This window comes from Mastigoproctus giganteus, chromosome 8 (genome assembly GCF_048544385.1).
Source record: "Mastigoproctus giganteus isolate SK-2022 chromosome 8, ASM4854438v1, whole genome shotgun sequence".
Classification (NCBI taxonomy): domain Eukaryota; kingdom Metazoa; phylum Arthropoda; class Arachnida; order Uropygi; family Thelyphonidae; genus Mastigoproctus; species Mastigoproctus giganteus.
The window spans coordinates 138,467,148-139,043,863 of NC_143582.1; the positions used below are offsets into that span (position 1 = coordinate 138,467,148).

Sequence of the window (576,716 nt, forward strand, 5' to 3'; positions counted from 1 at the left end):
ATTACTTTAGAAAGAGTAGAAGTAATTGCAATGGGACGATAATTGGATGGGAGGGATTTGTCACTGTTTTTAGGAACTGGCTGGATATGAGCAAATTTCCAAGCAGAAGGAAAAACACCTTTGGAATAAGAAAGTGAAAAAAGGCGGCAAAGAATAGGAGTAAGTTCAGGAGCACAGGTTTTGAGAACAAGTGGAGAAATACCATCAGGACCTGGAGCTTTCTTAGCATCGAGATTCATCAAAATCCTTCTGATATCCTTTTGATGGAAGACCACTGGAGGCATTGAATGGAGCATGTTGGGAATGGTGGGAGGTGTTTTACCAAGATCATTAATACATGAGCTGGAAGAAAAATGGGATGCTAGCAGGTCAGCTTTATCCTTGGCTGAAGTGACAATAGAACCATCTGGTTTTGACAGAGGTGGGAGTAGAGATGGGCAAAAGTTGCGGCCAATAGCTTTGGCAAGAGACCAGAATGATCGGCTACCATTAGGGCAAGAAGCAAGTTTTCTACGCTTAGCCTGTTCAAAATCTAGTTTGGACTGATTAATAACTGCTTTACAATTGTTGCGAGCTTTGGTGTAGGCAGAAAATGAAACTGAAGAATTAGAAACAAGCCAATTACGATATGCAACATTCTTCTCTTGAACAGCCTTAGCACATTTATTGGAATACCAAGGTTTAGATAAAGGACGAGATTTTCAAGTGGAGTGTGGGATAAAGGATTCCATTCCTGCAAGAATAATTTCACTGACACGATCTGAACAAACATTGACATCAGAAGTTTTGAAACAGTAATCCGACCAAGGAAAAGAAGAAAAGAAGTCTTGCAGGTCATCCCATTTTGCATTCTTGTAATGCCAAACAACACGAGGTTGGGAATAGCCATGAGATAAAGGTTCCATTGGAGAGGAGATAATCACCAAGTTGTGATCTGAAGTGCCTCAAGGACCTCTCTTCAACCGTGTACTTAGAAGGGTTGTTTGTGAGAAAAAGATCAAGCGTACTGGCTGTATGATTAGGGTTGTCCTGTATTCTTGTAGGTAAATGAACAATCTTTGCTAAGTCATTAGTAATTGCAAAAGCCTCAGCATCTCGACCTGCTGGGTCGGTGAGACTAGAAAACGGAAGCCAGCTGGAGTTGTGAACAGTAAAATCACCAAGGAAAATTACCTCACTGTTAGGAAAGTTGGACTGGAGAAAGTCAAAGAGGTCCAAGTGATTAGTGGAGTTGGGAGAACGGTAGAGACAACAGATGAATTTGACACAATGAGGTAGAGAGATTTTAAGCCAGAGAAGAGTTTCCAAGTCTCTGACAGGGAATATCAGAACGGACATATGCACAAGTACCACCCTTTGAGGCGAAAGGAATCATACAGCGAATAATTTGGGCATCTGAGATGAGCAGTAGTTGAATCAACCAATAACTGAGTTTCTGTCAGAAAAAGTACATGGGGTTTGGCAGACTGCAAGTGGAAATGGACATCGTTGAGATTAGAATTGAGACCACGTATATCAGTGCCTGGAAATATGGGATAATTTATCTTTAAGATGAGTTTATTTTGCCTAAAGATGCAAACTGGGGGGGGGGAAATGGTGATCCCACCCTGAATTTACATTTTAAATAAAATTAGCAAATATTTTGTATGCCATATACTTGAAAAAAGTGACAAAATTTTAATTTGGTTTCTGTTTTCAAGGGGTAAAGAAAATTTGAACATTCACAAAACTATAGTGCTAATAAAATTATAGGGCAGAAAGCCTCAACTATGAAAAATCCATACTATGCATTGTTTAGTGACAAAATACCATTATCACATAGTGGAATTTTGGGAAAAACTGAAGGTCATACATTAGACATCATCATAACATCTCATGTGCACAACTTGCCTCTTATATCTTTGGTTTGTCTTAAACCTCAGCTATGTAGCAATGATGGTGTTTTTTTTCCCTCTTCATAGTTTATTACGCTTTACCAATTTATCCTACAGTGGTGGACAAAAGAAAATTGCATCACTTGTGAATTTTCCAAATAATATGTTTTGCCCCGCATTGTGGGTTGCACAAATGTTCGAAATTCATGTTACATGGAATATAGATCTCTGTGAATGAAATCCAATAAAAAGACTCCACCTGATATACCTAATTGCCATAAATATCTTCTGAAAGGGTAAAATTAATGGAAATATGAGAAATCATGCAAATGGCAATCATGACAACCAATTATATATTTTATTGCATTTACATGTACAAACTGAAATGACAAGTTAACGTAATAGTATTATGCACTGTAAATCAGCAAAATAAATCCTCAATATTTTGTTATTCCTCCTCAAGCTGTAATTACAGCCTTGCAATGATCTGGCATAGAGTTCATCAACTTCTGGATATATGGTTGCCCAATTTTGTGGTACTAGACCCTTATAATGCTCTCCTGCAGCTGAATCTTACTTGTTGGCTTCTTCTGACCAATTTTAGATGACATTATGTACCAGCAAATTTCAATAGGGTTCAAATCTGCACCGTTGCCGGGCCGGTCCAACACTGTAATGCCAGTATTTCTGAGGTAAGACTGCACCTTAAGGGAGAAAAACAAGGGAAATCATCAATGGTGAATGTTTTAAGCCTTGTGAGACAAGAAGACAAACTCATCATTAAATCTAAATAGCATAAAACTTACCAATTTTGCTGTGTGGCAAGGTGCTGAGTTTTGTTGAAAAGTGCAGTTTCAGACGGTGTGGTGATCCCTAATAACAGGTTTCAGGCACTCCTCCAAGATAGCAGTGTAGGTTTCTGCATTCACCGTTCCGTTAATAAACTTAATTCGCCCCATCACTTTGCTTGTTATGCATCCCCGAGACCATCTGACTGGCGTGGAACTTTACAGTTGGTGTTATGCAGTCGTGGTATGCCTCTGATTTTTGTCTTCTGACATATCACTTTCCATCCGAGCCATGCATGTTAAATTTCGATTTGTCAGAAAAGATGATGGTGTCCCATACTCCCATTGCTCTTTTGTCCATGAAACACGCGTTTTAGCCCAAGCAAGTCGCTTCTTCCTCATTTGTTGTGTCAACAAAGGCTTCTTCTTGGGCAACCGATAGGCATGCAGACCATATTCTGAAAGGTGTCTTTGGATACTTCATGCACTTGTTTCAACCCCAGAGACCACCTCAAAGTCCAGTTTTAGATCAGGAGCACTAGCATGGAGATTACGAAGGCATAGCCATTTCAAATATCGATCTTGGGAAGGCATAGTCACTCTCTTACACTGCCTGATCCAGGTCTTATTATTATTATCTTCACATCCGGCGAATAGGGGAAACCCTGGAGCCCGCCAAAAAAAAATAATAAAATACTTTGAATTATCTTCACATCACCTGTTTCATGCTTTAATTTCAGCACCCGGGTACTGTTGACAGCCTATTTTATCAGCGATAGCACACATAGAAAGCCCTTCCTAGGACTGAGCAACAGCTACACTTTCTTTTCTTTTCTTGGTGTCAACTGAACATATGGAGCTATGCTTACACCTCTGCAAAACAGGATATTAATGAGCATGTAAATCAAAAATTATCTTATACATTTCAGTACAAATCCAGCACAGGTTACTTTTTTTTAAGGTGATGCAGTTTTTTGTCAGCCACTGTATAAGGAGGAATTTTATTATTTAAACTCATGACAACTTGCACTTGAACAAAACCTTAAAATGTTTTCAAGTTTTGTTCATTCAAAATCCCTCTTTGACAAAGACTTAATTGTATAAAGGAAATTACAGTTATGTCATTAACTATCTTCTGATGAGTTTTAGAACACTTTTTTAACAGGTTCAGGGCATTTCATCAAATCTGCAAAATTCAAGTCTTCTGATTTGGTCGATCTAATACTAATAAATCTCTGAAGGGTGGTAATGCTTCACATGTCTCCTTTGATGAAACAACTTCCTCATCTGTCAAAAAGTGATAATTTATGCTGCTCAAAAAATGTATTACTGAGGAAAGTTAAATATACAAATTTTTATTTGTATCTGGGTAGATTTTATGATTGGTGATATGCTACTCCTGCATATCTCCAACCACACTGATATAATGATTAAAAACTGATGCAAAACAATGAATGTTCTACTAATTGCCTATTACATACATTTTTATCTGCAGTAATTTATGTAATGAATTTGTAGGCTTTTTTTTTACAGTTAAGTTTCAGTATATTAATGTCACTATGGTAGGTACAATGTTAAAGTGGCATGGATGAAATTTACCATTCTTTGCTATATTCATATTGCTTATCTAAGTGGAATCATGATTTAATTATACTTAATATAATAGTTTTGTTTCTTACAGTTGAATGTCTTTCTTGTAAATGTAAACCTCTGACCACCTTTGGAGTATAAATGGTTCAACAATCAAATCTGCTTAAAATGCTTAGAAGTGTCAGAAGAATGGTTTAACCTTATGATAGGTGAGGAATCATTTTGACTATTTTTATGTTCTAAAATAATAATATTAACTTTAAAGGAACTTTTTTCCTTGGTTTCTCTATGAGAATTATATGTATATGGAATATTTAAAATGAATCCCTATGCACTTGTTAGTGTTAATCTGATTAGTAAATAAATGAAGATAAGTTAGTCCTATTTCTAGCAGTTTTGAAAAATGAGGGTTTCGTTTCAAAGAATGAGTAACAGTATGTTATGATAAAGGGACAGCACACCTGGTACATCATATTTGACACCATAAAAAAAGCCTATTCTTCACAAACAACTTGGGTTGCTACCTAAAAGCAATATCATTCTACCATTCTACATTCATTATGAGCTTTGCAAGTACAATTGAGAGGTTCTAGACCACTCACCATGCAGTTCCAATGTTCACCAATTTCTTCCATTAATTTAGATTGGGTGCCTTGGTGAGACGAATTTTTAAAAATGTGTGGCAACTATGTGGAAAAGTGAAATGTACCACAGTTTCTTATATACAGTAAGCGTCGGTTATAGTGATCACGTTTTCATGAATCTTGATTCTAATAAACGGCAATTCGAATAAGCAAAAATCAATAAATATTATCCAGACGCTATAAAAATAAAGATGTTAAGCACAAATTTACATTTTATTACCAATTAAATAAGTAAAAATCGGAAGAATATTATCCACAGGTTAGCAAAATAACAATAAATTTATACTTACATACATAACTTAATTAATATACATATTAATTAAACATAACACTTTGTAATATCATAATTTTAAAAGTCACTTATTTTAGATTGCTTTAAATCATCACTACAAAGTCTATATTCATGATCAATTTAACCAGTTTCTTCCAATGCTCTCCTCAAAATGGCTATAGCTTTACAAGTTTGCTGGTGTGTAACTGGAATTCATTTGGGTTCATCTTCCTCCTTGGTGAAATTATCAGTGGCAGACTCGACAATTTCTTCATACGTTAAAGCTGTAGTAACTTGTGTATCACCTTCTGTGACCACCCAATCATTAAACTCCTGTTCAACGTGATCAGTATCTTGACTTAGTTGACCATCATGAATAATTAAACTACATTTTTTTGAAACAGTTGCTAATGCAGGTTTCAGAAACTTCATTCCGGACACTTGTCATATTAAGTGCATCTAGTATAGTTATCTGCTTTGCAATATCAGATGATGTTTCCAAACCTTCATCTATAGACTGGATGATGCATCACCTCATATCCGATCTATAAAAGGTCTTAAAAGGCTTTTATTATTCCCTGGTCGAGAGGTTAAATCAGTGATGTGGCATTTGAAGGTAGAAAAACTAATTCAAATGTTTATGAACATCAACTTTGGATGAGCTGGGCAGTTGTCCAAAACCAATGCAATTTTTTTGTTTTTCTTATCCAATTGCAAATCCCATTTAGGAAGATAATCTTCAAATAAAGAACTGTCATCCAAGTGTTGGCATTATTGGCATATTCAACAGGCAGCTGTTTTAAAACATCTAGGCAATTTACTGTTGCCTATAACTAACAGTTGCATGCTAAAAGAACTGTAATCCTGTCCTTGATCTTCTTTCCTGCAGATGCAGAGGAATTTTTAAAAATGATGCAATGGTCTGGGTTAGACCTGTTTCATACATATTAAAAATGTCTTCAGGATTATAAGTGCTTTGACATCTTGGCAAACACAGTTTGCCAAGATGTTCTCAACTAGGTGCAGCTGCAGAACTATCGGAATCCTGTTTTTCTCAGTGAAATTTTTTGTAAACATTATTATGCCTCTCCTTCCATCTTGTCAGCCATCTGTCTGTTGCCTTAAACTCTTCATGTAGTTTTTCTGCAAAATCATAAGCTTTTTGAAGAAGAATGCTATGATTGATTGGTGCATTAAATGAGCTGGTCTGTTTTAACCAAACAAACAGAGCTTCATCTACTGTCTGGCATTTCCCTTTGTGCTTTCTTTCACTGGTTTCACTAATCACATTAGTGTTTAATAATGATGACTGAGGCACTACTAATTTTACTGCCACTTCCCTTTGAGACATATTGCCTAAGTTTAATTTATTATACATTTCTATAATTTGTAACTTATATTTTACACTCAAATTCATTCTTTCTGTTCACTGACTTTTTTTTTTTTTTTTTTTTTCCGGGTAGTAAAATTTAAAATACAGTAAAAAAGATAAGCATACAACACACGCGAGTGAGACAAAGTTTAGGTATAGAAATGAAGAGTAGATTTCAGGGAAGGGGAAACACATTTCTCCAGCTATCGATATTATCACAGATGAAGCATATTGTTTTATGGTTGTGACCTCTAGAAATGTGCTTTAGAAAAAATATCACAGAGGCATTCAAAATTGATTCTTATAACCGAAAATGTGATTCTAATAAATGATGAAAGTGTGGTGCATTTTATTGATTTGAATCTATAAAGTGGCTGATTCTAATAACCAGTGATCACTATAACCGGCGCTTACTCTATATTACATATCTGTGTAAGAATAAAGTCCTTCTTCCATATTTTTTTGAAACACTGCCAAAGTTAACTCAAACTTGAACATCAGAGTACCACATAAAGTTGTTAGTAATCCATTGCTAAATAAGAAACTCAGACTTCAAGTTGTAATGACTTTTATGGGGGAGGGGCATTTACAGTATCTATATTCCCACACACAGCAGCTCTACTTATTAATGAATGTCTTCATCTAAGTAGGAGGTAGTTTATTAGATCTGTTGTGTGTTAAATTTTTTCATACTCCATAGAAAATGTAATTATTGGATTTCAGTGATATATGTAAATATTTATCACTGAAAAACCTCAAAGTATAAGGATGAGGAAATTTCAGATGCCATCAGTTCGTTAAATTTCACTTAAATGTGTATCAACACAGAATGACTATGGCAATTCAAAAAAAAATTATCCTAGCTTCACAGAATATGCATTCAGCAACTTTTATTTAATTTATACAGAAACACTTCTCGAAGTGTTTTTAAAAGTTTACTATGAGATTAATCCCCAATTCCAGCTAAATATACACATGAAGTTACTTATAACAAGTTACTCACTTCAGTACATATCATTACTAATTAATTTTCTGAAGCCTCAAAATATTGTTCAGTGAAACTGTTAACATTTGTGCAGTTTCTTACCATATATTTCTATTTTTTCATAGGTCTTAATGTTAACTCATTGGTTAAAACACAACAGGAATAAAACTAAACTAAGTGCATTATTTCAAAAACTTACAAAGTTTAAGCATTCCCCGCCCCCCCTTTCTTGCTTCTCTCTCATGAAATTTAGGCATCTTCTTTCCCATATATTTCTTTTACAGATTCTTGTCTTAAATGATGCACAAAGTTTTTTTTATCTTAAAATATTGACTAGTACTGTGACACAAGGCACTGGATGATAAAATGTCCCTCCCACAGCCACTACTTCTGTTTTCCTCTCATTCAGTTATGCTTAACCAATTACACATGTGCATTTATACTCTCACTCACTCTTATAACAATGAAAATAACATAACAAAATCCTGTCATCCCTTTATTTGGCATAGATTTTCATTCCACATAAAATTATCCTTGTGATAAATATCCATTACAAACACTGACAGTAGCAAAACATGCATGCATTTATTTACATTCTGATAAAGATGGGATTTTAGTGGCTACCAAGTACCTTGCGATGAAAGTGAAAGGCCACTATTAGTGACTCTAAGTGAATTTAATTTTACAGTCAAGATTTGTACTCTGTTAACAAATGAATGCTCTCTAATAAGGTAACGACATAGATACATACATACAGAAGAAAATGAATGATACTATGCTCAGTAATGTAAAAAAAAGATCTGTGGTCTTGATAAGGAAGAATGCGGGCAATTTCCTGATTATTTATTTTAAAAAAAAGAGAGGGAGCGAGACACGTACTAAAATCCAAAATTACATGTATATCTACAAACTTTTAAAAATTCAATGCTAATAAAAATTTCATATCAATTGAGAGCCCCTATGAACAATTGTATTTCATATAAAGTGGAACGATTTACAGGGATTGAAGCATAAAAACTTTTATTTATATGAAGTAAATTTGAACATAAAAAAATTTAAATTATTAAAATATATATAGCACATTGTATATTAAATATCTAGAACAGGATTAATTGACACAAAGGAAATGAAAATGTTTGATCATAAAATCCTCCCAAATAATTTTCAAACCATTGCAGGAAAAATGATCAAATGGATACCAACAACTAAATCCAACTCTGCATTTTTGTATGTTTCAAAACTTGCTTTAAGAGTGAAAGAAGGTCTTCCTCTCTGTGCGTTACCATTGGGTTTTTTCTTTTCTTTTTTTACATTAAAGGAAACTTTCTTACGAATCAATGCATTATGAGGATGTAATGTGTATGTAAACAATATTCACAGTGAAATGGTACACGGTACCACTTTTATAACATCATGCCAAGCAGACCAGGCTCAAACAGGAAGAAATGTATGTCATGTACAGTGATGCAGAAATGTGACAGCTAACTGGATTCCAACACTTCAATAAGTCTTTGGATGGATTTTCCACCAGTATTTCCTCCAACTCCCTGAAAATACAAATGAGAATGTTTAGACTTTGTCATGTAATAAATGAATCTGGCCTTCTATTGTTTAAGTCTTCTAGCTAATGCAGGATAACACACACACAGAGAGAGAGAGAGAGAGAGAGAGAGATTCTCAAATATAAAAATGAAACTATTAGTGGTGATGACCCAAACTTTTCAGTGTACAATATTATATTTTAGAATTTTTTATGATAAAAACTGCAGGCATTTGTATAAAACAAACAGGTACTCTGCCTGGAAAAACATCTCTCTATTACAGTAGAACCTCAGGTGGGTCAACAGCACAATTTAATGCAAAATTTTAATTTTACAATGTGAATTTGGGAATAGCCTGCAATTGTATAATAAAATCAGTATGGTTTTTGCCAAATAAATCTAAAAATACTATATTTTATTAGATAATACAGTAGCTCTGATCCTCTGCAGAGTGACCACCACCATCAGCATTTTGCTGAAATGTGAACCCATGCTGCAAGGCTGGTCAGTGGATAGCATGCTTGCCCAAGAAATAAACGTCACGGTTCAAATCCTGACTTTGATAGGTTGTTTCAATATGATTTTAGCAATTTAATTGACTTAAAAACTAAATATACAGAATTAGTATTGGATGCCTTACAAGTTGCAAATACAAAGGGTACTAGGAAAGTTTTGCAATACAGCTTTGTTTATTTAATTTTTTCAAAGCAATTTCCTCTACATTCAATACACCTCTCCATCCTCAGAAACCAATCTTTAAACCAGTTCTGCCAAGTTTCACTAGGGAGTAAAGCACACTCGTTGTCCCAAGCCCGTAGAAGGTCCTCATCACTGGAAAACCGCCTCCCTTTTAGCTTCATTTTCACATGCGGGAACAGTGCAAAGTCGCAGGGAGCAAGGTCTGGTCTGTAGGGAGGGTGCTCGAGAAGTTTCAGTCCTGTCGTGGTCAAATATTCGGTGCAGGCTTTGGCGCCGTGAGCTGCAGCATTATCGTGATGGAGGTATCAGGTGTCCATTCTTGACTTTGGCCGCAGGTTCTTCATAGATCCAATGACTTTAGGCAGGCATTGTTCAGTATACCACTTAGCTGTGACTGTCATCTGCGTGTCCAAAACGACACGTTCCACAATTCCACTCGATTTGAAAAATACAGCTATCATTTTCTTCTTTACGGATTGGGATTTTCTGACAATTACGGGTGTGTCGTCATCATCAAAGACCCAAACTTTGTTTTGAGCCTTGGTCGGCAGATCGTAATAGTACAGCCAAGTCTCGTCACCTGTCACGATGTTGTTCACATACCGAGATTGTCCCTTATCAAACTTTTTTAACATCTCCCGGCACCAAGTCACACGTCGTGTCATCTGCTCTTCAGTCAGTTGATGCGGCACCCAGAGAGAACAAAGTTTCTTCACGTGCAAATGATCTTGCAGAATCGAACGAATTGCTGGTGCATTTAGGCCCAAAGTATCCTCTATCTGTTGGTAGGTCACTCGCCTGTTTTCGTCAAGCATTTTCCTCACAGCAGTAACGTTTTCCTCCGTAACTGACGTTCGTGGCCTTCCCGGCCTCTCCGAATTCTCCAGAGTGAAATTTCCCCTTTGGAATTCTCTATATCACCTGAATATCGTTGTACGATGTGGATAATCATCATCTAGTGCAAGAGTCATTTCTACTAAGCACTGGTCTATGGTTAAACCACGCACGAAATTATACCGCAAAACTGTCCTTATCTCATTTCGTGACCACGATGCCATCGCAAGCACTTTACACTCTCACTACTAATGAATACTGAGCCCATCGACTTGGCGCAGCAGCTACTATGCACGTATGAACATGTCTCAACATGCAGCAACAAGCAGCTTCCTGTGATTCATTGTTGCGTCATATTGCAAAACTTTCCTAGTATCCTTTGTACATATAAGGTAAACAAAGATGTATAGTGCAGGAAATATGTAAACTATTAATAATTTCCAATATGTAGCATGAATCGAGCAACTGCCGGTGTTTTTTTTTCCCCAGATAATATCACACTGTCAGTATATCAACACTCCTTTTACACTTCATGCCTGTTTTACCGGTGACCAAGACCATTAGCCCCATATTGTCTTTTATCCATGCAAGATGAAAATCCCTTGCAGCAAATGTACAATGCATGGTGTGAACACAAACACCACACCCCGGGATCATCATTTTTGCATGTGCATACTACCCTAATCTATCAGCTATTTGTCCTTGTCCCCATCGTCAAAACATACTTCTTGCTGTTGGTTTAACAGAGCAGCAACATCCTAGTCCATTAGGACAAGAGTAATATGTACCAAAGTTCATGGGTTGGTTTACAGGTTATGCAGGGTGAAAAGTCACTGTGAATTATTTCCTTCAACTTTGGATCAGCTGATTACAGCCCTAACTGATCAGACATTTAAGAATTCCATGTCCAATGGGTTCAGACCTAAACCTCTCCAAATGAGCAACGCATGGCAAAACCAGTATGCTGTTCATGGAGGACAGACAACATTGAACACACAAAATTTACTGAAGCTCTTGGGATCCAAGTTGAGTAAAATTAATTTATCGGCACTCCCATTTCATTTGGTTGGTACATGTGCAGCAAAACAAAGAATTCACTCTTCTGTTCTGTACTGGGTGTACAGGACATGCGGTCCATTGGAATGGAGATTCTGCATTGAGGACAAACTTAAACAAGAGTTCTGCTAAGACCACATTATCCGTAAGTTTGATCATCTATTGCATATACTTTAAAAGAAACTTTTGACAGTTCGAAATTCTTATATAATGGTGAAATATTATTATAATCAATAAATAAAAATTTGTGATAATTTGAAGGTTCTTGGATGACAGTTGTTTATAAAATTTTTTGTTTTCTATTGACTGTTTGTGGCTGTTAGAAAGATCTTCCAATCTGTTGAATCATGATGCTGTGTAATACAGAACCAAATTAGTAATAGTTAATGATATAATGGCTTACTAAATATTTTATTAGCATATAATTATTTCACTCATGGGGCTGTTTCTTACCTGCAAGTATTTGGGGTTCCCATAGGAGAGGAGCCATTTTATCTAATGAAAATTGCAAAATTTCTAAGTATCTTTCCCAGCAAGAAAACCTGACATTATAAACAAGATCTCCCATGACTTAAATAATGTTGATTAAAGATTAAATTTCACTACTGAGAATGAGGAAAACCAAATTTTAAATTTCTAAAGTGACAAAACAATAAAATACTCATGAAAGTTTATTTATCATAAGCCACCACAAGAAGGGAATTACCTTCAGTTTTAATAGTACACGTCACAGGTGCCTTTGACCCATGGATGAATAAAGCAAAAAAACAGATCTCACAGAAAGTTTCAAAAGTGGTTGATCAATCTGCTTTAAAATTAGCTGAAAAAGAAATGCAATAACTGCAAACCACAGAGGTCCAAAGAGCAATCAGTGAACTGGCATACTATAAGTCAAAACATCAATTATCAGGCTTAAATTTGGCCTTTGAAAGTTCTAAAAAATACAGTCAAACTTAGTTATAATGAGCATCAAGGGACTAACATATCAGTGATGAGTATATCTACATCCTTTTTTTTTTTTTTTTTTTTAATTCTCAATAACTTGAGTTATTGAGAATAATATAGATTCAGAAAAAAATAATATATGTATAAACTACAATAGACTTAATATTAAACACAATTTTGTCTGTAATTTTAAAACCATACATAATTAAAAACAATTTTAATTAGTCTATTTATGAATCTTAAAATTGATATTTGTAACCTCTCACTTTCTAAATTTTTCCCCCATGGTTATGTTCTTTTCCAGTGCCGATATGTTAACATGTTTATTCTTCTCCAATGTTGAAGAGGACATAGAAAACTTTACACATTCCAACTTTTTTGTAAATCGAGAGACACTTTCTTTTGTTAGTAGACAGGTTTTCAAAGGAGGGGTTCATTTCTAACTGATTTTACTTTAAAATGACAGTAAAGCGATTGCATACAAACAATTATCGTTCCCGAAATAAATTTATGGCTCAGTGAATACAAGAAGAAAATCTGTAAATAGGGTAATGCACCCATAGAAATTACAAGTGGAATGCCAATGCACTATTGTATAGCCCTGGCCCTAAAAGCTATGTTGCCCCTTTCATTTTTGTCTAGTTCAAGAATTGGGATTTTGACTACCCGAGCAATTAAGAATGTTTGCATAGTGTATCCATGTAGTTTGCTTGTTATAACAGTGAGCAATTGTATGGGAATAGGCGTAAATTAAAATAATTATGGTTTTTTGCTCATTACAGCCATGATCTCATTATTTCCATGCTTGTTATAACCAAGTTCAACTGTATTTCCATATTTAGAAAATCAGGAAGGAGAGGAGGGGAAAAAAAAGACTGATTTCAAACAGATAACAAATGTTATATGTTTTCCACTGCAATAAGGAAGCTAAGAAAAAAAATCAAGAAAACCAGCTGATGTTGGCTCTGAATTAATAGTGCATTTTTTGTTAAGTGAACATTACCTAGAATCACTACATTTAGGAACCTGTTAGCTTAGTGCAGTGTTGTCAAATGATCAATTAAACTGAACTTCAAAGGAAATCATGCCCCAGACCACAGCAGCAAAGCAACTGGCACAAATTAGTGGGAGTGCTGTGGCTCAGTGGAGAACCGAAGGGAACAATTCTCCAACACATCATAGTATAAAAAAATGTGCGTGGACTTTTTGTAACAGGACATGATCTAGACAAGGTGAATGTTTTTAGTAGTAATAATAATGGAGGCATGTGACACAAGAAAGCAAGCATGAGCATCAGCCAAAAAAAAAAAAAAAAAACCCACCCCAATTCCACAAATTTGTTCCAGCAATTAACTACCCACTGACTAAATGCAAATTTCCGCACATCTATTCTACAACTGTCTATCCTCAATTTGCATTTATCAGGTTCGTAATCCGAGCAAGCGGAAGAATTCAGCTTGCTCACACCATTCAAGGCCTTATACACCTCAATTAAATCACCTCGCAGGTGCCTAGTCTCCAGGCACAACAATTTGCAGAACTTCAGCCTCTCTTGGTAAGAGGACCCCTTCATTCCCCTTCTCTGTACATGTTCAAGCAACTCTACATCCTTCCTAAAATGAGGCCTCCAGACCTGTAAGAAGTACTCAAGGTGTGGCCTGACTATTGCCTTATACAAAGGGATAATCACCTACTTTTCCCTACTACCAAAATTCCCATATATCATTGACAATACCCCATGACTTGCTAATCTGGCAACCTGTCTGCATTGCTCAGTAAACTTCATATCTGACTGCACAATTACTCCCAGATGTTTTTCATTTTTTACCACCCAAGTGTACCACAAAGAACATTACCTAGAATCACACAGATGATACGTTTCTCTGGAGTTACTTCCACCCATATGCAGTGTTAGATGCAGAAAGTGTGAAGAAATTTGCACCAACTCAATGTTCTGATGAGTGTCTATGAGAGTTTTAGGAGTAAACTAGATGCCCTTAAGGGGATTAAAATTGGGGACCCATCAAGCTCTCAGCTGCCCAACTCAAAGCCAGAGCTTTTGTGCATCAAACGTTGAGCTTGATGGGTCTCAGGGAAACAAGAAATATTCTGTGCAAAAAGGATAGATAAGGCAAAAGCCTTTATCTATCAGGGGCAAAAGCTGATGAAGTTGTAGAGCAGCAGATATTGCTGTACACGTTCGCACTAACGAGATTAAGAGTAGGACTTACTTAACAAGTACAGGTCAATGTTGAAAAAAAAGTCATGAGTTAGGCTTAAAATTGAAAGTGTCTGAAATTCAGTCTAGACACGGTAGGAGGGAGTATATGATGAGAGCTTTTGTCAGTCAATTCGGCCCTGGAGCGACTGTGCAAGACTCACTGGGTAAAATTTTTCTCGCCATGGTCGGTGCTTGTCAGCAAGAGAGACTGCTTCTACAGGGGGTGGGATACACTTAAATAGAAAGGGTGCAAGAAAGTTTTCTGATACTATCGAAGCAGTGTTGGGTGGGTCGGAAAACTGCTAGCTTGCGAGGATTTACAGACTAACAGATTAACAGTAGCCACAGGCAGAGGTGGAAGCTTGGGATTTCAAGAACTGCTGGGGAAGTTATCATGAAACAAGTACATACATGGGCTATGTTAGGGTAACTAAGAGTAAGAACAGGTGAATGTATACCTCCATGTACACCAATGCTAACAATATAGTAAATAAATTTGAAGTGCTGGTCAAAACATCAAAGGCAGATATCATTGGGATATCAGAGACATAAGGAGGACAGGATAGGAAGGGATATGCTGTTAGTTAAGAAACACAAAATCTAAGGCAGTGCATCCAGCTGACATAGACACTGCAAAAGCAAAAATGAGGGTAGGAGTGTGCTAGGCCACTCTGATGAGTATGATAAACAACTGTACAGAGAAATAGCGTGCCAGTAATCGAAATATCTTATAATGTGAGATTTTATATTGACTGGAACTTGTGGGTAGCAAGGCTTTTGTGGATTTATTGGATGACTGTTTTCTAAAACAGCATATTCGAGAGGCAACTCTTGATGTGATTATTCATGCATTAAGAATTTGCAGATAAGGGAACCACTAGGTGGTCACAGTGTACTGATGTAGGATTTACTTAAAGATGTAACTACCATCAAAGGTAAAGAGGAGGGTTTCTTCTTTCGTAACGGTGACTATGGTGGTCTCAGACAGATTTTAAATCCTATACAGTGGGACCAACTGATGATGCTACTGACAGCAAATTCTAAATGGGAAACATTGAAGGCATTAAATCTTGGAAGCCACTAGGCTTTTCATACCAACTAAGAAATATTGTTCAATGTTTATGCCAAAATGGATGTCAGATCAACTAATGAGACTTGTGGCAGAGAAGAAAAATGCAAGGGATGAATACAAATTATCAGGCGACACAGAAGCCAATGGTAGATATAAGCTTAATTTGGGAGTAATGAATTCCCAAAGGAGGTTAGGCAAGCAAAAAGCAGATTATGAGAAATCTTTGGCAAAAGACTTCTTTACTCATACAAACTAGAAGGAAGGGAATAAGATTGGTCCACTTGATATCGATGGTTCGACTGTTGATGAACATGCTCAGATAGCTGATAAACTGAATGACTATCTACATTCTGACATGAGGAATTCTGCAGAGAAGTCTATTGAACTCTAACAGGAAGCTAAATGATTTTGTAATCACTGAGAGCAAACTGTAGGAGAAAAAGTTAAATATAAGAAAGGCACATGGGGTGGATGGGATATATTCAGTTATGTTAAAGGAGGTGGCAAAGGAAGCAAGCAAACCATTAGTCATAATTATGAGAGTATCCTTGAATTTGGGAAGTCTCCATGGACTGGACATGTACAAATGTAACCCCAATTCACAAAGGGTGACACAAGTAATTACAGACCTGTTAATTTAACTTTTGTTCCAGGGAAAATAATGGAGCCACTGGTGAAGTCCTGCAAATTGCAGCGTCTGGAGACTAGGCACCTGCGAAGTGATCTAACTGATGTGTATGAGTAATGGTTTGAGCCTGCTCAAACTGGAATCCTATCAGCATTGATAGGATTCTTCCTATCTATGCTGATAGGATTCTTCCTCTTGCTCAGGTTACCTGAGGGGGCCATAAATTCAAATTTAGGAAAGACAGCTGTAGAATATATGTGTGGAAATTTGCCTTTAGCCAGTAGGTAGTTGGTTGCTGGAACAAATGTTTGAAGCGAATGGATGACAAAATGGGAAGTGTGTGTGTGTGTGTGTGTGTGTGTGTGTGTGTGTGTGTGTGTGTGTGTTTTTTTTGGCTGATGCTGTATAAGCTCGCTTTCTTGTCTCATATGCTAATACTGAAGAAGCATTGCAGGATCATTTAGACAGGACTGCAGCAATAATTCAGACACAGGTTGTCTGACCAATTTGATTGGGTACTATGATGTGGTCACAAAGGAACTGGATGCAAAAAGTAATTCTGATATAATATACCTGGAAATCAGGAAAGCTTTTGATACTGTTGCACAAGGAAGACTAGTGTACAAATTGGAGCAGTATGGCATTAAGTGCTATATGTTTTCTTAAGTTGCTACAATGGATAAAAGGATGATTGAGTCAGAGAATACAGAGTGGTAATCAATAGACACTGCTCTTCATGGACTAATGTTATTAGTGTAGCCCCCCCAGAATTTTTTGGTGTTGGGCACATTGTTGTTTGTATATTTATCAATGATATTGATGAAGGTATATTAGGCTTAATGTAGCAGTTTTCAGATGATACAAAGGTCAGCAGGGTTATATGCTACTGCAAGAGGATCTAGAAATATTGAGAAAGGTTTACTGCAACAGGATCTAGAAAAAAGTCCTGCATATGGATAGCAGTAACCCCAGAGTGGCTTGTGCAACATAAGCTTCAGGCTTCATTGTACCATATGGCTAATAATAATAATGTACCATGCCATACTAAATCTCTTTAAAAGTTACAGCTATCAGTTACAGGCTCTGCAAAAACGATAAGTGTTTACCTGTTATTTACATGATTGTTATTTTATATTGTACTTAATACGTAGTCATATAGTTATAGTTACGCTGGTTATTTTTTATTTTTAATTTAGATAAAGAGTTTTTGTGGATTTTACTTACGATAGGTAAAACCGTTATTTCGTTCCATTTCTGTAGCCATTGTTTTTGGATATAGTGGTAGGGAATTCAAATTTTTTAATTGAGGTAGCTAGGTAGCTCTAACGCATAATTATATAGTAATACGCTTCACTGTTTCTATTTAATAGTTTCTATTCAAATACTATTGATATTTAATTTATTGATTTTATTAATTTAAACTACCATGCCCCAAACTAGAGCAGCAAAGCAACGGGCACAAAGTGGCAGGAGTGCTGTGACTCGGGGGAGAACTGAGGGGGGCAATTCTCCAACGCATCACAGCCTAAAGAAATGTGCAACTTGTGAAATGTTTGCCGAACTCTCTGGAACGGAACACGATATTGCCATGGGGGATGTCTTTGTGTGTGCGCGATGCAAGGAGTGTATCGAAATCAGGCAACAACTCAGCGTTCTTATGGGCCTATATGAGAGCTTGAAGGACAGGGTGGATGCCCTCGAAGGAACTAAATTGAGGGGCCCATCAGGCTCTCAGCTGCCCACATCAACGCCAGAGCTTGCACTTGGTCATCGCGCAACACAGCGGCAACCCCTAAGGCAGAATGCGCTGGTCCCACAGGAACTAGTTGTTGTTGGTGACTCTATTGTCAGGGAAACGGGGAACATCCTTTGTAAAAAGGATAGGTGGAACAGGACCAGGGTATGTCTGCCAGGGGCAAAGGTTGATGACGTTGTAGAGCGGATATCATCTTTCAAGGGCACAAAAGGTGATATAGTTGTACACGTTGGCACTAATGATATTAAGAGTAGGAGACCGGCAGAATTACTCAACAAGTACAGGTCACTGTTGAAAAAAAGCCGTGAAATAGGGTTGAATTTGAAAGTGTCTGCAATTCTGCCCAGACACGATAGGAGGGAGTATATGATGAGAGCCTTGTCGATCAATTCGGCCCTGGAAAGATTGTGCAAGGCTCAAGGGGTAGAATTTTTTTCAGCCTGGACTGTACTTGTTAATAGGAGAGATTGCTTCTACAGGGATGGGATACACTTAAATAGAAAGGGTGCAAGAATATTTGCTGATGCTATCGAGGCAGTGTTAGGTGGGTCGGAAAACTGCTAGTTTGGGGGGATACAAAGACTAATAGTTTAACAGTAACCGCAGGCAGAGGTGAAGGCGATTCTTGCACAACTTCTATTAGAATAAGAAGCGACCTGGAGCGAGGGGTGTTGGGGGTTTCAGGGACGGATGGCAGTCATCATGGAATAGTTGGGTATATGGGATGTGTTAGGGTAACCAGGAATAGGCATAGGAGCATGTATGCTTGCATGTATACCAATGCTAGAAGTATAGTAAATAAATTTGATGAATTTGAAGTGTTGGTCAAGACATCAAAGGCGGATATTGTTGGGATAGCAGAGACGTGGTGTCACAAAGATATAAGGAATGCAGAACTGGAATTTGGGGAGTACAATGTGTACAGAAAGGATAGACAGGACAGAAAGGGAGGGGGTGTTATGCTGTTAATTAAGAAAAACATAAAATCAAAGGAAGTGCACCCAGTTAATATAGATGAACAGTGCTCTGTTGAGTCAGTTTGGTGCGAGATAAGCACTGCGAAAGGAAAAATAAGGGTTGGAGTGTGTTATAGGCCTAATGACTTGAATGAGTACAATGAACAATTGTACAGAGAAATAGAGTGGGCCAGTAAATCTGAATGTCTTATAATGGGGGATTTTAACTTCCCAGATATTGACTGGAACTTGTGGGTTGGTCACTCACACACCAGTCAGACTTTTGTGGATTTATTGGATGATTGTTTTCTGCAGCAGCATGTTCGAGAGGCAACCAGAGAAAGTAACACTCTTGATCTGGTTATCAGCAGTGATCATTCGTGTATTAAGAATTTGCAGATAAAGGAACCACTAGGTGGCAGTGATCACAGTGTGCTGAAGTGGGATTTACTCAAAGAGGTAACTACCGTCAGGGGTAAAGGAAAGGGTTTTTGCTTCCGTAAAGGGGAGTACAGTGGTCTCAGACAGTTTTTAAATTCTGTACAGTGGGATCAACTGACGATGTTACCAACAGTAAATTCTAAGTGGGAAGCATTCAAGGAATTAATCGTGGAAGCTACTAGACTTTATATACCGATTAAGAAATATCGTTCAAGGTTTAGGCCTAAATGGTTATCAAATGAACTAATGAGACTCGTGACAGAGAAGAAAAATGCATGGGATGCATATAAATTATCAGGTGACGCAGAAGCCTGTGGCAGATATAAGCTAGTCTGTAATCAGGTCACAAAGGAGGTTCGGCAGGCGAAGGCGGATTACGAGAAATCTTTGGCAAAGGATGCTAAGAAAAACAGCAAGGATTTCTTTACTTATATAAACTCTAAAAGGAAGGGGATGAATATGATTGGTCCACTTGACATCGATGGTTCGACTGTTGATGATCCTGCTCAGATAGCAAACAAACTGAATGAGTATTTTGCATCTACATTCACACATGAGGAATTATTAAGGTGTGAAAATGGCAGAAGGTTGTCAAATTGTAGCAGTGTGCTTAATGATTTTGTAATAACTGAGAGCAAAGTGGAGGAGAAATTGTTGAAGTTAAACATAAGAAAAGCACCTGGGGTGGATGGGATCTATCCAGTTATTTTAAAGGAGGCGGCAAAGCAACTAAGCAAACCCTTAGCCATAATTATGAGAGCATCCTTGGACTCAGGGGAGGTTCCCACGGACTGGAGATGTGCAAATGTGTCCCCAATTCACAAAGGTGGATCGAAGGGTGACACGAGTAATTACAGACCAGTTAGTTTAACTTCTGTTCCGGGTAAAATAATGGAGTCACTGGTTAAAGATGCATTGCAGGATCATCTAGACAAGACTGCAGCAATAATTCAAACACAGCATGGGTTTGTTAAGGGAAAGTCTTGTCTGACAAATTTGATTGGTTATTATGATGTGGTCACAAAGGAACTGGATGCGAAAAATAATTTTGATATCATATACTTGGATTTCAGGAAAGCTTTTGACACTGTTGCGCATGAAAGACTACTGTACAAATTGGAGCAGAATGGTATTAAGGGTAAGTTGCTACAATGGATAAAAGGATGGTTAAGTGGGAGAAGACAGAGGGTGGTAATCAATGGGTGCTGCTCTTCATGGACTAATGTTATTAGTGGAGTCCCACAGGGTTCGGTGTTGGGTCCACTGTTGTTTTGTGTATTTATCAATGATATTGATGAAGGTATATCAGGCTTAATGTCGAAGTTTGCAGATGACACAAAGGTTGGCAGGGTTGTTAATGACAGTAATGGCAGTGTGCTACTGCAACAGGATCTAGATAATTTGGGCAGATGGGCTAAGAAGTGGCAACTGAAGTTCAACCTTGACAAATGCAAAGTACTGCATATGGGTAGAAGTAACCCCAGAGAAACGTACCAACTGTGTGGTACTACACTTAAGGTGGTAGAAAATGAAAAAGACCTGGGAGTAATTGTGCAGTCAGATATGAAGTTTTCTGAGCAATGCAGACAGGCTGCTAGGGCAGGTCATGGGGTTTTGTCAATGATATATAGGAATTTTGCTAGCAGGGAAAAGGAGGTGATTGTCCCTCTGTATAAGGCAATGGTCAGGCCACGCCTTGAGTACTGCGTACAGGTCTGGAGGCCTCATTTTAGGAAGGATGTAGATTTGCTTGAGCGTGTACAGAGAAGAGCAACACGATTGGTGAGGGGAATGAAGGGATTCTCTTACCAAGAGAGGCTTAAGTTCTGCAAATTGCAGTGGCTGGAGACTAGGCACCTGCGCGGTGATCTGATTGAGGTCTATAAGGCCTTGAATGGGTTGAGCACGCTGAATTCTGATGGGATCCTTCCACTTGTTCAGATTACGAACCTACGGGGACATAAGTTCAAATTAAGAAAGGACAGATGTAGAATAGATGTGCGGAAATTTGCCTTTAGCCAGCGGGTGGTTAATTGCTGGAACAAACTTCCATCTGTCGTTGTGGAAGTTGATAGGTTAAATAAATTTAAGGAGGAACTGGACAGGCATTTGGAGGGAATGGCGTGATGATTTTTTTTTTTTTTTTTTTTTTGGCTGATGCTGCATAAGCTCCTACACTTGCTTTCTTGCATCATGTGCCACTACTACTACTACTACTACTACTACATTCAGGGTAGTGGAGAGTGAAAAAGACCTGGCAGAGGCTGCCAGGGCAGGTTATAGGATCTTATCAGTGATATACAGGAATTTTGGTAGCAGGTATTAGGAGGTGTTATCCCTTTGTATGGTCATGGCAATGGCCAGGACACACCTTGAATACTACGTAAAGGTCTGGAGGCCTCATTTTAAGAAGGATATAGAGTTGCTAGCACACATACAGAAAAGGGGAATGAAGGGGGGGTGCTCTTACCAAGAAAGGCTCAAGTTCTGCAAATTGCAGCATCTGGAAACTAGGCACCTGCAAGGTAATCTGATGGGGGTGTACAAGGCCTTGAATTACTTGAGCAAGCTCAATGCTGATAGTATTCTTCCTTTTGGTCAGATTACGAACCTGGGGGGACATGAACTCAAATTGAGGAAAGACAGTTCTAGAATAGATGTGCATAAATCTGCCTTTAGCCAGCAGCTAGTTGATTGCTGGAACAGACTTTTAGAGTGAATGGATGGGTGAAATAGGAAGTGTTAGTGCTTTTTTCTGGGTGATACTGTATAAGCTTGCTCTCTTCCATCTTATGTCTCTACTATTGCTAATGCTAACAATTTACTAAATTTAAGTTAGAAACAAATGATACTTTAGTGAGAAAATTGACTAACAGCCCATAGTTCTATATAAACATATGATAGTTCATATAAATTTAAGTTTGTAATCATTAACCCAAGGGGCTCACATCTGGTGAGTATGGGCTTAGCACACCCAGGGTCCTAAGCTATAATCATTCTTCTCTTTCTTGGTGATTCTCTTCTACTTTTCTCTCTCTCAGGGTAATTCGGGAATTTTTTTTTGGCTGGTGCAGCATAAGGCTTCCTTGCACCGTATAGCTAATAATATAATAATAATAATAAACACAAGATATTATTTCCCCCAAATCCAAACTGGACAGCAATGGCCAACAATCTTTGCAATCTAATTTTCAAAACTAGTTTTGTGATGCCATCTATTAAAACTGCATCTACAATTAAGTGGCAGCCGATTCTAGAAGATTTTGTGTCAATATTTATGTTTAGCTGCTTTGAATCGTATAGAAATTAAGTTGGAAATTGTATATTTACACATACAATCCTCAACAGGTTAAAAAAACATTGAAAAGAGATTCATCACTTTATTTACTGTATACAAAATATTACTTACTGTAAGGCTGACAAAGCTGAGGAACTTTCTGAGCACTTCAATCATGACATCAAACTTTCCATCAGGCATGTGGTCCCGAAGAAGATCAGCGTACACCTGCATTAAAAATTATCAATACATCAAAATTTAATAAGACTTTAAGAACATGGGATTATGATAACTAACAGGGTCATTATAATATTGTCTGAAAGGACAGAATTCGTGGGATACCTGGTTCCTGGGCAATGCGACGCTGTCACCACTTTCGCTAGTAGATGAACCCACTGCTTGGCAGGTATATAGATACACTACATCCACAAAGAATGGTAGAGTGCATCAGGAATAACATCTCATCATGGACAGCGTGTGGGCAGAAAAGGTTTTGGATGAACGTGACCATTGACACATTGTTTCCGCCGACCCAAGAGTGACAGTGGCACAAATCACCACCGACTTCAACGAGGGAGGTGCTAGAAACGTCTCCATCAAGACCATCAGGCGATCATTAACTGCAATAGGTTATGGGAACTCCATCCTGTGATCCATCCGAATCGAAAAAGCCCCATCCTGTGATCATGACCCTAGTCAAAAAGCCCCGTCCACTTCAGTGAAGTACAAAATTCTTCATCTCTTAATATTTTATAGGATTCTTAATTTTTTTATGTTTTAATATTAGTTTTTAAAATATGAAGAGTATGGATTCACTATGTATTTATTTCGTCTCAAATCATTTAAATTGTTTTTAAAATAAGGACTTATTGTATTCTCTTGCTCAAAGGTTGGGGCAGTGATTAGATGTATTTTGTGGTCTGCGGGTCTCTGATTCCAGGATGCATTGGATCGATGATCTTGTCCACGAGGGAGTGGAATACATGTAATCTTTTTTTTTAATGAAAACCCAAATTATGGAATTAGAACATATAGTACTTAGTACCGTGCTAAGTTGGAGGTTGAGAAGATGGAAGAAGATATTTGCTGACATTAGACTTGAACTTCCGTGACTGTAATTTTCAGGAAATACGTATGAAGGAAGGTTGTTCCAGAAAACGGCAGTTGAATGAATAAATTATGAAGATGAAAAGTTGGTTCTGTGAATTTGGACAGTAAATGGATGTTGGCCGGGGGCGGCATGTGTTCGGAAAGAGAGAGCGGGAATTATAGAAGAAAATTCAGAAGAACAGTCCCATGGAAGTATCTGTAGAAAAGGCATGCAGCAACAGTATGTCTAGGAGACAACAAGTGGAGAAACTCTGTTAGAGATGAGACATTAATTAATCTAGGAGCCTGAGAAGAGTTCTGGAGACACACCGCCCAAGATGTTGGAACAATATTCCATAGTAGGGCGGATTTGCAATTTGTACAGAGTGAACAGCTGTTTGGAAGAAAAGTAATACTGAGAGCGAAAGAGAAAACTAAGCTTTTTTTGGATATAGAGGAAGCAATATTTGTAATGTGCTTGTGTCAAGACAGATTAGAAATCAGGAATATCATCCTGCCTAGAAATCGGAGTGTCACCAAAGATGAGCAGAAGAGCAAAGCAAAACTGAGTTTTAGAAGGATCAACTAAATTGTCTTTGCCACACTGAAGAATTACCTAGAGATCAGCATTTAAGGAATTGGTAGCGGATATTCGAGAAGTTGAAGCTGATTGAGCAGGGCAAGGTTTCTCAAAATGGAAAGTGGAACGCAATGTGCTATCATCGACAAAACTATGGATAGAATTTCCAGTCAATGGAAGAAGGTCATTAATATACAAGAGGAAAAGAGTGGGGGGGAAACTAGCACTGGTGGAAAAGTTAGAAGACAGAGACCATCTACCATCACCCTCAGTAAGAAATCAGAGAGAAAACTGGATAAACAATTAAAAAACAGTTGGCAAACCATAAGATGGAAGCCTTTCAGATGTCAAGAGCAACTGCTTGTGTTTCACCAAACTTTTCCATTGAATTTGTCCATAAATGGGTAACATAAGCCAGAATATCACCAGTGGAACGACACTGACAGAATCCATACTGGCGATCGTTGTTTGTTTGTTATTTGGTTTTTAGGAGCATTAGCAACTAAGGCCATATTGCTCCGGGATATGCAGTGTTCATTCCCTGACCTTTCCGCATCCTCCGTATTTGGTGGTGACGGGCTCGAACCCCGGTCTAATCAAGAAGCGTGTGCTATGCACTGCTGCTCCTTCCCACCCGGCTACGGTGGCACCAACGCATTTGCTGATGACCTTACCATTGTTGTCTCCGGACACTCAAGACTTGCTCTGGAAGATACTGCTAACCTAGTACTAACTAACCTTACCAACTGGGCTAAGACTAACCAACTGCACATCAATCCTCACAAGACAAATATGAAGATTTTTAAAACTAAACTGGATCTTCGGTGTCCCCCTCAGGTCAAGATAGACGGAATACGGCTCTCCCTGGTGACACAGACCAGGGTCCTTGGCGTCGTTATTGATCACCGGCTATCCTTCTTACCACACTTGCAACATTTATATGTAAAAATCAGAAAATTCTCTGCCTCAATTATCAGAATCTCCAGAAGCGACTGGGGTCTCTCTAAGCGTACCTTACAATTATACTATAAAGCTGCTTTCTTACCTATCACCACCTATGCTGCAGGAGCGTGGTTTCACCGAGCGACCAATTGCAAAATCAAACAGAAGCTTAACTCCATCCAGAGAAGCATTATTCTTTCTACCCATCGTGCTTGTAGAACTGTGTCAACTGCAGCATTGCAAGTAATATCTGGAAACACCCCCCTGGATCTATTCCTTATCTATAGAGAACTTGCCTACTGCTTGAAGAAAAGAATCCCAACTGAAATACTGGATATTGAACTCAACCTGGACAGTATACCAAACAGGAAAGAGCTCGTTGCTATAACGAGCTAATCAATTTCTGGCAGACAAGATGGGACACGACGACAAAACGTGTTGTTACAAGAACATTTATACCGGATGTCACATTTGCAACCAGCAAAGCGGTCAACAAGTGGTTCTCAATCAGCATGGAAACCTCCTTTCTGGTCACTGGACCTCTCAACCAGAAACTCCACCAACTAGGTCTACTAAATACCGATCTCTGTTTCTGTGGGTCTGTCGAGAGTTGGGAACATCTACTCTTTGAATGTGTTATCTACGAGGACCATAGACAACAACTCCACTCAGCAATTTCGAGATTTTCTCCTGACCAAGTAGAACTCCTGGTACAATCCCAAAGGAACTTAGGTGCACAACAGCACTTTGCGGCAGAGGTATTCAAGCGTAGAAGGAGGATCATCCTAGCAGCTTCTGCAAATAAATAACTAATGGCTGCTTGTTCATTACTTCTTTCGTCTTGCATGGGAAGAAATTAGTTCTTTTTTTTCCCTCTCTCTCTCTTTTTCTCCTGATCTGCTAGCACTAGTAGCCCTAGCATTCTCCTGCTAGCCTTTTCCTATCCATCCCATGTGGATAATTAATAATAATAATAATAAAAATAAATCCCTCTTTCTCCCCCCCCATCATTCTGCTTGCTGACCCGACGATCTATTCTTTTCCGTGACCAGGTTGTGGGATTTAAGCTTTTTTTTTTTTTTTTTTTTTTTTTTCGTGTTCTGATCTGGGCTGGGGCTCCCCAGACCAGGAAAGCTCCTCTCTCGCACTATATGTTTATTTTATTTATTATTTATTTTTTTTTTATTTATTTATTTTTTTATTTTATTTTATTTATTTATTTTTTGTTTGTTTGCATTGTTGTTCTAGCAATCCATCCTGGATTGGGACTTCCCTGGGCAGGGATAGTCCTTCTCCTCTTTACTTCTTCCCTCTCTTCATCTTATACAAGTTTTTCTTTCCTCCCTGGGAACTTTTCCCCAGGGAGGCCTCCTTGCCCTCCTTCTGCTAGGGACGAGTGCCTGGAGGAAGTCGTCCAGGTGATCACTGCTTCCAGGTAGCCAAAAGGCCAAAACACAACATCACACTACAGAGCACACATGGATGAAAAACTCCCCCCCTCCTCTTTCTCGCCTTCCTTTTCATCTATCTTCATCCAACATGGGATAATTCTGTGGGGATTTGGATTGGATAAAAGAAAAAAAAAATATTTTTATTTATTTATTTATTTTTTTTTATTTTATTATTTTTTTTTACACTACATACACTGGCCTTACCTTGACAGTCTGTAAAATCTGAACAGAGCAACGAGGCGGAGATGAACTTCTGTTCTAGGAGCCACCCATACAAAAACACAAAATTAATATTAAAATGACCTTTCCGCATCCTCCGTATTTGGTGGTCACAGGCTCTGATCCCGGTCTAATCAAGACGTATGTGCTACGCACTGCAGCTCCTGCATTCTCCCTACCCAACTCTGTATGCAAGCCTGGCTATGGAGGTGCCCTATAATTCTGTAGTTATGTATAGTAGGGTCTCAAAGTACATGAAAATTCAAAGTATGCAACCTCACTTATACATGACTGACTACCCCCATTCATAATTGAATGTGGTGGGGGGGACTCAGTCATATATTATGATTGTTTGATGATGCTTTTCACATGCAATTGATTTGTATGATTTGTAGTTATAGCTTGTCCATTTCACAACAGTATCAAGTAATGCTTTAAACACTTGTCAATTTTTTTTTTTTTTTTTTTTTCTCCTTGCTTTTTTTTTTTTTTACAACATGATACACAATATTCTCTGGACCTTTTAAATTTCACTAACCTACAACAAAGAGTTTTAAGTTGAAATGAAATGAAAAATCAAAATTAATCCTAACATAGAAAGATCTTGTATAATATGCTCAGTCAATTATAATAACATTAATTCACAAATATAACAACTAGTTAAGATTAAACAGAAGCAACTGTAACTGACTTGACACTGAATGAGAAGAGAATAATTCGCATACTTCTTTCTTTCCACAGACAGATTTATTCACAAATATCTGCATAAATTAATCTTAATTAATTAATGCTAATCTTGTCACCTTTCCATTGAATTTAGTGGAAGCAGTACATACCTGGTTGCCTTCAATCACATATCCCAGTAAAAGAGCTATATAAGCTGCAACAATGCTATGTTCCATATGTTTGCCGGCCTTCTGAAGTGCTGAAACACAAATCGTTAAAATTAAATGCGGGAAAAAAAAAACATTAAAAATAAAATATAAATAATTAATCATTATTCTAATAAATCCCAGTTTATTATTTTATTTGGCATTAATTTTAGAATTCATACCCTCTGTACAATAATTTTTGATGGGAACTGTGTTTAGAGCCAAATTATGGTCTAGGCCAATAAATTTTTATTGAATACCAGGTTTTATTAGAAAGATGCATGCACATATAGATTTTTTTTTTAATATGGGGGGGGGGGGTTAAAATTATGATTGTCATTATAGTTATGATTTTACTGGCACATTAGCACCTCAGGCTATTATGTGCCAAGACATGTTACACAGGTTTAAAAATAGATATGTAAATAAATTCTATTCATACATACCACTAGCAACCTGTAAACTGTCCCAGCAGCCTGTCTACTCTCCCATGTTTGACTGCAAAATCACCATTCAGTCTTTTACGTTTCCCACTACCTTGAATTTGGTAGTGGGAAACTTCTACCTCCTCGCTGACCCCACTCTTCCCTCTGGTGGGGCATGGGCATGCCCCACTGATTCCACCCGAGGTCGTCTTCCCTATTGACCTCATTCTTCTGTCTTTATCCCGACAATCTTCATTCTCCCTACCCAAATCTGTATGCAAGCAAATGTCCCACACGCCAAAAATAACCGTATCTAAATTATGCTGTTCGCCCACCATTTTGGCATTTCCAATTCTAGCCCAATATCCCCATACAATTTTTTTTTTTTTTTTTTTTTTTTATAGGTCCTAGCCATTGAAATCTTAGGAAACTAGGTGGCAGGACCTGCCAGAGTGAAAATTTAAACTAGTGGTTACTGGTCTGCCTCCATGGGGCGAAGTGCGGGCAACGTTGGACCTCAGCTGGGATCCAGCGGCTAAATGGCTAGAGGAACAACGGTACATAACATAACACACTCACATGATCCACATACTTTTAAATCTCTGGCCTTCCCAGTGAACTGGTACACTCACAATGAAAGCAACGCGGAGATGGGGGGAACCTCTGGTGCCATTAGGCATTTAACACACTTTAATTTAACACTTTAACCTTGAATTTGGTACCAACCAAATGACATGTTTTTCTGGGATTGCTGTTACCCAAATGTATGCAATTGATAAATGCTATAGCTTGCATACATTTCCATGCTTAGATAACAGCACCCTGCTTGCATTTTTCAGTGACAAAACCTGAAGTACAATTTTTTTAAGCAGCCTATAAGCTCAATTTATCCAAGTCTTTGTAGTGGCATTAACTACGCTGCCCATCTTCGTATCATCAGAAAATTTAGACATTAAATTTGATATACCTAAATCAATACCTAACCTCGAGCGGGCCATTAATGATCCCTCTCATCCCTGCTACTCATTATTCCTTTATCCGAAGCAGTAACATGCCCCAAATACCATACTGCTCCAATTTGTACAGCAAGTCATTCATGTGGAACAGTATCAAAAGCTTTATTTAAATATAAATACAGGATGCTAAAATTATTTATAGCATTTAGTTCCTTTGTTCACAGCGCTGATTAGTTCGGTCAGACAGGATCTCCCATGCAGAATAATTCAACTCCTTCCTAAGTATAAACTAGGCTATGTAAAATGCCACTCCACTTTCTCTTCCAGACTGTTGTACAGATTCGTTGACTGGATGAATATAGTTTGAAAAGATGCAGTATTTTCTTCTATATTCAATAATGACAATGTTAATTATCTAGTGGCACCAGGGGTCTCCCACAACTCTGCATAGTATCTCTGTGATGCACACTATTCACTGCAGAGGCCAGACTGTATGTGTAAGTGTTGGGTTATGCTGTTATGATCATCTGGCCTCTTAGCTATGGGACGACTTGGAAACCAAGTCCCCCCATTACTACCTCGGGGGGTGGAAATGGGGGGACTTGGTAAAGCAAATGTAGTAGGTAAGCAGATGTATGAGTACCCTGGCAGCGTTGAATCCTGGGCATCACCTGAGCTTGCCAATAAGGGCCCCGATAGGGAATAAAAAGACAAAACAGAAACTGGAGGAGAGGTAAAAACGGGGGGTTGAAGGGGAGCATGGGAGTTACAGTTTGAATTTGGGATAAAAGGGGATAGGCAAAAAGTATGGGAAAGGGGAGGGAATAGGCTGCCCAATGTGGGAGGTTTTGCCATGTTCGTTGTTGTGGCAAGCAACCCAAGCCGGCCAGACTAGCCAAAACCAGCGTCAGCATTGCATCAGCACAGGCAAGAGGGGCACCTGTTTACATGTTTGCTTGTTATTTGGTTTTTAGGAGAATTAGCAGCTAAGGCCATATTGCCCCAGGGATATGCGGTGGTCATTCCCTGACCTTTCCGCATCCTCCATATTTGGTGGTCACGGGCTCGAACCCCGGTCTAATCAAGAAGTGTGTGCTACGCACTGCTGCTTCTGCCCACCTGGCTACGGAGGCACCCTGTTTACATGAGTATGCAACATACATTTCTAATTCCCGTGCACATTTACACACTTGCTAATCATACAAGCAAACAGGACATTTTAGGGTTTTTTTTTTTTTTTTTTTTCTGTGATGTTTATTCAGGATGCATATCAAACGATAACTTTACTAACATTTATCCATCTTCCACTCACATTCACCCCTTCTTTCATATAGACAGCACCCACACACTTTTTAGCCTTCAAAACAGCCCGAATTCGTCTAGGCATGGACTGAACAAGATGCTGAAAATGTCGTGCAGGAATGGAGTTTGTTTGTTATTTGGTTTTTAGGAGCATTAGCAACTAAGGCCATATTGCTCCGGGATATGTGGTGATCATTCCCTGACCTTTCCATATCCTCCGTATTTGGTGGTGACGGGCTTGAACCCCAGTCTAATCAAGAAACGTGTGCTACGCGCTGCTGCTCCTTCCCACCTGGCTACGGAGGTGCCACAGGAATGGAGTACCATGCAGATATGATTGTGTCACACAGTTCCTTGAGATTAAACAGTGTAGGCTCGCAGTGAACACCCTTTCAGCTCATCCCAAAGATGTTCAATAGGATTGAGATCCAAGGACTGAGCAAGGCCACTACAGCAAAGAAAAGTCATTGTCATGTTTCTGGAGCCATTCCATAGTGATTGAGGCTTTGTGCACCAGCACATTATCCTGCTGGAAGTAACCATCTGACTGAGGATAAACTGTCAACATGAACGGATGCACTTGGTCAGCAACGATGTTTAGGTACTATGTGGCATTCAGACGTAAATCTATGGGTATCAATGGACCCAACGTGTTCCAAGAAAACATTCCCCACACAATAACACTGCCCCCACCACCTTGCACGATAGTCGCCAGACATGACGGGTAGGTGCCTCCATAGCCAGGTGAGAAGGAGCAGCACACGCTTCTTGATTAGACTGGGGTTCGAGCCTGTCACCACCAAATACCGAGGATGCGGAAAGGTCAAGGGAATGATCACCGCATATTCTCGGAGCAATATGGCCTTAGTTGCTAATGTTTCTAAAAACCAAATAACAACAACAACATGATGGGTCCGCGGATTCATATTGTTTTTGCCAAATTCTGAGCCTTGCATCAACATGACACACCAGGAACTTCGACTCATGAGACCAAGCAACTGTTTTCCAATCCTCGATAGTCCAGTGCTGGTGTTGCTGTGCCCACAGGAGGCATGCTCTCTTGTTCTTCATTGATAACAAAGGCACGTGATGTGGCCGTCGGCTGTTGTAGCCCATTCGCGACAAAGTGAGACTAGTGTTCCGTTATGATATTTTGTTCTGCGCACCAAGGTTGTATTCTGATGTGATGTGCGACATTGTGGCCCATCTGTTTGCTTGCACAATTCTAGCCATCCTCCTCTGACCTCTCTCATCAACAAGCGATTTTCTTTCACAGGCGTGCCGTTGAGAGGACGTTTTCTGTTCATTGCACCATTATCGATACACCCTTGAAACTGTGGTGCATGAAAAGTTCAGGAGAACTGCTGTTTCAGAGATGCTTTGTCCAGCATATCTTGCTCCTACTACCATGCCACGTTTGAAGTCCGTTAGACCACTCCTTTTCCCCATTCTTGCTACGGTTTGTATGCTTAACTGATACTAGAAAGTTTGTTCTGCTGCATTTATATCCGCAACTGCAGTCATGTGACTTGCAATGCCGTGGGACAAACCATTTGTGTGACAGCAGGGGTGTACCTAATAAAGTGGCAGCACAGTGTATATGACCAGGCTTGCAGGATCCTCCCCCTTATATTTATTAGTGCACAGATCACACTTATTCTTATTTACACAAAGTATGTCACTCATTACACTGCTCAATGTATGAATGACACTTTGTGTGTGTGTGTGTGTGCAGGCCAAGTTAACACTTAACATTCACTCAGGGGTTCACCTAGGCAGCACAGGCAACCCGCATGTCCCGCAGCCAGCACTAGCCCCGATCGGTTGCAGCAAACACTCAATCACCAAGTCTTTTTTATGCATGCATGCCCCACAAGTAGTCTTCTACCCAGGAACCAAGCGAGAGTAGTGGGTAGCAGAAGAGGGCAGAAATTTATGCTCCCTGACATCCAGTAGCCAGCTCGGGCGAAGGGCACACACTTATTCTACAACCAAAGACATAATACATGGTGTGACAAACACTGCACATACAGAATCATTTGCTTCTCTTCCCCCCCCCCCCCACAGGCTTATCACTTCACACAAACATAAGACAGATCCCCAGAAATTAAGTTGGGTTGGTCAAGTCCAGGAAATAAACAAGCTTGCCCTGGGGACAACCAGGGGCACACAGCTTGTAAAATCTGGGAGATAAGGAGTCGCTGTTAGGATTACCTTAGTTTTGGCCTATTGGTTTTGCTGCTGTGGAGGTGGATTTGGTAAAGGAGCCACCCCATGTAGGTGGCCCCTAAGATTATTTTGCCTGGTTTCAAATATGACTTTTGTGTATTTTGTAAATTCTTCATAATAATCTTCTGTAATGAGATTTTTCTGATTACGCAGGAAAATCATCCAAGAAATCAGCAGACTTCTCTGGTTGTCATACATTGGGCACTCATATAACAAGTGGCTCCAATTCTCTGGGGCATCACATGTGCAGTTAGGATCTTGTTTTAGCCCTAGTTATGTAGTTTGGCTCTAAATGGAGCCATGTCCTGTGAGGAAGAACGCCAGGAGCCTATCACTCACTTGAGAGAGAGAGAGAGAGAGAGAGAGAGAGAGAGAAGACCAACCCTACTTTGGGGAGAAACTTCCTTGTCACCTCTCATTTGGCTGATTGGTCCCAGTTTGTTTGCCATATTTGCTGGAATTCTGTGTCAATTCTCTTCCTTTCCTTCTTTGGGTCATTGGTTAGGTCTAAGGTACGACAACAGAATTTCTGTCGCCGTACCTTTCTGTTTATAGCGGAGACCAAGGTGTATTGGTTCTAAATCGAGCAGTAAAGTGTCTGCCAAGATTTGCAAGGCTGGTGTTGTACTTATGCAGCAAGATCGGGTATCCAACAGTATTATACGTTGTATGGTTTCTTTTGTTTCTTACTGTTGCTGCACAATGAAGTCAGTGCATTCATTAACTTCATGATAATCTTAATATACTGTGTTATTACTGCATATCTTCCATGACTAGCTTTTCACTACTTTGGACTTAACGTGATTTGCACATGATCCTGTTGGGTAAGTATTTGACCATTCTTTACCTGAGGGTGAGGAGGAGATAATAATTAGTATGATTCACATTAGTAATAGTAGTATTTTTATCTTTCTTTTGATTCAATTCTATCAAAATAAAAACAGAGTTACTCATTAGACACCCTGTAGAAATAAAGAAATTTTCTTTCAGTCAAAGTGCAGTGAGCTTTTGGAACCTAATCTCACGGAATTGGAAAACTTACATAAATTTAAAGAATGACAGATGCCCCTGTCACATTTATGATATATATTGATTGCCCACTGATTTTGTCAGGCACAAAGCTGAGTAGAAAGGTAGAAATCGTGATTGCCAAGTTTCAATTTTAACAAAAGTAATTTTTAACAAGATAGTGGCAAAAGGCATCGCACAGGTGCCCCTTGAAAATTACATTCCTGCCGACCGATTTTGATAAAAATATGGAATTTTTTCTATCTTCCTAAATATCAACAAAACTTTCACTGCTATTTTCATAGAGAAATTGCATTCAAGAACTTGTCAGGGTACCTGCCATTTTCTTGGCAACTACGTATTTGGCATTTGCCAAATACGTAGTTATTTACACGTGTTTGTTTAAAGTTTCATGTTACTGGTTTTTCTTTTACCATTAGTTCAATCAATATCTACAGTAGTCTTATATGTAGCATGTTTTAAAATTTTTAGGGTTTTTTATTAAAACTTTAAAAAATTACATAAAATATGTACTCAATCCATTAGGAAAAGATGAAATATTGACACTGTTTAAAAAAATTTCAAAAAGATCTTAAAAGGTTTTTCCGAAAATTAAATTGAAATTTGGACACCTGCCACTATTTTTTCCTACATCCCCCCCCCCACTACATTTTGGGTGCTGCCATCACCACAGGTATAAATAAGAAAGCTAATAAAAAAGTTCCAAAAAGTGGAACTTCTTGTTTTATTTATTTACCTTTACAGGGGGAAAAAATTAAGGTAAATGAAGCATTTTTATAAGCTATCCCCCCCTTTCAAAGTGGCCCCCAGCCAATTATCTGCTGATGTTTTGTTTGTTTGTTTGTTATTTGGTTTTTAGGAGCATTAGCAACTAAGGCCATATTACTCCGGGAAATGCGGTGGTCATTCCCTGACCTTTCCGCAGCTCGAACCCCGGTCTAATCAAGAAGCGTGTGCTACGCACAGCTGCTCCTTCCCACCTGGCTACGGAGGCGCCATCTGCTGATGTCCCAGCATTCATACCACTTTTGAAGGCATCACTCCAAGTCTTAAACTGAATTGGCACACCACTATATTGGTGTTTGGTGCGAATATCATAGAACGTAATCAATAGTGCAGAAGAATACTAGGGTTTAATCATGATAAATAAGTAGTTTGAAGGTTTTAATCACTTGTTGGGCATATATCTTTTATATTTAGCTAAGGATAAAACTAATTTAACATTGTCATCGTTACGGCATAGCATAACGGTGATAGCATATATCTTGTACATGATGGCGCAAGGTATACAGTAAGTCTTGGTCCTTGAGATTGTCACAGACATTCTCTCAGATATGTCAGACAAGCTGTTCTTGCTACCTGGGAGTCTAAAACGCTGATGGAACTGATATTCGGGTGACACTCAAGTCAAGTGGACCCAATTTCGGCGAAGTCCGGACGGTCTATGACAGCCAAATCCTCTACTTGCACCTTCACGATGGTGGTACTGTTAGTAATCCTGGGTATAACCTTCATGCTCAAGTACATGGTGGGTGACCACCCAGGTGTGAACCAACGTAAGCAGGGGTCGAGGTGTGGCGCCCACACCACATGGAGGTACGCCGTCCCTCTATGTTACCAGGCAGTACTAGGTGGTAGATGACTCTCATCAACCGGTTAAATACCACCACTTTGCTTATTGGAGGCTTGAAGTGGTGGAACCCATGTTTAGTCTCTAGAGCTAAGTTCCGGCCAACCCTTCCCTATCTCTTCCACCATGCAGTATGATTGATGATTTTTGAGGTTATGATGAATGTCGTAGCGAGATCCAATATTCCTTACATTTCGAGGGTACAGCTCTAAAACGGTGTTCGCAGGCCAGCCGCTAGATAGTACACCGGACCAAACCTATTGGTAACTCTCTAGGAGGCTTCCGGATCAGATCAGCTAGTGTATAATCTTGCTACCTCTACTCTGCCAGATAGTGACTGGAGGGAGTCAGAGTAGTGTGTATGCGGGGGGCATTGTCGAGGCCACGTTATGTCAAGGATCTGGTTATATTCTTACCACATGTATGCCATATCCAAAAATTTCATTACTTCATACAGCATGTCCCAACCACTTTTTCTTACTATTGAATACACCATGAATTGTCAAAATAATAGAGCAAGCTTATCTGCAAAAAGATCTAAACCTCCCAAGGACTTCCTAATTCATTTCACAAATATACGTGGTCTCAATTCCAATCTCAACGATGTCCATTTCCACTTGCAATCTTCCAAACCTCGTGTGCTTTTTCTGACTGAATCTCAGTTATCAGTTGATTCAACTACTGCTCATCTCAGATGTCCAAATTATTTGCTGTATGATTCCTTTCGCCTCAAAGGTGGTACTTGTGCATATGTCCGTTCTGATATTCCCTGTCAGAGACTTGGCAATTTGGAATCTCCTCTCTTTGATCTTCTCTGGCTTAAAATCTCTCTACCTCATTGTGTAAAATTCATCTGTTGTCTCTACCGTTCTCCCAACTCCACTAATCACTTGGAGCTCTTTGACTTCCTCTCTTTGCAACTTGACTTTCTCCAGTCCAACTTTCCTAACAGTGAGGTAATTTTCCTTGGTGATTTTAACGTTCACAACTCCAGCTGGCTTCCATTTTCTAGTCTCACCGACCCAGCAGGTCGAGATGCTGAGGCTTTTACAATTGCTAATGACCTAGCACAGATTGTTCATTTACCTACAAGAATACCGGACAATCCTAATCATACAGGCAATACGTTTGATCTTTTTCTCACAAACAACCCTTCTAAGTACAAGGTTGAAGTGAGAGGTCCTTTAGGCACTTCAGATCACAACTTGGTGAGTGTCTCTTCTCCAATGGAACCTTTATCTCATGGCTATTCCCAACCTCGTATTGTTTGGCATTACAAGAATGCAAAATGGGATGACCTGCGAGACTTCTTTTCTTCTTTTCCTTGGTCTGATTACTGTTTCAAAACTTCTGATGTCAACGTTTGCTCAGATCGTGTCAGTGAAATTATTCTTACAGGAATGGAATCCTTTATCCCACACTCCACTTTAAAATCTCGTCCTTTATCTAAACCTTGGTTTTCCAATAAATGTGCTAAGGCTGTCCAAGAGAAGAATGTTGCATATCGTAATTGGCTTGTTTCTAATTCTTCAGTTTCATTTTCTGCCTACACCAAAGCTCGCAACAATTGTAAAGCAGTTATTAATCAGTCCAAACTAGAGTTTGAACAGGCTAAGAGTAGAAAACTTGCTTCTTGCCCTAATGGTAGCCGAGCATTCTGGTCTCTTGCCAAAGCTATTGGCCGCAACTTTTGCCCATCTCTGCTCCCACCTCTGTCCAAACCAGATGGTTCTGTTGTCACTTCAGCCAAGGATAAAGCTGACCTGCTAGCATCCCATTTTTCTTCAAGCTCATGTATTAATGATCTTGGTAAAACACCTCCCACCATTCCTAACACGCTCCATTCAATGCCTCCTGTGGTCTTCCGTCAAAAGGATATCAGGATTTTGATGAATCTTGATGCTAAGAAAGCTCCAGGTCCTGATGGTATTTCTCCACTTGTTCTCAAAACCTGTGCTCCTGAACTTACTCCTATTCTTTGCCGCCTTTTTTCACTTTCTTATTCCAAAGGTGTTTTTCCTTCTGCTTGGAAATTTGCTCATATCCAGCCAGTACCTAAAAAGGGTGACAAATCCCTCCCATCCAATTATCGTCCCATTGCAATTACTTCTACTCTTTCTAAAGTAATGGAGAAATCAATTAACCGCCAACTCTTAAACTACCTAGAAACCTTCAGTCTGATCAACGATCGCCAGTATGGATTCCGTCAGTGTCGATCCACTGGTGATGTTCTGGCTTATGTTACCCATTTATGGACTAATTCAATGGAAAGGTTCGGTGAAACACAAGTAGTTGCTCTTGACATCTCAAAGGCTTTTGATCGTGTTTGGCATAAAGGTCTTCTAAACAAGCTTCCATCTTATGGTTTGCCAACTGTTTTTAGTAATTGGTTATCCAGTTTTCTCTCTAATCGCTCACTGAGGGTGATGGTAGATGGCTCTCTGTCCTAACTTCTCCACCAATGCCGGGTGTCCCCCAAGGTTCAGTTCTTTCCCCCACTCTTTTCGTCTTGAATATCAATGACCTTCTTCCATTGACTGGAAATCCTATCCATAGTTTTGCCGATGATCGCACATTGCATTCAACTTTCCATTTTGAGAAACCTTGTCCTGCTCAATCAGCTTCAACTTCTCGAAAATCTGCTGCCAATTCCTTAAATGCCGATCTTCAGGTAATTCTCCAGTGGGGCAAAGACAACTTAGTTGATTTCAACCCTTCTAAAACTCAATCTTGTCTTATATCTCGCAAAAAGGATTGTTCTGCTCCTATGCTTATCTTTAGTGACGCTCCGATTTCTAGGCAAAATGATATATCTCTTTTGGGGATTACCCTGACTTCTAATCTCTCTTGGCACATAGCACATTACAAATATTGATTCCTCTGCATCTAAAAAACTTGGTTTTCTCTTTCGCTCTCGGCGTTACTTTTCTTCCAAACAGCTGCTCACTCTGTATAAATCGCAAATCCGCCCTGCCATGGAATATTGTTCCCACATTTGGGGTGGTGCCCCCAAAACCTCTCTCAGGCTTCTTGATTCCATTCAGAAGAGGGCAGTTAGGTTAATTAATGATTCATCTCTAACAGAGTCTCTCCACTCGCTTTCTCATAGACGCACTGTTTCTGCTGCATGCCTCTTCTACAGATACTTCCATGGGCACTGTTCTTCTGAATTGGCTTCTATAATTCCCGCTCTCTCTTTCAAAACAGTCCGAACACGTGCCGCCACCAGCCAACATCCATTTACTGTCCAACTTCAAACCCACAGAACCAACTTTTCATCTTCCTCATTTATTCATTCAACTGCCGTTTTCTGGAACAACCTTCCTTCATACGTATTTCCTGAAAATTACAATCTACAGAAGTTCAAGTCCAATATCAACAAATATCTTCTTTCATCTTCTCAACCCCCAACCCAAGCACGGTACTAAGTACTATAGGTTCTAATAACTCTCATGTTTGGGGTTCTGATAAAAAAAAAAAAAAAAGAACTAGAGAGCGTAATACATATCGCTGCATTAGCTTAGCACAGTATTGGAAATTAAATTTATCTTATTTCTTTTCATTGTTAGTCAATTAAATAGTATTTAAATTAAAATTATGTCCCAGACTAGATCAGCAAAGCAACAAGTATAAAGTAGCAGGAGTGCTGTGGCTTTTGGGAGAACTGAAGGTAAATTCTCTAACACATCACAGCCCAAAAAAATGTACAACTTGTTTGTGGAACTGTCTGGAACAGAACATGATCTAGCCAAGGAGGATGTCTTTGCGTGTTTGCTAGGTGTAGAGAGTGTCAAGAAATTACATGCCAACTCAGCATCCCCGTGGACTGGAGATATGTGTAAATGTGTACCCAATTCATAAAGGGGGATCAAAGGGTGACACAAGTAATTACAGACCTGTTAGTTTAACTTCTGTTCCAAGGAAAATAATGGAGTCACTGGTTAAAGATGTAATGCAGCATTATCTAGGCAGACTGCAGTTATAGTTCAGATACAGCATGGGTTTGTTAAGGGAAAGTCTTGTCTGACAAATTTGATTGGATACTATAATGTGGTCTCAAAGGAACTGGATGTAAAAAATAATTCTGATATCATATACTTGGATTTTAGGAAAGCTTTTGATATTGTTGCACATGGAAGTCTACAGTACAAATTGGGCATTAAGGGCAAGTTGCTACAATGGATAAAAGGATGGCTGAGTAGGAGAATTCAGGGTGGTAATCAGTGGATGCTGCTCTTCGTTGACTAATGTTATTAGTGGATTCCCCCCCCAGGGTTCGGTGTTTGGCCCATTGTTGTTTTCTGTATTTATCAATGATACTGATGAAGGTATATTAGAGATAATGTCTAAGTTTGCAGACGATATGAAGATTGGCAAGGTTTTTAATGACAGTAATGATAGTACACTACTGCAACAGGATCTAGAAAAGTAGAGCATGTGTGCTGGGAGGTAGCAACTGAAGTTTTACATTGACAAATATAAAATACTGCATATGGGTAACAATAACCCCAGAGTAATGTACCAACTAGGTGGTACTACACTTAGGGTAGCAGAGAATGAAAAGGACCTGGGGGTAATTGTGCAGCCAGATATGAAGTTTTCTAAGCAGTCCAGACAGACTGCAAGAGTAGCCCATGGTGTCTCATTAATGATATACAGGAATTTTGCTAGCAGGGATAAGGAGGTGATTGTCCCAATGTATAAGGTCAGGCCACATATTGAGTACTGTTATTGTTTGTTATTTGGTTTTTAGGAGCATTAGCAACCAAGACCATATTACTCTGGGATATGCGGTGGTCATTTCCTGACCTTTCCGCATCCTCCGTATTTGGTGGTGACGGGTTCGAACCACGGTCTAATCAAGAAGCGTGTGCTACGCACTGCTGCTCCTTCCCACCTGGCTATGGAGGTGCCCATATTGAGTACTGCATACAGGTCTGGAGGCCTCAGAGCTGTTGGAACAAGTATAGAGAAGAGAAACAAGATTAGTGAGTGGAACAAAGGGTTGCTGTTACCAAGAAAGGCTTGAGTTCTGCAAGGTGATCTGATTGAGGTGTATAAGGTCTTGAATGGTTTGAGCAAGCTCAATGCTGATGGGATTCTTCTGCTTGCTCAGATCACGAACCTGAGGGGGCAAAAACTCAAATTGAGGAAAGATGGTTGTAGAAAATGTGTGGAAATTTGCCTTTAACCAGCGGGTGGTTGATTGCTGGAACAACTTTCCATCTGTCGTAGAAGTTGACAATAAATAAATTCAAGGCTGAACTAGACAAACATTTGGAGTGAATGGATGGGTGAAACGGGAAGGGTTTTTTTTTTTTTTTTTTTTGTTTTTTCGGCTGATGCTAAATAAGCTTGCTTTCTTGCATCGTATGCCTCTACTAATACTTCACTGTCACTCTCCACTGGATATTTGGAATGTCATCAATCTTTATCCTTTCAGTTTCATTTTATCAGAGGAAAAACATAATCATGTGGAGGCAAGGTAAGGAGAATGCAGAGGAAAAACTACAGGAGAGGATCCCCCCCCCCCCAAAAAATCTTCAGTGCACAATGCAATGTGTGCAGGAGTATTGTTATGGTTAAGAAACTATTCACCAATTTCAAACAACTGATGGAATTTTCTTCTAACATTTTTCAAGTATGACAATAATAAATAGTAGTATAGTCTGGTGTTACTAAACATTTATAAATTTCAAGCTTACCTTTCATTAGCGTTTCTTCCAATGCTAAAGCTTCAGCTTGAATAGCCTGGGAAGTTGAAGAAGCAACTGGTACACAAGTCTGACTGTTACTACTTTTCTGTTCCAGTTGTTTCTGTTTTTGCTGTTCTTCATTTTTCTTTTCTTGTGAACTAAGTAATGCATCAGCCTGCTCTTCTGACTGTCTAGCAGCTTCTAATTTGCTGAGTAAGACCTACACAATAAAACTGTAAATCACTATCAAGCTACTTATAAGCTAGTCACAATTTAACCTAAACAAATAGAAGAAGGGGGGGAAAATCTGCAAAAGGTTCAAAGTTTTACAACACCAGGATGCTACTATACATCACATTATATGCAATATTTCTTTGTTGGGAGTTTTCTACCACATCAGCAGGCTATAGCACACCATGCTTAGTTTTACCCAAGAATTTCTCTGGTTCCCCCACCCATCTAGTGCTAAATTGTTTTAATCAGATCACTGCTTAGAGAACATGGTATACATTTATACATTGATGATCTTCATGCAGGAGAGCACTTTTGTGATGCGCAGCTTGAAGGATGATTTGTAGTACTGGTGGTGAGCAGCGTATTACATTTAGGACACTGAGAAGTAATTCGTTGCCTCTTAGTAGATAAGCACGAGTAGCATACATATGTCCAACTCTCAGACAAGTCAGTGTTAACTTCCTCCTGCCTGTTCATTCTGAAGCTAGATGACCATATTTTTAAAACTAGTTTAATGTGCTTCAGTTTATTTTCAGTTTGATCTTCCCAACTTAGTTGCCACTGGTGTAAGCAGTGGTGCCAAATTATCCATGGAATCTTGGTAAGGTATTGATTTAGTAGCAGTTGTCTAGGATTCCTACATGTCCATTCATTCAGCAAAAGTGTGTGTGTCTACTCTGTTCTGCAAGGACAGATAGTGAATGTAGGATTTCACAAAAGACTGTATGAGAGGCATCCAAGTGTTTTAAGTGCTCACAATGAACTTATAGAGTTAGTAAATATACTTTCCAGTGTATTATGGATTTCAAATGTTCTATGGTTTCTCTTTTTTGACCCATCTGTGTTTTTAAGCCAAAGGTCACATTTTGGTGGAGCTGAGCTCCAAGGTGGATGAAGCTTTGGAATGATTGCAATGTTTTTTTTAATGTGAGTTTCAAGTTTGGCAAGAGTTTGAGTTACATACTATATGGCAATTGACAGACAGATGGTTGCGATACAGTTTCCCATAGTGGCATAAATAATACTGGACACTTAAAGTGTTTGGGCAAAAAACAAACTTTGCATGCATATTGCAATAGGCTGTTGTCTCCTAATGGAGAGTGGTACTTTGCATGCTTCAGCGTATAAACTACGAATTGGTGAAGTATTCAAGGCTCTTAATGCAATATGTATAGCACTGTGGCGAATGAGGTTGAGCCGTCACAGAACACTGGCCTTGGAGTCATAGAGTGATGTTTGAGTAGCACTGAAGGATACTTAAGCTTGTTTTAGTGATTGGCTCTCAACTGTTTGACAAGTTCAAGGAAATTTAGCTTATGGTCAGAAATGACTCCTAAGAAATAAATGCTGGTTTGAACTGGTATTGGTTGTCTAATATTATTTCTGAGTTGTGGTGAAATCTATGTTGCTAAAGAAAATGAATACAGATTGTGCATAGCGTTGGGGGGAAGGCACCTCCAGCGGTTTCCCACACATCTGCGCCATATAATAAACTCTGTGGAGACAAACAGTATCACTGTGAAAGCCAGAAAATTTGTGTGTGTTGTAAATGATTTTTTTTTGTTATTTGGTTTTTAGGAGCATTAGCAACTAAGGCCATATTGCTCCAGGGATATGCGGTGGTCATTCCCTGACCTTTCCGCATCCCCTGTATTTGGTGGTTACGGGCTTGAACCCCGGTCTAATCAAGAAGCGTGTGCACGCACTGCTGCTCCTGCCCACCTGGCTACGGAGGTGCCTGTTGTAAATGAAATATTGTGCTGGATTCTGTTGGGTGTCTTAGCTTTTGGCCGCAGAGCCCCTGGTGGGACCCCATGTTGCCCGCACACACACACCATTAGGAGGTAGTCAGGCTGCCCATAATTCTCTGGCTAGTCTCCTCCAGTCGCCTGATTTTCCTGGAAAGAGACCAAGTAAAAAAAAAAAAAAAAAAAGATATAGAGTACAGGATGTACCAGAGAGGGTAAAGGAAAGGAGGTATAGACAGAGAAATGGAGGATGTAAAGGGCGGCATCCTTTGCAGGTTGGGTGGGAATTCTCCCACCTAAGAGGAAAGTGGAAGAAGAAAGTCCTCGAGAGGGTGGGAAGACAGTCACTTATCAATAGAGATACGGATGAAACAATTCAAGCGACCCGAGTGTCAAGTCCAGTAACTAGAAGTGGTCACAATCTAGGTGAAGATGTTCACAGTCGGGTTAAGACAGTCAAATTTGGACGAATCCGAGGTGGAGATGTTCAGTACATGAGAAAAGGGTGTCGATCAATGTGCATTAGGTCCAGGACGCTGAATCAGTGATCTTCTTCTGGTGAAGAGATCTTGGGCGAAGGCAAAGAAAGCGTGGTACTGGTCTTCCTCATTGATCAGAAAATGTTCATTTCCTCGAGGCAAGGCATGTATTTTTGTTATGAGCAACGTTCGCAGGTAGTCGTAGAGCACGCAAACATAGAATAGATGATCCCAGTCTTCGTTTTTACCAAAAAGACAGCGAGGGTCATCCACGATGTTCACGGTGGCAAGTTTGTGATTTATGGATCCATGGCCTGTAATTAGGAAAGTGGTGTATAAACCTGGGCTGTTTATACTGGAGCTGGTATAGACAGAGTAGATCCATGCTCCAGCATGGATCTACTCTAAAGCTCCATGCTGGAGCTTTAGAGTAGATCTGGGCTATTTGAGGTAAGAATTTTTTAGTGATGGAGCCTCTGGGGGTGGTATTCCATCTGTTTTGCCAGGTATTAGGAAGGTAGACTGCAAGGTTTGCTGAGTTTGTAGTGAAATCCAGGATATCGGTATGGGGTACCTTTGCGAGCCGGTAGTGCACGCTGTTGCGAATTATCTGCAGGTCCAGAGGGAGAACTCCTGCCAAGACTTGGAGCGCTGGGTTGCTTACTGCGCAGCAGGCACAGGTGATAGTGAGAAGAATATTATGCTGAATGGAGGTGAGCTTCCTTTGGTTACAAACAATGAGTGCACGATGATACCAGACACCTGCACAGTAGGTTATAATGGGAATAAATGCAGCCTTGTATACCATTTGCAGTGAGTGGCAATTTAGGCCCCAGTCAGACCTGCTGATCCTCACTACCATTGCGGTGTAGTTCCTGACTTTGCGATGGAGGTAGTCTAGATGCAGGTAAAAGTGAGCTTGGGGTCAAGAATTACCCCAAGGTACTTCGTCTCAGTTGCCAGTTTGAAACCATTGATTTGCACCCACACACTTACTTTGTTGATGGCTCCTATTATTATTAGCCATATGGTACAAGGAAACATGAGGCTTCCAAAAAAAAAATTTTTTTTTTCTGAGTTACTCTGAGAGAGAGAGTCAGAAGTAGAAAGGAATTACCAAGAAAAAGAAGAATGATGATATCCAGCTCAGGACCTTGGGTGTGCCAAGCCCATCTCACCAGGTGAGCCCCTGGGATTAAATTTTGATAGTAACAGGAAATGTCAAGATTATCAGCAGACAGTGCTGTGTGGAAGCTGCTCTGCTAGTGCATTTATTGCAACTATGAACAGGGTGGGGTTAAGTACTAATTCCTGCTGGACTCCATCTTCTTACAAAAACTGTTTGGATATTGCAGTTTTAACATGTACTTCGTTGTTTGCTGGTTCAGGAAGTTTTGTATGAAAATAGGTGGGTGTTCATGCGGTCCACGGTAATGCAATTCACAAAGGATCCCATACTTGCAAGTGGATCAGAAGCTTTACTGATGTCAAAATAAACCATTCCCTAGTGTTTTGATTGAAGTCTTTTAACTTTACCAATATGTCATGTGTTGATCTATTTCGTCACACTCTGGTTTGGTCTATATGGGTGATGTTATTATTTTCCAGATACCGCAAAGTCTATAGTTAACCATTTCCTGAAATAATTTATAGAGGCAGCTTAGTTAAGGCACTAGGTCTGTAATGAGTTGGAATAGCAGGATCTCTTCCAATACCATAAAAGGCAATATTGTAGTACACAGTGGCACTAATGATATTAAGAGTAGATGTGAGGACTTACTTAACAAGTACAGAGCAACTTAGGCAAAAAGTTGATGGGAGTACATGTTGAGAGCCTTGTCAATCAATTCAGTTTTGGAGAGAATGTGCAAGGCTCGTAGGGTAAAATATTTCTCGGTGTGGTCAGTGCTTGTCAACAAGAGAGACTTTTTAGAGTGATTTTTAAGATACACTTAAATAGAAAGAATGTATATTTGTTGATGCTATCGAGGCAGTAATAGGTGAGTCAGAAAACTGCTAGCTTGGGATATATACAGACTAACAGATTAACTAGAGCTGCAGGCAGAGACTTGCACTGCTTTTGTCGGAAAATTCAATCCTGGAAAGCAACATGTTGGGGATTTCAGGCCTTGGGTCATCGTAGACCAAAAAAATACATCAGCTGCATAAAGGTAACTAAGAGTAAGAATATATGTATGCATGCATGCACACTAATGCCAGGAGCATTGTAAATAAACTTGATGAATTTGAAATACTGATTAAGTCATCAAATGCAGATATTATAGGGATAGCAGACATGCTATCCCTATAATATCACTCAGACATAAGGGATGCTGAATTTGAATATGAAGAGTGCAATATATACAGGAAGGTCAGATAGGAGAGTTTACACTTTTTTTAGTTAAGAAGCATATTAAATCTAAGGCAGTGCATCCAGTCAACATGTGTGATCAGTGCAATGTGGAGTCCATTTTGGGTGATATAAGCACTGGGGAAAACAAAATTGAGAGTAGGAGTGTGACTGATGAGCAATGCTATACAGAGAAGCAGGGTTGGCCAGTAAATCAGAATGTCTTCTGATTTACTGGCCAATTCTGCTTCTAGCTTCTAATGGGGGATTTTAACTTTACAGATGTTGACTGGAATTTGTGGCTTGGTCACTCACACACTAACAAGACTTTTGTGGATTTTTTTCGTGGATGACTGTTTTGTACAGCAGTATGTTAGAGAGGCAACGAGAGGAAGCAACACTCTTGATCTGGTTATCAGAAGTGATTCTACATGCATTAAGAATCTGCAGGAGAAATACCCACTGGGTGGCGGCGATCACAGTGTACTAATGTGGATAATTAAAGACATAACTACTGTCAATGGTAAAGGAAAAGGCTTTTTCTTTCGAAAGGGTGGCTACAGTGGTCTCAAACATCTTTTAAATTCTATGCAGTGTGACCAACTGGTTATGTTACCAACAGCAAATTCTAAATGAAAAGCATTCAGGGGACTAAGCAATCACAGAAGCTACTACAACTAGTTATGTTACCAACAGCAAATTCTAAATAAGAAGCATTCAGGGGATTAAGCAATCATAGAAGCAACTAGACTTTTCATTCTAACGAAGAAATACTGTTCAAAGCTTAGACCTAAATGGATGTCAGATGAACTATTGAGACAAGTGGCAGAGAAGAAAAGTTCATGGGCTGCATATAAATTACACTGGCCAGCAAAAAAAAAAAAAAAAAATTTTTTTTTTTTTTTTCGTTCCTACAACAATTTTTGTTTCTACAATAATTCAATAATTATTGAATTATTGTAGATCTGAAGTTGCTGAATTCAAATATGGCAACCACATTGCTGTAACACACCAATTTTAAGGTAGAAGGGATTAAAGCCAAAAGCTTTCTAATAAAAAAGATTTTGTATATTTTAAGAAAATGTTACATACAGTACTAAATATTGAAGAATGGGTCTGTTAACCTTATTCTATCTTTTTTCCATTTCTCAATCATCTTTTAAATTCTATCTTGGTGAACTCTTTCACCGTGTTCGTCGGAAACTTTTTTTAGGAAAAAAAGTCTAAATGGAAATGTAGGAAATGAAGCTTTAACGGCAGGTCTTGGTTTTCGGTCATTAACCTAAGATATTTGAAAACTGAGGATGATAACTTTTTTTTAAGTGCATATCTGAGTTTTTGAACACATTTCCTAACAGAATCTGTCGAAATAATTTCATGGAGGAAATTGATGCCGACCACTATTATCAGGTAATTTAGAAGCCCATAGTAGAAACAAATTAATCTATAATAAAGTAACAAAGAAGAATTGGCAAGCTAAGGCAGATTATGAGAAGTCTCTGGCAAAGAATGCAAAGAAAAGCAGCAGAGCCATCTATGCTTATATTAACATTAGAAGGAAGGGATTGAATCACATGAGGAATTCTTTAGGGGAGGGATGCAGAAGTTCACCAAACTCCAATTGGGACATCTATGCTTATATTAACATTAGAAGAAAGGGACTGAACCACATGAGGAATTCTTTAGGGGAGGGGATGCCAAAGTTCACCAAACTCCAATTGGGACTGTGTGATAAATGAGAGGAAAGTGGGTAGAAGAGTAATTGTTGAAGCTGAACATAAAAAAGGCACCTGGAATGGATGGGATATATTCAATCACATTTAAGACGGGCAAGCAAAGGAGGTAAGTAAGCCTTTAGCCATAAAGGCTTACTTGCCAAAAAAAAAAAAAAGCCAAAAAGGTAACATGAGTAATTACAGACCTGTTAGCTTAACATCTGTTCCAGAGAAAATAATGGAATCACTGGTTAAAGAAGTAATGCAGGACCATTTGGACAGGCATGAAATTATACTGCAATCACAGCATGGATTTATCAAGTGGTGGTCTTGTCTAACCAATCTGATCGATTACTATGATGCAATGATGAAAGAACTGGATACAAAAAATAATTCTGACATCATAGTTGGATTTCAGGAAGGCTTTTAATACTGTTCAACATAAAAGACTGCTGTACAAACTGGAGAAATGTGGCATTCAGGCCAAGTTACTGCTATGGATAAAGGGATGATTAAGTGGAAGAAGACTGAGAGAGTAGTTATAAATGGGCACTGCTCTTTATGGACTAATGTTATTAGTGGAGTTCCCAATCATACCAGCAATGGGCCCATTGTTGTTTTCAGCATTTATCAATGATATTGATGAAGGTATATTATGCTTAACGTCAAAGTTTGCAGATGATACAAAGGTTGGCAGGGTAGTTAACAACAGTAATAAGGGTGAGCTACTGCAATAAGCTCTAAAAAATTTTGGATCAATGGACTGAGGAAAGGCAGTTGAAGTTTAACATTGACAAATGTAAGGTACTACATAGGGATTGCAGTAATCCCGGAGTAACTTATCAACTGTATGAGACTACACTCAGGGTGGTGGTAATTGTGCAGTCAGATTTAGAAGGATATTAGAAGATTATTGAGGCTTTAAAAAGTAATTGAATAGACAGAGTTAGAAATGGGGAAGTACTGAAGAGAGAAGGAGAAAATAGAAGTATGGTAAAGGCAATAAGGAAAAGAATGAAAATTGGCCTGGCATGCACCAAGTCAATTTGGAGTTTATTAACCCATTAGTCAACACTCAACCTATGCCTCAGTACCATAAAGCATGACATTTCATACAAAACATTTAATAGATTTGATACTAGAGAGCTATTTAGTGCTCGATATTTCCTATATTCTATTATATTATTATGAATCAACAGGGCTTACCTTTGTTTTTGATATAGGAAGCTTCTTTTCCAACTCTCCTTGTCCAACTCACTACTAATTCATGGGGAAGGCGATATCAATTTTGCAAGACATTGTCATAAAGTTAGATTTTGGAGGTCTAAACTGGCTAATAATTAAGAATTGATTTTTTCTTTTTGGTGCTGGGGCCGGAATTTTGAGTTAAATTTAGGGGTCTAATAATTGGATATGGGGTGGGGGTGGGGGTTATTCTCTACATTCCTTAAGTCGGACTAGAACTTTTCAGGGTGTCATGTTCACAGGAAGAGAGCTACTCACAATTAATCCGAAACTTTTGTCTTATGTTGTAGTGTTTGTTCTTCATGCATGCGTATAAGTGACCAATCGTCGGACAATAGGAATGGCCTACGGATATTGATTGAAGTTGCATGTAGTTTCATCTCTAAGGTTTCTGCAATAAGTAGTTTGTAGTAGTTGTGTTGAATATTTATAATTTTAGTTTCATTAAAGCCGAATGTATGTTGTTCATTTATAGCGTGGAACGAAAGTTCCGATGCATTTGAACGACCCGCCCGCACTGAAGCTTCGTGTTGTTTTGCTCAAAGCTGTGCCACTCCCATGGTGGATCCTACGTAGACAGCGTCACAATTTTTGCATGGTATACTGTATACTAGGTCATGCTGTGATTGGAATGTGGTATTTGAAGGTCGATTTCTGAAGAATGTGTATAATTTGTTCATGGGTTTTGCTATGATTTTCATGTCGGTTCACTTGCATATTTGGTTAAGTTTTTTGTACCAGTGCTCGATATATGGAATGGTGGTGAAATATATTTTGGTCTTGTCGGATTTTTTTTGCAATGTTTGTTGTGAGGTTGTTGTTATTTATTTTATCACGGGCTATTGTTTTGACTTTGTTTATATAGGTTAGTGGGTAACCCCTATTTGAGAATCTTCTAGTTAGTTCATTTATTTCAGTGGTTAGAGAAATCTGTCTGGGTGGAAGAATATTTAAAGGCATTTTGAAATTGGTTCAGCATGACCGATTTTTTGTATGGTTGGGGATGATAACTGTGGAAGTGCAGAAGCATCCCTTTATTAGTGGGTTTTCTATATATGCTGAAATTTAGTTTTTGTCCTAATCTGTGTATGGTAAAATTAAGGAAATTTATGGAGTGGGATTCTGCTTCAGTTTCTAATTCAAATTTTAGTCTCTGATGGATGTTATTAAAAACCTAGAATATTGTTTATGGTCAAGTGATCTGTGATGATTAGGATGTCATCCAGATATCTTCCGTAATATGTGATCTGTGGTATAAATGGATCAAGATGGATCTTTTCTAATTTGTCTAAGTATAGTTCGGCAATGAGTCCACTAATGTTTAGGCCCATTGGGAGGCCAAAAATCTGTCTGTATATTTTTTCTTGGAATAGAATGTAATTTGCATTTACTAATAGTTTTGTTAGTTCGAATATTCTGTCTTTGGGGAGTCTGGTGTTATTAATTTTTGTGTTATCATCATTTAAGTAGGCCCAGACTATGTCTAAGGCGTAGGGTACATTTACATTAGTGTATAGTGAAGTCACATCGAGTGAATATAACTTCATATCATCCTTGATATGGAGATCTTTGAGGTTCATGAATAACGCATCGTAGTTTTTTATGTTATATGTTAGGAGTTCTCGGAGTGGTTTTAGAATTGGGTAGATGAACATGGCTAAGGAGGCAAAAGCTGAATTCTTATATGACACGATGGGACGTATTGGGTATCCTGTTTTGTGTAATTTTACTTGGCCGAATAAGGTTGGGATATTGTATGTGCGGGCTTTAATTTGTTTGAGCTGAGCCATGGTGATGTGGTCATCTTTCCTATAGGTGGTGAGCAATTTGTTATATTTGTTAACTAAGCTGTTGAACTCTGATGGTGCAACCTCTTCATATGTCTAACTTTATGACAATTTCTTGCAAAATTGATATCACCTTCCCCATGAATTAGTAGCGAGTTGGACAAGGAGAGTTGGAAAAGAAGCTTCCTATATCAAAAACAAAGGTAAGCCCTGTTGATTCATAAAAACATTTAATAAACCTCTTCTCAAAAAAAATACTCTCAAACATATCCTAACTACTGCAATTTCCCAAGGATCAGTGCTGGGATCAGAACTGATCCTTGGGAACTTCAAACGTTAGACCAATCCAAAAAGTAATAACCCTTGCCTCTTGCTCTGAATCATCCCTGTGATCTATCTTAGAATCTTATCCTTGATCGCAAGGTTTTAGCAAAGCATCGACACAGTCCCTCATGAGGGACTGCGTCAAATATCTTACTAAAATCCAAATAAACAATGTAAAAATTATTGCCTACATCCAGCTCATGAGTAACTGTGTAAAAATAACTAACAGGTTAATTAAACATCATTTTCATTTGACAAAACAGTGTTGTATAGCTTTCAGAATTAAATTACATTTCTCTCTAAATGTTCCTGTATTTATCAATGCCTCCTGATTTCCCTTACCAATGAAGTCAGACTTATTGGTCGATAGTTACCCATTTCACTGGGATGCAATCTGAGTCTCCTAGAACTGCCTTTATTTATAATGATACCCTGCACTTCTCCAATCCAGAGAGATTTTTCTGGACTGGAGAGGTCCAGTGATGTCCTCATAATTAATTTTAATGGTTCAGTGCACCATTTTTTCATCTCCATCAAGGTTAGTGGGTATATGCCATTAACTGTAGGGGTCTTTATGCTCAAAAGTTTTTTCAATAGACAGCCATATGTAATTTCAGTATCATTAATTTTGCAATTTTCTCACACCATACAGATTCTATGTGGGCATGCATAAGTTCTGAATCTGAGACTTGTCACACCCAGGTTCCTTTTGATAAGAAGCATGATCCCCTCCCCAACCCCTTCTATCATGTCTGCATTTCCTAAATACATTATGTATACCATAGTGAAACTTCCCATCCCCTATTTCTGGGTGACACCATATTTCTTTTAGTCCTTTTATGCCAGCATTAGCTGCTCTCACCTGGAGCCTGATCAAAATCCACAAGAATGCTTTCAAAAGTATAATAAAAATATTTTAAACTTCACTGAGAATTATATTCCAAAACTGCACCATGCACTTAATCATGATGGGCAAGATATGAGAGCTGATCTTGCAAAAGTTCTCTAGATATGCAAAAATAATGAAAATTTGCATAATTAAATCTTATGGTCAGAAATTTAAGGTCACTGGACAACACTAATATCCACACTGAAAAGGAATTAAGGCAGATGTTATTGTTTTGGCTGGAATTTGCTCTGAGCAGATTACTGTACCACCCCCCCCCCCCAGAAATGTTACTTCAGAGAGAGGGCTCTTGGGACACTTGCAGGTGGGATGCTTGTTTGTTTGTTATTTGGAGCATTAGCAACTAAGGCCATATTGCTCGGGGGATAGGCGGTGGTCATTCCCTGACCTTTCTGCATCCTCCGTATTTGGTAGTCACGGGCTCAAACCCTGGTCTAATCAAGAAGCGTGTGCTATGCACTGCTGCTCCTGCCCACCTGGCTACGGAGATGCCACAGGTGGGATGCAGAAAACAGTATATGTATAAGGGAAAACAGAAAGAGTGGAAAGCACATACATCCTGTCATTACTTTTGCATCAGGGCTTCAGTCTGTGGTAATCATAGTTTCTTCTTTATCTTTCTTAAATTCTGATTTTTGAAGGCAAAACTACTGTGCTTGAACTCTTATTGTTAACCACACAATGAATTGCAGTGAAGAAAATGCTCTGTTGTATAATCCACCTGTAGACCCATTAGTAATAATTGCAACACTGCTTTACATTCCACCTCTATGACAAAAAGGACTAATTCTGGAATAATTCCAATGTTGTAATTTTATTAATTATGTAAGTTAATATCATACCTCAACAAGGGCTTCCAATGCAGATATTTCCACACCATCGTGAACTGAATCATAAGATCCAGTAATCTGAGTCTCTACAAGCTGTTCTCTGTTTTCTTTAGAACTTTCCATAAGAGTAATGAGTAACTCAGTAGACTGAAAAAACAAAATAATGAATATCATGATATTATAGACAGCTACAGAGATTTTACTTTCTGCATAAATTCAACTATTATCTAATAATATAAATTTCTTGTTAACATTGCAGAAAACAATTCTAAGTGAAAGAAAATTACTGATATTATGACCACAAATTATACAAACTAGCTGACCAGTTATTCATTACTACAGTAGATTTTGCTGACTTAATCTATTGTTGGTATGCCCAGAAGTTTCTTTTCTGATAGAGCATCCCACATCCAAATCTAAGACAATATTTATAGTGAAATTTATTAAGAAATAAAGAAGCAAGGAAGGTTACAAATCACTAGTAACATTTACTGGTATGCAATCAAAAACATAATATGGGAAAAATTTAAGCCGAAGCTTAATTTCCATGTTACGTTATTCAGTAGAGTGGGACCTCAATATTTAAGTGTGTGGGGACTGTGGAAAAGTAGAAGGAAGTTGAGTTCTAGACTTTCAAGATACAGTGGATCCCCCACTTTATATTAATTTGTTCCAGAGACACCATCATATCGTGGAAATATCATATGAACCTAATGTGAACCCAATAACACTGTTTTTTTGGTAATTCATTCCAAGTCCTCGGAAGTTGAAATTTTCACTATATAACTAAGCTATTTATCTCTCTAAAAGGTGATTTTTATAATGGAAATTGTATTAGTTTTATATAGAATACTGTATTTTCCAGTGTATACCACATACCTTTCATCTAAAAAAAAAAAACAAAAAACTCACACTAAAATAGTGGTGTGTCTTATACACTGGAATAAACAGTAGAACATGATACAAATTTAAAAGATAAAAAATGCTGATGGTGCCATGTTTTTACTTATTCCCCTTTCCCCCAAAATGTTGTTTAAAATGATAACTGATAATTATAAACATTATAAAACAAGAATGGTAATTTTTATTTAACTTACACTGGAAAAGCTGTTTCAATGGTGGTGTGGTGATAGAGTTTGAAGAGAATCTTTTACCATCAAGATATCAGGACAACCTTCAGTATCTGGTGTTCTTTCTGATCACTGCCTCTTGCTACTTATGGTATAAAAACTGTCCAAAGTGGTTTGCTTTTGGCGCTTTCTCTGAAGGTTCTTGAAATAAGTTAACACCTGATCTTCAAATTTGCAGGTCATCAATTCAGTGGTTTCAATATCTGGGTTTTTTTCTTACTGTCCTCTTCACAATGTCGCATGCAGCAAACATGTCCTTAATTTCTTGAGTTGTTGCTACATGGTCATCCTCCTCATCTCCACTGTCATGCTCGCCCATCTGCTCTCAAGAGCCAAGGACTCAGCAAGAGTGATAATTTCCTTCTCTAGAACATCTTCAGCTTCAAATCATGGATGACTGAAGGCCATAAGTTCTTCCATGCTGCATTGAGGCACTGAGCTGAAACTTCATTCCAAGAACTGATAATCATTTTTACACAGTCTTAAACCTGGATTTCCAGAATTATTTTAAGGTAAAATGGCTTTGTCTCCTGAAGTCTCTTCAAAGCACTTGGCAAGTATCTACTTCGTGTAAATTTTTTTAAAGTTGGCAATCACTTGCTGATTCATCGGCTGAAGCAGTGGTATTGGGTGGGAAAAATTTGACAGTAACAAAGTTAAATTGCTCCTCCAGAGATCAGGCAAGTTCGAGATTATGGCCTGGAGCATTATCCAAAATTAACAGTTCTTTAAAGGAAGTTTGTTCTTTTCTAAGTAACCTGCTTTTGATGACCTTTTGCTGTTTAAACACTCTTGGAATTTCTGAGTGGTAAACCAATATTGGCTTAAGTTTAAAATCACCAGAGGCATTTGACCCCAATAGCAGAGTAAGCCTATCCTTCATAGGCTTATGCCCGGGCAACGAGGCCTCTTCTTTTGTGATGTATGTTCACCTGGACATTCTTTTTCAAAAGAGGCCCATTTCATCTGTATTTAAGACTTGTTGAGGAAGGTAACCCTCCTTTTCAATGAGTTCTTGAAACTCCACCTTAAAGTTTTCAGTTGTTTCCTGATCAGCACTGCAAGCCTCTCCATGTCATATGACACTTTTAATATCAGACCTTTTTCTAAAATGGTTGAACTAACCTTTGTTGGCTTTAAAGTCCCCACATCACATATTACTAGTTGAAGGTATTTTAGAAGTCCTCAAAAATCTGCTTTGCACGTTCACATTCACAAATGTATTGTGAATCCAGAAACTGTATTATCTTCATTTGTTTTTCTTTTAACCACAGCAAAAGCCTTTCCATTTCTACAATGAGTTCTCTGCCTTTTTGGACTGTGTTAGATTCATCACTTACCTCAACTTTTTTAAGGTTTTCTTTTTGTTTCACTATGGTAGAAATGGTTAACTCTGAAAAACCGTATTCATGCACCAAGGAACTAATTTTAGCACCATCATAATGTTTTTTCACTATTTCTTGTTTAATTTTAATTGAAGTTTTCTTCTTACTGCATTCTTTAGGGGCCATATTATCAGTTTACAAAATGTTGTATATTCAAGAATTCAATACAGTAAATTTATGGAAAGTAAGCACAGCACAAAAAATCACTTCAACTGAAGGATACAGAAACAAAACATGTGCCCAACACGTTTACAAACGCTGCTATTGCCAGTCAGAGACAATCGTAAGCCATCATAAAGTGAAATAAGTAGGTGCCAGTAATCACTGGTTAGTAGAGTCAAATTTCAAAAAACCAATTCAAATCATTAAAATGCTACACTTTCACTGTTTATTGCTGTTTTGTTATAAGAATCAATTTTGAATGCATTTGTGATATTTTTCTAAAGACAGTTGTGGAAGTCACTACCATAAAACAATTGCAGTTTCTGGTTTATTGGGCTTTTCTGTTAGTTCAAGCTATTATAAATGGGTAGTAAACTCGATCTTATTGCATTTGCGATAATACCGATAACTGGAATTCTGTGGGTTCTACCTTATTATGGTGAAATGTGTTTCCCCTCCACCGAAATCATAAAAAAATATAAATAAATTTTCAGAATCTTCTCTTCATTCCTATTTTTTAAGCTTTGTTTAATAGAATTGAAATTAAATAGAATTAAAATTCAATTTGCAGAGTTAATCACAATGTTCCACGCTTACTACATATCACAGTGGACCCATCGTAAAGCAGGGGGTCCACTGTACTTTGCAAATATTTTATATTGTTCTATTAATATATTTTATATATTATTGATTGGTTTCTGCCTGATGTGCACATTATAAAAAGCCAGAGGTTATAAGATAGTATTACTTTGTGGTAAAATTAATTTAACATGCCAAAAATTAATCAGAAATGAAAGTTGCACGCACGCATTGGCAGCAGGAACATCAGTTTCCTGATTCCAAATTTTTCTGATAGTTCAAGGTACAGGAATAAAAGTTAATTGTGCAAGGAAATCTTAAAGCTTTTTAGCCATTTTAGCCACATACATGGGAATGGCAATCTACAAATTTTGTTTTTAGACACAAAAAAGAATTCCAAAGGTAGATGACATTTAGTTCATTTCAAAAAACTTCAAAAATGTACGTGTTCAGGACTAATGATATTCATTAATAGAATTCTTTCAAGCCTGAAAATTGTAGCTGCAAATAAGATTGTATGCTAAACTGACTGGTTAAAAAACAAACACAATGAAACAATAAAACCATGCAAGAAGTTTCCTGAATGATAGGCACTGTGTGATCCAAGCAGCTACTAGCAATAAAAACATATTAGCAAATTGCAAGGTTTTCTTGTATTGTGGTTATTTTATTTATATATATATTTTTTATGGGTAAAGGATGAAAAAAAGGAACAAGTAGTTCAGTGGCTGTGCAACAAAAACAATGCTTTTCCATGAATTTTATATTATACAGAATACATGAAAAATATACACTGAGTGATCGCTGAATTACGACCACCCTTATGTAAAGTGAATGCAACCCACTGACCACGTGAGTGTGCAGTTAGTTGACCTACATTGCATAGATAAGGCATCAGTGGTTCGGTAGGCAGGAAAGTTCCAAATGTGATGGGTAAAAGGAAGGATTTATCGGACTTTGATAAAGTACAGATTGTGGGAGCTCGACAAGTTGGTGCCTCGATTTCCCAAACGACTGAACTGGTGGGGTGTTTGAGAGCCACTGTTGTTAAAGTGTACCAGGACTGGCGTCAAAATGATAAAACGATGACCCAACAGAAAAACTGCAAAGGTCAGCGAAAGGTTGAAGTTAGAGGTGAGCACCGGGTCCAACGACTCATACAGGCGAACAGGCACAGCACTGTTCAAAAGTTGAACTACCCAATACAACATGGGCCAACCCAGAACAATATCTGCCATGACCATGTGTTGCATGCTTCCATGTATGGACTATACCAGCTTACTAGTAAAATAATAAGAGGAGTTTACCTCAATATAGTACGTAGAACACTTCCGTATGATACCCTCCAGAAATTAAAACGGAAAAAACGAAAAAAATCGACAACTTACCGGTACATTAAAGTAAAATATAAATAATTAAATCATCAATTTAACACAATTCAAAATCAATTTAAAACAATTAAAAATCAAATTAATGCAATTAAAAGAATCTAACGAAAATATTCAAAACGATTTCTGGACTATACCAGCAGACGACCCCTATGGCATACTCTCCTAACCAAGGTTCATTGGTGTAAAAGACTCTCCTGGTGCAAAGAGCATGCAAGTTGGACGTTAGAAGACTGGAAGAAGGTGTGCTGGTCGGATGAGTCACGTTATTTACTCCACACCATGGATGGTCATGTACAGATTTGGCAACAACAACATGAAGATCATCATGCATTATATCAAAAGTGCAGGCCAGTGGAGGTGGTTGTATAGTGTGGTGCATGTTTCACTGGCAGGAACTTGTACCCCTGGTGCATGTGGAACAAGGAATCACTGGTCTCTGTTATCGTCACCTGCTTGCTGACTGTGTACACCCCACAATGTTACACTTTTTCCTGAATGGCGATGGTGTCTTCCAAGATGACAATGCACCAAGCTATCGGCACTTGTTGTGCAGGAATGGTTTGAGGAACACAGTTCTGACTTCCACCATATCGATTGGCCTCCGAACTCCCCCCGATATCAATCCCATAGAGCACTTGTGAGACACTATGGAAAGGTATATCAGGCGTATGGATACTCCAATCACCTCCATACCTGTATTGCTGGCCGCATTACACACAGGTTGGTTGGCCATACCTCCCGAACGCTTCCGACATTTTGTTGAATCAATGCCAGATCAGATAGCTGCTGTACTGAGGGCAAAAGGAGGAGCTACGAAGTATTAGGTAAGTGGTCATAATTCAAGTGATCGCTCAGTGTATCTTTTTTAACTCTAGTTTCTCCCTTATCAATATTTGAATCCCAGCAATCTTCACTTAAAATATGCTGTTTTATTTGTTCCAATGAAGATAATTTCAAAGATAAGAAAATTAAAACCTTTATTAAGTGTATGATCCTCTTTCCGTTTTGAGGTAAATGTATTGTATATTGTTATATACTAAAATCATACACCAGAATGTTTTAACTATGGTTTTGCTAAGGTCCCAAAACTGGAAATTAGAAATCTGTATCAGTGATTTTTTCCTAATATTGTTTAACAAATAAAAGTGGTCAGAAGCAAGAGTGCAGTAGCATACACTTTTTTGAGTGAACTGTGGTCCACTCAAAAAGCATATTTTAGGTGAAGATTTCTGGGATTAAAATATTGGTAAGGGAGAAACTAGAGTTAAAAATATATATATATTCTGCGTGAGTTTTCATGTATCCTGCATGGCTGCTAAATACAGTTAACAATTGTAGTCATGATTTATTATATAGAGCTAGTGGTCAGGCAAATATAAACAAGAATTTTTTTTTTTATATATATATAGTTACAAAGGTCATTTAATAAAACATGTATTTTATGTTAAAAATTTCAGGATTGTTTTTAACCCACAACAACCACCAAAAAATTCATCTGATCAAAGATTCTGAAAAGGTGGCATCTCTAATATCTCACTGATGAATTCTTTACTTTAAACTGGAGCAGAAGGATTCTGGCAATTACACCAAGAATGATATCACGTTAATCCTGGAAGCTATTGAAATCACAATAGCTGCAGGCTGACAATCAGTGCACTAGATCACTCAGTTTTATACTAAGGCAAGGTTTCTGATATATGTATCCCTTGTTTAGTGCACTTTCATTTAGCATGATATCATTTTTACACAGTCAACTTTAAGATTAATTTACACATCACTGCAACTACTGTTGCACTAAGAAAATACAAATAAAGCTTTGTTAATTTTGAGATTAAGTTCTGCACTGCATTCTGTCACTCATTCGATAAAGAAAAAAAAATTATATACCCCTTCAATATGGAAAAAACAACAACAATGTAATATAAACAATAGTGTTTTTTTATGTATTTTAGATGATTCAGTGACATTGTGTGCACTCCTTGTGGTTTACGTAGGTTTGTGATCATGTCACAAGTAGCTGAATGAATTAAAACATTCATAGAAAAAAACTACTGATGTTTCTGAAACATATGATGAAATAAGTTTCAGAAACTAAAATGATGAAACTTATCGTCTCTACTCTTTGAATTTATTTATATTATATTTATTTATTTATTTATATTATTTATATTCATATTTTAAAGGAATTTATCCCTCATTATGTCTTCAAAAAAGACCATTTTCTTCAACTCCTTGTGCCGGTAAAAAAAAAATATTAATTTAGAAGTGAAATGTGTAGTGCTTCAATTGCTGTTGGACAAATCTAGTGTGCATACTATAAGGAAAAATAAATACAAAATAAAGAATTGGTCTTTGTCTCCCCCCAAGCTAGCAGTTTTCCGACCCACCTAGCTTGGGGGGAGACAAAGACCAATAGATTGACAGTAGCCACTGGCAGAGGTGAAAGAGATTCTTGCACTGCTTCTATTAGAATGAGTAGAAGCCTGAAAAACAAGATGCATGGTATTTCAGAGACTGCTGGGAGCCATTGCGGTACAAATAAACACATGGGTTGTGTTAGGGTAGCTAAGAATAGAAACAGGTGCAGGTATACTTGCGTGTACACCAATGCTAGGAGTTTAGTAAATAAATTTGATGAATTTGAGGTATTGCTCAAAACATCAAAGGCAGATATTGTTGGGATATCAGAGACGTGGTGTCACACAGATATAAGGGATGCAGAACTGCAATTTGGGGAGTACAACGTCTACAGAAAGGATAGACAGGATAGGAAGGGGGGAGGGGTTATGCTATTAGTTAAGAAACACATAAAAACCAAGGAAGTGAAGCCAGTCGACATCGCTGGACAGTGCAGTGTTGAGTCAGTTTGGTGTGACATAAGCATTGGGAGATCAAAATTGAGAGTAGGAGTGTGCTATAGGCCTAATGACTCTGATGAGTATAATAAGGAACTGTACAGGGAAATAGAGTGGGCCAGTAAATCAGAGAGTCTTATAATGGGAGATTTTAATTTCCCAGATATTGACTGGAATTTGGGGGCTGGTTACTCACACACTAGCAGGGCTTTTGTGGATTTATTGGATGATTGTTTTCTACATCAGCATGTTCAGGAAGCAACTAGAGGGAGTAATACTCTTGATTTGATTATCAGCAGTGATTCTTCATGCATTAAGAATCTGCAGATAAATGAACCACTAGGTGGCAGTGATCACAGTGTGCTGAAGTGGGATTTACTGAAAGAGGTAACTACCATTAGGGGTAAAGGGAAGGGTTATTGCTTCCGTAAAGGCGACTACGATGGACTGAGACAGTATTTAAATTCTATACAGTGGGACCAACTGATGATGTTACCAACAGCAAATTCAAAATGGGAAGCATTCAAAGAACATATCTTGGAAGCTACTAGGCTTTACATACCAACTAAGAAATATTGTTCAAGGTTTAGGCCAAAATGGATGTCAGATGAACTAATGAGGCATATGGCAGAGAAGAAAAATGCATGGGATACTTACAAATTAACACATGACACAGAAGCCTATGATAGATACAAGTTGATATGCAACCAAGTTACAAAGGAGGTTAGGCAGGCGAAGGCGGATTACGAGAAATCCTTGGCAAGGGATGCAAAGAAAAACAGCAAAGAGTTCTTTACTTATGTAAACTCTAGAAGGAAGGGGATGAATCAGATTGGTCCACTTGATATTGATGGGTCAACTGTTGATGATCCTGCTCAGGTAGCTAACAAACTAAATGAATATTTTGCATCGACATTCACACATGAGGAGTTATTCAGCAAGGGGAATGCCAGAGGTGTATTCAACTCTAGCAGTAAGCTAGAGAATCTTGAAATAACTGGGAGTAAAGTGGAGGAGAAACTGTTGAAGATAAACACAAGAAAGGCACCCGGGGTGGATGGGATCTATCCAGTTATATTAAAGGAGGCAGCAAAGGAAGTAAGCAAACCCTTAGCCATAATTATGAGAGCTTCCTTGGACTCAGGGGAGGTACCCATAGACTGGAAATGTGCAAATGTGACCCCAATTCACAAAGGAGGATCAAAGGCTGACACAAGTAACTATAGACCTGTGAGCTTAACTTCTGTTCCAGGAAAATTAATGGAGGCACTGGTTAAAGAAGCACTGCAGGATCATTTAGACAAGACTTCAGTTATAGCTCAGACACAGCATGGTTTTGTTAAGGGGAAGTCTTGCCTGACCAACTTGATTGGATACTGTGATGCAGTCACAAAAGAACTGGATGCAGGGAATAACTTTGATATTATATATTTGGATCTTAGAAAGGCTTTTGATACTGTTGCACATGGAAGACTGCTACACAAATTGGAGCAGTGTAACATTGGAGGCAAATTGCTGCTATGGATAAAGGGGTGGTTGAGTGGGAGAAGACAGAGAGTGGTAATCAATGGACACTGCTCATCATGGACTAATGTTATTAGTGGAGTCCCTCAGGGCTCAGTGTTGGGTCCATTATTGTTTTCTGTATTTATAAATGATATTGATGATGGTATATCAAGCTTAATGTCCAAGTTTGCAGATGATACAAAGGTTGGCAGGGTTGTCAAGGACACTACTGACACTACATTGCTGCAACAGGATCTGGAAAGGTTGAGCAGATGGGCTGAGAGGTGGCAAATGAAGTTTAACATTGACAAATGTAAAGTACTTCACATGGGAAACAGCAACCCCAGGGCAACGTATCAACTCTGTGGTACTACACTGACAGTGGTAGAGAATGAAAGGGACTTGGGGGTGATTGTGCAGGCAGATATGAAGTTCTCTGAGAAGTGCAGACGGGCTGCAAGAGTAGCTCATGGAGTATTGTCAATGATATACAGGAATTTTTCCAGCAGGGACAAGGAGGTGATTATTCCATTGTATAAGGCAATGGTCAGGCCACACCTAGAGTACTGTATACAGGTCTGGAGGCCTCATTTCAAGAAGGATGTAGAGCTGCTGGAACGAGTACAGAGAAGGGCAACAAGATTAGTGAATGGAACAAAGGGGTGCTCTTACGAGGAAAGGCTTAAGTTTTGCAAATTACAGTGTCTGGAGACTAGGCACCAGCGAGGTGATCTGATAGAGGTGTATAAAGCCTTGAATGGTTTAAGCATGCTCAATGCTGATGGGATTCTTCCTCTAGCTCAGAAAAATCACCTGAGAGGGCATAAATTCAAATTGAGGAAAGACAGATGTAGGATAGACGTGCGGAAATTTGCCTTTAGCCAGCGGGTGGTCGGTTGGTGGAACAGACTGCCATCCCGTGTGGTGGAGGTTGATAGCCTAAATAAGTTTAAGGCTCAGCTGGACAGGTATTTTGAACGAACAGAGGGGTGAAGTGGAAGTGGGTTTTTTTTTTTTTTTGGCTGATGCTGCATAAGCTTGCTTTCTTGCATCAAATGCCTCTACTAATGCTAATGCTAATGCTAAGAAGTGCAGCCTGAGTGTAACTGATTGTGCCACACTAATACCAGGATTTAAAATAAACATTGTTGAATTTGAATTGAAGTCTGCTTAAGTCAACAAATGCAGACTTTATAGGGATATTGGAGACTTGATGTGACTCAGCAATGAGGGATGCAGAATTTGAATTTGGAGAGTACAATGTTTACAGAAAGGATAGACAGGGTAGCAAAGAGGGGTAAAAAGTTGTGCTCTTGGTTAAATAGTACATAGAATCTAAGGTAGTGAACCTGTTGCCAGTGCTATGTTGAGCCAGTCTGGTGTGATCTAAATACAAGAAAAACAAAAAAACGAGTGAGAATGTGCTATAGGCTTAACAATTTTAATGAGTATAACAAATGACTATACAAATAGAGTGGGCTAGTAAATCAGAATGTCATATAATGGGTTTTCTAGATACTGACTGGAACTTGCAAGTTGGTGATTCATATAGCAGCAAATGTTTTTGAATTTATTGGATGACTGTTTTCCCATGGTACTTTAGAGAAACAGTGGTAGAGAGCAATACCCTTAATCTGATTACACTGACCAGCAAATGGGGGGGGGGGGGTGAATACACCATATATACAGCCACATAGAGGAATGCTGCCCTACTATGTTACCAGGCAGTATTAGGTGGTAGATGACTCTCATCAACCGGTGCAATACCACCACTTTGTTTATTGGAGGAACCCATGTTTAGTCTCTAGAGCTAAGTTCCGGTCAACCCTTCCCCATCTCTTCCATCATGCAGTATGACTGATGACTTTTGAGGTTATGATGAACATCGTGGCGAGATCCATTATTTCTTACATTTCGAGAGTACAGCTCTAAAACGGTGTTCGCAGGCCGGCCACTAATTAGTACACCGGACCGAAACTATCTAGGAGGCTTCCGGATCAGCTAGTGTATAATTTTGCTACCTCTACTCTGCCAGATAGTGACTGGAGGGAGTCCGAGTAGTGTATGTGCGGGGGACATTGTCGAGGCCATGTTATGGCCAAGGATCTGGGTGTATCCAAAAATTTCATTACTTCATACAGGTAACATCGTAACATCAGGGTATCTGTGTTTGGATAGAAGTTGAGTACAGATTAGTCCTATGCGGCGTGGGGATGCCCTGTGCAGTCCTTGTGGTGGAAATAACTTCACTTCTGGAGAGCTTGTTTGTAGCGACTCTGTACACCACTCCTCAGGGATCCATGTTTCCTGTTTCAGTGTCTCCCAGGCTTTGCACTTACTTTTTGTTATTAAATCGGTATACCTGTCTGAAACACTGTCAAAATTCGAAACCAATTTCTTGTGCGGTGAGCTTGAAAACTGGGAGTGGGGGGGGATTAGCCATACGTGTTTAAGTGGACTGACTGTGGTCCAAGCCCACATGACTGCTAAACATAGTTAACAATTGTATTCATTGTTAAAATGATTAACTAAATTCCTTTGACATAATGGTTATGCTGAAGTATAAACAGAGAACTCTTTTTTTTTTTTTTTTTTTTTTTAATAAACGTAAAAAAATCTAGTTGCTATAGAAGTTGGATGAAGACGCTGAACATCAAAGAAGATACTGCTTTCCATCAAATGTCTAATATGACCAAGAAAGAAATAGATGAATAAAGGAGTAAATAAAGGGCATAAATATGAACTGCTGGGGAAATTAGACTGGACCTTAGGAACATTTGGTTAGCATGTTGTTAACCAGTGAAATGAACTGCCTTCTTGGGTAGTTGGGACAGTCTGGTGAAGTGTAAGGGATAAATATCTTCTGGTAGTAGGAAGAGTATGATAAAAGGGATACAGGTGGTATAGATTTATTGATTTTTTTTTTTTTTTTTTTAAACTGATGCAGTAGAAGTCTAGCTTCCTTGCATCTTTCGGCTTTATGAATACATACTAATACTTTAGTCAAGGAGAATGAATATGCAGATGTGAGGAACAAAGAAAATTACTGCTACCTAGGGTCTGTTAGTCAATATTTTTATTTTAAGCACTAATTTATCTCCATTCCTTTTTCAATCTGGAGGTGTTTAAACAATGGTGATGGAATAATCAAAAAACATGAGAATAGATACACTTATCTTTGTAATTTAAAAATCTTTTACATTAACCTAATAATAATTTAAAAAATCTCTTTTGCAAATTATGTTAATGAGTGACTTAACTTACCAGTACTAATAAATCAAACCTGTCTTCTACTGCCACGGCTCTTGGTGTTTGAAGGATGCACAAAAGCACACAGTCAATCAGCCCATCATGAGAACACATCAATGAACTGGCATTTCCTAAATTGGATGTAATGAAAAATGCAGAACTTACTGTAATTGACAATGCTCATTCAAACAAGACAATTACCTGATATTCTCCAATATACTATTGTATATTGGAGAATATCAGATTCTAATATTTCAACATCAATAATGAAAATACATTTGTGAAATGATAAGGTTCAGTTTTAACAGGTTTCTAAACTTAAGTGTAGTTCAAAAATTTTTAATGATATTTTCCCAAGTCAATTAACCCTTTGCTAGCCATTAGAAATTATATGCATATATTGTACACTGAAAATATCAATAATGCTATCTTATTTAATGCTTATTTTCCTTTGGTTTTTACATAGGATAATATCAATTTCAACATGTTTATTTCTAAAACTGGATTAGTAATTCAAAAGTTACATTAAAATTCTTCCATCAAACTTTGGAACACTGTTGCCTAGTGTTTGGCATCATAGATGAGAATTTTATCAGTTTTTTTTGTTTTTTTTTTTTGTGTAATTATAAAAACTATACAAAACTTTAAGAGGTATTCCCTCATGGTATAAATAGTGCTTTATTGAGAGTATATGGAATCAAAATGTAGTATGTCATAATATTCTGTAAATTTAATTCTTTACGGTTAATACTAGTGCACAAAAAAAAAAAAAAAAAAAAAAAAGTTAGCATAATTCAAATCACATCTGATGAAATATTGACTAGGGGAGAACTGCAAATGTTTCTGCATTGAGTCAGGGCTTTATTACTGGTATGACCATAACGAAATGAAAAGTGACCGAGAAAAAGAGTTGGTGACCTGTAAAGAATTCAGTCGGGGCATTCATCAGGTATTCAGAGACACAACACAACACAACATAACACTGGTATCTATTTCCATGCATCTGATTGCAGGGAAAGGCACTGGTTCCATGGGCAGTTGTAAATTTTGAACTAATAAACAATTGTTACAGAAATAGGAAATGAGATAAAGTTGGAATGCATTACTACATTACATATTTGATCATGTGGCTTGTTGCTAGTCACAGGGAATGGTATGGTGAGTAACAAGCATTTGGTGCTAAGGTGTGGGCTTATGCCCAACTTACAGACAAATACTTTATCCACAGTTCAGCTTAAGTTTTTAATATTTTTTTAAAAATTGTATAACATTAACTAAGCCCATGGCAGCCCAAGCAGTATGCTGCATTGCAGTGTACCACTCATTTGGAGAGATTGGGTTTGATTCTCATTGGCAAATGGGGATTTCTAAAGTTCTCTTCATTTGAGACTGTAGTTAGCCAATCTGAAGTAGAGGGCTTAGGTTCCCCATGAGTTATTCCAAGTTTTTTAGCCCGTGAGCAAGCACGCACTTCAACTGATGCACTTCACTCATTTACGAATGCATGTATGAGGGCCATATTGCTTTATTAAGTAGCCGTATTTCAATAAAGCTACATAATATTTATTATGTAGCTTTATTATGAAGGCAAATCCATTCCACATTAAAAAATCTGAGATCACCAAGATGACTGTTTTGATGCTTATTGGCTCCTTATCAGCCCCTTTGGGTTACTTCTATTAGTGAACGTATGCCAAACTGCACAAACAATATATTTCATCTGAGTGAACAGCCAGTGTGGAGGGGAAAAAAAACTTTCACTTAAACAAAAAGCAACCATTATTTCTCAGAATGCAGCAATGCATGCTAGCTTTATTTGCTTAATTTAAATTCAACTTCTGAATTTAAATATTCCCCTGCCATCATATATTATACTGCATAGGGACATATGCTGGTCCAACGTATGCAGCCCGTTTCTGGGGGGAAATGGAAATTTAAGCATTACAAGCATGTTTAAAAAGTTGAAATAAAGAATACAAAAAATGATAGGTGGAAATGGACCAGCATATGCCTGCCATGAACAGAAAAGTTAATGATATTTTTAAACAGTTTCCATCTCTTAAGGGTAAAAAAAATGGTGATAAAAAAAAAAAGTTATGTGCAGGTACTAGTTATATGAAACACTGAAAATCTGTGGTCTTTATTCATAGTTATGAAGTAATAATTGGAGAAAAGTCATGAATTAGGACTCATCACAAAGGTGTTTGGAATTTTACCCAAAGCACAATAAACTGCCATGTCTACCTGTGTTCAGTACTTCTTTTTTGATAATCACTGATTTTCACAGAAAATCATGGTAGCCAAATTCCTGAGGGGGGGAATTTACACAAGGAAAACATCATATGATTCTTATTGTGAACAAAATGAGGAATAATTTCTCACTCTTACCCGGATAAAGAAATGCTAGCAATTTGAAGGATAAGCATTGCATCAATATAATATGGTTGGTCCTTGAGGTTGTCACAGACATTCTCTCAGATATGCCAGACAAGCTGTACTTGCTACCTAGTAGTCTAAAACGCTGATGGAATTGATATTCGGGTGACACTCAAGTCATGTGTATCCAATTTTGGTGTGAAGTCCAGACTGTCTGTGACAGACAAATCCTCTACTTGCACCTTCACGATGATGGTGAGACTTAGTAATCCTGGGTATAAGAACCATGCACAAGCACACTGTGGGTGACCACCCAGGCTGAACCAATGTAAGCAGGGGTCGAGGAGTGTACACAACACATGGAGGAATGCTGCCCCTCTGTATTACCAGGCAATACTAGATGGTAGATGACTCTCACAACCGGTGCAATACCATGACTTTACTCACTGGAGGCTTGGTGGTGGAACCCATATTTAGTCTCCAGAACTAAGTTCCGATCAACCCTTCCCCATCTCTTCCATCATGCAGTATGACTGATAACTTTGAGGTTATAATGGAATCATAACCTCCAAAGGTTATGATTCCATCATAAACTGGACATCGTGGCGAGAATCAATCTTCCTTACATTTCGAGGGTACAGCTCTAAAATGGTGTTTGGAGGCCAGCCGCTAGTTAGTAAACCAGACTGAACCTATTGGTAACTCTTTAGGAGGCTTCCGGGTCAGCTAGTGTATAATCTTGTTACCTCTACTCTGCCATACTCATGCGGGGGGACATTATTGATGCCACGTAATGTCAAGGATCTGGGAATATTCTTACTATGTGCACGCCATATCCAAAAATTTCATTACTTCATACAGTATGTCCACCCCCCCCCCCTTTTTCTTACTATTGAATACACCATGAATTGTCAAACTGATAGAGTAAGCTTATCTGCAAAAAGATCTAAACCTCCCAAACACTTCCTAGTTCATTTCACAAATATACGTGGTCTCAATTCTAATCTAAACAATGTCCATTTCCACTTGCAGTTTGTCAAACTCCATCTGCTTTTTCTGACAGAATCTCAGTTATCGGTTGATTCAACTACTACTCATCTCACTTGCCCCAAATTATTCGCTGTATGATTCCTTTCACCTCAAAGGTGACATTTCTGCACATGTCCATTCTGATATTCCCTGTCAAAGACTTGATAATTTAGAATCTCCTCTTTTCGATCTTCTCTGGCTTAAAATCTCTTTCCTTCATTCTGTCAAATTCATCTGCTGTCTACCGTTCTCCCAACTCCAATAATCGCTTGGAGCTCTTTGACTTCCTCTCTTTGCAACTTGACTTTCTCCAGTCCAACTTTCCTTGGTGATTTTAATGTTTACAGCTCCAGCTGGCTTCCATTTTCTAGTCACACTGACACAGCTGGTCAAGATACTGAGGCTTTTGCAATTACTAATGACCTTGCACAGATTGTTCATTTACCTACAAGAATACCGGACAATCCTAACCATACAGCCAACATGCTTGATCTTTTTCTCACAAGCAACCCTTCTAAGTACACGGTCGAAGTGAGTGGTCCTTTAGGCACCTCAGATCACAACTTGGTAATTGTCTCTTCTCCAAAGGAGCCTTTATCTCATGGCCAATCCCAACCTTGTGTTGTTTAGCATTACAAGAATGCAAAATGGAATGACCTGTAAGATTTATTTTCCTTGGTCGGATTACTGTTTCAAAACTTGTGATATCAACATTTGCTCAGATCGTGTCAGTGAAATTATTCTTTGTAGGAATGGAATCCTTTATTCCACAGTCCACTTTAAAATCTCATCCCTTATCTAAACCTTGGTTTTCCAATAAATGTGATAAGTCTGTTCAAGAGAAGAATGTTGCATATTGAATTGGCTTGTTTCCAATTTTTCAGTTTCATTTTCTGACTACACCAACGATTGTAAAGCAGTTATTAATCGGTCCAAACTAGATTTTGAACAGGTTAAGAGTAGAAAACTTGATTCTTGCCTTAATGGTAGCCGAGTATTCTGGTCTCTTGCCAAAGCTATTGGCCGCAACGTTTGCCCATCTCTGCTCCCACTTCTGTCAAAACCAGATGGTTCTGTTATCACTTCAGCCAAGGATAAAGCTGACCTGCTAGCATCCCATTTGTTTTCCAGCTCATGTATGAACTTGATAAAACACCTCCCACCATTCCCAACACACTCCATTCAATGTCTCCTGTGGTCTTCCATTAAAAGGATGTCAGAAGGATTTTGCCGCATCTTGATGCCAAGAAAGCTCCAGGTCCTGATGGCATTTCTCCACCTGTGCTCCTGAACATACTTCTGTTCTTTGCCACTTTTTTCACTTTCTTGTTCCATAGGTGTTTTTCCTTCTGCTTGGAAATTTGCTCGTATCCAGCCAGTTCCTAAAAAGGGTGACAAATCCCTTCCATCCAATTATCATCCCATTGAAATTACTTCTACTCTTTCTAAAGTAATGGAGAAATCAATTAACCGCCAACTCAAACTTTCTTCTGTCTGATCAACGACCACCAGTATGGATTCTCTGTCAGTGTCGATCCACTGGTGATATTCTGGCTTATGTTACTCATTTATGGACAAATTCAATGGAAACATTCGGTGAAACACAAGCAGTTGCTCTTGACATCTCAAAGGCTTTCAATCGTGTTTGGCATAAAAGTCTTCTAAACAAGCTTCTATCTTATGGTTTGCCAACTATTTTTTGTAATGGGTTATCCAGTTTTCTGTCTGATCGCTCACTGAGGATGATGGTAGATGGCTCTCTGTATTCTAACTTCTCCACTAATGAGGGAAATTCTTTCTTAGAAATTCAGTTCTTTCCCCCACTCTTTCCTTATGTATATTAATGACCTTCTTCCACTGACTGGAAATCCTATCCATAGATTGCCAATGATAGCACATTGCATTCCACTTTCCATTTTGAGAAAACTTAACCTGCTCAATCAGTTTCAACATCTCGAATATCTGCTACCAATTCCTTAAATAACGATCTCCAGGTAATTCTCCAGTGGGGCAAAGACAACTTAGTTGATTTCAATCCTTCTAAAACTCAGTGTTGTCTTATATCTCGCGAAATGGATTCTTCTGCTCCTATGCTTATCTTTGGTGACAATGCGATTTCTAGTCAAGTTGATATATGTCCTTAAATAACGATCTCCAGGTAATTCTCCAGTGGGGCAAAGACAACTTAGTTGATTTCAATCCTTCTAAAACTCAGTGTTGTCTTATATCTCGCGAAATGGATTCTTCTGCTCCTATGTTTATCTTTGGCGACGATCCGATTTCTAGTGAAGTTGATATATGTCTTTTGGGGATTACCCTGACTTCTAATCTCTCTTGGCACATTACAAATATTGCTTCCTCTGCAATTAAAACACTTGGTTTTCTCTTTTGCTCTCAGCATTACTTTTCTTCCAAACAGCTGTTCACTCTGTACAAATTGCAAATCCGCTCTACCAGAGAATATTGTTCCCATATCTGGTTAATTAATGACTCATGTCTAACAGAGTCTCTCCACTTGCTGTCTCATAGACGTACTGTTTCTGATGCATGTCTTTTCTACGGATATTTCCATGGGCACTATTCTTCTGAACTGGCAGCTATAATTCCCGCTCTCTCTTTCAAAACAATCCGAACACATGCCACCACCAGCCAACATCCATTTACTGTCCAACTCAGAGAACCAACTTTTCATCTTCCTCGTTTATTCATTCAACTGCTGTTTTCTGGAACAACCATCCTTCATACTTATTTTCTGAAAATTTCAGTCTACAGAAGTTCAAGTCTAATGTTAACAAATATCTTCTCTCATCTTCTCAACCTCCAACCAAAGCACGGTACTAAGTACTATAGGTTCTAATACCTCTCGTGTTTGGGGTTTTCATAAAAATAAATAAATAAAAAACTCACATTACTTATATCTTGATTACGCTGGTTGGTTGGATGAATTTGAAGTGTTGATCAAAGCATCAAAGGCAGATATTGTTGGGATGTCAGAGACATGGTGTCACACAGATATAAGCAGGGCAGAATTGGAATTTGGGGAGTACAATGTGTATAGAAAGGATACACAGGATGGGATGGAAGGAGGGGTTGTGGGGTTAGTTGAGACACAAAATCTAAGGAAATGCATCCAGTTGACATGTGTGGACAGTGCAATGTTGAGTCAGTTTATTGTGACATAAACCCTGGGAAAGAGAAAATGAGAGCAGGAGTGTGTTATGGGCCTAATGACTCTGATGAGTACAACAAACAACTGTACAGAAAAATAGAGTGGGCCAGTAAATTAGAATGTCTTGTAATGGGGGATTTTAACTTTCCAGATATTGACTGGAATTTGTGGGTTAGTCACTCTAAAGCCAGCAAGTCTTTTGTGGATTTATTGGCGGATTGTTTTCTTCAGCAATATGTTTGAGGGGTAACCAGAGGGGATAATACTCTTGATCTGATTATCAGCAGGGATGACTCATGCATAAATAATTGGCAAATAAATGAACCAATAGGTGACAGTGATAACAGTCTACTCATGTGGGATTTACTTACAGTTTATCAAACTTTAACACAGAAATAACTGATTTTGTAATAACCGAGAGCAAAGTGGAGGAGATATTGTTGAAGTTAAACATAAAAAAGGTACCTGGGACAAATGGAATCTATCCCGTTATAATGAAGGAGGCAGCAAGGGAAGTAAGCAAACCCTTAGCCACAATTATGAGAGCATCCTTAGATTCAGGGGAGATCCCCATGAACTGGATAAATGCAAACATATCCCCAATTCACAAAGGAGATTCAGAGGGAGATGCAAATAATTATAGACCTGTTAGTTTAACTTCTGTTCTGGGGAAAATAATGGAGTCAATGGTTAAAGAAGTGATACAGGATCATGTAGACAAGACTGCAGTAATAATTCAGACACAGCATGGGTTTGTTAAGGGGAAGTCTTCTCTGACCAATTGGATTGGATACTACAAAGTGATCACCAAGGAACTGGATGCAAAAAATAATTCTATCATATACTTGGATTTCAGGAAAGCTTTTGATACTGTTGCACATGGAAGGCTGCTGTACAAATTGGAGTGGTTTGGCATTAAGGGAAATCTGCTGGAATGGATAAAGGGGTGGCTGAGTGGGAGGCAGCAGAGAGTGGTAATAAATGGACACTGCTCTACGTGGACTAATGTTATTAGTGGAATCCCGCACGGTTCGGAGCTGGACCAAGTGTTGTTTTGCATATTTATTAATGATATCGATGAATTTATATTAGGCCTAATGTCCAAGTTTGCTGATGATACAAAGGTTGGCAGGGCTGTTAATGATAGTAAAGAAAGTATGCTATATGCTACTGCAACAGGATCTAGAAAGGTTAGGTAAATCGGCTGAGAAGTGGCAACTGAAGTTTAATGTTGACAAATGTAAAATACTGCATATGGGTAGCACTAACACAAGAAAAACATACCAACTGTGTGGTACTATACTCATGGATGTGAAGAATGAAAAAGACCTGGGGGGGGGGGTAATTGTGCAGTCGGATATGAAATTCTCTGAGGAGTGCAGATGGGCTGATGGAGCAGGTCATGGAGTTTTGTCAATGATATACAGGAATTTTGCTATCAAAGACAAGGAGGTGATTATACCTTTGTATAAGGCAATAGTCAGGTTACACCTTAATTACTACATACATGTCAGGAGGCCTCATTTTAGGAATGATGTAGAGTTGCTAGAACGAGTACAGAGAAGGGCAACAAGATTGGTGAGAGGAACAGAGGGGTTCTCTTACTACCAGGAGAGGCTTAAATTCTGTAAGTTGCAGTATCTGCGAGGTGATCTGACTGAGGTGTACAATGCCTTGAATGTTTGGAGCAGGCTGAATGCTAATGGGATATTTCCACTTGCTGAGTTTAAGAACCTGAGGGGGGGGGGTAGATTCAAACTGAGGAAAGACAGTTGTAGAATAGATGTGCAGAAGTTTGCCTTTAGTGGAGTGACCGGATGGGTGAAATGGGAAGGGTTTTTTCCCCGGCTGATGCTCTATAAGCTTTCTTTCTTTCATCATATGCCTCAACTAATGGTAATGCTAAGTACCTTCCATTGATTACAACTTTTTAGCTCTATAACTATAATGAACACAAAATTAAGCTTAATTTTTGAATATAGTGTATTTATTATCTGAACCCAAGACAAAGTCATTCTTATACACCATCTTTTCAATCTCTAGAAATTAAATTTTGTTTTTTAAAGAAATCAGCCCTGGAGCCTGTGAGATTTAAGATTTCCACAATTACTTTTAATCATAAAAAATAAATAAATTTAAAAAAAGTAAAGAAAATTATACATACCGTTTTCATGTGTAAGATTTAGGAACACTTTCAGAAGAGAAAGCAGGCAGGCAAACACAATTGATCCTGGACTATCACCATTTTTGGTAGCAACAGTTTCTGTAGCATCAAAAATTCTGGAACTGATTACTTGTTGCATGACTGTTTCTCTGCATAACTGAAGCATACTGTCAAAATAACATTATGAAATCTATAAATTAGCATTCATTAAAATAGAAAAGAATAGGACCTTCCAATCACAGGTTTGTCATTAATGAATCTAATTATCTGTGTAAATTTATTTCAGTCTTTGTCCACTGGGCCAGACTGATATCTTATTAGAATATTATTAGAATCAAACATGGATGCACAGGATTGTAATGTACATGGAAATTGTTCTGGAATAATGCATACATATATCCATACCATTTGTTTTGTGAATAATTCTTCTGTGTTACACTTGTTTCGCAATGAGTTGCACCTTTATTAGCCACATTGTTTCATTTTACACTACAATACACATAATTAATCTTTCTTATTTATGAACTATACATTCTGCACAAAGTTTTCTTCCTATTAAAATCTAATAATTAGATAAAAGCACCAAGTAACTCACAGTTATTTAAAACCATGCTTATCAACAGTTACACAACAAATTTAACACAATTACAAATCCATATTGAAATAATACATAAAATGATATCCCAACTTAAAGAGTCTGCACATGTCTGCTAATAATATTCATTAATTCAGTGGTGGCTTCCCCTATTTGTAGAAAAAATGGTGGCAGAGCACCAGACAGGTGTTCATTTTCTTTTTAATTTTTGAATTCTGCTTGAACAGTGGCAATGCTGCTTCTTTTTTTAATGGATTGCAATACTTATTGCATTTTTTTTTTTAACTTTGAAAAAAGTTAACTTTTAAAACTGTATTTTTATACCTTTTATTTTCAAAACACAGAACAAAAAAAAAAACTGCTTAAAATTTAAAAAAAAAAAAAAAAAAAAGTTTTAGACATAAACTAGAAGCAAAGAAACATAAAATAGTCTCTTCCATTTTTCAATTTAAAAGACCATTCAGTATGTGTAATTTCAAAAAAGCATGTGTATGTTTCTGCTTATTATGTATATAAATACAGCCACTTCCCAATTAATGTAAGGGTTGCATTCCGAAGTACGTAAGTTGGATTTTATGTGAGTGTGGAATTTCACTAAATGCTTATTTAGGGAAATTCCACACTCGCAACTACACGTGCTGAATTTGATATAAGCAAAAAAAAGAAATGTTCAACGAACATCTAAATAGAATTATTCAACTTTTTTATTTCATGCACAGGAAAAATTAAAGTGTACAAAATTACAAAAATTTCAAAAAGAGAGAGAGGAGACTGGCATAATGTCAGCAAGTTTTACCTTTCAAGCATCGTTGCCAGAATTAACTCTCCAGCTGATAAGCACACCACTGTGGAAGTTGAGAGCTGTGGAGATTTAGAAGGGGTTTTTTCCAACACATCACAAAATTTCTCTGCAGCTGCAGCACTGGTGATTCCACCAATACTTTAATGTTTTGAAAACCAGTGCGATGCTTGAACCTAGTAAACCACCCATTGCTTGCCACAAACTTGGCTTGGGGTTTGCCGTACTTATCGTTATCTTCATAAATACCCTTTGCTTGAATGGCCGTTAGATTCAAGGGCACTTGCTTCTGAATCTGATTTTCCATCCATATTATTAATAGCTTTTCCATCTTTGATATAGCACCTGAACGCTCTTTTGTAATCACTGTTGAGGTGGACTGGCCCTGGTGTGAAATACGTTGATCCTTTAACATGTTCTTTTATACATAATGAGACCTAATTCCGTGCAATAGATGACAAACTTTGTCCTGCTTCATACTTCTTAATTCATCAACTTCATTTCTAAATCAATTTTGTTTTGTTTCATTTCCTAGCACTGCCACCACTTTCACTTTTCGTTGGTCATTTTCCCTTCATCATTGTAATGAGTAAATAGGAATGAAGAGAAAATTTATTCATGTTTTTTATATTATTGAAGGTTTTAATGAAGGGGGAACACATTTCACCATAATGTAAAAACCCACAAAATTCCAGTTATCAGGATTATTGCTAATGCAGTAAAATCGCATTTACTACCTGTTTATAATTAGATGTACTAACAGAAAAGCCCAATAAACTGGAAAGTGAAAATTGTTTTTATTGTTTTATGGTAGTGACCTTCAGAAATGTGTTTTAGAAAAATATCACAAAGGTGTTCAAAACTGATTCTTATAACGGAACATATGATAAAGATGAAAGTGTAGTGCAATTTCCATTTTAAAAATGACCTTTTAGAGAGATAAACAGCTTAGTTATACAGTGAAAATTTCAACTTCAAAGGATGTGGAACGAATTACAAAAATATATAATGTGTTATTGGGTTCACATTACGATATTTTCAAGATACCTCCATTTATTCCTGCAGGATGCAAAATATGTTTCCACGATTTTTTAAGTTTGCACTGGCCGCAAAAATTTACGTAAAGTCGAATTTCCGTAAGTTGAGGAGTGCCTGTATTATATATATATATATAAAAAAAAAACACATTCAATAGTATTAGTTACTTCCATTTTTCAGGTTTATTTCAAATTTTGTATGTCCTTTACAGGCCAAAATTTGAAACTACATATGTTGCTTCCCACAGACTACTAGTGGCCATTTTGGTAGAATATTGGGTTTTTTGTTATTTCTTTACTCTATAAAAACAATAATAAATCTTAGCACCTAGGATAAGATAGTAGATGTTTATTGAACTAGTGGGAGAAAGAAAACAATCTGAAACTTTAAACCAACACAGCAGTAGGTTGTGCAGTACAGTGGTAAGGCATTCTGGCACAATTTATGTATGGATCACCATGAATCACTTCAGAAACTATTGCAGTAGAAGTTTTGTTTAGAAAGGTAGAAAAAAATTCCATATTTTTAATCATTGATTAACTCAATTTTTCTACTCAATCATTGATTGAGTAGAAAAATAAAAAATGAAACTTTTTTTTTTTTTTTTTTTTTTTTTTGTCCTTGAAGTTGTCGCAGACATTCTCTCAGATATGCCAGACAAGCTGTACTTGCAACGTGGGAGTCTAAAATGCTGATGGAACTGATATTTGGGTGACACTCAGGTCAGGTGGACCCAATTTCAGCGAAGTCCGGTCAGTCTATGACAGCCAAATCCTCTGCTTGCACCTTCATGATGGTGTGACTGTTGGTAATCCTGGGTATAATCCCCATGCGTAAGCATGCTGTGAGTGACCACCCAGGTGTGAACCAACGCAAGCAGAGGTTGGGTTGAGGTATGGTGCTCAAACTACATGGAGGAGTGATACCCTTCTGTGTTACCAGGCAATACTAGGTGGTAGATGACTCTCATCAACCCGTGCAATACCACCACTTTGCTTACTGGAGGCTTGAAGTGGTGGAACCCATGTTTAGTCTCCAGAGTCAAGTTCCGGTCAAACCGAAACCTTCCCCATCTCTTCCATCATGCAGTGTGACTAATGTCTTTTGAGGTTATGATAGACATCATGGAGAGATCCAAACTTCCTTACATTTTGAGGGTACAGCTCTAAAATGGTGTTCGCAGGCTGGCTGCTAGTTAGTACACCAGACGGAACCTATTGGTAACTCTCTAGGAGGTTTCCAGATCATCAAGTGATCATCGGGGTATATTCTTACCATGTGTACCCAATATCCAAAATTTTCACTACTTCATATATTACTTCCCACTTTTCTTACTATTGAATACACCATGAATTGTCAAACTAACAGAGTAAGCTTATCAGCGAAAAGATATAAACCTCCCAAACACTTCCTAGTCCATTTCACAAATATACGTGGTCTTAGTTCTAATCTTAACGATGTCCATTTCCACTTGCATTCTGCCAAACTCCATGTACTTTCTCTGACAGAATCTCAGTTATCGGTTGATTCAACCCCTGCTCATCCCAGTTGTCCAAATTATTTGCTGTATGATTCCTTTCGTCTCAACTTGTGCTTATGCCCGTTCCGATATTCCCTGTCAGAGACTTGGTGATTTGGAATCTCCTCTTTTTGACCTCTCTGGCTTAAAATCTCTCTCTACCTCATTCTGTCAAATTCATCTGTTGTCTCTACCATTCTCCCAACTCCACTAATTACTGACACTCTTTGACTTCCTCTCTTTGCAACTTGACTTTCTCCAGTCTAACTTTCCTGAGGCAATTTTCCCGGGTGATTTTAACGTTCATAACTCCAGCTGGCTTCCATCCTCTTGTCACACAGACCCAGCTGGTTGGTATGCTGAGGCTTTTGCAATTATTAATGACCTTGCACGGACTTTTCATTTACCTACCAGAACACTGGACAATCCTAACCAGACAGCCAACATGCTTGATCTTTTTCTCACAAACAACCCTTCTACGTACACAGTCGAAGTGAGTGGTCCTAGGCACCTCAGTCACAACTTGGTGATTGTCTCTTCTCCAATGGAGCCTTTATCTCATGGCTATTCCCAACCTTGTGTTGTTTAGTATTACAAGAATGCAAAATGGGATGACCTGCAATATTTATTTATTTTTTCTTTTCTTTGGTAGGATTACTGTTTCAAAACTGATGTCAACGTCTGCTCAGACCATGTCGGTGAAATTATTCTTGTAGGAATAGAATTCTTTATTCCACATTCTACTTTAAAATCTCGTCCTTTATCTAAACCTTAGTTTTCCAATAAATGTGCTAAGGCTGCTCAAGAGAAGAATGTTGCATATTGTAATCGTCTTGTTTCCAATTCTTCAGTTTCATTTTCTTCCTACACCAAAGCTCAGAACAATTGTAAAGCAGTTATTAATCAGTCCAAACTAGATTTTGAACAGGCTAAGTGTAGAAAACTTGCTTCTTGCCCTAATGGTAGCCGAGCATTCTGATGTCTTGCCAAAGCTATTGGCCGCACCTTTTGCCCATCTCTGCTCCCACCTCTGTCCAAACCAGATGGTTCTGTTGTCACTTCAGCCAAGGATAAAGCCGACCTGCTAGCATCCCATTTTTCTTTAAACTCGTGTATTAATGATCTTGGTAAAACACCTCCCACCATTCCCAATTTGCTCTATTGAATGCCTCCTGTGGTCTTCAGTCAAAAGGATGTCAGAAGGATTTTGACGAATCTTGATGCTAAGAAAGCTCCAGGCCCTGATGGTATTTCTCCACTTGTTTTCAAAACCTGTGCTCCTGAACTTATTCCCGTTCTTTGCCGCCTTTTTCGCTTTCTTATTCCAAAGGTGTTTTTCCTTCTGCTTGGTAATTTTCTGATATCCAGTCAGTTCCTAAAAAAAGGTGACAAATCCCTCCATGCAATTATCGTTCCCATTGCAATTACTTCTACTCTTTTTAAAGTAATGGAGAAATCAATTAACTGCCAACTCTTAGACTACCTAGAATCCTTCCATCTAATCAACATTCACCAGTATGGATTCTGTCAGTGTCGATCCACTGGTGATATTCTGGCTTTTGTTAACCATTTATGGACAAATTCAATGGAAAAATTCGGTGAAACACAAGCAGTTGCTCTTGACATCTCAAAGGCTTTTGATCGTGTTTGGCATAAAGGTCTTCTAAACATGCTTCCATCTTATGGGTTGCGAACTGTTTTTTGTAATTGGTTATCCAGTTTTATCCCTGACCGCTCACTGAGGGTGATGGTAAATGGCTCTCTCTTGAACTTCACCACTAATGCAGGTGTCCCCCAGAGTTCAGTTCTTTCTGCCACTCTTTTTCTCTTGTATATTAATGACCTTCTTCCATTGACTGGAAATCCTATCCATAGCTTTGTCAACAATGGCACATTGCATTCCAGTTTGAGAAACCTTGTCCTGCACAATAAACTTCAACTTCTCAAATATCCACTACCAATTCCTTAAATGCCGATCTCCCAGTAATTCTCCAGTGGGCAAATACAAATTAGTTGATTTCAGTCCTGTCTTATATCTCGCAAAAAGGATTCCTCAGCTCCTATGCTTATCTTTGGTGACACTCCGGTTTCTAGGCAAGATGATATATCTCTTTTGGGAATTACCCTGACTTCTAATCTCTCTCTCTTGGCACAAGCACATCACAAATATTGCTTCCTCTGCTTCTAAAAAAACTTGGTTTTCTCTTTCGCTCTCGGCATTACTTTTCTTACAAACAGCTGTTCATTCTGTGCAAATCGCAAATATGCCCTACCATGGTATATTCTTCCCACATCTTGGGCGGTGCTCCCAAAACCTCTCTCAGGCTTCTAGATTCCATTCAGAACAGGGCAGTTAGTTTAATTAATGACTCATCTCTAACAGAGTCTCTCTACTCACTGTCTCATAGATGTACTGTTTCTGCTGCATGCCTTTTCTACAGATACTTCCATGGGCACTGTTCTTCTAAATTGGCTTCTATAATTCCCACTCTCTCTTTCAAAACAGTCCGAAGTTCAAGTCTAATGTCAATAAATATCTTCTTTCCTCTTCTCAACCTCCAACCCAACCATGGTACTAAGTACTATAGTTTTTAATACCTCTCGTGTTTGGGGTTTCCATAAAAAAATATATATATATTGATATATATAAAACACTTAGAGTGTCAACAACAACTTGCTTGCAATATCAAGAGGGTTTCTGATCTAAGCAAATACCAACACTGAAATGCTGAATTATTTTGAGTGGATAAAAGAAAGAGAAAAGATTCAAGTGGAGAAAAGAATTAATGAAGGATTCTTAGTGCTCTTGGGTGAACATGCCAGCCAAGCATTTAAGAAGAGTTTGGATACTTCATGTAATGATCTTATCTGAAGCAACACCTTCACTGGAACCTAAAGATACCAATGGATGAATTTTCAGTTAATCATTCATCCTTTTTCAGCCTATTATATGGAATTTCTCAAAACACAATACAATAGTTGTGCACTTATTTCAAACCACCTGATGGATTTCATCGCTTCAAAACTGAGCTGCAAGCCTAAACAAGTATCTATTTTTCAAAAGCAGAAAAATTTTATAAACTTATGCTGGTATGAAACAGAATTCAGATATGAATACAAGTTGCTCTTGTGCAGCAGTGCGTAGCACACGCTTCTTGATTAGACCGGGGTTCGAGCCCATCACCACCAAATACGAGGATGCGGAAAGGTCAAGGAATGACCACCGCTTATTCCCGGAGCAATATGGCCTTAGTTGCTAATGCTCCTAAAACCTAAATAACAAACAACAAACAAACAAGTTGCTCTTGTATGAAATAACTGTATACAGTATATTATTTGTTCTTATGTCTGGAAATAATGACTAGTATTGTGAGAACTGATGAACTTGAGACAACCATAAGTGGCAAGGTTTTTTTTTTTTTTTTTTTTTGATATATCAATATAGTTAATCTTCATCATTCATATGTAGTAACAAGCCGGACCTGACATTACCTAATAAAAAAGTGCTTGTGAACTACTTAGCCCACAGACAGCAACCTGATGCACATGTCTCTTTTGATTATGGAATCAAAAGAGGAAATGCTGAATGCTTTGAGAAAAAAGGAAAAACAGTTGTGAGTTATGTTAATGTATAAGTTAGCTTACACTAAAGCCTAATTCTAATTCCAGACAATCTGCCTATTTCACAGAAATGCTCTTCAGTATTATTCACTATACAATTCAGTCAGTCATTAAGCCAAAAAAAAAAACACACACATACAAGAAATTGACTGGAACATAGCATTTGTTTTTCCATCATAATCACCAAAAACATTTATATACTTGTCCCATACTTTATCAAATTGTGGAAACCTGCTGCATAAAAAAAATATTAATCGCTATCTAATCAAAATTTATATACTTTGCCGCATTTAATTTCAATCATGAAGAGACTCTCCTCTCACTGGAGACTGAGGGCCAAATACTCAGCCCTATGGCTTGGGCTTATGTTCAACCCAGAAACTAATACAATTATCCACAGTTCCACCTAAGCTGATATTTTCTTTTTAAATTGTATAGCATCACCAGAAAGGGTGTATCTACTGTAATATTTAAAAATCTGAGACACTACTACTACTACTAGGATGACTGTTTTGAAGCTTACTGGCTTCCCGCAAGTGTTCTCTATTAGCAAACATATGCTGAAGTGAACAAGTATTTTGTATAAATGAACAGCTAAGCAACGTATGAAAGTAAAACTTGTATTTAAAAATATAACAATGAATAGAAGTGGAGTAAGTTTGCTATACATAGTATAATACCATAGAACTACAGGATATTTCAATGCAGCAGTTGAAATCAAGGTGACTAAATCAAATGAAAATGTTATGCTTTATTTGCATTCAATCAATGTACAGCTGCTTCACCTTTTTTGGCAATTATACACAATTTTTTTTTTTTGGCAACTCAGATATTAGGCAGGATCATCAGATAACAGTATTTGTCTCTTAAGATGAACATAAACCCAACTGAACTTAGTTAAAGTTTACATTACAAATTTTGATTTGATTTCAACCACCTAGTCAAAATACCTGCCATCCTATAGCGATGTCAGTTTCATAACCAAACATAAGAGATGTAAACTGCACCACAGTGAGAGATGTGTGGGCTGGCGTATTATCATGATGAAGGACCCAGTTCTTTGTGCGCCTCTTCTCTGGACGTTTCCTCCTGACGGCTTCCCTCAACGTGCTGAGGTGGTTAAGGGAAGCCGACCAAATCCAGAAGCGAAGGCTCAGATGGTTTGGCCACGTATGTAGAATGGGCACGAACAGAATACCATCCACACTCCTTTGGAGACAACGACCCACCCAATGGAGCATCCAACGGACCGCGCCTAGGAAAACGTGGGCCAAGCAAGTGGAAGATGACTTGAAGAGCCGACGTCTCGACCTTAACCAGGCCAGGACTGAAGCCATGGATTGTAAGGTATGGAAGAACATCACAGAGCAAGTCCGAAACCCTGCGGCACCTACAGCAGCATATTGGTTGCGTGGCCAACCGCCTCCCCCAGCTGCCAGCTAAGGACCAAAGAAGAAGAAGAAGGGAAGCCGTCTGGACGTTTCCTCCTGACGGCTTCCCTTAACCACCTCAGCACGTTGCAGTAGAACTCTGCATTGACAGTCTGGCCAGGAGGGACAAATTCCTTATAGATAATCCCGTCAACGTCCAAAAAACAGATCAGCATGGACTTCACATTGCTCCTCACTTATTGGGCTTTCTTTGGTTGGGGAAAAGATGGGTTCCTCCACTGGGATGATCGTTGCTTGGTTTCTGGATAATACCCAACTCTCGTCACTGGTGACGACCGTAGAAAGGAAGTTTTGATCACACCTGGCCCGTTCTTCAAGATGTCTGTTAACTTTCATGCGATGCTGCTTTTGGTCTTCACTTAGTAACTGTGGCACGAACTTGGCCGCAATCTTTCTCATGTTCAACTCAGCTGACAAGATCCACTGACACATGCCATACGATAGTCCTACAATGCCACAAATGTTGTGGATGGTCCACCTGTGGTCTTCATGGATTGCTGCCCGAACTTTTGCAACGTTTCCGGGGGTTGTGTTCGATGATGGATGCCCAGAGCGACCGTTGTCATCAACTGACATTCGACTGTTTTTAAAATGGTTAAAGCAGTAGTAGGCCTGCATCTGGCCTAAAGCATTGTTACCAAAAGCTTGTTTCAACTTCTTATGGGTTTCTGTTGCTGTATTCTTAAGGAATACAAAACTTGATGCAAGCATGTCGCTCTCTCTCACATCAGCCATCGCAACAATTGCAAACTACGTGAAACACACTGCCAAAGATCTGCGCATAAATATTCAATGACTCTATCCAGCCCCTCACAACGTGGCACAATGATTCACAAAGGATGCATGCAGTATTACCTAGCACCACAGGTCCATACTAGATGTAGTTCCTGTATAACATTCAAATTTCGGAAACGTTTGGATAGTACCTTGTATACAGTGTCATGGTGACTACTTTGAAGTAAGCTTTTTCATTTCCTATATTTTAGTTCCATTCCTGAATTTTTTTTCATTATACCTTGTACATTACATAATTTCCAACCTTCACATCTTCAGAAATGGAATCATGGATACGTTCAATATGAATCTAAATGTGCACCAATGCAATGGAAGCATTTTGTTTCATCCATGGCAAAGAAGTCAGAGGCTGTGCCATCAGTAGGGATGGTGTTACTTATTTAAAACTGTTGTCATAACATTCTTCTTCTTCTTGTGATTTTTTTTTAAAAAAGGTAGGAAATATTGTGAATGGTGCATCATAACACACTTCTGAAAGAACTAGAGACTGAATTTGTAAAAAAGTCCTTTCTCTACGGTCAGGCCTCAATTAGAAGCTGAGTGGAGTACTGCTGTTTTATGGCAACACAACAGGCTGCATATAGATCAATGATTAAGGGCTGGGAACTTCTCGTTCATCCTCCCTACAGCCTTGGCCTCATTCGAACAGATTTCTTTGTTTGATCCAATTAAACAACAGCTTGGTTGGGGACAAACATTTTCTGATGGTGCTGATGTAGAAAGCACATCACTGTATAGATCAATCAACATCTTTCACACAGTACATTTCCAGAATTTAATTAAGTGTTGGGAGAAGTATATGTTTTTTTCCTTTTAACTTACATTATCCACTGCTTCCATGCAAATTGAATTTCCCTTTAATTTTAAATAGCTAATGATCCTTTCTTTTTTTACCGTTTTGATTAAATAACCATATCAAGAACTATAAATTGACACAAGCCATCTTGATCTATCTTATTTAGAAAGTGAGATATATAGATATTAAAATTCATGAAATTCCAAAAAATTTAACCCCCCCCATTTTGAAATATTAAAAAAAAATAATAAATAAATAACTTTAACCTATTTGATCCAAAGAGGCATGTTTGACATATGTATACAAGTCTTGATTCCTAACAATCTTAGCAAGCTTAATGAAAGTCATGAGAGTACTGAGAATAATCTGTATAAATTTTTTGGAATGAAATTCCAAAATACTTACCTGACACAAGATGTTACGATTAATGAGTCTTTGAATTGTAGAAGATATGTTTTGTTTTCATGGTTCATGTATGTCACCTTTAATGAAAAATATTTAAATATTTTGAATTAGTTAACTAAAGCTCACACACAAAGAGATGAAATTAACAAAAATTGAATGCATTAGAATATCATATATAATTTAAAAGAACTAGTATTCTGATAAAATACTTTCTAGAAGAAAAATAATCAAATTAAAGAAAACTTTAATTATAACAGATCAACATATCAAAAAAAAAAAAAAACTTTTATATTTTTTTTTCTTGCAACTACCCATAAATTTACCGATATCATAGCAATCAGCTCTATCAGTAAAATATAATTAATGTGAGTGACGCTGTGTGTATGTATATACAAACTTTGATAGAAGCACATCAAAAACAAAATAACACAATAACAATAAGTGCAAAATGAGAAAATTATGTAGTTAGGTAAGGACGTTACATGGCTATTTTCCATTAGGATTATTACTATATTTAATACTGCTCTTATACCATGTGAAATTAATAATATAGTTTATTATCACATGGTAAGATATTTGTTCCTATTTTGTGAGAATGAGTTGGATGGACTTCAGATATTGTTGCATACTTTTAAATGGCTGTACCTCATTTTCTGCACAATAGAGTAAATTGTATCTGGAATACTGTAAGTATGGTATTGTAATATATGACAAGATGTCATAATTTGGCAGGAAATGCCTGTTACAATAAATAAATAAATCTCATCCATGATCAATAAACCTTGCAAAGAAATTTGCTGGATCTGCTTGAAAATGATGTAAATGTTCACTTGACTTGGCGACTCTTGTGCATTTTCAATCTCCTGTCAACAATTTTGGACATTGTGCTGACAACTTTTTCATAGTGAGAACCTCTGTTATTATGTGGTATACAAGTTCATATGTGATTCTCAAGACACTGGCAATGTACTGAACTGTCGCTTGTCAATCTTTTGTCATCACATCATGCACACAGTCAACTTCTGGAGTGTTGGACTGCTGGTCTTCCACAACACGGGTCATCTTCCAGGCTCTCCCTTCCTTGTTTAAATTTTCCTTCCACTTCTATCATTGAATAGGAAGGGGACATCCTCACTCAATGTTGTAAACATATCAAGGATTGCCTTTGGCATTAGTCCATTTTTCCTCAAATACTGGATGACTACACGGTGACTGATTTTGTCTATCTTTTCTCATTCACACGCCTTCAATTAAAAAAGATGCTACAAGTCCCCCTCTTAAGTGATGTCAAAATTATTTTTTGCATCCAGTTCCTTTGTAACTGCATCACATATCCCCAATCAGATTGGTCAGACAATATCACCCCTTAATAACTTCTGCATTACTTCTATAACAAGTGACTTTAAAGTCTTTAATTATTCATGTCACAATCATCCAATGCTATAGAAAACAATCATCCAATAAATCCAAGTTTTGCCAGTGACCAACTCAAGTTCCAGCAGTCAATATCTGGAATGTGAAATTTCCCATTATAAGACATTCTGATTTACTGGCCCACTATTTCTCTTTTTAGTGGTACTTGCCACAGTTATTAGGCCTATAACACACTCCTACTCTCATTCCGAACTGATTTTACATTGCACTATCCACCCAAATCAAACTGGATGTATTCAGATTTAATATGCTTCTTAACTAAGAACAGAACCCCCCTCCTCCTATCCTTTCTGTACACATTGTATACTCTTCCCTTATTCAAATTCTGCACTCCTCAGATCTGAATGACACCACATCTTCAATATCACTACAATGTGTGCATTTGATGACTTAATCAGTACTTCATCAAATTTATTTACTGCTCCTAGCATTCGTGTACAGGCAATATATGCATTTGTTCTTACTCTTAGTTGCTCTAAAAGTAAGAACAATGGATTTGCTTGTTTCCTGATGGTTGGTTGGCTATTTGGTGTTTAGTGGTGCATTGGCAGCTAAAACCATCAAAAAATATTTGGTAATCCCGAAACAGGTTACCATATCAAAAGCAATAAATATATATGAAAAATATAAAAGGATAAATGCAAATACATGAGTATTAAAGAACTGTAAAAAAAAATAAAAAATTCTGTACCAGGTACATAATGTGTCCTGCCGCTAGCATATTTAACGTGTTTTACATTTAAGCTGCCGCTAGCATATTTAACGTGTTTTACATTTAAGAGTCATAGGCAGGTGTTAAAAATGGTTTAATTTTCAGATATTAATAAAATTCATGGATAATAATATAACAATGTTTTTATTTTATTAATAATAATTACATATCGGTTACTGAAAGTATTGGTCTGTGATGACTAAAGTAGGATATATAATTTTTACATTGAAGTGATTTTAGTTCACAACTAAATACACCATTTGTAGTTGCTCCATTACGTGTAGTATTTATCGAAAGATCTTATGACATGTCCAAGTTGAAGAATGTTTTCATAATTGTGCAGAACTCTTTTCCAGCCTCAGAGTTTAATTGTAAAGAAAAAAATTACATTCAATCTGAAAACACCAAGTGACTTGAAACCAGATGAGTTTTCAAATTAATGCATTTTCCAGTTTCCGAAAGTTTTTTGTATTTAAGATACACCTTAATATTTCTGTTTCTAAATTCCTTAGCTTTCCAACGATATTCTGTACGTCCACATTATCCCATTTATTACGTGAGAAAATTTCCTTGATCACATGTTCATATTTTCCACTATCCTGGAAAAACTACTGCAATTTTCAGAGGTTTGAAAGTTTTTCCTCTAGTATAGAGCTAAGATGAAGCTCCATACAAAATTTCATTAAATTTGGTCCAGTAGAAGATAAATTATTGTTGCCATCATACAAGTATGATTCCAACAATACAAGTTACAATAATTCACTTCTGCCAGAAGCTGAAGATGACATCACTTCCATAAAGCTTTTCGCATGACGGCTTTTCGTTACAAAATTTTGGGAATAACGCTAGTAAAAACATTTTTAATGTCAAAAGTTAAAAACATCAGATATTCTCACTCTCTCTCTCTCTCTCTCTCTCTCTCTCTCTCTGTGTTATCTAAAATCTGTCCGAGTATAAATGGTTGTCCTATTAATAAAATCTGTAAAACATAAACATTGTGAATTGGTAAAAACAAGAATTCCATTAAAATATGAATAATGGTTAAAATAGTTTTACAATTCTCACATATAGGTGGGTCATCTGCCCTCAGCAGAAAGGTGTGTCAGATACCTGTGACCAATGTGGAGCCAAGCAAGAACTACTTCCTCTCAGACACTGTGCAAACTGGACTGCCACTGCTTGATTACAACTTTAATCTCATCATCATAGGTTGCCATCCCATCTGGGGTTGGCGATCAGCACCTGTTGTAAACATCATGAAATAATTGTTCCCCAGTTTTGCCTGTCCATTCCTTCAAATTATCCAGCCATAATATTCTTCTTCTTGGCTAATCAAGTTTTTTGTTTCTTGATTAGAGACCAGCAATATCCTTTCTCTGCTGACTGATCTCAACACTTCCACATTTGTAACTTTAGCTATCCATGGAATACTTAATATTCTTCTATACATGTACAGCTTGAATGCCTTGCCTCCAATTTCTTAATTGTTGCTTTCTTTAATGTTCAAGTCTCAAAACCATAGAGTAGTGTGGGCCAGATATAGCACTCCATTACTCTTAGTTGAAGATTTAGATCCAACACATTACATAAACAGATAGCTGCAAGTTACATTAAATTTTTTGTATGCAGAAACTGGAATCTTACTCCACACTCCTGTAATACCATGGTTGGTCCAAAATATCCTTAAGGTGTTCAAACTGGATTCAAGCCAGTATGCTGAATATGATAGGTTTGCCACATTATTTAAAAAAAAAAAAAAAAAAAAAAAAGGCATTGTCCTGCTGGCACAAATATCCCTTCCAAAGGACTGCCATAATGCAGAGTTGTGACTGATGAAACCATGAATACAGATGTCTATTGTGAAATTCTGAGGACCGATGACCTGGTCCTCAGAACGTCACAATAGACTAATTTAAAAATAACATCACACCACAACCAGCACTAAACTTCATTACTGATGCAATACAGTCTGGGTGAAATCATTCTTTGGAGTACATACAGCAGCTAGGCACATCCATTTGATACCTGGGCCATGTAACATGATTCATCACTCAATTTCATTACATTACATCAATCATGTTTTGTGATTGATGTAATGTCCCCCGATTCTAGACCAGGATAGTTGGCAATATGTACTGCTGGGAAAGAGCTTTGGCTTATGACCAGCTGTGCAACCACAGTAATCCATTTTATCAAATATTTTTCTGATGGTTGTTGGTTCTACACTTATCCCAGGTTTGTCAATTGTCTGTTGAGTCAGCTCATTAAGGGTGCCTTAATGAGCTGACTTGATTTCCTCTCACCATCCATTTCAACTGTTAATGTGCTTTGGAGCCACTAATGGTGGTCTACCTTGCTTGGAATGAATGGTCAACATCACCTACTGTATTCCATTTTCATAAAGTGTTTTTAACAGTTGATTTTGGGTGGTCCAGTCTTTCCTCTATTAGGCAAAAAGCCATGATTAAAATGTTGCAGCAATCTTTTTTTTAAGGGTTCTAGGCCATTTTCTTGTCCCATTCTGTTATAGATATCTGTAATGTGATTTAATTTACTATTACTTCCCAGGGGAGTGAGGTGTCACAATGCATGCTGGAAGACAACATATATGAATAGTGGGTCACTGGGAATAGTTAATTTATAAATTAAAGAGGAAATATAGACCCAGATTGCTTCGTAACCTAGATTTTCTTTTGGAGGGATCTAGGTTCTTTTCTTGTCCATTTCTGTTCCATCCGTCACATGAATTCTTAATTTACCATAACTTCCCAGGGGTGATTCCTAATAAAGCTGGAGAGCAATGGCTATTGAGTCACTGGGAATAGTTTATTTAAAAATAAAATAAGAAAACAGATTACTGAATAAGAAACATACATAATTTTTCTTTATTATTTATTTTTATTATTATTATTTTTTATTTCTCTTTTCTTTTTTGATCCAAACCCTTTATTGCTAAAAGCACTTGCAGAAAATATTTATTAAAATTTTACATATCTACAGCAAACTCCAATAATGCCTAATATAAAAAGCATTACTGGTGGGACACTTTTTTGTGGACTATTTTTAATATAAATTATTTTGATTAATAAAATTGATTTTTCAGTTTTATTATTTCTTATTTTTTGCAGTTTTTAAGAAGCATTGAATCTAATTAAAACCTGATAATTTTATATCAAAAGATTGCTACCCTATGCTTGCTTGCTCTCTCTCTCTCTCTCTCTCTCTCTCTCTCTCTCTGAGGCTAACAGAGCTGTGTGGTCATATAAAAGGGCACAGTAGTACATGTGTTTGAGTTGACAATGGTTCTGACCTACAACTATTAAATATGGTGATGTTTTTGTATTTTCTCTCCTTATCTTGTAAACTCTTCTGACCCTATGTAACTATCCCTGAGTATAAACAGAAAATTAATTTTTTATTTTAATGGCTATGCTTGAATTTTTTGCATACAGTTAAAAAAGAATAAAAAAATTTTAAAAGATTATTAAACTAAGCATATCTTGACTATCATAAACATACTAAATATAGTAATGACATAATACATAATAAAGCTACTTCATTAATTAAATATATTGATACTTTGTTCAACACACACACACACACACACAGAGAGGAAAGCTGGGGAAAGTGCATGAATGGAATGATCAATGGCTAGAACTAGCTATAAAGAGTGGCCTTTTTAACTTCAAAGCTTCAAACTAAATAAAAAAAAAATAAATATCACCTGTGCCAGAAACAATTTCTATAATTGTTTATTTGTTTGGTTTTTAGGAGCATTAGGAGCATTATTTGGTGGGCACGGGCTCGAACCCCGGTTTAATCAAGAAGCGTGTGCTAAGCACTGCTGCTCCTGCCCACCTGGCTACAGAGGCGCTCAATTTCTATAAAGTAAACAAACTGTCATTCTTTTCAGGTTCATTGTTTTTTTGGGACCTTAAAAAATATAAGCAGAAGGGCATTTTAAATGAAAGCTCTATAGACATTAAAAAAATGGATGACACTTCAAAGACTGGTCCATGGATCAGAAGTAAAGAGCATTAAAAGTGGAGAGCTCTATAAGTGGGAGTGTTATAATGAGAGTGTGTATCCTGAATACATATCTGCACTGAAAGTTACTAAGGAAAGAACATATTCTGCACTTTACGGTAATGAGCACTAGCACTCTTACCCATAGAAATAATATGTATGATGAACTCAAGGTGCTCCAAATTAATGTGCAGCATGCAATATCTGTAGCAGATGAACTAAGATTAGTTTGTGAACACGAAAGGAGTGACATTGTTTATGTTCAGGAACCTTATGTTTATAGAGGTCAGCTAACTGGATATCCCAACTCTATTAGAATTGTCTCAAATAAGTGTGACAAACTAAGGGTTGCTATACTAATTTTCAGCTCTGATCTGGTTGTGACCAGAATTGATTCCTTATGTACATTGCATGCAGTGTGTGTTGGTATTGAAACTAGTTGGGGACAATTTTTCATTATATCTATGTAGTCAGCCTGATGCGGACCTTCATTGCTCTCTTAACTATTTTGAAGAGGCGTTATTCAGATTGAAAGGCATAAAGGTGATTATCTGTCTGGATTCCAATACTAAAAATCTTTTATGGCATTCTAGATTTACAGATGCCACAGGCAGGTTATTGGAAAAGCTGATATCATAATCTAAACTTGAGATCATTAATAAGCCTGGTAATGAACCGACATTTTGGACTATTAATGATGAGTCTAACATAAATGTAACATTAGCCAATAGTACAGCCCTCAATTTCATATCTAATTGGCAAGTAAAACCAGATTGGATTAACAGCGATCACAGCACAGCACAGAGTGATTACTTTCAACTTAGACTGTACTAGAAGTATATTTATTGAGCCTCATTTGTTACAACTTCGAAGATTTGCGATTAAGAATGCTGACTTGGGTAAGTTTGACAGATTTGTTAGGACAATTTTTGGTGAAATGTCGTTAGCTGAGTTGGATAGGATTAATGCATTTGATTTGGTTCAACTATTACAACAGAATTTATTTGATGCCTCGAGAGAGAGTCAATGAAATTAAAGCAAAGTAAACGTGTTCTGGTGCAATGGTGGTCCTCTGATCTTACTGATCTCTGGAAGGAGGTCAACAGGTGGCGTAAGCACTTCCAAAGTAAGAAATATAGGCAAGAAAATTTGGGATTCTCAAATAAAAAATACGTATAGTATAGAGGATGCTTTAAAAACTTTGGTTAAATTGGTTAGAGATTCAAATGCAAAATATGTTCTTGGCATTTTTGTTGATTTTGAAGAGGCTTTTGATATCTCTTGGGACAGTGTGTTATTGGTGCTTCACCTCACAAAATGCTGCCATCAGCTTTATAGATTATTTTAAGAAAAGATCTTTTACAATTAAGTCTAGTTGGAATTCGGTAACTAGATCTGTCTACTATTCAAGGATGTCTGCAAGGATCTGTTTTTCAGCCAATAATGTGAAAATTGGTATTAGAGGATTGGTTACGGAAGGAATATAGTCATGTTCGTGTGATTGCATATGTGGATGACCTGGTAATATTAGTTGAAGGCTCTACATTACAAATTGAACAACAATCTAATGAAATAATAAAAGATCTAAACATTTGGTGTGACTTCCATAAATTAACAATATCCAGGTCAAAAACAAAAATATTATCGCTCAAGGGGAACCTATCTGTTCGTAGAGAACCTCATGTGCTGATTGGTTGTGAAAGTTTGAAGTCCATTAAGAATATTAAATATCTTGGAGTTTTCATTGACAGAGGTCTTAGATTTGACACCCATATCAATTTTCTATCTGTAAAGGTTGCGAAATTTGTTAACATGATAGCAAGAATTACTAGGAAGGATTGGGGTATTAGAGGTAGGGCACTATCTCTTCTTTATGACTCTGTTTTCCATCCTATTGATTCTTATGGTATCTCAGCCTGAATAGACTGTGGTAATTTTAAAAAAATATATAAGAAAACTGTTCCATTCAGAGGATGATTCTCCTGAAGATGGCTCTAGTTTGTAGAACTGTCTCCACCGATGCACTATAGATTGTCACAAGGAAAATGCCAAGTGGCCTCTTTCTGATTTACAGAGTAATGACTTTCAACATTTGGTATGGAACTCCTTTTATTATTCGTGATCTTGAGTTGGATTTGGCTAATGATCCTAAGAATGAGGCCAAGCGAATCTTAGATATCGTAATGACTCTTTAGAATCATAGATAGGCTAACCCATATAAAGACAAAATAACTCATAGATTCTTTCTCTCTGTTGTTGATGTTCCGCTAGAAAAATGGTTTGTGCCTAATCTACAAACTGTCTTATTAACCGGTCATTGCTCAATTTTAGCAAAACTGAATCAGCTGGGTGTTTTGGAAAGGTCACAGTGTCACTGCATGGCCTGGAGACATATTTTATATTATTGTCATGAGTACTTGGATCTCAGAAATGAATCTTGCTCACCTGACTGAGGACGATGAGACTCAATTAATTAAGACTGAGGAAGATTTTCAGGCTTTTCAAAATTTTCCAAGAAATTATTCCAGAAAAGATTGGTGCTGCTTGAAAAAAGAACAGTAAAAGGCTTATAGACTATTGACAGGAATTCTGTATAACAGTTAAAGGTGCTGAAATAAAGTGTAACCTAGTAGTTAATGATCATTGTGTCCTTTGTAAACAGACTAATCTTATTGGACAATTTATGTAGTTGTGACCATATTGTTATTTGTCATCATCTTGACTTCGTAAGATCAGTGGCTCCTTGCACCATGTTTGGTCTTATTCATGTCACATGGCTTATTGTGCCATGTGCCGCAATTTATAGTTCTGTATATTATCTGTATATCATATGAATCTGTATAAAATATATGTATATAGTGGAGTTGCCAGTTTCTGGCTAGTGGCCACTTGGTAATATTTAAAAAAAAAAAAAAGTTTTTTTTTTTTTTTTTTTTTTTAAAGAAAGATGCTAAATTTCATTCCTATTACTTCTGAAGCATACCACTGAAAGCCAAATTATTTGTATTCAAAATATAACAGTAATTAAAAGGAATATACACAAATAACAGATAAATCAAATATTTTCTATAAATTTAAAAAGAAATATTTCACATCACAACGAAAATTTGTTTCACTCACATTTTCTAAAACTCTTAAGCAGCGATCAATTTTACGAACTTTGTCTAATTCGGCTTCAGATGGATGAACCATGACTGTTCGACTGTCTGCTCCCAGTTCATATACACATGTACTCACTATAATGAATTATGAATGAAAACTTACAATATCAATAGAAAACAAAATCTATAAAATAATTATGTAGATAGCAGGAAAAATATCAAATCTACAAAAATGAGTCATTGGTAGTTTTAAAATTGATTCACTCTTTATACGTATTTTGAAAGAGAAGGCTAATTTTTGATGCTTTATTATCATTATCTATATATTTAATATGGAAGCCATTTGACAGTCAGTCTGAATGATAAGTTTAATGGATAGGGCTGGAAGTGGTCTCAAATTGAAGATATTTCTTCCTAGGTGTGCAGAAAGTTGTTAAAATTTAAAAATTCCGAATAGTTTTATTTTACAGAACGGGCCAGTTTTATAGTACAAACGAGAATAGTTCAACTATTCACTTCATTGATAGAGCCACAGAAAGATGTTAACTGCTAAACAAACAGTTGTCTAAGTTGATAAGGCATTTTTTTCTGATTAACAATTTGCAACTATTTAACTGATTAACAATTTGCATGTACACACAATTGTGTCCTTTGTTCTGGGGGGGAAAAAAAATAATAATAAGACTCTGCTACCAATTGCAAAATTGCCTACCTTTAAAGAAAGAACTAATCATTAGGATTCCACTGCACTGCTTGCACGTTGCGCATGCAAGCTCATACATTTGTTGCCTTTCGTTGTGTTTAATATGTTCCGAACTCATCATTTTATCATTATCAGCTTCAAGTTTATTTGTTTTTTTTTGTTTTTTTGTTTTGAGATTATTAGAGGTAAGTAATTTAAGGATTTAGAAGTATGTCACAGTCATAGCACGGAAGGCGTGTCCATGCCATGCTCCTCTAACTGGTCATGTTGAACATACCTTGTGGCAAAGAAGAAACATGCTTTCGTGTTTCTGCAAATGTATTCAGGATTGTTCTGAAAGACCCATCCTGTTATTGTTATTTGGTTTTTAGGAGCATTAGCAACTAAGGCCATATTGCTCCGGGAATATGCGGTGGTCATTCCCTGACCTTTCCGCATCCTCCGTATTTGGTGGTCACGGGGTCAAACCCTAGTCTAATCAAGAAGTGTGTACTACACACTGCTGCTCCTGCCCACCTGGCTACGGAGGCACCACCGATCCTGAATACATTTACACGTATATACTGATACAACATTTCTTCAGGACAACTAGAGAAAAACTCTGCTACCAACTGCAAAATTTTCACAATGGGAACAGATATTATTATTATTTTCCTGTGCTGATAGTGAAACTGTCCAACATTTTTTCAAACAAAAGGTGGACAACAAACACCAAATAAAATGGTTAGGTTCAGTAAAGATTCATATTCACCTAGAAACACTCATTACAGAAAGTTTAAATCGGGTACATTTTATTAGTTCTCTTCTGCATAGTGAACAGATAAGGAAACATTTCTGTCAGTGATGAATACCACCTAAGTACCAAGTCTTCGGCTCTTAATTGAAAATTTCTCCACTTGTTCTTAAAACTTGTGCTCCATAGCTCCCAACTGTTACCTTTTTCACTTCCTTCTTCCATTAACATTCATCTTTTTGTATGGAAATTTGCATATATACGGCCAATTCCTGAGCAGAGTGCCAAATCCTTTCCTTCCAACTGCACTCAGCTCAATAGTTTTAAAAATAATGAAAAATTCATTAATTGCCAAACTCCAAGAGTTGGAAGTTTTTATTATTAGGGGCAAATGATGCAAGAAAGCAAGCTTATACACCATCAGCCAAAAAAAAAAAAAAAACCCCTTCTCACATTACCTCTGTTCCCGCCAATAGTTTCTCTAGTTCTGTCTTGAATTTATTAAAACTATCCACTTCCATAACAAGATGGAAGTTTGATCCAGCAACTAACCACCACACTGAAAGGTAACTTCTGTATATCTATCCTGCAACCATCCTTCCCCAATTTGAATTTATGCCCCTCCCCTATACATAACATGTATAGTGTCAGCAGGAGGAAGAATTCCATCAGCATTGAGCTTGCTCAATCCATTCAAACACTTAAACACCTCAATCAGAACACCTTGCAGTAGCACAGCCTCCAGATGCTGCAATTTGCAAAACTGACACCGTTCTTGCTAAGGGCACCTTTTGTTCCCCTCGATTTCAGTGCCTTTCTCCGCATGTGTTCCAGCAAATATACACCATTCCTAAAATAAGGCCTCCAGAATATGCAGTACTCAAGATGCGGCCTAACAATTTCCTTGTACAATGGGATAGTGATCACTTCCTTATCTCTACTAGCAAAATTCCTATGCTCAGAGAATTCCATATTTGACAACACAATTATCTCCAGCTCCTTTTAATTTTCCATTACCCTGAGTGTAGTACCATTTAGTTCATATATTAATCTGCAATTACTGCTAAACTTATGCAGTACCTTGCATTTGTTAGTGTTAAGCTTCCATTGCCATTTCTTAGCCCATTTGTCTAATTTTTCTAGAACTTGCCTAGTTCTTACTTTAATTTTTTATTCAAACTATTCTTTACACAACAACGTATGGAAGTTTTCTCCAACATTCAAATACCCTCTGGCTAAAGACAAACATTCCCACATCTGTCTTGCAACCGAAAGAGGAAGAATGCCATCAGCACTGAGCTTGTTTCATCCATTCAAAGCCATAAAAACCTCTATCAGATCACCTTGCAGGTAGTCTAAGCTGCAATTTTCAGAGCTGAAGTCTGCCTTGGTAAGACCACCTTTTCATTTCCTTTACCAATCTCATTGCCCTTCTCTGCACCCTTTACAGCAGATCTACATCCTTCATACCTATACGAAGTATTTAAGATGTGGTCTAACCACTGCTTTATACAACAGAATAATCACTTCCTTGTCCCTGCTGGCAAAGTTCCTGTATAACAAACAAACCTCCATAAACTGTCCTGGCAGCCTGTCTGCATTGCTCAGAGGTTTCATATCTGACTGCACAATTACCCTCGGGTTTTTTCATTCCACTGCCCCGAGTGTAGTACAGTTCGTACATTAATGAATGTTATACTTCAACTTGAATTTATGAATGTTATACTCCAACTGCCATTTTTCAGCCCATCAGACTAATTTGTTCAGAACCTGTTGCAGAAGCTTACCCTTCCAACCTTTGTATCATCTGCATCTAAATATAGAAAACAATGATAGCCCCAACACTGGACCCTGGAGGATTCCACTAATAGGTAATCCCTGAAGTGTACATTAATAACCACTCTCTGTCTTCTACCACTCAACCATTCCTTTATCCAGAGTAGTAACCTGCCCTTAATGCCACAATGCTTCAATTTGTATGGCAGTCTTTAATGTGCAACAGCATCAAACACTTTCCTGTAATCCAAGTATATGATATCAAAATAATTATTTGCATCGAGTTCCTTTTTTACTGCATTATAATATTCAATCAGATTGGTCAGACAAGACTCCCTGAACAAATCCACGCTGCGACTGCAGTATAAGTGCATTCCCTTCTAGATGATTCTGCATTACTTCTTTAACAATACTCCAATATTTTTCTCAGAACAGAAGTGAAGCTATGAGGTCTGTAATTATGAAGTTTTCTGAGCAATGCAGACTGGCTGCCAGGCTGCTGTTTTAGTTCACTTTCCTCACAGGCTGAACATCTTTGTGAATAAACCATATTTGTGAGTGAATGCCAGGTCACCTGTGTAAACTATGCGGTGACTAAGTGAATGTTTGTGAATAGCGTACATATATATATATAAATTTTATTGTCGGATAGTTTCCATGTTTAGGTGTTTGGCACCTGCATCCTGTCTGACTGAATGATGATGAATGCAAGATGACAAATGTGTGTGACAGAGTTATCCTATGTCCTACTATTGAATATAAGTGCATATGTTCTGGCAGTCCCCCCCACCCAAATTATACTGCAGTGGGGGCAACCTCTTAGAACCCCCCCACCCACTATGCTGATATCATGCTTCTTCTCTCCTTGAGGCATAATATAGGAACTGCTGGCACAGCAGCAGTTCACACACTGGCCAGACCAGCAGCTGGTCTGGCCAGTGTGGGATCTCATACAGAGAACCTCTGTGCATCCAAATCTACCCCCCACCTCAACACACATAGGGTGCTTTTGTCTTATGAATTTAACCTCCAACCAATCCTATACCCCTTCTTCCCATCAGAAGATTTTACCTGTTGGACTCTACCACTACAAAACTTCTACTGCTCTCAACAGTTCCCCTCATATGGAGGATTGACTCCTTCCATAGGGATGTCTCCCCATCTCCTCTAACTTTCTATTTCCAGGTGGACAGTTTTCCTATCAATCGCCTTCTTTATCTTCTTATCTTCACCTGTTCCCTCCTACCTTCACTGTCTCCCCCACTCTCGTTTTGTGTGTGTGTGTGTGCACGTGCATGTCCTGGCATAGACCAGAGTACATCACCACCACAGACTATATTATTTCCAGCTATGCCTGGCTGCCTCTTCAGGGCTGTGGATGAGCAACATAGGATCCCACCAGGACCCTGCAGCTAACAAACCAACACAGTCCAACTCTAAACTACACTACACAGACCAACAACCAAAACTTACACTGTCTCTGGTATTTACAGAATTTGTACTCCACACACGACACACTCTGGAATTGGGCATGTTTTATCATCACCACACCAGAAAAAGCCAAAATACAAATAATTATCACTATATTGTCTGCACACTAATTTTTTTTTTTTTTTTTTTTTCCGGGCTCATCACTTTCAAGACTTGCACTCATGGATGGAACTCCTTACGAGGAACCTGTCCATTGTTAAAAAATGGAAAATAGTAAAATCAACAATGTTATTGCTTGTGATCACAGCTTTCAGACTATTTTAAAGCACAGCCGTGAGGAAACTGAAAGTGATATATGCAGGACCAATACTCTTTGAACAGAATGAGGGGCACATCTATCGCTTTAAAATATAGTCTTATAATAAAAGGTGGTTGCATCGGCACAGGAACAAGGTAATAAAGTTGAAGTAGCAGGGACAAACAGGGAGAAATATCAAAACAAGCCAATAATAAAAGACTGGGAATATTTTGCTAATCGTTACACTTTGAAGGAACAGTGCGTATGTATCTAACTTTAATGAGCAGTATCTTATTTCAGTCAGCGCAGCGACAAAAAGAGAAATATTGGAAGGGTAAACACACAAATAACTTGAGAAAGTGAGTGTTGGATACGCGAAAAATAATTTACTGTCCCACACGTACAACATTGCGTTTCAGTAAAAATGGCGTCAAAAATGTATATAAAAACTATAATTGGGAGTAAATAATGTACAGTTAATTTCTTAAAATAGGTAAAAGTTCTCAGTTGTCAATTTTTAATCATGATACGTATAGTATTATTTACAGGTATCCAACTTCAGCAAAGTTCGCAACACACCGATTGCATAATACTGCTCTAGAAAACCTACAAGGAAAAGATCAGAGGGGTACACAGACCTAAGATGTGGCATATGGAACAAGTAATGAATATCCTGATCACTGTGTCAACCAGCACCCATGGTGCCAAAGAGCCTCCATAAGAACCTGGTAACAAAGGGCTTCCTCCCAGAGAATATTTGTACATGGAACTCCAGAAAGCTGCCAATTCTGAAACACGGGTAGGATAGTAAGAGAATTCCTCAACCAACAATAAACACAATAATAGGATCTAGGATCAAGATACAATCAACCACTCCATGCACTACAAGTACTTGTCATGGGAGGAAAAGTTTTAAATAATAATAACAAAAAGAGCAGTGGCCACTGTTATCACTGTCTTCTCTCATTCTACCATCCCTTTATCCAGTGCAGTAACTTGACCCTAATGCTTGAACAGTAGTCTTTTACATGGAACAGAATCAAAAGCTTTTTTGAAATCTAAGTATGTGATGTCAAAATTATTTTTTGCATTCAGCTTCTTTGTTACTGCAACATAGTATCCAATCAGATTGATCAGGAAAGACTGCCCATTAACAAATCCATATGGTGATTGCCATATAGCTACATTCCTGCCTAGATACTTCTTCAATCAGTCACTCCGTAGGAAAGAAGTCAGACTTACAGGTCAGTAATTACTCATTTCACCCTTTGATTCCCCCTTTTGTGATTGGATACATTTTCAAATTTCAGTCCATAATGGCCTCCCCTGGATTCAAGGATGGATGCTCTCTTATTATGGCTAAAGGTTTACATATCTCTTTGGCCACCACCCTTAATATAATTGGATAGATCCCATCTGATCCAGATGTTTTGTTCATGTTTATTCTCAGCAACTTCACTTCCATCTTCCTCTAAGTTATCACAAAATCATTAGCTCCCTATTAGAATTTGATATACTTCTGGCATCCTCATTCCCTAAAAAATTCCTAATGTGTGAATATAGACACTGAGCAGGATAATCATCAGTTATACCAATCATATCTAACTGACTAATGTTATTCATAAATTTTCTTCTAGTGTTTACATATGTAAAGAAGAGGGCTGCTTTTCTTTGCATTCTTTGACAAAGACTTCTCATAATCTGCCTTAGCTTGCATAGCCCCCCCCCCCCCCACCGTGACACAATTGCAGACTAGTTTATACCTACTGTAGGGTTCTCAAAATTTACATATACACTAGTGTTCAAAGAAAGTGCATCACCCCCTTAACATCGCAGAACAGTACGGACAGTGGATTTTTGGCTGCTGTAAAGGGATAAGTATTTTTAAATTTTTAATGTATTCTTCGTTATTTAACATAGTATATTGTGTTTTACGGAGATATTAAATAGGTTTAGTAGCGTTCGTTAGCTTCTTATTTTGAATTTAATCAGCAATTTTTGGAAGTTACGACTCCCGGTGTTGGCGCCAATATTGTTGAACTAGCCGCCATATAGTAGTCGATAAGAAATAGCTTAACGTATATATATATATATATATATATATATATATATATATATATATATATATATATATATAAATATATATATATATCTCGAACTGATAGCGAAGGTATAAAGTAAAACTAGATTGCGTAATATGAAGCACTGTATTTGTTAGCTTAATATAGTATTATCAATTAATCAAAAATATTATTAATCTGATTAAATTTCATTGTTAATTAAATTGTATTTAAATGGAAATCTTGACCTAGACTAGAGCTGCAAAGCAAAGATTACAGACTAGTGAGAGTGTGTGACTCGGGGGAGAAAAGAAGGGGAGATTCTCCAACGCATCACAGTCTCAAAAAATGTGCGAAATATGAAATGTTTCCCAACCGTTCTAAAACAGGACATGATCAAGCCAAGGAGGATGCCTTTGTGTATGCTAGGTGTCTGCAGTGTCAAGAAATTAAGCATCAACTCAGCATTCTGATGGGCATCTATGAGAGCTTGATGTGTAAGGTAAATGCCCTCGAAGAAATTAATGAGGGCCCATCAGCTGCAAAGCTAAACGACAGAGCTCACTCCTGTGCATCAGGCAACACAGAGGCAATCTCCAAGGCAGAATGTGCTGGTCCCAAAGGAACTACTTATTGTTGGTGGCTACTGTCAGGGAGATGGGGAATATACTATGTAAGAAAGACAGGCAGAACAGGACCAGGGTATGTCTGCCAGGGGCAAAAGTTGATGACGTAGTAGAGCAGATATCATCTTTTCAGGGCACAAAAGGTAATATTGTTATACAGGTTGGATCTAAAGATCTGCAGATTTACTCAACAAGTACAGGTCAATGTTGAAAAAAAGTCGCGAGTTAGGGTTGAATGTGAAAGTGTCTGCAATTCTGCCCAGACACGATAGGAGGGACTATATGATGACAGCCTTGTCAATCAATTCAGCCCTGGAGAGATTGTGCAAGGCTCAAGGGTTACAATTTTTTTCAGACTGGTCTGTGCTTGTTGACAGGAGAGACTGCTTCTACAGGGATGGGATACACTTAAATAGAAAGGGTGCAAGAATATTTGCTGATGCTATCGAGGCAGTGTTAGGTGGGTCGGAAAACTGCTAGTGTGGGTGGGGGGGGGATACACAGACTAAAAGGTTAACAGTGGCCGCAGGCAGAGGCAAAAGTGATTCTTGCACTGCTTCTATTAGAATGGGCAGCAGACTGGAAAGCAAGGTGCTGGGGAATTCAAGGACAGCTGGGAGTCATCAAGGAACAAGTAAATACATGGGCTGTGTTAGGGTGGCTAGGAGCAGGAACAGGTGCATGAACACCGATGCTAGGAGTATAGTTAATAAATTTGATGAGCTTGAAGTGCTAGTCAAGACATCAAAAGGCAGATATTGTTGGGATATCAGAGATGTGGTGTCATACAGATATAGGCAGTGCAGAGTTGGAATTTGGGGAGTACAATGTGTACAGACAGGACAGGAAGGGAGGAGGAGTTATGCTGTTAGTTAAGAAACACAAAATCTAAGGAAGTGCATCCAATTGATGCTGGCGGACAATGCAGTGTTGAGTCTGTTTGGTGTGAAATAAGCACTGGGAAAGGAAAAATGAGAGTAGATGTGTGTTATAGGCCTAATGAATCTCATGAGTACAATGAGCAATTCTGCAGAGAAATAGAGTGGGCCAGTAAATCAGAATGTCTTACAATGGGAGATTTTAACTTTCCAGATATTGACTGGAACTTGTGGATTGGTCACTCACACACTAGCAAGACTTTTGGGATTTATGGGATGACTGTTTTCTACAGAAACATGTTCGAGATGCAACCAGAGGAAGTAATACTCTTGATCTGATTATTAGTAGTGATTCTTCATGCATTAAGAATCTGCAGATAAAGGAACCACTGGGCGACAGTGATCACAATGTATTGATGTTGGAATTATTTAAAGATGTAACTACCATCAAGGATAAAGGAAAGGGCTTTTGATTTCGTAAAGGTGACTACATAGATCTCAGACAGTTTTTAAATTCTGTACAGTGGGATCAACTGATGTTACCAACAGTGAATTTTAAATGGGAAGCTTTCGGGGACTTAATTTTGGAGGCTACTAGGCTTTTCATTCCAACTAAGAAATACTGTTCAAGGTTTAGGCCTAAATGGATGTCAGATGAATTAATGAGTCTAGTGGCAGAGAAGAAGAATGTATGGGATGCATATAAAGTATCAGGCGAAATAGAAGCCTGTGGCAGGTATAAACTAGTCTGTAATCAAGTCAAAAAAGGAGGTTAGGCAGGCGAAGGCAAATTATGAGAAATCTTTGGCAAAGGGTGCAAAGAAAAACAGCAAAGGTTTCTTTACTTAGGTAAACTCTAGAAGGAAAGGGATGAATCAGATTGGATCACTTAACATAGATGGGTTGACTATTGATGATCATGCTCAGGTAGATAAACTGAATGATTATTCTGCATCTACATTCACACATGAGGAGAGTGCCAGAAATTTATCAAATGCTAACAGGGAGCTAAGTGATTTTGTAATAACTGAGAGCAAAGTGGATGAGAAATTGTTGAAGTTAAACATAAGGAAGGCACCTGGGGTGGACGGGATCTATCCAGTTATATTAAAGGAGGCAGCAAAGGAAGTAAGCAGGCCCTTGGCCATAATTATGGGAGCTTCCTTGGACTCAGGGGAGGTCCCCATGGACTGGAGGTGTGTAAATGTATCACCAATTCACAAAGAGGTTGAAAAGGTGATACAATTAACTACAGACCTGTTAGTTTAACTTGTTGTTCCAGGGAAAATAATGGAATCACTAGTTAAAGAAGCACTGCAGGATCATCTACAGAATACTGCAGTAATAGTTAAGACAAAGCATAGGTTTGTCAAAGGGAGGTCTTGTCTGACCAGTTTGATTGGTTACTATGATGTGGTCACAAAGGAACTGAATGCCAAAAATAATTTTCATATCATATACTTGGATTTCAGGAAAGCTTTTGATACTGTTGCACATGGAAAACTGCTGTACAAATTGGAGAGGTATGGCATCAAGGGTAAGCTGCTACAATGGATAAAGGGATGGTTGAGTGGGAGACAACAGAGTGGTAATCGATGGACACTACTCCGCATGGACAAATGTTATTAGTGGAGTTCCCCAGGGTTCGGTGTTGGGCCCATTGTTTTGTATATTTATTAATGGTATTGATGAAGGTATATCAGGTTTAATGTCCAAGTTTGCAGATGATAAGGTTGGCAGGGTTGTTAACAATAGTAATGAAAGTATGCTATTCCAACTGGATCTAGATAAGTTGGGAAAATGAGCTGAGAAATGGCAACTGGAGTTTAATATTGACAAATGCAAAGTACTGCGTATGGGTAGCAATAACCGAAGAGAAATGTACTGGGTGGTACTAAACCCAGGGAAGTGGAAAGTGAAAAAGACCTGGGGGTAATTGTGCAGCCAAATATGAAGTTCACTGAGAAGTGCAGACAGGCTGCCAGGGCAGGTCATGGAGTCTTGTCAGTGATATATAGGAATTTTGCTAGCAGGGACAAGGAGGTGATAATTCCGTTATACAAGGCAATGGTCAAGCCACACCTAGAGTACTATGTACAGGTCTGGAGGCCTCATTTTAGGAAGGATGTAGAGTTGCTAGAACAAGTACAAAGAAGGGCAACAAGATTGGTGAGGGGAACAAAGGGGTGCTCTTACCAATAAAGGCTTACGTTCTGCAAATTGTAGTGCCTGGAGAGTAGGCACCTGTGAGGTGATCTGATTGAGGTGTATAAGGCCTTGAATGGGTTGAGCAAGCTGAATGCTGATTCAGCTTGCTGAATGGGATTCTTCGTCTTGCTCAGACTAAGAACTTGAGGGGGCAGTTTCAAATTGAGGAAAGATAGTTGTAGAATAAATGTGCGGAAATTTGCCTTTAGCCAGCGGGTAGTTGATTGTTGGCACAGGCTTCCATCTTTTGTTGTGGAAATTAATAGCCTAAATAAATAAAAGGCTGAGCTGGACAGGCATTTGGAACAAATGGAGGGATGAAATGGGAGGGGTTTTTTTTTTTTTTGGCTGATGCTGCCTAAGCTTGCTTTCTTGCATCGTATGGCTTTACTAATGCTAATGCTAAATTGTAATTGTCGTACGAATAACGTAAGTATATGGCGATATTTCTTATAGATTGCATCAGATAAGATTGACATGCTTAGTTGATGACATAATATTGCATCAGCTGTTATTTTAAGTTATATAAGCAAGCTCTGCGGCACCTCCGTAACCAGGTGGGAAGGAGCAGCAATGCATAGCACACGCTTCCTGATTAGACTGGGGTCTAATCGAGCCCGTCACCACATACAAATATGGAGGATGCGGAAAGGTCAGGGAATGACCACCGCATATTCCCGGAACAATATAGCCTTAGTTACTAAAGCTCCTAAAAACCAAATAACAACAACAAGCAAGCTCTGCAAGACTTGCAGTCATTCCTTGCTTGTCAGGATGGCGAGTTACGTACAGTTGATGCCACGAAGAAAGAGTGCTATTGTTGCACTGCATGAAGAAGGATGTTCTTCCCATCATACTGCTTATAGTGTGTCTTGTAATCAGTCGACAGAGAGTACATTTTTTCCAAACTCAAGAATACTGGTTCTGCTGATAGGAAAAAAGGAACCAGATGCACACAAGTCTCCAAGCCAAAACAGGACCCCGTTTTGAAGCGCTTATGCCTTAAAAAAGCATAAAGCTTCTTTCCTGGGCTGAAAAGAGAATGGGAAGAACATACAGGAGTGGTAGCAAGTGCAGTAACAGTCAGAAGACGCCTCTTCAAAAATGGACTTGTAACCCATCGTCCTAAGAAGATGCCCCTTCTCACACAAAAAATTAAAAAGGCCCAATTAATTTGGTGTAAGGAGCAGGTCAAATGGACCCCAGAGCAGTGGAAGTCAGTTATTTTCTTGGATGAAAAGAAATTCAAACTGCATGGCTCTGATAGAAGACAAACAATTCGCCGTAGACGCGGTGAAGAATACCATCCAGACTGTATGGTGTCTACAGTGAAATTCCCTACCAGGCAAATGATATGGGGGTGCATTTTGTATCATGGAGTTCTGTTACTGCATCATAGTATCTAATCAGATTGATCAGGAAAGACTGCCCCTTAACAAATCCATGTGGTGATTGCCATATAGCTGCATTCCTGTCTAGATATCCTGCAATACTTTTATAAACTGCAGGAGTAGGTCACCTGCAGTTTATAAAAGGTTCCCTAAATGCCAATGGATACCTGGCTATATTGAAAGACAAATTGCTGCCAACCATTAGAGACCATTTCAACCTGCCAAGTAACTGCATCTTTCAGGATGACTCTGCTCCTTGTCATTGGGCGAAAAGTATAAGTAGGCACTTCTGTAGTTACTTTAGCTTCATTTCTACATTAGAGGTTCGACAGTAATGTGTTTACATTTGTTACAGGTTAAAAAATGGTTGGAAGAATGGTCCGTTACAAATCTTAGCTGTCCAGGAAAGAGCCCAGACCTGAACCCAAAGAGAACTGTTAGCATCATGTGAAATCTGCAGTTGTCATAAAGAAACCAAAGACTCTTCTTGAACTTCAGGAAGCCATAATTCATGTTTGGAACCATGAACTATCAGTTGATTATCTTCAGAAATTGATCTTGTCAATGCCTCGACAGTGTGCTGCTGTCATCGGGGCCAAAGGCAGTTCAACTAAATATTAGTTTGCAGCTGATGAACTTTTCATTTTGTTTTTCCAAGCAAATTAAGGGCTTCTGATAACATTTCAGCCGTAATTGTTGTGTTTACCAAAACTGTTGTATAAAGGTTGAAATGCTCATTTTGGAATACTTTGAGAGCACCTGTCAAACATTACTTAACTTTGCCTTAACTATTAATAAATAGCTTTCCTTTATATTTCTATTTGTGATGCTAGTCAATAATGTAACATAGTATTGCGAAAAAGGGTAAGAAATGTGAAATTCCTAGGTGATGCACTTTCTTTGAACACCAGTGTATATGGGATCCAAAATTTATATAGGATGCATATAAATTATCCCCTAATAATTTTTATGCAATCCATGTATTTTTCTTCTTTGCCAATAATCTTATTGTGCCACCTTATATGCATTTAGGTCTAAGCCTTGAACACTGCCTCCTAGTTAGTATAATAAGTCAGCTAATTTATGCAGTGCATAAATTTATGCACTACACATTTAATTTTCTTTTTCTTAAATAATTCATTTTCTGTGATTAATAGAAATAAATATAGTTATCTCTTTATCAATTAATTACTAAGTTTATAACTTTATAGAATACTTAATAAAACTACGTAGGGTTACATTTTCTCTAATCTTAGTCATTTCATTTAATTAGAACATTAATTATCCTTTCACAAATGACATCAGTATGCATATATGTATCACATCACTCATAAAGAGATACATATATACAGAGCATCATGACTAGGACTTAACACTCACAATTTAAATCAAAACAGATGTCCGATGAACTGATGAGCTTAGTGGCAGAGAAGAAAAATTCATGGGTTTGGGTGGGTGAAAGGATTCTTAAAAAAAAAAAAAAAAAACCTTTAATGCTTTTCAATCTAATTTTTCAACTATGTTAATCGATATTTAATTAAAAAGTAAATGGCTGAATTGCCAGCCAAACTGGAACTGTTGTAAAGCATTTCCAATTTATAACAAGGAGAAATTTTGAATGTATGTTTATTGCCTCAAATGTGCCCTGAGTTACTTGTGTGCTAATTTTCTGCAGCTGCTTGTTGTTGTTATGCAAATTTCATTACACAAGGGCAACTATGGCCAATATATGTCTGTCAGAGTAACTATGTGCATTTTAATTATTTATGGATATATCAAAGTGTATTTATTATTCCAAATTTAATATATATATATATATAAAGAGCTCACTTAGGTTTGCTTTGTCACCAAGTATATCAAGTCACCAAGGGTTAGAGGAGCTTGCAAGTTTGCTAATGATTGGAAGGAAGTGGTTTGAATGGCTGAATAGGATGGACAATCAATCAGAATGTGCCTTACTGTAAGTTGTATCTGACAGACAGAGCAGAATGGGGGGGGGGGGAATCTTCTCTTAGAAATAAAGGTTTGTGAGTGAGGAAGGTATGCCCAATGCGCAGTCTTGTCAGTATAACTTCTTCCTGTCTATTTTTACGTGAGCTCGAACGCCATGAACATAGATTTTTTTTTTTTTTTTTTTTTTTTAATTCTGCAGAGTTTATTGCATGGTTGGTCCCTTCAAAGTTGTTTCCAAATGGAAATACATTTGGAAACAACTTTGAAGGTACGAAATACATCCCTATAATCTGTAAATAGTACAAACTGAAAGTTATCTTGTATATTAAGATCTGGATTTTTTGTGGCTTGGTCTGCATGATTATTTCCTGGGAATCCAACAGATAGACACTTGTTTTCTTGCTTTATGCAAAACACTGAGTTGTTTTTTAAGATGCTGAATCAAGGAATTTGAGGAATATTTGCAATTCTGTAGAGCTGCTACTGCACTAGGGGAGTCGGTATAGATTAGAGCAGGTATAAGTTGGTGCTCGGTAATACCATCCAGTGCTAGTTTAATAGCATATAATTCTGCTCTGAAAATACTGCAAACATAAGGCAAGGAGACAGATATAGTATATTCCGGTAAAACTACTGCAGCACTTACTGAGTTATTCGATTTTGATCCATCCGTGTAAATCTGATGACTGTTTCTATTTTCAAAACTGTGCAGTGCGTGGAGCTTCCGTATAACAATTGGAGAGATCTCTTTTTTATTCCTGTTTATAAGATGTGATAGGGACAAAGGCAAGTCAGCATCCAAGGAGGTTCTGAGTTAATATCTACTGCAGAAATGTGCTGGAAATGTATTTCCCAAACTCAAGCGAAGTGTCTGAAATGCATTCCTACTGGTTTATTTTCATTTGGCTTGCAATCATAATTACTCGTCCATAGTGGATAGAGAATAATGTACCAATTTGGATGTGATGGATGACTTTATACTTTTGCTACATACATGCACAGTAGATAATCTCATTGAGGGTGCAGCGGCGTTCCGATGCATCTGCATACAGGCTGTAAATTGGTGAAGTTCTAAAGGATCCTAGAGATATACGGAGAGCATTATGGTGAATGGTATCTAGGCAATGTAACATGCTCCTTCTTGCTGAAGCATATACAGGAGCTCCATAATCCAAACAAGATCGACTCCCCAGGCCATTGAGGTTACTGTGCACAAGATTTTAAGTTTTGAGAGGCAACTAGTTCGAAATCTTAGTATATGTTCGTGAAAGTTTAGTTTTCTATCTAATAGTACTAGTGGCATGTGATGCAAGAAAGCAAGTGTAGGAGCTTATGCAGCATCAGCCAAAAAAAAAAAAAAAACACACACACACACCCACCATTCCCTCCAAATGCCTGTCCAGTTCCTCCTTAAATTTATTTAACCTATCAACTTCCACAACGACAGATGGAAGTTTGTTCCAGCAATTAACCACCTGCTGGCTAAAGGCAAATTTCTGTACATCTATTCTACATCTGTCTTTTCTTAATTTGAATTTATGCCCCCTTACGTTCGTAATCTGAACAAGTGGAAGGATCCCATCAGAATTCAGCATGTTCAACCCATTCAAGGCTTTATACACATCAATCAGATCACCACGCAGGCGCCGACCGGGCTAGCCGAGTGGGTAAAGTACCTGCCCGGCAACCCAAAGGTCGCGGGTTCGATTCCCGCCTCGGGCTTGGATCAAAGTACTGCAAAAACCTTGGGAGGTGCAATATGGCCACAGAAGCCGATGCGCCAACAACTACCAAATCAAAAAAAAAAAAAAAAAAAAAAAACCACGCAGGTGCCTAGTCTCCAGCCACTGCAATTTGCAGAACTTAAGCCTCTCTTGGTAAGAGGATCCCTTCATTCCCCTCAGCAATCTTGTTGCCTTTCTCTGTGTAGGTTAAGCAAATATACATCCTTCCTAAAATGAAGCCTCCAGACCTATATGCAGTACTCAAGGCGTGGCCTGACCATTGCCTTATACAGAGGGACAATCACCTCCTTTTCCCTGCTAGCAAAATACCTATATATGATTGACAAAAACCCCATGGCCTGCCCTGGCAGCCTGTCTGCATTCCTCAAAAAACTTCATATCTGACTGCACAATTACTCCCAGGTCTTTTTCATTTTCTACCATCTTAAGTGTAGTCCGTTTCTCTGGGGTTACTTCTACCCATATGCAGTACTTTGCATTTGTCAAGGTTAAATTTCAGTTGCCACTTCTTAGCCCATCTGCCCAAACTTTCTATATGCTGTTGCAGTAGCACACTGCCATTACTGTCATTAACACCCTGCCAACCTTTGTATCATCTGCAAACTTCGACACTAAGCCAGATATTCCTTCATCAATATCATTGATAAATATACAAAACAACAGCGGACCCAACACCGAACCCTGTGGGACTCCACTAATAACATTAGTCGACGAAGAGCAGCACCCATTAATTACCACCCCCTGTCTTCTTCCACTCAACCCTCCTTTTATCCATTGTAGCAACTTACCCTTAATACCATTCTGCTCCAATTTGTACAATAGTCTTCCATGCGCAACAGTGTCAAAAGCTTTCCTGAAATCCAAATATTTGATATCAAAATTATTTTTTGCATCCAGTTCCTTTGTAACCACATCATAATATCTTATGATATTTGTCAAACAAGACTTTCCCTTAACAAACCCATGCTGTGTCTGAATTATTGCTGCAGTCTTGTCTAGATGATCCTGCAATGCATCTTTAACCAGTGACTCCATTATTTTACCCAGAACAGAAGTTAAACTAACTGGGATACATTTGCACATCTCCAGTGCGTGGGAACCTCCCCTGAGTCCAAGGATGCTCTCATAATTATGGCTAAGGGTGTGCTTAGTTGCTTTGCTGCCTCCTTTAATATAACTGGATAGTTTCCCATCCACCCCAGGTGCCTTTCTTATGTTTAACTTCAACAATTTCTACTCCACTTTGCTCTCAGTTATTACAAAATCATTTAGCATCCTGCTACAATTTGATAACCTTCTGCCATTTTCAAACCTTAATAGCTCCTCATGTGTGAATGAAGATAAAAATACTCATTCAGTTTGTTTGTTATCTGAGCAGGATCTTCAACAGTTGAACCATCGATATCAAGTGGACCAATCAGATTCATCCCCTTCCTTTTAGAGTTTATTATAAGTAAAGAAATGCTTGCTGTTTTTCTTAGCATCCTTTGCCAAAGATTTCTCGTAATCTGCCTTCGCCTGCCTAACCTCCTTTGTCACCTGATTACAAAATAGCTTATATTTGCCATAGGCTTCTGAGTCGCTTGATAATTTATATGCATCCCATGCACCTTTCTTCTCTGTCATGAGTCTCATTAGTTCTTTGATAACCATTTAGGCCTAAACCTTGAACAATATTTCTTAATAGGTATGAAACTTTTAGTAGCTTTAATGTTAAGCCTAAGAAAGAGAAATTTTGAACAGGTAGAGCAATTTTATTTAAGTATAAGACTGGTTCAGAGTGAAGACCATGCATTTTACAGAAGTGTATAACAGCTGATTTTTTCTCAGATATTCTATATCCATTATTTTTAGTCCATGCTTCTATTTTGTTTATTAATAATTAGAGCTGCCTTTCAATCGTGTTCATGCTTTGTGATTGAAATGAAATGGAAAAATCATCTGCGTACATATATATTTCCAGTGAAGGTGGTATAACCTTTGTGATATTGTTCACCTGCAGTACAAATAGGGTTGCATATATTATTGTAGAAAAACAGCCTTTATATCGTACCTGAAATGTTCTGTGAGTAAGGATTTTTTTCTATAAATTGTGGAAGTTGTCCTCTGTAATCTAACCGAAATAGATCTCATAGGATTCCGAATCTCGATGTTGTGTCAAAAGCTTTTCAAGATCTAGATTTACCATCACCATATGCTGCTTTCTTATAAATGAGTTTCTAATATTTGTTTCAACTTGACATGTAGATCAAGTGTTGATCTCTTTTTCCAGCAACCATGTAAGTCTATTGTGCACCATTTGTTCAAGGATTTTCCCTAAGCAGCTGGTCAGTGAAATACGGCAATAGTTATATGTATAGGAAGGATCTTTTCCGGGTTTGGGAAATGCAAGGACAATTGCATGCTGCCATATGGATGGATACAGGTTGTTCAGAAAAATTCTATTATACAGAGCTAGTACAATATCCAGACAATCAGAGTTTAGGTGTTGTATCATAGTATAATAAATGCCATCGGGACCTGGTGCGCTATTAGGCAATTTTGTAATGGTTTTAAGTAATTCCTCTTTTAGGAATAGTAGATTATAGGAATAAGATGTCTTGGTACAGAAATTCAACTTACTCTGTTCAGCTTGCTCTTTATATTTTTGAAAGTCAGTGCTGTAGCTTGTAACTGCTGATGTAGAAGCAAAAGATTCAGCCAGAAATTCTGATATCTCGTCTGTTGTAGAAACATCCTGCCCTTTCTAATGGAAGATTGGAGATTGTATGCTTGGATATCTTCCACTTAAAATCTGAATTTTTTTCCACACCAAACCAGGACTCGAGTTCCTAGTAAGGGTGGAAGCAAACATTATCCAAGAATTTTTCCTTGCCTTTTTCTGAATTCTCCCCTCGCTTCGGCTTTGGCTTTTTTATATGCAATCAGATTGAGGGTAGTTGAATATTTCCGGAATCCATTCCACGCACGATTTTGTTTTGTTTTTGCCTTGGTGGAACACATTCTGCGTTCCACCAAGAGTTGTACCGTGTCTACCTTGCCTTACTTATTTGAGGTATTGTAGCTTTCGAAACTTCTAGCAATTGATCGGTGATATATGTGACAGCCTCATCTACTGGCAGGGTTTCTATTAATTGCTTATCCAGCTTGATTAATTGCATATATTTATTCCAATTAGTTTTTTTTTTAAATTCCATACTGTTCTGGTTTCTTCTGTAAGAGTCGATTGTGTCTGTATGGAACATACTATCGGAAAATGATCACTGTTGTAAGGATCATTTAATACGAACCATTCTATACTGGGATAAATTGATGGAGAACATATTGTTAAGTCTATTGCAGAAGTGATATCTGTAGCCAAACTGATATAAATGTGAGATCCTGTATTCGGTAAATTCTGTTGTTGATCATCTATCAAATTTTCGATTAAGCTACCACTACTGTCCATGTGAGCAGATCCCCACAGATAATGATGGGCATTCATATCTCCCATAAGGCAATAGGGAGGTTGAAGATGCATAGTAAGATCACTTAATTCCGATCTGGAGAGAGGAATATTTGTTGGAAGATAAAGGGATAAGACTGTGATAGAAATTCCAATGGCTATTCTCACTGCTACTGCTTCTAATTTGGTTTTTAATGTTGTTTGCTTAGCTGGTATATTAGTATTCACCAAAATTGCAACTCCTCCTTTGGCAGTTCTGTTATCATTTCTGTCTCTCCAGAAAAGTGTATAGTTTTGAAATGTGGGTGAAGATTGAGGTGTTAGATATGTCTCCTGAAGGCAAATGCACACTGGTTTATACTGCTGAATAATACCTTTTATTTCATCCAATTTTCCACTAAACCACAACAGTTCCATTGAATAATAATATAATGCACTATTTAGGTCTCAAAACTATTTGTTAAATCTCACTGAGATTTTGAGTTTTTTCATTAATCATATTAATCATAACACCTTATGGGATTTGGTATATATGGTCAGATTTTGAAATTTAAATATCTTGCTTTAACTGAGTGGGGAATAGAAGGATTGTTAAAGGTGAGAATAACTGATCGGGTTGGAGTGAGAATGCCATCTTTCTTCATCATTATCCTCCTAACATGTATCACTTGTTGTTCTGTTAGCTCACGCAGTAACTCTTCCTCTGAAACAGTCAAAAGGTCCCATTCGGTAATAACACCATTCGATGTATTCAGGGAATTATGTGGTGTAATTTCAGCTGGCAGTCCTGCAAAAGTCTTTGTTTTTATCAATTTCTCAGATTGATGACATAGTAAGGTTTCTACTAAGAAATCACCTGATTGTAATCGTTTTATCATTTTTGGTGATCCAACCACGGACTCTATAGTCTTCTGGACTAAGAATGGGGATAATTTCACAACGGGTTATGTTGATAACAAGTGTATCACCAAAAAGAAAGGAACAGTAGGCTGAGAGCTGTTGATTTTCATTCTCTTAGCCTGATACATGTTCAGTTGTAAGTCATCAGATTTATTGGAGTTAACTTTCTCCAATCTTGTGTTGTTAGTTTTTTGTTCCATTTTAAACTCCTTTTAGTCCTAGGTGGTGTCTTTTCACCCAGCTCCAGCCCCACCATGGGAGGCAGTAGTAGCCACCAGGTGACCAAAATAGAAGGTTAGTACACAGAAAAATTAAGAAAGGTTACTTTACTTTCTGGAATCTTCTTCCTTATGCTTCAAGAAAGAAAACTCTTATTATATATTTGAATAACGGAAGAAAAAAAGTCTGAACTCAAAGGGGAAAACTTATCTCTCTAATATAATCACAGTAGAAGTCACAGGGAAGATCGCTTGGCACTCTGGGCCATAGCTGTTTGTACTGGCACAAATTTCCTGTATCCATGGCTGCAAAAACTATGGTCATTCAATGCAATAAAGGGGAAAATATACTGAAGTGGTCACACATGTATACCATTTCTTACATACACCTTATACATCTGCCCAGTGTTGTTATAGGAAAGGGAATGCTCTCTAGGGATTTCTAAGTAACTGAAGTTTGCCGAAGTGTTGTTTACCAAAATTCTCTTTAGGAATTGTGATATGCTTTGGTTTTTTTTTTTTTTTTTTTTTTTAGGAGCATTAGCAACTAAGGCCATATTGCTCCGGAATGTGCGGTGGTCATTACTCGACCTTTCCGCATCCTCCGTATTTGGTGGTGACGGGCTCGAACCCCGGTCTAATCAAGAAGCGTGTGCTACGCACTGCTGCTCCTTCCCACCTGGCTACGGAGGCGCCGATATGCTTTGGTAGGGAGTTGCTTGTGGCTGTATACTGTGCAGTAGCACCACTCAACAATGCCATTTTCAGTTTAGTTTTGTTTTGCAGTTAGTTCTGGTTTACTTATTGTTTATGTTATTGATTTTAGTTTTCCATGTACACAGTTTCAAATTTCTTTTAAAATGACATCAAAGTGATCAAGTGAATCAGTTAGTGATAATAATGTGAAGAAGGTGAAAAGCCATTGAAAACACACTTGTCACTAGGAAACTAAACTAGAAATTATAAAACTACTAGATTCAGGAGAAAGACAGACCTAACTGTGCATAATACTGATTTATCAGGGTCTGCTATCAGAACCATAATAAAAAACAAGCAAAAAATCTTGGAATATCGCAAAGTAGAACTCCTTTAAGTGCCATGAAATTAAATCGATCTAGACCTGCAATCATGATGGAACAATTGTTAAATTAGAGGACAATATTTGAATTCCCTTGAATTCTATGGTAATTCAAGAGAAGGTAATTAGTTTGTATGAAGATTTGAAGAAAAAACTGCCAGAATAATCCAGTGCTGAATTTTTTAATGCCAGTAAAGGCTAGTTTGATCGATTCCATAAGCGTTGTACCTTGCATAAATTCGGCACTTTTTTGATTTTTATTGAAGGAGGAGGTGCAACATCACTCAACAGTCTTTAACAATGATGAATCGGTCTATCTTATAATAAACCACATTCATCAGAGAATACTAAAAAGAATGTTTATTTCCAAGGAAGAAAAATCCATGACTGGATTTAAAGTGCCAAAAAGACAATAACAGTGATTCTGGGTGGGAATGCTACTGGCGACTTCAAGTTGAAGTCCCTGTTTTAGTCTACCACTCAGAAAACTCCAGGGCTCTTAAGAGATTAATTAAATCAAGTTTGCCAGTCAAATGGAAATCTAATAAGAAGCTTTGAGTGACAAGAATTCTTATTCCAAACATTGTTCTTTGGATTACCTTTGTCCAGCAGTTGAACAATATTACACAGTAACACTTCCAATAAAGCTCTTTTGATATTGGATAATGCAGCAGGACATTACCTCCTCTCAATGAATTTAGTAAATTGTAAGTCATTTTTATGCTCCCCAATACCACCTATCTCAACCAAACAATGGACCAGGGTGTGACAGCAGCTTTCAAGTGTATTATATCAGGAGGACTTTCTCTCAGGCTATTAAGGATATGAGTGAGGTGGAGAATGCACCAAGCTTTATTAAGGAATTTTGGACGGCATGCAATAATAAACATGCCATTGATAATATTGTTGGTGCCTGCCACCAACAAAAATCAATGAATGGAGTATGGAGAAAGCTCTAGGTTGTTATAGAAGACTTCCATGACTTTGATATCAATAAAGTAACAACAACACAGTAGAGCTTAGCAAAGACATCAGGCGGGATGACAAACTCTCTTCAGAGTTTGTCATCCATACAAGAGCTCATCAAACACCAGAAAGATAGCTTGAGCAATAGAGAACTCATGGAAGTGATTGGTGAACAAGACAAAGTCCTAAAAAATATCGAGAAGTAAAAAGAAAACTAGGAATTTGAGCCCTCTAAGATAATGAAAACTAGACACGGCTGAGGTGTTCAAAAAGCTTGATGAATGCCTTTATGGCTTCAGAGATAATGATGTGGATAAAGAGAGATCCTTCAATATATGTGTAATGCTATCAGAACCATAATAAAGAAAAAGCAGGAAATCTTGGAATGTAAAAAGGTTGCAGCTCCTTTAGCAACTTCTTGAAAATGCTATCAATAACAAGAAGCAGAAATCCAAAAACTACAACTCTCTCTTGATTCATTTTTCAGCTCACAGGTAGATCAGCCTTTAACATCTGCTCTGCAGAACCCAGGGAGAAAATATTGCTAACCATCTTCAAGTTCTCAAGCCACATTTAGTGGTTTTCAACAATCTTAAAATGAGTAGTATTGCAAGCCATTATTGGAAAAAATGTAAATATAATATTTAAAGTTCATAATTTTTAACGTGTTTCTTGCATTTTCTTGAAAACATATAAAGTAAGCAGCATATAGTGATCACGTTTCCAAATTGAATTTTGATTATAATAAGTGAAAATTGACAAATATTATTCAGAGGCTATAAAAATAAAGATATTACCAAAGGTTTATTAACAATTAAATGATACGTGAAAATTAGAAGAATATTATCCACAGGTTAGCAAATTTAAAAAAATTTATACTTACATACACGGCTTAATTAATATACATATTAATTAAACGTAACACTTGGCAATATGATTATAATTTAAAAGAGTAACTTATTTTAGATTGCTTTTCATTATCACTACAAAATCTGATTATAGATTTTTCAATATTGTATAACAGTCTATATTCACGATCACTTGCACCAGTTTCTTCCAAATGGCCCCTCAACGGCTACAGCATCACAAATTTCCCGTTTTGTAACTGGAATTCGTTTGGGTTCATCTTAATTTTCCTTCTCCCCTTGGCAAAATTATCAATAACAGGCAATTTCTTCATCTGTTAAAGCTGAGCTGTAGTAACTTGGAGATCACCATCTATGTCCACCCAATCATTAAACTCCTCTTCACCCATGTCTTCATGCTCTTCAATGTGATCAGTATCGTTGACTTAGTTAAACATCATAAATAATTAATCCACATTTTTTGAAACAGTTGCTCATTCACATTTCGGAAACTTCATTCTAGGCACTCATTGTCATATGAAGTGCATCCAGAACAGTTATCTGCTTTGTGATATCGGGTGATGTTCCCAAACCTTCATCTATAGTCTGGATGATTCTTCGCCTCATACCAGATCTATAAAAGGTCTTAAATAGGTTTTTATTTAAGGCTAGCCACTAGTTAGTACACCGGACCGAACCTACTGGCAACACTTTAGGAGGTTTCCGGATCAGCTAGTGTATAATCTTGCTACATCTACTCTGCCAGATAGTGATTGGAGAGAGTCCGAGTAGTTTGTATGCGGGGGGCATTGTCGAGGCCAAGTTATGTCAAAGATCTGGATATATTCTTCATACAGCAGTTCACCCCCCCCCACCACACACTTTTTCTTACTATTGAATACACAATGAATTGTCAAACTAATAGAGTAAGCTTATCTGCAAAAAGATCTAAACCTCCCAAACACTTCCTAGTTCATTTCACAAATATACCTGTTCTCAATTCTAATCTCAGCAATGTCCATTTCCACTTGCAGTCTCCAAACCCCATGTACTTTTCTGACAGAATCTCAGTTATCGGTTGATTCAACTATTACTCATCTCAGTTGCCCAAATTATTCGCTGTATGATTCCTTTTTTCTCAAAGGTGGTAGTTGTGCATATGTCCGTTCCGATATTCCCTATCAGAGACTTGGTAATTTGGATTCTCCTCTTTTCGATCTTCTCTGGCTTAAATCTCTCTACCTCATTTTGTCAAATTCATCTGTTGTCTCTACCGTTCTCCCAACTCACTAATCACTTGGAGCTCTTTGACTTCCTCTCTTTGCAACTTAACTTTCTCCAGTCCAATTTTCCTAACAGCGAGGTAATTTTCCTTGGTGCTTTTAATGTTCACAACTCCAACTGGCTTCCATTTTCTAGTCACACCGACCCTGGTGATCGAGATGCTGAGACTTTTGAAATTACTAATGACCTTGCACAGATTGTTCATTTACCTACAAGAATACCAGAATCATAACCATACAGTCAACACACTTGATCTTTTTCTCGCAAACAACCCTTCTAAGTACAAGGTCGAAGTGAGTGGTCCTTTAGGCACCGCAGATCACAATTTGGTGATTTTCTCTTCTCCAATGGAGCCTTTATCTCATGGCCATTTCCAACTGTTTTGTTTGGCATTACAAGAATGGAAATAGAATGACCTGTGAGATTTCTTTTCTTCTTTTTCTTGGTTTGATTACTGTTTCAAAGCTTCTGATATCAATGTTTGCTCAGATCGTGTCAGTGAAATTATTCTTGTAGGAATGGAATCCTTTATTCCACACTCCACTTTAAAATCTCGTCCTTTATCTAAATCTTGGTTTTCCAATAAATATGCTAAGGCTGTTCAAGAGAAGAATCAGTCCAAACTAGATTTTGAACAGGCTAAGAGTAGAATATTTGCTTCTTGCCCTAATGGTAGCCGAGCATTCTGGTCTCTTCCAAAGATATTGACCGCAACTTTTGCCCATCTCTGCTCCTACCACTGTCAAAACCAGATGGTTCTGTTGTCATTCAGCCAAGGATAAAGCTGACCTGCTAGCATCCCATTTGTCTTCCAACTCATGTATTAATGATCTTGATAAAACACCTCCCACCATTCCAAACACGCTCCATTCAATGACTCCTGTGGTCGTCTATCAAAAGGATGTCAGAAGAATTTAGACGAATCTTGACACTAAGAAAGCTCCAGGTCCTGATGGTATTTCTTCACTTGTTCTCAAAATCTGTGCTCCTGAACTTACTCCTGTTCTTTGCCACTTTTTTTCACTTTCTTATTCCAGAGGTGTTTTTCCTTCTCCTTGGTGATAAATCCATCCCATCCAATTATCGTCCCATTGCAATTACTTCTACTCTTTCTAAAGTAATGGAGAAATCTGTTAACTGCCAACTCTTAGACTATCTAGAATCCTTCCGTCTGATCAACAATTGCCAGTATGGATTCTGTCAGTGTTGATATACTGGTGATATTCTGGCTTATGTTACCTATTTATGGACAAATTCAATGGAAAAGTTTGGTGAAACACAAGCAGTTGCTCTTGACATCTCAAAGGCTTTCAATCGTGTTTGGCATAAAGGACTTCTAAACATGTTTCCATCTTATGGGATGCAAACTGTTTTTTGTAATTGGTTATCCAGTTTTATCTCTGACCGCTCACTGGTAAATGACTCTCAGTCTTTAACTTCACCACTAATGCTGGTGTCCCCCAGAGTTCAATTATTTCCCTCACTCATTTCCTCTTGTATATTAATGACAGAAATCCTATCCATAGCTTTGCCGATGATAGCACATTGCATTCCACTTTCCAGTTTGAGAAATCTTGCCCTGTGCAATCATCTTCAAATTCTCAAATACCCACTACCAATTCCTTAAATGCTGATCTCCCAGTAATTCTCCAGTGGGGCAAAGACAACTTAGCTGATTTCAATCCTTCTAAATCTCAGTCCTGTCTTTTATCTCGCAAAAAGGATTCTTCTGTTCCTATGCTTATCTTTGTGACACTTCGATTTCTAGGCAAATGATATATCTCTTTTGGGATTACCCTGACTTCTAATCTCTCTTGGCACAAACACATTACAAATATTGCTTCCTCTGCATCTAAAAAACTTTGTTTGTCTTTCACTCTGGTGTTACTTTTCTTCCAAACAGCTGTTCATTCTATACAAATCGCAAATCCGACCTACCATGGAATATTGTTCCCACATCTAGGGCGGTGCCCCCAAAACCTCTCTCAGGCTTCTATATTCCGTTCAGAAGAGGGCAGTTAGGTTAATTAATGACTCCTGTCTCATAGACGTACTGTTTCTGCTGCATACCTTTTCTGCAGATATTTCCATGGGCACTGTTCTTCTGAATTGGCTTCTATAATTCCCACTCTCTCTTTCAAAACAGTCCGAACACGTGGCATCTCCAGCCAACGTCCATTTACTGTCCAACTTCCAACTCACAGAACCAACTTTTCACCTTCTTCGTTTATTCATTCAACTGTCGTTTTCTGGAACAAACTTCCTTCATACATATTTCCTGAAAATTAGTCTACAGAAGTTCAAGTCTAATGTCAACATATATCTCCTTTCGTTTTCTCAACCTCCAACCCAAGCACGGTACTAAATACTATAGGTTCTAATACCTCTCATCTTTGGGGTTTTCATAAAAAAAAAAAAAAGCTTCCTTTTTCTGGTTTCACTAATCACAATAGAGTTTAATGTGTGACGTGATTTTAATAATTTTGATAAAGATAACTACTAATTTTATTGGCACTTCCCTTTGAGATGTATTGCTTAAGTTTAATTTATCATATGTTTCTATAATTCAGAACTTATCTTTTATGCTCAAATTCACTCTCTTTTTGTTTACCGACATTTTTTTTTGGGAATAAATTTTATAACACAGCAAAGAAGATAAGCATCAATCAATAACAAAGCACACGACACAGACAGAGAGATGAAGTTTAGATATAGAAATGTAGAGCAGATTTGAGTGAAGGGGGATACACATTTCAACCAGAATAATGTGAAAACAGAATTTCAGCTATCGGTATTATCGAGTTTACTAGCCGTTTATTGCACTAAAAGAATTAAGAAAAGCCCAATAAACTGGAAACTGCAAATTGTTTTTATTGTTTTATGGTTGCAACCTCCAGAAATGTGCTTTAGAAAAATATCAGAGGCATTCAAAACTGAGTCTTAGAAATGAAAATGTGATTTAAATAAACAATAAAAGTGTAGTGCATTTTATTGATTTGAATTGGTTCTTCGAAATTTGATTCTAATAACCGGTGATCAATAACCAGCACTTACTGCATTTATAGAGGTCGACCATCACTGATTCGGACATAATTTCCATGAAAGTAATTTCACATTTTCCTTGTCGGTGCACCGACCTGCCACTACTGTTTTGGTGGCATTGGTTGCAGCCTCAGCTGTTGGCGAACTCGTAAACACTGGCAAGCCATTCCGACTTGTTTTTCTGCATTTATTATTACAACCTGCTCAACATTTAGCTTTAGCCATGGTTCCAATGCATAAAGGAAGTGCCTCTCGTGGTGTAAAGCGCAAACACCATACATTGTCCACAGATAAAGTTGAACTTCTGGAAAAACTCGCCGTTGGTGTGTCAGTGAGAAGTTTAACTCTGCTTAATTGTAAATGCCAGCAATTTCTCTCATTTCCTCTTATTTTAGTAATTTTATTTTAGCCATTTCTTGAGTTTGTCAGCGCACTAATGAACTTGTTTTCACAAAATCTCTAACAATACTGACAAACTTATTGAGACATTTGAGAGTTTATTTTATCGCAATTAATCTTATTGCAGCGCACGCTGCGCGTGCAATTTTTTTCTTAAACTAGCTCAGCAGTCAAGGTGTTAGGTAGGATGACGTGATTAGCTGTTGGGAAAACTGTATGTGCTAAAATAACTACCAGTGATCCAGCAAACTCACTAATTTGACACCGCACAAGTCCCAACGCTGCTGGATTTAGTGACGGTCGACCTGTATTTTATTGCTTAATTTATACATTTAAATTCATATTTGAAGGTTTAAATTTAAAGGTATGCAAGAATATTTGCTGATGCTTTAAAGGCAGTGTTAGGTGGGTTGGAAAACTGCTAACTCATGGGGAAACACAGACTAATAGATTAACAACAGCTACAGGCAGATGCGTAAGTGATTCTTGCACTGCATCTATTGTAATATGCAGCAGCCTGGAAAGCAAGGTGTAGGGGATTTCAAGGCCTTCAGGGAGGGGGGGTACTCATGAAAAAAGAAAATAAAGTAGACTCTCGATTTTCCGGGATAGATGGTAAAAAACAATTCCTGGATAAATCCAAAAATACAGCAAGTCCCCGACATGCTATAGGGACAGCAAACAGTGGGACCAACTGATGAGGTTACCAACAGCAAATTCTAAATGAGAAGCATTCAAGGAATTAATCATGAAAGCTACGAGACGTTTCATACCTGTTAAGAAATATTGTTCAAGGTTTAGGCCTAAATGGTTGTAAAATGAACTAATGAGATTCGTGGCAGAGACAAAAAATGTATGAGATGCATATAAATTATCAAGCGACTCAGAAGCCTATGGCAGATATAAGCTAGTCTGTAATCAGGTCACAAAGGAGGTTAGGCAGGCGAAGGCAGATTACAAGAAATCTTTGGCAAAGGATGATAAGAAAAACAGCAAGGATTTCTTTGCTTATATAAACTCTAGAAGAAAGGGGATGAATCAGATTGGTCTACTTGATATCGATGGTTCGACTGTTGATGATCCTGCTCAGACAGTAAACAAACTGAATGAGTATTTTGCAACTACATTCACACATGAGGAGTTATTAAGGAAGGCAAATGCCAGAAGGTTATCAAATTGTAGCAGGGTGCTTAATGATTTTGTAATAACTGACAGCAAAGTGGAGGAGAAATTGTAATTAAGAAAGGCACCTGGGGTGGATGGGATCTATCCAGTTATATTAAAGGAGGCGGCAAAGCAACTAAGCAAACCCTTAGCCATAATTATGAGAGCATCCTTGGACTCAGGGGAGGTCCCCATGGACTGGAGATGTGCAAGTGTATCCCCAATTCACAAATGGGGATCGAAGGGTGACACGAGTAATTATAGGCAGGTTAGTTTAACTTCTGTTCCGGATAAAATAATGGAGTCACTGGTTAAAGATGCATTGCAGGATCATCTAGACAAGACTGCAGCAATAATTCAGACACAGCATGGGTTTGTTAAGGGAAAGTCTTGTCTGCAAATTTCACTGGATTTGATTTGATTTGATGTGGTTACAAAGGAACTGGATGCAAAAAATAATTTTGATATCATATACTTGGATTTCACGAAAGCTTTTGACACCGTTGCACATGCGCATGGAAGACTACTGTACAAATTAGAGCAGAATGGTATTAAGGGTAAGTTGCTACAATGGTTAAAAGGGTGGTTGAGTGGGAGAAGACAGAGAGTGGTAATCAATGGACGCTGCTCTTCTTGGATTAATGTTATTAGTGGAATTCCACATGATTCGGTGTTGGGCCCACTGTTGATTTGTAAATTTATCAATGATATTGATGAAGGTATATCAGGCTTAGTGTCGAAGTATGCAGATAATTCAAAGACTAGCCAGGCTTTGGGTAGCCTGCCTGGCAACCTAAATGTTGCGGGTTTGAATTCCGCCTCGGGCTTGGATCAGAGTAAATGCAAAAACTTTGGGAGGTGCATTATGGCCACAGAAACCAATGTGCCAACAACTAACAAAAAAAAAAATAAATAAATAAATAAACAAATAAATAATTCAAAGATTGGGAGGGTTGTTAATGACAGTAATGGCAGTGTGCTACTGCAACAGGATCTAGAAAATTTGGGCAGATGGGCTGAGAAGTGGCAACTGAAGATTAACATTGACAAGTGCAAAGTACTGCATATGGGTAGAAGTAACCCCAGAGGAACATACCAACTGTGTGGTACTACACTTAAGGTGGTAGAAAATGAAAAAGACATGGGAGTAATTGTGCAGTCAGATATGAAGTTTTCTGAGCAATGCAGACAGGCTGCAAGAGCAGGTCATGGGGTTTTTATCAATGATATACAGGAATTTTGCTAGCAGAGAAAAGGAGGTGATTATCCCTTTGTATAAGGAAATGGTCGGGCCATGCTTTAAGTACTGCATACAGGTCTGGAGGCCTCATTTTGGGAAGGATGTAGATTTGCTTGAGCATGTACAGAGAAGGGCAACAAGATTGGTGAGGGGAATGAAGGGATCCTCTTACCAAGAGAGGCTTAGATTCTGCAAATTGCAGTGGCTGGAGACTAGGCATCTGAAGGTGATCTGATTGAGGTGTATAAGGCCTTGAATGGGTTGAGTACGCTGAATTCTGTTGGTATTACGAACCTAAGGGAGAATAAATTCAAATTAAGAAAAGGCAGATGTAGAATAGACGTGCAGAAATTTGCCTTTAGCCAGCAGGTGGTTAATTTCTGGAACAAACTTCGATCTGTCCTTGTGGAAGCTGATAGCTTAAATAAATTCAAGGAGGAACTGGACAAATATTTAGAGGGAATGGTTGTGTGAATTTTTTTTTTTTTTTTTTTTTTTTTTTGGCTGATGCTACATAAGCTCATATGCTTGCTTTCTTGCATCACATGCCTCTATTACTATTACATACGTAAGAGATACTTTCCAGGACTTCTTATGTAAGTCAAGTTTATGTAACTCGGGAACAACTTATAAAATATTGCTACTATATCGCTGATATGCCAAAATTACAAAAACCATATAATATCCTCAGCAGAATGAATCAAAATAGATATATATTTTTAATTAGCTCAATTAAAAACTGTCTGGGGACAGCGGTGAAGTAGCCAGAGTGGAACATAAGAAAAGAAAATGTAAAAGGAAGAAAAAACATGTTAGTACTGTAAAAATTGATGTGTTTTGTAGCCTTGGTTATTATAGTTGACTTCATTGGTGCCGATCCCTTCACCGCTTCTCATATTCTGTCTTTTTTCTTTATTATTGTGTTCACCACTGCTACTGACAAATCTGAATTCCATGCAATACTTGTTAATGTTTGCCCATTTGAATCATCCTTATTATTTTAATTTTCTGTACCAATTCGATCCTTTTCTTGATAGATTTACTAGTACCGCTGTCACTTATTCTCTTAATCGGCACCATGATAACAATCAAAATTAAATTTTCTGAAAAGAACTTCACAAGGCTAAGGCGCAAACTCACTATTATCACACCACGCGAGCTCACATTTTACTAAAGCCAATTTCTGGAGGTCAATACCATAAAACAATACAAACAATTTGCACTTTCCAGGTTACTGGGCTTTTCTGTTATTGCAATTCATTATAAACGGGTAGTAAACTCAATCTTATTGCATTTGTGATAATACCAATAGCTGGAATTCTGTGGGTTTTTAAGTTGCTGTATTATAGTGAAATGTGTGTCCCCCTTCACTGAAATCTTCAGTCCTATAAAAAAAATATAAATAACATAACATAAGTTTGAAGCTATGTAAGTCGGGACTTAATGTATTAAAAAATGTTCAGCAACCTACATAAAAAGTATGGCGATAGATAAAATAAAAAAGGAAAAACTTACCACATACTACTCTGATGATGTTACCATCAGCCATTTCTAAATGGGAAAAATTTGGCAAAGTAATCATAAAAGTTACAAGGCTTTTCATACAAACTAAGAAATATGTTCAAGACTTAGACATAAACAGATGTCAAATGAAAACATGAAGACGTGACAGAGGAGAAAAAAAACAAAGTATCAGGTGATACAGAGATCTGTGGTAGATAAACTATATCTGCAATCAAGTCACAAAGGAGGTTAAGCAACTAAGGTAGATCATGGAAGTCTTCCACAAAGAATGGAGAAGGGAAAAAAAAAAACCAGCAAAAGCCCTATTTACTTATGTAAACACTATAAGTAAGGGGATGAATTACAAAGGTGCACTTGATATCAATGGTTAACTCGCTGAATCCTAATCAGATTGCTGAGGAGGATTCAACAGAACCACCTATTCACAAAGGTGGTTCAAAGGATGACATCAGTAATTACATACCAGTCAGCTTAATGTCTGTTCCAGGGAAAATAATGGAGTCACTTGTTAAAGAAGTTACATAGGACCATCTAGACAGATGTGCCATTATACTGCAGTCACAGGATGTATTTGTTAAGGAACAATCTTGTTTTACCAATTTGATTGGATAACATGATGCAGTAACAAAGGAACTGGTTGCAAAAAAATTTCAATATCATGCTGATAACATATTGGAGCAAAGTAGCATTAAGGACAAGTTATTGCTATGGATGAAGGGATGGTTGGTTAGCAAAAAAGAGACAGTAGTTATTAATAGACACTGCTTTTCTTGGACAAATGTTATTAGTGGAGTCCTCCAGGCCTCACAGCTGGGCCCTTTGTTGTTTTCTATAATTATTAATGATAAAATGATGGAGATATATCAGGCTTAATGTCTAAATTTGCAGATGATACAAAGGTTGGCATGGTGGTTAATGACAATAATCATGGTATGCTACTGCAACATGTTCAAGAAAAATTAGGCAGATGGACTAAGCAATGGCAACTGAAGTTTAACATTGACAAATTCAAGGTCCAGCAAATTGACAGCAGTAATCTTACATCAGTGTATCAACTATGTGGTACTATACTCAGAAAATATAAAAGACCTAGGGTAATTGTGCAGTCAGATAGGAAGTTCTCTGAAGAGTGCAGACAGCTCATGAGGTTTTGTAAATGATATACAGGAATTTTGATTGCAGGGATAAGGAAGTGATTATTCCATTGTGTAAGGCAGTGGTTAACAGGCATTTTCAGTACTATATGCAGGTCATTTTAGAAAACGTGGATCTGGTGGAAAAGGCAATGAAGGGCAACACTGATGAGGGGGAACAACAGGGCACGCTTACTAAGACAGGCTTCAGTTCTGCAAAGTGCATCTGGAGACTAGACACCTGCAAGATGATCTGATTGAAGTGTTTAAGGCTTTGAATGGATTGAGTAAGCTTGATGCTGATGAAATTCTTCCTCTTGTTCAGACAACACATGAGGAGACATAAATTCAAATTGAGGAAGGATGGTTCAGGATCAATGTGCAGTCAGTAGTTTGCCATAGGCCAACAGTTGATTTTTGAAACAAACGTCCACCTGTTGTTGTGGAAGTGAGCAGTCTAAATAAATTGAAGGATCAACTAGACAAACTATTGGAGGGGGATTTTTTATTTATTTATTTTTTGGCTAATGCTATATAAGCTTGCTTTCTTTCATTATTTTCCACTACTAATACTAAATATTTCTGCTACATTTAATATTCCTGTTACATAGAGAAATGCTGCCTTAAAATCAGTTAGAAGTGTTACTCACACCAATTAAAACTATTTCCATTATTTCTTACAGCATTATCTCTCCTACTTAGCACTCTCTTTTTATGTTCTTATGTACTCAAATGAAAGAACTAATTCAGGGATGCCTGTATATGTTAACACTAAAAGGAAAGATATGATTTACACTGGTTTACTGGCTACTAATGGCATTACCATTAGTGATCCTATACTGCTGATAAACTGAATAATTTATAAACTTTACATTTCGTGATGGTACCTCTATATTTAGAGGTCCAGATTGGAGTTGTATAAATATATCTGCTATTGACAAGGGTGCACTGGATAATTACAGAACTGTAAGTTTGGCTTGTGCCAAGGAAAATAATGGATTAAGGTAAGACCATCTTGATAAAATAAGTGGATACATAAGGCAATAACAATATGGATTTTTAAAAAGGAGATCATGCTTGGCCACATTGCCTACTATGAGGTTGTCAGAAAGGAAATGGATGTAAAGAATAATTCAAACATCATATATTTAGATTTAAGTAAAGGCTTTGCTACTGCACCGCATGTATGATTAGTGTATAAATAGATGGTTAAGTGGGAGAAGAGAAAGAGGAGTTATAAATGGCTACTTTTTTTTTTTTTTTTTTTTTTGGTAGTTGTTGGTGCAGCGGCTTCTGTGGCCATAATGCACCTCCCAAGGTTTTTGCAGTACTTTGATCCAAGCCCGAGGCGGGATTCGAACCCGCGACCTTTGGGTTGCCAGGTAGGCACTGTACCCACCCGGCTAGCCCAGTCGGCCTATAAATGGCTACTGATCTTCAGTAGAACTAATGTAATGAATGGGTAGTTCCAGAGATCGGTGCTGAAACCCTTACTGTTTTTATGCACATTTGCATATATCTATGTGTATGCACCTACTGTCTTCACTATGATTGCCTGTCTGTCTGTCTGTCCATCCAAAAGTAACAACTTCACTACTGATGGATGAATTTTCATGAAATTTTATATTTGGGCCTTTCAAAAATATTTCTTGGAAATACTGGAATATTTTAAAAATTTCATGAACACTGGACAAATAGAAATCTGGCAATTTTTATGGCTTTTTTCCCCCCACACAATTTGTATTTTAAAAATAAATCCATATTTTAAATGTAGTTTTAATGTTCTGTAAGAGTCAAACATGGTTTGTTAATATATATATATATATATATATATATATTCTACTTGATGTTGAAGTAGAATATATATTCTACTTGATGTTGAAGTAGAATATATATTCTACTTCAACATCTAGATAAACTGAGGAAATGGGCTGAAAAATGGCAGTTGGAGTTTAACACTCATAAATGAAATGAAATAAAATAAAAATGCTGAATTTGGGTAACAGTAATCCCAAACTCACATACTAGTTCGGCAGTATCAACTCACTAACTGCACATTCAGACTTGAAATTCTTTGTGTATTGGTTAGGACACATCTGGAATATTCTGTGTCCAGGTTTCAAAACCTGATTTTAAGAACATAGATCTGTTGGAAAACATGCAAAGAAGAGCAGAAAAGATTAACTGGGGACACGAAAGGATATTCTTACCAAGAAATAGTGGAGTTCTGGAAACTAAGCATCTTCATAGAGACCTAACCGATGTGAATTGGTTATGTTATGCTATAAAAGGGTTAGATGAACTAAATTCTGGTGGCACCTTTATTCTTTCTCATAATGTCACAGACAAAGGGAAAATTTTAAATTGAAAAAGAATAGTTGCAGAAGAGATGCATAAATAAATTGCTTTCAGCTGAAGAGAAATTGATTGTTGGGATAAGCTTCCATTAATTGTGGAAGTGGATAACTTGAATAAATTCAAAGAATGTTTGGACATATTATTGGAGGGAATGAGTATTGAAGTGGATCCCCCCCCCCCCATCCACAGGACAAGAGATGGACAAACGGTCCACTGCAGTGGAGTGGATTCTTATTTTATGGTCATTTTCCTGTCTACTCTTGAAAACGTGCCTGACAGAACTTCTATTGGAAATATGGGAATAATATTCCTGTTCCAGCTCAGATGACTGTTCCTTGCCCTCTTCTATACAAAGAAAACATAGCGTTCATTTTTATATGGTTTGTTTCCAGTTTCATTAGCAGGACCAGAGGAGTGGCCATTCCACCAAGCACCACCTGCAGAGCAGAGCTCCATGACCATGGCATGGTGATGGACTATCACCTTGGATATCACGGCAGAGGCCCTCTGGAGTCTAAGTCTGCTGGTCTTGGGCAGAGACTCAACTTGAGTAGAGATCCAACGAATAATCAGTATTCCTTGCACCTTGGGAAATACTTTTATTTCAGCTTTTTATTTCAGTTGTCCTCAGTACGAATCCTGCTCTTTCCGCTGACTGCTGCCATGGCTGAATTGCTGCACATTGGGAGGTGCAGCAGTTGACAGTGGGAATTATAGGAAATATCCTAGTTGGCCTTTTGTGAGGTGAGACAAATGTCACTACAAACCACTGAAATTGTTTCTCCAGTTTCACTAGAGATACATTTCTTCTCTATTGTTATCCATTTGAACAGCATTATATCATCATCATCAGCCATTTTCAATCCACTGCAGGATGAAGGCCTCTCCAGCATTATATTTTAGTCTACTTTAACATCTGTTCACATATGATACCATTCTTATTTAATCCATAAATATAAAAATTTATTTAAGTCTTGGTACCCTTAAAATGAGATTTTAAATGTCTTTCCTAAATGAAACCTGGGCAAAAATTTTCTCTGTATTTGTTACTATTAAATAAATACAGAGGAGCTTTAAACACAAATCACATTAAAGTAAATATTTAGAAAGCTATTTATATATAAATTTTAAATTTAACAAAACAAATATGTCTTTTATATTTTCTGAAAGTGTATCGGATCCCGTAAATAAGTAGCAGCTGTTTCAGTGTTAAAAGGTGCTGAATGAATGAAAAGGGATTGTTTGTTTGTTTGGGAATTTTTTAGTGCGACAGAAAATAAGGGATCTTGAAAAGGATCATTAAATAATGATAATAAAATATAAGACATTGAAATGTCTTATATTTTATTATCATTATTTAATTTGATGAAGTGGCCAATACTCTTAAGAAATAAACCAAGTAAGCAAACATACAGAAAAAGAAAATATATCAGATTTATTACCTGTATCTATTATATGATCCAAGCCATGTAAATTTCTCAACTCCTCCTTAAACCATTCACCAGCTTTTCTTGAGGTAAGACTTAACAGTGTTTCCATTGCAAGGTTACCCGTCTGTAAAGAAATTAAATATACATAGATATATCCAAAACAGCATTACTTCAGAAACAAACTAGATAAAAAGTTCCCAAGTTCATTTTCAAGAGATTTTTAAGGGAGGTGGGGGGGAGAGGGATGATTTTGTAATCGCTATTATGTTTGTTTTGTTTTTTAATGAAAGAGGGATAGATAACATATAAAAAAATAATTCCAAGATTAGGTTTTTAAGATCCATCAATGATATTTTAACAACAAATTAAGACATACTCAATGTCCAGAACTACCTAGAGTTGTAATTTGCAAAGCATGTATAGAACCAGAAATTTTTAAATTAAAATTTTTATCAGTGATTTTTTATTTACTTTGTATTTACAAAGTAAATAAAAAATACCTATTTAGGTATTACTGGTTTTATTAATTATTATTGTTTTTTAAAGATAGTACAGTTCTGCTGTAGATTTAAATTAGTAAAAAATATTCTCAAAATGAGTCATGAATTAACCTAACAGCCCTCTTCTGAATGGAATATAGAAGCCTGAGAGAGGTTTTGGGGGCATCGCCTCAGATGTGGGAACAATATTCCATGGTAGGTCGGATTTGTGATTTCTGCAGAATGAACAGCTGTTTGGAAGAAAAGTAACACCGAGAACGAAAGACAAAACCAAGTTTTTTAGATACAGAGGAAGCAATATTTGTAATGTGCTTGTGCCAAGAGAGATTAGAAGTCAGAGTAATCCCCAAAAGAGATATATCATTTGCCTAGAAATTGGAGTGTCACCAAAGATAAGCATAGGAACAGAAGAATCCTTTTTGCGAGATATAAGACAGGACTGAGATTTAGAAGGATTGAAATCAACTAAGTTGTCTTTGCCCCACTGGAGAATTACTGGGAGATCAGTATTTAAGGAATTGGTAGTGGGTATTTGAGAATTTGAAGCTGATTGCACAGGGCAAGATTTCTCAAACTGGAAAGTGGAATGCAATGTGCTATCATCGGCAAAGCTATGGATAGGATTTCCGGTCAATGGAAGAAGGTCATTAATATACAAGAGGAAAAGAACTGAACTCTGGAGGACACCATCATTAATGATGAAGTTAAAGACTGAGAGCCATTTACCATCACCCTCAGTGAGCGGTCAGAGATAAAACTGGATAACCAATTACAAAAAACGGTTTGCATCCCATAAGATGGAAACATGTTTAGAAGTCCTTTATGCCAAACACGATCGAAAGCCTTTGAGATGTCAAGAGCAACTGCTTGTGTTTCACCAAACTTTTCCATTGAATTTGTCCATAAATAGGTAACATAAGCCAGAATTTCACCAGTATATCAACACTGACAGAATCCATACTGGCAATTGTTGATCAGACGGAAGGATTCTAGATAGTCTAAGAGTTGGCAGTTAACAGATTTCTCCATTACTTTAGAAAGAGTAGAAGTAATTGCAATGGGACGATAATTGGATGGGATGGATTTATCACCCTTTTCAGTAACTGGCAGGATATGAGCAAATTTCCAAGGAGAAAGAAAAACACCTTTGGAATAAGAAAGTGAAAAAAGTGGCAAAGATCAGGAGTAAGTTCAGGAGCACAGGTTTTGAGAACAAGTGAAGAAATACCATCAGGACCTGGAACTTTCTTAGTGTCAAGATTCGTCAAAATTCTTCTCAAATCCTTTTGATGAAAGACCACAGGAGGCATTGAATGTAGCGTGTTTTTGGAATGGTGAGAGATGTTTTACCAAGATCATTAATACATGAGTTGGAAGACAAATGGGATGCTAGCAGGTCAGCTTTATCCTTGGCTGAAGTGACAACAGAACCATCTGGTTTTCACAGAGGTAGGAGCAGAGATGGGCAAAAGTTGCAGCCAATATCTTTGGCAAGAGACCAGAATTGCTCGGCTACCATTAGGGCAAGAAGCAAGTTTTCTACTCTTAGCATGTTCAAAATCTAGTTTGGACTGTTAATCTAGTTTGTGCTAAGGCTGTTCTCTTGAACAGCCTTAGCACATTTATTGGAAAACCAAGATTTAGATAAAGGACGAGATTTTAAAGTGGAGTGTGGAATAAAGGATTCCATTCCTACAAGAATAATTTCACTGGCATGATCTGAGCAAACATTGATATCAGAAGTTTTGAAACAGTAATCAAACCAAGGAAAAGAAATCTCACAGGTCATTCTATTTTACATTCTTGTAATGCCAAACAACACAAAGTTGGAAATGGCCATGACATAAAGGCTCCATTGGAGAAGAGAAAATCACCAAGCAGAGATCTGCAGTGCCTAAAGACTACTCATTTTGACTGTATACTTAAAAGGGTTGTTTGTGAGAAAAAGATCACACATGTTGGCTGTATAGTTATGATTGTCTGGTATTCTTGTAGGTAAATGAATAATCTGTGCAAGGTCATTAGTAATTGGAAAAGCCTCAGCATCTTGGCCAGCAGGGTCAGTGTGACTAGAAAACGGTAGCCAGTTGGAGTTGTGAACATTAAAAGCACCAAGGAAAATTACCTCGCTGTTAGGAAAATTGGACTGGAGAAAGTTAAGTTGCAAAGAGAGGAAGTCAAAGAGCTCCAAGTGATTAGTGGAGTTGGGAGAATGGTAGAGACAACAGATGAATTTGACAAAATGAGGTAGAGAGATTTTAAGCCAGAGAAGATCGAAAAGAGGAGAATCCAAATTACCAAGTCTCTGATAGGGAATATCAGAATGAACACGGAATGAGCACAACTACCACCTTTGAGGCAAAAGGAATCATACAGCGAATAATTTGGGCAACTGAGATGAGTAATAGTTGAATCAACTGATAACTGAGATTTTGTCAGAAAAAGTACATGGGGTTCGGCAGACTGCAAGTGGAAATCGCTGAGATTAGAACTGAGAACAGGTATATTTGTGAAATGAACTAGGAAGTGTTTGGGAGGTTTAGATCTTTTTGCAAATAAGCTTACTCTATTAGTTTTACAATTCATGGTGTATTCAATAGTAAGAAAAAGTGGGGGGGGGGGGACTTGCTGTATGAAGTAATGAAATTTTTTGATATGGTTTTTACATGGTAAGAATATATCCAGATCTTTGACATAACGTGGCCTCGACAATGGCCCTCGCATACAAACTACTCGGACTCTCTCCAGTCACTATCTGGCAGAGTAGACGTAGCAAGATTATACACTAGCTGATGCGGAAACCTCCTAAAGAGTTAACAATAGGTTCGGTCTGGTTTACTAACTGGTGGCTGGCCTGTGAACACCATTTTAGAGCTGTACCCTTTTAGAGCATGAAGGGAAATGCCGAACAGTAAATGAAGATCTGTTTGTTTGGTTCAAACAGGCCAATTCATTTAATGCACTAATCAATCCTAGCATTCTTCTTCAAAAAGCGAATGATTTTGCTGAAAAACTACACAAAGAGTTTGGGCGATGGACAGATGGCTGACAAGATGGAAAGAGAGGTATGTATTTGTTTACAAAAAAACGTTTCGGAGAAAAACAGGATTCTGATGGTTCCAGCTGACACCTAGTTGAAATCCTCTTGGCAAACTGTGATAAGCACTTATAAACTTGAAGACATTTTTAATACAGATGAAACAGGGTTGTACTACAGAGATACCCTAGGTCACTGCATGATTTTTAAAAATTCGTCTATTTCTTCAGGAAAGAAGATCAAGAACAAGATTACAGTTCTTTTAACATGCAACATCACTGGAACAATCAAGATGAAGTCATTAGTTATAGGCAAGAGTAAATTGGCTAGATGTTTTAAAGGAGTAAAACAGTTGCCTGTTGACTATGCCAATAATACCAATGCTTAGATGACTGCTTCTTTATTGAAGATTATCTTCATAAATAGGATTTGAAATTGGATAAGAAAAAAAAAAAATAATAAAATAAAATTGCATTGGTTTTGGACAAGTGTCTAGTTCATCCAAAGTTGACTTTCAAAAACAATGAATTAGTTTTTCTACCTTTGAATACCACATTACTGACTCAACCTCTCTTCCAGGGAATAATAAAAACCTATTTAAGACCTTTTACAGATCAGATATGAAGCAAAGAATCATCCAGTCTATAGATGAAGGTTTGGGAATATCACCCGATATCACAAAGCAGATAACTGTTCTGGATGCACTTCATATGACAGTGAATGCCTGGAATGAAGTTTCCAAAACGTGCATTAGCAACTGTTTCAAAAATATGGATTAATTATTCATGATGGTTAACTAAGTCAACGACACTGATCACAGTGAAATGCGTGAAGAGTAATTTAATGATTGGGTGGACATAGATGGTGATCTCCAAGTTACTACAGCTTTCACAGATGAAGAAATTGCCTGTTACTGATAATTTTGCCAAGGAGGAGAAGGAAAATGAAGATGAACCCAAAACGAATTCCAGTTACAAAACGGCACACATGTGAAGCTGTAGCCGTTGGAGAGCCATTTGGAAGAAACTGTTGCAAGTGTAATCGTGAATATAGACTGTTATACAATATTGAAAAATCTATAATCAGATTTTGTAGTGATAATTTAAAGCAATCTAAAATAAGTTACTATTTTAAATTATAATCATATTGCCAAGTGTTATGTTTAATTAATATGTATATTAATTAAGCTGTGTATGTAAGTATAAATTTATTTTAATTTTGCTAACCTATGGATAATATTCTTCTAATTTTTACGTATCATTTAATTGATAATAAACCTTTGATTATATCTTTATTTTTATAGCCTCTGAATAATATTTGTCAATTTTCACTTATTATAATCAAAATTCAATTTGGAAACGTGATCACTATATGCTGCTTACTTTATATGTTTTCAAGAAAATGCAAGAAACTTATGTTAAAAATTATGGAACTTTAAATATTATATTTACATTTTTTTCAATAATGGCTTGCAATACTACTCATTTTCAGATTGATCTCATACCACTAAATGTGGCATGAGAACTTGAAGATGGTTAGCAATATTTTCTCCCTGCGTTCTGCAGAGCAGATGTTAAAGGCTGATCTACCTGTGAGCGGAAGAATGAATCAAGAGAGAGAGAGTTGTAGTTTTTGGTTTTCTGCTTCTTGATATTGATAGCATTTTCAAGACGTTGCTAAAGGAGCTGCAACCTTGCCACATTCCAAGATTTCTTGCTTGTTCTTTATTATGATTCTGATAGCATTATACATATATTGAAGGATCTCTCTTTATCCACATCATTATCTCTGAAGCCACAAAGGCATTCATCACGCCACTTTGAACACCTCAGCCATGTCTTTAGTTTTCATTATCTTAGAGGGCTCAAATTCCTAGTTTTCTTTTTACTTCTCGATATTTTTAAGGACTTTGTCTTGTTCACCAATCACTTCCATGAGTTCTCTATTGCTCAAGCTATCTTTCTGGTGTTTGATGAGCTCTTGTATGGATGACAAACTCTGAAGAGAGTTTGTCATCCCGCCTGATGTCTTTGCTAAGCTCTACTGTGTTGTTGTTACTTTATTGATATCAAAGTCATGGAAGTCTTCTATAACAACCTAGAGCTTTCTCCATACTCCATTCATTGATTTTTGTTGGTGGCGGGCACCAACAATATTATCAATGGCATGTTTATTATTGCATGCCGTCCAAAATTCCTTAATAAAGCTTGGTGCATTCTCCACCTCACTCATATCCTTAATAGCCTGAGAGAAAGTCCTCCTGATATAATACACTTGAAAGCTGCTGTCACACCCTGGTCCATTGTTTGGTTGAGATAGGTGGTATTGGGGAGCATAAAAATGACTTACAATTTACTAAATTCATTGAGAGGAGGTAATGTCCTGCTGCATTATCCAATATCAAAAGAGCTTTATTGGAAGTGTTACTGTGTAATATTGTTCAACTGCTGGACAAAGGTAATCCAAAGAACAATGTTTGGAATAAGAATTCTTGTCACTCAAAGCTTCTTATTAGATTTCCATTTGACTGGCAAACTTGATTTAATTAATCTCTTAAGAGCCCTGGAGTTTTCTGAGTGGTAGACTAAAACAGGGACTTCAACTTGAAGTCGCCAGTAGCATTCCCACCCAGAATCACTGTTATTGTCTTTTTGGCACTTTAAATCCAGTCATGGATTTTTCTTCCTTGGAAATAAACATTCTTTTTAGTATTCTCTGATGAATGTGGTTTATTATAAGATAGACCGATTCATCATTGTTAAAGACTGTTGAGTGATGTTGCACCTCCTCCTTCAATAAAAATCAAAAAAGTGCCGAATTTATGCAAGGTACAACGCTTATGGAATCGATCAAACTAGCCTTTACTGGCATTAAAAAATTCAGCACTGGATTATTCTGGCAGTTTTTTCTTCAAATCTTCATACAAACTAATTACCTTCTCTTGAATTACCATAGAATTCAAGGGAATTCAAATATTGTCCTCTAATTTAACAATTGTTCCATCATGATTGCAAATCTAGATCGATTTAATTTCATGGCACTTAAAGGAGTTGCTACCGTGCCACATTCCAATATTTTTTGCTTGTTCTTTATTATGGTTCTGATGGCAGACCCTGATAAATCAGTATTATGCACAGTTAGGTCTGTTTTTCTCCTGAATCTAGTAGTTAGCATTAGTAGAGGCATATGATGCAAGAAAGCAAGCTTATGCAGCATCAGCCAGAAAAAAAAAAAAAAAAACTTCCACTTCACTCCCCCGTTGTTCGAATTACCTGTCCGGCTGAGCATTAAATTTATTTAGGCTATCAACTTCCACAACAAGGGATGGAAGTCTGTTCCACCAACCAACTACCCGCTGGCTAAAGGCAAATTTCCGGACATATATCCTACATCTGTCTTTACTCAATTTGAATTTATGCCCTCTAAGGTGATTATTTTGAGCAAGAGGAAGAGTCCCATCAGCATTGAGCATGCTCAAATGATTCAAGGATTTATACACCTCTATCAGATCACCTCGCCGGTGCCTAGTCTCCAGACACTGTAATTTTTTTTTTTTTTTTTTTTTTGATTTGGTAGTTGTTGGCGCATCGGCTTCTGTGGCCATATTGCACCTCCCAAGGTTTTTGCAGTACTTTGATCCAAGCCCGAGGCGGGAATCGAACCCGCGACCTTTGGGTTGCCAGGCAGGTACTTTTACCCACTCGGCTAGCCCGGTCGGCTCACTGTAATTTGCAAAACTTAAGCCTTTCTTCGTAAGAGCAACCCTTTGTTCCATTCACTAATCTTGTTGCCCTTCTCTATACTCGTACCAGCAGCTCTACATCCTTCTTAAAATAAGGCCTCCAGACCTGTATACAGTACTCAAGGTGTGGCCTGACCATTGACTTATACAAGGGAATAATCACCTCCTTATCCCTGCTAGAAAAATTCCTGTATATCATTGATAAGACACCATGAGCTACTCTTGAAGCCCATCTGCACTGCTCAGAGAACTCCATATCTGCCTGCACAATTACCCTCCAGGTCCTCTCAACCATTGTCAGTGTAGTACCACAGAGTTGATACGCTGCTCTGGAGTTACTGTTTCCCATATGTAGTTTTTTTTTTTTTTTTATGTGAACCCCAAACACGAGAGCTATTAGAACCTATAGTACTTAGTACCGTGCTTGGGTTGGAGGTTGAGAAGACGAAAGAAGATATTTGTTGATATTGGACTTGAACTTCTGTAGATTGTAATTTTCAGGAAATACGTACGAAGGAAGGTTGTTCCAGAAAACGGCAGTTGAATGAATAAATGAGGAAGATGAAAAGTTGGTTCTGTGAGTTTGAAGTAGAACAGTAAATGGATGTTGGCTGGTGGCGGCACGTGTTCGGACTGTTTTGAAAGAGAGAGCGGGAATTATAGAAGCCAATTCAGAAGAACAGTGCGCATGGAAGTATCTGTAAAAGAGGCAAGCAGCAGAAACAGTGCGTCTATGAGAAAGCGAGTGGAGAGACTCTGTTAGAGATGAGTCATTAATTAACCTAACTGCCCTCTTCTGAATGGAATCAAGAAGCCTGAGAGAGGTTTTGGGGGCACCACCCCAAATGTGGGAACAATATTCCATGGCAGGGCGGATTTGCGATTTATACAGAGTGAGCAGCTGTTTGGAAGAAAAGTAACGCCGAGAGCGAAAGAGAAAACCAAGTTTTTTAGATGCAGAGGAAGCAATATTTGTAATGTGCTTGTGCCAAGAGAGATTAGAAGTCAGAGTAATCCCCAAAAGAGATATATCCTTTTGCCTAGAAATTGGAGTGTCACTAAAGATAAGCATAGGAGCAGAAGAATCCTTTTTGCGAGATATAAGACAAGACTGAGTTTTAGAAGGGTTGAAATCAACTAAGTTGTCTTTGCCCCACTGGAGAATTACCTGAAGATCGGCATTTAAGGAATTGGTAGCAGATTTTCGAGAAGTTGAAGCTGATTGAGCAGGACAAGATTTCTCAAAACAGAAAGTTGAATGCAATGTGCTATCATCGGCAAAACTATGGATAGGATTTCCAGTCAATGGAAGAAGGTCATTGATATACAAGAGGAAAAGAGTGGGGGAAAGAACTGAACCTTGGGAGACACCGGCATTAGTGGAGAAGTTAGAAGACAGAGAGCCATCTACCATCACCCTCAGTGAGCGATCAGAGAGAAAACTGGATAACCAATTACTAAAAACAGTTGGCAAACCATAAGATGGAAGCTTGTTTAGAAGACCTTTATGCCAAACACGATCAAAAGCCTTTGAGATGTCAAGAGCAACTACTTGTGTTTCACCGAACCTTTCCATTTAAGTAGTCCATAAATGGGTAACATAAGCCAGGATATCACCAGTGGATCGACACTGGCGGAATCCATACTGGTGATCGTTGATCAGACGGAAGGTTTCTAGGTAGTTTAAGAGTTGGCGGTTAATTGATTTCTCCATTACTTTAGAAAGAGTAGAAGTAATTGCAATGGGACGATAATTGGATGGGAGGGATTTGTCACCCTTTTTAGGTACTGGCTGGATATGAGCAAATTTCCAAGCAGAAGGAAAAACACCTTTGGAATAAGAAAGTGAAAAAAGGCGGCAAAGAATAGGAGTAAGTTCAGGAGCACAGATTTTGAGAACAAGTGGAGAAATACCATCAGGATTCATCAAAATCCTTCTGATATCCTTTTGACGGAAGACCACAGGAGGCATTGAATGGACCGTGTTAGGAATGGTGGGAGGTGTTTTACCAAGATCATTAATACATGAGCTGGAAGAAAAATGGGATGCTAGCAGGTCAGCTTTATCCTTGGCTGAAGTGACAACAGAACCATCTGGTTTGGACAGAGGTGGAAGCAGAGATGGGCAAAAGTTGCGGCCAATAGCTTTGGCAAGAGACCAGAATGCTCGGCTACCATTAGGGCAAGAAGCAAGTTTTCTACTCTTAGCCTGTTCAAACTCTAGTTTGGACTGATTAATAACTGCTTTACAATTGTTGCGAGCTTTGGTGTAGGCAGAAAATGAAACTGAAGAATTAGAAACAAGCCAATTACGATATGCAACATTCTTCTCTTGAACAGCCTTAGCACATTTAATGGAAAACCAAGGTTTAGATAAAGGATGAGATTTTAAAGTGGAGTGTGGGATAAAGGATTCCATTCCTGCAAGAATAATTTCACTGACACGATCTGAGCAAACGTTGACATCAGAAGTTTTGAAACAGTAATCCGACCAAGGAAAAGAAGAAAAGAAGTCACGCAGGTCATCCCATTTTGCATTCTTGTAATGCCAAACAACACGAGGTTGGGAATAGCCATGAGATAAAGGTTCCATTGGAGAAGAGACAATCACCAAGTTGTGATCTGAAGTGCCTAAAGGACCTCTCACTTCGACCGTGTACTTAGAAGGGTTGTTTGTGAGAAAAAGATCAAGCGTATTGGCTGTATGATTCGGATTGTCCGGTATTCTTGTAGGTAAACGAACAATCTGTGCTAGGTCATTAGTAATTGCAAAAGCCTCAGCATCTCGACCTGCTGGGTCGGTGTGACTAGAAAACGGAAGCCAGCTGGAGTTGTGAACATTAAAATCACCAAGGAAAATTACCTCACTGTTAGGAAAGTTGGACTGGAGAAAGTCAAGTTGCAACGAGAGGAAGTCAAAGAGCTCCAAGTGATTAGTGGAGTTGGGAGAACGGTAGAGACAACAGATGAATTTGACACAATGAGGTAGAGAGATTTTAAGCCAGAGAAGATCGAAGAGAGGAGATTCCAAATTGCCAAGCCTCTGACAGGGAATATCAGAACGGACATATGCACAAGTACCACCTTTGAGGCGAAAGGAATCATACAGCGAATAATTTGGGCATCTGAGATGAGCAGTAGTTGAATCAACCGATAACTGAGATTCTGTCAGAAAAAGTACATGTGGTTTGGCAGACTGCAAGTGGAAATGGACATCGTTGAGATTAGAATTGAGACCACGTATATTTGTGAAATGAATTAGGAAGTCCTTGGGAGGTTTAGATCTTTTCGCAGATAAGCTTGTTCTATTAGTTAGCCAATTCATGGTGTATTCAATAGTAAGAAAAAGTGGGTGGGACATGCTGTATGAAGTAATGAAATTTTTGGATATGGCGTACATGTGGTAAGAATATACCCAGATCCTTGACATAACGTGGCCTCGACAATGCTCCCCGCATACACACTACTCGGACTCCCTCCAGTCACTATCTGGCAGAGTAGAGGTAGCAAGATTATACACTAGCTGATCCGGAAGCCTCCTAGAGAGTTACCAATAGGTTCGGTCCGGTGTACTAACTAGCGGCCGGCCTGCGAAAACCGTTTTAGAGCTGTACCCTCGAAATGTAAGGAATATTGGATCTCGCCACGACATTCATCATAACCTCAAAAGTCATCAATCATACTGCATGATGGAAGAGATAGGGAAGGGTTGACCGGAACTTAGCTCTAGAGACTAAACATGGGTTCCACCACTTCAAGCCTCCAATAAGCAAAGTGGTGGTATTTCACCGGTTGATGAGAGTCATCTACCACCTAGCACTGCCTGGTAACATAGAGGGGCGGCGTTCCTCCATGTGGTGTGGGCGCCACACCTCGACCCCTGCTTACGTTGGTTCACACCTGGGTGGTCACCCACCATGTGCTTGTGCATGGAGGTTATAGCCAGGATTACTAACAGTCCCACCATCGTGAAGGTGCAAGCAGAGGATTTGGCTGTCACAGACCGTCCGGACTTCGCCGAAATTGGGTCCACTTGACTTGAGTGTCACCCGAATATCAGTTCCATCAGCGTTTTAGACTCCCAGGTAGCAAGTACAGCTTGTCTGGCATATCTGAGAGAATGTCTGTGATAACCTCAAGGACCTCAAGTACTTTACATTTGTCAATGTTAAACTTGATTTGCCACCTCTCAGCCCATCTGCTCAACCTTTCCAGATCCTGTTGCAGCAGCATAGCGTCAGTAGTGTCCTTAACAACCCTGCCAACTTTTGTATCGTCTGCAAACTTGGACATTAAACTTGATATACCATCATCAATATTATTTATAAATACAGAAAACAATAATGGACCCAACACTGAACCCTGAGGGACTCCACTAATAACATTAGTCCACGATGAGCAGTGTCCATTGATTACCACTATTTGTCTTCTCCCCCTCAACCACCCCTTTATCCATAGCAGCAATTTGCCTCCAATGCCACACTGCTCCAATTTGTGCAGCAGTCTTCCAAGTGCGACAGTATCAAAAGCCTTTCTAAGATCCAAGTATATAATATCAAAGTTATTTCCTGCATCCAGTTCTTTTCTGACTGCATCATAGTATCCAATCAAATTGGTCAGGCAAGACTTCCCCTTAACAAAACCATGCTGTGTCCGAGCTATAACTCAAGTCTTGTCCAGATGATCCTGCAGTGCTTCCTTTACCAGTGCCTCCATTAATTTTCCTGGAACTGAAGTTAAACTCACAGGTCTATAATTACTTGTGTCAGCCTTTGATCCTCCTTTGTGAATTGGGGTCACATTTGCACATCTCCAATCTATGGGTACCTCCCCTGAGTCCAAGGAAGCTTTCATAATTATGGCTAAGGGTTTGCTTACTTCCTTTGCTGCCTCCTTTAATATAACTGGATAGATCCCATCCACCCCAGGTGCCTTTCTTGTCTTTATCTTCAACAATTTCTCCTCCACTTTACTCTCAGTTATTACAAGATTATCTAGCTTACTGCCAGAGTTGAATACACCTCTGGCATTCCCCTCGCTGAATAACTCCTCATGTGTGAATATCGATGCAAAATATTCATTTAGCTTATTAGCTACCTGAGCAGGATCATCAACAGTTGAACCATCGATATCAAGTGGACCAATCTGATTCATCCCCTTCCTTCTAGAGTTTACATAAGAAAAGGACTCTTTTTCTTTGCATCCTCTGCCAAAGATTTCTCATTATTTGCCTTCGCCTGCCTAACCTCCTTTGTAACTTGGTTACGGATCAACTTATATCTATCATAGGCTTCTGTATCACGTGTTAATTTATATGTATCCCAAGCATTTTTCTTCTCTGTCATATGTCTCATTAGTTCATCTGACATCCATTTAGGCCTAAACCTTGAACAATATTTCTTAGTTGGTATGTAAAGCCTACTTCCAAGATTAGTTCTTTGAATGCTTCCCATTTTGAATTTGCTGTTGGTAACATCATCAGTTGGTCCCACTGTATAGAATTTAAATACTGTCTCCGACTCTCGTAGTCCCCTTTACGAAAGCAATAACCCTTCCCTTTACCCCTGATGGTAGTTACCTCTTTGAGTAAATCCCACTTCAGCACACTGTGATCACTGCCACCTAGTGGTTCCTGTATTTGCAGATTCTTAATGCATGAAGAATCACTACTGATAATCAAATCAAGTGTATTACTCCTCTAGTTGCACTGATGTAGAAAACAATCATCCAATAAATCCACAAAAGCCTTGCTAGTGTGTGAGTGACCAAACCCCAAATTCCAGTCAATGTCTGGGAAATTAAAATCCCCCATTAAAAGACTCTCTGATTTACTGGTCCACTCTATTTCCCTGTACAGTTTCTTATTATACTCATCAGAGTCATTAGGCCTATAGCACACTCCTACTCTCAATTTTGATCTCCCAGTGCTTATGTCACACCAAACTGACTCGACACTGCACTGTCCAGCGATGTCGACTGGCTTCACTTCCTTGGATTTTATGTGTTTCTTAACTAATAGCATAACCCCTCCTCCCTTTCTATCCTGTCTATCCTTTCTGTAGACATTGTACTCCCCAAATTGCAGTTCTGCATTCCTTATATCTGTGTGACACCACGTCTCTGATATCCCAACAATATCCCCCTTTGATGCTTTGAGCAATACCTCAAATTCATCAAATTTATTTACCAAACTTCTAGCATTGGTGTACACGCAAGTATACATGCACCTGTTCTTTTTCTTAGCTACCCTAAAACAACCCACGTGCTTACTTGTATCGCAATGACTCCCAGCAGTCTCTGAAATATCCTGCATCTTGTTTTCCAGGCTTCTGCTCATTCCAATAGAAGCAGTGCAAGAATCACTTTCACCTCTGCCAGTGGCTACTGTTAATCTATTAGTCCTCGTACCCCCCCCCAAGCTAGCAGTTTTCCGACCCACCTAACACTGCCTCGATAGCATCAGCAAATATTCTTGCACCTTTTCTATTTAAGTGTATCCGATCCCTGTAGAAGCAGTCCCTTCTGTTGACAAGTACAGACCAGGCTGAAAATAGTTTTATAATTTTCAGTTTAGTTTCCTAGTGACAAGCGTGTTTTCAATGGCTTTTCACCTTCTTCACATTATTATCACTAGCTGATTCACTTGATCGCTTTAATGTCATTTTAAAAGAAATTTGAAACTGTGTACATGGTAAACTAAAATCAATAACATAAACAATAAGTAAACCAGAACTAACTGCAAAACAAAACTAAACTGAAAATGGCATTGTTGAGTGGTGCTACTGCACAGTATACAGCAACTCCCTACCAAAGCATATCACAATTCCTAAAGAGAATTTTGAATAACAACACTTCGGCAAACTTCAGTTACTTAGAAATCCCTAGAGGGCATTCCCTTTCCTATAGCAACACTGGGCAGATGTATAAGGTGTATGTAAGAAATGGTATACATGTGACCACTTCAGTATATTTTCCCCTTTATTGCATTGAATGACCATAGTTTTTACAGCCATGGATACAGGAAATTTGTGCCAGTACAAACAGCTGCGGCCCAGGGTGCCAAGCAATCATCCCTGGAACTTCTACTGTGATTATATTAGAGAGATAAGTTTTTCCCTTTGAGTTCAGACTTTTTTTCCTTCCGTTATTCAAATATATAATAAGAGTTTTCTTTCTTAAAGCATAAGGAAGAAGTTTCTAGAAAGGAAAGTAACCTTTCTTAATTTTTCTGTGTACTAACCTTATATTTTGGTCACTTAGTGGCACTACTCCTGCCTCCAATGGTGGGCTGGACCCGGGTGAAAAGACACCACCTAGGACTAAAAGGAGTTTAAAATGGAACAAAAAACTAACAACACAAGACTGGAGAAAGAAAACTCCAATAAATCTGATTACCTACAACCGAACATGTATCAGGCTAAGAGAATGAAAATCAACAGCTCTCAGCCTACTGTTCCTTTCTTTTTGGTGATACATTTGTTATCAACATAACCCGTTGGGAAATTATCCCCATTCTTAGTCCTATAGAGTCCATGGTTGGATCACCAAAAATGATAAAATGATTACAATCAGGTGATCTCTTAGTGACCTTACTACGTCATCAATCTGAGAAATTGCTAAAAACAAAGACTTTTGCAGGACTGCCAGTTGAAATTACACCACAAATCAACAGCTCTCAGCCTACTATTCCTTTCTTTTTGGTGATACATTTGTTATCAACATAACCCGCTGGGAAATTTTCCCCATTCTTAGTCCAGAAGACTATAGAGTCCATGGTTGGATCACCAAAAATGATAAAACGATTACAATCAGGTGATCTCTTAAAACAAAGACTTTTGCAGGACTGCCAGTTGAAATTACACCACATAATTCCCTGAATATATCGGAAGGTGTTATTTTCGAATGGGACCTTTTGATTGTTTCAGAGGAAGAGTTACTGCGTGAGCTAACAGAACAACAAGTGATGCATGTTAGGAGGATAATGATGAAGAAAGATGGCATTCTCACTCCAATCCAATCAGTTATTCTCACCTTTAACAATCCTTCTATTCCCCACTCAGTTAAAACAGGATATTTAAATTGCGAAATCTGACCGTATATACCAAATCCCATAAGGTGTTACAACTGTCAGCAATACGGACACTCTGAGGCAATGTGTTGCAGTGATCCCATCTGTCCGCTCTGCGGATCGAAAGAACACAAACAAACAAACTGCACCTCCTCTACACCACTCTGTCCAAACTGTCACAGAAATCACCCTGCTTTTTCAAAGACATGCGAAATGTGGATATTGGGAAAACAAATTCAAAAATACAAAGTAGAAATAAAGTGCCTTATCCGGAAGCAAGAAAACAGATACTTGCAACCAAACCTTCACATTCCTATGCTTCAGCAGTGAAATGACAGCAAACTATAGCCACTCAAACGGAGATGGTAATACCTGTAAATCAAATTATAGACTGGAGTAAAGTAATATTAATGACAAAAACACAAGAAACATCTAGTGCTAAAGAGCAGGATACTTCTGTGCCTGGAAAGCAGAAATCAGAAGTAACATCTTCAAAAACAAAGCAAACAGCATCTAGTAAACTGTGTGAACAGAAACAATCAAACATAGACGAAATGGATACTGATTAACAGAGAGAGAACATACTAGAACTACACCCTGCAAAAAATATTGATACACCTCATCCTAATTTTCCAAAGAAAGACAGATCCAAATATGATAAATAAAAAGCGCAGTCAGATTCAACGAATAGTTCTGAGACCTAAATAATGCATTATATTATTATATAGGGTGGCCACTGAAAGACTGAAGGGTTTGAAAAAGTCATAACTTGTTCATTTTTAATTTTTTTATTTTCTTTTTTTACAGGTTATAGAGCATCCCTTGGAGATTAAAATGTAGCCACTGAAGGACTGACCACTCTTTCAGAATCTTCTGAAGCAATGTTCTGGCGATGCCTAGTTGAGCAGAGTGACGATGGGTAGAGGCAGATGGATCCTCAAGGACACTCTGCCATACAGCTCCCACCGCTGCATCAGTGCGCTTAGGACCTCTTCTCGGAAGATTGCCATCTGATCCAGTTCTTTCAAACCGGGCGATTAGGTTCCGAATCATGTTATTGCTAGGAGGACTTTAAAATGTTGCCGGTATTTTCTCTGTGTTTCAATAATTGATCTTTCACTGGTATAGAAAAACTCAACGAGTTTTACTAGTAGCTGGACATCATACGTAGCCATTTTAATCTCCAAGGTATGCTCTATAACCTGTAAAAAAAGAAAATAAAAAAGATTAAAAATGAACGAGTTATGACTTTTTCAAACTCTTCAGTCTTTCAGTGGCCACCCTGTACAATGGAACTGTCATGGTTTACATGGAAAATTGGATGAAATAAAAGGTATTATTCAGCAGTATAAACCAGTCTGCATTTGCCTTCAGGAGAACTATCTAACACATCAATCTTCATCCACATTTCAAAACTATACACTTTTCTGGAGAGACAGAAATGATAACAGAACTGCCAAAGGAGGAGTGGCAATTTTGGTGAATACTAATATACCAGCTAAGCAAACAACATTAAAAACCAAATTAGAAGCAGTGGCAGTGAGAATAGCCATCGGAATTTCTATCACAATCTTATATTGTGATAGAAATTTGTTGGAAGATTATCCCTTTATCTTCCAACAAATATTCCTCTCTTCAGATCGGAATTAAGTGATCTTACTATGCATCTTCAACCTCCCTACTGCCTTATGGGAGATATAAATGCCCATCATTATCTGTGGGGTTCTTCTCACATGGAAAGTAGAGGTAGCTTAATTGAAAATTTCCTAGATGATCAACAACTGAATTTACTGAATACCAGATCTCACACTTATATCAGTTTGGCTACAGGTATCCCTTCTGCAATAGACTTAACAATATGTTCTCCATCAATTTATCCCAGTATAGAATGGTTCGTATTAAATGATCCTTACAACAGTGATCATTTTCCGATAGTATGTTCCATACAGACACAATCGACTCTTACAGAAGAAACCAGAACAGTATGGAATTTTAAAAAAACTAATTGGAATAAATATATGTAATTAATCAAGCTGAATAAGCAATTAATAGAAGCCCTGCCAGTAGAGGATGCTGTCATATATATCACCAATCAACTGCTAGAAGTTTCGAAAGCTACAATACCTCAAATAAGGAAGGCAGGGTACAACTCTTGGTACAACTCCACGGTACAACTCTTGGTGGAACGCAGAATGTGTTCCACCAAGGCAAAAACAAAACAAAATTGTGCATGGAATGGATTCCGGAAATATTCAACTACCCTCAATCTGATTGCATATAAAAAAGTCAAAGCCGAAGCGAGGAGAATTCAGAAAAAGGCAAGGAAAAATTCTTGGATCATGTTTGCTTCCACACTTACTAGGAACTCGAGTCCTGGTTTGGTGTGGAAAAAAATTCAGATTTTAAGTGGAAGATATCCAAGCATACAATCTCCAATCTTCCATTGGAAAGGGCAGGATGTTTCTACAACAGACGAGATATCAGAAATTCTGGCTGAATCTTTTGCTTCTACATCAGCAGTTACAAGCTACAGCATTGACTTTCAAAAATATAAAGAGCAAGCTGAACAGAGTAAGTTGAATTTCTGTACCAAGACATCTTATTCCTATAATCTACTATTCCTAAAAGAGGAATTACTTAAAACCATTACAAAATTGCCTAATAGCGCACCAGGTCCCGTTGGCATTTATTATACAATGATACAACACCTAAACTCTGATTGTCTGGATATTGTACTAGCTCTGAATAATAGAATTTTTCTGAACAGCCTGTATCCATCCATATGCCAGCATGCAATTGTCCTTGCATTTCCCAAACCCGGAAAAGATCCTTCCTATACATATAATTATTGCCGTATTTCACTGACCAGCTGCTTAGGGAAAATCCTTGAACAAATGGTGCACAATAGACTTACATGGTTGCTGGAAAAAGAGATTAACACTTGATCTACATGTCAAGTTGAAACAAATATTAGAAACTCATTTATAAGAAAGCAGCATATGGTGATGGTAAATCTAGATCTTCAATCATGTAAAAAACAAAAATAAATTTTCAAAATCTCTCTTCATTCCTATTTTTGAAGCTTTGTAAACAAAAATCTCACAGTTAGCGAAACTCACCGCACAATCGAAAATCAAAAATTTTTGTAGTAAATATCTGACTGTGCAATAAAAAAACGCACAAATTGAGGGATGACTGTACTTAGTTCAGTAAGGGGTTTGTTACCCTGAAAGCTTTTTTACAGCATTAACTTTCATTTAGTTACTGTATTCTTCTTTTGTTCTTTATTAATATGCCAATCATTGGAAATATTCCTCCTGCAAAAGTCAAATGTAAACAAACTGAATCCACCTTGAACAACTGATGCAGAAAGTTGTTGTGCATCTGTATTCTTCACAAAACAGCAGTCAAGAAGTTTCACCGACTTGAAGCTGCTAAACTGCTAGATAACTCTACTTGTGTTTAGTATGGAGAATATCATTTACATGTTGAATGCATGCTTAACAATAGTTATAGTAAAATTCCATTATAACAAACTTCTTGAGAGTGGGATGAATCATTTCTTCATACCAAAATTTTGTTCGAATAAATTCTTTAAATACAAGGGGCATTTGAAAAGTCCATGGCCCGAGTATAAGTTTTGTTTAAAGAGTTTGGTAACACGTTACTTTTCAACATGCCACCGATGCTGCAATGCACTGATTCCAGCTGTGAAGAAAGTCTTCTCTTGGGCACATTGTCATCACTGTCGATAGCAGAATGGATGCCAGCCAGGTATTTTTTTTTTAAATTAGGAAATAATGAAAGTTAGATGATGCATGATATGAAGAGTATGGCAAATGATTCAAGATTTCAAAGTCTTGCACTCATGCAGTGCAGTTGTGAAAATGACTGACTTTCAAGGAGGCAACATTGTTCTGGTGGAAAAAGACTCCTTTGCTGAATGTTCCCTTAGCATTTTGTCTTTGATGTTTTCATGCATACACCTCACAAGGTCTGTACATGCCCCAGTAACTGTTTGGCCTTTCTGAAGGTAATCAACTAGCAATACTCTATCAGCATCCAGAGAAAAAAAAAAAAGAAAGAAAGAAAGAAAATGATGCCATAACCTTGCCAACAGAAGGAATTGAACTTGGCTTTCTTTGGAGGTGGAGAAGAGTCATGTTTCCACTGTTTGGACTGCTCTTTTGTCTCAGCTGAAAGCAATGAACCCACACCTCATCCATAGTCACAAATCTTGCAGAGAAATTTGCTGGTCTGTTTAACAACAATGCAAATCTTCACTTGACTTGAAAACTCTTGTGCATATTGATCTGCTGTCACAGCTTTGAACCCATCATGCTGATACCTTTTTCATAGTGAGAACCTCTGCTATTACGTGATACATACATTCAGATGACATGCCCAAGATTCTGGTAACGTACAAAGCTCTCACTCATCACCAGATCATGCACACCATAAAAATCTTCTGGAGCAATGAACATTTCATGTCATCTGAATGTGTGTATCACATAAAATTCCAAACTTGCCCTTCCCTGTTTAAATTCTACTGCCCACTTCTTAATCATGGACTAGGAAGGGGGCATCCTTCACCTAATGTTGTAACCTCATGAACTGCCTTTGGCATTAGTCCATCGCCCCCCCCCCCCAATATTGGATAACTGCATGGTGACTGACTCATGAACATTTCATGTCATCTGAATGTGTGTATCACATAAAATTCCAAACTTGCCCTTCCCTGTTTAAATTCTACTGCCCACTTCTTAATCATGGACTAGGAAGGGGGCATCTTTCACCTAATGTTGTAACCTCATGAATTGCCTTTGGCATTAGTCCATCGCCCCCCCCCCCCAAATATTGGATAACTGCATGGTGACTGACTCTGTCCATCATTCTCATTCACCCAGCTTTGTTGACTTCAGGACCTGTAATTAATAAGAGATGTTACTCAAAATGCATGAAACTTGATGAGTTACTATTTGAAGTGTTATACAGAAATTTTTAATGCTGTACCACTACCCTTTCATACTCAGGCTACAAACTTTTCACCCCCACCTTGTATCAACTTTAAAATCAATTACAATAAATAAATAAAAAAAAGAATATTTACTAAAAAAGCAAAAATATTTGAATAAAAATCATCATTGTTGAGGTCCACTTCTGAATCCACAGATACACTTTAATGCATACTTACATTTACATTATTAAGATTCAAATGCTTTGCATGTCCTTTTTGCTGCATTTGCTCACACAGCTGCGAAACCTTTTCCAAGTGTTTTTCTTCTTGCGAATTAGGTATAGAACTAGAAGAAGCATTTTGTGAACTACTACTATTTGAGCTTGATATCAATGACTCTGCCTCCAGAGGATCTGTTTCTAGAAGTTGCAACATTAATGAAAGGGTGCTAGCTTCTAAATCCATTGTTAACCTGTCTTGACTCAAAACAAACATGAGAGTGGCAGTGCAAAGTGATAAGCTCTAAAAGGAAATTAAAATGTTATATATAATTTTATAGTGCTGCCTAAAATTATTTATATTGACAAACAGTTATGAAAACATAACTTTATAGCAAAATTTACACATCTCTTATGCTTAAAAATAAATAATTATAGCTTAATACTTTGAAGCAAATACACAATAAGCCTAATGAGAGATAAGTCCAAGAATATAAAATTTTAGACAAGCTAATTAAGGAATTACTTTAAGCAAATGCAAATAATTCCTTAGCAAGCAAATCTTGCACATAACAAAGATATCTCAAATAACCAGACTCTCAGGACATGTGGAATGCTCATGCTCTAGTTTCTTATATCCAAATAGGAAAAAGAGAGAAAAATTATGTCAAAGGATAACAATAATAGATAATAAATGATACCTGAAAAGTAATTACTATAGTAGATGTTTTTGTACTACCCCATATAAAACTCATTCAGAAACAGTAACTGTAATGTAATATTTTCTTTCTTCCAAGTTTTAAGTTATTATAGCGTGCAATCATTTCATTAAACTGTTTTCGTGCAATCATTTCATTAAACATTTCACAAAACAATTTTGTTTTATTAATCAATCAGACTGTTATTCTGATGTGTAGCTGTTACGGCATCATTTGTTATGAAAAATCTCTGGGGTTTAAGTACTGCAATTACCTTTAGATTTTATTTCAATTGTAATTTTAACTTGTTTTATTTTTAGCACAAATTACATTACCTGGCCTCTTTATCAAGACTGTGAAGAATTGGCCTGTATGTAACAAGCAATGCAAAAATATGTAAATCAAAGGGACCACACTGTGGAAAATGCAATTCATTATTTAGAATGAGCTTCAAACAACAACAGACTCTTGAATAATGAACATATATTAATTTTTATTCTATTGTTATCATATGTCTGTGTTTGCCTTTGTAAAGATGTTCATTGCTATTGCAAATATTAAGCCTATTTTATTAATTAGGACTTAAAATATAATAATGTTGGTGATTTCATCAGTAAAACATAGAAAATATAGGGTTAAAAACTCTTTGCAGTTCTTATTTCTATTAAATTCTCTGAGAAAATGTTTTTCATTGGAGCAAATATTCATTGTTTTGTAATATTGCTACCATTCTTGTTAACTTAAACTTTGTTTTCCCACACTCATTTAAAATGCACAACACACCTCACCTGCAGTAGCCATGTTTATACTACTTACTCCATTCTTCACTGCAGCTTTATCATTAGTATGCTATACTAACAACAGAGAATTATCGTGGAATGAGTTTTGAACGGAGAGAGAAAGCAGTTGCTGAAAATTTTCAACTCATATATGAAAACTGGTGTTCTGAAGTCTGTTTGCATGTTTGAAAGGTTCCTATTTTTGTAAAATGTTTTAATTTCCTCAAGCAGAAGTACAAGTGAACTTAAAGTTTATGTTAAGAAGAATTTTTATGCTAAAAGTTAATTCAAAAGCTGTTAATTTATTAGTGTAATTAATCAGTTATCTGTATATCAGACAAAGATAGACAAAACTTGAATGCTGTCGTATAGTATTTTATAGGGTGGGTGGAAATTTTGTGGGTGGAAATAAAAAATAAAATTTTGCAAAGTGTATTTACTGGATGGATACTTCTTTCAAGAGGCTCTGATTTGATGCAGATATAGTTTAATACAATTGTTTTCTGGACAAACTTCCCATTTTTAGACAAGAAAAATATGGGGTGAGAAAGGACTTTTTATATGGAACAAAAGTCAGTGGGTGGCTTTGGTTATTTTGAATAGTCAGTGGCCTGTATAAATAGCATTTGCAGATATTTTTGTCTTAAAAAAGTAACATTAAAACTTGCATGCTAACAGTCAAACCATTTAAATTATGCTGAAAAGCATCTTTACCTATAAAACAAAAAGGCTGCTGATATTGCCGAAATTTCTCATGAATTTTCGTATCTTTAATATAACCTTAAATAAAGGTGGCTACACACCTTTACCCTAAATGTATTCTAATAGCTTGTGATATTGATGAATATTTGTACTTTGTATACTTATGTCTCGGGTGAACATTAAAAATTTTTTATTTCAACATCACTTTTGGTTACGTCTCTTAACAAGTTAGTCTTTAGTAAATACAGAAATCAAGCTTTCTAGACCTGTGCATTTATAAAAAGGGAACCCAACTGACATAGTGAATGGTTTGTTTATTCATGTTATAATCATCATATCTTAAAAGTTTAATATTTTATTTTTATGGAATAGATGTGTTATTTTATTCTGAACTTGTTGCTTTTAAAGATGCAAACAAGTTAAGAATAAAATCAGAAGTTCAGATTAAAACTGTTCAACAAATGACTGCCATTCCAGTTTTGAATTATATTTAATCAATGCTTTATTTCAGGGATAAAGGACAGTCTACAGTTATTCAGTACTATTAATGGGTTAAAAATTTCGTAAGTTCCGAGTTACGGAGGAATCCAGTGACAACATGAGGTTTGATGTGCACAGGAAAGTTATATAAAGCTGTGGTTCCGACTAAATATCAGTTTATTATAGTAAAGGGTACATCTTATATTCCCTGGATGACATGAGGCTGTGGTCAGAGGGGGGGGGGTCTCGCTAATATTATAGAGTTAAAACACTGTAACAATAATTTACATGTGCCTCAATCATATATGTCAAAAACAAATTAGAAAGACTATCATACTAAATAACAACATTGGACCAAACAAAAGAAGACAAAATCTGCATCATATTAACACATGAAATATACAAAAAGAGAGAATTTACATAAAAAAATTAACACATTAGAAGCCCAATAAGGATTTATGGGGTTAATTCAGAAGGAACCTTAATTAATTTATAGTTAAGGAATTAAGATCCTAGGAAGGGAATATACCAGGCCATGAATGATCAGAGGAAGGGACACAGCCATTCATAAAGATAAAGTTTAGAATAGGAAATTACAGATTTCACATTAATTAATTTAGCAAGTAAGAAAAAATTTTGCTTAGTAGTCATGAGTCTTAGATATTTGTATAGCTAAATCCAGATTTTAGGTTTTTGAGAGAGAGAGAATCTTTTATTGCACCTTCAATTGTAACATTTACAGGATTCAATAGTGTTGCAATGTCTATTCACGGCCAAAAGGTCAGGGGATTGACACTTACAGAGATGATGACAACCAGATATATTACAGAAATAAATAAATTGACATTAAACAATTAAATAAAATAAAATAAAATGACATTAAATGAAATAAGATAATAACAATGACTTACATAATAGCATTAAGTTACATAAAACATTAGGATGACCTGACATATTCAACGCTGATGAAACAGGTCTATTTTTTAAATGTTTGCCGACAAGGACTTTTAAACTGTTTAAAAGTCAGTTTGCCAAAACTGACTTTTAAAAGTAGTAGTGGCATGTGATGCAAGACAGCAAGTGTATGAGCTTATGCAGCATCAGCCAAAAAAAAAAAAAAAAAAAACACACCATTCCCTCCAAATGGCTGTCCAGTTCCTCCTTAAATTTATTTAACCTATCAACTTCCACAACGACAGATGGAAGTTTGTTCCAGCAATTAACCACCCGCTGGCTAAAGGCAAATTTCCGCACATCTATTCTACATCTATCTTTTCTTAATTTGAATTTATGCCCCCTTACGTTCGTAATTTGAACAAGTGGAAGGATCCAATCAGAATTCAGCGTGCTCAAACCATTCAAGGCCTTATACACCTCAATCAGATCACTGTGCAGGTGCCTAGTCTCCAGCCACTGCAATTTGCAGAACTTAACACTTATCATCTTACACGCTCAAGCAAATCTACATTCTTCCTAAAATGAGGTATCCAGACCTGTACGCAGTACTCAAGGTGTGGCCTGACCATTGCCTTATACAGAGGGACAATCACTTCCTTTTCCCTGCTAGCAAAATTCCTATATATCATTGACAAAACCCATGACCTGCCATGGCAGCCTGTCTGCATTGCTCAGAAAACTTCATATCTGACTGCACAATTACTCCCAGGTCTTTTTCATTTTTTACCACCTTAAGTGTAGTACCACACAGTTGGTACTACACTTAAGGTACTACACTTACGTTTCTCTGGGGTTACTTCTACCCATATGCAGTACTCTGCATTTGTCAAGGTTAAACTTCAGTTGCCACTTCTTAGCCCATCTGCCCAAATTATCTAGATCCTGTTGCAGTAGCACATTGCCATTACTGTCATTAACAACCCTGCCAACCTTTGTATCATCTGCAAGCTTCGACACTAAGCCTGATATACCTTCAATATCATTGATAAATATACAAAACAACAGAGGACCCACCCCGAACCACCCTCTGTCTTCTCCCACTCAACCATCCTTTTATCCATTGTAGCAACTTATCCTTAATACCATTCTGCTGCAATTTGTACAATAGTCTTCCATGCGCAACAGTGTCAAAAGCTTTCCTGAAATCCAAATATATGATATCAAAATTATTTTTTGCATCCAGTTCCTCTGTAACCACATCATAATATCCTATCAAATTTGTCAGACGAGACTTTCCCTTAACAAACCCATGCTGTGTCTGAATTATTGCTGCAGTCTTGTCTAGATGATCCTGCAATGCATCTTTAACCAGTGACTCCATTATTTTACCCGGAACAGAAGTTATACTAACTGGTCTGTAATTACTGATGTCACCCTTCGATCCCCTTTGTGAATTGGGGATACATTTGCACATCTGCAGTCCATGGGGACCTCCCCCGAGTCCAAGGATGCTCTCATAATTATGGCTAAGGGTTTGCTTAGTTGCTTTGCTGCCTCCTTTAATATAACTGGATAGATCCCATCCACCCCAGGTGCCTTTCTTATGTTTAACTTCAACAATTTCTCCTCCACTTTGCTCTCAGTTATTACAAAATCAAATGAGTAGGTGGTAAAAATAGTAAGGAAAGAATTACAGTCTTGATTGGTGAAAATATGGCTGGTAATGAAAAGCTGAAGCTTTTAGTAATAGGCAAAAATAAACAACCCCAATGTTTCAAAAGAGTATAGTCATTAAAGTTGGACTACAACTACAACAAAAAAGCTTGGATGATAAGTGAAATTTTTGAATAGTGGATTTTAAATTTCGATAGAAAGATGACAAAAGAAAACAGAAAAATCGCTTTGATTGTCGACAACTGCCCTGCCCACCTTCACGCGGTAATTTTGAAACTTACAAGTGTGAAGCTTGTTTTCTTCCCTCCGAATACCTCATCTAAACTGCAGCCAACGGACCAGGGCATTATCAAGAATTTGAAAATACACTACCGAAGGTGCATACTGAAAAAAATTATACTGAGAATAGAAACCAACTAACCTATAGATTGTGTTATAGATTTGCGGATGCGCATATCTGAGTTGGCGAAAGTGTGGAGTCAAGATGTGAGGGATACAACAATTAAGAATAGTTTTGGAAAAGCAGGTTTTTCTAAAACACCAATTAACAGCTATGAGAGAGTTGAACTGCTACTACAAGACATAGAGCAATCTTGGGACGAACTCCAAGCAAGAGGTTTGATCAGTGCAGCAATAGTTCTTGAAGAATTTTTAGGAGTTGATAATGATGTCAGAGTAGCTGAATATCCAAGTGACTCCAACATTTTGGAGAGTATTCAAAGAACTAGTGATAATATCGACGATAAGTTGGATGAAAATAAGGGCAATAAAGGCAATGAGTGCAATATTAAACCTTCCAAACATGAAATGTTGGCAGCATTTGAAACTTTGTGTCGAGGACTTCAGTGTGAAGAAAATGTGCCATAAAATATGTTTGAGTGCTTAAACAAATGCGAATATTTTTATGAATGACGTACAGTAAAATCCAGTGTACAAAATATAACCAAATATTTTACGACATAATTCTTTAAAGTGTACTAACATATTGCACGCATCATATAAGTAGTCATTTATTAATACATGTGTATTAATAAATTAACTGTTTTAAAATGTTAGAAAATTTATTCATTCCCACTTATTTCTGATTTATTTCCCATATTTCTGAGTTGAATTACAATATTTTCATTGTTGAAAAGGTCATATTTCCAAATGTATTTAATGTTCCTAAAACTTAATCAAGTCTTATTTCTCATTGAAAATGGGTCTACTACTCATCTTTAATGATACATACAACTCTAGACAAATCAAGTTATCTCTACTGAGGATTACTCTGGTTTCATTTTAACTCTTTACATTGCTTTTCTTCTAAACAGCTAGTGACTTCTACAAATCTCAAATCCATCCTACCATGGAATACAGTTCCAACATTTAGACTAATATCCCCCACCACCTCCAATCTGTTTTACAGACACATTCAGTTTCTATTGCATGTCTCTTCTACAGATACTTCCATTCTACAGATACAAACCAATTCCAAACACCAACAAGTATTACTATCCAACACAGAGAACTAACTTTTCCTCTTTCTCGTTTACCTTCTTACTTCTGTTCTTTGAAATAGCATTCACATGTATTTCATGAAAATTACAATCTATGGAAATTCAGGTCTAATATCAACAAGTATTTTCAGTGTCTTCAATTTTTAACCTAACCACAGTTCCAAGTACTACAGGTTCTAATACCTTTTGTGCTTGGAGTTTTTTTCCAGGCACCTCCGTAGCCAGGTGGGAAGGAGCAGCAGTGCGTAGCACACGCTTCTTGATTAGACCGGGGTTCGAGCCTGTCACCACCAAATACGGAGGATGCGGAAAGGTCAGAGAATGACCACTGCATATCCCGGAGCAATATGGCCTTAGTTGCTAATGCTCCCAAAAAAAAAAAAAAAAAAAAAAAACAACAGCTTGGAGTTTTTATAAATAAATAAATAAATAAATAAATAAAATAATAACAATCTTTAATTTTACTTTCCAAATGTCAAATAACAGTTTATTTTTAGACACTTTTTTATGGATGCCTATATTGGCATGTCTGAAGGAACTTTCATGTGAATTTATTTTAACTTATGAAGGTACTGATAAAAATTTTTACTTTCCAAATAATTTTTACATCTTTAACGTGACTTTACATTATAAACTTTTTCGTTTAAAAGATTTGCTAATACTTACTGGATCTAATGGAGCATCTTGTAAGGCACTAAATATCTTGGGAATTGTTCCATGGGCACGAAGGTGGATACGAAAGGAGGGGACCATACATTTGGTTGCTAGGCTTAATACACTGAAATTATTAACAAGATTAAACCAAATATCAAGTGGAGAATTAATAACAGCACTACTAACATGTTTTTTTCAAGAAGTAAATGATTTAAAACCATTGCCATAAAAGTACTAGTCACAACCCATTAAATTCAATGGTGCAATCTTCTTTTCATGTCAAACAGTACTGAAAATTCTTCAAGCATAGTCACAACTACCTGGCCAATATAAGATTAATCTACAGGGTACGCCACAAGCCAATTTATCAACAGGTGCCAATTTACTAAGCATTAAATTACAAAAACAAACTTAAATAAATTTATTTAGGTGTCAAAAATAACATTATGAGGTAATTTACTTTGAAAGATACATTAGGTTTCTATTCATTTAATGTACAGCATGGCCATGTGTCAGTTTACCGAGAAACAATTTGCACAGTGTAAATCTTGAAGCCAATTTTATTTTCTTAAAGTAAAAAGTAAAGTGCAGCCATTATCAACCCACTGCAGGGTGGAAGCCTCCTCAACAATTCATGCTGAGGGAAATGGACCATAATCTGCCACGCTGGTCCAGTGCGGGTTGGCAGATCGACCGTATTCAGCAGTCAGGGGCTTGAACCCCGGTCTACTCAAAGAGCGTGTGCTACTGCACTCACGCTCCTGCCTCCGTAGCCGAGTGGCAGCAATTGAGTAGCTTAAACAATATACGTTTGACTACAATTGCAAAATTTTTCCTTCTTGTGTACAATTAATTTTAGAACATCATAAATAAGTTGCTGTTTATGAAAAAGATTAACTATAGCTGCCTGAAAAAAGAAATATTCAGGACATTAGAATTGTTGAATTCAAACAGAGGAATGTGGTAAAATCCGAATATGTGATGCCACTAAACACTATGGCAAGTTCAGCTGCAGGTCAGTGGCAGTTCTGTGCCAATAAGCACTCTTTGGATCCAATGACATTCGCTGTTACACCCACTTGTCCATCAGGTTTGTAGCTCAAAATTTTGTTTTCTGTTCCCAACATGGCAACAAAAAAAAAAAAAAAAAAAAAAAAAAACGGCTATTTTTTTCTTTGCCGATTTGCCTTTTACATGTTCTTTAATGCTGGTTATTTTATTCATTTATTTACTTACAGTCAGACCTCTCTTTAACAAACTTCCACATAGTGAATTTTTGTATATAGCAAACTTTTTTTGATTTCCCCTTGGTTACATTACATTGATCCGTGTAACGAAGAAAATTTCCATATAACCAACTAATTTCGAGATAACTGGGTATGCATTGTTTGCAGGTGCTTCCATAGCCAGGTGGGCAGGAGCAGCAGTGCGTAGCACACGCTTCTTGATTAGACAGGGGTTTGAGCCCGTGACCACGAAATACGGAGGATGCAGAAAGGTCAGGGAATGACCACCGCATATCCCCAGAGCAATATGGCCTTAGTTGCTAATGCTCCTAAAAACCAAATAACAAACAAACAACAAGCATTGTTGGCACCTCTGGCTTTTAGGCAATAAAGCTGATGCTGTAGAAAGTATGAATTAAGAGCTAAAAGGATTAAAAATTAATTCCTTAATTAAAAGCTAAAGGGATTAATTACACGAATTAATAACTAAAACATTCTACAGTGGTGCCCGTAAAACCCTGCAGAAGGAAACTGGCCAACCACGGCATTGGATAGAAAAAGATGGAAGGTTTTGGGAGAGGCCTTTACCCAGCAGTGGGTCAGCAATGGCTAAAAGGAAGTAAAACCTATACAACCTATAAACCGAGAAGTTGTGCTGGTCAACTGCTATCTATGTGTCCACAGCCATTGGCAAAAATTAAGGCATATTCCCGACATAGACATTGGTTCTGGTCAATCTGTTTTCTACTGTAAGCATCCTGTTAGAGAATTAGGGAGAGTGATTTTCAAGAGATGAAATTTCATCTCTTGTTTCGAAGAAATGAGTTCTACACTTTCACTAAATTTCACTTGTCTCTGTTTACATGGTATGTATAAGTTGTCCCTAAATCAGTTTTGTTTTAGCTGCTGTGCAAGTAATCTTACAATGTCTAAGAGGAAATCCTTGCATGTACTGGGAAAAAGTGTAGGAAGTGCTTAGTAGTGTAGATCAGGGCATTAAAAAAAATAAAAAGAATTTGATTTAAAATTTGTTATTCCTGCCAGTAGTGTGTTAACAATTCTGAAAAACTGTTTCTATTTTCAAACCGTTTGAGGAAATGAGACCTAGTCGGAAAATTATGCCTGTGTGAAGATTTGGATGAAGCAGTTTTTAAGCGGAAATTGATTTGAGACCAAAATGTGCCAATATCAGGACCATTAATATAAGAAAAGGCTATGGAGTATGCATCTTTTCTGGGGCATAAAACATTCCAAACCAGTTCTGGTTGGTTGGACAAATTTAAAGGGCACCATGGCTTACTCGAAAAAGTTATTTCTGAAGAAAGTGGAGTTGCAATTGAAAAAGGCTATACCCATTGGAAAGAAACAGTTTTGAAAAAAATTATAGAGGACTACAAGCCAAAAGACATTAAACATTGGTGAAACATGTCTATTTTTTAAATTTTTGCTGAACGAGACACTGACTCTTAAAGGTGATAAATGTGGTAAATAAATAAATTTAAAGATGGTAAAAATAGTAAGGAGACAGTTTTGGTTGGTGCAAATATGGTTGGTAATGAAAAACTGAAGCTTTTGGTAATAGGCAAAAGTAAACAACCCCAGTGTTTCAAAGGAGTAAAGTTGTTAAGAGCTGAACTATAACAAAAAATCTTGGATGACAAGTGAAATTTTTGAGCAGCGTATTTTAAATTTCGACAGAAAGATGATGAAAAAAACCCAGAAAAATCATGTTGATTGTCAACGACTGCCCTGCTCACCTTTACTCGGTAATTTCTAAACTTACAAGTGTGAGGCTTGTTTTCTTCCCTCCAAACACCTCGTCTAAATTGCAGCCAATGGACTAAGGCATTATCAAGACTTTGAAAATCCACTACTGAAGGCACATACTGAAAAAAAATTATACTGAGAATAGAAACCAACCAACCAACCTATAGATTTGCAGATGTGCATATAAGGGTTGGGGAAAATGTGTGGAGTCAAGACGTGATGGAAACAACAATTAAGATTGTTTCGCAAAAGTAGGTTTTGCTAAAACGCTAATTAACAGTGATGAGAGAGATGAACTACTACAAGACATTCAGCAACCTTGGGAAGAGTTCCAAGCAAGGTTTAATCAGCAGAGAAATTGTTCTTGACGAATTTTTTAGGAGTTGATAATGATGCCATAGTAACTGAATATCCGAGTGACTCCAACATTTTGGAGCATATTTAAAGAACTAGTGACGATATTGACAATGAGTTGGATGAAAATGAAGGCAATATCTGAGAGGACAGTTAATACCATCCTCCATAAACATTTGGGGGTGACTAAAGTCAGTGCAAGGTGGGTCCCCAAATCTCTGACCCCTGTGCAGAAGCAATTCAGAGTATGGTGTTGTGAGGAGAATTTAGAGCTTTATGGACGAGATCCTAAAACTTTCATCTCCAGAATTGTTACAGTGATGAAACATGGGTTCATCACTGGGATTCTGAGACCAAGCAAGAATCAATGCAATGGAAGCACAAGGTTTCTCCCCAATCCAAAAAAATTTTGGACACGACCTTCAGCTGGCAAGATTATGGCCACCATTTTTTGGGATGCTGAGGGAATTTTGTACATTCACTACTTGGAACACAAGCAGACAGTCACTGGAGAGTCATATAAATCCCTACTGTACAACCTAAGGGATGTCACATAAAGGAAACACGCCTAGGAAAACTTTCCAAAGGTGTGCTGCTTCTTCAGGACAACGCACCAGTGCACAAGTCACATGCTGTTACTGGTTCTTTTAGAGACGGTGACTTTACTAAACTTGCCCATATGCCTTACACTGAATCTTACCCCCAGTGACTATTTGCTGTTTGTGTTCTTTGATAGACAGGGCAAAGAATTTTATTTGCCTGGTATTTCCTCATTGCCAACAAAATGGAACAAGTGTATTGAAGTTCAGGGGAGTTACATTGACTTGTGTTCTTTTGACTCTCACAAAAAAATTTCCATTTTACTCAGTCCAATGCAGGTGTTATTACAATCCCCAAACTATAGTTTGTAAATAGTAACTTTGGTTGCAAGAGTCCATTTCTGGCATAGGTAGGTAGGTAGATAATTTATTGAACGACCCTCGTATGCCCTCAAATCACTTGGCTATAGGGTGGTCCATAAGAAACATATTTGACTATAAATAACATCAACTAGTATTAATAAAAATATATACAGGTGACCCCCGCTTAACGCTGATAATTCGTTCCGGAAAAACAGAGTGCTAAGTGAATTCGCACTAAGCGAGCGCCGCATTCCCATAAGGTAACATATGTATTTGTGAGTTGCGGTTGGTGCCATAGGATATTTCCTAATCAATAATAAACGGTAGTGAAAAGATGCACAAATGTTGGTCAAAATATTTAATATTCAAATATTTGTACGTATGAAATATTCTGCATTACATACGTATATAATCTCTCGGGGTAACACGGGATTTTATTTTTTTTTTGCTGGTGTAGCACAAGTCTCAGGCTTCCTTGCACCTTAAGGCTAATAATAATAATAATAATCTTTGAAATGCTAAATAAAATTTTATAGAACTCTGTTCAGAAAGTAGCATTCTTAAAAATAAAACTACTACCAAGAAGATAAACTTATTCCTTTTCATTGCTGGATATGCAACCAAAACATATCCACCGTGAAAAAATAGTAACCTGCATCTAATTCTAGAATAGAATACAAAATAAACTGGCGTGGGTACAGAGAAGGGCAACAAGATTGGTGAAGAGAACAAAGAGGGTGCTCTTACCAAGAAAGGCGTCAGTTCTGCAAGTTGCAGCAGCTGGAGAGAAAGCCCCTGCGAGGTGTTTAAAGTTTTGGATGGATTGAGCAAACTCAATCTTGATGGGATTCTTTCTCTTGCTCAGACTACACACAAGAGGGGGAGTAAATTCAAATTGAGGAAGGATAAGTTGCAGAATAGAAGTTTGCTAGCCACCAGGTGTTTGATTGTTCAAGTATTTCAGGCAAGTCAGCAAATGATAATGTGATTTATATATATATATATATATATATATATATATATATATATATATATATATATATATATATATATATATTATATATATATATATACATACATACATACACACACACACACACACACACACACACCAAGTGGGCAGAAATCATGGGATACCTACCTAGCAATGGGTAGACCCACCTTTTGCCCGAATAAGGGCAGTCACATGGCGAGGCATTTTTTTTTTTTTTTGTTTTGTTTTGGTTTTTAGGAGCATTAGCAACTAAGGCCATATTGCTCCGGGAAATGCGGTGGTCATTCCCTGACCTTTCCGCATCTTCCGTATTTAGTGGTGGCGGGCTCGAACCCCGGTCTAATCAAGAAGAGTGTGTTATGCACTGCTGCTCATTCCCACCTGGCTACGGAGGCGGCGAGGCATTGAGTCCACTAGTTCATGAAAACGTTTCACAGGTACTTCCATCCATGCTTGCTGCACCACTGTCCATAATTCCATCGCATTCCTGGGTGGAGAATCCAAAGCTCGAATGGATCTTTCGACAGCATCCCAAAGTTGCTGCACAGGGTTAATGTTCAGTGAATGGAGAGGCCATTTCAAAGTAGTAAAATCTGAGGAATGCTCTTCGAACCATGTTCTGGTCACCATGGCTCTGTGGGGGAGGTGCATTTTCCTGCTGGAAGAGTCCAATGCCCTGTGGTTGCACGATGACCATGAAGGAATGCAGATGATCTGCGAGGATAGACATGTAACCGGGACTGTTCAGAGATGCATCTAGATATACCAGAGGTCTCAATGTGTTCCAGTTGAACACACTCCAGTCCATTACCAACCGTCCACCTGCCAGGACAGGTTCCTTGTTGACATGACAGGTGCATAGCTTTCTATGGTTTACACCAGATACACCCTCCCATTCACTCGAAATAACTGGAAACGAGACTCATTGGACCGGGAGACCCATCTGTAATCATCTAAGTCCAGTGCCAATGTTCTTTTACCCAGTCGAGGCTTAGAGTTCTGTGTCATGGTGTTAGCAATGGGACTCTGGTGGGTCGACAGCTCCCATAACCTATTGCAGCTAATGATCGCCTGATGGTTTTGGTGGAGACATTTCTTACACCTCCTTCGTTGAAGTCAGCAGTGATTTGTGCCACTCTCGCTCTCCAGTTGGCTGAAACAATGCGAGACAGACATCAATGGCCACGTTCACCCACCACCTTTCTCCGTCCACAGTGCTGTCCACGATGAGTTTTATTCCGGAAATGGCGTATTCCCTATACACTTTTGATACTGTCAAACAGGGATAGTGAAATTTCTGTACCACCACCACGTGGTACAGAAATTGCCACGTACATCAAATTATTCTAGTAGATAATTTGATGAATACAATAGAGTGACCCATGCATCGGGCACCCGCTGTCATTCCTCTTTTCAAAGTCGGTTAACTCGTAACGTTCATCCATATTGACATCGAATTACCATCTATGTGAATATGAATGTGAATACAGTGTACCTATATACCTGCCAAAGCAATGGGTTCATCCACTAGCAAGAGGAGTGACAGCATCACATTGCCCAGGAACCAGGCATCCCACGAATTCTGTCTTGTGTGTGTGTGTGTGTGTGTGTGTGTGTGTGTGTGTGTGTGTGTGTGAAGCAAAAAAGTAATGCCTTTTATGCATGAACCAAGAACATTTTTTCTGTGCATCTGCCATACTGCCCATTTATTCCTCCAATCAGTGCACTGCAACAAACATATGAGAGCCTACCATTCAGAGGACAGACATTTTGTCTACAGATTATAATGATAGGACCACATTCCATCTCGTGTCACAACTGTTTTTAGAAATACTGATCATGATCATAAATTTCAACCAGTTCCTTTGAAAACTCAACTCTTGTTACCGTCTGATCTGCTGTTGACCTAAGAAGTTGACTAGTGCTTCACTGCAATGTACATAGATAGTATATGTGGTATGTATGGAAAAGAAGAAATAATAATTGCTGGATTTCTATTGGTTCAATTATAATTAAATTATGAAGACTTGACAAATAGTTCTAAAACAGCCAAATGTAAATTTCATTAAAATTCATCCATTGGGAGTAAAGTTATTGCATGGAAAGATGGATAAGGAAATAATAATTGACAGATTTCTATTTCTGATTTTAATCAAATTTGGAATGGCTTTGGAACAAGTCAGTCTAAGAGAACTAAATATAAAATATCATCAAAATCTATTCACTGGGAGTTGAGTTGGGAGTACATGTGGACAGACTAACAAATAATAATTGCTGAATTCCTGCTGATCTGATTTTAATGAAATTTGGGATGGTTGACAAATTTTTCTAAATGAGCCAAATATAAAATTTTATGAATATCCGTTCATTAGAAGTTGAGTTATTACATGTTGATGGATGGAAAGACAACAAACATTTTAGGTATATATGGCAGCACACCTAAAAAATTAATCAGATGAACTGAGTTTAAAAGTACAGGAGGATCACACTGAAAAAAATATCGTAAGTTAGGGCAAATATGACTGTGCCTATAATCCTTTGAGGCACGAAAGGAGAAATTTTATGATCCATGCCCTCTCAATTAAGTCTAGGCTTGAGGGACTATACAAGGCTTTCATGTTGGGGGAGGGATTTTTCATCAGTGTGGCAGCATTAGTTGGCAGAAGAAATTTATTTTGTAGAGAGCAAAGAATGTGCAAAGGATGATACCAATTTCACTGATCACTTTAGGAGCTCAGGGAAATTGCTAGTTATGCAAAATGGTTAGTAGCATGGGCTAAGGTGGCACTTGCAGTTTCAAATGAAAAGCTTCCAATCCAAGGGTTAGACCAGGGTGTGTTCATTTATCAGTTAAGTATGTGAAATAATGCAATGCCAACGACATAAAACAGGCTAGCTGGAATGGAATATGCTTTGACAGGGATGTATCAGGGAAGAGAATAAAAAGCATATACAAGGTTCAAACTGTTTATATAGTAATGTCAAGAGTACTGTCGATAAAATGGACAAACCTGGGCTACTGATTAGGTCTGCATATAACTGATAAAGACAATAGTTTTATTTTAGAATGTACAATATGTATAATGAAGAATAAGTGTGTGTGGGGGGGGGCATGTTTCTAACCAAAATATGCTTGAATAGATGCTATATCATGATTTGTAACAATATCAGGAAACAGCATTCAGAGGACAGGACCTAACCATGTTGCACCAGAGTGTCTGGTGCAACATGGTTAGGAGCAAAAAAAAGATGAGTGGAGAAGGAGCTTACATACCCTATCAGCACAATCAGTGCAATAACTATATGGAACGAGAATGGGCAAGTGTGACTGTGTGCCTCGTTATAAGGCATTACAATCTATCATTCCAGATTGGAAATCATGGACGGGCAATTCAACCAATGGAGAAAATTTTTTTGAATAAATGATGACTGTTTTCCATTTTAAGTGAATAAATTATATTTTAAATCTTAGTAGACAATTTAATGAACGCCAATCATTTAAATTAGGACACAAAGACCAATTTTTTTCAATATACACTGCTCATCACTGAAATTGCTCAGCCTAAAAGGAGTGCACAATTTTAGTTCAAAATAAGTTTAGTGAAATATCAATGCAAACAAGAAATGATTACAGTTACAGTGTTTACTTAACTGTAATCATTTTGTGGTGAGCATGAGCCATGCTTCTTGCACTTCTACTGTGAGTTGGTCAACAGTGGTAGTGGGCTGAGAGGCAAAGATCAGTGAACGTGGACACAAAGGATGCATGTATAAATCAAATAGGCATTGCCAGGATATGAGAGTTTTATGTAGGTGGGCACTGTCTAGCTGGAATATAACATTTGAGGCATATTAAGGGCAGAAGCACTGGTTTTAAAATGGTTTCAACATGTCTTGCCATCAATAATGACTGAGGTGAATGGTTATTGTAACTTTACAATTATTAATGACGTTGCATAGATTGCTCATTTACATACCAGAATACTGGACAATCCTAACCATACAGCCAACACGCTTGATCTTTTTCTCACAAACAACCCTTCTAAGTACACGGTCGAAGCGAGTAGTCCTTTAGGCACCTCAGATCACAACTTGGTGACTGTCTCTTCTCCAATGGAGCCTTTATCTCATGGCCATTCCCAACCTCTGCTGTTGTTTGGCATTCATCATCATCATCATCAGCCATTTTCAATCCACTGCAGGATGAAGGCCTCTCCAGCAACTTTCCAGCTCCTTCTGTTTTGAGCACTGGCCATCCATTTACTACTCAAAAACTCATGAATTTCATCTATCCATCTCCGCCTTTGTCTTCCAGGTTTTCTTCTATCTCCTCTTGGGTACCATTCTGTTATTTTCTTAGTCCATCTGTCATCATGTCTTCGAGCTATGTGTCCTGCCCAAGACCATTTTAGTTCTTTAGTTTTGATAAGAATGTCCTTTACTTGAGTTTTCTGCCTAATCCACGTGTTTCTCTTCTTATCTAACAGTCTGATTCCCAATATAATTTGTTCCATTCTTCGCTGTGTAGTTCTTAGCTTCTCTTCCATTCTTTTGGTGAGTGCCCAAGTTTCACTTCCATAAGTCATGGTGGGGAGTATACATTGATTCATTATTTTACGTTTCAGACAAACTGGGATATTGCTCTTCAGTATGTGACTATATTTCCTGAATGCTATCCATTCAAAATTTATTCTTCTCTTGACTTCCAGCCATTTATCATTATTACAGCTAATAACTTGTCCCAGATAAGTATATGACTCCACCTTTTCAATTACTGCTCCTTCAATCATTATTTCCCTTTCCGTGGCATACTTGTTCATCATTACTTTTGTTTTAGCCATATTCATCTTTCCCAAATTCATATTCAAGCCAAATTCATATTCAAGAAAACTTGCTTCTTGCACTAATGGTAGCCGAGCATTCTGGTCTCTTGCCAAAGCTGTTGGCCGCAACTTTTTCCCACCTCTGTCAAAACCAGATGGTTCTATTGTCACTTCAGCCAAGGATAAAGCTGACCTGCTAGCATCCCATTTTTCTTCCAACTACGTGGAATCCTAATCACCAGACTAACTTACTTACCTCAGGACCGGGAACACCATCTCCTGGACAGCTTCGATGAATATAGTGCGCTCGCCAAATTTGCACAAGACTTATTTGCAAGAAGGAGAACACAAATTGCAATCAATAATGCACGCCGTTAGCCCAAAGCTCCCTGCACACGAGCATCCAAACTGAACCAGACTATGGCCGTTTTGGTGGGACCTCACTCTCTCTCCTAGGATTGAACATCCATCGCAAATGATAGACGATCCGACACCATATATGCGGACTCCTACTAGACAATGATCTCTCTCTGGACGGGACTCTTTCTCCCATGTGCGACGCAACGACTGGACCACATGACCACAGCAACTCTGCTGCAGCACGTCGCCTGGCATTCTGAACTGGGCACCTTTTCCCAGTTCACTTTTAAAACCCTATCCCTAGGCAGGGAAGGGGAAGAGATGGGCCTCTGTTTCATCCCCTCCCCTGCCCCCCTTTTCTCCCTGGTGGGGCTTGCTCCACTGACACTCCTGGGATCGCCTTCTCTTTCGTTCCCATACTTCTACCTGTTCCCCCCAATCTTCAGTCTTCTCCCACTCTACCTTTACCGACCGTGAATGTCCCACTGCAAGCTACTAAACTTCAATGTGGAAAATTAAACCTAACCTTCATTCAAAACCTATCTCAGCCTTATCTAAACCTCTAGTGTCTACCCCATTTTTTTTTTTTTTTTTACATAGGCCCTAGCCACTGAAATCTCAGGAAATTAGGTGGCAGGGCCTGCCAGAGTAAATAATGTAATACTGGTGTACCTGGTCTGCCTCCACGGGGCCAAGTGTGGGCAACGTTGGGCCTCAGTAGGGGTCCAGCGGCTAAATGACCAGATGAACAATGGTACACGACAGTACACATGTACAAAATCCATACACTTTTAAATCTCTGGCCTCAACAGTGTTCTGTTTCACATAACAATGTATACTACGCGGAGATGGGGGAAAATCCCTGGTGCCGTTTGACACGAATACACTTTACACTTTTCTTCCAACTCATGTATTAATGATCTGGGTAAAACACCTCCCACCATTCCCAACACGCTCTATTCAATGCCTCCTGTGATCTTCCATCAAAAGGATGTTGTTGTTGTTATTTTCGTTTTTAGGAGCATTAGCAACTAAGGCCATATTGCTCTGGGATATGCGGTGGTCGTTCCCTGACCTTTCCGCATCGTCCGTATTTGTTGGTGATGGGTTCAAACCCCAGTCTAATCAAGAAGCGGGTGCTATGCACTGCTGCTCCTTCCCACCTGGCTATGGAGGCGCCGTCAAAAGGATGTTAGAAGGATTTTGACAAATCTTGATGCTAAGAAAGCTCCAGGTCCTGATGGTATTTCTCCACTTGTTCTAAAAACCTGTACTCCTGAACTTACTCCTGTTCTTTGCCGCCTTTTTTCACTTTCTTATTCCAAAGGTGTTTTTCCTTCAACTTGGAAATTTGCTCATATCCAGCCAGTTCCTAAAAAGGGTGACAAATCCCTCCCATCCAATTATCGTCCCACTGAAATTACTTCTACTCTTTCTAATGTAATGGAGAAATCAATTAACTGCCAACTCTTAAACTTTCTTCTGTCTGATCAACGATAACCAGTATGGATTCTGTCAGTGTCGATCCACTGGTGATATTCTGGCTTACATTACTTATTTATAGGAAAATTCAATGGAAAAGTTCGGTGAAACACAAGCAGTTGTTCTTGATATCTCAAAGGCTTTCGATCGTGTTTGGCATAAAAGTCGTCTAAACAAGCTTCTATCTTGTGGTTTGCCAACTGTTTTTTGTAATTGGTTATCCAGTTTTCTCTCTGACCACTCACTGAGGGTGAGGGTAGATGGCTCTCTGTCTTCTAACTTCTCCACTAATGCTGGTATTCCCCAAGGTTCAGTTCTTTCCCCCCCCCTCTTTTCCTCTTGTATATTAATGACCTTCTTCCACTGACCAGAAATCCTATCCATAGTTTTGCAGACAATAGCACATTGCATTCCAGTTTGAGAAACCTTGCCCTGCTCAATCAGCTTCAACTTCTCGAAAATCTGCTACCAATTGCTTAAATGCCGATCTCCAGGTAATTCTCCAGTGGGGCAAATACAACTTAGTTGATTTCAATCCTTCTAAAACTCAATCCTGTCTTATATCTCACAAAAAGGATTCCTCAGCTCCTATGCTTATCTTTGGTGACACTCCGCTTTCTAGGCAAGATGATATATCTGTTTTGGGGATTACCCTGACTTCTAATTTCTCTTGGCACAAACGCATTACAAATATTACTTCCTCTGCATCTAAAAAACTTGGTTTTCTCTTTCGCTCTCGGCGTTACTTTTCTTCCGAACAGCTGCTCACTCTGTATAAATCACAAATCCAACCTACCATGGAATATTGTTCCCACATCTGGGGCAGTGGCCCCAAAACCTCTCTCAGGCTTCTATATTCCGTTCAGAAGAGGGCAGTTAGGTTAATTAATGATTCGTGTCTAACAAAGTCTCTCCACTTGCTGTCTCATAGATGTACTATTTCTGCTGCATGCCTTTTCTACAGATATTTCCATGGGCACTGTTCTTCTGAATTGGCTTCTATAATTCCCACTCTCTCTTTCAAAACAGTCCAGCCAACGTCCATTTGCTGTCCAACTTCCAACTCACAGAACCAACTTTTCATCTTCCTCATTTATTCATTCAACTGCCGTTTTCTGGAACAACCTTCCTTCATACGTATTTCCTGAAAATTACAGTCTACATAAGTTCAAGTCTAATGTCAACATATATCTCCTTTCATCTTCTCAACCTCCAACCCAAGCATGGTACTAAGTACTATAGGTTCTAATACCTCTCATGTTTGGTGTTTCATAAAAAAAAAAAAAAAAAAAACCTGATTGTTTCCTCATACAATGATTATAGGTTTTGGCCAGTTATGCTGCTCTCTGGTGCATGCTGAATTCAATCTGTCCCAGCATGTCTTCAGATGTGCATACAGTCATCACTGGAAATCAAACATCAAAGATGAGAGGATACCATTTTTGTTCCTAAGCAGCTCTCTCCCCGCATCACTGCAGCCATAAAAATTCTGATGGAAAAGCATCAGAGGCAGAAGGCAAGGATAATAAGAACACAGCCCACTCCTTGCAGTTGTCTGCTAATTGTGCTTCTCAACACAGGCATGGATGTTATTATTACACTGGAAATTTAGCAGAATATAACAGACCTGTTTCCTATTGCTAGTCGGTGAATCTGTTGATTCTTCCATTGACATTCTGATACCACCTGAGATAAAGGTTGAACCTCAGGTGGTATCAGAATAGGAATCTTTCCTCTATCAACAATGGGTACAATAAGGCTGAGTACCTTCCTGCACCCATCGCTGCCAACAGAATCAAAAATTTCAGCTATCACAGCTCACATGAACAGTAATTTGCCATTTTACTTGTTCACTCTTAGATGGTCATTCACTCCGCATTTTTTTTCCATCTAATGTTTACGCATGGAATTCCTATGTTAGGGTGCTTACACCCTGACATATAAATGAATTACCTGCATGCTTGTAACCCTTAGAACAGAAATTATTTTGGTTAGTTTCCTTTATCTAAATGTACATAAAGAGAATATAATGTTTAATTCTGAAGTTATCCTGGCTAATGTTTCTTCTAATTCAAAGTGATATGTAATTAAATTAAAATCAAAAATAAACTACCATACATATATTAAAAATATACTGCAAAATATTTTCAATTACCTTAAACACCTGGTCCCAATACCATTGGAGATCTGCACACTCTCTAACAAGTATTCAATATCATCATTGAACTCTTGTGTTTCCCCTGATTCATGACACTGATAAGCCTGCTTGACATTCTTTATCACAGTATAAAGCTAGAATTATAAATTTTAATGTTTAAATTGATTAAATGTTATTAATAAATATCAGCATAAAAGTGAAGTTTAAACTGATGCAAATTACAGAGGTACCATTTCTATGCCAGAGTTTCCATGCTTGTATGCATTTTCATAGTTTAAATTGACTTATTTAAACCATCAAACAACTGGGGGAAAAGATCATAATAGCAGGTGCATGGTGCCTTTACTTCAACCAATTTTTTTTTTTTTTTTGGAAAAATAGGCAAGAAATATTTTAAAGTGGGAAACTTCAAAATGAAAATACATTCCTAATTGTGACATATATTGTATAATAAGATCAAAAAACATCATTAAAAACAAGTGTTGTTATTTTAAAAAGTGTTAAAAACAAGTGTTGTTATTTTATTTTACCCCCCCCATATCTGGGGGGGTAAAGTCATGGAAAGTCACCATTGTAATGATATTTTTTTATGTGTGCCATAAAACATTTCTTTACAGCGCTAAATGTTTCCAATTAAAAATTGATATTAATGATGGAAACAGTGAATATCATACTGGAGGAATAATACTAAAATTCACTGATGTGATAATAGTGATTCTACCAGATATTAAAATTTATAAACTTTAATGTTTTTAGTGTATAAAATATGGCCAGCATGCCAGCAAGATGGTTATGAATTCTTTTATATCATTCTATTCAAAATTAGGATGGTTTCAAATGATGTTATAGAATCAAAAATTTTATTTTGAATAACAGAATTTTTTAAGTAAATATTTACTTTAAAAAACAAGCATCTGTAACTATACATCATTCTATATGGATACTGCAAATGAGCATAAACTTCTTGTGAAAATGAAAAATTTATGAAAAATCATTTATTATTAAAAAAATAATTACAATAGGAGAAAATGTTTATGTTTATCGATTGTTGTTTGTTATTTGGTTTTTAGGAGCATTATCAACTAACGCCATATTGCTCTGGGATATGCGGTGGTCATTCCCTGACCTTTCTGCATCCTCCACATTTGGTGGTCACGGGCTTGAACCCCGGTCTAATAAAGAAGTGTGTGCTATGCACTGCTGCTCCTGCCCACCCGGCTACAGAGGCGCCATGTTTATCAATTGGAGACAACCATGTAGCATTGGAGAAGTTTAATTGCAAGGTACAGAATACATTATATGGCATTATACAGATTTAAACATAAAATGTGCAGGGTTAACTTTTGTTTTTCAGTACTAGGTATGGAGTGAAGTTTTTTTTTTAAACAATCAATTAAGCCAAAAGGCAATGCCTAGTGTATAAAATTCCCTTAATTAGTTCAGTTTTGTTGACTGTACAGTTTCTCAACTAATATTTTCTGCCAAACATTTTCAATGGGAATTAAGTCATAAATCACTGTTTCATAAAATTTGTTTTACAGTATAATGCATTGTGATTCTGGAGAGAAAAAAAAAAAAAAAAAAAAAAAATCAGGGATGCCAATTAGCAAAGCTTCACATTAAGAACTTCACAATACTTTTTTGGAACTGAAAATACTATCAATATTATTTCAAACAGTCAACACCTGTTTGTATGTACAAATATTCAAATTATTAAAAATTTCAGTGCATAATTTAATTGGTTGTACACCTTCACTTGATTATCACTTCATATTAAAAAAAAACTACTACAATATTAGCAATAATGGAAAATGTTGATTCACAGCTTGCTAAAATGCTATTCTAATCTGGAATAGCATAGTGATAATGCTCCTAAACCCAATTGATCAATTGCTTCCTCTACAGATGAAAATTTTAAAATTTTTATTAATTTTTTTCCTAGCTTTGAAATCTCTCAGACTAAAATTTGCTAATCATTATATATATATATATTATGAATTACTAAGGATGGAAAGGTATTGTGGGCATGCTTCTATTTTGCTGTATGAGTGTCTTAGTTATTTATTTATTGGTACTTTTCATGTCTTTCCTCTTGTACACCGCCATATTATCTGCTATCGGCAGATTTTTAAAAATTTTTTTTTTCACAGGAGTCTTCTCCCCATGTCTTGAATAGTTTACTTACTAATTTTGGTGGCATTCTGCTTATTACTTAGAGCTGCAGAGAGCTCTGAATAGGGATACTTTAATTATGGCCACCCTGTATATGCATTTGAGTGGGTGAAGTTCTTGTTTTCTCTCTATCTTGTAAACTCCTCAGACTGGAGTAGATTAATAGAAAACTGATTAATTTATTTATTATTATCTCAGATGGAGGAGGATTGAAATTTCTTTCAGTTGTCCTGTTTCCATGTTGTTCTTTGGCATAATTTAACGGCCTCATTTTTAAGGAAAAAATACAAGAAAATCTCTTCTTCCATGTATCCCATTTCATCAGAACTATGAAAACTATCATACTGCATGAAACACAAGCTACTAAAGACTACTGCTTCTCTGTCTCTCTGGTTCATGGATTTTCCCTCCTCGGACCACTTTCGGCTGACCATTAGCATTGGTGATTCATTGATTCAGTAATTTGGACTGATTGAACTGCTTAGTGATGCAAATGTAGATCTCAGTGAGAAGAAGCGGAAGAGGAGGAGGAGCAGTCAGTGTATCATATAATGAAAGTAAGGCAGAGCGACAAGTATTATTGCCTGTAATTCTTTCAAGAAAAAAGGTGTTTAGAAGGAAATAGTGTGTGTGTGTGTGTGTGTGTGTGTGTGTGTGTGTGTGTGTGTGTGTGTGTGTGTGTGTGTGTGTGTGTGTGTGTGTGTGTGTGTGTGTTTGTCCTGTGGAAATAAAGGATGCATTCCAGTTAGAGATAACACCGATGAGCCAAAACATTATGACCACCTAACTAATATGATGTTGGTCCTCCACGTGCAGCCAAAACAGCTTGTACCCGGAAAGGCATGGACACTGCAAGATTTCTAAATGTGTCTTATGGTAAAGGAAAAAAAAAAAAAAAAAAAAAGGTTAAATTGCAGCCATTATCAATCCACTGCAGGATGGAAGCCTCCTCAACAATTCATGCTGAGGGAAATGGACCATAATCTGCCACGCTGGTCCAGTGCGGGTTGGCAGATCGACCGTATTTAGCAGTCAGGGGCTTGAACCCTGGTCTACTCAAAGAGCGTGTGCCACCGCACTCCCGCTTCTGACCACTCGGCTCTTCTGGTATCAACATATAACCAGCAGATACTTTAACTCCTGTAAGGTCCATGGTTGAGATGCCACAGATCGGAGTTACTGTTCCAACACAAACCACAGTTGCTTGATGGGATTGATGTCTGTGGAATTTGGAGGCCAGGGCAATACCTGCAAGTCTTCGTCATGTTCCGCGAACCAGTCTGGAACAATCCGGGCAGTGTGGCATGGCACATTATCCTGCTGAAAGACGCCACCGACAGAGGGGAAGACCGTTGCCACGAAAGGGTGTACCTGATCAGCAATGATGTTTAGCTAAGTGGTGGACGTCAGAATACTGGGCACATTGATGACTGCACCCAGGGTATCCCAGCAGAACATCGCCCAAAGCATGACACTGGTTTGTTTTCATCCCACGGTGCATACAGGCGCCATCACTTCCCCAGGTAAACGATGCACACGTACCCGGCCATCCATATGGTGCAACAGGAAACGAGATTCATCAGACCAGACGACCTTTTTCCAATCACTCAAGGTCCAGTTTCGATTCTGGAATAGGCGCTGTCGCCGGTTAACAGTGGTTAGCATGAGCACTTTGGGGAGGTGTATGGCTATGCAACCCCATTTTCAGCATGGTTCAATGTACTGTGTGTTGTGACACATTACTCCCGTCACCAGCATTCCAATTACCAGCTAGTTGCGCCACAGTCGCCCTTCTGTTGCCGCATAACATCCGGGAGAGAGCCTTCACTCGCCTCGAGCATCGATGTGAGCTGCTGCTCCTGTAAACCTGGCTATGGAGGCACCAGATATGTGGTGAATTCCATTTCCTGAAGGAACATTTTAAAGAAAGGATCATCTCTAATCAGTGCCATGGACACTGAAATTGGATGACCTTGGTCGCTAATTTTTGTGATTATTTCCTGTGGCACCTCCCGAAGAGGAATTTCTACATGAAAAATCCCCATTCCTTTGAAGAACTGAAAGATGAAATCACAGTGGCTGTAAGGGCATCTCTGGAGACATGTTGGCTGTAATTATGGTAAACTTCAATCACCATTCGATCGATCAATCAATTCAAATCACTTTTCCTTCATTTCCTGAAGGAACATTTTAAAGGATAGATCATTTCCAATCAATACCCTAGACACTGTGGAATTGGTGTTTTAGGAATGTTTTAGAAATATGTAATTCCCAAACACAAGAATCTATTAGACTCTTCCGTTTTTCCAGTTTAAAAGACTTAAGTGTGGAGTGTGAAACTTTAAATGTGCACATGTGCATATATTTCTGCTTATTATGTGCACATATACTAAGCAGAAAAAAAATATGCACATGTGCACATTTAAATAAAAAAAATTTTAAAAAAAGATATATATATAGAAAATTATTTTTAATGTTATGTGTAAATCTTTAATTTAACTTATGCTAATAATGAAAATACCGTGTACCCTGGGAGCGATGTATGTTGAATAAAGGGGGAAGAACAGAAAAGAAAAGTGTAACGTTATAAACAAAGTGCGAATTTTGAAAAAATGCAAAATTTGAAAAGAACGACCAAGGTAGAAATAGCAGATTTTTGAAAAGAACGACCAAAGTAGAAATAGCATTGCAGTATCTTTCATAATTTCTGTGTCTTCTTCAGAGGTCATCCCCCTAAATTATGAAAAAGAACAGCAATACTCTTACTTCTGTTTCTGTATGTCAAAAAACACGTGTACGCGGACACGTGGTAAAAAATAATTTAGAATATAAATTTTGAATAAATAAAATACAAGTTAAGCAAAAATATTATGCCAAAGTATAACATACAGAACATGGATGACCTTACAGAAGTAAGTAGCCCGCCAAAAAGAGAAGACAAAGGAAGCGAGTGTCCGAATGACAAGAATGACAATAACTTACCGCTACTTGACCGGTCGACAAAAAAGAAAGAGCCGGAGGCTAACCCGTGTATATATGCGAAGAAACGCTAGCGGCACCTAGCGTTAGACGAATTTTGGTGTATGTATATTTTGTAATTTACGTAAGCGGTGGAGCTACGCTAGGTTAAAGTTAAGTACATGATACTCAAACACCCGGGATAACAAAGAAATATAATAGCTTACAAAGTAGCAGTAGAGTAGCTAAACTTTGTTAAGGCGAAAAATTATGATTGGGTATAGTAAGAAAAATAGTACTCTGATATTGCTTTCGTTACACTAATCGCTCACAGAGCATAAAATGTAGAATTTAGTAAAGCAAAAAGATGATTAAATTAGGGATATGAAGTTGGGCTAGGGTAGTTCGGGGTTGCAAACCCGTTCCTATAGTTAGGACCCTGAACGAATGTCCGAGAGTAGGTGCATCATGTACTTAAGTCAGTTGTGTTAAAGTGTAAGATATATATAAGTTACAATTAACAATTAAATAGATAAATAAATCAAGATATAATTAAAATTAATTAAGATATAATTAAAATTAATTACAAGGTAATACACTATGTTAGACCAATCGGTGGGTACAAGTTTTCCAGACCGTAAGACACCAAAGAGGCCTAGTGTATTGTTTTTACACTATTTACAAACTTGATGCGTATGGGAGTAATTATTAGTTATAAACTAATAATGCTGTTTATATTGATATCTATTAAGTTTTTGTGCCTTAATATGTTAAGGGCTTTATTGATATGATGACGCAGGTATTTAACAGGAAAAAGATTTCTGGTCAGTTTACTGTACAATATTCTGATGTTATCAATAACTGTTGTTTTGTCGCTGCATATCGTTGCTATTCTGATGCATTGTGCTAAGATAACATTAGCATGTACCTGTTTGGAAATATTGGAATTCCATTGTGTATAGTTTACTATGCTAAAGTTGAAAGCTTCACGTTTGTTGTACAAATTGATGGAGGCTATACCGTTTTTTATATTGATGTCTAGATCCAAAAATTGGGCTGCTGTGTCAGAAACAGAAACAGAAGTAAGAGTATTGCTGTTCTTTTTCATAATTTAGGTGGATGACCTCTGAAGAAGACACAGAAATTATGAAAGATACTGCAATGCTATTTCTACTTTGGTCGTTCTTTTCAAAAATCTGCTATTTCTACCTTGGTCGTTCTTTTCAAATTTTGCATTTTTTCAAAATTCGCACTTTGTTTATAACGTTACACTTTTCTTTTCCGTTCTTCCCCCTTTATTCAACATACATCGCTCCCAGGGTACACGGTATTTTCATTATTAGCATAAGTTAAATTAAAGATTTACACATAACATTAAAAATAATTTTCTATATACATTATGGTTGTAGGGTACCTTTGCTCTTGCAGTGTCCCTGATCCATAATTCATATTATCGATATTTCATTTTATCTCTATTCAAATTCAAATCCATTTTCTTTCTTTACTTAATTTTAATTTTTTATTCATAATTTTTTATTCATAATTATATATATATATATATATATATATAAAACGTATAAATAACAAGTGGTGGTAGCAAATAGTAATGGCTTGAAAAAAAATGATAATTAAAAAATTGGTAAAGATTATGGACAAGGGGCACTGCAAGTAATAGCAGAAATACCCAATGACCATAATGGATTACAGATAAGTAGATTAGAGTATAAATGGAGGAATGCTGACCATATCAGATGTATTAAACATGGAAAAAATTAAACAGCTACCTATAAAATTAAAGTAAAATTAAATAAAAAATACATATAGTACTTAATGCTATAGGTACAATGATGGCCACTGTTTCTGATATGAAATATATGTAGCAAGAGGTAAAAATGTAGGCTGACGTATATTTCATAGCCAACCTGACATAGACCAAAAAGGAAGGGAATAAAAACCAGATCAAATCTAAAATAAAAAATGAAAATAAAGTAAAAATTAAGATGATTAAATAAAAAGAAATAAAATAGCAAGCCACCCAATAGAAATTTAAAAACAAAAGTAATGAAATATGCACATGAAAGGATATAGACAAAGGCTGACAACTTACTGCAGTGCCAAGCAGGAGCCGATGACATGGACTGAGGGGAGCAAACGTCAGCCAAGCTGCATCAGTGAACCAAAGAAGTTAGCAAATTAGTTCTCAGCATATTTATAACATGTTAAAGTAACCCCAAGGGTGGGAGGGTAGAAGGTGTAAATAGGTCAAGGTTAAGGTTATCAGTGTAGTAGGGAGGTCAGCAAAAAGCAATTATATCAAGATTTACTCAACTTCTGTTTTAAGCAATCTTATACTCATAACGTCCCCATTGAAGACTTCCAAGCATGGATCAATTTAGTGTTAGCTAATATATTAGCTAACACTGAATATAGTTATAACTATAAATCTTTATTGCCTCATGGTCATCCTTCTACTGGTATTAAATGCCTATTTTCCAAAATTAAACAATTAGCAGATCTACATAAACATTTTGTTATCACTCCAATGGACAAAGCTTCTAGCAACTATGCCATTATTTGTAAAGCTTTTAATTTCCAGACTTTAAATGCAGAACTTAATTCCAGCAGCAATAACTTTAGATTTCCCTATATTTACTTTATACCTAAGTTCCACAAAAATCCCACTGATTTCAGGTTCATCACTTCTTTAAGTACAGCTATGCTCATAAGCCTGGCAAAGTCTTAGAACATCTACTCAAATCTATTATGCCAGACAGCAGAATTATAAATAACACTATATCTGTAATAAATGCACTGAATAATGGCAATATTACACACATTCAAACATTTGACTTTAATCGTCTTTTTACAAGCATAGGTCTTAAAATCAGTCTTGAATAAAATATACAATAATTATAAACACATTATAAATTGCAATCCTGGATACTGGAACAATCTAATCAACCTCTGTATTTCCAATAACTACATATTTGATGGCAACACTGCTGCAAACCAAAGGACTCCTATGGGAAGCCCTGCCAGCTATGTCGTAGCTAACCTATATCTATACTGGTCTGAAACCACCCTATCCCCAGATATAAGTATGTACAGGTACAGATACATAGACTTATTGGTAATTAATTACCCCACATTTTCTACAGGACTTTGCTAGTATTTATCCTCGAGAACTCACTCTGGGAAGAACTAATAACAATGACATTTCTGCAAATTATTTAGACCTGGACATTAACATCAATAACTCACATACTACTATTAACATATATAACAAAAGAGATGCCTTTAACTTTAATGTGGTCAGCTTCACCTATCAGCATTCCAACATCTCAAAAAAAAGTGCATTCATATATAATATTCTCTAAATGAATTGTTCATATTCTCATTCTGTTGAGAATATTATTCTCAATAATATTCTCAACAGAATTGTTGTTGTTACACTATATGTAACAACAATTCTGTTCTTAGACAATATCAAAATTCTCTATAATCTTCTTGGCAATTATTTCCCTTCAGCATTCCTTTACCATTATTATTAAATATAAAAAGTTGAATGACAACCATACTGATATTATTATTATTAGCTATATGGTGCAAGGAAGCCTGAGGCTTATGCTGCTCCAGCCAAAAATTTCCTGAGTTACCCTGAGAGAGAGAGAGAGAGAGAGAGAGTGTGTGTGTGTGTGTGTGTGTGTGTGTGTGTGTGTGTGTGTGTGTGTGTGTGTGTGTGTGTGTGTGTGTGTGTGTGTGTGTGTGTGTGTGTGTGAGTCAAAAGTAGAAGAGAATCACCAAGCAAGAGAATAATAATGATATCCAGCTCAGGACCCTGGGTGTGCCAAGCCCATACTCACCAGATGTGAGCCCCTGGGGCTATTAACAGTATAATAGCAGATTTACATTCTTTTTACATTTAGGCTTGTATATAATGTACAGACAATACCCCCTAGCCTCCTTGGTGTCTCATGGTCTAGAAAAAATTGTGCCCACTGGATGGCCTAACTATGGGTGTATTATATTTTGATGGTTATTTTCGGTTTTTAGATTATTTGTCATATATTTATGATAAACTGATGAATTTAGGGTGCTGGTCAAAACATCAAAGGCAGATATTGTTGGGATAGTAACAGTAATAGAGGCATGTGATGCAAAAAAGCAGGTGTATGTATGTAGCATCAGACAAAAAGAAAAAAAATTCACACAACCATTCCCTTTAAAAGCTTGTCCAGTCCCTCCTTGTGAATATATTCAAGCTATAAACGTCCGCAACAATAGATGGAAGCTTGTTCCAGCAATTAACCACCCGCTGGCTAAAGGAAAATTTCTGCACATCTATTCTACAACTGTCATTCCTCAATTTGAATTTATGCCCCCTTAGGCTCGTAATCTGTGCAAGTGGAAGAATCTCAGCAAAATTCAACGTGCTCAACCATTCAAGGCCTTATACATCTCAATCAGATCACCTCGCAGGTGCATAGTCTCCAGCCGCTGCAATTTGCAGAACTTAAGCCTCTCTTGGTAAGAGGATCCCTTCATTCCCCTCACCAATCTTGTTGCCCTTCTCTGTACACGCTCAAGCAAATCAACATCCTTCCTAAAATAAGGCCTCCAGACCTGTACAAGTATTCAAGGTGTGGCATGACCATTGCCTTATACAGCGGGATAATCACCTCCTTTTCCCTGCTAGCAAAATTCCTGTATATCATTCACAAAACCCCATGACCTGCTCTTGCAGCCTGTCTGCACTGCTCAGAAAACTTCATACCTGACTGCACAATTACTCCCAGGTCTTTTTCATTTTCTCCCATCCTAAGTGTAGTACCATGCAGTTGGTATGTTCCTCTGGGGTTACTTCTACCCAAATGCAGTACTTTGCATTTGTCAATGTTAAACTTCAGTTGCCACTTCTCAGCCAATCTGCCCAAATTTTCTAGATCCTGTTGCAGCAGCACGCTGCCATTACTGTCATTAAGAACCCTGCCAACCTTTGTATCATCTGTAAACTTTGACATTAAGCCTGATATACCTTCATCAATATCATTGATAAATATACAAAACAACAGTGGGTCCAACACTGAACCCTGGGGGACTCCAATAATAACATTAGTCCACAAAGAGCAGCATCCATAGATTACCACTCTCTGTCTTCTTCTGGGCTGTTCTAGCCAGCTTTAAGAATTAGGCTAAGGCTAAAGTGAAATCACCAATCTCTGCCTCCTGTCCTGTAGTTACCCTGCAAAACTCCCACATCATTTGTTCTTCCCCTCCAATAACACTGGTTTGGGAGGGGGGGGGGATTCCTTTTTTTTTTTTTTTTTTTTTTTTTTCATTTCATGTTAAAATTCAGGGTGATTCATGTAGATTTGAAATTGCTGAATTCAAATATGGTACCAATATTGCTGTACCACCCACCAATTTTAAAGCAGAAGGGATTAAAGTCAAAAACTAAGTTTCTAGGATGGAGAAAATGTTACACACAGGACTAAATATTGAACAATGGGTCCATTACTCTTATTCTATTTGCAAAAATGTTTATCTGTTAATAAACCACTTATTTTGTCATTATTTGCCTTTTATAATCGTCCACTGGTGTCTTCCGTAAGAAATTCCAACAGTAGTCTGCCAACATATTTGGACTCCATTTTCCTTGGTATCTTTTTCCCATTTGAGAAATATCTTGGTGAAACATTTCACTGTATTCATCAGAGATGGTTCCCAAGTTTTCAATAAAAGAAATCTATATGGGAATGGGGGAAACGAACATTTTACATCCCAACTCTCTATATGCTAAAATTAGCTCATCCACAATTTCACTGAAATTTTGTGATTTCTCATTGCCTAAAACTTTCCAGCAGACATTTCTGAATGCCTTCCAGACTCTTATTTCTGTAGCATTTAAAATTTTTTTGTGAATTCCTCATCTTGGAATAGCAGTTTAATTTCGGGACCCACAGGAAAATCCTTCTCTTTTTTGTCCATTGCTTTCACAAATATTTTTTTTTTATCAAACCTAGCTTGATGTGCAATAGAAGTAAATATAGTTTTGACTTATCCTCCAAAGGAGGACGTGCTACATTTTTCTGGCCTGGCGCAGTTTCTGTATGGTCTGGCCATTCTTTTTTTACCCCGTAGTGGCAATCCTTTGCTTGGCTGTCCCACTACCATAAAAAAGCAGCAGTATTTAGCATATCCACCTTGCAACCCAATCAGCAAAGCTACCACTTTTAGGACATTCCATTTGTATTCTTGATAGCATATTTTTTGCAAAAGAACCTGTAAGTTATTGTACATTTCTTTCATGTGAACTGCATGGGCAAATGGTATAGGTAGATATTTTTTTTCCATTATGGAGTAAAACTGCTTTCAAACTGACCTTGGATGAATCAATGAGAAGCCTCCACAACTCATCACGCTAGTTCAACAACACCCAAACTGGTCTATACCCCGTATAATGAGATGACTCCACTAATCACATGCTTGAATGTCATGTCAATCTGCTATTAAAATTTCTAAATGCTTACTCTCAATTTCTGTATTTATCTTGTCATGGACTGGCAGCAAACAGTTTGCAGACTAGTGCCGGTCCGCAGCCCACACTTTGAGTAGTGCTGCTCCAGAAATCTCTGGAATGGTCTAGGGAAAAAAATAGACAAAATAGATAGAAATGATTAGACCAACTATAGGTCTTGATTTTCGGTCATTAACCTATGATATTTAAAAACTGAGGGTGATGAGAACTTTTTAAGCATATATCTGAGTTTTTGAACATATTTCCTGTGAGAATCTGTCGAAATAATTTCGACAGATGAGCTCAAGATGTGGCCTAACCATTGCCCTGCTATCAACGTTCCTGTATATCATTGACAAAAACCCTATGAGCTGTCCTGGTGGCCTGTCTGCACTGCACAATACTTCATATCAGGCTGCACAATTATTTCCACATCATCTTATTCATTTTCCACTACCCTTGATAATAATACTACACATTTGGCAAGTTAATCTGGGATTACATCTACCCATATGCAGTACCTTGCATTTGCCAATGTTAAACTTCAAGTGCCATTTCTCAACTCATCTGTCTAATTTTATTAGATCTTGTTGCTGCAGCAGCAGCTTACCTTGATTACTGTCATTAACCACACTTTGTATCATCTGCAACCTAGACATTAAGCCTGATACACCTTCATCAATATCATTAATACATAAAAACAATAATAGACTGAGTACTAAACCCTGGGGACTGCATTCATAATATTAGTTCATAAAGAGCAGTGTCCATTAATAACCACTCTGTGTCTTCTCCCATTCAACCATCCCTTTATCCAGAGCAGTAATTTGCACTTAATGCCACACTGCTTCAATTTATACAGCAGTCTTTTATGTGAAATATCAAAAGTTTTCTAGAAAAATTTTAACTGTTGCACAACGAAACCACATTAAAATTGGAGCAATAACATTGCACAGTGTGACTCTGTTCCTCCAATACTATGATTCAGTAACGAAGGAATTGGATGCAAAAAATATCCAAATCAGTTTGGTTAGACAAGATCCCCCCCTTAATAAATCTATGCTGTGAGTGCAGTATAATTGAATTCATGCCTAGATGGTCCTCCATTACTTCTTTAAACAATGACTCAATTATTTTCCATGGAACAAATTATAATACAAATACTAATCCCAGTTACTAATGCCTTTAAATATTCCACTTTAGATGAAAATCTGAAACAAGAAAAGAACTTACTAACCATTTCCAAAAATAGAGACATGATTATGCTCCTATCATAAAAACAAGCTTACTTGCTTCTTAAAATGGATGGCATGTTTGGTTTATGTCAATGTGAGGTCAGAAATGTTTCAGATTTTGTTCCTCCAATTTTAATCTATACAAAGTGGTACAGTTGTTCATGAAAAATTATTATCATACATTATTGAGCAGCCCTGGTAGAAAAATCAAATATTATTAAAAATGGATACTAACAAGTCAATATGAATAGTTTGTAACATGCTAACTTTAAACTCAGGGGAATAACACTGAAAGGTTTCCCCATGTGCAGATGTGGCCTCTTTGGACACCCTTGGCTTAGGCCTTTACTGTTTGGGATGGATGTCACTTTTATAATTTCAGATATGCTTTCTTTCAGATGAATTTGTTTCATGCAATTCATTTAGGTTTTAGGTTTGATTTTGTTTAGGTAATGGACTGATTTTTTTAAATGATTTATTCTTTGCAATATATTTCTTGTGTTAGATATTTTTAATTAATTTGTCTCTTTGTATTTATATTTATATGAGTGGGTCTTGAGACATGAGCCTTTGTCAGTCCTGAAGTCTGATAAATGAACTATTGATGTGGTTAGTCCATCTAATTTACTGACACTCCATGTGAGTGCACATAATTTGTGTTATAGAATGTTTCAGGAAAATTATATTTTACAGTAACAAAATGTTTTCAATCAGATCTTTACATAAGTATTTTAACATAAATTTCAAACTCCTATTATTGTATCCTGCCTTCTCACTAGCTGTACATTTCATTTTGTTTATTATGCTTGCAGCTCTGTTCTAAATTGAATCAAAATATACTTTAAGTAATACAAAATAAACTGATGATTGCACTACAAAGCACATAGGATAAACCCTATCTGCCAATTATTTCATTTTGTTCAGGTAATGAACAAAATGAAATTATTCGGGTTGGGAAGATCTATCTACAGTGGGATGCGAGTTATCTGAACATTTTAGATATTCCACTGTAGAACTTCCCAACCTGAACAATTCAAATAAGAGATACAGGGGATCCCTGCTTTACACAATTCCAATTAACATGTTTTTTGAATTAGGATGGTTTATAAATTGTTACCAAAATTTAACACAGATTAAAATTCATTTAACAGGGTCGTTTTCCAGATAGTTGCTCAATAATATCGATCAGCAACATGCATATGAAGACGATGACTGCAAAGAGGAAGAAAATGCACCAACAAAGGAGATCACCTTAAAGGAATTCCAAGAATTGTTTTGCACTGCTGAAATTTTAAATATCTTTAAATATAGATCTCGATCCTAACCTCAATTGCAGTATGCAAGTCCACCGAAACATACACAATGATTTGAGCTGCTACAGTGAGCGTATGTTGAGAAAAGGAAACAAAAGAATGTGTAAACTACTTTGTACAAATATTTATTATGGAAATAAATTATGTATATGAACTACATAATAAACTGAATTGTTTCTAACATATTTTTTCTCCTTTATGGTTATATTGGCAGTAAAAACAGTTATCTTAAAAAATTTAGTAAAGATTTTGAAAGCCCGCTGGATGAATTACAGTATTTTACATTGGTTATTATATTCGATTAACATGTTTTCCATTAACACGGCATCTTCACGGGATACATTAATTGTATAAAGTGGGGGTTCCCTGTATATGGGAAATAATATAAGATATAAACCTTAATAAAGGTTTATATTTTATATATTATAAACAGCTAATAGAAAGAAACAACAGACATATCCAATTCAATATGATGAAAATGAGAAACATTACTTTTTCTTCAATGAATAAAAAAGTAATGTTTAACAAGCACACAATTAATGTTTATTGTTGCGCTTGTTAATGTAAATTGCAATCAAGAATAAATAAGCATGTGCATATTCTTTACCATCTTGAACATTTTTATTCATGTAGAAATAATGTTGCTCTAAATAATGATAAAATAATCACATTTACCATGGGGTAAATATGATTATTTTAGAGTTGGATTTTAAAAAAAAAACTGGGAAAAAAAAAAAATTTAAACATTAATTAAATGAATTTAACCATTAATGTCAGCATGATTCATACCTCTTTGACTCTCCGTGGACATTTTACACTAGAAACAGTTTCACCCCATGGTTTTGATGTGCTTTCTTCCCTAACAAGAAGGGCATCTGATGTTTCTACCACATCATCTTCAAATTCATCTGCCAATGATGACCCTTGCTTTTCAGAGTTCTTACAGGGAAATTTTAAAATATCATAAGCCAAATGTCAAAAAAAAAACTTCTATATAATTTCATAACATTAAATTTCTTTCTAAAAGTAAAAGGATTAAAAAAATTATTATTCATATATACAGTATAACCTCACTAATTTGAACTACAGGTGGAGGGGGAATAGTCCAAATAATAGAATATAATTACTTCTCCTAAGCTTAATCTTCTTTTCTCTTTGTATTCCATTTTGTTGTAAATATAAACATTTTCATAAAATTTATTTTCTTTTCAGGAAATTTGTGTCCCAATGCCACTAAATTAATATACATTGAAGGGTTGTGGATAAATTTTTTTTATGAATTGTCTCGAAAATATTTACATTAAAACAAAATGGAATACAAAGAGTTTAAATCAAATCAAATAGAAACAAATGATGATTTTTATAAAAGATCTACCGCAGATCTACACAAACCTTTCCTCAACCATGATCTTTTTTAAAGAAATCTGAAATGTTCTGTTGAGTGCAGTTCTCACTGTTAACATTTCATGATAGAATTCTTAATTTTTCTTAGAGCTTAGCAATTAAAAATTGAAGAATTCCACATCTTTGTTTGCTACCGTACAGCTGAGAAAAAGGGGTTTTCCTGATCAAATAACATACTAACAGTAATTCCAAAAGATTATATAATTTGATTTGATTAACATTCAATCATGAGCTAAAACATTATGAAACACCATTGTGAATAAACACAATTGTCTCCATGAGTGGATGCATCCCACAGCACAGGAATGACGTCACTCACTGGAACAGCATATATATAGCAGCCCAGTCAGTGCAAGTCAGAAGCCCTTGCAACTGGGAAAGGGAAGCATCTGACAGTTTGATTTGGGGTGCTACGAAGGCAGGAACAGCATCTTATCAACTGCAGGTAGGCGTTGTTGGCTTTTCGAGGACTGTCATAATGAAGGTATGGCAGGAATGGTTCAAAGAGGGTTCAATGACCCAACATGCCGGGATAGACAGGCCACCAGTGGTAGACAATTGAGGTGAATAGCAGTTGACACATGTCCAGGACAAGGCACGTTATCCAATTAACACAGACAAACAGAGAAACCAGGAGAAACATTTCTGACCACACCATCCAGTAAGCATTCTTCCAGTTCATGTACTCATGTTAACTGACAATCATCAATGCCACTTGTAATGGGAAGGGAGCAACATTCCTGGACACTGGATGACAGGAAAATGATTGCCTAGTCCGATAAATCAAGGTTCCAGCTCCATCATACCAACAGAAAGGTACATACTGAATGCAGGTGAACAGCTGCAACTAGACTGCACATATGGACAAAACAAAACAGGCTGGCAGCAGGGATGTTTATATGGACATCGCTGGGTACCCCCCTCCCCCAATGAATACAACCTCACTGCCACATCCTACCTCAGTACTGGTTTGGACCAAGTTAAGCTCTACATGGGAACTATGTATCAAGATTATACTGGACTCTTTCAAAAAGACAATGTCAGAACTCTTTCAACAACACATACCATGTTACAATGCCCACACCGTGAATGTCGTTCGAGGATCATGTACAAGCATTTTGTATCCCCCTGACTGTCAAATTCCCCCAACATCAATCCCACTGAACATTTGTGGGTTGCAGTGGAATACAACATTTGCCAGCCCACACCAGTACCTTGTTCTGTTGCCTAACCCTGGGACAGAAGGATCTCCAAGATACCTTGATCTCATAGAATCAATACCACACTAGGTGCAAGAAGTTATCACAGTGAAAAGCAGCCCAAAATTCTATTAGGTAGGTGGTCATAATGTTTCGGCTCATGAGCATTTAACTAAAGTTACTAAATGCAAATTGGCTACATTCTACAAACAACAATAACTACATATAATTATGATTAGACATTGGATAACGTGCATGCATATAAAAATATACAAAACTTTTTTGAAGTGAAACTTCTTTAGGCATGCTACAGGCAGTTTTCAGATGGGAGTAACTTGCGTTTGTGGATTGACAAAAAACGCAACGAAAATGCAACCATTGCCATAAGTAAACGAATTACAGGCACTCCAAACAGCCAACTATTGTACGAGGTTAAATACCCTAGTTCTCATGAGATCACCAAAGCTAATCATTAAGGAGTGTTAGGCAGAGTTAGTAATTGGGAGGGTGACCACTTGTGAATATGAAGTGAATTTGAATTTTTGCCTTCCTTTTTTTTCTTTTGTTAACCTGTCGAAAATATTTTTCCAATTTTCACGTATCATTTAATTTTGTTAATTGGAAAGGTAACAAAGTGTATATTGTGCCTTATATCTTTACTTTTATAGCCTATTGTTGATATTCCTCCTATTTTTGCTCGCTTATTAGAATCATTGTTAATAGAATTAAAATGCAATTCATAAACGTGATCTCAATGATCGGTACTTACTACATATCGTATACTGAATGGTATATCAGCATTAGTAGAGGAACAAGATGCAAGAAAACAAGCTTATACAGCATCAGCCAAAAAAAAAAAAAAAAAACCCCTTCCCATTTCACTGATCCATTCATTCCAAATGTTTGTCCTTGAATTTATTTAAGCTATCAACTTCCACAACAACAGATGGAAGTTTGTTCCAGCAATTAACTACCCGCTGGCTACAGGCAAACTTCTGCACATCTTTTCCACAATTGTCTTTCCTCAGTTTGTCCTATTCTCCCCTCAGGTTTGTAATCTGAGCAAGAGGAAGAATCTCATCAGTATTGAGCCTGCTCAATCCATTCAAGGCCTTATACACCTCAATCAGATCACCTCACAGGTGCCTAGTCTCGAGAAGCTGCAATTTGCAGAACTTAAGCCTTTCTTCTAAGTGCACCCCCTTTGTTCCCGTCACCAGTCTTGTTGCCCTTCTCTGTACTCGTTCTACCAACTCTTCATCCTTCCTAAAATGAGGCTTCCAGACCTGTATGCAGTACTCAAGGTGTGGCCTGACTATTGCCTTATATAAGGGGATAATCACCTCCTTATCTCTGCTCACAAAATTCCTGTATATCATTGACAAGGCCCCATGACTTATTCTGGCAGCCTGTCTGCACTGCTTAGGAAACTTCATATCTGACTTCACAATTACCCCCAGGTCTCATTCATTCATTCTCCACTACCCTGAATGTAACACCACACAGTTGGTAAATTTCTCTGGAGTTACTGCTACCCATATGCATTTGTCAATGTTAAACTTCAGTTGCCCCTTCTCAGCAAATCTACCCAACTTTTCCAGATCTTGTTGCAGCAGCAGCATACTGTCATTACTGTTATTAACAACCCTTCCAATCTTTGTATCAACTGCAAACTTTGACATTAAGCTTGATCATCATCATCATCATCAGCCATTTTCAATCCACTGCAGGATGAAGGCCTCTCCAACAACTTTCCAGTTCCTTCTGTTTTGAGCACTGGCCATCCATTTACTACCCAAAAACTCATGAATTTCATCTATCCATCTTCGCCTTTGTCTTCCAGGTTTTCTTCTAGCTCCTCTTGGGTACCATTCTGTTATTTTCTTAGTCCATCTGTCATCATGTCTTCGAGCTATGTGTCCTGCCCACGGCCATTTTAGTTCTTTAGTTTTGATAAGAATGTCCTTTACTTGAGTTTGCTGTCTAATCCATGTGTTTCTCTTCTTATCTAACAGTCTGATTCCCAATATAATTCGTTCCATTCTTCGCTGTGTAGTTCTCAGCTTCTCTTCCATTCTTTTGGTGAGTGCCCAAGTTTCACTTCCATAAGTCATGGTGGGGAGTATACATTGATTCATTATTTTACATTTCAGACAAACTGGGATATTGCTCTTCAGTATGTGACTATATTTCCTGAATGCTACCATCCAAAATTTATTCTTCTCTTGATTTCCAGCCATTTATCATTATTACAGCTAATAACTTGTCCCAGATAAGTATATGACTCCACCTTTTCAATTACTGCTCCTTCAATCATTATTTCCCTTTCCGTGGCATACTTGTTCATCATTACTTTTGTTTTAGCCATATTCATCTTTAGTCCAAAATCCTTACTAACTGTGCATAACTGATTAAGATTTTCCTCTAATTCTTTGGGATCGTGGCTTATCATCTGCAAACAATGTCATCTGCAAATCGGTTTAGGTACTCTCCATTCACATTGACCCCTTTCTGCAACCAGTCTAATCTTCTGAAAGCTTCCACAAAGGACAGCAGTAAACAGCTTCGGAGATATTGTATCTCCTTGTCGAACTCCTTTCTCGATTTTAACTTTGCTACTATCTTTGTCTAGTCTAATAAAGGAGGTAGCACTCTCATATATTTTCTTCAAAATCATAATATATGGGGTATCTATGCCTTGTCTTTCCAGTGCCCAAAACATTGCCTTATGCTGTATAGAGTGTATAGAGTCAAATGCCTTTTCATAATCCACAAATGCCAGGCATAATGGTGTTTTATATTCATTTGCTTTCTCCATTAGCTGTGATATTACATGAAGGTGATCCATAGTTGAGAATCCTGTCCTAAAGCCAGCTTGCTCTTTCGGTTGATTCTCATCAAGTACTCCTAATCTGTTAGTAATGACCCTTGTGAACAACTTGTAGATGTGGGATAACAAGCTAATTGGTCTATAATTTCTAATTTATCTCCTTTCTTCTTCAGCAAAACTATGATTGCATTATTCCACTGCTTAGGCGTCACACCTTTTCTAATGCACTTTGTGAAGAGCCTTGCCAGTTTTTGTGTTATGTCTCTTCCTCCCAATTTTAACAACTCTACAGTAGCTTCATCTTCCCCCGGGACTTTCCGATTCTTCATTTTCTTCAATGCATGTTCTACCTCATCAGGAAGAATATCGGGTATGTCGTATGTGTTGCTACTTTGCAATCCACCTTCCCCACTGCTGGTATCATTCCCTCGCTCCTTGTATAATTCTCTATAGTAGTCTTCTGCTATTTGAATTATGCCTTCTCTGCTGTTTATAAGTACACCATCGCTATTCTTCAGTTTCAGTATTATTTGTCTTTCTGTATTACTGCTCATGGCTGCTGATTTAAATCCTTTGTTTTCCCTTAATGCTTGTTCTACTTTTCTTGTGTTAAATCTTCTTACGTCCTCTCTGAGTCTCTTTCTAATAGCTTTGCATAACTCACTATACTCAATTTTCTCCCTGTCAGTGTTTTTCTTGCTCTTCATTTGTCGTCTTCGGTTCATCATGACAAGTGTTTCTTGACTAATTTTTTCTTCTTTGGATTTCTGTTTCCCTATAGGTTTCTTGGGCTTTATCACTTTCAGAAAGTTGTAATATTCCTCATCGATATCTTGGTCCTGAGCAGTCTGCAGAAGCTCAAACTTGTTTTTAAGTTCCAGTACATACTGCTTTTTCTCCTCCTCTGCTATCTCAAAGACCTTTGTATTATTTACTCGAGTCAGTTTTTTCCTTTCCTTTCCTACATCTATATCAAGTGTACATCTTACCATTCTGTGATCAGGACGGTAACATGATTCACAATATATCTTCTGTTAGTGAGGATGAAGTCGATTTCATTAGTTGTTAATCCATTTGGATTAACAACTTTCTGTTCACCCTTTTCTTGAAAAAAAGTGTTCATTACTGACAGTCCTTGAGATTCTGCAAATTCCACAAGTCTTTCACCTCTATTTCTTTCACCAATTCCAAAATTTCCTATAGTTCCTCTTTCTGCGCTGTTTTGCCTTTTTCCAACCTTAGCATTGAAGTCCCCCATAATAATAGTGTAGTGGGTTTTCTGCTCATCTAGAAGACTCTCAATTTCGGTGTACATTTCTTCAACCTCTTCATCATCATGGCTCGATGTTGGTGCATAAATCATTATAATCTTTAGCTTGTACCTCTTAGAAATCTTGAGTATTAGCCTTGACACCCTTGGTGATGTACTTTTGAATTCCAAAATGTTGTTTTTAAAATCTTTATGGACCAGAAAGCCAACTCCACCTTCACTCCTTTCACTGTTTCCATTGGTGTACAGCAGATTTCCACTTGATAAACTTATAAGTGATTCATTTCTTCTTCTTGTTTCAGCCAAACCGATGATATTCCAATTCACATTTTCTAATTCCTTTTCCAGCTCTAATATCCTGTCTTCACCGATGAGTGATCGTACGTCATAACAGGCCAAGTTCAGTTTCCGTGCATGGCAGCCTGGTCGTACCCAGAGATTCTTAGCACCCTCTGCTTCCACTCTGATCCTCTCGCCGCCGTAAGAGGGAGAGTGAAAGCTGCTGGGGACTGAGGGCCATTTGTATTGTTGTGCTCTCATGCTGGAGGGTTTGGTCTTTTCCTCTTTACGCTGACCAGGCGTCTTGAAGAGAACCACTCTACACGTTCGTTGCCACCTAAGTGACCTAACAGGGCTTACCATCGAGAAGGTGTGCATGAGTGGATTTTAGGGAGGCAGGCCAACCGGACTTCTCCTAAATCTTCTGTAATAGAGAGATATTGGATCCATCAGTGCTTTAGGCTGAGTGTCTGATAACACACAGGATACCTGTTCCCCTCTAAGCCCCTTAAGCTTGATATACCTTCATTAATATCATTGATAAATATACAAAACAAGAATGGGCCCAACACCGAACCCTGGGGGGCACCACTAATAACATTAGTCCATGCAGAGCAGTACCCATTGATTACCACTCTGTCTTCTCCCACTCAGCCATCCCTTTATCCATAGCAGCATTTTCCCTATAATGCCATACTGTTCTAAATTGTACAGTATTCTTCCATGTGGAACGGTGTCACAAGGATTCCTGAAATTCAAGTATATGATATCAAAATTATTTTTTGCATCCAGTTCCCTTGTGACCACATCATAATATCCAATCAAATTGGTCAGACAAGACTTCCCCTTGACACAAACATGCTGTGTCTGCATTATTACTGCTGTCTTGTCTAGATGATCCTGCAATGCTTCTTTAACCAGTGACTCCACTATTTTCCCTGGAACAGAAATCAAACTAACTGGTCTGTAATTACTCGTAACACCCTTTGATCCCCCATGTGAACTGGAGATACATTTGCACATCTCCAGTCCGTGGGGACTTCCCTCAAGTCCAAGGATGGTCTCATAATTATGGTTAAGAGTTTGCTTATTTCCTTTGCCACTTCCTTTAATATAACTGGATAGATCCCATCCACCCCAGGTACCTTTCTTATGTTTAACTTCAACAATTTCTCCTCCACTTTGCTCTCAGTTTCATTTAACTCCCTGTTAGAGTTTCATAAACATCTGGCCCTCTCCTCCTCCTTCAGTAACTCCTCATGTGTGAATGTAGATGCAAAATACTCATTTAGTTCGGCAGCTATATGAGAATAATCACCTACAATCGAACCACTGATATCAAGTGGACCAATCTGATTCACCACCTTCTTTTAAGAGTTTATATAAGTAAAGAAGTCTACTGTTTTTCTTTGCATCCTTTGCCAAATATTTTTCATAATCTTTATTTGCTTGCCTAACCTCCTTTGTGATTTGATTACATACTAGCTTGTATCTACCACAGGCTTCTGTGTCGCCTGGCAATTTATGTGCATCCCGTGCATTTTTCCTCTCTGCCACGAGTCTCATTAGTTCATCTGACATCCATTTTGGCCTAAACCTAGAGCAGTATTTCTTAGTTCGAACAAAAAGCCTGGTAGCTTCCAAAATTACTACCTTGAATGCTTCCCATTTAGAATTTGCTGTTGGTAACATCATGAGTTGGTCCCACTGTATAGAACCTAAAAATTCTCTGAGACCACTGTAGTCGCCTTTAAGAAAGAAAAAACCGTTCCCTTTACCCCTGATGGTAGTTACATCTTTAAGTAAATCCCACATCAGTACACTGTGATCACTGCCATCTAGTGTTCATTCTTAATGCATGAGTAATCACTGCTGATAATCAGATTAAAAGTGTTACTCCCTCTTGTTGCCTCTCTAACATGCTGATGTAGAAAACAATCATCCAATAAATCCACAAAAGTCTTGTAGTGTGTGAGTGACCAACCACAAGTTCCAGTCTATATCTGGGAAGTTAAAATCCTCCATTATAAGACACTCTGATTTATTGGCCCACTCTATTTCACTGTACTCATCAGAGTCATTAAGCCTATAACAAACTCCTATCCTCATTTTTGCTTTCCCATTGCTTATGTCACACCAAACTGACTCAATTGCACTGTCCATCTATGTCAACTGGATGCACTTACTTAGATTTTATGTGTTTCTTAACTAACAGCATAACCCCCCTCCACCCTTCCTATCCTGTCTATCTCTTCTGTACTCAAATTCCAATTCTGCATCCCTTATATCTGAGTGGCACAAATCTCTGATATCCCAACAATATCTGCCTTGGATGTCTTAACCAGCACTTCAAATTCATCAAATTTATTTACTATATTCCTAGCATTGGTGTACATGCATGTATACATGCACCTGTTCTTACTCTAACACATGCCATGTATTTACTTGTTTCATGACCCCTAGCAGTTCCTGAAATCCCCAGCAACTGGCTTTCCAGGCTGCTGCTCATTCCAATAGAAGCAGTGCAAGAATCATTTCCACCTCCACCTGCAGCTACTGTTAATCTATTTATATGTGAATCCCCCCTAAGCTAGCAGTTTTCCCAACCCACCTAGCACTGCCTCGATAGCAACAGCAAATATTCTTGCACCCCTTCTATTTAAGTGTATCACATCCCTAGAAGCAATCTCTCCTGTTACCAAACACAGACCACGCTGAGAAAATTCTACCCCATGAGCCCTGCTAAATCTCTCCAGGGCTGGATTGATTGTTAAGGCTCTCATCATATACTCCCTCCTATTGTGTCTGGGCAAGATTGTAGACCCTTTCAAATTTAACTCTAACTCGCGACTTTTTTTCAGCATTGACCTGTACTTGCTTAGTAAATGCACAGATCTTCTATACTAAATGTCATTACTGCCAACTTGTACAAAGATATCACATTTTGTGCCCTTAAAAGATGATATCTGCTCTACAATGTCATCAACTTTTGTCCCTAGCAGACAAACAGATAGACAGATATACCCTGGTCCTATTCCACCTATCCTTTTTGCACAATATATTTAGTGTTTCGCTCTCAATTGAGTCACCACCAATAACAAGCTCCTGTGGGACCAGCGCATTCTGCCCTAAAGGTTGCCACTGTATTGCCTGGTGCATAAGAGTGTGCTCCTGCACTGAGTTGGGCAGCTGAGAACCTGATGGGCTCCCCATTTTAATTCCTTCAAAGGTATCCACCACACTCCTCAAACTCTCATAGACACCCATCAGAATGCTAAGTTGGAGCCTAATTTCTTCACATTCTCTGCACCTAGCACACACAAAGACATCCTCTATGGCTAGACCATGTCCTGTTTGAGAGAGAGAGAGATCCGCAAACATGTTGCATTTTTCACATTTTTTTTAGACTGTGATGCATTGGAGAATCATCCCTACAGTTCTCCCGCCAATCACAGAACTTTCGCTACTTTGCACAAGTTGCTTCACTGCTCTACTCTGGGGCACGATCTCCGTTTAAATACAATTAAATTAACAATAAAAATTAAAAGGATTTATAAATTTAATTGATTAATTGTCAATACTATACTAAGCTAACAGATTCCTACAATAGTTCTACGTATTACGCTATCTAGTTTTACATTATGCTTTACACTATCAAGTTAAAGATATACATAATGCTATTCCATATCGATACTGCACAATGGTGGCAAGTTTCAAATGGTACTAGTTTTACCGATACTAAGTAACAACCCACAAAATTTGCAAGTTCAAAACAAACTGAATATCGTAACTAGGAATATAAAGCTACTTCTAGGAACAAATTAATATGCCCATTTAGTCAATAAAATGGTAAAAATTTAAGAAAAACTTCTCTATTAGCTGGAGCCGTAAAAACTTCACCCACACCAAGCTAATCTTGTTCCCACTCTGTGGGAACGACACAATTTTGTTAAAATCATTTGATCACACAGTGAATCAATCATAAAGTGGGGATCAACTGCAGCAAAGAGTTGTAAGGCATATAGCGCACGTACACGTGCACTGCATCCAAGGATTGATAAAAATCACCAAGAAAGTGCGGTACCAACTGATTCATTCCCCCACCATTGTACCACTCTGTATCAGGCATGGGCGATGGATGACCCAATCAGTACCCCTACTGATTGTGCCATGCTCTCTTTCATCATTCTCCACCGTATTTAATAAAAAATTTCGAAGCAAAAGAAATTTATAATTCAACATGTCAAAGACTAATAGTCGGTGTGTTTTTTTTTTTTTTTTTAGGAGCATTACCAACTAAGGCCATATTGCTCCACGGGGATATGCGGTGGTCATTCCCTGACCTTTCCGCATCCTCCTATTTGGTGGTCACAGGCTCAAACCCCGGTCTAATCAAGAAGTGTGTGCTACGCACTGCTGCTCCTACCCACCTGTCTACAGAGGCGCCAGTGAGTGTTGTATGGCGTATAAAGCACATATACGTGCAATGCAACCACCAAAACCACCTCCATTGAATACATAGGAGAGATCTAAGCTATTTCGAAAGCGGAAGAAATTACAGCATGCAATGGAGTTAAACAAAGAAGACAGAAAAGGTCCATCCACATCTTCAGAGCCTTACATCTACCCAGAAATTTTAAAAGTGAATTTGGAAGGATTCATGGAAGTTGAATCTGCAAATGAAGAATCCTCGAAGCCCAGTCATACACAAAAAGCAAAGAAGCCAAAACCGACTGCCAGAAATACTCCATCAAATCGTTCAACATGTAATACATAGCTGGAGCAGTAACAGGATTTTAAAAACACTGAAGCATCAACATACAGTTTAAAAGTACATTCCTGGATAATGTACTGGCTAATAGTCAAGGATCTGAGTATATTCTTACCACGTGTACGCCATATCCAAAAATTTCATTACTTCATACAGCATATCCCGCCCACTTTTTCTTACTATTGAATATACCATGAATTGTCAAACTAATAGAGTAAACTTATCTGTGAAAAGGTCTAAAACCTCCCAAACACTTCCTAATTCATTTCACAAATATACGTGGTCTGAATTCTAATCTCAACGATGTCCATTTCCACTTGCAGTCTGCCAAACCCCATGTACTTTTTCTGACAGAATCTCAGTTATCAGTTGTTTCAACTACTGCTCATTTCTTCAAACAGGCCTCTGAGGTTGGGTATATTCATATTGTAGTTTTAAATGTTTTTCACCAACCTTATGTAGAAATAAAACAAAAAGAAAACGAAAACTGGAATCTTGATAACTACGTATTTATAATAAATTATATTTGCCTGTATTTACAATAAATTATATTTAACTTTACAACTAAAATATATGAAATATACATATAAAATATACATTAAAATATACTGGGTTAAGAACAATAAAATACATTAAAATATACTAAATTAAAAGTGATAAAACCATAGCTTTCAAAGGCTCCTGCCTTCTTCTTCAGCGGTATTTTCTTTGTTCTGCCTGTACTTCATACCAGCAGGTTCATGGTACTCATCACGTGTTTCATTCCCACGTGTTCCGTTCTCTTGTGTTATGGAATCGGAAGTGGCTCGAGAGTGGGTCATGTGGAACAGTTCATTCCTTCTGAGGATAGTAGCCTCAAAGAGGGGAGGATCCGCATTCCTCTATCTCTATTAATGTTCACTGTGGAACAGATCCGCAAACTCTCAAGCCACTTGCGGTCCCAAAACTTATTCGCCCGATCGGTGAATAATATATTCCCTACTATCCGGGTCTAACTGATCATATAACTAGAATACTAAGAAATTATCAGACATGTTGTGTACAGCTTACGGGGCGGAGGCTGCACACAATCGTGTCACAAGGAAAGGACCCCATTCAAAAAGAGAATGCAAGTGGGGTCGTATATAGTATTAGATGCCCCGATTGTGGGGAATGTTATGTAGGGGAAACAAAACGCCGTCTCAAAGACCGTCTGGGGGAGCACACTAAGGCAATAAGAAGTGCGGACTATGGTAAGTCCGCCGTGGCCGAGCATTTTTGGGAGAAGCAGCACCAGATCTCCCTGGACGAGGCTATCATCACCGATCGGGCGAATAAGTTCTGGGACCGCAAGTGGCTTGGGAGTTTGCAGATCTGTCCCACAGTGAACATTAATAGAGATAGAGGAGAGCGGATCCATCCCCTCTTTGAGGCTACTATCCTCAGAACTGATGATGAACGGTTCCACATGACCCACTCTCGAGCCACTTCCGATTCCATAACACAAGAGAACGGAACACGTGGGAATGAAACACGTGATGAGTACCGTGAACTTGCTGGTATTTAAAGACGCACCGCAGAACAAAGAAAATACCGCTGAAGAAGAAGGCAGGAGCCTTCGAAAGCTATGGTTTTATCGCTTTTAATTTAGTATATTTTAATGTATATTTTATATGTATATTTCATATATTTTAGTTGTAAAGTTAAATATAATTTATTGTAAATACAGGCAAATATAATTTATTATAAATACATAGTTATCAAGATTCCAGTTTTCGTTTCTTTGTGTTATATTTCTACATAAGGTTGGTGAAAAACATTTAAAACTACAATACTGCTCATTGCAGTTGCCCAAATTATTCGCTGTACGATTCCTTTCACCTCAAAGGTGGTACTTGTGCATATGTCCGTTCCAATATTCCCTGTCAGAGACTTGGTAATTTGGAATTTCCTCTTTTCGATCTTCTCTGGCTTAAAATCTCTCTACCTCATTGTGTCAAATTCATCTGTTGTTTCTACAGTTCTCCCAACTCCACTAATCACTTGGAGCTCTTTGACTTCCTCTCTTTGCAACTTGACTTTGTCCAGTCCAACTTTCCTAACAGCGAGGTAATTTTCCTTGGTGATTTTAATGTTCACAACTCCAGCTGGCTTCCGTTTTCTAGTCACATTGACCCAGCTGGTCGAGATGCTGAGGCTTTCGCAATTACTAATGACCTTGCACAGATTGTTCATTTACCTGCAAGAATACTGGACGATCCTAACCATACAGCCAATACACTTGATCTTTTTCTCACAAACAACCCTTCTAAGTACACGGTCGAAGTGAGAGGTCCTTTAGGCACTTCAGATCACAACTTGGTGATTGTCTCTTCTCCAATTGAGCCTTTATCTCATGGCTATTCCCAATCTCATATTGTTTGGCATTACAAGAATACAAATTGGGATGACCTGCAAGATTGCTTTACTTCTTTTCCTTGGTCAGATTACTGTTTCAAAACTTCTGATGTCAATGTTTGCTCAGATCATGTCATTGAAATTATTCTTGCAGGAATGGAATCCTTTATCCCCCACTCCACTTTAAATTCTCGTCCTTTATCTAAACCTTGGTTTTCCAATAAATGTGCTAAGGCTGTTCAAGAGAAGAATGTTGCATATTGTAATTGGCATGTTTCTAATTCTTTAGTTTCATTTTCTGCCTACACCAAAGCTTGCAACAATTGTAAAGCAGTTATTAATTGGTCCAAACTAGAGTTTGAACAGGCTAAGGGTAGAAAACTTGCTTCTTGCCCTAATGGTAGCCGAGCATTCTGGTCTCTTTCCAAAGCTATTGGCTGCAACTTTTGCCCATCTCTGCTGTCACCTCTGTCCAAACCTGATGGTTCTGTCGTCACATCAGCCAAGGATAAAGCTGACTTTCTAGCATCCCATTTTTCCTCCAACTCCTGTATTAATGATCTTGGTAAAACACCTCCCACCATTCCCAACACCCATGCAATGCCTCCTGTGGTCTTCACTCAAAAGGATGTCAGAGGGATTTTGACGAATCTTGATGCCAAGAAAGCTCCAGGCCCTGATGGTATTTCTCCACTTGTTCTCAAAACCTGTGCTCCTGAACTTACTTCTGTTCTTTGCCGCCTTTTTTCATTTTCTTATTCCAAAGGTGTTTTTCCTTCTGCTTGGAAATTTGCTCATAACCAGCCAGTTCCTAAAAAGGGTGACAAATCCCTCCCATCCACTTATCGTTCCATTGCAATTACTTCTACTCTTTCTAAAGTAATGGAGAAATCAATTAACCGTCAACTTTTAAACTACCTAGAAACCTTCCGTCTGATCAACGATCGCCAGTACGTATTCCGTCAGTGTCGATTCCACTGGTAATATTCTGGCTTATGTTACCCATTTATGGACTAATTCAATGGAAAAGTTCGGTGAAACACAAGCAGTTGCTCTTGACATCTCTTAAGGCTTTCGATCGTGTTTGGCATAAAGGTCTTCTAAACAAGCTTCCATCTTATGGTTTGCCAACTGTTTTTTGTAATTGGTTATCCAGTTTTCTCTCTGATCGCTCACTGAGGGTGATGGTAGATGGCTCTCTGTCTTCTAACTTCTCCACACTAATGCCGGTGTCCCCCAAAGTTCAGTTCTTTCCCACACTCTTTTCCTCTTGTATGAAGAAGTGCAGCCATTATCAACCCACTGCAGGATGGAAGCCTCCTCAACAATTCAAGCTGAGGGAAATGGACCATAATCTGCCACGCTGGTCCAGTGCGGGTTGGCAGATCGACCATATTCAGCTGTCAGGGGCTTGAACCCCTGTCTACTCAAAGAGCGTGTGCTACTGCACTCCCGCTCCTGACCACTCGGCTACGGAGGCACTATCCTCTTGTATATTAATGACCTTCTTCCAAGACTTGGAAATCCTATCCATAGTTTTGCTGATGATAGCACATTGAATTCCACTTTTCATTTTGAGAAACCTTGCCCTGCTCAATCAGCTTCAACTTTTTGAAAATCTGCTACCAATTCCTTAAATGCCGATCTCCGGGTAATTCTCAAGTGGGCAAAGACAACTTAGTTGATTTCAATCCTTCTAAAACTCAGTCTTGTCTTATATCTCGCAAAAAGGATTCTTCGGCTCCTATGCTTATCTTTGTTGACACTCCGATTTCTAGGCAAAATTATATATCTCTTTTGGGGATTACCCTGACTTCTAATCTCTCTTGGCACAAGCACATTACAAATATTGCTTCCTCTGCATCTAAAAAACTTGGTTTTTCTCTTTTGCTCTTGGCGTTACTTTTCTTCCAAACAGCTGTTCACTCTGTACAAATCACAAATCCAACCTACCATGGAATATTGTTCCCACATCTGGGGTGGTGCTCTCAAAACCTCTCTTAGGCTTCTTGATTCTGTTCAGAAGAGGGCAGTTAGGTTAATTAATGATTCATCTCTAACAGAGTCTCTCCACTTGCCCAGCTAACATCCATTTACTGTCCAACTCCAAACTTACAGAACCAACTTTTCATCTTCCTCGTTTATTCATTGAACTGCTGTTTTCTGGAACAACCTTCCTTCATACATATTTCCTGCAAATTACGGTCTACAGAAGTTTAAATGCAGTGTCAACAAATATCTTCTTTTGTCTTTTCAAACCAAGCACGGTACTAAGTACTATAGGTTCTAATACATCTCGTGTTTGGTGGTTTACATAAAAAAAAATAATAATAATAATGATTTCGGTTCACTGCATGATTGGCTTTATTCAAGAACAATTTAAAGTACAGTTTCTCAAATTCATTAGTGAAGAAAATTTAGTTCCATCCCAAATTTTTAATGCTGACAAGACTGGTGGTTTATTTTTCAGAATGTTACCCAAAAAAACACTTGCCTCAAAACGTGACTCTTCAGCTAAAGGACATAAATCGAGTAAGGAAAGAGTGATATTCCCTTCGTGCAGTAACACGTCCAGGAATTTTCCACTGTTAGCCATAGGAAAATCTGCTAAGCCCCGCACTCTTAAAAATGTAAACTCAGATGCCCTCCCAGCTAAGTACACATCACAAAAATCAGCTTCGATGAGCTCAGCTCTTTTTAAAGATTGGTTTTTCATCTTGTTTATTCCCTTAGTTAAAAAATATTTAAGGGATCAAGGACTGGAAGAAAAAGCAGTTTTATTCAATAATAACGCTACAACTCACCCCCCAGCAGAAGAACAACTGAGATCTGGCAACATCTTTGTAAAATTTTTGCCACCTAACGTTACTGCACTATTACAGCCTATGGATCAAGGAGTTATAGAGGCTGTGAAGCGACAGTACAGAAAGAAGTTGATAATCTCAATGTTAGAACAAGAGAAGAAAAATCAAACTTTATAGACCTTCTTAAAAATGTCAACATAAAGACAGTCATTTATTTTTCTGCTGCAGCTTGGGACAAAACTGACACGACTACCCTTATCAAATGCTAGAAAAAACTTTGGCCTGATGCTCCAACAGAAAGCTCTGAGGAGGAAATGGATATTTCTTTGGATCCTGATGATGACAAGGATAATGATTTTGTTCACACTTACATTATATCATTGTCTAGGGGGTTGTTCAGATAAAAAAGTTAAGACATTGCCCCATGGATAGTGTGATAATGATCTTGGACAACAGATCCTCACTGAAGACATCGTGCAAGCATGCTCATCATCATTGTTGTACGCTAATGAAGACGACAACTCTGATGATGAAGTGTGTGAGGAAACAACTGCACATGTCACACTGAAGCAACCGGAATGCTGGAGCAGCTAGTGATTTATTTCGAGAGACAGGATGACACCTAAGCTAGTGAGCTTCTGACCTTGAAGCAGTTGCGAGACAGTGCAGCCCGAAAGCAAGTTTCAAAATTAAAGCAAAAAAACATCGAGGACTATTTCAAGTAAACTTCTCGAAAACAGTTATTTGTTTTGTGTTGTAATATTTTTGTGTAATATAATGTTCTACATTAAAACTTTATTGCTCTGCATAGTATTTTGTTTACTTATCATATTCTTTTACTTTAAAATATTGTTTTATTAATTTAATATAAAAACCAACTTTGTTAAAATTGTTATTTAGAAACTTTAAATAAAAACTGGCACGTGAAAGCTTCCGGTTAATCCAGACCATGTGCTAACAGGGTTCTACTGTAATCTACTTTAAGGAAGAAATACCTTAATGCTATTTACGATGACATGATTCACTAAATTCATTATGATATTGGAGAAAAGTGCATGTGAATGTTCACTGATGAAACTGAGTGCATGTGCACTTCCTTATATGGGAAATTGGCAGAACTTTTTTGTCTGAATTGCCTTTTTTGTAAAGTTCTTGAAAACATGAGCCTCTGTGCATTTGTAAGCCCTGTAACGATTCTTTGAAATTATTATAGCCAAATCAAGGACTGGCCATGGCTAAAAAGTGATGTGGCTCTTTGTATATAATAAAAGCAGTTGCACTACAGATTTTCTATCTGAACCTGATCTGCATTACTTGCTTAGCTTGTAACTTACATAAGCTTGCAAAAAAATTTGGGAAAAGTTTGGTAAAGTTAGTTATTTGAATTGTTAAAAAAAAAAAAAAAAAAAAATACTCATAAAAGTCCCTAAACACATCTATTTATTATGTAAATAACAGAGATATGCAATGTGACCTTCCTCTTCCACCAGGCCTATTGTAACAAGGTGGGCCAAGTGGTTATGTGCAGTATTGTTATATGTCAAAAATTTTGATTCTATAAAAAAAAAGTTGTGAATGCTTTGGATACTACAGCAATTCTTTGATTATAAAACAATTGCTGTTCAATGAGACTCATTCTTGGTTACCTAATTCTATTACCTACAGATTTATTATTATAAATGGGAGACTCCTTGAGCAGGGCAACTGAAGATAGGAGAGAAAATAAAAAATAAATTTGATGTTTAAAAAAAAAAAAAAAAACAGATGACTTTTTCCCCTGCCTTTAAAATAAAATGATTTTGGACAATGAATATCACAGATTTATAATACACCACATCGAAATATACTGTTGTTTACCATAACGGAAGTCATTTCATGTGTGAGTTATAAAATGACCCATATACTAAAACTTTTCATTAGCAGTTTTTTACTTTAAATATTGAATTTAAAGAAACTGCAATTCAGTAATAAATTCAGTTACATTTATTACCAATTGAAAAACTGGTAATAAATGTAAAAATACAGGGTGTGTATCATTTTAAAGCACAACCGGAGTTCCAGTTCATAATATTTAATATAATAACAACCAAATATGTAAAGTACAATTTTGGTTGTTATTATATGGTGTAAGACTCTGTAGCCAAGCGGTCAGGAGCAGGAGTGCAGTAGTACATGCCACTTGAGTAAATTGGGGTTCAAGCCCATGACTGCTAAATACAGTCGATCTGCCAACCCACACTGGACCAGAAGAGCAAATTATGGACCATTCCTCAACATAACTTGTTGCAGAGGCCTCCATCCTGCAAATGGACTGAAAATGGCTACAGATTTATTATTATAAATTATGTAAAATGCAATGAAATAATTATTTAAATACAGTTCACAAAAGATATTAAAAGCGCTCACCATTCTACTGAATGCAAGCATTCACTCATTTCTCCATATACTATGCCAATTGACAAAAAGTTGTCCAGTTTATTCTAGCAATAGCCTTTGAGATGTTCATTTTCAGTTGTTCAATGGTGTGAACTGTCATAAGTCCTTTGAGATGAGCCCACAGAAAGAAATAATGGAGATAGGTCAGGAGACCTAGGGGGAAATAGTCCTGTGAAATCAACTATTCTCCAAAAAATTCTCCCAAAAATTCCATGGGCATTCAAGCAGTATAGCAAGTTGCTCCATCTTGATGAAACCAGAAATAGCACTTATCAACCTCAAGCAAAATGATAAACTGTATTAAAATGTTTTGATAAATGTTGTGTGTCACAGTGTACTCAAAGAATACTGGGCCAATAATCCTGCACCATGAGAATGCATGCCAAATGCCAATTTTAATCGAATGCAATGGACTTTCATGATATGCATGGGGATTTTCTGAACTCCATAATCAATCATCCTATTTAACACTAAGATGAAACCAGGGTTAACTGGCAAAAAAAAAAAAGTTTTGCTTAACACTTGAGTGTTATGAACAAAGGCCCTAAACAATTTACAGTAACAGAGCCTAGCAGCATGATTGGCAGGCCACAATTCATGCATGACATGGATGCGATATGCCCTTAAATGCAACGTTTGCTGCATTTGAGAAAGAATTTCTAGAAAAAAATACTAAAGAAAGAACTTCTAGATTAAATTTTTAACTGATTAATGTGCAACAAAAAAAATAAAAGATGCTTAAAATCAAGGAATATACCTAAATCCTTATGTACATGAACCAACTGAACAATAGTCTCCATCAGTGGAAGAATTGAAAATGGATTTCTTTTCTTGGTAATAACCAAGTGAGCAGATTCATCAGGATTGATTTCTATACCAAATCCCCTAAAATAGTAAGATGGGAAAGAGATCAATTAATAAAAAGACTGAAAAGTCTTCTTCATAGATGGGGAATATCACCCAGATTTTAATGTTGGTGGCATACTTGATTAGATGAATATTAAGAAGAGAAGGAGGAATTAAGGCCAAAAAAAGAAGAAAAGAGCAGGTGGCTTCCCCCACCCAAACCCCAGAGGTATCACAGAAGAAACAGGCTATAGATAAGCTTGATCCTTTCTTAGAGAGGAATGAATAGTGTGCAGAATGTCACTAAAAATTGAACAGAACTGTTGATAGAAGTCTAATAAGACAGAGATGTCTAATCGGATCAAAAGTTGCTAACGGTTCTTACTAAATGGGAACAAATTTTGAACTCTTGTATTACCTAAAAATTATTAGGTTTTTGTGTGAGTTATTCTGTACTACTAACTTAATGTTATTCATAATGATATACATTTGTTTAAAATTTGTAGTTCAGTTACTGTGTTTATCTGATTAGTAGGTGTAACTGTTTCTTACTTGGCCTTTAGAACTGCTTAAAAAAATGAACCGAAATGAGAGTACACTGTAGCCATCATTTTGTGAATCGATATAAGAATGATACTAGCAGTAGCCCTTGTGAAAATTTTGCAATTAGTAGCAGAGTTTTTCTCTAGCTGTCCTATAGAAATGTAGTCTGTGTTTGGTTGTAAGCAGGCAAGCCAATACGTATCGAATCCTTTCTCATTTCTGTGAAATGAAACTATTCTTTCTTTTATGGTAGGCAGCACTAGTAGAGAAAATTGGAATGTTCTGTAAAATAAAACTATTTGGATTTTTACTATTCAAAATTTTTATATTTTCCCATTTTTCTGCACACCTAGGAAGAAATATCTTCAATTTAAGACCAAATCAGTTAGGCCTATCGTATGCAATGGCTACAGCTAGGTGTACCCATTGCAAAAATTTAGCAATTCGTAGCAGAGTTTTTCTCTAGCTGTCCTAAAGAAATGTAGTACCTATGTAGTATCAGTATATACACTGGTGTGCAAAACTTAAGGACCAACACTATTTATAAAGGTTACAACCACAAAATCAAACGAAACAGCCTGTGGCCATTCAATAGAAAGCTGATGCACATGCAAAAATCTGAATCATGATGAGAGGGCTCACATAAACAGATAAAAACAGCAGTTCAGCAGTTATGCGCAAATTACCGAATGGTGAGCACGATTGTTACAGACATTCGGTTGGTTTCATAAAGTGCTACAGACAACGAAATGGCCAGCAGACAACATCTGGATGACTTTACCCAGGGTCGAATAATTGGGAAGCTCAAGGAAGGTTGAAGTGCGAGGATTGTGGCTGCAGAGTTCGGTACTGCCCATAGCATCATCTCATGTGCATGGACGGCCTTCTGAATGACACGTACAGCTGTTCGAAGGACCAGTGGTGGTCGTCCACGAAAAACAACGCCCAATGATGACCACTATATACTCCTACAGGCCAAGAGGGCTAGACACCAGACAGCGGGATCCATTGCAAACCAGCTGCCCATGACGCAGGATATCATGGTTTACTATGGCCAGGCAACTCCAACAAAGGGAGACTGTTTGCCCGACAGCCAGTACACTGTGTCCCTTTAACACCTACCCACCGAAGACACCGTTTACAGTAGTGCATCTAACATAAGGACTACACAGCAGCGCAATGGGGTAAGATACTCTTTGCTGATGAGAGTAGATTCAGTCTCAGCAGCGATTCTGGTTGTCAACTAATCTGGCGAGAGGTTGGCACACAGTATCACCCTGCAAACATCAATGAAAGGGATCGATATGGCAGTCGAGGTGTTGTCTTGGATGGATATACACAACTCCAGATACCGGAAGGCCAAAATATGGAGGATGCGGGAAGGTCAGGGAATGATCACCGCATATCCCCCAGAGCAATATGGCCTTAGTTGCTAATGCTCCTAAAAAAAAAACCAAACACCAATACCGGAAGGCGGTACTGTAACTGGTGCACGCTACTGTAATCCTTCCCCATATGCGTCAGTTCCGAGGTGCCATTGGCCCTGAGTTCGTGTTTATGGATGATAACGCGACATCCCATCGCACTGCAGCTGTTGATATCATTTTGGAAAGTGAGGGCATTGTTCGTATGGATTGGCCTGTCCGTTTCCCCCGATCTAAATCCCATCGAACATATATGGGATGCCCTGTGGAGACACCTAGTGGCGAGTCCACACCCACCAGAAAATGTTCACCAGCTGAAGATGGCGCTGACTGAGGAATGGACGATGTTACCGCAAGAACTTATCAACAACGTTGTTCTAAGTATGGACAGGAGGTGCAAAGCCTGCATCGACATTAGGGGTGGCCATATCTCCTACTGAGGACCACCTCTTCCCTTTGTTTCATCTTTGGCAGTGATGCATCTGAATCATGGCAGCCAGTGCTATGTTGCCATTTTTGAATAAAGTCCCGCTGTACCGTTTTGTTTCCGTTGTTGTGTTGGTGTTGTTTCCTTCATCATTTCTGTACCTCACAAGGTTCCTTTGGTATGTTTTTCCCATATCCAGGCCACTCCTATGAGAAGCCACAGGTGAAAACCTGACTGGTCCTTAAGTTTTGCACACCAGTGTACGTGTAAATGTATTCAGGATTGGTCTTTCAAAACAATCCCGAATACATTTGCAGAAACACGAAAAGGTTTGTTTCTCCTTTGCCGCAAGGAACGTTGAACATGGCCAGTCAGAGTAGCATTTTGACTGTGACATACTTCTAAATCCTTAAATTACTTACCTTAAATAACCTCAAAACAAATAAACTCGAAGTTGATAACGATAATGATAAAATGATGAGTTCTGAACATATTAACATAACGAATGGCAATGAGTGCATGAGCTCGCACGCACAGAGTGGGGACATATAGTGAGTTGTGATGGAATTCTAACGATTAGTTCTTTCTTTTAAGGTAGATAGCGCTAGTAGAGAATTTCGCAATTGGTAGCAGAGTTTTTTTATTATTATTTTTTTATTTTATTATTATTTATTATTATTTTTTTTTTGGAACAAAGGACACGATTGTGTGAATGTGCAAATTGTTAATCAGAAAAAAATGCCCTAACAACTTAGACAACTGTTTGTTTAACAGTTAACACCTTCCTGTGGCTCTATCTATGAAGTAAATGTTGAACTATTCTCGTTAGTAGTACAAATCTGACTGTTCCGTAAAATAAAACTAATCGGAATTTTTAAATTTTAACAACTTTGTGCACACCAGGAAGAAATATCTTCAATTTGAGACCACTTCCAGCCTGATTGATTAAGCCTATCGTTCACACTGACGGAATAAAGAAAACGGCTTCCATATTAAATATACAGGGTGTCTCAAAAATATTGGTATAAACGTTTAGGGGAGGTAGGTAACATCTAAAGGAATGTGAATCGCATAGGAACCCATAACTGGAAACGTCACCGTAAGTCGGTAGACAGTGCGGTAGTCGCCGCACGAAGAGCATGCATCGATATACGAACTGTGGGCTGGCAGACATGCACCTAGTGCATGGATTAGCAGAGGGCAATGGACGAGCCGCTCAACGAATTTATGGAGAATGCTTCCCAGACAGACAGACATGTACCGGACTACTGTTTGTTTGCATGTGTGCATCAAAATTTGTGCTACTGTGGGTCATTTAGAGGTAACAGGAGTAGTGCAGGCAGACCACATTCGATGCGAACTCCCACCATGGAAGAAAGTGTGTTGAATGCCGTCCAGATTAATCCTATTACCAGCACACATGCCGTTGCCTCTGCTTAGGAGTGTCTCGTTGCAGTGTACAGCGTGACTGGCACAACAATTCCTTACTCCCCTTTCATCTCCAAAGGGTTCAGTTACTGCTCCCCCAAGATCATCCTGCACGTGTGGCTTTTGCGCAGTGGTTTCTCCAAGAAAGTGTTCAAGACTTGAATTTTCCAGCCTATGTTTTGTTCACGGATGAGGCTTATTTCACTCGGAGAGGCTTATTCAATCAGCACAATGCTCATGTGTAGGCTCAAGATAACCCACACAGTTTGCGTCCCCATGCGCACACCATCGCTTCACAATAAATGTGTGGGCAGGTATGGTCGGTGACTGCTTAGTCGGCCCATACCTGTTACCATCCCGCATGAACTCCACTAAATATCAGATCTTTCTTGAACAATTCTACCAGGGTTACTTAACGATGTTCCAGCAAATGTGAGACACAACATTTGGTTTCAACATGATGTGGCACCTGCCCATTATGGAAGGTGTGTTCGTGACCTGCATGAACTCCGCTAAATATTGGATCTTTCTTGAACAAGTTCTACCAGGGTTATTTGACGATGTTCCAGCAAATGTGAGACGCAACATTTGGTTTCAACATGACGGGGTGCCTGCCCATTATGGAAGGTGTGTTCGTGACCATTTTAACAGGCACTTTGGGCAGTGGACTCGTTGCCTGGCCCCCACGCTCACCTGATTTATCAAGCATTGATTTCTTTCTGTGGGGGGGGGGCCTCAAATCTATCATGTATGAATTGCCTGTGGAGACGGAAATGGATCTAGTGGCGAGACTCATCTGTGCTGCTGCTACTGTCAAAGAAACTCCAGGTGTGTTCGACCGTGTCCGCCAATCCATGCTGTGTCGGTGTCACGCATGCATCGCGTCTCATGGTGGAACCTTTGAGCATCTGTTGTAACATCATGAAATGCATCGATCTCGTACTCCATTGTTAATATTATGTCAAATAAATGTTTAGCACTAATTACTGTCTTGTGTCACTTCTGCTTCTTGTGCCTCTACTACTACTTTCCCGTGACGTTTCCATGACTATGCGATTCACATTCCTTTAGATGTTGCCTACCTTCCCTAAACGTTTGTACCAATATTTTTGAGACACCCTGTATAGATAAATACTATTTAGATCCTTCACTGTCAGTAATTTTGGAGCAAACGTATCTTGGAACTAGTAAATTGTAGTTTCATAGTGGTTAACTTGTAGTGCCATCTAAATTGTTTACGAGTCCTAACCACACAGGTTGTAATCACATAATGTAACTTAAAATAGTACTGCTGTCACATAACCTAAGAACAGTATATTGTTATTATACTTGTATCTCTTAGTTTCTTGTGGTATTTTTAATTTAAATTTACACTAAATTTCATGCCTCAGTCTAAAACAGCAAAGTCTGGCAAAAAGTGTTGCTAAAGAGCTCTGCTACTGACTCACACAGTAGCAAAGCTTTTCTGGATGTACACGATGACTGCTTTCTACATTAGCACATTAGACAGGCAACAAACTAAAGTAAGCAATGCTCTTGCAGATGCCTCTGCTTGGCAGGTGGTGCTTACAGATAATAATAAATAAATAAATACAGGAACTCCCTGACTTAATTAAGTAAGGGTTGAGTTCCGCGGAACGTTATGCAAGTCGGAATTTCCCCCATGCTTGTGCAATACTTGCAACTGTGCTCGCTGAATTGATTGAATCAAAAAACGAATGTTCAATAATTTCTTGGAAATACTAGTGATATTGACTTCATACTGACAGACAATATTCACTGACTGCTCAGTCTTGAACCATTTTAATGATGAAAGCAACTATTGGTTACTGAGAGCAAATTCAAAATTGATTGCAAGAAAGAACGAAAGAAATTGGTCAAGTCAAAATTGGTCAATTTTTCATCAGTTGGTTAGTGTCAATCTTTTCTTCACTAAAGTGAAGATCGACAATAATCCTATTGAAAAATCGTCAAAACTTTGAACTAGAACTATCCAACTGTTTTTGTGTGCTGCAAGATCTTCCTGACACAGATATCGAAACCGATAACGACAGTCATTGAGACTATTGTAGACATTGCCTATACCCTTGCACCTGCTATAAATGGAGATTACTTGAATCACTTACAATTTGCAGATATCAATCTCTTTGCTAAAGATCTGCAAGAATTGCAGCAAAACATTGAAGAAATGCAGCATGATAGCAAAAATGTTTAGTTTGAAGATGAATATCAAGAAAACAGATGTTATGTTCAACAAATTTACCAGTCAAAGAAAATCATGGCTGAACTAGTGGAAATGTACATTTACCATGGACAAGAAATTTCAACAGATGGAAACATCACGACAGAAATTGAACGATGCATAACAATGGAATGGCATATGGCAAGCATTTGGAAAGCTTAATATAGTCTTCAAGACAAACTTCAATGCCACTCTTCTCCAACAAAAAGTTTTTGATCAATTTATCCTCCCTGTCCTAACATATAGTTGTGAAACATGGATACCGAGTGGCAAAGCTTTACAAAGACTGAGGGTCACACAGAGAAGCATGGAGTGCTGATTTTTGAACGTAACCAAATGAGACTGAAAAACATCTGCATGGATTCACCAACAAACCAAGGTCTGTGACATCACTGAAATAACAGTGCTCAAAATGGAAATGGGCAGGTTGCATATCAAGGAGAAATGATGATAGATGGACCAAACGAATTTTGGAATGGACCACTTGACTCTAAACACCCAAGAAAAAGATTAAAGATGAGGTGAATCGATGAAATTTTGAAATTTGCTGGTGTGCAATGGCAACAGAAAGCACAAGACCACAATTGCTAGAAACATGTTGAGAAGGTCTTCATCCGGCAGTGGTTCAACAATGATGATATCATGGCATGTTTTATGGTACGATCTTGTAAACATATAATGCCGTAACTAGCACTACTGTTATCACAACAATAAACTCGTACACCAACCGCTTAAATTAAATTAAGAAAATTTTAATACTGTAAAATAAAATATAGTACAAACAATCTATTTATAATAAATATAGAGTTTATTATTGTTTATTACAGTTTTGTAATAATGATGGTATTTGTATTACCGTATTTCCCCACGTATAAGACGCACCTTTTTTCGAAAAATTTGGGGTCTAAAAACTGGGTGCGTCTTATACAGTGGTTGCAGACTTTTTTTTTACTTGCATTTCCCGATTTTTCGCACTTGTTGTCTTTGCGCTCATTGTTCTGCATTTGTTACCGGTATATTAGGTTACGTTTTGCCCAGAAATGGCTCAGAAAAGATTTTCGTACAGTGCTGAATTCAAGTTAAAAGTGATCCAGTTTGCAAAAAGTGAATGGAAATCATGCTACTGAACATAAGTTTGGTCCTCCTCCAACTGAGAAAACAATCCTAGACTGGCTACGGGAAGAAGAAACCCTACTGAAAACGTCACGGCAGAAGAATGCCATTAGAGGCAAGTCAACAAAATGGCCTGATTTAGAGAGGGAATTGAAGATATGGATTGAGGAGCAAAGGGCAATTGGAATTCCTGTGTCCACAAAGATGGTTCAGCATGAGGCAAGAAGAATTGCTGATGAAAAAGAAGTTACTAATTTCAAAGGAGGATACAATTGGTGCTTCAGGTTCATGAAACGGAATGGATTAAGCATCCGTACACACACCAGACTTGCCCAAAAGATGCCTGAAATCAGAAGGTCCTTGAATTTCATCGTTTTGTCTATATGAAGACAGTGATTCGTCATCAGACACAGATGAGGAGTTGTATGAATTTTATGATAAATAAAACTTGAGTTCAATAACTTTATGTAATACATTTTTTTTTTCAAATTTCAGGCCCCAAAATTAAGGTGCGTCTTGTACATGGGAGCATCTTATACATGGGGAAATATGGTAATTTATTGCAAAATCAGTAATCAATATCATTTATTTAACTGATTTAAAAGGACATGAACAACAAATTTTTCAATATTAGAATGAATTGAAAAACTTTTATATTTTTAAAAAGACCTAACATCGATTTAACAAAAACACGGACAAATTCATATATAAGAAGCCGATACTACCAAAGGAAATTACTTTGAAGCAATAAAATAAATAGTACTAACAAATATTATCTTGCCAACATTTCTTTGCATTACATTTCTCTCAGTATTCAATAACCACGGTCACAAATTTAAAGCTTGCTGGTTGCCAACACAAACAGCAAGCTTAAGCCAAAAATCATTCATGAAAGCAAGCAGTGCCAATTCACTGTTACAGTGTGCATTCCCACTAATTTACATGTTGGCATTTAAGCAGCTGTTCAGCATTGGTGCTCTATACACAGAAAGCAAAATGCAGCAAAGCAGGCATCCTGTTTTCTACATGTTTAACCCTTCCCCCATGAAATTTCATACATGGGTAGACAAATGTTGCAAAGAGAAGATAACATGCAAAAAATGAGCTGCGAATACTAATTGCAAGATGAAAAAATATTTTACAAAATTTTTCTTACCAATACAGAACTGTTTCTATGAGTAAGCAAGGCAATGCTGTTTTGCTTGCTCACTGTTTTTGAGCATGCTCTTGCATTATCACAGAAGGCCATAGTAATAAACATAAATATTATTAGCCTTATGGTGCAAGGAAGCCTGAGGCACCAGCCAAAAAACAAATTTCCGAGTTACCGTGAGAGAGAGAGAGAGAGAGAGAGAGTGTGAGTGAGAGAGAGAGAGAGTGTGTGAGTGAGAGAGAGAGAGAGAGAGAGAGAGAGAGAGAGAGAGAGAGAGAGAGAGTCACCAAGAAAAAGAAGAATAATGATATCCAGCTCACGGCCCCTGGGTGTGCCAAGCCCATACTCATCAGATGTGAACCTCTGGGGTGATATACTATTATGCAGCAAACAATAGTGAATGAAAATTAAGCACATTATATAATCTTCACATTAACATTTTTTAACTTTTTTTATGCCTTACTTTTGTATCAGCAGCTACTTTTCTTCATGTTAACTTCTCTTTACAGGATCCACCTGTATATGAAAATCTCAAGAGGAATCTGTTTCTTTCAGAAGTAAGTAAGCAAAGTAAACAAGAAAAATGAATTTCAACATGATGTTATTGAAAGTTTCCTTGTTAGTTTCAAAATTAACAGGTTTTCCTGTAATATGTTTCTATGGCCTGAACCTGCAAACTCTGATCTAATTTCCCTTAGAATGATGTGTGTAAACCACCTCCTTAAGCAGAGTCAATGATTACTTTTGACCAAAAAATATCATTTTTAAAGAATTTAAAAATTAAATCTCATAGTTACACATTTTTCAAAAAATACAAAACCTACATGTGTTTGTGACTCCTCTTCATAATCAACATTTTCAGAAGCATGCCAATGTCTATGATTATAAAATGCTCGATGCTGAAAAATATAAGAATAATAAATAAATAATACATATTATGTACAATATATGAGTATATATATACACTCATATATTGAGTATATATATATATACACACACTCATATATTGTATATATAAATATACACACACATACATACAATATATGGGTATATATATATATATGCATAAATGAGTATATATATATATACATACAATATATATATATATATATATATATATATATATATATATGCATAAATGAGTATATATATATATATACATACAATATATATATATATATATATATATATATATATAAAATGGGTACTACACAGGTATTCAAAGTGTATTAAAACATTGGCATAAAAGTACTCAGCAGGCCGTATGGCCAAAAAAACCTATAAAGACTAAAGTAGCCTATGTTGGGTTTACATTGCTATATCCTAGAAATAAACATATAATTAGCAATAAAATAAAAATATAATGATTATGGAGCAAATTATTGATAATCGGATACATTAAATGACACTTTTTTGAGGGCTAACACTATTCAATACATCCCACCAATATTAAATCCAGAATTTAAAAATTACACCTTGAGTACTGTATACAGGTCTGGAGGTCTCATTTCAAGAAGGATGTAGAGCTGCTGGAACGAGTACAGAGAAGGGCAACAAGATTAGTGAATGGAACAAAGGGTTGCTCTTACGAAGAAAGGCTTAAGTTTTGCAAATTACAGAGCCTGGAGACTAGGCATCGGCGAGGTGATCTGATAGAGGTGTATAAGGCTTTGAATGGCTTGAGCATGCTCAATGCCGATGGGATTCTTCCTCTTGCTCAGAATAATCACCTGAGAGGGCATAAATTCAAATTGAGGAAGGACGGATGTCGGATAGATGTGCGGAAATTTGCCTTTAGCCAGCGGGCAGTTGGTTTGTGGAATAGACTCCCATCGCTTGTTGTTGAAGTTGATAGCCTAAACAAATTTAAGGCTCAGCTGGACAGGTATTTCGAACGAACGGAGGGGTGAAATGGGAGTAGTGGTTTTTTTTTTTGTTTTTTTTTGGCTGATGCTGCATAAGCTTGCTTTCTTGCATCATATGCCTCTACTAATGCTAATTAGCAAGACTATCTGTTTCTGATTGTTATCTGCCTGTCCAAATAATTAAACATGAAGGCAATCTATGATAAATAAAATTTTTAATTTAACAGCAAACAGCAAGATAACAGATAGCCCGACAGACAGCTTTCAAACGAATATACAGAATATAATACAGAAAAAGACACCATAATTTTCACATCAGATGTAATGTTTTTTATTTATTTTATACATGTGCAAAAGAAAGCTTATACTGACATAAGGAGAAAGGAGGTAAGAATAAATATAGTAATAGTACCTCAATTTCCCTAGAATTGCTCTAATAGATCTTGAGGTATGAAATTTTAGAGTTAGAAAATAAATATATAATATCTATATGTATATATAATATATATAATTTTTTTGTAAAATATAAAGATTAACTCATACCTTTTTATAAGAAGTTCTTTGGCCCGATGCTCACATCAAATTAATCCAATTAATACATTAAATAAAACTAAATTTATGACACGATATTACTAATATATATAGGGGTCTTAAAAATAATCTTGTATTCAATTTCCATAATCTACTCACTGCCAAAAGGTAGAGAAAAGCGAAGCCGATGTACATCAACCCACTAAGAACTAAACCACCCAGCAATAATAGATTGGAAATTGAAGACAATTGTCAAATTTACAAAAATATTATACACTAAACTTCTTAATAAGGGACACAGTTATTTCGGGATGGTCCATGCTCACAAGAAGTAAAGTGACACTCACAATCTCCACTCTCTTTTAAACTAATAATAATATTCAATTCAGTGTACCGCGATGAGATTATTTTTATTAACCAATGCAAATAATGTTATTTACACGTGCGCATAAAATAGTCCATGAGTCCGAAATTGTGTATGGTCTATACATTTATAGCTGTAGGATTTAACTTCATTTCAAGTGTATTATATACAATATACAATATATTCATATTGTGTATTAATTACTCTTGCCTCATTAAAAAGAAACATATGGTTCTCGCGGATGGCATGAAAGGAAAATTCAGACGCACCTGTCCTTTTTGCCCTCATGGATGCCTGGTGTTGTTGTATTCACATTGAAAGATAATTTTGGGTAGAACCAATATAAAAAGAATTACATTCCCCACACGCAGTGTTATAGACTATGTTGGTATGTTCCATATTAACAACTGTAATTTTCTTCCTCATCTTCAATACTGTGTGGAGTTTACTTATGGGTTGTGCAACAATTTTAAATTCTGTGTTTTTAAAAATATTAATGAATGAAATTAAGAAACTTCAATAAAATATTTTTGTGTAATGTTTTTATTATTAAGTGAAACCAATTCTGATTTTTGTTTCATCTGTCGCTGAATATTCTCAATTGTACCTAATGTATATCCCCTTGTTCAAAAATCTCGTAGAGAGTTCCCTAAGTTCATTATTAAGAGATTTCTGGGTAGAACTATATCTGTAGAACTATACACGACATCCGAAAAATCAAACAGTAATTGCATTTGAGTACAGCTTAAGAAATAGTAAGAACAAAGAAGGATTAATACAGCAGATCAACAATGTTATCAATAATTCAAAGGACCCAAGTATACCTAAACTATCTAAAGAAGCAAGTATTGGATTACAAAAATTAAGAAAAAATTATAATATTGTAATACAAAGAGCGGATAAAGGGGACACTGTTGTAGTCTTAAATAGAAAGGATTATATTGAGAAATTAAATAATATCATATCTGATAACTCAACATATCAACTGGAAAATAGAAGTATGTTCGACAATTTGATAAAACAATACAACAACACTAACTGAATATAGGAAGAAAGACTATATTACAATGGCAACTCTAAAGAATCAAAAACTAGAACCAATTATATACCTACCCTATTTAGACAAATTAAGTTGCACAAAATGGGGTATCCGACTAGACCTATTGTCTCCTACAAAAATCCGGCTTTTTGCATCCCTCGCTTCATATTTATATGATAATATGAAACCTTTATGTCTTATTTTAAAATTCAGTATAAAAAATTCAGAGTCACTTTTAATAAATTAAAAGACAAAAAGTTAGATAATGATGTTAAATTGTTTTCCCTAGATGTTTTCTCATTATACGCTAATGTAGATGTTAATTTTGCGTGATACACTATGGGATTTATTAACAGTGATTCTATTATATTGAATAAAACCAAGTTACCAAAAACTGAAATATTTTATTTAATCAGATTTCTCATTCAAGCCAACTACATTGATTTTCAATCGAACATTTATAGATAAATTTTTGGAATCCCGATGGGACTCAGCTTGAGCTTGAGTGGCTTGTTGCGGAAATTTACCTTAACAATATTGAACAATTAAATCTGTATATTCCAAGTTTAACATTCCATGGTAGGATAACTTGACGATATCCTGGTCATTTCTCATAAAGATATTGTAATTAATCTCATGGATTTGTTTAACAAAATTAATACAAGAGTTAAATTCACTTTAGAAGATGAAAAACCGGGAAAGAAATCTATAAATTTTCTTAATTTTACTTTAACTAGGGTCAATGATAACATACATTTTAAAATGTACCACAAACCAACAAACACAGGAAAATTTTTACATTATTCAAGTTACCACCCTTTTACTTCTATGGCCTTGAATGGGTTGAGCACGTTGAATTCTGATGGGATTCTTCCACTTGTTCAGATTACGAACCTAAGGGGGCATAAATTGAAAAAGGACAGATGTAGAATAGATGTGCAGAAATTTTCCTTTAGCCAGCTGGTGGTTAATTGCTGGAACAAACTTCCATCTGTCATTGTGGAAGTTGATAGGTTAAATAAATTTAAGGAGGAACTGGACAAATATTTAGAAGGGATTATTTTGTATTTTATTTTATTTTTATTATTATTATTTTTTTTTTTTTTGGCTGATGCTGTATAAGCTCATACGCTTGCTTTCTTGCATCACATGCCACTACTACTACAGTGGATTCCGGTTATTTGGCCACCGGTTAATCGGGGCAGCCATTTATTTGGGTCAAATCTTAAAAAACAGAAACCAATCGAGAGAATAGCCAGGGTTTACTTCGCTTAATTGGGACAGCATGCCGTTTAATCGGGGCAGGAGACCAAAGCACTGGAGATTACCCTACGATTGTCTCCGACGGTACCACATGGTTCGGTCAAAATTCTGGAGGTCACAACCATAAAACAATAAAAATAATTAGCCGTCACCTGTTTATTGGCTTTTTCTGTTAGTGAAATCTATCATAAACGGACAGTAAACTAAACTCGATCTTACTGAATTTGCGATAATACCGACAGCTGGAATTCTGTGGGTTATTATGGTGAAATGTGTTTACACTTCCATGAAATCTTCAATCATATAAAAAAATTACTTTTTAGCTTCTCTTCATTCCTATTTTTAAAGCTTTGTAACTCGTTACTCCGTTATCACTTGCGTGTATTATGTTACTTGCAATTTTTGTGTGCCATGTTCTTTGTTATTGATTGCTTATCTTTTTACTGTTTTAAATTTTAACCCCCACCCACAAATGTCAGTGAACAGAAATGTCAACTAGTTCGTATGTACATATTACAGTACGTATTAATTATTCCGATTATCATGTATATCTTCCAATTTTCACGTATCATTTAATTTTTTAATTGGTAAGGTAATAAAGGGTAAATTTGTGCTTAATATATCTTTGCTTTTATAGCCGGCGGATATTCCTCCTATTTTCGCTAATTATAATCGCTGTTTAATAGAATTAAAATTCAATTCACAAACATGATCACAGTGACCAGCGCTTACTGCACATCGTATAGTGAACGGTACTTTACTATGTTGAGTTCGTCGTAACGTGATTTGATTGTACATTGAACCAATTATAAAGAGGGGGTAGATTGTATTTTTAACTATTTACGTGAAACTTCAGATAATTGGGGCAGCCGCTTAATCGGGCCAAAATACACTAGTCCCAATGTGTCCCAAATAACCGGAATGGACTGTATTACTACTACTTAAAAAAGAAGTATCATTGTTAACCAATTCTATAATGCATACAGATATAGTTCTACACAGGAATCTCTTAATAATGAACTTAGGGAAGTCTCTACAAGATTTTTGAACAGGGAATATACATTAGGTAAAATTGAGAATATTCAGCAACAGGCGAAACAAAAATTAGAATCGGTTTCGCTTAATAATAAAAACATTACACAAAAATATTTTATTAAAGTTCCTTATGTACAACAATGGTGTATACAATTCATTAGTATTTTTAAAAACACAGAATTTAAAATTGTTGTGCAACCCATAAGTAAACTCCACACAGTTTTGAAGATGAGGAAGAAAACTACAGTTGTTAATATGGAACTTACCAACATAGTCTATAACATTGCATGTGGGGAATGTAACTCTTTTTATATTGGTTCTACCCAAAATTATCTTTCAATCTGAATACAACAACACCAGACATCCAAGAGGGCAAAAAGGACAGGTGCGTCTGAACTTTCCTTTCGTGCCATCCGTAAGAACCATATGTTTCTTTTTAATGAGGCAAGAGTAATTAATACACAATATGAATATATTGTGTATTGAATATAATACACTTGAAAGGAAGTTAAACCCTACAGCTATAAATGTACGTAGACCATACACAATTTTGGACTCATGGACCTTTACGCGCACGTGTAAATAACATTATTTGCATTGGTTAATAAAAATAATCACGTCGCGGTACACTAAATTGAATCTTATTATTAGTTTAAAAGAGAGTGGAGATTGTGAGTGTCACTTTACTTCTTGAGAGCATGGACCATCCCTAAATAACTTTGTCCCTTATTAAGAAGTTTAGTCTATAATATTTCAGTAAATTTGACAATTGTCTTCAATTTCCAGTCCATTATTGCTGGGTGGTTTAGTTTTTAGTGGGTTGATGTGCATCAGCTTCGCTTTGCTCTTCCTTTTGGCAGTGAGTAGATTATGGAAATTGAATACAGGATTATTTCAAGAAACCCCTATATATTAACGATTTTTAAACCATAATATCGTGTCATAAATTTAGTTTTATATAATGTATTAATTGGATTAATTTGATGTGAGTGTCAGGCCAAAGAATTTCCTATAAAAAAGGTATGAGTTAATCTCTATACTTTACAAATAGTATTAAAGTAGAAAGGATTGAGCTTTATTGTTCTTATATATTTTGAAATATATATATATATATATATATATATATATACACACACACACACACACATATATACACAGTTCAACCTCTCTTTAATGAACCTATTCCATATAGCGAAATTTTTGATTTCCCCTTGGTCATTACATTGAAAATAGTTTCCCTATAACGAAGAAAATTTCCATATAACGAACTGATTTCGAGACACCTGGGTATGCACTGTTCGCACATCTGGCCTTTGGGCAATAACACTGATGATGTAGAAGACACGAATTAAGAACTAAAAGGATTAAGCATTAATCCCTTTAGCTTTTAATAGCTAAAGGCTTTAATTTCATGAATTAAGAGCTAAAATATTTTACAATTTAATGGTGCCTGTAAAACCCTGCAGGAGGAAATTGGCCAACCATGGCGCAGGATAGAAAAAGATGGAAGTTTGAGAGAGGCCTTTTCCCAGCAGGGGATCAGCAATGGCTAAAAAGAAAAAATCTATACAAATTATGCAATACTCTGCGAGAAGTCCCGCTGATCAGCTGTCCACAGCCATTGGCAAAGATTAAAGCATATTCCCGACGTGGGCATTGGCTCGCGTCAACCTATTTTCTACCATAAGCATCTTATCAGAGAATTAGGAGAGAGTGATTTCCTTTATCTCAGAAATTCATCTGTGGTTTCGAAGAAATGAGTTATCCACACTTTCACTAAATTTCACCTGTCTCTGTTTACATGGTAGCTACAAATTTCAGCTTTGTTTTAACTGCTATGCAAGTAACCTTACAGTGTCTAAGAGGAAATCCTTGAGTGCAGTGTGAAAAGGTGGAAGTGCTTAATAGTGTAGATTGCGGCATCAAAAAAAGAAATCACTTTAAAATTTGATGTCCTTGCCAGTAGTGTGTCAGCCATTCCGAAAAAAACCTGTTTCGATTATCAAACTGTTTGAGGAAATGAGACCCAGTCAGAAGCTTGCAAAATTATGCCTTTGAGAAGATGTAGATAAAGCAGTTTTTAAGTGGATGAAGTTGATTCGAGACAAAAACATGTCAATATCAGGGCTATTAATTAAAGAAAAAGCAATGGAGTACTCATCTTTTCTGGGGCACAAAACATTCCAAGCCAATTCTGGTTTGCTGGACCAGAACTGGCTTGAAAATTTAAAGAGCTTCATGGCTTACTCTAAAAAGTTATTTCTGATGAGAGTGGAGTTTCAATCGAAGAAGACTATACCAACTAACCTATAGATTCTGTTATAGATTTGCAGATGTGCATATCAGAGTTGGTGAAAGTGTGGAGTCAAGATGTGATGGAAACAACAATTAAGAATTGCTTCGTAAAAGCATATTTTGCTAAAATGCTAATTAACAGAGATGAGTGGGATGAACTACTAAGACATTGAGCAATCTTAGAAAGAGTTCCAAGCGAGAGGTTTGATCAGTGGAGAAATTGTTCATTTTTAGGAGTTGATAACGATGTCATAGTAGCTGAATATCTGAGTGACACCAACATTTTGGAGTGTATTTAAAGAACTAGTGACAATATCGACGATGACTGGATGAAAATGAGGGCAATATTAAAACTTCCAAATAAATGTTGGCAGCATTTGAAACTTTGCATCGAGGCCTTCAATGGGAAGAAAATGTAACAGAAAATATATCTGAGTGTTTAAAGTTTAAACAAATGAGAACATTTTTATGAACGGTGTACAGTAAAATCCAGTGTACAACAAAAAATAACCAAATATTTTACGACATAATTCTTAAAAGTGTACTAATAAATTGTAGGCACCATGTAAGTAGTCATTTCTTAATATGTATGTATTAATAAATTGTTTTAAAATGTTAGAAAATTTATTCATTCCCACTTCTTTTCCATCTTTTACTATATTTCTGAATTTACGGTATTTTTCAGTGTTGAAAAGGTCACATTTCTTTATAACGAATTTTTTCAAGGGAACAATCAATTTCATTATATAGAGGTCTGACTATATATATATATATATACAGTAAGATCCCTGTCTCTGTGGGGGGGGGGATACATTCCAAGACCTACCGTGGATGGCTGAAACCAAAGATATAAGCAAACACCTGCTGACCCCATTTATAACGTGATTTTCTTGTATACACATACGTATAATAAAGTTTAATTGATAAATTAAACACACAGTAAGACATTACCATCATTATCATTAAATACGGTAATAATAAAGTACAACAGACTCTCGATTTACCAGGATTGGATTAACCAGGACACTTCAAGATTCCAAATATAAAAAAAAAAAAAAAAAAAATCAACCAGAAACCATAAAATTCAAGTAATAACTAGAATAGGTATAAACACATATTTTACAAGTTATAAATAAGCGACAAGAACTGGCGTTATTAGTCGTCACTGGGAGATTAGTGTATCTATTATCTTGCAATCCCCGCTGTCTTCACACCTACTGCTCAAAACAAAGAGACCAAATGTTTAGTTTGCTTTAGTGCGTTGGATTAACCAGGACACTTCAAGATTCCAAATATAAAAAAAAAAAAAAAAAAATCAACCAGAAACCATAAAATTCAAGTAATAACTAGAATAGGTATAAACACATATTTTACAAGTTATAAATAAGCGACAAGAACTGGCGTTATTAGTCGTCACTGGGAGATTAGTGTATCTATTATCTTGCAATCCCCGCTGTCTTCACACCTACTGCTCAAAACAAAGAGACCAAATGTTTAGTTTGCTTTAGTGCGTCGCGTCGATTGTTGTGTTCCGTCGCACCGCAAAAGGACAAATTTTGTTTTGTTATTTATATATTAAGTATCAGAATTTTTCTTTTTTTTTTTATAGTAACTTTTTTTTTTTTTTTTTTGTTTAGAAATCGCAAAAATTATGGGCAAAAGCAAGAGTTTGTGCTTTCAAATTAAACAAAAACTTGAAATTTTTTAGCTTGAAAACAGTGCATCCGTTAAATCTCTAAAGAACCAATTATAATGTTGGTGACCAAACCATACACGACATAATAAAAAATAAAATGAAGCTTTTCAATTTAAATCGACATCGTAAAAAATAAAGGGAAGTATTATAATGGACACACGAGTAGTACGTGTTAAGTTTTATCGTGTTTTTTTTTTGGTTTTTTTTTGTGGTTAACTGAATCAGCAGATACGGGGGAAAAACTGTATACACACACACACACACACACACACACACACACACACACACACACACACACACACACACACACACACACACACATTACTTTTATTTACCAGTATAATTTGTAGCTTTCAGTTCAAAAATAAAAGCACATCTTATAAAAGACAACGTTTTTAGTTAGTTCCCCCCCCCCCCACACACACTAATTTCTAAGCACATTAGTACATACAAATAAAGAACCTCTTGTCTGTCTGAATGACTGTCCATCCATTTGTACGTAATAACTTGGCTGCTAGCAGATGGATTTTCATAAAATTTTATATTTGTCTTTTAGAAAAACTTGTCACATCATCCCAATTCCATTAATATTAAGACCAACAAAAATCCAGCAATTATTACCTTTATCTATCCACCTGTATGTAACAACGTGACTTCTAATGGATGGATTTTCAGAAAATTTTATATTTGGCTATTTCAGAACAATTTGTCGAGCCTTCCCAAATTTTGCTAAAATAGGACCAATAGAAATCTATTATTTCAACATTTTTTTTTTTTTTTTTACACATATTATCGCACAGGTTATCTATAAACTGGATATTGTATTTGAAGCATTGGATATTATGTTTTTTTACCATGCCAATTGGAAAAAATGAATGGGCAACATGATATATGTACAGAAATGAAATGCTCTTGGTTCACACATAAAAAGCTGTTCCTTTTTGATCGTTTTTATATATATATACACACACACACACAGGTAACCCCCATATAACACAGTACTTCTACAACATGGTTTTGCTCTGACATGGTTTGAGAATTGTGGCAATCCTTTCCCAATCCTTGGGAAATCTCGCACAACACAGTACTTTTGAGCTGAGAAAACCCTGCTAGTATGTTAGATGTAATTTTCAATGTTTCCATTCGTTTTGTAAATCCCTGCTATTGACTCTAGTTGCTATCGCCTTCATTATATTTTTCGAAAGAACATTTCTGGAGGTCACTACCTTAAAACAATAAAAACAATTTGCAGTTTCCGGTTTATTGGTCTTTTCTATTAGTGTAATCAATTATAAACGGGTAGTAAATTTGATCTTCTTACATTTGCTATAGTATCGACAGCTGGAATTCTGTGGGTATTCAAGTTATTATGGTGAAATGTGTTTCCCCTTCCATGAAATATTCGGTCATATAAAAAACAAATAAATTTTCAGAAACTCATTACTCCATATCTCACTTGTGCATATCGTGTTTGTTGCAACTTGTGCATACCCTGTTCTTTGTTATTAATTGCTTATCATTTTTACTGTTTTAAATTTTACAAAAAAAATCAGTGAACAGAAATATCAATTAGTATGTACATATTACAGTACGTATTAATTAAGCTGTGTATGTAAGCGTAAATTTATTTTTATTTTGCTAACTGGAAAATATTCTTCCGATTTTCACGTATCATTTAACTTTGTTAATTGGTAAGGTAATAAAGTTAAATTTGTGCTTTATATCTAAGCGGGGGTCCACTGTATTTTGTTGGGAGATTCCTGGTTAGGTTCTGTGCTATTGAACTTGTGTTTGTTTTAGATCATAAAAAATTGTGACTTTGAAGCATCCAGAAGGTACAAGAAATCTAGATGCTACAGAAGAGATTGTGTTTAGCAGCAATGAAGAGGAAGAAAATTAAATGAATGTACATTACCTGACATTAAGTATCACAGTTTGTAAGGTAAAACATTTAAACACTACTATTATAAAAAATAAAGTTAAAATATTACGTTATTATTACTATAAAAATTAAGTTTCCAATAGTTATAAAAAAAAAAAAATGGTGTATTTTTGTTAGCTTTCGGAACATAACCCCCCCTTTTTGTACTGGTTCTTAGTCCCGTATAACATGGTTTCACATTACACAAGATTTTGTAGGAACCAAACTACCGTGTTATACAAGGGTTACCTGTTTATAAATTTAAAGGTACATTAGCAAACTATTTACAATTTGCTAATGTACCTGAAATGTAACGAACCTTGAGTACATTAACTTGTAATTTTGTCCATTCAAATGAATTATAAGCAGTACTCAATTCACTGATCTGCACTTGTCACCCATATTATTACTTAAAACAGAGTGACTCATACTTATGGTAATCTGACTCCACCCTCCCAAGTTTTTTCTATTTAATAAAAAATTTTCCCCTAGCTCTGAAGGTATATCTACTGTATACCTTCAGAGCTAGGGAAGGTATAGCAACTAAATGTATATCTTTATACATTTAGTTGGCAGGCTTATAGCATAACACAATTTAAAAATTAGCACTATTATTTTCAGGGACTGGTATCACCATCTGCCTACCTTTTAGGATTTACATTCATAGTTATCTCAACATTTTAGTGCTATATGTATAAAGAACTGCAATTTTATTAAATATTTTTCTTCTAAACTAGTGTTTTTGTTAGTCCTTGGTCCCAGTTAAACAAAATTTATATGTATTTATATGCAAAGTTGTTGTTGTTTGGTTTTTAGGAGCATTAGCAACTAAGGCCATATTGCTCCGGGATATGCGGTGGTCATTGCCTGACCATTCCGCATCCTCCGTATTTGGTGGTGACGGGCTCAAACCCTGGTCTAATCAAGAAGCGTGTGCTACGCACTGCTGCTCCTTTCCACCTGGCTACGAAGGCGCCTATGCAAAGTTGTACCCCAACTAACACGAATTCGACTTAAGCGATTTTCGACGGACCCACCTATCGCGTAACTTCGGGGTATTACTGTATTTCTGGATGGAGAATAAAAATTTTATTATATTCTCTACCACTTGAAAGTGGTTTCAGATTTGTATCATGTACCCATTCATGCAATGTATCAACCATACAATACTGTTTCAGTTTTGTAAAGGAAGTTTGTGAATACTCTGCATTCTGAATGTGGAAAATCTCCAAGGTCTGCTGGTCAAAATTATTTATGAAGTCCATTGATTTTTTTTTTTTTTTCAAAAAAAAAAAAAAAAAAATACAGTCGGTCCTCGTATAACACGTGTTTACCTTACACGAATTCGATCATACACGATTTATAAATAGGGGAACGTTATCTTATATAACATGAACCGAATTCGCTTATGCACGATTCGCCTTTGTGTTTACAAAAAATGGCAGTCGAACGCGGAATCACCCCAACAGAATGCAACACGATAGGAATGAAGAAGATTCTGAAAATGTATTTATGTGTTTTATATCAGTGAAGGGGAAACACATTTAACCTTAATAACGTAAAAACCAACACAATTCCAGCTATCGGTATCATCGCAAATGCAATTAGATGGAGTTTACTACCGGTTTATAACAGATTCCACTAGCAGAAACAAAACTGGAAATTGTTTTTATTGTTTTATGGTAGTAACCCCCAGAAATGTGCTTTAGTAAAATGTGGGGTGTTAATAGTGTATCTCGGCCTTTACGGTGTTGTTTATTCAGTTGCTAACCGCACGCAGCTTTGTTTATGTGTATCAAGCGTGCCTCCTCATTTGTAAGTGTGCTTTATTCCCTAAAAATTAGTAAAATACTTAAAAGGTGTGAAAAGGAAGCGTCCTGGTGAAGACACTGCAGATTCAGAGAAAAAAAAAAAAAGCAATATCGATAAACAAAGGCGGACTGGGTCAAAAATTCTTACCCGGGAAAATTTATAGTGGCCTCATACTACGGTTTATGGCCAAAATCACACCAGCCTCTGGCCCACCGGGATTTCCTGGGTAAGGCTTATGGCCAGTCCGCCTCTGTCTTTAGAGAAAAAAATATGAAATTGTGAAACGCTTTGAGCGAAATGAAAGACCGTGTCATATTGCACGTGCTGCAGACCTAAATGAGGCAACGCCGAGAATTACAAAGAATGCGGAGAAAATAAAAACAACTTTCATAGCGGGAACAACTCAAAGTGTAATTAAAATCCATTAGATTAAGACACAAGAATTAGAAGGGATGGAACGGCTGTCATCTGTTTGGATAGAAAATCAAACAAAAAACAAGTTTGCTTACGATAGAAGCAAAAGCATTAGCAATATTTTATTACGGAATAGTCGTAATAAAATACGTAAGCATTTTATTACGACTTACGTATTATAATTTATACTTACGTATTATAAAATATATAAGTATTTTATTACGACTATTTTATTTAAAATAATAATTTTTTTACGAATGAAATACGTATTTTATTCGTAAAAAATACTTTTTTAGAATACTTTATTATAATATAATAAAAAATATTTATTTTTTATTATTTATTATATTATAATAAAAAATATATTGTATTTTTTATTACGTATTTTAATTGTTATAAAATACATAAGTATTTTATAACGATTAAAATTACCCGATTATTTATTGTGTTTGGTAATGTTTTGGTTCCAAATGTGTGTTCAATCTTGGGTGGTCGGCACCTAACCCCACTTTTCCATAGGGCCTGTTGTTTATATTGCACGATTTTGCATTGCACGAGAGTTTCTAGGAACACAACTATCGTGCTATACGAGGACAGACTGTAATAATAAAAAAATAATAACTAACTAACTACCTTGTATTTTAGCTCTATTCCTAGACATTTTTTTTAAAATGTACATAACAAATTGAGGCGCCTCTGTAGCCAGGTGGGCAGGAGCAACAGTGCATAGCATACGCTTCTTGATTAGACCGAGGTTCGAGCCCATGACCACCAAATATGGAGGTTGGCGAAAAGGTCAGGGAATGACCACTGCATATCCCCAGAGCAATATGGCCTTAGTTGCTAATGCTCCTAAAAACAAAATAACAACAACAACATAACAAATTGAATCCTCTATACAGACTAGTTGCAGTGTGCCTCTTTTTTTTAATTTTGGAAACAGCATTTCTTTGGCAATTTTATTGCCTTGCTAAGTGATGCACAATGGTGGAAAACTGCGTCACACAACCCAAATATGTTTTTTAACATTTCTTAGCAGCAGTGGTGAAGGTATTAAACAACATATTAAAATAAAACTAAATGCTACTAGCATAACATTTTAAAATTATCTATATAATATTGGTGTAGATACACCATAGTCAACTCTTAAAGAAAAAAATATGAGAGTAGTGTAAAGGGCATCATTTCATCTGTGTCTTATATTGTGCTCATCCTTCACAACGAGTTACCATGTATTGCAATACTTCAAAAAGTAACACTTCACTAATAGAGAAGACTACTGTTACTTATTCTCGGTGGGCACCACCACCACCCAGACAGCACTGTTTCAAGGCTTGTTGGCCATTTATTGGTGGGTGGGCAGGTACCCTGGTATTGCAAACATGAAAACCCAGTTGTGAAGTTAATCCCACAATATGAGAGATGCCAAAAGGCGTATGTGATAATGTTAAAATGAAACTAAATCTACTAGGCATAACATTTTAAGATTATCTATATAATATCGGTGTAGATATACCATAGACAACTCTTAAAGAAAAAAACTACGATAGTAGTGTAAAGGGCATCATTTCATCTGCATCTCATATTGTGCTCATCTTTCACAAGGATGTGAAGCATTACTTATTCAAGTTAGTGCAATACATGGTAACTCGTTGTGAAGGATGAGCACAATATGAGATACAGATGAAATGATGCCCTTTACACTACTATCATAATTTTTTCTTTAAGAGTTGTCTATAGTATATCTACACCGATAATATATAAATAAACAACATATTGTGCCATTCACTCTAAGTAGTCCTGGCCATCACAAGTCTAATTAGTATTATCATGATGACCTTGACTTTCTCTTGTCTTCATTGCAAACACCCACTGACAAAATGCATATGCATGTCAATTACCCTTGAAAGTGTCCCATAGAGGAAAGCTGAAAGTATCAAAAGGATACCTATTACAGTGTCTAAATCTGTATTAGAAAGTATCCATTTTGTAGAGAAATTACATTAACATGTACTTTCTAATATTTCTGGCCAGGATAGGACATAGGCATGTGTTCACACCGAGAGATGTCCATTAAGGGAGGTTTCACTTATAAGGAACTACATATGCTACTTACATTACATTGAAAAAAGTTGCTTTTAAAATTATTTACTGCATTTAATCTGAATAATTTAACCTAATTAACAGTATATCTTTTAGCTGTTGGCTACAACTTGTTCTCATATTAAATATTTCTTTTCATTAAATCTGATAAGCATCAGATAACAATGTTTTCAACATTAGAGATTACTAGTCACAGAGGAAGTAGCTACTATCAGTAACTGTACTGTCAAACTGTACTGTCAGAGGAATGGGAAATGCATTATGTAAAAAGGATAGGTGGAATAGGACCTGGATATTTACATCACTGGGAAAAATAAATGTTGAAGAGTGGCTATCGTCTTTTAAAGGCACAAAAGGTAATTCCTGTTGTATACATATTGGCACTAATGATCTCAAGAATAGATTTACTTAAGATATGATGATATACTTAGCGGGTATGAAATGTAGAGATCAAGTCACGAAGTAGTGTTATATTCGGCAATCAACCACTCGCTGGCTAAAGGCAAATATCCGCACATCCATTCTGCTGCAACTGTCTTTCCTCAATTTGAATTTATGCCCCCTCAGCTATGTAATCTGAGAAAGAGGAAGAATTCCATTAACTGAGCTTGCTCAAAACATTCAAAACCTTATACACCTCAACCAGATCACCTTGCAGGTGCCTACTTTCCAGATGCTGCAATTTGCAGAATTTAAGCCTTTCTTGATAACAGCACCCCTCTGTTCCCCCTCAACAATCTCATTGCCCTTCTCTGTACTCATTCCAGTCATTCAAGGTGACCAATGCCTTATTCAAAGGAATAATCACCTCCTTATCCCTGCTAGCAAAGTCCCTGTATATTATTGACAAGACCCCCATGAGCTGCTCTGGCAGCCTGCCTGCACTGTTCTGAAAACTTCATATCTAACTACACAATTACCCACAAGGTCTTTTTCCATTCTCCACTAACCTGAGTGTAGTACTGCATGGTTGGTACGGTACTCTGGGGTTACTGCTACCCATATGCAGTACTTTGCATTTGTCAATATTAAACTTCAGTTGCCAACTCTCAGGCCATCTGCTCAACTTTCCCAAATCCTGTTTCAGCAGTGTACCATCATTACAGTCATTCACAACCCTACCAACCTTGGCATCATCTTGGCAAAATTATAGATTAAGCCTGGTATATATTCATCAATGTCATTGATAAATATAGAAAACAACAATGATCCTAACACCAAACCCTGGGACACTCCACTAATAACATTAGTCCACAATGAGCAGTGTCCACTAATCACTACTCTCTGTCTTCTCCTACTCTATCCTTTTATCCCTAGCACCAACTTGCTCTTTATGCCATACTGCTCCAATTTGTATAGCAGTCTTTTATGTGTAACAGCATCAAAACTTTTCTGAAATCAAAGTATATGATATCAAAATAATTTTTTGCAACCATTTCCTTTGTGACCACAATGTAGCATGCAATCAAATTGTACAGGCAAGATTTCTCCTTAACATTTCCTTTAATCTCCATTTGAATTGGAGATACATTTGCACTTCTCCAGTCCGTGGGCTGTCCCCTGAATCAAGGTTGTTCTCATAATTATAGTTAACGGTTTGCTTACTTCCTTTGATGCCTCCATAAATATATTAATATAACTAGATAGATCCCATCCACCCCCAGGTGCCTTTCTTATGTTTAACTTCAACAATTTCTCTTCCAGTAGAATCCCAGCAACACCATCAAAATCATTTAGCTCCCTATTAGAGTTTGATAAACGTTTGGCCTCCACTTCTCTACAAAATCTTTCCTCTCCAATTTGATTCTCTCATGTGTAAATGTAGATGCAAAATACTCATTCAGTTTGTCAGCTACCTCAGCAGGATCACCAACAGTCAAACCATCGATATCAAGTGGACTGATCTGATTCTTCCCTTTCCTTCCTTCTACAGTTTACATAAGTAAAGAATTCTTTGACGTTTTTTCTTTGCATCCTTTGCCAAAGATTTTCATGATTTGCCTGCACCTGCCTAACCTCCTTTGTGACTTGATTACAAACTAACTTATATCTACCATAGGCTTCTGTGTCACCTGATAATTTATATGCAACCCATGCATTTTTCTTCTCAGCCACAAGTCTGATGGCGCCTCAATAGCCAGGTGGGCAGGAGCAGCAGTGTGTAGCACACGCGTCTTAATTAGACTATGGTTCGAGCCCGTGACCACCAAATGTGGAGGTTGCGGAAAGGTCAGGGAATGACCACCGCATATCCCCCTGGAGCAATATGGCCTTAGTTACTAATGCTCCTAAAAACCAAACAACAACAACGAGTCTGATTAGTTCATCTGACATCCATTTAGGCCTAAACCTTGAACAGTATTTCTTAGTTGGTATGAAAAGCCTAGTAGTTTCCAAGATTAATTCCTTGAATGCTTCCCATTTAGAATTTGCTGTTGGTCCCACTGTACAGAATTTAAAAGCTGTCTGAGACCCCCATAGTCATCTTTATGAAAGCAAAAACCCCTCCCTTACCCCTGATGGTAGTTACATATTTAAGTACACTGTAATCACTGCCACCTAGTAGTTCTTTTATCTGCAGATTCTTAATGCATGAATAATCACTGCTGATAATCAGATCAAGAGTATTACTCCTGGTTGCCTCTTGAACATGCTACTGTAGAAAAAATCATGTATAACACATCCTACTCTCATTTTTGCTTTGCCAGTGTCACATCAAACTAACTCAACATTGTGCTGACCACCCATGTCAACTGGATGCACTGGCTTAAATATTTTGCATTTCCTAACTAACAGCATAACCCCTCCTCTCTTCCTATCCTGTCTGTCCTTTCTATATGGAGCCCGTAGAGGGTGTCAAGGTGAACAGTTGCATGCTGCCAAGCTGCACTTGATGTAGAAGGCAGAATATCTCCAGTAAAGGAAAACAAAGAAAACTTTGCTGTGTATGGTGGAAAACAACAATCGTGGTGAGTAGGTGGCAATCAAGGTAGGTGCCTTTCTTGCATGTTTTCTACTTATTTATTTTATAGAAAAATAATGTGTTATTTAGTTAAATGCAGGAAAATAGGAGTTACATTACTGAGTTTAATAATATTTCTGAGGTTTTTTTGCTAGATCTGATCACTCCGACTTTCTGAACGCTGACAATGCCAATCTCAATCGCGATTGCCGTTGTTATTGTATAAAGGTTATCTGCTTTTTGGAGGCATTCTCTTCTCATGCTCACATCTGGGTGAACCTGAAAGGTGAGTGTGAGATTACCGGAGACCCCAGTAAAACTACAGTAATTTATGTAAGACTGTTAAGTGTGCCAAAACATTTGTAATTTTCGATTGACTATCCACTTGACTTTACCGCTCAATTCCATCCCTCCCCTGTTTGCAGAACTAAGCTTACACTCTTATACTGATCCTACCATAAAAAATTACTTCATTTATGACTTATTTCTGGATTCTTTGGACCCTGGGAGTTCACAACAAGCTAAGCTTAAGTTGAACCAATCTTCAATTAGTCATAAGTATTTGATGGACAAAAATAGCAAAAAATTCCACAAAAAAATGAGCACAGATTCAGACACTGGCAGCCATAATCTGCAACCTAAAGTGCATCATACTTGCACAAACAATAAAGTAAATGTGCAAATCAGCTCAGAGGCTGAAGAAATCCTTCCAGCTTCTGCTTCAAAAAAGAAGCAAAATACGAAAACCTGATCTACTAATGAGCCCCCAAAACCTGAGGAAAATACCCAGGATTCTGGCAAAATCAATATAGAGCACATGAACTTCCTCCCCCCCAGACAGCTAGCACTGCCCTGGATAAAGTTATCATGACCAGGCTCAAACAACCACTTAATGACAGATAAATCTTGCACAGTCACAATTAGAGAAAAGACAATCCAGTACTGGACAATACTTGAATATGCAGTGACTGACCTTCACATAGAAAATCAAATTTTGAGAACAAAATTTGACACAAAAGAGACAGAAACTGAAATACAGAAGCAACAAACAATCTTATGCACAAGCATTAAAAAACAAGATTCCCAGTAAATCTAGGAAACAAGAAACTCTACCTAAACAGGATAATGACGAAAATGTGGCCATCTTAATACCTTCTGAAGGCTCCAAACTTCTGAGGCCATAAAACAAGCCATCACAAAAAAACTTTGAAAATGAGTAAAAATCAGGAAAACCAGACAGACTGGACTGGTAATTGAGGCAGAACTAAAGCTGATGCAGACAAAATCAGGAATAATCCCAAGGTAAATGAGATCGGTCTGAAAATGGACAAATCCAAAATCAGGGGTCCAAACATTATTATCTTTGATACTGACAATAACAAGACCAAAAGTGATATAATAGCAGAAATTTTTGAAAAGAATTTTCAAGATTTCATGACTAAAGAAGAACTGAAGATTCACGCTGAGATATAACTCTAAAGCCAGGTCAGCACAATCCACCAACTGGATTGCTGAAATCTCACCTAGGGTATGGCAATTATTTAGCAACCAACAGAGAATACACATTGGCTAGGGAAGCCATAGGTATAGGGAACATTTCCCAATACCTAAGTGCTACAGGTGTTTGAAGTTTGGGCACACTTCACACACCCACTTCCATAAAGAGCAAACTTGTGGCCACTGTGGCCATGTAGAAAGATCCAAGAGGTGAACTGCTCAAATTGTAAAACTGCTGGACTACCTTACAATCATTCCCTTAGGAATCCCAAGTGCCCCATATCAAAGCAGTCAACCAACTGAAGCAGTAAATAAATTAAAGATTCATATATAAGAATAATGGCCAAGCCTTGAGGTTCTTAAAACTAAATGGTCAGAGAGCCTATGCAGTTGCAGACCAAATCAAAATTATCATGGGAGAAAAATAAATAAACATTGCCTGTATCCAAGAGCCCTACACCAATGGGGGTAGGATTCAAGGATATCCTGGATAATATAGAATTGTTGAGGTCACTCAACTGCCTTAATAATAAGAAACCCTAGTTTAACAGTTACTAATTTCTGCAACCCTTTTTTTTTTTTTTTTTTTTTACTGATTTTTACTGAATATAGTTGTGATGAGTCAAAAAAAAAAAAAAAAGTGTGGAGGTATTGACAGTTGTGTTTATTTAGGTGGTACCTGTGTCCTGTCTGAGTGTATGATGATGATGCATGAAAGGAGGCACATGAATGAGTGACTGGCACCTAATAGTCTGCCTAAAACGAGTAATAATCATTAAAAAAAAACTGTGCATACCTGTGTATCTGTAAGAGTGGAAGATGTGCATAAGATTTGAACATATGAAGAATATGAGTCAAACCTTTGGTTTCCTGCACTCAATTTGTTTTCTAGAGCTATTATTTCTAGGTAAGGTATGAACTTTTTGATATCCCCTTCATAATTATCATCTAAGCAACATCCCTGGATGCCTGCACTTCTCCCTCCTCTGCTTGATCACTTCGTAGGTATGAGGCCCCAGTTCCCTGCACAGGGCAAGATGCTCCTGGGGGGAACCTCAGTCAATTAGGTTTTATCAAGGCAGGTATCTGTCAGGCAGCTGGATACAGCTACCCTGTCAGTTTTAAATGTCATTATCTGGGCAGGATGAGAGATGTGAGCATTTTGCCTATTGATTATTGTTTGGCTGCTGGGGGGGGGGGAAATGAAATGCCCTTCTTGGATATTTCTTCGCATTTCGAATACTTTTTGTGTGAAATTTGTGAAAACCTTGTAATTATCTTCGTCTATTACACACAAACGTTTTTATCCCCTGAGGAGGAGGCCAATTTCTGCTATTAATTGGGTTATTGATATTTCATAAATTATACTTTCATAGAAAATGTATACCCAGTCTTCACTCTCACCACAGGTACAGTTTGGGTCATCAATCTGCCCTAAGGAGGTTAATTTCGCCTTTAGGGAACCTGTCAAAATAAAGGTAGTAAAGAGACCAGGGGCATACCACTTAGGCTAACCACTGCCACTTGCAGCAAAAACTTTTGGTAACCAAACCTTTGGTTTCCTGCTCTCAATTTGTTTGCCAGCTCATGGAGCTTTATGGGTATTCTTTTTCTTTCAGCCTTGATAGTGCTGGCTGTATCAAGGACTATCCCCCAGAAATTCTGTGGGTATGCCCTTTTTAAGTCTATAATAAAGGCTACTTCCAAGTAGAGTGCCAGCCTGCACTTGTAGTGCAAGTGCTTACAGTACAGCATGTTCTGGTAATAATGAGAAGTCTTGCTCCGTATTGATTCTAACCAAAGGGCTAGGCAGCAGCAACAGCCCACAATAAGGAAATGGTTAACAAGGTATATAAATTAGTTATTTACTAAGTAAATAAATGCCCAAGGCATAATACATTATGAATTTGGAATTTTTTTTTTTTTTTTTTTTGATTTGGTAGTTGTTGGCGCATCGGCTTCTGTGGCCATATTGCACCTCCCAAGGTTTTTGCAGTACTTTGATCCAAGCCCGAGGCGGGAATCGAACCCGCGACCTTTGGGTTGCCGGGCAGGTACTTTACCCACTCGGCTAGCCGGGTCGGCAATTTGGAATTTACTATAGAATATTCGGTGAAATACCCACCATTCTTTGTTCATAATAGCAAATTGCAATGAATGGCATCGATTTAATTGTATCTCATATTGTGACTCCCTTCACAGTGAGTTACCATGTATTGCACTACTTTGAATAAGTAACGCTTCTCCAATGGACAAGACTATTGTTACTTATTTTCTTGTTCTTCTCCATTGGAGAAGCATTACTTATTCGAGGTAGTACAATACATGATAATTTGTTGTGAAGTGAGTCACAATATGAGATACAATTAAATCAATGCCATTCATTGCAATTTGCTATTATGAACAAAGAATGGTGTGTACTTCACCGAATGTTCGATAATCAATTAGTTATGGAAGACCATTAAATGAACTTTGAATACATAGCCAATAAAGTAAAGAATGCCCTGGGTCAGTACATGCAATCCTACATGAGCAGCTACACATGGCAAACATGTCTTTTTAATGGATTCAAAGAATGCTGGGTGGTTGTTATTTGGTTTTTAGGAGCATTAGCAACTAAGGCCATATTGCTCTGGGGATATGCGGTGGTCATTCCCTGACCTTTCTGCATCCTCCATATTTGGTGGTCACAGGCTCGAACTCCGGTCTAATCAAGAAGCGTGTGCTACACACTGCTGCTCCTGGCCACCTGGGGCTGGGTGGCAGTCACAAAAAAGCAAGAGTGTGAACATGACCAGGTCTATTTTTGAACATGCTACTCCAAATGAAGATGAGTTTTTTGCCCGAATAGTTAATGCTGATGAATGCTGGGTTCACTACTTTGATCCAGAATCTAAAGTTGCCACTATTCAGTGGAAACTCATTCAGTCACCCACTCCAAAAAAATTCAAAATGCAAGCCTCAGAAGATTCTGTTGACAGTTTTCTGGAATAATTTTTTTTTTCTTTTTTATGAAACCCCCAAACATGAGAGGTATTAGAACCTATAGTACTTAGTACCATGAATGGGTTGGAGGTTGAGAAGATGAAAGATGATATTGGTTGATATTACACTTAAACTTCTGTCGATTGTAATTATCAAGAAATATTTATGAAGGAAGGTAGTTCCAGAAAACGGAAGTTGAATGAATAAATGAGGAAGATGAAAAGCTGGCTCTGTGAATTTGTAGTTGGACAGAAAATGATGTTGACTGGTTATGCCACATGTTCGAATTGCTTTTGAAAGAGAGAGTGGGAATTATAGAAGCCAATTCAGAAAAACAGTGCCCATGGAAGTATCTATAGAAAAGGCATGCATCAGAAATAAAACATTTATAATACAGGGAGTGGAGAGAGAGACTGTTAGAGATGATTCATTAATTAGTCTAACTGCTCTCTTTAGAATGGTATCTAGAAGCCTGAGAGAGGTTTTGGGGACACTGCCCCAGGTGTGGGAACAATATTCCATGGTAGCGCAGATTTGTAATTTGTACAGAGTGAACAGCTGTGTGGAATAAAAATTACGCTAAGAGCGAAAGAGAAAACCCAATTTTTTAGATGCAGAGGAAGCAATATTTGTAATATGTTTATGACAAGAGAGATTAGAATTCAGAGTAATCCCCAATAGAGATAGATCTTCTTGCCTGGAAATTGGAGTGTCATCAAAGAAAAGCATAGCAGCAAAAGAATATCATCTTGCGTAGAAATCGAAGTGCCATCAAAGAAAAGCATAGGAGCAGAAGAATCCTTTCTGCAAGAAGACTGAGTTTTAGATGGATTGAAATCAACAGTTATCTTTGCTCCACTAGTGAATTACCTGGATGTCAGCATTTAAGGAGTTGGTAGTGGATATTCGAGAAGTTTAAGCAGTTTCATCAGTAGGAAAAGGTTTCTTCAACTGGAAGGTGGAATGCAATGTGCTATCATCAGCAAAACTATGGATAGGATTTCTGGTCAATGGAAGCAGGTCATTAATATATTGTTTGTTTGTTTGTTATTTAGGAGCATTAGCAACTAAGGCCATATTGCTCCGGGAATATGCGGTGGTCATTCCCTTGACCTTTCCGCATCCTCCGTATTTGGGTGATGGGCTCGAACCCCGGTCTAATCAAGAAGCATGTGCTACGCACTGCTGCTCCTTCCCACCTGGCTACGGAGGCGGCCATTAATATACAAGAGGGAAAGAGTGGTAGAGAGAAATGAACCCTGGAGAACACCAGCATTAGTGAAGAAGCTAGAAGACACAGAGCCATCTACTATCACCCGCAGTGATCACTCAGAGAGAAATCTGGATACCAAATACAAAAAAAAAAGTTGGCAAACCAAAAGATAGGAACTTATTTAGATGACCTTTATGCCAAACATGATTAAAAGACTTTGAAATGTCAAGAGCAACTGCTTGCATTTCACCAAACTTTTCCATTGCATTTGTCCATAGATGAATAACATAAGCCAGAATATCACCAGTGGATCGACACTGACAGAAACCATACTGGCAATCAGATGGAAGGTTTCTAGATAGTTTAAGAGTTGGCGGTTAATTGATTTCTCCATTACTTTAGAAAGAGTCGAAGTAATTGCAATGGGACGATAAATGGACGGGAAGGATTTATCACCCTTTTTAGGAACTGACTGGATTATGAGCAAATTTCCAAACAGAAGGAAAAACACCTTTGGAACAGGAAAGTGAAGAAAGGAGACATAGAACAGGTATAAGTTCAGGAACACAGGTTTTGAGAACAAGAGGGTAAATACCATTAGGACTTAGAGCTTTCTGAGCATCAAGATTCATCAAAATTCTTCGGACATTCTTTTAATGGAAGACCACAAGAAGCATTGAATGGAGTGTACTGGGAATGGTAAGAAGTGGTTTACCAAGGTCATCAATACACAAGTTGGAATAAAAGTAGGATGCTAGCGGGTCAACTTTATCTTTGGCTGAAGTGACAATAGAACCGACTCGTCTTGACATAGGTGGGAATAGAGATGGGCATAAGTAGTGGCCAATAGTTTTGGCATGAGACCAGAATGCTTGATTACCATATGGACAAGAAGCAAGTTTTCTACTCTTAGCCTGTGTCAAATCTAGTGTGGACTGAATAATGACTGCTTTAAATCTGTTGCGAGCTTTGATGTAGGCAGAAAATGAACCTGGAGATTTGGACACAGGCCAATCATGATATGCAACATTCTTAATCTTGAACAGCCTTAGCACATTTATTTGAAAACCAATGTTTGGATCAAGGACAAGATTTTTAGGTGAAGTGTGGAATAAAGGATTTTATTTCTATAAAAATAATTTGACTGAGCAAACAGTGACATCAGAATATATTTGAAACAGTAATCTGACCACAGAAAAGAAAATAAATCTTGCAGAACATCCCATTTTGCATTTGTGTAAAGCCAAACAATATGAGGTTGTGAATGGCCATGAGAGAAAGGCTCCATGGGAGAAGAGACCATCACCAAGTTGTGATCTGAGGTGCCTAGAGAACCACTCGGCAGTTGTTGGGGCATCGGCTTCTGTGGCCATATTGCACCTCCCAAGGTTTTTGCAGTACTTTGATCCAAGCCCGAGGCGGGAATCGAACCCGCGACCATTGGGTTGCCGGGCAGGTACTTTACCCACTCGGCTAGCCCGGTCGGCGGAGAGAGAGAACCACTCACCTTGACTGTGTACTTAGGGTTGTTGGTGAGAAAAAGATCAAGCATGTTGGCTGCATGGTTTAGATTGTCTGGTATTCTTGTAGATAAATGAACAATCTGTGTGTGGTCATTAGTAATTGCAAAAGTCTCAGCATCTCAAGTAGCTGGGTCCATGTGACTAGAAAATGGAAGCCAGCTGGAGTTGTGAACATTAAAATCACCAAGGAAAATTACCTCACTGTTAGGAAAATTGGACTGGAGAAAATCAAGTTTCAAAGATAGGAAGTCAAAGAGTTCTAAGTGATTAGTGGAGTTGGGAGAACGATAGAGGCAACAAACGAATTTGACAAAATGTTGTAGAGAGAGAGATTTTAATTTTAATTAAAGATTTTTTTTTTATTTAAAGATGTTATTTAAAGTTATTTAAAGATTTTAATAACTGGGAGTAAAGTGGAGGAGAAACTGTTGAAGATAAACACAAGAAAGGCACCTGGGGTGGATGGGATCTATCCAGTTATATTAAAGGAGGCAGCAAAGGAAGTAAGCAAACCCTTAGCCATAATTATGAGAGCTTCCTTAGACTCAGGGGAGGTACCCATAGACTGGAAATGTGCAAATGTGACCCCAATTCACAAAGGAGGATCAAAGGCTGACACAAGTAATTATAGACCTGTGAGCTTAACTTCTGTTCCAGGAAAATTAATGGAGGCACTGGTTAAAGAAGCACTGCAGGATCATTTAGACAAGACTTCAGTTATAGCTCAGACACAGCATGGTTTTGTTAAGGGGAAGTCTTGCCTGACCAACTTAATTGGATATTATGATGCAGTCACAAAAGAACTGGATGCAGGGAATAACTTTGATATTACATACTTGGATCTTAGAAAGGCTTTTGATACTGTTGCACATGGAAGACTGCTACACAAATTGGAGCAGTGTGACATTGGAGGCAAATTGCTGCTATGGATAAAGGGGTGGTTGAGGGGGAGAAGACAGAGAGTGGTAATCAATGGACACTGCTCATCGTGGACTAATGTTATTAGTGGAGTCCCTCAGGGCTCAGTGTTGGGTCCATTATTGTTTTCTGTATTTATAAATGATATTGATGATGGTATATCAAGCTTAATGTCCAAGTTTGCAGATGATACAAAGGTTGACAGGGTTGTCAAGGACACTACTGACACTATGCTGCTGCAACAGGATCTGGAAAGGTTGAGCAGATGGGCTGAGAGGTGGCAAATGAAGTTAAACATTGACAAATGTAAAGTACTACACATGGGAAACAGCAACCCCAGAGCAACGTATCAACTCTGTGTTACTACACTGACAGTGGTAGAGAATGAAAGGGACTTGGGGGTGATTGTGCAGGCAGATATGAAGTTCTCTGAGCAGTGCAGACGGGCTGCAAGAGTAGCTCATGGAGTATTGTCAATGATATACAGGAATTTTTCCAGCAATGATAAGGAGGTGATTATTCCATTGTATAAGGCAATGGTCAGGCCACGGCCACACCTAGAGTACTGTATACAGGTCTGGAGGCCTCATTTCAAGAAGGATGTAGAGCTGCTGGAACGAGTACAGAGGAGGGCAACAAGATTAGTGAATGGAACAAAGGGGTGCTCTTACGAAGAAAGGCTTAAGTTTTGCAAATTACAGTGTCTGGAGACTAGGCACCAGCGAGGTGATCTGATAGAGGTGTATAAAGCCTTGAATGGTTTAAGCATGCTCAATGCTGATGGGATTCTTCCTCTAGCTCAGAAAAATCACCTGAGAGGGCATAAATTCAAATTGAGGAAAGACAGATGTAGGATAGACGTGCGGAAATTTGCCTTTAGGCAGCGGGTGGTTGGTTGGTGGAACAGACTGCCATCCCTTCTGGTGGAGGTTGATAGCCTAAATAAGTTTAAGGCTCAGCTGGACAGGTATTTCGAACGAACAGAGGGGTGAAGTGGAAGTGGGTTTTTTTTTTTTTTTTTTGGCTGATGCTGCATAAGCTTGCTTTCTTGCATCAAATGCCTCTACTAATGCTAATGCTAATCCAGAGAAGATCAAAAAGAGGAGATTTCAAATTGCTAAAGGGAATATCCGAACAGACATAAGCACAAGCAGTAGTGTAGCTAGGGTTGTTAACGGCTGGGGGCAACATATCTTTCTGGCACCCCTAAGTGTGATAATGTAATGTGAATTTGATAGACCTGTCCTTCAGTTTAGTGCCCGGGGAAACTGCTCGCCTCTGCACCCGTCTTCCTACGCCTCGTGAACAAGTACCAACTTTGAAGTGAAAGGAATCATAGAGTGAATAATTCAAACAACTGAGATGAGCAGTGGTTAAATCAACTGATAACTGGGATTCTGTCAGATAAAGTAAGTAGGGTTTGGCAGACTGTAAGTGGAAACAGACATCACTAAGATTAGAACTGAGACTATGTATATTTGTGAAATGAATGAGGTGTTTGGGAGGTTTAGATGTTTTTTGCATTTAAACCTCCCAAACACCTCATGGGGGTACATGCTGCATGAAGTAATGAAATTTTTGGATATGGCATACTCATGGTAAGAATATACCCAGCTCCTTGACATAATGTGGCCTCGACAATGCCCCCCCCTCCACATACACACTACTCGGACTCCCTCCAGTCACTATCTGCAAGATTATACACTAGCTGATCCAGAAGCCTCGTAGAGAGTACCAATAAGTTTGATAAAATGTACCAACTAGCAGCCAGCCTGCAAACACTGTTTTAGAGCGGTACCCTCGAAATGTAAGGAAGATCGGATCTCACCATGATGTCCATCATAACCTCAAAAGACATCAATCATACTGTATGATGGAAGAGATGGGGGATGGTTTACTGGAGCTTTGCTCTGGAGACTAAACATGGGTTTCACCATTTCAAGCTTCCAATAAGCAAAATGGTGGTACTGCACCAGTTGATGAGTCATCTACCACCTTGTATTGCCTGGTAACACAGAGGAGCAGCATTCCTCTGTGTAGTACGGGCACCTACAGTGTGCTAGGTGCCACGTATTTCAGGATTTGCACATGGGGATTATACTCAGGGTTGCTAACAGTCCCACCATTGTGAAGGTGCAAGCAGAGGATTTGGCTGTCACAGACCGACTTTGCTAAAATTAGATCCACTTGACTTGAATGCACCCAAATATCAGTTCCATCAGCATTTTAGACTCCCAGGTAGCAAGCACACCTTGGCATATCTGAGAGAATGTCTGCGACACTGCTCGTTGATAACGGAGAAGGTAATATGTTGATCTCATAACTAAATTATGAGAAAACATCAAGCGGCAGCAACGAAGAATGCTATTACAAGGAGTGCTGTTGCTGGATGACAACACGTCACTTCACAGATGCGAAATGACAGGAATGGTGGCCAAACTGGGGTTTCAAGTCTTTGCTGCATCCACCTTATGCACCTGATGTAACGCCATCTGACTTTTACTTATTTGGAAAATTAAAATGCTATCTTCGTGGAATGCATTTTGTGGACAATGAACACTGGAAGCAGGCAGTGACTGAATGGTTTGACGAACAAAATTGAAACTTCTACAAGGAGGAGATGTTTAAGTTGAAATACAGATGAAAAAAATGCATAACCGTGGTTAGTGACTACATAGAGAAGTCTTAACATACTGTCCATATTTCACGAGTCTGGGATTATAGGAACTATATGTTTGATAAAACTTTTTGAATGTCCCTCGTACATTAAGAACCTATATTAAAGGGATGTGAAGTTTTCACCTACAGTAAAACCTCAGGAACTTGTACTGAAGATGCTGGGGGGGGGGGGGGGGGGGCAAATTACAGAATATAACTAATAATCAAATGTAAATATTTTCAAGTTATAGCTTATAAAAACAAACAAATTTATTCACAATCTAACAACAGATTCTTCAGTTCAGGGGTATACAACCTGTAGTTGTGAGTGACATTCTTCACCTTGTGAAGCCAAAGACTGATAATCTAAGTGCTATGCATCCCTCAAAAGTTTAAAATTAGCATGTCAAAATTATAATTTCACACTGTGAGGATTATCCATTTTTAATAACATTTGATGTTTCCTATTTTCACATTTTTAGTAATAATTAATGTTTCTGTATTTCTTTCTTAATGAGGTTTGATGTATCTTCCTCAGTATTCAATGATATTATCAAAACCATATAATAGAGTGAACCATATAATTAAAAAAAAAAAATTTACTGTTTAGTGTCATGTAATAATTGTTTTTTTTTTTTTTTTTTCGTAAGTCTTAGAAAGATTACCACATCAGTATCTATAGCAAAGTGTGTGTGTGTGTGCGCGCGCGCATGTGTGTTAAATCTTATTTAAACTAATTAGAAGAATTAATCAGAAAATGCCAATTAATCTAGCTAATTACAAAATTATCAATAAGTAATCTAAGAATGTGAAAATAATTTAAAAAAAAAAAAAGTAAATATAGAAATCTAATATACTACTTAAACTACACACAGGAGAAAATACAAACCTTCTTTGAACTGTTGAATATGCGTCGGGAGCTAAAAACATTCCTCTGTACTTGTTTCACATTACTGTCACAAGTTTGTAATGATTCACTAGTGCACAAATGTGTCCTTGACAAAGCTGAATTATCGACTGACTCAGTTTGTTTATCACACGGAGGGACAGCAGACATTACTTGTGCCCTATCAAAAAGATTTTTATTCTCACTTTCTAGTAAATTTAAATTTTCTGACATTGCTGTCCAGTCATTATTTACAGACTGTGAGTCATCGGTAAATTTATTTGCTGAATTTACACTGTGAGGAATAGTTTTAACTTCATCAACCTCATTTTTTTTATGTGAACTTGTCTCATATAAGGTTTCTTCAGTTATTTCTGATGCCTTGTTATTTTTATAATCTAGAGATTTAACCTTATCTACCACTGAATGTGATTCAGAAAGTGTGCTATCTACATTGACTTGATTGCGGTCCCTTGAAATTTCTGAAGGAAATAATACAGCATCAATCTGTGCACTGTAGTGAAAACCTGTTGGTGATGCTTTAGATAAAATATCAATATCCTTTGGAATTGCTACACTATACACTTGTTCATGTTCACCAGCAGTACTAACAGCACTAGAAGCACATACTGAGGGTGTGTTTGATGAATGCCTAAACCGAATACCACTAGTTTGCAATATTTCACTTGTAGTTTTTGTGACTGAGCTTTCTCTTAATGGAAATGCATGCCTATTTGTAATGTCTGTAGACAAGTTTTCACTTTCACTTCTGTTTGTAATCCCATAATTGTTACTTATAGATAACCTTAATGCATCAAAATCAGTTTTGGGTGATGGGGCTGAAGAATGAACAAAGAACCTAGTTCCTCCACTTTTAAAGAATTTATTTGGTTTCAAGTAAGACTTGCTTGGCAGTACAGCAGATATAAGTGCATTTGGACTGGTACTATGAGATACTTTAGTCTGAGGTCTTTTGCTAGTTAACTCACTCTCTGCATCAAAATTAAAAGGATCTTCAGAAGATGAAGCAAGCTTTGGCTCTAGTTTTGGACGCTTTGAACTGTCATTTTTATCTAAACCAATATCCTTCTGACCATTTTGCTGGGTTTTCCTAATAGAAGTAAATGATGTCATTCCCCATCTGTGAATGCCTGCTACAGATACCTTGGCAGTAGAAGGTTTATTGCCCTTGTCTGATAAAAGGTTTTCAAACTGTAAGCTTGTCTTGCATTCTTGTTTTCGGCTGTAGGTTTTTGCACCCAGCCTTGACATTTTTTCAAAACTAAAATAAAAATATAAAATAAAAAAAATTAATATCATATCAATATTAAAAATAACTATTTATAAAAAGTATTACTACTATAAAAATCATCATCATTATTATTCAGTTAACTGCTTATAATGCTATAAGCACATATTGGAAATATAATTATAACACATAGAGATATATATATATATATATATATATAGGTATAACAATAATATAGAGACCTGTCTCGAGACAGTAACATATAATATATACTGAATAAAAACAAATAAATAAATTTATAAAAATCTATCAGAAGATATCCAATGCATTCATGTGGCTATCATGGTCCACAGCTAGATTAACAACAGAACTTAACTTTAATAAATTGCTATATTTACATAGAGCAATTTTGCTCTTCATGAATTTCCACAGAGTTGTCAAGCATTATGATTTCAGGACCAGTTATCAGGAGCTAAGGTAGAGATGACAGGGATATTGGAGAAACCATGAAACACAGTTGCCCAATCCATTGTTCTGGGAAAATTTCACTCGCTCAGGTAATTACACACACAACTATCACAAAATATCTCAGTATACCATCATGCATCATTCACAACTGACTTGGGAGCCAGCAGAGTTGGTAGCCAAACCCAAACATATCATATGAATGTCACAGCATTAACAGGCCAGTGAAGAAATACAGTTAATAAATAACTCATGGTCTCTACAGTATCATATGTGGACTTTATTTTCTAATTCCAAGGGGGGGGGTTTCATTTATCCAGAAAAACATTTAAAGGACAAGTGCTTTTCTTCACATTCATTGGAGAATATGACCACTCTGCAGGCCACTGGCAGAAGCGAAGGTATCCTTCAGCAATGCACATGCCTTGCAACTCTGTCCTTATCAGCGAAGACTCTTTAAAGTACTTGAGTCACTATGGTTTTCCTTTCCAGTCCTTCTTGCATTGCTGTCTTCAGAAGGCTCAGGTATTCACACAAGCATTTTTAAGATCATTATATACAAATTATATACAAACATATGAAAAGACAGATGGATTACTTTTCAGCCACTGTGCATACCTGATGAAAAGATTTTTAGATATGTAACCCTATTTAATAATATATATATATATATATATAAAATTTGAAAAACCGTTTACTATAATATGCACTCAAATAAAAATAAGGAGTCATTTTGCACAAAAACTACGTTAAGCTATGCTGCTTACCAATGTCACTGTTCTGAGACATTTGTATCTTCATTAAGTTTTAATTCTCCTTATTTTTCACTTCCTATTGTCAACCATGACAGTGAGAAAAATGAAAAAAAAATTTTAAAAATCACAAAAAAGTGCACTTACTCACATACAATATTTTAACAAAACCAAACAATCATGAACTCTATACTTAATAACCACCTAACTTATCCACTTGCTCTTGACAATAACTGCTAGCATCTGGGATTTAGGCAGAAAATTTTTTATTCAAACACACTGTCATGTAAGAACTTTTGGTTTGGCTTTTAATGGCTATTTAATAAAACAGGGCATGATTTTATCCATGGGATATAAATATAAAATAGTTTATATTTTTCACTGTTGTAATTTGATTGTCTCTCTTTTTTTTCTTTTTTTTTTTTAATAAAATGCATATTCTGGAATAAAAATGGGCAATTCATACTACCCAATTGAAAATGTGAAAAAAATAATAAACAAAAGCCATAAATAATTCAAAGCATGAAGAGAAAGATGACATTAACCAGGAGAACACTATAGTACACTATAGTATCGACAAATACAATAAACTCTGATTCGTTTGATAAATACACTTAATGGAATAATGTATGGTGTGCATTTAATTTGGAATTTACCATATCTGTTGGTTTATAAGACGCACTTTTTATTCCTTATAAATACTTTAAAAAATCACTCTGCATCTAAGAAGCAAAGTGGCAATAAAACATATGCACAAAACCGAGAAGTCGGCAAGGGACAAAATGTAGTTAACTGATAGTTTACATTGCGATCACGGTCAGTACATTTTTCAGTAATTACCAGGCTGTTGTTGAAATAACAAGTGAATTCCAATTATACATTTAAGCCCTAATCAATGGCAGGTGTATCAAGAAAGCAAAATTATACTATTGAATTTAAGCTAAAAATAGTACAATATGCCAAAGAACACAGGAACAGAGCAGCAGAACAAAATTTCAGACCACTGCCTACTGAGAAGATGATTTGTCAATGGAGGAAGCAGGAAGTTTTATTACAAGAAGTTGATAAAACAAAGCACAACCTTCGTAAAATTCCACCTGAATGGCCAAATTTGGAAGAAAACTTGTGTAGTTGGATAATGGAACTTAGAGACATGGGTACTGCAGTGAGTACTAAAATGATAACAGTAGAAGTATGGAAATGAGCAGCTGATATTGGGATACATGACTTTAAAGGAACTGAATCTTGGTGTTATTGCTTCATGAAAAGAAACAGGTTAAGTTTACGCAAAATAACTAGCATAGCCAGAGAATGCCTGCTGAGTACAAACCGAAAATATTAGATTTCCATAAATTTTTCCTTAATGCTAGAAAACAAAGCAACTACGAACTTAGCCAAATCGGGAATACGGATGAAATTCCACTGACTTTTGATGTGCCATCCAATAAAACTGCAAATCTGAGAGGACAAAAATCTATAACTATCAAAACCACTGGACATGAAAAGACACACTACACCACAGTTTTAACCTGTTATGCTGATGGGACCAAACTTCCGCCAATGTTAATTTTTAAAAGAAAAATTTTACTGAACGTTTTCAAAGTTTGGTTTGTAAAAGCTTGGTCCAAGCATCTTGGTGGACTTCTGCGTAAAAATGCACTACTGGTATGGGATCTGTTTAGAGTACAGTAATACCCCGACTTACGCTACCCCGACTTACGCGAACTCGGAGTTACGCGGTTCTTGATTTTTTTCGTTTGGCAACGCTGCCGCCCACTATCTTCAAGGTCGTTTTTCATATGTTATCGATATACGGTGCGATGGCGGAGAATGAGAGCGAAAGATGAACAAAATTCAACTTTGTTGCTTTTATGTTTTTTATATCAGTGAAGGGGAAACACATTTCACCATAATAGTTCGGTGTTGGGTCCACTGTTGTTTTGTGTATTTATCAATGATATTGATGAAGGTATATCAGGCTTAATGTCGAAGTATGCAGATGACACAAAGGTTGGCAGGGTTGTTAATGACAGTAATGGCAGTGTGCTACTGCAACAGGATCTAGATAATTTGGGCAGATGGGCTAAGAAGTGGCAACTGAAGTTCAACCTTGACAAATGCAAAGTACTGCATATGGGTAGAAGTAATCCCAGAGAAACGTACCAACTGTGTGGTACTACACTTAAGGTGGTAGAAAATGAAAAAGACCTGGGAGTAATTGTGCAGTCAGATATGAAGTTTTCTGAGCAGTGCAGACAGGCTGCTAGGGCGGGTCATGGGGTTTTGTCAATGATATATAGGACTTTTGCTAGCAGGGAAAAGGAGGTGATTGTCCCTCTGTATAAGGCAATGGTCAGGCCACGCCTTGAGTACTGCGTACAGGTCTGGAGGCCTCATTTTAGGAAGGATGTAGATTTGCTTGAGCGTGTACAGAGAAGAGCAACACGATTGGTGAGGGGAATGAAGGGATTCTCTTACCAAGAGAGGCTTAAGTTCTGCAAATTGCAGTGGCTGGAGACTAGGCACCTGCGCGGTGATCTGATTGAGGTCTATAAGGCCTTGAATGGGTTGAGCACGCTGAATTCTGATGGGATCCTTCCACTTGTTCAGATTACCAACCTACGGGGACATAAGTTCAAATTAAGAAAGGACAGATGTAGAATAGATGTGCGGAAATTTGCCTTTAGCCAGCGGGTGGTTAATTGCTGGAACAAACTTCCATCTGTCGTTGTAGAAGTTGATAGGTTAAATAAATTTAAGGAGGAACTGGACAGGCATTTGGAGGGAATGGTGTGATTTTTTTTTTTTTTTTGGCTGATGCTGCATAAGCTCCTACACTTGCTTTCTTGCATCATGTGCCACTACTACTACTACTACTACTACTACTACTATAACGTAAAAACCAACACAATTCCAGCTATCGGTATAATCGCAAATGCAATTAGATCGAGTTTACTACCAGTTTATAACAGATTTCACTAGCAGAAACGCAACTGGATTTTTATTGTTTTATGGTAGTAACCCCTAGAAATGTGAGGTGTTAATAGTGTAATCTCTGCCTTTATGGTGTTGTTTATTCAGTTGCTACATGCGCGCAGCTTTGTTTATGCGTATCAAGCGTGCCTCCTCGTTTTGTAATTGTGCTTTATTCCCTAAAAATACTTAAAAAGTGTGAAAAGGAAGTGTCCTGGTGAAGACACTGCAGATTCAGAGAGAAAAAGAAAAGCAATTATCGATAAACAGAGGCGGACTGGGTCAAAAATTTTTACCCGGGAAAATTTATAGTGGCCTCATACTATGGTTTATGGCCAAAATCACACCGGCCCACCGGGGTTTCCCCGGTAAGGCTTATGGCCAGTCCACCTCTGTCGATAGAGAAAAAATATGAAATTGTGAAACGCTTTGAGCGAAATGAAAGACCATGTGATATTGCATGTGCTACAGGCCTAAATGAAGCAACGGCGAAAAGCACATGACAATTGCAAACTTGACAGGTTGAAAATTGAAAAGGGCTCAATTGTAAAGGGCTTAAAAATTTTAGAAAACATAGACTCCAACGAAGAACGCGTTATAGCTACAAAGCAAGGAATAAAAAAAATTATTAGCTTGCTACGAAGAAATTCTGCGTGAAAAAAAAAGAACGCGCTGTGTCGTCAGACGAATTTGTTAGATTTTATGAAGCCATCGACATCGAAATAACTTTTTTACGTAAGTCATTTGTTTTTTTTTAATACATATTTTGTATTAATATGTATAAAGAACTGCAATTTTATTAATATTTTTCTTCTAAACTAGTGTTTTTGTTAGTCCTTGGTCCCAATTAAGCAAAATTTATATGTATTTATATGCAAAGTTGTACCCCGACTTACGCGAATTCGACTTACGCAATTTTCGTCGGACCCACCTATCGCGTAACTTCGGGGTATTACTGTACATAGGACTGAAAACATCAAATAACTGGCCGAAAGGATGAACACAGAATTTGTGGTAATTCCGGGTGGCTTAACTCCCCAGTTACAGCTGTTAGATGTCAGCATTAATAAGCCATTCAAGAATAACACATGGGGAGCAATGAAATAAATGGATGATAGAAGGGAACCATGATAAGACGCCTACAGGAAGGATGAAATGTGAATCAATAGCACAAATGTGTGTATGGGTGACGAAGTCATGGCATGATATTAAGACTGAAATTGTGGTCAAGTCCTTTAAAAAATGTGGTATAAGCAGTGCAGTGGATGGTATATTATATGAGAGTGACAGTGATACTAGCAAAGAGAATGATGATAATGATGATGTTGAGGATAATGATGATCAAGTTAGTAATGAATCTGAAGTTGAATAATACTAAAATAATAAGAGTAATAATCCTATACCTTTCTTTATTGGCTTTTGTGTTTTATTTTTATTGAATTTTAAATTTTCATTGTATTAACAATAAAATTTTTTTTTCAAAAGTTTTTTTCTTAAATTTACTGTTCCAAAATTAGGGTGCATCTTCCATGCCACAGCATCTTATAAGCTGACAAATATGGTAATAAAGAATCTTTCTCTGAGAATATGCATCAGTAGCTAAATTATATTTACACTGGAACTATTTAGATTACAATTAGATAAAAGTTACTTTAGGACATTATGAATTTCTAATTAATAACTACTAATTTAACATTAATTTCTTGAAATCATACAGGAATTAGATGGCGCAGGATGTGAAAAAAACTAAATGAAAGATCTGTTGTCCTTACTGGTTGCAAATAGTCCCCAGAATGTTGGTTCTGAGGACCATTTGCAAATACAAGCACTCACGGCACTGAACAATATCACCCATGGGCTTTGCATAACTGAAGAGGCTACACTGGATGCTAACCTGAGATGGAGTGGTTCGCTACTGTTTTCTTCTCCTGTAATAGGCTTCATGGATGGGATGGGGGACTCTACCATAGTCAACAGTAAGCTCTATCCCACACCCATTCCCCTGCTTCCTCTTTTCTTCCCCTCTCAACTTACAACTATTGCCCCAAATATCCCTCTCATTCCTTCGAATCCTTTCCCATGAAGAACCACCACAAGAACAAGCACCAGAAAACTACTGTCTCAGCCACTTTAAAAGAAGCCTCCTAGATCAGATCTCACAGGTTATCTGCTAGCAAAACACCTTCTTCACCCCTCCAAACTCTCAGAATGGAAAAATTCACATGTCACGATGATGCCTACTCCTCTTTTTTTTTTTTTTTGATTTGGTAGTTGTTGGCGCATCGGCTTCTGTGGCCATATTGCACCTCCCAAGGTTTTTGCAGTACTTTGATCCAAGCCCGAGGCGGGAATCGAACCCGCGACCTTTGGGTTGCCGGGCAGGTACTTTACCCACTCGGCTAGCCCGGTCGGCTTCTACTCCTCTTACTCCTCTTTACAAGTCATTTCTAAACTCAAAGGTTACTGACCACAGCTTCAATCAATTAACTTCCAATAGAATACAGATTTACAAAGTGGATTTTATGGAATCCTGGGGTTCCATGAGAATTTTAGTAAGAGAGAGAGAGAGAGAGAGAGAGAGAGAGAGAGAGAGAGAGAGGAATTTACAATCTTTGTTACATTTGCATATTTTAACAAAAGAAAGAAAATAACATATGTGATTTCGGATGAAAGTTCCTGAGATACAGTAGCAATATTCTGATGCAAATTAAGAACCATCCAAGTTTCAGAACAGTCTAGAGCAGTGTTTCTCAACCTGTGGTCCGTGAGCTGGTTGTAGGTGGTCCGCGTGGGGATGGTAAATTTTATTGTAAGTATAAAATACAATCACAAATAAAATTAAAATTGGCAATCAACTGTTTACATTGTTGTCGCAAATCAAGAGGTATCCCTTACAATGTAAGGGATACCTCCTGATTGGAATGTAAGGCTTAAAAGGTAACTTACAATGTAAGACTGTGTCACCAGTGCATTGTTAGTGAGGCCACAAGCTTTCATATGTCATAGTCAATCACCAGCTTCTGAGCATGTAATATGTATTGTATTTGTTTCTGCATATTCGTAAAGTATTTTTTATGTTTTCACAAAACTAGTGTGCGAGAAGAACTGTTAAAATTTGTAGTGATTATTTTGATTGTATATTTTGGGTGAGTTTTTTTTTAGTATATTTTTAATTATATTTAATTAATAAGTGATATTTTGTTTGAGATTAGAATTATTTATTTTAGGAATTTAATATCAGCCCTATACTCAGTATAGTATACTGAACAACGTGGATACAAGATGCAGATTTGAAAAAGTCTGAAATGCATTGCTACTGAGATAATAGAATGATAGCCCTTTATTGGATGGCTTCTCTGTTCGTTTAGTTTAATTTACTTCTTGCATAAGTCCTGTATTCGTTCAAAAAATTAATCATATTAAAATCGTATACAAATCTACAGTTAAAATTATTGTTTTATATAACCACAGTATAAATGTTCCACTCTAAATATAGGGTGGTCCATAAATAAGGAAACATGCTTGATTCTAAATAACAACACTATTTTAAATTATATTTTTAATTTATGCTAGCATAAAAAAATATTGGCTAAAAACAGGATTTTTGAAATATCAACCCAATACTAGTTTTTTCATAGATGTAAAGAAACCCTACCCGGTGGTCCGCAGTAAGTAAAGAATGCTTGATGTGCTCTATGAACAATAAAAGGTTGAGAAGCACTGGTCTAGGAAGATGGTTTCCAAAGTGTGTTCTGCAAAAACTCCAGTGTTCTGGAAATGTTCTTTAATTTTTTATCATTGATTCTTATTTAATTTGCTGTTAATTATTACTATTTTTAAAGATATTAAAGGTCTATGGAAGATGCAGATTTGAAAAAGTCTGAAATGCATTGCTACTGAGATAATAGAATGATAGCCCTTTATTGGATGGCTTCTCTGTTCGTTTAGTTTAATTTACTTCTTGCATAAGTCCTGTATTCATTCAAAAAATTAATCATATTAAAATCGTATACAAATCTACAGTTAAAGTTATTGTTTTATATAACCACAGTATAAATGTTCCACTCTAAATATAGGGTGGTCCATAAATAAGGAAACATGCTTGATTCTAAATAACAACACTATTTTAAATTATATTTTTAATTAATGCTAGCATAAATATATTTTAAGTAATGTTAACAACAGAAGGGGCATGTGTAAACTAAAAAAACATTACAATGGAACATCAAATGAAGTCGGGGGTGGTCACGTATTAGACAGTGAAGCATTATGGAGGCAGTGTCTTGCAATGCGACAAACATTTGTATGAGTCCCACATGTGTGCTCTACATTGTCAACAGCAACTGTCTGATTCTGCCCAGTAACCCATTTGTGTTCCTTCCATTTAACGTTCACCAACCTCGTGCACATGCTTCACTGTCTAATACATGACCACACCCGGCACCATTTGATGTGCCATTGTAACGTTTTTTGTATATTAATGTCAGCTGATGAAGGGACCCATTGTCCCAATATAGTAGAGGTATGATTGATTGTAAATAGTTTAGTATTTTGTAAATATTTTAGTTTTTTGTAAATATTTGTATAGTTTTATATTGTATAATGTTATTATTTGTATATACTAACATTATAACACTGATTGAAATGTAATCAAGAAATGACCTATGTAATTATTTACCTGCCATTTGAAGTGATGTAATTGCCCCACCCTCTTCTCCCACTGGCTTGAATAAGTGATATAACTGCACTGCCCTCTTCCCCCATTGGCTTGAATAAATATCACTAGGAGAAAACCTTTTTTAATGTATAGAGAGATAATAATAATAACATCTGTTCAATATGCCAACCATTTTGATCTTTACAATATTGTAGGTTTTTTTTTGTTACAGAGCAAATGCAATCCCTCAGAAACATTTTTATCTAACTACTGACTGCTGAAGCTCCAGTAGAGACCTGGGGTTATTATTAAATACTTTATTCTAGAATATTCACAAAAAAGTAATCACGGAGTGTTAAATCTGGGGAGTTTGATGGCCACTCAACAGAAATCTGCCATCGAATCTGTTGCCATCGGAACTTTGCATCTAAGAATTTGCAAACAATTTTTGCACAGTGAACTGGTGCTTCACCCTGTATTAAAAAAAATCAATGCTAAAAATTGATTTTGGACTGCATTAATGATATCATTTTGTCTTTTAGCAGTCTCAGGTAGCTTTCTCCTGTCACAGTTCTCTCAAAAAAAAAAAAAAAAAAAAAAAAATCCAAGAACACACCAACAGTCCAAATTCCAGCCTAAACTAAAAGGGCAAGAGCATTTAAATCCTTGTTAAATAATTAAAATGGGGGCGGGGGTTGTTAAGAAAGCAATAAACACAATTATGATGAGTAACACTTCTATTTAGTTTAAATGTGGCTCTATCAGTTAACTAAACATTGTCAACAATATTCATATTTGTAACACTCATGTTCAGCATGAGTTTACCAAATTCCAATCTTCTGTCTGTGTCATCCTCATTCAAGCTTTGTAGCAACATGGGATGATAAACCTTGTATTTAAGTTCTTTATGATTCTATTTCAGCTTGTTTTAAGTATTTTAAGTTCCAAACTTTGAGATCTTTTCAGACTCTTTCAGTATCCTCTCTTAAAAGTTCCAAACTGCAGATGTGTTTTAGATACAAAATTTACCAGGTTCTGGTAGATTGTTCACTGTTCCCACTTCAAACTTTTTCACAATTTCTATAGTCTTCTATAGTCTCATGCCACTTTACAATTTCAATCCTCTCCTTCAAATTGTAAGGTCCATTGTACTTTTCCTATGTTCAAATTATTCTGAAATAGGGGGGAAAATTATAAACTGTTTTTCAAATAACTTATACACATTTACATCAGCAGTTATTCAAAACAGTTTTCTTACGTATGAACCAGCCTGTATAATTTAGCCACAGCTGAAGGCTCTCAGAGGACTGCAACATTTGGTATTAACTTAATTTTTTAACATATTTCAAATTGCTCCTTTAAATGCATAACATATTTAATGCAACAAAGTGTATTCTTCGAAAGAATTTATATCTGCATATAAATCAGATGTTTTTCTGACTGCAACTTCCATTTCAAATAGTATATAAAATAAAACAGTGGTCAAATATTTTGAAATTATATACAGAACCTTATCATTATCTGACTAAACATACTAGATCAATCGAAAGTCCATTTTCATTTCTGTACTTATGTTTCATTTTTTTTTTCTCCCATAATTGAAGGGATGCATTAAAAGCTCTTCTGACTAACTTTAAAGATAAACTGGATACCATTACCAATTGGAATAGCCTCCATATAGAACTAATTTTAAATGAGTACACTAAACTTAAGATATTGTAATTACGATTTAAATAGCACATTAGCATCTACAGACAGCAGAATTACAGATACAGAAGCAACTGAGTTCTGCCCCATGTGATAGAGAACTTATGATTATGAGTGGCATCTAAGGCCGCACTGTATATTTAACAGTGTTTGTCATATAAGACTGTGTGTACTGTGTCTGTAAAAAGGGTACATTCATAACTTGCACACTGTGGAGGCTTTAAAACATCAAATAACTCATGGGGGAATCATACTTCCACTACCTGAATTTAGCTATGGCAGTAAGTGAAGAGGCTTTTAAGAATTCCTCCAGCCTCCAAATGGATTTGAATCCAGGTCTCTAAAACCAATGTGACAAGTAGTGAAACTATTATACTGTTACTGTTACGGAGGTCTTAATGCATGATCTTAAAAGAAAGCATTCATGATTATGTGCACAAACTAATAAGTGCATGCAATTACATGATAACAATCTGAACGTTTGTTGCAATAAGAGGAATTCGATCCATGTCTACAAGAGCAGACATTCAATACATCTTGTGTATTCCAGTCCAATGAATATTAATGGGGAATTTGAAGACGGCATATCAGACAATCCTTTTATGGACCATTGTTATATAGGCAAAAGTCAACAGTGAACACAAGTCAACTGTGCAGTTGCTATATGATCCAGCTTGGTTTGGTTATCAGTATGGTTGTTAATGAAAAATTATGATCATTCTTTATTGAACAGCCCTCATATAAAAATACCTCTTCTTTGTCTGTTACTGTGCACGACCAACAGTAAAGATGTTGTGGGTTCAAGCAAATACACTGCCATGAATATTGCTTAGCTTACTGTGAAGTATGGCACCAGAAAATCCTGGTTGCACTTAATACCACATGTATACAGTCAAAATGAACATATGAAGTCTTCTAGCTTGACTATGTTGAAAAGATTTAACTAATCTAAATAAATTTCAAACAATTTTAAATTTATCTAGATCAGTAAGAAAGTAATGCTTCCTAATGTTTACCTCATTATGGTAATATTGCTTGTTTGTTATTTGGACTTTTAGGAGCATTAGCAACTAAGGCCATATTGCTCCGGGGATATGTGGTGGTCATTCCCTGACCTTTTCACATCAGCCATATTTGGTGGTCACAGGCTTGAACCCCTGTCTAATCAAGAAGCGTGTGCTACACACTGCTGTTCCTGCCCACCTGGCTATGGAAGCGTCGAGTAGTGTTGCAACTGGTCCCATGGATTTTCTCTATGCGTTATTCAGATAAGATATGGTTACATTGTTATGGTACAGAAACAAAATAACAAAATTAATCTAGAAAGCAATACCATAAAACATTACCAAAAATGATTAATAGCACCAAGTGCAATAACTTCTGGCAGAATACTCTCTTCTGACCCAAAACATTGATTCCATACTTCACCAATGAAGTTTTGTGCTTTCTACTACTATCTTTTGTTGGTGACATTTGATGGTGCTGCTTCCTAGATTCTTTCTAAGCAATATATTCATCAGTAGTTAACATTGAAAGTTCTTGTCCTAATAAATACACAAATGAGGCACTTCACAACAATAACTGGCCTTGCAGCATGCCATCAATAACTAAGAATATCAAGACCCTAACATTACATACATTGATTTGCACCGGTAAGAAAACTGCCTGATTACCAATTAATCGGCTGATTAGTCATTACAATGCTTTCCCACCTTAATAGTCAGCAGCACAATGAATCACAGTACAGTACATACAGTCAAATATCAACTAAATAATACTAATATACGGAATATTATAAAGATTCATGTCTAAGAGTATTCAATTACAGAATTATTTACATATCTATAACTAATTTTATAAGTATCTGTAATAGTACTTTTAGACCAGCTTCCGGCGGGCATTTTTTGCATCCTGGTAACACCAATACATCATTTGCATCTCAGAAGCACTTCCTTGATACACACAGACAGTTAAACGCCAGTCACGTGACTCCTACTTCGATAGACTGCCCATCTCACTTGAACCTGTTAAGAAGAATCGCAACTTGTGGATGAAAAATTTTTTTTTCTACTTAAATCTTTCTATGTTGCTACCATTCTTGACTTTTGGCAGTGCTGCCAAATTTAGACATTTCTACTCGACATCAATGAGTTTAATGATTTTTAATGGTTTTATAGGTGAACTGAAGTGATATTTTGTTACTTGCAGTATTGATAATAATGTTAGAATACATATTGATGGTTATTTTTTGTCAAACTTGGGACTTGAAAAAGTTGTTGTTGTTGGGGGGGGGGGGGGATGCTGAAAATTTGGAACAAAAGCCAACAAGAAAACCACAGCAAATTACGGGAAACTTACCCGACAAACTGCTTTGCCACTACTGCAGTTTCTTGCTGCATTCTCAGTAAACAGATGATGCGTGTTATCAGTTAATTTCCCGTCGTTCTCATGTCGGCTTTCTTTACCTTCGCCCCATGTATTCAGTTTGTTTGTACACCTTATTAATCCATAATGTGTTCCTAATCCTCTTAATATTTTTTCAGATTAAATTTTATTAAGATTTAAGCAGTAGTGTAGTCATAAATTAACAGAAGGTATACTCCATGAATGTTACGAAAAGCAGATAATACAGAGTATACTGTGCATATCAGGCTTATTAATCAAATTCACTTCAGTTGCATAAAACTATAAGTATTGTCTAATAAATTTCTTTTTTAATTTTCAGTAAATATTTTAATAATATTTGTTTTTTCAAGTCTTTCAAAAACCAGAAGGTATACACTATTCTTCTAAAACAATTCAGAGGGTATATGGCATATACCCTCCACTACAGCCCTAAATTTAAGTAATTGTCAAGGTGACCAATTATGGCACCAAGTATTGCATAGAAGTATTTTACGATAAATCCAAAGGACAAAACTGCATATGTAATTTATGTGATACTACCATATCAAGGAATGGTAAAACAGCCAAAACGTTTACAACCACAAATATGATGAATCCAGAAAAAGCTTCATCCAGAAGTAATATCAAAAGAAACAGAAGCATTAGACATGTTGAAAAGGACATATGCTGAATGTTCAGGAAGTGGCAGCACCATTGAACCTCCTGCTAAAGTGCAAACTACTATAGAAGAAGTATTAACAAAGAAGGAGCTTTGGGATATTAATGACTACAAGGCCAAAGAGATCCATTATTTAATTGGAGAAATGATAGCTGTTGACCTTCAATCATATTCTGTAACACAAGACATTGGATTCCAAAGGCTATTAAAAAAAATTTGCCCAAATTACAATATTCTAAGTAGAAAATATTTCACTGATAAAATCTTTCCAGATATATTTCAGAAGGTAAAAACAAAACTTCAAACATCCCTTGATAAAGCCACCAACATTTCTTTAAACCACTGATATTTGGACAGCTACTACAAATAATTCTCCATTTCTGAGTATTACAGGCCACTGGCTTTCAAATGAGTTTGAACAACACAGGGCTGTCCTAAGAATTCTTCCATTTTGAGGCTCTCATACAGGGATACAGATCAGTGAAGAGTTGAACAATGTGCTAGAAGAATACAAGATCTCAAAAAGCAAAGTCTTCCTCATACTGCGAAATTCTGGAGCAAATATGGTAGCTAGCGTCACTGGTAGTGGTTTACAATCACAATCATGTTTCATATACACACATTACAACTTTCAATAAATGATTCCATGTTTGCCAAGCAGGCTGTAAGGACTGTTGTTACTATTAATATGAATACTTCAGCCATTCTGCTTCAGCAGTTAACAAATTAAATGAAATACAGAAGCATAAATTAATTCAAGCTGTATCCACTTTTTGGAATTCAATGTATTACATGCTGGAAAGAAACAAAGTCCTTAAAGCTCTCACAACATATGCTGTGGATAATAATATTCCAACATTAAGTTCATACCAGTAGGGTCTTCTAGAAAAATTTGTCCCACTGCTAGGTCCATTTGAAGAAATCACTAATGAAAATAGTAAAAGAGAATCTACCACTTCAATGATAATCCCTACAATTTTGACCCTTAATTTATTTTTGTCCAAAGCTGTCCAAAATTATAATTTCAGTGGAATCCTTACCACAGTTGTGGAGCATAAATCATTAACTGTGAAAAGATTTTCCACTTACATTGGAAGTAAATCTTTGTGTTATCTACTTTTATAGATCTAGATTTAAGATGAAATTTCAAAGTTTTGGTTTGTTTTTTTGTTTTTTTTTAGGAGCATTAGCAACTAAGGCCATATTGCCCCGGGGATATGCGGTGGTCATTCCCTGACCTTTCCACATCCTCCGTATTTGGTGGTTACGGGCTCGAACCCCGGTCTAATCAAGAAGTGTGTGCTACGCACTGCTGCTCCTACCCACGCTACGGAGGCGCCTGAAATTTCAAAGAAGTGATATGAAAAACAAAATAAAGGAATGGGTTTTAGAAGTTCTGGAGCAAGATCAAATGGAGGTAAGAGGGGAATCTTGATGATATTTCAACAGGATATGCTTCAACCAGTTCTACCCCAAGCTTTTGATATCCCTATGACTTTTTCAAATTCAAATTTGTTTGATGAATTAGCTTCTGCTAAGACAGATAGTGTTCAAAATGTAAGAGCAGAAGAAATGTCACCCAGAGTAAGTTCAAAAGAGAAGCAATCCTCAAAAAAAGAAAAAAAAAAAGAAAAAAAAAGAACAAGCGTTATTCAGTGTTGCACTCAAGAATTGAATCAGTATTTAAATTTTCCATTACTGCCTAGAAATAACAGTCCATTTCTGTGGTGGAAAAACATGTGAGACAAATTACCTCTTCTGAGTAAACTGGCTTTGAAATATTTAAGTGCACCAGCTTCATCAGGCGAAAGTGAAAGAATATTTAATACTGATGGTAATTTGTATGAACCTGCAAGAAATAGGCTATGTCCTGAAAATGGGAAAAGGCTGATGTTTTTGTACTACAATTTAAGAGTATTCAATTTTTATTACTCTGCGTAAAACTACTTTTAATTTGTTTTTTTCCTTTATACTGTATTAAAAAATGTGATAAATTTGATTAAAATACCTGTTAAGATGCATTTTTTATTGTAATTCTCTGTACGTATTAATAAAAATAAACTGGCTATAACAGCAGCCAAGCTCAGAAAATGTTTACTTAATCCATTTCAGTTTATCAAAGCTATCTGATGAATCTCTTGGTAGTGATTAACTGGCTTAAATTTGGCAGGAAATGGCCAATTAATAAAACCGATTAAGCGACAAAAAAAACCGATTAATGATTAATCAGCCAAGGAGCCGATTACCGATTAACCGATGCTGTTGTTGTTGTTGTTGTTGTTATTTGGTTTTTAGGAGCATTAGCAACTAAGGCCATATTACTCCGGGAATATGCGGTGGTCATTCCATGACCTTTCCGCATCCTCCGTATTTGGTATTAACCGATGCATCCTTAATGATATAATGAAATAAACACTTAATATTGATATCAACATCCAGTGACCATCAGATTCATAACGTGGTCACAAACGTAGAGTAATCATTTTAGTTTGACGTTGTCTGTTTTATTTTGCTATTAGGTAGTAGTTCAATTTTTTACCAAGTTAATATGCCAAATTAAGTGCAGTGCAGGAAAAAAAAACAAATTTTTTCTGCACAACACTTAATTTGGCAGATTCTGAACTTGCATAAAAATCAGTAATTTTATTTTATTTGAGTTTAAATTTAACAAAAAATTTCTGAAAATAAAATATTTCATATACCTTAATAACAAACTTATAATTAAATGTTCTTTTTTTGATTTTTTTTTTCTGTAGTTGCAGAAGTGCCTCCTTCCATCATTTGGCCATTGTAATACTAATACCTCCAAATGCTAACAGCTGTTAAAATTATTAGTGTAATGTATTTTGCCACTAATACATAATACTAATATTAAATATCAGTATTATGTATTCATAGCAAAATGATGCAAAGAAACAAGTTTACACAGCATTAGCTTAAAAAAAAAAAAAAGTCATAATAATAATAATTAACAACCCAATTACTTTCTGGCTGAAAATAAATTTTTTTCATATCTATTCTGCAACCATTCTTTTTTTCAATTTATGTTTCCTCGTATGTGCATGTCATCCAAGAAACAGTAAGGTTCCATCAGATTACTTTAAACACTTCAATCACGTCTCCTTGCAGATGTTCGGTTTCCAGATTGCAATTTAAAGAATTCGAGTCTTTCCAGATCAAAATACTTCTGCACTCATCATTGATCATGTTGTTGTTCTGCACTTTTTTCTAACAGATCTATATCCTTCTTAAAATGCAGCTTAATAAACCTGTATTGCAGCTTAGCCACTGCTTATACTATGAGATAATCACTGCTTTGTTCCTGATAACAAAATTCCTGTATATCATTGATAGAAATCATTCTTGAGCTGTCCTGAGTGCTATCTGCACTGCTCAACAAAATTCACATCAGACTGTACAATTACCTCAGTCTTTTCAGCCCATCTGCTTAGTTTATCTAGATCTTGAAGTAGCGTACCCTGATTACTGTCATTAAACATCTATATCATGCCCATCTATATCATCAACAAACTTAGATATTAAACTTGATATGCCTACACCAGGATCATTAATAAATATTAAAATCAGTAATCACTTATCATAGCATTTAACTGCCAGTTAGAATTAAGTATACTTCTAGTATCCCCATCTCTAAAAATTTCTTCCTACATTAATTCAGTTTGTCACTTGCCTATCATGAAAAATATCCGAGTATTATCAGGGAAAATAAGAAAAATTACGGTACAGTTTGTGACACAAGCAGTACATAGGCTAATCCCAGTGAATTAAATTTTCATGTAGTCGATGTCACAGGAAAATTGGAAAAAATGAATATGACTATTTATACAGGCAGAATTAATCAAAATTTATTTTTTTCATTGTAATACATTAATATCAAAGTGTTTTCTTTAATATGTTGCCAAAATTTTTGTATGATTAATGCATCCACGATATTAAATTTGGCGGAGATTAATTGTGTATGTTTCTATTTTATGTTACCAACATTTTTCTGAGAATAGTAAATTTTTTTTTTTTTTTATGTTAAAACTAATGAGTATTTTTAATGGCCAAAAGGCCAAAACACAACATTGCAAAATTTTCAGTAATTATTAAAAAAAATTAAAAAATATTAATAACCACCGCAATCTGCTATTAAAAAGTCAAACATTATTACACTCCAAGCACAACTCAAAAAACTGAATAATTATATTAAATATTAAAGTTATTTCAAATATATTTGAAAAAATATTTCAAATATTGATATCACATTGCGATATCAACTGCATTACCAAATGGGACAATACTACCGATAGGGTAAATTTATTCAAATCACCCAATTCCACAACACCATATGAAAGTTTTTCCAACAAACTCCCAATTAACAACTGGAATAATTAACAACTACTCCTTGGCTGAACACAAATTTTCACACACCTATCCTGCAGTCATCACACAATTTATATGACCTTATGTGTGTGGTACATGTGTGTTATCCAAGAAAGAGTAAGGATACTATCAGTATTTAATTTATTCAATGTTTAAATCTATAAGCATTTCAAGCAGGTCTCCTTGCAAGTACAGTGGATTCCGGTTATTTGGGCCACCGGTTAATCGGGGCAGCCATTTATTTGGGGCAAATCTTAAAAAACAGAACCCAATCGAGAAAATTGCCGGGGTTTACTTCGCTTAATTGGGACAAAATGCCGTTTAATCGGAGCAGGAGACCGCAGCACTGGAGATTACCCTACGATTGTCTCTGACCATACCACGTAGTTTGGTCGAATTTCTGGAGGTCACAACCATAAAACAATAAAAACAATTAGCAGTCACCTGTTTATTGGGCTTTTGTGTTAGTGAAATCTATCATAAACTGATAGTAAACTCGATCTTATTGAATCTGCGATAATACCGACAGCTGGAATTCTGTGGGTTATTATGGTAAAATGTGTTTACACTTCTATGGAATCTTCAATCATATAAAAAAAAATAATTTTCAGAATCTTCTCTTCATTCCTATTTTTAAAGCTTCGTAATTTGTTACTCCATTCTCACTTGCGTGTATCGTGTTACTTGCAATTTGTGTGCACCATGTTCTTTGTTATTGATTGCTTATCTTTTTTACTGTTTTAAATTTTAACCCCCATCCACAAATGACAGTGAACAGAAATGTCAGCTGGTTTAGTTAGTATGTACATATTACAGTACGAATTAATTCTTCCGATTATCACATATATTCTTCCGAATTTCACGTATCATTTAATTTTTTAATTGGTAAGGTAATAAAGGGTAAATTTGTACTTAATATATCTTTACTTTTATAGCCTGTGGATAATATTCCTCCTATTTTCGCTAATTAGAATCGCTGTTTATTTAAATTAAAATTCAATTCACTAACGTGATCACAATGACCGGCGCTTATTACACATCGTATAATAATCGTGAAGGGTACTTTACAATGCTGTTGTTGTTGTTGTTGTATGTTTTACGGCGCAACGGCACCTATAGGCCATTATGCGCCATGCAATGGTAGGAGGCAAAAGGCTTTATTAAAAGTGAGATATGTGCACTATGTGAGATTTAAGCATTATATTCTGTCATAGCATTTTATCCTTTTTAGGAAAGTGAAAACTGTATTAATATCAGATCTGTCGCCTAATATTTGTTCCAAAGTAGGTGTGGTTTGGGCTGCATAGTTTGATAAGAAGGTGGTCTGCCTTACTCCATTATAGAGAGGGCAGTCAACAATGATGTGCTGGACTGTGATTTGAGCATGGCAGTTCGGACAAGAAGGCGGGTCTGAGGAAGAGAGAAGATAAAGGTGAGTAAGGTGTGTATGTCCTATTCGTAATCTTGCAAGTGTGACTTCTTCCTTTCGGTTCGAGCGGAAACTAGATGGCCAAGACTGGAGTTTCGGTTTAATCCGAAGGAGTTTGTTGCCTTCTTGGTTTTGCCAGATGGTTTGCCAGTGAATCATACTTCGCTTTGTTATAAGACTTTTATAATCAGTGAAAGGAATTTTGAAAGAGTCATGAGTTGGCTGCATAGTAGATTTGGCTGCGTGGTCAGCACTCTCATTGCCAGGTATGCCAACATGGCTAGCGACCCAACAAAATTTTACTTTCGTGTTCTTAGCTAGATGAGCCAGCATGTTTTGAATATTACCAAGTAGGTAGTTGTGATGCTTTCTTGGTTGCTGTAAAGCGAGAAGGGCACTCAGAGAGTCGGTAAAAATAATACTATAAGTAAACTGCTTCAACTTTATAGTTTCTAGCGCCATCTGAATGGCATGAAGTTCAGCAGTAAAGATACTGCATTCTGAAGGTAACTGATTAGAGATTGTAGATGATGGAAGAACAACAGCAGCACCAACATGGTGATCAGTTTTGGAACCGTCTGTGTATATCATGGTATAAGATTCATATTTCTCAAGTAGAGATTTATGAAGCTGGTTTACATTCTGTGAAGAAAGAGTACTTTTCCCCCATTCTTGAAGGGACAGATCACAGGTGGCAGGGCAAAATGCCCATGGAGGAGTCGTGAAACTAGTGGTGGCTATTTTAGAAAGGTCAAGCTGCCAATTATCAAGTAGTGAGCAAAGATGTATGCCAGCGGGTCGATTTATTGATGGATAAACGGCATACAAGTTGTCCCAACCTGGTGTAAATAGATGTTTCCACGATGGATGCAGGGGTTGGCTTTTTATTTTGACGGCATAATTTAGCAGTAAAATTTGTCTTCGTAGAGAGAGTGGGGGATCGTGAGCTTCAGCGTACAGGCTCTGCACAGGAGATGTGCGGTAGGCTCCAAGAGCAATGCGGAGGCCACTATGGTGAATAGGGTCCAAAGCCCTCAAAATGCTAGGTCTAGCAGAGTTGTAAACTGGTGACGCATAGTTTTGTACCTTGATCTAACCTTGATCTTACAATAGCATGATATAAATGAAGGAGTGTTTGACGGTCAGCACCCCATGTTGTAGCTGGTAAAACTCTCAAAATGTTTAGTTTCTTGAAACAGGTGGTTCTAAGTTCTTTAATATGGTCAAGAAAGGTCAATTTTTTATCTAAAGTTAATCCAAGGAAACGAATGGTAGGCACAACAGGTATATCATGGTTCCCCAGCTTTAGAAGTGGGTCAGGGTGGAGATTACGTCTTCTACAGAAGTGAACTGCAACAGTTTTTTCAGTTGATATGCGGAACCCGTTATCTGTGGCCCACGTTGTAATCTTATTAAGAGCTCCTTGCAATTGTCTCTCAATCATTCTCATGTTCTGTGAGTGACAAGATATACTGACATCATCTGCATATAAGGTAGTAAATACAGTGGCTGAAATGACCTTGGTAATTGAGTTGATTTTTATAATGAATAGAGTGGCACTTAAAACTGAGCCCTGTGGAACACCTTCTTCTTGGATGAATTCTCGGGAAAGAGTGGATTGAATACGGACCTGGAAGGATCGCTGCTTCAAAAAGTTCTGTATAAATCTTGGCATATTACCCCTGAAGCCTAATGCATGTAGATCACGGAGAATTCCGTATCGCCAAGCTGTGTCAAAAGCTTTCTCAACGTCTAAATAAACTGTAGTCAAATGTTCCTTCCTTAAGAAGGCATTGCGAATCTGGTTTTCCATTTGTATCAAGAGGTCTAAAGTTGATCTACCTGTATGAAATCCACACTGCGATGAATTGATGAGGTTGTATTTGCTCAGCACCCAGGTGAGTCGAGAGTTTACCATTTTTTCCATTATTTTTCCCATACAGCTAGTGAGGGCAATAGGTCGATAATGACGCGGGTTGGTTGGATCCTTACCAGGTTTTAATAATGCTATGACATATGAGTGTCGCCAGTTATCAGGGAAAGTATTTTCTGTGAAAACCCGATTATATAGCTGGAGTAAGACGCAAAGCGACTTTTCGCTCAGCTCTTTCAACATGACATAGTGTATTCCGTCAGGTCCAGCAGCACTGTGTTTCGAGCTGTTAAGAGCAAGCCGTAGTTCAATTATGGTAAAGGGACAGTTGACCCTAAATTTTAACACAGACCACCATCAAATGTAGTCTGTGTTAAAATTTAGGGTCTGCTTTTCAGCAAGGGACTTTAATTTCTGAAAGTTTGGCGAGTACGAGGATACGGCAGAGGTTTCAGCAAAGGATTCTCCGAGAGTGTTAGCAATGTCTTGAGGTAGTGAAACATCATTGCCGTTTATATTCAGTATTGATAGATGCGAAGGAGGATATTTGTTATACATTTTCGTAATATTTTTCCAGATGGTTTGTGTTTTAGTGGACCGCGTAATAGTTGAGGCAAAGCGTTTCCATGACTCTCTTTTACTTGCATGCTGAATGCGTCTAGCATTGGCTCTGGCTTTCTTAAAGTGTACTAGATTAGCAGCAGTAGGGATTTTGCGAAATTTATTCCAGGCTTTATTTTTCTCTCGTTTAGCTTGATTGCATTCATTGTTCCACCAAGGTTTTGATCTTATTCTATAATTTGTGGACACCCTTGGTATTGCTGCTTCTGTGGCCAGCAATATTTGATTTGTCACATAATCAACCGCATTATTTATTGACATATTTGAAACAGTTGTTTTCTGCAGGGTGGCTAGTTGCCTATATTTTTCCCAATCAGCTCTGGCAAAGTTCCATTTGGCAGTTTGATTATGACAAGGTGGAGAATTTGATTCTACATGGCAGAGAATTTGATTCTACACGGCAGACTATTGGATAATGGTCACTACCCAGTAGACTGTCATGAACAGACCAATCAAATAGCGGAAAAAGGACTGGTGGGCATATGGAGAGATCAATTGCTGAGCTTGACCCAGAAGGTAGATGAAAATAAGTGGGTAAACCAGTATTCAGTAGAGTCAGATTAAATTTATCTAAAAGCTTTTCTAGTATTTTTCCTCGTTTATCATGTATTCTATCACCCCACAGAGGATTATGTGCGTTAAAATCTCCCATGATGCAAAAGGGAGGAGGGAGCTGAGATACAACAGTTTCAAGATCAGTGTAAGAAATGTCTTGGTTAGGGGAAAGATATAAGGAAACAATGGTAAAAGAAAAACGAAAAGATATTCGAGCAGCTACTGCTTCTAGATTTGTTTGTAACATTAATGGTCGGGAAGGGATATTGGAGTTGACTACAAGTGCAACCCCTCCATGAGCCGAATTGCTTAAATGAGAAACTCTATCTTTTCTGTAGATAACACGATGTTTAAGTGAGGTAGCGAGAGAAGCTGTTAAGTTAGTTTCTTGGAGGCAGAAGGTAGTTCTTGGAGGCAGAAGGTAACTGGGTTATACTGGAGAAGGAGATCCCGAATATCATCGAGGTTGGTGCAATACCCTCTACAATTCCACCGAAGAAAACTGGGCATTATTTGGGTAAAGTGTGGTCCTCGGTTTCTGTCCGAGGTACTGTTGGTTTATGGTGACCAGATTTTCTTTTTGGGAAGTATGGTCTTCCTGTTTCCATCTCTTCTTCTGGGAAGAGATCGAGAACGGGATCTTCGCGGTCAGTGTTTCCTTCCATTTCAATCGAATCAGTTTTAGGAATATCAACACTTTTTGAGTACATTGGATTATTGGTAGAATGCGGAACAGTGATTGGTGTGTTAACAGCCTTGTTTGATTTATATTGTTTACCAGAAAGGGGCACAGCTTCCAAAATTGACCGAGCCCAATCTGACATTAATCTGTCTGGGGGAAACGTTACCTCAGTTTGAGTACCAGTCGTTATTCTTCTTTGCACAGTACTGGTTACCACAGTTGGTTTTTGGACTATTTCAGCAAAGTTGGGTCGAGTGTTAAATTGAGCCTGTACAGATTTTTTAGCTTCTTGGTACGAGATGTTTTTTTCGGCTTTGACCCGTTGAATGTTTTTTTCCTTTTTCCATAGGGGACAATCTCTGGAGTAGGTAGTATGTGGACCATTACAATTTGAGCATTTGTGCTGCTCTGCTTTGCAGTCAGAGTGATTGTGCTCACGTGAAAGGCAGTTGGCACAAGTGGCTAAACCTCTACACACGTTTTGGGAATGCCCAAATTTTTGGCATTTAAAACAGCGTGTAGGGTTAGGAATGTATAATTTTATTTGACAATTCAGATAACCTGCTTTGATGGATGCTGGAGGTTTGGGGCTATCAAATGTTAGTATTATATTCCGTGTTGGAACTAGAGCGTTGTCTCGTTTTGTGTATATGCGCTTTACATGCACAATTCCCTGGTCTTGCAATTCATTTTTCAACTCTTCTTCTGAGAGATTTATAAGATCCCACTCAGCTATCACACCCCTGGAGGTGTTTAGAGTAGCATGAGGGGAGACAGTAATCGATAATCCTCCAAAGGATGTCAGTTTTTGGAGCCGTTGTGATTGCCGTTCATCTGAGACCTCAACGAGCAAGTCGCCCGATCTCAGACGCTTAGTTGTTTTCGGAGATCCTATTAGATTTTCTAGGTATTTCTGAATTTTAAAAGGCGAGAGACTACCAAGAGACTGTTCTTGAGTCGAATGCAATACAAGGTGCATTGGATGCCTTCTTTGTAAACTGTCAGTTTTTTGACGTTTAGCACTGCCTGAGTTAGAGTCTTCTGTCTCATGAGCAGCCATATTAGGATCTTTATGTCCTGTAGAAGAGATCATTTTGCTCCTTTTAGCCCCGGAAAGATAGCTTTTCTTTCCAGGTTACCGGCCCCGCCACGGGGAGGCAGGAGCAGTGCCACAAGGGTAACCAAGCGGCTGAGTTAGTTTGGTTAGTAAGATAACAAGAAACAGAAAGGTGAATTTCCTTCCTGGAACTCTGCCTACTTTTTGTAGTGCAAAAGTTTCTCAATACAAATAAATGAAGAAAATTGTGTTTAAAACCTAAAGAAAACTATTTGCTTTGCACACAATATATAGATCGCTTTGAAATCGCTTGGCTACACTAATAATCGCTTGGCACCCGGGGCCTACTTTACAATGGTGACTCCATCGTAACGTGGGCGTCTCCGTAGCCAGGTGGGAAGGAGCAGCAGTGCGTAGCACACGCTTCTTGATTAGACCGGGGTTCGAGCCTGTCACCACCAAATACGGAGGATGTGGAAAGGTCAGGGAATGACCACCGCATATCCCGGAGCAATATGGCCTTAGTTGCTAATGTTCCTAAAAACCAAAAATAACATAACAAACATCGTAACGTGATTTGATTGTACAGTGAACCAATTGTAAGGGGGGGGGGCATTGTATTTTTAACTACTTATGTGAAACCTCGGATAATTGGGGCAGCCCCTTAATCGGGCCAAAATGCACTAGTCCCGATGTGTCCCAAATAACCGGAATCAACTGTACCTAGTTTCCAGATGCAATTTGCATAATTGAAGTCTTTCTTGATTAGAGTAACCTTTGGTTCCACCTATATGAAGCATACTCAAGATTCAGCACAAGTGCCTTACAGAACATGACCACTCCCTCTTATTCCTATTAGCAGAATCCCTGTATATCACTGACAGAATCACATAAATCATCTTAGCATCCTATCTGCACTGCACGGAGACTTCATGTCTCTTCGTGTACAATTACGCCTAGGTCTTTTTTGGTTTTCCACAACCTTGAGTATGATCCCAACCAACTGGTATATTTTGGGATTACTGCTATCCAAATGAAGTAATTTGCATTTATCAATTTTAAACCTCGATTTCCACTTCTCACTTAGCCTACCTACCTACCTACCTAATTTCTCTAGGTCTTCTTGAAATAGCATATCCTGATTCATTAACCATATCAACGCATCAGCAAGCATAAACATTGAACTTGATATGCCTTCATCGGTATTGCAATTAAATACTAAAAAGAATAAAGGGCCCTGAACCTGAGGTACTCCACTAATAACATTAATCCATGAAGAGCAATGACCATTAATAACCACACTATCTTCACTCAACCATCTGTTTATCAATAGCAGTAACTTGCCCCTAATGCCACACCACAAAAGCTTTACAGAATTCTGTGCAAACCTCCCCTGAATCAAGGATGCTCTCGTAAGTATGGCTAAATGTTTACTTACCTCTTTTGCTGTTTCTTTTAATATAACTGGATAAATTCCATAAGCCTCATGTGCTTATTTATTTTTAACTTCAACAATTTCTCTTCCACTTTCCTCTCAGGTATCATAAAAAACCATATAGCTCCCAGTTAGAATTTGGTATACTTCTGATACCCCTCCCCGATCCTTAACTTCATGAAGGAATAATAGATACAAAATATTAATTCAGTATGTCAGCAACCTGAACAGGATTACCAACAGTTATGCAATCATGTCTAGCAAACCAACGTGATTCATTCCTTTCCTTCTAAGTATTAGTATAAGCTTTCTTTGCTGATTTTCTTCACATTTTTAGCTAAAGACTTCCAACCTTCCTCAGCTTGCCTAACCCTCCTTAAGGAATTGAATGTGGACTACTTTATACTTACTATAGGCCTCTGTATCCCCTGATAATTTATAATCATCTCATGCATTTTCTTCTGTCACTTGTCTTCACTTTACCTGACATTTATTTACATGGAAACTTTGAACAATATCTCTCAGTTAGTGCAGAAAGCTTAGTCGCTTCTACAGATACTTGCCCAAGCACAATTCCTGTTTAGAATTTGCAGCTGTTAACATTATCAGTCGATATTTTGACTCATTTTTGAGTAATTTCAAATGTCAAGTAAAACACAATTTCACCTACTTTATTAGATAAATGCAAATAACTGTACTTCTTCTCTGAAACAAAAACAAAAAAATTAAACAAATAAAACGTAACCAAAAGTAATCATTTTTAAGTAATATGAGTCTACTTAACAGTTTTAAAATGACTCCACAATAGTAATGAATGCACTCTCCAATTCATTCAAATTTTTACCTACCCTTTTTATTATATTCCAATTATTTTTGTTTCCTTTTCACACTTTTTTGACTTAAACAACTTTTTCCTTTAAAAATATTACGCAAAGACTTTATAACAACTGAACTAAATGAATTTTTAATTGAAAGAAACCAACTTAAATAATAATAACAATAAATAAATAAAATATTTATGTCATCTCTTCTGCTTTCACAAAAATCTACTCAGTATCATTCACTTTCTCTTACTGGTTTTGAATTTTCAAAAAAATCAATGATAAATAAGCAAAGGGGCTCATATCTGGTGAGTATGGGCTTGGCAAACCCAGGGTACTGAGCTGGATATCATCATTCTTCTCTTTCTTGATTTCTTGGTGATTCCCTTCTACTTCTGACTCTCTCTCTCTCTCTCTCTCTCAGGGTAATGCATGAATTTTTTTTTTTTTTTTGGCTGGTGCAGCATAAGCCTCAGGCTTCCTTGCACCATATGGCTAATAATAATAATAAAACAAAATGTAAAAAAAAAGTCCAAGATGTCTTCATTTTTAAGTTCTGACACAGAACAACAAACTGAACATGGAACAGGTTATAGAACAGAATGAAAACAGCTTGGTGAATTGCACCTGCTGCTGTTCAAATCCAGAAAACTGAAGTTGATAAAGTCACTATTTAGTCTCACTTTTACTTTTGTAAAAACAAAGTTTAGGAAGTGTCTTTTCACAATGCAACTCACTAAATTTTCACCCATTTACTATCATCGTGTCCTCCACTTGCTTTTGTTTTGTGACACATTTTTCTAGTGTCTCAGATGAAGGGAAGTCAGGCCACTCTATTCTGTGCAATATGAACAGGGTTTTTTTTTTTGCATTCTTTTATAATTTTATACCACTGCTCAAAAAGATATTTTCTGTTTAGCCGAAGGTTCAATATTACCAAACTTATGATCATCTTGTAAAGAAAATGTCCAGACAGTAGGAACTTGTGATCAATACTGTTGATAGATGATTCTGGATTTTGAACAATTTTCATCCAGCTGAAAAGGACTTTTAGGCTTCTATTTTGTCCACCACAGTATCACTGTATGCAATTATATACTTAGCACTGCCTGAGAACATGCTGATATGTTTTTGCAGACAGGGTAGCTATTTCCTGCAATCCTTTCAAAAACTCAGTTTTATCCCAAGCATGAAAATTGTAGAATAGATGTGCGGAAATTTGCCTTTAGCCAGCGGGCAGTTGATTGCTGGAACAAACTTCCATCTGTTGTTGTGGAAGTTGACAGCTTAAATAAATTCAAGAAAGAACTAGACAAAGTTTTGGAGCAAATGGATGGGTGAAATGGGAAGGTTTTTTTTTTGGATGATGCTGTACAAGTTTGCTTTTTTGCATCATATGCCTCTACTAATGCTAATAACATATCACTTTAGCTGATGCTGACCAGGTTTAAGACTTGTGCCACTTACCCCTCAAATAAAATGCAATTTAAACTAAAAGAAACGTGGAATAAGTCAAAAACTAATTTTCACACTCTAATACCATTTTTCTCCATAGGGCTCCTATGTATACAATTCAAGATATTTATATAAAAAAAATAAAAATAAATGAAATATATTGTAAACTTTCCATTTGTTTGATTATCATGAAATCTAGGATGTTCTTAAAATCTTTCTAAAAGATTTGAATTAAAGAATTTCAAGAAAATCTGTCCAATGAGAATCAAATTGACAGGCGGGCATTTTAGGCAACTACAGACTTCAGATGTAAAAAAATAGTCTTTACAGAGAATTTAAAAACAGGACTTACACTACAGACCTCTCCCACACAAGCTGACCCAACCCAGTGTACTGAAGAATCATATGCAAGGCAGTACTGAAATCTTAACCAGTGTATCACTGGTTAAAATTTCAGTACTGCCTTGCATATGATTTTTTTTTTTTTAAATACTAAACTTATAACTACAGCTAATTCCTAACAATCCCAAACATCTTTCAATGACTTTCAATACATTCCCAAACATCTTTCAATGACTTCAGTTAGATTTTCAAAAATATTTTATTACCAAATTAAAGATACATGCAGAGGTTAAAATTTTACAGTTTAACATTCAGTGATTAGTTTATTTAACCATGAGTTGGCCATGTGAGGTCAATGAGACCCAGCCAATATTTTAGCAATTCATACTCTTCATCTATTCCATCCACACAGCTGAAACTCCTAATAGCATTAATAGAGATTTCTGGAAAATTCCAGAAACCTCTTATTTATCACACAATTAGGAAAAATTCGTAAATTCCGTTGAACCTAATTATATGCACATGTTAAACAGTATCTGTCATGTACAATTACTGAGAGAAAGCTGGCTTTATTGACACATGCTTTCCTCCAATCGGTAATACTCTCTGGCTTCATAACATCGAAGCAGCACCTGCAATCAAACTGTGGTTTGTGCACACTTCACATTTCATGCAGCTGGTACTCCTGTTATTGACAGAAGCCACACATATTCGGTGAAGCATGCAGGTTTTTTAATTTGCAATTTGTTTGCCAACAGGTCTAAACGGAGTTTTAATTTAAAAAATTAACTTATAAAATGAATTTTTCACACTTGTGTTCAGAAAAGAATGAAAATAAAGGTGGCATCAAAATTTGCTGATTTTCCAAATGCAGGTGGTGCATGGGATCAAACTGAATCCCATGTGCTTGAATTCCAAATGATCTTTTCATGACTGCTGACAGATTAATCAGTAAATATCCTTCCCAGTAACATGTTTTTTTTTTTTATTTACAACTCTCATTTATATCAATTTGTTCAATTCTTCTGTCAAAAGAATCAAGGAACCAGTTTAAAAGAAAGAAAGGGGGATGAGGAAAACCAACTATATCTGGATTTCATCCTGTATAACCAAATATGAAACAATTTCACCCATTTTCAAACATATCAAACAAACGAGTATTTTGCATCTACATTCACACATGAGGAGTTATTCGGGAAGGGGAAGGCCAGAGATGAAGTAAACTCTGGCAGTGAGCTAGATGATTTTGTAATAACTGAGACGAAAGTGGAGGAGAAATTGTTAAGAATAAACATAAAAAAGGCACCCTTTTTTATGTTTAAATATAACTGTAACTGGATATATTTCTATCCAGTTATATTTATCCAGATCTATCCCTTAGCCATAATTATGAGAGCTTCTTTGGACTCAGGGGAGGTATCCATAGACTGGAGATGTGCAAATGTGATCCCAATTCACAAAGGAGGATCAAAGGCTGACACAAGTAATTATAGACCTATGAGTTTAACTTCTGTTCCAGGAAAATTAATGGAGGCACTGGTTAAAGAAGCACTACATGATCATCTAGACAAGACTTCATTTATAGCTCGGACACAGCATGGTTTTGTTAAGGGAAAGTCTTGCCTGACCAATTTGATTGGATACTATGATGCAGTCACAAAAGAACTGGATGCAGGGAATAACTTTGATATTATATATTTGGATCTTAGAAAGGCTTTTGATACTGTTGCACATGGAAGACTGCTGCACAAATTGGAGCAGTGTGGCATTGGAGGCAAATTGATGCTATGGATAAAGTAATGATTGAGGGGGAGAAGACAGAGAGTGGTAATCAATGGACACTGCTCATCGTGGAGCAATGTTATTAGTGGAGTCCCTCAGGGTTCAGTGTTGGGTCCATTGTTGTTTTCTGTATTTATAAATGATATTGATGATAGTATATCAAGCTTAATGTCCAAGTCTGCAGACGATACAAAGGTTGGCAGGGTTGTTAAGGACACTACTGATGCTATGCTGCTGCAACAGGATCTGGAAAGGTTGAGCAGATGGGCTGAGAGGTGGTAAATGAAGTTTAACATTGACAAATGTTAAACTTCATATGGGAAACAGTAACTCCAGAGCAACGATAGTGGTAGAGATCCAGAGCAACACCGATAGTGGTCCAGAACAACACTGATAGTGGTAGAGAATGAAAAGCACCTGGGGGTAATTGTGCAGGCAGATATGAAGTTTTCTGAGCAGTGCAGATGGGCTGCAAAAGTAGCTCATGTTGTCTTGTCAATGATATACAGGAATTTTTCTAGCAGGGATAAGGAGGTGATTATTCCCTTGTATAAGGCAATGGTCAGGCCACATCTCGAGTACTGTATACAGGTCTGGCCTCATTTCAAGAAGGATGTAGAGCTGTTGGAACGAGTACAGAGACAGGCAGAAGGGCAACAAGATTAGTGAATGGAACAAATGGTTGCTCTTACAAAGAAAGGCTTAAGTTTTGCAAATTACAGTGTCTGGAGACTAGGGACTGGCGAGGTGATCTGATAGAGGTGTATAAAGCATGGTTTGAGCATGCTCAATGCCGGTGGGTTCTTCCTCTTGCTCAGAATAATCACCTGAGAGGGCATAAATTCAAACTGAAAAAAGACAGATGTAGGATAGATGTGCGGAAATTTGCCTTTAGCCAGCGAGTAGTTGGTTGGTGGAACAGACTTCCATCCCTTGTTGTGGAAGTTGATAGCCTAAATAAATTTAAGGCTCAGCTGGACAGGTATTTCGAACGGATGGAGGGGTGAAATGGGAGTGGTTTTTTTTTTTTTTGGCTGATGCTGCATAAGCTTGCTTTCTTGCATCATATGCCTCTACTAATGCTAAACACAGCACATATCAAACAATTTCACCAAGTTCAGCTGTTATTGCTGTACATATAATAACCTGATTTACAATGTCAATTAGTCATTTGCAAATGCACCAATTACTTAATTTCATATTTAAAAATTAACTCATTAAATTCTGGTTAATATCACAAATTTGATTCCTGGCTGACAGTTTTCAAATGATATATGGTTTATCTTTGTAGATACAGATTTGAACCTGATGTGACAAACATATATGAATGGTTTTGATAATGAATAACAGCTTACCAAAAACAGTACTGATACTGTCTAATTGTGCAAAGAATCTTTTTCTGCACCTGCCAAAAATAAAAATAATTTCTCCATTCAATTGAACTTTTCCCATCACCAAACTATGGGATTTTTGATAAAATCATGTTGAATGACAGGACTGATTTACACTGATCCAGAATCCAGGTTCATTTAGCCTTACATAATGTGAATGGACTGTTATGTCATGTTATGCATTTATATTCATTATCTAATACCCGTGGGCTAGATCTCTTCCATGAAAATTCATGATATACAGCTTTCAACATATTAGTGAAACAAAGATTTGCAATGTTCTAAACAGATTCGCTAGGAATTAAATGGAAAGATAAGATAATTAGCCACCGCTATCAGCTCCTCTCAGTCAGCATTTTAATTCTGTATCTACAAAGATAAATCATATATCATTTGAAAACTGTCAACCAGGAATCAAATTTGTGATATTAACCAGAATTCAATGAATTAATTTTATTTGATCATTTCTTCGACTAAGTGGTATCTCTGGAATTCCATTTCACCAGCTAAAAATTGGGAATGTTAAATTAATAAGCAAACAGCATAAACAAACATTTTCTACATATATCCAGATATCATTCCTCTCTGAAACTCGTGAGCTCCATATGGCATACATGTGTGAAATGAGTTCCAGGCTAATAGCTTATCATCCTTATAGGACTAAATAATTTAATATTTTGTGATCACACAATTTCCTGCAATCTGAGGAGCATATATCCCATGATTTTTGATAGGATAGTGTGTACACATATACAAATAATACATAATACATACACACATACAAATAATACATAAGACATACACTCATACAAATAATACATAAGACATACACTCATACAAATAATACATAATACATACACACATACAATTAACACTATATAACCAAAACTATTTAAACACTACTTCTTCCAGTCACATAGCTCCCCGAGGAGCTGTTGTCGACACCAACAAATTCCTCCAACTGCATCGATCATGTGCTATACGAGCAGCATCACAAAGTTAGACACATATGGGTATCCATAAAAGGCTTTTAATTCAAAACCTAATACATGTAGTGAGCTAACTTATACTGTATGGCAGCCTCAACCTCAAACCTGAGCATACTAGGGTGCCTCCGTAGCCAGGTGGGCAGGAGCAGCAGTGCGCAGCACACGCTTCTTGATTAGACCGGGGGTCAAGACCCGTGACCACCAAATACGGAGGATGCAGAAAGGTCAGGGAATAACCACCACATATCCCCGGAGCAATATGGCCTTAGTTGCTAATGCTCCTAAAAACCAAATAACAACAACAACTGAGCATACTTCCTACTAACTAACTTCCATTAACCATCAGCTATAATTCACCTCCATTAAAAGCAGCTGCATTTAATGGAGTGGATTTGGATTACTGTATATTCTTAAACTTATGCTGTTATAATTTATGATGATATAAATTTATAACAGCATAAGTTTAAGAATATAGAGTAATTTTAAGTAGAATTTTAATTATAATTATAAGACTTTGTTGCATATACATATACAGACAACCACTTCTGAATGCATATATCTACCATGTCCAGGGCCATTACTAACATGGACTGGAAAATTACACTCCCAGATAACCAAAGCACCAACTTTTTATTATTCAATCACATACTGTTCAATTTCCTACAACTAAAATTTTCCACTCTGGGCTATTAGTGTAATACGGGGGCAGGAGCGTCTATCCTAATTACTTTCCTAATTTCGCCTACTATTAGCTAAACAGCCAGACAATGACATAACTATAATAAACAATATGTATACAAAATACTGTATAAAAATATATATACATGAGGGGGGGGGTATCAAAAAGTTAGTACCCTGACCTAGATAAAACATCAGTATGAAAGATCCCATTTTTAATATAAGTTGTCTACATATTCAATAACTAACATGTGAACTTTCACTCCCATAGGTGATCGTACACCAGAGGTGGAGCTCGGAATCTGAGGAAGGATGCTAAGGTTGACAAACTGGAGCATCGAGCAGTGATCAAGTTCCTATATTTGCAGGGCAAGAAAAGAAAGCTCAGGAAATTGACAAAAAAATGAAAGTTGTATATGGGCAGAATTGTCTATCTTGTGACTGTAATAAAATGGAAACAGGAGTTCCAGTGTGGTCGTACAAGTGTATTTGATGAGCCAAGAGAAGGAAGGCCATCAACATCCATAGACAGTGGGGTGGTTGCAAAGGTTGAGTAGCTGGTGCTGAGTGACAGAAGTGTGGCAATTCATTTCAACACAAATGCAGTGGGAATTAGTTATGGGTCTGCCCAAGGCATTTTACATGACCATCTGCACATGTCTAAGGTCTCTGCATGATGGGTTCCAAGATTGCTGATGCCTTTGCAGAAGCAATGTCAAATGCCATATTCTTGCCAACTACTGGATTTGTGTAATGCGGATGTTGAGAACTTTTTTTATCGGTTGGGGACAAATGATAAATGCTGGGTGTGCCAGTATGATCCAGAAACTAAAGACATGTTAAAGCAGTGGAAGCACACCTCCTCCCCACCTCCCAAAAAGGCAAAAGACCACTCCATCTGCAAAGAAGATGATGCTGTCTGTGTTTTGGGAGAGAAAAGGGGTTATCCTGACAGATTACCTACCTCGTGGTTCCACACTTACCGGAGAATAATACAGAAATATTTTGAAAAAGTTACGCAATGTTTTGAAGGTGAAAAGGAGTGGAAGAAATATTAACCAGAAGTGACCATCTTCTGTCAGACAATGCACTGGCTCACATGGCCGTTGCCACCACCAACTTTGTTGCCCAGTGCAGTACCCCCTTGTACTTACTAGCTCTATCTATGTAGCCAGTCACAAAATAGGATAGTAGTTTCACGCAAATTACAAAAGCACTTATACCGAAACCTCTCAAATAATACATATACAAAGGGTACTAGGAAAGTTTTGCAATACAGCTTTGTTTATTTAATTTTTTCAAAGTAATTTCCTCTACATTCAATACACCTCTCCATCCTCCGAAACCAATCTTTAAACCAGTTCTGCCAAGTTTCACTAGGGAGTAAAGCACACTCTTTGTCCCAAGCCCGTAGAAGGTCCTCATCACTGGAAAACCGCCTCCCTTTTAGCTTCATTTTCACATGCGGGAACAGTGCAAAGTCGGAGGGAGCAAGGTCTGGACTGTAGGGAGGGTGCTCGAGAAGTTTCAGTCCTGTCGTGGTCAAATATTCGGTGCAGGCTTTGGCGCGGTGAGCTGCAGCATTATCGTGATGGAGGTACCAGGTGTCCATTCTTGACTTTGGCCGCAGGTTCTTCATAGATCCAATGACTTTAGGCAGGCATTGTTCAGTATACCACTTAGCTGTGACTGTCTTCTGCGTGTCCAAAACGACACGTTCCACAATTCCACTCGATTTGAAAAATACAACTATCATTTTCTTCTTTACAGATCGGGATTTTCTGACAATTACGGGTGCGTCTTCATCATCAAAGACCCAAACTTTGTTTTGAGCCTTGGTCGGCAGATCGTAATAGTACAGCCAAGTCTCGTCACCTGTCACGATGTTGTTCACATACCGAGATTGTCCCTTATCAAACTTTTTTAACATCTCCCGGCACCAAGTCACACGTCGTGTCATCTGCTCTTCAGTCAGTTGATGCGGCACCCAGAGAGAACAAAGTTTCTTCACGTGCAAATGATCTTGCAGAATCGAACGAATTGCTGGTGCATTTAGGCCCAAAGTATCCTCTATCTGTTGGTAGGTCACTCGCCTGTTTTCGTCAAGCATTTTCCTCACAGCAGTAACGTTTTCCTCCGTAACTGACGTTCGTGGCCTTCCCGGCCTCTCAGAATCCTCCAGAGTGAAATTTCCCCTTTGGAATTCTCTATACCACCTGAATATCGTTGTACGATGTGGACAATCATCATCTAGTGCAAGAGTCATTTCTTCTAAGCACTGGTCTATGGTTAAACCACGCACAAAATTATACCGCAAAACTGTCCTTATCTCATTTCGTGACCACGATGCCATCGCAAGCACTTTACACTCTCATTACTAATGAATAACTGAGCCCATCGACTTGGCGCGGCGGCTACTATGCACGTATGAACATGTCTCAACATGCAGCTTCCTGTGATTCATTGTTGCGTCATATTGCAAAACTTTCCTAGTACCCTTTGTATATTTACAGGGTGTCATTGAAATCAACATAAAAGTTTACTGAGAGAATGGTTCATTAAAATACAAGAAGAAAACTCAACACTCAGTTTGAAGTAAGAGCAATAGGTTTTGAGTTATAGTGTTAAACAGATTAGTGACATCATTTCTGCTTCTAGCATTTTGCGAACATCACAAAGTGGGGTATGCAAATCAGATTGTTGCCAAATGTTATGTAAATCATACTATACTTTTTATAAAAAACATGGTAAAAATGTAAGGCTTCAAAGAACAGATTATTGCTGTGATACAGTAACTTCATTATGTGTATGGCGAGTAAAAAAGCATTAGCAGTAAAATTAACATTAGTAGAATATGCAGACATTCACTCTGTGTATGGTATAGGTGAAGGAAATGCTCAAGTTGCAGCCAGCGAATACTAGCATCATTTTCCAACAAGGGGACGCCCTAGATGGCACATGTTTGTCAATGTCCACCATAATTTGAAGGAATGGGTTACAGTGAAAGTGCATCATGACTAACGCCAGCCCTATCATATTCTACACAAGCAGAGGAAGAGGTGCTGGATATCATGACATTAGATCCCTCCACCAGCATACGAAGAGTTGATGCAAGAACTGATCATCCTAAAATATTAGTTTGGCACACTGTGTCATTCCAAACGAAGTGCCTAAACCATATGCAGAGTTCAGGCATTGCAAGCAGCAGAATTACTTGTGCATAAGCAATTTTGTTAATGGGTACTTAATTGTATCAACAACAGTCCTGACCTTTTTGTCAATATTGACAAAAAATTGGACTAATGTTATAAATGGAGTCCCCCAGGATTCAGTGTTGGGTCCATTGTTGTTTTCTGTATTTATTAATGATATTGATGAGGGTATATCAGGCTTAATGTCCAAGTTTGCAAACAATACAAAGGTTGGCAAGGTTGTTAATGACACCAATGACAGTACGCTGATGCAACAGGTTCTAGAAAAGTTGAGCAGGTGGGCTGAGAGGTGGCAACTGAAATTTAACATTGGCAAATGTAAAGTACTGCATATGGGAAGCAGTAACCCCAGAGTAACATATCAACTGCGTTGTAATACACTGACAGTGGTAGAGAGTGAAAGGACCTGGGGGTAATTGTGCAGGCAGATATGAAGTTTTCTGAGCAGTGCAGACGGTCTGCAAAAGTAGCTCATGGTGTCTGGTCAATGATATACAGGAATTTTTCTAGCAGGAATAAGGAGGTGATTAACCCCTTGTAAAACGCAATGGTCAGGCTGAAAATGGGGTTACTGTATTCCTTCAGTACTGTACACAGGTCTGGAGGCCTCATTTTAAGAAGGATGTAGAGTTGTTGGAACAAGTACAGAGAAGGACAACAAGATTAGTAAATGGAACAATGGGTTGCTCTTACAAATAAAGGCTTAGGTTTTGCAAATTACAGCGTCTGGAGACTAGGCACCTGCAAGGTGACCTGATTGAGGTGTATAAAGCCTTGAATGGTTTGAGCATACTCAATGCTGATGGGATTCTTCCTCTTGCTCAGAATAATCGCCTAAGGGGGCATAAATTCAAATTGAGGAGACAGTTGTAGGATAGGTGTGCAGAAGTTTGCCTTTAGCCAGTGGGTGGTTGGAAGTTGATAGCTTAAATAGATTCAAGACAGAACTAAACAAACATCTGGAGTGAGTGGATGGGTGAAATGAGAAGGGTGTGTGTGTGTGTGTGTTGTTTTTGTTTTTTTTTTTTTTTTTTTGGCTGATGCTCTATAAGCTTGCTTTCTTGATCATGTGCCTTTGCTAATGTGGACTGGCAAGGCAATATATTACATGAGATGGAATTATGCTTAACTTATAATAATTAAAAATTAAGCACAATCTCAAGAATGATCAGCAGAAAATCCTCACGCCATTTGGCAACCCTGTTTCCAAGTGAGGTTTAGCATCAATATATGGGCCAGCATTGTAGGAGATAACTTTATTCATCACAAGATCCCTGCCCTACTTAATCATTACTTACAGTTTTTGCAGAGAACATTGCCAACACTTCTGGAAGGTATATGTTTTCAGAATGACGGAGTGCATCCACATTTGGGCGACAAGTAAGAATGCTCTTAAATGGGTCACAGAGGTCCCATTTCTTGGCTGCCATGCTCTCCTAACCGTAACCCATTGGATTTTGATTGTGTGGGATCATATAAAACAAATGATTTATGCCACAGATGTTAACAACCAAGGTGGCTTGTTTAATCACATCCACAGCCTACTATTAAAAACAACAGCACTATTCACACCGGATTCCTTCTCACATGGCACACACTTCACAGATCTTTTGTGATATTTCTTTTTATCATGCTTCAGTCTGATTGCAGTACTGATAAAATTCAATTACTCCTGCAGTACAACATTATTGAGTTTCTCAGTGCTCTTCAATTCATAGCAAAATTTCAATCAATGAACATTTATTGTTCTGGACTTATAACTATGTAGAGTATAAGTGACATTATTTAGATACTTAGTAATAATTAAAATAAAAATGTTTTTATATAAATAAAACATTTCTAATTAAAGTAAGCTTTTTCATAATTATTTCTTTTCATAAATTAGCATTAGTAGAGGCATATTATGCAATAAAGCAAGCTTATTTAGCATCAGCCAAAAAAAAAAAAAAAAAAACCCTTCCTATTTCACCCATCCATTCGCTCCAAAAGTTTGTCTAGTTCAGCCTTGAATTTATTTAAGCTGTCAACTTCCACAATGACAGATGAAAGTTTGTTCCAGCAATCAACCACCCAACGGCTAAAGGCAAATTTCCACACATCTATTCTACAACCGTCTTTCTCAATTTGAATGTATGCCCCCTCACAATTGGGGAATCTGAGCAAGAGGAAGAATCCCATCAGCACTGAACTTGCTCAAACCATTCAAGGCATTACACACCTCAATCAGATCACCTAGCAGGTACCTAGTCTCCAGATGCTGCAAATTGCAGAGGATAAGCCTATCTTTGTAATAGCAACCCTTTGTCCCACTCGCTAATCTCATTCCCCTTTTTTGTACTCGTTCTAGTAGCTCAGCATCTTTTCTAAAATGAGATCTCCACACCTGTATGCAGTACTCAAGGTGTGGCCTGATCACTGCCTTATACAAGGGGACAATCACCTCCTTATCCCTGCTAGCAAAATTCCAATGTATCATTGACAAGACCCCATAAGCTACTCTTGTAACCTGCCTTCACTGCTCAGAAAACTTCATATCTGATTGCACAATTATCCCCAAGGTCTTTTTCATTCTTCACTACCCTCAGTGCAGTACCACACACAGGTGGTATGTTACTCTGGAGTTACTGCTACCCATATGCAGTACACCTAATTCTGTTTTTACACGATAGATACGTTCCTGAAAAATACGTGTAAAAAAAATTTGTGTAAAAAAAGACATTGTATTTATGGAAGAAAAGAAGATTGGTTCCGGATCTAAAAAATCAGTAAAAATAATTAAAAAAAAAAAAACGCATAAAAATATTCGTTTTAAGCTTATTATTTTATTTCAACAAAATACACATGTAATAATATGTAATGAAAATGTATTAAAATAAATTTGTATGCATATGAAATGAAAAAAATTCTTCATGAACAAAAAAAATCTGTTTTACACATAAGATTTTATTCATTTTCACTTTCTGATAATAAACGGCGCATACGTTTGCATACGACTGGAATATCACTGCTATCACTAGAAATGTTGTGGACATCGTCTTCTTTCTCTATTAATGAAATTCTTTCTGTGATCTCTTGAGCAAAATCAGCACGAGTCTCCTCTGGTGCTGATGTTTCACCAGTTTTATGAACGAATTCAGTTATTAATCGTTGTGTTCGTGTTTTGGCTAGGCCGTTATATAATTCTCTGTAAGAGGCTGTCAACAACTTCAGTTCACGTTGAAACTTCCCAGCGCGTTCCTCATTAGGGTCATGTTTAACAAAATGATTACCTAATTTTCTGGCCAGTTCCAGATCTTCTTTTATTAAATCTGCATTTAGAACATGGTCATTTTCTTCATTATCACTTCGTTCTGTGGGATAAGGAGTCCCAAGGACAACCTCTAATATTTCATCTTCACTTAGAGTTTTGTCGGTTAACAATTCATCAATATCTTCAAACGATAGATCATCGAATCCTTCACCAATTTTGTGTGCTATTGTAATGATGTTGGGAAATTCGGTCATATTAGGGATGATGGGATCTTTGCTTTTTACACATTGTGGCCAAACCGCTTTCCAACACGCACTTAAATTTGCTGGTTTTAATTCAGTTAACGCTAATCCAACTTGATTGATAATCCATAATTGAGAATTTCTTCCACACATCAATGGCTGTTAGTGTTTCATCATTCAGTTTGTCCAAAATGTGTTGGAATGTTCGTTTTACGTAGTATGTTTTAATTGTCGCAGTTATACCTTGGTCTAGCGGTTGTATCAAAGATGTAGTATTAGGTGGCAGAAATAAAATTTGTACGTTTGGGTGTTCCAAGACAGGATGGCCGGGTGCATTGTCAAGAATCAGAAGAACTTTAAATTCGAGACCTTTCAAATTCATATAACGTCTGACTTCTGGGACGAAACGTTTGTTGAACCATTCTGTAAAGATAGCAGTGGTCACCCAGGCCTTCTTGTTTGCCATCCAGTGAACAGGCAGTTTATTGATATCTACACCTTTCATTGAACGAGGGTTTAGGGCTCGATTTCCCAGCAGTGGTTTCAACATACGATCTCCTGAAGCGTTGGAGGAAAATAATAAGGTCACACGATCCTTAGCTACCTTAAAACCACCAGCAGTTTTCTGCGATTTGGCTACATAATTTTTGCAAGTTCCTGCGGGAATACTTTAGCAGCCGATTCATCTGCAGATGTAGTTTCACCTTTAATTTTTATATTATGAAGAGCATTCCTTTTAAGAAACCCTGTCATCCAACCTGTACTCGCAGAAAATTCGTACTTTCTGTTTAACTGAGATGAAGTGCTTGGCTCCTTTTCTTTAATATGTCTGTAAATTCTTAGTGCTGTTTGCTTAATGGCATTTCCATCTACTGGTACTCTTTTTTGTGACTGATCTTCTATCCATATTACCAGAGCCTTTTCCATTTTTTCCTTGACAATATCTCTTGTATATGATGATGAATTAACACTTACTTTTGTTCCAGAACATACCGACTTCCTAATTGCAGCTTCATTTTTCTTAATAGTTCTTACGGTAGCTTCATGTACACCAAAATGCTTTCCTACAGACGTAGTCCAGTTGCAAGACGATCTAAAATTTGAATTTTAAGTTCCAAAGAAATCGCTTTCCTTTTCATTTTGGCAATAGGCGAATTATTCGACATTATATAAGGGCTAACGAAAAATATCTCAGTTATAATTAATAAAAAAAGGTATGAAAAATTTGTAAACTTACAATTTATTGACTATCGGCAAAATTAATAAATTTATATGTGCAGAAATTTCACTGAAGATTCTTTCACTTTGAAATAGAGCTTACTACTAAATGTCTTCCGAAGATACAATGTACGAATACCGTAGATGTGCACCAAATTCAATAAAAACGTTGATGATTCATAGATACCTAGACGTATACATTGGTAAACAAAAGCATGCGTTTTAAAATGCACCCACTAGCTGTTATCCAATCTATTGATGCGTGTAATATAGAAATGATACTAATATGCCACAAATAAAAAAAATTTCGTAGAATTTGGGCAAAAAAAAATTCATAGAAATCGTGTTAAATCAAAATGACTCGCGTAAAAAGAGAATCAAATATTTATTTTGAATTCGTGTTAAATCAAATTCGTGTAAAAAAAGTTCGTGCAAAAACAGAATTAGGTGTATTTTGCATTTATCAATGTTAAACTTCAGTTGCCTCCTCTCAGCCCATCTGCTCAACTTTTCTAGATCCTGTTGCAGTAGTAAACTGTCATTAACAATCCTACCAACTTTCGTATCGTCTACTAACTTGGACTTGATATACCTTTGATAAATTTGAAAGCCTGATATACCTTTGATAAATACAGAAAACAACAATGGGCGCATTGTTGGACCACTGGGGTACTCCATTAATAACATTAGAGCAGTGTTCATTGATTACCACTCAACCATACTTTTATCCATTGTAGCAACTTGTCCTTAATGCTATATTGCTCCAATTTGTACAGTAGTGTTCCATGTGCAATAGAATCAAAAGCTTTCCTAAAATCCAAGTATATGACATCAAAATTATTTTTTGCATCCAGTTCCTTTGTGACCACATCATAGTATCCAATCAAATTGGTCAGACAAGACTTTCCCTTAACAAACTATGCTGTGTTTGAACTATAATTGCAGTTTTGTTTAGATGATCCTGCTATGCTTTTTTAACCAGTAACTCCATTATTTTCTCCGCAACAGGAGTTAAACTAACAGGTCTGTGATTACTCATTTTCCCATCTCCAGCCTGTGGGGAACTTCCCTGAATCCAAGGATGCCCTCATATTCATGGCTAAGGGACAGCTTACTTTCTTTGCTGCCTCTAATATAACTGGATGGATCCTATCCACCTCAGATGCCTTCCTTATGTTTAACTTCAGCAATTTCTCCTCCACTTTGCTCTCAGTTATTGCAAAATCATTTAGTTCCCTGTCAGAGTTTGATAAACTTCCGGAATTGCCCTCCCTGAATAACTCCTCATGTGTGAATGTAGATGCAAAATACTCATTTAGTTTGTCAGCTAAATTTACTATTCTATGCAAATATAAATATAAAAATTTACTACTCTATGCAAATATAAATTTACTATTATATATAAAGCTAGAAGTAGAAATAACATAACTAATCTGTATAATGCTCTAACTAAAAACCAATTGCTCCTAATTCAAAGTGTGTGTGTGTGTGTGTGTGTGTGTGTGTGTGTGTGTGTGTGTGTGTGTGTGTGTGTGTGTGTGTGTGTGTGTGTGTGTGTGTGTGTGTGTGTGTTAGGACACAGCCAATACCATGTTATATAAGTGTATTATACGTAACCTTACACACATATCATGTTATATATGTAAGATGACAATGCAACCATATTTATGAACGATGACAAAGCATATCTATATATGTGTGTGTGCATACATATGTATTCAGTGCCATTATGCAAAAATGTGTGAAGGTGGAAATGTAATTATATACCATGCCAAATGTGTAACAGAGCAGTTTGATGAATACAAGAACTTCAAGAAGTTGCTCTTGCCAGCCAGATCCCCAGATCTCAATTAACTGAGCACAGTGAGATGGAAAGGGACTGAAAAGGCTTATTCTTGGCATAATTCTCTGTCCAGAACTGAGATCTGGTTACACAAGAAATCTAACATTCATCATATTACTTATCAACACCTTGCTGACTCTTCACAATGCCACTTGGAACAGCATTTCAAGAAAAGTTATCAAACATGCTATTATAGACATGCTCTTTGGCAAAGGATGCAAAGAAAAACAGCAAAGAGTTGTTTACTTATGCAAACTCTAAATGAATCAGATTGGTCCACTTAACACTGATGGTTTGACTATTGATGATCCTGCTCAAGTAGCTGATAAACTGAATGAGTACTTTGCATCTACATTCACACATGAGAAGTTATTCAAGGAGGGGAATGCCAGAAGTTTATCAAACTATAACAGGGAGCTAAGTGATTTTATAATAACTGAGAACAAAGTGGAGGAGAAATTGTTGAAGTTAAACATAAAAAAAGGCACCTGGGGCAGATGGAATCTATCCAGTTATAATAAAGGAGGCAGAAAGGTAATTAAGCAAGCAAACCCTTAGCCATAATTATGAGAGCACCCTTAGAGTCAGGGGAGGTCCCCATACACTGGAGATGTGCAAATGTATTCCCAATTCACAGAGGTTCAAAGGGTGACACAAATACTTATAGACCTATTAGTTTAACTTCTGTTCCAGGGAAAATAATGGAGTCACTGATTAAACAGGCGATACAGGATCACCTAGACAAGACAGCAACAATAGCTCAGACACAGCATGGGTTTGTTAAGGGGAAGTCTTGTCTGACCAATTTGATTAGATACTACGATGTGGTCACAAAGGAACTGGATGCAAAAAAATAATTTTAATATCATATACTTGGATTTCAGGAAAGCTTCTGATACTGTTTCACATGGAAGATAGCTGTACAAATTGGAGCAGTATGGCATTAAGGGCAAGTTACTGCAATGGATAAAGGGATGGTTGAGTGGGAGAAGGCAGAGTATGGTAATAAATGAACACTGCTCTACGTGGACTAATGTTATTAGCGGAGTTCCCCAGGGTTCAGTGCTGGACCCATTGTTGTTTTGTGTATTTATCAATGATACTGATGAAGGTATATCAGGCTTAATGTCCAAGTTTGCAGGGTTGTTAATAACAGTAAAGACAGTATGCTACTGCAATAGGATTTAAGTTAGGCAGATGAACTGAGAAGTGGCAACTGAAGTTTAACATTGATAAATGCTAAGTACTCCATATGGGTAGCAGTAACCCAAGAGAAATGTACCGACTGTGTGGTATTACATTCAGGGAGTGGAGATTGAAAAAGACCTGGGGGGGTAATTGTGCAGTCAGATATGAAGTTCTCTGAGCAGTGCAGATGGGCTGCCAGAGCAGCTCATGGAGTTGATTATACCTTTGTATAAGGCAATGGTCAGGCCACACCTTGAGTATTGTATACAGATCTGGAGGCTTCATTTTAGGAAGGATGTAGAGTTGCCAGAACGAGTACAGAAAAGGGCAACAAGATTGGTGAGAGGAACAAAGGGGTGTGCTTACGAAGAAAGGCTTAAGTTCTGCAAGTTGCAGCATTTGAAGACTAGGCACCTGCGAGATGATCTGATCGAGGTGTATAAGGCCTGAATGGTTTGAGCAAGGCCAATGCTGGTGGGATACTTCCACTTGCTCAGATTAAGAACCTCATAGGGCATAGATTCAAATAGAGGAAAGACAGTTGTAGAATAGCTGTGTGGAAGTTTGCCTTTAGCCAGCGGGTAGTTGACTGCTGGAATAGACTTCCATCTGTTGTTGTGGAAGCTGATAGCTTAAATAAATTTAAGGTTGAACTAGACAACCATTTGGAGTGACCGGATGGGTGAAATAGGAAAAGTTTTTTTTTTTTTTGGCTAATGCTGTATAAGCTTGCTTTTTTGCATCATATGCCTCAACTAATGCTAATGCTAATAATATAAGCATAAACATGCATGCATAATGGATGGGTATATCTTTTATTTATTTATTTTTTTCCTAGCAGCATTAATAAAAGTTGAAAGTAATGTGAAGAAAACAACATTTTTAAATATTTCAATTATTCATTAAAAAAAATTGCATTAAATAAGCGTTGCAGTCTATTGGTCATCAATATATACTCCAACCATAATTAAAAAATAACATAGAAAATATATGTCAAATAGAGTGGTGTCAAAGAAAATGAAATGAAAATAACGATGAAAATGTATGTATAGCAAATACAGTGCTTCCTGCAGAGGACACCACTGTATTTGCTACAACTTTGAGTGTTGCCACCACCACCACTAGGTTTAAACAAAAAAAAATAACTGGAGTTTTCAATAGCAAAAAACAGTAAAAAGCAATAAGCAGATATTTACCTAGTAAAATGTTAATCAAAATAATTATATGGCTGCTTATTCTTATTTTTTAATTTTTCAAAATGTCATGAACTTTTTAAAATTTAAATAGTCATAATTTCATAAAATTCATAATCAGTCACATTTATTTCACTTAATTTTTCTTATTTTTAAGCTTAAAATATGTCCCAAAATTTTGTTCTTCACTTTTGAAACACTTCACTTCAGAAATACCCAAAGGGCTAAGTAGATTAGAGTATAAATGGAATGCTAACCACATCAGGTGTATGCACAATGGAAAAAATAAATAGGTCCCTGTAAAATATAAGGTAAATTAAAATAAAATTAAATAATAATACAAATAGTACTTAATACTATTGATCCAATGATTTTAACTTAAAGATAAGTTAAAGATAAGTTATGATTTATCAATGATTTTAACTTAAAGATAAGTTAAAATCATTGATAAATCATAAGTTAAAATCAACTTAAAGATAAATTAAAATCACTGGATCTATACAGTAGCATTAAGTACTATATGTATTTTTAATTTAATTTCATTTTAATTTACCTTATATTTTACAGGTACCTATTTATTTTTCCATTGTTGTGTGTGTGTACACATATATAAATACTACATATATAAATACTACATATATATATATATATATATATACATACTGTGGATATTCGTGTATATATACTCATATATCCATATCTAAATATATATATACACACACAATTATATGGGGGGGTACGTTTTAAGTGGTATCTGTGTCGTGATTTTATGTGCGTTGTTAAATTGTATTTAATTTAATACACAATAAGTTACAGTTGGCAATGATAAAACTACTATGTACAGTTTTCAAAACACCATTGTCATGACAACACTAATGCAAAACTTCGTAACCATTAAGAAATATACACAATTACTGCAACAACCACATGCTACAATTAACTTCTCACTAAATTATATATGAAGACATAGCCGCTAACATAAACAATTCTAGTTGTTTATTGTACGTATTTTATTATTATTTTTTTAAAAGGTGAAACATCAATAAGAAAAATAAATATCTTAGGTATATATATAAATATCCTCTACATATATATATATATATATATATATATATAGACATATATATAAACACACACACACACACACACACTCTCTCTCTCTCCCTCAGTCCCTCTTAATTATTTAAATATATGTATTAAAAACATATAAAAGCAAACAACTGCTTTTGAAATACAGCTAATTATTAGGCGTTATCAAGTCGAGTGATTCCTGGTTTACTTCAGTGGGGTCTGTAACCTCTGTTAGGCTTTCTTTCATTTTCCTAGTCCTAACATTTATCAAGTGACATAATGAAATTAAAACAAAACACCTTGTATTAACAAAAAAGAATACATTAAAACCACCTCTCGTATAAACAAGCTAAAAAGAAAATGCTTACAAGGAAAGTTACCTTTTTCTTTTTCTTTTCTTTTTTTCACTTTTTCATTTCTTTAAGATTTAAGTATTTCTCAGAAAAGCGTACATCACTATATAGAAATTCAAACATATACATATAGACATATATATATATAAACAACATACCATATGTCAGGACATAAGGATTCTGAATACGGAGATATAATACATCGAACTGGAAGAATCAGAACAATCCTATTTTAATTGAAGAAAATTTTAACACCCAAAAAGTCAACGTTGCAACCGCCATTACTCTGACCTCATCTAGAATCCTGTGGCCACAGGAAGTAAACAACACACTCCGCGTGACAGGAAATAATAATTTCGTATTTAATGCACCATTTATGCCATAAAATTAGTTGCTAATAATTCAAATGTTCTCTGTAGTAGCTAAAATTGTACTACACTTGTCAATCTGCAATCCAAAGTCGTGATTATATTATTTTCACTTTTCCTGTTTTCAAGGCAATGCGAAAAATATCAGACGCAAAGAAAACACTTTGATTCAGCGCTAACAAGTGATAGGTGGCACTAGAGTTAAATATTGAACTTCAGCACAGCAGTTGCAAAGAGCGCCGTCTAGAAGTTTAAAAGTAGCATTCATTAATTCAGCATAGGGTGCAGCATCACATAATAATCACATAAAATCACGACGCAAGTGCGTCGTGATTTTATGTGATTAATGAACCAAGAAAATAATGTTTATCGTCACCATAAAAAGAACACCATCCTAAAAAAAGACACAAACCCCTCTACTCTGATTCCAGGAAATAGTGTTAATACGATATATGCAAATGTTGTGGCCCTTGTGCGTTACGAAGTTGGTAGGATCGCCGTCCTTCCCACACCGGGTGGAAAAGTCCTCATTTCTAGTCCCGTCAACTGAAATATTTTTATGGACCTTTTTCACACAGTGGACCGAGTCAGTCTCTGGCGAGGGTAGTCGTCGGTCTCTGGCGACGGTAGCATGTTTTTTCTTCACGGAAACTCGGGTTTTTCGTCCAGTAAAACAGAAAACGCAATTTAAAGACAGTATAAAGGGAGCAATATGCCCTTGGTCGCCGATGCTCATAAAACCCTATTATAACAGCAAATATCCTGAACTATTAATGTTTTTCTAAATTATTACATTTCTCTCTCTTCTTTTTAGAAATTCTTTAATGAATAACGCCAAATTCAACCAATGAGCATTTTTTTTTTAGAACTATAACCTAAAAATTAACTGAGACAATTGATTAGCAATCAAATTTGCCTCTTGTTGTGACAGGTACTGCTACCAAGTGCCCAAGATGGTTCTTATGTTTTTTTTATTTTTTTTATGTAAACCCCAAACACAAGAGGTATCAGAACCTATAATACTTGGTACCGTGCTTGGGTTTGGAGGTTGAGAAGACGAAACAATATATTTGTTGACATTAGACTTGAACTTCTGTAGATTGTAATTTTCAGGAAATACGTATGAAGGAAAGTTGTTCCAGAAAACGGCAGTTGAATGAATAAACGAGGAAGATGAAATGTTGGTTCTGTGAGTTTGAAGTTGGACCGTAACTGGATGTTGGCTGGTGGCGGCACGTGTTCGGACTGTTTTTAAAGAGAGAGCTGGAATTATAGAAACCAATTCTATAATTGGTTTCTATAGAGGGGGAGAAGACAGAGAGTGGTAATCAATAGACACTGCTCATTGTGGACTAATGTTATTAGTGGAGTCCCTCAGGGCTCATTGTTGGGTCCATTATTGTTTTCTGTATTTATAAATGATATTGATGATGGTATATCAAGCTTAATATCCAAGTTGGCAGACGATACAAAGGTTGGCAGGGTTGTCAAGGACACTACTGACACTATGCTGCTGCAACAGCATCTGAAAAGGTTGAGCAGATGGTCTGAGAGGTGGCAAATGAAGTTTAACATTGACAAATGTAAAGTACTACACATGGGAAACAGCAACCCCAGAGCAACGTATCAACTCTGTGGTACTACACTGACAGTGGTAGAGAATGAAAGGGACTTGGGGGTGGTTGTGCAGGCAGATATGAAGTTCTCTGAGCAGTGCAGACGGGCTGCAAGAGTAGCTCATGGAGTATTGTCAATGATATACAGGAATTTTTCCAGCAGGGATAAAGAGCTGATTATTCCCTTGTATAAGGCAATGGTCAGGCCACACCTAGAGTACTGTATACAGCTCTGGAGGCCTCATTTCAAGAAGGATGTACAGCTGCTGGAACGAGTGCAGAGAAGGGCAACAAGATTAGTGAATGGAACAAAGGGGTGCTCTTACGAAGAAAGGCTTAAGTTTTGCAAATTACAGTGTCTGGAGAGTAGGCACCAGTGAGGTGATCTGATAGACGTGTATAAAGCCTTGAATGGTTTGAGCATGCTCAATGCTGATGGGATTCTTCCTCTAGCTCAGAATAATCACCTGAGAGGGCATAAATTCAAATTGAGGAAAGACAGATGTAGGATAGACATGCGGAAATTTGCCTTTAGCCAGCGGGTGGTTGGTTGGTGGAACAGACTTCCATCCCTTGTCGTGGAGGTTGATAGCCTAAATAAGTTTAAGGCTCAGCTGGACAGGTATTTTGAACGAACAGAGGGGTGAAGTGGAAGTGGTTTTTTTTTTTTTTTTTGGCTGATGCTGCATAAGCTTGCTTTCTTCCATCAAATCCCTCTACTAATGCTAATTCAGAACAACAGTCCCCATAAAAGTATCTATAGAAGAGGCATGCAGCAGAAACAGTGCTTCTATGAGAAAGCGAGTGGAGAGACTCTGTTAGAGATGAATCATCAATTAACATAACTGCCCTCTTCTGAATGGAATCAAGAAGGTTGAGAGAGGTTTTGGGGGCACCACCCCAGATGTCGGAACAATATTCCATGGTAGGGCGGATTTGCGATTTATACAGAGTGAGCAGCTGTTTGGAAGAAAAGTAACCCTAAGAGCGAAAGAGAAAGCCCAAGTTTTTGAGATGCAGAGGAAGCAATATTTGTAATGTGCTTGTGCCAAGAGAGATTGGAAGTCATGGTAATCCCCAAAAGAGATATATCATTTTGCTTAGAAATCGAAGTGTCAGTAAGGATAAGCATAGGAGCAGAAGAATCCTTTTTGCGAAATATAAGACAAGACTGAGTTTCGGAAGGGTTGAAATGGACTAAGTTGTCTTTGCCGACACTGGAGAATTACCTGAAGATCGGCATTCAAGGAATTGGTAGCAGATTTTCGAGAAGTTGATACTGATTGAGCTTCAACTTCTCAAATTCCATTTGATTGAGCTTCAACTTCTCAAATTCCATTTGAGGTTTCTCAAAATGGAAAGTGGAATGCAATGGGCTATCATCGGCAAAACTATGGATAGGATTTCCCGTCAATGGAAGAAGGTCATTAATATACAAGGGGAAAAGAGTGGGGGAAAGACATGAACCTTGGGGGACACCGGCATTAGTGGAGAAGTCAGAAGACAGAAAACCATCCACCATCACCCTCAGTGAGCGATCAGAGATAAAACTGGATAACCAATTACTAAAAACAGTTGTCAAACCATAAGATGGAAGCTTGTTTAGAAGACCTTTATGCCAAACACGATCGAAAGCCTTTGAGATGTCAAGAGCAACTACTTGTGTTTCACCGAACCTTTCCATTGAATTAGTCCATAAATGGGTAACAAAAGCCAGAATATGGACAGTGACGAAATCCATACTGGCAATCGTTGATCAGACGGAAGGTTTCTAGGTAGTTTAAGAGTTGGCGGTTAATTTATTTCTCCATTACTTTAGAAAGAGTAGAAGTAATTGCAATGGAACGATAATTGGATTGGAGGGATTTGTCACTCTTTTTAGGAACTGCCTGGATATGAGCAAATTTCCAAGCAGAAGGAAAAACACCTTTGGAATAAGAAAGTGAAAAAAGGCGGCACAGAATAGGAATGAGTTCAGGAGCAGAGGTTTTGAGAACAAGTGGAGAAATACCATCGGGACCTGGAGCTTTCTTAGCATCACGATTCATCAAAATCCTTCTGACATCCTCTTGACAGAAGACCACAGGAAGCATTGAAGGGAGCATGTTGGGAATGGTGGGAGGTGTTTTACCAAGATCATTAATACAGGAGTTGGAGGAAAAATGGGATGCTCGCAAGTCAGCTTTATCCTTGGCTGATGTGACAATAGAACGAACAGGTTTGGACAGATGTGACAGCAGAGATGGGCAAAAGTTGCGACCAATAGCTTTGGCAAGCAACCAGAATGCTCGACTACCATTAGGGCAAGAAGCAAGTTTTCTACTCTTGGCCTGTACAAACTCTAGTTTGGACTGATTAATAACTGCTTTACCATTGTTGCGAGCTTTTGTGTAGGCAGAAAATGAAACAGAAGAATTAGAAACAAGCCAATTACAATATGCAATATTCTTCTCTTGAACAGCCTTAGCACATTTATTGGAAAACCAAGGTTTAGATAAAGGATGAGATTTTAAAGCGGAGTGTGGGATAAAGGATTCCATTCCTGCAAGAATAATTTCACTAACACGATCTGAGCAAACGATGACATCAGAAGCTTGAAAACAGTAATCCGACCAAGGAAAAAAAGAAAATAAATCTCGCAGGTCATCCCAGTTTGCATTCTTGTAATGCCAAACAATATGAGGTTGGGAATAGCCATGAGATAAAGGCTCAATTGGAGAAGAGACAATCACCAAGTTGTGATCTGAAGTGCCTAAAGGACCTCTCACTTCGACCGTGTACTTAGAAGGGCTGTTTGTGAGAAAAAGATCAAGTGTATTGGCTGTATGGTTAGGATTGTCCAGTATTCTTGTAGTTAAATGAACAATATGTGCAAGGTCATTAGTAATTGCAAAAGCCTCAGCATCACGACCAGCTGGGTTGGTGTGACTATAAAACGGAATCCACTGGAGTTGTCAACGTTGAAATCACCAAAGTTGGACTGGAGAAGGTCAATTTCCAAAGAGAGGAAGTCAAAGAGCTCCAAGTGATTAGTGCAGTAGGGAGAACGGTAGAGACAACAGATGAATTTAACACAATGAGGTAGAGAGATTTTAAGCCAGAGAAGATCAAAAAGAGGAGATTCCAAATTGCCAAGTCTCTGACAGGGAATATCAGAACGGACATATGCACAAGTACCACCTTTGAGGCGAAAGGAATCATACAGCGAATAATTTGGGCATCTGAGATGAGCAGTAGTTGAATTAACCATTGTTTGGCAGACTGCAAGTGGAAATGGACATCGTTGCGATTAGAATTGAGACCACATATATTTGTGAAATGAATTAGGAAGTGCTTGGGAGGTTTAGATCTTTACACAGATAAGCTTGCTCTATTAGTTTGGCAATTCATGGTGTATTCAATAGTAAGAAAAAGTGGGTGGGACATGCTGTATGAAGTAATGAAATTTTTGGATATGGTGTACACATGGTAATAATATACCCAGATCCTTGACATAACGTGGCCTCGACAATGCTCCCCGCATACACACTACTCGGACTCCCTCTAGTCACTATCTGGCAGAGTCGACGTAGCAATATTATACACTAGCTGATCCGCAAGCCTCCTAGAGAGTTACCAATAGGTTCGGTCCGGTGTACTAACTAGGGGCCGGCCTGCGAACACCGTTTTAGAGCTGTACCCTCGAAATGTAAGGAACATTGGATCTCGCCACAACGTTCATCATAACCTCAAAAGTCATCAATCATACTGCATGATGGAAGAGATAGGGAAGGGTTGACTGGAACTTAGCTCTAGAGACTAAACATGGGTTCCACCACTTCAAGCCTCCATAAGCAAAGTGGTGGTATTGCACCAGTTGATAAGAGTCATCTACCACCTAGTAACACCATGTCTTGTGTTACTGTGGTTGGGCTGCTCTCTGACTATCCTACAGGCGTTCAGGACTGCGACTTTCTAGAAATTCCTTATATATGTTCGCTGAAAGATCTATTACCGCTAGGCTGTCTTTAGTACCATATCGGTGGTTGACACATTGATCGGGATGATCGTCGCTTGTCCTGAATATCCGGCAATCGTTCCAACAACTTGATATGTAGTCTCGACCTGTATATTTTCATATTAGTCTCTAGTTTAGTTATTTCATTGCATGTCTGCAGGGTGGACGTAATAATTTCGATGCTCCACTTCATGCATTGAAGTTGTGTTACTTCCTGGGGTGTTTTTTTTTTTTTTTTTTTTTCATTCTTTATGAAAACTCCAAAGACGACAGCTATTAGAACCTATAGTACTTAGTACCGTGCTTGGGTTGGAGATTGAGAAGACCGAAAAGAAATTTGTTGACATTAGACTTGAACTTCTGTAGACTGTAATTTTCAGGAAATAGGTATGAAGGAAGGTTGTTCCAGAAAACGGCAGTTGAATGAATAAACGAGGAAGATGAAAAGTTGGTTCTGTGAGTTTGAAGTTGGACAGCTAATGAATGTTGGCTGGTGGCTGCACGAGTTCGGACTGTTTTGCTGCCCTCTTCTGAATGGAATCTAGAAGCCTTAGAGAGGTACAGGGGGCACCGCCCCAGATGTGGGAACAATATTCCATGGTAGAGCGGATTGGCTATTTGTACAGAGTGAACAGCTGTTTGGAAGAAAAGTAATCGCAGGGAGCGAAAGAGAAAACCAAGTTTTTTAGATGCAGAGGAAGCAATATTTGTAATGTGCTTATGCCAAGAGAGATTAGAAGTCAAGGTAATCCCCGAAAGAGATATATCAATTTGCCTAGAAATCGGAGTGTCACCAAAGATAAACATGAGAGCAGAATACGTTTTGTGAAATATAACACAGGACCGAGTTTTAGAAGGATTGAAATCAACTAAGTTGTCTTTGCCCCACTGGAAAATTACGTGAAGATCGGCTTTAAGGAATTGGTAGCGGATATTCGAGAGAAGTTGAACCTGATTGACCAGGGCAAGGTTTCTCAAACTGGAAAGTGTAATGCAATATGTTATCATCGGCAAAAATATGGATAGGATTTCCAGTTAATGGAAGGTCATTAATATACAAGAGAAAAAGAGTGGGGGAAAGAACTGAACCTTGGGGGACACTGGCATTAGTGGAGAAGTTAGAAGACAGAGAGCCATCTACCATCACCCTCAGTGAGCGATCAGAGAGAAAACTGGATAACCAATTACAAAAAACAGTTGTCAAACCGTAAGATGTTAGCTTGTTTAGGACACTTTTATGCCAAACGCGATCGAAAGCCTTTGAGATGTCAAGAGCAACTGCTTGTGTTTCGCCGAACTTTTCCATTGAATTTGTCCATAAATGGGTAACATAAGCCAGTGGATCGACACTGACGGAATCCATTATGGCGATCACTGATCAGACGGAAGGTTTCTAGGTAGTTTAAGAGTTGGCAGTTGATTGATTTCTCCATTACTTTAGAAAGAGTAGAAGTAATTGCAATGGGGCGATAATTGGATTGGAAGGATATGTCACCCTATTTAGGAACTGGCTGGATATGAGCAAATTTCCAAGCAGAAGCAAAAACACCTTTGGAATAAGAAAGTGAAAATAGGCGGCAAAGAACAGGAGTAAGTTCAGCAGCATAGGTTTTGAGAACAAATGGAGAAATACCATCAGGACCTGGAGCTTTCTTGGCATCAAGATTCGTCAAAATCCTTCTGACATCCTTTTGACGGAAGACCACAGGAAGCATTGAATGGAACATGTTGGGAATGGTGGGAGGTGTTTTACCAAGATCATTAATACAGGAGTTGGAAGGAAAATGGGATGCTAGCAGGTCAGCTTTATCCTTGGCTGAAGTGACAACACAACCAACTGGTTTTGCAGAGGTGGGAGCAAAGATGGGCAAAAATTGCGGCCAACAGCTTTGGCAAGAAACCAGAATGATCGGCTACCGTTACGGCAAGAAGCAAGTTTTCTACTCTTAGCCTGTTCAAAAGTGTGCAGTTGCAGAGGAGAATGGGATGGATGGTCGTATCTTTCCCTTGTGGTAGCCATACAAAGGACAGTGCCACCTCCACTGTCTTTCTCAGGAGCCTGTTTCAGACGTTTCGAACCGACCCCCCTCTTCCTAAGGCCTGAATGCGAGTGACTTTATCTAGCGCCACACTCGATGCAGAATGATTATGGCTTCTCTTCAACATCATCATCCATCTAGGGAGGTAGACCAGTTTAGCTTTGGCTTACGTCCAGTAGTAGTGTTAGGTTTCTGTAGTGACACCAGATGGCGCCACTATCTTCCTTGATCATCGCTTGATTTTGGCGGGAGGTAAGGCCGCTGAATGAGTTTCACAATGGTTTTATTTTTTTATTTATTTATTTTTTTGCATATTATATTTATTATAATATAAATAATAGACTAATATAATAATATAAATATAAATATAATAATATAAATTTATTGCTATTTATAATTTATAAATAGCAATAATTTATTACTATTGCTAATATTACACTGGTTTCCCAGAGTGATGGAGAGACGCGTTCGCTTCTACCAAAGAGGGACTAAAAAATCCAGTTCCATCAGGTTGGTAATCCACTGTCGTAACCACTAGGCAATCGCATCCCTTTATTGATATTAGCAGTAGTAGCAGCAGCAGCAGCAATTGTGGAAAATGATGAAAGAAATCAAAATTATACAGCACAACAAAAAAAAAAAAAAAAAAACACACCACCATTTCTCCTATGCATCCCTTCTAACCGTGCACCTAGTTCTTCCTTAATTGTGTTAAAACAAAGCACCTCTAAAAAAATCAGATAGGAGTTTATTTCAATAATAAACCATCCTATGGATGAAGGTAAATTTGCACACATCATCCTGCAACCATCCTTCCTCAATTTAAATTTATACCACCACAAATGTGTAGTCTGAGAAAGAAGAAGGCTTCCAATAGCATTAAGCTTCCTCAACCATTCAAGGTTTTAAACACCTTAATCAGATCTTGCCAGTCGCTTCAATTTGCAAAACTGAAGCAATTCGGGGTAACAACACCATTTTTATCCTTTCACCGATGTGGTTTATTTTCTCTATAACTGTTCCAAAAGATACACATACTTCCTAAAATGAGGCTTCTCGATGTAGTACTAAACACACATTGCATAATACAGTGGGATACCTACCTGCTGATTCCTGATGGCAAAATTTCTATATAACATTGACAAAACCTTCATGAGTTGTTCTGGCAGACTGTTTGCACTGCTCAGAGTGCTTCACTTCTCACTGTACAATTACCTCCCACCCAAAGACATTTTCATTCTCAATTGTCATGACTGGGATAACACAACTGAAATGTTAATCTGCGATTACTGCTACCCATATGAAGTACCTTGTATTTGTCAAAGCAATGTAATTCAATTGCCACTTCTTAGCCCATCTCCCTAATTTTTCTAGATCTCGTTGCATTGGCTTACCCGGATTACTTGTCATTAAACATCCTGGTAAACTTCAGAACATATGCAAACTTAGGCATTAAGACTGAAATACCTTCAACAATATCATGAAAATGATTAATGACAAGCGCTAAACCCTTGTACTCCTCGAATACCATTAGTACAAAAGGAGCAGTGCCTGGGGATAAATACTCTCGCTCTCTTCGCCCATTCAACCATCCCGTTTTCCATGGCTGTGACTTGAACTTAATGCCACACTGCTCCAATTTGTATCAAAAACTTTCCTGAAATGCAAGTGTATGATATCAAAATTATTTTTTTTTACATCCAATTCCTTGGTTACTGCATCATAGTATCCAATCAAACGGTAGGACAAGATCGCAGCTTAACAAATCCATGCTGTGATTGTAATATAACTACATTCCTGTCTAGGTGATCCTGCACTTCTTTAACCAGTGACTCCATTATTTTCTTTGGACCAGAAGGAGATGTAATTATTCATGTCCCCTTTTTATCTCCTTTGTGAAATGGGGATTCATTTGTACATCTGCGCTCATAGCGACTTTCCTTAACCATACTACATTTTGTCCCACTTCATCGCAAGCTGCACGAATTACAAAACGTTTTTTGCGTGTTCTGTTAATTTTGTTGAGCAGTGTATTTCAAACACAGCACGGGTTTGTTGAGGGTAAATCTTGTCAGAGTACTCTAATTGGATACTATAATGTGGTCACAAGGAACTGTACACAAAAAATAATTTTGGTATCATATATTTGGATTTCAGATAAGCTTTAAATACTGTTGCAAATAAAAAAGGCTGCACAAATTGTAGCAGTGTGGTATTAAATACGCAATTTGCTTAATAACATGGATAAAGTTACGGTTCAGTAGTAATCAATGGAAAATGGTCGTTGTGGGCTAATGTTATTAGTGGAGTCGTCTTCCCCCCCCCAGGGTTCGGTGTTGGGCCCTTTGTTGTTTTCTATATGTATCAATGATAATAAAGTTAATTAATGTCCCCATTATAAGACATTCTATTTCTGTTTAGTTGTTTGTTATACTAATCATATTCATTAGGCTTATTACACACTACTACTCTCACTTATGTCACACCAAACTGAATCAACTTTTCATTGATCACCAAGGTAGACTGGATGCACGCCTCAGATTTAATATGCTTCTTAACTAAGAGAATAAGCCCTCCTCTTCTCCTTTCTGTAAACATTGACTTCCCATATTCAAATTCTGAGCAACTTTTATCTCAGTGATACCTTGTCTCTGATATTCTGATATGTCTGCACTTCATGATTTCATCAGTACTTCAGATTCCTCAAATTTATTTACGACACTTCTAGCATTAATGTACATAAACTATATCTGCAATTGATTTACTTTTAGTAGCCCTAATGTCTCTAATATTCTCACAATGTCTGCACTTCATAATTTCATCAGTACTTCAGATTCGTCAAATTTACATACGACGCTTCTAGAATTAGTGTACATAAAGTATATCTGCAACTGATTTACTTTTAGTAGCCCTGACCAGAGCCGACTTTAGGGTAAGGCAGAATAGACCTGGCCTAGGAGCGCCAACACCGCCCCTCCTCCCAAAAACAAATCCCGCAAAAAACATCGGGGCGCCATCAGTCAATGTAGTTATGAGTCCATATACCCTTGAGTTGACCCTGGCCCTAACACAGTTCATGTATTTGCTTGTTTCGAAGGCCCCCTGCAGTTCTTGAAATCCTTGACACCTTGCTTTCCAGGCTATAGCATGTCCTAATAGAAGCAATGGCAAGAAGCACACTTATACCTGAAGCTGTTGTTAATTTATTAGTTCGTGTGTCCTTCCAAGGCTAGCAGTTCTACGACCTACCTAACTTTGCCTTGATAGCATCAGATAATATTCTTCCGTCCCTTCTATTCAAGTATATCCAATCCTCGTAGAAATTCTCTCCTGTTTGTTAACAGGAGAGAATGCCGGGATAAACTTTACCCAATGAGCCTTGCATATTCTAGGGCAGAAATGATTGACAAGGCTCTCATAATGTGCTCCCTCCTATCATGTCTGGGCACGATTGGAGACACTTTCAAATTCAATCCTATCTCGCAACTTTTTCTCAATATTGTTCATCTCAACCGGTATATGTGTCTGTAAATCCCATGTGTTCTCTGGTCGATTTGCCTGTTTTGTTGGACGAAAAAAAAACCCAGTTTCCTGGGGAAAACCTGCTATCTACGCATGAGAACGATTAAATTAGCCGAGGAGTGAAAAAAGCCCATTAAAGGTCCTCACGTCATCGATGAGATTTGAACCGGGCCTTTTCCCCCCGGTGTGGGGAGGACGGTGATGTTCTACAGTGCAGACTACGTGCACAATATCATTCATTCATTTAATACACACAATTTATACAATCTCAAGGTTATATGCATCAATTTATATACAAGATTTATTTAGGTATGTTAATATGTTCTCTGTACAAATCCTAGTTCATTTATGTGTATGTGTGTGTTTTCTTGTACCGGGCTAGCTCCCAGGCATAAGCCCATCTTCACCTTGGTAACTTGTGTTGTCGTAGAAACTACACAGCCGGCCTGAGGATTATTTAGAATAAAAGTGAGATAGGCCCTGGTTTACTTTACTTTACTATCACTGTATGTGCATTACCGTAGCCTAGCGGTCAGGCACGCGGGTGCATAAGTACACGTGCTTTGAGTGACCGGGGTTCAAGCCTGTGACTGCTGAATAGGTGCTGTTTCTTGTATTCTGTTTATCTTGTTAACTCCTCTGACTGTTTGGTCGTCCCGGAGTATAAACAGAAAATTTATTTATTTTTAGTGCAATACCCATGCACAATATCAAAACAATCTACCCATATATGTATTTTGTCTGTAAATTACGTGTGTTCTCTGGTCGATTTAGCTGTTTTGTTGGACGAAAAAATCCAAGTTTCTGGGGGGGGGGGGAACCATGCTATCTACGCCTGATACCGATCAACCCAGCCATGGAGTGAAAAAAGGTGATTAAAGTTCCTCGCGTCATCGACGGGATTCGAACATGGGCCTTTTCCACTCAGTGTGGGGAGGACGGTGAGGATACCACTGTGCTACACGCGCAGATTGTGCAGAATATTAGCTTCCTCATGGCTATTTTTTTTTTTTTTTTTTTTTTTGGTAGTTGTTGGCGCATTGGCTTCTGTGGCCATATTGCACCTCCCAAGGTTTTTGCAGTACTTTGATCCAAGCCCGAGGCGGGAATCGAACCCGCGACCTGTGGGTTGCCGGGCAGGTACTTTACCCACTCGGCTAGCCCAGTCGGCTCCTCATGGCTAAATATCAGAAATATATATGTATATAATCATTTGTTGCCATCGAGTAAAGTAAGGGAGAGGTTTACCAAGCTAGAGAGGTTTACAAAAATTAATTGTAATAAGTAACAAATAGGTAAATATAGCTTTAACAAAGGGTTCAAATAAAATAAAAATGTAACAAGCTCAATGAAACTGGAGATACTAAGCCTGTGAATGATAAATTTCTTTTTCCGTACATCACGGTCTAGATCATTTGCGGCACCCCGGCTTTTCAACCGGGGTGCCGCAACAACATTCCAAGGGTGCCACGTAATTTGGATATAAATTACTTAAACTTATTTTTTTTTTTTTTAATTTATTTCATTACAAAAAGGTTAGTTATTAAAAAGAGGAATTACCGCTCTATGATGAATTACCTCTAAGAACACTTCAGTGCTGATATTCTCCGTTGTTAAATCAACTATACAAATAGTTTACATGTATTCCACACCCTCGAAGACAAAATCAATGATCCAATGCACCACAGAATTGGGGTGCATTGGATTTTGTGGTGATCTATAATTGATGTTTATTTAGTACATCTATATAAAGAATAAAATTATTATACAGGGTGATTCACTACCCGTGCGACAAACTTACAGGAGGTGTAGGGGGCACAAAGACGAATCGGAATCACATAGCATTGCAGGGTCAGAAAGGCCTTCGTCATGCGGTAGAGGACGTTGAACGGGAGGTCGCGTGAACAGCGATCCCGCTGGAAGTCAGCATTTGCGAACCGTTTCTGTTGAAGAAACCAAGTAGCAAAAGTCCTCCGGAGTGGATAATCCACAGGCTCCAATGATTGGACGCGTTGCAGATGGTATGAACTCATTTGGTTTGTTGACAGTATCCTCCATACAGTGGATTGGTATTACCCAATCGTTGGCCTATCACTCGAGTACTCGTACTCGGATTGCCTTCTGCAAGACGTAGGATATTCTCCTCATTGTCTGGCGTCCTCGTCGTTCGCTCTCGATTCATGGTACCTCTCGTGAAACAACCAGTCTCACGTAACCTTCTGTGCACACGTGCGAAAATCGTATGATAAGGAGCACGCCTGTGCGGGAAACGTTCCTGGTACAAGCGCAGAGCTGCGCGCCCGTTACAGTCCGCAGCTCCATACGCGAGGCGCATGTCGGCCAGTTCCACGTTTGAATACTCGTCCATCCTACTGCCTTGGGAACCGGTTCGCAAATGCTGACTTCCAGAGGGATCGCTGTTCACGCGACCTCCCGTTCAACGTCCTCTACCGCATGACGAAGGCATTTTGGACCCTGCAATGCTATGTGATTCCGATTCGTCTTTGTGCCCCCTACACCTCCTGCAAGTTTGTCGCACTGGTAGTGAATCACCCTGTATATATAATTTGTATGAAAGAAAATTGAACAGGCAGAAAATTGAGTAGGGGTTCCACAAAATAAAATAAATTACTTAGGGGTGCTGTTATTAAAAAAAGTTCGAAAACCACTAGTCTATATCAAAGCAGGTAAGCTTGATGGAGTTGTTAATAGATGAAGAATCAAATCTTTGAGAATTTAGACTTAAGAGTAGGAGTGGCTCTGTTGATGTTGGGTGGAATTTGCTACTGAGTCGCTGATGTTAAGCAAGTAACTTTGGCCAGTGGTCAGAATTACAATTCACTTACTGGCTTTGTATCGCTAGGAACAGTAACGGCACTATTTCAATTTGTTGATAGAGTTAATGTCTAGATGACATAATAGAATATTCAAGTTAACCATCTGACTAGAAAAAAAATTGGCCGACATAATAGGCTGAAGTGCGGGTTTCTAAATGAAATACCATATTAGTGATGCATAGAGGAAGTAAGGTAGGATATAGATTGTTGTGGCAGTAGGGTTTTAGGAACATCAGCGACTAAGACCATATTGCTCTAGGTAATACTGTCTGTAAATTGCGTGTGTTCTGCGGTCGATTTTCTGTTTGCTGGACGTAAAACCATGCTACCCTTGCCTGAGATAGACTAACTCGGCCACGTTGTGACAAAGGCCCATAAAAATTCCTCGTGTCATCGACGGGACCCGAAAAGACTGAGGTCTTTTCCACCCAGTGTGGGGAAGAACGGTGATTCTACTAACTGTGCTACCCACGAGGGCTGGATGCAGGGCGCCTCTGTAGCCAGGTGGGAAGGAGCAGCAGTGCGTAGCACACGCTTCTTGATTAAACCGGAGTTCGAGCCCGTCACCATCAAATACGGAGGATGTGGAAAGGTCAGGGAATGACCACCGCATATCCCCGGAGCAATATGGCCTTAGTTGTTAATGCTCCTAAAAAACCAAATAACAAACAAACAAACAAACAGCTGGATGCAGATGGCAATATTTCCGTATAGTGTTCAAATTATGAAAGAGAGCGAGGCCACACTTTATAAACGAAAATGCTGTTAAAATTGTAGGCCAAAGCTTTGTACAATGGACTATGAAGAAAAGTTTAAAACCAGATGCACTCTTAAGAATTTAATCTGGTTTGCAAGAGGAAATAAAATAAGCCTTTGTTTTTCATAAAAATAATTAAATTAGTTATATTAATTAATTAATATTTTAATTAAATGTAAAAATTGTTTAACAATATTAAATTATTATCCATGAGATAGTACTTTTACGTTTATGAAAAAAGAAAGGCTTTAATAAAAATTTATTTTGCTTATTTATTTTTTAAAGAAATTATAAATTCCATTATTCTTTACCCCCAGGGGCTCACCAGATGTGAATCTGGTGAGTATGGGCTCGGCACACCCAGGGGTCCTGAGCTGGATATCATCATTCTTCTCTTTCTTCATTCCCCTCTCTCTCTCTCTCTCTCTCTCTCTCTCTCAGGAATAACTGAGAATTTTTTTTTTTTTGCTTTTTAAGCAAAAGCTTCAGGCTTTCTTGCACCATATGACTAATAATAATAATAATAATATGTCTTTAGTGACTAATTAGCGCCAACGGCAGGGTCCACATTCGCGGTATTCTAGTTACGCCTGTGATCTGGTATATTCTGTAGATGTAATAACATTATGGAACTGTTATCGGTAAATTACACTGTAAATCCTGTTATTTTGACGTTAAAAACGTTTTTACTGGCGTTATTCCAATTTTTTTTTTTAACAAAAACCGTCATGCGAGAAGTGTTACGGAAATGATGTCGTCTTCAGCTTCTGCCAGAAGCGAATTATTGTAACTTGTATGGTTGCAATCATACTCGTATGATAGCAACAATAATTTATCTTCTACTGGACTAAATTTAATGTAGTTTTTCATGGAGCTTCATCTTAGCTCTATACTAGAGAAAAAACTTTCAGATCTCTAAAAATTACAGTAGTTTTTCCAGGATAGTGGAAAATATGAACATGTGGTCAAGGAAATTTTCTAACGTAATAAACGGGATAATGTGGACGTATAGCATATCGTTGGAAAGCTAAGGAATTTAGAAACAGAAATATAAAGGTTTTAAGATACAAAAAAAAAAAACTTTCTGAAACTGGGAAATGCATTCGAAATCTTCTGTATTCTCAAAATTACATTAATTAATGCACGTTTGTACTTATAAGTTACCGTAACTTTTCCTTTGAATTAATAAATTACGTTAGTTGCAATTTCTTAATTCAATTTTCGCCTTTTTGAGTGGCACAGTTGGTAGGATCGCCGTTCTCCCCACACGGGTGGAAAGTCCTAAGTTCGAGTCCCGTCGATGACATTAGGAATTTTATGTAAGATGTTCTTATATTCATAGCATTATGGTCTGAAGATGGGATTCGGAAAAAAACCTTGAAACGTCGCTAACAAATTATACAGGGTGTTTCAAAAGTGATGGTCAATAATTTAAAGGTGAACTATGCAGACTACAATATACAAAAAAACTTAGTAAACATGGGTCCTTAAGTGAATTGTTTTCGAGATATTGCACATTTCTAGTTGGGATCCACCACTGACAAGATGACCTGTACAGAGTTGAGATTCACCACTGACTTGTTTGTTTAGTTATACTCATTCTCTCCGTTTCCTTTCTCTCAATGCTCTGAGACGTCGCAGGCATACTAGTACTTGTCAAATGATAGTTAACATGGAAAGAGGTTACACCCACAAAGAGTATGCGAACATGCACTTCATGTATGGTAAAGCCAACGGCAGTGCACTCGAGGCTGCACGTTTGTGCCAAGAAGCATTTCCCCGCCGAAGGCAGCCCAACAGGCGCACATTCATCAGGGTACATCAACGCGTTAGAGAACAGGGGCGCTTCGCACATGGAGTACGAGCAGGTAGGCCCAGAAGCTTATTGTTACTTTTGGTTTTTAGGAGCATTAGCAACTAAGGCCATATTGTTCCGGGGATATGCGGTGGTCATTCCCTGACCTTTCCGCATCCTCCGTATTTGGTGGTCACGGGCTCGAACCCCGGTCTAATCAAGAAGCGTGCTACGCACTGCTGCTCCTGCCCACCTGGCTACGGAGGCGCCTGGCCCAGAAGCATAACACCTGATGTTGAGGAAAGAACGTCCTGTTACATGTAACGTCTGTAAAACCCTGTCGTGTTGAAACCAAAAATTAAAAATGTATTATCTTATGTTCACAGCTTTTTGCTAAACTAGTGCCTCCATAGTCAGTGGCGGATCATAACAGAAAATGTGCATTATCTCGAAAATGGTTAATTTGCGGCCCGATGTTCACTGGGACTTTTTTTGCTTATTTAATTTGTGCTTTTCACCTTTAAATTATTGACCATCATTTTTGAAACACCCTGTATTATACATGTATAATAATTTGCTTGTATCACTTAGCCTGTGACGCTCTGAACTCGAATAACTCAGACTAAACATTCTTTTGACCAGATTCCTTTTGCAGTAGGTTTTATTTAGCGGTAAAATTGAAATAAAAAAAAAATAATAATAATAATAAAATGTTCCGATCAATTTTCTTTTGACCTTAATCCTTTTACTGCTAGATTTCATCTAGCAGTAAAACTGAAAGAAAAAAATAATAATAATAAATAAAATAAAATACAGTAGACTCTCGATTTTCCGGTGAAAAAAAAAATCCCGGATAATCGATTTCCCAGTTAAACTAAAAATACAGAAGCCCTCGACATACATAGGCCTGACGTAGCCCAGTGGTCAGGAGCGAGAGTGCATAGCACGCGTTCCTTGAGTGGACCGGGGTGCAAGCCCGTGACCACTAAATACGATAAATATTTGTATCGACGATTTATTGTAAACTCTACTGACTTGGTTGTCGTGCCGGAGTATAAACAGAAAATTTATTTATTAAAAAAATTTATAAGACACACGTTCCAGGACTTCTTACGTAAGTCCAGTTTTACGTAACTCGGGAATGAGTAATAACATATTGCTACTATATTCAGCGCGATACTTGTTAATGTTTGACCATTCATTTTCTGATTCAAATCGATCGCTTTGCTTTTCTTGGTAGATTTACTAGTACCGCTGTCACTTATTCTCTTAGTCGGCACCATGATAACAGTCAAAATCAAAATTTTTGAAAAGAACTTCACAGGGTTTCGTTAAAGCGAAAACTCAGTACTGTACAGTGTATTATCACCTCACGCGAGCTCACATTTTACTAAAGCACATTTCTGGAGGTCACTGCCATAAAACAATTTGCACTTTCCGGTATATTGGGCTTTTCTGTTAGCGAAACCATTATAAACTGGTAGTAAACTGATCTTATTGCATTTGCGATAATACCGATAAATGAAATTCAGTGGGTTTTTATGTTATTATGGTGAAATGTGTTCCCCTTCACTGAAATCTTCAAAAAACATAAATAAATTTTAAGAATCTTCTTTTCTTTCCTATTCTTTGCCTTGTGAGTGCTGTGATCGTCGTTATTGTTTGCTTATTGTTTTTTTTTTTTGTTTGTTTTAAATTTTACAATCCTTAAATAAAAAAAAAATTGAGTGAAAAAATATTTACGTAAGTCCGAAGTTGCGTAAGTCGGGGACTTACTGTATCGAAGAGTGTTCAGCAACCTACGTAAAAAATATGGCGATGGATAAAAAACGAAAAAACTTATCACGCACTACTCGCGTGTCCAAATACGATGCTTCCCTTTATTTTTTACGATGTCCATTTTAAATCTAATAGCTGCCCTTTATTTATTTATTTTTTTTTTTACGATATTGCGTATGGTTTGGTCACCAACATTATAATGGTTCGTTAAAAATTTAACGGATGCACAGTTTTCAAAGTTTTGAATAATTTCAAGTTTTTGTTTAACTGAAAGCGCAACTCTTTTGCGTTCACCCATCATTTTCGCAATTTCTAAACAAAAAAAAAAAAAAAAAAATATTTACTATAATAAAAAAAAACCCAGACATCTCTGAGATAAATAACGAAACAAAATTTGTCTTTTTGCGGTGCAACACAACAATCGACGCGACGCACTAAAACAAACGAAACATTTGTTCTCCCTTTCTTTTTTTTTTTTTTTTTGGCGGGTGTGAAGACAGCGGGGGTTGCAAGATAATAGGTACACTAATCTCCCAATGGCGACTTATAACGGCGTTTTTGTCGCTTGTTTAAGACTTGCAAAACATCTGCTTATGCCCAGAAATCATAAAATTCAAGTTATTACTTGAATTTTATGATTTCTGGTTGATTTTTTTTTTTTTTTTTTTTTTAATTCGGAGTCTTGAACTGTCCCGGTTAATCCGCTAAACCGATCCCGGTAAATCGAGAGGTTGCTGTAAATAATAATCAAAATAATAAAAAATAATAATAATAATAAATCCAAAACATTTTCTGACCGATTTTTAAATCCAAAGAATTTATTTAATTTCCAGTGACCTTGAAGAAAAGACAATTTTTTAGTTTTTGTCATGACAATCAGCAAATCAACGAAATTGACATTATTGCCAACGGACAACTTCACGTGACAGTTTCTAGGTTCTGATTATTGTTGTGCAATAATTGTAATTTTTTTTAAAGGACGATGTAATTAAATCCCAGGGGCTCACATCTGGTATGGGCTTGGCACATCCAGGGTCCTGAGCTGGATGTCATCATTCTTCTCTCTTGCTTGGTGATTCCCTTTTACTTCTGACTCTTGTTTTTTCTCTCTTTCTCTCAGGGTAATTCAGAATTTTTTTTTTTTTTTTTTGCTTGTGAAGCATAAGCCTCAAGCTTCATTGCACTATATGGCTGATAATAATAATATACATGTAAAAAATGATCAAATCTCATTTGCAGTCATTTAATTACCCGAGTCCGTCTCACTAACAACTTAGCTAGCAGTGAAGGGAGCAGAGGGAAAGGTTACTTCGATAAATCTTCGGTTACTTCTCAGAAACAGTTTTGACGAAATATTCGTCACGGAATTCTAGTTAGTGTAGTATTGAGCTTGTATTTATGGGTTAATTAAAACCTATTTGTTAAGAATTTTCAAGTGGTATAACTTTTTTTATTATTTTATTATATATATTAAAACAGTAGAGACAGTACAGGTCAGCGCGGTAGTACAGTGGTATCGTCACCTCCCACACCGACTAGAAAAGGCCTGTGTTCCAATTCCGTCGATGACGCGAGGAATTTTAATGGACTTTTTTTCACTCTGTGGCTGAGTTAGTCGGTCTCAGTGTAGACAGCAAGGTTTTTAACCCAGGAACCCGGGGTTTTTCGTCCAGAAAAGCAGGAAAATCGACCAGAGAACACACGCAATTTTCAGACAATACACGTGGGTAGTTGAAATTAAATTTTCAGGTAATCCTAATAAAAGTTTTTTTAGTACAGTATATATATAGCATAAAATTTATCATATGTCAGCTTTAACAACTATACCGAACAAACTGTTGGTTCCCTGATTCCTGTCCCCCCTCCCCCCTCCCACACTGTGCTGAATCTGTCGGCATGGCAGTTTCGCCATTGTATCCGAAGTTAATAATGCTTTTCGCTAACTACAAAATGTTGTTGGCTGTGCCGGGAGAACTGTTCTTGTTTGGCATTCGCAATAACAACGACTGACCTCAACTCAACCGTCGCCACCGTAATAATATTATTACGGTGGCGACGCCTTGTTGCTGTTTGTTCTATTAAAAAACTAACATAGTTTGTTTTATTTTAATTATTAAAGTATTTTGGTACTCGAGTAGTTGAACTGCACCTTGTAGCATTTTTTTATAGCATTAATTGGCGATGTATTTAATGTTTTTTTTTTTTTTTTTTTCTACAAGAGTCTTGGAGACGTTAGCGCGTTTGTCATTATAATAAAGCGGACTCAAAAATACTTTTTAAATAAATAATTAAGCTAAACTATATCCACGATCTAATAAATTTTTCCTTAATAATTAATATATTTCCTTAATAAAAAATATATTTGGGAAAAAAACTAGAAAAGAATTTGTTAAATAAAAAAATACATTCAAATAACACTTCACTTCTTTATGTTTGTTTTTTCATTTTCATATCTTCATTTCTCGGTGACAGGATAATAGTTACGCCATTTGTCACTCGTAGTAGTAGTGGCATGTGATGCAAGAAAGCAAGTGTATGAGCTTATGCAGCATCAGCCAAAAAAAAAAAAAATCACACCATTCCCTCCAAATGCCTGTCCAGTTCCTCCTTAAATTTATTTAACCTATCAACTTCCACAACGACAGATGGAATTTTGTTCCAACAATTAACCACCCGCTGGCTAAAGGCAAATTTCCGGACATCTATTCTACATCTGTCTTTTCTTAATTTGAATTTATGGCCCCTTAGGTTCGTAATCTGAAAAAGTGGAAGGATCCCATCAGAATTCAGCGTGCTCAACCCATTCAAGGACTCATACACCTCAATCAGATAACCGCGCAGGTGCCTAGTCTCCAGCCACTGCAATTTGCCGAACTTAAGCCTCTCTTGGTAAGAGGATCCCTTCATTCCCCTCACCAATCTTGTTACCCTTCTCTGTACACGCTCAAGTAAATCTACATCCTTCCTAAAATGAGACCTCCAGACCTGTACGCAGTACTCAAGGCGCGGCCTGACCATTGCCTTATACAGAGGGACAATCACCTCCTTTTCCCTGCTAACAAAATTCCTATATATCATTGACAAAATCCCATGACCTGCCCTGGCAACCTGTCTGCATTGCTCAGAAAACTTCATATCTGACTGCACAATAACTCCCAGGTCTTTTTCATTTTCTACCACCTTAAGTGTAGTATCACACAGTTGGTACGTTTCTCTGGGGTTACTTCTACTCATATGCAGTACTTTGCATTTGTCAAGGTTAAACTTCAGTTGCCACTTCTTAGCCCATCTGCCCAAATTATCTAGATCCTGTTGCAGTAGCATACTCTCTTTACTGTCATTAACAACCCTGCCAACCTTTGTATCATCTGCAAACTTCGACACTAAGCCTGATATACCTTCATCAATATCATTGATAAATATACAAAACAACAGAGGACCCAACACCGAACCCTGTGGAACTCCACTAATAACATTAGTCCACGAAGAGCAGCATCCATTAATTACCACCCTCTGTCTTCTCCCACTCAACCATCGTTTTATCCTTTATAGCAACTTACCCTTATGACGTGTTGAGAGCAGCGTTGCCAACTCTTAATAATATTTCCCGCTAGCCGCATACTCAAAATCCGCTATTTTTAGCACTTTACCCGCCAAATTTTTTAAATTTTCATTTGTTTGTACTTTGTAGCGAATAAAAACAAGCAAACAAATAGTATATATAAATAGTTATTTATTTTTCTGTTTTTAATATAAAATCAATATCTAAAAATCTAAATTAATTTCGAAATTCAATACCTCCTCATCATATGCTTCTTGTGTACCTATTTTGCGAAGCACTTCTTCAGGTAAAACATAATTTCTACAACACTTTCCAACTATTTTGAGCCCGTACCTACTGATAAGATTGCATTAACCATGCCAACACTCATTCTGTTGCGTGTTTTGTTTTTTACTAGATTTAAATTGCTGAATATTCTTTCCACATCTGCATTGGATAATGGCAAAATTAAAATACCCAATGCAAATTCGCTAATTTCTTTAAATGGATTTTCACCGCTTGCATCTCGATATTTCGAAACTTCTGACCAAAACTTCATTGTACTGTTGAAGTTTTCCCATTTAACGAGAGTAATGTTTATATACAGTTGCTCAATTTTTTTATTTTTCTACTTCAGACAATTTTAAAATTGTAATAAATTTAAATTTTGTAATAAATTTATCAGTGGTTCTTTTTGTTGCTTTAGTAAATCTATAATGCTTTAATATATTGTTAACTGAGATTAATGACATTTTTTCTAATTCTTTTATGTTGTCCGGAAGGCGTTGTTTTAATTGTTGATACAAATCAATCAAGAAATTACGGCATCTCTCTCTTATTGCCATTTCATCTGTTGTTGTGATAAGTTTATTCATTATTAATTCATTTATTTTTATTTCAAATTGGTAACCTAAATATGGCTTAGGGTCTAAATAATTATTAATGTCCTCTTCTATCCTTTCAATATCTGTATTTGGTAAAAACATTTTATTGGCAATCATCGACAATAGCATGTTTAAATCACGTAGTAATAATGTAGGATCGGCAGTATTTGATTCAAAAGATTTGTTTACTCTTTGTACTTCAGATAAGATAGGTTTTAAAAATAAAAGATACGCTAAATTACTTTCATCTTTAAACATTGAATAAAGAAGTTCTGCAGTATAACATTTGTCAGTCAAACGAGTTATTTCAAAATGGGCTTTTAATTCAATATACTGTTCTAAAATTCTTGTTATAGCAACTTCAATGGATAACCACCTTGTTTGACACGAATGAACTATCTTTTTCGGATCTGCACCATCGTTTATGGCACTGTATAAATATTTGAATTGATTTTGTCGGCTGGTGGATTTACTAAACCAATTAAAAGTTTCAGCTATCATGAATTCTAGACTTCTAGGGAATGTTTCGCGGGTTGCATGACATACTGCTAATTGCAAAGAATGACAAACGCATTTAATTAATGCGTATGTCATTCTTTACAATTGTGGAAAAGCTAACCATTCCTTCCGAAAATTTTGGGTACATTTCGTTTTGTTTTTGTCCGCCATCCCGTAAGGTAAGGCTTATGGCCAGTCCACCTCTATCGCTAGAGAAAAAAAATATGAAATCGTGAAACGCTTTGAGCGAAATGAAAGCCCATGTGATATTGCACGTGCTACAGACCTAAATGAGGCAACGCCGAGAATTACAAAGAATGCGGAGAAAATAAAAACAACTTTCATAGCAGGAGCAACTCAAAGTGTAATTAAAATCCATTAGATTAAGACACAAAGAATTGGAAAAGATGGAACGGCTGTCATCTGTTTGGATAGAAAATCAAACAAAAAACAAGTTTGCTTACGATAGAAGCAAAAGCATTAGCAATATTTTATTACGACCTTTACGTAATAAAAAAATACGTAATAATCGTAATGAAATACGTAAGTATTTTATTACGATTGTTTATATTGCACGAGGGTTTCTAGGAATACAACTATCGTGCTATACGAGGACTGACTATACTAAGATATTATTACACTGTGGTTATTAGAAATAATTATTACTTATTACTTACTCTTATTACTTATTGCTCTGTGGTTATTAGAAACGTTGAAAGAGATGTCGGTAATTCGGATCGCATTTCTTAGAAGCCAAACAAATACGACGAAGAAAAATTATCCAATGCCATTCCTTCGCGGTTTCAAAAAAAGGCGCCATTAGAATTTTTTCCACATTTTTAGATTTGATCCAACAATTTTAAGCTATGACCCAATGATCAGGTCGTTGTTCCCTGAGCGTAACTACGTAAAATTGTTGGGGGTTCTCCTCAGGGAAATCCAGAATAATATAAAACCGATTCGTCGCTTTATAAAAAAATAACTATGAAATATGATATCCCTACTATTTCAATTATGAATTATTTTTATTATTAATTAAATAATTAATTGAACAATTAATTTAATATTTCTTAAATGAATATTTCTTAATTTAAATGTTACATTGCCAAAATACATAAAATGCTAAACATTTATACTCTTCCCGCTGAAAAATCCGCTATCCGCTATATCATATTTTTATCCGCTAAACCTGAAGCAATTCCGCTAAATCTAGCGGGAAAACCGCTAAAATGGCAACACTGGTTGAGAGGTCTAGTATGAATCCCGTTGATAATTGGAAGAACTTCTATAGGCCTCTTCAATCGAGGCTGTAGTTAGCCAAATTCAGGCGGAGTGAGTTCGCCCCACCACGTGTGTACTCACTGTATTAGACTAATTTCTCACAGCTGCTAAAGAACTGAATGTTACTGGCAAGCGTCTTTTTGCGGTAACAACAACGAACGCACATGCCTCGTTTAATTGTTTACAAAAAAATTTAATTGTTCACTCCTTGATTCTGCTCTGCATTTTCAGTCTGTTATGAACCCAACTATAAATAATCCGGTTTTTTTTATATGGAAACATATTTTTTCAAGAAAAAAAAATTAACAGACGGATAGTGTGTTCGCCCGTTTGAAACTGGCATTGGATTTTTTTCTCGCGAAGGGGTGCATTCTCACATTCCAATAATAATAATAATTATTATTATTAGCCATATTGTGCAAGGAAGCCTGGGGCTTATGCTGCACCAGGCAAAAAAAAAAAAAAAATTTCTGCTGTAAAGGATGGAATAACTCACGACAAAACATTTCACCTAAGTTCGGCAATTCCAGCCTCGAGTGACGAGAAGCCCAGAAATTCGTGCAGACATTGATGGAAATGAACCCAAGCCTCTCTAAACGAGTGGCAGATTTTGATCTATCATGCCAACTAAGCTGCCACGGGAACTTAATCCGAGGATTAAAAAAAATATTCAGAAAACTGTTTTCTTGTTGGGCCGCAGATTTTTTATACAGTGCTAGTCATCTTTCCACCTCACGAAATAATTACAACAGCCATAGCTTTCTAATATAAAGGAATAAGTTTGAAATTTTTGGGCCTAATGTATTGAAATATGCATCTTATTTCATACAAGCAAAAGTTTCGTAATAGAAAACACGTTATATTTGTTTTGTTCCAAAAAATAAGACTAGTGCGCGCACTCTCGCACAAAGCAATATGTCCTAAGACTGTAACTAGATTAAGCAACTACAGTGTACCCCGCATAGATAATGTTATCGTGTAAGCTTATCACGTGCATGAAATCCCAATCAGAATACATAGAAAAAAATCTTTATTGTAATCGTTTTGGTTTACGTTATCATCCTTATTGTGATTTACACTTGTGCTGTGTAAGTAATTACGCAATTGTGTAAGTTCTGGAACACCAACACTTCGCGTGTCTAGTTACTACTCTTGCTTCGTAGGGTTTGTAAGCATCATTACACTGTAAAAGAAAGTATATCTGCTATTCCTACAAATTTAACTGTTTTTACAGTAGAGTATTAACCATTTTCTCATTCTTAACTGTAATGTTTTCCAGAAACATGACTGTCATTTTTTCTGATGATTTTCTTGAAGGAATAGTGGAGAGTCAAATTAAGTATTTTATACTGTTTGATTTTAATGTTTCTTTCTGTCTGTTCCACCTTTTATTGTACTGTACACATTTTCGCTCTTTCTCAATAAACAGCGCTGAACAGCTGCATCCTTGTGTCTTCCGTCATTACTAGGGGCGTCACGGACGATGTAATACAGCAGACTCTCGATTAACCGGTATCGGATTAACCGGACACTTCAAGACTCCAAATTAAAAAAAAAAAAAAAAAATCGACCAGAAATCAAAAAAATTAAGTAATAACTAGATAAGGTATAAACAGATATTTTGCAAGTCGTAAATAAGCGACAAGCGGCATTATTATAATGCCGCTTGTCGTTACTCACTGGGAGATTAGTGTACCTATTATCTTGAAATACCCGCTGTCTTCACACTAGCCGCTCAAAAAAAAAAAAAAAAAAAAAAGAGACCAAATTTTTAGTTTGTTTTAGTGCGTCGCGTCGATTGTTGTGTTCCGTTGCAGCGCAAAAGGACAAATTGTGTTTCGTTATTTATGTCAGGGATGACGGAATTTTTTTGTTTAGAAATGGCGAACATGATGGGTAAACAGAAAAGAGTTGCGTTTTCAGTTAAATCTCTAAGGAACCATTATAATGTTGGTGATCAAACCATACGCAACATCGTAAAAAATAAAGGGAAGCTATAATAAAGGGAAAATTAGATTTAAAATCGACATCGTAAAAAAATATAGGAAAGCTATTATACTTAAAATCGACATCGCAAAAAATAAAGGGGAGCATCGTATTAGACATGCGAGAAGAGCGTTGTAAGTTTTTTCGTTTTTTGTCTATCGCCATATTTTTTAGGTAGGTTGCTGAACATTTTTCGATACAGTAAGTCCCCGACTTACGCAACTACGGACTGTAAAATTTAGAACAAACAAAAATAATAAATAAATAAAATAAGCAATCATTAACGACGATCATGGCACGCACAAATTGCACAAGTGAGATTACGGAGTGAAAAGCAACAAAATAAGAAAGAAGAGAAGATTCTTACAATTTATTTATGGTTTTTTTTTTTTTTTATATGACTGAAGATTTCAGTGAAGTGACACATTTCACCATAATAACGTAAAAACCCACACAATTCCAGCTATCGGTATTATCGCAAATGCAATAAGATCGAGTTTGCTACCCGTTTATAATTAGATGCACGAACAGAAAAGCCCAGTAACCCGGAAGGTGCAAATTGTTTAATGACAGTGACTTCTAGAAATGTGTTTTAGTAAAATGTGAGTTTGCGTGAGGTGATAATAGTGTTTCCCCCTTAACCCTGTGAAGTTCTTTACAGAAAATTTCATTTTGACCATTATCATGGTGCCGACTAAGGGAATAAGTGACAGAGCTGTTAGTAAATCTATCAACAAAAGGAAAGCCATCAATTTGGATCAGAAAATTAAACTAATAAGGATGTATGAAAATGGCCAAACATTAACAAATATCGCGCGGAATTCAGATTTGTCAATAATAATATAGTAGCAATATATTATTAGTCATTCCCGAGTTACGTAAAACTCGACGAAGTAAGAAGTCCTGGAACGTATCTCTTACGTATGTCGGGGACTTCTGTATTTTTGGATTAACCGGGAAATCGATTATCCGGGATTTTTTTTTTTACCATCTATCCCGGAAAATCGAGTCTACTGTAGTTTATGTAAGATTTCCATGGCAAATATTAAAAATGTACATATTTCTATCATCATTGATAGAATATTCACCATCGATGCTCGTTAAACTATCAACATTTGATGTTTCTCGATGGCCGTCCTTTTCATACAGAAATTTAAACTAGTTTATAATGTCTCTGAATAGATCAATTAAGAAAGAAAGCCTATTATGGAATTAAAAAGGAACAAAATAATAATAATAATAATAACATAAGCTTAAAAATGAATTTTAAACTGGAGGACAATAGTCATCCAGGCGACTGAACCTGTCACGAAAGATCACGCGCATACCGAAGGGTTAAGTGATTTTATTACTTTTGAAAAAATAGTTAAAATAGATGTAAGTTTCGTTTTTGGCGCCTCCGTAGCCAGGAGCAGTAGTGCGTAGCACACGCTTCTTGATTAGACTGGGATTCGATCCCGTGACCACCAAATACGGAGGATGTGGAAGGTCAGGGAGTGACCACCGCATATACACACACACACTCTCTCTCTCTCTCTCACACAGGGTAACTCGGGAATTTTTTTTTTTTTTTTTTTTTTGCTGGTGCAGCATAAGCCTCAGGCTTCCTTGCATCCTATAGCTAATAATAATAATAATATCCCCGGCCCGGATAAAGGGTTGGCGTCAGGAAGGGCATCCGGCCGTAAAAATTGCATGCCAAATCAATTAAAAAAAAAAAAAAAAAACGCTGACCCCATAATGGGAAAAGCGAGGACAAAAAAAAAAAAAAAAAAAAAAAATGTATGTTTGGTTTTTCCGCTTTACACAGTTCTTATATTCGAAGACTCGCTTTTTATAATACCACATTGTATTTTCAAAGTGAACAATATTTATATAATTATATATTTCAATAAAGTTTATTTATCGGCAAATTTATTTAACAGGCTCTAGAGCAGGGATTCGTGAACTTGGATGAAAAAAAAAAAAAAAAATTACACCTTTAATTTCACTAACCTCTAACCAAAATGTAGCATTCCCTTCCATATGAATGTAGGTAACAAACCACAGTAGTATTACTAGTTCCTAAAAATAACTTTTGCGAGAAAATTAATTTAATTTGCATATATCTTAAGTGTATTGTCTGTGTTATTTAATGTGCTAATAAAAATCACAATTTTTTTTATATAATATTTTGATAACTGTATTTCAATATAATTGGTTTCCTTTTTAATCTTATGTGCGTAGTATTTTTGTAATCCTATGCATTTTATTTTATGTTTAAAAACATTATTCTGAGAAGGGGTACATAGGCTTCGCCAGACTGCCAAAGGGGTCCATGGCACAAAAAAAGTTAAGAACCCCTGCTCTAGAGTAAAAATAAACATTATTCTAATTTATTTATCGGCAAATTATGTTTGGTGAACTTTTTTAATAAATTACATTTTCCTTGAATATTGCCTTCTCAGCAATATATATATATATATATATAATTTTTTTTTTTTTTTTTTTTGCTTCAGTGTTACTTTTCTTATATAAAAAATACTACGCATTCTCTACAAATCTCAAATCCATATTTCCCTGGATTATTGTTCCCATATTTAGTGTGGTACCCCCAAAACCTTTCTCGGACTTTTACATGTTATTCAAAAGAGGGTAGTCAGGTTAATAAATGAACCGTCTCTTAAGTCTCTATTTCTCCACACCGTCTCACAGATGTTCTCTTTGTACTGCATGCCTTTTCTATAGAGACTTCCACGGGCACTATTCTTCTGAATTGGCTTTAATAATTCTCTCTGTTCTAAATCAGTCTGAACACGTGCCGGAACCATCCAACCTCCATATACAGTGTACTGTCCAACTTGAAACTTATAGAATCAACTTTTCTTCTTCCTCGTTTATCCCTTCAACTTCCGTTCTCTGGAACAACTTGCCTTCACTTAGATTTTCTGAAAATTATCATGTACAGAAATTCAAATTTAATGTCAAGTATCCTCTTCTGTCTTCCCAACTTTCAACCCACGCACGTACTATAGGTTGTAATAACCTCTAGTGTTCTGGGTTTTCATATATAAATATATACATAACTGAAAGTAACTTAGTTACTTTTCGTGAATTGAACTTGAAGTAATGAATAAATTCTACACCGGATTTACACAGGTGAAGCGACATCACACAACTTTGTTTACTGGCGGTGGAAATGGACTTCAAGAAAAGAGAAAGACGACTGAGTTATATTTTTTCTCTAATAATTCATAACCATCTTTTTCACTGAATATGCAATACATACATAGATTAAATTAAATATTTAATCTACGTATGTACTGCATAATTACTAATTACGTTGCAGTATGGTGCGCTGGAACCAATTATTAAACCAAAATGGCTATAAACTGTACAGCGTCCCGCACTTCAGCCCACAATATCTAGCGCCATTGAGGATTGAAGTGCGTGGATTCGGAAAGCGCAAAAATTAATCTCAATAACAGCTTTGGAAAATTTAATGGTTGGTACTGGAAAATACGAATCTCAAGTTGAAGATTTGATTAAATCAGATGAGTTGAGTTTAAAGATATTTCATTTAATACAAATAATAAATTCAATGCTCTTCCCAGTTATACGTTACTAGAAAATATAATTCAACACATGAATTTGTCTTTTTTCAGGCAGGGATAATGATGAAAACATTTTAAATTAGAACCATCTACTTGGCCTTATGAATAATTAACTTCACCATGGATATTCGAAAAAAAATAATTGTACCACTTATTTTAAAAGTGGAACAAATTTTTATTTAAGATGACAAATTTTATTTAATTTCTACAACTTTTTAAAATATCACAAAAAGTGATATTTTAAAATATGAAATTAATTTGAACAATTTTCGGGAATTTGTAGATAATAATATAGAATCAAATGTTTCAGTCCCTGCAAGTATTCAAAAAGCTAAAAGGATAGCACTACAGCAATCAGTAGTGCTGAAGTGGAAGGAGGTTTTAATTTTAATGAACATAATTTGTATGAGGGTGGGAAATACTTTAAAAATAGAACACATATCGGATTTAATGATGATAAATTTATTGGGAAACGAGTTAGCGGATTGGACGGAACTCCAGTTGTCAAATCATGGTTGAATGGCAACCATTGATTGGCTATGATACAAGAGCTCGCAAAAGTCAACGAAAACATTTTGTGAGAATCAATTGGTTATATGGAAATTACAATAAAAAAAATGAATATTTTATTATTATTTGAAATTTTTGTATTCCGAATTGTTTTACCAGTAAAACTTACAATAAATATATACACACATATTCTTGGTGTTTTTTTTTTTTTTTTTTTATTTAGCGAGCCAATTGTTAAAAATTTATTTACCAGCACACCACTACGTTACAGATGTACAAAAACGTAATCACTTTAATCTATAATGAACTTTTAAACACTGTCAAATTATGTTACATGATGCTACATTCGTTAACTGTCCAGTGTTGTTGATTTTCAAAGATAAATGTCTAATTCTTTGATAATCAAAGTTAATAATTATACATTACGATGTAATAACAAAATAAAAAGAAATTTTTATCGTCTTCAACAGCCAGGACAGTGGTTGAATTCTGTAATAAGTGGCAACATAAAAAAGATTTTATATATATATTAAATCGGACTGCTTTGAACTTAATTTTTAGAATTAAATTGAAAATGAAAAGATTCCATATGCGTTGCGGCTCTTCGAATATTGCCTCCCTACAGATTCAACACTGGACTAGAACTTCAAAATAAGGCAAAATACTTACCGTTGATGTCCTACATAGGTCTTCCAAAAATATTACAAGGGTTGTTTCAACTAGCGCATTCAAAAGTGGCACTAAATTCCAAGGTAAGAATGGCGTTAGATACTGAATAAGAAGCCAGTGAAAACAAGTAATTAATTCTTAAACTGTGAATGGCACAAAGAAGTGAAATCTGGAGAGCACATAGCTCTCTTCATTCCTCTACAGTCGGACAGATTTACAGGAGACGAAATTATGGCCCGGAAGGACTACAGTAATAGCTGCTATAAACTATCGGGTACAGGGCCATTAATTCATGCTCGCTTTCTTTGTTTCTTTAACATTTTTCTTTTGTAAAGCTGGAGGCAACAACGGAGAGTAACACGTAATGTAAGAGGGGAGTCTTGATGACAATGCTAAACAAGAAACCCATTGGTTTACAACCATATTTATTGTAACGGTTTAAAAGTGAGGAGATCCTTAGTACTGTATTCCAATGGGGTCGTCGATTTTACATTCCCCCACATATATTTGTTTTCACAGAAATACATATGTGTTTCTCTGAAATAACAATAAAGATACACACTTCTTTTCACAATAAAAACAACAGAAATTAAATACATGTATATTTTTTCGCGGAGTGAAATTTTCTTAATGATTCAAACAACGTAAATCTGGGACTGCCCCGCATAATCCAGGACGTCTGGTCACTTTTGTTCTAGTCACTAGAACAAAATTATATTTGTCTAACAGTAGAAGAGAGGTGAAAAAAAAAAAAAAAAAAAAGCCAAAAAGCAAAACGAATAAAATTAGCACGTGATCTTACAGTATAGACAAGTTCCTGATACACGATCGGGTGTAGTAACCTGATGAATTACCTGACCATGTATCAATATTTACTTCAGCTGACATAAGATTTTGTATATTTACTGTCCCTGTTTTCGACCTATAACTAAATTTGCCCACCATATCTGATGACAGCTTTACCACCTTTTATTTATTATTATTATTATATATTTTTTTATTATTTGTTTAATCATTTTACTTTACAGTTCCTCACCTCTAATTGGCATTGCAATTCAGCCCATAACTTTTAGGATATTAACATTCTTTCGCCTTTTACAATACTTCATTTTTCTACTATTCTTACCGTTCTAGTCCTTGGCACTTTGTGTACAGGCATTCCCAGGCTTACGTAACACTCGACTTACGGAAATTCAACTTTACGTAAGATTTTGATGGCCGGTGCAAACTTAAAAAAACTCGTGGAAACGTATTTTACATTCAGTAGGAATAAATGTCTCCATTAGAAAAAGTTAGGTATCATGTAAATATCGTAATGTGAACAAAATTTTTTTTTTTTTTTTTTTTTTTTGGTAATTCGTTCCAAGACCTCGGAAGTTGAAATTTTCGTTATATAAATAAGCTATTTATTTCTCTAAAAGGTCATTTTTATAATGGAAATTGCACTATCCTTTCATCGTTATCATATGTTCCGTTATAAGAATCAATTTTTAACGCCTTTGTAATATTTTTCTAAAGAGCACATTTCTGGGAGTCACTACCATAAAACAATAAAAACAAGTCCTGACTGGATATAATCATTCTTCTCTTTCTTGGTGATTCCCTTCTACTTCTGACTCTCTCTCTCTCTCTCTCAGGGTAACTCGGGAATTTTTTTTTTTTTTTTTTTGGCTGGCGCAGCATAAGCTTCAGGCTTCCTTGCACCGGATAGCTAATATTAATAATAATTTGCACTTTCCGGTTTATTGGGCTTTTCTGTTAGCGCAATTTATTATAAACGGGTAGTAAATTCGATCTTATTGCATTTGCGATAACTGGAATTCTGTGGGTTTTACGTTACGGTATCATAGTGAAATGAGTTCCTCTTCACTGAAATCTTCAATCATATAAAAAACAAATAAATTTTCAGAATCTTCTCTTCATTCCTATTTACTTAAAAAAACAAGAAGTATTTATGAAGATATTAAGGATAAGTACGGCGAACCCCAAGCCAAGTTTGTGGCAAGCAACAGATGGTTTAATAGGTTCAAGCATCGTGCTGGTTTCCAAAACATTAAAGTTTGCGTGAAGTCGCCAGTGCCGATTTTGGAGCTGCAGAGAAATTTTGTGATGTGTTCTAAAAAACCCTCCTAAATCTCCAAAGACCTCAACTTGATAAGCGGTGTGCTTATCAGCTGGAGAGTAAATTCTGGCAACGATGCTCGAAAGGTATCGTTGACGTTATTCTTCCCCTTCCTTTTTTGTAATTTTATAATTTTGAAATGTAATTTTGTACACTTTTGTGATTTTTCCTGCACATGAGATAAAAAAATTGAATAAATAATTCTATTTACATGTTCGTCGAACATTTCTTTTTTGCTTCAATCAAATTCAGCGCGAATAGTTGCGAATGCTGCATAAGCATTTAGGGTAATTTCGACTTACGTAGTTCAGCGGACGCATCCCTTACATAAGTCGTGGAGTGACTGCACTTTTCACCTCCATCTTTGCAAACTTTATCAGACTTATCTATTCTTAAATACTTATATAAACTTTTGCATATTTTACTGCTGCTTTGCGGGTTTTGATGCATCTGTCATACCTTGCTTATTTATTTTTATCCTTCAACTGAAACTTTAATTTTATATTACATTTAATGTATATATATAAATTGTTATATACAGCCACTCCCCAACTTACATAAGGATTGTCAGATGCTCCTTTCACTGCTCAACAATTGTCAAATCAAAATTTCTTCAAGTTTCTATAAAGGTCTTTCGAGGGTACCCTCAGGGTTGTCCTGGGGCCACTTATCTGGAACATTCTGCTTCAAGACTGGCTCGGTGCTCTCTCCAGAATTGTAAAATGCTTGCTTTTGCCAGTGACCTGACAATTGCGGTCTCATGCAGTTCTCATGTGGTGTTGGAGGTAAATGCAAACTGGATTTTAAATTAACTGATCTTTCCACCTGGTCATTGGCTAACAAACTTAAAATTCATCCAGTGAAAACAAGTGATGCTTTTTAAATCCAAGTTGGATCTCAGGCGGCCTCCGCAAGTCAAAATTTTTGGCAAACAGCTCCCTATAGTCACTCAAGCAAAATTCCTTGGGATCATTATTGACCATCAGCTTTCCTTCTGTCTTCACCTGATTCACGAGTAATAAAATCAAAAAATTCACAGGGTCAATTACAGCCTCGATTAACGTAAGGGTTGCGTTCCGTGGAACTCTGCGTAAGTCGGTGAATTTCTCCCATGCTTGTGCAGCACTCGCAACTGTGTTTGCTGAATTGATTTAATCAAAAAAGAAATGTTCGACAAACATGTGAAAAGAATTATTTATTGTATTTATTCAATTTTTTTATCTCATGCGTAGGAAAAATTACAAAAAGCGTGCAATTTAAATTTTTTTAAAATTATAGAATTACAAAAAAAAACAAGAGAGCAGACAGGCATGATGTCAGTAAGTTTTACCTCTTGAGATGCTCAAGAATCGTTGCCAGAATCGATGTCCAGAATCGAAAAAAGTTGCCAGAATCGATGTCTTCAGCTGATAAGTACGGTGCTGAGGAGGTTGAGGACTGTGGAGATTTAGAAGGGGTCGGCCGCTCAACCTTACGAAAGAACATATTAATGGATGACTGAACATAGTGTGCATAGTGTTAGGGTCGGGCGCTACCTGTGTGGTTTCCCACATCTGCGCCATATGTACACTGTGAAGAAATACAGAACACTGTAAATGCCAGAAAAAGTGTAGTGTGTTGAATGTCTAGTACCGTGTTGGGTTCTGTTGTGTGTCCTGGCATTTGGCCGCAGTACCCCAGATGGGACCCCATGTTGCCCGCACACACCACTAGGAGGTAGCCAGGCTGCCCATTATTCTCTGGCAGGTCTCCATCAGGGTCGCCTGAGCTTCCTGAACAGAGACCAATTAAAAAAAAATAATAAAAAAAAAAATAAATAAAATAAAGAAAAATAAAAAAAAATAAAATAATAAATTTAAAAAATAAAAATAAATAAAAAATAAAATAAATAAATAAAAAACCCGATAATAATAATAATAAATAATAAATAAAATAAGGTAGAGTGCGGCAGTACAGGGTGTACGGAAGATGGGGATGAAAGTAAGAGTAAGGGGATGTAGGTAAGGGCATCCCCTAAATTGACAGTGGAGCATATGCCCCACCAGGAGAAAAGGGGAGGGGATAACTCCAGATGGGTAGAAAAACCACTCAGTGAGAGTGCTGAGTGTGACTTATATTTTGTGGTGGAGTGGTCAAGACCACTGGAGCCTACCCAACCATATGGAAAGCTAGCAGGTAATCCTACTCTGGATGTTCCAGGGTTAGCAAGTCGATGCTGGTAAAACAGTCAAGTACAGATTTTTTATTTCAAGTTTGAGTAAGTCCTTTACAGGTTTCTATCCCTGGCCTGAGTTGGTTGTAGAGTCCTGCACCTAGAAAAGAGGTTCTGTGCGTACTCCGTTAATGATTTGTAATATTGTTCTTCAGAAATTAGCAGGTGCTCCTGTCCTTGAGGTATGTGTTGGAGTCTGGTGTACAGTGTTCCTCGAAGATCGTTATAAATTGGGCAGTTATAAAGAAGATGGTCCCAATCTTCAATTTCTCCACATGTACAGTAGGGGTTATTGATGATTCCCAAGGTAGTCAACTTATGATTTATATAGAGCCATGTCCAGTTATAATATATGTACAGTAGAGGCCAGGAGAGAACCAAGGCGGCGACTTTGGATAAACTAGTTTGACATCCGGGATGAATTTCTTAGTTATCAGGCATTTGTCCGTCTCCTCCCATCTTGTCTGCCAGATTTTCAGTAACATGGCAGCTAGTTTCTTCTTTTCTTGCTTACAGTGCGGGTGTCGATGGTATGTCCAAAGATGGTAGCTGGGATTCCCCGCGACAGGCAGTAGTGCAATCCTCGACGGATAACCTCCAAGTCAAGGGGGAGGACACCTGCAAGAACCTGGAGGGCCGGAGAACTTACTGTGCAGGATGACTGGACAAAGTCTGCAAAGTAATTTTGTATGTTACTGGCAGTGTCCAGGGTTTCCCCTATGTCTGCCGTTTGTTAAGCGTTTATAGTTGCCAGCAGTATTTTGAAATTCCTCTAAGTTTTTGTCTAAGTTAAGTTTAAGTCTAAGTTTAAGTTTAGGTTTAGTTTAAGTTTAAGTTAGGGTTAAAGTTAAAATTTTTGTTTAAGTTTGAGTTTAAGTTTGGGTTAAAGTTAAAATTTTTGTTTAAGTTTGAGTTTAAGTTAAGTTAAAGTTAAAGTTTAGGTTTAGGTTTATTTAAGTTTAAGTTTAGGTTAAAGTTTAAGTTTAAGTGTAAGTTAAGCTGGTGCCACTTGGCGCTGGTGGCACCAGCTGTATGCTAGCTAAATTAGTGCGCTCTTAAAAATTAATAAATAAAGAAGGTTTTCGGGAGTGTTACTCAAAAAGAAGTTATATTTTAGATAAAATAAGTGTGGGTGAGTGATAGGTTAAGATTTGAGACCTAAACGTGGTTTTATTTTTCGGACTGAACTTTTTAAAATGGTTATCATTGTTATGTTCGGACATAGGAAATTTCAAGGTCATTAAATTTTTAAGGAACTATAATCAGTCACTGGGAATTCTTAGTAGAATAGTTGTGCTACATGATAGCTTTGATGTAGAAGTTTTCAGGATACCAAATTGTATTTAAAAATACTCACGTTTTGCTGAGTTATACATTATTGGTATTTTCAAGGTCACGGTAATTTTACCGAGTCAGCCATTTGGATGTTCCAGGAGATAAAACTACAGCAGTGCCACCTGCTTGGTCAGTGATGACTAGAAATTCGGCATAAATTGCGTAAAATTATGACATCACGAGGCAGCTTCATCACTGAATAAGAGCTACTCCATTTATATGGCTGCGGCAGGTTTAGTAGTTTAATTTGTTAATTTGTTAAACTACTAAAGCACCGAAAGATATATGCTCCCAGAAGGGCCTTCCATGGCGGAAAGGTTTCAGTGGAGACGTCAGACGAAACCCGTTTCAAAAGGTCCACACACGACCTTTTCAACTAAATTGTGATCCAAGAAAGCAACGGGAAACTACTTGGATTATCCTTCCCTTGAAAACTTCAATGATAGCAAGCAAAATAAACCACGGCCCCGAGTCTCGGCGTCCCTTGAATGGGGCAGGGGTGCTAAGAATCTCCGAGCTTGCGTCGAAGAATTTTCTGAAACTAGCTACATGGAACGTTAGAAGCCTACTACAACCAGGAAAACTAGCCAATGCTTTACAAGAAATGGAACGCATTAACATCAACATACTTGGGTTAAGTGAAACCAAATGGCCTGGAACAAAGAAGTTTATATCAAACGACCACCACGTCTTCTGTTCCGGAGGAGAAGAGAACACCAAGCAGACGTACGGCGTCGCTTTCGTTGTCCACAAACAACTGGCCAACAAAGTCACCAGTTTCACCCCAATATCGGAACGAATCGAACTACTACAGCTAGCAGGCAACAAGATCAACCTGAATGTGCTCCAGGTCTACGCACCAACAGCGGACAAAGACGATCAAGAAATTGAATTGTTCTACGACAAGCTAAGCAACACTTTAAAGTCGCTGAAGAAGCACGACATGACGGTCATCCTCGGTGACTTTAATGCCAAAATCGGTCAAGGAAAGCTACAAAACATAGTCGGAGAACATGGCTTGGGGACACGGAATGAACGAGGCGACAGACTCGTCCAGTTCTGCCAAGAAGAAAAATTTAGCATTGCCAACACTTGGTTCAAACTACCACCTCGACGACTATACACCTGGACCTCACCACAAGACTCTGACAACAATATCGTCAGGAATCAAATTGACTACATCTTAATCAACATCAGATATAAGTCAAGTGTCCTCAATGCAAAAACTTACCCCGGAGCTGACATATCATCAGACCATAACCCAGTAACAGCAACACTACGTCTCAAATTACGAGCAGTCAAACGCACAAGCACAACAAAAAGAATCGACCTGGAGAAACTGAAGAACACCGCCAACAGACGACAAGTACAGCTTCATCTCAACACTACAATCCGATCGATCGAAGCAGTAACAACAGACGTGCAAGCATTCGGGCGTTCACTCAAACAGTGCATCAATGAAACAGCAGAAACCCTGCTAGGACATCAGGCGTCGAAAAAGAAACAACGGTGGATGACCCAGCACATACTAGACCTAATGGATGAACGGAGAATATTCAAAAACAACAACAACCGGGAAAAATACAAAGAAATACAACAAAAGATCAAACAGGAAATCCGGAAGGCGAAGGAAAAATGGATGGAAGATCAGTGTGCAGAAATCGAAGACCTAATCAAGAAAAATGACAACTATAACCTGCACAAGAAGCTTAAAGAAGCTGGAAACATCTACAAACCGGCTCCTATCCCAAGTTTATATACGGACAACAATCAACCTATACTAAGCAAACAAGCCAAACTCGACACCTGGAAGAGCTATATATACAATCTGTTCGGCACCAACAGAAAACCGGCAGAAACGCAACAACAAACACAGGAAAACAATCTCCACATATTAACATCTGAAGTGGAACATGCCATCCGAATAACAAAGCCAGGCAAGGCCTGTGGACCTGATCAGATTCATGTGGAACTGCTGAAACAACTAGACTACAGCAACATCCAACAACTAACAAAATGGTTCAATCAAATCTACAACAACAACGACATTCCATCCGAATGGCTCCAATCCATCTTTGTGGCCCTACCAAAAAAGGCTACCAGCCGGAAATGCGAAGACTTCAGGCTGATCAGTCTAATGAGCCAGGTGCTAAAAGTCTTCCTCAAGGTGATTCAGCAAAGGATAAGATGTAAGTGCGAAAGTGCACTAGGAAACACACAGTTCGGATTCTGCAGGGGACTAGGCACCAGAGAAGCAATTTTCTGTTTACAAATATTGCTACAAAGGTGCTATGAACATCAAAAAGACGTGTATATATGTTTTATTGACTACGAGAAAGCCTTCGATTCAGTAGACCACGACCGCCTAATTGACCGACTGAGAAAACTTGGGCTTGAAAACAATGATATCAACTTTATTACAACTCTCTACTGGAATCAAACAGCCCGGCTTCGCTATGACAACGATCTGACAGACCCAATTCCAATAAAAAAAGGCGTCCGGCAAGGCTGTCCATTATCTCCCATTCTTTTTAACATCTATTCGGAAATGATCTTCGACCAAACACTGGCTGACAAGAACATCGGCATAAAAGTTAACGGACACTACATCAATAACTTAAGATATGCCGATGACACAGCACTAATAGCGGATTCAGAACAAGATTTACAGACCATCTTGAACGAAGTGGACATAGAAAGCCAAGCATGGGGGCTACGAATCAACAAAAAGAAAACAAAGGTGATGAAGGTCAGCAGGACTGCAAGCAAAATCACGATCAAACTAAACAACGAAAAATTAGAGCAAATACACCGCTTCAAGTATCTCGGAGTGCTCATTGATGACCAGCTGAACCATGAGGCCGAAATCAAAAGCAGAATTGAACAAGCCAGGCAGGCATTCACCAAATGGAGAACCCTCCTCACCGACAGAAGCTTGAACATCGTGCTCAAATTACGCACATTGAAATGCTACATCTGGCCAATACTGCTCTACGGTGTAGAAACCTGGACTCTAACATCAGCCACTACAAAAAAGCTCCAGGCCTTCGAAATGTGGCTCTACCGAAGAATGCTGAAAATTCCGTGGACAGCCAAGATAACCAACGCACAGGTCCTGCAGGACATGCACACGGAACGGGACCTGCTCAAAACCATCATCAGCAGGAAATGCAAATACCTAGGTCACATCGCTAGGAACCAACAAAAATATCACCTACTACCACTCATCCTGGAGGGAAAGATCGAAGGCAAGAAACGCCCAGGCAGACCGAAAATGGCATGACTAGATAACATCAACACCTGGCTTCACATGACAACAGCACAAATTCTACACGCAGCGCTAGACAGAGAACAATATCAAAACGAAGTCGCAAACGCCATTCGGCAGCATTAAAGAAGAAGAAGAGTAAGTTAAGGATGAGTTAATAAAGTTTTAGTCTAAGTTTGAGTTAAGTTTAGTTAAAGTTTAGGTTTATTTAAGTTTGAGTTTAAGTTCCAGTTGAAGTCAGAGTTTAAGTTTAAGTTTAAAATTCTAAGTGTAATTTTAATTTAGTGAATATTCAGTTGGGTAGTTTAGTGTGAGTTACGTGTTGTTTTATGTTGTATGTGGCTGGCTTCTGGCATTTAGCAGCAGGGGGTCGAGGGCGAGATGTGCCCCAACCCCCCGCTCCCATCCCTAGCCATGAGGAGGCAGCCAGATTCTACTTACTTCCCATTCCTTCCCCACCCAAAATCCCTGCCCCCCCATCTCGCAGGGCTCAGTCCTGTCCTAGAACAGGGGGCAAGAGAGCAGTCCCTGCAGGTCCACCCCGGCAGAGCCCAACCCATCCAGGGCAGACATGCAGGATGAGAAAAGAAGCACTTATGACCAGGCACACCCTCTGGGAACATACATCTGGTCGTACAGCGAGAGTGGGCTGGCTACATGATTAAGATACACTAGCCAGCCCCTTTTTCTTGGACATTTATCCCAAGCGCCCTAACTCTCGCAGGGCCTAATTCTGGCCTAGAGCAGGCGCTTTGTATGTTGCAGTAGTCCAGGCTACTGCACTCGCAGAGCCCAATCCTGTCCAAGCAGGGAGCCCAGTTCTCTTAGTTATTTCCTAATATTTTAGTATTTTAGACAGTATTTTAGACTTAATATTTTAGACAGGACCTAACAGTCCTGTCCTAGAACAGGGGGCAAGAGAGCAGTCCCTGCAGGTCCACCCCGGCGGAGCCCAACCCATCCAGGGCAGACATGCAGGATGAGAAAAGAAGCACTTATGACCAGGCACACCCTCTGGGAACATACATCTGGTCGTACAGCGAGAGTGGGCTGGCTACATGATTAAGATACACTAGCCAGCCCCTTTTTCTTGGACATTTATCCCAAGCGCCCTAACTCTCGCAGGGCCTAATCCTGGCCTAGAGCGGGCGCTTTGTATGTTGCAGTAGTCCAGGCTCCCGCACTCGCAGAGCCCAATCCTGTCCAAGCAGGGAGCCCGGTTCTCTTAGTTATTTCCTAATATTTTAGTGTTCAATGTCACAATTTTTTTTACTTATTGTTCATGCTATGCTACTGTGATCTAGGATGTTTTCTCACCATTCCCTATACACACTATATGTTCCTTAAGCTTAGGCAATGTCAGATTTGGCTGGTCTTGGCAATCATGGCACTGGCAATTTATGGTACTTATATAGTTTATGACCGTTGCTATGGTTTCCTGAGATGTCTGGACTGTGGTCACCATGCATTGTTCCCAGTAGCACATTTCTGCTTGTAGCAGAGTACTGTGATGTCTAGGACTTGGATGCTGGGAATGTGGGTCTGTATCATGCCCCTTGATTTTAGTTTTGTTGTTTTCATTGTCACAATTGTCCCTTTTGTTCATGTAATACTGCTGTGGGCTGGGATAAATATTCACCCTTCCCTATACTCACTAGATGTTCTTTAGGCTTAGGCAGTTGCAGGTTTAACTGGTCCTGGTGAGCCTGGCACTGGTGTTATGTGGTACCTACGTTGTTAAAGACCAATGTTATGATTGTTGATGACAGGACTGTAGTCACCATGCATTGTTTTCAATGGCACATATCTGATTGTAGCAGGGTACTGTGGTGTCTGAGGCCTAGACACTGAGAATGTGTGTCAGTATCATGCCCCCTGACTGTATTTTTGATGTTTCCATTGTCTCAATTATCACTTTTTGTTCATTCAGTACTGCTGTAATCTAGGATGAATATACACCCTTTCCTGTACTCACCAGATGTTCCTTAGGCTTAGTATCAAGCATTCTTTGTATTCTTTGTATCAAGCAAGCAATATATTCACCCTTCTGTTAGCTTTTAAGAATCGTTCGCCATCAGGATCCATTTTCTCAAAACTCGCCATTGCCGATGCAATTTCACGAAATGCCATTGCCATCTCTCTGGTGGTGGTGATGAAACATCTCGGCTCCTCATTTGGTTCATCTTGAGCTTTGTAAGCATTTTCTTTTTTTTACTATCGCTGCCTGCAACAACAACCTCCAACTAAAGTAGCTCTGTAACCTTTACAATCTTACCTGTAACCTCTTGATTTGATTTATATTTTTCAAACCCTTTGAAGCCTTTTACGTGCCATGGGCATATTTTCTTCCATGCGCCATTTAAACAACTTTTAGTAATTTCCGTCCAGGCCTTATTAATGTTTAAGATGGCGTGGTAAATATTGTAAGATTTCCAAAAGTCTCTTAATGTAAAATTTTTCTGTCTACTGCAGAAAATGCTTGAGCAAATGTTGTGCATAAATAGTATGCTTTCAAATTCGAAATAACACCCTGATCCATAGGTTGGATGAGTGAAGTTGTGTTTGGTGGTAGAAATATGACTCTCACGTTTGAATTGAAATCATCTAGATGCATAAGATGTCCAGGACCATTATCTAATAGAAGCAAAGTCTTGAAAGGAACGTTGTTATCTTTACAATATTTTTCAACCTCGGGAATGAAGCAACATTTAAACCAATCCTCAAAAGACAGATACTGCTATCCATGCTCTCTGGTTCAATCGGAAATGCATGGATAAGGTGGCTTTACTGATGCCCTTAAATGCACGATTTCCAGAATGGTACACAAGCAGTGGCATTAATCTGCAATTTCCCGCTGCATTAGCCCCAAGCAAGAGCCTGGTCCTATCTTTTGAAGCATTGAAACCTGGCATTGTCTTTTCCTCTTTTGAATTGTATGTTCAATCCGGCATTTTTTTCCAATACAGAGCAGTCTCGTCAATGTTAAAAATTTGCTGCGTTGAATGAAGCCGCCTTCATCAATAATTTTTTCCAACACATCACAAAATTTCTCTGTAGCTGCAGAATCGGCACTGGTGACTTCACCTCATAATTTAATGTTTTGTAAACCAGCGCGATGCTTGAACCTATTAAACCATCCACTGCTTGCCATGAACTTGGCCTAGGGTTTGCTGTATTTATCCTTAATATCTTCATAAATACTTCTTGCTTTTGCTTGAATGCCCATTGGACTCAGGGGAACTTGCTTCTGAATCTGATCCATCCATATTATTAATAGCTGTTCCTCCTTCGATATAGCACATGAACAGTTTTGTGATCACTATTGATCTTAACAGTGCGTTGATCCTTTGACATGTTCTTTTACATGCGAACTGTCCTTTAAAATTGTAATCACTGTTGAAGCAGCGAGACCTAATTCCTTTGCAACAGATGATAAACTTTGTCCTGCTTTGTACTTCTTAATTAAGTATCTTCATTTCTAAATCAATTTTGTTTCATTTCCTGGCACTGCCAGCACTTGCACCTTCCGTTGGCTCCTTTCCCCTCATCATTGTAATACGTAAATAGGAATGAAGAGAACTTTCTGAAAATTGTTTTTTTTTTTTTTTTTTATGATTGAAGATTTCCGCGAAGGGGAACACATTTCACCATACCGTAACGTAAAAACCCACAGAATTCCAGTTATTGGGATTATCACAAATGCAATAAGAAATGTGTTTTAGAAAAATATCACAAAGGCATTCAAAATTGATTCTTATAACGGGAACATATGATAACGATGTAAGTATAGTGCAATTTCAATTATAAATATGACCTTCTAGAGAGATGTTGTTGTTGTTGTCGTTGTTGTTTGGTTTTTAGGAGCATTAGCAACTAAGGCCATATTGCTCCGGGATATGCGGTGGTCATTCCCTGACCTTTCCGCATCCTCCGTATTTGGTGGTGACGGGCTCGAACCCCGGTCTAATCAAGAAGCGTGTGCTACGCACTGCTGCTCCTTCCCACCTGGCTACGGAGGCGCCACTAGAGAGATAAATAGCTTAGTAATATAGCGAATTTTTCAACTTCCAAGGATTTGGAACAATTACAAAAAAAAAAATGTTATTGGGTTCACATTACAATATTTTCACAATGCCTCACTACACACATTTTCACAATTTATCCCTACAGATGAAAAATACATTTCCGTATTTTTTTTTTCGGTTTGCACTGGCCGGAAAAAACTTACGTAAAGTCGAATTTGCGGAAGTTGAATATTATGCAAGTCGGGGAGTTCATGTATTAGAATTTCTGGGTGGAAAGTGGAGTTTCTGTAGGAAGTCACTCGTTCTCTACTATGATAGGTGGAACAGGACCAGGAGCAAAGGTTGATGACGTTGTAGAGCAGATACGGGCGCCTCCGTAGCCAGGTGGGAAGGAGCAGCAGTGAGTAGCACACGCTTCTGCATTAGACCGGGGTTCGAGCCCGTCACCACCAAATACGGAGGATGCGGAAAGGTCAGGGAATGACCACCGCATATTCTCAGAGTAATATGGCCTTTAGTTGCTAATGCTCCTAAAAAAAAAAAAAAAAAAAATCAAATAACAACAAAATAACAGAGCAGATATCATCTTTAATGGGCACAAAAGGTGATATTGTTGTACACGTTGGCACTAATGATATTATGAGTAGGAGATCGGCGGAATTACTTCAGTACAGGTCACTGTTGAAAAAAAAAGCCGTGAATTAGGGTTGAATTTGAAAGTGTCTGCAATTCTGCCCAGACATGAGAGGAGGGAGTACATGATGAGAGCTTTGTCGATCAATTTGGCCCTGGAGAGATTGTGCAAGGCTCAAGGGGTAGAATTTTTCACAGCTTGGTCTGTGCTTGTTAACAACTGAGACTGCTTCTACAGAGATGGAACACACTTAAATAGAAAGGGTGCAAGAATATTTGCTGTTGCTATTGAGGCAGTGGGTCGGAAAACTGCTAGCTTGGGGGGGGGAATACACGGACTAATAGATTAACAGTAGCCGCTGGCAGAGGTGAAAGTGATTCTTGCACTACTTTTATTGGAATGAGCAGCAGCCTGGAAAACAAGATGCAAGGGATTTCAGAGACTACTGGGAGTCATTGTGGTACAAGGAAACATGGGTTGGGTTAGGGTAGCTAAGAAGAGAAACAGGTGCATGTATACTTGCATGTACACCAATGCTAGGAGTTTGGTAAATAAATTTGATGAATTTGAGGTGTTGGTCAAAACATCAAAGACAGATATTGTTGGGATATCAGAGATGTGGTGTCACACAGATATAAGGGATGCAGAACCGGAATTTCGGGAGTACAATGTGTACAGGAAGGATGGACAGGATAAGAAAGGAGGAGGGGTTATGCTATTAGTTAAGAATCACATAAAATACAAGGAATTGCAGCCAGTCGACAGTGCAGTGTCGAGTCAGTTTGGTGTGATATAAGTGCTAGGAAATCAAAATTGAGAATAGGAGTGTTATAGACCTAATGACTCTGATGAGTATAATAAAAAAACTGTACAGGGAAACAGAGTGGGCCAGTAAATCAGAGAGTCTTATAATGGGGATTTTAATTTCCTGGATATTGACTGGAATTTGTGGGTTGGTCACTCACACACTAGTAAGACTTTTGTGGATTTATTGGAAGATTGTTTTCTACACAGCATGTTCGGGAGGCAAGTAGGGGGAGTAATACTCTTGATCTGATTATCAGTAGTGATTCTATATTAAAAATCTGCAGATAAAGGTGGCAGTGATCACAGTGTGCTGAAGTGGGATTTTCTCAAAGAGGTAACTACCATCAAGGGTAAAGGGAAGGGTTTTTGCTTTTGTAAAGGCAACTATGGAGGTCTGAGACAGTATTTAAATTCGATACGGTGGGACCAACTGATGATGTTACCAACATCAAATTTAAAATGGGAAGCATTCAAAGAATAAATCTTGGAAGCTACTAGGCTTTACATACCAACTAAGAAATATTGTTGAAGGTTTAGGCCTAAATGGATGTCAGATAAACTAATGAGACATGTGACAGAGAAGAAATATGCATGGGATACATATAAATTAATGGGTGACATGGAAGCCTACGATAGATATAAGCTGGTCTGTAACCAAGTCACAAAGGAGGTTAGGCAGGCAAAGGCAGATTATGAGAAATCTTTGGCAAAGGATGCAAAGAAAAATAGAAAAGAGTTCTTTATGTATGTAAACTCTAGAAGGAAGGGGATGAATTAGATTGGTCCACTGGATATCGATGGTTCAACTGTTGACGATCCTGCTCAGGTGGCTAACAAACTAAATGAGTATTTTACATTCACATTACCATATGAGGTAATGTATTCAGGGAGGAGAATGCCAGAGGTGAAATAAACTCTGGCAGTGAGCTAGATTATTTTGTAATAACTGAGAGGAAAGTGCAAGAGAAATTGTTGAAGATAAACATAAGAAAGGCACCCAGGGTGGGTGGGATCTATCCAGTTATATTAAAGGAGGCAGCAAAGGAAATATGCAAACCCTTAGCCATAATCATGAGAGCTTCCTTGGACTCAGGGGACGTACCCATGGACTGGAGATGTGCAAATGTGACCCCAATTCCAAAGGAGGATCAAAGGGCGACAGAAGTAATTATAGACCTGTTAGTTTAACTTCTGTTCCAGGGAAATTAATGGAGGCACTGGTTAAAGAAGCACTGCAGGATCATCTAGACAAGACTTCAGTTATAGCTCGGACACAGCATGGGTTTGTTAAGGGGAAGCCTTGTCTGACCAATCTGACTGGATACTATGATGTGGTCACAAAGCAACTGGATGCAGGAAATAACTTGGATATAATATATTTGGATCTTAGAAAAGCTTTTGATACTGTTGCACATTGAAGACTGCTGCACAAAGTGGAGCAGTGTAGCATTGGAGGCAAATTGCTGCTATGGATAAAGGGATGATTGAGTGGGAGAAGACAGAGAGTGGTAATCAATGGACACTGCTCTTCGTGGACTGTTATTAATGGAGTCCCTCAGGGTTCAGTGTTGGGTCAATTGTTGTTTTCTGTATTTATAAATGATATTGATGATGGTATATCAGGCTTAATGTCCAAGTTTGCAGACGATACGAAGTTTGGCAGGGTTGTTAATGACACTAATGACAGTATGCTGCTGCTACAGGATCTAGAAAAGTTGAGCAGATGGGCTGAGAGGTGGCAAATGAAGTTTAACATTGACAAATGTAAAGTACTACATATGGGAAAACCAGTGAACCAGTGGAACTAGAGTAATGTATCAACTCTGTGGCAGTACGACAGTGGTAGAGAATGAAAAGGACCTGGGGATAATTGTGCAGGCAGATATGAAGTTTTCTGAGCAGTGCAGATGGTCTGCAAGAGTAGCTCATGGTGTTTGTCCCCTTGTATAAGGCGATGGTCATGCCACACCTTGAGTACTGTATATAGCTCTGGAGGCCTCATTTTAAGAAGGATGTAGAGCTGTTGGAGTACAGAGAAGGGCAACAAGATTAGTGAATGGAACAAAGGGTTTCTCTTACTAAGAAAGGCTTACATTTTGCAGATTACAGTGTTTGGAGACTAGGCACCTGTGAGGTGATCTGATTAAGGTATATAAAGCCTTGAATGGTTTGAGCATGCTCAATGCTGATGGGATTCTTCGTCTTGCTCAGAATAAACACCTGAGAGGGCATAAATTCAAATTGAGGAAAGACAGTTGTAGGATAGATGTGCAAAAGTTTGCTTTTAGCCAGCGGGTAGTTGATTGGTGGAACAGACTTCCATCTTGTGTTGTGGAAGTTGATAGCCTAAATAAATTTAAGGCTGAGCTGGACTGGTATTTGGAATGAATGGAGGGGTGAAATCGGAGTGTTTTTTTTTTTTTTTTTGGCTGATGCTGCATATGCTTGTTTTCTTGCATCGTATGCCTCTACTAATGCTAATAATGCAGTTTTCCTGCCCAATTGTCACCTTTGCAGCAGGAGCTTGGTTTCACTAGGCCACCAATTCCAAAATGGGCTAAAACTGAATTTCATCCAGTGGAGTATTCTCCTTTCTATTCTGAGGCTATAGAACAGTTTCCACCATTGCAGTGCAAGTTATTGTGGGATTCCTTCCTTTACATCTATTTGTCATGTATCGTGGCCTTTGCTTTTGAAACAAAAAAAGAAATACCTCCAGAATTACTTGGAATCCAGTTAAATTTAAATGAAGATGAGCTTTAATGAGCTAATTAGAATCTGGCAGACCAGAAGGGACAACACGCCACTTGGAGCTGCCACAAGAAAATTCCTGCCTGATGTGACCTTCTTACTCCTAAATCAATTAAAACCTGGTGCTCCTTAACTATGGAAACTTCCTTTCTGGTAAACTGGACACGGCTCTCTCAATCAAAAACTCTCATCAGTTTGGCTAGCATCACACTGATCTCTACCGATACTACTGCAGGAATACAGAAGATTGGAGTCACCTGCTCTTTATCGTGCAATCTATGACGATTTTAGGATGAAGCTCCAAACTGACGTCCCACATATCTCTCCAGGGCAGGAGGTATTGCTTCTGCAGAATAAAAACCATCTTTCAGGTCTTCAGAACTTTGCCTCTGAAGTGTTTGCTCACAGAAAGAGAATCAACACTGAAGTAGTGAACCAAAATAGTCCACCAAATACACCTGTGTGAGGGACAATAGTTTGCTTCTGTTATTCTGGATGATGAAACGTACTTTCAGAGATTCCTGTGTAGTGTAGTGTTGAATTAATTAAGCATAACTGTACCAAAATTAGCTATAGTTTCTTCTATGGTTTGTGTATGCAAAATTGTCACCGCACTGCACTGATCCTTAAGGACACCAGTTCAACTTCTGAATTATCCTGGATGTCAAAACAAGAATACTTATTGAAGGCTACTTTTTTAAAATTTTTTTTAATCAGCACCATTGTATTTTTTTTTATCATTAATTTTATTTTTTTTGTTAACCAGTACCTTTTTTTCCCTCTTTATCCTAATTAACCAATGTCTTTGTTTTTTTATTTATTTAGTTATTCTTTTTTATTATTATTATTTTTTTCTTTCTTTCTTTCTTTCTTTCATAACCAGCACTTCGGGTTGTCTTTGTTTTCCTCTGGAATGAGCCCCAGAGGATCCAGGCCCACCTTCTGGCAACACTAAGTGGGCCAGTCTCTTTCGAGACTGGCCCACTTAGTGTTGCTCTACTGGAACTGGCCCACCTTCCTGAGGTGTGGACAAGTACCCAGAATTATCTGTCCATGTGACTGATGCTTCTGGATAGCCAAGAGACCAGAACAGAACACACACACATCATACACAAACCTACACCAACATATTTCTGGCCTTTTGCAGTTGATTCTGTTCTTCACAGAGACACGAGGGGGGAGTTGAACAGATGTTCCAGGTGCTGCCCCATACATATACATGTCCACATCATGTAAGGGTTACATTCCGTGGAACTTTACGGAAGTCAGAATTTCTCTAAATGCTTATGTAGCACTTGCAACTATGCATTCTGAATTTGATTGAAGCAAAAATGGAATGTTTGATGAACATTCCATTTTTGGAATGGAATTCGAAATAGAATTATTTATTCAGTTTTTTTTTTATCTCGTGCACAGGAAAAATTACAAAAGTGTGTCTTTGAAATGTGCAATAAAAAAGATTAAGACAAGTGCCAGTACAAACACCTCAGGGGCACTCACTTCTGAATCTGATTTTCCATCTCCGATATATGACCAAAAGTGTGGTCAGCAGCTTGGTAAAAAGTCATTTGGGAAGAGAAATAGGCCTAGACCATTGAAAATATACAAGTAATCACACAATCCTATTGTTATCGCACAACATTCACGAATGTGACAAGTTATGTTGTATAAAAGTGTGAAAGTAGTTTCTCATCTTTGGTTTCTCCAAAAACAAAGGCAGAAATAGATTAATTCAATCTATTTCTGTACTTGTTCTTGGACCATAAGAAATTGTCTTCCTTTGCTCTTGTTGTTATGTGATTATTATTATTATTTTATAATAATAATAATAATAATAATAATATCAATAATAATAATAATAATAATAATAATTTAATATTAATAAAAATATTAAATAACATTGTTATAAAATTAAATAAAGAGTGAAATATTTTTCAATCTTTTATTGTTCTTTTAAGCTCCCCCCACCCCAAATAAAAAGATACTGAAAAAACCAGTCCCCAACTATACAATCAAGTTTTCTGGGGAATCAGGATTTCAGTATTAGTATTATATAGGATCAACCAAAAAAAAAAAAAACTTTCCATTTCACCTGTCCATTTGCTCCAAAAGTTAGTCCAGTTCTTCCTTGAATTTATTTAAATTATCAACTTCCACAATGGCAGATGGAAGTTTGTTCCAGCAATCAACCGCTCACAGTCTAAAGGCAACTTTCCGTACATCTATTCTGCAACTACCTTTCCTCAATTTGAATTTATGGCCCCCTCCCACCTCAAGTGCATAATCTGCATAAGAAGAAGAATCTTATCAGCATTGAGCTTGCTCAAACCATTCAAAGCCTTATACACCTCAATCAGATCACCTTGCAGGAGCTTAGTCTCCAGATGCTGAAATTTGTAGAACTTAAGCCTTTCTTGGAAAGAACATCCTTTTGCTCCCCTCAACAATCTCATTGTCCTTCTTTTTTTCATAAAGCAGCTCTACATCGTTCCTAAAATGAGGCCTCCACAGTTAGCATTAGCATTAGTACAGGCATACAATGCAAAGAAAGCAAGGTTATGCAGCATCAGCCAAAAAAACCACCCTCCCATTTCACCTCTCCATTCGTTCCAATGTCTGTCCAGCTCAGCCTTAAATTTATTTAGGCTATTAGCTTCCACAACAAAAGATGGAAGCCTGTTCCACCAATGAACTACTCGCTGGATAAAGGCAAATTTCCACACCTATCTTTTCTACAACTATCTTTCCTCAATTTGAAACTGTGCGCCCTTGGGTTCTTAGTCTGAGGAAGAATCCCATCAGCATTCAGTTTGCTCAACCCATTCAAAGCCTTATACACCTCAATTAGATCACCTTGCAGGTGCCTACAAGGTGTCACCTGAACACTGCCTTATATAAAGGGATAATCACCTCCTTATTAGCAAAATTCCTGTATATCATTGACATACATGAGTTTCTCTGGCTTCCTGTCTGCACTGCTCAGAACACTTCATATCTGACTACATAATTACTCCAGTTCCTTTTCATTCTCCACTATCCTGAGTGTAATACTGCACAGTTTTTACTTTACTCTGGGGTTACTGTTACCCATATGCAGTACTTCGCATTTCAATGTTAAATTTTATTGCCCAACTTTTCTAGATCCTGTTGCAGTATTGTACTGTCATTTATTTTTTTGTTTTGTTTTATTTAGTTGTTGATGCATCGGCTTCTGTGGCCATAATGCACCTCCCAAGGTTTTTGCAGTACTGTTATCCAAGCCCAAGGCGGGATTCGAACCCGCGACGTTTGGGTTGCCAGGCAGGCACTTTACCCACACAGCTAGCCCGGTCGGCACTGTCATTAATAACTCTGCCAACCTTTGTATCTTGGGGAAGTGGAAATAAAGCAGAGTTTGGGGAATCATTAAACTGTAATCATCACATAGCAGCACAAAAAAAATATTTATATTATTTTGATAATGGGGTAGCAATAATCATTTTAGCCTCTACCGACTGGCATTGGTTACACTATATTACACTACTGAGCTGTATGAAGTTCACTGAGTTCTATAAAACCTATTGATTAGAAATCCTGGGTTCAACGAGTCCTGTTGATCTACTGTTGTATTCAGTCATTTTTGTTAGGAGAATTTTTTTTTTTTTTTTTTGTAGTTGTTGGCGCATAGGCTTCTGTGGCCATAATGCACCTCCCAAGGTTTTTGCAGTACTTTGATCCAAGCCATAGCGGGAATCGAACCCGCGACCTTTGGGTTGCCAGGCAGGCACTTTACCCACCCGGCTAGCCCGGTCGGCGTTAGGAGAATGAACAATATATATCTATCCACATTATAAATGCACTTGCAACTCAGAAACAGATCTTAAATTATTTATTATTATTATTATTTTATGTAAGTAAAACAATGTGCATATAATGTTTAATTATCAACTATTGTAATAGCATTAATGCCATATAATAACAGCATCAACTTAAAATCAAAAACAATAAATATGGTTAATTCGTTGTAGTAATATAAAACACAAAATAAGAAATAATAAAGTAATAAAAATAAATATCTCATGTATATATATATATACATGAGATATTTATTTTTATTTTAAACTATAAAGCTTAAGAAAAAGGTGTAACCATAACCTACAAAGGGCTCTAACTGTCTCAATATATGGCTAAGTCAAACTAATTCCAATATTAACAAAATAAACAATGAATGTAACATTCAATATAAAGGCACATCAACTGGGGCTAGCACCTCTCAATATATGTCATCAGTAACAACATGAGCTATCTGTTTCTGCTAGTTACATGCCAGTCTCACCACATTCATATATACTAAATATGGCATACATAATTACTTTAAGATTAAATTTAAGTAGCTAAATGAGCTAATGTAACCAAAATAATTATGAATTTCATAATAAAAAATTTGAACGGCAGACTGGCTAAATATAACTGCTAGCCCTACAGATATCCAAACTCTTAAACATTAATGGAATGTTTACACAAGTCTTTCTGTTTCTGTAGCAAAATGGACAGTAGGAAAGTGAGGGCTTAAGCCCAAAATACAGGCGAGAGGAATAGGCAATAAGTATAGCAATAGTACCTCAATCTACCTCGAATTACTCTAATAGATTTTGAGGTATAAGATACAAGAGTTAAATAGCATAAAGTTAAAAGTAGAGGTAAAGACAACAAACTACTTCGGAAAATTACCTGAGGTGTAAATCCCCATCCCTTAGCAGGGTTCCTGGTAATTCGTTGTGTAAAGAAACTTGTACTAATCCAATTAAGATTAAAGGATTCTAATATAGAATTAAGGTTAAAGTTAAGTGCCATGATAATAGAAGAGCAGCAAGCCGAAATTACAGAACAAAGCAAAATTAGCCAATACATTTGAACAAAGCAAAAATTTTACCAATACATTAGAGCAGAGCAAACAAAACGTGGATAGACCCAAGCTGCTGCGTGAAGTGAAAGAATGTTCAAAGCTCCCACTACTGTTATATGCAATTGCAGAACAGGTATTCTCCAATTAAAAGCATTGTGGACATAAGCAACCTCTGGACAAAAAAAAAAAAAAAAAAAACTCCTTCCCATGGAACAACCATTCAGACATGGGTACAATTTTTTCAGAGCATAAGACACGGATCGACAGCTCTATGGAAAGTGTCTAATATATACATAAGCTCATAATAAGATATCAATTTAGTAAATCCTCAAATTCCTATATATAGTATGAGGGCAAATGTTATTTGCCATAATTTTATAGTTATGTAAATAGCTCTACATCTAAGTACTTAGATATGAATTTAAGAGGGTAAACCATTTTTACTCAGCTTGTTAATAAATTCTGTCAGAGAAACTACAATATTATCAGGACTATTACATATTCTAATTAATCTTAATCCTTGCAAAAGAATTATATTTCTATGAATTCTGCAGGATATGTTAGAATGCCAATGTGTGAGATTGACTGTCTCAAAATTAAAATCTCTACATTTATCATATACATTAGTAACTATTTTATCAGATGTAATTTTAATATCCTGTCCTGAATATATCTGTAGTTTAAATGATTTAAAATAATCTAAATAATTTGGATATTAGTGTTAATTTAATTTATATATATATATATATACATATATATAGAGAGAGAGAATGGCCCAAGAGTTCAAGTTTTTTCATTTATATCTTGGCTGCACGAGGTCTTCAAGAAAACATATCTTCCGAATTATCAATATGTAGAAGCAGTAGAACTGTTCCTCTAGAACTGATGAAAAAAAATTAACACACAGATTCTGGGGATGAGATGGAGACTCACCCCCAACAACTAACATGATTCCAAAAGCAAAAACATTATCTGTAAACAGAACATTTTTTCCCCTATGTTGCTACCCCCCCCAAACTGAAAGCTCAATTCCCTCTTGCTGTTCCCCCCCCCCCCCCATCTTACATTACATTAACCCGTGCCACTCCAAAAGTGAAGGTTGGATCCATTTTTCTCTGGAATGTAAAATATTTGCTTTTCCTGTAGAAGTAGAAACATGAAATGTTAGCTTAAGAATTTTGGTATTGAGACTCAGGCATGCTGAGGTATTCTTGTAACCGTTTGCAAAATAAGTTTTGGCCTCCCCTTTCCTTTTTGTGAATTTTGAAACCTACCATTGAATATATTGGGAACTCAGTGAATTCGATAAACATTTAAATAAGTGAATACACATTACATTTATAATTAATTTATTACCGAAAACAGTTATTACATTAAAATATATTTATACATACATATATCAATTTTCATATATTTCACTTCATTTATATTCGTTTATATACTTGTTAGCAGCTTTGTATTGTTTGCTACCCACCACCCCATAACCTTGTTCTTTAAGAATTATTTTGCCTGTTTATATTCACAAGGATTCTCTTTGAGCTTAGCATTTATACACAAGCGTTATATATTGGATTTCACTACTGTTTCCATCTCTATATGATTATGTTGTGGTGAGTTCTAGGTTTATTTAGCATTATGGCTTTTATCTCTTTTTGTGTGTTGGTGGCATAATTGTTGCAGCTATTCAATCTGATGAGTATGGGATTTATGGCTGAAATATTTCTTCATCTTTCACTTCTTATTCATTCTTTCTTGTTTGTTTACTGCACATGTGATATTTCAATTTAGACATCGGCTTACTCGTAGTTTTGGTCCCGTCTCTGGGACAAAATTTGAATTTGAATTTTACTTTTTTAGCCACAATGGACAATATTAATTTTCTTCTATTCTATTTTTAACTCATTTATATATATAAGAAAATAATGAAGAAAAGAAAAAACAGTAAAATGAAAGAAAATCAGTATAGCAAAAATCGGTGGTGACAAACCATTATCTACCACACGTTGCAAAAACATAGTAAGTTTGGTTGTTGTAGCAGGGTTTTAGGAACATCAGCAACTAAGGCCATATTGCTCCGTGTATATTGTCTGTAAATGCATGTGTTCTGTGGTTGAATTTCTGTGTGCTGGATGAAAAATACAAGTTTCTGGGAGCAAAAAACCATGCCACCCTCGCCTGAGATCGGCTAATTCAACCAGGTTGTGAAAATGCCCACAAAAATTCCTCACATTATCAACAGGACTCAAACTCAGGTCTTTTCCAGCCAGTGGGGGAGAATGCCAATTCTACCAAATGTGCTACCCGAGGGCAACACAGTAGGTAATGCAATACAAATTAAATAGATAATTATAAATTTTAAATAGATAATTAAATTATATTTTATATTTTAATTAATTATTAATTAAAACAAAATATAATATATAAAATATAATTAAAATATAATTTTGTATTTTTAAAAATAAGACTATGCCAGTCGTATGGCAAGCCAAGTAAATAGCAAATATGAAATATACCAGCACATTAACTACATAAAAGGAAAGTGTGTGTGTGTGTGGGGGGGGATCAAAGTAATTGATCCCCCCCATTAGAAAGATTGGCATTCTTTCTAAATCACAAAGTAATTTAGAAAGAATGCCAATTAATAAAAACATCAAATACATAAATTTGCAAAAATCTCAATAATTTCAAATTTAGTGGAACCCATTTGACGGCACTAGGTCCAAAATGCATGAAATATCACTATAAGTGGAAACGAAAACTATAACTACTGATCATAAACAGAATGAACCAAAAAAAAATGTATTTATCTATTTTTTTTTAATAAAAAATAAATTTGTTTATTAACAAGAATGAAACAAAAATAGGTTGAAATTTACTTTGTGGTGCTTACCCATGGATCTTTAGACAAGAAGTGAAGGGTTAGCCTAGCTCTGCCCACTGGTTATCCATGAACGGATGATCTATTCCTGTGTGGAACTTCGCTTCCAGGTTTTAAACCAGCACCAAAGGGGGTACCCAGAAACTAACTCCCCCCCCCCCCCCTTTGTGGCTGATTTCAAATCAGGAATAGATACCCAATCATTGTGAACCAGTGGGGTGAAGCTGGGCCAGCTCTTCACTCTTTGTTGCAATGATCCATGGGTAAGCACCATAAAGTAAATTTCAACCCAAAACTAAATACAGTTGTGGCTCTGTATCCGCTGATTGAGTTATCCGCGGTTAACCATGGAAAAAAATCAAAAAAAAACTTAACACTTACTACTCGCATGTCCAATACGATGCTTCCCTTTATTTTTTATAATGTCGATTTTAAATCAAATATTTCGCAATTTCTAAAAAAAAAAAAACCGACATCCCTGACATAAATAACGAAACAAAATTTGTCTTTTTGTAGTGCAACGGAACACAACAATCGACGTGACGCAATGCACTAAATCAAACTAAATATTTGGTCTCTCTTTTTTTTTGTTTTGAGTGGTAGGTGTGAAGACAGCGGGGGTTGCAAGTAATAGGTACACTAATCTTCCAATGATGACTTATAATGCCAGTTCTTGTCACTTATTTACGACTTTCAAAATATCTGTTTATACCTATTATTACCTGAATTTTATGATTTCTGGTTGATTTTTTTTTTTTTTTTTGTTAATTTGGAGTCTTGAAATGTCCCAGTTAATAGAATCCCAGTAAATCAAGAGTCTGCTATATCGTATTTAATGTTGGTAATGTCTTACTGTGTGTTTAATTTATCAATTAAATTTTATTATACGTATGCACGTACAAGAAAATCATGTATATGGGGTCAGCAGGTGTTCACTTATATCCGCGGTTTCAGCCATTCACAGTAGGTCTTGAAACGTATCCCCTGTAAATACGGGGGGTCTTACTGTATATAAATTTATTTATTTTTGTTTCATTGTTAGTCATGTTGTAGTTGGTTTTTGTCTCCGTTTATAGTGATATTTCACAATTTGGACCTGGTTATCTGTACACAATTTGGACCTGGGTTATCGTTATCTGTACCCTTTACAAGGGGTTGCCACTAAATTTGAGTTAATTGGCATTCTTTTTAAATTATTTTGGCGGTGCTTTCCTTCTGCAATACCCATTATCTTGATTTATTTATTCTCCCCTTATTTTGCTGCTGTATTGGTTTACTTTCTATTTGCTGGTTTGCTGGTTACTTGCCTTGTCATATGACTCTCACCTTCACATTTTATATTTTAGTCTTTTGTTTACACACACACACACACACACACACACACACACACACACACACACACACACACACACACACACACACACACACACACACACACACACACAAGTATACGACATAATAATTGAAAAAATATCAAATATTTATTAATTATATAAAACTGTCATATAAAGCAGGTGTAATAAAGCTTGGCTATCCCAATAAAGAAACTATAAGAACAATCTAATTTCAACAAGCATATTGCATAAAATAAAAATAAATCAATTATATCAGCAACATTATTTTAAGTTTAATCTGAAATTTAATCTTTAAATTTCAACAAATTTAAAGATGCAGTATCCACAGACTAGAACAGACTTTTCTTCTGCGGTATCCACAGAAAGAAAGTGTGTGGAAAATGGAGATGGATACTGAGTGAAACATGGAATGTTTAGGGTGTGCAAAAAGAGCAGAAGAAATACCCCAGGATACAATGTCTGGATGTAGGTGGGTGTTGGCATGTTGTTCTGTAAGACACTCTTCTACTTGTTGGAGGATAATGGCAGAGGTCCAATTTGACATCCCACATCACAAATATGTCACTTGTGGGAAAGGGTGCTTATCAGGAAGGACATAATTAAACAGATGAGAAATAAAAAAGGTGAATTGTATTTCCTTTTATGAGGGTAGGGCTGTATACAGTGTTGGAGAGAAAAAAGTAGGAAAAGGATATAACATTTATGGTTCTAAAAGTAGGCAATGAAGCACATATTAAAATTGAAACGTTATCTGTACCCTTTACTTGCATTTGTTTTTGATTATGGTAAATCATAATAATTTTAATTTGATTTCAACTACTGTGTTGAAATACTCTTGCAATTCTATAGTATTGTGTTGCATGGGACAAATGTAGCCCAATTCTAGAGGTTAAAGTTAACTATAACAGTTATGTTTTTAAAATGGTAGTTTTATTTCCACATACCACTTAGCTATTCACTTAGACCAAATACATTATTCAAATTGTGAAGCAGTTAATGCTGCACAATTCGTTTTTTTTTTTACTCCATTAAACCCTTACCAATCAAGCCATACAATATTTTCTATATTATTATCATATCTGAGTAGAGTTTGTTGAAAGTCTCTGGGTCATCCAATACAAAGACAACAACATCCATCAGTTGTGGAAAGACCACTGTAGAACATTGTTGTAGATCGAGTGCAAATGTTTACCAATAGCAGTGGCACCTTGCCACTGGGGTTAGACATGTGCAATGTGTGTTATTTCCAAAAAAAGATATATTTTTTACTTTTTAGCTTTGACATTGATGACTTAGGTTTTCTTTGTTTTGTTTTTCCAGAGTGAAGAACATGATATGGTTTGCAGAATATTCACCTTATTTTACCTTCTTCTCTGACCAAAACATCTTTCCACATCAAGCACACATGGAATGGTCTCTATGACATATAGATTCCCTACCAGCTTTTGGGGAATTTCTTCTGATTGAATATTCTAGTGGGAGAGATCTGATTGGTTGGGTGCCTGTTTTGTGTTGGGCCAAAGAGTGATATTAAGAGAAGCTGCTTCTGGGGATCATTTATGCTGGCTTAGTAAAAGAGGGGTGTGGCTGATTTAACTTTCAGTTCTGTCCCTTCTCTATAGGAAGCCTAGCTCATCTTTGGGAAGCACTTTGCTTGGTTTCTTCCCCCAGCAGTGGTCTTCATTTTCTCCTCTTCCTCCTTGGATTGGATTGGGTTGGGGGCAATGTGTATGCATAGGTGGTATTTTGAAACATATTTAGGAAATAAGAATAACCAGGGATGGGTGCGAGTTCCTCTATTTACACACTGGGCAATTTTAGATTGCCTTTTCATATTCTCTTACTGTGGTCTGATAAAATGAAAACTGTAATGTTCATATGTTCATTGATGGATATCAATTGTATTACTATATATTTTGATGCAATGAACTTGTGTTGAGTTTCAACAGGACAATGCAAATCATCATACAAAATCCACATATCACATGTTGACAAAATCAAGGGGCTTAGTAGGAAAATATTTCACATCTGTTATTTGTTAGGCTTTACATAATCACAATCCTATCTGAATGGAAAAGAATCTGGAACTGTCAAAACTGCTCTGTCCACATTTTCCCCCCCAAATATCAAAGGAACTTTACAAACATTTGTATTGAAATTATTGTAAGAAGGTAGCAGATCAGAGAGAAACATATCACTTCTTATTTATGACTCATTTGATCAAAGTTTTAACCACAAAAAAACTTAAAATGGAGCCTTTTTATTTTTGATTTTTACAAAAGTTTAAACTTCAGCTAACAAAAGAGTTTAAGAATGGTATACTATACCATTTTTGTTTTTTTATGAATACAAAGTTGCACTGCTTGACAGTTACAAAGAATACTTAACAGCATTATTCAGTATACTTACAAATCACTAATTCAAAATTCGATGAACTGTCATTTTTAGAGGATAAAAAAGTAATAAAATATCTCCTAATAATACTGCTTTTAAAGTGTACAAAGGCAACAAATTATGAAAATAAAAATACTCATAATAAAATTTTATGAAACAATTTACCATCACAAAACACTGGTTGTAATAAGTAAAAAATAATAAGGATCACATATTTAAGATTACATGCTCTATAAGAGTAATTTTAAAAGTGATTTTAACAACATAACATGATTACATATTACATCATATATATATATATATATATATGACGATGGCAGTTGAAAAATTATCCTGTACAGAAGAGAACTACAATTATATACTAGAATGCTCTCAGTGAAATATTATTAAACTATTGTGCTTTTTATTTGCATATTTTTTCTTAAAAAATTACAAAATTAGAAACTTGGCTGTGCTAAATACAGTTAATGTACATGATTATATTACATTACCAAAAATGTTTGTATCCATTGTGGAAAAATTAACATCAAACTTTACTCATCTTTTATGACAAAATTTTAAAGACTAGCTTGTGGTTAAGAGAATGGATTCCCTGCTTGAGACTTCATTATTATCCTGAAATAACAACAATAAAACATTAAGGTTATCACTAAATATATTTTCCTCTTATACCATGTGAAATTAATAATATAGTTTATTAAGCTATTTGCCTAAACTACTATACACTAAGGTGATACCATCATCAGACCGTCTGTTGGGGGAATAAAAACAGAAAGGGTTACAAATTTGAATATAATTACAAATATTACATTTACAATTATCAATATTACAATTGCAATTAACATTATTATGAATATTACAATTACAATTTGCAAATAAACAATTCAAAGTTTGGATTATTGTTAGCAGATATTAAATTAAGTAAATACAAAGAGATTTGTATTTACTTAATTTAATTCAGCAAAGCTTTTGCCTCAGTCTCAAATGAGCGGTTGCTTTATAAGCTGGAACAGGTTGGAATCACTGGGAAAATCCTTAGATGGATATCAGGATGGCTTCAGGGCAGGAGGCAGAGGGTTGTGATAAATGGCTATTCCTCAGATTGGGTTGATGTAAGAAGTGGGGTTCCCCAAGGATCAGTATTAGGATCACTATTATTTTTAATTTTCATAAACGACATTGATGAAGGGATAGAGGGCATGATGTCTAAATTTGCAGATGATGTTAAAATTGGTAGAGTAGTTAATGATCACTGTCAAGCTGAGCTTCTTCAGAGAGACCTAGATAGACTTCAGGAATGGTCAGAAAAATGGCAATTATGCTTTAATCCAACAAAGTGTAAGGTATTTCACCTGGGAAACAGTAATCCCAAAATAACTTATTCACTTGGTGGAGTTCAACTAAACCTAGTATTGGAGGAAAGGGACTTGGGTGTTACGATATGGGCAGACACGAAATTCGCTGAGCATTGTAAACGGGTTGCAAGGAAGGCCCATGGTGTCCTATTGATGATCGATCGAACTTTTGCAAGTAGAGATAGGGATGTGATAATCCCATTATATAAGGATTTTGTTAGACCACACTTGGAATACTGTATTCAAGTACGGAGACCACACCTAAAGAAAAACATTGAGCTTCTTGAAAGGGTGTAAAGACGAGTAACTTGCCTGGTGAGATCAGCAAAATGGCATCCTTATGAAGAAAGACTTTGAATATGTGGGTTGCAGAGTTTGGAAACTAGACACCATAGAGGAGATTTGATTGAGGTGTTTAAGGCTCTGAGAGGCATCAGTAAAATGAATGAGGATGAAATTTTCAAGATTATAAATGATGCTAGAACTCGGGGACATAAATTCAAGTTATGGGGGGATATGTTTAGATTGGACTGCAGGAAGTTTTATTTTAGCCAGCGAGTTATAAATTACTGGAATAAGTTGCCTACATGGGTGGTAGAGGCTGACAGTTTGGGAAAATTCAAAGGTCATCTGGATAGTACCTTTGGGTGAGGGAAACGCATAGCATGATAGGTTTAATTTCCTTTTCTTTTATTAATTTTTTGTTATCATTGTTTTATTCGTTTTTTTTTTTTTGGCTGGTGCAGCATAAGCCATAGGCTTTCTTGCACCATGCAGTCATTACTAATACTAGATCAAATTCTTACCTATTTACAGACTCCTCTTGCCGATGATCCCAGAAACCTGATGTGCATACAGCCAAGAGGCCTGCCAGCAGTGAATTTACAGGTGAGGGTGTTTATTTGGTTTTTAGGAGCATTAGCAACTAAGGCCATATTGCTCCGGGATATGCGGTGGTCATTCCCTGACCTTTCCGCATCCTCCGTATTTGGTGGTGACGGGCTCGAACCCTGGTCTAATCAAGAAGCGTGTGCTATGCACTGCTGCTCCTTCCCACCTGGCTACGGAGGCGCCTTATATATAGGTGAGGGATTAATTTCAATAGCCAATAGAATTGTGCGAGGATTTTTATCCTCGATCCAGGGTTCTTGTGTAGTGGACTTCTGAGGTGACCTATGCTGCCCTACTCTGGTTTTCTATCTGCTGGCAGGCCTCTTGGCTTTATGCACATCAGGTTTCTGGGAACATCGGCAAGAGGAGTCTGTCAGCAGGTAAGAATTTAATCTCTTTGTATTTACTTAATTTAATATATGGTAACAATAATCCAAATTTAGAATTGTTTATTTGCAAATTGTAATTTTCATAATATTGGTAATTGTATTCAAATTTGTAACCCTTTCTATTTTTGTTCTCTCAACAGCAGGGGTGGACTGTATCTGTACCAATAAGACTTACCCAGAAAACCCTGGTGATCCAGACACCGCTGGAAGCTGGTGTGATTTTGTTCATAAACAATACGGCCATAAACACTACTATGAGGGCTCTACAAGTTTTCCCCTGTAAGAATTTTGACGCAGTATGCCTATGCACTGCAGTATGGTCTGATGATGGGTATCAGTAAGATACCTGAAACGTTACCTTACTGTATAGTAGTTTAGGGAGAATAGCTTAATAAACTATATTATTAATTTCACATGGTACAAGAGTGGTAATATATTTAGTAATAATCTTAATGGAAAACAACCACATAACGTCCTTCCCTAACTATATTAAAAATAAAACAGTCCTCTCGTGTAATATTTAAAATGTATTTCTCAATATTAAAAATAGATGAAATTTTTCATATTCAATCCATTAATATTACTACAATTCTCAAGTATCCTCAGTAACTGGAGCAGCAGACAGTGGTGCGATTCAAATAATTTAACAACCGGTTTGCTGCCCTAATGAATGTTCTAAGTATAAAAAAAATATATACCGAAAGGTAGTTTATTATTTCATGCAGTTAATACTTAAATAAGAACAATAAAAGAGGTCCACAAACTAGATTATGTTATAAGAAAGTTTTAAAATATTAATGAAAAAATATTAAATAATACCTGACAAAAAACAATAAAACTGTTATTTAAGATGTTTCCATATTGCTTCTTGATTGGCATCCTCACTTGCAATTTTCTTTGCTTTTATCTGAGCATCATCAGCTGAGTGATTTATCCTTAACCATCTTTTCACTGTAGGAGTAGAATCCCATTCTTTTAGAGGTAGGCCGATTAGACTAATAGTCATTGTGTTTGATATATTAGAAACAGTTAGGCGACTTCCCTTCTCTGAACATATTATGTTCATCTTTGAAAAACCCCTTTCCGCTTCTGCTGAACTTACAGCAATTGTTCTGCCAATATTTTTAGCTCTTTGAACACTTTCAGGAATTGCATAATTCTGGGAATTTTTTTAAATGTTTTTCAAGAAATCTCGATAATCATTAATATCAATTTTGTAATTAAAAATGTCATTAAATACGAGCAATTGTTCTTCACCTGCTTTCCATGGAACTAGTACTTCTTCAATATTCTAGTAATTTGGCTCCAAAAAATTGAGAAATTGTAATTTATTCCTATCTTGAAATTGGCTACAACTTGCTTTTAAATGTTCACAATCCATTAGTCTTTTTTTCAAATTCGTTACGTTTTCTAAAAGTCTTTCCCGAGGAAGCCTGATAAATCAATGATTTTCTAACAAATTTTATATTTTTGAAGGTTTCTGAAGTAATTAATTCATCAACTTTTTTTCGTATAGACCCTTTTGCTTTCCATTTGAAATGCTTTAACAGATCTTATCATGAGTTTTTCAGCCTTTATTATATCTACATTTCTTGCTTGCAGTGCATTTGAAAGAAGAGAAATTTCATTTAAAATATCAATCATCAATGCAAAATCAGTTATAAAATATATATTTTCGAGACGGGCAGCCATACCTAAGTACTTTTTATTTGAATAAAAATATTGATGTAGCGCTGGATAAGCGTGCCATACAGCTAGGGTTTACCTTACTACAGGCAGCCCATCTTGGTTCCAAAACTCTGCCAATCTGTATAATTTCAGCTGTGACAGCTGTGAGTTACAGGCTCTAAAAAAGCGATAAGTGTTTGCCTTTTTATTTACATAATTGTTATTTTATATTGTACTTAATACGAAATCTTATAGTCATAGTTACGCTGGTTATTTTTATTTTAATTTAGATAAAGAGTTTTTGTGGATTACTACTTAATTTACATAAAACCGTTATTTCGTTCGAATTTTGCAGCCATTGTTTTTGTATATAGTGGTAGGGAATTCAAATTTTTCATTGAGGTAGCTAGGTAGCTCTAACGCATAATTATATAGAGTAATACGCTTCACTGTTTCTATTAGATAGCGTAGTATTGACATTTAATTAATTTAATTTATTGTTCTTATTAATTTAAAATAACATGCACCAAACTAGAGCAGTAAAGCAACAGGCACAAAGTGGCAGGAGTACTGTGACTCGGGGGAGAACTGAGGGGGGGCGATTCTCCAAAGCATCACAGCCTAAAAAAATGTGCAACTTGTGAAATGTTTGACGAACTCTCTGGAACGGAACATGATATTGCCATGGGGATGTCTTTGTGTGTGCGCGATATAAGGAAATCAGGTGACAACTCAGCGTTGTTATGGGCCTCTATGAGAGTTTGAAGGAGAGGGTGGATGCCCTCGAAAGATCTAAATTGAGGGGCCCATCAAGCTCTCAGCTGCCCACATCAACGCCAGAGCTTGCACTTGGTCATCACGCAACACAGCGGCAACCCCCAAGGCAGAATGTGCTGGTCCCACAGGAACTAGTAGTTGTTGTTGACTCTATTGTCAGGGAAACGGGTAACATGCTTTGTAAAAAGGATAGGTGGAACAGGACCAGGGTATGTCTGCCAGGGGCAAAGGTTGATGGAATTTGATGACGTTGTAGAGCAGATATCATCTTTTAAGGGCACAAAAGATGATATAGTTGTACACATTGGCACTAATGATATTAAGAGTAGGAGACCAGCAGAATTACTTAACAGGTACAGGTCACTGTTGAACAAAGGCCAAGAATTAGGGTTGAATTTGAAAGTGTCTGCAATTCTGCCCAGACTATCGTACGATAGGAGGGAGTATATGATGAGAGCCTTGTCGATCAATTCGGCCCTGGAAAGATTGTGCAAGGCTCAAGGGATAGAATTTTTTTCAGCCTGGTCTGTAATTGTTAACAGGAGAGACTGCTCCTACAGGGATGGGATACACTTAAAAAGAAAGGGTGCAAGAATATTTGCTGATGCTATCGGGGCAGTGTTAGGTGGGTCGGAAAACTGATAGCTTGGGGGGATACAAGCACTAATAGTTTAACAGTAGAATAAGTAGCGACCTGGAGCGAGGGGTGTTGGGGATTTCAGGGACGGATGGCAGTCATCCTGAAATAGGTGGGTATATGCGATGTTTAGGGTGAATCGGAATAGGAGCATGTATTCTTGCATGTATACCAATGCTAGAAGTATAGTAAATAAATTTGATGAATTTGAAATGTTGGTCAAGACATCAAAGGTGGATGGTGTCACAGAGATATAAGGAATGCAGAACTGGAATTTGGGGAGTACAATGTGTACAGAAAGGATAGACAGGATAGAAAGGGAGGAGGTGTTATGCTGTTAATTAAGAAAAACATAAAATCGAAAGAAGTGTACCCAGTTGATATAGATGAACAGTGCACTGTTCAGTCAGTTTGGTGTGACATAAGCACTGCGAAAGCAAAAATAAGAGTAGGAGTGTGTTATAGGCCTAATGACTCGAATGAGTACAATGAACAATTATACAGAGAAATAGAATGGGCCAGTAAATCAGAATGTCTTATAATGGGGGATTTTAACTTCCCAGATATTGACTGGAACTTGTGGGTTGGTCACTCACACACTAGTCAGACTTTTGTGGATTTATTGGATGATTGTTTTCTGCAGCAGCATGTTCGAGAGGCAACCAGAGAGAGTAATACTCTTGATCTGGTTATCAGCAGTGATCATTCGTGTATTAAGAATTTGCAGATAAAGGAACCACTAGGTGGCAGTGATCACAGTGTACTGATGTGGGATTTACTTAAAGATATAATTACCATCGGGGGTAAAGGAAAGGGTTTTTGCTTCCGTAAAGGTGAGTACAGTGGTATCAGAAAGTTTTTAAATTCTGTAATGTTGGATAAACTGACGATGTTACGAACAGTAAATTCTAAGTGGGAAGCATTCAAGGAATTAATCATGGATGCTACTAAATGTTTCATACCTATTAAGAAATATTGTTCAAGGTTTAGGCCTAAATGGTTATCAAATGAACTAATGAGACTCATAACAGAGAAGAAAAATGCATGGGATGCATAGAAATTATCAAGCAACTCAGAAGCCTATGGCAGATATAAGCTAGTCTGTAATCAGGTCACAAAGGAGGTTAGGCAGGCAGGCGAAGGCAGATTACGAGAAATCCTTGGCAAAAGATGCTACGAAAAACAGCAAGGATTTCTTTACTTATATAAACTCTAAAAGGAAGGGGATGAATCTGATTGGTCCACTTGACATCGATGGTTCGACTGTTGATGATCCTGCTCAGATAGCAAACAAACTGAATGAGCATTTTGCATCTACATTCACACATGAGGAATTATTAAGGTTTGAAAATGGCAGAAGGTTATCAAATTGTAGCAGGATACTTAATGATTGTAATAACTGAGAGCAAAGTGGAGGAGAAATTGTTGAAGTTAAACATAAGAAAAGCACCTGGGGTGGATTTGATCTATCTAGTTATATTAAATGAGGCGGCAAAGCAACTAAGCAAACCCTTAGCCATAATTACGAGAGCATCCTTGAACTCAGGAGAGGTCCCCACAGACTGGAGATGTGCAAATGTATCCCCAATTCACAAAGGGGGATCGAAGGGTGACACAAGTAATTACAGACCAATTAGTTTAACTTCTGTTCTGGGTAAAATAATGGAGTCACTGGTTAAAGATGCATTGCAGGATCATCTAGACAAGACTGCAGCAATAATTCAGACACAGCATGGGTTTGTTAAGGGAAAGTCTTGTCTGACAAATTTGATAGGATATTATGATGTGGTTACAAAGGAACTGGATGCAAAAAATAATTTTGATATCATATATTTGGATTTCAGGAAAGCTTTTGACGCTGTTGCGCATGAAAGACTATTATACAAATTGGAGCAGAATGGTATTAAGGGTAAGTTGCTACAATGGATAAAAGGATGGTTAAGTGGGAGAAGTCAGAGGGTGGTAATCAATGGGTGCTGCTCTTCGTGGACTAATGTTATTAGTGGAGTACCACAGGGTTTGGTGTTGGATCCTCTGTTGTTTTGTATATCTATCAATGATATTGATGAAGATATATCAGGCTTAATGTCAAAGTTTGCAGATGATACAAAGGTTGGCAGGGTGACAGTTGGCAGGTTAATGACAGTAATAACAGTGTGCTACTGCAACAGGATCTAGATAATTTGGGCAGATAGGCTAAGAAGTGGCAACTGAAGTTTAACCTTGACAAATGCAAAGTACTGCATATGGGTAGAAGTAACCCCAGAGAAACGTACCAACTGTGTGGTACTACACTTAAGTTGGTAGAAAATGAAAAAGACCTGGGAGTAATTGTGCAGGCAGATATGAAGTTTTCTGAGCAATGCAGACAGGCTGCCAGGGCAGGCCATGGGGTTTTGTCAATGATATATAGGAATTTTGCTAGCAGGGAAAAGGGGGTGATTATTCCTCTGTATAAGGCAATGGTCAGGCCACGCCTTGAGTACTGTGTACAGGTCTGGATGCCTCATTTTAGGAAGGATGTAGATTTACTTGAGCGTGTACAGAGAAGGGCAACAAGATTGGAGGGGAATGAAGGGATCCTCTTACCAAGAGAGGCTTAAGTTCTGCAAATTGCAGTGGCTGGAGACTAGGCACCTGCACGGTGATCTGAGTGAGGTGTATAAGGCCTTGAATGGGTTGAGCACGCTGAATTCTGTTGGGATCCTTCCACTTGTTCAGATTACGAACCTAAGGAGGCATAAATTCAAATTAAGAATAGACAGATGCAGAATAGATGTGCAGAAATTTGCCTTTAGCCAGCAGGTGGATAATTGCTGGAACAAACTTCCATCTGTGGTTGTGAAAGTTGATAGGTTGAATAAATTTAAGGAGGAACTGGACAGGCATTTGGAGGGAATGGTGTGATTTTTTTTTTTTTGGCAGGATGCTGCATAAGCTCATACACATGCTTTCTTGCATCACATGCCACTACTACTACTATTTCAATTCCAAGTTGTTTGGATATTTTGGAAAGTTCAATTTGGTTCTTATTGGTTTGATGAAAAATAGTATATATCTTATCAATAAATATTTTAAAATGATTTACTTGCTTTATTTCCTTTATCGAATCATCTAAAACAAGATGGAGGCGATGATTTAAACAGCACCATCGGAGCAAAATCCTATTAAATTTTTTTTTAAGTAGTTCTTAGTAATTCCATCATTATTTAAACTTTCCATAACTGAAGAACATATTGTCTCTGCATCTTGTTTCTCCAATTCAACTAGTTCAATGAAAATTGTTGGTGATGTAAATGAATCCTCAACTTTTAAGAAAAGTATAATAACTAGTTTGCAGGATATCGTTGAAGCTTCGTCAATAATCAAACATATTTTCAGATTATTTTCAATAATTTTATTAAATATTTATTTTTTAATTTCCTTTGCAATGAAATCAACTACTTTCAAAGCAGTTTTACGAGAATGTAATCCTATTCCCATATCTAATCCATTTTTAATTTGCACTTCTATCTCACCTGCTATGTCCGAAAACGGTTTACATCTTTTTGCCAGGCTGTAAACTGTATTAAATACTCTACAAGTAGCACTTAAATATTTTACATTCATCGTATCTATTACTTTTGTTATTGAATCCTGCTCACATTGTTTTAAGTTCTCTTTACAAATGTTATGAGCTTTTGATGAAAAATGTTCTTTCATTTTTTTCCTTAGAGAAGCTTGTTGTACCTCTTTATTTTTCCCTGATGCCTCAATCTGAAAACATTTCCATTTTTTTGACACATGAACACTTTTCTCTTTTATAAAGTCATATTTTGCACAATACTCACAACCTAACTTTTTTTTTAAAAATTACTAGTCCATCATTCAGGAAGATTATTTTCAATTTTGGAGTTATCGTTTTTTATTTCAATAATTGACGTGTTACTTTCTTCAAGTTGGAGTGGTTGTGCTTGTGACTGTTTTGTACCATCCAAGGCCAATTCTGATAAAATACAAATTCTGATTTTCGTTTCTTATTGAAAAAAATCTGTCAAACTCTGTTGCCTTTTCATCCTTTTAAGGGCTACTGCAAAAAATTTTAAAAATGTTTTATTTTAATATATTATAGAGCAGGAGCAGATATGCCTATACTGTATATTTGAATATTTTTACTGGTTCTGTCCACGTGTGGTCATATCAAACTTTTATAAACAAAGCACTGTGCTTATACCATTGATAAACATCAGTCAGAACATATATTTTCTTCATTTTATCGATACTAAACAAAAATTTCTTGCTGAATTAATAAATGGCATAGGCTATGCAGATTAAATACGATAGAATAATGTGTACGACAAACCTGTTTGTCACGGGAAAGGTGTGATAAAAACATCTTAACTACCACATGCACACTGGCATAAGGATTCCAACATGGAAGAACATTCTTCCACGGCTTCCAAAATGGGCGATAAGATAACCCTTGAAATCAATATTTCTATTGATTCGTTGCTTCAATAGCTTCCTATTGTTTTTATTGATCGGGAAACACCAACGCACTCATAATATCTCGTGTGAATTTAGGGCATAACACAAAGCTGAAACAAATGACAGTGTGTCACCCCCTGGTTGTTTGGCACTTTTTCTCTTTACGTTATATGTTTGTTTACTTAAGTAACAAACACGAGGGAATAAAAATGTAGTATTTCATCAAAGGTATAATGAGTTTTATGAAATGAATAAATAAATATTACAAGCATAGTTCCGTCTAATTTTTTTCACCTATGGACAGTGAACATTACTACGGGCACTTGGAATACGTTGTTGCGTAGATGAACGTTAAAAAAGAGTAAGGAATGTAAATTTGTGATTTGCACACTGGGTGGCTGCCCAGGCGCCCAACTTAGAGAGAACCCGGATCACAAGTGCCATTTTAACAACCGGTTCGCTGAACTCAACAAAAGATTAGGTATCGGTTCTGCCGAACCGGTGTGAACTTTTTTTTTTTTTTTTTATGAGAACCCCAAACACGAGAGGTATTAGAACCTATAGTACTTAGTACCGTGCTTGGGTTGGATGTTGAGAAGACGAAAGAAGATATTTGTTGATATTGGACTTGAACTTCTGTAGATTGTAGTTTTCAGGAAATACGTATGAAGGAAGGTTGTTCCAGAAAACGGCAGTTGAATGAATAAATGAGAAAGATGTAAAGTTGGTTCTGTGGGTTTGAAGTTGGACAGTAAATGGATGTTGGCTGGTGGCAGCATGTGTTCGGACTGTTTTGAAAGAGAGAGTGGGAATTATAGAAGCCAATTCAGAAGAACAGTGCCCAGGGAAGTATCTGTAGAAGAGGCATGCAGCAGAAACAGTGCGTCTATGAGAAAGCGAATGGAGAGACTCTGTTAGAGATGAATCATTAATTAACCTAACTGCCCTCTTCTGAATGGAATCAAGAAGCCTGAGAGAGGTTTTGGGGGCACCACCCCAGATGTGGGAACAATATTCCATGGCAGGGCGGATTTGCGATTTATACAGAGTAAGCAGCTGTTTGGAAGAAAAGTAACGGCGAGAGCGAAAGAGAAAACCAAGTTTTTTAGATGCAGAGGAAGCAATATTTGTAATGTGCTTGTGCCAAGAGAGATTAGAAGTCGGGGTAATCCCCAAAAGAGATACAAAGGGTACTAGGAAAGTTTTGCAATATGACGCAACAATGAATCACAGGAAGCTGCTTGTTGCTGCATGTTGAGACATGTTCATATGTGCATAGTAGCCGCCGCGCCAAGTCGATGGGCTCAGTTATTCATTAGTAGTGAGAGTGTAAAGTGCTTGCAATGGCATCGTGGTCACGAAATGAGATAAGGACAGTTTTGTGGTATAATTTCGTGCGTGGTTTAACCATAGACCAGTGCTTAGAAGAAATGACTCTTGCACCAGATGATGATTGTCCACATTGTACAACGATATTCAGGTGGTACAGAGAATTCCAAAGGGGAAATTTCACTCTGGAGGATTCTGAGAGGCCGGGAAGGCCACGAACGTCAGTTATGGAGGAAAACGTTACTGCTGTGAGGAAAATGCTTGACGAAAACAGGCGAGTGACCTATCAACAGATAGAGGATACTTTGGGCCTAAATGCACCAGCAATTCGTTCAATTCTGCAAGATCATTTGCACGTGAAGAAACTTTGTTCTCTCTGGGTGCCGCATCAACTGACTGAAGAGCAGATGACACGACGTGTGACTTGGTGCCGGGAGATGTTAAAAAAGTTTGATAAGGGACAATCTCGGTATGTGAACAACATCGTGACAGGTGACGAGACTTGGCTGTACTATTACGATCTGCCGACCAAGGCTCAAAACAAAGTTTGGGTCTTTGATGATGACGACACACCCGTAATTGTCAGAAAATCCCGATCTGTAAAGAAGAAAATGATAGCTGTATTTTTCAAATCAAGTGGAATTGTGGAACGTGTCGTTTTGGACACGTAGAAGACAGTCACAGCTAAGTGGTATACTGAACAATGCCTGCCTAAAGTCATTGGATCTATGAAGAACCTGCGGCCAAAGTCAAGAATGGACACCTGGTACCTCCATCACGATAATGCTGCAGCTCACCGCGCCAAAGCCTGCACCGAATATTTGACCACGACAGAACTGAAACTTCTCGAGCACCCTCCCTAAAGTCCAGACCTTGCTCCCTGCGACTTTGCACTGTTCCCGCATGTGAAAATGAAGCTAAAAGGGAGGCGGTTTTCCAGTGATGAGGACCTTCTACGGGCTTGGGACAACGAGTGTGCTTTACTCCCTAGTGAAACTTGGCAGAACTGGTTTAAAGATTGGTTTCGGAGGATGGAGAGGTGTATTGAATATTGAGGAAATTACTTTGAAAAAATTAAATAAACAAAGCTGTATTGCAAAACTTTCCTAGTACCCTTTGTATATCATTTTGCCTAGAAATCAGAGTGTCACTAAAGATAAGCATAGGAGCAGAAGAATCCTTTTTGCGAGATATAAGACAAGATTGAGTTTTAGAAGGGTTGAAATCAACTAAGTTGTCTTTGCCCCACTGGAGAATTACCTGAAGATCGGCATTTAAGGAATTGGCAGCAGATTTTCGAGAACTTGAAGCCGATTGAGCTGGACAAGGTTTCTCAAAATGGAAAGTTGAATGCAATGTGCTATCATCGGCAAAACTATGGATAGGATTTCCAGTCAATGGAAGAAGGTCATTGATATAAAAGAGGAAAAGAGTGGGGGAAAGAACTGAACCTTGGGGGACACCGGCATTAGTGGAGAAGTTAGAAGACAGAGAGCCATCTACCATCACCCTCAGTGAGCGATCAGAGAGAAAACTGGATAACCAATTTCTAAAAACAGTTGGCAAACCATAAGATGGAAGCTTGTTTAGAAGACCTTTATGCCAAACACGATCAAAAGCCTTTGAGATGTCAAGAGCAACTTTTTGTGTTTCACCGAACCTTTCCATTGAATTAGTCCATAAATGGGTAACATAAGCCAGAATATTACCAGTGGAATCGACACTGACGGAATACATACTGGCGATCGTTGATCAGACGGAAGGTTTCTAGGTAGTTTAAAAGTTGACGTTTAATTGATTTCTCCATTAATTTAGAAAGAGTAGAAGTAATTGCAATGGGACGATAATTGGATGGGAGGGATTTGTCACCCTTTTTAGGAACTGGCTGGATATGAGCAAATTTCCAAGCAGAAGGAAAAACACCTTTGGAATAAGAAAGTGAAAAAAGGCGGCAAAGAATAGGAGTAAGTTCAGGAGCACAGGTTTTGAGCACAAGTGGAGAAATACCATCAGGACCTGGAGCTTTCGTAGCATCAAGATTCATCAAAATCCTTCTGATATCCTTTTGACAGAAGACCACAGGAGGCATTGAATGGAGCGTGTTAGGAATGGTGGGAGGTGTTTTACCAAGGTCATTAATACATGAGCTGGAAGAAAAATGGGATGCTAGCAGGTCAGCTTTATCCTTGGCTGAAGTGACAACAGAACCATCTGGTTTGGACAGAGGTGGGAGCAGAGATGGGCAAAAGTTGCGGCCAATAGCTTTGGCAAGAGACCAGAATGCTCGGCTACCATTAGGGCAAGAAGCAAGTTTTTTACTCTTAGCCTGTTCAAACTCTAGTTTGGACTGATTAATAACTGCTTTACAATTGTTGCAAGCTTTGGTGTAGACAGAAAATGAAACTGAAGAATTAGAAACACGCCAATTACGATATGCAACGTTCTTCTCTTGGACAGCCTTAGCACATTTATTGGAAAACCAAGGTTTAGATAAAGGACGAGATTTTAAAGTGGAGTGTGGGATAAAGGATTCCATTCCTGCAAGAATAATTTCACTGACACGATCTGAGCAAACGTTGACATCAGAAGTTTTGAAACAGTAATCAGACCAAGGAAAAGAAGAAAAGAAGTCTCGCAGGTCATCCCATTTTGCATTCTTGTAATGCCAAACAATACGAGGTTGGGAATAGCCATGAGATAAAGGTTCCATTGGAGAAGAGACAATCACCAAGTTGTGATCTGAAGTGCCTAAAGGACCTCTCACTTCAACCTTGTACTTAGAAGGGTTGTTTGTGAGAAAAAGATCAAGCGTATTGGCTGTATGATTAGGATTGTCTGGTATTCTTGTAGGTAAATGAACAATCTGTGCTAGGTCATTAGTAATTGCAAAAGCCTCAGCATCTCGACCTGCTGGGTCGGTGTGACTAGAAAACGGAAGCCAGCTGGAGTTGTGAACGTTAAAATCATCAAGGAAAATTACCTCACTGTTAGGAAAGTTGGACTGGAGAAAGTCAAGTTGCAAAGAGAGGAAGTCAAAGAGCTCCAAGTGATTAGTGGAGTTGGGAGACCGGTAGAGACAACAGATGAATTTTACACAATGAGGTAGAGAGATTTTAAGCCAGAGAAGATCAAAGAGAGGAGATTCCAAATTGCCAAGTCTCTGACAGGGAATATCAGAATGGACATATGCACAAGTACCACCTTTGAGGCAAAAGAAATCATACAACAAATAATTTGGACATCTGAGATGAGCAGTAGTTGAATCAACCGATAACTGAGATTCAGTCAGAAAAAGTACATGGGGTTTGGAAGACTGCAAGTGGAAATGGACATCGTTGAGATTGGAATTGAGACCACGTATATTTGTGAAATGAATTAGGAAGTCCTTGGGAGGTTTAGATCTTTTTGCAGATAAGCTTGCTCTATTATTTTGACAATTCATGGTGTATTCAATAGTAAGAAAAAGTGGGTGGTACATGCTGTATGAAGTAATAGAATTTTTGGATATGGCGTACATGAGGTAAGAATATACCCAGATCCTTGACATAACGTGGCCTCGACAATGCTCCCCGCATACACACTACTCGGACTCCCTCCAGTCACTATCTGGCAGAGTAGAGGTAGCAAGATTATACACTAGCTGATCCGGAAGCCTCCTAGAGAGTTACCAATAGGTTTGGTCTGGTGTACTATCTAGCGGCCGGCCTGCGAACACCGTTTTAGAGCTGTACGCTCGAAATGTAAGGAATATTGGATCTCGCCACGACATTCATCATAACCTCAAAAATCATCAATCATACTGCATGATGGAAGAGAGAGGGAAGGGTTGGCCGGAACTTAGCTCTAGAGACTAAACATGGGTTCCACCACTTCAAGCCTCCAATAAGCAAAGTGGTGGTATTTCACCGGTTGATGAGAGTCATCTACCACCTAGTACTGCCTGGTAACATAGAAGGGCGGCATTCCTAGATGTGGTGTGGGCGCCACACCTCGACCCCTGCTTACGTTGGTTCACACCTGGGTGGTCACCCACCATGTACTTGTGCATGAAGGTTATACCCAGGATTACTAAAAGTCCCACCATCGTGAAGGTGCAAGCAGAGGATTTGGCTGTCATAGACCGTCCGGACGTCACCGAAATTGGGTCCACTTGAGTGTCACCCCGAATATCAGTTCCATCAGCGTTTTAGACTCCCAGGTAGCAAGAACAGCTTATCTGGCATATCTGAGAGAATGTCTGTGACAACCTCAAGGAACTGGCTGAATTCCACCATTGGCAGCAGATAATAAAAACAACTGATAATCATAGTGCATAAAAACATTGAAAATGAGCTAAAGTAAATTTATTGTCTTCTGTAACACTTCAAACAAATAAGTATATTAAGAAATGCTATTAAAAAAACTTGTAAGCAATCAGTATGTGATATTTCTTGTTAATTGTGCCATACACATTTTTTGATCTCTCCGGCATGTTTATATTAGTGCAATGTAAATAATAGAGAAAACAGCATACACACAAATTCAATTGAGCTAATTAATTAAATCATTATTAATTTTACTAAAGCCTTTATACTGTGTTATAACACAATACAAAGATAATTACTGTATATTAATTTTCTAAGAACCATACAAAAACCAACATAACAGAAAGCCTTTTGCAAATAAGAAGAAACATGGCTGACTAGATTTTAGTCAACTTGTGACTTAAAAAAAAAAAGAGAGAGAAATATTAAGAGAAGATGAGAGAACCAACATAAGCAGGGGTCAAGGTGTGGCACCCATAGACCACAGAGAAATGCTGCCGCTTTGTGTTACCAGGTAATACTACTAGGCCCGCGGGCCGCACGCGGCCCACGAGCTTTAATTGTATTTTCGAAAAAAGTTTACTTATTTTATGCCTTTTGCGACACCTTTTTGAAAAATAAATTTGTATATGTAATATATTATAGAATTTGTCGACTTGTAAATTGTTTTATCATCTCTGTATTGTTCAAATTGAGAAAGAATTTGAAATTGTGCGCAAACCGGAGTGAGCCAATGGGTGCTTTTATAACGGTATAATTTGCGATTATAAACTAACCGCACGAAACTACGGTAACAGACAACCAGTGATGACGACAATGGCTTTGCTGCGGTGGCAGAGTAATAGGATAGGACTGATGAACGGCCGCAATTCCAATCTGTTTTCTCTGACGGTCATCCTGCAGTTAGTTTTTTTGCATTATCTTCGGTTATCATCTTGGTGCCAGTAGCGATAAAAATAATATTTACGCCCTTTTAGAAATGAATAAAAAACGAAAAATTCAACAAGAGCATCGTGTCTTCAATGAAGAGTGGAACACAAAATATTGTTTTGCTAACATAAATAACAAGCCTATTTGTCTCATCTGCCGAGAAAGTGTTACAGTGTTGAATGAGTACAACATTAAAAGACATTTCACTACTAAACATTCAGAATATGGTGCCAATTTAACTCCAGAAGCGAGAAAGAAAACTGCTGACGGATTGATTCAATATTTCTCTAAATAGGCCTACGAGGCTGGGAAAACTCATATTAAATAATTAAACTTCACACCAACCAGTACTTGAAAGTATTTTAATACTGTAACTAAAAACACTGTATTCACAATAAAATGATTAAAACTAGTTTAAAATATATAAATAAAAACAAAATATGACTGAAAACAGATATTAAAGAATATTAAAAATTTTAAATATACCGTAACATAGGTAGCTTTCAGAGACGGCAGTCTCCTTTCTCAACAGCGTACACTGTATGCCACATCCTTAAATAGCAGGTCCATGGCATTCGTTACATGGTTCCCCAGGAATGTGATTGGTATTTCCCATTTGTGCACCAGACTCGGAAATGGCTTGGGAGCACGCTACCCAAAACCGTTCATCGTGTCCCTTTTCAAAGAGAGGGTGTAAATGTACACCCTTATCTCTATTAATTGTATTACTGGCTGCCCCAATGCATAAGCTCTCAAGCCATTTACAGTTCCAGAACCCCTGTGCATGATCTGTGATGAGAGCATCCTCCGGGGAGATCTGATGTTGCTTCTCCCAGAAATGCTCTGCCACAGCAGACTTCCTGTAATTTGCAGTCTTTATTGCATTCATGTTTTCCCCCAGCCGGTCCTTAAGTCGCCGCCCTGTTTCTCCCACATAACATACCTCACAATCCGGGCATTTAATTTCATAAACTACCCTGCTGCTGGCTTCCTTCGGTATGGGGTCTTTAACTCTTGATATCACTGTGTGCAACGCTCCTTCCCGGTAGTTGCACACAGCGTATTTGACACCCCCGAACTATTCGCGCAATGCGTTCCATAAGGCCCGGATAGTAAGGAATGTATGCAGTGTCCACAGGGGTAGACGGTTCACTACAGGTAGACATCACTCCTCTAATGAATCTGTCTAAGACACTCTGGGGGTAACCACATTTCTTAAGGTCTGTTGTGACTCTGATAATCTCATTATCTTTACTCTCTGAGTGACACAGCGGGACCCCCACCCTATCAATTGTTTTTGTGTTGGCTTGTCTGTGCCGAGTTGTAATGGGTATACTGACCCCGGCACATAGGCTTCCTAAAAACATTGGTCTTGAGCCTAAATCCTTCTCTGACCACCAACACATCAAGAAATGGTAGGGTTGCCTCTGTCTCCACCTCTGAGGCGAATTGGATAAATGGGGAGAAGCTGTTAAGCACATAGAGTATTTGATCTTCTCTCCCCTTCTGAATAATGGTGAATGTGTCATCAACATCTCTTTTCCATTTATGTATGGGAAATTCCAAATCCTTAAAGATCCTCAATTCCAATTCTTCCATGCCAGGTTGGCCACAATGGCGCTAATAGGGGAACCCATGCCATGGACCTGCCTATACATGACGTCTTGAAAGACCATGGTGGTACTAGACAAACAAAATTCCACACCTTCACAAATATCATTAACACTTAAAAGCGACCTAGTACTTAAAGATTTATCCTTTTCTAATGCCGTTCTAACACATTGAACTCCAAACTTAATTGGAATACAGGTAAACAAAGATATAACATCAAAGGAGATCATAATCTCATCTTCTCATATAGTCTGATCTTTTATAAACCCACGAACTCTATTATTCTTAATCATAAAACTGGAAAGTCCTACTATGGGTGCAATCAGCTTGGCTAAGTATCTTGATAAGGCATAGGTAGGACTATTGATGAACGATACAATTGGTCTAAGTGGTATACCTACTTTATGTATCTTTGGGAGACCATAAAATCTAGGTAAACGGCATCCAGTGGCATGTAAGGACCAATAAACTTCCTTTGATATCCATCCTGCCTTTTGCCAACACTGTATAAGATTATTTACTTTCCGCTCTAAACTAACCAACGGGTTCCTTCGAGTGACTTTATACGTAGTAGTGTTCCATAAGAGTTCCAAGGCTCTATAGCAATACTCTTTTTTGTCCAATATGACCATGGATCTTAACGGGTAAGACTATGATCTCATCATCCTGTTTGAGTTCTTTCAAAGCCTTTCTATGATTGGCACTAAGATTGGAGGGGGCAGGCTTGGCCTGACTCAAAATCGCCGCAGTTCTAATACAGATTTCATTAGCTTGGGCCACTGGTAACTTGTAGATGGCTTTCTCAATGCCCATTGCTATTCCCGCAACAGGTGGTTTATTAGGTGTCAAAGCAAACTTTGTGCCTAAGTTTAGTACCCCCTCCTGATCTCTAGTCAGCTGCTTACTACTAAGATTACAAATAAAATTAGTATTATCATTGCTACGTGTGGTCGCTGTCTCCTCTAAAAACCTATTAAATTTACTAATTTGCCTCTGTTTATAAATACCCACAACTTCAGCCGTTTTCTCCAAGACTAACTTCATCACTAATGATCAGTGACCCGGGGTTATATTGTTAATACATTCTAAAGCCATACTAATTTATCTTCTACTAATCCTTAAATCATCATGTAATTTTTGGATCCAGATGCACAACAACCTTTTCTGGAACCTATTAGTAGCTCTAACTAAGCGGTCATCATCAAAGGGTATCTTAATGTGAAATCCCCACGGCACCAAGCCATGTGCTTTACATCGATATGCAAATCGTAAATGCTGTTGCTGTTTGGCCTCCGCCATGCTATATTTCTCAAGTTCATGAATGCGATGTACCACTGAATGGCCATAACTATTAAGGATATCTCTAAATAGGCCTATGAGGCTGGGAAAACTCATATTAAATAATTAAACTTCACACCAACCAGTACTTGAAAATATTTTAATACTGTAACTAAAAACACTGTATTTACAATAAAATGATTAAAACTAGTTTAAAATATGACTGAAAACAGATATTAACAATTTAAAATATACCGTAACAACTGTAGCTTTCGGAGACGGCAGTCTCCTTTCTCAACAGCGTACATTTTGCTGTATGCCACATCCTTAAATAGTAGGTCCACGGCATTCGTCACATGGTTCCCCAGGAATGTGATTGGTATTTCCCATTTGTGCAACAGAACTGGAAATGGCTCGGGAGTGCGCTACCCAAAACCGTTAGGCACCTCCGTAGCCAGATGGACAGGAGCAGCAGTGCATAGCACACGTTTCTTGATTAGACCGGGGTTCAAGCCCGTGACCACCAAATACAGAGGATGTGAAAAGGTCAGGGAATGACCACCGCATATCCCGGAGCAATATGGCCTTAGTTGCTAATGCTCCTAAAAAAAAAAAAAAAAAACCACCAAATAACAAACTGAAACCGTTCATCGTGTCCCAAGACAACCATTTCAAAGAGAGGGTGTAAACTTACACCCTTATCTCTATTAATGTAGTACTGGCTGCCCCAATGCGTAAGCTCTCAAGCCATTTACGGTTCCAGAACCGTTGTGCATGATCTGTGATGACAGCATCCTCCAGGGAAATCTGCTGTTGCTTCTCCCAGAAATGCTCTGCCACAGCAGACTTCCCGTAATTTGCAGTCTTTATTGTATTCATGTGTTATCAGAGGATAAAGATAATGAGATTATCAGAGTCACAACAGACCTGTGTCTTAGACAGATTCATTAGGGGAGTGATGTCTATCCGTAGTGAACCGTCTACCCCTGTGGGCACTGCATACATTCCTTACTATCTGGGCCTTACGGAACACATTACGCGAATAGTTCGGGGGTGTCAAATACGCTGTGTGCAACTACCAGGACGGAGGTTGCACACACTCCATACCGAAAGAAGCCAGCAGTGGGATAGTTTATGAAATTAAATGCCCGGATTGTGAGGTATGTTATGTGGGAGAGACAGGGCGGCGACTTAAGGACCGGCTGGGGGAAAACATGAATGCAATAAAGACTGCAAATTACGGGAAGTCTGCTGTGGCAGAGCATTTCTGGGAGAAGCAACATAAGATCTCCCCAGAGGATGCTGTCATCACAGATCATGCACAGGGGTTCTGGAACCGTGCTTGAGAGCTTACGCATTGGGGCAGCCAGTAATACCATTAATAGAGATAAGGGTGTACGTTTACACCCTCTCTTTGAAACGGTTGTCTTGGGACACGATGAACGGTTTTGGGTAGCGCGCTCCCAAGCCATTTCTGGTTCTGGTGCTCAAATGGGAAATACCAATCACATTCCTGGGGAATCATGTGACGAATGCTGTGGTCCTGCTATTTAAGGATGTGGCATACATCAAAATGTACGCTGCTGAGAAAGGAGATTGTCGTCTCCGAAAGCTACAGTTGTTACGGTTTTTTTTTATTTTTAATATTCTTTAATATCTGTTTTCAGTCATATTTTAATTGTTTTTATTTATATATTTTAAATATTTTAAACTAGTTTTAATCATTTTATTGTAAATACAGTGTTTTTAGTTACAGTATTAAAATATTTTCAAGTACTGGTTTGTGTGAAGTTTAATTATTTAATATTGATTCAAAAGTTATCTAGACAACAAAATGTGTTTACGCAGGTAACTAAGGAACAAGAAGGTACTGTAGAGGCAACTTTTATTTCTCATATAATTGCAAAAAGCAACAAGCCTTTTTCTGAGGGAGACTATATTAAAGAATGTATGACTGAAGCTTATGGAATTATATTTCCTGACATTAAACATAAATTTGAGAATATAAGTTTATCTCAACGAACCGTAGTAAGAAGAACTGAATGTATGGATACAAATTTGAATGAGCAATTATTATCAGTATTAGAATCCGTAACATGGTACTCGATAGCTCTCGATGAAAGTAACGAACAAAAGAATACTGTGCAGTTATTAATTTTCATACGTGGATGTACGTCTAATTTTGAAATTATTGAAGAGCTTCTTTCAATGGAATCTCTTAAAGACCAAACATTGGGAGCTGATATATTTGAGGAAGTTGAAAAATGCTTAACAAGATATAGTGGATTCCGGTTATTTAGGCCACCAGTTAATTGGGGCAGCCGTTTATTTGGGGCAAATCTTAAAAAACAAAAACCAATCGAGAAAATAGCCAGGGTTTACTTCGCTTAATTGGGACAAAATGCCGTTTAATCGGGGCAGGAGACCTCAGCACTGGAGCTTACCCTACGATTGTCTCCGACCATACCAAGTAGTTCAGATGGATTTCTGGAGGTCACAACCATAAAACAATAAAAACAATTAGCAGTCACCTGTTTATTGAGCTTTTCTGTTAGTGCAATAAACAGACAGTAAACTCGACCTTACTGAATTTGCGGTAATACTGACAGCTGGAATTCTGTGGGTTATTATGGTAAAATGTGTTTACACTTCCATGGAATCTTCAATCATATAAAAAAAATTATTTTCAGAATCTTCTCTTCATTCCTATTTTTAAAGCTTCCTAATTTGTTACTCCGTTCTCACTTGCGCGTGTTGTGTTACTTGCAATTTGTGTGTGCCATGTTCTTTGTTATTGATTGCTTATCTTTTTACTGTTTTAAATTTCAGCCCCACCAACAAATGTCAGTGAACAGAAATGTCAACTAGTTTAGTTAGTATGTACATATTACAGTACGTATTAATTATTCCGATCATCACGTATATTCTTCCGATTTTCACGTATCATTTAATTTTTTAATTGGTAAGGTAATAATGGGTAAATCTGTGCTTAATATATCTTTACTTTTATAGCCTGTGGATAATATTCCTCCTATTTTCGCTAATTAGAATCGCTGTTTAATAGAATTAAAATTCAGTTCACAAACGTGATCATAATGACCGGTGCTTACTGGACATCGTATAGTGAATGGTACTTTACTATTTTGAGTTTGTCGTAACGTGATTTGATTGTACAGTGAACTAATTGTAAAGGGGGGGGGGGTGTAAATTGTATTTTTAACTACTTACGTGAAACTTCGGATAATCGGGGCAGCCGCTTAATCCGGCCAAAATGCACTAGTCCCGATGTGTCCCAAATAACCGGAATCGACTGTATAATTTACAATGGAACAAAATGGTAAGCGTAACAACTGACGGAGCACCACGTTTGACAGGTAAAAATGTTGAAGTGTTAAAGAAAATTCAGGATAAAATTTGTGAAAATTATCCTGATTATAATTTAATTACAATTCATTGTATTATACATCAACAAGTATTATGTAAAAATGTGTTAAAAGTTGAACATGTCACATCTTGTATTATTAAACTAGTAAATTTAATGATCGAGGGGCCTGAAACACAGACAATTCAATGTTGTTGTTTGGTTTTTAGGAGCATTAGCAACTAAGGCCATATTGCTCCGGGATATGCAGTGGTCATTCCCTGACCTTTCCGCATTCTCCGTATTTGGTGGTGATGGGCTCGAACCGCGGTCTAATCAAGAAGCGTGTGCTACGCACTGCTGCTCCTTCCCACCTGGCTACCGAGGCACCCAGACAATTCATTAATTTTCTTCAAGATATTGAATCCGAGTACACAGATATTCCTTATCATAGCCAAATTCAATGGCTTAGCTTAGGAAAAGTAGTTCGGTGGGTATGGGATCTTAAAGATGACATCATTCTATTTTTAAAACTGAAAAATATTATGGATTCTACCGAATTAACTGATAATAACTGGATTTGTGATTTTGCATTTACCCTGGACATCATGACAAACTTAAATACTTTCAACACCGTGTTACAAGGGAAAAATTTATATGCCCATAATATGGTAAAAAGTTTGAATGGATTTAAATTAAAACTCCAGTTGTTCCTTCGACATTTATTGATTAACAAGGTAGACCACTTTCCAACCATGAAGTTGCTGAAGATTCCAGAAAATAAACTTGAAAAATATTGTGGAATTATCAACGCTTTGAATGACGACTTTTCACGAAGATTTGGTGACTTCCGAAAAATTGAGACAAGTTTGGCAATAGTGCGCAACCCATTTTCAATAGAAATTGATAGTGCACCGAGTGAACTACAGCTTCAGATTATAGATCTGCAGTGTGATACCGATTTAAGGGAATTGCACCGTCGTGAGGAAATCTGTAAATTTTACAATACTCTTAATTCGGACAAATTCGACGAACTTAAAGGTTTTACCCGAAAAATGTTGGTTATTTTTGGATCAACCTACATATGTGAACAAACATTTTTCATCAAGAATATAAATAAAAATTCTTTACGATCAAAAATCACCGATGAACATTTACAAGCAGGTTTAAGAATCTCAACTACAAAATTAACACCAGAAATTAAAAAAATGGTAAAAGATGTAAAACAGTTCCATTCATCTCATTAAATTCTTGGTTGTTAGAGAATAATTTTTTTATGTTATATTTCTTCTTCATGATAACAAATAATATATATCTAAAAATAGTATTTTACGTGCGGCCCGCCTTCTTTTTGAATTCCTAATGTGGCTGTTCAGCCAAAAAGTTTGCTCAGGCCTGTATTAGACAATACTCATGAACGAATTGGAGAAGTTGTAAAGGGGTTACAGATTTTATATCCCGAAGAATTGATACTACAAGATTTTTCAAAGATATTTGAAAAATTTTATTTGTCCTCCAATGGTTAGCACTGGAGGACAAACCAAAAAGCTCAGAGGTGTGTGACGTTATAAAACGGGCCATACTTTATAGAAGTTTGTAATTGGAGTTTCTCTGTTATTTTCAAAATTTGTAAAGCACTGTTATTTTTTTTTCATAAGTGATTGATTATAGATCCCTTTTTTTTGCTCTCACAAAAATTTCTGGAATCATAAGTAGCACATACAAAGACAATGCAGTATTTCTTTTAATTTTTTTTTTTTTTTTTTTTAAAACAAAGAACACGAGTTGACCAGAAGCCATTATCTGTGTCAGGAATATGCCTTAATCTTTTGACTGGCTATTGAAAGAAGTTGACTAGCATGACTTCTTGGTATGTGGAATAGGTGGCTGCATATGTTTTATGTTCCACTTACATTGTGGAAAGATAATCCGTTTAACTCTTAATTTGCGCTTTCTAATTGCTTAAATTTCCTGAAGACCAGAGGTGAAAACAAAGCATACAAAGTTGAGTCTCTGGTAATCCGTTATATAGAAATTTTTCCATCATTCTACAGAAACTTTTAAATGTAATTACCAAAAGGAATTAAAAAAATTTGCTATAAAGAAGTTCATCAAACACAGGTCAGACTTTAATTAAATCAAAAATGAAGCAATGTTAAAATATATAACTGGTCGAATGCACCCTTAAAATGCTGCACCTGGGGCTGACGCCCCACTCTACTTCTGGCTCTGATCTCCAGAAGGTCTCAAGAATAGATGGTAACATATGACCCAATATTACCAAATCGGTTTCTAAACTCTTTATCTAAATTTGTGCAATGATATACATTTAAAAAACATTTCTGTCTTTTTAATGAAATAGTCAACTTACAATTTTTAGGTACTCGTTCGAAATCAGTAATTTTGCCCTGTAAAATCACTTTTTTTGCAAAATTAAAAAATAATGCACTGTCTATAGCAAAATTAAAAAATAATGCACTGTCTATAGCAAAATTAAAAAATAATGCACTGTCTATAGCAAAATTAAAAAATAATGCACTGTCTATAGCAAAATACAATGTGTGTGTCTATATTCTGAACATTGAGTAACACTTTCAGTAAACAGCATTAAGAACAAACAAAGTACACAGGTACTTTTCAGCTCATTAATTAATCTCATAAGGTGCTGGCATCTGAATCCACCAAGGGACATAGATTTCAATAACTTTTAAATCTGCTGAAAGTCTGGGTTGAAAGTTGTCGTCACGTGCTGTGCAAACCACTAACTAAGTATAAGTGTAACATCCAAAATCCAGCAAACCTCAGGAGCTGGACAGTGCTGGTTTTTAGATAATAAATAAATCTAACCAAACATGAAATATAAAAGTCAAGCACCGATAAAGGGAGAATGCATTGGCATCGTGGCTGTCTACTGTTCTGATAATTTTTCTAAGTGATTAAATTTTTATTAATTGCATTACTTTGTTCTTATTTATTCTTTTTATCTGTTGGGGCCATTGGTGAAACTTTGTAAACAAGAAACTTGGTACTGTGAAGCGATCCAAGCTATCTTCTATACAAAATAAAATAAAGAGAAGAAAAAATAAAGACAAAAAAATTCATGGAATCTTTTTCATACTTTTGAGGAATAAAAAGATGAGATGAGTAGCGTGTTTTTTTTTTTTTTTGCTGATGCTATTTAAGTAAAGTAGTGTGTTCCTCAGTCTGATATAGTTTTCTTTCCGGTGGTACAGTTGGTCTCCTCATGGTCAAATTTTAGAACTCTCAAAAACCTATATCTCAAGATGATTTCGATATTGAAATCTGAAATGTCTTCTTTGGGATCTAACTGTACTAATTAGATTCCAAATATTGGTATGCAAATGTACTTTGAATACCAATAAATTAATTAAAATACTTCACATGGAAAAGTGTCCTACATTAAATCTTATTTAAAAGTAAAGGCTTTTATCCCCCCTCACCCCACCATCTCATGATCAATACGGAACACTTTGCATCTCATGAAAAGATGTCTGATAGTCATGGTAAGTATTCTGCAACTACCGGACACCTTCAGCTGCCATGAAATCAATGCAACCCCCCCCCTTCAAAAAGAAAAAAGTCACCTCAGATTAAAAGATTATTAATAAAATATATCATGTGTTTTTATTTCAGAGAGCGAAAACACATGATATATTTTATTAATTATTAAACTTTTAATCTTTTGGCATATAATGCAGGTGCCAAACAATTTATCTGGCAAGTTTAGGATAGAAAACAAGCCAGTTTTCAGAGTTTTTCCTGTTTTATGAACAGAAAATCGAAAAACTCTAAAAACCAAAACTTAATGGCCACCTGGGTTTGTTCAGGTGGCCATCAAGCAAATTTTGTCCTGTGGGTTTTTTATTTCCCTGATATGGCCCAGAGATTATCTTCTCCCACACTTGAGAAAGTAATGAAGAGTTAACTAATATAAAGGTTAACGAAAACAAATTTCAATAAACAATTATTTTCGGAGAAAATAAATTGGACGGAATGGCAAATGTAACTTCCTATGCTGATAGAGTCAGAAACATCACCCTTCTCTGTTAACAAATTAGTAAATGCCACCTTCTGTTATCTGTCAAAAACAATTATTAAAGGCTAATATGAGACGAGTATAGAGTACGGGTTGATAGGTAAAAATGAAGCTAATCATAACACAGCACTGCTGTTCATTTACATTCAGCATTTTATGGGAAATTTTACTGTAAGTGCAATGAAGTAAGTATTTTTACTGTAAGTGCAAATTCACTAATCACAATCTAGGGACTCATTGTGAAGGTATTCACAATATGAGATATAACCAAAACAATGCTGTTTTACCTACTTCAGTAAATTTCACTACATACAGACATGATGTTAAGCGCTAATTTGTTAATATTAATGAATTTTCCATAGTCTAATGCTTTAGCCAAGAACCCTTTTCTATACTGTTGTACACCTGGCATCTCTCATATTGTGAAGTTATACTTCATAACTGGGTTGTCACTTATTGCAATACCAGGGTAGCTACCTGCCCACCAAGGGGAGGCCAAAAAGTGCTGAAACAGCAGTATGAGTGGTGGTATCTACTGAGAATAAATAACAATAGTCTTCTCCACTGGGAAAGCTATGCTTTTGGTAGTCCAATATCAAAGCAACTCATTGTGAAGGTTTTCACAATATGAAATATAACCAAAATGATGCCATTTTACCTACTTCATTAAATTTCACTATGTACAGACACGATGCTAAGCACTAATTTGTTATGAGCATTCAGTTAAATATTTAACATTATTTTAACATAATCGAATTCAGAAAACCAGTTCATCATCCATACTAATTCTAGATAGCTAGATTTTAGATGTTCTACCTATACTTATGTATCCAGTAAAGGGTGAAACAAAAACGCATTTATAAGCATGGGTAGAAATTTTCTAAAGATCACAACAGCCTCTAATGAAAAATTAATCATAAGTAGGATTAGAAGAATGGAAAATTTATAGAAAAATATAACACTGAATTAAATTAAATGGATAAAATATACAAAAAAAGTTAAAAAACTATTAACCCAGAAACAGATCTGAATATTCCAAATTAACCAAAAGCAATGAACATAATAACTGAAGATTATATTTCCTATAGAAAAATACAGAAAATGTTTTAACAAATTTTTGTTGCCTCAAATAAGACAACCTTTTGAGAAGTACATATATATGGCAAGGGTTCATATTTTACATTTTGAAGATTGTTTCAAAGAAGTCATTTCAAAATTATTGTAACAACATGAGTGTTTATGTCAAACGTCTTGAATTTTCCAGTATCTGCCATCTTTTATCTGTTTCCAAGTAACATACACACAAATTTAAATACTCAGTTGCACCAAAACAGCTATGATAATTGGAGGATAAATATGCACCTGTGAGACTGCTGTCTGATTTTGGACTTACAAATGCCAAAATTCTCAGCAATTCACATCCAGTAGTGAAATAAATGATAATCAGATATGGAAAAAAAAAAAAAAAAAACAGCAAGAAGTTAAGACAATGAAATTGAACCAAACTATTTATATATTATTTATGTATCAAGTAAGCATAAATGCTGAACATGATACTACACCAAAAAAAAAAAAAAAAAAAATTCCCTCAATTCTAATTTGAATTTTTGAAGTAATTTTATTATGTTTGGCATTCAAGTTCAAACAGCACAAATTAATATTTATAAGCATTTATGTACAAAATTTTAGTTTTTTACAACTTTTCAAAGTTCCAAAGAAACTCAACAGAGCCTACTACTACTAGAAAAGTGATATCAATAAACTCGCATTCAGAAAACTCACTCCCAAAGAGGTAATTTTAATTTATGGTTGTTGTGGGATTCCTTAAAAAATTGGAGCAGATTAATAAAATAGTGCTTAAATTAATACGATCCTTTCCACATAACTAAGATTTTTTTATGTACTTTTCATGTATTGCAAGTAATAAATCTCTAAATGTCATTAAGTGGTCTATTTCTCCTATGCACCAAAAATTAAAAGCTACTTTTTAAAAATATATTTCTGTGTACATACCTGAGCTTTCTGTAGTGGTTTAAGCATACTTGAATCACGAGGGCACTCATCCATAAACATATTAGGTATATTCTGACCAAAATATACCTTACTGTTCTGAGAGATTGCTTCATACTTTTTCAAGTTCAAGAACTCGGGAGTTAAAAGAAGCTGTAAATTCAAATATTACGAACAGTTGTATTTTTGAACAAAAGCTGGAATTCTAGGAATTAATATCAAGTCAGAATGTTCGTTCCAAATATAAAAGTGTATTTTGTCTTTTCATATAAACCTTCAAATTATCAATATGAAATACATTTTATACAGGAGCTTAAATATTTACATAAATTTTTAAAAAGAATTTATCATGACTATGAATTACAAGCTGCAGAGCATTAAATCCATCACAGCCAATGTGATGGATTTAATTTTTCTCTCCTCTGTACAAAGTCTGTACAGAGGAGAGAAAAAAATAATCTTAAAATACAATTAAAATAATTACAGCAATGGGAAGAGGTCAACATCAGGCATATCAAGTCTCGAGATTTGCTATTTAAGTAAAGATAAAAATTGAACACTCTCTTTGCAGGATTTAGTTAGACAGGCTAACAATAAAACTGCTACATATAAAAAAGGAAGACATGGTATGGATTACATATAAAAGGCAGAAATAGTACAGAGAAGTTGGATAAATTAGTGGTTCTCATCCAGTGTGCCCTAGCACAATTTCAAGTAAGCTGCAAGATTAGAAAAAACTCCACTGAGTTCAATGGCAATTACTATTTAAGTGTGCAGTGAATGTGTCTTTTAACTTCAAGTGAGACTTGAGTAGTCTCACCCGAAGTTAAAAGTTAGTAGTAGTAGTAGTGGCATGTGATGCAAGAAAGCATGTGTATGAGATTATGCAGCATCAGCCAAAAACAAACAAACAAAAAATATATATATATCACACCATTCCCTCCAAATCATGTCCAGTGCCTCCTTAAATTTATTTAACCTATCAACTTCCACAACGACAGATGGAAGTTTGTTCCAGCAATTAACCACCCGCTGGCTAAAGGCAAATTTCCACACATCTATTCTACATCTGTCTTTTCTTAATTTGAATTTATGCCCCCTTAGGTTAGTAATCTGAACAAGTGGAAGTATCCCATCACAATTCAGTGTGCTCAACCAATTCAAGGCCTTATACACCTCAATCAGATCATCGCACAGGTGCCTAGTCTCCAGCCACTGCAATTTGCAGAACTTAAGCCTTTCTTCGTAAGAGGATCCCTTCATTCACCTCACCAATCTTGTTGCCCTTCTCTGTACATGCTCAAGCAAATCTACATCCTTCCTAAAATGAGGCCTCCAGACCTGTACGCAGTAGTCAAGGCATGTGCTGACCATTGCCTTATACAGAGGGACAATCACCTCCTTCTCCCTGCTAGCAAAATTCCTATATATCATTGACAAAACCCCATGACCTGCCCTGGCAGCCTGACTGCATTGCTCAGAAAACTTCATATTTGACTGCACAATAACTCCCAGGTCTTTTTCATTTTCTACCACCTTAAGTGTAGTACCACACAGTTGGTATGTTTCTCTGGGGTTACTTCTACTCATATGCAGTACTTTGCATTTGTCAAGGTTAAACTTCAGTTGCCACTTCTTAGCCCATCTGCCCAAATTAGCTAGATCCTGTTGCAGTAGCATACTCTCTTTACTGTCATTAACAATCCTGCCAACCTTTGTATCATCTACAAACTTCGACACTACGCCTGATATACCTTCATCAATATCATTGATAAATATACAAACCAACAGAGGATCCAACACCGAACCCTGTGGGACTTCATTAATAACATTAGTCCACGAAGAGCAGCACCCATTAATTACCACCCTCTGTCTTCTCCCACTCAACCATCATTTTATCCATTGTAGCAACTTACCCTTAATACTGAGGACGAGGGTTGCCTGTGTGTGCGGACGTGCCTTTCTGCCGCTCTTGGAACAGAGAAGTTTTTTCTGATTTATTTTCTGCTTTATTAGTTTAAATTGACATATTAACTTATTTTCTAGAGTAGCTTTATATTCCTATTTACGGTACTTAAGTTTAAAGTAACTTAGATAGAGAATTTGTAGGTATTACTTAGTATCGGAAAGGGTATCAAATCGACATGTTTACCGATCGTAAATAGCCGCCATTGCTACGCGAAAATTAATCAGTAAAATCTATTAATCTTGTCGAACTTCATTGGCAATTAAATTGTACTTTTAACTATACATATAACCACTTAGGTTATGTAATATAAATAATTAGTAAAAATAAATAATTAATACATAACTTGATACGGAAGTTATATAAAGGGATTTCGTAGATAACACTCGTTACTGAAACATATATTTCGTAGATAACACTCGTTACTGAAACAAATATTTCATAGATAACACTCGTAGATTTTGTGGATAACACTCGTAGATTTCGTAGATAACACTCGTTACTGAAACATAAATATAGCGTTATAACTGTGTTGGGATACAAGTTTAGGATTTAAATTTGTACTGAAATTGAAATTTTTATTGAAAGTAAACCGAAATCATGACTCAAACCCAGAGCAGCAAAGCAAAAGGCTCAAGCTAATGGGAATGCTGTGGCTCAGAGGAGAACTAAGGGGGGGCAGTTGCCCTCTGAATCACAGCCTTTTAAGATGCACTATTTGCTTGATGTTTGCGGAGCAGTCAGGTATGGGACATGATACTGCCATGGGGGACGTCTTTGTATGTGCGCAATGCAAGGAGTGTAAGGAAATCAGGCGTCAACTCAGCATTGTTATGGGCCTGTATGAGAGCTTGAAGGACAGGGTGGATGCCCTCGAAGGATTACAAGTGAGGGGCCCATCAAGCTCTCAGCTGCCCACACCAATGCCAGAGCTTGCACTTGGTCATCGCACAACACAGCGGCAGCCCCCAAGGCAGAATGCGCTTGTCCCAAAGGAACTAGTAGTTGTTGGTGACTCTATTGTCAGGGAAACAGGAAACATGCTTTGTAAAAAGGGTAGGTGGAACAGGACCAGGGTATGCCTGCCAGGGGCAAAGGTTGATGACATTGTAGAGCGGATATCATCTTTTAAGGGCACAAAAGGTGATATAGTTGTACACGTTGGCACTAATGATATTAAGAGTAGGAGACTGGTGGAATTACTTAACAAGTACAGGTCACTGATGAAAAAAAGCCGTGAATTAGGGTTGAATTTGAAAGTGTCTGCAATTCTGCCCAGACACGATAGGAGGGAGTATATGATGAGAGCCCTGTCGATCAATTCGGCCCTGGAAAGATTGTGCAGGGCTCAAGGGGTAGAATTTTTTTCAGCCTGGTCTGTACTTGTTCACAGGAGAGACTGCTATGAGGAGTTATTCAGCGAGGGGAATGCCAGAGGTGTATTTAACTCTGGCAGTAAGCTAGAGAATCTTGTAATAAACAGAAAGGGTGCAAGAATGTTTGCTGATGCTATCGAGGCAGTGTTAGGAGGGTCGGAAAACTGCTAGATTGGGGGGATACAAGGACTAATAGATTAACAGTAGCCACTGGCAGAGGAGAAAATGATTCTTGCACTGCTTCTATTGGAATGAGCAGCAGCAGCCTGGAAAATAAGATGCAGGATATTTCAGAGACTGCTGGGAATCATTGGGGTACAAGTAAACACATGGGTTGTGTTAGGGTGGCTAAGAGGAAGAGCAGGTGCATGTATACTTGTGTGTACACCAATGCTAGGAGTCTAGTAAATAAATTTGATGAATTTGAGGTATTGCTCAAAACATTAAAGGCAGATATTGTTGGGATTTCAGAGAAGTGGTGTCACACAGATATAAGGAATGCAGAACTGGAATTTGGGGAGTACAATGTCTAAAGAAAGGATAGACAGGATAGGAAGGGAGCAGGGGTTATGCTATTAGTTAAGAAACACATAAAATACAAGGAAGTGAAGATAGTCGACATCGCTGGACAGTGCAGTGTCGAGTCAATTTGGTGTGACATAAGCATTGGGAGATCAAAATTGAGAGCAGGAGTGTGCTATAGGCCTAATGACTCTGATGAGTATAATACAAAATAGTACAGTGTATTATACAGTACAGTATAGTTTCTTTGTAAGAAACTGTACAGAAAAATAGAGTGGGCCAGTAAATCAGAGAGTCTTAATATGGGGGATTTTAATTTCCCAGATATTGACTGGAATTTGGGGACTGGTCACTCACACACTAGCAAGGCTTTTGTGGATTTATTGGATGATTGTTTTCTACATCAGCATGTTCGGCAGGCAACTAGAGGGAGTAATACTCTTGATTTGATTATCAGTAGTGATTCTTCGTGCATTAAGAATCTGCAGATAAATGAACCACTAGGTGGCAGTGATCAAAGTGTTCTGAAGTGGGATTTACTCAAAGAGGTAACTACCATTAGGGGTAAAGGGAAGGGGTATTGCTTTCGTAAAGGCGACTACGGTGGACTGAGACAGTATTTAAATTCTATACAGTGGGATCAACTGATGATGTTACGAACAGCAAATTCAAAATGGGAAGCATTCAAAGAACTTATCTTGGAAGCTACTAGGCTTTACATACCAACTAAGAAATATTGTTCAAGGTTTAGGCCTAAATGGATGTCAGATGAACTAATGAGGCGTATCGCAGAGAAGAAAAATGCATGGGATACATACAAATTAACACGTGACACAGAAGCCTATGATAGATACAAGTTGATCTGTAACCAAGTTACGAAGGAGGTTAGGCAGGCGAAGGCAGATTACGAGAAATCCTTGGCAAAGGATGCGAAGAAAAACAGTAAAGAGTTCTTTACTTATGTAAACTCTAGAAGGAAGGGGATGAATCAGATTGGTCCACTTGATATCGATGGGTCAACCGTTGATGATCCTGCTCAGGTAGCTAACAAACTAAATGAACATTTTGCATCGACATGCACACATGAGGAGTTATTCAGCGAGGGGAATGCCAGAGGTGTATTTAACTCTGGCAGTAAGCTAGAGAATCTTGTAATAACTGAGAGTAAAGTGGAGGAGAAATTGTTGAAAATAAACACAAGAAAGGCACCTGGGGTGGATGGAATCTATCCAGTTATATTAAAGGAGGCAGCAATGGAAGTAAGCAAACCCTTAGCCATAATTATGAGAGCTTCCTTGGACTCAGAGGAGGTACCCATGGACTGGAGATGTGCAAATGTGACCCCAATTCACAAAGAAGGATCAAAGGCTGACACAAGTAATTATAGACCTGTGAGTTTAACTTCCGTTCCTGGAAAATTAATGGAGGCACTGGTTAAAGAAGCACTGCAGGATCATCTAGACAAGACTTCAGTTATAGCTCAGACACAGCATGGTTTTGTTAAGGGGAAGTCTTGCCTGACCAATTTGATTGGATACTATGATGCAGTCACAAAAGAACTGGATGCAGGGAATAACTTTGATATTATATACTTGGATCTTAGAAAGGCTTTTGATACTGTTGCACATGGAAGACTGCTGCACAAATTGGAGCAGTGTGGCATTGGAGGCAATTTGCTGCTATGGATAAAGGGGTGGTTGAGGGGATAGAAGACAGAGAGTGGTAATCAATGGACACTGCTCATCGTGGACTAATGTTATTAGTGGAGTCCCTCAGGGTTCAGTATTGGGTCCTTTATTGTTTTCTGTATTTATAAATGATATTGATGATGGTATATCAAGCTTAATGTTCAAGTTTGCAGACGATACGAAGGTTGGCAGGGTTGTCAAGGACACTACTGACACTATGCTGCTTCAACAGGATCTGGAAAGGTTGAGCAGATGGGCTGAGAGGTGGCAAATGAAGTTTAACATTGACAAATGTAAAGTACTACATATGGGAAACAGCAACCCCAGAGCAACATATCAACTCTGTGGTACTACACTGACAGTGGTAGAGAATGAAAGGGACCTGGGGTAGTTGTTCAGGCAGATATGAAGTTCTCTTAGCAGTGCAGATGGGCTGCAAGAGTAGCTCATGGTGTATTGTCAATGATATATAGGAATTTTTCTAGCAGGGATAAGGAGGTGATTATTCCCTTTATAAGGCAATGGTCAGGACCCACCTAGAGTACTGTATACAGGCCTGGAAACCTCATTTCAAGAAGGATGTAGAGCTGCTGGAACGAGTACAGAGAAGGGCAACAAGATTAGTGAATGGAACAAAGGGGTACTCTTACGAAGAAAGGCTTAAGTTTTGCGAATTACAGTGTCTGGAGACTAGGCAGCAGCGAGGTGATCTGATAGAGGTGTACAAAGTCTTGAATGGTTTGAGCATGCTCAATGCTGATGGGATACTTCCTCTTGCTCAGAATAATCACCTGAGAGGGCATAAATTCAAATTGAGGAAAGACAGATGTAGGATAGATGTGCGGAAATTTGCCTTTAGCCAGCGGGTGGTTGGTAGGTGGAACAGACTTCCATCCCTTGTCGTGGAAGTTGATAGCCTAAATAAGTTTAAGGCTCGGCTGGACAGGTATTTCGAACGAACAGAGGGGTGAAGTGGAAGTGGTTATTTTTTATTTATTTTTTTTACTTTAATTTTTTTGGCTGATGCTAATGCTAATACCATTCTGCTCCAATTTGTGCAATAGTCTTCCATGCACAACAGTGTCAAAAGCTTTCCTGAAATCCAAATACATGATATCAAAATTATTTTTTGTATCCAGTTCCTTTCTAAACACATCATAATATCCTATCAAATTTGTCAGACAAGACTTTCCCTTAACAAACCCATGCTGTGTCTGAATTATTGGGCACATTATAACCTTTCTGTTTTTTCGCCATAGAAAAAAATAATAATAATAAAAAATAAAAAATCAAATCAAATCTGAATTATTGCTGCAGTCTTGTCTAGATGATCCTGCAATGCATCTTTAACCAGTGACTCCATTATTTTACCTGGAACAGAAGTTAAACTAATTGGTCTGTAATTACTCATGTCACCCTTTGAACCCCCCTTTGTGAATTGGGGATACATTTGCATATCTCCAGTAACAAAAGATTGGGAATCACTGGGATAAAGTGCAGCAAGATAATGGGGGGGGGGGAGCAAGCAAATCTTTAGTGATTTGTAACATATGGTGATGTGGAAAAACTCAGTTCTGGAATGATGTATGCTTGCTAGGACTTGTTTTCTGTACCTCATATTAGTATGGGTTAGTGGAAACCTGCATTAAGGTTCTAAATTCTCTGAGGCACACTGGTGGGAGTTTACTGGATACAGCCTATTACAGTAGCTGCAAAGTAAGGGAAGAGCTGCAAGTGTGTTAAGGTGCTCATATGGAATACTAGAGGATTCTCCATATACTAGAGGATTCTCGTGCAGAATCCTCTAGTATAGCATATTCCAGTAATCGGGAGGCCGACATAGCCTACAGTGGCAGACAAAAAAACTGCATCACCTTAAAAAAAGTAAAATTTGTAGTGAAATGATAAGATATTGTTTGATTACATCACTTTGTTTGTAGCAAAGCAAAGGTATTGAATCAGATAACACTTCTATTGCATCAGACAGTAATTGCAAGGTATTGCATCAGCTGTTTATATAAATACGCCGTTGGAAGGGTATACATGTTCATTAGTATCCTGTTTTGCAGAGGTGTAAGCATGGTTCCATATATTCAGTTGACACCAAGAAAAAAAAAAAAATGTAGCTGTTGCTCTGTCCCAGGAAGGGCTTTCTGTGTGCTGTTGCTGATAAAATAGGCTGCCACCAGTCAACAGTATTCTGGGTACTGAACTTAAAGCATTAAACCGGTGATAATTATTATTATAATTAACCATATGGTGCAAGGAAGCCTGAGGCTTTTGCTGCACCAGCCAAAAAAAAAAAAAAAAATTTCTGAGTTATCCCTGAGTGAGTGAGTGAGTGAGTGAGTGAGAGTGAGAGTGAGAGAGAGAGAGAGAGAGAGAGTCAGAAATAGAAGAGAATCACCAAGAAAGAGAAAATGGATGATATTCAGCTCAGGACCTTAGGTGTGCCAAGCCCATACTCACCAGATGTGAGCCCCTGGTATGAAGAGAAGACTTGGATCAAGCTGTAAAAGAGTGACTACGCCTTTCCAAGATCAATATTTGAAACAGCTATGCCTTCGTAATAGCCATGCTAGTGCTCCTGATCTAAAACGAACTTTGAGATGGCCTCTGGTGTTGAAACAAGTGCACCAACTATCCAAAGATGGCTTCAGAATGTGGTCTACATACGTATCGGCCCAAGAAGAAGCCTTTGTTGACCCAACAAATGAGGAAGAAGCGACTTGCTTGGGTTAAAACGCTGGTTTCATGGAGAAAACAGCAATAGGACACCGTCATCTTTTCTGACTAATCGAAATTCAACCTGCATGGCTCAGATGGGAAGCGATGTGTCAGAAGACGAAAATCGGAGGCATACCATCCTGACTGCATAAAACTGACTGTCAAGTCTCCCACCAGTCAGATGGTCTGGGGGACAAGCAAAGGGGTTGGGCAAAATTAAGTTTATTAATGGAATGGTGAATGCAGAAATGCTATCTTAGAAGAGTGTATGAAACCCATTATTTGGGGATCACCACACAGATGTCCAAAACTGCATTTTTCAACAGGACTCAGCACGTTGCCACACAGCAAAATTGGTAAGTTTTATGCTATTTAGATTTAATGATGAGTTTGTTTTCTTGTCTCAAAAGGCTTACAACATACACCAATGTTTTCCCTTTTCTCTCTCTCTTAAGGTGCAGTCATAACTGAGAAATGTTGGCATTACAGTGTTGAATTGGCTCGGAAACAGTTCTGATTTGAACCCTACTGAAAATTGCTGGTACATAATGTCATCTAAAATTGCTCAGAAGAAGTCAACAAGTAAGATTCAGCTGCAGGAGAGCATTGTAGGGTGTGTACCATGAAAGTGGGCAACTGTATATCCAGAAGTTGATTAACTCAATGTCAGATTGTTGCAAGGCTGTAATTGCAGCTCGAGGAGGAACAACAAAATATTGAGGACTTATTTTGCTGATTTACAGTATAAATAATACTATTATGTACTATAAATGCAATAAAATGTACGTTTGGTTGTCATGATTGTCATTTGAATGATTTCTCATATTTACATTAATTACGCATTTTACCCTTTGGGAAGATATTTATGGCAATTAGGTATATCAGGTGGAGTATTTTTATTGGATTTCATTTACAGAGATAGATATATATCCCAAGCTAACAATTGCATTTCAAACATTTCTGCAACCTACAATGCAGTGCAAAACACATTATTTGCAAAATTCACAAATGATGCAGTTTATTACAATCTTCTTTCTTCAGCCTTCAATTTTGCAACTGTTTACTTTAACTCTTCTCTAATTGTGGTGTGCGTATGTTATTTATGAGGTTATGTGTATGCTCCCCTGAGCATCCAGTATTTATCTCAATGTTGCAAAGTGAATTAAAATGTGAATTTCTTAAATTAAATTTAAGAAATTCCCAACAATAATTTTAACAGATAAAATAAAATATTACAAATTATGCTGTGGAGCAGGACTGAGGGTTCTTTATAACCTGATGTTTTCAGAGTTGGCCTGCTTCTGAAGCTTAAAGCTATTTTAAGTGGAGGCCATGCAGCACAGATGCTGTCTGTGTGTGTGTGCATGCTACTGTCGAATTACAGCATGTACAGCCATGAGGCTTTCATTTACAACAGCTTTAAGCCTTAAGGCAGCGGCTCCCAACCTTTTTTTAATCGCAAACCCCTTTCAACGTAATATTTTTTATAGCAAACTCCTTTCAGCGTAATATTTTTTATCACGAACCATTAGGCCTATATTCTCTGAAATCATAATATTTCTGAATTTTTATTATAAATTATTTCCAGTACTATGTTTTTATAAGTGGTATTGCATAATAATAAAAATTATTATTAAGTATTATTTATTTGTAAAGTAGTTATTATGAATCAGTCCAAACAGGTTTCGAACAGGCTAAGAGTAGAAAACTTGCTTCTTGTCCAAATGGTAACCGAGCATTCTGGTCTCTTGCCAAAGCTGCAATTATTGCCCATTTCTGTTCCCACCTCTGTCTAATACAGATGATTCTATTGCCACTTCAACCAAGGATAAAGCTGACCTGCTGGCATCCTATTTTTCTTCCAACTCATGTATTGATGAGTAGGAAGAAACACTCCATTCAATGCATCCTGTGGTCTGAAAGAGTTTGATGAATCGGATGCTAAGAAAGCTCCAGGTCCTAGTGGTATTTCTCCACTTGTTCTCAAAACCTGTGCCCCTGAACTTACTCCTGTTTTGTGTCGTCTTTTTCACTTCCTTATTGCAAAGGTTTTTTTTCTTTCTGTTTGGAAATTTGCTCATATCCTGCCAGTTCCTAAAAAGGGTGACAAATCTCTTCCATCCAATTATCGTCCCATTGCGATTACTTCTACTCTTTCCAAAGTATTGGAGAAATCAATTAACCACCAACTCTTAAACTACAGTATCTGGAAATCTTTCATCTGATCAACGATTGCCAGTATGGATTCCACTGGAGATATTCTGGCTTATTTTACCCGTCTATGGACAAATTCAATGGAAAAGTTTGGTGAAATTCAAGCCATTGCTCTTTTCATTTCAAAGGCTTTTGATCATGCTTGGCATAAAAGTCTTCTAAATAAGCTTTCATCCTATGGTTTGCTAGCTGTTCTTTGTAATCGATTAACCAGTTTTCTCTCTGACTGCTCACTGTGGGTAATGGTAGACGGCACTCTGTCTTCTAACTTTTCCAGGAATGCTGGTTTTCCCCCAAGGTTCAGTTCTTTCTCCCACTCTTTTCTTCTTGTATATTAATGACCTTCTTCCATTGACAGGAAATTCTATCAGTAGTTTTGCTGACGATAGCACATTTCAATTGCATTCCACCTTCCAGTTTGAGAAACCTTGCTCTGCTCAAACAGCTTCAACTTCTTGAGTATCCACTGCGAAATCCTTAAATGTTCACTTTCAGGTAATTCTCCAGTGGGGCAAAGATAACGTAATTTCAATCCTTCTTAAATTCAGTCGTGTCTTATATATCGCAAAAAGGATTTTTCTGCTCTTGTGCTTATCTTCGATGATGCTTCGATTTCTAGGCAAGATCTTGGGGATTATCCTGACTTCCAATCTCTCTTGGCATAAAGCACATTACAAATACTACTGCTTCCTCTGCATTTAAAAATTGGGTTTTCTCTTTCGCTCTCGGTGTTACTTTTCTTCCAAACAGCTGTTCACTCTATACAAATTGCAAATCTGCCCTACCATGGAATATTGTTCCCACATCTGGGGCAGTGCCCCCAAAACCTCTCTCAGGCTTCTAGATTCCATTCAGAAGAGGACAGTTAGGTTAATTAATGTCTCGTTCCTAACAGAGTCTCTTCACTCTTGTCAGAATAATCACCTGAGAGGGCATAAATTCAAATTGAGGAAAGACAGATGTAGGATAGACGTGCGGAAATTTGCCTTTAGCCAGCGGGTGGTTGGTTGGTGGAACAGACTTCCATCCCTTGTAGTGGAGGTTGATAGCCTAAATAAGTTTAAGGCTCAGCTGGACAGGTATTTTGAATGAACAGAGGGGTGAAGTGGAAGTGGGTTTTTTTTTTTTTTTTTTTTGGCTGATGCTGCATAAGCTTGCTTTCTTGCATCAAATGTCTCTACTAATGCTAATGCTGTCTCCACAGACTTTCTGTTTCTGTTGCATGCCTTTTCTATAGATATTTGCATGGGCACTGTTCTTCTGAATTGGCTTGTATAATTCCTGCTCTTTCTTTTCAAGCAGTCCGAACACATGCCGCAACCAGTCAGCATCCTTTTACTGTGGAAGTTCAAACTCACAGAACCAATTTTTCTTCTTCCTCATTTATCTTTATTTTTCTAGAACAACCTTCCTTCGTAAGTATTTCCTGAAAATTACAATCTACAGGAGTTCAAGTCCAATGTCAACAAGTATCTTCTTTCATCTTTTCAACTTTCAACCCATGCATGGTACTAAGTACTACAGGATCTAAAAAAAAAGTACCTATATATAGCAATGATCCTTGAGAATGAAAAAAATATCTAGTATGGAAAACAGATTTATTTAACATGATATACTGTAAGATAGTAAACTAATTATAAGGAATTGTGGGAGATGTGGTTTCTTTCTTTGGTAATTCTTTACTTTTATTTAATTTTATTTTACTTTATTGTTTATTATTATTAGTTACATTTTGTAGTTTAGAATAATATACCTATGTAAATCGAAGCAGATGCCATTACAGAATTTTTAGTGCGAACTCCCAGGGGTTCGCAAACCACTGGTGGGAATCGCTGCCTTAAGAGAATAAGGTGGCTTCTGCAATTATAAAGAATTCCCATACAGCCTTTTCCCCTGCCCTAAGATCATTTATAACCTCTGTCTCTCTTTCTCTATTAAAATTGTACCCACGAATTTCCATACAATCTTAAGTATTCTTCTCAAGAAAAGATATATATTTCTATTCCTATTGTAACATGCATTTCTATGCCTAATAATGTATATTTCTAACTGTCCAAGATTGTTAATAACCTCTCTTTCCATTAAATTTGTTCTCATGAATTTCCATACAGTCTTGAATAATCTTCTCAAGAAAAGATATACAGTGGATTCTGGTTATTTGGGACATATCGGGATAGTGCATTTTGACCTGATTAAGCGGCTGCCCCAATTACCAATTATGTGAAGTTTCACATAAATAGTTAAAAACACAGTGGACCCCCAGCTTTATGATTCTGTACAATCAAATCACGTTACGATGGACTCATCATAGTAAAGTACATTCACTATATGATATGTAGCAAGCGCTGGTCAATGTGATCACATTGTGAATTGAATTTTAATTCTATTAAACAGCGATTCTAATAAGCGAAAATAGGAGGAATATTATCCACAGGCTATAAAAGTAAAGATATAATAAGCACAAATTTACACTTTATTACCTTAACAATTACAAAATTAAATGATAAGTGAAAATCAGAAGAATATTTTCCATAGGTTAGCAAAATAAAAATAAATATATGTGCATAGCTTAATTAATATGTGCTGCAATATGTACATATTAACTAGTTGATATTTCTGTTCACCAACATTTGGGGGTGGGGTTAAAATTTAAAACATTAAAAAGATAAGTAATCAATAACAAAGAACACGGCACGCACAAATTGCAACTAACACAATACGCCCAAGTGAGAACGGAGTAACAAGTTATGAAGCTTAAAAAATAGGAATGAAGAGAAGATTCTGAAAATTTATTTATGTTTTTTATGATTGAAGATTTCATGGAAGGGGAAACACATTCCACCATAATAACGTAAAAACCCACAGAATTCCAGGTGTTGGTATTATCACAAATTCAATAAGATCGAGTTCACTATCTGTTTATAATAGATTGCACTAACAGAAAGCCCAATAAATTGGAAACTGCTAACTGTTTTTATTGTTTTATGGTTGTGACCTCCAGAAATCCGACCAGACCATGTGGTATGGTCAGAGACAATAATAGGGTAATCTCAAGTGCTGTGGTCTCCTGCCCCGATTAATCGGCATGTTGTCCCAAACAATTAAGCGAAGAAAATCCTGGCTATTTTCTCGATTAGGTTCTGTTCTTTAAGCTTCGTCCCAAATAAACAGCTGCCGCGATTAACTGGTGGCTCAAATAACTGGAATCCACTGTATATTTCTACTCCTATGCAATGCAATGCTTGTTGTGCTCATCACACATTATACATTCAAAGTGGATACTGTTTTGCTTTCATATTAAAACACATTCTTCCCCCCTTCTCTGTACTCTATCCAACAGCTCTACATCCTTCTTAAATGAGGCCTCCAGACCTGCATACAGTACTCAAGGTCCTGACCATTGCCTTATATAAGGGGATAATTACCTCCTTATTCATGCTAGAAAAATTCCTGTATATCATTGACAAGACACCATGAGCTACTCTTGCAGACCGTCAGCACTGCTCAGAAAACTTCACATCTGCATGCACATTACCCCCAGGTCCTTTTCACGTTCTACCACTGTCAGTGTAGTACCACACAGTAGATACGTTACTCTGGGGTTACTGCTTCCCACATGCAGTACTTTACATTTGTCAATGTTAAACTTCAGTTGCCACCTCTCAACACATCTGCTCCACTTTTCTAGATCCTGTTGCAGCAGTGTACTGTCATTAACAACTCTGCCGACCTTCGTATTGTCTGCAAACTTGGACATTAAGCCTGATATACCATCATCAATATCATTAATGAATACAGAAAACAACAATGGACCCTGGGGGACTCCACTAATAACATTAGTCCGCAAAGAGCAGTGTCCATTGATTACCACGCTCTCCGTCTCTCTCTCTCTCTTTTCCCTGTCAACCATCCCTTTATCCATATCAGCAATTTGCCTTCAATGCCACACAGCTCTAGTTTGTGCAGCAGTCTTCCATGTGCAACAGTATGAAAAGCCTTTATAAGATCCAAATATATGATATCAAAAATATTCTTCAAATTTATTCAAAAATATTTTGAGGACTGCTGGGAGCCATTATGGAACAAGTAAATACATGAGCTGTGTTAGGGTAACTAAGAGTAAAAACAGGTGCATGTATACTTGCATGTACACCAATGCTAGGAGTTTTGTGAATAAATTTGATGAATTTGAGGTGCTGGTCAACACATCAAAGGCAGATATTGTTGTGATAATAGAGATGTGTCACAAATACATAAGGAAAGCAAAATTGGAATTTGGGGAGTATAATGTGCACAGAAAGGATAGACAGGATAGGAAGGGAGGAGGGGTTATGTTGCCAGTTAAGAAACACACAATCTAAGGAAGTGAACCCAAGATATGGGTATATAGTGCATTTTTGATCAGTTTGGTGTGATATACGCACTGTGAAAGCAAAATTGAGAGTAAGAGTGTGCTATAGGCCTAATGACTGAAGAGTACAAGGGATAACTGTACAGAGAAATAGAGTGGGCCAGTAAATCAGATTGTCTTATAATGGGGATTTTAACTTTCCACATATTGACTGGAACTTGTGTGTTGGTCACTTGCACACTAGCGAGACCTCTGTGGATTTATTAGAGGATTGTTTTTTACAGCAGCATGTTCTAGAGTCAACAAGAGGGTTGTAATACTCTTGATCTGATTATCAGCAGTGATCACAATGTGCTGATGTGGGATTTACTCAAAGATGAGTAAATCCCACATCTAAACTACCATCAGGGGTAAAGCGAACAGATTTGCTTTTGTAAAGGTGATTACAGTAGTCTCAGACAGTTTGTAAATTCTATACAGTGGGACAACTGATGACATTACAGAGAGCAAATTCTAAATGGGAAGCATTCAAGGGATTGATCTTGGAAGCTACTAGTCTTTTCATACCAACTAAGAAATGCTGTTCAATGTTTAAACCTAAATTGATGTCAGATGAACTAATGAGACTCATGGCAGAAAAGAAAAATGCATGGAATGCATATAAATTATCAGGCGACACAGAATCCTATGGCAGATATAATAATCAAGTCACAAAGGAGGTTAGGCAGGCAAAGGCAAATTATGAGAAATCTTTGGCAATGGTGCAAAGAAAAACAAAGGTTTCTTTACTTATGTAAGCTCTAGAAAGAGGGGGCTGAATCAGATTGGTTCACTTGATATCGATGGTTCAACTGTCGATGATCCTGCTGAGGTATTTGACAAACTGAATGAGTATTTTTTTGTCTACATTCACACATGAGGAATTCTGTAGGGAAGTGGAAGCCAGAAGCTTATCAAATGCTAGCAGGGAGCTAAATTATTTTGTAATAACTGAGAGCAAATTGGAGGAGAGATTGTTGAAGTTAAACATTAGAAAGGCACCTAGTGTGGATGGGATGTATCCAGGGGAGTCATATTAGAGGAGTCAGCAAATAAGTAAGCCAGGATTTGGAGGAGCTCCCCCATAGACTGGAGATGTGCCAATGTGTCCTCATTCACAAAGGGTGACAGGAATAATTACAGACCTGTTAGTTTAACTTCTGTTCTGGAGAAAATTAGGGAGTCACTGGTTAAAGAAGCACTGCAGGATCATCTAGATAAGACTGCAATTATAGTTCAGATGCAGCATAGGTTTGTTAAAGGAAAGTCTTGTTTGACCAATCTGAATGGATACTGGTATGCAAAACTTAAGGACCAGTCAGGTTTTCACCTGCAGCTTCTCATAGAAGTGGCCTGGATACTGGAAAAGCATATCAAATGAACCTCGTGAGGTACAGAAATAATGAAGGAAACAACACCGACACAACAACGGAAACAAAACGGCACAGAGGGACTTTATTCAAAAATGGCAACATAGCACTGACTGCCATGATAGATGCATCACTGCCAAAGATGGAACAAAGGGAAGAGGTGGTCCTCGGTAGGAGACAGAGCCACCCCTAATGTCGATGCAGGCTTTGCACCACCTGCCCATACTTAGAACAACGTTGTTGATTAGTTCTTGCGGTAACGTCATCCATTCCTGTATCAGTGCCATCTTCAGCTGGTGAACATTTTCTGGTGGGTGTGGACGTGCCGCTAGGCATCTCACCAGAGCATCCCATACGTGTTCGATGGGATTTAGATCGGGGGAAACAGGCAGGTCAATCCATACAAACAATGTCCTCACTTTCCAAAAGCACATCAACAGTTGCAGTGCGATGGGGTGTGGCGTTATCATCCATAAACAAACTTGGGGCCAATAGCACCTCGGAACAGATGCACATGGGGAAGGATTACCTCAGTACAGCAGCGTGCACCGTTACAGTACTGCCTTACAGTATCTGGAGTTGTGTATGTCCATCCAAGATAACGTCTCCCCCAGATGAGAACACCCTGACTGCCATATCAATCCCTTTCAGTGATGTTTGTGGGGCAATACCATGTGCCAACTTCTCGCCAGATCAGCTGACATCCAGAATCGCTGCTGAGACTAAATCTACTCTCATCAGTAAAGAGTACCTTATCCCATTACGCTGCTGTCCAGTCCTTGTGTTCGATGTGTACCCAATGGACAGGTGTAGGGACACAGCGTACTGGCCATCGGGCAAACAGTCCACCTTTGTGGAGTCGCCTGGCCACAGTAAACTGCGATATCCTGCGCAGCTGGTTTGCAATGGATTACACTGTCTGGTGTCTGTCCCTCTTGGCTTGTAGGAGTATATAGCAGTCATCATTGGGTATTGTTTTTCGAGCAGCTGTACCTGTTGTTCTAATGGCTGATCACCATGTGGAGACGATGCTATGGGTGATACTGAACTCTGCAGCCACACTCCTCGCGCTTTGACCTTCCTTGAGATTCCCAATTATTCGACCCTGGGTAAAGTCATCCAGATGTTGTCCACTGGCCATTTCGTTGTCTGTAGCACTGTATGAAACCAAGCGAACGTCTGTAAGAATCGTGCTCACCATTCAATAATTTGCACATAACTGCTGAACTGCTGCTTTTATCTGCTTATGTTAGCCCTCTCATCATGATTCAAATTTTTGCATGTGCACCAGCTTTCTACTGAATGGCCACAGTTATGCAAATTTCCACAGGCTGTTTCATTTGATTTTGTGGTTCTAACCTTTAGAAATAGTGTTCGTCTTCAAGTTTTGCACACCAGTGTACGATGAAGTCGCAAAGGAACTGGATGAAAAAAATAATTTGGTATCATATACTTAAAATTCAGGAAAGCTTCTGATACTGTTGCACATAAAAGAGTGCTACATAAATTGGAGCAGTATGGCATTGAGGGCAAGTTGCTGCTATGGAAAAAGATATGGTTGAGTGTTAGAAGACAGAGAGTGATAATTAATGGACACTGCTCTTCATGGACTAATGTTATTAGTGGAGTTCCCCGGGGTTCGATGTTGGGCCCATATTTGTTTTCTGTATTTATCAATGATATTGATGATGGTATATCAGGATTAATATCCAAATTTGCAGAAGGAATGAAGGTTCGCAGGGTTGTTAACGACAGAACACTACTGTAACAGGATCTAGAAAAGTTGAGCAGATGGGCTGAGAGGTGGCAACTGAAGTTTAACATTGATAAATACAAAGTACTGCATATGGGTAGCAGTAATCTCCAGAGTACATTTACCAACTGTGCGATACTACAATGAAGGTAGTGGAGAATGAAAAAGTCTTGGGGTAAATGTGCAGTCAGATATGAAGTTTTCTGAGCGGTGCAGACAGGCTGCAAGAGTAGGTCATGGTGACTTATTAACAAACTTCCATCAATGATATACAGGAATAATTTTGCTAGCAGGGATAAGGAGGTAATTATCCCCTTGTATAAGGAAATTGTCAGAACACACCTTGCATACCGCATACAGGACAATGAGATTGGTGAAGGGAAGAAAGAGTTGCTGTTACCAAGAAAGACTTAAGTTCTGCAAATTGCAGTGTCTGGAGCTTAGGCACCTGCGAGGTGACCCGACTGAGGTGTATAAGGCCTAGAATGGTTTGAGCAATCTCAATGCTGATGGGATTCTTCCTCTTGCTCAAATTACTGAGGGGACATAAATTCAAATTGAGGAAAGAGTTGTAGAATAGATGTGCAGAAATTTTGCTGTAGCCTTGGTGGTTGATTATTGGAATAAACTTCCATCTGTTGTAATGGAGGTTGACAGCTTAAATAAGTTCAAGACAGAACTAGACAAATATTTGGAGTTAATGGATGGATTAAACAGGAAGATGTTTTTTTTGTTGGCTGATGCTGCATAAGGTTTCTTGCATTATATACTTCTACTAATGCTAAAGCTAATATGGTTAAAGCAAATTCTAAATGCCACATTATTAATAATTGCCTTAAGAAGGGCAGCAACTCTCTAAGTTACAATATCGAATGCCTTGTCCTCTAAGAATTCAGGAGTTTGGTTCATCTGCAAAATGAATGGATCAACTAAAACACTTTTGTCAATTTGTTGATATTGAGTATAAAGATATATTACATGATGTGTCAACAAGATGGCTGTCTCTTCTACCAGCTATTGAGCATATTGCACATAACTAGAAAGCTCTGAAATCTTACTTTAGATCCAAAGGAAAAGATAATTGTTCTCTGAGACCTTTTGGATGTTTTATGGCCATAACAAAAAATACTTAAGTTATAAGTCTATACTTTGGCAAGATAACAAAAAGGACGACTACAACTTACTGGAATGTTACCTGTTTTCTGAACAATATCCTACCTTTGTTTGATAATGTTCATGCATTGGCCAGTGATTTATGCCTATCCTTGGTTAATGAAGACATTATGCAAGACCTATAGAATCAGTTAGAAAGTGTTAGATCAATTCTTTTGCAGTAACATGCAATCCATTCAGAATAATTTGGAAATTAGCTGAGAAAGAGATGCATAACATACTCAAAAGCCAAATATGATTATGGTGATGATTGTCTAGCTCTGCCGTGAATCTATTTAAGCTATCAACTTCTACAACAACAGATCAAAGTTTGCTCCAGCAATCAACCACCCGTGGGCTAAAGACAAACTTCTACACATCTACCCTACAACTGTCTTTCCTCAATATGAATTTATGCCCTTTCAGGCAATTATTCTGAGCAAGAGGAAGAATCCCATCAGCACTGAGCATGCTCAAACCATTCAAGGCTTTATACACCTCAATTTTTGGTTTTTTTTTTTTTTTTTTGGTTTTTTTTTTAGGAGCATTAGCAACTAAGGCCATATTGCTCCGGGATATGCGGTGGTCATTCCCTGACCTTTCCGCATCCTCCGTATTTGGTGGTGACGGGCTCGAACCCCGGTCTAATCAAGAAGCGATACACCTCAATTACCAAGGAAGTGAAGCCAGTCGACATCGCTGGACAGTGCAGTGTTGAGTCAGTTTGGTGTGACATAAGCATTGGGAGATCAAAATTGAGAGTAGGAGTGTGCTATAGGCCTAATGACTCTGATGAGTATAATAAGGAACTGTACAGGGAAATAGAGTGGGCCAGTAAATCAGAGAGTCTTATAATGGGAGATTTTAATTTCCCAGATATTGACTGGAATTTGGGGGCTGGTTACTCACACACTAGCAGGGCTTTTGTGGATTTATTGGATGATTGTTTTCTACATCAGCATGTTCAGGAGGCAACTAGAGGGAGTAATACTCTTGATTTGATTATCAGCAGTGATTCTTCATGCATTAAGAATCTGCAGATAAATGAACCACTAGGTGGCAGTGATCACAGTGTGCTGAAGTGGGATTTACTGAAAGAGGTAACTACCATTAGGGGTAAAGGGAAGGGTTATTGCTTCCGTAAAGGCGACTACGATGGACTGAGACAGTATTTAAATTCTATACAGTGGGACCAACTGATGATGTTACCAACAGCAAATTCAAAATGGGAAGCATTCAAAGAACGTATCTTGGAAGCTACTAGGCTTTACATACCAACTAAGAAATATTGTTCAAGGTTTAGGCCAAAATGGATGTCAGATGAACTAATGAGGCATATGGCAGAGAAGAAAAATGCATGGGATACTTACAAATTAACACATGACACAGAAGCCTATGATAGATACAAGTTGATATGTAACCAAGTTACAAAGGAGGTTAGGCAGGCGAAGGCAGATTACGAGAAATCCTTGGCAAGGGATGCAAAGAAAAACAGCAAAGAGTTCTTTACTTATGTAAACTCTAGAAGGAAGGGGATGAATCAGATTGGTCCACTTGATATTGATGGGTCAACTGTTGATGATCCTGCTCAGGTAGCTAACAAACTAAATGAATATTTTGCATCGACATTCACACATGAGGAGTTATTCAGCAAGGGGAATACCAGAGGTGTATTCAACTCTAGCAGTAAGCTACAGAATCTTGAAATAACTGGGAGTAAAGTGGAGGAGAAACTGTTGAAGATAAACACAAGAAAGGCATCCGGGGTGGATGGGATCTATCCAGTTATATTAAAGGAGGCAGCAAAGGAAGTAAGCAAACCCTTAGCCATAATTATGAGAGCTTCCTTGGACTCAGGGGAGGTACCCATAGACTGGAAATGTGCAAATGTGACCCCAATTCACAAAGGAGGATCAAAGGCTGACACAAGTAACTATAGACCTGTGAGCTTAACTTCTGTTCCAGGAAAATTAATGGAGGCACTGGTTAAAGAAGCACTGCAGGATCATTTAGACAAGACTTCAGTTATAGCTCAGACACAGCATGGTTTTGTTAAGGGGAAGTCTTGCCTGACCAACTTGATTGGATACTATGATGCAGTCACAAAAGAACTGGATGCAGGGAATAACTTTGATATTATATACTTGGATCTTAGAAAGGCTTTTGATACTGTTGCACATGGAAGACTGCTACACAAATTGGAGCAGTGTGACATTGGAGGCAAATTGCTGATATGGATAAAGGGGTGGTTGAGTGGGAGAAGACAGAGAGTGGTAATCAATGGACACTGCTCATCGTGGACTAATGTTATTAGTGGAGTCCCTCAGGGCTCAGTGTTGGGTCCATTATTGTTTTCTGTATTTATAAATGATATTGATGATGGTATATCAAGCTTAATGTCCAAGTTTGCAGATGATACAAAGGTTGGCAGGGTTGTCAAGGACACTACTGACACTACACTGCTGCAACAGAATCTGGAAAGGTTGAGCAGATGGGCTGAGAGGTGGCAAATGAAGTTTAACATTGACAAATGTAAAGTACTACACATGGGAAACAGCAACCCCAGAGCAACGTATCAACTCTGTGGTACTACACTGACAGTGGTAGAGAATGAAAGGGACTTGGGGGTGATTGTGCAGGCAGATATGAAGTTCTCTGAGCAGTGCAGACGGGCTGCAAGAGTAGCTCATGGAGTATTGTCAATGATATACAGGAATTTTTCCAGCAGGGATAAGGAGGTGATTATTCCATTGTACAAGGCAATGGTCAGGCCACACCTAGAGTACTGTATACAGGTCTGGAGGCCTCATTTCAAGAAGGATGTAGAGCTGCTGGAACGAGTACAGAGAAGGGCAACAAGATTAGTGAATGGAACAAAGGGGTGCTCTTACGAAGAAAGGCTTAAGTTTTGCAAATTACAGTGTCTGGAGACTAGGCACCAGCGAGGTGATCTGATAGAGGTGTATAAAGCCTTGAATGGTTTAAGCATGCTCAATGCTGATGGGATTCTTCCTCTAGCTCAGAAAAATCACCTGAGAGGGCATAAATTCAAATTGAGGAAAGACAGATGTAGGATAAACGTGCGGAAATTTGCCTTTAGCCAGCGGGTGGTTGGTTGGTGGAACAGACTGCCATCCCCTGTGGTGGAGGTTGATAGCCTAAATAAGTTTAAGGCTCAGCTGGACAGGTATTTTGAACGAACAGAGGGGTGAAGTGGAAGTGGGTTTTTTTTTTTTTTTTTGGCTGATGCTGCATAAGCTTGCTTTCTTGCGTCAAATGCCTCTACTAATGCTAAAAAATGCTAATTAGATCACCTTGCAGGTGCCTAGTCTCCAAACACTGTAATTTGCAAAACTTAAGCCTTTCTTTGTAAGAGCAACCCTTTGTTCCATTCACTAATCTTGTTGTCCTTCTCTGTACTCGTTCAAGCAGCTCTACATCCTTCTTAAAATGAGGACTCCAAACCTGACCATTGCCTTATACAAGGGGATAATCACCTCCTTACCCCTGCTAGAAAAATTCCTGTATATCATTGACAAGACACCATGAGCTACTCTTCATATCTGCCTGCACAATTACCCCAGGTCCTTTTCGTTCTCTACCACTGTCAGTGTAGTTTGTTTGTTTGTTATTTGGTTTTTAGGAGCATTAGCAACTTAGGCCATATTGCTCGGGGATATTGTGGTGGTCATTCCCTGACCTTTCCACATCCTCTGTATTTGGTGGTCATGGGCTCGAACCCCGGTCTAATCAAGAATCACGTGCTATGCACTGCCGCTCCTACCCACCTGGCTATAGAGGCGCCTATCAGTGTAGTAACACACACAGTTGATATGTTACTTTGGGGGTTACTGCTTCCCATATGCAGTACTTTACATTTGTCAATGTTAAACTTCAGTTGCCACCTCTCAGCCCATCTGCTCAACTTTTCTAGATCCTGTAGCAGAAGTGTACTGTCATTAATAACCCTGCCTACCTTGTATCATCTGGAAACTTGGACATTAGGCTTGATATACTTTCATCAATATCATTAATAAATACAGAAAACAACCATGGCATGGACCCAACACTGAACTCTGGGGGACTCCACTAATAACATTAGTCCACGAAGAGCAGTGTCTATTGATTACCACTCTCTGTCTTCTTCTTCTCAACCATCCCTTTATCCATAGCAGCAATTTTTCTCCAATGCCACACTGCTCCAATTTGTGCAGCAGTCTTCCATGTGGAAGTATCAAAAGCCTTTCTAAGATCTAGCTTACTATGGAAGTAAGCTAGATAATCTTGTAATAACTGAGAGTAAAGTGGAGGAGAAATTGAAGATAAACATAAGAAAGGCACCTGGGGTGGTTGGAATCTATCCAGTTACATTAAAGGAGGTGGCAAAGGAAGTAAGCAAACCCTTAGCCATAATTATGAAAGCATCCCTGGCCTCAGGGGAGGTACCCATGGTCTGGAGATGTGTAAATGTGACCCCAATCCACAAAGGAGGATCAAAGGGAGACATAGGTAATTGTTAGTTTAACTTCTGTTCCAGGGAAATTAATGGAGGCACTAGTTAAAGAAGCATTGCAGGATCATCTAGACAAGACTTCAGTTATAGCTCGGACACAGCATGGGTTTGTTAAGGGGAAGTCTTGTCTGACTAATTTGATTGGATACTATGATCCAGTTGCAAAGGAACTGAATGCAAAGAATAACTTTGATAGCATATATTTGGAACTGCACAAATTGGAGCAGTGTGGCATTGGAGGCAAATTGCTGCTATGGATAAAGGGATGGTTGAGTGGGAGAAGACAGAGAGTGGTAATCAATGGACACTGCTCTTCGTGGACTAATGTCATTAGTGAGTCCCTCAGGGTTCAGTGTTGGGTTCATTGTTGTTTTCTGTATTTATAAATGATATTGATGATGGTATATCAGGCTTAATGTCCAAGTTTGCAGACGATACAAAGGTTAGCAGTGTTGTTAATGACACTAATGACAGTACACTGTTGCAACAGGATCTAGAAAAGTTGAGCAGATGTGCTATGAGGTGACAAATAAAGATTAACATTGAGAAATGTAAACTACTACATATGGAAAGCAGTAGTCAAAGAGCAATGTATCAGCTCTATGGTACCACATTGATAGTGGTAGACAGTGAAAAGGACCTGGGGGTAATTGTGCAGGGAGATATGAAGTTTTCTGAGCAGTGCAGACGGTCTGCAAGAGTAGCTCATGGTGTCTTGTCAATGATATACAGGAATTTTTCTAGAAGGGATAAGGAGGTGATTATCCCCTTGTATAAGGCAATGGTCAGGCCCCACCTTGAATACTGTATACAGGTCTGGAGGCCTCATTTTAAGAAGGATGTAGAGCTGTTGGAATGAGTACAGAGAAGGGCAAGAAGATTAGTGAATGGAACAAAGGGTTGCTCTTACGAAGGAAGGCTTAAGTTTTGCAAATTAAAGCGTCTGGAGACTAGGCACCTGCAAGGTGATATGATTGAGGTGTATAAAGCCTTGAATGGTTTGAGCATGCTCAATGCTGATGGGATTCTTCCTCTTGCTCAGAATAATCGCCTGAGAGGGCATAAATTAAAATTGAGGAAACACGGTTTAGGATAGATATGCGGATGTTTGCCTTTAGCCAGCAGGTGGTTGATTGATGGAACAAACTTCCATCTGTTGTTGTAGAAGTTGATTGCTTAAACAGATGCAAGGCAGAACTTGACAAACATTTGGAGAGAGGGGATGGGTGAAATAAGGGTTTTTTTTTTTTTTTTTTTTTGGCTGATGTTATATAAGCTTTCTTTCTTGCATCATGTGCCCTTGCTAATGCTAAAGATCCAAATATAAGATATCAAAATTATTCTTTGCATCCAGTTCCTTTGTGATCACATCATAGTATCCAATCAAATTGGTCAGAAAGACTTTCCCTTAACAAATCCTTGCTGTGTCCGAGTTATAACTGAAGTCTTGTCTAGATGATCCTGTAGTGCTTCTTTAAGCAATGCCTCCATTAATTTCCCTGGAACAGAAGTTAATCTAACAGGTCTGAAATTACTTGTCGCCGTTTGATCCTCCTTTGTTAATTGCGGTCACATTTGCACATCTCCAATTCATGGGTAACTCCCCTGAGTCCAAGGAATTTCTCATAATTATGGCTATGGGCTTACTTACTTCCTTTGCTGCCTCCTTTAATATAACAATTTAACAATTTCTCCTCCACTTTGCTCTCAGTTATTACAAAATCACATAGCTCACTGCCAGTTTAATTCAACTCTGGCATTCCCCTCTCTGAATAACTCATGTGTGAACGTAGATGCAAAATATTCATTTAGTTTGTTAGCTACCTGAGCAGGATCATGAACAGTTGAACCATCAATATCAAGTGGACCAATCTGATTCATCCCTTCCCTTCCTTCTAGAGTTTACATAAGTAAAGAACTCTTTGCTGTTTTTCTTTGCATCCTTTCCCAAAGATTTCTCGTAATCTGCTTTTGCCTGCCTAACCTCCTTTGTCACATGGATATGGACCAGCTTATATCTATCATAGGCTCCCATGACACCTGTTAATTTCTATGTATCCCATGCATTTTTCTTCTCTGCCACATATCTAATTAGTTCATCTGACATCCATTTAGGCCTAAATCTTGAACAATATTTCTTAGTTGGTATGAAAAGCCTAGTAACTTCCAAGATTAATTATTTTGCTTCCCATTTTGAATTTGCTGTTGGTAACATCATCAGTTGGTCCCACTGTATAGAATTTAAAAACTGTATCAGACCACTGTAGTCACCTTTATGAATGCAAAAACCCTTCCCTTTACCTCTGAATGTAGTTACCTCTTTGAGTAAATCCCACTTCAGCACACTGTGATCACTGCCACCTAGTGGTTCCTTTATCTGCAGGTTCTTAATGCATGAATAATCTCATGATAATCAGATCAAGAGTATTACTCCCCTCTCCTTGCCTCTCAAACATGGTGCTATAGAAAACAATTACCCAGTAAATGCACAAATGTCTTGCTAATGTGTGAGTGATCAACCTATAAGTTGGAGTTAATATCTGGGAAATTAAAATCCCCCGTTATAAGACAATCAGATTTACTGGCCCACTATTTCTCTGTTCAGTTGTTCATTATGCTCATCAGAGTCATTTGGTCTATGACACACTCCTACTCTCAATTTTGATTTCCCAGCACTTATGTCACACCAACCTGACTTGACACTGCACTGTCCACCCATGTCAAACTGGCTGCACTTCTTTAGATTTTGTGGGTTCCTTAACTAATAGCATAACCCCTCCTCCCTTTCAATCCTGTTTATCCTTCCTCTACCTACTGCAATTATGCATACACCTGTTCTTATTCTTAGCTACCCTAACACAGCCCATGTATTTACTTGTTCTGCAATGACTCCCTGCAGTCTCTGAAATCCCCTGCACCTTGTTTTCCAGGCTGCTCATTCCAATAGAAGCGTGCATGAATCACTTTAACCTCTGCCAGTGGCTACTGTTAATCTATTAGTCCATGTATCCCCCCAAGCTAGCAGTTTTCTGACCCACCTAACACTGCCTCGATAGCATCAGCAAATATTCTTGCACCTTTTCTATATAAGTGTATCTCATCCCTGTAGAAGCAGTCTCTCTCTCTCTCCTGTTAACAAGCACAGACTAGGCTGAGAAAAATTCTACCCCTTGAGCCTTGCACAATCTCTCCAATGCCGAATTGGAAACCACTGTAAGCCGATTTGTAAAATGAAAAGTAAACCAGAAAGTATTCCACCTATGGGATACCAGTGGTTACTTTGCAAGTGAATGCAGATTTACCAACTTTAAGGTGGAGGATTGTATTAGAGACCAGAATTCTCCATTACAGGGATGTTACATGCCTGCTTTGATTAGATAATATTTCTTTCAGAGGTGAAGGAGGCTGGAATTTGTGACTCTAAAGTGTCTGTATGTAGTGGTGATGTAAATAGATGATTGTGAATTCAGTATTTTTTTAAAAATGCTTTTAGGATTGAGTTGGTACATAGAGAAATTGCTACATTCAATCTCTATTTTAGCATATAATGTACCTGAGGAGGTTTTTGAGGGAAAAAACTGGATAATCCGGACCAAGAGTATTTTCTTGCGAGGCTTTTGTAAGTGATTTATGGTACTTGATGTATGGACTTTTTGAATTGAATAGATAGATGTGGAAGCTTGTCGGGGAGAGGAGAGAATGTTCACACCATTCTCTAATTGCAAGGTGTGGGAATAGTTATTTTCTGGAAATCTGGTAATGTGCTCAAAGCCAGACTGGAGGATCGAGATGGGTGTCTGTGCATAATCTGATTCCCTTTTCTCGGTTTTCTGAAGATAATTTTTGATGGCTCCTGCTTTTTCTCTCTCTCTTAAGCCATCCTTGTTTTGAAGTATGCAGGTCCATCCTATAGCTTCCAAAATGAATGGAGGTGCTTGAGTTTGAACAAGTTAGATAATTGTTGAGTTCACCAAGCATTAGTTCCTTCTTGTGGTGATAGTTATTTTTTGGGCAGCCAGTCTTATTGGCTAGATTTTACCATCAAGCTCAATGGAGAGATCAAGAATGCAGTCATTGAGGGAAGAATGAAGATGTGGAAATCACTTTTGAATATTTAAATGTGCTGGGCTAGTGATCACTTTAGTGTGTCTCAGACAGTGCCACTGTCTGAGACATTCTTTTTGAACACATATAGGTGTTCAAAATAGTCTTTTAATGTTGTTGTTCTTGGCCACATTTCTTGGAAGGGCCCTGTAGGTTATTTTATGAGACTGCTTGAATGTAGACTATTCACTGAGAGCTTCAGTTCTCTACAAAACAGAAATGCTGTTCCCCTTTAATAATTCCTCCAGAATTATTTTTTGCTCATGGAACAAGAAAAAACAGATGAAGCAAAGATCAGACTAAATGGGAGATAGTGGAAATGAAGAATTTCGTGTTTCATCAGACTCACTGATGGGAAGTGAATGATGCACTATCAATGCTTCTCAAACTATCTGTAGTGAAGGACCAACTTCTTTTATTTCCAATCCGATACAGACAGGTACTTTTGCAAAATACAAATCGTCACAGAACGGTAACAAACAGTTCGTAGACCAGCACAGGTGCTTAGAATGGCAATACATCAAAAATGTAAACATCCAAAACTGCATCTTTATTTTGAAGACCTAAAACCACTGCAGAAGAGTATTATTCATTATAACAAGCATATAGAAACATCAAGGATACTGGAATGTATAGAAAATCCTATGTTTTATTCTGCTGTACGTTTGTGTGTGTGTATTTATAATAAACTAAATATTCTGAAAATTTAAGACTTACTTTATTAGCCTCAGCAAGTTTTTCCTTAGTATAGAAATCTGCATCTGCAAGCATCTTTTGTCTAGAGAGATTCATGTTATCTAAAAATAAATTAACTAGCATGATTGTCTTAAAACAGCATAAGCTAACATGTGTAAGATATTCATATCTTTAAGATTAATCTATTTTAAACATTTTTAGTAAAGAAGGAAAATAATAAATTTGCTAAGGAAGAGGGAAACAAAACTGATGTTACATATCTGCCAACTGTGACCAAATATGAAAAAGCAGTATCTGTAAAACTTTTTAATAAAAATCTGTCTTTCTGTTGGAACATTGTTTTGGAAATAGGAAAATTAAGTACATCATTATCAAACACAAAAAATGGTATTTTACCATTTTTGGTAAAATACCAAAAAATGGTACAAAAAAATGGTATTTTGAAAATAAACCTGATTTCATGTTAATTACAGAGAATTCACATTCCTTAGTATGCAAGTATCTTAGAGAACAGAAGTACTAGTTAAAGTACCAGTTCTTAGAGAAGAATAATCAGCTTTTAGACCAGAGAGGGAAACACTAGAATCAAATATTTTCACTAAGGGAAATTGCAACAAGTCACAGGAATATAACAAAGACTGTACTTAGGATATGATGTTCTTGATGAAAAAGTACCTAGAAAGTTATCTTTCAACTTGTGTAAAGTATGGTATTAACAGTAACCCTTTAGCTGTCAAGCAAATGGGTCAAATTCAAATCCAAGAGCAGATGCACTGGCATATTTTCATTAATCAGTTATTTTGGGATAAAAAGGCAAGAAACAGTTTAAATTAGGGCACTAATATTTTATTCTTAATTCTGACATTACACTGGATAATATGAACAAATAATATCTTTAGCATTATCCTTACTAAAACAGGCTCAAAATTTTTCACCAGTCAACCACACTTTACTTCAGAATTAACTTAATAACATTTTATTATATACATTCGTACCCCTATATAACAAAATCGATTGTTTCCTTGAAAAAAGGGTTTGGGTACGAGGTTATCCACGTGTTGGACAAGCTATTGCAGCTCTGGCAAACGGCAAGTTTTTAATTATATTTAGCTGTTTTATTGACTTAATTTTATATTAAATTAGTTTCTGTCAATAGCTTATAGACCTAGTCAAGCTCCTTATTTTGAACTTAGATAGCAATTTTGAAAGTTAATACTTAGTGTCCGTAGATTTTACTGTTTCTAATTTGCCACCATTTTTATACGATACAGAATAGGGTAATGTATATCCTGAACTAGAAAGCGTAAGGTTTAACGTAAAACTAGATAGCGAAACAAGTAGCACTGTATGAGAAATCTGTTAGCTTAGCAGAAATCTGTTAGTATAGTAATCTTAGATATCTGTTAGTACAGTAATCTTAGAAATCTCCTAGTATAGTACATTATTATCAATTAATCAGTAAAATTTATTAATCTCATTAAATTTAAATTCAATTGTATTTAAATGAAATCATGACTCAGACTAGAGCAGCAAAGCAACACTCACAGATTAGCCAGTGCTGTGGTTCAGGGAAGAATCGAAGGAGGCGATTGTCCAACGCATCAAAGTCTAAAAAAATGCGCGAAATGTGAAATGTTCGTGGACCTGTCTAGAACAGGACATGATCTAGCCAAGGAGAATGTCTTTGTGCGTGTTAGGTGTCTAGAATGTCAAGAAATTAGGTTTCTTGACTCAGCATTCTGATGGGCGCCTATGAGAGTTTGAGGTGTAGGGTAGATGCTCTCAAGGAAATTAATATGAGGGGCTCATCAAGCACTCAGCTTCCCAACTCAACACCAGAGCTCACTCCTGTGCATCAGGCAACACAGCTGCAATCTCCAAGGCAGAATGCGCTGATCCTACAGGAACTAGTTCTTGATGACTCTGTTGTCAAGGAAATGGGGAATATATTATTCCCCATTTCCTTGACAACATTTCCCCATTTCCTTGGCAAAAAGGATAGGTGGAATAGGACCAGGGTATGTCTGTCAGGGGCAAAAGTTGATGATGTACAGATATCATCTTTTAAGGACCCAAAAGGTGATATTGTTGTACATGTTGGCACTAATGACATTAAGAGTAAGCGATCTGCAGATTTAATTAAGAAGTACAGGTCAATTTTGAAAAAAAAAAAGTTGCGGGCTGGGGTTGAATTTGAAGTTGTCTGCAATTCTTCCCAGTCACGATAGGAGGGAGTATATGATGAGATCATTGACAATCAATTCGGCCCTAGAGAGACTGTGCAAGGCTCATGGGGTAGAATTTTTTTCAGCATGGTCTGTGCTTGCTAACAGGAGAGATTGTTTCTACAGGGATGGGATACACTTAAATATAAAGGGTGCAAAAATATTTGCTGATGTTATCGAGGCAGTGTTACGTGGGTCGGAAAACTGCTAGCTTGGGAGGGGGGATTCACAGACAAAAAGATTAACAGTAGCTGCAGTCAGGGGCGAAAGCGATTCTTGCAGTGCTTCTATTATAATGAACAGCAGCCAAGAGAGCGAGTTGCTGGGAACTTCAAGAGCTGCTGGGAGTCATCATGGAACAAGTAAATACATGGGCTGTGTTAGGGTAACTAAGAGTAAGAAGCGGTGCATGTATACTTGCATGTGCACCAATGCTAGAAGTATAATAAATAAATTTGATGAATTTGAAGTGCTGAACAAGACATCAAAGGCAGATATTGTTGGGATATCAGGGATTGGTATCAGACAGATATAAGGAATACAGAACTGGAATTTGAGGAGTACAATGTGTACAGAAAGGATACACAGGCTAGGAAGGAAGGAGGGAGGGAGGGAGGGAGGGAGGGAGGGAGGGAGGGAGGGGGTTATGCTGTTAGTTAAGACACACACACAAAATCTAAGGAAATGCATCCAGTTGACATGGGTGGGCAGTGCAATGTTGAGTCAGTTTATTGTGACACAAACCCTGGGAAAGAGAAAATGAGAGTAGGAGTGTGTTATAGGCCTAATGACTCTGATAAGTACAACAAACAACTGTACAGAGAAATAGAGTGGGCCAGTAAATCAGAATATTTTGTAATGGGGGATTTTAACTTTCCAGATATTGACTGGAACTTGTGGTTTGGTCACTCACAAGCTAGCAAGACTTTTGTGGATTTATTGGGGATTGTTTTCTACAGAAATATGTTCAAGGGGAAACCAGAGTGAGTAATACTCTTGATTTGATTATCAGTAGTGATGATTCATGCATTAGGAATTTTCAGATAAAGGGACCAACCATTAGGTGACAGTGATCACAGTCTACTGATGTGGGATTTATTTAAAGATGTTACTACCATCAAATAAAGGGAAGGGGTTTTGTTTTTGGTAAAGGTGACTACATGGGCTTAGACAGTTTTTAAATTCTTTTAAATCAAACCTCGCTTGGAACCCTTCCCAAGATTGTTCAATGTCTTGTTGAAAGTGATCGTATGAAATGAGGTATTAGTGAATGGTTAGTGTCACTGCACAATGTTTTGTTCTTAGTGTACTGCCAAAGTAGTTAAATTGGCATCGTTTTAATTGTATTTCATACCTTCACGAGTTACCATAGTATTGTATTACCTCGAATAAGTAACTTCACCAATGGAGAAGACTACTGTTACTTATTCTCGGTAGATACCACCATCCAGATGGCACCATTTCAAAGCTCCTCAGTGGGCAAGTTGGTACCCAATTATTGCAGTTATGACAATTCACAGTTATGAAGTATAACTCCACAATATGAGCGATGTCTGATGGTGTGCAATAGTATAACCTAAGGTGATTATTTTGCATAAAGCAGAGACTATGTGTAAGATTCACTAGTGAATTGTTAGTGCCATTGCACCATGTTTTGTTACTTATTCAAGGTAGTGCAATACAATGGCAACTTGTGAAGGTATTCACAATATGAGGTACACTTAAAATGATGCCAATTTATCTACTTCACTACGAACAAAACATGGTGCAATGGCACTAACCATTCACTAGTTAATCTTGTTTGTTTGTTTGTTATTTGGTTTTTAGGAGCATGAGCAACTAAGGCCATATTGCTCCGGGAATATGCGGTGGTCATTCCCTGACCTTTCCGCATCCTCCGTATTTGGTGGTGACGGGCTCGAACCCCGGTCTAATCAAGAAGAGTGTGCTACGCACTACTGCTCCTTCCCACCTGGCTACGGAGGCGGCCTAGTTAATCTTATATGCAGTCATATGCTTTATGCAAAATAATCACCTTAGTTTATATTATTGCACACAATCAGGCATCTCTCATATTGTGGAGTTATACTTCATAACTGGATTGTCATGATTGAAATACTAGGGTACCTACCCGCCCACCAAGGAGAGGCCAACAAGCCTTTAAATGATGCTGTCTGGGTGGTATATCTGCCGAGAATAAGTAACAACAGTCTTCTCCATCAGTGAAGCGTTACTTATTCAAGATAGTGCAATACCATGGTAACTGAATAATATATTTTAAGTGAATAGCCAAGCAGTGTATGGAAGTAAAACTTTCATTTTATGTGATTTCAACTACTACATTAAAATATCCCCAAGTACTGTGCTGCATAGGATAAAAGCAGTACAAATAATAAGGCACACATAATGGTCATTAGGTATTTAAAATTGGAAGTTTTACTTCAATACACCAGAGCTTAGAGGAATATTATATTTTATTATAAATAATGTGAATAGGCATACAGTACGTATGACCCTATTACGGTTATTTTTTGTGGGAACGCAAGAGAATGGCATTCTGAAATTTCATTTAAAATAGATGTCAGACAACGGTATAACAAAATGCATGCTATGTAATGATGAGATTAATATTCAAATAATAATATTTGTTATTTATATATGCACAATATTGTATAATTCATAAATAAGAAAATTATTAGTGCTAATTAAATTTTTAATAATTACGAAATCATTACTGCTAAAATCAATACTGCTAAAGAACTTCGTCCGCAAGAGGCTAGCCTGTGCGGACGAAGCTCTTTGACGCTCTTGGAACAGAGAAGTTTTTCCTGATTTATTTTCTGATTTATTAGCTTAAATTGGCATATTAACTTATTTTCTAGAGTAGCTTTATATTCCTAGTTACGATACTTAGTTTAAAGTTTAACTTATACAGAGATTTTGTAGGTATTACATAGTATCGGTAACGGTATCAAATCCACGTGTTAAATTACAGCCCCGTTGAATGAGAGGTTTTTTTTCTTTTTTTAACCAAATTTACTCGATTTATTAACCAATTGTCATATCAAATTATCTTCTATAAGTAGATTATAGACCTTAGTTTATTTTAAATTGAGATAGCGAGATTTGGAAGCAAATCAATACTTAAGAGTCCGTAGAAGTACCGTTCGTGAATTCCCGCCATTTTTACACGATAGCATAAGTTTAGTGTAGTATAGTGCATAATATAATATTGTCAATTAATCAGTAAATCTATTAATCTTGATAAACTTTATTGTCAATTAAATTGTACTTTAAACTCATATATATATATATATATAAACGACTTAACCGTAACAAATAATTAATACATAACTATAGTGGTACACATGATACGGAACTTGTATAAAGGGAACTCGTAGAAAACACTCGATACCGAAAAAATAAATATAGCGTTATAACTGTTTGGGATATAACTTAAGGATTTAATTTTGTTCTGAAATTGCAATTTTATTGAATTAAATCGGAATCATGACTCAGACCAGAGCAGCAAAGCAAAAGGCTCAAGCTAATGGGAGTGCCGTGGCTCAGGGGAGAACTGAGGGGGGCAGTTGCCCTCTGAATCACAGTCTTTTAAAATGCACTGTTTGCATGATGTTTGCGGAGCAGTCAGGTACGGGACATGATACTGCCAAGGGACATGATACTGTCTTTGTGTGTGCACGATGTAAGGAGTGCAAGGAAATCAGGCGACAACTCAGCGTTGTTATGGGCCTTTATGAGAGCTTGAAGGACAGGGTGGATGCCCTCGAAGGAAATAAATTGAGGGGCCCATCAAGCTCTCAGCTGCCCACAACAACGCCAGAGCTTGCACTTGGTCATCATGCAACACAGAGGCAGCCCCCTAGGCAGAATGCGCCGGTCCCACAAAAACTAGTAGTTGTTGGTGACTCTATTGTCAGGGAAACAGGGAACATGCTTTATAAAAAGGACAGGTGGAATAGGACCAGGGTATGTCTGCCAGGGGCAAAGGTTGATGACGTTGTAGAGCGGATTCATCTTTTAAGGGCACAAAAGGTGATATAGTTGTACACGTTGGCACTAATGATATTAAGAGTAGGAGACCGGCGGAATTACTTAGCAAGTACAGGTCACTATCGAAAAAAAGCCGTGAATTAGGATTGAATTTGAAAGTGTCTGCAATTCTGCCCAGACATGATAGGAGGGAGTATATGATGAGAGCCTTGTCAATCAATTCGGCCCTGGAAAGATTGTGCAAGGCTCAAGGGGTAGAATTTTTTTCAGCCTGGTCTGTACTTGTTAACAGGAGAGACTGCTTCTACAGGGATGGGATACACTTAAATAGAAAGGGTGCAAGAATTTTTGCTGATGCTGTCGAGGCAGTGTTAGGTGTGGGGTGGGGGTGGGATACACTTAAATAGAAAGGGTGCAAGAATTTTTGATGATGCTGTCGAGGCAGTGTTAGGTGGGTCGGAATACTGCTAGTTGGGGGGGATACAAGGACTAATAGATTAACAGTAGCCACTGCCAGTGGTGGAAGTGATTCTTGCACTGCTTCTATTGAAACGAGCAGAAGCCTGAAAAACAAGTTGCAGGATATTTCAGAGACTGCTGGGAGTCATTGTGGTACAAGTAAACACATGGGTTGTGTTAGGGTAGCTAAGAATAGAAACAGGTGCATGCATACTTGCTTGTACACCAATGCTAGGAGTTTGGTAAATAAATTTGATGAATTTGAGGTATTGCTCAAAACATCAAAGGCAGATATTGTTGGGATATCAGAGACGTGGTGTCACACAGATATAAGGAATGCGGAACTGGAATTTGGGGAATACAATGTGTATAGAAAGGATAGACAGGACAGGAGGGGAGGAGGGGTTATGCTATTAGTTAAGAAACACATAAAATCCAAGGAAGTGAGCCAGTCGACATCGATGGACAGGGCAGTGTCGAGTCAGTTTGGTGTGACATAAGCATAGGGAAATCAAAATTGAGAGTAGGAGTGTGCTATAGGCCTAATGACTCTGATGAGTATAATAAGATATTGTACAGGGAAATGGAGTGGGCCAGTAAATCAGAGAGTCTTATAATGGGGGATTTTAATTTCCCAGATATTGACTGGAATTTGTGGGTTGGTCACTCACACACTAGCCAGGCTCTTGTGGATTTATTGGATGATTGTTTTCTACATCAGCATGTTCGTGAGGCAACAAGAGGGAGCAATACTCTTGATCTGATTATCAGTAGTGATTCTTCATGCATTAAGAATCTGCAGATAAATGAACCACTAGGTGGCAGTGATCACAGTGTGTTGAAGTGAGATTTACTCAAGGAGGTAACTACCATCAGAGGTAAAGGGAAGGGTTTTTGTTTTCGTAAAGGCGACTATGATGGTCTGAGACAGTATTTAAATTCTATACAGTGGGACCAACTGATAATGTTACCAACAGCAAACTCAAAATGGGAAGCATTCAAGGAACTAATCTTGGAAGCTACCAGGCTTTACATACCAACTAAGAAATATTGTTCAAGGTTTAGGCCAAAATGGTTGTCAGATGAACTAATGAGACATGTGGCAGAGAAGAAAAATGCACGGGATACATACAAATTAATGGGCGACATGGAAGCCTATGATAGATATAAGTTGGTCTGTAACCAAGTCACAAAGGAGATTAGGCAGGCAAAGGCAGACAAAAAAAAATCTTTGGCAAAGGATGCAAAGAAAAACAGAAAAGAGTTCTTTACCTATTTAAACTCAAGAAGGAAAGGGATGAATCAGATTGGTCCACTGGATATTGATGGTTCAACAGTTGAGGATCCTGCTCAGGTGGCTAACAATCTAAACAAGTATTTTGCATCTACATTCACGCATGAGGAGTTATTCAGGAAGGAGAATGACGTAGGTAAAGTAAACATTGGCAGTGAGCTAGATGATTTTGTAATAACTGAGAGGAAAGTGGAGGAGAGATTGTTGAGGATAAACATAAAAAAGGCACCTGGGTTGGATGGGATCTATCCAGTTATATTAAAGGAGTCAGCAAAGGAAGTAAGCAAACCCCTAGCCATAATTATGAGAGCTTCGTTGGACTCAGGGGCGGTACCCATAGACTGGAGATGTGCAAATGTAACCCCAATTCACAAAGGAGGATCAAAGGGTGACACAAGTAATTATAGACCTGTTAGTTTAACTTCTGTTCCAGGAAAATTAATGGAGGCACTGGTTAAAGAAGCACTGCAGGATCATCTAGACAAGAATTCAGTTATAGCTCAGATGCAGCATGGTTTTGTTAAGGGCAGGTCTTGCCTGACCAATTTGATTGGATACTATGATGTAGTCACAAAAGAACTGGATGCAGGGAATAACTTTGATATTATATACTTGGATCTTAGAAAGGCTTTTGATACTGTTGCACATGGAAGACTGCTGCACAAATTGGAGCAGTGTGGCATTGGAGGCAAATTGCTGCTATGGATAAGGGGATGGTTGAGTGGCAGAAGATAGAGAGTGGTAATCAATAGACACTGCTCAACGTGGACTAATGTTATTAGTGGAGTCCCTCAGGGTTCAGTGTTGGGTCCATTATTTTTTCTGTATTTATAAATAATATTGATGATATTATATCAAGCTTAATGTCCAAGTTTGCAGATGATACAAAGGTTGGCAGGGTTGTTAAGGACACTACTGACGCTATGCTGCTGCAACACGATCTGGAAAGGTTGAACAGATGGGCTGAGAGGTGGCAAATGAAGTTTAACATTGACAAATGTAAAGTACTACATATGGGAAACAGCAACCCCAGAGCAACGTATCAACTCTGTGGTACTACACTGACAGTGGTGGAGAATGAAAAGGACCTGGGGGTAATTGTGCAGGCAGATATGAAGTTCTCTGAGCAGTGCAGACGAGCTGCAAGAGTAACTCATGGTGTCTTGTCAATGATATACAGGAATTTTTCTAACAGGGATAAGGAGGTGATTATTCCCTTGTATAAGGCAATGGTTAGGCCACATCTTGAGTACTGTATACAGGTCTGGAGGCCTCATTTCAAGAAGGATGTAGAGCTGCTGGAACGGGTACAGAGTAGGGCAACAAGATTAGTGAATGGAACAAAGGGTTGCTCTTACAAAGAAAGGCTTAAGTTTTGCAAATTACAGAGTCTGGAGACTAGGCACTGGCGAGGTGATCTGATAGAGGTGTATAAGGCTTTGAATGGTTTGAGCATGCTCAATGCCAATGGGATTCTTCCTCTTGCTCAGAATAATCACCTCAGAGGGCATAAATTCAAATTGAGGAAGGACGGATGTCGGATAGATGTGCAGAAATTTGCCTTTGGCCAGCGGGTGGTTGGTTGGTGGAACCGACTTCCATCACTTGTTGTTGAAGTTGATAGCCTAAACAAATTTAAGGCTCAACTGGACAGGTATTTCGAACGAACGGAGGGGTGAAATGGGAGTGGTGTGTTTTTTTTTTTTTTTTTGGCTGATGCTGAATAAGCTTGCTTTCTTGCATCATATGCCTCTACTAATGCTAATGCTAAATTATTATTATCTTATTATTAAAATAAGAAATTTAATTATTGTCTTTCATTGGCACTTAGATACCAAAAGAACAGTTTCAATAAAAATATATGGGTCAGGCTGGCTCTACATTTGGTTGAATCACCATTTTGAAGTAAATGGCCACTTGAGTATAGAAGATATTGGTTTGAATTATAGGGCACCAGAAATAAATAAGAGAGAGAGAGAGAGATATCAGGGTAAAGGCAACTCCTGAAATTTTTTTTTTTTTTTGGATAAAGGGGTGAGAGAGAGATTATTAATGGCCACTGTTCTTTATAGACTAATGTTATTAGCTAAGCCCCTCAGGGTTCAATGCTGTGTACCTCACTGTTTTCAATATTTATTATAAGGATGATCATACTAAAAATTTCAATATTGATGCAGAGAAAGGCAACAAGATTCGTGAAGGGTACAAAAGGGTGCTCTTACCAGGAAAGATTTCAATTCTGCAAATTGCAGTGTGTGGACCCTTGAAATCTGATTGAGGTGTTTTAGGCTTTGAATGGATTCAGTAAGCTTGATGATGATGGCATCCTTTCTCGGACTATACACCTGAGGGGACATAAATTCAAGTCAAGGAAGAATGATTGAAGGTTACATGTGAGGAATTTGCCTTCAGCTAATGGGTAGTTGTTTGTTGGAACAAGCTTTTATCTGGTGTTGTAGAGGTGGGTAATTTGAATAAATTTAAGGAATAACTAGACAAACTCAGTAGAGGGAATGGACAGGTGATAGGGAAAGCTTGTTTTTTTTTTTTTTTTTTTTTTTCCCCTCTGCTGCTGTTGTACGAGCCTGCTTTCTTGCATCATTTGTCCATACTAATACTACGATTACAAGATGCCAAAAAGTGCAATTAGTAACTTTTCAATATATGAACAAATAAAGATCTAAAGCTATATTACTTACAACCATGTTTAGAGCTTTACTTGTTCATTGAAATTTAGAGCTATAAACTTGAATGCAATTTATAAATTTTTTAGGTCAAGAGGCCACAGATTATGGTGGCAGCTTTTATGATGATCGGTAAATTTCCCTTGTTTTCCTGACCGTTAAAATATAAGTCATACTTTAGTCACATTAAGTCATTTACTTATTAGTAGTTAATATAATGTGAACTTTTAAATTACATTAAAAGAATAATCCACTGCTAATTAAATTTTTAATATTTATAATTTATAATTAATTTAATTTCACAAAGCAGAACCATGGCAATTAGTCTGCTAATGAAGAATTCCAGGGATTTCACAAGATTTGAAATTTAATTGGTAGGGCTCTGCAGAAATTTTATTTAAAAGAAGAGAATTCTCATGAAGCAAAATGTTTGACAACCATTGCTTTCAATTTTTATTTATTTTTTTATGAAACCACAAGCAAAAGAGGTATTAGAACCTCTAGTACTTAGTACCATGCATAGGTTGAAGGTTGAGAAGATGAAAGAAGATACTTGTTGGCATTAGACTTGAATTTCTGTAGATTGTAATTTTCAGGAAATACATATGAAGGGAGGTTGTTCCAGAAAAAAGAAGTTGAAGGAATAAATGAGGATGAAAAAGAGTTGGTTCCCTGAGTTTGAAGTTTGACAGTAAAAGGATGATGATTGGTTGTAGCATGTGTTTGGAAGCGAGAGCAGGCATTGGAGGCAAATTGCTGCTATGGATAAAGTAATGATTGAGGGGGAGAAGACAGAGAGTGGTAATCAATGGACACTGCTCATCGTGGACTAATGTTATTAGTGGAGTCCCTCAGGGTTCAGTGTTGGGTCCATTATTTTTTCTGTATTTATAAATAATATTGATGATGGTATATCAAGCTTAATGTCCAAGTTTGCAGATGATACAAAGGTTGGCAGGGCTGTTAAGGACACTACTGACGCTATGCTGCTGCAACAGGATCTGGAAAGGTTGAGCAGATGGGCTGAGAGGTGGCAAATGAATTTTAACATTGACAAATGTAAAGTACTACATATGGGAAACTGCAAACCCAGAGCAACGTATCAACTCTGTGGTGCTACACTGACAGTGGTAGAAAATGAAAAGGACCTGGGGATAATTGTGCAGGCAGATATGAAGTTCTCTGAGCAGTGCAGATGGGCAGCAAGAGTAGCTCATGGTGTCTTGTCAATGATATATAGGAATTTTTGTATCAGGGATAAGGAGGTGATTATTCCCTTGTATAAGGCAATGGCCACACCTTGAGTACAGGTCTGTATACAGGTCTGGAGGCCTCATTTCAAGAAGGATATAGAGCAGCTGGAATGAGTACATAGAAGGGCAACAAGATTAGTGAATGGAACAAAGGGGTGCTCTTACGAAGAAAGGCTTAAGTTTTGCAAATTACAGTGTCTGGAGACTAGGCACCAGCGAGGTGATCTGATAGAGGTGTATAAAGCCTTGAATGGTTTGAGTATGCTCAATGCTGATGGGATTCTTCGTCTCGCTCAGAATAATCACCTGAGAGGGCATAAATTCAAATTGAGGAAAGACAGATGTAGGATAGACGTGCGGAAATTTGCCTTTAGCCACCGGGTGGTTGGTTGGTGGAACAGACCTCCATCCCTTGTCGTGGAAGTTGATAGCCTAAATAAGTTTAAGGCTCAGCTGGACAGGTATTTCGAACGAACGGAGGGGTGAAGTGGAAGTTTTTTTTTTTTTAATTTAATTTAATTTTTTTTTTTTTTTTTTTTTTTTTTTTGGCTGATGCTGCATATGCTTGCTTTCTTGCATCATATGCCTCTACTAATGCTAATGCTAATTATAAAAGCCAATTCACAAAAAAAGTGCCCATGGAAATATTTACAGAAAAGGCATGCAGTAGAAACAGAATATCTATTACACAGAAAGTGGATAGACTTTGTTAGAGATGAATTATTATTTAACCTAAATTCCCCTTTCTGAAAGGAGTCTAGAAGCCTGACAGAGGTTTTTGGATCACTGCCCCAAATGGGCAAACAATATTTCACGGCAGGGCAGATTTGGGATACATGATCTTGCCTAGAAATCAGAGTGTCATCGAAGATGAACAAAGGAACAGAAAAATCCTTTTTGCTAGATATAAGAGAGGACTGACTGAGACAGAGAGCCATCTACCATCACCCAAGGTGAGCAGTCAGAGAGAGAGAGAGAGAAAACTGGATACCCAATTACAAAAAACAGGTGGTAAACCATAAGATGACAGCTTATTTAGAAGACCTTTATGCAAAACATGATCAAAAGCCTTTGAAATATCAAGAGCAACTACTAGTTATGCCAAACGTTTCCACTGAATTTGTCCATAGATGGTTAACATAAGCCAGAATATAGCCAGTGGGTTAACACTTTCAGAATCCATACTAGTGATCATTGATCGGATGGAAAGTTTATAGGCAGTTCAAGAGCTGGCAGTTAATAGATTTCTCCAATACTTTAGATGAGTAGAACTAAGCACAATGGGATGATAATTGGATGATTTCTCACCCTTCTAAGAAACTGGCTGGATATGATCAAATTTCCAAGCAGAAGAGAAAACACCTGTGGAATAAGAAAGTCATAAAAGGCGACACAGAACATGAGTAAGCTCGGGAGCACAGGTTTAGAGAACAGGTGGAGAAATACCATCAGGATTTGGCATTTTCTTGGCATCAAGACTCTTCTGACATCCTTTTGACAGAAGATCACAGGAAGTATTGAATAGTAGTGGCAATGGTAGGAGGTAGTTTACCAAGATCATCAATACATGAGTTAAAAGAAAACTAGGATGCTAGCAGCTCAGCTTTATATCTTTGGCTGAAGTAGCAATAGAACCATCTGGTTTTGACATGGGGAAAAAGTTGCAGCCAATAGCTTTGGAAAGAGACCAGAATGCTCAACTACCAAGTCTTCTACTCTTAGCCTCTTCAAAATTGTTGCAAGCTTTGGTTTAGGCAGAAAATGAACCTGGAGATTTAGATACAAGCCAATTATGATATGCAACATTCTTATCATGAACAGATTCGTTGGAAACCAAGGTTTAGATAAAGAATGAGATTTTAAGGTGGGTTGTGGAATAAAGGATTTCATCCCTATAAGAATAATTTTATTGATTCAATCTGAGCAAACGGCATCAGAAGATTTGAAAAGGTAATCCAACTAAGGAAAATAAATCTTGCAAATCATCCCATTTTGCAATCTTGTAATGTATATGATGGAGACGCAAAATCCTAACAATATGTTCTGATATGCCCGGATAATAGGGGATGTAGGCGGTAGAGATAAATTGATTGAAGAGAGGCAGGTTAGATTTTGTAACAAATTCGTGAGCCTGAAGCTCACATCTATCTAGAACATGAGGCGGATAGCCGCAATTTGAAAGCTCTGCCCTAATTTTAGAAATCTCCAATGGCCTGTCACCAGTCAAACTAGAGTACATCCAAGTGCGGTAGAATAAAGTACAAGCAGTGCTATGTAAATGACCAGGAGTGTGTGCAGAGCCATAATTGGTAAATTGGCCTGTGCACATTGGCTTCCTAAAAACGGAAGTTACTAAACACAAATCAATGCGGTGGACTAACACATCCAAAAAAAGGAAGAGTATTATCAACCTCTAGTTCAATCGTAAACTGAATTTCGGGTGACAGGAAATTGAGATATTGCAGCAGACCAGATTCTGATCCCCGGGATACAATTGCAAAAATATCGTCAACATAACGACACCAGAGAGTGATAGCTGTTTCACCAAATACAGGGCACACCCATAGCTGTGCCGTGTATTTGGTGAAACGGCGAGTCACTGAACATGATCACGCCCACCCGTTAAACACAGATTGAGAGCAGTACAAATATCATCTGTAGAGAGCAAGGTTCTATCTCCCAATGTGGTATCCCTGCTCAAAAGATGTCTCGCACAGGCAATAGCCTGTTATATGGAAACAGAAGTGAACAGAGAAACCACATCAAAGGAGACCATAACCTCGCTCACAGAAATAATAAAATATTTAATAATACGCAGAAAATGCATACTACAGGAAACAGTGTAAACAGTTTTCCCAACAAGGGGTGCTAATAACTTGGCAAGATCCCCATCATATACGACGTGTGCAACTTCTGGGGAGGAAATTACAATCTATTAAAGTGAAAACACCTGTTCCTCCTTTCCTACGGAGTGGTTCCATATACCGTATTACGTGTCCGTAATACGGTATATGGAACATTATTGGGTTGAGCAGCACAATCTCGATCCCCAACGGGGTATTGAAATCGTCGACTATTTATGTGATTACAGCTAGTGCTCATGGCTCGAAGCACTACACATAGCTACCAATAATAGTACTATGAATCGCATGAGGGGAGTACAGTTACACCCTATTACAGAATGTACTGTATTGCAGTGCGATGAGCACTGGTGATCATCACGCGTATGTAACTCTGTTTTACCGACACCAGACTCGTGGTACATGATCATGCCCAGCTGATTGTGCTATTGTAACCATCAATATATACTGAAGTACACCATTCACAGACTAGCTGATGAAGAGGCACTTCGCTTTGAAAGCTACTATGTATTTTAACGCTTTCATTATAGTATATTTTAACTCTTTTATCTTATTGTATTTTAACGCATTTATCTTATTTTTTTTCTGTTTTATCTTATGTATATATCATTTTTATTTTAATAAATTTATTTTAACCAGTTAGTCAGTCATTGCAAGAAACGTTGATGATACCTCCATTTATTCCTACGGGATGCAAAATATGTTTCCACAATTTTTTAAAGTTTGCAAAGGCCAGAAAAAACTTACATAAAGTCGAGTATTATGTAAGCCAGGGAGTACCTGTAAATGTAAAATGGAATAAGCGGTAGTATACTCAAACTAAAAATATATGCACAGAATTGTATATACAAGGGACATTTATTAAATTATCTACCTAAGGTACTTCCCACAGTTATATTTCAATGATTCATGATTTATCATGTTTCTACAACTTGAATCGTACTAATTTTGATCCCACTATGTTTTTAGGATGTGCTGCTGTAACAGAAAGAAGGAAGATACCAGTATCAAATTATGGATTTGCTGAAATTGGAGCATTGCTCAGTCTCAAGTTTTTCATCAAAGAAGGAAATGGGCCAAAGGCTATTCATGAAAGGATAGTGGCTGTGTATGGCAACAGTACTAGGTGAAATTTTGGTCAGAACAATTCAAGTGGGGGTGGAGAGTCATTCGAAGATAATCCACATCCAGGAAGGCCTGTGACAGTGACCACTCCAAAATGTGCAAAGCTGTGGAAATCCTTGTGCTGAATGACAGACTTTTAAAGGTATCTCAAATCTCTAGGGAATGTGAAATATCTGAGGGAGTTGTTATAACCATCCTCCACCAACATTTGGGAATGGCTAGGGTCAGTGCAAGGTGGGTGACCAGATTTCCGAACTCTGTGCAAAAACAATTCAGAATACAGTGTTGTGAAGAGAATTTAGAGCTTTATGGAAGGAATCCTAAAACTTTCATCTCCAGAATTGTTATTAGCATTAGTAGAGGCATTTGATGCAAGAAAGCAAGCTTATGCAGCAACAGCCCAAAAAAAAAAAAAAAAACTACTTCCACTTCACCACTCTGTTCGTTCAAAATACCTGTCCAGCTGAGCCTTAAACTTATTTAGGCTATCAACTTCCACGACAAGGGATGGAAGTCTGTTCCACCAACCAACCACTCGCTGGCTAAAGGCAAATTTCCGCACGTCTATCCTACATCTGTCTTTCCTCAATTTGAATTTATGCCCTCTCAGGTGATTATTCTGAGCGAGAGGAAGAATCCCATCAGCATTGAGCATGCTCAAACCATTCAAGGCTTTATACACCTCTATCAGATCACCTCGCTGGTGCCTAGTCTCCAGACACTGTAATTTGCAAAACTTAAGCCTTTCTTCGTAAGAGCACCCTTTGTTCCATTCACTAATCTTGTTGCCCTTCTCTGTACTCGTTCCAGCAGCTCTACATCCTTCTTGAAATGAGGCCTCCAGACCTGTATACAGTACTCTAGGTGTGGCCTGACCATTGCCTTATACAAGGGAATAATCACCTCCTTATCCCTGCTAGAAAAATTCCTATATATCATTGACAATACACCATGAGCTACTCTTGCAGCCCATCTGCACAGCTCAGAGAACTTCATATCTGCCTGCACAACCACCCCAGGTCCCTTTCATTCTCTACCACTGTCAGTGTAGTACCACAGAGTTGATACATTGCTCTGGGGTTGCTGTTTCCCATGTGTAGTACTTTACATTTGTCAATGTTAAACTTCATTTGCCACCTCTCAGCCAATCTGCTCAACCTTTCCCGATCCTGTTGCAGCAGCATAGTGTCAGTAGTGTCCTTGACAACCCTGCCTACCTTTGTATCGTCTGCAAACTTCGACATTAAGCTTGATCTACCATCATCAATATCATTTATAAATACAGAAAACAATAATGGACCCAACACTGAACCCTGAGGGACTCCACTAATAACATTGCTCCACGATGAGCAGTGTCCATTGATTACCACTCTCTGTCTTCTCCCCCTCAATCATTACATTATCCATAGCATCAATTTGCCTCCAATGCCACACTGCTCCAATTTGTGCAGCAGTCTTCCATGTGCAACAGTATCAAAAGCCTTTCTAAGATCCAAATATATAATATCAAAGTTATTCCCTGCATCCAGTTCTTTTGTGACTGCATCATAGTATCCAATCAAATTGGTCAGGCAAGACTTCCCCTTAACAAAACCATGCTGTGTCCGAGCTATAACTGAAGTCTTGTCTAAATGATTCTGCAGTGCTTCTTTAACTAGTGCCTCCATTAATTTTCCTGGAACAGAAGTTAAACTCACAGGTCTATAATTACTTGTGTCAGCCTTTGATCCTCCTTTGTGGATTGGGGTCACATTTGCACATCTCCAGTCTGTGGGTACCTCCCCTGAGTCCAAGGAAGCTCTCATAATTATGGCTAAGGGTTTGCTTACTTCCTCTGCTGCCTCCTTTGATATAACTAGATAGATCCCATCCACCCCAGGTGCCTTTCTTGTGTTTATCTTCAACAATTTCTCCTCCACTTTACTCTCAGTTATTACAAGATTCTTTAGCTTACTGCTAGAGTTGAATACACCTTTGGCTTTCCCCTTGCTAAATAACTCCTCATGTGTGAATATCGATGCAAAATATTCATTTAGTTTGTTAGCTACCTGAGCAGGATCATCAACAGTTGACCCATCGATATCAAGTGGACCAATCTGATTCATCCCCTTCCTTCTAGAGTTTACATAAGTAAAGAACTCTTTGCTGTTTTTCTTTGCATCCCTTGCCAAAGATTTCTCGTAATCTGCCTTCGCCTGCCTAACCTCCTTGGTAACTTGGTTACAGATCAACTTGTATCTATCATAGGCTTCTGTGTCATGTGTTAATTTGTATGTATCCCATGCATGTTTCTTCTCTGCCATATGCCTCATTGTTATGGGTGATGAAACATGGGTTCATCACTGGGATCCTGAGACCAAGCAGGAATCAATGCAATGGAAACACAAGGGTTCTCCCCAACCCAAAAAAATTTCAGACACAACCTTCAGCTGGCAAGATTATGGCCACCATTTTTTGGGATGCTGAGGGAATTTTATACATTCACTACTTGGAACACAAGCAGGTAGTCACTGGTGAGTCATATGCATCTCTACTGTACAACCTAAGGGATGTCATAAAGGGAAAAATGCCGTGGAAAACTTTCCAGAGATGTGCTGCTTCTTCACGGCAATGCATCAGTCCACAGGTCACATGCTGTTGCTGCTGCTTTGAGAAACTGACTTTACAGAACTTACCTACCAACCTTACAGTCCAGATTTGGCCCCCAGTGACTATTTCCTGTTTCAACACCTCAAAAAAAAAACATGTGGACATCACCTTGATAATGATAATGAACTGAGGTCTGCTGTTTCCACATTCCTTGACGGACAGGACAAAGGATTTTATTTGTCTGGTATTTCCTCATTGCCAACAAAATAGAACAAGTGTATTGAAGCTCAGGAGAGTTACACTGAAAAATAAAAACAGATTTTTGCCTCTTTCTCATTCCCTTCATAGGCAGGTAGATTTAATGCCCATCATATTTGAAAAAATTAGTAATTTGTAGAAATTTAAAAACATCTGACATGTGGTCATTGTCTGATAAATTCTGACCGAGTGTATAAAGCTGTCAGATGGGTAAAATAGGTAAAACATATTCTCCGAGCATAGGTAATTTTAATGCAATTAATTAAAATATGCTTCAAAGTAAAAATGGTGTCACAAGACTCCTATGTCACACATAGGAGGGTTATCAGCCTTCAGCAGAAATGAGGAGGTAGGCAAGAACAATTTCTATGCTACAATTCATGTGCAGACTAGACTGCTGTGTTTCAATTACAGGCTTCATCTGATATAATTTATTTTTTAGCATTAGCAGAGACATATGATGCAATCTTATACAGCACCAGCCAAAAAAAAAAAAAAAAACCTTCCCATTTCACCCATCCATTCACTCTAAATGTTTGTCTACTTTTTATTTTAAGCTGTCGGCTTTCATGACAGATGGAAATCTATTCCAACAGTCAACCATCCGCTGGCTAAAGGCAAATTTCTGACCATCTATTCTACAACTGTGTTTCCTTAATTTGAATTTACATCCCCTCAGTTGAGTAATCTGGGCAAGAGGAAGAATCCCAACAGCATTGAGCTTGCTCAACTCATTCACACCTAAATCAGATCACCTCGCACGTGCCTAGTCTCCAGACACTGTGATTTGCAAAACTAAAGCCTTTCTTCATATGAGAAACCCCTTTGTTCCACTCAACAGACCCATTGCCCTTCTCTGCACTTATTCCAGCAGCTTTATATCCTTCCTAAAATAAGGCCTGACCATTTCCTTATACAAGGGGATAATCACTTCCTTATCCCTGCTAGAAAAATTCCTGTATATCGAGAGGACACCATGAGCTACTCTTGCAGCCTGTCAGCACTGCTCAGAAAACTTCATATCTGACTGCATAATTCCCCCCAGGTCCATTTCATTCTCTATTATCTTGAGTGTAGTACCACATGGTTGGTATGTTATTCTTGGGTTGGTGCTACCCATATGCAGTACTTTGCATTTGTCAATGTTAAACTTCAGTTGCCACCTCTCAGCTGATCTGCTCAACTTTTCAAGATCCTGTTCAAATTTTCAAGATTACAGTAGAGTGCTGTAATTACTGTCATTAACCCTGCCAACCTTTGTGTAATCTGCCTGTAATAAGTCTGATATTAGCATTAGCATTAATAGAGGCATATGATGCAAGAAAGCATCAGCCAAAAAAAACAAAAAAAAAAAAACACAACCACTACTCCCATTTCACCCCTCCGTTCTTTCGAAATACCTGTCCAGCTGAGCCTTAAATTTGTTTAGGCTATCAACTTCAACAACAAATGATGGAAGTCTATTCCACAAACCAACGGCCCGCTGGCTAAAGGCAAATTTTCGCACATCTATCCGACATCTGTCCTTCCTCAATTTGAATTTATGCGCTCTCAGATGATTTTCCGAGAAGAGGAAGAATCCCATCGGCATTGAGCACGCTCAAGAAATTCAAAGCCTTATACACCTCTATCAGATCACCTCGACGATGCCTAGTCTCCAGACTCTGTAATTTGCAAAACTTAAGCCTTTCTTTGTAAGAGCAACCCCTTGTCCCATTCACTAATCTTGTTGCCCTTCTCTGTACTCATTCCAGCAGCTCTACATCCTTCTTGAAATGAGGCCTCCAGACCTGTATATAGTACTCAAGGTGTGGCCTCACCAATGCCTTATACAAGGGAATAGTCACATCCCTATCCCTGCTAGAAAAATTCCTGTATATCATTGACAAGACACCATGAGCTACTCTTGCAGCTTGTCTGCACTGCTCAGAGAACTTCATATCTGCCTGCACAATTACCCCCAGGTCCTTTTCATTCTCTACCATTGTCAGCGTAGTACCACAGAGTTGATACGTTGATCTGGGGTTACTGTTTCCCATATGTAGTACTTTACATTTGTCAATGTTAAACTTCATTTGCCACCTCTCAACCCATCTGCTCAACCTTTCCAGATCCTGCTGCAGTAGCATAGCATGAGTAGTGTCCTTAACAACCCTGCCAACCTTTGTGTCGTCTGCAAACTTGGACATTAAGCTTGATACACCATCATCAATATCATTTATAAATACAGAAAACAACAATGGACCCAACATTGAACCCTGAGGAACTCCACTAATAACATTAGTCCACTTTGAGCAGTGTCCATTGATTACCACTCTCTGTCTTCTGCCACTCAACCATCCCTTTATCCATAGCAGAAATTTTCCTCCAATGCCACACTGCTAGAATTTGTGCAGCAGTCTTCCATGTGCAACAGAATCAAAAGCCTTTCTAAGACCCAAATATATAATATAAAAGTTATTCCCTGCATCCAGTTCTTTTGTAACTACATCATAGTATCCAATCAAATTGGTCAGACAAGACCTTGCCCTTAACAAAACCATGCTGTGTCTGAGCTATAACTGAATTCTTGTCTAGATGATCATTGCAGTGCTTCTTTAACCAGTGCCTCCATTAATTTTCCTGGAACCGAAGTTAAACTAATAGTCTATAATTACTTGTGTCAGCCTTTGATCCTCCTTTGTGAATAAGGGTTACATTTGCACATCTCCAGTCTATGGGTACCTCCCCTGAGTCCAAAGAAGCTCTCATAATTATGGCTAGGGGGTTTGCTTACTTCTTTTTCTGCCTCCTTTAATATAACTGGATAGATCCCATCCACCCCGGGTGCCATTTTTATGTTAATCCTCAACAATTTCTCCTCCACTTTCTTCTCAGTTATTAGAAAATCATCTAGCTCACTGCCAATGTTTACTTCACCTATGACATTCCCCTTCCTGAATAACTCCTCATGTGTGAATGTAGATGCAAAATACTCGTTTAGATTGTTACCACCTGAGCAGGATCCTCAACTGTTGAACCATCAACATCCAGTGGACCAATCTGATTCACCCCTTTCCTTCTTGAGTTTAAATAGGTAAAGAACTCTTTTCTGTTTTTCTTTGCATCCTTTGCCAAGGATTTCTCATAATCTGCCTTTGCCTGCCTAATATCCTTTGTGACTTTGTTACAGACCAACTTATATCTATCATAGGCTTCCATGTCACCCATTATTTTGTATGTATCCCATGCATATGTCTCATTAGTTCATCTGACAACCATTTAGGCCTGAACCCTGAACAATATTTCTTGGTTGGTATGTAAAACCTGGTAGCTTCCAAGATTAGTTCCTTGAATGCTTCCCATTTTGAATTTGCTGTTGGTAACATCATCAGTTGGTCCCACTGTATAGAATTTAAATACTGTCTCAGACCATCATAGTCGCCTTTACGAAAGCAGAAACCCTTCCCTTTACCTCTGATGGTAGTTACCTCCTTATGTAAATCCCACTTCAGCACACTGTGATCACTGCCACCTGGTGGTTCCTTTATCTGCAGATTCTTAATGCATGAAGAATCACTACTGATAATCAGATCAAGAGTATTACTCCCTCTAGTTGCCTCCCGAACATGCTTCTGTAGAAAACAATCATCCAATAAATCCACAAAAGCCTTGCTAGTGTGTGTGAGTGACCAACCCACAAATTCCAGTCAATATCTGGGAAATTAAAATCCCCCATTATAAGACTCTCTGATTTACTGGCCCATTCTATTTCCCTGTACAGTATCTTATTATACTCATCAGAGTCATTAGGCCTATAGCACACTCCTAGTCTCAATTTTGATTTACCTATGCTTATGTCACACCAAACTGACTTGACACTGCCCTGTCCATCGATGTCGACTAGCTTCACTTCCTTGGATTTTATGTGTTTCTTAACTAATAGCATAACCCCTCCTCCCTTCCTATCCTGTCTATCCTTTCTGTAGACGTTGTACTCCCCAAATTCCAGTTCTGCATTCCTTATATCTGTGTGACACCCGTCTCTGATATCCCAACAATATCTGCCTTTGATGTTTTGAGCAATACCTCAAATTCATCAAATTTATTTACTAAATTCCTAGCATTGGTGTACACGTACACCCACCTGTTTCTATTCTTAGCTACCCTAACACAACCGATGTGTTTACTTGTACCGCAATGACTTCCAGCAGTCTCTGAATTATCCTGCATCTTATTTTTCAGGCTTCTGCTCATTCCAATAGAAGCAGTGGAAGAATCTCTTTCACCTCTGCCCGTGGCTACTGTTAATCTATTAGTCTTTGTCTCCCCCCCCCAAGCTAGCAGTTTTCCGACCCACCTAACACTGCCTCGATAGCATCAGCATATATTCTTGCACCCTTTCTATTTAAGTGTATCCCATCCCTGTAGAAGCAATCTCTCCTGTTAACAAGTACAGTCCAGGCTGAAAAAAATTCTGCCCCTTGAGCCTTGCACAATCTTTCCAGGGCCGAATTGATCGACAAGGCTCTCATCATATACTCCCTCCTATTGTGGCTGGGCAGAATTGCAGACACTTTCAAATTCAACCCTACTTCATGGCTTTTTTTTCAACAGTGACCTGTACTTGTTAAGTAATTCCGCAGGTCTCCTACTCTTAATATCATTAGTGCCAACGTTTACAACTATATCACCTTTTGTGCCCTTAAAAGATGATATCCGCTCTACAACGTCATCAACCTTTGCCCCTGGCAGACATACCGTGGTCCTGTTCCACCTATCCTTTTTACAAAGCATGTTCCCTGTTTCCCCTGACAATAGAGTCACCAACAACTACTAGTTCCTGTGGGACCAGCGCATTCTGCCTTGGGGATGCCTGTGTGTTGCAAGATGACCAAGTGCAACCTCTGGGGTTGATGTGGACAGCTGAGAGCTTGATGGGCCCCTCAATTTATTTCCTTCGAGGGCATCCACCCTGTCCTTCAAAATCTCATATAGGCCCATAACAACGCTGAGTTGTCGCCTAATTTCCTTGCACTCCTTGCATCGTGCACACACACAAAGACATCCCCCATGGCAGTATCATGTCCTGTACCCGATTACTCCGCAAACATCAAGCAAATAGTGCATCTTAAAAGGCTGTGATTCAGAGGGCAACTGCCTCCCTCAGTTCTCCCCTGAGCCACAGCACTCCCATTAGCTTGAACCCTTTGCTTTGCTGCTTTGGTCTGAGTCATGATTTCGATTTAATGTCAATAAAATTACAATTTCAGCACAAAATTAAAACCTTAAACTAGTATCCCAACACAGTTATAACGCTATATTTATTTTTCAGTATCGAGTGTTATCTACGAGTTCCCTTTATATAATTTCCGTATCAAGTTATGTATTAATTATTTGTTATGTTTGTACTCTAAGTCGTTATATATATATATATAGTTAAAAGTACAATTTAATTGACAATGAAGTTTAACAAGATTAATAGATTTACTGATTAATTGACAATATTATATTATGCACTATACCAAAGCTAATGCTATCGAATTCCTGATATGCTGTATCGTGTTACAATGGCGGTAATTATGAACGGTACTTCTACGGACTTTTAAGTATTGATTAACTTCCAAATCTCGCTGTCTCAATTTAGAATAAACTAAGGATCCTGACTAGATCTATAGTTACTTATAGATAATAATTTGATATAACAATTGGTTAATAAATCGGCTAAATACGGTTAAAAACCTATCGTTCAACGGAGCTGCAATTTGTAACACATGGATTTGATACTGTTACCGATACTAAGTAATACCCACAAAATCTCTATCAAGTTAAACTTTAAACTAAGTATCGTAACTGGAATATAAAACTACTCTAGAAAATAAGTAAATATACCTATTTAAGCTAATAAAACAGAAAATAAATCAGAAAAAACTTCTCTTCTCCAGGAGCTGCAAAATAGCTGCGGCCGCACAGGCTACTCTCAAACCCAACCCCTTCATCAATATCTTCATCAATACCTTCATCAATATCATTAATAAATACAGAAAATAACAATGGCCCAACACCGAATCCTGGGAGACTCCACTAATAACGTTAGTCCTTAAAACGCAGTATCCATTGATTACCACTCTCTGTCTTTCTCATTCAACCATCCTTTTATCCACAGCAGCAATGTGCCCTTATTGCCACACTGCTCCAATTTGTACAGCAGTCTTCCATGTGCAACAGTATCAAAAGCTTTCCTAATATCCAAGTATATGATACCAAAATTTTTTTTTTCCAATTCATTAAATTATTAGTATCATTAATAATAATAATAGGGGGAAATTAGGGATTATTATCATTAATAATAATAATAATAATAGGGGGAATAATAAAAGGAACTTTGTGACCACATCATAGTATCCAATCAAATTGGTCACATAAGACTTCCCCTTAACAAACCTATGCTGTGTCTGAATTATAACTGCAGTCTTGTCTAGATAATCCTTAAGTGCTTCTATAATTAGTGACTCCATAATTTCCCTGGAACAGAAGTTAAACTAACTGGTCTGTAATTACTCGTGTCACCCTTTGATTCCCTGTTGTGAATTGGGGACACATTTGCATACATTCAGTCCATGGGGGATGTGCAAATGCCATAAATCTTGCCATTAGGAGTATATCCTGTTGTGTATTATTTGTCTGTAGTCTGTATAGGGGACTGCCCAGCAATGATTATTAGTAGAAATTGCTGATTTGGCTGCAGTGTCAGTCAAATTGTTTCCCCTAATCCAAATGTGGTTAGGAATCCTGCAGAAGAAAATATCAAACTTTTGTTCATAACTTCTGAATCTGAGACAGAATGGAATGAGAATTGTGTCTCAGAGATAATAAAGCCTGTAATACACTCAAAGAATTGGAATATATTATTGGCCTTTGCTATTGACAAGTTCTAATGTGATCCAAGGTTAACTTTTTGGTATGCAGTTCTGCAGTGTATATGCTGGATTCAGGAAGAATCTGCTGAGATATAGTGTCTGGAAAGACAACAGTAGATCCTACACAAGATTCCGACTTCGAGCCATCTGCGTAAATTAGCAGGAAGTCGGAGTGCTCGGCTACCTGCAGCTCCATTCAGCTCAGTGTGCTGAATGGAGCTGCAAGTAAACAGATGGAGTCTCAGACTTTACCCATTTCTTAAGGGAAAAGTCATGATGGGATATGAGCATGCCAGGGTGGAAGAGTTTACTTTGGTGTTTGTGCAACCTTGTCTACCATGATGTTAAACTCTCTGAGTAGCTCTTGGACACGAATACCAAAAGGTCAGTTGGCAGTCTGATGGGCATTGTACAAATTTTCCCAACGTGGCTCAAAAATGGATGTCCAAGTAGGATGGTCTGGCAGGGATTTCAGTTTTAAAGCATACTTTAAAGACAACTGCTTATATCAAAGCAGTAACGGTGGTTTGTTTGCTTCGATGTATAAGCTCTGGACAGGAGATGTTCAAAATGCTCCAGTAGCAATACGGATAGCCTGACGATGGACAGGGTCGAGCCATCGAAGGACACTGTCTCTGGTGGAGGAGTATACCTGGGACCTATAATCTACTTTGGATCGTACAAGTGCATGATAAATACGTAGTAAGATGCACATGTCTGCTCCCCAGCGCGTAGAGGAGAGAGAGAGAGAGAGAGAGAGAGAGAGGAGAATATTTAGTCCTTTCGTGCACTTTTTATGGAATTGACGAATATGTTCTAGAAAGGTTAACTTTTTATCAAACACAAGTCCCACGAATTTTGTATCCGACACTACTGGAATAGCATTTTGTCCAAGCCTTAATTTAGGTTCAGGATGAAGATTATGCTTACGACAAAAGTGTAAACAAACGGTCTTCTGCAGCGAGAACCTGAATCCATTAGGAAGTGCCCAGGAATTAAGGTGATTAATGGCTTGTTGCAGTTGTCTTTCAATAACCCTCATGTTGCATGACTGATAAAATATGCTAAAGTCATCAACATAGAGAGCGTTGTTTACAGTTGGAGGAAACTGTTCTGTGATGGAATCTACTTTGATGGCAAAAAGTTTAATACTGATCTTTGTGGTACTCCCTCCTCTTGGCAAAAGGAGCAAGAGAGTGAGGATCCCACACGAACTTGAAAAGACAAGTTGGCAAGAAAGTTTTTAATAAAAATAGGGAGATGCCTTCTAAGACTGAGGCTATGCAAATATTTTAAGATCTCGAATCTCCAAGTTGTGTCGTATGCTTTCTCCATGTCAAAGAATGCCGACACCAAATGTTCTCATTTTAGGAAAGCACCCAGGATGGATGGTTCCAGTCTAACTAAGTGATCAAGAGTTGACTTGTTTTTTCAGAAGCCACACTGAATGCTGGAGAGAAGATCATTCGATTCTAAATATCACATTAAACAAAAATTAACCATTCTCTCCAGGATTTTTCACAGACAGCTAGTCAGAGCTATAGGACGGTAATTAGTAGGGAATTTAGGATCCTTTCCTGGCTTCACAAAAGCAAGAACAATTGCCATGCATCAGGAATCCAGAAATTGCTCTTTAATATAACTGTTATACAGAACAAGCAGGCAATCCATAGATGTTGGTGAAAGGTGTTTAAGCATTTCATAATGGATGCTATCTGGTCCAACGGCACTTGCCTTGGAAAAGTTGAGAGCTATTTTTAGTTCCTGCAGAGTGAAAGGAACATTGTATGGACAAAGGTCTTTCAGTGTGAAATTTAGTGCCTGTTTTTCTCTTTTATGTTTCAGGACCAGGAACTGGGGAACAGGAAAATATCCCAGATATGTTTGAGATACCCCAGGGGCTCACATCTGGTGAGTATGGGCTTGGCAAACCCAGGGTCCTGAGCTGGATATCATCATTCTTCTCTTTCTTGGTGATTCCCTTCTACTTTTTCTGTCCCCCCCCCCTCTCTCTCTCTCAGGGTAATGCGGATTTTTTTTTTTTTTTTTTGGCTGGTGCAGCATAAGCCTCAGGTTTCCTTGCACCATATGGCTAATAATAATACTAATACATCCATTATATTGTAGGATCAATGTATATTTTCCTTCATTTTCCAGATTTTATCTCAGACACCTTAGTGCTGGTAGACTGGGTAATACACAATGTAAAACGGATCCATGATTCCTTTTGACTGTGAATGTAGCATACTTTGGCTTGTGCACTTTTAAAGGCTATTAGATTGACCGTGGTAGGACATTGGCGGAATATCCCCCAAGCTTTGTTTCGAGCCTTTTTTGCTGCTGTGCATTGTGAATTCCACCATGGTTTGGAAAAAGGTGTAAACTGGGCAGATGTTTTTGGAATGGCATTGGCAGCTGCACGGACGATATTTTCTGTGATGTATGTGACTGCATCATTGAGAGATTTCTGACTGACTACAAAATTTGCCTGATGTTGGAAGGCATTCCAGTCAGCCTGTTCAGTCTTCCACTGTGGTAACCTGAAAGGAAGACACTGTTGCCTGCTGTGTAAGCAAGTTATCACAGGGAAGTGATCACCTCCATATGGGTTCTATTCCACTTCCCAAGTGAGTGAAGGGAGTAGAGAAGGGGAGCAGATAGAAAGATCAATGGCAGAAAACGTGCGGGTAAGCATATGAAAGAATGTGTTGGTTCCCACATTTAGAAGGGAGAGGTCATTGTCATTTAGCATATGCTCTATGACTCGTCCCCTTCCATTGTTGCTAGCACTACCCCACAGGGTGTTATGTCCATTAAAATCCCTGAGAAGTAAGAAAGGGGGAGGCAACTACATTTCAAGGTCTCCCTGGGAGATGTCAGTCCTAGGTGGCAAATAAATAGAGCAGATGGTTAATAAAAATCTCACTATGGGTCTATCAGGCGACTTCCAAGGTGCTGAGGGCTTACTTTTGTCAGTCTTGGATTTATCTTTTTTTGAGGAAGTATGGATGTCCATTTATGGATGTCCCATGTCCATTTCTTCCTCCGTGAAGAGTTCCAAGACTGATTCGTCCGGTACCTCCTTATCCTCTACATCCATTGTTTCTAGTATTACAAGTGGCTCTTCCAATCTTTTTGGCTTTTCTTTACCACTTGGTTTTGGTAGTGGCAGAGCACTAGGAGTGGCAGTGGACTGTGTTTTTTGAGTGGGCTTTTTGTGAACTCAATAAATAGCATGCAATCAGAGTGAATATGGTGGTATAGTCATCCCAGTTTGTGTACCAATAATGCACTTTGCAGAAACATTCTGAGCATACGAAGGTGTCCCGCTATTTATTAGTTGGATGCATTTTCTAGCCTCTGGGTAGGAGATATTCAGCTCTGTTTTTAGTTTTTGGATTTCTTTTTCATCCTTCCACAATTGGCATGCTCTAGAGTAGGCAGGGTGCTCTCCTTGGAAGTTTACACAGATTGGTTTGGAAGCTGAACATTCCTTGCTCTCGTGGTCTTTTGCACCACATCGAGGACAGGCAGGGTTACCAAGACAAGCTGTTTGTGAGTGGCCGTATTTTTGACATTTAAAACACCTCAGTGGGTTTGGAATGTAAATCCTCACTGAGCCGTTTAAGTACCCTGCCTTGATGGAACTTGGTGGCCGTGGGATGTTAAATGTTAGGATGAGAACTCGGGTAGGAACGAGATTCCCATCCTTTTGAACTGATATTCTCTTGACAGCCGTCACTTCTTGTTCTTTCAATTCAGAACAGATCTCTTCTTCAGAGACATAAAGAAGGTCTCACTCTGCTAAGACACCTCATGAAGAATTCAGAGTTATGTTGGCAGTTACAGTGATAGGTATTCCTCCTATGGATGTTTTTTTTTTTTTTTTTTGGTAGTTGTTGGCGCATCGGCTTCTGTGGCCATAGTGCACCTCCCAAAGTTTTTGCAGTACTTTGATCCAAGCCCGAGGCGGGATTGGAACCCGCAACTTTGGGGTTGCTAGGCAGGCACTTTACCCACCTGGCTAGCCCAGTCGGCCCTATGGATGTAAAGTTCAGGATTTTTTCCACTTGTTTTGCACTTGAAGCTTCGAAAAGGTCACCAGAACGCAGTCGTCTAATGGATTTTGGTGATCCTGCCAACCTTTCTAATCCTTTTCGGATAAGAAAGGTGACATCTTCCCGATTGATTGCTCTCTGGTGGAATGGAGAATGAGGAAGGGCAGTGTCACTGATGGTGGTATGTCCTCAGTTTTGGTTTTTTTTACTGAGGCGTTTTCATTATTTTCACTCTGATTATGTAGGGGCCTTATTGGGGACCCAGAATAAATAGGATTTAAATGAGTAAGATAAAAATTTCTGATGCCCTAAGTACTCACCCACCACGGAGCCCTACAATGGGATGTCCACTCATCGCACATGAATGGGACACCAAGTTCGCTTAGGAGCACCATACCCATGTTTCCAATAAGCCTTGATCCCATCTCAGGACCAAAGGGAGGGAGACTTATTGGAACGCAGTTGACCCTAGCAATAAGAACCACCTGCCGATTGATCCCAGTCAGACTGTTCCGGGACCGCCCGTCTTGTCAAAGAACGAAGTGGTGTATCAAGGCTGGGTCCCTTAACTACCAGGATGCCCCTTTCCAAGTTTCCACAAGTTGCGGCGCACGGCTACACACACTGGATTCCAATGATGTAACCCTAGAACCAAGGTATGGGTGTTAGATCCCAGTGATGCTAATCTGGAAGGCCAGCAGCATCACTGGGAGGCCCCTCACCACGTACAGGTGCCCACATCGAGGGGCATGATGGAAGTGATGGGGGGGAAGGTTGCTAGATCTTTGATCTGGAGACTAAACATAGATTTTGTCTCCAGATCCACTTCAAGCCTCAAGTAAGCAAAGTGCTGGTTTGCACTAGCCGATGAGAGTCATCTACCACCTAGTATTGCCTGGTAATAGAAGGATAGCATTCCTCTATATGGTGTGGTGTGGGCACCACACCTCAAACCCTGCTTACTTTGGTTCACACCTGGGTAGTCATCTCTAGTATAATAGATGCCATATTTCAGGACTTACTCATTGGAGTTATACCTAGAATTACCAACATTCCCAACACTGTGAACGTGGAAACAGAGGATTTGGCTGTTATAGACCGACCAAAATTTGCCAAAATTCGGCCCACTCGACTTGAGTGTCACTTGAGTATCAATTCCAACATCATTTTAGATTCCCAAGTAGCAAGCCCAGCTTGATATACCTGAGAGAATGTCTGCGACAGCTTCCACCACAAAAAAATAGTTTAAGAAACATGAAGTATTTAATTGCTGAATTATTTTTATGGAAGTATCAGCATATTTTATAGCTTTATAGACCAACTGAACTTCGGCAAAATTCAGCCCACTCGACTTGAGTGTCACCTGAATATCAATTCCCACATCATTTTAAACTCCTGAATAGCAAGCTTAGCTTGACATACTTGAGAGAATGTCGGTGATAGCCTCCACCACAAAAAAATAGTCTTAGAAAAACAAATTATTCAATTGCTGAATTATTTTTATGGAAATATCAGTATATTTTATAGGTTTATATTTCTAAACTATATATGTTGTTAAAGAAAAATGGCTGAGAACTACTTTTGGTTTTGAATTTTTTTTTTATCTAGCCATTAAATGTTCATTTATCTGTAGAGTTCCACAAAAAACTGTTTAAAAACATGTTTTTAGTGTGCGAAACTATCAGCATGTTTTATATTATAAATTAAAATGCACATTTTTGCACATAATTCAGCTTAAACTTAACAATTTTTTAATACTCAATATTAAATTAAATTAAAGAAAAAATATGGTCTTTGACTGAAAATCAAAAATAAACTTTGCCTTCAATGTTGGCCATTTTTCTTAGTGATTCTTTTTCCATGATCTTCTGCTCATACTGAATTTTAGCCACTTGAGCCACTTTCTGAGCATCTGTAAAAAACAACAAAAAAAAAATCATTATCACACTTCTAGCCAATGGATCCTCCCTCCCCTCCCCAACAGATGTAGCTAAAAACCAAGTGCTTATTTTATTGCTGACTTTTTTCTGATACATTTCTCTTTATCAAAGCAAGACACAAGAGACGTTGGAAATTATGTAAGAAAATTTCTTTCAAAATGTAAGAAAAGAATACAAAACTGTATAGAAAAATAAATTTATTTTGGATTAAAGTTGTTACTATCTAAAGAAGTAATATTTTAATGTGCAATAAATTCATATATGCAGTTTTGTGTTCTCTTTTGCAATTATGCAGTTTTGCATAACTCATAAATGCCATACAATATATTTACAACCAAAAAAGAAGCATACAATCATTTACCTAGAAATATTACTTTCAAGTTTCCAAAGTTCAGTTTTGCAGCTTAGAAATGACACATCAAATAATATTATACAATGAATGATATCAAAAAAGATATGCCTGCAGACACATTTCTGTATGCTGATCACCAATCACTTGATGACTGGCATACTACAAATTTTAAAGTAGACCATTAAAATTTTTTTTCTGGAAAAAAAATGGTTTTAAAAAAAAAAAGATGTTTTCGTTTCAGCTTTAATTTTGTCCACTTTAAAATTTTGTTCATTATTCTGATACTAAATGTACAAAAAGAACAAATAATATTGAACTGTAGTCTTGTTATAAATATTAAATAAATAAAAACATTTTTCAACTTCTTTATGGGCACATCTCAGGGTGCAAAATGGACAAAATTAAAGTTCAAATCAAAACTATAAAAAAATGAATACAAATGCAGTCACACAATGTAATTTTTGTACATTGTGTGACTTTAATTTCACTCAAGAAATTAAAATTTAAAATTTTAATTTTAATTTTTTAATTTTTGTTTGTTAAATACAAGTGATCCCCGCTTAATGCTGATAATTCGTTCTGGAAAAACAGAGCACTAAGTGAATCAGCGCTAAGTGAGGGCGATTTTCCCATAAGGTACCATGTATTTGTGAATTGCGGTCTATGCCATAGGATATTCCTAATCAATAATAAACAGTATTGAAAAGACACACAAATGTCGGTCAGAATATTTAATATTCAAGAATTTGTACATACAAAATATTCTATATTACATAAGTATATAATTATGTGGTAAGAAACTACATTATGTATCAAAATTAAACATTAAATTCCAATTAAAATCATGAATTTATTAATCTGATGGTCCTGGGATGTCGAGTTTTCTTAACTCTGGACTGAAAAATGTGTTGATTTTGGGTTGTGCTTTGTCCCTCTTCCTCTCATTGTACAAAATCATGTAGGGATTCATTTCTTTCTTTAAATTTCTTATTACCTTGGAACTTCATTCCATGTCAGTGTCATTCTCCTGGAAATAATCATGCATTTTTTTCAAAATGTTTGAAAGCTTCACAAAATCCTTTTGCTTGATTGATATGAGTTCTTGGCACAAGAGATACTGTGGCTAAAATGCACATTGAAATAATTTCCAAGGATCAAGGAGTATGTATAGCTTAATACATTTTATAACATTTAATTTCATATTTGGTAATAGAAGTTTATTTCCTTGAGGAACTGAAAACCATCTGTTCTATTTTTCCTGTCTTCCAATATGGTTTTGAGAGTGAGGGAATGATGCTTGGTTATTAAATCTTTAAAGCAATTTCGGTGCTCGGCTGCAAATCCACTGTTTGTTGTGTGTGGCAGATAGGACACAGAGGGGGATCCTCTCCTCGCAAGAGATAAATGGGTTAAGAATAGGACACTTTCTCAAATGAATGTGTCCTATTCTTAACCTTGCAAGCATTACTTCGTCATGTCTGTTTTGTTGTATGCTGGATTTCCATGGTTGGAGTAGATTTTTAATTTGATGCAGTTTGTTATTGGTTAAGACTTGCCATTGCTGTTGCCAGTGATGTATCCCACTGATGAATAACTTTTTTGTAGTTGGAGGAAGGAAGGGATATATTCTGATGCAGAAATGATGCTTTGGATTCTTTAGCAGCTCTTACCATATATTCCAACATGACTTGGGATCCAGCAAAATCTAATATTATGACCTTGTTCTAGAAGTTTTGATACTCGGTATTGAATTTGCTGTGGTAGTGGATGTTTTTAGAATTGATATTTTGTATTGCCATCATGGAGCTAAGGGAGTTAGTGAAAATGATGCTTTTTGGGAACTTGTATGCTCAATTTGGTTTAGTGCTAACATCATAGCTTGCAGTTCTGCAGTATAAATGCTGTAGTCTTTTGGGAGTTTTTAGGCCAATGTGGTGTCTGAAAAGTAAACTGCCACTCCCACATGATATTCGGTTTTTGAGCCATCTGTATATAAAAGCAGTGATCTGAAAATTGCAACTTATAAGCTGCATGCAGACTTTGATAGCTTATATGAGGAAGTGATTGATTTTTTTTTTTTTTTTAAATGGAAACCTCAAATACAAGAGGTATTAGAACCTATAGTACATAGTACCGTGCATTGGTTGGGGGTTGAGCAGACGAAAGAAGATATCTGTTGACATTAGACTTGAACTTCTGTAAACTGTAATTTTCAGGAAATATGTATGAAGGAAGGTTGTACCAGAAAACGGCAGTTGAATGAATAAACAAGGAAGATGAAAAGTTGGTTCTGTGAGTTTGAAGTTGGACAATAAATGGATGTTGGCTGGTGGTGGCACATGTTCGGACTGTTTTGAAAGAGAGAGAGCAGGAATTATAGAAGTCAATTTAGAAGAACAGTGCCCATGGAAGTATTTGTAGAAAATGTATGCAGCAGAAACATTATGTCTACAGGACAGCGAGTGGAGAGATTCTGTTCGAGAGGAGTCATTAATTAACCTAACTGCCCTCTTCTGAATGGAATCTAGAAGCCTGAGAGAGATTCCCGCCCTGGATGTGGGAACAATATTCCATGGTAGGATGGATTTGCGATTTGTACAGAGTGAACAGCTGTTTGGAAGAAAAGTAAATGCAGAAAGCAAAAGGGGAAACCAAGTTTTTTAGATGCAGAGGAAGCAATATTTGTAATGGGCTTGTGCCAAGAGAGATTAGAAATCAGGGAAATCCCCAAAAGAGATATATCATCTTGCCTAGAAATCGCGGAGTGTCATCAAAGATAAACACAGGAGCAGAAGAATACTTTTTCTGAGATATAACACAGGACTGAGTTTTAGAAGTATTGAAATCAACTAAGTTGTATTTGCTCCACTGGAGAATTACCTGGAGATCAGCATTTAAGGAATTGATAGTGAATATTCAAGAAGGTGAAGCTGATTGACCAGGGGAAGGTTTCTCAAACTGGAAAGTGGAATGCAATGTGCTATCATCAGAAAAACTATGCATAGGATTTCTGGTCAATGGAAGACGGTCATTAATATACAAGAGGAAAAGAGTTGGGGGAAGAACTGAACCTTGGGGGATACCAGCATTAGTGGAGAAGTTAGAAGACTGAGAGCCATCTACCATCAAGCACAGTGAGCGGTCAGAGAGAAAACTGGATAACAAATTACAAAAAACAGTTGGCAAACCATAAGATGGAAGCTTGTTTAGAAGACCTTTATGCCAAACATAATCGAAAGCCTTTGAGAGGTCAAGAGACTGCTTGTGTTTCACCGAATTTTTCCATTGAATTTGTCCATAAATGGGTAACATAAGCCAGAATATCACCAGGGGATCATCACTGACAGAATCCATACTGGGGATCGTTGATCAGACAAAAGGTTTCTAAGTAGTTTAAGAGTTGGTGGTTAATTGATTTCTCCATTACTTTAGAAGGAGTAGAAGTAATTGCAATGGAATGATAACTAGATGGAAGTAATTGCAATGGAATGATAACTAGATAACTTTGGAATAAGAAAGTGAAAAAAGGCAGCAAAGAACGAGAGTAAGTTCAGAAGCACAGGTTTTGAGAACAAGTTGAAAAATACCATCAGGACCTGGAACTTTCTAAGAACCAGGATTCGTCAAAATCCTTCTGACATCCTTTTGATGGAAGACCACTGGAGGCATTGAATGGAACGTGTTGGGAATGGTGGGAGATGTTTTACCAAGATCATTAATACATGAGTTGAAAGAAAAATGAGATGCGAAAAGTTGCATTACGAAAAGTTGCGGCCAATAGCTTTGGCAAGAGACCAAAATGCTCGGCTACCATTAGGGCAAGGAGCAAGTTTTCTACTCTTAGCCTGTTCAAACTCTAGTTTGGACTGATTAATAACTGCTTTACAATTGTTGCGAGCTTTGGTGTAGGCAGAAAATGAAACTGAAGAATTAGAAACAAGCCAATTACGATATGCAACGTTGTTCTCTTGAACAGCTTTAGCACATTTATTGGAAAACCAAGGTTAAGGACAAGATTTAGATAAAGGACAAGATTTTAAAGTGGAGCGTGGGATAAAGGATTCCATTCCTGCAAGAATAATTTCACTGACACAATCTGAGCAAACGCTGACATCAGAAATTTTGAAACAGTAATCCGAACAAGGAAAAGAAATCTCGGAGGTCATCTCATTTTGCATTCGTGTAATGCCAAACAACACGAGGTTGGGAATAGTTATGAGATAAAGGCTCTATTGGAGAAGAGACAATCACCAAGTTGTGATCTGAAGTGCCCAAAGGATCTCTCACTTCGACCGTGTTCTTAGAAACGTTTGTGAGAAAAAGATCAAGCGTGTTGGCTGTATGGTTATGATCGTCCAGTATTCTTGTAGGCAAATGAACAATCTGTGCAAGGTCATTAGTAATTGCAAAAGCCTCAGCATCTTGACCAGCTGGGTCGGTGTGACTAGAAAATGGAAGCCAGGTGGAATTGTGAACATTAAAATCACCAAGGAAAATTACCTCACTGTTAGGAAAGTAGGACTGGAGAAAGTCAAGTTACAAAGAGAGGAAGTCAAAGAGCTCCAAGTGATTAGTGGAGTTGGGAGAATGGTAGAGACAACAGATGAATTTGACACAATGAGGTAGAGAGATTTTAAACCAGAGAAGATCAAAGAGAGGAGATTCCAAATTGTCAAGTCTCTGACAGAGAATATCTGAACGGACATATGCACAAGTACCACTTTTGAGGCGAAAGGAATCATACAACGAATAATTTGGGAATCTGAGATGAGCAGTAGCTGAATCAACCGATAACTGAGATTCTGTCAGAAAACGTAAATGAGGTTTGGCAGACTGCAAGTGGAAATGGACCTCGTTGAGATTAGAATTGAGACCATGTATATTTGTGAAATGAATTAGGAAGTGCTTGGGAGGTTTAGATCTTTTCGCAGATAATCTTGCTCTATTAGTTTGAGAATTCATGGTGTATTGTATAGTAAGAAAAAAAGTGGGTGGACATGCTGTATGAAGTAATGAAATTTTGGATATGGCGTACACATGGTAAGAATATACCCAGACCCTTGACTGTTACACATGGAAGACTGCTGTACAAATTGGAGCAGTATGGCATAAAGGGCAAGTTACCGCAATGCAGCGGTTCCCAACCTTTATTAACTCTCAAACCCCCTTTCAACATAACATTTTTAAAGTGAATCACTAAGCCTATATTCTCTGAAATTGTATACTTCTGGATTTTTATTACAAAATATTTCCAGTACTATGTTTTTATAAGCGATATAGCATAATAATAATTTTTATTATTAAGTATCATTTATATTTTGTAAAGCAGTTATTAATTAGTCCAAACTAAATTTTGAACAGGCTAAGAGTAGAAAACTTGCTTTTTGTCCAATGGTAGCAGACAATTATGGTCTATTGCTAAAACTATTGGCTGCAATTTTTGCCCATCTTTGTTCTCACTTCTGTCAAAACCAGATGGTTCTGTTGCCACATCAGCCAAAGATAAAGCTGACCTGCTGGTATCCTATTTTTCTTCCAACTCATGCACTGATGATAGTAAATCACCTCAAACACCCCATTCAATATCTCTTGTGGTCTTAAGTCAAAAGGATGTCAGAAGGATTTTGATGAATCTGATGCTAAGAAAGCTCCAGGTCCTGATAGTATTTCACCACTTGTTCTCAAAACCTGAGCTCCTGAACTTAATTATGTTCTTTGTCACTTTTTTACTTCCTTATTCCAAAGATGTTTTGCCTTCTGCTTGGAAATTTGTTCATATCCAGCCAGGTCGTAAAAAGGGTGACAAATCCCTCCCAATTATTGCCCCATTGCAATTACTTCTACTTTTTCTAAAATAATGGAGAAATCAATTAACTGCCAACTCTTAAACTATCTAGAAACATTCCGTTTGATCAACAATCAATAGTATGGATTAAGTCAGAGTAGATACACTGGTGATATTCTGGCTTATGTTACCTATTTATAAGTAAATTAATAAGAGGAGTATACCTCAATATAGTACGTGGAACACTTCCGTATGATACCCTCCAGAAATTAAAACGGAAAAAACGAAAAAATCGACAACTTACCTGTCCATTAAAGTAAAATATAAATAATTAAATAATCAATTAAAATTGATTAAAATTGATTAACGAAAATAATGAATATTTTCGTTAGATTCTTTTAATTGCGTTAATTTGAATTTTAATTGTTTTGAATTGATTTTGAATTGTGTTAAATTGATTATTTAATTATTTATATTTTACTTTAATTATTTATATTTTACTTTAATGGACAGGTAAGTTGTCGATTTTTTCGTTTTTTCCGTTTTAATTTCTGGAGGGTATCATACGGAAGTGTTCCACGTACTATATTGAGGTATACTCCTCTTATTAATTTACTTATATTATTATCAACGTAGAACATATTGAGTATTACAGCTCTGATTCATACTATCTAGTTACCTATTTATGGACAAATTCAATGGAAAAGTTGGGTGAAACACAAGCAGTCAAACTTGGAGATGTCAAGTTTCTCTTGACATCTCCAAGGCTTTCGTTTGTGTTTGGCAAAAAGGTCTTTAAAGAAGCTTCCATCCTATGGTTTGCCAGCTGTTTTTTGTAATTAACTATCCAATTTTATCTCTGACCGCTCACTGGTTAATGGTAGCTGGCTCTCTGTCTTCTAACTTCTCCACTAATGTTGGTGTTCCCTAAGATTCAGTTCTTTCTCCCACTCTTTCCCTCTTGTATATTAATGACCTTCTTCCATTGACCAGAAATTCTATCCATAGTTTTGCTGACGATAGCACATTGCATTCCACCTTCCAGTTTGAGAAAACTTGCTCTGCTCAAATAGCCCCAACTTCTCGAATATCCACTACCATTTCCTTAAATGCTGATCTCCTGGTAATTCTCCAATGAGGCAAAGATAACTTAATTTCAATCCTTCTTTAACTCCTTTCAAGTCCTGTCTTATATCTCGCAAAAAGGATTCTTCTGTTCCTATGTTTATCTTCAATGATGCTCCGATTTCTAGGCAAAACCTTGAGGATTACCCTTCTAATCTCTCCGCATAAAGCACATTACAAAAATTGTTTCCTCTGCATCTAAAAAACTTGGTTTTCTCTTTTTCTCTTGGCTTTACTTTTCTTCCAAACTGTTGTTTACTCTGTAGAAATTGCAAATCTGGTCTACCACAGAATATTGCTCCCACATCTGGGGCGGTGCCCCCCAAAACCTCTCTCAGGCTTCTAGATTCCATTCAAAAGAGGGCAGTTAGGTTAATTAATGTCTCATCTCTAACAAAAAAAAAAAAAAAAAAAATTATAATATTAGGGTCACCCGTAACTGATTATATCTACCCACATACTTATGTTGTCTGAAACTGACTAACACAGCCACAGAGTGAAAAAAGCTCATTAAAATTCCTTGTGTCATTGACGGGATTCGAACCCAGGCCTTTTCCACCCGGTGTGGAGAGGATGGTGATGATACCACTGTGCTACCGCACAACAGTCTCATTTCTAACTGAGTCTCTCCACTATCTGTCTCATAGACCTTTCTATAGATACTTCCACAGGCACTGTTCTTCTGAATTGTCTTCTATAATTCCCGCTCTCTCTCTCTCTCTCTCTCTCTCTCTCTCTCTCTCTCTTTCAAAGCAATCTGAACACGTGACGCAACCAGTCAACATACTTTTACTGTCCAAGTTCAAACTCAAAACCAACTTTTCTACTTCCTCATTTATTCATTCAATTTCTGTTTTCTGGAACAACCTTCCTTCTTGTGTAAGTTCAAGTCTAATGTCGTCAACAAGTATCTTTTTTCAACCTTCAACCCATGCACAGTACTAAGTAGTATAGGTTCTAAAAAAAAGTACCTGTACATAACAATGGTCCTTGAGAATAAAAAAAAATTTAGTATTGAAAACATATTTATTTAACATGATATACTGTAAGATAGTGAACTAATTATAAGGAATTATGGGAGATGTGGTTTCTTCTTTGGCAATTCTTTACTTTTTATTTAATTTGATTTTACTTGTATGTTATAATTGTATGCAGATCTTATGCAGTATTTTAATAAATCTAGATATAACAGTTTTTTAACAGTTGATTTATTAATCGGTAGATTAGGTCGAAACCAAAACCAAGTCATAAAATCTCTAAGCTCGGGATATGGGATTATATCTAAATCCCCGGTTATGATTAGGATCTACGTATCTAAGAAATGAAGGCTTGTGGCAAACACAAATATCCTGTCCAATGTTAATATTGTGAAGGCTTGTAGCTATTGTTGTTGTTGTTGTTGTTTGGTTTTTAGGAGCATTAGCAACTAAGGCCATATTGCTCCAGGATATGCGGTGGTCATTCCTTAACCTTTCCGCATCCTCCGTATTTGGTGCTTGTAGCTATTATTTTATAGTTACATGCTTTAAGACCAAATGGTTTAGCATATCTAAATCTGATATTAATATGTAAGTTATTAATAGGTAGCAAATCGCTACGTAAGTTAATAGTTCTATGTATATCCAAATTATCCATCATTTTATTTTGAAAATATAAGACAAGGATAGAGTTTTCTGGTTGCTTGTTAATATGCAAAATATTAATTCTGAATTTAACAATGTTTAGTATAATGTGCATAAGGTGACAAGATCCAAAGACATAATTATTAGCTTTCCTGCTTAGGGCTTTGAGTGCACCGAAGAGTGTATTATGTATTTTACCAAAGTTTATAGGATCAGTGTCCCAAATTTTAAATAAATCTGTGAAATCCCCTAGCTGTTCTCGGTTGCTCTTAAATGTTTTAGATTTACTATATTTTCTTTTGCATTTAGATATATGTAGTTCAGCAATTTGAAACATATTATAAACACAAATATCTTTCAAATTATTAGTCATGTATTTTTGATTAAATCTGTTATTCAGTCCGTATGGATATAGTGTTTTATATTGTAACATGCTAATTTCTTCTTGCAGTAATCTTTCATTTGTGTTAATAATTACATTAAGTATTGAAATGAAAATATTACCAAAAGTATGCTTTTGGAAATGTCTAAATTCAATATCATGTTCAAGATTACCTGTTTTCTTACTAGACTTGTTATTGTAAGTATTAATGTCTAAATGATGTAAATTCATTCTGATATGTAAATTGTTACTGGTTTGACCAATATATTTACCACTGCAAGTATGACAAGTGATTATATATATAACATTATTCATTTTGCAAAATATCTGTGCATTTATATTAATTGTAGCATGATTTGGAGGCATATAAGGACAAGTAAGACATAATTTGTTATTACGGTGTTGAAATTTAAGAAATGGTTCTCGAATATTAGAGTCAGAAGCATTATATGCTAGATTGCTCTGTGAAGTGTGTGTTATTTATGTATATGTCAGTATATTAACATAGTTAGGAGCACTATCCAGAGCAGAAATAGTCTCCTCGGTCAAATTTAGTCTGCTCTGCTGATGTAGCATGTTTTTATAAGAGTTTCTAAGTTGCATATTTATTAAGAACAAAGTTAATGTCAATTGTTAATATATAAACAACCCAAGTGCATATTCATAAAATCCATGAAGGTATAAATTAAGAAATAAGAGTATGTTATAGAATAAGTTATCTTTGGTAGTGCATACTGAACCTGAGCAAAGCTTATGTATATATTTATATGAGTAATATGGAAAGAAAGTTAATAAATTGTAACAAACTGTAACTAATACTTATGGGGCAATGCACTTACTAGAGAAATTATTCATTATGACCATAATGTGTATAAAATATGTTGTATAATATTGAAGATAATTCAAGCAGGCAATACCAAGATGGATTTAAAGAAATGCAAGGGATATAAATATATATTAAAAAATATATATATATAAATATATATATACATAAAACTTATCGTTGTCTACCCATAATCTAGGTGACTTCAACTGGGCCAACCACCCAGACTGATGGCAAAATACGACAAGTTCTCTGTTTCTGTAATGATCAATATCTGCTAAGATATATAAATTCAAAGATTAAGTGAATCTAAACCAATTAAAGGTAGTTAAAAATTTTTTAGAATCAAAAGAAAGATAGTATAAATGTAAGCATAATATAACATCGTTGACCCGACATAAAATTTTTTAATAATTACGTATATGACGGAACTTCGTTATACTTACAAGTGAATGGTACTCTTATGGGAAGTCCAGCATCCTGCATAATTGCAAACCCTCTATCTATAATCTACAGAACATTCCAAGATAACCTACTTATGTTCGGATACATAGAGGATCTTTAATCGTCCGTGTGTTTAATTGTCCACATTTTGTTCAGGATTACAACAGATTATATCCAGAAGAACTTGTATTGGAAAAAACTAATAGTTCTGATACTATAGCAAATTATCTGGATCTTCGTATAGAAATATTCCATAATAATATAGATGTAAACATATATAATAAAAGAGACGCATTTAATTTCAATGTAGTCGGCCTTACAAACTGGAGATCTAATATATTGAAATCAGGGCATGCTAATATTATCTCAATGCCTGAGGATTGCTTCTATTTGCAATAAAAACACAACCTGTGCAGCAAACATAATAGCATTGTACAATAAGTTGATAAATAATAATTTCCCTATTGCTTACCTGAAATACCACTTCAGAAAGGCGATAAATATAATTAATTTCAAAAATTTATTTTCTGAACCCACTGCTTCAATATAATTACCATAATTACAGATTTAGAGCCATGTATATTATGTACATAGGATACGCTTTGCTTTCTTGGTGTCTTAAGGCTTAGAAAACTTGTACCCCTCGTCCTGCAAAATATAGTGTATCATTTATTTAATTTTATGTTATCTTATCTTATCTTATTTTATAATCACACTGTATATACTTAAGTTCACGCTAAGGTGACATGCAAATTCAGCTCAGGATCCTACTATAGAAATGGGTTTGCGATCTCGGGCATACCCAAGTTACAACTTATATCTTGTATTGTCTTTAAGCTGTCCTACACTTTTTGTTCTTATTTTTCCGAAATTATTAGGGTAATCCGAGGATGTAGAAGAAACTACTTATTTGTACTACTATATTTTCGCCTTCATGGAGTTCAGGTTCTATTATTCCTACTCTATTAGTTTTTATTCTTCTTACTATCTGCATGTTTCTTTTTGCGTTAACTTAATTTTAATATATTTTTACCATATCCATCACATAGGGGTTACCACATATATACTCACTAGAGGGATTATTATTTCATGACGACTATTGTTGTTACTACATTATGTCCCGGTTACGGTAGATATGCCTTATACTATACATTTATTCTTATTTTAATTATTAAATTACATTCTCTGTCGGGTCAACCATGTTATTAACATCATTGGTCAACATTAAAAATTTTCATGTTGGGTCAACGATGTTATATTATGCTTACATTTATACTATCTTTCTTTTGATTCTAAAAATTTTTAACTACCTTTAATTGGTTTAGATTCAAATTACTTAATCTTTGAATTTATATATCTTAGCAGATATTGATCATTACAGAAAAAGAGAACTCCTTGTTGTTTTTTGCCATCAGTCTGGGTGGTTTGGCCCCAGTTGAAGTCACCTAGATTGTGGGTAGACAATGAGAAGTTTTATGTATATATATATATATATATTTTTAAAATATATTTATATCCCTTGCGTTTCTTTAAATCCATCTTGGTATTGTCTGCTTGAATTATCTTCAATATTATACAACATATTTTATACACATTATGGTTGTAATGCATAATTGCTCTAGCAAGTGTAATGGCCCATAAGTATTAGTTACAGTTTGTTACAATTTATTAACTTTTTTAAAGACGTTTAAACGTTTAAAGAACGTTAATAAATCATTACTCTTCTATATAATCTGGTTAAGATTACTTTTGTCAGTAGTGTGGCTTTTCATTGGAGTGCTCGTATCTGTTCTATTTTTTTAATTTTCACTGCATCAGGACCACCGCTATTTAAGTCCTCTGCATTGGCGGTTCGATCTGTGGATCGGGTGGTGGACTGATCTTTCAGTTGACACATCTTTGCGGCGATTTGTTTAGTGATCGAAACGCAGCAATTCTCTGACCATTATTGGCATTGTGGTCCTTTGTTGAGCTGGGGCGTAATGGTCACTATTTCTGGTTTATTTTTGTTTTATTTTATTTTATTGTAGTGGCTTACATCTCTGTTAGTGATATTTCATAAAAATTTGGACCTGGTGCCTGTCAGAGGGGGCGCCGTTAATTTTTCTATTTAATTGGCTTTCGAAATTTAATCAATTATTTTATTATCCTTATATTTAGATGTTCTAAATTATCTTAGAGAGTTTCTGCTGCAATATTTTTACTCTTGTTACCCTTCTCTTCGCTCCCTGTTGGTTTATCGTCAAGTTTAATTTTGGTTATTTTCACTCTTGTCTTGCCATACTGCTGGTATTATTTTTATTTTTAATTCCTATTCTAATTTATTTCTATGGTTATATTTCAAGCATCGTGTAGAGGAATATGGTTTTTGCTGCCTCTGACGTTTGCTGTACCTTTTTATTTTTATTTTATTTTATGAAAGATTCAGTTTCCAACTATTTTCAATGTTATTCAAATATATGTATAATTATATATAGTGCTTTTTTTTGTAAAAAAATAGGTGCCGGTACTCATTCTTTGCTATCAGGAAAAATTGAAAATTAATAGGATATGAAAAGTACTCTGAAATTTTTTTTCCCCTGATATTGTTACTTTAGTAGTAATTTTTTTTTAGAATAAGAGCAACAAATTAAGTGTATTAACATACAATTTATTAAGCATAAATTTATTATTCAAGTATATAAAAAATTAGTAAAATAAGTAAAAAATAATAACATAAGTAAAAATAATTTCATAATAAAGTTTTTGTAGAATATTTAAAATTTTTATTAAATTCTCATCTGACACCCTATGCCAGGGTTCGGCAACCTTTTTTGAGTGAAGAGCCATTTTTGATCTAATTAAAAAAAAAAAAAAAAAAGAGAGAACCAAAAACTGAGAGTAGTCCAAATGCAAATATTTTCAAATTTATATATGGGTCCGGCAAGCTACTCCGAGTACCAAACACAATTTGGTCTTGCCTTTTCAACTCATCTATTGCCATCCATTTATGTAGAATTGCAAGGGCAGCCTTTTGCCTCTCCAAATCCTCAATTTCAGTTTTAAGGCATTTTAGTCTTGCACTCCATGTCCTTGATTTTTAAGTCCTCTTAACTCCATTTCAAATTGTGCTTCATGTGAGCTGTAAAGAACTGCAGTTATATGTTAAAAGAGCTACATGTAGCTCGCGAGCTGCAGTTTGCCAACCCCTGTCCTGTGCCGACTTCTTTTCTTCCTCTTTGTGTGTCGTAGCTGAAAGGCGTTTCTGAAGCAGCCACAAATCGAAGCGTGTCAGAGGTGGGCCTACAATTTTAAGAAATAGTAGTGAAGAAACTGTTTTTGTCATCAACGAAGCACTGGTTGAGCTGGCGATCAGATTCATTTCTGAAAATCCGCATTCACATTCACTCGATGAAGTTGGTATCATACTCAGAGTGTTCATCAAATTCTTCAATTCTTTCGAAACCTTCTTATCGATTAGGTATCTACGAATTGCATCTCTTTCATTTAACTGTAACCTAATTGACAATTTTCTAACTTCACTTTCACCAAATGCCAACAATTCATGTTTAGAAGGATTAATACCATTGTTGTCCTCGATTTCCTTCGCTCGTCATTGGTATTGTCACTAGTTTTTACATTTGAATTTTTTTTCTTTTTTTTGAAACTGTCCAAAATGTCGATGTCATCCGGATATTCAGGTACTGTGGCCATGTAAACAGAGCCAGGGAAATTTTACGGAAAAATGTAGATAACGCACTTCCGTGAAACAACAGATGGTTATTTGTCGGGGTAAAAGAAAATCACTTTTCTAATTCTCGAACGGGGGCGCTTACCGTTGATTCACAAAGGTGTCCAACCTACGGCCCGCGAGGAAAGTGAACTAAAACAGCATTTTAAATTTTGTTAATTATCAAAAAAATTTTCTCATTAAATGTTTTGTTCAGTAAATGTAACTGTGTATTGTACTTAATAAAATTTTCGAATATTTCAATTTTATTTTACATGCAACAAGATGTGGAAAATGTAACACACTAAAGAAATCTAACTTAATTTTTTGAATATGTCCCCTGTACAGGAAAAGGTTGGACACCACTGCAGTAGAATGTGGGCCAGAGCCCATTGGGAATACATGATCTGCTCACTATCGACTAGTGCGACTCCTCTGTACATGGGACAGGTGGTCAGATAGGTTTTAGCAGGTACCACTAAGTTGTAGAGTGCGTTAGCTCTCTTAATTCGCACAGCAGCTGTTCACATTTCTTGCCTGAAGGCCAGAAATGTGAACAGTACATACTGAGTTAATTCTCTCTTAATTCGTTTGCTATATGAAAATTTTCTTCACTCAATGGAAACTATTTTAAATGTAACTTCCAAGGGGAATTCAAAATAATTCGCTACAAAAGGACTTCGTTAAACAGAGGCCCGACTGAGTAATTTAGAATTATAAAAATGGTTATACAGTTTTATATAGAAAATATCTTAAAAATAGACAGTAAAAAATGCAAATTTAGTTAAATCATTTTAAGCTTATTTGAATAGTAGGTAAACGTGAAAAAAAAAATTACGGAATATTACAAATTTCAAAGTGCATTGCATCCAAATGTCAACCGTCACTGTTAATAAAGGTGCCGGTACGCCGTACCATTCCAAAAAAAGCAATGATTATATATATATATATATATATATATATATATATATATATATATATATATATATAGAGAGAGAGAGAGAGAGAGAGCGAGCGAGCGATAAATTCACTTTATTGCTTCAAAAACAAAAACACTAAACCACAGTTAATTCCTTGGTGATACTACTCATAGTTCACAAATTCTAGTTTTTTCAATATTAGACAGGCAACGTAGAACTAATAATTCAATGTGTAATACAATAAATGCTAGATTTTATGGACTCTGATTTAACAGACAAAAAGAAGTGACTGACAGCAGAGTGTATTCTGAGTGTGCCAATGAAATAGTGGGAACTCAAGAGTCATGAGAAAAAAATGTTCGTCTCTTCATAGGATTCTTACTTAATGTATTATCAGAAACACAAGAAAACTGGTGAGAAGAAATCATGTGTATCTGAGCGTTGTGCAAAAATTACAGCTGTTAAAGCCATAATCTTCACAATCACCTGGCCTGTAGATTACTCCCACTCTTATTATACTTTGCTTCCAACCATCTCACACCATACAGATTCTATACTAGAATGCAAAGTGTCTAAATCTGGGAAAGCTTTTGTTGCACTCAGGCTGCTTCTGATAAGAAGCATGACTCCATCACCCCCCCCCCTCTATCTGCCCTATCCTTCCTAAATACATTGTACATATCGTACTGAACTGGGTTGTCACTATTGCAACAACAGGGCACTACCCGCCCACCGAAGCGGGGCCAAAAAAGCCTTGAAATGGTGCCGTCTGGGTGGTAGTATCCACCGGAAATAGGAAATGAAACTCATCATTCTCTATTTCAGGGTGGCACCATGCTTCTGTAAGCCCTATTATATCAGCATTACTTATCCTAACCAGCATTTTGAGTTCACTCATTTCATTTACGACACTTCTGACATTACTTTATAAACAATTAAGACTTAGAGTTCTTGTATAGTTAACTACCCTGATACACTTTTTGAAGTTATTTAAGCTTGCTTCTCTGGCATTAGCTATTCACTCATTTGAAACGTTTCTGCCCTCAGAACATCTTGCTAATATGATCTGTTGTGGTAACAGACGCATTACTTTTGACCTGTTGTTTTTGATGACTTTCAAGCATGGTTTTTTTTTTTTAGTGCTAAAATGATGCCCAGTTGAATACAAGCATGTTTCAATGCAAAACAGTGGCTTCATAATTTGTATAGGGAAATTTTTTCCATTTTTGGAGTATTTTTATTCATTTTGGTAAAGAAGCAGGATACTAAAAGGGCCTCTGCAGAAGAGTGGTCAGGAGTGGGAGTGCAATAGCACATAACCCCAGAGGCTCACATCTGGTGAGTATGGGCTTGGCACACCCAGGGTCCTGAGCTGGATATCATTATTCTTCTCCTTCTTGGTGATTCCCTTCTACTTCTGACTCTTGTTTTCTCTTTCTCTCTCTCTCTCGGGGCAATTCAGAAATTTTTTTTTTTTTTTTTCTTTGGCTGGTACAGCATAAGCCTCAGGCTTCCTTGCACCGTATGGCTAATAATAATAATAATAATAATACTCTTTAAGTACACCGGGGTTCAAGCTCCTGACCACTAAATATGGTTGATCTGCCAATCCACACTGGACCAGAGTGGGAGATTATGGTCCATTTCCCTCATCATAAATCATTGGGAAGGTTTCCATTTGCATTTTTGGAGTAGTTTTGTTCATTTTGGTAAAGAAGCTGGATATTATTTCAATATAAATATCAAAATAGTTTCGGAAAATGTGACTCTGCCTCATGTTTTTTCTGCCTACAGTCTGAGGTCATTACCGACCCTCCAGTGACCGAACTTCAGTTTACCAATCACTCTATAAATGAATAAGTTTATCCACAAGTTGACCTAAAGCTACTAATATCATTTTTAATTAAATAACACTAGCAAGAAAGCAAATTGGTTATTCATTAAAACTCAAAAGCACTATTGTAACTGGATTTGGAGACATTTACTCCATCATCAAACAACCGTTAGTCTCAATTTGTGACCTTGTGTTGCTAATTGAGACTGCATCATGTCCTGTTCCAGAAAATCAGCAAACATTATACAAATAACACATTTAATTAGGACATGATTTGTAGGAGAACTATCCCCTTCAGTTCTCCCTCCAAGCCACAACACTCCTGCTACTTTGAGCTCATTGCTGTGCTGCTCAGTCTGGGGCATGATTTCCATATTCAACTTAATTTGACAACAGTACCTAATGCAATACTGTTATGCTTGTAGAATTTTAAATTAGTTATAGCCTTACTAAAAGTAAAATTTATTAGCTAAAAAGGGGGGGGAACGCCCAGCCTATGTGATTAGAACCTTCAAGTTATTTATTACTAGGGTTTGGATTTTCATGTATTATCATATTCATTTTTCGTTTACATAAAGGCATGAAACTTAGTGTGTCCATGTTACATGGTCTGAGGATTGTAAAGAAGCACGTTTATAATTTCATATTTCATCATATTTTACACATTAGGTCATAATTTAAAAAAAATATGAAATATCATATTTAATTGCATATTTTATACTTGTTGACATAAAACTTTCATATTTCGTCTTACGATAATCGACAAAATTATTTATCAAATTGATTTAAAATATATTTCTAAAAACCATAGGAATTTACATTTAATAATTTCAGATTCCAGTGGGTGGGAACGATAGGCTAAATCTGAAAATTATTTTGATTGGCTCTTTAGTCACTCACAAAGACACCGTAGTGTAATTTTAGCTATAATTTAAAACTTTACAGTAGTTTCGCCTTATACTGAGTTCAATGAATTATTCGTTCAACTTATTTTACACAGTAGAAACTTCTGTTGGCAAAATGAAGCCAAAATTGAGCTTTTTAGAAATTTCTTTTGTAGAAGAGTCTAAAGACAAAATAACATATTGCAACAAGTGCAATAAAGTGGTCTGGAAATTAATTAATATATATAATATCGGTGTAGATACACCATAGATATACTCTTAAAGAACAACTACGATAGTAGCGTGAAAGGCATAATTTCGTCTGTATCTCATATTGTGCTCTTCCTTCACGAGTTGCCCATGTATTGCACTACCTCGAATAAGTAATGCTTCATTAATAGAGAAGACTATTGTTACTTATTCTCAGTGAGTAGCATCACCCAGACGGCACCGTTTCAAAGCTAGTTGGCTTTTCATTGGTGGATGGTGGTAAGACAGGTAACAACAGTCTTCTCTATTAGTGAAGCGTTACTTATTCGAGGTAGTGCAATACACGGGCAACTCATTTTGAAGGAAGTGCACAATATGAGATACAGATGAAATGATGCCTTTCACATTACTATCGTAATTGTTCTTTAAGAGTTATGTATGGTGTATCTACACCAATATTATATACAATCTTAAACTCTTAAATATTATGCCTTGTTGCATTTAGTTTATTTAAGTAAATTAATTACCTGACAATAGATCTATCATAATTTTTATTTTTGGATATTTCGATATATGGACATTCCAAATTTAATGCTCATGCATATTTAGTTTTTTCACATAAATTGGAAAATAATAATTTTTATAAATAATCTTAAATAAATATATAAATACATTTTTAATGTTCCATGCACGAAAGTATCCAAATTACAACAGCATAATGTTACTGCTTTGCATGAAGTGAACGTAAGGAGAAGGAGAATTTCAGGGCTGCTTGCTGTAGAAAACCAAAAAACACCAGATCCAGCTGCTTGCTGCAGAAAACCAAAAAACACCAGATCCAGCTGCTTGCTGCAGAAAACCAAAAAACACCAGATCCATTCTTTGCCAATTTATGCCAAGCAATGGTTGCCGCAAACATTCCTTGGAACAAAGTGAATGATCCGGTCTTCAAAAGCTTCTTAGAAAAACACTGCTCCCGAAAAATTCCTGATGAATCAACGTTATGGAAAAATTACCTCGAGGACTGCTATAAATCATTATGCTCTCATTGATTTTATTAAATAATTTATTATTTAATAAAATCAATGAGATATTGGAAGCAGCTGTGTGTGAGGTTCAGTTGATGAAACCATGGATTGTGAAGTATAGCTAATTTTATTGTTGGAAAGCTTGATTCAGATGAACCACCTAAATCGTAACTCCTTACATCAAAGGGTCTGGATAAAACTAATCATGCAACTGTTGCTAGATTCACATTTCGCAGTGATGCATCTGTATCATGGCAGCCAGTGCCATATTGCCATTTTTGAATAAAGTCCCTCTGTACCGTTTTATTTCCGTTGTTGCATTGATGTTGTTTCCTTCATCATTTCTGTACCTCACAAGGTTCCTTTGGTATGCTTTTTGCATATGCAAAATTTCCCAAGTTTTAGAGGATATGGCCATTGAAGGACTTCATCTAGTCCCGATGTCATTAAGGAGTTTAATTTTGCCCTGATCACATCTTGTGATGTTGAGAGGTCCTTCTCTGCTTACAAGCGAATATTAGCAGATAATAGAAGGAGATTAACTCCAAAACATTTGGAGTGGATACGTGTATCGTAATGCGATGGAAAGTACTTAGCAATTTAAGTGTTAGTAGCCTAGTACCTTAGCCTATACATTTTGGTTTTTGTATGTTTAAAAAAAAATATTTTAATGTTTATATTTCAAAAAAAAAAAAACAAAAGAACTTGCAAATTGTGATATTTTCATTATATTACTTGTTAGAAATTTGTATAACAAGTCGTATTACTTTAAAAGAATTAAAAAAAAGTAAATATTATCATTTATACGGAATGTAAAGGTAAATTATTTAGTCATATTTGGTTAAATTTAATGACATATTTTCCTCATGTTTTGACATTTTTAAGGTCATAAAAATCCGAACCCTATTTATTACAATAAAAACCTTACAATTCCACTACCATGCACTACACTACTAGTTATGTGTTTCCAATACCTGATTTCTGGAATCAATGTCTAGTCATTTCACATGATATTTCACATTTGCATCACATGAAAATAAAACACACACACACACACACACACACACACACAATATGCAAATGCATAGCATATTCTAGCAATTACTAATGCTAATTAGTACAAATTAAATTTCTTGCTTTAATAACTGCACTACTGATGGTAGTGCAGTTATTAAAGCGCAATGCTAACTAGGAAGACTACTGACTGTGACACTTTTTTTTTCCACTGCCTGTGATCCATATGAAAGTCATGTTTTCTGTGGCATGCTTTTGACACTTAAAAAATAAAATTAAATGCCCTTAACTAATGCAAGAGTTAAGGAAACACACCATATGCTATGTACAACATACTGTGAGAGCAGCAAATGCAATTTACACAATGAAATAACAGTAAAGGAAACACTAATTCTACATCATCATCAGCAAAAGCGTGGGGCTTCCCTGCATTATATAGCTAATACTAACACTAATATTAATCACCATATGTAATATGCATACATCATGAAATCAGTGAACTCTCAGTAAATTCACAAATATTTCAATATTCTTTCAAGAATATCACTCATAAAAATTCATTTACTCAGGAAAAGCAAGAAAGAAGAACCCTACATACCTATGATTGCCTTTTTCCTTTCAGTTTCTGCATCTTTTTCTACAACTCTCTGTTTCTGTTCTGAAATCAATAGTTTAGTTTTCTCTGCTTCCCTATAGGTGATGTAAAAATTCACACACATTATCTAAGTATTAAGAGAGGAAATAATATTTCTAATTTAAAATGAAATTGGTAATGTATATTTTATGAAAAAAAAAAATTGAAGGTAATGAAGATATATAACAAACTCCTCTTATAATGCTCCTGCTTACAGTGCTCTCCCACTATTAATACTCATTCTTCTGCTCCCATGGCCAATCCTATTAAGTTGCATGCATTTTTTAATGTTTACAATGTTTCCATTTAGAATGTTTTCCTGCTTATATTGATTTTTAGAGGTAACAAGAAGGAATAATGCAGGTACAGGCTTGCTTCCTTCTTTCCTCTTGAATTTTGGTATTGGGAAAGAGATGATAGAGACTGAATCATTTATTTCATATTTATCTCAAAGCTTTGAAGGAAGAAAAGCCCTCTATAACTTAGTGACTAGTCATTTATCACTAAATTTGCATGCTCACAGGGAAAGGTCTACATCAAGAATCTGGACATTGTTCATTTACTTTCTTTGCTGGTACAGCATTCAACATCTTCTGTGTTTATTAATAAATTTCATTAGAGTGTCAAATAATGCAAGGAAGAAAGCTTATACAACTACCCACCTCTCTCTCTCTCTCTCTCTCTCTCTCTCTCTCTCTCTCTCTCTCTCTCTCTCTCTCTCTCTCTCTCTCTCTCTCTCTATTCCACCAGATGGAAGTTTGTTTCAATGATCAAGTAATGACTGGCTGAAAGTAAATTTTTGCATGTCTATTCTAAAACCATCTTTTCTTCAATTTAAATTTATATTCCTTATGTTGTCATCTGAGAAAGAATAAAAATGCCATTGGCATTTAGTTTACTCAATTCATTTAAAGGCTTAAACACTTCAGGTGCTTCAATTTGTAGAATTGAAGTGTTTCATAGTAAGAATATCCTTTTATGTCCCTAACTAATCTTGTTTGCATTTCTCTACACCCATTCCAAAAGATTGACGTCCTTCCTGAAATGAGAATTCCAGACTTGTATGCACTAGTCAAGATGTGTTTCGTCAAGAATGCAATAGGTGCATTATTGCTTTAGCTGCTGATGCACCAACAAATCACACAAATAAGAAATAACTACTCAAGATGTGGCCCAGACATTGCTTATACAACTGGATAAGTTGTATAAGCAATGTCTGGATTCCTGTCCCTGCTAGCAGAATTATTGTATTTTATTTGCAGAACCCCCATAATCTGTCCTAGTAGTCTGTCAGCACTGATCAGAGAATTTCTTGTTGCACTGTACAATTACCTCTAGATCTTTTTCATTCTCCAATACCTTGAATGGAGTACCACACAATTAGTATGTTATTCTGAATTACTCTACACAAATGCAGTGCCTTGCATTTATCAATGTTAAACCTCAATTTCCAGCCCACATGCCAAATTTCTCTAGGACTTGTTAAAGTAATACAGGTCGACCATCACTAATCGGGCTACCAGTAATCCAGTTCCACTGCTAATTTGGATAAAATAAATACCCTTTATTTAGCAGACAAAAGAATCGTAAAAATATCCATTTCTGCATGCGACGTAATTTCCGCGAATGTAATTTGAAATTTCCCGGGTCGGTGACCGACCTGCCACTACTGTTTTGGTGGTGTTGGTTGCAGCATCAGCTGTTGGCACAAACTAGTAAATGCTGGCAAGTCATGTCTGGATAAGTTGTATAAGCAATGCCAAATTTCTCTAGGACTTGTTAAAGTAATACAGGTCAACCATCACTAATCGGGCTACCAGTAATCCAGTTCCACCGCTAATTCGGATAAAATAAATACCCTTTATTTGGCAGACAAAAGAATCATAAAAATATCCATTTCTGCATGCAACGTAATTTCCGCGAATGCAATTTGAAATTTCCCGGGTCGGTGACCGACCTGCCACTACTGTTTTGGTGGTGTTGGTTGCAGCATCAGCTGTTGGCACAAACTAGTAAATGCTGGCAAGCCATGTCTACTTGTTTTTCTGCATTTATTATTGTAACCTGCTCATTTAGCCCCAGCCATGGTTCCAATGCATAAAAGAAGTGCCTCTTGTGGTGTAAAGTGCAAACAACATACATTGTCCATAACAGATAAAGCTGAATTTCTGAAAAAACTCGACAGCAGTGTGTCTGTGAGAAGTTTAACTCTGCTTAGTTATAAATTCCAGCAATTTCTCTCAGTTCCTCTATTTTAGTAATTTTCTTTTAGCCATTCCTTTTTAGATTTTTTTTTTACAACACTCTTGTACAAACTTGCGGAAAAACACAACACAATATGATGGATAATACAGTGAGCTAACAAACTTGTTTTCACAAAATCTCTAACAATACTGACAAACTTATTGCGACATTTTTGAGTTTATTTTATCACAATTAGTTTTATTTATTTTATTTTATTTATTATTATTTTTTTTTATGTAAACCCCAAACACGAGAGGTATTGGAACCTATAGTACTTAGTACCGTGCTTGAGTACTAAGTACTATAGTTTATTTTATACGTGATTAGTTTATTTTATACGTGATTAGTTTATTGCAGCGCTCACCGCACATGCAATAAACTATTCACAAATGACCTTCATATGTATGCAGTAATAGCGTCACATGTATGTGGCTGACGGCTTCTCAAGAAATAAAGTAACCTACTGGGCCACATTGGCCACATATATGCGACATAAAAAATAAAAACCTCTTTTTTTTTTTTTGATATTTTAAGCGAAAAAACTACAACACTTACATTACAATATTTATTTTAGAATTACTAATCAAATTATTTGCTAAATATTTTTTGGTCCCTGGGGAATTTTTTTCTTAAACTACCTTGGCAGTCAACGTATTAAAGGTAGGATGAGGTGGTTAGCTGTTGGGTAAACTGTATGTGCTAAAATAACCACTGGACAGCAGTGTGTCTGTGAGAAGTTTAACTCTGCTTAGTTATAAATTCCAGCAATTTCTCTCAGTTCCTCTATTTTAGTAATTTTCTTTTAGCCATTCCTTTTTAGATTTTTTTTTTTTACAACACTCTTGTACAAACTTGCGGAAAAGTTTGTACTGGTGATCCGGCAAACTCACTAATCCCACACCCCACAGGTCCCAACGCTGCCGGATTAGTGACGGTCAACCTGTACACCATGATTGCTGTCATTAAAGAAACCCTACAAACCTTTGTATCACAGCAAAAGTAGACATTAAATGTGATATGCCTTCATCAATAACATTAATAAATTGCTGAAAAGAATACAGGGCATAACAATGAATCCTGTGGGACTCCACTAATAACACTGGTTCATGAAGAACACTGGCCATTAATACCCACTCTAACTCCTACCACTGAACCAATTCCTTTATCCATAGCAGTACCTTGCCCATAATGCCTATTATAATTTATAAAGCAGTTTTTCAGGTTAAAACAGTATCAAAAGCCTTACTGAAATAGGATGTTAAAATTATTTAGTGCATCCAATTCCTCTGTGACTATGTCATACCAGTGAATCAGACTGGTCAGACAAGATCACCCCTTAACAAATGTGCTGCAATTGCTATATAATTGAATTCCTTTCAAGATGATCCTGCTTTAATTCTTTAAACCATGACTATTATTTTCCCAACAACAAAAGTCAAGATTAGAGGTCTATAATTACAGCCACTCCCCGACTTATGCAAGGGTTGCGTTCTGGGAAACATTACGTAAGTCGAAATTTCCTTAAATACTTATACAGCACTCGCAACTATGCATGCTGAATTTGATCGAAGCAAAAAAGAAGTGTTCAACAAATATGTAAATAGAATTATATATTAAGTTTTTTTATCTCATGCACAGGAAAAATTACAAAAGTGTGCGATCGGGCAACTGTAATTGCATGGGTGTGCAGGGATGGAGCATTGTACAGAGCATATTCAGCATTTCATTTAAAAGAGATGAATTACAATATAAACACAATGAATGCTGTACGTACTTTTTTTTAAGGCACTTGGTTTATGGACTGGTGCCTCTGTAGCCAGGTGGGCAGGAGCAGCAGTGCATAGCACATGCTTCTTGATTAGACCGGGGTTCGAACCCGTGACCACCAAACACGGAGGATGCGGAAAGCCACCGCATATCCCCCCCCGGGGCAACATGGCCTTAGTTGCTAATGCTCCTAAAAACCAAAAAATAACAAAAAAATAATAACAGGAAGATGGGCTGAGAGGTGGCAACTGAAGTTTAACACTGACAAATGCAAAGTACTGCATATGGGTAGCTGTAACCCCAGAGTAACGTACCAACTATTTAGTATGCAGTACTACACTCAGAGTAGTGGAGAATGAAAAGGAGCTGGGGTAATTATGCAGTCAGATATGAAGTTTTCTGAGTAGTGCAGACAGTCTGCCAGAGCAGCTCATGGGGTCATGTTAATGATATACAGGAATTTTATTAGCAGGGATAAGGTGATTATCCTCTAGTATAGGGAAATGGTCAGGCCACACTGCATACAAGTCTGGAGGCATCATTTTAGGAAGGATGTAGAGCTGCTAGAATGAGTACAGAAAAGGGCAACGAGATTGGTGAGGGGAACAAAGGTTGCTTTTACCCAAGAAAGGCTATGTTCTACAAATTGCAGTGTCTGGAGACTAGGCACCTGTAAGGTGATCTGATTGAGGTGTATAAGGCCTTAAATGGTTTGAGCAAGCTCAATGCTGATGGAATTCTTTCTCTTGTTCAGATTACGCACTTTGTGGGGGGACATAAATTCATTGATGAAAAACAATTGTGGAATAGATGTGCAGAAATTTTCCATTGGTCATTGTGGTAGTTGATAGCTTCAATAAATTCAAGGAAGAACTGGACAAAAATAATTTGGAGTGAATGGATGGGTGAAATGGGCAGTTTTTTTTTTTTTTTTTTGCTGATGCTGTATAAGCTTGCTTTCTTGCATCATATGTCACTATTAATGCTAAATTCAAATATCCTCAATTAATTCAGAATAAAGATGTGTTTTGATTTTTGTTGCTTCTTTTAATACAATTGGAGTGATACCATCACTCCAATTATATTAAATTTACCTTGCCTTGTGGGGAATCACAATGATTCCCCACAAGGACAGGTTTTGATGATTTTGTTGTGTTCAACATAATGGAATGAACCTTGATCTCCTTCATTTTCTAAAAGTTAATTTTCTGTTCTTCAAGATTTTTATAGCTCAGGTCCTCCATGGATTCTTCATGTGTGAAGTCAGTTGCTGTATAATATATTATGATTTTAGGTAGGGCTTTCTTTGGTTGATCTATGATTCCTATCTTGGTGATCACCATGTAACTGTGATATCAAGCTGGCTGTTTGTCTCTACAAGGACACCTTTATTTTGCAGCTTAGTTGGCATAGTACAAAGTCTTACATAACGAGTGGCTATCTGCCACTCATTATGTAAGACTCATTGTTGGTTTTGATTCCCATCAATAGCTAGAATTTCTAAATTCTTCTTTGATAAAGGCTCTAGTTATCCAATCTCAAGTAGGGAAGTAGGGTACCTCCATTATTAGATGTTTTTCAGTCCATGTAAATTAGCCTATGAATGAACACACACACACACACGCACGCACGCACGCACGCACGCACACACACACACACACACACACACACACATCAGACATAATGCACATACAGTTATGAATATATGTGTATTACATCTGTATAAGTGTGCTTTTGCAGCCTATTTGCATGTTGTGGAGCTGTTTACAGTTGGGGCCCATTAATACCAATATTTATTTTATTATTATTTTTTTAAGCCCTAACATTCTCCTTTAGATTTTGGTAACCTGAAGTTTGAGTAAGCTGGTTTTGTGAATGCTGTTCTCATATAACTTTAATATTATAATGGGAATCTTCTGGCCTGCAGAATTATCCACGGTTTGTTTATTCCTGTTATTTGTATTTCTTTCCTCCCAGGACTTCTTCAAATGAAGGTCTTGTTTGTAAGTCTGTGATATTGTGAATTTAATCTTTAACCTTTCCCACTTTAACCTTAAGTTACTCATTTTTTATGAGCAAGTCAGTTATTGCTTTAACGATCACCATAAACATGTCTAAAGTGCTACAGAGGAGGTTTTACTTTAAAAAAAATGTCTTTTTTAAATTATTACCCTCCTGTGCAGCACTTTAGACATGTTTTTTATCACCTTTTCCAATATTTGGAAGTTTTGAAAATTATTGCCCTTATTACCTTCAGTGATGGTTAGTAAAATGTCAATTTGTGATCAGACACAGCCAAAATGAATCAATGTCAGTCAGTCACTGGAGGCCAGAAACTCTTCCATGACACACAGTTAGAGAATGTAACAATTAGATGCACTGCCATAAAACAAAGCAAGCATGCTTCAATACTTGTACACAAGAGATACTGCTAAATTGAAATTCTTGTTTTTCAGCACTGAATATTATTATTGAGAATAGGTTTAACTGTCTACCTTTTTCTGTTTTCACAATAACAGAGAAGAGATTTCTGAAATTTTCAGTAGAAAAATCAAAGAAAACACGTTTCTTGAAAAGTACTGGGAGTTTCAGCCATGGGAACACAGTAGATGAGGAGCACAAAATTGCTGAATCTGTATGGATCTTGAAGACCACAGACCACCCCCAGATGCATATTAAAGATGTACTCATGCAGAGATCACTTAATCACAGATGCCAGCTTCTGACTTTCAAAACGTTGGAGGTCAGGTAACTGTAAGCAACAGGATAATGGGAAATTTTTGGGCTAAAACAGATTTATGCAAAAAAGCAGTTTGTTACAAAAAAACAGGAGGAATACATATTTTTTAGAGAAAATAGGAGATATTTTAATTAAACATTAAATTTCACTGACAACATACAAATTTTATGTAAAAATATAGGCACAGGATTGTTTATCAGTACAGCAGCTTTTATATATTAGATTACCTAGGATTTTCTATCTGTGAATTTCTGTTTGACATCAACTGATTCTAATTACTTTGAAGATACTGTGCAGCTTTATCCCCTTCAGAAGTGTTCAGTTAAAGTTTTCTTCAATAAGAATGGACCTGCTTTCTAAACTTAGTTGTCAGGAACATTTTCAAAGCTTTACCAGAAAGAGATGTGAACTCCGTTTTTGTTTTTCTCACCTGGCTGAATATTCTCTCACACTTAGCCCTACTATGAGGAAGTAATAAAATGCCAAACATGACTTGGGATGATTTGTTATATTTCAAGCTTCTTGTCAGTTAAACCAAGAACCACCGAACATCAATTCTTTTTTTTTTTTCTGGTTCTCACACTGAAACTGACGGAACTGATGCTGCTACATCTATTGCTTCACCTATTTCTTTGTGCGCCTCTGTAGCCAGTTGGGAAGGAGCAGCAGTGCGTAGCACATGCTTCTTGATTAGACTGGGATTCGAGCCCGTCACTACCAAATACGGAGGATGCAGAAAGGTCAGGGAATGATCACCGCATATTCCCGGAGCAATATGGCCTTAGTTGCTAATGCTCCTAAAAACCAAATAACAACAACCTATTTCTTTATCTTTAATAACACCAAGAAGTAGTGGAAATTTATCTACAAAATTTTTCAAATTTGAAAATGATGCACTTCCAATTGATGAAATTTATGCTACCTCGGCATTCATAAAAACATAATTTTTCAATGGGAACTTGGGCACCAATATAGTCATATGTAGCCATAAAGTACTCCCTCACGAGAAAAATAACAGATTCTTCTTTTTTTGTTTTAGATTCTCCATGATATAGGCAGTGTAGAAATGCCTATGATTAACCTGGAATCATCTTTCTGGTTTAGTCTGCTACAGTAATCAACTCTCAAATGGAAGTGAAAGATTTAAAAAGTGTTGGTAAAAATAAATTTGTACATAACATTCTTCAAAATATGTAAGAGTAAGACCTTAGCAAATGGACGTGAGCTATGTTTAGATTTTCAAACACTGGTACTTCACTTTTTAAAGAAACAAGAAAAGTGCTTTATTCAAACCAGAAGAGATAGTCATGAACAGACTTTCTGCATAAGTGAGGATAACATGCAATTATCAGCTTGCTTGGCCTGTTTAAGATTGCTTTACCAGAAGTTTGTAATTCAGAAATATTTTTCTTGAGTTCATCAATATGTCTTCTTTCAAAATTTTTGGATCATGAAATGGATTTGAACATCAGTCAGTGTCACTCACTAGTGATTACTTGTACTTTTCAATTTAGTAACTCAGAAAAAAGGCCCATATTGCTTTCCTCACCACTTCTAACCTCTTCATTAAACAGATTGTCAAAGGTTACTATTGTTTTTATCAGTCTAGTTACATGTTTAACTGAAGACACCCAATGTACACACACATTCATTTCAAAATTTTCAGTTCAAAATCTTTTTAACTTCAGGCATGAATCAGGTGAAATTGTTTAAATATATCTTTTCTTTTAGCACTTTTCTCTAGATAGTTCAATGTTTACCAAGTATTCATACATTTTTCATCCACAGGAAGGCTTGCACTCCTCAGCATTCAAATTAATAAGATGACAAGGCCAGCCTATTACCACTCAGTGCTCAATTTCCTCTTTTAATAAACTTGCTACTCCAGTTTTAGGCCTAGCATAATAGGCACATTATCATGCTAGACAGATTTATTAATAGTATTGGACAGATTAAAACTGTCCAATACTATTAATGAATTCTATCTTTGAAAGTACTATTATTATTATTATTATTATTCATTTGCAGTCAGTATATTCCACTGGTTGAACCAAGCTTTATATGCAAAGGTTCTTCTTCCACCTTTGAATATAAAGCTTGGATTAATGAAAAATTTTGCTAAGACCCTGGATAAAGAAGAAAGTGGATTCTGCTAAGCTTGTTTGTTTGTTTGTTATTTGGTTTTTAGGAGCATTAGCAACTAAGGCCATATTGCTCTGGTGATATGCGGTGGTCATTCCCTGACCTTTCCGCATCCTCCATATTTGGTGGTCACGGGCTTGAACCGTGGTCTAATCAAGAAGCGTGTGCTACGCACTGCTGCTGTTGCTCCTGCCCACCTGGCTACGGAGGTGTCACTAAAGGAAGCGTTTCCCAAATTAACAGATGCAAAACTGAAAGATGGAATTTTCACCAGTCCTCAGAATTATAGAAACTCAAATACAGAAATATATATACATAGAAACTCAAATAAAGAAATATATATACATAGAAACTCAAATACAGAAATATACAGGGTGTCTCAAAAATACATGGCATAACTTCAGGAATGAGTTCCTCATAAGTAGACAATAAAAACATTTTATATCAACATAGTTCTGGAAATGCTTGGTTTCCGAATTATTAACCGCAATGTCTTATCTCCGCAGGTGATTTCCTTCATCACAAGGTACTGACATAATCTGGTGGTTTTCCATTCTGACCATATGCTCAAATCAGGAGCAAGCAGATATGCACTTTATGTACAGTTTGGCAGACGGCAATGCTCTGGAGGCTCGTCGTTTGTATCACGAAAGGTTCCCAGAACGAAGATGTCCAGACAGGAAAACGTTTGAAGGTATACATCAAACATCATTATACATCATTTTAGTGGAATTACCACCCTTGTGAACATGGGACCTTTACACCTCATGCTGCCAACAGAGGATGACCAAGATCTACGATTCCTGAAGTAGAGGGGTGAACCAACTGCCTGGCTTCCATGCTCAACTGATTTAAACCCACTAGATTTCTTCTTGTGGGGCCATTTAATGTCATTGGTGTATTCAACTCCGGTAGCTGATGTGGAAACTCTCCACAATTGAATTGTGGCAGGTTGTGAGACAATACAAAAAATGCCAGGAATTTGGCAATGTCTTCACGAGTCCGTGAGACGTCGATGTGAGGCCTGTATTCAGGCAGAAGGTAGACATTTTGAACAATTACTATAAGGTGATGTGAACAGTTAAGTGTCATAGACAGACCTTCAAAACTTGGAAACCAAGCATTTCCGGAACTATGTTGATATAAAATATTTTTATTGTCTACATATGAGGAACTCATTCCTGAAGTTATACCGTGTATTTTTGAGACACCCTGTACATATAAAAACTCAAATACAGAAACTCTTCAAAGATGTTGAACTAGCAGCTTGGCGATCATTTAAAGCAGTTGTGCATGGATTTCAGAAAAGAAGATAATTTGAATCTCTGGTGCTGGTGTAAAATTTACTGCAATGTTATAAAAATATGGGCTGCCAAATGTCTTTGATAATTCATTTTCATCATTCCCATCTCATCATTTGGGAGGTATAAGTGATAGCTAAGTGCAATGCTTTTCTAAGGACATAGCCATGATGCAAATGCAGTACAAAGGTTGTTGGGATGCTACCATGATGGGCAATTGCTACTTATTTCTTAAAAGGGAAAGCAAAACAGTCTATAAGAAAAACTCTCCAAGTGGCAAATATTTCCAAGGAAAGAGAATGTATGTAATATGTTATATGTAATGAGCAAACAATTTTAGTATATCTTGCAATGAAGAAGTGATGGAGACAATTTTGGTATTTCTGAAATTAGTGGATCAGTTCCTTTAGAATCTGCACTTTTGCTTCAGAGGGGGAATTTTTTGTTGTTGTTGTCAGTTAGTGTTATTTTTACTTTCTTTTTATGGTTGTATGTTGTTGATAGCAGATGTCCTTTCAATTAAACAGCTCTGTAATTAAAGAAAATAGAGAACTATAGAGACTAGCCTCCTTATTATGAGGTACCCCTATATTATTAATCATCTAAAAAACATGTAACCAGGTTTTACTGCATGGGCCCACGAGTACATTTATTAAAAATGGCATATAGACAATGAAATATAAAAAACATTTACTTACATTAGTTCATAATTTCTTCTTATTGTTTCTGGTATTTTGGGTTTAGTTACTCTTACAGCCTGAACATAAAGACCTGGGGCCATTATATTTAAATCTTTTTGAAGAGCTGTTTTCAGGTTCTCATCTATCTGATCTAGGATTTAAAATCAATATGACAAAGGTTTGAAAAATTTAGAAATATTAAGACAAGTGTTTGAAAAATCACTGGCTATGAGCATAATTGGTTACAAAGTTATTTTATTAAAATTCACTTTTAAATACAGGTTGTCTCTAAATTATTCACCTGATTACAAATCTTGATTAAAATTTTATGGTAATAGATATCTTAAGTTTGCTGCAGTTATCAAAGCAACTCAATGAGTTTGCAACCTTAAGCCCAGCAAGCATTGCAACAGTACAGCATTAAAATGGCAACGGTGCAGGAGAAAGCTGTTTGTTATTTGGTTTTTAGGAGCATTAGCTCCTAAAAACCAAATAACAAACAGTGCTACGCACTGCTGCTCCTGCCCACCTGGCTACGGACGTGTCCAGGAGAAAGCAATGTTCAGTGACTGTAAAGAGACATTTTTAGTGGAATTTCAGATCCACCAACCGAACAATCAATGAGGCAATGGCTGAAACAGTTTCAAAAAACTGGCAGTGTGCTGCACCATAAAGGTGCAGGCAGGCCTAGTGTATCTGCAGATAAAAAATTTTGGAAATTCAGAAAGTGTTTACCCGAAGTCCTATAAAATCAATTTGCTTGGGAAACCTGTAGCTGCAAATACCATGAGCAACACTGCACAGGGTGGTTTGCAAGAGATTAAACATTATGTTTACAAAGTGTAGATCATCCAGGAAATTAAACCACAATGAGAGGAATTCGCTGTTCACATTCTTAACCATATTGATGAACTTGAGCATTTTCTGGAAAATATCATTTTCAGTGATGAAGCAATATTCCACCTGTCTGGTAAAGTTAAAGACACAATTGTCACATATGGGGATCTGAAATTTCCCACTCAATTCATGAACACAGCATGATATTCCTAAGGTAAACATGTGATGCACACTGTCCTTCAGCCAGATGATTTAGCCATTTTTATTCCATGAAAACATTGTGAACTCTACAGATTACCTAGATATGCTGAATTGTATGCTGCAGCTCAGCTGGAAGATATGCAACTACGTGTGTTCTATTAACAGTATGGGGCACCACCACACTGGAGCTTGTATAGCATGATTTCCTCAATAAAAAATTTCCTGACCAGTGGATTAGCTGGGATGGTCCCATTTCATGGCCTCCTCATTACCCAGGTATTACCTATAGGTTTCTTTGTATAGGGAAAATTAAGGACAAAGTATATGCAAAAAAGTTGACAACATCAGAATAAAAGACTGTACTGAACAGGCAGTGATTATTTTTCAAGGGATGCTTCAAAACACTTGTAATGAAATTGGCTATCACCTTGATGTTCTATATGCTATCAAAGGTGCTCATGTGGAGGTTTACTGAAGTGCAGTTGTGTGATAAGAAGTTCTTTGAGTTGCTTTATTAAGTGTAGCAAACTGTTTTACAATATCTATTACAATAAAATTTTAATCTAGCTTCATAATCAGGTGAATAACTCGTAGACATCCTGTATATCAGAATTCAAACAGATAAATATTATTTAAAAAACTATTAGTCAACTGTTTAAACATGTAAAAATTATTGTTACTTGCATAACACCTCGTTATTTTCAAACATAATGAGTTGAGTTTGAAAGATGCAGACATTGAATAATTGGAGTTTTTATTTATTTATTTTTTTTTAAGTTTGGAGTGGTGTGTAAATTGCTATTCAGATAAAAACAGGATTGGAAATGTAACTTTACAACTTTCAGGATACTTAATTTTAAATCACAGTTAAAATCCACTATGACAGAGTTTTAGTGGCTACAGAATTTTGATGTGGCAGACATCAATTCAATAATCAATCTCCTCCCACATGCAGCACAATGTGTTAGGTATGACATTAGTGATAGCTTCAATACTCTTGTTCTTTTTCTTACTCGTATTTTGTGGTAAGAGTGATTAGAACAATTCTTTGGCAAGTCCACCAAGTCCAGTGAAGCCAGAACTAGTGAATGAAGAGCTAGGAATGTGGTCTACCTCAACTAGTCATGGACCAAGGAAATTATTATTCAAAAATTTTTTCTGTACTATTGTATGTTTCCCTAAAATTGTCTCTCTAATCCACAACTACAGTCATAAGTAAAAAAATGATACTTTGTGTTTTAGCTTTTTTTAAAAATATGAAATAGTTTTTAAATGTAGAATTCCCTTACTTCAGTTAGAGCTAGTTATATGAGTATATTTATATTAGTCATATAAGTATGCATGCATTATATGGTAAAACACAAAAAGAAGTCAAAAACTGTGCCTGCATTTGAATTATACATTATAAAATCAAAAGTTCACTTACCAAAGAGATTAATATACACCTCTTGCAAGTTATGAATACTACAGAACTGATTCAGTTCATGATGAACTTTGTTGAAGATCAATGCTTTGTCATAGTCTGCAGTATAATTTTTTACAATATCATAAACTGGAAAAAAAAAAAAAAAAAAATGTAAAATTATTCGTAAATTAAAATATATAAATCTTACAGAATTTGTCAAATAAGAGAGCACAGCTTCAAATGAGTCTCACTGTAGTGAGACTCATTTGAAGTAGAAAGTGAGACTCACTAGAACTAGAAAGCAGAGAAATAATTCTCTGTAGAGAATTATTTCTCTGCTTTCTAGTTCTAGTACAGAAATATTGATGGTTAGTTTTGAATGTAGAAATTCTCATGTTGTTGTTCAAAATTCTTAGAACAACACATAAGGTAGGATCAAATGTTTTTCCAGGGAATAGTTGCATTTTGAAGCAAGAGAATTCTCAAGTTCCAGACTTTGGATCTGAAATTAAACATCTCTGATAGCATATTTACTTTCTATTAAAATACAGCCATAAGACTGTTTTCCAGTACAGTATGCTTTCAAACATTAGTACACCAAGGATTTTTCTTCATATGGATTTCTGTTTGGATTGTCTTTCAGACATCAACTGATCATAATTGTTTCAAGAAATATACTGCTGCAGATTCCACCGATTGCTAATTACTTTCGGAATGGGACCTTCTTAATGTTTCTGAGGAAGAAATTGCTGAAGAACTTAAAGCACAACGTGTTGTCGGTGCTAAGAGAATTATGACCAAACAAGATGGTGTCCTTACACCCACAAGAAATGTTATCCTTACCTTCAGCAGTCCAAATCTCCCAGAATCAGTAAAAGTTGGCAACATTTCCTGTAAGAGCCGACCTTATATACCAAATCCACTTAGATGCTTTAAATGCCAGAAGTATGGTCATTCTCAAACAGCATGCCAAGGTAAGACAATCTGTCCCCTGTGTGGCTCATCAGACCATTCCCAAACTGAATGTACAGCAGCAATGCCAAAGTGTCCCAAATGCCAGGGTACTCACCCCGCATATTCTAGAACTTGCGAATTATGGAAAATCGGAAAGAAAATAATGAAGTACAAGGTAGAGAAAAATGTATCTTACCAAGAGGCACGTAAACAGATATTAAATGTGATGCCTGCCAAAACATATTCCAATGCAGTCAAAAACACTAAAGAATTTTCTACAGACTTATATTACTATTCCTCCTAAATTATTTCTTACTCAATGGGCTAGATCCATCCTTGCGGATGGTGAGACACTGACAGCAACAAAGACAAAGAGTCCATCAAATGTTACTAATACAAAGCCATCCAAGCCACAAGACGTTCCCAACTCAGGCACATTATCAAAGGAGAAAGATGCTCATTGTACACAAAATAAACCAACTGAACGAAATATGGAAATCGATGAGAAGTTAAATAATGAAGATGCTGTTCTCCTGCTTCATGCTGATGATGAGATGGATATTACTCGCCCAGTCTTTTCAAAATGAGAGAAATATAAACAGGATTGAGGGAAAAACAAACGATCAGATCAATCCACCTAACCTAAACCAAAGTAATGCAGAAAATTATTCAATGGAATTGTAGAGGACTAAGAAGCAATCTTGACAAATTAAAATACTTAATGCACCAGCATGATCCTGCATCTTTTTGTCTACAGGAAACTTATTTATCATCAAATTATACCCCATACTTCTCACTGTATACGCTATATAGACGTGACAGATGTTCTGAGTCTCCAGCAAGAGGAGGAGGAGTAGCAATATTAGTTCGTAGTAATGTACCATCGAAACTTGTTCAGCTTTCCACTAATCTAGAAGCAGTAGCTGTTCGTATTGTTCTTGGAATTAATCTCACTCTTATCTCCATTTATATTCCACCAAACGTTTCATGTTCCATTGCAGAACTTGACAACTTACTTAATCAAGTGCCCCAACCTGTATGCTTTCTAGGTGATCTAAATGCTCATCATCCTTTGTGGGGTTTCCCGAACATAGATTGTATAGGGAGGATGATCGAAACTGTACTTGATAACCATCACTTAACACTACTGAATGCCGGCGTGCATACTTATATCCACTTGCCTACAGGTTCTAGCTCTGCTCTGGATCTATCCATATGTTCCTCGTCCATTTATCCTAGTTTTGATTGGACAGTATTAACTGACTTTCACAACAGTGATCACTTTCCTATAATTTTCAAAATACAGACGGATACAAACTATACATCTAACCAAAGAATTACGTGGAATTTTCATGGAGCTAACTGGGAGAAGTTTTCGAAAACAGTGAAATTTGATAACTATTTGATTCTTACTGCACCTATTAATAATGCCACTAGACATATAGTAGAAGAATTACTTGGAGCTGCTGTCAGCGCAATACCAAAAGTTAACCTTAGGAAACAAAGGTATAAGAGTTGGTGGACAAGGGATTGCTATCTTGCCAAAAGGAAACAAAACAAAGCTTGAAACATTTTTCTCCGAAATGCTACAATGAATAACCTTATAAACTATAAACGGCTGAAAGCTGAAGCACGCCGAATTCATAGAAAAGCTAAACAGGATGAGTGGATTCGATTCAGTTCTACCATCTGCAGAAACACTGACCCCAGAATAATTTGGAGAAAGATCCGCATTCTCAGTGGAAAGTGTCAACAAACCAAAGCCCAATCCTGTCTTGGAAAGGAATAGATATTTCTTCTCCAACTGATATTGCAGAGGTTTTAGCAGAAACATTTGCAGTCACTTCATCATCTCAATCTTATGAAGACTCATTTAGATGCAAAAAAATATCAGTGGAAAAATATAAAATTAACTTTGTTACAAAACAATCTTCGCTATGAATGAACTCAACGAAGCTCTCCAGAATTCTAGAAATAGTTCTGCTGGACCAGATGGTATTTTCTACATAATGCTTCGCCACCTCAACTCAAACTCAAAATCTATACTACTGAAATTTTACAATAGAATCTTTGAGGAGAATGTTTACCCTGATACATGGCATCAGTCAGTTGTGGTAGCCATAGCGAAACCCGGTAAAGATGCTTCCTCCCCCAATAGTTATCGTCCTATATCTTTGACCAGCTGTTTAGGAAAGATAATAGAAAAGATGGTTCACAAGAGACTTGTCTGGATTGTTGAAGATCAAGATGCTATATCATGCCATCAATTTGGTTTCCGCCGTAACAGGAGTACAACTGATGTCTACATCAAGGTTGAAGCTCACATTCGAAATGCTTTTCTTAAAAAACAGCACATGGTAATGATAACTTTCAATATTACCAAAGCATTCGATACAACCTGGAGATATGGAATCCTCCAAGACTTATACAAACTTGGAATTAGAGGTAACCTGCTAGATTCATTCAGAATTTTCTTCACCTCAGGACCTTTCAAGTAAGATTCCAGAATGAGATGTCCAAAATTCACACACAAGAAGGAGTACCTCAGGGATCGATTTTAAGTGCCACACTCTTTGCATCATGTACCAGTAGCATTATAAGAGACATCCCAGCGACGGTAGAAGTTTATATGTATGCAGACGATCTTGCTATTTCCTGTCAATCGTCGAACATGGCTACCATTGAAAGACAACTACAGATAGCAATAAACAAAATTGAAACTTGGACAGAAAGCAACGGCTATCAATTAACCGAGGGGAAAACAGCAGCAATACACTTCTGTAAATTACGATCGCTTCATCAGAACCTGTATTAAAACTGAAAGGCAGAGAAATACCGATTCCATAAGATTATTGGGTCTGAACTTAGACACCAAATTAAATTTCCGTAAACATGTAACCTATTTACGAACTACGTGCCTCCAGAAACTAAACATCCTTCGTGCAGTATCCTCAACATCTTGGGGTGCTGACAGACAGTCATTGCTGAATTTATATCGTTCTCTAATCTGGTCACGATTAGCCTATGGAGCTATAGTATATGCATCAGCTAAAAACAGCATCTTACGGTCTGTGAACACCATTCAACACAGTGCCCTTAGATCAGCACTAGGCGCCAATAGAACCTCGCCAGTACAAACTTTTACATAGAAGCACACGACCCTCCCCTTTATCTTAGAAGACAACGCCTACTCTGCCAATACGCTGCCAAAATAAGAAGCTTTCCAACTCACCTCTGTTGGGTATACCTCAACCAACCTTTATGGCCAACACTTTATGAATCCAAGCCTAATGAATCCAGACCTGCTGGGATTCGTCTTCTAGAAGTAATAAAAAAGTGGAAACTCGATCTCAACAAAATTGCGGAAAGTGCAAATATGCCTTTAACTCCATGGAATAGACATCATATAAACATTGATCTTTACTTTGCGCAGTGGCCAAAAAATACCATTCCACTATGTAATATCCGACAACACACTGGGAAACTCATAATCTATACGGATGGATCTAAGACCCAGTCACATGTAGGTACAGCAGCCGTGTTCCCTTCGCATGTAATTTCAAAATCTCTTCCAGTTGAGTGCAGCATTCTATCTGCAGAACTGTATGCTATACAGCTTGTATTAAGTGAAATATGTCAACAGTCGTCCCTCTCGGTCTTAATATACTCGGATTCACTCAGTGCTATTTCAGCCATACAGGGTAAATGACATTCTCGTCATCCTCTTCTACAAGAAATTGGCTTTCTAATCAACTGCTGTCAAAAGAAACACTCTGATATAACTCTTTGCTGGATCCCAGGACACTGCGGAATAGAAGGCAATGAAAAAGTAGACATTGCAGCTAAGTCAGCATCAGAACTGCCAAACAGAACAAGGACAGTTCCACACACTGATTTTAGTCCAATCATTATTAGAGAAAGTGAAAATGAATGGGCCCAAATATGGAAAAATGAAGTCAACAATAAACTACAGGAAATAAAACCTAATCCTAATATGGAACTCCAGCATCAGAGAGAGTCGCAGAGAAGAAGTAATACTTGCCAGACTGAGAATTGGCCATACTCATCTTACTCATTTTCATCTATTGACAAACAAAAATCCCCCACTCTGTGTTCAATGTCAAGTCCAGCTTTCAGTAAAACACATTCTTTTGGTATGCCCTCGATTCAGAAATTCCAGATTCCTTTGTTTTCAGAGTTCATACAATAACCAGAATCCAGTTACCCTTCAACAGATCTTAGACAATAATGCAAATATACATGAATTGTTTAATTTTATTTGGCAAATCAGATTTGATAAACAAATCTGAAAAAAATGTTTGATTTACATTAAAAACTTGGAAAGACACATCTTGACCATTGATGCCCTTGTGTCTTAAAACCATTAATCAACAACAACAACAGCTAGGTATAGAGTGTTAAGAAATTAGGCAACTCAGTGTTTTGATAGGCATCTATGAGAGTTTGAGGTTTAGAGTAGATGACCTCAAAGAATTAAAATGGGTGGTCCATCAAGCTCTCAGCTGCCCAACTCAGGCAACACAGAGGCAATCTTCAGGTCAGAATGCACTGGTCCCACAGAAGCTAGTTATTGTCAGTGACTCAATTGTCAAGGAAACGGGAAATATTTTGTGCAAAAAAAGGTAGGTGGAATAGGACCAAGGTATGTCTGCCAGGGGCAAAAGCTGATGACGTGGAGCAGATATCATCTTTTAAGGGCACAAAAAGTGATATTGTTGTACACGTTGGCACTAATGACATTAAGAGTAGGAGATCTGTGAACTTACTTAACAAGTATAGGTCAATGTTGAAAAAAAACTTGCAAGTTAGGGTTAAGTTTTAAAGTATCTGCAATTCTGCCCAGACATGATGGGCAATTCTGCAATTCTGCCCAGACATTCAGCCTCCAGAGAGATTGTGCAAGGCTCATGGGGTAGAAATTTTCTCAGCGTGGTCTGTGTGTTAAATAGAAAGGGTGCAAAATTATTCACCAATGCTATAGAGGCAATGTAAGGTGGGTTGGAAAACTGCTAACTTGGGGAATTCACAGACAATTCTTAACAGTAGCTGCAGGCAAAGGTGAAAGTGACCCTTGCACTGCTTCTATTGGATTGGACCTGGAAAGAGAGAGGTTGGTTTTTTTTTTTTTTTTTTTTTTTTTTTGATTTGGTAGTTATTGGCGCATCGGCTTCTGTGGCCATATTGCACCTCCCAAGGTTTTTGCAGTACTTTGATCCAAGCCCGAGGCGGGAATCGAACCCGCGACCTTTGGGTTGCCGGGCAGGTACTTTACCCACTCGGCTAGCCCGGTCGGCTGAGAGAGGTTGGATATTTCAAGAACTGCTGGGAGTCATCATGGAACAAGTAAATACATGAGTTGTGTTAGGGTAACTAAGAGTAAGAACAGGTACATGAATACTTGCATGTACACTAATGCCAGGAGTATAGTAAATAAATTTGATGTATTTGAAGTGCTGGTCAAGATATCAAAGGCAGATATTATTGGGATTTAAGAGATTGGTGTCAGACAGATATAAGGAATACAAAATTGGAATTTGGGGAGTACAATGTGTACAGAAAGGATACACAGGATAGGAAGAAAGGAGGGGTTCACTGTTAGTTAAGAAACACAAAATCTAAGGAAGTGCATCCAGTTGACACAGATGGACTGTGCAATGTTGAGTCAGTTTGGTGTGACATAAGCATTGGGAAAGCAAAAATGAGAGTAGGAGTATGTTATAGACCTAATGACTCTGATGAGTAAAATGAACAACTGTACAGAGAAATAGTTTTTTTTTGGTAGTTGTTGGCACATAGGCTTCTGTGGCCATAATGCACCTTCCAAGGTTTTTGCAGTACTTTGATCCAAGCCCGAGGTGGGAATCGAACCCGCGACCTATGGGTTGCCAGGCAGGCATTATACCCACCCGGCTAGCCCGGTCAGCAGAGAGAAATAGTGGGCCAGTAAATCAGAATGTCTTATAATAGAGGATTTTAACTTCCCAGATATTGACTGGAACTTGTGGGTTGGTCACTCACACATTAGCAAGATATTTGGTATTTACTGGATAATTGTTTTCTACAACACCATGTTCGAGAGGCAAGGAGAGGGGAGTGATCTGATTATCAGCAGTGATTATTCATGCATTAAGAATTTGGAGATAAAGGAACAACTAGCAGGGATAAGGAGGTGATTATTCCCTTGTATAAGGCAACGGTAAGGCCACATCTTGAGTACTGTATACAGGTCTGGAGGCCTCATTTCAAGAAGGATGTAGAGCTGCTGGAACGGGTACAGAGAAGGGCAACAAGATTAGTAAATGGAACAAAGGGTTGCTCTTACGAAGAAAGGCTTAAGTTTTGCAAATTACAGAGTTTGGAGACTAGGCACCGGCGAGGTGATCTGATAGAGGTGTATAAGGCTTTGAATGGTTTGAGCATGCTCAATGCCAATGGGATTCTTCATCTTTCTCAGAATAATCACCTCAGAGGGCATAAATTCAAACTGAGGAAGGACGGATGTCGGATAGATGTGTGGAAATTTGCCTTTGGCCAGCGGGTGGTTGGTTGGTGGAACCGACTTCCATCACTTGTTGTTGAAGTTGATAGCCTAAACAAATTTAAAGCTCAACTGGACAGGTATTTCGAACGAACGGAGGGGTGAAATGGGAGTGGGTTTTTTTTTTTTTTTTTTTTGGCTGATGCTGAATAAGCTTGCTTTCTTGCATCATATGCCTCTGCTAATGCTAATGCTAACTAGGGGGCAGTGAGCATAGTCTACTGATGTGGGATTTACTTAAAGATGTAACTACCATCAAGAGTAAAAGAAAGGGTTTTTGTAAAGGTGACTACAGTGGTCTCAGGCAGTTTTTAAATTCTATACAGTGGGATCAACTGATGATGTTAAAAACAGTGAATTCTAAATGGGAGGCCTTAAGGGAATTAATTTTGGAAGCCATGAGGGTTTTTATACCAACTAAAAAATATTGTTCAAGGTTTAGGCCTAAATGGATGGCAGATGAACAAATTAGACCCATGGCAGAGAACAAAAAGGCATGGGATGCATATAAATTATCAGGTGACGCAGAAGCCTATTGTCGATATAAGCTAGTCTGTAATCATGTCAGAAAGGAGGTTAGGCAAGTGAAGGCAAATTATGAGAAATCTTTGGCAAAGGATGCAAAGAAAAACAGAAAATACTTCTATACGTATATAAACTCTAGAAGGAAGGGGATGTATCAGATTGGTCCACTTGATATCAATGGTTCAACTGTTGATGACCGTACTCAGAAAGCTGACAAACTGAATGAGTATTTTGCATATATGTTCACAAATGAGGAATTTTGTAAGGAAGTGGAGGATAGAAGTTTATTAAACTCTAACAGGGTGCTAAATGATTTTGTTATAACTGAGAGCAAAGTGGAGCAGAGATTGTTGAACATTAGAAAGGCACTGGGGTGGATGGGATCTATCCAGTTATATTAAAGGAGACAGCAAAGAAAGTAAGGAAACTCTTAGCCATAATTATAAGCGCATTCTTGGATTGAGGGATGGTTCCCATGGACTGGAAATGTGCATATGTATCTCCAATTCACAAAGGGGGTTCACAGACGAGTAATTACAAACCTGTTAGTTTAAGTTCTGTTCCGGAGAAAATAATGGAGTCACTGGTTAAAGAACCATTGCAGGATCATCTAGAAAAGACTGCAGTAATAATTCAGACACTGCATGGGTTAGGTAAGCAGAAGTCTTATTTGACCAATCTGATTGGATACTATGTTGTGGTCACTAAGGAACTTTATGCAAAAAATAATTTTAATATCATATATTAGGATTTCAGGAAATCTTTTCATACTGTCGCACATGGAAGATTATTGCACAAATAAGCGCAGTATAGTATTAAGGGCAAGTTGCTACAATGGATAAAGGGCTGGTTGAGTGGGAGAAAACAGAGTATTAATCAATGGACACTACTCTTAGTGGATTAATGTTATTAGTGGAGTCTGCCACTGTTCAGTGTTGAGTCCATTGTTGTGTTGTTTTGTATATTTATCAATGATATTGATGAAGGTACATCAGGCTTAATGTTAAAGTTTGCTGATGATACAAAGATTGGTAGGGCTTAAGTTACCAATGACAGTATGCTACTGCAACAGATCTAGAAAAGTTGGGTAGATGAGCCGAAAAGTGGCAACTGAAGTTTAACATTGACAAATGCAAAGTTCTGCATATGGGTAGCAGTAACCCCAAAGTAATGTACCAACTGTGCAGAACTACACTCGGGTTAGTAGAGAATGAAAAAAGATCTAGGGGTTATTGTGCAGTCAGATATGAATTTTCTGAGAGTGCAAGCAGACTGCCCGAACAGCTCATGGGGTCTTGACAATGATTTACAGGAATTTTGCTAGGAGAGAAAAGGTGGTAATTATCCTTTTGTATAAGGCAATGGTCAGGCCACACCTTGAGTACTGAGTACAGCTCTGGAGGCCTTAATGTTAGGAAGGATGCAGAGTTGTTAGAACGAGTACAGAGAAGGGCAACAAGACTGGTGAGTGGAACGAAGGGTTAGTTTTACCAAGAAAGGCTTAACTTCTGAAAATTGCAGTGTCTGAAGACTTGGCACTGCAAGGTGATCTGATTGGGGTGTATAAGGCTTCAAATGGTTTGAGCATTCTCAATGCTAATGGGATATTTCCTCTCGCTCAGATTACAAACTTGATGGGCATAAACTCAAATTGAGGAAAGACAATTGTAAAATAGATGTGCAGAAATTTGCCTTTAGCCAGTAGGTAGTTGATTGCTGGAACAAACTTCTATCAGTCATTGTGGAAGTTAAAAGCTTAAATAAATTGAAGGAAGAAGTGGACAAACTTTTGGAGTAAATGGATGGGTGAAATGGGAAGAGTTTTCTTTTTTTTTTGGCTGATGCTACTGCAACAGGATCTAGAAAATTTGGGCAAAGGAGCTGAGAAGTGGTAACTGAAGTTTAACATTGACAAATGCAAAGTACAGCATATGGGTAGAAGTAACCCTACAGAAATGTGCCAACTGTGTGGTACTATACTTAGGGTGGTAGGAAATGAAAAAGATCTGGGAGTACAGATATGAAGTTTTCTGAGCAATGCAGACAGGCTGCCAGAGCAGGTCAATGATATACAGGAATTTTGCTAGTAGGGAAAAGAAGGTGATTATCTCTTTGTATAAGGCAATGGTCAGCCCATGCCTTGAGTACTGCATACAGATCTGGAGGACTCATTTTAGGAAGGACGTAGAGTTGCTTGAGCTTGTATGGAGAAGGGAAGGGCAACAAGATTGGTGAGGGAAAAGAAGGGGTCCTCTCACCAAGAAAGGCTTAAGTTCTGCAAATTGCAGCGGCTGGAGACTAGGCAACTGCGAGGTGATCTGATTGAGGTGTATAAGGCTTTGAATGGGTTGAGCATGCTAAATTCTAATGGGATTCTTCTGCTTGCTCAGATTACGAACCTGAGAGGGCATAAATTCTAATTGAGGAAAGACAGTTGTAGAACAGTTGTGCGGAAATTTCTCTTTAGCCAGTAGGTTATTGATTGAACAAACTTCCCTCTGTCGTTGGGGAAGTTGATAGCTTAAATAAATTCAAGGTGGATCTGGACAAACTTTTAGAGGGAATGGATGTGTGAAATTTTTTTTTTTTTTTTTGGCTGATACTACATAAGCTTATACACTTGCTTTCTTGCATTATATACTAATGCTAATGATGCTCTTCCACAACCATTTTTTTTTTGCTATCAGGAAACATATTTCTGAACAATGCATCTGCATGACCAGCACAACTCATATGAGAATTATGTTCTATGATAAAAGATGCAAATAAATATTTAGCACATATGACATCATCAGCAGGGAATGCTAATCTATTTTTGCATTTCTTTCTATGCATTGCACACATGCTTATTTGTTTGTAAATGTCTGATTATTTTTCATTTTCCACTGCTTGAAATTGAAATTTCACATCTACATATAGTACACAAGGAAAACATGTTTCCAGACCTTGCAATACATGAAAAGACTTGCATATATGTTTTCTGAAATTTTAGGCTGCATTTCTTTGGAATCTTACCGATTGCTAATTACTTTCACAATACACAGACAAAGTAATGAAACTATGCAGTCACACATAACAGGGAACAATGATGAGAGTTTCTCACATTTCAAATTGTAAATAGGAATGCAATACAGACCAGTATGCACGACAAGCAATTTCTTAAATGAAACTAAGCAGAAATTCACAGAATTGTTTTTTTAAATTATGAATTTAATGGCAAAGCTAGTTTTACTAGTTTGGATCAAAAAGAATCTTGAGTTGGCAGGTATATAATGAGTATCACCTTATTATGTAAAAAGATATGTTGCAGTTCGTTTTGAATTAGGTATTAGTATTAGTCATATGGTGCAATAGAAGCCACATAATTTTGTTGCACTGGTCAAAGCTACATGGGCTCTGTAGTTTTGGGAACGTATACTTTGCATGTGCACCAATGCCAGGAGCACAGTATGTAAATTTTATAAATTTGGAGTAGTGATTAAATCATCAAATACATATTTTATTGGAGACATGGTGTCACTCTGACAATAAGGGATACAGAATTTGAACATGAAGAGAAATGAGGCCTCCAGACCTGTATACAGACCAGTACTCAAGGTGTGGCCTGACCATTGCCTTATACAAGGGAATAATCACCTCCTTAAACCTGCTAGAAAAATTCCTGTATATCACTGACAAGACACCATGAGCTACTGTTGCAGCCTGTCTGCACTGCTCAGAAAACTTCATATCTACCTGCACAATTACCCCCAGGTGCTTTTCATTCTCTACCACTGTCAGTTTAGTACCACAGAGTTGATACGTTGCTCTGGGGTTACTGTTTCCCATATGTAGTACTTTACATTTGTCAATGTTAAACTTCATTTGCCACCTCTCAGCCCATCTGCTCAATCGTGTTGCAGCAGCATAGTGTCAGTAGTGTCCTTAACAACCCTGCCAACCTTTGTATTGTCTTCAAACTTGGACATTAAGCTTGATATATCATCATCAAGGCTTTATCAATATAATTTATAAATACAGAAAACAATGGACCCAACACTGAACCCTGAGGTACTCCACTAATAATGTTAGTCCACTGATTACCACTGGGCAGTGTCCATTGATTACCACTCTCTGTCTTCTCCCCCTCAACCATCCCTTTATCCATAGCAGCAATTTTCGTCCAATGCCACACTGCTCCAATTTGTACAGCAGTCTTCCATGTGCAACAGTATCAAAAGCCTTCCTAAGATCCAAATATATAATATCAAAGTTATTCCCTTCATCCAGTTCTTTTGTGACTGCATCATAGTATCCAATCAAATTGGTCAGGCAAGACTTTCCCTTAATAAAACCATGCTATGTCCGAGCTATAACTGAAGTCTTGTCTAGATGATCCTGCAGTGCTTCTTTAACCAGTTCCTCCATTAATTTTCCTGGAACAGAAGTTAAACTCACAGGTCTATAATTATTTGTGTCAGCCTTTGATCCTCCTTTGTGAATTGGGGTCACATTTGCACATCTCCAGAACTATGGGTACCTCCCCTGAGTTCAAAGAAGCTCTCATAATTATAGATAAGGGTTTGCTTATTTCCTTTGCTGCCGCCTTTAATATAACTGGACAGATCCCATCCACCCCAGGTGTCTTTTTTATGTTTATCCTCAACAATTTCTCCTCCACTTTCCTCTCAGTTATCACAAAATCATCTAGCTCACTGCCAGAGTTTACTTCACCTCTGGCATTCCACTTCCTGAATAACTCCTCATGTGTGAATGTAGTTGCAAAATACAAAATACTCGTTTAGTTTGTTAGCCACCTGAGCAGGATTCTCAACTGTTGAACCATCAATATCCAGTGGACCAATCTGATTCATCCCTTTCCTTCTAAAGTTTACATAGGTAAAGAACTCTTTTATGTTTCTCTTTGCATCCTTTGTCAAGGATTTCTCATAATTTGCCTTTGCCTGCCTAATCTCCTTTGTGACTTGGTTACAGACCAGCTTATATCTATCATAGGCTTCCATGTCACCCATTAATTTATATGTATCCCATGCATTTTTCTTCTCTGCCATATGTCTCATTGGTTCATCTGACATCCATTTACAAAAAACATACCAACATACATTTACATACCAACTAAGAAACCTTGAACAATATTTCTTAGTTGGTATGTAAAGCCTAGTAGCTTCCAAAATAAGTTCTTTGAATGCTTCCCATTTTGAATCTGCTGTTGGTAACATCATCAGTTGGTCCCACTGTATAGAATTTAAATACTGTCTCAGACCATCATAGTCGCCTTTATGAAAGCAATAACCCTTCCCTTTACCCCTGATGGTAGTTACCTCTTTGAGTAAATCCCACTTCAGCACACTGTGATCACTGCCACCTAGTGGTTCCTTTATCTGCATATTCTTAATGCATGAAGAATCACTACTGATAATCAGATCAAGAGTATTACTCCCTCTAGTTGCCTCCCGAACATGCTGATGCAGAAAACAATCATCCAATAAATCCACAAAAGCCTTGCTAGTGTGAGTGACCAACCCACAAATTCCAGTCAATATCTGGGAAATTAAAATCCCCCATTAAAAGACTCTCCGATTTACTGACCCACTCTATTTCCCTGTACAGTTTCTTATTATATTCATCAGTCATAGCACACACTCTTACTCTCAATTTTGATCTCCCAATGCTTATGTCACACCAAACTGACTGACACTGCACTGTCCAGCAATGTCAACTGGCTTCACTTCCTTGGATTTTATGTGTTTCTTAACTAATAGCATAACCCCTCCTCCCTTCCTGTCCTGTCTATCCTTTCTGTACATATTGTATTCCCCAAATTCCAGTTCTGCATTCCTTATATCTGTGTGACACCACATCTCTGATATCCCAACAATATCTGCCGTTGATGTTTTGAGCAATACCTCAAATTCATCAAATTTATTTACCAAACTCCTAGCATTGGTGTACACGCAAATATACATGCACCTGTTCCTATTCTTAGCTACCCTAACACAACCCATGTGTTTACTTGTACTGCAATGACTCCCAGCAGTCTCTGAAATATCCTGCATCTTGTATTCCAGGCTGCTGCTCATTCCAATAGAAGGAGTGGAAGAATCACTTTCACCTCTGCCAGTGGCTACTGTTAATGTATTGGTCCTTGTATCCCCCCAAGCGAGCAGTTTTCTGACCCACCTAACACTGCCTCAATAGCATTAGCAAATATTCTTGCACCCTTTCTATTTAAGTGTATCCCATCTCTGTAGAAGCAGTCTCTCCTGTTAACAACATAACAAATAACTATACAGAAATATGGTGTGACATTAAATCAGAATGTTTTATTATTTGGAAATTTTAACTTTCCAGGTTAATATTGACTGGAAATTGTGGGTGTACAGCAGTGATTCTTCATGCATAAAGAGTCTGCAGGTAAAAGATCCACTGAATGGCAGTGATCACACTGTGGAATTTACTTAAAAACAACTACTGTCACTGGTAAAGGGAAGCGGTGAATTTTACTTTCATAGCGGTGAATACAGTGGCCTCAGATAGTTTTCAAATTCTCTGAATTAGGACTAACTGATGATGTTAACAACAGCAAATTCTAAATGGAAAGTATTCAGGGGAATAATGATAGAAGGTACTAAGCTTTTCAAACCAACTAAGAAATAGTGATCAAGGCTTAGATCTAAGTGGATGTCATATGAACTAATGAGACTTGTGGCAGAAAAGAAAAATGCATGGGATGCATATAAATTATCAGGTCATACAGAAGATATAAACTAGTCTGCAATCAAGGCACAGAGGAGATTTATCAAAGCTAAGGCAGATTATGAAAAGTCTCTGGCAAAGAATGCCAAGAAAAGAATTTTTAAACAGTAGAAGGAAGGGGGGGTCGAATCACACTGATCAACTTGATATTGATGGTTTAACTGTTGATGATCCTGCTTGGGTTGCTGACAAACTGAATAGATATTTTCAGTTTGTCACATTCAAGCATGAGGAATTCTTTGGGGAAAAGGAAGCCATAGGTTTATCAAACTCTAACAAGGAAATAATGATTTTGTGATAACTGAGAGGAAAGCAGATGAGAAATTGTAAAAGATAAACAAAAAAATATATGAGATGGATGAGAGCTATTCATTTATATTAAGGGAGGTAGCAAAGGAGGTAAGCAAACCTTTAGCCATGATTATGAGAGAATATTGGGATTTGGGGGGGGGGATCCCCTGTGTGACTGGAGAAGTGTGAATGTGTTCCCAATTCACAAAGAGGGATCAAAAGGTGACATTAAATAATTACAGACCTCTTAGCTTAAATTGTGATCCAGGAAAAATAATGGAGTCAGTGGTTAAAGAAGTAATGTAGGACCATCTACACAGGAGTGCAGTTATATTTCAGTCACAGCATGGATTTCTTAATGAATAATCTTTTCTGAACAATCTGATTGGATACCATGATGCAATAACAAAGTAACAGGAAGGAAACAATTTTTATATCATATACTCTGATTTAAGAAATGCTTTTGATAATGTTGAACATAAAAGACTACAAATTGGAGCAATTTGGCATTTAAGGCACATTACTGCTATGGATAAAGGGATGATTAAGACAGACAATGGTTATTACTGGACACTGCTCTTTGTGGACTAATATTATTATTGGAGTCCCCTAGGATTCAGTGCTGCACCCATTGTTGTTTTCTGTATTTAGTAATGATACTGATGAAGGTATATCAGACTTAATGTCAAAGTTTACAGATGATACAAAGGTTGGTAGAGTGGTTAATGGCAAGGTCCTGCTTATGGGCAGCAGTAATCTCAGATTAATTTCTTCAAGGGCAACAATCCCATTCCTTAAGCTTTCTCATATAATCATCAGAACCCCAAACTGGAACTTAAGCCTCTCTCTCTCTCTCTCATTCTGCAATAAATGCACACAAAGATATTCCCTTTGGCCAATATCACATTCCACTACAGATAAATCCACAAAAAGCAATAAGTAGCACAATGAATGCAGCTGTGATACTCAAGAGAACAGCCATCAACAGTTTTCTCCCAAGCCAAAGCATTCCTGCTACTCTGAGCTTTGTAATTTGCTGCTCTTGTCTGAGACATGATTCTAATAAATTTTATTTAAAATTGCTGCACAATTCAAGAGATGAAAATACAACAACACAACCCAATTCCCAGATTTGGATACACAATAAGTACTATGCTCTTTCCCCTGATGGTATCTCCACCTTGTCGTGGTGGGGAGACTTGCATGCTTGGATGATCCTGAGAGCTATGCCAGTGGTAGCATAGCTACCAGTAGGACCTGCCAAGCTGGACAGGTTAAAAGTCTTTCAGGTTGGGAGGGATTGAGCATAGGACCAACAACCCTATCTCGTAAAAAATATATCCACTGCAAAACCGAAACAGCTGAGTAAACAAACTGCCTCTCTGGTACTAAGACCCTGGCTATGGAAAAAAGGACTACAATTTGGATTGCAAAATGTAAGAAGTCTTTTAGAACTGGTGCACTCAAAAACCTGATCAATGAGCTATTTAAATACAAAACAGACATTATAGCCATCCAAAAAACAAGATGGATAGGAAAAGGTTGCATGAAAATCCAGCCCTTCACAATTTTATATGGTGGAACAGATAAATATGAATTTGGAACAGGCTCTGTAGTTAACAACAAGCTATTAGAAAATATCTTAAAGGTGGAATTCATTTCAGAGAGACTATCCTCTGAAATGACATAACAATGAACTAAACGAGAAATATAAAAGTGAATGTATAATTCAAATCATAAAGGCTAGAAAACTGAGATTGGCTTGACATGCTATCCATACTGATGACAGAAGGCCCATCAATCAAATCCTTACAGGAATCCCAATTGAGTAAAGGAAAGCTGGCAGACCCCTACCCCCCAAGATAAGTACTGTGGTAGCTCTGACAAAATTTTTTTGTACTTTAATATTAAATAAATTAAAAAATATATATATATCATTTTAATTCTGTTAGTGTTGTCTAAAATTATTTTATCACTTTTTTTTATTTTTTTTTTATTTTGCTAACTTAAGTGGCTGTTGGGAAAGTGTTTTACATTGCACAAGTAAATTATTCCTTGTTTAATTTTTTTCATGATCAGTAATTCTCCCAGCACTAAAAAACTAAAATATATTCAAACTGTAATAGTTTTTTTTTTACAACAAAATAAATTTCTTTTTACAGCTGCATATGAATATCTCACATGAAATTTTTATCTAGTAATACCATAAACAATATAAAAATAAAGTATGATCTTAATGATAATAGTTATTTTTTGAAACATTTTTAAGGCATCATTTCTACCTCATATTTACAAGCTTCAAATATAAGGCAAATGAATTCAAAGACTATTCTTTCACTTTAGTTTCAGCTAAATCCCTCTAGAGTAGGGGGTCCCCAAAATACAGCCTGTGGGCCGGATCCAGCCCACGAAAGAATTTTATCTGCAGATATTTCAATTAGATCATAAAAATTAATGTTTATATTAGATCACAATAAAATTTATGAAAACCACATTTTACAGATTATTTTAACATTTGTGGGTTGATTAATAGTATTGACACCTCTGTGTCGTCAGCCTAGTCTTGTTAGATATTAATTCTGTTATTTCCACTCAAAGCTATTCTTTGAAACATTGTTAAAATAATCCGTTAATCTTGACCCTGTCATTAAATAGCAATAGGTGTTAGAGACAGTAATTATGGATTTCCTAATCCCTTGCCAGCCTGCACACCAACCCTGATGTTCAGAGTATGGGAGCAGAGGTCACCCTAGACTTCCACTACGCAAGAATCCTGGATCCAGGAGAAAAACTGGCACAGCAGCATGGTCTGATGATTGGTATCGGTAAGATCCTGAACCAGCCTTCACATAAACCATGATTATCAGAGTACTGGAGCAAAGGTCATCCATGGCTTCTACTATACAAGAACCCCAGATCCAGGATAAAAACATGACACTATCCTATTGGTTAATGGAGTTAATCCCTCTGCTATAAATTAACTGTTGGCAGCCTGTCTGCACATAAAGTTTCTTAGCATCAGCAAGAGGAGGATGTCGGCAGGTATGAATTTAATCTCTTTGTATTACCTTAGATTTCCTGTTTTCTATTTGTAATAGCAATTCGAAACTTAATACTTTAGAATCATTATTTGAAAATTGTAATATTTGTAATTGCAATTATATTATTGGTAATTGTAACTGTAATATCCTAAAATATTCAAATTTGTAGCCCTTTCTGTTCTCCCCAACAGCATGGTCTGATGATGGGCATTGAAAAGAAACCTGAAACGTCACCTTATTAAATGATATTATAATTAATAATATAATTTTATATTATAATAATGTAGTATATTAGGCAAACAGCCTAATATTGGTATTGGTATTGGTATGGTTATTTCTGGCGCAAGGGCTACTTAGGCCATATTGCGCCTATAAACGAGATGAGGATTTCACGGTGTCTGTAAAAACAGTTAGAAAGAATTATACAGATTTATGCGTTTTAAGAAGCGGAAAAATTCCGGGAGATTTGCATTATTACCTATGAACTATTGGAGTGTCAAAGGTTGTTGAAGATTACTGTATGAAGCTTTTCGGGCATCAGTGTATAAGGTACATTCAACGAGTATGTGCTTTATTGTGAGAACAGAGTTGCAGTGCATACACTGCGGAGGATCATTTCCTGTAAGAAGAGAAATATGGGTGAGCTGACTGTGCCCGATCCGGGCTCTAGCCAGGATGACTTCTTCCTTTCTGTTTACAGAAAAACTGGAAACCCATAACTGTGGTTCAGGTTTTATTTCACGCAGCTTGTTATTCAGTTGAGATTGCCATAGAAGTGTCCATTGTTCTTTACATGTATTTCTTATATGGGATCTGTAGTCCATATATGGAACATAATAACCTGGCGATGCTATGTTGGATGAATGTTTGGCTGCATAGTCTGCTTTTTCATTCCCTGATATCCCAGTGTGACCTGGGATCCAGCAAAAGATGACAACTTGTTGGTGATCATGGATATGCATTAGTTGAGATTTTATAGATTTTATTAAGGGATGCGTTGTTGAGGAGGAATTTTGCAAGGCCAAGATTGAACTCTGTGAGTCACTATATATTACACTTTTTTGGATGGACAGTTGGAGAATGTTTTCTAAGGCAAGCTTGATAGCGTATAATTCAGCTGTATAACTGCCGCATTCGGTGGGAAGTGAAACAGAGATAGTGTTAAAGGGAAAGACAGCTGCAGCACCGACTTTACTACCAGACTTTGATCCATCAGTGTATACATGCGTAAAATTTTGGTAATTTTGTGTGTGAGTGGCATGCAGTTGCTGTATATTGGTATTTGCAAGCGAATGTTTTCCCCAGTTTAAGAAATAGCTGTCACAGGATGCTTTAATAAAGGACCAGGGAGGATCTGAACTGTTCAGATTATGGAGGATTTTGTTCAGATGTATATTCCAATTTTGTGATAATTCCTGTAATCTGATGCCAGCAGGGCGAACTGCTCTAGGTTTATTTCTGTAGTACATTGGGAACTGTGGATTATTAAGTATTGGCCAATTGGGGTGAGAAGGCAGACTTTGAATTTTGGCTGCATAGTTCAGAAGTAACATCTTTCTCCTGAGGCTGAGCGGAGGTTCATGGGCTTCGATATAAAGACTTTGCACTGGCGATGTTCTATAAGCGCCTACAGCAATTCTGAGGGCAGAATGTTGAATAGGGGCAAGACGTGCTAGCACGCTTTCCCTAGCAGAATCATACACCGGGGCGCCATAATCAAGGCGAGATCTGATCAGGGCTCTGTACAAGTGAAGTAAGGTGTACCGATCTGCACCCCATGATGTAGAAGAGATAATTCTTAATAAATTCATTTTTTTCTGGCAAGCAGTCCTTAGATGTGTGATATATTCTAGGAAGTTCAGTTTATTATCAAAAATTAAACCAAGGAGACGAATGCTATTCACCACTGTGATGGGATGATTTGTTAGTTGTATCTCTGGATCTGGATGCATCTTTCGTTTATTACAAAAGTGAATGACTCTAGATTTCTGATAGGATAGTCGGTAACCATTGTGTATCATCCATAATTCAATGTTATTTACAGATGTTTGCAGCTGCCTTTCGATAAAGCTCATGTTTTGCGAGCTGCAAGAGACAGTCAAATCATCAGCATAGAGGTAAGAGTTTACAGCTTTTGGAATATTTTTTGTCATCTGATTTATTCTAATTGCAAATAAGGTTGCACTGAGTACAGAGCCCTGCGGGACTCCTTCTTCTTGTATGTATGTTTGCGAAAGTACTTGCCGATAGCGAACTTGAAAGGTCCTGTATTGTAGGAAATTCTGTATGAAGTACGGTAAGTGTCCTCTCAGGTCCAGGGAATGAAGATCTTTCAGAATACCAAACCGCCAAGTGGTGTCAAAGGCCTTCTCTATGTCGAGACATACCATTACTAGATGTTTGTTTTGGATAAACGCATTCCTGATGTCTGTTTCTGCTTTGATCATGAGATCTAGAGATGATCGGTGTTTTCGGAAACCAAATTGATTGTCAGAGATAATATTTTGGGAATCAAGATACCACGTTAGTCGACGGTGTATCATTTTTTCTATGGTTTTACTTAGGCAGCTTGTGAGCGAAATGGGTCTGTAATTGTTCGGAATAGAATGATCTTTCCCTGGTTTGGGTATCGCCAGTACAAAAGCATGACGCCAGAAGCTGGGGAAGGAATGCTCCATAAATATACGATTGTAGAAGGTCAGTAGCGAAGATAATGATTTATTGTCTAGATGTTGTAACATTATGTAGTATATTCCATCCGGGCCAGCAGCACTGTTCTTAGCGGTGGATAAAGCTTCTTGAAGTTCTACCAAAGTAAGTGGTGTATTGTATTGGAAGGTTGTTGTTGTTCTAAATTTCGGATGGGATTTTTCTGCTACAGCTTTAATCTTTTGAAATGATGGATCATATGCCGTAGAGTCAGACAACTGTGAAAATACCGTCCCTAGAGCATTTGCAATCTCTGCAGGAGTAGATAGCTCCTGTCCATTCACGGTGAAAAGTGGGGACGACAAAGGGGGAAATTTACCATTTAATTGTCTTATTTTCCTCCAAATAATTCTTACATCAGTATTTTTATTAATTGTAGTTGCGAATCGAACCCAAGAGTCTCTTTTTGCTTTCTTTCTAATATGACGGGCTTTAGCTCTAATTTTCTTGTAATTTATAAGATTAGTGGTGGTAGGATGTTTGCGGAATAAATTCCATGCACGGTTTTTTTCTTTTTTTATATTCTTACAGTCCTCGTTCCACCAATAATTTCTGTTTCTATGAATGCTTGACTTTGACTGTGGGATGGCAGTGGATGCAGCTGCTAGAATCTGTTTTGTAATATGGTCGGCAACTGTGTCAATCGGATGAGATTTGATGATCTGATTGTCGAAGGATACGTTAGTGGTATACTTTGCCCAGTCTGCCTTGGAAAATTTCCATTTTGTGTGAGTTTCTGAAGGTATGCAGTGTGACGTTTCAATTTTACATATTATAGGGTAGTGGTCACTATTGAGTGGATCATCCAGAGTTGTCCACTGGATACTAGGGAAAAGGATTGGAGAGCAGATAGAGAGATCTATTGAAGAGACTGTTCCTGTTTGGAGGTAAGTTGGTGAACCAGTATTTAATATGGTTAGATTTCGTCTTTCAATAAGCATTTCAATGATTTTTCCACGTCCGTCTGTATTGGAAGAACCCCACAATGGATTGTGTCCATTGAAGTCACCCAATAAGCAGAAAGGGGTTGGCAACTGCTGAATGAGATCTTCAAGTTCATGTATGGTACAAGGGAGACTGGGTGGCAGGTAGATTGAAGCAAGTGTTAGGGTAACGCCAATGGCTATTCGTGTGGCAACAATTTCAACAGTGGTTTGCAACTGAATGCGTTTGCAGGGTACTCTTCCATCTATAAGTATCGCTACACCTCCGTGAGCATTATTAGTAGCAGGTCTGTCTTGCCGAAAGAGAGTGTAATTTTTTATCGAAGTAGACACCTGAGGTGTTAGATATGTCTCTTGTAAACAGATTCCAATTGGTTTATAACGCTTAATTATCTCGTGGATGTCGTCGATATTGCTGCGAAAGCCTCTACAGTTCCATTGGATGATGTTTTTCATTGTTTGGATTTAAATGAGGAAGCTGTGTCTGTCTGCTTTTTGGAAGTCTGTTTCTGTCGGTCAATTTTTATTTTGTCTCTCTTTGAAAATATTGGTCTGGCGTCTATTACATCTTCTGGATGAATTTCCAGAATGGTTTCCGTTTCTTCATGAGAGCAAGTCTCATTCGTGTCCATGAAGAAAGATTCAGCATGCTGCTTGTTAACGGGATCAGAGTTTTCTGTTTGAGTAGATCTTACAGGAGTTGTAAGAGTAACAGGAGGTATCGTGACTGGTGTGTTATTAGATCTATTAGAAGTCTGTTGCTTTGAGGACTGAGGTACAGTAGAGAGTAAAGTTCGAGCCCATTCAGAAATAGAGATGCTTGGCGGGATTGATGTATCTGTTTGAACTGATATTGAGTGAAATTTTTGAGCAGCGTCGGCATATGTACGTTTTGGCATCGGTATTAGTTGCTGTAATTGTTTTCTGGCTTCGGAAAATGAGACTTTCTTTTCTATCTTGTATTTTTGAATTTTCTTCTCATATTTCCACTGATCGCATGTTTTTGAAAAAGCTGGGTGATTGCCTTTACAATTAGGGCAAAGTGAGGACTGCGATTTACAATCAGCTTGGGCATGTTCCTTCGATCCACAGTTAGGGCATACTGCATCGCCTCTACAGACAGTTTGGGAATGTCCAAATTTTTGACATTTATAGCACCTTAGCGGGTTTGGGATATACGGGCGAATGCGGCAGTTCAAATACCCGGCTTTTACTGATGATGGTAGGTTGGGTGAGCTAAATGTCAGTATGATACTGCGTGTTGGAATAAGTTCGCCATCTTTCTTAATCATGATTCTCTTCGCTTGTATGACCTTCTGATCCTGCAATTCGTTGACAATTTCCTCTTCTGAAACATTCATTAGGTCCCATTCTGAGATAACACCCTTGGAGGTATTGAGTGTTGCGTGTGGTGGCACCTTAACAGGGATTCCATTGAATGTTGTGAGCTTGAGAAGGTACTCTGAATGTTTAGAGCTTGTAGTCTCAACCAACAGGTCGCCAGATTTGAGACGGCGCACCATTTTGGGGGAACCTGCTACATTTTCCAGACATTTTTGTATGAGGAATGGCGATAGATTGCCTAGGGCCTGGTTCGCTAAGGAATGCAGGATCAGGAAACTCGGATGTTCTATTAGGGAATCATCCGTCTTCAGTCTCTTTCGGTTGGTTTTGTCATCATTAGGCTGATGCAAATCCTTTGAATTTGGATTTGCTGTCTGGATCGGGGGAAAGTTTTCAAAGTCCATGTTTTGCTCCTTTTGGCCCTGGGGGTTTGCTTTACCACCCAGGTTTCCGGCCCCGCCACGGGGAGGCAGGAGCAGTGCCACAAGGTGACCAAGCGGCTGGGTTAGGAAGTTAGTATTAATATAAAAAGAAACAGAAAGGTGGTTTTCCTTCCTGGGCCTTTGCCTACTTCTTGTAGTGCGAAAGAGCTACTTTGATCGAGAAATCAAGAAAAACGGTTGTTGAAACAAAAAATAGAATCTATTCGCTGGAAATCTCTTTAGAAAAAACGCTTTTACAGACGCACTAGAATCGCTTGGCCACGGAACGCTTGGCACCCGGGGCCACACCCTAATAAACTATATTATTAATTTCACGTGTTATTATTTTATAATAATAACCTTTATGTTAAAATATTTCATAAAATTTTAAGACACGTCAGTGCGTACTTACTTCAACATTCACAAGTATGTTTTTTTTATTCCAGTGACCCCATAAAAATCATGTCGAAGTTGATGTCGAAAAAAAGAAAAGTTGATGCTGAGTGTTGCGTGTTTAATGAGCGGTGGTCAATTAAATGATATTTGAGGAGCTTTGAGGCAGAAAAAACTCCAAGAACTAACCCAAACTTTTCAAAGTCAACAACAGAAAATGAGAACTTTTAACTCATCAAAATTTATCTGCAGTTACAGCTAGTTTTCGAGCCTCCCAAATCATTGCCAAAGAAGGAAGGGTTTTTACGGATAGACAATTTGTAAAATGAATTTGTTTGGCAATTGCAGAAGTATGTTCTGAGAAAGTAAAGAATTTTGCATCTGTAAGTTTATCTTCATCAGATGTAATGAAACGAACTGAAGATTTAGGAGCCGATGTTCAAAATCAACTAGTAGAAAAAATTTGTGAATTCACGCATTTTTTAAAAGCAATTGATGAGAGTGAGGATACAAGTCATACAGTTCAATTACTAATTTATATCCAAGGTGTAAATCAAAAGTTTGCAGTAACTGAAGAGCTAGTTGCATTAAAAATGCTTGAAAGATACAACAGGTGAGCATATATTTTTTAGTATGTCATAAGCAACTGATGGCCTCAAATTGAATTGGGATTTGCTATCAGCGGTTACAATGGATGGTGTTAAAAATATGGTCGGGACTAAAATTGGATCCATGAATCAGCTTCATAAACATCTTGAAAGTAAAAATATTAAAAAACCAATGCAATTTCATTGTATAATTCACCAGAAGCCTTTGTGAGGAAAATGTTTGGGTGTAGATTCAGTCACGTAAACTGTAATATCAACAGTAAATTTCATTCGCAAGACTAGTCTGAATCATCGGCAATTGAAAAATTTTCTTGAAACTATTGAGGCTGAATACGGTGATTTGTTGTACCACACTGATGTATGATGGCTGAGTTGCGGTAATGCGTTGAAGCCATTTTTGGAACTTAGGATCGAAATAGATCTATTTATGAATGAAAAACTGAAACCTGTTTTGGAACTGTCAGATCTCAAATGGTTGTGGGACCTCGCCTTTTTAACAGATATATGTGAACACCTGAATTTTCTTAATATGAAACTACAAGGACGAGACAAACTTGTGGATGAATTGTATTATAATGTCAAAGCATTTGAAACAAAAGTGGAGTTATTTAAAAGTCAACTACTTCGAAATGATTTTTCACATTTTCCATGTTGCGATAATTTATCTAAAAATATGCCTAGTTGTAATTTTTTCACTGAAAATTTTGTTCAAAACATTAGTTTGTTGCAGGAAAATTTTGTGGATAGATTTTATGATTTTAAAAATAATTCAAATGTGTTTGAACTTTGTCAAAATCCATTTGTTGTTGTTGTTGTTGTTGTTTGATTTTTAGGAGCATTAGCAACTAAGGCCATATTGCTCCGGGATATGCGGTGGTCAGTCCCTGACCTTTCCGCATCCTTCGTATTTGGTGGTGACGGGCTCGAACCCCGGTCTAATCAAGAAGCGTGTGCTGCGCACTGCTGCTCCTTCCCACCTGGCTACGGAGGTGCCCAAAAAAAAAAAAAAAAAAAAAAATCCATTTGACATATGCGTCAACGATGTTGATGAGAATTTACAGAGTTGGTAGATCTTCAATCTAATGATGCCCTGAAGACAATATTTAAAAATGAAAATCTAATTCAATTTTATTCAACGTTATCTGAGTCAGATTATCCTAAAATTAAAAATTTTGTAAGAAAGGTTACATCAATTTTCGGAAGTACATGTACATGTGAGCAGACCTTTTCAAAAATGATATATGAAAATCAAAAATATGATCACGTCTAACTGACTCGCATTTACATGACTTTTTAAGAATTGGAACTAGTACTATACAACCTGAAATTACGAAACTTAGTTGCACTCTATAACCACATTCATCACATTAATTATAGTTTTGTGATTAGTAAATAAGTAATAATTAATTTTGTTGTATTACTGACTGTATTTTTGTGATTAGTACAATAAATAAGTAATAATTAAAATTTGATAAAAACAAACTGGTATATTTTATATTACATATCCATAGATTTATTTTTCAATCTGTAAATATAGGTAGGTATAGAGTTTGTTTTCTGCATAACATGAAAGTTATGCAAAGAATGTAGTTTTCAGTAATTAGGAATTTTCTTTGGTCTGCCAAATATTCCAAAAATTCATATGTGGGCCATTTCTCTAAAAGTTTGGGGACCCCTGCTCTAGAGCATACTGAGTGTAGACCTAAGAAATGAGTGCTGCTACTCATGATAATTTGGCTTTTATGTTGTTTTGTTTCATAGTAAAAAGAAATTATAAAAGTTTAAAAAGAAACCTGAATCAATATTATGTTGTTCAGGTTCTACTTTTCTTAACAAATATGAGTGATATGGGTACCATAAAAGAAATGATTGAAGTTTATGGTGATCAGAGAGTGAAGACAACTGCAATTTTCTGTTGGCACAAATGTGAAACATTCATGCCACTTGAAAATCATAGCTTTTTAAGGAAGCAGAAGAACCTTTGATGGTGACTTATGGCTTAGGTAGCTAAGGACTTTGAATACCCCAAAAGCACACTTTACCTGGACTGCGGGCTGGATTTTGGTGTTTGCATGCCCTAAGCACTTTTATTCCAAAATGTGCTAAAAAAAAAAAAGGGGGCAAAACGTTTTTTTCTATTTTAACACTTTGACTGCGAATCATGTCAATTAACATGGCTCAAGTTTCAACTATAATAAATGATAAACCACCTCAACTGATGGAGCGACCATCACTTTGATTCTTCTAGTTTCAAGAACAGTTGCTAGATAGCATGTGTATTGAATTGAAGCTCGTAGAGCCAATTGCACAGATGTTTTCTCAGCTTTTTCATTAGTCACAGTGAAAAGAGTGAACTGTTTTTTTAATTTTTGCTTTCCTCCATAGGCCCTAGGCACTGTGCCTAATGGGAAATCCAGCTTTGCCTGGACTCATGCAAGCTCCATGAGTTCAGAAAAATCATACACTGATGAGCCAAAACATTATGACCAGCGAGCTGTTATGCAAATCGAAGCAACTGCAGGTGAATTACGGCACGTGCGTAGGTCAGGACATGGTATAAAAAACACCTGATACTGAGCTCCGTTAATCAGTGTTACTCTTGTTCTTCAGATGGGAAAGACAGTGGACTTAAGCAAGTTTGACAAAGGCCAAATTGTAATGGCCAGAGCATATCCTAAACAGCACGGCTAGTGGGGTGCTCATGATCAGCCATGGTTAGTACCTACCGAAAGTGGTCCAAGGAGGGGAAACCTACGAACCGCCACCAAGGTGTTGAACAACGATGGCTCTTCGATGATTGAGGTGAGCGAAGGTTCTCCTGAATGGTACTTGGCAACAGAAGGGTGACTGTGGTGCAACTCGCCGGTAATTGGAATGCTGGTGAATGCTGGAGTAATGTGTCAAAACACACAGTACATTGAACCCTGCTGAAAATGGGGCTGTGTAGCTGTAGGCTGCTCCGAGTGCCCATACTAACCATGGTTCACCGCCGATAGTGCCTACAATGGGCACGCAAGCATCGAAATTGGACCTTGAGTGACTGGAAGAAGGTCAACTGGTCCAATGAATTGTGTTTCCTGTCGCACCATGTGTACAGCCAGGTACATGTGCGTCGTTTACCTGGGGAAGTGATGGCACCTGGATGCACCGTGGGACGAAAACAAGCCGGTGGCGGCGGTGTCATGCTTTGGGTGATGTTCTGCTGGGATACTCTGGGTCCAGTCATCCATGTGCCAGGCACTCTGACGTCTACCACCTACCTACACATCACTGCTGACCAGGTACACCCTTTCATGGCAAAGGTTTTCCCCCTCTGGCGGTGCCATCTTTCAGCAGGATAATGTGCCATGCCACACTGTCCGGATTGTTCGAGACTGGTTCGCAGAACATGAGGAAGACTTCCAGGTATTGCCCTGGCCTCCAAATTCCCAGATGTCAATCCCATTGAGCACCTGTGGTTTGTGCTGGAACAGCAACTCCGACCTGCGGCATCTCGACATGGACCTTACAGGAGTTAAAGGATCTGGTTACGTGTTGGTACCAAATACCACAAGACACATTTAGAAATCTTGTAGTGTCCACGACTTGCCAGGTACGAGCTGTTTTGGCTGCACGTGGAGGACCAACATCATATTAGGTAGGTGGTCATAATGTTTTGCCTCATCAGTGTAGATGAAGAGAAGAAAATGGACAGAAAAATGGGTATTTCATCCAAGCAGTAAAATATCCATCTCATATAGCAAAGATCTTGAAATTGTGAAAAAAACACCTGGAAATATTAAGAATCTGAGCTTACGAAATTATACACTACTTACAATGGATTGGAACAGAAATTTGCTGAGGTGTAAGGAAACATGTTAATATGATTTGAGTAAAAAGAATAAAGATTCATTAGTTACATAGTGTCCATTAATGGGACATGAATTTACCATTGATCCAGAAACCATGCAGTCAAATAAGTGAAAACATTCAAATTCAACACTCTCCAAAAAGTTGAATTACACATTCTGCTGAAAAATGCAATCAGTCCTCACATATATATTACTCACTCATTATGACTCCTCCTCTGTAGTCATTTTGTAGAATAACAAACAAACAATTTTTGATTAATGTTTTACCTGTACTATTTGTTACAGTCCAAAAATGAGAACAATACACTGAGTTCCATGTAAACAGTGGTGTTATTGTTATTTGTTATTGGTTTTTTTTAGGAGCATTAGCAACTAAGGCCATATTGCTCCGGGATATACGGTGGTTATTCCCTGACCTTTCCGCATCCTCCGTATTTGGTGGTGATGGGCTCGAACCCCGGTCTAATCAAGAAGCGTGTGCTACGCACTGCTGCTCCTTCCCACCTGGCTATGGAGGCACCTCTAAACAGTGACGTGAGGCTGTCATTAAATTGCAAACATGCAATATCATGCAACTTTCCTACATGGGATTTTTAAAAATAGAAATGAATAGGTGACATTGGTGAGTGAATTTCTCTAAAAAAGGTTTCTGATAGTTTCTTGCATGATTGGTTTCCATTAAAACAAACAAAGACTTCTCCGAAAGAAGCTATAAAGAGCATTATTACTACTTTTGGCCACATTTTTTTTGTACAGTAATTTTTCTATATTTAATTTATTAATCCTTCTGAACACACACACACACAGCATTTTACAACCTGGATTCACAGGAATTAATAAAATAAGGAAGTGCTTTTAGTTACTAACACTAAAAAGATAAAAAATTAAAGAACACACTTACCACTTTCAGCATTTAAAGTATTGACCACTTCTATTCTGTCAAAATATATCATCACACCACCACTAAAAACAGAGAAATACATTATGGGTGCATGTGTAAGAAAAATAATATCTAAATTGATCACCAATATGCATTTATTAAAAATTAAATTTAAATTGTGAATAAAATCTTACCTTGTTCCACATGGAACGTTTTTTACTTCATCTGTCTGTAACGTTACCTATAAAATAAGCAGATGTTTTCTTTGCCAGCTCTATTTTATGGTGTTTAATTCAAATGTCAAAGAAAATCCCATATAAACAAAGTAAAATAAACTACACCTTCTTCATAGTTTGCATTTTTCATATAGTACTATAATACTAGATATCCACAATTCTGAATTTAAAAAAAATTTATATAATATATACTAGGGGACTGCGCTCACTTCTTTTGATAAAATAAAATAAAATACTCACAGAAGCTTTTGACACTGTGTATCTCTCTTCCTCAGCTATAAATACATAAATTTTTTACATATGGAAATCAAGAATGATGCCGCGTGGTCATGCTAGATAAACAAAGCACGTGCACGAGGTTTATCTAGCATGACCACGCTAAAAGAGAAGCTTGTTTTACCACAGTAAAACAAGCTTCTGTTATGCAGTTTAGTATTTGTTACATATTACCACATAACTCACATCCCTCTTCTCCCATTGGCTGAATAAATATTACTAGGAGGAAAATTATTTTAATGTATAGAAAGATAATTAAATTTAAAAAAATATTTTTATATTGTACTTTACATTTCAACCACAAAAGTGAATGTATAAAGAAAACAAAAATGAAGGAAGAAGAAAATTCCTGCATGAATAAAATTATATACCAAAATAGCCAAATTATAGCTTGAGAACTGTGTGTGGCTCTTTTTCACCTAAAGCATTGGTGCTTAGGAATGTTGAAAAAGCAAAGGCTGGAAAAATTCATGCCTCAAAATAATTTTTTTTACAAATAAAAAATGAAAAAAATCACAAACAGCAACTGAGCATTTAAAATGATTTTAATACCCATTTACCACTGCTCTGCTTCATTTACCTACTTAAACATGGAAACTCATATGTTTAAGCATTAAAAAAAACTATAAATTTTAATTTCAAAAAATGACTAAATCTGAAAGCATATTTTCTTTCATTATATACATAACTTTTATTTAATATAATATTGGTGTAAATACACCATAGAAAACTCTTAAACGAAAAAACTACATTTGTAGTTTGAAGGGGTATCATTTTATCTGCATCTCATATTGTGCTCCTCCTTCACAATGAGTTGCCATGTATTGCACTACCTCGAATAAGTAACGCTTCACTAAAAGAGAAGACTATTGTTACTTATTCGCGGTGGGCACCACCACCCAGACAGCACCGTTTCAAGGCTTGTTGGCCCTTGAAACGGTGGGTTGGCAGGCACCCTGGTATTGCAAACATGACAATCCAGTTGTGAGAGATGCCAGAAGGTGTTCATAATAATGTATAAATGAAGACTGATGCAATAAAGCATCATATGTTTAAGAGTGTAAGTATTCTATGTAAGTGCTGTCTAGGTGGTGGTGCCCAGGGTGATATGCAGTGGTCATTCCCTGACCTTTCCGCGTCCTCCGTATTTGGTGGTCACGGGCTCGAACCCCGGTCTAATCAAGAAGCGTGTGATACGCACTGCTGCTGCTCCTGCCCACCTGGCTACGGAGTCGCCAAAATATTAACATCCGGCATACATTGTCATTGGTATGTTTAAAAATTCATTAATTGTTGTTAAAAATACCAATAATACTAAACCAAATTTACTGAGAAGAATAATGGGTTAGACTACTTAGACAAATTTAAACTGAATCTTATGATACTGTTGCACAGACTTTGAGGTTGTGTTGATTTGTTAAACCTGTACTTTAACTGATGTAAAGCTAAAATTCTGGAATTTTGCCAGTGGAGATGAAGAGAATCACCTTGTTGTATAAAGCAATGGTTAGTTCATATCTTGAGTATTGCAATACAAGTTTGGAATCCTCATTAGGATTTTAAATTTGTTGGAGTAGATTGGGGGAAACAAAAGGATATTCTTATCAAGAGACTGGGTTCTATAAATTGCAGCATCGGCAATGTGACCTAACTGAAGTGCACAAGGCTTTAAATGGATTAAGTAAACTAAATACTGATGGCATCTTTATTTTTCTTAGACAACACACAAGAGTGTTTAAATTTACACTGAAAAAGGATGGTAGAATGTACAGAAGAAAAACCAAATAACTATGTTAAGCAACCTTTGCCAGTGGTTGACTAATTCAGCCATAGTGATGAGAAGCCAAAAATGTCTCAGCCTTCCCCAATACAGACTGACTCAATCCTGTAATTTTTAAATTTGGTTCATAAAGGTCATAGGTTAATCCAGAAGCAAAAGTGTTAAGCATTCACAGAATCTTGAATTTACAATTTCTCTAAGTAATTTTATTATAATAAAAATTATGGTTTTATGGTTATTAATTGTGCAAATATTAAAATTATAATACTTGCACCAACACCAAGTTTAAAACAAAATAAAATAAGATAAATATCTTACTTCCTTCTCTATTAAATTTGCATAGTACCATTAATTACAAGTCAGTTAATGTATGCTTTGTATTACATTTCAGGCACGGTTGGTTCTGATTTTTTTTCTTCCTTAAATAAATTGATATTTTTTATTTATTTTCTGTGATTAATAGAAGTGAGAGGTAAATACAGTTATCTCCTTATCGATTAATTACTAAGATTATAACTTCATTGAGCACTTAATAAAATTATAGTTTTACATTCCCTGAACTTAGCCATTTGCTTTAATTACAACTGTATAATATTTATTGCTCTTCTCCCACATCCTTTTAAGTCTCTTTTCTCTCTATCTCTCTCTCTTTTAGCGAGCAACACAATGTTCACAAGTCTTACATAATAATGAATGTGAAGTGTGAATGGACTGTCTACAGCTTAACAGCATTAAAACTACATTTAATTTATGAATTTATTTTTTCATACAAATTGTATGGAAAAAAAGAAAGAACAATTGCCAGATTCCCATTTGTCTCATTTCAATAAAATCCAGAACGGCTTAACAAATCTTTCTAAAAAGAAAAAAAATATAAAATTTCATGAAAATTCATCCGATGGGAGCCGAGTTGTTACATGCAGATGAACAGATGTGCTGAAAACACCTTACATGTGCGTGTGTATGTGTGAAAGTGCACAATAAAGGAATAACAAAAACAAAAAAAAAAAAAAAAAAACCACTAAGAGGAAAGGCTTATTTTCAATACATTAAAAATACTCTAAACAAGAAAAGTATGCTGATGTTTCATCCTAACTGTACTATAGAACTTCCTCCATACAGTAATGTGCAGTACAGTCATCATTAATAGCTTATAATGAAAACGAGATACCACAATGAACATAAAAACACTTCTCTCTTCAGGACTAACCCCTACCTTCAGGTGACCTTAATCACTTGATGGCCTTGGAAGGACATATCTAACACAAGTTGTTTAGATTTCTTTTCATTTCTATATCATTCCTCACCTTTAGTTTGAACTTTAATGTGAAATGTTTTTAGTAATTTCTGGATTCTCAATTCAATACTCGTCTACAAGGGAAATCTTACAGCACATCTATAATGAAACATTTGATAACTTTTTTTCTTAGAGCGTATAAGGATTTGAACACAAAATGCATTTTTGTATTATTTCTTAGTTTATCCTATATGATGCTCTTATTTCAGTTTCCTATAGCAAATGACTAGAAAACATAATTTACTACAGTAGACTATTTTATGAGGGGTGGTAAAAAAGATCTGGGAGTGGAGTACAAACAGATACAAAATTCTGAATTTTTTAAATTTTTAAATGTATTCACCCCAAACTACACTTATTTAATCTTTAAATTCAATACATTTATTGCATTTAATCTGCAAAGGGTTTAATCCATCAAAAATAAAAAAATTCTTCAGGCTGGGTATCAAACCAAGCTTCCACAGCTGTTTTTTTAGATTATCATCTTTAAAATGAGTTCCACAAAGAGGACACCCAAGATTTCTGAATAAATAATAGTCACTTTGGCACAAATATGAACTATATTGAGGAAGGGAAGAGGCGCTTTAATTGTTCAAATCAATATCTGAACAATTTTAGCCTGTGCAACACAGACTTTTTGCATAGGTGCACTGTCATGAAGAAGCAAAACCCGATGACCCAACTTTCCTTGTCTTTTTTTTCTCAAATCACAGCTTTTAACTTTGGCATAAGGGTAGCATAATATTCCCATGCTATTATGGCTTTAGGCACAAGGTAATCAATTAGCAATAATCCTTTTGTTGCCCCAGAAATCTGAGGCCAACACTCTTCCAGCTGATGACTGCATTTGAAATCTTTTCAGGGTTGAAGATCCCTTGAGCTTTCGCTACACATTTTCTAATTTGGATACAAGATCATAAAAATGTAGGCAAGTTTCATGATGAAACTTGCCTACATTTTTTGCTAATTGCTAATTTGTGATTAGCAAAAATTAATTTTAAAATCTCTTTTGATGACTCCACCCACTGATGTTTGATATGAATGGTTATTCCCAAATGCTCATGTATTAATGTTAAAATGCTTCCATTGAAAATGTAAAAGTACTTTTTTCAAGTTCAGACACTAATTCTGCTATTTTTATTTCAATGAGGGTAAATGTTTCAGAAATTGCTTCAGATGGCCAAACTGAACTCTACACATAGGCACATTACCCAGTTACGCAACAATAGCATAACTGGGTAATACTTCCCAAAAACACTCTAGTCATTCTTCCATGAATTTATTTAACATTTATATCCTCTTTAGTCAAAAATTTAATTACCGAATGGTGCTCAATTTTCTGCTTATTAATTATTCTTCCTTACCAACATAAAAAATTAAAATTTAGAAACTGCATTAAGCAATTGACAAATTTTTTCATGTTATTTTATATGATATTAAGTTATCAAAATAATCTCTTCTATAATTTATTAATACTTTTTATTTATTTTGTTATACAAAAAATACATCACAGAACACCCCCCCCTCCTTGTACATTTTTGCATTCCCAGTGGAATGCAGATGGCATCAAAAAGTTTTGATCAAACATATAGTACAAAAAGTAATAAAATCATTTTCCTCCATGGCTCATAATCAACTAAGCACCAAGTGCTAGATGGAAGGGCATTTCTATAACAACTACTAAAGATACTTAGGCATGTAATGAAAGATTATTTTTCACCCACAAAACAATAAGGATTTTTCCTCCTATAAAAAATGTTACTTAAAAAATAAAAAAAGAGGAAAAATGAAATTTTCTCCAATACCAATAAATCATCATCATCAGCCATTTTCAATCCACTGCAGGATGAAGGCCTCTCCAGCAACTTTCCAGTTCCTTCTGTTTTGAGCACTGGCCATCCATTTACTACCCACAAACTCATGAATTTCATCTATCCATCTCCGCCTTTGTCTTCCAGGTTTTCTTCTAGCTCCTCTTGGATACCATTCTGTTATTTTCTTAGTCCATCTGTCATCATGTCTTCGAGCTATGTGTCCTGCCCAAGACCATTTTAATTCTTTAGTTTTGATAAGAATGTCCTTTACTTGAGTTTGTTGCCTAATCCATGTGTTTCTCTTCTTATCTAACAGTCTGATTCCCAATATGATTCATTCCATTCTTTGCTGTGTAGTTCTCAGCTTCTCTTCCATTCTTTTGGTGAGTGCCCAAGTTTCACTTCCATAAGTCATGGTGGGGAGTATACATTGGTTCATTATTTTACGTTTCAGACAAACTGGGATATTGCTCTTCAGTATGTGACTATATTTCCTGAATGCTATCCATCCAAAATTTATTCTTCTCTTGACTTCCAGCCATTTATCATTATTACAGCTAATAACTTGTCCCAGATAAGTATATGACTCCACCTTTTCAATTACTGCTCCTTCAATCATTATTTCCCTTTCCATGGCATACTTGTTCATCATTACTTTTGTTTTAGCCATATTCATCTTTAGTCCAAAATCCTTACTAACTGTGCATAACTGATTAAGATTTTCCTCTCTTAATTCTTTGGGATCGTGGCTTATGACCACAATGTCATCTGCAAATCGTAAATGGTTTAGGTACTCTCCGTTCACATTGACTCCTTTCTGCGACCAGTCTAATCTTCTGAAAACTTCCTCAAGGGCAGCAGTAAACAGCTTCGGAGATATTGTGTCTCCTCGTCGAACTCCTTTCTCGATTTTAAATTTCCTACTGTCTTTGTCTAGTCTAATAAAGGAGGTAGCACTCTCATATATTTTCTTCAAAATCATAATATATGGGGTATCTATGCCTTGTCTTTCCAGTGCCTGAAACATTGCCTTATGCTGTATGGAGTCAAATACCTTTTCATAATCCACAAATTCCAGGCATAATGGTGTTTTATATTCATTTGCTTTCTCCATTAGCTGTGATATTACGTGAAGGTGATCCATAGTTGAGAATCCTGTCCACTGTTGAGAATCCATAGTTGAGAATCCTGTCCTAAAGCCAGCTTGGTCTTTTGGTTGATTCTCATCAAGTATTCTTTCTAATCTGTTAGTAATGACCCTTGTGAACAACTTGTAGATGTGGGATAACAAGCTAATTGGTCTATAATTTCCAATTTCTGATTTATCTCCTTTCTTATGCAGCAAAACTATGATTGCATTATTCCACTGCTTAGGCGTCACACCTTTTCTAATGCACTTTGTGAAGAGCCTTGCCAGTTTTTGTGTTATGTCTCGTCCTCCCAATTTTAACAACTCTACAGTAATTTCATCTTCCCCCGGGGCTTTCTGATTCTTCATTTTCTTCAATGCATGTTCTACCTCATCAGGAAGAATATTGGGTATGTCGTATGTGTTGCTACTTTGCAATCTATCTTCCCCACTGCAGGCATCATTCCCCTGCTCCTTGTATAATTCTCTATAGTAGTCTTCTGCTATTTGAATTATGCCCTCTCCGCTGTTTATAAGTACACCATCGCTATTCTTCAGTTTCAGTATTATTTGTCTTTCTGTATTACTGCTCATGGCTGCTGATTTAAATCCTTTGTTTTCCCTTAATGCTTGTTCTACTTTTCTTGTGCTAAATCTTCTTATGTCCTCTCTGAGTCTCTTTCTAATGGCTTTGCATAACTCAGTATACTCAATTTTCTCCCTGTCAGTGTTTTTCTTGCTTTTCATTTGTCGTCTTCGGTTCATAATAACAAGTGTTTCTTGACTAATTTTTTCTTCTTTGGATTTCTTTTTCCCTATAGGTTTCTTGGGCTTTATCACTTTCAAAAAGTTGTAATATTCCTTGTTGATATCTTGGTCCTGAGCAGTCTGCAGAAGCTCATACTTGTTCTTAAGTTCCAGTACATACTGCTTTTTCTCCTCTTCTGTTATCTCAAAGACCTTTGTATTATTTACTTGAGTCAGTTTTTTCCTTTCCTTTCCTACATCTTTATCAAGTGTACATCTTACCATTCTGTGATCACTTCCAACATTTACCTTATTCAGGACGGTAACATCATCCACAATATATTTTCTGTTAGTGAGGATGAAGTCGATTTCATTAGTAGTTAATCCATTTGGACTCTTCCATGTCCACTTTCTGTTCACCCTTTTCTTGAAAAAAGTGTTCATTACTGACAGTCTTTAAGATTCTGCAAATTCCACAAGTCTTTCACCTCTTTCATTTCTTTCACCAATTCCAAAATTTCCTATAGTTCCCCTTTCTGCGCTGTTTTGTCTTTTTCCAAGCATTGAAGTCTCTCCCATAATAATAGTGTAGTGGGTTTTCTGCTCATCTAGAAGAATCTCAATTTCGGTGTACATTTCTTCAACTTCTTCATCATCATGGCTCGATGTTGGTGCATAACTCATTATAATCTTTAGCTTGTATCTCTTAGAAATCTTGAGTATTAGTCTTGACACTCTTGGTGATGTACTTTTGAATTCCAAAATGTTGTTTTTAAAATCTTTATGGACAAGAAACCCAACTCCACCTTCACTCCTTTCACTGTTTCCATTGGTGTACAGCAGATTTCCACTTGATAAACTTATAAGTGATTCATTTCTTCTTCTTCTTGTTTCAGTCAAACCAATGATATTCCAATCCACATTTTCTAATTCCTTTTCCAGCTGTAATATCCTGTCTTCACCGATGAGTGTTCTTACGTTATAACAGGCCAAGTTCAGTTTCTGTGCATGGCAGCCTGATCGTATCCAGAGATTCTTAGCACCCTCTGCTTCCACTCTGATCCTCTCGCTGCCGTAAGAGGGAGAGTGAAAGCTGCTGGGGACTGAGGGCCATTTGTTTCGTCGTGCTTTCATATGCTGGAGGGTTTGGTCTTTTCCTCTTCACGCTGACCAGGCGTCTTGAAGAGAACCACTCTACACGTTTGTTGCCACATAAGTGACGTAACAGGGCTTACCATCGAGAAGGTGTGCATGAGTGGATTTTAGGGAGGCAGGCCAACCGGACTTCTCCTAAATCTTCTGTAATAGAGAGATATTGGATCCATCAGTGTTTTAGGCTGAGCGTCTGATAACACACAAGATACCTGTTCTCCTCTAAGCCCCTATTTATACCAATAAATAACACTGAACAACAAAATTTGGGTTGTATCTTGTTACTGGCATGAAAGTAAGTTTATTTTATAGATTTTGGGGTGCTAAACACAGGAATAGTGCTTAAAATGGCAGATTGGCTCTTGTTTTCGAAAAAAGTAGTTTTTTATATTTACACAAGGTATTTTTTATTTTTATGTCAGTAAGATGTAGCTATGAACATACCTGTATCAAACACAGGACCTTTTTGCCTTTCACTTGTATTCAGCTTCGGAAGCATCCCCTTTCACCATCCAACAATAATTGGCTAACGTGGCAGCACTCACCATGTTCATTACTGATGGCACCACAGTTTTGCGGGAAGAAATCAAGGTGTGAGTGCAAGAAATGCATCTTCAATAACATGATGCACCCGAGTTTTTTTGTAATAAGTAATGAGATCTTCCACAAGCTGCCTGTAGTTGCTGGCTTTAACATTTCCTAGAAAACCAGTCAAAACATATATCATTAAGGACACATTTGAAATGTTCGTCTTTGAAAAGTTGCCTTATTTGTGGACCAATGAAAATGCCTGTCTTAATATTCTCTGTACTAAGTCTTGGGAATTTCTCTTGCAAGTATATGAATGCAGGACCATTCACTTCCAGTCTTCATGAAATTTTTCATGAGCACAAGTTTGATGTGGAGTGAAGGAAGAAAAACTTTATTTGGCTCTACCAGAGGTTCAAATGCAATGTTCTTCATTCCAGGTGTTAATGATTTTCATCGAGGCCAACTCCTCTTCTTCCAGCGAATATCCTTGGTATGACTATCCCACTTGCAGAGAAAGCAACAATGCTTAGTGTAACCTTTTTGTAGTCATAATAAAATGGCAATTACCTTTAAATCACCACACATCTGCCATTCATACTTCTGATAGTGTATACCTAAGAGAATGTTCTCCATGTTTGCTTATGTTTCTCTTTTGTGGAAGGCATACGCAAGAGGTATGAAGGCAGCATAATTCCATTGTGTAATAACACAGCCTTAAGAAGCTAACCTTAGAAGCATCTATACATCGCCATTCTTCGGGAATGTGCCTCATGTTCATTGCTGCCATTAGACTATCAACATCCTTACAAACAGTGAGTTCACCTTCTGTTTGATAGAATTTATCATAGTTTTTATTTCAAGTATGAAATGTTGTCACTTTCACAGAATGATCTAGAAGATTCCACTGTTGTAGGCTGGAGGCCAAAAGCTCTTTCATATTCTTCAGCAGTTCAAGATCCCCAATTAGATCATTAAGCTCCCTTTCTGTGATCTTATGTAGTTCAGAAGGATAAAGTTTTGGATAAAATGATGGATCCCTTGATGTAGATGGCTGCTGTGCTTCTTTGTGTATGTCAAGTTGAAGTTCATCCGTGAATTCATCTTCAGATGGTATATTTGGGTATGTCACTGTCCACTTTTTCTCCATTGCCATCCCTTTTCTAATAGGAGGCACCATACAGAAGTAACAGACTGTGATGTGATTTGTTGGCTCCCTCCATTATCATGCGGATCACGAAATACATAAACTTCCTTATTGATTCACTGTGTTGAGTTTTGATGAATTGATGATTACATAAGGGTTGTGTTTTCCCAAAACTTTACGCATGTCAAATTTTGCATTGACTTTTGTGGATTTATTGGATGATTGTTTTCTACAGCAGCATGTTCAAGAGGCAACCAGAGATAGTAATACTCTTGATCTAATTATCAGCAGTGATTATTCATGAATTAAGAATTTGGAGATAAAGGAACCACTTGGTGGCAGTGATCTCAGTGATGTGGGATTTACTTAAAAATGTAACTACCGTCAAGGGTAAAGGAGAGTGATTTTGCTTTCGTAAAACTGACTACAGTGCTCAGACAGTTTTTAAATTCTATACCGTGGGAACAACTGATGATAATATCTACAGCAAATTCTAAATGGGAAGCATTTGAGGAAGCAATCTTAGAAACAACCAATAGGCTTTTCATACCAAGTAATACTGTTCAAGGTTTAGGCCTAAATGGATGTCACATGAACTAATAGGATTTGTGGCACAGAAGAAAAATATATGGAATGCATATAAATTATTAGGCGACACAGAAGAGAATGGCAGATATAAGCTAGTACGTAATGAAATCACAAAGGAGGTTAGGTAAGGGAAGGCAGATTATGAGAAATCTCTAGAAAAGGATACAAAGAGGAACAGCAAAGACAGACTTCTTAATTATGTAAACTCTAGAAGGAAGGGGATGAATCAGATTGGTCCACTTGATATCGATGGTTCAACCCTTGATGATCCTATTCAGGTAGATGTCAAACTGATGAGTATTTTGCATCTACATTCATGAGGAGCTATTTAGTTAGGGGAATTCCAGATGTTTATCAAACTCTAACAGGGAGCTAAATGATTTTGAAATAACTGAGAGTAAAGTTGAGGAGAGATTGTTGAAGTTAAACATAAGGTAGGAGGCACCTGGGATGGATGGCATCTATCCAGTTATAATAGAGAAGGCAGCAAAAGGAAATAAGCAAGCCCTTAGCCATTATTATGAGAGCATCTCTGGATTCAGGGGAGGTCCCCATGGACTTGAGATGTGCAAATGTATCCCTAATTCGCAAAGGGGGATCAAAGGGTGACACATGTAACTACAGACCTGTTAGTTTAACTTCTGTTCCAGGGAATATAATAGAGTTACTGGTTAAAGAAGCATTGTAGGAGCATCTAGACAAGACTGCAGTTATAATTCAGACACAGCATGGGTTTGTTATGGGGAAGTCCTGTCTGGCCAATTTGACTGGATACTACAATGTGGTCACAAAATAACTGGATGCAAAAAATAATTTTGATATCATATACAGCCACTCCCCAACTTATGTAAGGGTTGCATTCCGTGGAAATTTGCGCAAGTCAAATTTTATGTAAGTTGGAATTTCCGTAAATGTTCATTCAGCACTTGCAACTATGTGTGCTGAATTTGATTGAAGCAAAAAAGAAATTTTCAACGCACACGCAAATATAATTTTTTTATCTCACGCATAGGAAAAATTACAAAAGTGTGTTTTGAAATGTACAATGAAAAGATTAAGACAAGTGTCAGTACAAACACCTGAGGATCACTTGCTTCTGAATCAGATTTTTCATCCTTATTATTAATAGCTTTTCAATCTCCAATATAGCAACTGAATGCTGTTTTGTGATCACTGTTGATCCTTTAACATGTTAGGCAGATGAGCTGAGAAGTGGCAACTGAAGTTTAACATTGATAAATGCAAAGTACTGCATATGGGTAGCAGTAACCCAAAAGAAACATACCAACTGTCGGTATTACTGCATTCAAGGAGGTGGAGAATGAAAAAGACCTGGGAGTAATTGTGCAGTCGGATATGAAGTTCTCTGAGCAGTGCAGACAGGTTGCCAGAGCAGGTCACAGAGTTTTGTCAATGATATATAGGAATTTTGCAGGCAGAGACAAGGAGGTAATTATCTCTTTGTATAAGGCAATAGTCAGGCCACATCTTGAGTACTGCATCTGGTGGCCTCATTTTAGGAAGGATGTAGAGTTGTTAGAACGAGTACAGAGAAGGGCAACAAGATTGGTGAGAGGAACAAAAGGATGTGTGCTTACGAAGAAAGGTAAGTTGCAGCATCTGGAGACTAGGCACCTTCGAAGTGATCTGATTGAGGTGTATAAGGCCTTGAATGGCTTGAGCAGGCTCAATGCTGATGGGATACACTTCCACTTGCTTAGATTAAGAACCTCAGGGGGTATAGATTCAAATTGAGGAAAGACAGTTGTAGAATAGATATGTGGAAGTTTGCATTTAGTCAGCGGGTAGCTGATTGCTGGAACAGACTTTCATCTGTTGTTGTGGAAGTTGATAGCTTAAATAAATTTAAGGCTGAACTAGACAAACATTTGGAGTGACAAGATGGGTGAAATGGGAAGGTTTTATTTTCTTTTTTTTTTGGCTGATGCTGTATAAGCTTGCTTTCTTACATTAGTATTAATTCTAATACTAATGTAATTTTCTTTTATATATGCACTGTCCTCTAAAATAGCGTTCACAGTTGAAGCAACAAGACCTAATTCCTGCACAACAGCTGACAAACTTTGCCATCTATTGATATCATATACTTGGATTTAAGGAAAAGTTACTGTTAGGGATATAGGGATAGTTGAGTGGGAGGGGGGGGGAGAGAGAGAGAGAGAGAGAGAGAGAGAGAGAGAGAGAGTCGCAATCAATGGACGCTGCTCTTCCTGGACCAATGTTATTAATGGAGTCCCCCCGGGTTTTGTGTTGGACTCATTGTTGTTTTCTATATTTATCAATGATATTGATGACAGTATATCAGGCTTAATCCACATTTGAGGATGATAAAAAGGTGGGCAGTGTTGTTAATGACTGTATACTACTTCAACAGGATCTATAAAAGCTGGACCAAGAGGTGGCAACTGAAGTTTAACATTCACAATCCCAAGTGCTGCATATGGGAAGCAGTAATAACCCCAGCATAACATACCAACTGTGCAGTAATACACCTAGGGTAGTGGAGAATGAAAAGACATGTGGGTAATTGTGCCGTCAGATATGAAGTTTTCTGAGCAGTGCAGACAGGCTGCAAGAGCAGCTAATGGGGTCTTGTCAATGATATTCAGGAATTTCGCTAGCAGGGAAGTGATTACCCTTTTGTGTAAAGGAACGGCCAGGCCACACAGTGAGTACTATACAGTAATACCCCGATTTACGCGAACTCAGAGTTACGCGGTTCTTGATTTTTTCGTTTGGCAACACTGCCGCCCACTATCTTCAAGGTTGTTTTTCATATGTTATCGATATACGGTGCGACGGCGGAGAGTGAGAGTAAAAGATGAACAAAATTCAACTTTACTGTGCATGAGCTGCACACATATACAAGAATTTGTATTCCAACTGTCATATTTATATGTGTGCATTCGAATTTCGTGCTCAACGTTTTCACGAGAGAAATGGATCAGTCCTCGTATAACACGTGTTTACACTACACGAATTCGATCATACACTATTTATAAATACGGTTACGATATCTTATAATGTAACACGAATCGAATTCGCTTATGCACGATTCGCCTTTCTGTTTACAAGAAATGGCATTCGAACGCAGAATCACCCCAACCGAACGCAACACGATAGGAATGAAGAGAAGATTCTGAAAATGTATTTGTTTTAGGGGGAAACACATTTCACCATAATAACATAAAAACCAACACAATTCCAGCTATCGGTATGCAATTAGATCGAGTTTACTACCAGTTTATAACAGATTCCACTAGAAGAAACGCAACTGGATTTTTATTGTTTTGTGGTAGTAACCCCTAGAAATGTGAGGTGTTAATACGGTGTTGTTTATTCAGTTGCTACATGCGCGCAGCTTTGTTTATGCGTATCAAGGGTGCCTCCTTGTTTTGTAATTGTGCTTTTTGTAATTGGTCAAAAATTCTTACCCGGGAAAATTTATAGTGGCCTCATACTATGGTTTATGGCCAAAATCACACAGGCCCACTGGGGTTCCCCCGGTAAGGCTTATGGCCAGTCCGCCTCTGTCGATAGCGAAAAAATATGAAATTGTAAAACGCTTTGAGCGGAATGAAAGACCATGTGATATTGCACATGCTACAGGCCTAAATGAGACAACGGCGAAAAGCACATGATAATTGCAAACTTGACAGAAGGTCTCAGCTCAATTGAAAAGGGCTTAAAAATTTTAGAAAACAGATTACAACGAAGAACACGTTATAGCTACAAAGCAAGGAATGAAAAAATTATTAGCTTGCTACGAAGAAATTATGCGTGAAAAAAAGAAGTCTCTGTGTCATCAGACGAATTTGTTAGATTTTATGAAGACATCGACATCGAAATAACTTTTTTACGTAAGTCATTTATTTTTTTAATACATATTTTGTATTAATATGTATAAAGAACTGCAATTTTATTAATATTTTTCTTCTAAACTAGTGTTTTTGTTAGTCCTTGGTCCCAATTAAACAAAATTTATATGTATTTATATGCAAAGTTGTACCCCGACTTACGCGAATTCGACTTAAGCGATTTTCGTCGGACCCACCTATTGCGTAACTTCGGGATATTACTGTATATGAGTCTGGAGGTCTCATTTTAGGAAGTATGTAGAGCTGAGGAATGGATACAGAGAAGGGAAGTGAGATTGGAGAGAGGAACAAAGGGTTGCTCTTACCAAGAAAGGCTTAAATCTGCAAATTTCAGCATTTGGAGAGTAGGCACCTGTAAGGTGATCTGATTGAGGTGTATAAGGCCATGAATGGTTTGAGCAAGCTCAAGGCAAAACTGATGGGTTTCTTCCTCTTACTCAGATTACACACCTGACAGGGTATAAATTCAAATCGAGGAAAGACAGTTGTAGAATAGATGTATGGAAATTTTCTTTTAGCCAGCAAGCAGCTGATTGTTGGAACAAACTTCCATCAGTAATTGTAGAAGTTGATAGCTTAAATAAACTGAAGGAACTAGACAAACTTTTGGAGTGATTGGATGGTAGAAATGGGAAGGTTTTTTTTTTGGATTATGCTCTATAAGCTTGCTTTCTTGCATCATATGCCTCTGCTAATGCAAATAGTATTATTTTCCCCAGTACTTCTTCCGCTATTGATTGAAATAAAAATTTAGGTTTTACAATTTCTAAATTAAAACTTTGCCTAATGAACTTCTTCCCCCCCCCCCCCCCCCCAGTCAAAAAATGCCATCACTGTACTTCTGAAATGTAAACCAATTTTATTTGAAGGAAAAAAAAAAAAAAAAAATTGCTGATGATCACTCTTAGTATGAATGATTAGTTACGAGTACTTTCAGCAATTGGAATTCCTTCTGAGTTATCTAATTCATGAGTGCAGGCTCTTATTTAGCATAAACATTAGGAGTACAAGATCTGCAGACTTACTTAACTACAGGGCAATGTTGAAAAACGTACATCACCAAGGGTGTCAACACTAATATTCAAGATTTCTAAGAGGTACAAGCTAAAGATTATAATGATTTATGCACTAACATCGAGCCATGATGATGAAGAGGTTAAAGAAATGTACACTTAAATTGAGAGTCTTCTAGATGAGCAGAAAACCCACTACACTATTATTATGGGGGACTTCAATGTTAAGGTTGGAAAAAGGCAAAACAGCACAGAAAGAGGAACTATAGGAAATTTTGGAATTGGTGAAAGAAATAAAAGAGGTGAAAGACTTGTGGAATTTGCAGAATCTCAAGGACTGTCAGTAATGAACACTTTTTTCAAGAAAAGGGTGAACAGAAAGTGGACATGGAAGAGTCCAAATGGATTAACAACTAATGAAATCGACTTCATCCTCACTAACAGAAGATATATTGTGAATGATGTTACCCTCCTGAATAAGGTAAATGTTGGAAGTGATCACAGAATGGTAAGATGTACACTTGATATAGATGTAGGAAAGGAAAGGAAAAAACGGACTCGAGTAAATAATACAAAGGTCTTTGAAATAACAGAGGAGGAGAAAAAGCAGTATGTACTGGCCGTAGCCGAGTGGGCAGGAGCGGGAGTGCAGTAGCACACGCTCTTTGAGTAGACCGGGGTTCAAGCCCCTGACTGCTGAATACGGTCGATCTGCCAACCCGCACTGGACCAGCGTGGCAGATTACGGTCCATTTCCCTCAACATGAATTGTTGAGGAGGCTTCCATCCTGCAGTGGGTTGATAATGGCTGCACTTTACTTTTTACTTTTACTGGAACTTAAGAACAAGTTTGAGCTTCTACAGACTGCTCAGGACCAAGATATCGACGAGGAATATTACAACTTTCTGAAAGTGATAAAGCCCAAGAAACCTATAGGGAAACAGAAATCCAAAGAAGAAAAAATTAGTCAAGAAACACTTGTTATTATGAACCGAAGACGACAAATGAAAAGCAAGAAAAACACTGACAGGGAGAAAATTGAGTATACTGAGTTATGCAAAGCCATTAGAAAGAGACTCAGAGAGGACATAAGAAGATTTAACACAAGAAAAGTAGAACAAGCATTAAGGGAAAACAAAGGATTTAAATCAGCAGCCATGAGCAGTAATACAGAAAGACAAATGATACTGAAACTGAAGAATAGCGATGGTGTACTTATAAACAGCAGAGAAGGCATAATTCAAATAGCAGAAGACTACTATAGAGAATTATGCAAGGAGCAGGGGAATGATGCCAGCAGTGGGGAAGATAGATTGCAAAGTAGCAGCACATACAACATATCCAATATTCTTCCTGATGAGGTAGAACATGCATTGAAGAAAATGAAGAATCGGAAAGCCCTGGGGGAAGATGAAGTTACTGTGGAGTTGTTAAAATTGGGAGAAAGAGACATAACACAAAAACTGGCAAGGCTCTTCACAAAGTGCATTAGAAAAGGTGTAACACCTAAGCAGTGGAATAATGCAATCATAGTTTTGCTGCATAAGAAAAGAGATAAATCAGAAATTGGAAATTATAGACCAATTAGCTTGTTATCCCATATCTACAAGTTGTTCACAAGGGTCATTACTAACAGATTAGAAAGAATACTTGACGAGAATCAACCGAAAGAGCAAGCTGGCTTTAGGACAGGATTCTCAACTATGGATTACCTTCACGTAATATCACAGCTAATGGAGAAAGCAAATGAATATAAAACACCATTATGCCTGGCATTTGTGGATTATGAAAAGGCATTTGACTCCATACAGCATAAGGCAATGTTTCAGGCGCTGGAAAGACAAGGCATAGATACCCCATATATTATGATTTTGAAGAAAATATATGAGAGTGCTACTTCCTTTATTAGACTAGACAAAGACAGTAGGAAATTTAAAATCGAGAAAGGAGTTCGACGAGGAGACACAATATCTCCGAAGCTGTTTACTGCTGCCCTTGAGGAAGTTTTCAGAAGATTAGACTGGTCGCAGAAAGGAGTCGATGTGAACGGAGAGTACCTAAACCATTTACGATTTGCAGATGACATTGTGGTCATAAGCCACGATCCCAAAGAATTAGAGGAAAATCTTAATCAGTTATGCACAGTTAGTAAGGATTTTGGACTAAAGATGAATATGGCTAAAACAAAAGTAATGATGAACAAGTATGCCATGGAAAGGGAAATAATGATTGAAGGAGCAGTAATTGAAAAGGTGGAGTCATATACTTATCTGGGACAAGTTATTAGCTGTAATAATGATAAATGGCTGGAAGTCAAGAGAAGAATAAATTTTGGATGGATAGCATTCAGGAAATATAGTCACATACTGAAGAGCAATATCCCAGTTTGTCTGAAACGTAAAATAATGAATCAATGTATACTCCCCACCATGACTTATGGAAGTGAAACTTGGGCACTCACTAAAAGAATGGAAGAGAAGCTGAGAACTACACAGCGAAGAATGGAACGAATTATATTGGGAATCAGACTGTTAGATAAGAAGAGAAACACATGGATTAGGCAGTAAACTCAAGTAAAGGACATTCTTATCAAAACTAAAGAACTAAAATGGTCTTGGGCAGGACACATGATGACAGATGGACTAAGAAAATAACAGAATGGTACCCAAGAAGAGCTAGAAGAAAACCTGGAAGACAAAGGTGGAGATGGATAGATGAAATTCATGAGTTTTTGAGTAGTAAATGGATGGCCAGTGCTCAAAACAGAAGGAACTGGAAAGTTGCTGGAGAGGCCTTCATCCTGCAGTGGATTGAAAATGGCTGATGATTATGATGATGTTGAAAAAAATTGCGAGTTGGGATTAAATTTAAAAGTAGCTGTAATTATGCCCAAACATGATAGGAGGGAGTATACATTGAGAGCCTTGTCAATCAATTCAGCCCTGGAGAGATTGTGCTAGGCTTGTGGGGGAAGAATTTTTCTCAGAGTGTCTGTGCTTCTTAACAGGAAAGACTGCTTCTACAGGGATGGGATACACTTAAAAAGAAAAGGGTGCAAGAATATTTGCTGATGGTACTGAGGCAGTGTTAAGAGGGTAGGAAAGCTGCTAGCTTAGGGAGGGATACACAGATTAATAATAGCTGCAGACAGAGAAGAAAGTGATTCTTGTACCACTTCTATTAGAATGAGCAGCAGCAGCCTTGAAAGCAAGATGCTGGGGATTTCAAGGACTGCTGGGAGTCATTATGGAACAAGTAAATACATGGGCTGTGTTAGGATAACTAAGAGTAAGAACAGGTATATGTATACTTGCTTGTACATCAATGCTAGGAGTATAGTAAATAAATTTGATGAATTTGAAATGCTGGTCAAGACATCAAATGCAATCATTGTTGGGATTTCAGAGATGTGTCATTCAGATATAAGGGATGCAGAATTTGAATATGGAAAGGACAAGGTCAAGGTGTATTTGTTTAATTGTGGTCTTCAGGGTTTCCCCCTATATACCACTGTAGCTTCTAAAATGGCAAAAGGCCACGGCCGGCAAGTGTATGTATGTAAGTGTGTATGTGTGTTGTTATGTTGAGTGCTAGCAGCTGGTGACTTCGCAACCAAGGGGCAGGGGACACCAGGTCCCCTGACTCCCAACCTTGGCCACGAGGAGGCATGCCAGGATCCACTTTCAACCAGAGACACTTACTGGGGCTATCAGGCAAGCCTGGGAGCCCGAGTTTTCAACTGAAAGGAAGATAGGAAATAGAAGGTTTAATTAGGGAGATCGGAGGGGAGGGAAAGCAGAAAGAAGAAGTGGAAGAAGAAGAAGAAGACATCCCCGAGAATGAAAAAGTTAGAAAAGAAAGTTTAAAGCTGTTAACATAATCTAAACTTATAATACAATTATACAAAGGTTGCCATGTGCTATTATCATTACTAAATCAAAACTTAAATTACAAATATACAGTGGTTGCCTGTACCAATTTCATGGTAAAAATAATTTAACAGCTGTATGGGAGAATTATCCCCTGCAACAAGAAACCATCATAAAGTAAGCCACTAAACAACAAGGTCAAACTTATAATAAAATATACAGCAATTACAAAGATACGTATCAAGTTGAAACATCAACACAGTGAAGGGAGAACAATCCCAATATTTTAGGCAAGACAACAGTATCAGTTCCAAACTAATACAGTCCAAAACTGGTGAGAGGGATGTCAACTAAAGACTTAATCTCATATGTATCTTACAATACATAAGTTAAAATACTCAACAACAGAGTATCAAGTAAACAGGTCCTACGAGAGGTTCATACTTGTGGTCCTTACACATTGCCAAATAGTCAGTGTCAGTTCCCAAACTAAAACAGTCCAGAACCTGTAAGTGAAATACCCATTTACTATACAACCTCACACATAGCATATAACTTTGATGCTACAGTCTTCAATGCAGAATACTAAGTATACAAATGCCAAAGAGAGAAGCTAACACAAGAAGACAAACAAAAGAGTGCTATTAACATTCTCATGTTAGCACAATAAAATACTCCTGCCTAAAGTACTTTATGACAATAAAAAATCAACCAGAACAAGTTCAGGGAGTACTAAATTAGTACTTTAACAAATTACATTCATTTTTTTTTTTTCACGACCCAGTGTTGCTACTTTTCAAGACCCAGTGTTCTGTGTTGCTACTTGTTAGTAGCAACACAGAATTTTTATGCACCCCAAAAGGCAAATTCAACCTATTCACAATATTTACAGTAAAGAGTTTATAATTTTAAACAGTTTACCCCAAAAGGCAAGTTCAATCTATTAACAGTATTTACAGTAAAGAGTTTACAATTTTAAGTAGTTTACAATATTTACAGTTAAGAGAAGATCTAAAAAATCTTCAGATCAAAACAACTATTAAACATAAGTCTGTTTGTTTGTTATTTGGTTTTTAGGAGCATTAGCAACTAAGGCCATATTGCTCCGGGAATATGCGGTGGTCATTCCCCGACCTTTCCGCATCCTCCATATTTGGTGGTGCGAGCTCGAACCCCGGTCTAATCAAGAAGCGTGTGCTACGCACTGCTGCTCCTTCCCACCTAGCTACAGAGGTTTTTTTTTTTTTTTTTTGATTTGGTAGTTGTTGGCGCATCGGCTTCTGTGGCCATATTGCACCTCCCAAGGTTTTTGCAGTACTTTGATCCAAGCCCGAGGCGGGAATCGAACCCGCGACCTTTGGGTTGCCGGGCAGGTACTTTACCAACTCGGCTAGCCCGGTCGGCTAGCTACAGAGGCGCCTTAAACATAAGTACAAACAGAAATTTAACAATGTTGCCAAGTGAGAAAACCAAAGTAGGCAGTCAACACCAAAGTATTCAACTAAATTGAGAAAATTATTCAGCCAATTATACAGAATGGACATAAGGTATGTTCGTGTCAAACGGCACTTGGGATTTCTCTCATCTCCGCATACAGAATGGACAGACAGGATGCACCAGAAAAAGAAAAGCGAAGGGAATGCATAAAAATTATAGTGTGACACAGAAGCATATAGTAGATATAAGCTAGTCTGTCATAAAGGAGATTAGGCAAGCGAAGGCAGATTACAAGAAATTCGTGGCAACGAATGCAAAAATAAACAAAGACTTCTGTACTTATAACTCTAGAAGGAAGGGGATGAATCAAATTGGTCCATTTGATAATGATGGTTCAACTGTTGATGATCCTGTTCAGGTTTCTGACAAATTGAATGAGTATTTTGAATTCTGCATTCACACATGAGGAATTTTTTAGGGAAGGGGATGCTGGAAGCTTATTAAACTCTATCAGAGAGCTAAAGAATTTTGTAATAACTGAGAGCAAAGTGGAAGAGAAACTGTTGAAGTGAAACATAACAGTGGGGGTAGATGGAATCTATCCAATAATATTAAGGGAGGCAGCAAAGGAAGTAAGCAAACTCTTAATCATAATTATGAGAGCATCCTTGGGGACTGTAGATGTGCAAATGTATCCTGAATTCACAAAGGGGAATCAAAGGGTGACATGAGTAATTAAGACCTGTTAGTTTAACTTCTGTTCCACAGAAAATAATGGAATCACTGGTCAAAGAAATAATGCAGGATCATCTAGACAAGTTATACTTCAGACACAGCATGGGTGTGCTAGTGGGAAAATCTTTTATGGCCAATTTGATTGGATACTATGATGTAGTCACAAAGGAACTGGATGCAAAAAATAATTAATTTTGATACCGTATATTTGTATTTCAAGAAAGCTTTTGATACTGTTGCACATAAAAGACTTCTCTACAAATTGGAGCAGTGTGGCATTAAGGCTAAGTTGCTGCTATGAATAAAGGGATGGCTGAATGGGAGAAGACAGCGAATGGTAATCATCGGACATTGCTTTTCGCAGACTAATGTTATTAGTGGAGTTCTCCAGGGTTTGGTGTCAGAGCCATTGTTGTTTTCTGTATTTATCAATGTTATTGATGAAGGTATGTCAGGCTTAATGTCCAAGTCTGCAAACAATACAAAGGTTGGTAGGGTTGTTAATGACAGTAAGGATGGTACGCTACTGCAACAGGATCTAGAAAAGTCGAGCAGATGGGCTGAGAGGTGGCAAATGAAGTTTAACATTGACAAATGTAAAGTACTGCATATGGCTAGCAGTAACCATAGAGTAACATAATAATTATGTGGCACTACACTCAGCAAATGGAAAATAAAAAAGATCTAGGGGAATTGTGCAGTCAGATATGATGTTCTCTGAGCAATGAGGATAAGCTGACAGGACAGCTTATAGGGTTTATCAATTATATACAGGAATTTTGCTAGCAGGGATAAGAAGGTAATTATCCCATTGTATAAGACAATGGTCATGCCGCATCTTGGGTATGGTATACAGGTTTGGAAGGATGTAGAGCTGCTGGAAGAAGTAAAGAGAAGGGCAACAAGATCGGTGAGGGGAGAACAAAGGGGTGCTCTTACAAAGAAAGGCTTCAGTTTTGCAAATTGCAGTGTTTTGAGAATAGGCACCTGCGACGTGATCTGATTGAGGTGTTTAAGGCTTTGAATGGATTGTGCAAGCTCATTGAAGATGGCATTCTTCATCTTGCTCAGACTACATACATGATGGGGCACAAATTCAAGTTGAGGAAGGACATTGCAGAATAGATGTTGGGAAGTTTGCCTTTAGCCAGTGGGTAGTTGATTACTGGAACAAACTTCCATCTGTTGTTGTGGAAATTGATAGCTTAAATAAATTCAAGGAAGAACTAGACAAATATTAGAGGGAATGAATATGTGAAATGGGAGGTGTTGTGGTTTGTTTTTATTTATTTTTTTGTTTTTTTGGCTGATGTTGTATAAGCTTGCTTTAGCATTAGCATTAGTAGAGGCATATGATGCAAGAAAGCAAGCTTATTCAGCATCAGCCAAAAAAAAAAAAAAAAAACAAACACTACTCCCATTTCACCCCTCCGTTCGTTCGAAATACCTGTCCAGCTGAGCCTTAAATTTGTTTAGGCTATCAACTTCAACAACAAGCGATGGGAGTCTATTCCACAAACCAACTGCCCGCTAGCTAAAGGCAAATTTCCGCACATCTATCCGACATCCGTCCTTCCTCAATTTGAATTTATGCCCTCTCAGGTGATTATTCTGAGCAAGAGGAAGAATCCCATCAGCATTGAGCATGCTCAAGCCATTCAAAGCCTTATACACCTCTATCAGATCACCTCGCCGATGCCTAGTCTCCAGGCTCTGTAATTTGCAAAACTTAAGCCTTTCTTCGTAAGAGCAACCCTTTGTTCCATTCACTAATCTTGTTGCCCTTCTCTGTACTCGTTCCAGCAGCTCTACATCCTTCTTGAAATGAGGCCTCCAGACCTGTATACAGTACTCAAGGTGTGGCCTGACCAATGCCTTATACAAGGGAATAATCACATCCCTGTCCCTGCTAGAAATATTCCTGTATATCATTGACAAGACACCATGAGCTACTCTTGCAGCTCGTCTGCACTGCTCAGAGAACTTCATATCTGCCTGCACAATTACCCCCAGGTCCTTTTCATTCTCTACCACTGTCAGCGTAGTACCACAGAGTTGATACGTTGATCTGGGGTTACTGTTTCCCATATGTAGTACTTTACATTTGTCAATGTTAAACTTCATTTGCCACCTCTCAGCCCATCTGCTCAACCTTTCCAGATCCTGTTGCAGCAGCATAGTATCAGTAGTGTCCTTAACAACCCTGCCAACCTTGGTATCGTCTGCAAACTTGGACATTAAGCCTGATACACCATCATCAATATCATTTATAAATACAGAAAACAACAATGGACCCAACACTGAACCCTGAGGAACTCCACTAATAACATTAGTCCACGTTGAGCAGTGTCCATTGATTACCACTCTCTGTCTTCTGCCACTCAACCATCCCTTTATCCATAGCAGCAATTTGCCTCCAATGCCACACTTCTCCAATTTGTGCAGCAGTCTTCCATGCGCAACAGTATCAAAAGCCTTTCTAAGATCCAAATATATAATATCAAAGTTATTCCCTGCATCCAGTTCTTTTGTGACTACATCATAGTATCCAATCAAATTGGTCGGACAAGACCTGCCCTTAACAAAACCATGCTGTGTCTGAGCTATAACTGAATTCTTGTCCAGATGATCCTGCAGTGCTCCTTTAACCAGTGCCTCCATTAATTTTCCTGGAACCGAAGTTAAACTAACAGGTCTATAATTACTTGTGTCAGCCTTTGATCCTCCTTTGTGAATTGGGGTTACATTTGCACATCTCCAGTCCATGGGTACCTCCCCTGAGTCCAAAGAAGCTCTCATAATTATGGCTAGGGGTTTGCTTACTTCCTTTGCTGCCTCCTTTAATATAACTGGATAGATCCCATCCACCCCGGGTGCCTTTTTTATGTTTATCCTCAACAATTTCTCCTCCACTTTCCTCTCAGTTATTAGAAAATCATCTAGTTCACTGCCAATGTTTACTTCACCTACGACATTCCCCTTGTTGCATCATTTTCCAGTGCTAATGCTAAAAAGTCCTGTAGCATCTATAATTACTTCTTCAACACTCAGCTGCCCAAGTTGAGTTGGGCAGCTGAGTGTTTAATGGATCCCTAGTTTTTATTCCTTCAAGGGTATTAACCATATTCTTCACACTCTCATAATCACCTATCAGAATGCTGATAGGTGATTATGAAAGTGCGGGTAGGAAATACACAGATATCCACTTTGGCTTAGCATGTACTGCTAAAGATGGCTCTCAAACATACACTATAAAAACTCAAATTCATAGAACTACCTTCAGCAATTCTCCCACTGAACAAAAGCATTCTACTACTTTCAGCTCTTTGCTTTGCTGCTCTAGTCTGAGGCATGATTTTAGCTTAAATTTAACTGAAAAATACTAAACTCAACTAGGAGATAAATACAATAATAATGCTATGGTTATAAATATGTTATAAATATGTTATTCACAGGTTATGTTAGGTTAGGTTATGTTATGTTATGTTATATTATGTTATAAAATAACATTTATACTGTACAAATTTATAATTTAACTTAATAAAACACCTCTAATATTAATTATACTTCTATAGAATTACATAAAGGAATATTAACAGTGTTTATATTGTTTTTACACCAATGCAATGAATAGTAGATAATAGCTGCAGAATTCAAAAATAATAACTGCACTAATAATTGGAAACAAAAAGATAACAAATATCAATAATTTTAATAATAAAAAAAAAGTATACTTAGCAGTTTTTGAAAATGGCTCCCAGTAATGTGGTTACTGACCAAGCCATAGAGACCTCTTAAACCAGGAGTCTCTATAGTGTGGTCAGTAACAACTTGTTCTTTACAAGTAAAAGGATGTAGGATTCAAATCCTACCACATATTAGAAAAACTTTTTATTTCCAGAGATCTACTGAGTGATGAGTCAAATGGCTCATTGATTTGTTTGAGTTGATTTCAGTTTGTTTGAGATTGAGGTGATTTGTCTCATCACAGGTAGGAAGACATTCCTAAGAAAAAAATTCCAATTTTACACTCAACAAACAAACTGACATTGAAGACCTATGAAATATAAAAACAATATATAGAATGCATCGTGGACCAAGCACTGCTATTGTCATATTCTTAAACAATGAACCCAATGCACTTAACTGCAGTTATTTTAAAACCTAATTTTGAAATTAGAAAACCTTTGTAAATAAAGTTACCTGTATAGATCTAAATGAAGTAATGAATGGAACCATCATATGGAATCCTGGTGTGCTTGTTTGCTTCAGAAGAGCTCCTCCCTGAAAAAAAATTAAGGAAATTATCATGAATAATAAAATAATTGAACATGCATTTACAATACCCAAATTTACAATATCCAAGTTTTAAATTTGATAAACTGTTAAAAATATAATTTAAGCATAATATACAGTAACTGTCCAACTTCAATCTCAGGTCCAACTTCAAACTCAGAACCAACTTTTCATCTTCCTCGTTTATTCATTCAACTGCAGTTTTCTGGAACAATCTTCCTTCATAAGTATTTCCTGAAAATTACAGTATACAGAAGTTCAAGTCTAATATCAACAAATATCTTCTTTCATCTTCTCAACCTCCAACCCAAGCACGGTACTAAGTACTATAGGTTCTAATACCTCTCATGTTTGGGGTTTTTGTAAAAAAAAAAAAAAAAAAAAAACTAATTAAATATATAATACAGGCAAATAGCCTGTTATTTTGTTATTTAGTTTTTAGGCGCATTAGCAACTAAGGCCATATTGCTCGGGGGATATGCAGTGGTCATTCCCTGACCTTTCCTCATCCTCCGTATTTGGTGGTCACAGGCTCGAACCCCGGTATAATCAAGAAGCGTGTGCTACACACTGCTGCTCCTACCATTGGCTGTTTTTCTTTGCTCCCTCGCCAAAGATTTCTCGTAATCTGTCTTCGCCTGCCTAACCTCCTTTGTAACTTGGTTACAGATCAACTTGTATCTATCATAGGCTTCTGTGTCATGTGTTAATTTGAATATATAATATCGGTGTTTAGATACACCATAGATAACTCTTAAAAAACTACAAAGTAGTTGTTGTTGTAGGCATCATTTGCTTTTTCTCATATTGTGCTCTGCCTTCACAACGAGTTGCCATGATATTGCACTACTTCGAATAAATAACGCTTCACTAATAGAGAAGACTATTGTTATTTATTCTCGGTTGAGTACCACCACCCAGACAGCACTGTTTCACGGCTATTGGCCGATCATCAGTGGGTGGGCAGGTACCCTGGGTGTAATCTGTCTGGGTGGTGGTACTCAACCGAGAATAAATAACAATAGTCTTCTCTATTAGTGAAGCGTTATTTATTCGAAGTAGTGCAATATCATGGCAACTCGTTGTGAAGGCAGAGCACAATATGAGAAAAAGCAAATGATGCCTACAACAACAACTACTTTGTAGTTTTTTAAGAGTTATCTATGGTGTATCTAAACACCGATATTATATAGATACCAAACTCTTAAAGTATTATGCCTTGTGCATTTATTTATTTAAGTTAATTTGAATGTATCCCATGCATGTTTCTTCTCTGCCATATGCCTCATCAGTTAATCTGACAGCCATTTAGGCCTAAACCTTGAACAATATTTCTTAGTTGGTATGTAAAGCCTAGTAGCTTCCAAGATAAGTTCTTTGAATGCTTCCCATTTTGCATTTGCTGTTGGTAACATCATCAGTTGGTCCCACTGTATAGAATTTAAATACTGTCTCAGTCCATTGTAGTCACCTTTACGAAAGCAATAACCCTTCACTTTACCCCTAATGGTAGTTACCTCTTTGAGTAAATCCCACTTCAGCACACTGTGATCACTGCCACCTAGTGGTTCATTTACCTGCAGATTCTTAATGCATGAAGAATCACTACTGATAATCAAATCAAGATTATTACTCCCTCTAGTTGCCTCCCGAACATGCTGATGTAGAAAACAATCATCCAATAAATCCACAAAAGCCTTCCTAGTGTGTGAGTGACCAGCCCCCAAATTCCAGTCAATATCTGGGAAATTAAAATCTCCCATTATAAGACTCTCTGATTTACTGGCCCACTATTTCCCTGTACAGTATCTTATTATACTCATCAGAGTCATTAGGCCTATAGCACACTCCTACTCTCAATTTTGATCTCCTAATGCTTATGTCACACCAAACTGACTCGACACTGCACTGTCCAGCGATGTCCACTGGCTTCACTTCCTCGGATTTTATGTATTACTTAACTAATAGCATAACCCCTCCTCCCTTCCTATCCAGTCTATCCTTTCTGTACACATTGTACCCCCCAAATTCCAGTTCTGCATTCCTTATATCTGTGTGACACCTCGTCTCTGATATCCCAACAATATCTGCCTTTGATGTTTTGAGCAATACCTCAAATTCATCAAATTTATTTACTAAACTCCTAGCATTGGTGTACACGCAAGTATACATGCACCTATTTCTATTCTTAGCTACCTTAACACAACCCATGTGTTTACTTGTACCGCAATGACTCCCGGCAGTCTCTGAAATATCCTGCATCTTGTTTTTCAGGCTTCTGCTCATTCTAATAGAAACAGTGCAAGAATCTCTTTCACCTCTGCCAGTGGCTACTGTTAATCTATTCGTCTGTCTCCCCCCCCCCAAGCTAGCAGTTTTCCGACCCACCTAACACTGCCTCGATAGCATCAGCAAATATTCTTGCACCCTTTCTATTTAAGTGTATCCCATCCCTGTAGAAGCAATCCCTCCTGTTAACAAGTACAGTCCAGGCTGAAAAAAATTCTACCCCTTGAGCCTTGCACAATCTTTCCAGGGCCGAATTGATCGACAAGGCTCTCATCATATACTCCCTCCTATCGTGTCTGGGCAGAATTGCAGACACTTTCAATTTCAACCCTATTTCACGGCTTTTTTTTAACAGTGACCTGTACTTGTTAAGCAATTCTGCCGGTCTCCTACTCTTGATATCATTAGTGCCAACGTGTACAACTATATCACCTTTTGTGCCCTTAAAAGATGATATCCGCTCTACAACGTCATCAACCTTTGCCTCTGGCAGACATACCCTGGTCCTGTTCCACCCATCCTTTTTACCAAGCATGTTCCCTGTTTCCCTGACAATAGAGTCACCAACAACTACTAGTTCCTTTGGGACCAGCGCATTCTGTCTTGGGGGTTGCCGCTGTGTTGCGCGACGACCAAGTACAAGCTCTGGTGTTCATGTGGGCAGCTGAGAGCTTGATGGGCCCCTCAATTTAGTTCCTTCGAGGGCATCCACCCTGTCCTTCAAGCTCTCATATAGGCCCATAACAACGCTGAGTTGTTGCCTGATTTCGATACACTCCTTGCATCTCGCACACACACAAAGATATCCCCCATGGCAATATCATGTCCCATACCTGAATGCTCCACAAACATTATGCATCACAGCCTGAATCACAGCCTTCTAAATCAGAAGGCAACTGCCCCCCCTCAGTTCTCCTCTGAGCCACAGCACTTCCATTAGCTTGAGACTTTTGTTTTGCTGCTCTGGTCTGAGTCATGATTTCTTTTAATTTGAATAAAATTTCAATTTCAGTTTATAACCCTAACTTATCTCCCAACACAGTTATAACAGGATATATATTTTTTAGTGTCGAGTATTAATTATCTCCGAGTTCCCTTTATATAACTTCCGTATCAGTTATGTATTAATTAATTATGTTACGTTTGTAATCTAAGTCGGTATATGTATTTAGTTAAAAGTACAATTTAAATGCCAACGAAGTTCAACAAGTTTAATAGATTTTACCGATCACTGAAAATATTATAACCTATACTATACTAACACTATCTAGGTTCGATATATAACGATCGTATGACAAGGACAAAGGCGGGAAGTTACGAACGGTAATCTATGGACACTTAAATATTAATTAACTTTCAAATCTCGCTGTCTCAATTCAGAATAAACTAACGATCCTTACTAGTTCTATAAACTACTTACAAAAAATAATTTGATGTAAAAAATATTCAATAAGCGGCTAAATATGGCTAAAAAAAAACTTCTCGTTCAGTGGAGTTGCGACTTGTAACACGTCGATACGCTTACCGATACTTTTATGCAATTGCAAGGCCGAGTAAAGAATAAATACACCAAATTAATCACAAAATAATGCTATACTACTAAATTTAAATCAAAAGTTTTAGAAAAACAATAATTTCAAATCAATAAATAAGAAAAATCCACTTAGCGGGTTTGAACACTTCTGGCCCCTACTAGCCTCGTCAGCAGACATATTTTATATTTAACGGTAACCTTATGTAATATTTAATGGTAACCTTTAAATATTTTTTTGGCTGATTTAGCATCAGCCAAAAAAAAAAATTTCCTGTTTCACCTCCCCAAATTTTTGGGGTGAAACAGGAAGGGTTTTTTTCACTCCAAAAGTTTGTCTAGTTCAGCCTTGAATTTATTTCAACTGTCAACTTTTACGACAGATGAAAGTTTGTTCAAGCAATCAACCACCTGCTGGCTAAAGGCATATTTCCGCAAATCTATTCTATAACCGTCTATCCTCAATTTGAATTTATGCCTCTTCAGGTGCGAAATCTGAGCAAAAGGAAGAATCTCATCAGCACTTAGCTTGCTCAAACCATGCAAGGCCTTAATCACAAATTTATACACCTCAATCAGATCACCTCGCAGGTTCCTAGTCTCTAGATGCTGCAATTTGCGGAAGTTAAGCCTATCTTCGTAACAGGAACCCTTTGTTCCACTCACTGATCTCGTTGCCCTTCTCTGTACTCATTCTAGTAGCTCAACATCTTTTTAAAATGAGGCCTCCAGAACTGTATGCAGTACTCACGGTGTGGCTTGACCATTGCCTTATACAAGGGGATAATCACCTCTATCTCTGCTAGCAAAATTCCTATATATCATTGACAAAACCCCATGAGCTACTTTTGCAGCCTCTCTACACTGCTCAGAAAACTTCATATCTGACTGCACAGTTAGTATGTTAGGCTTGGGTAAAGAAAGCCTGCACGAGAACGACGACAAACGTCGGATAACTTACGCGGTAAATTAGTTTGCCGATACGGCACTCTAGCGCTGCTCACTCGGTAAACAGACGGTAGGTGTTATCGGACTGGAGCAAAGTCGAGAACGATATACTGATTGACAGGTAGGCGTGGCAAACAATGAAATGATTTATTAATAAACAATTTATGTGCTAGTCCACTCATGATTCTAAAGAAAAAAGGTTAGGTTACCCCCTCCATTTCGGGAGAGGTTCAAGCTCCCATGGGATTCAAGTGGAGGTAACCTGACCTATTTTCACCATTAGGGCATATTATTGAACAAGAAAATAAAAATACGGTCATAAAAAAATTTATTTTTTTATGAATGTATTTCTAAATATGACTGATTCTAAAGAAAAAAGGTTAGGTTACCCCCTCCACTTCGGGAGGGGTTCAAGCTCCCATGGGATTCAAGTCGAGGTAACCTGATCTTTTTTCACCGTTACAGTAAATGTTAGGGCATGTACGATTAGGACAAGTTACCATTAGTGCTGCTACAGTGATACTAAACCGATGTTATCGTGTGTTGTGTTCGCGCACCAATCAGCACGTCGTTTGCCATGCCTACCTGTCAATCAGTATATCGTTCTCGACTTTGCTCCAGACCGTTAACACCTACCGTCTGTTTACCGAGTGAGCTGCGCTAGAGTGCCGTATCGGCAAACTAATTTTCCGCGTAAGTTATCCGACGTTTCTCGTCGTTCTCGTGCAGGCTTTCTTTACCTTCGCCGTATGTTACTCTGGGGTTACTGCTACCCATATGCAGTACTTTGTATTTGTCAATGTTAAATTTTAGTTGCCACCTCTAAGCCCATCTGTTCAGCTTTTCTAGATCCTGTTGCAGTAGCATACCGTCCTTACTGTCATTAACAAGACTATCAACCTTTGTATTGTCTGCAAACTTGGACTTTAAGCCTGATATACCTTGATTAATATCACTGATAAATACAGAAAACAACAATTGGTCCAAGAAGGCATCCTGGGGAACTCCACTAATAACATTAGTCTATGAAGAGCAGTGTCCATTGATCACCACTCTCTGTCTTCTTCCACTCAACCATCCTTTCATCCATTGTAGCAACTTGCCCTTAATGCCATACTGCTTCAACTTGTACAGTAGTCTTTCATGTGCAACAGTATCAAAGGCTTTCCTAAAATCCAAGTATACGATATCAAAATTATTTTTTGTATCCAGTTCCTTTGTGATCACATCATAGTATCCAATTAAGTTAGTCACTTTGGTAAATGTCTCCCCTAGAGTGTTTGTAATTGCACATCCATTATGTTCCTGGATTGATGAAGTGTGCATTGTGTATCTGCCCTTCATTTTCAATACTTTGTTCCAGACAAGCTTAGGTGGCACCCTCTGGGTGATGTAAGGTGTGAAGTGGATCCAAGATTCCTTCTGAATCTGACATCTAATATAACATGCTTTGGTGCATGTATGCATGCACATATGAAGGCGCTTAGATTATCTGTGGTGGGATAACAATGAAACACCCCCCACACCTTGTTTCGAGCCTTTCTAGCCACTGTGAATTCAGGGTCTTTTGTGCACTCTGTGAATCAAGTACTTCCTATCCCCAGGGATCATACAGTATGTTTCTGTACCAAGAAGGCAGACCATAAGTGCTTTCTAAATGACCTATCTAGTTGACTCTACATGAATGCCTTCCCAGCTGTCCCACTAATCAACTGAGGAATGTGCCACTGCACTGAAGAACCATCCAAAAGGCCTATACTATTGCCATGTTGTTTTTGTTATTTGGTTTTTAGGAGCATTAGCAACTAAGGCCATATTGCTCCGGGGAATAGTGGTGGTCATTCCCTGACATTTTTGGATCCTCCGTATTTCGTGGTCACAGGCTCGAACCCCGGTCTAATCAAGAAGTGTGTGCTACGCACTGTTGCTCCTGCCCACCTGGCTACGGAGGCACCACTACTATTGCCATGCCTAAACAGAAACACCTTCAGAAATGTGATCCGTTTGTGGAACTCATATTTTGAAAATCAGGAGACTAGTTCACCAGGCAAGAATTTTTCAAAGAGCTCAAACTACTCTACACCAATTGGAAATAGGTGCATCAAGTGAATCTTATAGAACCTAGAAGAATAGATATACAGATTCCATCAGGAAAAGCAAAAAAAATCTATTGGCAAAACCTCGTGTCTACAACTGGAAGCCATGACCCCTGTGGAAATGCATACCATATTGTTACCGGTAAGCTCCAAGTGTGAGGTACTTTGCACCACTTTAGGTCCTGTCTGGCCTTAAAGTTAGGCTAACTTGGAACAACTCCATCTCTAACACATTGGACTCTCTCTTCAAATGATGAAGACAGACCCACTGAACAATGAGTAGCAACTTATTTTATAACAATAACTAAATTATGGAACACATAGAAGAACCCTTTACTATCATAGAATTACAAGCTGTCTTACAAAAACCAAAGAAAACAAGACTGCTGGAAGAGACCTCAAGGTCGATGTAGTAAAAAGTTTGCAGAACAATATCCATAGCATTTCTTAGCCAACTTTAATAGATTCTTGAAGCTGGTCTTTTTCCTGACATCTGGAAGGAAGCCACTCTCAAGCTCATCCCAGAAAGTCCTGAAAAAAGTTGCCAAAAACCCAAAGTCCTACAGGCTTATCACCCTTCTCTAAGTCCTCATAAAACTCCTAGAAAGGTTACTTTACTTCTGTACATATTGTATAAACACTACACGGCTTTTAACTTAGCCTCACCTCTACAATTTGGTTTTAAATGTTGATGCTATTCAGTACCAGATTACTGTGGCTACTGAAACAACTGAATACTCCCTTGCTGTAATGGTCGACTTGGCCAGCACTTCTGACTGAATTTGGTGGCCCAGCATCCTTAAAAGACTCAGGAACTTCAACATACCTGGAAACTTGTACATCTGTACAAGTTTCCAGGTATCTTGTACTCATAGTTAAACCATATTAAAAGTTATGATTATGCCCAGTACTAGCAAGTCACCAGACTGGTCACTCAAGGTTGCCCTCAAGACTCGGTCCTGGGGCCTTTCTTCTCGTCCACACTACTGGATAAGTTCCTTGGGATGGACCTGCAAAGGCAATGTCCACTGCCCTTTGGTGGCCCAGTATCCTTAGAAGACTCAGGAACTACAACAAACCTGGAAACTTGTACAGATGTATTAAATGGACGCAATGTCTATTGCCTTTGAGACAACCTGGTCTTGGCGGTGCATGCAGAAACTAAAGCATAACTTGAAGTGCAAGCAAACCAAGTACTGTGGAAACTTCAGAGCTGGGCCACTATACACAGGCCCCTCATATCAGGAGAAAAATCAAATCCATCTTTTTAAAGGGTACCCTGTACATAAGAAGACCACCAGCCATCAAGATAGCTGCTACTTCAATCAAATTGTTTACAGAAATAAAATACCTTGAATATGAAACTAACACTTTACCCACACCTTGTGTACCAGGCCATCAAGATCAAGTACACAGTGATTATGATTGCACATATTAGTTAGGCAATTGGGATCTCAAACAAAAGGTGCTGACACTCATTTATAAGGTTATATTTCTACTCACTGCTTACTATAGTGCAACAGTCACCCTGTGTGGAACAAGCTTAAGCTTGACTGAATTCAATGAGCCATGTTACTCACAGTCATAAGAGCCTGCCACACTGAGTATTCCAACCCTCCAGATCCTGTCCGAGTTTGTGCCCCTTTACTTAGAAGTCAAAAAATTTCAATGACAAAAGAAACGGCACCCCCCCCCCCCACTGCAATTGTGGGATTTCATCTTGACCTGGCTTATGCTCCTTCCCCCCACGAAATAAAAAGAATTATGGAGAAGTTATTAGACATCTGGCAGGAATCTTGGGACAACACCAACAAGGAGCCATCACTAAAACATTCTTACCATCTCGCAGGTTTAACTCTTTAAAGCCTCTACCCTGGTTTTCTCCAGGATTATAAGTTATATTTCTCTTGACAGGATCGTACCCTTTAAATATAAGTGCCCTTGGAGTTGAACATAATTCACTCTGTACTTCTAGTGAAGATGAGAGATGGGAACATGTGATGTATGTCTGCCCTAATTATGAAAGCTACCACATCAGGTTCATAACTAAAATCTGGATGAACTGTACTACTGTACTCCAGGATGAACTGTACTACACAGCCATGACTGAATTTGTACAATCTGTATTTCAACAGAGAGAAGCTAATCAATAAAGGAACATTCAAACCACTCGTACAGATAAACCTCAGAACTACCACTAACTACACTGCTGCTGAAAAGACAAAGATTTTCTCCCATTCTACAAATGTACAAGACATCTACAAATGGACAAGACATTGGACCAATTCCCTATCTGAGATACTGTGATGAAACAATGATGGTGATCATTGTTTCATCTGATGAAACAATGATCACCAAGGATTAACTCTCAAGACATTCACCAAGAAAATATGTTTAGCATATCTCACTTTGAGCAAAGATGTTATCGCTGACACTACTCCTGCAGGAAGTAGTGTCAGCAGGTTGCATTTATCCCACAGCCTGCAGTGTGTGATAAAAACAACCAACTGATTGCTAAATGGCAACCGCTGCTCTCTATGACTTCTAACCCCAGATTTCTGTCCGATCCTTCTCCCTCTTCTCTTTGCCTCATCTTGATAGTGGGCCTTCTTCCTATGGAACACTACTTTAAGCTCCCAGCATTCTGACTTACTCTTCTTGATCTTCTTGTCTATTTCCCCATGCTCTCTACCTAATAATTTTTTTTTTTTAAGGGGCCTTCCCTGGCAAGCCCAGGTATCACGTTCTCTAGCTAGGTGTACCCAGCCAGAGAACTTGATCTCTACTACCTGGCCTGGTAAGTAGGAGTGGGTGGTGTTCCCCAAGCACTAAGCCAAAAGGCCTAGCCTAGGGGTCTATCTGGCCTTCAACACAACTGGTTTTCAACAAAAGAGAACTGATTGCGGTGTTGTGGGAACCATCAATGCCTCTAGCCGCTAAATGCTGGGTACTATGCTGCTGTGCATTCAGAGGACAGCCAGTGTTTGCTGCTCCCTGGCTGCTAATTTGCCAGTTGCCAGCTTACAACACTCTCACAAAACACTTCACCACACCTTTCACAAACCCACACTTCAACTACACAGCTGGTAACAATTCTCAGGAATTTGCACAAATTTCTTTGCCAAGTACAGATGACATGGCAGCGAAACTCTGAAGGCCACATAGAAGTACATATGACACATTGAATTGAAACTGAGTTGATGTCTTTGCAATTGCAACTGCCACTACTTGGACAATACTTTCTGTGATGTACTTAACTGAATCATTAGTTGGCTCCTTGCTGAATATGGTGGTATTAAATGTTGCCAAATGTTTGAAGGCATTCCAATCAGAGTGACTGATCTGCTACAGTATCCTAGATGGGTAGCATAATTCCCTCATTACAAAGTGAGGATAATACAGGGAAATAATCACTACCATAAAGGCTGTCTTCAACTTCTTATGTACAAATAGAGAGGAGAGAAGGGAGCATATAGAGAGGTTGATTGCGGCAAATGTATGGGTAGGCATGTGGAAGATGTTAGAACCAACATTTAGCATATGTTCAAAAACATGCTGCCTAGTCATTGTTTTTGAACATACACTAGATAGTCCAACCCCTTCCATCAAAAGTCAGCACTACCCTACAAAGTATTATGTCCATTGAAATCCCCTATTAATAGAAAAGAGGATGGCAATTGCTTATTGAAATCATCTGCTTGGGGGTGTCATTCCAGGTGGCAAATAGATGAAACAAACAGTTAAGAGAAACCCTAATTGTAAGACGAAGTGCACTGTCATCTCACATTCAGAGATGACAATACAGAACTTATGGGTTACCGTGTCCATCAGAAATATAGGCCTGATGATGTGATGGCATGAACCACACACCAGATCCCAACCTGAAATGCAATTGCTGATTTCATAGTATGTGCAGATTTTCAGTAGCCCAAATGTAGCATTTTGGTAGTTGATGGATTCTTTCAGGTGAAACCACATTTCATTTGTGAAAAATGTCTTGTTCAGAATGTTCATCATAAGCATGGTGTGTTGTAAAATCCAATCCAGTAACTAATTGCTTTCCTTCATTAGTTCTCAGCCCATGCAGCACCTTCACTTTTTATGGGTAAAACTTCATTTTTTAATAGTTCTCTGGCAAGTGGCGGGAAAAAAATGAGTTTGGGTTGAAAACTGCAGATCTTCTCAGGAATTTGCATGAATTTCTTTGCAAATGGATTTCAATGTCTTTAGCACATTGTATCAAAACATTAGGCCTAATGCTACATCAATAATCACTCGGGATTTCTTGCCTCCCTAAATTTCTTTATCACTTCCCAAATGCTAATCCTTCCTGGAACTTTTTTCATGCAAAATTCGCCTTTAAGCTGCACATAAATTAAATTCACATTTAATTTATATGCTAGTTTAAAGTAACACTCCAGAACAAAACAATGCTGCCTTATCATAAATGCTGCTGTACACATCCCAACATATATCTATACAGTCCCTGGTGCACCACCTATATACTTCAATAATGAATGTAATTGTACATCTAATTTTGCATTCCTGTGTCTGTTCAATTTGGGCTGATAACAAATATTCTGAGAGGTCTGACAAAGAATCCTTACACCTATTGATATAATTCAGTGCACACACAGACACTCTTTCAAGCTCCACTGGTCATGTACAAGAAATATAGTAACAATAGAAGTAAGATATAATTTATCTACTATAAAACTTTTTTAGTTTTATAGTAGATAAATTGAAAGATAAAATTTAAAACTTTTAACTATAAAAGTTAAATATATGCACATTCTTTGTTAACTAGCATTAAAAAAAAAAATTAAAAAGCAAACTTGAACAAATACAAAAATAAAAGCTTGAATTTATATTTTAAAATAGCATAACTAGTTGTTATCTGAATTATATCTAATATCTGAATATCTAGTTACTGATATACAATTTTCAGATATCAGGAAGTATGAAACAGTAGGACACCACATACCTACCTACACACACACACACACACACACACACACACACACACACACACACACACACACACACACACACACACAAATAATACTTACTCTATAATATACTGCAACATGACCTGCAAAAAATAAATAATTGCATTTTAATCAGTCAAATATAAAATATCATTCTTTAGCACATTAAGCAGTATTAATTAAGCAGTATAAACTGCCCCAATATACTGTATATGTTTACAAATTAACTCAGATTAGATTAAAATCTTTTTTAAAAAAATCAACATTTGATTTTCCTCTCATTCTATAAGGAACTAGGAACAGCATGCCACTTTTCAGTATCTACATAATCCAGTAACTAAGAACTATCAGTAAAACATGCATTTTGCACTTAATATAGCTACAAACACTTCTGACTAATAGCTGTGAATGATGGAAACACTTGAAAAGAGATGTGCTTCAAAAATGCTATTATTCTAAGAGGGAAATTTTATACAAGTAATCAAGAGAGCAACATTCTGACTACTTCCATTTTTTATTATTCATTTCATTTAATTAATGAAATGAATATAATAACTGGACTGGAAGAACAATGTAAAAAGAATCATGTCCCTAATTATAAACTTCTTGAAATAATCATTATTGTACAATCATTCTGAGCGTAAATCTTAAATTCAGACCATTAATCAAGAGAGAATGATAAATAATACAACAATGTGTAATCATTATTACTGTAATGAAGCAAAAAGAGAGTTCTGTATTTGAAGCTGACAAATATTTTAAGTGAAAGTCAAGAAGCGTTCCATATCCACCAAAATGTTGCTAGGTCCAATTATCTGACTCTGTCAAACACATCAATTACACATATAAAAAACTGATCTTTCACTTATCAGATCTTCCTCAACTATTCCCCCCCCCCCCCGGAAAATCTTTTCACTTATTTTTTTAAGAAAATGTTTTCAGAAAACATTTTTAAGAAAATTTCTTAGAATGATATTTTGTTCCTAATTATTTAATTTCATTAGTTTTGAATTTTATTTATTTTTGTCTTTATACTTATTATTTTTAATAATAAAATTCAGGCAGCACTAAAATATGAAAGAGGCAATCAAATGAGTACCCCCAGTTGATTCCTTTCAACTTCTGACTTCAAAGATAATGCTCCTGATGCAACATTTTCGAAGTATTCAACAGTTAGCTGCTGGAAAAAAAGAAGAATAATTCAAAATGTTTATATAGAAAGACATTAATGCACATTATTATTAGTGGTAATGGCAAAGGTTGCAAGAAAGCAAGCTTATACAGAATCAGACAAAAAAAAAAAAAAAAGCAAAGCCAACAATTCCCATTTCACCTGTTCATTCCCTTTAACAATTTCTCTAGTTCTTCCTTGAATTTATTCAAATTACCACCTCTACAACACCAGATGGGAGTTTTTCCCAACAATCCACTGACCTACAGCGGATGGCAAATTTTCGTACATCTGACTTATAACCATCAATTCTCAATTTGAATCCCCCCCCTCCCTTTGATCCCGATCTGTGATTTGGGGGTATATTCGCATATCTCCAGTCTATAAGGACCATCCCCTGAATCCAGGGATGCTATCATCCATGCTGGTATAGTGCATTAGCATTAGTAGAGGCATATGATGCAAGAGAGCAAGCTTATATAGCATCAGCAAAAAAATAAAATAAAATAAAACCTCTTCCCATTTCAACCATCCATTCACTCCAAATGTTTGTCTAGTTCTGCTTTGAACTTATTTAAGTTGCTGACCTCCACTACAACAGATGGAAGTTTGTTCCAACTATTAACCACTTGCTGGCTAAAGGTGAATTTCTGCACATTTATTCTACAATTGTCTTTCCTCAATTTGAATTTATGCTCCCTCAGGTGAGTAATCTGAGCAAGAGGAAGAATCCCATTACACCTCAATTAGATCACCTAGCAGGTGCCTAGTCTCCAGAAGCTGCAATTTTCAGAACTTAAGCCTTTCTTGGTAACACTAACCCTTTATTACTCTCACAAATCTCATTGCCCTTTTCTGTACTCTTTGGAGCAGCTCGACATCTTTCCTAAAATGAGGCCTCCAGACCTGTATACAGTACTCAAGGTGTGGCCTGACCATTGCCTTATACAATGGGACAATCACACCCTTATCCCTACTAGAAAAATTCCTGTATATCATTGACAAGACAGCATGAGCTACACTTGCAGCCTTTTTGCATTGCTCAGAAAACTTCAAATCTGATTGCACAATTACCTCCAGGTGTTTTTCATTCTCCATTACCCTCAGTGTAGTACCATCCAGTTTATATGTTACTCTGGGGTTACTGCTACCCATATACAGTATTTTACATTTGTCAATGTTAAACTTCAGTTGCCACCTTTCAGCCCATCTGCCCAACTTTTCCGGATGCTTTTTGCAGTAGTGTACCATCATTACTGTCATTAAAAACCCTGCCAACATTCGAATAATCTGCAAACTTAGACAATAACCCTGATATACCTTCATCAATATCATTGATAAATACTGAAAACATATGAAATATGTTTATTATTAGAATGATAAATGTGAAAGAAATATGAAATGTATTCCTTCCTGCATTTGCTTAAAGGTTGAAGGTCAAAAACAACACACTGGGTGATGAATTCATAGTAACCTGCACCTGCCATGGGACGATGCATTTGAACATCCTCACAGAAGTGAGAACCAATGACAAAATTAGCAGCAAAATTGTACCCACACAGTAACACACTGAGAATGCAATGGAATTTTGTCCATGATACGTGTAGGTATCTGTATCTATATATAGCAATTATGGTTGTTCACACTACTCAGCTAATAAAGTTATACAGCCACTCCCTGACTTACGAAAGGGTTGTGTTCCGCGGAACTCTACGTAAGTTGGAATTTCCGTAAAAGCTTATGTAGCACTCCCAACTATGCGCGCTGAATTTGATTGAAGCAAAAAAGAAAAGTTCGACGAACATGTAAACAGAATTATTTATTCAAAATAATTACAAAAATTTCAAAATTATAAAATTACAAAAAGAGAGGAGACAGGCATAGCGTCATCAAGTTTTACCTTTCGAGCATTGTTGCCAGAATTAACTCTCCAGCTGATAAGCATCCCACTGCGGAAGTTGAGGGCTGTGGAGATTTTGATGGGGTTTTTTTCCAACAAATCACAAAATTTCTCTGCAGCTGCAGAATTGGCACTGGCAACTTCACACTGCATATTTTAATATTTTGGAAACCAGCATGATGCTTGAACCTATTAAACCACCCGTTGCTTGCCACGAACTTGGCTTGGGGTTCGCCATACTTATCCTTAATATCTTCATAAATACTTCTTGCTTTTGCTAGAATGGCCATTGGACTCAGGGGCACTTGCTTCTGAATCTGATTTTGCATCCATATTATTAACAGCTTTTCCATCTTCGATATAGCACCTGAACACTGTTTTGTGATCACTTCTGATCTTAAATGTGTCGATCCTTTAACAAGCTCTTTTATACATGCACTGTCCCTTAAAATAACATTCACTGTTGAAGCAGCAAAACCTAATTCTGTACAATAGATGACAAACTTTGTCCTGCTTTTACCTCTTAATTAATCATCTTCATTTCTAAATCAATTTTGTTTAGTTTCCTAGCACTGCCAGCACTTGCACTTTCCATTGGTCCCTTTCCCTTCACCATTGTAATAAGTAAATAGGAATGAAGAGAAGATTCTGAAAATTTATTTATGTTTTTTATATTATTGAAGATATCAGTGAAGGGGAATTCATTTCACCATAATACCGTAACCCAAAAGCCCACAGAATTCCAGTTATCGGTATTATCACAAATGCAATAAGATCCAGTTTACTACTAGTTTATTATGTTGCACTAACAGAAAAGCCCAATCAACAGGAAAGTGCAAATTGTTTTTATTGTTTCATGGTAGTGACCTCCAGAAATGTGTTTTAGAAAAATATCAAAAAGGCATTCAAAATTGGTTCTTATAACGGAACATATGATAACGATGAAAGTGTAGTGCAATTTCCATTATAAAAATTACCTTTTAGAGAGATAAATAGCTTAGTTATATAGCGAAAATTTCCACTTCCGAGGTCTCTGAACGAATTACCAAAAAAAAATGTGTTATTGGGTTCACATTACGATATTTTCATACCTCCTTTTATACACAGGATGCAAAATACATTTACATGATTTTTTTTAAGTTTGCACCGGCCGGCAAAAACTTACATGAAGTCGAATTTCCAAAAGTCGAATATTACATAAGCCGGGGAGTGCCTGTACTTCTCTTTCTTGTTTGACAAACCCTACAGTGAAACAAACCAAAAATCAATCATCTGCCACCAGAACTGAAATATCAACCAATGTTCAATCACAGATTATAATCAAGTTAATTTAAATCTTTAACCCAAATGCTCTCTTTCTCATAGATAGCATCTGTTTCTGTTTCATCTATGTGGTCTTCAATACAGTGTGTTAGTTGTCTGACGGCATCGGGGGTTTCCTCCATCTCCACTCTGTCTTCAATACAGCAAAACTCCAGTGAAAGCTGATTCACAAATGAAAACAATCAAATCTGACTCCTACTATGAGCAGTGCATTGCCAATTAGACAGAGCTGGCCCAAAGCATTTCGGCGCACTGGGTGAAAAAAACTTTTATGCACCCCTCCACCACCATCGTAGGTAATGAAATGAACAAGGAATTTTAATTCAATTTATTTTTAAGCTTTAAAACTACTACACCTCCAGGGGCTCACATCTGGTGAGTATGGGCCTGGCACACCCAGGGTCCTGAGCTGGATATCATCATTCTTCTCTTTCTTGGTGATTCCTTTCTACTTCTCTCTCTGTCTCTCAGGGTAATAGGGAATTTTTTTTTTTTTTTTTTTTTGGCGGGTGCATCATAAGCCTCAGGCTTCCTTGTACCGTATGGCTAATAATAATAATAATAATAATATAACATAATGAACTGTAATTGAACAACATACTACTTTCAAGGCTATATCATATTTTACACATTATTTAGTTGATGATCTTACCGACTGTCTTATCAGAAAGCAAGTGTCATTCATTTTTGTAACAAACAAAAGATGCACCCAGATCCAGAAATACACTTAAGAAATCAACCTGTCACTGTTGTGAACAGCGTTCGTCTTCTTGGTGTGATTTTTGGTAATAAATTGAACTTTTCAGAACACATTAAACATCTAACGGACTGTTTGCCAGAAAAAAATGAACTTACTAAGAGTTATCTCTTCTACATCATGGGATGCAGATCGTTACACCTTACTTCACTTGTACAGAGCCATAATCAGATCTCGCCTTGATTATGGTGCCCCGGTGTATGATTCTGCTATAGGAAAGCATGCTAGAACGGCTTGCCCCTATTCAAAATTCTGTCCTCAGGATTGCTGTAGGTGCTTATAGAACATCGCCAGTACACAGTCTTTATATTGAAGCCCATGAACCTCCATTCAGACTCAGGAGAAAGATGTTACACCTGAATTATGCAGCCAAAATTCAAAGTCTTACTACTCACCCCCATTAGGCCAATACTTAATGATCTATAGAAATAAACCTAGAGCAGTTCATACAGGCATCAGATTGCAGGCATTATCACAAACCTGGAATATACATCTTGACAAAGTCCTCCAAGATTCAAACAGTGCAGATCCTCCATGGTCTTCCATTAAAGCATCCTGTGACAACTATTTCCTAAACTGGGGAAAACATTCACTTGTAAATATCAATATATAGCAACTCCATACTGCTCACACACAAATTTATCCACGTTTTACAAAAGTATACACTGATGGATCAAAGTCTGAAAGTGGAGTCGGGGCTGCAGCCGTCTTTCCCTATAACACCATCTCTGTTTCCCTGCCCACTGAATGCAGCAGTTATACAGCAGAATTATGTGCCATTAACCTTGCCTTAGAAAATATTCTCCATCTGTCCATCCAAAAAAGTATAATATATACAGACTCACAGAGTGCACTTTTAGCACAATTCTTCCTCGCCAACACACATCCTGTAATAACAACAATAAAAACTCAGCTGATGCATATCCATGAACACCAGCAAGTAGTCATCTTTTGTTGGATCCCAGGCCACATTGGAATAACAGGGAATGAAAAAGTGGATTATGCAGCAAAACAATCACCCAACATAGCATCGACAGATTACTATGTTCCATATATTGACTACAGATCCTATATAAGACATGTATGTAAGGAACAGTGGACATTTCTATGGCAAGCTCAACTACAGAACAAGCTCATTCATATAAAATCCTGCTCTTCAGTTGTACGGCTGTGTGTCTTTGTTGCTCCGGTTAATCAGTTAAATTAACAGAATTATGCTTAAGTCTATATGATGATTTTGATGTTGGTGTATTCCTAATTTGATGCTGAACAAGAGGATATCCATTGTGTGGCAACCTGGACATCCAGGTATTTATTATTTATAGTTTTCTTATACTGCAAAATTTTCTGTTTTGCTACTCACGGCTGACCAGATATCTACTGCTTCCGGCTACAGGTCAAGATCAGGCAAATGCATTATGAGTTTGTTCTTGCGGTCACGCGTCATTTACTGTCGCCCAGCAATTATCCACGCCTCGTACAAGCGGATTTACTACATCCAACAGTAACAAGTCTAGCCAACTAAAATAAGCTGTAATTTTTGACTTATTTTGTATCTGATCGATAAACTTATAGCTTGGAATTCGATACGTAGTTAAGGCAACTACTAAACACAACTGTAAAAACTCTTTTCCAGCCCACTCGTAATCCTTTTATCTGCACCTAAAATCTGAAAATGCCTTTAAAACAAGATCACCAAAATAATGAAAGCTGTGTAATTTGTGGAATTGTTCTGGATGTAGCTATAAAATGTACTTCCTGTCTCAAGACATACGGAAGCGAATGTCTCGCTTTGGACCTAAAGAGGCTCGGGAAGCAGCGACGGAAAGTTTGGCAGTGTCCCCCCTGAAAGGGAGAAAATTATATGCATTCACTAGAAACAACTGGTGAAACTTTTAACAACATTAACCAAATTTCGGATTCACCTGAGCACAGGACCCAACCCGAACCTGAGGTAGACACGGAAAAACTGAGATCGTCAGATGCACATGTGGAATTGACCCCTGACTCATTACAGGCAGAACAAAATGGCCTTTCAGATCTCATCATGCAAAAATCTAGTAGCTCCCAACAGGATAACACCCTATTAACAGAGATCTCGGCAATAGTTAATCAAACATCACTCGAACAAAGTCCACTCTTGGTCTCGCTCCTCACAAATATCGAGACAACTCTATGTATAAAGTTATCCCCAATCCATAATATCCTCGCAGACCTACTGCTTGAAAACAAGCGACTACGAGAACACAATGAATGCATACACAAAACATTGGAGGTGTTGGGGAAAAACTTTGATGACCTGAAGCAATCTGTTTGTGATCTTGCTGTTCAAACTAACCATCACGAGCAGCATCCTCCGGACGAACACTTCCGCATGAAACAGAGAGCTCTTACCCGAACCACCCCATCTTTATTACCACATGACCCCTCTCCATCCCCCATTCCTACAATATGTGAGTCTGAAGTTGTGTGCCCTGAACGCAGCACTAGACCAGTATATGCTGAAATCACAGCAGATGCCAACGGATACTCAGGAAATACTGCCTCACAGAACATCCAAAGAAGTCATCAGGAGAAGAACCTGCCAAATTGCACCTATTCGCGATCACAAAGCTTACATACGGAGTCCTCGCGCTCGAAACCGGATAATGCTTTGGCTGCTGAAGTACATTGCAATTGTGGTTCCACCTCAAACAACGTGAGAGGTAACCATTATACAGGGACTACGATTGTATCTAATGTAAAGACCCATAGAGATACTACAACGTATGCAATGATTGCAAACCAACGAAGAAAAGAACAAACACTGACCCGTAATCCAACTCTTAAGGAACTGAGCCCCAATCTTAAAGTTATTGGAACCAATTTGCATTTCAGCAAGATGCAAATCGCGAGCACTCGAATGATGGACAAGCGGATGCGTAATGTCTTCATTAGTAGGCTCTCCCCTGCTACCACAGCTGATGATGAGGAAAACCTTCTTGCTGCATTCAAAATGAATGGTAGAGTCACCAAGCTATCCACGAAATATCCCACCTACGCCTCCTTTAAGATCAATGTAGCTGATGCAGATTTTGAAGCACTCTTCAATCCTGAAATCTGGCCTGCTGGAGCTCTTGTTATGCCATATCTCAGGCATAAAGGGCAGCGATATAGAAGTAATGGAAAGGACTCCCACCAATGTTACCCTGTTCATAGCAATCCCAGATCTCGTTACCGCAACCAGAACCACAGACACAGAACACCAATATGCCGATCCCTGTGCTCATCAGTCCTAGATACACCCTGCTGAATCGAGTAGTGCCATGTCAGAGACCACCCATCCATATCAAAGTACCTAGAGTACCTGCCTGCACCATCTTTTATCAGAATGCGCGTAGTCTTAGGAACAAGCCTGACACTATGGAGCAAATTCTGATCCCCGGATATTTTGACCTGCTCGCCATCACCGAAACCTGGCTCAATGATGATCAAGAATTCCTAGCAGCAGCTGCCCCAGCTGATTATGGGGTTGTATTCACATCTTGGATTGCACGCAAAGGTGGAGGCATCGCAATGTTTTACAAGAAATCCGCTTTCAAGCTATTGGATAATAAATCCAGTAACTCCCCTAACTATGAAGCAATCCTCGTTACTTTAGGATACAACTTCGTGACGTTTGACATCTGTGTGGTGTACATACCTCCAACGCCTTCCCAGCAAATCATCCTTGACGTTTCCAACTGGATAATCAATCAGCTGCATCCCACAGCTTCTCACTTAGTTTGTGGTGATTTCAATTTACCTCCTCAGCTATCTAATCTGAAAAGGATCTTCTGGCACACTTGAGATGTGCTGATCTACAACTTATTAATGAAGCTCCAACCAGGGGGAATAACCTCTTAGATCTAGTTCTAGCCTCTATCCCTTGCACCCTTGATTACATTGCAGAAACATCATTTGACTCTGATCATGTCCCAGTACATGTGACTGCATATCTGCCAGAACCCAAATTAGAAGCCAGAAAGACAACAAAAAAGGTTAACATCACTAGTCCCTACTTACTTGATGTAGATAAGTGCATCAGAGCCGCCTCTCTCATTCCCTGGGTGACCTTAGAGACTTGTGACCCAGAGCTAGCTGTGAACATTCTCACAAACTGGATCAACACGGTTGCCAAATATGCTGCCTCTAAAAAAATCACAATCAGTCCATATACAAGACTTTGGTGGAATTCAGAACTCAAATAGAGTTTCGAGCTGAAGCAACATCTCCATCGCACATGGAAACAGTCACAAAATGTCAATGATCACATCATTTATTCAAGGGCACAGGCTCAATTTAATCGCCTGAAATCTGAGGCAATCAAATTATACGTTAACCGAGATCTGGCTAAAGGAAAAATTCCATACAAGAAAGTGAACCTTCATTTTCCTTTGCAACTTGATCCTGAATCATGGCTCAATTTCATCACAAGATTTAATTGTAATCCTATGCCAAACTCAGATCTGGCTCTACTAATAGAGCCAACCCAGCAAGAAGTGTTGAACACCATTCAGATCACAAAACAACAGCTGATCGTCGCCATCAATTCTCTACCTGCCTCGTCAACCACTGGTGATGATGGAGTTCCCCAATTCATGCTCAAATGCCTAAGTCAATACATTATTCAGCCACTTTTAATTATCTTCAACCAGTTACTCTCGAACCAGATTTTCCCACAGCAATGGGAAAACTATCTCATCAAACCTTTAGCCAAAGTTCAGTCACCATCGAAACCTAAACACTTCCGACCCATCTTCAACTCCTCCAGCCTGCTGAAGCTCCTGGAGAAGACCTTACTCCCCATCCTCACCAAGCAGATCTTGCCCAGTAATCCAGCCCAAATTCACTACTCCCTTCCAAACAGATCAACGATCACCAATCTGCTAGCCACCACGAATACTATCTTGTCAGCATTCGAGAAAAGGCACGAACTAGCTGTTACTTACTTAGACATTGAAGCTGCATTTGATGCCGTCCAAGTAAATCAACTACTCACTCTCCTGGAATGCCACTTCCAGATCACAGGGAACATATTATGCTTTCTCTCATCTCTTCTGAATAACAGAGTTATAAAGCTTCATACAGGAGATCGCACCCTTACTAGATCAGTCACAGCAGGAGTCCCACAAGGAGGGGTCCTTTCCAGCCTTCTGTTCTCATCTATTATCTTCCCACTGGTTGCACATTTTCGATGTCTACTGAGCTATGCAGATGATATCAAGATACTCACTCCCATCATCCCTGGTCAAGGCCTCGATCTGGTAAAAACAGAAATTAACAACACTCTCACTGCAGTCACATCTTACCTCTGCCAGTTTGGGCTCAAGATCAACCCTGCTAAGTCCGAATTCATGGTGTATTCATTGAAGCAAACTCCTTCTTCTCTCCAGCCTTCGGTTGGCAACACCCTCATCCCAATTGTGTCCAGCCATCGTGATCTGGGCGTTGTAAAAGTAAAGTGCAGCCATTATCAACCCACTGCAGGATGGAAGCCTCCTCAACCATTCATGCTGAGGGAAATGGACCATAATCTGCCACGCTGGTCCAGTGCGGGTTGGCAGATCGACCGTATTCAGCAGTCAGGGGCTTGAACCCCGGTCTACTCAAAGAGCGTGTGCTACTGCACTCCCGCTCCTGCCCACTCGGCTACGGAGGCTGGGCGTTGTATTCGACTCCAAACTTCGATTCAACGCCCACATAGACATGTTCCTCACATGTGCTTCAAGACTCCGGTGGATAGCAAAACAGCATCTCCTTCATATCAGAGATAAAAAGTCAACTGTGAGGTACATAAGAACAATTATCTTTCCATCTTTACTATATGCTGCTGAAATTTGGGCGTCAGCGGCACCATCAATAAAGAAACCACTCTTTGCCACAGAATTCTGGTTCCTAAAGTGGGCCAACAGGAAGCACAACCTTCCAGCTCTGATTCGTACCACGCAGCTTGCCAACTCTCTCGGGATTCCACGGCTGGCTTCCCACCTTAGTCGACGACCAACGCCTCCTAGCAACAGTCAAGATGATAACAGGCATAATTGCAACACCTTCATTCTGGGATACCTGTGGCTGGAGGATCCCCCCCCCTGCTGCCCTTAGGGCCAATCCTGAGCTCTACTTGCATTCAGCACAACTCCATCTCTCAGACAGGTTCCTTCCTCAGCAAATGCTCAAGCAAATCCAGGTACTTCACGCCGACCTGAACAAATTCGCTGTTGACCGGACTTACCGGAAAAAAATTATGACTAGTAGGACTAATCAGCAATCACTGATGTGTACCTTGCATCTGTTCCTGTCTGATTGAGCTGGTGCTCTTATCTCGATGTTAAGTCAGCTCAATCAAACTTAACTCTCATAAGGAGTTCTCTCCTTTGTATCAAAATATGTTTTCATTTGTAAAATTACTTTTTTTTGTAAATAATTGTTCGAGTTTCCCAGAAGTTTCGGGAGGCTGTACAAATGTAAACCCTGGCTTTTTTGGCCGTGAAGGGCATTAAAGATTATCTCTCTCTCTCTCTAAAATCTGAACCACAGTTATGGGCTTCCAGTTTCCATGTAAACAGAAGGAAGAGTCCTCCTATCCAGAGTGAGAATCGGTCATAGTCACCTCACCTATCTTTATCTACTCACAGGAGACAATCCTCCGAAGTGTACACACTGCAACTCTCTTCTCACAATCAAACACATTCTCGTTGATTGTATGCTATACACTGATGCCCGAAAAGCCTCATTTAGTATTCTACGAAATCTTCAAGAACCTTTAACACTTCGTGATATTATAGGCAATGAGGCAAATCTTCCAGAATTTTTCTGCTTCCTAAAAGGGATACAGCTATATGATTGCCTCTGACATGATTCTATAATCACCATATCTGACCTCCATACCGTTGATAGGCACAATATGGCCCTAGTAGCCCTTGCACCAGAAATAACAATACCAATATCAGTTGATGATCAGAATGCAACTACAAAAATATCAGTAATATTATAATAACATACTCTAATACATACAATCTGATTATTTCCAACAAAAGAATACAATTACACACATTTTAATAAATTTTTAAAACTATCAATTATAATTATCGGCCTCATAATTTACATGAACATGAAATTTTAGTACAATGCAATTGAAACATTAATTAATGCTTTAATCAACTGAAATCAATAACATTTCTCTTAATGTATCTTCCTCCTAGATTTCATGTCAGCAAAGTTATTAATAATTTCTGACAAATCCAATTTTGCTACTGTGTCATTTTCGATAGATAGAACGGCCAGTGAATTGAACCAAGTCTCTGTCATGGATGATCGCAGGTATGTTTTAATTAACTTTAGTTTACTGAAACTTCTTTCATCACTTGCCACAGTTATAGGAATGGTTAACATAATTTGCAATGCAATCCATAAGCTTTCTAGTATTTTGAATTTTGTTTAAATTTATAAACTTCAAAATGCCTAAAGTATTATCAGGTACATTTTCAGGCAAAAGTACCACCAATGCCTCAATTTCTTGAGCTGGGCCTCCAGGTGTTGCTTGGTAAAAATATAGACTTCTATAGCTGCTGCAAACAGATAAGTTTTCCTTGAAATTTTATCGTATTTTTGTTTAGTTAACGTATTAATTTGCGTTTTACAAATAGATTAAACAGACTTAGTAGCATTCATTAGCTTATTTTTTAAATTTAGCTAGTGATTTTGTAAGTTACAACTCGCTACTCATACCACTATCGTGTCGGTGTTTTGGCAGGAATATCATAGCATAACCAGTAGCTCAGAAGAATAGTAGGGTTTAAATTGTAATAAATAAGTATTTTGAAGGCTTGAATCACCTTTTGGGCATTTATCTTTTATATTTTATCATATTTTTAATTAGATAACGTATTAATTTGTGTTTTGCAAATAGATTAAATAGGCTTAGTAGCATTCATTAGCTTATTTTTAAATTTAACTAGTGATTTTGTAAGTAGTAGTAGTAGTAGTAGTGGAATGTGATGCAAGAAAGCAAGTGTACGAGCTTATGCAGCACCAGCCAAAAAAAAAAAAAAAAATTCACACCATTCCTTCCAAATGCCTGTCCAGTTCCTCCTTAAATTTATTTAACCTATCAACTTCCACGATGACAGATGGAAGTTTGTTCCAGCAATTAACCACCCGCTGGCTAAAGGCAAATTTCCACACATCTATTCTACATCTGTCTTTTCTTAATTTGAATTTATGCCCCCTTAGGTTCATAATCTGAACAAGTTGAAGGATCCCATCAGAATTCACCGTGCTCAACCCATTCAAGGCCTTATACACGTCAATCAGATCACCACACAGATGACTAGTCTCCAGCCACTGCAATTTGCAGAACTTAAGCCTTTCTTGGTAAGAGGATCCCTTCATTCCCCTCACCAATCGTGTTGCCCTTCTCTGTACACACTCAAGCAAATCTACATCCTTCCTAAAATGAGGCCTCCAGACCTGTACAGTCAGTCCTCGTATAACACGTGTTTACATTACATGAATTCGATCATACACAACTTATAAATAGGGGAACGTTATCTTATATAACACGAACCGAATTCGCCTATGCACGATTCGCCTTTGTGTTTACAAGAAATGGCAGTCGAACGCAGAATCACCCCAACTGAACGCAACACGATAGGAATGAAGAGAATATTCTGAAAATGTATTTATGTTTTTAATATCAGTTGAAAGGGAAACACATTTCACCATAATAACGTAAAAACCAACACAATTCCAGCTGTCGGTATAATCGCAAATGCAATTAGATCGAGTTTACTACCAGTTTATAACAGATTCCACTAGCAGAAATGCAACTGGAAATTGTTTTTATTGTTTTATGGTAGTAACCCTAGAAATGTGCTTTAGTAAAATGTGAGGTGTTAATCTCTGCCTTTACGGTGTTGTTTATTCAGTTGCTACACGTGCGCAGCTTTGTTTATGTGTATCAAGCATGCCTTCTCGTTTTGTAATTGTGCTTTATTCCCTAAAAATGAGTAAAATATTTCAAACGTGTGAAAATGAAGCGTCCTGATGAAGACACTGCAGATTCAGAGAGAAAAAGAAAAGCAATATCGATAAACAGAGGCGGACTGTGTCAAAAATTCTTACCCGGGAAAATGTGTAGTGGCCTCATACTACGGTTTATGGCCAAAATCACACCAGCCCCTGGCCCACTGGGGTTTCCCCGCTAAGGCTTGTGGCCAGTCTGTCGATAGAGAAAAAATATGAAATTGTGAAATGCTTTGAGCGAAATTAAAGACCATGTGATATTGCACGTGCTACAGACCTAAATGAGGCAACATCGAGAATTACAAAGAATGCAGAGAAAATAAAAACAACTTTCATAGCAGGAACAACTCAAAGTGTAATTAACATCCATTAGATTAAGACACAAAGAACTGGAAGAGATGGAACGCCTGTCATCTGTTTGGATAGAAAATCAAACAAAAAATAAGTTTGATTACGATAGAAGCAAAAGCATTAGCAATATTTTATTACGTAATAAAATATGTAAATATTTCATTACGATTATTTATTGTGTTTGGTAATGTTTTGGTTACAAATGTGTGTTCAATCTTGGGTGGTCAGCACCTAACCCTATTTTGCTCAGAAAACTTCATATCTGACTACACAATTACTACCAGGTCTTTTCATTTTCTACCACCTTAAGGGTAGTACCACACAGTTGGTATGTTTCTCTGGGGTTACTTCTACCCATATGCAGTACTTTGCATTTGTCAAGGTTAAACTTCAGTTGCCACTTCTTAGCCCATCTGCCCAAATTATCTAGATCCTATTGCAGTAGCACACTGCCTTACTGTCATTAACAACTCTGCCAACCTTTGTATCATCTGCAAACTTCGACACTAAGCCTGATATACCTTCATCAATATCATTGATAAATATACAAAACAACAGTGGACCCAAAACCGAATCCAGTGGGACTCCACTAATAACATTAGTCCATGAAGAGCAGCACCCATTAATTACCACCCTCTGTCTTCTCCCACTCAACCATCCTTTTATCCATTGTAGCAACTTACCCTTAATACATTCTGCTCCAAATTGTACAATAGTCTTCCATGCGCAACAGTGTCAAAAGCTTTCCTGAAATCCAAATATATATCATCAAAATTATTTTTTGCATCCAGTTCTTTTGTAACCACATCATAATATTCTATCAGATTTGTCAGACAAGACTTTCCCTTAACAAACCCATGCTGTGTGTCTGAATTATTGCTGCAGTCTTGTCTAGATGATCCTGCAATGCATCTTTAACCAGTGACTCCATTATTTTACCCGGAACAGAAGTTAAACTAACTGGTCTGTAATTACTCATGTCACCCTTCGATCCCCCTTTGTGAATTGGGGATACATTTGCACATCTCCAGTCCGTGGGGACCTCCCCTGAGTCCAAGGATGCTCTCATAATTATGGCTAAGGGTTTGCTTAGTTGCTTTACCGCCTCCTTTAATACAACTGGATAGATCCCATATACCCCAGGTGCCTTTCTTATGTTTAACTTCAACAATTTCTCCTCCACTTTGCTCTCAGTTATTACAAAATCATTAAGCACTCTGCTACAATTTGATAACCTTCTGCCATTTTCAAACCTTAATAACTCCTCCCGTGTGAATATAGATGCAAAATACTCGTTCAGTTTGTTTGCTATCTGAGCAGGATCATCAACAGCCGAACCATTGATATCCAGTGGACCAAACAGATTCATCCCCTTCCTTTTAGAGTTTATATAAGTGAAGAAATCCTTGCTGTTTTTCTTAGCATCTTTTGCCAAAGATTTCTCTGGGGTTACTTCTACCCATATGCAGTACTTTGCATTTGTCAAGGTTAAACTTCAGTTGCCACTTCTTAGCCCATCTGCCCAAATTATCTAGATCCTGTTGCAGTAGCACACCACACTGCCATTACTGTCATTAACAACCCTGCCAACCTTTGTATCTACTTTCGCCTGCCTAACCTCCTTTGTGACCTGATTACAGACTAGGTTATATCTGCCATAGGCTTCTGAGTCGCTTGATAATTTATATGCATTTTTCTTCTCTGTGATGAGTCTCATTAGTTCATTTGATAACCATTTAGGCCTAAACCTTGAACAATATTTCTTAATAGGTATGAAACTTTTAGTAGCATCCATGATTAATTCCTTGAATGCTTCCCACTTAGAATTTACTGTTGGTAACATCGTCAGTTGATCCCACTGTACAGAATTTAAAAACTGTCTGAGGCAACTGTTACAACTCACTACTCATACCGTTATTGTGCCGATGTTTTGGCTGGAATATCGTAGGGTAACCAGTAGTGCTGAAGAATAGTAAGATTTTAATTGTAATAAATAAGTATTTTGAAGGTTTTAATCACTTTTTGTTGGCAATTATCTTTTGTATTTAGCTAAGGATATAACTAATTTAACATTGTGATCGTTACGGAATAGCAACTTGATAACGTATATCTCGAACTTGATAGCTGAGTTATAACATAAAACTATATAGCGGAATATGTATTACTGCATTAGCTTAGTATAGTATTATTATTATTATTATTAGCCACATGGTGCAAGGAAGTGTGAGGCTTATGCTGCACCAGCCAAAAAAAAAAAAAAAAAAAAAAAAAATTCTGAGAGAGAGAGAGAGAGAGAGAGAGAGAAGGGAATCACCAGGAAAGAGAAGAATGATGATATCCAGCTCAGGACCCTGGGTGTGCCAAGCCCATACTCACCAGATGTGAGACCCTGGGGTGAATTCCATAGTCAAGTACAGCATAGTAAATTAATCAATAAAATTGATTAACCTTATTAATTTTCATAGTTAATTTATTAAATCGTATTTAAATGGAAATCATACCCCGCCTAGAGCAGCAAAACAACATGCACAAAGCAGGGGGAGTGTAGTGGCTTGGGGGAGAACCGAAGGGGGTGATTCTCCAATGCATCACAGCCTAAAAAGTCTCCCTTAAGTCACCAAAAACTCCCCAGGAGTTTTTGGAGGCTTAAGGGAGGAAATTTTTGTGGATTTTAATTCTTTATTTTTATAGTATTTTAATAGTATTTCAAAACTTGTATTTTAAATGCACGTTCATGACAAAATGTCTTCCATCACTAAAGATTGTTTGGGGTTTTGATATTTCTGGGAACAGGTTGGGGTTCACCACTGTGATCCTATGATATTAGACTACCCATGTGTTGATAGTGAGGAACACATTATGAGTTTTAAATTATTTAAATTTATTTTAATATTATTTTAATGTATTATTTATAATTTATTTGCATAAGGAGAGTTGGTTAAGAAGAAATCCTACTGACTGAATAAAACGTAACTCCTTATTTATTCCTCAAACATACCAACTAAGAAATATTGTTCAAGATTTAGGCCTAAATGGATGTCAGAAGAACCAATGAGACTCGTGGCAGAGAAGAAAAATGGATGGGATGCATATAAATTACCAGGAGACACAGAAGCCTATGGCAGATATAAGCTAGTCTGTAATCAAGTCACAAAGGACATTAGGGAAGCAACAACAGATTATGACAAATCTTTGGCAAACAATGCAAAGAAAAACAGAAAAAGAAAAAGACTTCTTTACTTATGTAAACTCTAGAGGAGGATGAATCAGATTGGTCCACTTGACATCAACACATGAGTAACATTAGTCCACGATACACATGTATCGTGGACTAATGTTATTAGTGGAGTCCCTCAGGGCTCAGTGTTGTTGGGTCCATTATTGTTTTCTGTATTTATAAATGATATTGATGATGGTATATCAAGCTTAATGTCCAAGTTTGCAGATGATACAAAGGTTGGCAGGGTTGTCAAGGACACTACTGACACTATGCTGCTGCAACAGGATCTGGAAAGGTTGAGCAGATGGGCTGAGAGGTGGCAAATGAAGTTTAATATTGACAAATGTAAAGTACTACACATGGGAAACAGCAACCCCAGAGCAACGTATCAACTCTGTGGTACTACACTGACAGTGGTAGAGAATGAAAGGGACTTGGGGGTGGTTGTGCAGGCAGATATGAAGTTCTCTGAGCAGTGCAGATGGGCTGCAAGAGTAGCTCATGGAGTATTGTCAATGATATACAGGAATTTTTCCAGCAGGGATAAGGAGGTGATTATTCCATTGTATAAGGCAATGGTCAGACAGAGAGTCTAGAGTACTGTATACAGGTCTGGAGGCCTCATTTCAAGAAGGATGTAGAGCTGCTGGAACGAGTACAGAGAAGGGCAACAAGATTAGTGAATGGAACAAAGGGGTGCTCTTACGAAGAAAGGCTTAAGTTTTGCAAATTACAGTGTCTGGAGACTAGGCACCAGCGAGGTGATCTGATAGAGGTGTATAAAGCCGTGAATGGTTTGAGCATGCTCAATGCTGATGGGATTTTTCCTCTTGCTCAGAATAATCTGATCAAGAGGAACTGAGAGGGCATAAATTCAAATTGAGGAAAGACAGATGTAGGATAGACATTCAGAAATTTTACTTTGGCCAGCGGGTGGTTGGTTGGTGGAACAGACTTTCATCCCTTGTCGTGGAAGTTGATAGCCTAAATAAGTTTAAGGCTCAGCTGGACAGGTATTTCAAACGAACAGAGGGGTGAAGTGGAAGTGGTTTTTTTTTTTTTTTTTTGGCTGATGCTGCATAAGCTTGCTTTCTTGCATCAAATGCCTCTACTAATGCTAATGCTAATGAGGTCTGTAGGAAAGTGGAGTCCAGAAGCTTATCAAACTCTGGCAGGGAGCTAAATGATTTTGAAATATCTGAAAGTAAAGTGGAGGAGAAATTGTTGAAATTGAACATAAGAACCTGGAGTGGATGGGATCTATCCAGTTGTGTTAAAGGAAGCAGCAAAGTAAGAAAAACCTTAGCCATAATTATGAAAGCTTCCTTAAACACAGAGGAAGTCCCCATGAACTAGAGATGTGCAAATGTGTCCCCAATTCACAAAGGGGATCAAAGGTTGGCACGAGTAATTACAGATCAGTTAGTCTAACTTCTGTTCCAGGTAAAATAATGGATTCACTGGTTAAGGAAGTGAGGCAGGATCATCTAGACAAGACTGCAGTTATTGTTCAGACACAGCATGGGTTTGTTAAGGGTAAGTCTTGTCTGACAAATTTGAGTGGATACTATGATATGGTCACAAAGGAACTGGATGCAAAAGATAATTTTGATATCATATACTTGGATTTTAGGAAAGCTTTTGATACTGTGGCACACGGAAGACTACTGTACAAATTGAAACAGTATGGCATCAAGGTCAAGTTGCTACAATGGATAAAAGGATGGTTGAGTGGGAGAAGACAGAGAGTGGTCATCAATGGACACTGCCCTTCGTGGACTAATATTATTAGTGGAGTCCCCCAGGGTTCGGTGTTGGCCCCATTGTTGCTTTTGGTATTCATCAGTGATACTGATGAAGGTATATCAGGGTTAATGTCTAAGTTAGCAGATGATACGAAGGTTCACAGGATTGTTAATGACAGTAATGATAGTATGCTACTGCAACAGAATCTGGAAAAGTTGAGCAGATGGGCTGAGAGGTGGCAACTGGAGTTTAACATTGACAAATGTAAAGAACTGCATATGGGTAGCAGCAACCCCAGAGTAACATATCAATTGGGTGGTACTATACTCAGGGTAGTGGAAAATGAAAATGACCTGGGGGGAATTGTGCAGTTAGATATTAAGTTTTCTGAGCAGTGCAGATAGGCTGGAAGAGTAGCTCATAGTGTCTTGTTAATGGTATACAAGAATTTTGTTAGCAGGGATAAGGAGGTGATTGTCCCCTTGTATAAGGCAATGGTCAGGTCACACCTTGAATACTGTATACAGGTCTGGAGGCCTAATTTCAGGAAAGATGTAGAGCTGCTGGAACGATGTAGAGCTACTGGAACGATGTAGAGCTGCTGGAACGAGTATAGAGAAGGGCACGAGATTGGTGAGTGAAACAAAGGGTTGCTGTTACTAAGAAAGGCTTAAGTTCTACAAATTGCAGTGTCTGGAGTCTAGGTGCTTGCGAGGTGATCTAATTGAGGTGTATAAGGCCTTGAATGGTTTGAGCAAGCTTGATGCTAATGGATTCTATCTCTTGCTCAGATAACTCACCTGAGGAGACAAATTCAAACTGAGGAAAGACAATTGTAAAATAGATGTACAGAAATTCACCTTTAGCCAGCGGGTGGTTGATAGTTGGAACAAACTTTCCATCCATTGTAATGGAGGTCAACAACTTAAATAAGTTTAAGGCAGAACTAGACAAACATTTGGAGGGTTTTCACCTGTTACATCACATTCATTGATATCACTAATTTTTATTTCAAGTTTTTTAAAACCTTTTGAATAATTCATCGTGGCCCATATCTTTTTTTGACATTGTACAAAAAACCCAAATTATCATAAAACTCTTCCATTCGTTGAAATCTTTCTGCCCAGGATATGATTACGTTGTCTAAAATTACATTAAAAACATTGTTTTTAAATCTTTTTTTCTTCGCTTTCTTGTAGTGATTGGCCATTAAAATCATTAAGATGGGTGAATCAGACATTTCTAAATTCACATTTTACATTTAATATTTCTGCCGAACATTGTGCTGATTTCAAGGCTTCTACATAACCAGAGTTTCTGTATTTCTTTAGAAATTCTGTACAATTCTTTATAAGCATGACTGTAGTGCCTATGCCTATGTCCATGTCAATTCCCTTCACTGATTTGCTTACCATATTGATTTTAAATAACATATCATTCCCCATGCAAAGGTTAATCAAAAAGCTAAAATCTTTAATTTTTACTATTAGAGATTTGAATTCAGAAGCATAAATAGATTCAGTGCTTGGGTTTTCACTCAACTCAGTTAAGGCATTCCTTAATTCTAAAACTTCATTTTTAATAGCTTTAATGATTTCAACTCTAAATTCGTACCTAGTGTCATACAAAGGTTTAGGGGTCAAGCATTTAATGTGTTTCTTCAGAAATCCTCACCTATAAGTTGAAGCTGTAAAAATACATAAATCCTTTGTGTTACACCAAAAAATCTCTTAGAAAATGTTGAACTTGCTACACTGTCCCTGATAACTAAATTTAAGAAGTGATATCCATAAGGCATAAAAAATGCTCGTGAGTTGCTCTTTAAAATGTTAGTTATTGAATATGTAGACAACTTATATTAAAAATGGCATCCTCCTAGTCATATTTTATCTAGGTCAGGGTACGAACTGTTTGATACCCCCCTTCCCATACATATATACACTTCACATTTTTTCAGATTGGCATCCAAAGTATTACAATTTTTCTTTCAACCCCGAATGTATTTTTCCTTCTGAGCAACTATAAACCTGTACAAATTTCCAATGTACCCTACTGCAGTTTCTGTTCTCAAATTTCGCACATTCTCAAAAACGTTTCTAAACATTTTCAACTTTGTTCAAAAGAGAACAATTAGATTATTCAGCGAGTCATATAACAAAAATATCCCATTCTCAATCATATAATTAGTAGTAGTAGTAGTAGTAGTAGTGGCATGTGATGCAAGAAAGCAAATGTATGAGCTTATGCAGCATCAGCCAAAAAAAAAAAAAAAATCACACCATTCCCTCCAAATGCCTGTCCAGTTGCTCCTTAAATTTATTCAACCTATCAACTTCCACAACGACAGATGGAAGTTTGTTCCAGCAATTAACCACCCGCTGGCTAAAGGAAAATTTCTGCACATCTATTCTACATCTGTCTTTTCTTAATTTGAATTTATGCCCCCTTAGATTCGTAATCTGAACAAGTGGTAGGATCCCATCAGAATTCAGCGTGCTCAACCCATTCAAGGCCTTATATACCTCAATCAGATCACCGCGCAGGTGCCTAGTCTCCAGCCACTGCAATTTGCAGAACTTAAGCCTCTCTTGGTAAGAGGATCCCTTCATTCCCCTCACCAATCTTGTTGCCCTTCTCTGTACACGCTCAAGTAAATCTACATCCTTCCTAAAATGAGGCCTCCAGACCTGTACGCAGTACTCAAGCCGTGGCCTGACCATTGCCTTATACAGAGGGATAATTGCAACTTCTCTGCTTCATGCTTTTTCAGGTGACAGTTCCATGGTCTCTATTCTTCTCGTCTGGAGTGATTACATCAGTTTCTTCTAAATGCCTTACAGTTTTACATGATTGTTAAATCCAATTCTCTCATTCCCATTATTTTGAGAATAAAAAAGGCAATTTTCCCCAATATGATACAAGAAAAATATATATTTGAAAGCTCAAACAGCTATTGCTAAACCGGTCCTAAAAAATTAACAGAAGCTTTTTCCATTCAAAAGAATAAAATTATTCAAATATCAGATTAACTTATTATTAATCTGCATGTATTTCAAACTTGAAAATTAAACTGTTATTAACAGACCACACACAAGTCTGGTCATGCAAAGCCCTCATAGAGAACACAAGAGTAAAAGTAATCAGCTATTCCCATTGCACTTTGTGATTATTGATCTGATGTTCTTCAGAAGTTTAAACGAATGTGTAAAAATAACAGATATACTAGAGAAAATGAATAATATCAAATGGAACTCCATTTTCCCTTTATATCTGAATTTATTTTGCTGACATTGAATACAGGTATATCAATGAGCAACTAATTAATGCATGCATCTCTCTCTCTTTACAAAAGAAAGTTAACTAGGGGCATTTTCTGGATCCCCTGAGAAATTCCATCATCAAGTAAAAGAAAAACTTCTATATAGTATACTATATAGAAGTTTTAACATGGTGGGTAATAAATGAGGTGGAATCTATGTAGCAGTCTACTAAGGGGAGGGAGAGAGAGAGAGAGGTGTACATAGTGTTTAGGGTCAAGCAGACACTGGTGGCTTCTCACAACTCTGCAATCAGTTCTCTTGTGCTGAATACAATACTCTGTAAAGGCCAGATAGTGTGAGTAATATGAGGTTTATGTAGTGTAATGTTATGTTCATCTGGCCTCAGCCTAGGGGTCCATGGAACACCACTGACCACTAGTTACTGTATCAGGCACGGGGCCAGGTAGTAGGGATCAAGTTCTCTGGCTGGTCAAACCCTGGTGTTGCCGGAGCTTGCCAGGGAGGACCCTAAAAAAAATCAGAAGTTTTTGCTGGAAAGGAGTATAGGTGAAGGTTAAGGAGATGGATAATAGAAAGACTTCCACCAGGAATTCCATCTGAACGTTCCCATTCACTATCATCATTTGTCCCCAAGAAATCGTCACTCACTTTTATGCCTTAGAATTTATCAAATACCATAAAGATATTTTCACTATTTTCTTCTGCACACCTCTTTATAGATATGATGATTTATGTATGAGTCTTCGTTTTATATGTACATTAATGGCATAATCGTCATTTAATTCTCTAGGTAACTGATGAACCATTGTATTTCCATTAACTGGTACATTTATTACTTGTCCAATGATCCCATATTGTGCATGTTCATAACGTAAACAATGAATTTGCATAAAGGGTAATTGTGGTGATATCAAATGCTCAGTTACAACATCCAGTGGAGGCAAATCAGTAGGATAAATTGGATATATAAATCCACTTGACGTGGCCATAGTTGGTACTGTTTCTCTTTTAATGAAGCATGACATGTATTACATGTCATGAAACTACTCATTTCTTGTAAAGGAAATTCCTTTTGAAGTAATTCATATGATGTTGTTGGAAATGGTTTCAAATCTAATTGAAACCATAAATGATCACAAACATTACAAATAAATCCAAATGGGTTTTTGTACACTAGTTTTTCAAACTCACTGTCAGTTCATGTAGACACTATAGGGATGTAATCAGGAATCTCATTATTAGCCATTTCCAATTTCGCTTTTTTTCGTGCATGATATTCCTTCATTTGTTCTGCTGAAGTTTTAGATTCCTGATAAGTATCGGGCATAGTAGAACTCTGTGGTTGACAAGTATCAGGCATAGTAGAACTCTGTGGTTGAATTTCGTTATGATTCGGAATAGTTTGAATTTCTAATTTCCTTTTCTTCCATTCATGATATTCCTTCATTATTTCTGCTCAAGTTTTTTTGGGTGCAGTTTGAGAAGTCCCAGGCATAACGAAACACTCATGTTGAATTTCATCTGGATTCACATTTCTGTCCAATTCCCTTTTCTTTCTTTGACAATATTCCTTCATCTTTTGAGCTTGAGTTTTCTTGTGAGCAGTTCCAGAAGTTCCAGGCACAGCAAAATACCGTTGTTCATTTCATCTGGATTCACATTTCTGTCCAACTTCCCTTTCTTTCTTTCATGATATTCCTTCAAATGCAGGGTTGTAGATTTTGGCACAGTCACTTGTGTATTAATCATTATGCTGATATAATGGGATAATGTAGCATGTCACTGCTCAATTGTACTTGTTGTGTCACTGCAACTTGTTGAATCACTGCACTCGTTGCGTACAATTCAGTTTTCTTGTGCGCATGCATTGTACTTGTGTCACTGCATGCAACAAATACAATGCATGCACCCAAGAAAAGACATTTTTAGCATCAAGTACAATGCATGCATGTCGGGTTTTGTGATAATTTTATATAACGATTTCTAGGTAACGTAATGCTTTTTTTTTTTTTTTCCAAATAACACCAGTAAAGGCGTTTTTAACGTCAAAAATCAGGAGTTTTTGTTGGAAAGGAGTGCAGAGGAGGTAGTGTAAGGATGGAGTATAGGTGAAGATAAAGGAGATAGTTGATAGAAAGAATTCCACCAGGAATTGAGAAATTATGGAGAGAGAAGTAACACCCCCCTGTAGAGGCAAATGACCCTCCACAGGTGGGAGGACTGTAAAGAGCAGTGAAAGTATTTGGGTAGTAAGACCTACCAGGCAAAAAGTTTGGAATGGGATGGGGAGAGGGTTGGGTAAGTCCTGGTATTGGGGAGTAACAGGCACGGCATCAGAGTGCCCTAAGTGGGGGGGGGTAGGTAACTATAAGATTATTTGTGCATTGGAAATCCCATATTGGTCAGACCAGATGAAGCCAGTGTCAGCAATCCCATGCCATGCTGCCAAAGGAAGCAGCCTAGTATCAGCAAAGCAAAGACGGGTTTTTCTGGGTAGGTTATCCCCACTGCAGTCAAGTTTGGAATTAACCTGTCAGTGAACAAAGCACATCACTTGTACTTGGTCAGTCACACAAAACAATTTTTCGATTGAGTCTTTATCATTATGGGACACAACAAACATACAACATACACGTTGATGGGAGGCAAAAAGCCGCCGCCGCCACCACCGCCACCGCCACCGCCACCAGATCAACTTTCATACAAAACAGAAACATACACATTTACTTACATGCGTATACATCCCTAACATGTACATTTATACAGTTTAACATGCATACAGAAAATTTACATGTGGGGACAACATACAAACAAGCACATGCCTGCATCACATTACCAACTTGCATTCACTCACTCAATTATACTAGACCATCTGCACAAACACAGGGAAGGGAATACAAACAGACAGGGTCCCCAAGGTCAATTCATGCAGTTATTTGAGTCAAATTTAATGGAAGAGGGTGTCGAGCTGGGTATTTTAGGTTGTCTATGTTTTACCTTAATATGGAGTTAAATTACAAGTAAGGTATGGTTTCTTCGGCTGGTCACACAAAGACTTGTTTGGCAAAGCCAGAAAAAGCCACGTAGCTGTGCTTCTCAGAAACGAGGAGGTTCTCACTACCACATACAAGCTAAATCTCTGGCCTTTACAGTGTACTGTAAAGTACACACGGAGATGGGGGAAACCCCTAGTGCTGTTTGACCCGAAAACACTTTACCACATACGAGTGGTCCCATTTTTGTCATAAGTATGCTACTGTGGCTGTGGTAATTGGGCAATCATAAAGAATGTACACCCAATCCTTCATCAACACAGGTGCACCCAGGATCATAGTCCTACTTGTACATAGTACAGCTTAGCTTTAAGGAACCTACATAGTACAGCTTGGCATTTAAGGAACTATGTCCCATGATTATGTGGTGTGTAGGCCTGGAGGGGACTGACTAAAGTCAACTGTGAGAAAAACTCTCAGTGACTTCTCCTTTTGCAGATTCATTTCATTCGGTTTGCCACAGTTGATAGAGGCAATTACCCTTTTCCTTTCTTTTTTGATGTTGACTTCAAGGTAGGGGAATCCCCAAGATAAAAGTGGGGATTTGTTTCTTAATTGTACAATTTAGTTCTCTTCTGATGACCCCTAAATCCAAAGGTGGTGTACTGCTAGCACCTGGAGAGCAGGCATGCTGACAGTCTAGATCAGAGGTTCCCAAACCTTCTCGGTTCACGGTGCCCTTACTGTCCCAGTAATTTTTTCATGGCACCCTAGGCCAAAAGAAATACCTAACACAGTGGTTTTCGACCTTTTAATATACAAAGGGTACTAGGAAAGTTTTGCAATATGACGCAACAATGAATCACAGGAAGCTGCTTGTTGCTGCATGTTGAGACATGTTCATACGTGCATAATAGCCGCCGCATCAAGTCGATGGGCTCAGTTATTCATTAGTAGTGAGAGTGTAAAGTGCTTGCGATGGCATCGTGGTCACTAAATGAGATAAGGACAGTTTTGCGGTATAATTTCGTGCGTGGTTTAACCATAGACCAGTGCTTAGAAGAAATGACTCTTGCACTAGATGATGATTGTCCACATCGTACAACGATATTCAGGTGGTATAGAGAATTCCAAAGGGGAAATTTCACTCTGGAGGATTCTGAGAGGCCGGGAAGGCCACGAACGTCAGTTACGGAGGAAAACGTTACTGCAGTGAGGAAAATGCTTGACGAAACAGATAGAGGATACCAACAGATAGAGGATACTTTGGGCCTAAATGCACCAGCAATTCGTTCGATTCTGCAAGATCATTTGCACGTGAAGAAACTTTGTTCTCTCTGGGTGCCGCATCAACTGACTGAAGAGCAGATGACACGACGTGTGACTTGGTGCCGGGAGATGTTAAAAAAGTTTGATAAGGGACAATCTCGGTATGTGAACAACATCGTGACAGGTGACGAGACTTGGCTGTGCTATTACGACTGCCGACCACCAAGGCTCAAAACAAAGTTTGGGTCTTTGATGATGACGACACACCCGTAATTGTCAGAAAATCCCGATCTGTAAAGAAGAAAATGATAGCTGTATTTTTCAAATCGAGTGGAATTGTGGAACGTGTCGTTTTGGACACGCAGAAGACAGTCACAGCTAAGTGGTATACTGAACAATGCCTGCCTAAAGTCATTGGATCTATGAAGAACCTGCGGCCAAAGTCAAGAATGGACACCTGGTACCTCCATCACGATAATGCTGCAGCTCACCGCGCCAAAGCCTGCACCGAATATTTGACCACGACAGGACTGAAACTTCTCGAGCACCCTCCCTACAGTCCAGACCTTGCTCCCTGCAACTTTGCACTGTTCCCGCATGTGAAAATGAAGCTAAAAGGGAGGCGGTTTTCCAGTGATGAGGACCTTCTACGGGCTTGGGACAACGAGTGTGCTTTACTCCCTAGTGAAACTTGGCAGAACTGGTTTAAAGATTGGTTTCGGAGGATGGAGAGGTGTATTGAATGTAGAGGAAATTACTTTGAAAAAATTAAATAAACAAAGCTGTATTGCAAAACTTTCCTAGTACCCTTTGTACACCCATATAATAATTTTATTCTTTATATAGAGGTACTAAATAAAGATCAATTATAGATCACCACAAAATTAAAAAGATATGGTATACAATATCCATTGTACCATACCTTTTATATTGTACCCTTTTTATAAAGAAATAAATATATAAATTTAAAAAAATAATAAAATAATAATAACTTTAAGTAACTTAAACCCAAATTACACAGCACCCCAAGAATGTTGTTGCAGCACCCTGGTTGAAAACCACTGTTCTAAATAGTAGATGATTCTCATCAACTGGTGCAATACCACCACTCTGCTTATTGGAGGCTTGAAGTAATGAAACCTATGTTTAGTTCTGCCATGTGAATCACCATACATTCACTATGCCTTCAAACACAGGTCCACCATTACAAACCTATTGCAAAACCACCAACACCATTCTGGGGGCTCTACAAGATAGGGCTGAGATGGCAATTGTTTATCTGGATATCCAGTCTGCATTTGACAGCATAGACATCCAGCCCCTCCTGCAACTTTGTGAGGATGGATACCAGATAAAAGGCAATATACTGGAATTCTTGAAGTCGCTACTTATGACCAGGGTCCTTCACTTGACTGTGAATAAAAAATCTTTCACAAGGAAAGTTTGTGTAGGTGTACCCCAGAGTGGAGTTCTCTCAGGGCTCCTCTTTATGGCTGCCATCCACCCATTCCTGTCTCAGCAAACAGAATTTATCAGTTATGCAGATGACTTGAAGCTCCTCTATCGGATCAACGGGACTGCTCGACCTGATTCTGTTTCTGGAAACATTATCAACAGCCTCAAGAATCTGATTACATACTTGGCACAGTTCTCTCTTAAGATAAATCCAAAAAAATCTGCACAAATGGTATTTTTCCTCAAATCAAACCCAACGTAACTAAACCTGGAAATCCACGGAACCCCTATCACCCCAGTCATCAAGCACAAAGATCTCGGCGTTATATTCGACCCTAAACTCAGTTTCAAACACCATGTTGCAGACATTCATAACAAGGTCTGCAGAGCAAGATGGCTTGGCAAACAACACCTCCTTCATGTCACAGAGCCTGAGTACACGCTCCAATACATATACTGGTTTCTGCAGCCAGCCATCACCATGTCGGCAACGAAAACGATGCTAAAAACCATTGCATCTGATGAGTACTGGCTTCTTCAGTGGATCCTCTTCAAGCATAAACTGCCACCACTCATACATACTTCAGATATCACCCAACTTCTAAATTACAGAAAAGTCCCCAAATGGCCGTAGCCTAGTGGTCAGGCGCGCGGGTGCATAAGTACACGTGCCTTGAGTGACCGGGGTTCAAGCCCGTGACTACTGAATACGGTGCTGTTTCTTGTATTCTGTCTATCTTGTGAACTCCTCTGACCGTTTGGTCATCCCGGAGTATAAACAGAAAATTTATTTATTTATTTATTTATATTTGCCCTCCGCTTGCTTGTGTCAATTAAAATGACAGCGGGTGAAGTCAATACGACAAATTTTTGGCAGATGTGCAATTTGGAGGATTCCCCCCAAAACCCTTAAGAGCCCTCCCCTCTCTGCAGTCTGTGGTGTGGAGGCTCAGAATAGGGGATAGATTTCTGCCCATGGAGATGCTCCACAATGTCCAGGAGATGGATGTGGACTACAAAAAGTTCAAAAAGTACAAATCATACAGAAGACGCATCATCAGGGACCAGCTTTCGTCTTCAACCGAGTGACTGCCATCCTCTTTTCATCGCTTTTCATATGTCTTCATTTCACACGTTAATATTAATTTTATATGTAAAATATGTAATTATATGTTTTATGTCCTAATATATGTTTTAAGCAATTTTTCCTGTATAAGTTATTTAATGTTAAACTCCTAGCATTGTCGCTGTTGTGGGTATTATTGCATCAGGCAATCATGTAACCAATCACTGCCTGCAATAAAGATATATTAATTAGTCTTCAGAGAGCAAAGTTTCCAAAACCCCTCCCTCCCCATCAACCCATGCACAGTACAAAATACTACAGATTTTGATAACTTTTATGTTTGGGGGTTTCATAAAAAAATAAATAAATAAATAAATAAAAAAAAGAGTATGTCAGGCTCTAGTAATGGTTAGCAATATAATACACTGAATGGAGTCAAGTTTGGCACTATTTCTGGCTAGTGTGACGCTGGTAAATCAAGTGCCTGCACCTGATTTACCAGATCGACACGGCTAATCCTTGCAATCATGCCAGCATAGTTCTTTACATTCTAAACAATGTACATAAGGTGAGGAGAAAAATTTAGTTTAGTATTATTTAGTTTAGTATTAAATATGATACTTGGGTATTTTAATTCAGAAACCAGAGCTATTGTTTTGTCTGCTCTTTTAATTTGTGGCAGTCTTCTTACATTCAGAGAATCTTTTAAAAGTATTAATTTAGTCATGCTATTAGATATTGCTAATTTATGGGTTTGGTACATTCTTGCACAGTATTTAATCCTAGATTTGCATGATGCTCTATAACTGCCTTTTATATAACTGGCTTTTATAAGTAAGACAAGGGCCAGGCTGACAAGGTCATCTGCAAAGGCGACCCTGCTAGTCTGGCCAGTATCCATCCCCAGGAATTCAACCAGAAACAGATTCCAAAAAGAAGGCCCCAGAACAGAACCCTAGGGCTAGCCTTGTGTTACTGTGTGTGTGTGTGTGTGTGTGTGTGTGTGTGTGTGTGTGTGTGTGTGTGTGTGTGTGTGTGTGTGTGTGTGTGTGTGTGTGTGTGTGATGTTTTGATAATGGGTTCTAACTGAAACCTGCATATTTCTGAGGTAATCCTTTATACAGTTATATAAGTTTTGAGGAATTTTGGCTTAGCAAAGTCTGTGAAATATACTAGGCCACCATAATGCATCAAAGGCACATGCAAAATTAATGCATATGGCCAGCAGATAGATTTCCTGTGTGGTATTTGCAGCAGCTATGACATAGATCGTGACATCTTCTGTTGAGCTACCAGGCTTCAAACTCAAATGTTTGTCCGACTCAACGAAAAGTTACATCAACTGGGTTTGCTACCAACAGATCGCTGTTTCTGCGGCAGTTCAGAGAATTGGAAACATCTTCTTTTCAAATGCAGGTTGTACAATGACTTAAGAAGGACCCTGCTGCAGGCTGTGCCAGGTATCTCAGAACAGCAACCAGAGCCTCTACTCCAAACACCTGACAATCTAAAGGCATTCCAATCCTATGCATCCGAAGTCTTTGAGCACAGGAAGCAGAGCTACATAGTTGTTACTGCACCTAACAATACCTCTTCAGTGACTTAAAGAGTTCTATATTCGCATGCCACCATCTTCTTCATTTTTTTTTTTTTCTTCTCCACGTGCTGTCTGGAGTTCCCACTCTAGTGCAGCCAGTTTATTTATTCATTCATTTTCATTTCA

At 37.5% G+C, this 576,716-nt stretch overlaps 2 protein-coding genes across 6 annotated transcripts in view; both read right to left on the reverse strand.

Annotated features, from left to right (window-relative positions):
* Nucleotides 1–7,541: 7,541 nt before the first annotated feature.
* Nucleotides 7,542–295,167, reverse strand: LOC150081850 (wings apart-like protein homolog). Of its 5 annotated transcripts, XM_090378941.1 has the most exons (19): nucleotides 294,887–295,167; nucleotides 260,475–260,622; nucleotides 249,277–249,340; nucleotides 246,799–248,077; nucleotides 216,640–216,714; nucleotides 188,060–188,209; nucleotides 173,073–173,209; nucleotides 159,022–159,133; nucleotides 151,646–151,930; nucleotides 131,117–131,228; nucleotides 94,296–94,411; nucleotides 85,004–85,080; nucleotides 73,985–74,151; nucleotides 65,262–65,377; nucleotides 53,002–53,136; nucleotides 41,380–41,590; nucleotides 28,068–28,156; nucleotides 23,083–23,178; nucleotides 7,543–9,071 (listed from the first exon to the last, which is right to left on the reverse strand). In XM_090378941.1, exons 4-19 carry the CDS (start codon nucleotides 248,065–248,067, stop codon nucleotides 9,006–9,008), a joined length of 3,213 nt encoding a protein of 1,070 aa, XP_090235067.1. In that variant the 5' UTR covers nucleotides 248,068–248,077; nucleotides 249,277–249,340; nucleotides 260,475–260,622; nucleotides 294,887–295,167; the 3' UTR covers nucleotides 7,543–9,005. The 5 variants fall into 5 exon arrangements, with proteins under 5 accessions (XP_090235071.1, XP_090235067.1, XP_090235068.1 ...); XM_090378945.1 differs by lacking the exon at nucleotides 188,060–188,209 and having other exon boundaries at nucleotides 7,542–9,071; XM_090378942.1 differs by lacking the exon at nucleotides 260,475–260,622.
* Nucleotides 295,168–355,416: 60,249 nt separating this feature from the next.
* LOC150081851 (erlin-2-B-like) overlaps nucleotides 355,417–576,716 on the reverse strand; it is a 269,808-nt gene continuing 48,508 nt past the window's right edge. The window contains exons 3-13 of the mRNA XM_090379753.1: nucleotides 545,498–545,520; nucleotides 533,472–533,552; nucleotides 507,815–507,861; nucleotides 507,642–507,703; nucleotides 478,365–478,490; nucleotides 475,919–476,051; nucleotides 464,991–465,082; nucleotides 444,143–444,232; nucleotides 412,623–412,702; nucleotides 384,134–384,283; nucleotides 355,417–355,681 (exon numbers count right to left, since the gene is read on the reverse strand). Coding sequence (XP_090235879.1) covers nucleotides 355,631–355,681; nucleotides 384,134–384,283; nucleotides 412,623–412,702; nucleotides 444,143–444,232; nucleotides 464,991–465,082; nucleotides 475,919–476,051; nucleotides 478,365–478,490; nucleotides 507,642–507,703; nucleotides 507,815–507,861; nucleotides 533,472–533,552; nucleotides 545,498–545,520 — 935 coding nt within the window. The 3' untranslated portion in view covers nucleotides 355,417–355,630. The remainder of the gene's footprint in view (nucleotides 355,682–384,133; nucleotides 384,284–412,622; nucleotides 412,703–444,142; nucleotides 444,233–464,990; nucleotides 465,083–475,918; nucleotides 476,052–478,364; nucleotides 478,491–507,641; nucleotides 507,704–507,814; nucleotides 507,862–533,471; nucleotides 533,553–545,497; nucleotides 545,521–576,716) is intronic.

What these genes read in the sequence shown, in the direction of transcription:
- LOC150081850 (XM_090378944.1), bottom strand. Translation starts at nt 248,067, where the DNA reads ATGTCAAGGCTGGGTGCAAAAACCTACAGCCGAAAACAAGAATGCAAG. An exon ending in CATTGGAAGCCCTTGTTGAG is followed by an intron (nt 41,591 to 53,001) that starts GTATGATATTAA and finishes TTTATTGTGTAG; the next exon opens with GTCTTACTCAGCAAATTAGA. An exon ending in ATGTGATTGAAGGCAACCAG is followed by an intron (nt 23,179 to 28,067) that starts GTATGTACTGCT and finishes TTTTTAATGCAG; the next exon opens with GTGTACGCTGATCTTCTTCG.